Below are 576,716 nucleotides of genomic sequence, written 5' to 3' on the forward strand. Positions count from 1 at the left end.
CAATAATACAATACTGTACTAGTTCCTGTAGAGATTTGGGAATTACGTTACGAATTATGAATTTGATACAAATATAAATACCTAGGTTTAGGGTAGCCTTTCCCCCTAGGTCTTACCTGAAGCTTTATTATTTCTTATTCCCAGAGGCAAAATAACATAGCTGTGAGGCTTGGCATGTTTCTGAAAAAGCCACCATCAAACCACCTAAAGAAGTTGTTTACTTACATCCTGAGTTTCTGCACTGAAAGAATTGTCAAGCTTGTGATTGTTTATTCTGTTTTAGGAAGAGAAGATTGAGTGGAAATGCACACCAGCCTTAATGAATAACTCAAATAAAACTTCTGTCATAATCATCATGGGAGTTTTTACCCTTTCCATGCATAAAAGGAAAAAAAATTTTTTTCATTTCAGATTAGAAAGAAAATAGAGAGGAGTAAACACATTTCTATGAAAGGAAGCCATGCAGTAGTCTCTACTACAACCATCAGAAATAGACCCTTGACCCTTATTTCTAGAGAAATTAGGAAAAAAAAAGAAAGAAAAAAAGGCAAAAAAAATTACTTTATATTTCCCTGTATTTATATAGATAGATATGTCACCAATGAAGATTTTTAAGTTCACAGTAGGCAACTGGCTAGAAAACAATGATCACTGGAATATCAACCATTCACTTGGATTGTGCAGATCCTAATATTCCAAACCAGTTGAGCAATTTCGCGCATGCACTCATACTTGTTTACATTTGAGCAAATATGTAAGACAGTTACTCCCAAGTCATGTACTAAATGCGAGCCAGTGACAGAATGATGGAGTGTTTTAAGGAAGAACCTGACTTCTCAGTAAGTTGTGCGACTACATTATTGCTCTCAAGAGATATAAATAAATATGACAAAAGAAGTTCTGCAATCAGTTCTCTCCAGCAGTATTTACGTAATTTTAAGGCTCAGTTTTCTTAAACATTTGGCTGAGCAACTTTTATGGAACAGTCACACACTTGGAAATGACTGCATTACCATGGCTTCACAAGTCATTGCCTATCAAACTGCATTAATAAAGTATATAGATACTGAATAACAATTTCAAATCAAAATCAATTGATTTGAACCATCTTCATGGTGACTTAAACTAAGCATTTTACTTTGCAACCATAGGCAGTGTGGTCTATTACAGTTATTATGGATGATCATTCATTAAAGTACAGGAATATGGTAGCTTTACATTGCATGCTGATATGCCTGCTAGAATGAAATCATGTTGGAATATTAACATTGGGAGGTTTATATAAAAGCTGCAGGTATTGCACAAGATACAGCTAGAGAAATCATATAAAAAGGAATGAAGAGAAATCATATGAAAAGGAATGACTGGGCCCTGTGTCTGATAGACTCTTTTTTCACCCTGTATACTGATTGATATAATTGCTAAATAAAGTATTCAGCTGGCACCTGAGAACCTCTGCCCCATCAAAAAGCGCTAAGAAGCTTTTGTGCATTCGGTTAATGTACCTTTCTGATCAGGAGGGAGGTGGGGAGATAAATCAGACCGTTACAACTAAAACTCCTTAAGCCAAATCTATACTATGGGGCAAAGCTGCTCCACTGCGCACTGCAGAGCCTTAGTCCCCCAGGGCTCCCTGTGGGAATGAAAGCTCTAGGTCAGGAAAAGACACACGTCCACCCTTCTGGCACACAAGCAGGAGGGAGCAGGGAAGTGCTCCAGCAGGTCCTCTGATGGGAATGACCAAAGGGCTGGGCATGTTCGCTGCCAGTGGGCACTGGTGGAATAAAGACCCTGGAACCAGAACAGAGTGGCAATGCAGGCTGCCATAGTGACAGCTGAGAATTTTGAAAATAATAATAATTGTTCATAAAACTCCAGAAAAGTAATTGATACAGTAAAAAATTATATTTTGAACATTTTTGTCAGCTCTGCTTAACATTTGTATTGGTTTCAACGCTGATTTGCAGAGCTGACGGGTTTTTGTCCGTGCGCAGAGGCACAGCACTACAGATTCCCCTCTGTTCCGAAGACAATCTGATTATTTTACAGAACCACTTTTAGCCCAACCCCCAAATCAATTATTATGATCTATAAAAGAAAGAATACCTCCTTATCTTTGGGAGAGTTTAATTAGCAGGAAATGTTACATTTTAAAAAGATAATATATAATTAATAACGCCAGCAAAGGTGGACAAAGAAGAAACAGTAGTCTTTGTACATCCTTAAAAGCATTTAACACGCTATTTATCTAAAATTAACGATCAAATTGTGTAGTAATAAGTGGGAGAAAAGCTCAAATGATATCGCTGACTGTATTTTTATTCTCTCATTGTCTTGATGAAAGATTTTTTCACTGACTGTCTATGGCTTCTTGCTGTGTCTGAATTATTATTTTTTTTTAATTACGAACTACACTGTCATGCCTAAGAAACACGTTTGTCAAGGATTCTTTTCTTGCCATTCCTAAGTATGTTGACAAAGAACAAATTATTAATTTATAAAAGATTTATACATTTGAGATATCTTGTCCAGGTAAAGTATTTTAGAGGTAAAAAGCATGGAAGATGGATTGTTTTCCTTTTAATGAACATTCCAAAAGTCTGGAGATTCCAGATTTAGAAAAGATTCTGTAGAACTACAAGATGTCTTTTGGGCTACCAAAAAATGACAGAGACATATTTACAGTGAGGACAAAACTCCAAACATTATGTTGACTTCTCAGCCTTACTGTGTCACATCCCTTGTATATAATTGTGAGAATACTTCAGCAACAATTCTCTAATTTTTGAAGCAATTTGCTACTGGAATAAATACGCAAGCAGAATTTCTTCAGACCGTTTTGAACAAAGACCTTCAAGGTGTTTGTTCTTGGTATGGATTGACAAAACATAACCCAGAAAAGAAACCAAACAGAAAAATCAGGGTTAAGTGGCATTTAAAGTGGCGTATTGGTTGTGCAGGCTTGAAAAGAGCAGGTCTTCTTATCTCACTTGTGATCTAAGGGTGATATAATTTATGGCTAGATATAAGATACATATAATCTGGAAAAGAAGACAAGTTGTATCTATACTTATTGCTTACAACTGAGTAAGGAATTTATGGAATTCCCCAAGCGGCCTGTGGTTTTGGGTTTTTTTTCATTGTAAGACACCTGTGGACAGTTCTGTATTGGGTATAGTGAAGATGTCAGCTTAGGAGTAGTATTCTGACTCTTAAAGACTGTCAATAGATAGTAGCTGATGACTTTATTCCAAAGACATTATTTGCTGGCAAGAGGCAAATGGGACATTTTGATACAGATTTCAGTGATAGGTTGAAAAACTGTAGCAATTTTATTTGTATTTTTGTTTCCTTGTTTTAAATAGAAGGTTTCCTTGCCTCAGCCTGTCAACAAGGCAAGAAAAGTAATTTTAAAAAACCTAGGGGGAATGTTTAGAAAATTTTCACCACAGCCAGTCTGAAATCGTGCAATTAATTTGCTTCTGGCTCTTTATGCATGCAAAGTTGAAGGAAAACTTTTCAAAAATTTGCAATTTGATGAGTTAAAAAAAAGTTATTTGGATAATTTATTGCCAACTCTGAGTAAGTCTGACTATTGAACTTTCAGGATGAAGACTAAAGATTTAAGAGAGGCATAAACAAAGAACTCTCACAACTCCATTACAAACAAACAAACAAAGAAAAACCATCAAAAACAAAGAAAACAAAAAATTCCAACCACTATCTTTCACTCCACTCATGAAATTAACTATTATTGATAATGTGAGCCTTTACACTCCATTAGTATACTGCTTAGACAGTTTTATTTATTGTATGTAATGTTTAATATTTTGATCTTGACTTAGCAATTCAAGTTTCTCTCTAGTTCTTACAGACCATGTCATAGCAAACGGACACGTATGAAGACCCTGGCACTCTCTCCAAGGACCTCTCTGCAATGATGAGGATGAAATCAGTGCCAAAGACTGGGATCAAATAAAGCAGTAGTTTCTTGGTTAAGACTTTGTCTCTGCTCCTCTCAGCACAAGGATGGTGACGCTGGCTGCAGTTCCCTGTCATATAACTAGAAGGAGGTAGTGACAATTTACTTTAGGCATCACAATATTTTCCCACACCTTTTACAGACATTTGGGTCACTTGAAATCGTGTTCTTGGAAAATTCTGATTTTCTACTTTGGGAAACAAATAAAGCCACCACTTGAATTTAAATCACAAATAATATGAATTCAACATTGTACCCTGAATTTTTTACTGATATGGCATTTTCAGATGTGGAAGTTGTTCATGTTCTATTTAAATACTGTGTTAATGGAGAGTTTGCTTTACATACAGTGAATTTCACATGTTTTAAGATAGAAGAATATTAACTCCCGGATTTTATTACTGAGAAAAGTTTAAAGTAAAATCTACTTTGAAATAATTAATGTAATAATTTAATGGCTAAATCCTACTGGTTTAGCCAGAATAATTATTAGTCCTTTAGTTTCTGTACATTTCTATGAAGGCACTTCATAATAAGAGAATTATAGAGAGAGAAGCTAGAGGAGCTGGAGAGAGTTCATTCTCTTTATGAAATGTAACTTTGTGCACATCTGGTTTTGTTTTGCTGTCTCCACTTTTCCATTTCTTTCTTTTTATTTGCACCCTACCTTTCACATTCCTTTTTTTCTTAAGTTTCCTGGGGTTTGCCCCAGCCCTTCCTTCACTGGTATCGTAAGAGTTCAACTGCACAGCATAGTGATACCATTCCTTAGTGCCCCCATTAGCAGCAACATGCCAGAGAGAAAAGAAGAGAGCAAAAAGTAGTTTCTTCAGGCTAAGCCAATCATTGTCAGAAACATTTTGGCCTAAAGATCTATCATAATTTATCCACATTCTAATTCTAAGCTATTATTAATAAATTATATTAATTTTTACAGCACCATTGTTTTCACAGAATTATTTCTCAAGTCACATGAAACATGGCACTATGATTCTTAGTCCATCCACTATCTCTACACATATGAATTGTAGAATAAATCTCTTGGATTTTGGAAAGCTGCTTCGTCCCCTCAAGCACAAACAAAGAAAATACTTTCAATACAGACAAAACAAGACAATGTAATAAAAAACCCAAACCACCACCCTCCAAGGATCTGATCAAGAACACAGTGAAGCTAAGAGGATTTAAACTATTACCATTTTCTTTCTGAAAGATTAATTTTAGAACTTGTTTTCTGAAAAGAGCCAGAATCACTGGTATTCCAGAGGCCTCAAATACAAGTATTTGGTGAGGCAAAGTGTAAATACCATGATATATGTAAAAAAAAATTTTTTAAAAGGTTTTCTGTGTTGTTTTTTGTTTTGTTAAATATATATGTATATAAATCTAATTGGGGGTGAAAGCAGGGAACTTAAGGGGAAAAAGCGGGGGTGGGGGAGAGAGAGAGAGAGAGAAAGCACAAGCATGTGCGCAGGTAAAGTAATGGATTGTCTAAAATCAGGTTAAGCAAACAACGTTATTTTCCTTTTTCCCCCCATCTTCATAATTTTATTTAGGCCTTTATTTTAGTTTCATTTGTTAGTCTACAACTTCAGCAACACACCTCTGCATATAAGACAGACGTCTGCTGCTTTGGCCAATACTGGATACCGCAAGGACATTTAAACTGCCAGTTCCAAAACCACATAAGCTTCATTCGAGCCATGATTGACTCTACCTGGCATTCTTATATCAATAAACTGTTGATGCAACCCACAAAGCAATCCTAAATTTCAGGGGTTTGGGTCTGTCTGTTCTGGTCAGTCCATGAACAACTTATTGTATTCATGTAAGATTTAGGGGCAGAGTGGGGAGACACTTTCATTTTTCAGGAAATAATATCAAAGTTTGCTGTGCTATGAATAAAAGATGGAAGAAGAGAACATTAACTAGAGTTGCAAATTTCTTCTCAATACATCCCTCAAGACAGTTTATTTTACTTTTTCATCAAGTTAAATGAGTCTGAAACCTTAATCTAATAGTTTAAAAAGCAGAATTCTAAAAACGGATTTAGAATTCCAATTCAGGAACAAGATGTACACAGACCCAAACAAAAAGTTCAGCTAAAAGTCTTCTTTTTGTCTTCTTAGTCTTCTTTTCCTAGTTTTTCTTATTTGTAACCTTACTCGAGCATCAGTATCTATTAAGCAGTTAATATCGATTTGAAAATTTCCTCAAAGTTGCAACAAACTTTGATTATTTAAAAGCAGATTCAGGTACTTGGAAGAAAGGTGTCATAGAAGACAATAGCACCCGAGAAATCCAACTTCTTTATGGTTTCATCAAACCAGTCAGGAAATGCACAAGTCTGATACTTTCTTTAATTTAATTCAGTGAATTCAGTGGAGGTAAAGAAGTGGAGATTTTCATCCGTCTTTACTTATTTTATACTACTGGATTGCACTCATTTTTTAAACCTGTAACCTAAGTAAAATCCTTCACCAAAACTAAAAATTCCTAAAAAATGAAAATAAGTTCCTGTTGTTAGTGGGACCTGCACTTTTTCCCTTCATGTATGTCCTCTGAACTGAAACCTTTAATAGAAACACACATTAGTTAAGTGAAACAGCCTTAGAATATAATTTTATAGATTTTATCTTTCCCATTACCACCCTTCTCCTTATAAGACTATCTGCAAATTCCATCAGTAGGTTTTTTCTCCTCAAATATTCGATCCCCTTTTGAATGGCAACTGGGCCAAAAGCAGATCAGTTCAAGGTCTCAGTTGAACCTCTCCTCCCAGACTTAATGTGAACCATAACATGCATATGATGTAAGTCAGAGGAATGTTACAGAACGCTTCTATACACACACAAAAGTATTTATGAGATCAGAACATTTACTGCTCTTCTTTTTGATGGATTTATGAGAACTGCGTTCAGCAGGAATCCTATTGTTAAGGGCACGGTTGTACAAAAACACCTTGACAGTTCTCTTATTGCAAAACAACTTTCAAAATACATTGCTAAAAATAGCCCTGTTGGGAACACTCTGATGGAGTGTTGGCCAAACATCTGTTCTGATGGAGGATTGGCCAAACAATATAACACTACCTTTCCCTTCCCCTCCCTCCACAATCTTCCTCAACATGACTATGGGAATCTGCCTGATACACACTACAGGAATAGACATTAAAGCTTGCCTATATTGCCCAGCATTCCTCATTATAAGATCTTTTGCATTAGTTTATTTTTTTTTACCCGCTTAAACGGAAATATTCTGTGTCAGTTTTCCACTTTGAGTTTCTAGACGAAGCAGTTAATCTATTAGACAATGAGTCTATTACAAGATTCTTCCTGAATTAAAACAACAACAAAAAAACAACAAAAAAAACCCCCAACAACCAACCCCCCCCCAAAACAAACAAACAAACAAACAAACAAAAGACAAAAATACCCTAAAAACCCCCAACTTCCTGCAGGCCTCTTTTTAAGAATCTGTGGTTTGCTCATGCTTTGACAAGAGATTTGGCTGGTACTGTCACATCAATCCTGTCCTTTACATCATGTAGTGGAAATAATGGAAATCAACCAAAAAAGGGACCAAGTTATAAATCTTGTGAAAATGATTGGTTGTATTCATTCAGAAGAGTTTTGACAGACTTTGCAATTAACAAGGATTTCAGACCATACATGTAATTTCATTGAAGATGCTATTTTTGCCAAGCATAGTAGAGCCCAGAACTGCACGGTAACCTCCCCTGTATGCTAAAGGCTTGTCCAGCTTGATGGTGCAATTCATGACAGTAAACTTTCTCACCTATGTTCTCAACATTGCCCCACTGTTTGTTAGGGGTCATAAATGAGGAAGCTGCCAAAATTGAATGCTAAGTGAATGGAAAACGGACTAAGCAGAAAGGAACAAGGTTCCTGGGGAGCTGGTAGGGTCTCCAAGATGAAAAGAACACTTGGAAGAAAGAAGCTAGGAGATGCAAGTTCAGAGAACATATTATTTCTCAACTGCAATATTAGTCCATTCTCAGAAATGTATGCTATTCTCCATTAAAAAAAATATTCTTTTAGGATTGATATAAATTGGGAATCACCACCTGCTATTGTTGATGACTTGCTCTAAGTGACTGATGTGGTTTATCCATTTTCATACTTGCTCATAGCTTACATAATGCCAATATGACCCCCCTCCACACACACACACACATAGGTGGTATTAAAAACATTAAGTTTGCAAAACACATCTTTGGAACTGGAAAGTATAATATTACACCACCACATGCCTTCCCCCCTCCCTCTCCATGCGAGTACTGTTCCCTTCGGTCATTTATTGCATAAGGGAGATCTGCTCTGGGCTTGAATTACTTGTTCATTTTGTCTCTAAGATTTCCCTTTCATTTACAGAGCAAGTTGGAGGACATGCAGTAAATTATGTAGGGTATTGGGGGTGAAAAAACAGTCCCATGGTTATAGCACTTGAGAATGGCTCTGGGAAACTGGATTCTGTAAGGCTTTAAGTAAACTTCTTCATTGGAAATCACTAGCTCTGGAGTGATGGTTTTTTCCCCCCAGGCTCTTGAGTTCGTATTTTCGGTTTCTGTAAAAACTCAGAGTGTTGATTTAAATATATAAAATCCAAGTTTTCCGAAATAAGCAAAAGCTTTTGACGTCAATGTCTTTGTTCTTTACTTTCCTACCCGTGAAATGGAAACAGTACCCTCCCATCTCACAGGAGCATCATGAAAGCCCATAAATCAAATTAGTGTTTGAAAAACATTGTATTGATGAGAACTACGTAACAGACAGTGAAGTGATTAACAGTTCCTTCCTCAGATCAAAGCCCTAGTGGTATCCAGTAAGCCAGTCAGGCGAACAACAATTAACGATAAGGATTAAATGAAATATTGAACCTCTGCTCATTGGGTGAATTAAATTATCTTGGTGTACAAGACAAAGCATGGAATTTATGTTAAAAATAGCATATGTTTGTGTAATTGCACTGTATCAGGGTCCACTCGCACAAGGAAGCCCAAACAAGGTTGTACTGGCAACATTAATTTTGCTAAGTATTAACTTTTACGTCCTTGCCTTTGCCACTTTCAATTATATATTGCAATTTTTTTCTGGGCATATTTAATCCAAAATTACAATTACCTTTAGTAATCATGCACCGTTTTTTCTGGAATTTAGGCAGTACCCAGTTGCTATTCAACAGCTGTGATCATCTCAAATTTGTTTCATTTGTATTCCCTCTCAGAACAAAACCAGCAGTATACAATCCTAGCTTAATTACCTAAAAGGTGTTTGCACTGCCAATAGTTTCCTCTCTCCTCACATTTTTCTTCTGGTGGCACTGGACATGTGCACAGAGCGGTAGAAACAATTGATTAACGTGGTGATAGTTTCTAACAAGATGTAATCAGGAAGAGATACTGTAAGAATGAGATACTGCCTTCCACCCAACAAGTGCAATTTCATGCTGCCCAGGAACAGGCAGCGTGAAATAAAGCTGGGAATTTCTTTGGAAAATATGTAGTCCAGTATATTGCTGATAGAACAAGAGCGCTCTGTATCTGAACAGTAACGTTCTCATGAGCATGCACATAACATTCTCACACAAAAGAACAGCACATGTTTCTAAATAGGCAAATCAAGTTCATGATGCATAACACCACTTAAATACTCACTATGCCCTAGTTGTCCAGAATTTATTTGGGAAACTCAGATCATCTGTCACCTCACACTTACAGACTGCAATTTATTTTCCACAAAATTAAAGAAGCAAGGGAAAGAAAATGCGTCATTATGTTTCCAGTCCTTTAGTACCAGAACTACCTCAGTCTACTTCAGTTGTTCTGAACTATTGAATAGCTTTTAGCAGCAGTACATGATGATGGCTTCCTATAGATCCAGTTTTCTATACACTGCTCTGTAAAAATGCAGTATACATCAATCATATTGCCTTTAACCCTCAGCCGGCCTGCATCCTGTGCTAAGAAAGGGCAGATTTATAGGAATAATGTAGAAGAGACACTGAGCCAGCTGAGCATTTGGGGATTTTGCAGTGTTGGAGAGATTGAGGTAGGTTTGCGTGCCTATTTATTTTCTTCAACATTTCAGTTAATATGTTTATTCTTAGATAAAATAAAATACAGATATAATTTTATTTTCTCTGAAAAGCATAAAGATTTTAATCATAACATTATATAACTTTATGAAAGCATAGGAGTTATCTTTTTTAATTCATGCCCTAAAGTGCAGTTCATTCTTTTTTAGCACATCACGGGGAAAGCTTGCCGCCTACATAGTATGTAAATTGTTAATGAATAAAACCTTCCTTGGTGTTACCACACCTATTCCATGCAGTGTTCCGAAAACATCTTTCCTCTAGTCCATACAAATTAAACCATCCACATTAAGTGAAACCGTATTTCACAATAACCAGAAAGAGTGGTGGATGGCTTGATTAAGAAGCATTCAAATAGCTGTAGCTGTGATAGCCAAGAAGGTGGTTAGATGCACAGATGATGGGTACCAACATCAAATGTAGTAGGAGTTATGCTCTAGAGGCAAAACTTAAGCTGTTAGGTAGGAGACATTTCTGTTACCATTAGCATGTCCAATCAGGGATGCAGAGGCGTAGATTCTATGTGACCAAAAAGAATAGGGCACCACTGTGGAAACTTGGAATATAAGGGATCTGTATAGGAGAAAGTGGCTTCATACAAACCCAATTAGAGCAAAGCTTCTGGCACTTTAAACTGCAGACCAGGATGGAGGTAGTAATTGCATAAAGACCAGAAGATGCATGAAAATGGGCTGTTGCATGGACCAGGCCCCTAGAAAATTTTCATCTAAGAGTTCATGAGGAACTTCTGGTGTAAATATGGAACAATTCCAGTATAGCAGCAAAGTTGGATTTTGATCCTGCTTAGTAAAGCAATTTAAATATCCACCAATAAAGCAACAGGAGTATAAATAAAATAGGTTATAAAGCTAGAAAGAAATTTCACATTAAATTAAAATCCAAATAGTATCCTTGGGAGGGGTGCTATTTAAATTACACGGAACAGATGCATCCATAAAGGGGCTTTGTTTTGGTTTTGTTTTTTAATTATAAAGCATATAATGGCATGTTTCAGAAACTCCAAGAATAATTACTGCCATTTCACATCTTTGATACTTGCTGGTTTTTCAGTAGCTGAAATTTACTTATGTACAAATTTTGATTCACAGTAATCCTTATATCAACTCACCAATTTACTAATCTACTGTTGACCAAGAACCAGATGTTCCCAATTATTCTGGACCCAACTCTCTCTGCTCCACCAAAGAATGTAGTGGTTTATGCTCTGATGTATTTTGTTCTTCAGTTAACATTAGGGCTTGGGGTATAGCTATAGCCAAAGAGTATAACTGAGAAAGATCAGAGCTTAGCTGCAAAACCGAGAAATGCTAAAGACAGTTCTATAATCTCACAGAAAGATTTATAAAAGTTTACTTTCCTCATATGCTATGACAAGAGACACTGAGTCAACAGATATTGGCCCCTCCCTCTGGAACAGCAACAATTTACCGTGAATAAGCCGGGTGTAAAAGTCTCTTCTCACCAGCAATTACATGCCATGCTTTTATTGGTGCCTCCTCCCCATCCTGGAATTGGGGTGGAGTGAGTCAGTCTTCTTACAGCTTTTGAATAGATAACAGGGGCCAAATTAGATGTACACAGTACTATAGGTTATGGTTTAATCCATCCATGGATAATTTTTGGACTTTCTATGAAAGGGAAGAGCCAGGGCTTGACAGCAGAAGGTGAGCTCTCATACAGACATGAAAGAGACTAAATAAAGGTGGAGCTAACAGCAAACACAATAGTGTTTCATAGTCATAATATGGATGAAGAAAAGGAGATTAAGTTTTGCAGAACAAAATTGATGGATCTTAGATCTACAAAATGAAGAAATCCATATATAAAATTTGAAGATGGTTTGCTGTCACATATTTTAAGTAGTGTGGCTTGATGGTGTAAATTAGTTAAGTTAAAATCCGTGTCCTGAAAATGTCAGATTATATACACTATATACTCAGCAAATCTTGTCACTGTCTACTTTTCCTCCATCTGATGCAAAGCCTTAAAAATATGTATATGCTGAAACGCACAGACATTTTTTAAAACCTACACAGAATTTGCTACCAAACAAGGGTCACAGAGTCTGGAAGGAAAACCTTGGCAGCTTTTCTTAATCTGTTTTGATGTTTCTGTATCTACCAAATTCATTCACAAAGGAAGGACTAACATAGTATGTCTGAGTAACCCTTACTCTAAACATCTCCCCCAGAAAGAGATGCCTTAGAATTCCTTTTGAAGTAGCGGTTTTAAGACACTGCATTTGGTTCTTTCTACAAATGATATAAGAACACAAGACAATAAAGAATATCTAGTAAATATTATTCTGAAGAGATACATTAAATATACTGAGCTCCTTACGAATTATTTTTTTATCTCCCATCTGAGTTGAAATGTAGCAATTCTTTTTTACTTCTACTTTCTTATGAAGAGCAGCAAAGGAAAGAAAAGACCTGCAACTAATACTCTGAGCAGGAAAACTAACAAAACTCGGCCTTTTGTGAGCTTATGTATCACACTTGATTTATTCAGCTCCCTCACATCTCTACAACCCATCCCTTTGCGATTCCTCAATCTCCAGCTGCCTCATTTTCTCTGTCTTCTTTTTCCTAAACTCTCATCCCATTCCATCTATACTAACAATTTCTTTTTAGCCCGCTAAGTGGCATATGCTTTGTTTTACTTTGCAGCTTGACTTACACTGACTGGTTGGCTGGCTGCTGCTTCTTGATTCCTGCAGAAGCATTACCTCCAAATTAACGGCAAGCAAAACAAATAGCTTTGGAGTCCAAACAGATCTGAACCAACATCATGCAGACTTTCACAGGACCTCGTGCCTCAGATCTATGCCTTCTTGTCAAACATGGCTGAAATCGGCCAACACACGTAAAAGTTAATGGTGGGGGAGAGGATAGAAAGGGATGAGGAACAAATAAGAGTGATTAGGAAGCTAAGGAAAAGATTGCATAAGATATAGAAAATCAAGCCAAAAAATAACAGTTCTTTTTCAGAAAACACACATACAGTATCTTTCTGATTCCCCAGTAATGTAAATCTACTCAGGAGCATATTAAAATAGAATTAAAAGGAAAGCAATTCTTGGTATTTTTTTTTCCTGTATTCACTTTTTTTCATGATTCTCCACACTTCAAAATTGCTAAATGGAAAGTAACATTCCCCCCTCCTCCTCCAACTTCCATCTAAAGACTTCTTTCAGGCAAGTATTTGAATTTAACCTTAAATCCTTTCCACTCTGATACTCACTTGAGTCATACAAATAGGACTCAAGTATGTGCTGAAAGCTATGTTTCCAAGTAAAATGTGCCATTCTCTAAGTTAGGATAACATTGTCAGTGCTTCCCTGAGTTGATACTTTGTTCAGATAGTAGAAATCATTCTAGTAAAAGAAAAAATTAGTCCAGAAATAAAAATAGCAAGAGGTATTTGAAGTCCACTGAAAATTTGCCATTGACTTCTATGTAGTTCAATGTTTACAAATTCACATTGAGATGTTTTTTCAGAGAGAATTACAGAGATAGTACATTTTTTCTTCATGCTTGTATTCTGGATAAGGGTTTTCAATTGAAGGTACAATCAAATCCAATAGACTAGCTAGTTTATAAAAGGCACTTATTTTATACATTTTAAGAACCATAAATTCTGACCAAATACAGATGCTAAATCAGTAAAAATGCCACTTTAATGATTGCCAGTTGAACAAGAGATCTGTTCAAAATGGTTTGAATCTCTCATCTGCAGACTGGCTGCTCATTCTATTTGATGCTAGCACTGTATTACTAAAACCTACAGCAGTTTTCTATTTACTAAAATTCTAGCAGCATTATATTGCTAGCTCCTGAACTCTATCAGAATTAACACCCACTTGTGCTATTAAACTTTAAGGATAGAAATATTATCTTGCCTTAAAGTCAGTGCAAATTAAATAATACGCAAACATTGTCATTTGAATACTGAGATAACATTTTAATATTTTCTTTCCAATGTGCAGAGCTAGAAGGACCGTGTTTTGGTTAAAAGCATTTTGGTATATTCAGGGAGCACTGAAGATGACAAGAATTAATCATCTTACTAGTGCTGTGGCATTGACTGACGGCAACTGAAAAGTCTGGCAGGACAGAGAGGTGGAAATTTAATTTTTTCCCAAATCTGAGATACACAAACTTTCCCATTCTACACAAGGGTGGTAAGCAGCCCAACAATCAGATGCAAGGCAGTCCCACCAGATTTGTGAGGTAAATCCACTACTTAGTCTTACCACCGGATTCCTGCCATATGACCATTAGTGCCTAACCTGAACTAAGAAGCCAGCAACAGGCACGAAATCTCACAGGCAGTCAGTATCGGAAGACGTCTCTTTCTTCCTTTTTTGTTTCCCATGCCTACCTCATCTGCCCAGAGATATTACGGCAGAAGTAATTGCACATGTGTACTTCAAAACTAATTTTTGAAAGAGGCTTACTGCAGATAAACCAAATAAGTAACAAGGCCTCCTGTGCATTACTTCTATTATCTGTAATTGTGAGAAAGATTCATCTAAAGATTAATAAATGCTTTAAAAACAATAATGTTCCAAAATACTTATATGAAGACAGTTTAATCACACATTTTATAAATGGGAAAACTGTAAGACATCATCTAAAACCAGACTGTATAAAATATATGCAATCATTGTTGAACATTTACCCTAACGTGACTTCTTTAAGGCCGTACAGCAAGTGAGAACTAAGAATAAAAAGAAGAAGGAAACCATCAGTCCAGAATAACCACATCAAAGAAAAAATTTAGTATTACCACCCAAAAATTGTAAGTTCTGGCAAAAATGCTTGGGAATCATCAAATGAAAATAATATAATTTTGGTTCAAAAAAAGAAGTTTACTGGAAGGAAAAGAGAAAAAAAATGGTTTAGAAATGCTCAAGCATCCAAATTATCTTCTTTTTTTTTTTTTTTTTTTTCCTATTAGAAATTCTAAGAAGTACTCTTCATTTCCTCTAATTGGTAGTGTCCACCAAAATAGCTAGTAACTGATATTCTAAACTTGTATAAACTAAATCCCAAAATTTGTGTTAGGAAGGCATATAGAGCATATTACTGTGGAATTTAACTGAGAACTCATGCTCTGTGAACAAACATTCAGCAAGTAATTTTAAATTAGTTCCATCTACACTGGAAGACTATTTCATAATCTATCATTACCCATTTTACTACACTTAAGTGATAATGCCACAGTTCTCCATTTCCGAAACTCAGTTTCAAACTACTCGCTTCAAAGCAACAGAAGAGGGGAAAAAGCACGGTATTTTCTTTACTTGAGCTGCCCAGCAGCACAATGGGAAGTAGGCTTCATTCCCTCACAAGAGTAGGTGCAGCTTTTTCAATGTGTCTTACACAAAGAACTCTGATATTCTGAGACAGCAAGCATGTGAAGTTTTTTGTCCATGTACTACAAAACATTACCTGTGTATCAATAGTTCAACATTAGCAATGGGAAAAATTGCTTAATCTTACCTTGAAAACAGTCCGTTTCTTCAAAGTTAATAATGAGAAAATGAGGATATTTGCTTTTGGAGTTTCTGTAACTTGTTAAAGTCTTTATACTCAGCATTTTAAGTAAAAATTTAGAAAATAAAGATACAGTAACAGAACCCCGCCCGAAAATATATTTCAGTGCTTTAGTAATAGCTGGTCTACAGTGAATTAACTGAATTTCTTCTATGTATTCAACAGCTTCTAATTCAATCTTTTTCAGTTTTCTCTGTTCTCTAAATGCAGATTGCTGGGTAAAAGGGAGTTAATAAGCTATAAATAGCAAACAGCACCCAAATAAAAAGGATCATTATTAACATACAGTGAACAGCAGTGCCATTTGATAAATTGTTTTTGTTTCTAATGGCGCTTTTATCCAAACATTTTCTAGGCTGGAGAAGACTTTTCTTTTTACATGACTGTCTTCCATGAAAACCAAATCTGTCCTATGCATGAAGGGCCACGAAAGGCCAAAGAGGAAATTAGCTATGTTTTTCTAAGGCAAAAATAAAGTTTGTATTAGATTGCATTAATAATTATTTATTCACTAACAACAACGGAAGTAGTACTATAATTGAGAGAATTAGTGTAAGAAGTGATCATTAGATTGTGAAAGGGACTAAAAATGTTGTTGGATGACTTTTTACTCATTATTATCACAATTTTAAAAATATGAGCTTATTTACTCACTCACTAAACTTAGAGCTGTTGAAAAATATTAGACGGATGACTGCAGAGTGTAAGACTGTCATACTTCCTCTGGTGAAACGTTGTAATCTTGAATTAGAAGAGACTGTACGAAAAAGCAAATCTTGAGAATTAAATTTTTCAGGCATATCACATCATACCAGTTTATCTTCTATTTTCAGAAGTGATTGATCATGTAGAAATCTGATGCTAACCTGAAATTAATAAAATACCAACTGTCCCAATAATAGAAAGTGGAAGCTTAAATCGACATAAAAGAAGCTATCAGAGCTTTAATTTCCTATGCTCACTGATATCCTTCACTCCTAAAAGTTTCCTCATGGATGTCTTACTAATGAGATCTAGCTTACACTACTGAAATTGCACCTTAAATCCAGACATTATATAAGAAATCACATAAACAGATTTCAAAATACACTGGAGTCATAGATCCAATTAACTGCCAGATGTTCTGAGTCATAATCACTCTGCCCATTTCAAATCCACCGCCAATATCAAAACTTACCGAAGATTAGTTTCAATCCCATTTGATAAACTGATTGAAAACTGGCTTTTTGTGGTTTAGGCATAAAACTATCTGGAATTGAATGGAACATTGCAGATTGTGTCACCAAATAGGGACCAGACTTTCAAGTCTTCCAGCTACAGCTACTGGCCTGAACTATGAAACTGAGATGTAGAAACCTCCTGTTGTATAGCCAAATTTCTATGACATCCAGTCATAATATTTTCTTTCTTGGTGCCAAATTGACTTTGTGCATCAGCAGAGTGAATTCTTGAATAAAGGGGTGTTAACTTAATTTAAAGCTACAATGTCAGCACAGTGATTTACCTGTATTATTCTGTTAATATGAGCAATTTGTTCATATTCACAGTGCAATCGACACATACCCATAATCATTGATATGCTAGGCAATGCTTATCTAATTTACAGAAAAAAAAGATCCTGCAAGACTGTGATAGAAAATTAAAACAAAACAAAAAGCCATCATATTCACTTGGACTTCAGCTGTCATAACAGATCCTAAATTTGGGACTTATTCATATGGAAGTTTTCTGTTTCTTTTGTACCAGACTGAGCATTTTCAAGTTATGGGAATTATTTTCAGACAAGGAAAGCTCTTGTTGCTGGATTTTTCTTAGCAAAATTTGGTATCTGACTTTTTAAAGTATCCTTAAGTTATATAATTACAAATATACAAAATAGAACCTCTTATACATTATCTCCCTCTGGTATTTGTAGTAAGCATATATGTGAATATAAGGACAGGATTTCAATGTAACAGAGATCGCACTTATTAGTAAAAAGCGTAAAATATAAAGGAATTGTCGTATGCCTGTTTTAATGGACATTTTTGACAATTTCTTCATTGACAGAGAAAAGATTTCATCATTCCATTAGTATTCACGGGATTTACTCACACAGCTCTCCCAGGTGACACTGAAGGAATTTACCCTTGAGAAAAGATGTGGTAAAGGCTAATATCATCCATATGTGGGATTTTACTGTAATGCCCTTACAAAAACAAACTGTGGAGGTCAAACCAACCAACCAGGAACTGCAAAAACAATACTTCGATTTTCTCTTCTAGCTATTTTCTTCCCAGCAAAAAATTGCCATTCAGGTACTGGGGGGGGGGGGGGGGGAACGACACACCCCCTCCGTTTTAAGGAAGCATATTAAACTTCAAAACCCCTAAACTATAATACTGTAAAGGAAGACAAACGCAGTACAGCAATCCAGAGGATACAATATTTTTAAGATGCTCTTTTGTCAACGGTACCCTCAAGAGTCTCAAAATGAAGATGCATTTTTTTTCATTTTTTTTGTCCCATATTTCTTCAGTTGTTACATTGTATCTGTATGAAATATTACAATTTTAAGACTGGTTCATGGCATTAATTTGCCTTCATTGACATTAATACTTTTCTAGAGGCCCCAACATGTACCAAATGCCTATGGAACTGAATAAGCTGCGATCACACTTATTACTGAAATAATTTCAGATACAACTGAAAATGTTAGTTATGGTTTTAGAAGTGCGCTATGAAGTTATCCCTTTCTGAGGTTGGTATTTGATTTTTGAAACCTATCAGAGGAAAAAAGAGATGTCTAGTAAATGACCTTTCTCTTTCAAATGATCTACAAAGCTTGAACCTGAAAATATTCAGGACACAGTATGGGTTCACCTTTTAATTCAGATGTTTAATTACTCATTATATTATTACTTTACTTGCAGAATTGTAGACTTGAAACAGAATCCTAAAGATTTTTAATCAAGCTGTAGCTTTTGGACTGATTTATGTATTATTATTATTATTATTATTATTATGGGAATGAGAATAGAATTTCAGCCCTTTAACCAAGCTGCATTGTATGTGCAGTGTTGACAGAGAAACATATGTAGATAGGACGTAAGGAGTCACAAGGAACAACTGCCAAGCATGTGGATATGTTTTGCTTCCTTGACCCCCAACTGCACTTTTTTCATTGGTATTTTCATCGCACAGTAGGTTATGCAGAAACTAAGCAGGAGAAAGTTTTGCCCAGGGCAAAACCAATTCGAAAGCTCAGAATACAAAAAGAAAACCAAAATTTTTCTACCTTCCTAATTGTAATTATTACAGGACAGAGATGGACAACAAAGGGAAAGATAAAATGTGTCTGCTGATGAGGCACAGCAAAAAAAAGCATAAAGTTTTCTACGTGACACTGATAGCTTCAGAATTTACAACAAGTTTTCAGTCCAACCCATGCTCCTGCAAATAGTATTATATCAAATGTAATCCTTCATCTACTGGCATTTCAGTAGAAATATAAACCTATATATTTTTAAGTGTAAAACTTTACTACTACCAGCCATTTAGAATGGTTATATTTAGTTAATTCCGAAAGAAAAATAGCACACCCCCCTGGTACCTTACAGATCTATCCCCTTTTTAAAATAGGACTAAGACTTTGTTGCTCAAAACAGTGGCTGGTTCGGGGATGAAGTCAGCTTCTAAATGTCGTGACGACATGGCTTCATGGGAAAATGAGCTTGCAAATTAGTCTTAGCTTTAGAAGTTAATTCCTCTTTCTTCATCTTCTAGATCCAAGACTATTAAACCACAACATGCTACATTTGCTACTTGTTATTTCAGTTACTTGAGCATGACATGAAATAAAAAGTTGTAAACGAGCAGCATTACTACCTCACAGAGTATTTTTTATTGAAATATGTACTTCTCAAGGCACTGTATTTCAGAATGTATTTTGAAATTAAATTAAGATATTCAGTGCCTGGGAAAATGCTGGGGTTTGTAATTACAAATAAAAACACAGTAAAACTAATAAAGTGTGTGTTTGAAATCATGACAAAAAAATTACTGTTATGCTATGTGAAACATCTTAACTCTGAACAGACAGGGAAACCAGTGAAAAACTTATGCAGAAAGAACAAAGTCCTCAAAGAGAAGCATAAAGAATATCAACATCTGAAAGTTCACACTCATTCTTCCACAGCCTTTTCAGCACAAAAAGTAAGACAGTTTTATGACATTGCTTACTACCCTTTCTTCTTCCTGGTCTCTTTGCCTTTTTTTTTTTTTCTGGCTAGTTCCATGATTAATTTGAATCCATTAGCTCTTTATACATTTTATGTTGCACCAACCACTTGCAAACTCCGCACAGTCGAGTTATGTTCTGTATCGTTATAAAAATGTCTATACAATTATCAGTAAATTAACAGCAAATTATGGATAAAGTATATAATAGATAAAGATGCATTTAGAAGATATAGCAAGTGCAAAAAGTAGATTAAATTTATTTGCTTGCAGATTCCACCCTGAAGAAGCAGCTCCATCTTACCTGAAAATGTGTGAATGTTCAGACATTACAGTAGTAAATGCATCAAGAAAAAAATAAGGAAAATACATCTGGTGTTGCCGCTATTTGCTCTCCACTTTGTACAGTGGGAGAATTTGGAGAATAATTTTTAAAAGTCTACTCCATTTCCATTATTGTTCATTATTCACAACTAAGAATGTTACATACAGTCTTTTAATTGACACAGATTAATGTTTTATTTAGTATTTCCTTGTCATAATCATGTACTACTTGCCTCATTTTCCAACCCTAAATTTAGTAATATGTCTAAATTTATTTCAACTAATAACTATTTTCAAGTCTCCAGGCAGCATTGCAATTACGAAATTAATGCAATCAAATTAAATTTCACTATTATTAAAATAATCATTTCCACGAGAAACAAAAGATCTTGTCATTTGTCTTCATGGACTCTGCAGTACATGCTTAGGATATACTGGTTCCAAATATATTAAACTCATGCAGCTTCTTTCGAAGTGACTGGACCACTGTACAGGCCAGGTACACAGATTCCATTCCTGGGCTGGGACTGTGCCAAATATGCGTATATCGGGCAAAATGCAAACGGATAGCTATTTTCAACAAGATATCTGCAAAGTCACAGCCAACGGGTTGTTGCCACTTGCAGAGTACGCGCTGTTATCGAGCTCTGAAGCAGTGAAACAAGAGTGTTCCTGCCTCGACTGAAGGAAAAACTGTTTGAGCATGAGGACAGCGGAGCGCTGGACGGGGTTGCAGCGCGGTCGCCTTCCTGGCAGGTTTTTTCAGTATGTGGCTCGGTAAAGCCCTAAGCGACCTCGTCTGATCTCATAGCTGATGCTGCTTGGAGCAGGAGGCGGGTCGCTTTGACTAGACACCTCCTGAGATTTCTTCCTACCCAAATGATTCTATGATTTTATGGCAAATGTGATAAAGATAGGTATCGTGGAAAATTATGCATATATTAAATTCTTGCATTCGGCAAATAAAATTGATGTCTAAAGATGAAAGGAGAAATGGGAAAAACCAGCAGGATGGAAATGTAGACCATTTTTAAGTAGGAAAAACCCAAGACTGAAGTATGTAAGAATTATTAGATATAACAAACTTAAATCTTTCACATCTCTGTATAAAACTCTGTATACATTTTATAAATCTGACATTTACAAAGTGATAAAAACTGGAAGCAGTCTAAGCTAAATTTATTCCTGGTTGGGGATTACATAAAGAAATGACAGATATTTAAAAAAAAAATACCAAAACCACAACTTGGATCTACCGTACATGTATTTTTTTCTACAGAAGAACTGAGGAAAGGTTACATTGGCAATACAGGATTAAGCTGCAAAAATGAATGAATGAGTAAGTTCCTTTCTGTTACTGGATGGATATAAAATTTACAACATGATAGAAATTTCCCTATTCATGGCAACTTGTGTTCCTTTCTTTGGGGACTGTAACAAAAACGAGAGAATTCAGATGCATTTCAAAAGCCACTTAAGAGAAAATTTTCAAGTCCAAATGCAATGTAATCTATCAGAAATACACCTCATGATAAAACAAATAAGTGGAAAACACAGGTTATCACATGAAGAGATGCTTTTATAGCCCTCTGAGCATATGAGTTTTTCTACTGCAAATAGTTCCATTACCTTAATACATATGGATTACTAACAAATGAATAGCGCTGTGCAAAATTAGATCTTATGTAGCTTAAGAGCTGCGTTTGGATAATGATATATCAAGTGGGATGAACTGATGCCGTTATAAAATAGCTGCCTATTTAATTAGCTGTGTTCTGAACATTTGGTGTACTTGTATTTTAGTTAAGATAATATACTCTGTAGAATCAAAATCACCTTTGTTTTAAATAGCGCACATGGACTAGAACATTCCTGTGAAGTAAATCTGAGGATTGGTATTATTTCTTTCTTCCTTACCAACCTAATGCAAGAAAATACCCAAAATAATTCAGCACGTTGGGAAGAATCAGTGCAAATGTTAAAGGATTCAGCACAAATAAGGTTGTCTACATAAAACTGACATCCTTCTAGTCCTCTAGGATTATTGTTTAAAGCAAGGCTGTTGTCCGGTATCTCTGTGAAATATAATTTTCCTCCACTGCTAACACCATTTCTAAAATATTTCCAATTCAATTTATACCGTACAAACTCCATGCACAATGTGTGACAATTATATGTCTACCTAACTTTTAAAGAACCAAAATTTCTTGTTGGGAATTACAAGACGTTCAAACTTCTATTATTTCAAGGGTTTCCTTCTGGATTTTTTTTTTTTTTTTCAATATTAGTGTTAATTTTACTAAAATAATTCTTCTTTGACATTTTAATAAAAACCTTAAAGCTGGTGCTTGAGCAGTTTTGTGTTCCATGCAGAATATTCTACAGTTCTTTAAGAGACTTTTACAGTTTAAGAGTGATGGTATATATGTCAATGGTTCATAAAATCATGTTGTTAAGAAAAACTGGAAACCCACAGAACAAAAAGATCATCCTCAAATGAAATGAAAAAGCAATAAATTAAAACCTTTTTACAAGGCATTCTTTTCATATTTTATTTCTTATTCAGTAAATCAGCAATCCATGGATTTTCACCTGTAAAATACTGCTGCAGGAAATTGCTCAATATGAATTATAAAGAGAACAGTTTAGTTAATTAAAAGTTTGACTAAGTAACAAGTTACTTAGACAACTAAATCCCAAATGCACAATAATTTATCCACTTAGGCTGACTCATGAAAAATTAATGGGAAAAGACTCATGTATACTTTAAATCACTCTTGCAGATAAGGTATGGTTGGTTTTAAATGTGTTTTACCAAAACTCATTTGATTTTTTAAACTAAATAATACTGTATCCAAAGGCTTTTTAAGATTATGCCACCATATTCTGAACTGTTCCATGGCTATCGTCAAAGACAAAATGTGGAAAGAGACAGCCTAATGACAGCCTCTAATTAATATTGCTGTATCCAGAATCTTGTTAAACAACAACAGTACAGTCCTCCAGTTCTTGAATTATCTATATCATATAAAGCCTGAAAAACAGTTTCTCTCCACTACGAAAAGTCAATTTTATTAATGCAATGGTTATATAAAGCCTACTTATCAGAAAAATGGAAAAGTGTAACGACTCCTTGCATTCAGATTTAAATGTACACTATGATGAAAAATAAATATTTTATTCCACCTCTTGCCCTCTGGCAGAAATTTTATATTGTGTATAGTAAACTTTTGTATAGATTTTATGCTTATTAGTTTTGTAATATATGGACAGTCAACTTTTAGAAGAAAAAAGTGTTGGGAAATCAAAACTTTTTATAATTATAGACAGCAACTTAAACTGTCCAGTAAACCAGAAAAGCAGTGAACAACAATGGTCAAAGTTCACCTCAGAACCAAACTGTTTGTCTGAAAAATTGTAATGCTGGGGGTTTGATCAGTCCATGAATCTGCATCTGCTCTACCGTTCCACTGTAAGAAAGGCATTCTAAAAGTAGCCTAGAAATACAGATAATTCTTTGCATTTAAGCAAAAAATTATCTAAAAAATTGATAACCAAACTTTGGTAAATAGAAAAGTAACTAGCTTTGCAATTTTTAAGGAAAGTGAAATGTAACTTCTCGTAGAAATGTCTATCTAATCTATAATTAATATCTTAGTTATAAATATCTAGCCTATGAAATAGAAAAGTGACCCACAAAAAAAGACATCTCCTCCCAAAAGCTTGTCTTTTTTTTATCTCTATCAGATGATCAAATAAGACATATTACCTCTCCTTACAAATCTTGCCTCATTTATTTTTTGAAGCTCTAGCCTGCCTTCCATTTAGAGCTTCCATATGCTTCAGGAGATGTCATCAAATACTCATTTTAGTTCTCTACCATATCGGTCAATTTACTGTTTTGGTTAAAGCAACATTTGATGCATTTATGCTAACGACAAACTCTTTTTTCCCCAGACACTACTTACTGCTGCCAGCAGAGGAGAGGGGAAGGAGGATCATAGTTGGTAGCTCTGGGGAAGAGCTTGGGAAGGGAGAGGTCTAGTGAAGCTGGCTACCTGGCAGAGCAGGTGCAAGCCAGGATGGCTGGGGCGGCTCAGAGCATGACACAAATCCATTACAATGCCACAAGAAGGTAAGCATGTCCATATCTAGTGAGTTTGCTATCGCATGTGTTTAGATACATGATGCTACTGTGGAATTAAAATAGTGCCAGCCTTTCTTTAAGTGGACTTTTTGTTACTATTGTTACTGTCTACATTAGCTTCAGACTGGACAGATTTTTTTTTTTTGCTTGGTAAATTCTGTTAACTCTAGGACTTCCACTTGCATCTTGTAAGGAGTCAGTCCCGGTGTGACAGAAATGTCACAGAATTCTCTGAGCCCTCCATCAGCCCTCTCCCCTCTAGCTGTTTCAGTCTTAGGCTCATCAGCTTTTAATAAGGTTTCTCTGGTCTCCCTATCTGTTTGCATGCTAAGGGAGAATATGTATCTTCCAGTTCATTTTTATGCAGTATAGAACCCTCTCAATTTTTTGTAAAAGAAACATAATTGGCTTACTTCCCTTGATTTAACTGAAAACTGCAAAACAGTGCTCAGAGACAGCATTTTACTTCTGGAAGACATCCACTACTTAGAATGAAATGCCGTGCAAGCCTTCTCCAGTTGTTCTTCACACTTCCTGAAGGCTTCACTGTTCTATTTCTCACTCAAAGTGGTTCTTAGTTTGTTATTCTTCTGGCAATGTGTGAAGTTTCAGCTGGGTTGCAGAATTACCTCAAATAAAAAAGGTCCCAAACAGAAAGGATCACTATTTCAGACTTACTATGTAGCAGGAACTGGGGCAAAGAGAGTAAATATTATTTGAAAACTCTAAGTGCTTATATTTGTATATGTATATTTGTAAAATAAATATGAAGCCAAGCAAATTGTCATCTATACAGAACTGATTGAAACAAACTGGTTTTCTAAAATTAACTTTTAAAGACTTTTCATTATGACCTTACTGAGTTAGTGTAGGGATTTTCTGAAACGTTAATAGGAAGGGTACTTGAAATTTTAATTAAAGTATTACAAAGACACAAGGCAAAAACAGAAGCCAGAAAAATTGGAAAGAAAGATGAAAAAGACATAAAGTTAAGTCAGAGGAAATAGCAAAACACTGCACAATCTATAGAAATATGCAATATAAGTGTTTAATTCCTCCAGTCAGAAAAAGATTGATTTTTTTTTTTTTTTTTGTGACATTCAGTGAAATCTAGCATTTTGTTATGCAAAAAAAAAAAAGCTTAAACTGTAAACTGTTGAGTCATTCATATCTGGGCAATGGTCCCATAAAATAGAAATTATGATGTCTCTGTTTAACTCATTTGTACCAACCTGGGTTCTTCTAGGATTCATAAGGAAGAGATGTCAAATGAGGAAAAATGCAGAACAAATTACAACACAAAACCAGAATTAACAGTAGTATGCATGACCTAGGGGTTGTGGTGCTAACGTGAATGTATGGCTTACAGAACAGAGCCAACCTCAGAGAGATTTACATGCACCCAAAATTGAAATACAAAGGAGCAAATATCCATAAAATTTCCATGGAAATTTTAGGGTTTGTTTCTTTCTTTTTCTTCTTAAAAATGTAAACAAAGTATAAAGAAAACACTTCGGCATAGGAAATCTTTCAAAGCAGGAAACACATCTCATTTTGCAACCTTAAAAACAAGACGACTTCAATCATACTCAAACAGAACAGGAAAAACAATCACAGTAGATCCGCATTAACATCAAACAATACAAGATAAAATTAAAAAAAACTCATATTCTCTCTCAAAACAGTAACTTGCTCCACCCTTTATGGTGTTCTCTATGCCATGGCCACAATAAGACTCACATTCCATCCTTTGATTGTCTTCTGATCATTTAAAAGCTTGTTAATCTCATTGTCTGTGAGAAAACAAACATCTACAGTAGGTGGGTCTTTGCTTAAAACCCCTTTGATTTTCTTTGACCTGAGCTTAAGTTAATGAAGGCCTGCAAGGAATCATCAAAACAAATTTCTGTGAATACTGGCATAAATTGAAATGAACTCTCTTTGTTTCAGGAATGTCCTAGATATAATAAAAGCATTTGTGCTACAATTACATTGCACAAGAACATACATAATATCTCAGCCATATCTAACCAGTTAATCTTTAACAGATGAAAGGCATTGGCATAAAAGCAGAATTTCTGCCATATTTTTGTCTTTTAAAACATTCTGAAACTAGAGGAAAGAAAAGCTGAAAGTCCCTATCATCTCTCAGAGCCTACAGGTTACCATTGAGAAGAACAGCATTCTACACTCTACGTTAGTCTTTCACTGTATTCATTGATACTACTAGAACTAAAACATGCTGATCAAAATAGATGATTACAAACAAGGCATATTCTTTGCCAAATTAGGCTCCAAACATAAAAGTTAAAAAATATAGAGTCAGAAATAACTGAATATCCATTTGTACTACTGAAGTGATATGATTAATTAATATTACTTGTACAAAGTTATTTATTTAAATGTATTTATTTAAAATATTTAACCAGGAAATTACCATCAAGATTAAAAGAATTACACTTAGCCTACAGCAACAACATGCTAACATTTCCAGTATCTAAAGGCTAATAATTTACATTAGGGATAAAACTAAGCACGGTGGATATTAGTGAGCAAGGAGCGGCACGGATGTCACTGAAAAGGAAGTGTTTATTATGGATGTTAGGAGCAGAACTTCCTCACATGTGAAGAAAATAAGGCAAAGAGTATAATTCATAAGAGAGAGCAAAGGCACTAGCAGGAAATGTCTCCAAAGCAATAGTTAAATACATGAAGATACAATGCAAAGCCTTCTGGCCGGTGCCAAATGGCACGGATGAGGAAGATGACACAGAATGTAGTATTTTAACTAGGCATCTTGAACGTAATTAAAACTGCTATCTTGAAAGAAAGATAATTTCATCAATGAAGCCTTTTTTCCTCATGGCATGTTTGTGCCCCCCCTGTGACACCCTACTGGTTAATCTCAGCATGCAAAGAAGCACAGCAAGTCATCGGAAAGGCAATAGAGAGGTTGGCAAGAGCTAGCAAGCCCTCCTAAAAGGTAAGTAATGTTCAGCCTGGTGTTTGCCTCAGTGCTCGAAGATTAAAAGCATGAGTTTCTGGCTTTTTTTCTGCAGTCTGGAGAAAGGCTTCATATTCACCCTGGTTAAAATATAAGTACATCACGATTGTTATGTTCCTGAATAACATAGCTTTTTGTTGTAATGCCTTGCTTACTTACCAGTTTTGAGGAGACGAGAAAAAATTTAACATTGGTATTCTTATATTAAGAGAAAAAACCAAAATCAATATCCTTTTGCTAAGGTCCCAAATTTTTTCCTTTCAGACAAATCTTGTTTTCTGTTTTCTGCACCTGGCCTTACAGACACGTCCTGTATTACCTGGGAATTCCCTTCTAAGCTTTTTCATATATTGTTCAAGAACACTCTCAGTGCTTACTCTGTAAATGACATTCTTCCCTTTCAAGTCACTATTAGGCCATTAAGAGTAGGTATATAGAGTACATACTGTGCTATTAGACAAAACGTATTTTAAGTGAAAACATAGATAGGTTCTTATCAATATCTAAATGTTGACCTAGTGGTTTTCAGCTGATACCCTGTTGAAAAATAACATTCTGCGATTTCAGCTGTGTAGAATAGACTATGGCCTCTGGAAGTATAAATGAGTGTACTGTCATTCAATGCTGTTTTACGTCATCTGGAATATCATCCAGTGACAATTCCGTCATATTAATATGAAAACAGTTTTCATGGGCCAGCCATGCCAGGAAATAAATATATAAATGTAGACATAAGTTTTTTTCAGGAATTTATGAAATATCAGCTTTGGCTGAGGAAATGCCTGAATAACGGATCACTGGATGCTTGGAGAGTACTTACAGGGACCCCCACTGGCTGTGGTCTTGCCCGGTGTCCCCCACGTGTCCACCACTGTCCGCTGCAGCCTGCGGTCAGAGGGGGAGTCCTTGGGTAGCTGGTGTGACACAGGACGGCTACTCTTCTGTTCAAAGGTTAACTAACAAACCCACTAATGAGCAGCGGGATGAAAGTGGCAAGGACAGTGAAGTGATGCTGAAACGCCGTTTGAAAGTGATGATAACTGGAATTGCTATGCAGGAACTCAGACGATTATGCTTTATGCAATAGTATAACTGTAAAACCGTAACACATTTTTAAGTCTTTGATGAGAAGTAGCTCAGATTCAATTGTATCTTCATACAATTCATATTTTGAAATGTTTTTTCAGACCGGAAGTTTTAGACAATGAGGAGAGGGCGAAAGTCGTACACAGTGGAAGAGAGAAAGGAATACGCGTAATATGTGTTACCAAATGCAAGAACGTGATTTGTAGATAACTGGTAACGAAGGACTCTGGAGTCCTGTGAACAAGATATTACTGTAAAAGGTCCATCAATAAATCTGGACACATATAAATAAAGCTTGAAACTGTTTCTGTTCATTTGGCTACAGTTTCTTAGAACTGCAAGTATATTGAAAATATGGCAAATTCAGAGCTCTCGCTGCACTCAGTAGTTTTACAGCAGCTTAGAAACAAAGGATCAGCCTCCCTCTTCTCCAAATGGTTTTGCAAAACATACAAAATACAATTTCATTAGAATATTCACTATAAATACTTTTATTTTCATACAAGCCAACAAATGTTTCTGATCCAAGTATGCTATGATGCCAGTCTCTAAGGTTCGCACTTTTCAGCTAGCATCCAAGTTTACAGTTTTCTGAATACAGTTTACAATCGCAGTTTATGAAAGAGTTCACCTCTTGAGGTTAATTCAATTGCAAATTCAAGTACACTGTGTTCAGTAACTTTTCAACTGCATGTCACGTACTTCGTGTATAGTAGTAGTAAGATTCACAATGTACTTTTCTACTTCTTTCATTGTTGCCATATATAAAATAATATACTTTCTCACAGATTGCTCATGTAGAATTCACAGAATAACAAGGATAGAAACCTGGACTCTATTGCTTTTCTTTAACAAGTCATTTCAAAATAAGATAATAAGTTTTACTTCTCTCTCTGTTGAGAAGATATCTTCTTCATTAAAGTTAAACTATGTAACTGCTCTTTGGCACAGTTTTTCATAACCTAAATAATGACCCAACTCATTTCACCACTGCCACCCTAGGGGATGATGAACACACAACACTGCTTTTTTAAACACAGCAGAAAAATCCCAATTTAAACATAGATATAAATTATTAAGTAGCACTTGTATAGGATATAATTTTGTGAGAGTGGTCCCGAATAATATAAATCACTTATTTTAAGAGTTGGGGGGGGGGGGGGGTGGGGTGTCTGCCAATTCTGTTTCCCCTGCCTGTGTTCATATAATCATAACACAATATTGTATTCAGATAGCATAAAAATTCCATATTTAAGCTCCTACAACAGGTAACACTAATTATGAAAAGAATAGCTTTGGCATCTGTATTTAACACATCCCTAAGCATAAAACTTAATTATCCTATATGGGGATACTTGGCATTTATTAATAAAAGCAATACAATTTATAGACATCATTCTGGACATGTTTCAGTCTAGCTTTCAGAAAATTTTACCTATTTCAATCCTGTAAATTCTGCTTTATCTCACAATGTCACCCAGAAGAATTGAGAGAGTAGTAAGAAACGGAGTAAGGAGCTCATAAGAACAAATTGGATTTCTAATTTAAAACTGGAATCAAAACCGTTATTCAGTGCTATATTATTTTATTCTTTTGGAGAAGGGCAAAACCTTTCAGCTTCTAAGTTATATGTAGTTTTCTACTTCCCCTCCCTACTGACAAATAGATTAGTTGAGGCAATTTCTCTCCATTAAAGGTTTTGCACTTGACACTGTAATGTAGCCACTGTTCAAATTACCCTTTAGGGGAGCACTTTTTAATTCAAGGTAACAGAAGGATTTGCATTTGTCACTTTGGTTGAACATAGTTCTTCTTCCTCCCTTCCTATGTCCCACATAACTCTCCCTATCTGATTCCACCTCACGTTGTGCATATTTTTCTGTTAGCAAACTAAACTACAAATTTGGGCAAAATTTTTACAAGAGCTTTGTAGGTAGAAATAAAAACTAAACGCTATTTTTTTTTTTTTTCTTCTTTTTTTGAGGTCTGATTAAGGAAGCATCAAATTATATCAGCTGTAATGACAGACTAGGGGGCATGAAACATGTACGGAGCATGAAACGGACATGGACAGGAGACTAACCAATAAAGTGATAAGAAAGTTGTTTTTTCTTAAGAGCTGCCCAACTGCAGATTGGCATCTGTAAAAGCTAGACCCAAAATATATTATATAATACACAGTGAGGTTGTAAACAATTACCCTTAGAATATTTTTTTTTAAAATGGGTTTAAAAGAAAAACAGAAAGAAGACAGAATTAATGTCATTAATATAGAAAGATACGCTAAAAATACATATATTCTTCATCTAACTATTAACACCAGAACTGATATTTTCCCTCCTGGCATATTGGATGACCTAACCATGCCAACCTCAGGCAACTGACCCAGTTGTTTGCCTCTAAAAAAAGGTTCTTATTAAGACCTGACTACGAAGGCATGACTTAGCCTCTAGAGATTAGCTGCCAAGACCTTATTTCTCTGAACTTGTTTTCTCTCAGTTCTGACTCAGAGTAGTCATTTCCTTTCTGTTTGCTAACAGCCACAGAAAGTCAAATTTTAGCTATTAGCAGCTGGAGAGAGGTGGTTAGTACTTCCTGCTGGGAGCAAATAGTGGATTGACCATGCTGAAAAATGTTGTGGTTTTTCTTTAAGGTACACTTTTCAAAGTTTCTTTAAAAACAAACAAACAGAAATAAAACATATGATACTCTCGCTAAAACTACATGCCACAAAGTAGAAACTAAGTAATGATTTTATCGGTAATTCATTCCATTATTAGTTGTTAGGTACATGGAAATGATCATTTTCCTACAGAAAACTTGTGTTAGAAGAGACTTCAAAAAGAAGTATCATCCTAGGCCAATGAAATTAAATACACATAATGATTCTACATTATATGTGAATCTACATATAGAAAAATGCACCTGCTATATGATAGCTAGTTTAGCAATCAGGCTGCTAATCTAGAATTTGAGATACTTTGGATGCTCCATAGATTTCCTTCCCTTGCTCAGCAACTAACTTAGGTTCAGATGCTGAACATACATGGATAATTAATTCTCAATGATTTCAATATATATTTGGCATTAACAATCTAGATCTTCATCTTTTTATGACTCACATTCTCTGTGAAGTAGGGATAACATCTTTTTCTTGCTTCCTATGTATGACATAATTATACATAATAATATGTATGAATTAATGCAGTTATGACTATAAATAACGCCATCCTTGGAAACAGAGGTCACAGAAGTACCTAGGATCAGCAGTTTTTCACTATAGACCACAGTACAGCTATGTGGATATGATTTCTTGATTGCAATTCAGAAGAGATACCTCAGCCCAAAAGAACTGAATAAATATTTTCCAGTTTCTCCATAAAACGAGATATCCAAAGATGAGATCAGAGATGCTCTCCAGTTTCTTTCAAAAGGCAGTCCAAGTAAGAAAATGAATAATGCTTTTGTGTATCAACCTGAAATACTAACCTCAAATACACATTCTCCACAAAGCTGGTTCCTATTTCCTTCTCTGCCAGAAGAATCTTATTCTACTTGACTTAGGGGTATATATTCAATAACAACGTCAAGGTCGAATTCTACCTTTGCATTGAATTAGGTGTTTGAGATTTTTGTTAAAATAAATCACTGGATAAATTCACCGCATAGTACAATCAGCAGGATTATGTCTTTTGTCTCTCATACAAAATTGATTACAGTGTTGATTTGTAAGAAATAATAAAGAAAACAAGTTTTGCACACCCTAAAATTACTTGTGTGGGAGTGCAATTATTATATGAGATATCACACATATCCCACACCACTCTGGTGTTTACCAGTGCTATTTTGAGACTAGTAAGAACAGGTATAAAGGGAACTGTAGAATTCAAAAAAATGCAAATAACATTACTGTGATTTCATCTATATTCCAGAAAGAAAACACAATGTTTAAAACACTTGACGTTTTTCTGGTATGTACAAGAAACTGCCATGTGAACAAGAAAATATCTCAGAAAAAAAGTTGCATACTCAATTATTACAGGTACTTTTTGTAATTTCATTTAAAGGTCAAATGTAAGGTATGAAATGTACACCAACTTATTGGGTAAGTGCTTTCTATACCATATCTCTTTTTTCCCTTTCCTAGCCCTCTTACTTATTTCATAACTATATCAACAGTTGGGAAAATACATTTCCGCCAAAAAAAAACCACCAAACCTGATATCAGATTTTAAAGCAAAATTAATTTTTCTTTTATAAAATGTCAAGAGAGAAAATTAAATTCTGGTATCATAGCTGAAAGAGTAGCACTCATTTCTCATAAAACATAGCAATCAGCATCTACAGTGAGCATTTAACTACTAATTATTAAAATCAGAAACCAACGGCAAATTGTTGAATCTTAAGCGCAATTAGATTCCTAACTTTCAATTAATTTTAAAATTATACAAAACATTATTATGTGAGAAAAGCATAGGCAGCTTGTGAGGAAGGTTCTGGAACAAACACATTGTAGTATCCCTTTGCAAAATAATGTAAATTAAACTTGGCCTAGAAGCAAGAATAATGAAAATTTCAGCTGAAAAATATTAGATAATTTAATTATTTACTTGCTATTTAGTTAGATTTTGGAACAAACAAGTTCATTACACTATTAACTCTCATGGATTTTGATGATACAGAAGTTCAAAGAATGTTAGCAACCAAGAGACATTAGAGAAGAGATATTAGAAATTCATAGGATATCAGAATGGAATTGGGGTTTACTCTATGCTAGTCAACTGCTTAAGATAAAATTCCGTAATGTTCTATCTCAAAAGTCATGTTAGGTGCTTGCCTTCATTTTAAAACTGTTTTGGAACCTCTGCTTTTGGTAACTATACACCTTCATAATTATCTCAGCCTTCATTTTACTAGAGCTGGTAAATCAAGTTTTTCTAAATGTTTGTCATGTATTACATCCCATCTTCTAATCTTATTGCTAGCTCTTCTTTGCACCTACTCTAGCTTGAAGTAATTTCTTCTAAAAGCTCATGATCAGAATGGTGAATAGAAGTTCAGTTGAGTTCATCCCAATGTATATATAAATAAAAAATTTGTAGTGTCAGTATTATCCTAATACCCAGACACATCATAATATTTAATGCTGAGTTGGAAAATATTAAGCCTATTTTACAACAAAGGCACAGCAAGGTCAAAAGGCAGATCACATAAAGGGCACGAGCACTGAAATTATTCAGTACAGTACATCACAAATGTCAGGTGCAATGCCTACTCTTTGGAGTGGCGTTGAACCCTGGCTGAAATATGTACGTTCCCTTTACAGGGCACAAACAACACCTCAGAGGAGGATTAAAAAAATCCCACAATATGGTACTGTCTAGACCTACCCGTTGGGTCAGCCCTGAGGACAGGATAAGTCTCAGATCCTGCCCTGGGCATCTGTTATAACTGCAGAATTCTACTCAGAAGCCTCTTTAAAGACAGAGTATAGCTTTGGAGAAATGAGCTAGCAGGACACAGATTCAAGAAAAGACAAGGGAAAATGGTGGTACTACCAGGGTAGTTATGGGGGTTAGAGACAGTTTTAAAGACTCAAAGGCCTAATTTTGAGCTCTGCCTTACTGAAAAAGGTCCAAACCTTTACTTCCCACCTCCCAAGAGAGGCCACCCTCTTCCTCTCACTGATGTAGGGCAAATGTAAGATACGTTTAGACAAAAAATAACAGCGGAGGAATTTAAAGTCTGTCCCCTATGAACCCTATATTTAATTCTTTGCTACGAAAACCCAGATCTCTGAAATCCCTAAGTACAGTCTAAACACTGTATTCTCATTCTCTTCTGTTGGGAATTTCAACCACAAACTGTGTAGAACTTGGTTGGAGTCTTGAGCCAGGAAGGTTGGGTTGGATTCTTACCTGTAACAAATTGGACAGCATCAGAAATAAGAACTTTAGGGGATTTTCAACTGCTTTGAGCCAATGTAGTTCACTATAGTCAATGAAACTCTAAATGTTTAACACCAATAGAGGAAGTAGCCTTTTTTTCCTTAATAATTTAAATGTAAAGTGTAAAGTTACAGGTGCCTTGGTCTTCGTAAATAAGACTTTCATCTTCAAGAAGGGCAAGAGAGGAGAGTTCCAGTAAGCTATTAGTGATTACATCTTTCATAAAAAGGCACTTCTAGCAAGAAACAATTCATTGTCCTTTTCACAAAAATAGTGGCATGTGTAGCCACTGAAAATAGTCCAGTCAAAGGTCAGCTAGATCCTCAACTTCAAGAGACACCCATGCTTTTATGGGATAACTGTGATATTTCAGTATGGAACATTCATTCAGCTTTGGTCCTGAATCTTTTTCAGTTTAATTTATTCCATTGTGAAAATCAAATTGTTATATCAATAGCAATAAGCCACAAGTCTTGTTAATGATGACAGCCAAAAAGACATCAAGCCATAAATACACAAAACAGTAAAACATTTTAAGACCAATAGAGAAAACAAAAAAAAATCCCAGAAGCCCAGGTTTTTCCCAGAATTGACTGAGAATCTCAAGGCAATAGACAGTAATGCAATGCACTAGGTGGTATTGCTTTTGAGCTGATAGTTTTAAGATAACATTTTATTTTTTCCCAACACGCTGCAGTGGCTATTTTTCCCCAATTTGTCTCATTAACTTTTCAGGGTCATCTTTGATTTTTATGCAGGTAGAATGAAGTCCTTGCATGGAGTTCAGGTAGGAGCTGATAGAGCAGTATCATTGAAAAAAAAAAAAAAGTGTCCTTTAAAGGTACTGTCCCTCATACAACTGTATGCATAGAGAATTGCAGAAGGTATGAAAGCTGTTTTCAGCAAGCTGTCCATTGCTTGCAGCTTTCACAGACTGTATTTGCAATATGTGGATCTGACCACACAACACAAAAGGCTAAAATCTGTGCTACCTTATTTTAAGCAAATTCAATAAAGTGGAATATTACCATTAAACACTAACAGATAACTCTATAAGTCAATTACAAGAGAAACACCTCCAATGAAATTTAATTTATAAAGATGTCTGGGAAACAAATAAGATCATTTCCAAATGGTAAACTTCACTATTGTTATATTCTTTTGCTAATTGCTTTTGCTTTATTTTAAATTGTTTTGTGTTTTCAATTTCAATTAGTATCCTCAGCAAGGTGTGAACTCAGACAGCCTTGTTATTCTGTTTCTCTGCTCCAACAAGAACATTTCTACATTTGTATTTTGAGAATGCTATTCGAATAAATTACTGGATTATTTAACTGAAAGGCTGCTGACGAGAGTGATATTCTTTCCTCCAAGCAGCAACACATTGACACTATGAGGTGGTGTAAATCCATTGAAATTGAAGGAGTTAGGCTTAGTTATACCAACTGAGAATCTCTATTCCTGTAAAGCAAAGCAAAATTTTCCCTCTGGGCTCTGTCTTTATCAATAACTCAAAGTTATATGTAAAATCTATAATATAAGAGAAACATTTCCTAGGACTTTTTCCTTGAAAAGACCTCTGTGTTCCAAATAGTCATTCCTTCTAGTCAAAGAGTCTTCACCGTAGGCACATTCAGGTTAAAGCCAACAAACCACACTTAGCACTATCAATCTCAGAAAATAAATTTAGCTTATCTGTGCATTAATGGTATGGATCAATAGAAGCAGCATATTATAAATCCAAGAAGAAATAGAAATAAAGCTTAAATACCATTAAAATCCATAATGTCTTTGATTTACGAGCCATTTATCAGAAACAGTGAATGTTATAACCCACGTGTGAAATTCTATATGGGAAATTTTACAACACTGCGTACACAGCTTTAGGAAAGTAAAGAAAAAAATAATAAATTAAATTTAAGCTTCAACTACATTTTAAACAGGCTTCATAATGATTTCCTAAATTATTTTCCAGCACTGGCAGTAATATCCCTCCCTTTAACAAAAGAAAAACAGAGGTTTTAGAATGGTCTGGAAACAGCAGCTAAAGAAAATAACACTGTCAACATCATTCTTACTCACAGTTTGGAATCAGACCATGGCAAAAGAAGCCCATTTCTGCAATGACTAACACCTATTTGCCTCTTCTCCAAATATAGATGCAGCTCTGTCTTTCCTGAGGTGAGAACTGAAAGGGCTGCAGCACTAGAAGGTACAGCCAACAGCCAACATAAAGAAGTAGGTCATAAGCTGTAGCGGAATCCTCTTCCAATAGATATTCCTCATAGCACCCCTTAGAAGTCAAATAATCAGCGTATGTCTTATGGCATAGAGATGCCCATGCAGTAGATGATCTTTGTTTTAAAGTCTGTATTTGTTAGCTAGGCATGTAAATTATTTTAGGTGTCAAGAAAGAGAGGAGAAATACCAATAAATACTTTGGTTTATAGTCATTCTTTAGGGTCTTAGTTATGAAATTCATTATCACTGTTTAATCTGAGAAGCTTTACTGCTCCATATCTGTAAGCAAGTTAAATGACTTTGGAGATACAGAAAGATTATTAGCAACGACTGAATTCTCCTATTTAAAAGCATAGCATCTATAAGAGAAAAATTTCAACCTTTATATGCAATAAACAGTCTTTAGTGGTAACAGGTAATTCTGACTTTGATCAAAAAACTCAAAACCCTGTGCTGACAAGAACCATTTTTAGTAATAGTGATGATGGGAAACCACAGCTCATGGTTTTAAGATGTGTTAAACCGCAATCTAACACAAGCCTTGCAGCAAGACAGCAGCAACCGTGTTCTACTAGCCTTCCAGTTTTACCACATCAAATCCATTCAGCCTCCAAATGAACAAGTATTCCTTCAACCTTACTTTGTAAAGACAGTATAGTACACTGTACTTCAATGATCTCTCAAAAAAACCCCATTGTTCGATGATACATTAATTTGTATTCTAATACCTACTGTCAGATGGTGCTGATCTTAGATATTGAGTAGTGACTTCTGAAACATGCATTCAGGAGTAATACCTCAAAGAACTAAACAATCCATTCTTTCATATCCAGACATTTTATCATGTAAACAAGAGATACGTTCACCAAAATAATCTGCAGTTCACATTCAGAACACATGACAACAAACGTGTATTGATACGATATTTTGCTGAGGCCAAGGCAAGAGAGAATGAGTTCCTCCAGTCACACTACACTTCTTGATTTATCTAGAAACCTTTGGCCTAAAAGTTGAGAAGAAGATGGAGCAATTTTGCTTCTGATAACATTCTTCCTGTAACCTATGTTTTCTGCTAAGTAATTACAACAGCCTTGACAAATGAGAGTTAAGCAGTGTTGCCATGCCAACATATGTCCTTCTCTTTTCAAATATGCTACTGATACCAGAGACATCGAGCTTGGAATATAGTTCCCACCAGTCAAACTACTGTAGGGTTTCTTTTGACCTCAAAATTATGTTAAATGCTATGGATTTCACTTCATATGACCAAGTATAAATATTAATAATAAATGTATTTCCACTTCTCATACAATTTTTTCTGAGGCAGAATAGCATGAAGTAGCAAATTATGTGACTAACGTGGCTGATACTCAGTAATAAAACAACCATTCATGTTTACTGATATTCCCACGGGAAAAAAGGTCATTCATTTTTCTGGTCAAAACATATCAATACTAAATAAGTGGTATACTAGGAGTTTGTATTCAGATGATCTTTATCCAGATGAAAAATGAGCAAAAAATGAAAAACGCATGTGAAGCTTAGAATAGTTGCTTTAAATTTCTGGATTAAATCTTGCCGGTATAGCCTTGTAGCCCAGTGAATAGGGTATTGCCATTCCTTGTGACATGCCACTAGCTCTGTATTAAGCTAACAACTCAGGCCTTTGGACTTGTCAGACTTTTTCTGGACTTGTCTGGACCTGCATGGAGCCTTGTTTTAGCATGTTTATGTGTGGAAAAGCAACTATGAAAAAAGTCTTTTTTACATACTGTGTTTTAGCTTTAATTTAGCTATATATTATTGCAAGGTTTAATGCTTATTGTCACGTGTATATATATTTCTGAAAGAAATATCTAGTAATAAGTCTGTGCGGACTAAACTATTTACAACTCTAGAACAATCTGCCACAAACAGGAGAACAGGCATGGGATGACAGCCGTAGCCTTGAAAGTACAATCACAGAATGGTTCTAGAGACTTCAGAGTACAAGCAACTCAATTCACTCAATGGTCAATTAATGATCATCAAAAATGCAACTCAACAAAACCAGTTTTAGGAATAAGAAAGAGGAAAAAAGCAAGTGTGCAATATATGCAAAACAAACCATATGTGGTAAATTTGGATGTGGTGAGGAATTCCCTCCCAATGCAGAAATAACAAGACATAGAGCTTATTAGTAACTTGTCGCGGTTGAACCGCAGCCAGCAGCTAAGTACCACGCAGCCGCTCACTCACTTCCCCCTGCACTCAGTGGGATGGGGGAGAAAATCGGGAAAAGAAGTAAATCTCATTGGTTGAGATAAGAACGGTTTAATAGAACAGAAAAGAAGAAACTGATAATGATAATGATAACACTAATAAAATGACAACAGTAATAATAAAAGGACTGGAATGTACAAATGACGCGCAGGGCCGACCGACACACAGTTAGTCCCCGAGCGGCGATTCCCCACCCCAACTCCCCCCAGTTTATATACTGGACATGATGTCACATGGTCTGGAATACCCCTTTGGCCAGTTTGGGTCAGCTGCCCTGGCTGTGACCCCTCCCAACTTCTTGTGCCCCTCCAGCCTTCTTGCTGGTCGGGCATGAGAAGCTGAAAAATCCTGGACTTCAGACTAAACACTACTCAGCAACAACTGAAACCATCAGTGTGTTATCAACATTCTTCTCATACCTAACTCAAAAACATAGCACTACATCAGCTACTAGGAAGACACTTAACTCTATCCCAGCTGAAACCAGGACATAAGTTTAGTAAAATGACCCTGTGCAGAACCTACAGTAACAAGGAAGAAAGCATCAACATCACAGTTCTCCCAGCAAAGGTCACAGGATGCCAATGATTTTCTCTACCCTGTGCCCGTAAGTGAAGCGGTTGACCTTAGGACCTAGAGGTAAAGTGGTAGGTACTGGAATGTCTGTGTGTATTGATTTTAACTGTATATAATTTGAACAATTAGTATCATCATAACTCAATTAATGATATTTTTAGAGTGTTAAGACTTCAATTAGGCTAATAATAAAATTTTGGCTTTGCACATAAAGTGTGTTTCCTTTTTCCCATTACAAGATTCTGCATGTGAAATTGATGGAGACATCATGCAACATATTCCATAAGCTGGATCCAATAAACAGATAACACTAGCAAAGGCTATTGATTCTTTAGAAAACCTCTTAGATAGGCAGAATCTTCAAACACATGTTTTATACAGTATGTGGTATAATGCAGGCCTAATCCTCATTTCTAGTTCTTTCCTCTTTTTAAAAAAATATTAACACCATAAAATTAATTACTGTGGAATTACAGTAGGATAACCTGCATGAGCTGTTGTTTTGGGAAAACATCACTTCCTGCAGGTGCATTAGCAGTGCTCTAACCAGCATTACCAATAATAAAAAGATACAGGGGAAATTTGAAAAGAGTGTTTCTACAGTCTAAAAATAGATCATTCTCGATTAGGTATTCACCTCCACATGTAAATAAATCAGTCTGAATTTCAGCAGGCTTTAAAAGAAATTAGATTAAACCATTGCAAAAATAATTCATTTATTCACAAGGAGACACAATTATCATACAATCAGCATTCAAGAATCCAAATAAATCAGCATCTTCATATTTTTATTTAAACAAATAAATCCATTTGCCAATGATAGAAGATTCAAATACAATTAATTTATTATAGAAAAAAGATATCATTCTGATGATTTGAAAATCAGGCACAAGGAAAGCAACAGAACTAATAATAACTCCAGTGTATGCTTTGATTGCTTTAGATAGAAACTGCATTACATAAACCAAACAAAATTAAATGACAGGTCATTCTACACACTGCGGACCCAAAGGAAGCCTGCTTTCATATAGATTCGTGTCTCATGACAAAGACTTTTTGATCTCTAATAAGTTCTAAATAAAGCTTTTCTACATTGTTGTAGCATAGCAGTGCAGGAGTTGGAGCACTTTTGGTCCATAACAGCCCTCTGCCATGTAGATTCTCTGGTGCTGTACAAAACCTAGCTGATACTACAGACTTCCTGTAACCTACACGACTAATAGGATCTCTCATCTCTGGTACCTAATTGCCGATTTTCACTAAAGCTGTAGCAATCTAATGTATTTAAGAATGTAGACACTCTTGTGATATTCATCTGTGGACTAAAATGTGAGGGGTGGTTGCAGAAACACACACTTGTACAAATAAAATGATCAATCAAACCTAATTTCCTTAGAATAACAAGGCTAAAATATATGTAAAATATATATATATAACTATATATAAAACAGTTACAGGTTTTGGCTGCTTTGGTTGCATTTGGTAGAAGTGGGTATGAATGAAAAATATTTGGTAAAATTTTCATTCGTTTCAGAGAAGAACAACTGGACAAAGACTACAGAGACTCTAATGAAATCTCTGTGAATGAGAATAGACAAATGAGCTAGAAAATAACCAAGGCAATCTGCAAACAGAACTCAGCGCTGTGTTCAGGGAAGAAACCTGTTTGGTTCCTATAGAACTTTGACATGGATGGAGCTGGATCACATGCATCCTCTAACTTGGGGAAAAAAATGTGATTTTCATAAAGGCAAATAATTGTATGAATCACATTACTTAGCCGCTGGGAAATTTAAGTGTGTACTTAGTTGAAATTGAGTCAATTTACAACCGACAGGCTGAGTACAGCCCATTAAAGCAATTTACATGGGTCACCACCTTTTTTCGCTGACAGTCCTTCAGACAAGGCCACGTACGTGCTCTCATGTGATTGTGCCACACCGAGGTTGTTCACGTTTAGGCGCTGTCCTAGAAGATGATGGAGGAACCATTCCCCCTGCTCTGCCCATAAGGCTTCAGGTGACTCTATAGTAGGTAATGCCTTGCTGTGACCAGAAGCTTTGGGATTTTTATCACAGGTAGCATTTTGTGTTCAGAGCAAACTGACAACTTATGTACACACAAAACCCCTCTACCGTTTTTAATTGCTTTTCAAGAAAGTACAAATCTACCTCTCCCCAACAGCAGGGATGCAGTTGCACTGGTGTTTTATACTGAAATAACTGTAGGATGTACTCACATAAACATCTACAACAAAGCAATTAACTTCAGCATAAGAAAGCCCTGAGAAGCATTGGCTTTGTTATTGTTCTGTAGCAATATTACAAAAAATAATATTTGAAAGGGAAGGAACTGGGGAGGAAGAGGGAGTCTGAAGATTTAATACAACAGTTTCATCGTGAAATAAAATGGCATATAAACTGATACAGTAATACTGAAACCAGTCTGAAGAAGTAATCACAGCTGAATCTCCAATGGTCTGTTTTAAAGTGGGAATAATATTCTCTGGGAATGAATACACTAGACAAATATTTCCAGACCGAATGTCAGAATGTTTAACCATATATTCCCACCAATAAGCTTGTGTTTGTTAATGTAGAAAACATTCAAATATATTCCCATATATCATAGCAGATATGACTGCAGTAAGACGTATATATTCCTAGGTATCTCCCAGTATTACTCCATTTCAATAAAAGGCTACATCCTGATATGTTCCATAAAACTGGAGTTCTCAGAGGAACAAGCACATTAAACTAAGAAAGTTCAGTTTAGGACATAGATATTTTACATATTTTCTTTAAGGCCCCGGGAGGGTTTGAAAAGCCTAGTTCATGCCTGGTGTATTTTCATGATGAGTTTGATTCAAAGTGTTCATGTTTCCATAATGTAGAATACCTCCGGTTTCCATAATGTAAAATACCAGCTAAACTCAATGAGAGAGTCTATTATAATTTCTGCTTTGCTAGATAATACCAAAGACGTGGTCTACAGGATAAAATCCTTTGCAACTTCATCATATGATGGGTAAGTAAAAGAAAAGGTAAGCTTCAGGCTTCAATAAAAAATTGAATGGCTTTTCTGAGGGGAAAAAAAAAAAAAAAAGAAAGATGAAAAATTATTAATATAGTTTCTAAAAAAACCCCAAAGCCTGCTTTTTGTGGAGATAACAAAAAATGTCAATAGAAGGCAAAAACACAAAACAAAGCAGTTACTTCAGTATCACCATGCACTGTCCTGAGAAGTACCTAACAACTGAAACCAATCACTGCCTTAGGAAATAATGTATCTAAATATTGTCCATAGCCAACAGTCAAAAAAGGCATTTTTGCACATATTTTCTTACTCAGTAGTTGGTAAGTTTTATGTATAACACATAAATGACCAATAGATACCTATGGTTACCATTGCATATTTCCTGACAGTTCTGAAAATGTTTGATTTTAGGTTAATATCAAGTAACATAAAATGAATAGTTTTATAAATCTGGAAACTCTACAAATACAATTTCGCATAACTGAATTCTTCAGAACACTTAGAGTGTTTTGGAATAAGATGTAAGGGAAGAATCCAGCCAGACTATTAGTTCCTTTCCTCTGTGAAGCCTGGAAACTGATAGCTTCCTCAACTTCCACACTGCTGTTGGAGTTACCCATGAGAGAAAGCTCTCCTCTTGAGTATATGAGTGCTAAAGCTTCCCAGTCAAAATCAAAGCCTGGAGTTCATACAGAAAACTATTTGGCAGAAAATATTCATTACAATATTACAATCCAAGGGGATGATAATTATCATCACACAAAAGCTATTGCTTACAAAGGTAGTTGCTGCCTTTACTCCTTTCCATCTCTGATTCTTATAGTTTATTTTGAGTTATACAACCACGTTTGAGACCTATTCAATACAACATGATATAAGGAAGCATGGGTGAGGATTTAAGATTTTTAAATGAATCTGTGTACATTTAATATGCGGAATTAATACATTATTGTGTACAGTATCCTACTTTCCTCATCTACCATCGTCTCCCGATGTAACTCAAGTGCTCTTGCCCTTACAAAAGCAACCAGTTACATTGCACAGTGTGCTGATAGATAGTGGCTACCCTTTTGTAACGTAACACAATTTTTGAAAGAATTCTGGAGCCTGAGGTCAGCCTCATTGCAGTTTCCATTTTTTTCTGCCTTTGTTTTTTCCTAATGCTGAAATTTAGTAGAGAACATGAGCTCTGAGCACAGAAATTTCAGAAGAATCTGCAATGCAGAAATCTGCATGGATTTCCCCCATATATTTCCTAAACACATACTAGATTTCAGTGCATATTTGAATTTGCAGAGCTTTATGAAATAAGAAGTTGACACTATTGATTTCGATCTGCCATTTCAAACAATAGTTAGATTTCAACATTAAGCAAGTAAAATTTTCCCCCAAAGTATATTTAGGAAGTATTGAAGTTGTTGATATCCTCATAGGCTCTGCCGTTTTCAGTGAACTAGACCCTGAGAAAAAAACAAACTCATTTGGAAAAGTGTAGCCAGTTTCAGTAATACACTATGAATACAGGAAGAGATGCAGAGTTGCACACCGGCACCTGCATGGAAGACTCATTCTAAAAAATAAGCTCTCTAGACACTTCCCAACTGACCACACCGCAGAGCACTGAGGAGATGGAAGAAGATGACAGTGAATATCTATCTTTCCCCCACATAGTTTCACCTAATCCTGATATAAGGCTTTGGAGTTAATACTTCCAATTTCAAAATTGAAAATTCAGTTTAAAAAAAAAATAATCAATTTGTTCTACAAGCCTATCTGTGTTTCTCAGTAACACCAGGTTCAACCAATGAGAAGAGTTAGGTAGATGTATCTACGCCACGGCTGACGTATTAATGGCCTGCTCTGACAACAGAGAAGTGGAAACTGTCATGACGCTGCTACTCCACATATAAGTTTCAACTTGCTCTTTCTGAATTAACTGAATTTACCCAGTATGCAAATACAGTCTCAAGTCTTGAGTATGTCTTTATGATCCAAAGTGCAAAATTCTGCCATTGTCTCACAACAACATCCAGCTTAATGATTATCAATATCTTTCAGCTGATCTGGAAGTCCACAGGACCATACAGAGAGATTCAGGTCATTTTGGTTCTAACAAATAACTTAAAAACACATAGACACTGGATATTTATGATTAATTGAAATCCAGATAAAGACATTGGAAGAGTGACAGTTTGGGGCCTTGAGGTTTTACAGCCATCTAAGTATGTATTTTTGCCTATATTAAGTTGTTTGTCAAAGAAACTGCTCTTTAGTAAGTGTAAGTAGTGATTTCCTCTTTATGTTTCTAAGATAGGTATTAGCCTACCTTACTCTACATGGCTAACTTTCTTCACCGTTTTCATCCTTAATGATGTCTTCACCAAATAGCAAGAAATATCTCTTTATTCTTCTCCCATTTGTGAGTATTTTAAAAAATATATAGCTATTTTAATTTTTTTGTATTATTTTTTCCCAGCTGGTATACTCCCCATTTCATGCATGTAGACTTTTCACCACTCTACGAATAAAGAGTTTACAGTACAGTTGTATGAATTACATGATCATATATATATGCAATGTACATTATTACATTATGAAGTATGGCCAGTACAATCTCTACATCATTGAACTAATTGGATTAACACCCCCAACAATTACAGACCATATTTGTTAGATGCACTTCTCACTACCTATGAAAATTGCGTGTCTACCAGTCAAAACAATTACGAAGTGAAACAAAGTGTTGTACTATCACAAAACTACCAGGGTGTTTTAGAAGAACAGAAGATCAACTTAGTCCAATTTAAAAAGGGGGGAGGGAGTGAATTAAATGAGGTGGGTCCTCCATGGGCTTTCCTCTGACTTTTTGAGCTAGACTTTTTCTTAGCTTTCAGTAGTACCAATCACCAGCATGAAGAAAAAAACTTGTGCATGTATTTGCAAGACAGGGGCCTAAGGAAGCACATTTAGTAGTCAAACAGGACAAGTTATTCCCTTTTTATTTTTTAAATTGAAATGTTTATTTTTAGTAACATTTTAATTTCTGTATCACTGCATAGCAATGGGAGCTTAAAATAGTTGTAGTTACACTAAAATAGAAATTATGATATTTACTGTAGTTTGTCATAGTGTTCTCTATAAAATAATTAGCATTTTTTGTCTTTAAGAGTCTGATATTTCCGATAGTAGCTTTCACGACATCCATGTATTTCTTTGGGACTGGCGTGTGTTTTGAATATTATTAAAATACTTATTAATCAATCGGAAATGCTGAACTAATTCCAGTTAGTGCAAGACAGATTAAAAAAGCATTTTGCAGGCAACTGGGAGACAACTCTGGGCATGTGGTTTTTTTCAGCCAGCTGAGTCTGACACCAGGGTATTTCATCTGAGTCTCCTGAGAGTAAAGGACCCAGCTGTGCTTCTCATAGAGCTCTTTCTGCCAGATGATCCTAAAGAGTGGCAATTCCAGAGAGACTGAATGCTTGCCTTTTCCTTGACTATGAAGTGTTAAAGTTATACCATGCCTATTCCAGCACAAGGTGTATCTTGTTATGCCACTTATTCATGATTTATTATTAAGAAACAATCGTACTATATAGTTTGAAAGGCTGTTACTAGAGAATCAGAAAATTCCCATAATTTTATTTGGTTTTCGCTCCTTTTCTCTGGTCTAAATGGTAATTAGAAATGTGCGTGAGAAAGAGGCAGATAGTTCAAACGGCTTCACCATCACACTATTGCTGAACAAAAGAAATAGACTCCATTCTTTCTCCATCTCCCTATTAATTTTTTTTTTTTCAAACCACCAGACACAAAGAACATAGGTTCCTCATTGATCATGACAATACCCATCTGAATTTGCAGTCTTCATTTGGTGTCCTAAAAATTGGTGATCTTCAGATGATTCTTTTCAAAATTTGAACCTATATGAAACTAATATTGCACAGCTAAACCAGAGAGGCAAAAAATGTTTGGGTAAAACGAAATAAGGAAAAAATCCTCATCAAATGAGGATTTTAAATGAAAAGAAATTAAGTCAATTCAAACTTTCCATCTGAACCTAAATGAAAAAATGCCTTTTGAGCACCTGTTAGAAGAGAAAACAAGGGACTAGATTCATAAAACTGGTATTGATGGCATGTCTTTTCTATCAGCTCACCCCGCAGAGTTATTTCCAAGGCAGTAAGAGACTCAGCCTCAGTGCAGACCTCTGCCTGCACAGAGCTGAGCTCACATTTACTATTTCTGGAGAAAGTGCCCTAGATGGACTATTGTGGCATGCTTTCCTTATTATCTTATACAGAGTTATTCCACCCTGCATAAATCTTTAAGACTTGGAGAAGAGACTGGTAGCTATGTGCCCCATTTTCCCAGGTGAGTTACCAAGTTAGTGACTTACTCCCTCTCTGGCTTGGAGATTATATAAATATTTTATACAAATATACTTGCTGGCTCCAGCTATAAAAATTCAGAAAAATCCATTTGAAATTACTTACAACTTCTTTAACTGGGAAGTGGAATATACACATAAAAATCCACTCTCCATCTGGTTCAGATAGGGGATTTTCACAAGGATTTTGATTGATAGACAATGAATCTCTAGCCTCCTGAGAACTGAACTTGGGTCTCTCACATCCTGGGTGAGAGCTATTACTGATGATCTTCCAGGGAAAGAGAAAGGATACCTCTTTTTCTAATAACGCTGTGTCTCTAAACCAAAAAGTAGCTTTCAGAAAGCTAGTTTTCTGAACAATTTCAGAAATTGTTCAGTGATTTTGGCCTATATAGTTTTGAGGCAATGGGAAGATATACTTGAAATTTGTAAGGTTTCTCTTCAGTTCTAGGAAAAAAAATGATCTTTGAGTTAGTCACTCTAAAGCATCACAGTTTATCATAAGATACAGTACTGGGCAACTTCTACTGGCTTCCCTGTATTCTATTTGTTTCTGACTCTTCCTTTTCTTGGTTTTGATCTGCCTAGAATTTCTTCAATTAGAAGAGGGCCAAAATGAGAAGCTCAGATGTGTGCATTCAGGGGTAAGAGGAACAACAACTGCAGCGCTCTAAATTAACTAGAAGCGACAGGAATTAGTAAGTCAAACAATCTGCTGCTTTATAGGCATTATCGGCCCATAAATATAGGCATCCAGTGTCATATTAGATACTCTGTGGTACCTCAGTCACAGGAACATGTCTGGAAGATATGAAATAGGACATATAAGAAAGCCGTGCCTTTTGGGGGCAGGAGGTGGAGGGCACTAGACAGCTGTATTCAGGCACCTGATTTGTTCCCTTTCTATCCTTATACCTCAGCCTTCACACCAAAGAATGTGTGTCAGAAAATAACCACTGGAAAAAATAACCCACCAATATCTGTTAAAAAGCAATACAATTAAAACCAGATAGTTAAGCACCAAATTTGCATCAGAGTCCAAATTTCTAAGCCAAGTTCCAGAGGAATAAGAAAAATTAATGTCTGTGTGTAGAACTTGGAAACACGTGTTCACGTTAATGTTGAAGTAGCACAGTCGGTGTGCGTACATGTATTTATATAAATATATGATAGTGGGTGTATTTCTCATATCCTAGGTTTATATGTTGGTTATATGAATGGACTTGCATGCTATTTTGACATTATGAAGTAAAACATTCTCTTACCTGCACTGGCTTTAGGAACCATATGTTTTCATTTACAGTCCAATGCAAATCTGCAAGTTCCATATGCACTACATGGACTATGAAATATGAATTTATGTTTGGAGAGCAAGTACACATTGCAAGGTTTGAAGCAACATATCAGAAGCCTAGAATTTCATTATTTAGAACAGAACTGTAGTAATTAGAATCGCAAAGAAAGGTCCTGCTCTTAGTATTGACTATTATCACAGGTAGTTGTGTGAAAGCTATGGAAACCTGTGCCATGTATGCGGCTAGCAGTATGGTGTGTGTCACATAAAATAGAGATCTGAATAGCTGCATCTCTAGGCCATCCTACTGGAATTGAGAAAGAGTTTTGATTGTACCCAAAAGATCTTTTGTTAAAAGAGCATTATTTTTTTTCTATCAATTCCCTTCAGCTCAATATGAAGCTAAGGTATAACATATGCTGTATGCATCATATGTTTGCCTGCATACCCGTGCATATTGTCACGTTGTGTTATTCCAGGAGTCTCTTGAGCACATGGGAAGCAGAGTTTCAGTGGGTTGGAAATTTATGCTTCAGTAAATGCATTGTCAATTTGGTGACCATCTGTAAGTTACAGTATTTTGTTTTATGCTGTGGCAATGAATAAAGTAGATTTTAGATTTCAGAACAGACCCAGTAATGTTCTGGAAGCCCTATATTTCATGGGTTTTATAAAACCCAAGCATTAAGCCTTCCATGAGTTCCCTTACTTTAGGTGAGGGCATCCCAACACAGTTCCTGCATCAGAAATATTAACATTTGCAGACCAATATTGCAGGGCAACGCAAACAGTAAGAGAAAGCAAACCGTTTAGAAGCACCAGGATGAAGCAGTTAACTGTCTTCATATTACACTCTGGAGAAAATCAAATTTTCATTGGTGGTCAGTTAGTAGACAGAGACACATTCTATTCGAATTCTTTCCTCTGAATGCAGATAAAATGTGTGTATATACATGAACAATATATATGACACAGGGAATTCCAGTTTTAAAAGTAAAACTTTCAAAGAGCAATTAGGTATGAGTAAAACCAGTATTTTTTAGTTGAAAAAGCATTTCCAGCATTTTTTATAGATTTTCTATCCAGCATTCAGGACATAGGTATCCCTGAGTAGCCACCATTCTTGATGGTTTACTGAAAACACTGAAATCTTAGGCATGCATTACCACCTTACTCAGCGACAATTTCAGATCTGAATTGTTTGCCGTTGTTTTCTTTATTAACAACAACAGCCATCCTCATTGTCTTACCAAAATAGGATTTACAAGTAAACAAAAAGATGCAGTTCACCTAACCCAGTCCTAAAACGCCACCACAACAGTCTTCCTCCTTCCTGTTCACTATGATCTGTGTTGAGGAGATTGTACGATAATAGTGAATTGCATTCTTTATTCACCTGTCAAGAAGATACATTCATCCTCCTAAGAAATGGTTTTTCAAGAGGGAAACCCATACTATTTTCTGTATCTTACCTCTAATACAACAAAACACGGGAAACCCAGAACACAGTATTTCCTTAGCTGCGTTTGCATAATCAGGGAAAATGTCTTCTATTAAATCATTCCTATTATCTTTCTTATTTGTTCTCTTACAGGCAGGATTTGAACACTAGCATTTGAGAGGGATGCTAATGAATTCCCACAGGATTAAAATAAAACTACAGTAAATAGAGTTACATTTCCGTCACCTAGCTCTTATGCTTACATCTGTATGTAGAAATATGACCTGCATTAATATAATTTCCCTCCTACTCCATGGGTTACTATGTTGATTTTAGTGGGTTTGTACTGTTTTCGCTATAATGGCATTGTTAAAACAACACAATACAAAGCTGAAGAGATACCGGAAGCCCTAAGGAAAGAGCTCGCGTTGGAGTTTCACAACAGTTTGGCTTTCAGCATTTACACTGAGCAGCAACATTTTAGATTGTTTAATTTCTCACTTCATCAGCTTGCAGGTCATATACATATATTTATCTATGTTTATCTGTATTTATATACAAAAAATATATATACTATGACTGCTTATTTGTGCATCAACGCGATTCAGAGAAGTGCAACTAGCAAGGGTTGAAATACGAGTTAAACAATAATAATCAAAACAGCGCGGGGTTAGGGGAGGGAGGGGAGTCCTTTTCGTAAGGCTTCTTCACTATTGGGATACTTTAGCTGTTGAAGTTCTATGCTTCTATTTGTTGATCTGGAAAAAAAGGATATGGCTTACCTCATGTGGGTATTCTGACAGCTAAATATGTTTTGAACAAACCATTCTAAACTGTGGAAAATTATTTAATAGAATAAAACATTCTATTGTAAAAATTAAACTTTTAAAGTATACATTACACTTCAAAATCTGTTTCTATTCCTTGAGAGGATTTTTGGGGGTTTAGATTTCATAACATTGCTTATGTTAGAAAAAGACACTATTGTTGTAGTCAGAGTGCTTCTATTAATCTTCACGTCATAACCATAGGCACAGAAAATAAACCATTTAAAGAGTTGAATGGAGATGGCACTTATGCTGTAACCTGTTTAGCTAAGATTGAAATAGAACACTGTATCTGAATTGGTGGCATGTTCCTTCAACTTTATAACATTTTTATATTTCTAAGTGATATGACTGCTTTTCACTCTTTTGAAGAATACTACTTAGAAATGTGGAAATTTTAATTGTTATTTGCTGCATCAGGACAACCTTATAAACCTTATCGCTCTACAGATAGGATCTTGTGAAAATTTGCCATATATTCTGCTAGATGTATGACATATAAAACCTTTTTATTCAAACAGACGCTTTAATGAAGCAGTCTTAAGACTTCCCTAATTAGGTAGTGCTGATTAGGTTTTTTCAAACTTTAAAGTGTTTAGGCTCAGTACCATCTACTTCAGTCAGGAAGTTGGGCTGCCTAATCATCATTACCAGAAAATACTTTCTCCACAAATAAGTCTTTTGCAAGCTCCTGAACTGGACATACATAGTTTCCTTTTATATCCTGAAGAACTGTACGGTAATATTGAGTACTGCATGAAAGATCTGGAAATTAAAAACTTCAACATTACTCAACTTACTCACTCAGACTGACATTAGTCTCAAGTATAGCTAAATAGCCCAGTAAATATGATTTTTTTGCTGATATTAGTAGATGGCAGAAGGCTTTGCAATGACCTGGAAGTGCAGGACCTCAAAACTTAACTCAGCTCTCCTTGGCCTGAGCTGTTTTTAGCTTGTTTGAAAAACTGTCAGTCTAGTGGTCAAGTGGCTATTGCGTAACCTGCTCTAGCTTAAGCACTGTAATGTCACATAAGATAAAGGCCTGACAAATATTGAATGCCATGCATTCAAAGTGTAAAATTTTTATTTTGATGTACACTTAAGTTATGTAAATGTTCACCTTTCCCACAGAACTCTTTTATTCACTTATATGACAATTATTCACTGTTTCTGCTAGGTATCAGAACCAATGTGTGGCCTTGACACACTTTAATTCACACTGTGTAGAATCTGTATGCTCTATACCAGATCTAAAATGATTAACATTTTCTCATGGTCATGCTTTATAAGCACCTATACATTTTTAAATACTTTTTTTTTTAATAGAATATTGGTATGGAAAAAAAGGGTTGTTAGCCACATTTTCTATCAGGGTGTAGTAACCAGATCATACAAAGTCCAATTCTCTTTACTCAAGTGAAACCCTCCATTGAAACAAAAAGGCTGCCACATGTAGAAGGTATGGATATGCCTCAGCAGTTGTTGAAATTAAGCAAACACTTGACTTTAAAGCTATCCTCGTTTTTGTCAGTGTAATTACACATCACATAACTAAGCCAGGTGTGCAATATTAACAAGTATGTGAACATTTGCCTAAGAAAATTTGACTGTGGCATAAAATCTAGACGGATTTTTAAGTGCTAATGAGAAGTCTGTATTCCCTGGATTTTATTGCAAAGCTATCTTAGTATTATTGAACTCCATTTCTGAATGGAAAATTTCATAAGCAGTGGGAAATGGTGTTTTCTCTAGTTTATACCTTACAGTTGCTGCTAACATCAGTACAGTGTTCCATTTCTGAATGACTTTCAAATTTGTCTCACAAGAAATTACCACAGGTATGTCAAAAGAAAGACAAAACTGATCACCAGGTTAATAGAACCAACCTTCTTGTAATATATCAGTTTGTGCACATTCCAGAAAAACTGGTGGCCTATTATAAGTAACAGGAGAAATCTTAATTGAGTACTATGCTACTAATGGCCATTAAGGTTGCTACTCAACTATTCAAATAATTAACAGTGGCATGTAAACTACATCTGTATAAAATTTATATTGTTGAACACACATTACAGCTGTTGTAAACTGCTGAGAAAAATGTAAGGATGTTGAGAAAAGGGAAGCGGCCCAATTTTAGTGTGCACTATCTGCAAGATCACAGTCCACAATAATTAACAGAAAAATTAATGTATAGCACTATTTTTAATAGCTAATGTCAATGCAGTTAATTGCATTAACAATTAAAGTGAGAAATCCCCATGCAACTCAAAAAATTATTATCAAATTAAACAATTTCTCCTTTCCAACTATGTTTACATAATGCAAGAGAAACCACTGAAAGGGAAGAAGATAAAGTGTACGCACCCTTCTACATTTACAATACATTTTAGAGTTAAACTTATAGTATTGTATAACACAAAGAACTGCCAACAGTGCATTTTAAATATGATATATGCTGCCATTCTATCACATACAGTTTTGACACTCAGAAGAATATGTTCTGAGTTTCATTCCCTGAAAAGTTAAGATTGTTGTAAGAGAAGAGAGTAAAATCAAAGATACTGAATGGCACATTCTTATATTAGGAATTAGCATATCTTACTAGCATTGGCAGCACTGCTGAGACTTCTAAATTATTCAACATCTACAATCAACATGCCAAGTTTCAGTGGAAATTTCTATGCTTTAGTAAGTAAATTCCTATCTTGCCCAATCCTGTTTGTTAAGTTCGATGTGCAATTGATTAAGATTTTTCAGAAAGGTATCTCTTCAGCTTGCTTGGTAATGTTGTCCCTGTGTTTTCTTAAGAAAAAAATTAGCAATTTGCATTTGAAATTCATGTCAAATTCTCCAGTCTTCAGATTTACCATCTGTCTTATAACCATATTCTATCTTTAGAGTCTGGCTTTGATGAAACTAGGAGAAACTACAAGCAACTACAAGCAGATCTGTAAGGACAATTTATTAATTTTAATAAAAGTTATCCTGATCCACAAGGCTCAGACTTCTAATTAAAGTCAATGGAAAAAAATGCAGCAAGAAAGCATAGTAAAATTTAATATTATATCAGCCTAAAGAAATTCAAGAGAAACCAGAGGGGACTTTTAAAATACCTGATTGATGGTGAAGGATATGATATTTCAAGGAGACAGGATGTCATACAATATTGTCCAAGCTCAAATGAAGGCAGAGTACACAGGTGCTAGATAACTCATTTACATGCAGAAGTGCTGACAGTATAACTGGAATGGCCAAAATACTTGAGAATACAAATCCTGGCATAAATGATTTAAGGTCTAGAGATGCAGCCCACACCGTTCCCTGCTCTGATTCTCGTTTTTGCATGCATACCCACACTAGCGTTAAACTCTGTCAAGTACCTAACTCCGGAATGAAGGCCAGTTAGGCGTAGTAACATGAAGTTATTACAGACTCCAATACTCACCCAGGAGTTTGAATAGACAGCTGGGTGACCAAGTTGCGCTGAAGTTTTTATCCTTTCACAATAACATTGACAACAGTGGCTAAGTAACTAGCCCATGCAGTCTCATTCTTCATCCTCCAAGCTTTTCTGTCTATGTTTTTCATTGAGCACTTACAAAAGCCATTCTCATGATCTTGATTGGCTTGTCAAGTCTTCAAGTTCCTATTTCTCCATTTGATGACTAGATCTTGGCTATCATATTAAGAACAGTGCAGGAAGTGACTGAAGGACTGACAATCTTTCATTTTTTGAGGCACTCAAAAAATAAGTTTTTCCTGTCTACACGTTAATCCTGTTTTAGCCTTAGCCACTCTCTATAGCATAGTTTCCCAGATGAGAATTAAACCCTTATCAAAGACATAAATACTCTAGCAACTTTTCTAGCAACATTGTTCAAACTCCTTTCTTCTTGGGTTGAACTAGCAGATTGTAATTTATCTGACAGCATTAAAATTCTAAAAGCTTTTGTTAAAAAAGTTGCCATTGAGTAAATAAATAAATAAATAAATAAATAAAAAATCTGCCATTTAAGTTACATAGAATGCCTGACTTTTTCCTGAGGCAATCTATAATCTAAATAAAAACCAGTAGCTGGTATGTAAAATTATTCAGTCAACTTCAGGTGTGATTAAGAAGATATTTCTTAAAACAGTGAAATAGAAAATTACAATCTACACTGGAGTTTGATTGACGATAAAGAAGAAATATTTTACATTCCTTGAAAAAAAACAGCTGAAACACAAATATTAATACTATCTAAGACTTCAGTGTGGCTAAATAATTCATAAAAGTTAATTGAATTTTGTTGGTTGGAAAAGGGATAAGATTGATTCAGCAGTGAGACAGATGAGTTAATCCCCTACAGACTCTGATATGAGGATTGCCCTTTTTGTACAACCTCCTCCAATTTGTTCCCTAATAACATATAGATCAGTCAGCAAACAGTTTCTAGGGACTCCCTAAGAGCTGCTGACCCCAGAATCTCCTTGTGTATATCACAGGGAGAGAGTACAAGTCACTACAAATTGAAATGGCTAATTTAGTACATATTTAGTCCGTATGTACTTACTCAGAGGTAAATATTTTCCTAACCTCTCCAACCACCAAGAGTTATTTAAATGTTTCCCTTATACTTTTGTATATTAAAGTTCCTTTGCATTGTCCACTTGCGTATTAATCTATAATGCAATTTACCCTACAATACAGCGGTTTTGGCCCCAAACATTCCAGAAAATACAAAGTCAAATGCATATAAATTTAAGGAAATCTGAAGAATGACCAAATCAAACAAAGCTAAGTAAACTGAGGGAAATCAAAACTCTCCCCCATCTACAAATCTAAGTAAAAAGATATAATGTTTGTTTCATTAATGTGAAGAATTTACCCCAATGTCAATAACAGCCTACTGATTTTTGATATACAAGACTGGTGGGAAGAGGAAGACCGAGGCACAGGATACATACACATATGCCCTAAATAAGTCTGAACTGTGTATGTTTAGATTTATTCATGTTTATGTGCAATTTGCCAGCTATACCTATGAATTGTTCTGTTAAGTCATCTATACCTACACATTTTAGGAAGATAAACAGCTGACAGCTTCCAAAACCTAATGGGAGTATCAAAAGCAGATCTGGAAGCACTGAAAAAAGTACCTCCCACTACTTAGACTATGACATACACACAGGTATATCAGTAGCACAACAAAATTTTCATATACAGTCTTAATACCCGTAATTAAATTAAAACTCTGATTTCCAGGAAGAAACTATAGAAGCAAGAGTTGTTGAGGGAAAACAGAAAATTACAGTTTGGAAACCATGATTATTTAAACTATCTCATCTACAGATTAAGGAATTTATTCTGGTCCCTTCTACTTAAATCCCCAATTCAAATCCTAAAATTGTAGTCACTCATTCACTTTGTGAAATACTGTAGCATAGCGAACACTCTGAACCCAGAATATTAAAAAGGTCAAAATAATATTAAATTCAGGGCTTTGCAAAATTAAAGAACAGTCTTTCAAAGCACTGACTGGCCTCAGCTCACAGAGAAAACCAGAGGAATTAAAGATACGTGGTACTTTGCACTTGGAAGGATTGCGCTCAAGGGGAATTCTGATGCTACATGCTTGTAACAAAATTTAGTAAAAAGAGAAGTGGCTAAATATTAATTCATATCAGTTAAGATTACAAAAGCAACACGAAAGAGAGACTACTGTGAGAAACATCAATACTCCTTCTGTGGAAATTATTGGAAGGAAAAATAGAACAGCATTAAATTGGGTGTGCTGCAATTCCTGCAATTCATTCAGAATCATTTAGTCTGTTTAATAGGATTCCTATACGATTCACTTGGAGAAAATACTAAGTACATCTATCTACATGGAAGTATGTTATTTCAATTTATTTAATAAACACTTCTCCAACACACACAGACACACAAGCGCAAGCATGCATGCATCCCTTAGCTTGGCACAAGGTACTTAAGCAGTTTTCGAGACTTAACTTCTTGCAGTTCTTTGAGCCAACAGCACCATAACAGGTTATCTTTATGCATTCTAGTTAAACCTTTTTTTTTTTTTTTTTTTTTTTTCAGAAAAACAACATAAGCTTCTTTATCCAAAATCTCTGAAAAATGAAAACATTGAACCTAACACATTTATTTTATTATCAAGTATTTATTATTGATAGGCTCTGCTCCAATGATGATAGGTTCCCACAACTTTTTAGCTATTCAAGTTTTTTTCTGGTTCACACACACACACACTTTTTTGGGGCTATTTTCTGGTTGTCAGTCATACAAGAAAAGGCAGAAAAATATAAGAATTAAAGAGAGGCCATTAACTTGAGTTAAAATGAAGACTTAGCAAAAAGCCATAAGTGAAAGCTGTTGGTTAATATCATTTAGCATATACCAGTTAATCGTTAATGTTTTGGTGGAATATGATGTTGATTTGTGAATGACTCACAAGTGGAAACAAAATAATCTAACACCATCCAATAATTAGGTTGCATAAATCAAGTAATTCTCTAAGACATCTGCTTTATTCTCATTATACTACTAGACAAAATGCTCAGACTTGGTGCTATGTCTTAACATTCAAACTTCCATAAGCTTCTTCAATCGAAGATGCCATTTGCAGGATAGTAACCAAGGCAGAAACCTTTGAATCCTTTAAAAGAGTTTGATTTTCAGAGAATGGACTCTAAGGAATTTCTGAAAATCTCTCCATGTTCCTTTCAAAGAACCTAGACTAGAGCCCAGAATTAAGCCATTTTTAATAACTCCGTTCCTGTTTTGGACTTGTCAATGTTAAGTTCACTTAAAGACAAGGAAAACAACAGGAAGAAACAAAACTCAGAATATTTATCGATTGAGCATTTCTTTCAAGTACTCAGTTCTACAAAATATTGGAGGTAGACAAAGACCATTATTCTGCAGAAAGAAATGATACAATATGAACTGAACTAATCTGCAGGATTTTGTATGAAATACGTGATCAATTCACTGACAAAATCATAACGGCTACATGGGACTAATTCTTGGAACTATTAAGCATCCACAATTGTAACTGATAGCAGTACCAAGTTCCTCACTAAACCAAGGTTCATCAGTGTCCTGGCTGGCTTTAAAGTTGTGCTATATTGTTATATTCCATTATTTTTCCTCACAAAGCCCAAAATCCACATTTGCTTTGTTTTAGTTTCTGCTGTGACTAGAAAAACGTTTTTTGGTTTTTGCATTTCTTTCTGAGGAAAAGTATCAAGCTATCATCGTTAATGTGGAGCATTCACAGCTTACTTCAAAGGCTTCAGTATTTTCCTCTCCCTCTCTCATATTGCTACATGCTCTAAATGACAATTTATTTAGAGCTGCACATCCACATCTGGAGATCTTGACGTCTGATAACAACCCCAAACTTTTACCAAGCACATCATGTAAAGTTTCTTTTCCTTGACTGTCATGGTAAGCACACATACAGTAAACACACCTTTTTCAGATGGGTTCTTAAATACAAAATCTAAATACAGCCAAAAGTATCAGATAATTTTTCTAAGGCAGCAAGTGGTTTTATCACTCCATCGTGGTCTTGTAATGCCCTGTTAGTTCCTCAGATTTTTTTGCCCAAGTCTCTGTCTTCCGCCACAAAATCACTTTTACAATTGAGACAACAGATCAATTTCTTATGAAATGTTCAGCAAACAAAGGCCCAACATGAATGCGTGAGGCTTGTTCCATGAAAGAACTAGAAAACAAAAAAATACCATAATCTTGTAGAACCAGTTGTTCATAATTTCTCATTTCATTCATTACTTTAGAACAGTTTAGGTACCTGTTTTTCTCTTACCCTTTCTGCAAGTTACAATCCTTTTTTAATTAAAATCCTACAATTTTAGAAGACCTTTAATGAATTCTTTACACATGCATAAATACATAATAGTCTTATTTCCAAGTATTTCTTCTTCCAATGGCTATCTGGATATTTTTTTCCCTACTTCCTCTGTCTTGCATATGAATTTTCACTGTCCAACATGTAGACAATCAGCTAAAGCAAGTTTGCTATCTTTGAAAAGATACGCCTGATATTTTCTTACCAATTTATATTTAGCATTCTATTACATAGAATTTAATTGCAAGAGATTCAAAGCTATTCATTTTTTAAATATCTAGCATTCTTTTATTTAAAGGGGAATATGATATAGGAAAGGATGAGCAATACAGTATGTTCTATAACACTAAAAATACAGTGATATTTGGAAACAATTTACTTTCAGAACATGGAACAATGGTATTTTGTAGGTTCTAAATTTATTACTCAATTTTCCTTATCAGAGATGTTTGTGAATCACAATATAATTTAACCACCATTCTAAAAATTAAAAAAAAAAAAAAAAAAAAAAAAAAAAAAGGAAAGAAATTTAAGATTTATTTTTTCCATATGCCAGTTGTCACCAGCAGTAAAATACAACATGGGCTGAAACCCTTGTGTAATGCCACTGCATACCTTTGACTTGTACAATTAAAAGCAAGAGAAAGTTGGGGCAGAGTTTTTTAGATGAATAAATAGAAGCACTTTTATTTCATCTCTGTTGATTCTCCAGGACTAAGAAGGTGAAAAAAAACCCAAGCAGAAATGTAATGGGAAAGCAAGAAATAATCCAGTGAAAGCCTTCTTAGTGGCCATTCCACAGTTCCTATAAAGTCTGAAGACCCTATTAATTATGGAATATTAGCAACAACATGTGTAGAGTCTTGAAATCCATGCTGTTTATATACTCTTAGCTACTGCAACCACCCATCTGTATCAAGATCTTTGAAGTAGATGAAAAGTACCTAAACATTGCTCTAGAAATATGTGTTAGCATATTAGGAGGAAGGATCTGGATGGCTTTTTCTCCCAAGGGAACAGACATTCTATAGTTAGGAGCTGCCATTACTTCTTATGCTAGATAAAAAAAAGATACCAGCTGGGGAAAAAAAAATAAAAAAAAGGAAATTAAAAAAAAGGTTTCACTGTTTCTATCAAATAGCTGTAACAGAATTTGGTAGGTCAGTAAAAACCTCTGTTCAGAAGGCTCTTGAAAGGGCAGAAGAACAAATTTACAGATATGAAGATGGAACTCCATGTAGTGTGTTCATTCACATGGAAGGCTTTTCTATTTCAAAAATTATGGCCAGAATCAAGTCATTAATATGTCCGATTACATGTTCTTACCATGGAAGAGTTAATCTTATTAGACATATGTTTCACTCATCTACTGCTTTTAAATAACAGTAGAGCTAGTACACAAAACAAAGACTTCAGGCTGTTTCCAAGGTGATAACTCAAGAAGTAGTATAACATGTGGCAATAAGTTCACATTGCGGATATTTAAGCCTTAAAATCTTCTTTGCTAGAGGATCTGCAAACCCCTTCCCCCTCATCCCTTCCCCCTTCCGCCTTTTTTTAAAAAAAAAAAAAAATGGAGGATTATCCAGGATAAGGAAATGCAGGTAGATGTTTGTACTGGCAAGACACCTAAATGTGAAGAAAAACTTTCAGGAAAAACTACCCTCTGTCACGCAATGCTAAAACCTTCCGAAATTACAGCAGGCTCCTGCCTTGGGGCGCAAAATGGGTGCTTTTGCAGTCTTCCCATCAGGCAGAGTCTCAGAAGGTTATATCAAATTTCAGCGCTAATATTCCTCAAAAGACTGCACCTAGCACTTTCAGACCATTTTTATTGACATCTTGCGAAGGTTATTAGAATAACCAACAAATGTGCCAAATTTTTTATTGTTAGATACACATTTCTATATCGTCAGATACAATATGTATGAATAGATCAGAGACCCTAACACAAATTATGTCTGTACTCTAGCTGTCATTTGAAGTTATGTGTAGCTCACACCTGTAGTATTTGAATGTTGCATTCTTTTGGAATACAGAGGTACCATTCCTAATATATTTTATCAGGAGCATTTAGCTGAGGACACAACAACACATCAGGCCTTAAAACCACAGACGACAGAGTTTTCTATGATGATTCATATACCTCGTAGAGACCCTGTGGCTGTTATGCCCTATACAAAAAAAGGCTCAGGTGCCCAGAAATCAGACTTCAGCCTGTACTGTCGGAAGGGGTTCTTGCTTTGCAAGTACACCCGTCCTCTCTGAACCTCCTCAGGTTCCCGTGACCCATTCCTCCACCTTGCCTCCGTCCCTTGGAGTGGCAGCCCTGCTGTCAAGCAGGCAGAAGGTGGTAGACCCCCGACAAGAAGGAGTAGACCCCCAGACACCGGTACGATGCCAGCATGCTCAACATTGTCCACCAGCCAGCGAAACCTGCTCTCCCTTCCGCAATTTGTGCGCGCTTTAAGGAACTTACCTGTTGGCAAGAAACACGGCTTGATAGGGCCTTGGGGCATCGCACTGCTATGGGCAGCAGCTGGCCTGAATCCAAGGACAGAAAAAAAAAGTCTAGGATCCTGAATCCTGAAATAGTTGCTCTCTTCCCTGAGTTACCAGACGTGGTAAGGATTGTTGTCACTACTATGTGCAAGGTGTGACCTCAAGGCGCACTACCTCAAGGCTGCACCCATTTATCTATTGTCAGCAATCTCTGTAGCTCTTTCCACAACAGATTGCTCCTCTGCTATCAGTTGATCCAGTTTCAAAATCAGAAATGTTCTCCCATTGTACAGGAAAAAAAGAGTCTATAGTTTTTCTCATTATATTCCTCACAGCTTAATAATATGAAGCTTTTATATTTCATAAAATAATGCCATCGTCATCTAATGTATGCAAAAGAAAGAGACCAGTATCTGAAAAATCAAGGTGTCCTTGATTCTCTTCTCAGGATAATAAATTGTGTTTTTAAAAGACAGTCTTCAACCTTAAGCTTAGGTTTTTTCCATGTTTTTACTTCCTAAACCAATAAATGACTAATTTAGGAAGCTTGATCATGACAGACCAACACAGTAAGCAGATAGAATGAAAAGCTGATACTATAAACCACTTTTTTCTTTTTTTCTTTTTTTTTTTTTTAACTCAAAAACCTCAAATACTTTTTAGACTGCTTTATTTTTTCTTTTCTAGTTGCTTATGTCCTGAACAAATGTTTTTACGAGCACAAAGTGCTGTTTTTAGTGGAAGTCTAGAGGGGTCTGCACAAGAACATTAAGCAGGGTTGTGACCCAGGAGACTAAGGCTTTGATCCAGTAATGAGATCATCAGATATACTCCCAGCAGTGTTGCAGATGCACTGTACAATAAAACAGAACTAACTACAGCATCAAGAAATGCAGATCTAGAACAACCATATACAAAAAAATGATTAGGGAACATCAGGCTAAAGAAACATAGGCTGAAAAATTACTTTCACTCAATCACTGAATGATTATTACATTTTCAACTTCAAAAATACAAACTTCATTAGTAATTTGCATTACAAATATAATCTTAATATCTATGCATTACAAATTACAGATTAAAGGCAAAAACATAGCTTTCAAAATCCTAGAAGATTAGATTGGATCGAATCACCTATGAAATACCTTATTGAACTATATCATGAAGGAAATATATGTATAGTTTTTAACAGAAAACACATAGTATTTTCAGTCTTAATTAAGAAAGTTAGCAGGCAGGAGGTGAATGCTGCTACACTTAATATTTCCACAGCAGGGAGATTTTCAGGGCTATAAATTGTCTTAAGGATAGAGAAAGGGCTATCATTACAGTGAATTTTTACACTGTGAAAATAAGAATCGTATTTATATATAGAATAATATATTAGTGACAGCTCTTTTACACAGTAATCAGCTGGTGATCAGTTATTGGAACTGTGATTATCCCAGGCTGCATCCTGTTTAAGCAAGACACCTTACCTGTGTCAACTCATCAATTATCACTTAATAAGAAGAGTTACTCCTGTTTAAATGTTCAACATGGACAAAGATAAATTCAGACATTAGCATAGTGAAGTCTAATATCCCAATAAAGGGCCCAAGTCAATAATTTCTATGAGCCACATCCTGTATTTAGCCAGTCCCTTAAAGTTTTTAAGGGAGACATAGTCAAAATATTCAAAGGTAAGGAGGGAAGGTGTTTAAAAGACATTTGATTTAGAACATGCAAGTGAAACAGAATCATTTATGCTGCTTTAGATTTCAAAGCTGGGATCTGAATAGTGCTATTTGCCATTTATTAGCCAGCGATTCTGCTTTTGATTTTATCTGAAAACTATAAAGAAGGAAGATTTCAATGCTCAATTACTCAAACCTGTTTCCACTGCGCTGTATGCTTTACTGTGCAACAGACAACCCTTGTCAGTTAGTCTTGCATTTCATTTGCGTACATTTCTATCATCTGTTTTATCTTCAGCCCAGATTTTTAAGGCTACTTTAATTAGTGTAGTTTAAGGAAGATTTATCTGTTCTTAAATTTATACCTGAACTGCCCGCATCACTGGTCTTCAAATACCAGTTATTTGGGCTTTTTTAAAGAGCTGTAATTTATGTTCTGTATTGTTTGAACTCAAAAGACTAGATGTGTAATGGTTATGTTAGAAACACTAACATTTATTCACACAAGTAAGCAGTTACTAGTTTGATGCAAAGTACCACCGCATGAAATACAAGGAGTTAATGAAGATTGCTTCTTTTTATGAATGAAAAACAATAAGAAAGTCACATACAGCCATCCATTTAGTAACACTCCAGAAAAGTTAAAGTTGGCATGTCTATGTTGCTCTGCAGAGTAAGAGATTACTCACCAAGCATAGGGAAAATTGAAAGAACGCAAAATCTAGCCTAACCCCAAACCCAGCCATAACACTAACTTGAACATAGTCAAGTGCCCAGTACCTAGACTGAAACTAAACATCACTCAATAATCCCAGCTGACACTATCACCAGCCCTTGAAATCCAAGCCACTTAACATATAGAAATATATTCAATTAGCAAATGCTGCTTCTCCTAATATTTCACACATGCTACAACTGTAGTCCTGAGCATACAGACATGAGCTATTGCAACAAAAATTATGAAGGGGCCAATAGCTTATGCTCATGCCAGTCATCAGCTCTCCGGGGTTTGGAATGTCCAGCAGTGAACCAGCTACTGGTTGGTTAATTCAGCAATAAACAAAGCTTTTCAATTCATCTTTTCCCAAAACCTAACATCAGTAACACCCAGGTGACCACTTTTTAAACCAAAATTAAACAGCTCATAATTTTGCTAGCACTGGCATTCATTTGAGATGTCTGAATACAGCAATAAATTAAAATGAAAACCTCTATTACAAATAACTATAGCCAACATTTCAAGGGAAGACAATCAGAAAATAATAGTGTATGATCATAATTTCTTTTTTACTCAGTAGCTATGTGATCAGACCACTTTTGCCTGGCATATGTGGCACCTAGATTCAATGCTTCTAAAATGATTTGAAAGTGGACCTTCTGCCTCCCAGGAAAACTCTCAAATCACCACCTTTTAGTCTATTCTCTGCTGAATGCTCCCAGTCTATCGAGTGGATGCTTTATACAAAATGCTTTCACTAGAGCAGGAGCTAGAAGATCCTGGAAATCTTTTCTCCACCGTGATTCTCTCAGCTATCAGGCCATCACATCATCTCTTCATTTTGTCTTTTTAAGCATTTTGTACCAAAACTGAACAGCTCAGCTGAAGGCACTGAGACATATGGTTCATTATACATATGTACAGGAAACATCCTTTTCCAGAATTTACTCCTAATTCAGCAGAATTAGCTGAAAACTATGAACACAAATACAGATGTAAATTCCCACAAAAGTGCTCAAGTTTTCCAGCACCTATAACTGCAATTTGATTTCAGCTTTGATGTTCAAAACATATATGTGTTTAGCCTTCAGCAGTCAAAGTCTAAAGCTTGTATCAAGATATCCAATTTGTGAGTTTTGCACTATGACATTTGAGAAAAATACTATTGTGGTGGGTTGACCCTGGCTGGATGCAAGGTGCCCACCAAAGCCACTCTGTCACTCCCTTCCTCAGCTGGACAGGGGACAGAAAATAGAACAAGAGGCTCGTGGGTTGAGATAAGGACAGGGAGAGATCACTCACCAATTACCATCACAGGCAAACCAGATTTGACTTGGGGAAATTAGCTTAATTTATTACCAATCACATCAGAGTAGGATAATAAGAAATAAAACCTAAATCTTAAAACACCTTCCCCCCACCCCTTCCTCTTTCCCAGACTCAACTCCACTCCCGATTTCCTTTCCCTTCTCCCCACAGCGGTGCAGGGGGATGGGCAATGGGGGTTGGGGTCAGTTCGTCACACGTTGTCTCTGCTGCTCCTTCCTTTTCAGGAGGAGGACTCCTCACTCTTCCCCTGCTCCAGCATGGTGGCCCTCCCACGGGAGACAGTCCTTCACAAATTTCTGCAGCGTGGGTCCCTTCTGCAGGCCGCACTCCTTCACGAATTGCTCCAGCGTGGGTCCCTTCCACAGGCTGCAGTCCTTCAGGCACAGCCTGCTCCAGCGTGGGTCCCCCCGCGGGGTCACAAGTCCTGCCAGAAAGCCTGCTCCGTGGGCTCCCCTCTCCACAGATCCGCAGGTCCTGCCAGGAGCCTGCTCCAGCGCGGGCTTCCCACGGGGTCACAGCTTCCTTCGGGAACCCACCTGCTCCGGCGTGGGGTCCTCCCCGGGCTGGAGGTGGAGATCTGCTCCACCATGGACCTCCCTGGGCTGCAGGGGGACAGCCTGCCTCACCAGGGGCTTCCCCACGGGCTGCAGGGGAATCTCTGCTCCGGCGCCTGGAGCATCTCCTCCCCCTCCTTCTGCACTGACCTGGGGGGCTGCAGGGTTGTTGCTCTCACATGTTCTCACTGCTCTCTCCAGCTGCAATTGCTGTTGCACAGTAACTTTTCCCCTTCTTAAATCTTTTATCCCAGAGGCACTACCACCATCGCGGATGGGCTCGGGCTCAGCCTTGGCCAGCGGCGGGTCCGTCTCGGACATGGGGGAAGCTTCTAGCAGCTTCTCTCAGAAGCTTCCTCTGTAGCCCCCCCCCGCTACCAAAACCTTGCCACAGAAATCCAATACATATTATATCCTGTACTTCTTCGAAAGTAAGTGATTTACATTAACTCAGGTGTACAATAGTTACAAAAGCACAGTGTAATATTGTTAAAGAAATACTTTGACTTCCTTGCTGATAAGATCATTCTACCCTTGCAGAATGTCAACAGCTAATCATATTCTTTCTCTGCACTGATATTATACTGAGAAATTGACTTTGCCATCTGGCTTTCTAGAATTTTTATCAGGTCTTTTTAATTAGGTTCAAATCATTGATTTCCATTGTTCCCCAGCTTCTATCTTTTTCAGTACCGTTAAGACTGAATCCATTTCCAGTGCACTGCAGTGTTCTCAAGTGGAACCTAAAATGAATAGGATTTTCCCACAGGTTTTCACACCTTACATCTGCTAGCAAAAGTCCTGTCATGCTTGCCTAGTAGTGCATATAATTCAATTTTTGTTTTATTAAGATATGAGGATGACCATTTTATTAAAAAAAAATAAAATCAAACAACCTTAAAAACTCCAAATGAAAAATGGGCCCAAGGCTTAAAAATTAGAGACATCTGCAAGAAGGCTGGAAGGTTAGGTTGCTATAATTAAGTTGAACATATTTCAGTCAAAGTGGTTTTAAAGACTTTCCTAGGCCAAGCCATATTTCTATGTTAGTTTGCTTTTTCTAGTCTGTTGCAATGCTAAAGGTATTCATGTAGCTTTTCAAGTTTAGAAAATATTTAATATCCAAATATTGCTGTATACTTCAGATACAGATACTGTAAATTTCAGCTCTCAGACCAGAAGCCCCTTCAAGACTATTTCTTTCAGACCTTGCACAAAACAGTAATTAAACTATACAGTAATTTTGGTAATGTTAATCTATAATGAAGGCATTGTCCTTTGTAAGAAAAGTCTTTAGGAATTTGCTTTCATAAGAAAAATTGAAGACACGTCCCTAAATAAATGAAGGCTACTTTTAATTTGATTTCCAATGTATGCAAAATCCAGATCTGAATTTTCCCCAGAATATAATAGGGGGGCTCATATAGGGGCCATAACCTTAATTTTGGTTTAAAAATACAACGAACAAGAAAACACACACTCACAACAACTTGATTTTACAATTTAGATGCTGAACACCCAGGTTTACATTTTCTGGTCATTTAAATCATTAGTTATATACAAATCTCTATGCATTTTGAAAGTAAAATACAGTAAATCCTTTGGAAAGGAGACTAAAACCACCAGTTTGGGGTCTACACAACAAGGTTGTCAAAGATTTCACGTGGGAAGAGAAGGTACACTAGCACTACTCCAAATGCCACTGACAAGGCACTGCACTCACATTTAAGGTCCAAATATATCCAGACTTCCTAGGCTTTGTCACTGGTGACCAAATAAACTTTTGGTATGAGAGCTGACAAGCTATTTTTTGCTAGGTACTAAAGCAATATCTTTCCTGCAGGGCAGTGTTTTAGTTTCTAGTTGAGAGATGAAGTACCTCTCACTGGAACAATATTCCTTCCCTTTCCCCCTGCCCGCTACAAGGAAGGGCAAAATATAATAGTGTTATATGTGCAATGATTTACTAGTATATGTCTTTCTCTTGATGCAGTAGATGCAAACAGAACTTTCAGGATGGTCACATATGTTAGTTCAGGTACTGGAGAGTACTTGGAAATTCAGCTAGCAAAATATTAATCTACAGTACTTCTAGAATCAAACAGAAGCTACCTCTGACTGAAGAAATTACAGCCCTTTTAAAAATTCTACTGTACGTATGTATTAACCGCATATCCACTTAATACTGTATCAGTAGCAGAGCTTACTTCAAAACAAAACAGAGGACCCACAGTGCAGTAAACTTAAGGCATAAGGATCCAAATATGGTGATACTTTGCAACTAAACCAGTCAACCAGCACACACATCTGTCCATTAGTATGAAAGGGGAAGGAGAAGGTGCAGGGCAACTTTCATAAGTGTTAATTGAAAGAAGCCCTTTCACCTACTCGAGTTGTACACTCTGGACACTTTGATTGGGAGATATTTCCTTAAAGATTAGAGCAAGCAAACTGTAAAGAAAAACCAGCAAATCATATGAGATTACACGAGGTATGGCGTGTCTCTGAAGTATGCCTGTTGGTACAGTGCCAGGTCTGCTTGATAATCCCAATACTTCCATGAAATAGCACAAAATCACTGACTCATATTCAATTTGTGATCCAAAATATTCCCCAAATCATTTCCGGAACAACTCCAGCTGGACAACTCTTCTTAATTTTGTATTCATGCAGTTTGTCATTACTGTCTATGCATAGGGCCTTTCTATGCTTTTTATTCTTTCAGACATTTACCTCTAGTTCATCAAGAATTAAATATTGCCTTCTATCCTGATTGCAACCCTTCTCAGATTACTGTTGTCTGAAATCTGACAAGCTTATTATGTTTTCCATCGTCTTGATCATTAATGGAACAAATTCAGTAGAAACAGATCACAGGTCAGATTCCTAAGGAAACTTGCTTGATACAACCTACCAAACAGAAGTAAAACACGAATAAGTGCTTTCTGAGTGCTCTTTTCTAACCATTTACACATTAATCTTGGGTTAATTTCCCTAGCCTACTCAAGAGAATGCTAAAGAAGTCTCAAAGTGTTTTTTTTTAAATCAAGATATGCATCTACTGCTTGACTTCTAGCCAAAGGCTTGTTACGCTGCCATAGAAGAAAATTAGATTGGCTTTATAAGATTTGTTCTGGACAAACCCATGTTGACAGTTTCTTGTTATCTTATAGGCGCTCACAAGTAGTATGATTGGTTTACTGTTTTTCCTGAAATTGAAATTAAGCTGCCTCACCTGTAATTCTCCTGCTGTTATGTTTTCAAAAAATCATGGATGCCAGTTTCAGTCTTCCATAGCCTCACCTATCCTCCAACACCGCTAAGATGATTATTAATGGCTCTGAGATTGATTCAGCCTGTTGGATCAATATAATGTGGACCAACTAACTTGAAAACATATAACACAACTATTTTATGTTCTTCTCCTATTATCACAGAATCGTAGAATGGTTTGGGTTGGAAGCGACCTTGAAGATCATCTAGTTCCAACCCCCCTGCCATGGGCAGGGACACCTTCCACCAGACCAGGTTGCTCCAAGCCCCATCCAACCTGGCCTTGAACACTGCCAGGGATGGGACAGCCACAACTTCCCTGGGCAGCCTGTTCCAGTGCCTCACCACCCCCATAGTGAAGAACTTCTTCCTTACATCTAATCTAAATCTACCCTCTTTCCATTTAAAGCCATCACCCTTTGTCCTATCACTACAGACCCTTGTCAAAAGTCCCTTTCCAGCTTTCTTGTAGGCACTTTTTAGGTACTGGAAGGCTGCTGTAAGGTCTCCCCAGGGCCTTTTCTTCTCCAGGCTGAATAACACCAACTCTCTCAGCCTTTCCTCATACAGGAGGTTCTCCAGCCCTCTGATCATCTTCGTGGCCCTCCTCTGGGCTCACTCCAACAGGTCCACGTCCTTCTTATGTTGGGGGCGCCAGAGCTGGACTCAGTACTGCACGTGGGGTCTCCTGAGAGCGGAGCAGATGGGGAGAATCCCCTCCCTCGGCCTGCTGGTCACGCTGCTTTTGATGCAGCTCAGGATACGGTTGGCTTTCTGGGCTGCAAGCGCACATTGCTGGGCCATGTTGAGCTCCTCATCAACAAACACTCTAAGTCCTTCTCCTCAGGGCTGCTCTCAATCCATTCTTAGCCCAGCTTGTCTTTGCATTAGGATTGCCCCAACCCATGTGCAGGAGCTCAGACTCAGCCTTCTTGAAATTCATGATGTTCACATGGGCCCACATCTCAAGCCTGTTGAGGTCCCTCTTGATGGCATTATAGCCTATTCTACTTTTTTGGCGTTAAAATTAATTGCCTCATTCAAGTAAACACAGCTGGCCTTTTTGGTGAAGGAAAAACATATCAAACACTTGGACTGTCTTAGACTTCTCACTCAGTAACTTTTCATTTTCACTGAGTAGAGATGAAAAAAAAAGTTTTTTCCTTAGTGGTAGCAGACAGAAATAATGTCTGAATATTTTACTTCACTGCATCTCATTTTGTACATTCACCTTTCTATTTCTGTACCTATGTATTCACCCTCAGTAACCTTAGTTCTTGTGTACTTCATTTTTAAGACAATTTAACAAGTCATGATTTATCCAAATTGTACTCCTGCTACACTTTCTGCCTCTCTCTCTTCCCCTCCTCCCATTTAAAGAATTAAAAATAGTGAAAACTGTTGGGTTTTTTGCAGTCTCTTTAACCTTATTTCATCTAATCTAGGTTCATATGAAGCACAACCCGTCACTTACTAAGCTTATTGAAATCTATTGTTTTATTTAATTATCTTCCCTTCTTTCCTTAAGATCATGAACTCTATTATTTCATGATCTGTCTTCCAAAGTTGCATTCCACCAGCATATTCTCAACAAATTCCTCCCTGCTAATTTCTCTCTTGCCTTGACTAGTCTTCCTTTTCTTTACTTCTACAATTTCAGTATCTAATTTTAATTATGCTTTTACCTAGTGTGTTTGGTTGTTTTTTTTTTTAAAAACAGTGAAAACCAATGTAGTCTGTATTCTAACTATGTATGTTGTGGTAATTAAACTAAACCTGCAGTTTAACGAATGTTCACAAAAAGTCTCCAAAACCTGGTCTTCCCTATTTGGGGGCCTGTATTATATGTGCACCATCAGAGTGATTTTACTCTTTTTACCATACATTTACAGACACTTAAACTCTGCCTGTGTTCTGGACATAAAAGGAAGTTATTGTAAGGGAATATCACCTTACTTGTTTTCTTTGGTAAGCTATACTCCTGTCAAATTCAAATAATATTTAAGATTTATATCCTGTGAATTATTCCTTCAAGTCTCCATATGCCAATTACATCATAAGCTTGACGCTGTGCTAAGACCTTCAGTTCCTCTTCCTTATTCTATGTATCTCACATTTCTTTCTTATGTCTTCCACAGGAATGCAGATACACAAGATGTTTGATAGAGTAATATTATTCTTCTGCTTGTTCCTCTTATGACACTATTATGAATAAACTTCTCTAATTTATAATCCCTGTTCACCTAGTTCTTTTTACAGATACAAGTGTTATTTCTTGCTCTAGAGGTTGCTCAACCACTCAGAAATACCTCAGTGATTTTTTTTTTTTACATTGATCAGAGACATTTTTGATGATTCATTGTTAAATGACTTTTACTCTACTTCATTCTGTGATAATACATTTGAAACATATGCCATTTTCTGTCCTGTGAGAAGTTACCTTGCTCTTTTTTTGTCCTAAGAGACAGCTATACTGAGAATATAACAGTAGTGCAGCCAGAAGCCAGTTGCTTACATAACTAAAATGCAGGCTAAGTCCACATGTCAGATTTTGTAAGTTATCTAGATTCATTAACTCGGGTATACAAGTACCGTGACGGGTTCATGCTTTTACCGCAAAGGATGAAGAGTTCTACAGGAGGACTGCAGAATATTCTTGACATATTTTAGCTAGCTTTTATACACTGTTAAAAGCATAGCCGCTGCAACACAGTTCGTCTCTTCAGCTTCTTAAGCATGTTTTCCACCTTCCAGTGAATTTGCCTATATTAAAGTCAAATAGGTAATCTCAGCCAAACAAAAGCCCTCAAGTATTTTATCCAGTTGAGAGCAATAACCCAAAGCACTCCTACAACCACTTTTCTTCAAGATGGGAGAATGAAGAATCAGGCTCTTACCTGCTAAGAAGCTTTCTTTGCTGTGCGGAAGTCAATAACATGTAGAGATGGCTTCTCAATTGTCCCTTTTAATCAATTTTAAGTTTCCCTGCATTTACCATAATTCACCTTTTTCCCAATTCAGTTTCCTTCACGGCTATGCTACCACCCAGATACTCACAAGAAAGAGAAATCTTTCACCATGATATTTTAACTAAACCAAACAATTTCCTTTTACCCTTCAGATTCACAACACCATTAAAGAACTGTATTTTTTATATATATATATATATAAAGACAAAACCACTATTACCTCTCCCATGTCTCCATGGCAATGAAAGTCAGAGAATCATTGTCTCCCTACCGTGAATCCAGTTTTCTGGAATTAGATAAGTATACTTTCACTTCCTCTCCCCTGTGATGAAAACTAATGATAAAAAGGGAAAGAAACAAACCAAGAAGATAAACTTGCACAGTCATTTCTTCTTGCACCATCCGTAGTGAGGAGGCATGTTCAAGGTCAAGTTGTCCACTGGTCCAATCCCAGATCATCAGGGTCCACAGCTGGGCACGGATGTAGCTGTAGCCCTGACATTAACACCTCACAGAAACAGCTAATCGTGGGCTGATTTGGATCTGCGATCCCCTGTGCCAGGCTCCATACGAATACAACAGCTCTGTTCCAGAGACTAAACCATTCATTTTATGACAATGTATTGAAAATTGGTTATACACAGTAGAATTAAAAATAAAAAAATATCCTTTTTATGTAGAAGATAAATAATACATTGTTCATCAATCAACTTCAGAGTTTTTCTGAAGATACTGTGTCTTTTGGTAATTTGTTAAAACCTTTCCCTTTTTTTTTTTTTTTTTAATGCACAGTTTTCACCAAAATAAAGCTTACGACCTCAATAACACCTATTACCTTTCTCTTAGGTTGACATATACCCACTTGCTGATTAAGTGTGCTTAAGCCACGTTGTCAAAAAAAAAAAAAAAAATAAATAAATTACACTAGTTAATGATGCTCCTGCCTGGAAAAACTGTGTCCTGTGTGGCCACTTTTCTGGCACCATGAATTGAACTTCAGCACAATGTGTTTTGCCAGAAGTCCTGCCCTATAGCACCATTCCTTCATCCTGGCAAGCTTATGTTATAGTATGTAGCAAGTAGAGTCATCCACATGCTGTTAACCTTTTCAGACCACTAAAGAGCAGATGGTCTCAGATTAGCTGTTGACGAGCTGTTAATGTAACTATCCATCAATGCCTTTAATTACAGTTTTCTTGTTTTCAAAACAGCCTATATTGGATTATTTTTTTTAAGCAGAATATAAAATAAAGTGCTCTGTAAACACAGAATAGACCTATAAACACAAATGGACCTAGACAGTGTTCTTCTTTCCCCCGCTGTGAAAACTCCATGTGAACAAGAATCTGTATAAAATTGTCAAAAAGATATTGTAAATGTAGAAGATCTTAATGCATGTCAAAGGCTTCTTTGGACCACCCCTACTGAGGACATAATTTTAATCACCTTTTCCCAGAAACCATAAATTATGCACTATGTAAAAATTTCTGTTACAAAAAAACTTCCTTCTTAGAAAATGTAATTAAAAAAATACATCATTTTCTGCTTTGGGAAAGAATAGACATATTTCCATAAATACCTTATGGATAAAAAATTACCTCTGCCTTCACGTAGTTAGGGTATTGCTTTGGTAAACTCTCTTAGGATACTACAGTGAAAGCTATTTCATTTTTATTTTAATTACAGTGAATTACTTGTTAAATGAAAAAAAGTCTTGCACAGATAACAGTTTCACATACCAAACATTCTTCCTTCAGGAACCAGTTGATAGCTAATCCAATTTAATATAGCCCAAACCATTTTATTAGCATGTTATCTGCACAGGTAATTCCGTCAGTCAGATGTGCACTTCCCAGAGATGAAATGACATTGTTTCTCCTGTGTTGGATGCTACATTGCTCCCAATTTTTATGCAGGGAAAAGCAGGTGGAAAGACTAATCATGAAGCTCTGTTTTAATTTTTTACTATATTAATGCCACAAATCCAGATTTTTAAAATCTTACGTGGGATTTTCTAACAAAGGCAGTCTGGAATAAGCTATACATTAAAGCATAAAACAGAGTTACTGAAAATGCACACATCTTTGGAAAGATTTAGATACATGAATAAACTAACTGAACCCGTAACTGTGAAGCATTATATTACTATCTATAAGGAAAAGTGATGTTTACTGTAATAACTTTCTTTAATGTGTGATGGTTGAATTCTCATGAATAAGAGTTTCCATTTTTAGAGAAGAAAAGTGTAAAAAAACCTCTTTGCCACAAATTTACCTATTAAACTCTTGAAACATATCTGTATTATAGGAGAAAGACTTACCCTTGCAAGGTGAATAACAACAAAAAGAAGTCATTTTGGGATCCCTACCATTTTCTTCCACTGTATTACCTGGAATGACGGCAATTTACAGCAGACATTAGGGTTTTACTTCCATGAAGGTAAATACTGGTATATGAAATGATGAAAAGTCTGCCATTTTGCACCAAGCCCATGGTCAAACTCAGAGACAATTCTGCTATGCATCAGCTACATTTATCTGCTTAATATCATGTGACACTAACCTCAATCTCCAAAAGGTAAAAATAAAAGTGAATTAAAAACTACTTTTCATGTCTGTCTTTCCACCACGATCTTCCCTCAAAGTCTTCATTCCAAAAAGGCACTAAAAATGTATTATATGTGAAGAATTCAAATAAGATCTTACTTTAGCAAGAAGGAATGCTTGGAAGAAGGAATACAAATCTCAGAAGACTTTGGAAGTTTCAGTACAGTATTATAGATATCTTTCTTACACTTAGATAATTAGAGATATTTAATATTGGATACCTGCAAACTCCCATCCATCACTACTGGAAAAGTGACTCCTAACTAGATGTGAACAAACATGTTTCTTCCTTCACACTTCTCTATTTAATTCTAGTAGTGGTGCAATGAATATATGGATTTGACACATGTCCCTCACCACTTGAGAACTAATTAAGCTTTTCCCAACTCCTTTCTGGCAGAAATTCTTTTGCTACCAATTTAAAACATTTTTTAAATTGAATAAAAATTTGAAACTCTGATTCACTCACAGAACACCATCAGTGTTTTACCTTCTTGCAAATAGCAGCCATTTTCAGATAGGCTAGAATTATTAATACTTAGGCTGTCATAAACAGCTATGACTGTTTTGAATAACATTGATTTGGCCGTCAAAACAGGTAAAAGGGTCAGCATCTCAAACTATTCAGTTGTATTCTAGAAAACATTCTACTTCTTACAGGAAAAAATTAATGTCTGTCTCTTAACCTATCCAGCATAACTCACCTGTTGTGTGCTGATGTAGGGACACAACAAGAGACGTGCTGTTTAATCCAATGTAACATGATTCAGACATATAATAGCACCTGCGGAAAGACAACAGCAATACCATTAACACACTGAATCAGTCTCTACAGTATCTTGAAATGTAAGGACGCATTGTAACACATTGCTGTGACACAGTCCTGTAGGGGACCGGTGTTACAGCGAGGTTTAGTGTGCCGTAGTAACTAAGGGCAGCTTGGAGTCTGGAATACAAGGTGAATTCTGAGCATGCAGCAACAGGATTGTAAGCAACCTGTGACTTAAGGCTGTTTTGCATTGATCTAATTGACTATTCCCTCAACAGACGAAGGGACAGTAGGATTAGAGTCAAAAGGGTAAAAAATTTCTTTATCGTTAATCAAGGCAACGAAACTGCAAGGAAGGAGGAAGGGAAGCAAGGAAACAGAATGGGGGAAACTACTCTGTGGTATTCCTCCTGAATTATTTGGAATGTCAAAATGGCAGGCAAACCTGTAGATACTTTGCCTCGGGGTCTACTCTTAGCAGGGCTCAGTGGGAGTAGGAGGGGAAAAAAGTCATGCAAACAACAGTATAACAGTAGAAAAGACAAAACCAGATTCTCTCTCTTTATATATATACATATGTATGTTTGTATACATATATATATATGCATATGTGTATTCACACACATACTACTCATGTGCCAAAAAAATACTGATCAAAACATACAACTTTCTTAAAATATGCCAATCGGTGCTAAGTGTGGCATAGAACTATAAAAATAGTGAATGTTTAATAAGTATTTTGAACCCATTGCAAATACATACTGCCAAGACATGACCTAACAGACTGTATTAATAATGTACCAACCCATCCCAAGGTCTCTTTGTCATGGCCCTGAACTTTTTCTTCAATGACTGCTCAGAATCAGTTGTAATTTATTCTGATCACTGCAACTTGCTCCACATTTTTGAGGCGCTAAAGCTATTCTTGGATTCGTGACTATGGTGTATCTTCATCAGTTTTAAAATAGTATTTTAAATGAGTGTTTACTATGATGGCTCTGACAGGCAATAGCGCCTTTCATGTAAAGGTCATTGGTTCACTGCTCGCCCTGGATAGTAAAGGCTGAAAGTCATTGCTGCCCAATGGCTGTTTTGTACCCTGTGTGAAGCGAATTGATGGGTTTGGTTCAAAGCTTTAGTGGATAAATATCCACAACACAAACTGTCACCAGAATTGGTGTTACTAGTGTCATTCTCAGCAGAAGGTCAAGGAGTAAGTTGGCATAGAGACTAAATTGCGTTCACAAGCCTAGAAGGCAAGATAAAAACAGACTAACTAGGTGGTCTAGAAAAAGAACCACCCCTTTCCTATAGCTGTTTCAGGGCTGTCGCTCCAGGATTCTTAACACACTAAATTCACTTTCAAAAAGAATATACCACTGGAAGGATTTCTAAGACAACTAACTGTGAGATTTATTGGCAGCTATGAAATTTAAAGATCCAAGAAGCACATAATACTTAGGCTGTTGCAATCTCTTCAGTCAGACTGTACTTTATAAAATCAAATTAATGTAAATTAGTGAAGGAAACAGCTGATCTGATCTTTCCATTATCCAACCTTCTGCCAGCACAAGTTTATCCTTTGCTATATAATGTCCAAATACTTGTATGTGTTCCAGTGACACCATTTCCACCAAACTTTTTTTAGGGATTTTTCTTTAGACTTTGTTGAGATGTTTTTGTTTAGAATTAGCAAAATTTGAGCTTACAAGATTTGTTGGGAACCATATGTAGCCACTTTCTGAACAGCTGAGACTTTTCTTCTGCTCCACTTTCTGCCTTTTGAATGTCATGGGGAAAAGTTTGTCTATCTCAGACCCTTTCAAAACTTTTGTTGGTTGCCAAAGGAGATTTGTAGTGTTTGCACCATATCCTTTCAGGAAAGGTTGCCCTTCTTCCGTACTCACAGTAGCATCTGTGTAAAATAAACACTGCAGGTTTAAGAAAACATTTTATTCCAGTGTTTACTCATTGTGCATAGCTCATCCACAAGGTATGCAATTTCTTCCAATGTACGTGATTTTGCATGCATTTTTTCTGGATAAAGGTTCAAAGAATTACAATTATATATAGTGTTCCTATCCATTTATACAATAATAAATGAATGTGTTTCTTGGTTTTTTTAGAACCAAACACTAGTACTATTTAAGTCAGTGGATAATTGATGGTAGTGAGACTGCATGCCCCTGAGAATGACACTCTGCTGATTTTTTATTCTGCCAACACAGTTCCCTTCTTTTAGATGTTAATTCTGGACAAATGAGAGCTCCACAATGAAAAGCCTGTTTGACGTAAGTGGAAACAAAAGACCCAGAAAGTTTAACAATGAATGAATACAGTTTAATACAAACTCTGCCTCTGGTGATATTTCTGCTTATGGGACAACGAGTTATGCCTTCTGCACACCAGTCTGGGTTGGAGTCGGTGCTTCAGAAAGTTATGGTTTTCCCTATTTCCTCTGGAACTGGGATAATCTCAAAGTGTCCACACTAGGAAACGTCTCTGCCCGTTGTGGTAGTGTGCTTGCTCTTCTGAATACAGGCACGGATTTAATAAAAGATCCACATAAAACACCTACTCCAAACCTGTTTACAGACATCTGTTTTAAAAAGCAGGTGGGCAGGCACATGGCTAAAGTGAACTAAACCACAAACGTCTTCTTTTTCAGAAGGCGGCACTCTTCTCAAGGAGAGGAGTGAATTCCAATGCAAGAGTGACTGAGATCCAAAAGAGAAGGGAATCTACCAGCACGACCTGGGCTCCGTGACTGTCCTCCCCTGCCAAGGTGATGGCCTCCCCTCTGCCGTGGGGCCCCGGAGCCTCCCAGCTGCCACGGAATCTTCCCTGGATCCAAAATTTCCAAGCGCAACGGGTGCCCCTGACTGAGCATTTCTGCCGCAGTGCTGACTCCAGCCCCGGTGTCGAGCCACAGGTCGCCCTCGGGTTGGTTTCTTTCATAAACTAAAAGATACCCCAGCCCTAAAACTGCATAATTACCTACTCGTTTAGGGCAACAAATCGACTCCAGGGTTGTTTCCGGTGATCGTAAATCTCTTGCCAAGCATATGCACTAATACTTAATAGAATTAATTAAAAAATTGCCAAGCTTTTCCACTCAAGTCATTACAGTCTATAAAAGGGAGCTATTCAGGTTGTTTACGGACTCTGACAGAAATACAAAGATAAATAGACGTGTTAAAATGTATAAACAAGCTCTCTTTTGCAGGCACTAAGTTTGTTTTAACAGTGTCAATAAATGTCTGCTTATATGGGTTCAGCAGTAACTAATGTTCACCAGGAGGTACATTTTAGAAACAAGAACCAGGAAAAACCTCTATAAACACAAATGTGGAGTGAAAATTAAATCTGTCAGGAATTTCCCTTGAATTTCTGTAATTGAGTAATTTGGGAAAAGCACTAGTTTCAGTTTTGTCATAGGAAGAGATCCAGTTTTAAAAAGAATAGACAGGTAACCAATTTACTTATGAAAAATATAGGAAACATGGATGACAGCATTACTGCGTCATTAAAATTTAATTTTAAAATACAGTTTATAGGATGAAAACTGGTCTTTCTTAATCACGCTTTCTGCCATGGAACAGCTTTAGTAAAGTATATTATTATATCATTTTACTTTTCTGCTAAGAAATTAATTCTGAGTATTACAAATTTCTTGAGATATCACACATATATCTCATTTTTAATATGCATATTTATATGTTTTTAAAAATAGTATTTTTATAATATTTTTTTCCCCTTTCAGAGACTGGCCAGAGACTTTATATGGGGGGACAATAGAAAAGAGCAATTTTCACAGCCTATTTATTTGCATTTCCATTTCACAAACTCTCATGTCTGTATTATTCTAGTGGCTGCCTTTGACACTATCTTTCTGCTGGAAGATAACTGCCAAAAAAAGAAAAGAGTTGGAATTGAAAGTTTTCCAGGCTGCTCCCTATCTAATGTCTCCTCAGTTGTCAGAGAGCATCCAGTGTGCCTCCGTTTTCCACAAAGCCAGTTCCCTTCTCATCACCCGGGAGGACTTAGGGCACCATGGGTAAGCCATGTCAACTTAGTGGTAGGCAAAAGAAAAAATGAAGAAGGAAATACGCAATTTAAGCCTCTTTTCATAGGTATCCTAAAATCACACCATTTGTTGATGCTGATCTTTGACAGGAAGCGACTGGGTTCAATCTAAATCCATAGTCATAAAGCTCAATTAAGGTGAAGATGAATGAACCAGACCTCTTCATTGCAATCATTTCTTCTTAACAGGGATATCATTCCTTCAGTCTCAATCAAAATCTAGTTTTAACACCGGTGCTTAATTTATTGTCAAATTAAGCAGGCAGGATTTGCACATAAGAAAAGGACAAAAGGCATATAATTTAAATCCAACCGGTCTGTTCTCTTATTAACATTGGTCTCTCTGTGCTTTAAAATAAAAGTCAGGGCATAGTCAGACCTGACAACTAACATTATCTGACCTCTATATTCCTTTATGAATATATGACAGATTTATTTTAAAGAGATAGTCCAAGATAATTCAGATAAGTCACCCCGAATCAACTCAACACCATCATTAAATATTACTGATAAGTGTCAACTATGAGAGTAACTCCACTAAGAAAAGGCAAAAATAAATTTCTCCCTCTGAAGTGCAATAGTTTGGGTTCTTTTTAAAGGTCTCGTGCACAAGTACAGAGGACAAATATTTGAGAAATATGGATGTCGCAGGACTCTTACAATATAATTCTACTATCTGCTTAATTGTCATGGAAAATGCAGTGAGATTAACATTGATATAAGCATTACTAAAATTCTGATCGCTAATATTCTCAGGAACGGTGTTAATTTTACATGCTAATGAGTAGATAAAGAGAATTAAGATCCCTGAGGGAAGAAAAGAGGTTGACTGAGGTATGAAAAGCCCCTAAGACTGCAGTGAAATACGGTTGTGGATGTGCTCTGTTTCTGTAAGCTGCCAGACACACTAACTTGCTTTCTGCTTGGGTAGAGCTATTTTGTTGTTGTTGTTGTTAATGTTAGGGGGGTTATATGTAAAATGAAGACCAGTGAAGACCAGTCTCATGAATGTAATGCTTTATTAATATAAACAGTGCTTTCATTAGGGTATTATGGTGGGGTGGTATACTCATAGGTGGGATAATTAACATGGAAGATGCAAATCTTTACTTTCTGGGAATGCTTGATATAGGACACCAAGGAATATTGCCTGGGTATAGTAATACCTTGGTGCACTCTTTTAATTCTCATCACTGCAAAAGGAATTTATTCCTTCAGATATTTCAAATCAGACTACAAATACTGCAGTGCAAAAATCCCAACAAACAAATAAGGAAAAAACCACCACAACAACAAAAAGCCAACGGGCAATCTCTCTTGTTCCTTAAGCAGAAAAGAAAAACAAAGACCGCTACTACTTTTCTCTTTAATAAATGAAGTCTACTGTTAAACTTATTGATAGACAGATATTCTGGCAACAGATTGTCAAAATGTGTGACCAGACCACAAAAGTAACCCACACTCACTTACAAGCTGTCTGCAAAGTTAATCTAAGAACCTGTAAAATATCCCAGGTTTGGAGTATAAATATCAGCGATGAAGTAAATTCAGAATGGTTTAGAAGTTATTATTTGCATTTTTAAACACAGAGGACTGTTAAATATGCAAGGACCTAAATTAAACTTCAATATTAAGACCTATCTCTAATACAAGAAAATACGTATTCACAGTTTCCCAACCAGAAAATAGAGTTACATTTATAATAGCAAGTGCAACTTTGTGTGTTGCTTTTGTAGCAGTTACGGACATTGCCGTCACCCCCCCCCCGCCTCCCCCAGCCAAGTGTTGCAGTGCTTGGTGTTAGTCTCATGGTTGAACTCCAGCTGGGATTTTTCAGGGGAAGATTTTGCACTGGTTACTTATTGCCAGACTAAAGATTTACCTACACCTTTTCTGAGAGCTTGTTCCATGACCAGGTTTTACATTCCAAAGCCACTACATGAGAAAAAGTGAAAAGCCTGTAACCATTTAAGAGTCCAGTTCTGTTCCTCCTAAATCCTTCCTCTGTTCCAGCAGTCATTAGGAAAAAAGGGAAAGGCCCTTGTTAAGCAAACCGCGTACTGCTACACCGGTAACTGCTTTTTGGTTATAGAAGCTGTTCAGTCGCGTCACAGCAGCAAGAAGAGCCATCTTCTTCTTGATTCTGTGGAGATATTCAAAACTTGACTGGACACAGTCATGGGCAACCTGTTCTGTCTAACCCTGCTTGAGCAGGGGTTTGGACTAGGTGATCTCAAGAGGTCCCAACCTCAGTTACCTTCTGTAACTCTGTCATTCTCACACTTGAGAGTGTTGTTTGTTTTGCAGGCGTTTTACTTCCATTTAGGTTTATTACTGGGAAGCCTGAGATGTCAAATGAAAGTTGCATATAAGTCAAAACGTCTCTTTCTCCACTTTCTTGTTTCCAGATGGCTGAGCACTAGAGCAAGTGGAAAAGAGAGTACGCAGGCAATGTACAAATGAACCAGCTAGACTCTTCCCTGTATGTTTAGACGGTATTTCTCTAGTTGGCTAGATATTCTTGATCCCTGTTGGTATTCCCTGTATGATGTTGCTGCTTTATATAAAAGGATACTGTTGCTTCAAAACTAGTACAAAGGCTCCATTTGAAAACCAGCTGCATTAAAAAAGACTACCTGGCAGATAAAGCAGGAAGAAGATATTTCGCTTAGAGGAATTTGGCCTCAAAAGAGACACTGCGAAATATTTGCAAGAGAGGTACTGGTAGGAGATGGGTATGAGATACAAGGAGGGCAGTTGATAGGACAGAGATAAAAAAAGTGATGTATACATATCCACTGCAGGATCCACACAGTACATCAAGAAATACAGAGGACAATCTCCCATTCCTGAAATTACAAGAGTTAATATAAATGGACAAATATGAAATAGAATAGGACATAAAATGTCCTAAGCAATGCATCTGCTCTATATTGAATTGAAATATGTCGATGTACAGGCTTATGTATCCCTTAGGCCAAAAGACTCTTTCAAACAGAATTTTTGGTAGCTAAAGCAACATTTGCCTAAAGCACCTGTCAAGCATCCATTGAGAACTGAATCATGTGATTTCTAAGTATATATCATCTTGGGCTACTGTCAAGATCTGGTGGTGACCTGATGTTGAACACTGCAGCAAAAAGTATATTCTAATTTTGTTCAGGAAAAGCAGGGAAAAGATACTTTGTTCAGAAGACCTTGGCCATGAAGAAAGAAAAAGCAAAGCCAAACCCTAACTCAGAAGGAGCAGACAGACCTTCCACATAGCATCTATGGCCCAGGAATTCTAACTTTTCATGACATCACCTAGACTGAACAATGTTGTTCCTCCTCCCCTTTTTGTCTTCTTATCAGTATCAGCCAATTTCTCAGAGTAAGGCCACAATCTCCGTCTCAGGTGGTTTCATTTTTCCTCTCTAGCCATTATCAGGCAGTGTTTTCCTGTTAGATATACTATAAAGTGGTCCAAGCTGCCAGCTGCAGTACAGCTAACCTCTTTTGGCAACAAAAAATTGTCTTGCTTTCCATGCTTTTTTTCCTCCACCATTCAGCAGCATATTTGGCACAGAAAAGCCAACAGGTGTACTTCATTGTTAAAAAGACATGAGGCATCAGTGCTTTGAAGACGTTAGTGTGACAGGTCTCCCAGCTGCAAATGATGCCACTCACCTTATTATGCAAAATGCCTATATAAAGCTATTATTGCTTGGCATCTATGTCCCAGTGAGGTGGTCCAACCAATTAACAAGCACAATATCAGATGAAAATGGACATGACTGCAGGCAGCCAAGACTCCCTGCATTCTCATAAAGCTTTTTTTTTTTTTTTTTTTTAAATCAAAGTCGGATTTCCAAGTCAAAAGCGTGAGGCTGCCTATGTATGTCTTAAGTTTACGCATCTAGTGGTAAGGCACAATAACAATCTCTTATCTATTTTCATTATTTTCTGTGATATAGAAAATATAGACATTTAAGAGATTTATAATGTCAGAAAAGAGGTATCATAAACACATATCTGTCTACAGAATTGAACGATAAAACCAGTTAAAAGAATGTAGCTCTGTTTCGGATTAACAGACTAATAAGAAGAACTAAAAATGTTGTGAGGACTCACATATGAGATATGCCTGCAGTGCTACCATGTATTTTACTTTTGCATATGTAAAAAGGACATCCTTGCTAACTGTGATTATGAAAGGCAAGAATTTCAGTGATCTTGTCCAACACCACAGTTGTGCATATCCCAAAAGTACTTCTTTCCAGTCCAATGGAGTTCCAGAATTAAAGTCAAGTACTGAGGAACATGCCCACAAGGATTAGTTAAGCTGAAAAAGGAATCCTTTCTGCATTTTGCCTGATACTACTTCTGTTTAGTTTTCAGATTCCAAATCAAAAAATTATTTTTAAAACATGCAAATGGAACATCCATTAGAATGGAATCTACACAAAGACACCTTCTAGGATAATTTGAAAAAATCAAGAAAAAATTTAAATAAGAGACACTGCACAGAAGTGAAACAATTAAATTAACAAGACTGACGCAAAGTGCAGTTTTATATCCCAGTCTAAGCAAGACATGCAGTATTCTATTTGTGCTCTGATACATCAATGTAAGCATAGTTTGACTGAAGTCAGTTTAAAAGCTTGGATTTCCACAGAAAATGCTTATGCATTTTCAGAAATGTTTGCTTTGCTCAGGAAGACTTCTTATTATAAACAAACAAAAAAATAATAGATAGTAGAAACTACTTTGAGTAAAATTAGCTTTAAGAATGAAGACTGGGCTTAACAGAAATCAATTTTTTCATTTTAGGATACTTTTATTCCTTCTGGTACAAAAAAAAGAGCAACTAGAAAGGTGGCTATTACAACAGAATCTAAAAATAGCTAATAATTGTTTGAAAAAATGCTCTCTTTTCATTTGCCAGAACTAGTTTTTGAAAAGCAATTCTAAAGTATTTCCTCTTAACTGTGCTTGCTTCAGTGATGTTATATGGAAAATGAAAAAATTTAAGACAAACTTGACACTTCTGTCAAAATGAACACATTCTATGTTCCTCTGTTATATCTTTTGTGTTTTGCACAGGTGGGAGTTGGGGTCTACTGTATGAAGAGGAGAAATGTTCAGCTGTAGATTTATAAAATGTATTTCAAAAAATCTCCAGTGAATCCAACATTTCCAACAAAACTTAGTTCTTCACTCTACAGCAAAGTGGTTTTATTTCTGAATGTCAAGGCCAAACTCACCAGGCCTTTTAAAATAACCTGGAATATATACAAAATGTCATCTACATACATATATATATGGCAGTTACACAATACAGACTGTTCTTTAAAAATTCCTTTTGAGGTGTTTTCTCCCCAAATATTGAACTTTCTGGGTTTTTTTTTTCCTGACAAATGTACAGATGTTATTTCAGTGAAGAAGCAGATAACAAAAAGCCAACTAAGGAATACTGATTTAAGTTTATATAAAGATTAGGGCTGAGGTCTCTTTTTATCCTAGAAGAAAGGAAGAGTTTTCATATAGATAATTCTTATTTTGCGAATGGCTCTTTGAGACAAGCTATGTGGGATACTGATTACAAACAACACAAAACAGCTAGAAAAAGGAAGTAATTTTATCCTACTCTGAATATTCTGGTACTTATAAAGTCTTATCAAATATAACAAGATGAAAAAAACCCTGTACTTCCATTAATTGGTTGACCATTGCATCCAAGAAGTCAGACGTAGAATCTGAACTATACCCTCCCAATTAATGACGGTTGCTCTAGGGCCAGGCTGGGTACTTAGTGCACAAATTATTGTCAGAACACAGTTCTGCTGCATTTGTGTTTAGAAGATATTTGTATTCTAACAGCAACTTGGGATCACAGGAACAGGACCTCGGTCATCCTAAATGCTTAAAGACATGTTAAAGAAAAAGCCCCACACTTAAACTTAGGACAGTATTCATCTTAGAGAGAGAGATAAAGAAGACAGTAAAACAACAAGCATCTATATGCTGACCTGTGTTGATGCGGAGATACCCTGCTTCCCTTTCAGCTGTTGGTTGAGTTAGAATGCTATGTCAAAGATTTTTCCTTTCCAGGGCAAGATGACACAAACAGAAATTTGTGCTCAGTCCTCCAGCCTCGCTAAAAACCTCTGTAAGGCCATAGTGCTTGAGGAGGGGGGAACGGAAGGTTATTGTGCCAAATTGCTGCTAGTAAATATACACTGATTGAAAGCCAAACCTGAACACTTTGTCTAAGTAAAATGAACAGGAAGTAACTAAAGTCTGAACAAAATGGTATAAGCTAGTAAAATCATATAATCTCCCACACCAAAATACAACGGTTTTGGTTCTTAGGGCTTGGGTATCTTATAGTTAAGGATTTAAATATCAACCCACAGGCTATGAAGGATCTCAGTTCAGGGTCTGGACATGGACATCGGCAAAAGGCAGTCATGCTTTTCCCTATATTGTTGTGGTGGGTTGAGCCTAGCTGGCAGGTAAGCCCCCACCCAGACATCCTCACTTACCCGGTTGTGATGGGGGAAAGGATCAGAAGGGCACAAGTGAGAAAAACTTTTTTAAAAGTCTTTGTGTTTTATATCATCACTCGTTTAGTCTCAGTGTAATTTAGTATTTTACTCAATGAAATTCAGGAGATGCCTAAGTTTGCAGAAAAACAGTGCAGACATGATACGGTGTATTTTGGTAACATTGAGAATAAATCTTGTGGTTAAATTAAGTTGACTATCATGTGGATTAATTCTGCTGTGTGATTTATATGAGTATTAAATAAATTGTCAGCCCTCTAAAACAGGTTCAGTTAGGCGTATTTGTTTTCCCTTTCTTCCTTGCCTTGTTTGTCCCCAGGCAATGAGGAGATTATGGGCATCATTAGGAGTGCAGAAGATGTCAACAGTGAAATTGTATTCCACTGTTACTTCTACCACTGATCTACTATAGTATATTGAAGATGTTTTATCTCTCTGGACTGTTGGTTTCTTCTCTCATTATTTATCTGTGCTGAGTGTCAGGGAGGCCAAATATCCCATTGTTCCATTGCTTTCTGAATGCAATACAAATTCTAACAGGAAGGCACAGATGTATCTAAGAACAGCATGGGCTGTTTTACCATCCTTTATTGACAAAAATTAAAGCGCTGCTTACCTTGGTCTTGTGACCAGGCCATTTGTAGTTGAAGGATGAGGCATTCAGCTCTTGTCCAACGGGTCCCCATTTTCTCCAAAGAAACTGCAACTGGCCACTTGGATTTCCTTGTGCAGTTTCAGCAGGTTCACACTGTGGTATAGAATTTAAGGTGAGATCACTGCTGAACAGTGGGTTTCAATCTAACCCTAGCAACCCATTAACCATAGTATGAATTCTATCTATTTATCACTTCCTGACACAAAAATGAATTCTAAGTCTCTGAATCTCTCTCTGTTGTTGTACGTGTGCTTTTGCAAAACTAACATTATTTCTATGCCATTGAACTCACTACATGAGTCACATGGGCTCTCAGAAAAAGAAAGTGGTAGAGAGAGACTGACAGAAAAATCTGCATGATCCATCAACTATAATGGATCCAGCCCACAGAAGGAGTTCAAAAAAGCTAGTGGGTCCCAAATAAAGGGAAATTTTTAGGTACATCAACTATAGTAGAATAAATCTGCAGCTGTGCTGGCTGTTGGAAGCCAATGGAAGATGTAATGGAAGAACTGTGCTGGCCAATGGAAGAAGCAAATTCAATAAAACCAATGAGAAAGTGCAGAACTGCATCTTCCAAACACTATTCTATTTCACAGGAGTTACGTATTCTCTTCCTAATGGAAATACATACATGTCAGTCGTACACTGAAAATATTTTTTCCACTAATATTAAGGTGAATATTCTCACCAGCTGGAACTTATTTTACTATTAAAATTAATTATTTTACTATACCAAACTCCAAATTAATTTTATGATATGAACATATGATTTGTGCTTTACAGACGTTAGTAAGTGTGAATTTCTCTTTTTGGACCAACTCTCTCAGTTTTGTGCCTACTTGTTGAATCTGTGGGCACGCCCGTAACAAAATGTTACTAGAAATACAATACCAGCAAGCACTTCCCCCATAACATGCCTTTAAATATTCGCAACGCTTGATTGGCAGAAGAAGTAGCAACGAAATTCTCTGGTTGTGTAGACATTCATGAATGAGCATGCAGAAGATGTTCTATGATGAGGCTGTGTCTGTAAGTAAGGATAAGCATCCAGTGGCAGCAGACAGCACGTCTTCTACTGGCTGTGCATAATGAAAAGGTTTCACTACGCACATAGGGCAGACAAAATCCTAAAGCCAGCTGTTGGTGGAAGATGTACTACTCCATGCAGAAAAACCTTACCAACCTCATGCAAATGAGGAGGTCAAAACATTCATCCAATATTTCTAGTATGGTGTGAAAGGACATTGCTTGCTATTCATCATTGCCAGTGCCTCACTTTTCACTCCCCAGCTCCAAAGACCTGACAGAAGCATTGCCACTTCAGATCCTCCCTATCTGTTCAGCTGGACGGCTTTTCTCTAACATTGAACTAGAGTGTTCTACGCCCTCTTCTGCCGTTGACAGGAACACATGAAACTTTTGCCAAAAAAATCTCCTCTGATCTGTATTTTTTCTATCTTTCTTTCTTTACCAAGACTGCTTAAGATAACTTACTTCCATCTTGACACACAGCTCCCTTTAGGCACCAACTTCTTCTCTGTGATAGATACTTCCCTCGTACCTGCTTCTCTCATTTACTCTAATCACTCTTCTCTGAATCTCCCTTCCCTCTCATAATAGACCTGGTCATGATGCCTTCGCTGCTGTGCTTTGAAACGGAACATTGGATGCCCACTGACCATAGGCAATATACAGGTGCTGCTGCCTATTCTCAGGCAGCCTTCAGAGTCTATAATCAAGAACTCTAAGGCTAGTTCTAACCTCTCCGTGGCATAAAGCTTCCCCTCCTGACTACTGCAGTTTATAGTTTCACCTTCTGAGACTGTACAGTACTTAGAAAGTAAGTGGAGACTATAAATTCATATTATTATACATGTCATGTTAATGGAGAAAGCACCTAGACTTACAACTCCCCACATAAAAAGCAATTAAGCAAACAAAAATCCTGGAAATAGAAACCTTCTCTCTGGGACCACTGATGCCCTGTGAGATGTTGAAGTTTTGGGACAATTCTTCCATGGCATTAAAGCCTCGCTGTCCTCCTGATGAGCCTGCAAGCTCTCTCAGCAAGCTTTCTCTCATTTGTTCAAGACCAGCTTTCTCACACTTGTTCAGATAGCTCCCCACCTCAGAGAACACGCATTCTTTTCTCATCTGTTTTCTCACCAGGCAATTTCCATTGTTCTAATTTAGAAGCAGACAACCTGAGACGATCCATTTCCTTTAGTTTAACCACTCTATTTAGCATATTCAATGCTTTACTGAGAAAAAATCGTATCATGTTACCGCTTCTTAGATTACTCTTGTATCTGTTCTTGCATAGAGTGTGTGATCTGTGATATAGACCCAGCCAGCAACTGGCAAATTAAATACAGACCAAGGAATAGAGTGGTACATGAAATTCATAAAATAAGTCTGGATTCATAAATTATACATACATTCCCCAAATTGTCATATCTCCCAATCTTCTCTCTGCTGTTTGCCAGATTTTCTTCCACCAGTCACTGTCACATCATAGCTTCTCCTTTCTTTTTTATGTCCTGATTAAGAGGACATCTATATTCTCCCTTGAGCTCTCTTCCTCCCAGCAAGATTGTTTTCCGTATCCCTACAGGGAGGGGCCAAAAAAGCATTCCTGAGCCTGAGATGCTTCTTTTCCAAGATATATTATGTGATCTAATAAAAGATAATACTTTTTCTTATAAACTTACCTCCATAAGCACAATTCAAATGCTTCAATAGAGGTTCAGAAAAAAAAATCTATATAGAAAGAATTTATTCTTAGATTACTTTGAAAAATTATAATTTAGACCTGTTTTCTATAGGTAAGATTCTATTAATCTTTTGGGGGGAATGGTTTGACTCTCTGAATATTGATAAAGACCACAGATTTTGCAATTAGAAAAAGCAACCAAATATCAAGTAGGCAGATTCTCCTGGTAGTACTGATTCTTTAGGGATATCCAGGACACTTCTGAAAACTACTGTGGCCATATATGCCATTTTCACCCCATGCTCCAACCCAAAACTTAGCTAGTAGAGTAATTAATTTGGAATAAAGAGATACAGAACTAAACAGTAGTTCAGAGGGGTTTTTAGGTTTGGGGGTTTTGTTTGGTTTTGTTTGTTTTCAAAAAATTTACCAAGCTTTATGTCTCTGGCTTCATTACTTAGCTCTCAATACTCAAAATTGCTTAGAAGATGCAATAGGTTTTGCAGCATGGCTCAGTAAAGAGTACGCAGCTGTACAGCACTGGCATGCGGATGTTTTATATGCCGAAAAAAAGCACCAAAGCACCGTCAAATTTTTGCCAAGAAATAAGAACAAAAGAAGTATCAAATATTGGTAAGAGAACAACATATGATACTAGAAAATGGTTCATTAACATTGCATTTCATTCAACGCTTGAGCAGAACCAATGCTCTTACTTCTATCCCACAGTCAAGTCTGTCATCTGATTTTTCTATCACTCTTTGCAACAATTTTCCTGGAATTAAAGGAGTGCGTATGGAATCATAATACTCAGTGCATACGTGTACCTGTTGCAAGCTTTCTTCTTACCCTGTTCCTGGTTTCACAATTTTATTCAACATCAAGGAAAGGTGCACACAGGCCCTTTGTGTTTTTTTCTCTCCAGTGACTTCTACACATCTGCATCTTGAATAAGTGCCACTTTGTCTTCCAAAATGTGTATTTTTATGATGTTTATATTACATACACCAGAGACTTGCAGCAGCTACACAAGCATCACTTTATACAATGTGTTGATAGAGTAAGCAACCTCTTGAAAACAGAACCATCTTGCCATTTCACACTCTTTAATTGCACAGTGTGTTGCTTTTGATTTTTCTTTTATAACGAGCCTTTGTTACACAAGTGACACTTTTAGCTTTAAACTGATGAGAAGTATCCAAATACACAATACATAAAACAAATATAAATTCCAGAAAATAAAAAAATAATGTGATTTGGTTATGAATGTCTCACTGACATAGTTTGGAGAGTTTAGTGGTTCAAGGAAAGTTGTTTATTCTGCCTGTCTTACAGTAAAATGAAATTTGCAGGTAAGAGGGAGCATCTGTGCATGGATTACACAAGTACACACTCAGCCTTACCCTGGATTTCAACTTATTTTTTCTAGCACAAAACTAAAAAACAACATTAAAAGAAAGCAAAGTCCTTGACTATTACAAGGTACAGTTCTCAGATGTCTTCCCTCTTACTGCTTCCTAGTTACCAGAAGAATGTTTCTTATTCTTAAATACCGAATTTGTGTGACAGATACATTTAGTTCATTCCTATCTTTTCCTTGTCACGGGGGCAGTAAATGTGTTAAATCCTCTGCTTAGAGTGCAGCTGTAATGCTTCCATTGTATAACTAATTGTGCATAAGATATACAAGAATCTAAATTCTGAATGTCACATTTTGTTCAGAAATGTCACTTTCTACTAAATGGTCTAAAAGCATAGTAGTTCTGCAGCTGGGACTGGTGAAAGTTCGTAATTACAGAAGGATATAAAAAAATGTTTTTCCATGTTTCACTTGTAATAGGAACATTTTTTTAAAGTTAGTAATAGCTATGTGTTGATTACAATTTCAAGTGCCCAAGTTGAAACTAAATCCGTATTTCATGGTTTGACCTTAAAAAACATTTGGGTTTAGTACCTAGAAGACAAAAGTGCTCAGTGCCAAACAAACCATAATTTTTAAAAAAAGGAAAACGATGACAATAGCAAGAGTAGCTATAGCCTAAGATATGCTATGCTGTTGTAAGAAAAGGCATGGAAAACACAACAAAAAAATGTTGAAGAGCAAAGGAAATCACAAAGGTAATGACTGACAGAGTAATTACTTTTACTTTGTTCTACAGTTTATCACTTAGCTAACTAACTGCTGTTAGATAAAGGACACAAAACGCCCTCTGTGGGGCTCATATTCACCTCCACTTCAATCACCGCTGCACTCAGTGGACAGGAGGGTCAGAACGCTGGGGTTACTATCATCTTAAACTGTTGCAGCGAGTTTTGCTAGACAACATCTGTCTAGGACAAATATTGAAGTGCCATAGGAACGTAACTGAAATGTAGGTGGATGCAGCACAGATAATATCTCTTTATTGATAAGATCAGCAAAGAACCCGTAAGTATCATAAGCTTTCCTTGTGGGGATTTATTAAATAATACAGAGTAAAATTTAATTAATGTGAACATTGAATTTAAGAGTAGAAAATTGCTTACAATGAACAACTTAGCTCTTGAAAACCACTTACTTTATACTGGCTAAAGTGTATACAATGAAAGATTAAAATAAAATCCATTCTGAGAGAAACTTACTGGGGAAGTTGCAGTACTGGCACCTTCTGGATGCATATAGCATGGATGAACTGTAGATCAAGAGCAGTATAAGTGTGCACAGTTTTCCTTAAGATAACCTACAAAATTCTATCAGGCTAACCAAACGTGTATACATTTTAGTAATTCCAAAAGGATCAACTTATACTTCAAACTGCTTTGTAATCTAGACATGAATATATAGAGGGAAAAAAATTTGCCATTTAGGTTAATGAAAGCTTGAGTACATACAGAAGAATAGCTGTTACACATATGAAAGAAAGATATGAGGGTATATAGTATATAACACTGACAACTGGCAAATGAGAACACAGATAAATTTTTAGTTTGCAGAAGTTTGTGAAATACTGGTGTCACAGCTTCTGAGGGATGTGATACACATATGTGATGTTAGTAAATAATATATTTATCACCTAAGACTACCTAAGAAAACCAGTGCTACTTGAAACCTTCAGACTTTATACGTTTTAAAGAGAAGGGATGTAATTCTGTAAGAGTTTGGAGAATGTATTTAACCATTAAAGATAATCTTCAGTACCTGTGAAATTTAAGTTTCGAACTTGTTTTGGACTTTGGACATTTAATGATTTTCAGTCATTAGGTGTTGCTCTTCTAAAAGCTGTTCACCTCAGAATGGCTGTTAGATTTATGAATCTGAGGAAAGTAGACCTTAGCATTTCCATGGTTCATCTGTTTCCCTGCATTACTCTCAAGCTAAATCAATCTTCAGATTCATAAAACAAGTTTGTAAATATTAATGCCTACCAGAAGCAGTCTCACCTCAGATAACTACCATAGCAGAAGAATACTGGGGAAGCAACATCCTTTTGAAAGTTCTTTCCAGCAAAATTAAGGTTTCCACTCCAGAGCAAGAAAAGAGAAGAAAACACTTTTGAGAAAATATGTAAAATGGTATGGAAGAAGAATGGAGGCTGTAAGCTGACTGGAGAAAAACAAGAAAGGAGGATGGTCAAAAGGAAGGAAAAAGTGCAATGTACCAAAAAGATATGAAAGGAAAGAACACAATCAAGGAAGGGAGAAAAGGGAAGAAAGTGTACACCAGTTACAGGAGAGAGAATGAATAACAGAAGGCTGGAGGAAAAGAGAATGAATACAAATGAGATTATATTTCCCTTTTTACAGTTTCTGGAAAAGCATCAATGACAAAGTACGTAGTTAAATGAATGAACAAGAATATAACACGGATAAGGTGTTTCAGGAAAGGTCAGGGGCACATATAATCAGATTCACTAAGAGCAACAGAACGCCTAGGGCTGGTTCTTAATACCATCACACTGAGACAGCATATATTGCCTTGGATTCCTCCTTGGGGATAAAAAAAAAAAAAAAAAAAAAAAAAAGTCTGACTCGTATTTACTGCCAATCCCTTAATTTTAATCCTTGTCATGTACCATCGCATGAAATGATGATGACTGGCATCAAGTTTCTCTGGTTTCTTACGCACTGGTTTATTTTGATTCCTTGGTTTTTTCATTTTAAGGTTTCCATTTACTTTAATTAATCTCTCCTCTGGTGTTCATGTCTCATGAGTGGTTTTTGTGTTTGGCTTTTTTTTTCCTTTCCATTTTTTTTTTTTTTTTCTTAACTAAATTTACTCACCTGGTAGATTTTCTGTTGCTTTCATGGCTTTCTTGCTTTTTCTCGAAGAAGAGAAGGAAAGATTAGAGGGGCATTGAGTACAGGCAGGAGAATTGGGCACTTGTCTTCACAGTGATATATTTTTTAAAAAATTGGCAATCCAGGGGAATTAAAACAAGAGTGGAAAACAACAACTTCTGCCAAGACAGAGAGAGCAAGAGCGTCTATTCTTTCTTCCAGTTTCTGACATGATATGTTCAAATACCTTTCGGATACAGTATGTCAGCTTGTGTTTCACCGTCTGATATGACATAATGCAACATGACACACCAATTGTTTTGTGACAGAAATGTAAAGAAAAAGAGCGTCTCCGCTCTGCTGGTAAAGAAATCATTTTAAGTAAAGAAATAGCCAGATTTCTCCTAAACGTTAATGCATCAAAGTGTAATGGCCTTGAGAACTTCCCCCTTCCTGGAGCTCCTGCTGCCAGAGCTGAGGGACAACTCAGCCATCATGCAGCTCTGTGCCATCCCCTTCCCAAGCCACGGTTGACCCCCGCTCCCTGTGGGAACTGCTTTTACATCGAAACTCTCACGCTTGGCTCCAGCCTGAACTCCAGCACCAGCTCTGTCGCAGCCGGGGCCGTGCCTGGCCACCGGTCCAACTCATCCAGACATGGACCAAGACACGGGTTGACTTCCCATCCTCGCCTCGGACCTGTCTCATCACTACGGACCTGGTTGGTGGTCACTGAGCTATATCTGACCGTGGCCGACATCACCCGACCTGATCCTCCGACTCGTGTGCCCAGCTTGACGCCATGGGCTGTTGGTCAGAACTGACCCCAGACATGCTTGTTCACCTTGTTTGGGGATAGCAGGATGGGGCCCTCGCTGTGTCACCGCATTCGGCTCCTTTCCCTTAGGGAGCAGCCAGCTGTGCCGTGCCCCAACACAAAAAGAAAAGTATTCATTCAACCAGAAACAGTACTGCTCCGTTTAACCCTATGGGCCCTGCTGGTACTTTCCAATCCTGGTATATTTTAATTGTAAACCTTTTAGTGTCAAAGCACGTTTGTAGGGCCCTGGGTGAGCGGATGACCTTTAATTTTAGACATGTATTATGTGTTCAGAGTGATTAAAGGAGGAATCAAGTTCAGCTTTTAACAGCTGGAAATTTCATGCAATCAGTTTGAGTATTGTAATTTTGACGGTTTTCAGCAACAACGTTTCCAGAGATCTGGAGGTTTTTGTTTTGTTTTGATTTTCACTTTTATCAACTATTCTCTTTTTACCAGGTTTACCTGATCCCAGAAGGCTGCATCTGCCTTCTCAGAGGCACAAGCTCTGGCTGAAGAAATCAGCACTTTAGTAATGCAATAACTGGAAGATGTCATCACCTTCAATTGAATCTACGGCTAATATCCAGATGAAAGAGATACCACCAACAGAAGGGAGGAGTACACCAAAGCAGCATTACTTCAGTGTACTGAACTGGCAGGCCAGGAATATTTGCATGTATGAACCTAGAACAGACAAAGTCTCCCACAGTACACAGCAAAACAATTCATGTGGCATATCACAACTTAGTGTACTAATTCGAACTAAGACACGTGCTCTAGAAACCCCAGCAGTTAACTCCAGGCTATGGCAGTGCAGGTATTTACAGAAGTATGAGTCCATTGGAACTTTCAGGGGAGGAAGAAAGAAGAAGAAAAACAAACAAACAAAAAGACTGGGTTTTACTAACTTAAGTTGCTTTGTCTAGATTTTTCAAGTTTCGTTCAGTAAACCTCCCTTCTAAGTAAAGCCCATGATACCCTAATGCATATCTTCAGGGTAGATTTCCCAAAGAAAAAGAATTAAAATTAAAAAGTGTTGAGGGGGTTCAATAAAGGAACCCAGAGCCTCCTACTGTTGAGGAGGCAAAGGAAACAAAAACCTTTTTGAATATTTCAATTAATATTTTGGGGAATATGACTCCTGAATTCTGATAGCTTGAAGTCAGTGATATTTCCAGCCCCTTTTTTGCAACAGAGTTTAGTTTGGCTAGTGAACTTGTGGGACATATAGGAAAGGATCTCCAAGCAGCATTTTATTTGTACTGCCTCTTCCCTGAGGAGGAGTGAGGCAATGGGAGCAGAGTGGTAATAATCCTACGTGTAGTTACTGAGCTCATTCTGTCCCCTGTGCTCGGGTACAGAACTGCTAAGGAATTTCTATAATGAAAAACGGGGTTTGTCTTAACTGACTCTTGAAATTCTTTCAACTGGGGAATTGCAACAGTGCTATTAAAAAAAAGTTTTATTGACATGACACATTTCCTAGGATTCCCCATTAATCATTTCATGTTATTGTATCAATAGTATATTTAACATTCGAAATTCAAACAAAATCCTAATGATACAACTATCAGAAGGAAAAATGTAATGCTGAATCTACCTAAGTGGTGCTTCTCCTGTGACTGAGTAGCATATTCAGACTAATACCGATCGGCTGGATTTCTGCTGGATTCCTGTAACCTACCAGCCCACTCGGAAGAACTGCCCGCATGTACAATCTTGCTGTGTCCTGTTCTCTGGAGTTTTCTTTCAAAATATGTGCATAAACATAGCCTTAATCATAATACTGGGCTTCTGTTTCAGCCCCAAGCAACGCTGATTACTATGGTTCTATACCAAAAAAACTTAATGAGACAGAGGCTACAGGCTTTGCTACTGTTTTCTGAATAATAACCTCTCCTCATTTACATGTCGCTGGGAAGAAGATTCATTTTAACTTTAAAATTTACGGAGATTTTAAACCTCTAGAAAAGCAATTTATTAATGTGTGATTAGCCTAATTAGTATCTATTACTTTTGTGGGGCCTGGCTGTTACCTCAGAAGCCTTTTTTGGCAAAATAAACAAATAAATATCATTAGCATCTTAATGAGCAGAATGGGAGGAAAGCAATACTATACATATAAAATGGAGGTTCAGAGATGAGGAAGTTGTCACTGATAGGGAATAGAGATTAGCACAGCTGCATACCCCAACCAGTTGTCAGCAGAGTGAAGCCTGAAGAAAATGAAGAAATGCCTGATAAACACAGTTCCCCCCCTGCCAAAATCTGACCCAGCTGAGGTACTGTCACTCTTGTGATATCCCAGGTAATTGTGTTAAGGCTTGACATAGGCACAAAGAAGCTGTGGTTCTGTCCTGCTTATTATGTTCTTCCAGATCCATATTGTCTATATGAGCTTGCGCTTCACTTAATGCACTGAATTTAAAAAAGCTCTGCAGAGTTTCGGTCCACTCGTGTCCCTTGTTTCAGGGTAAATCCCGTATCTGCTCAGTTCTGCCTCTGTCAGACACGAGATCCCTGGTCATGCACACTAGACTTTCCCTCCAGCTTTCAAAGATTTTGCCATGAAAACAATTTTGTGGCAAGTGTAATATTAGGGGGTGTATAGAGAGCAGCTGGCCAACACGGGCACCTAAGCCAATTGTGAATCCCCTACCACTACCACCATTGCTTTTACACTACCTTAATTCAATCTAGAATTGAACAAAGAATATAACATACACTATAAAGGAGCAATAGAAACCAGAAAGTGACAAAAGAAAGGTGACAGGAATGAGAACTGAGATACGTTAGAAAAAAAAAAAAGATCAGAAAACACAAACTGCACTGAAGCTCTTTTTCCTACCAAATTAAGCATGACTATCAATCTGCTGTGGTTTTGCAGGCTTAGTTTACAAATGCATTAGTTCACCATACTTCTTTCAGGTTTAATAATAAAAAAAACCAACTCAAATGAGTAATAGTCAGTTTTGTTGTCTGATAATAGACTGATGGCCTTAAGCTTTCTCAAAGGAAATTCAGTTTGAATAAGGATGAAACTCGAATTGTCAGTGAAGTATCCATCCCCAAGTAATTATTTCTCACATTCATTCTAAATTCTGGTTGTACTTTGTCTTCCAAAACATCATGTTTTGAAGCTAAATCACAGAATATCCATATTAATAAAGATGTTTAATGTAAGAGCATTGTTTTTCTCACAATATTTCATGTCCCAAAAAGGTCTTTTGTAGTACCACAGGAAAAGAAGATCTATGTGTGAGAAGTGTCAGAAGTATTGAAGCAAAAATAAACACTATTTTTTTTTCTTCTGATATTTCGACTGAGGTTTCTAAGTTCAAGTAATTAACTTATGGTTTTCTTGTATCCTTCTGCTGCTTCTTATGTCTATGTGTCAAAATAATTTCATTAAAACACTCAGAGATGATCATTTAATGAACTTCTGACAAGTTAATACACTCCTTGTAAAGGTGTAACTACAGGTTAGGTTTGGTTTTGATTCAGTGCCCAACACATTTACTGTTTACAGAATAGGAAAAAAATCAGGTGTAACGAATGGTGCTAAGCTGGAATGAAATAAATTGAACTCACATTTTTGGACTTCTAAGTTTTCATGATATACTGCCTTTTCAGTCAATATTTAAAATAAATACCTATCATTCAAATGAGCATAAATACCTTTACCCAAGATTTAACAAGAGAAATGGCAATCATTAAAACTATGGATTGCACAGTTGGTCTTTAACAGCAAAAGTTATAGATTCTTCTGAATAGCCACTACAAGTCAAAACAAGCTGATGAGATTTAAAAAAAAAGAGCACTACTGAAATCACAGTAGAACATCACTGGAGCAAGCCGAGTCAAGGAAGCAGATTATCTAATTAATTTATGAGTTCTCAGTTCCTTATACTTGTTAGCTGCCTGAAGTAGCTTCTTCAAAGATGTCCTAAAATGAAGTAATACAGGGGATAATCAGAGGAGAAAAAAAATCTGCTTTTCATGTAAGGCAGTAAGAATAGGAAGTCAGAAAAAAAAATATTTCGTTTTCCTATGTATGGAAGAGAATGGGGGTGGGGTTGCTTTAGAGATATTCATTTGAGAATGTTTTCCATAAATTAACTAATTCTGAAATCACCTATAATTGAAAGCACAGATATTTTTAGCTTTGCATAGTAAGTATAACATTGTAGAAACAGCAAAAAAGAAAATGGTATGTGATGCATCTGTTGAGTTTAGAAACAGCAAACCAAGAGGGAAAGGGTATTTTTCTCCAAAAAAAGATTCTGCCAGTTAGTGGAAATAGTTAAGTCCTAAGCAAGGTAATGAGCAGCAATGAACCTCTAAGCAACACTCTCAACATATGAAATAAATAGAAAGCAATGAAAAATAGACTACGGGTGAAGCATTCTTCCTCCAGCCCACTCCATTCGAGGTGATGGCTAATCAGGAAAATCTCCAAAATTAATACTGAGTTTTGCTTTCTTACAGTGTAATGGTGGAGTAATATGAACATAACTCCTTCTTATCAATTGACTCAGCTCCCGAAAATGAACTTTTAAGCATATGGTCATACAGTCAGAAAAGCCCATATACATGACGAACAATTCTTGAACACCATGATAACAGTCTGCAATTGCATGCTAGGGCTCACACAAGTGGGTTTCCACAGCCATAATTTCAACAAATAAATTTTATCATTTGACAGTTAGTCACACAGAAACACAATGAGGATTTCCAGGAAATGTTTAAATTCTTCCACTCAGTTTTTGAACAGTGTGAATCATTTCTAATGGAGGAGGTAGGAATTTTTAAATACAGCTGATTTCTTCGTTAAGAAAAATAAAATAGAAACAAAAGAGCTCAAATTCTAACAGGAAAACACAGCATAAAAATGGTCCACTGATTCTGGCCTATAACACGTGAAGAATATTAACAAAGCTTTAACCCATCATTCTTGCAGTGTTTTTTTGAAAACGTATTCCATCTATCCACCTCACGACAGTGATTTCCATGACTGGATTTGGTCTTACATTGCACTAAATCCCTTTTATTTTTCTGGTGTTCTAATCTATCAACCAGGCTCCTGACATACCTCTTTTTAATAAAAATGGAACAACAGCACCCCCCTCCAAGATAAAGTGGTTCTTTTTTCAGAGTCCTTCACTGTGAAAAGAAATACATCGAGTATATGCTGCCTACAGAAGCCTAGCCCCCAGTAAAAGCTACTTTGAACCAAGACTGGATATCCTGACGATATTTTTGAACCCTGAAATCAATATGAAGCTGCTAAGTGCAGAGGAAGGAAATGAAGCACGGCGGTCTCTGGCTCGCTTACCGGTTTGCATGTAACACCGCACGTGTAACTCACGCACTAGGCTAAGGTGTCTACTAGGTGGGTGACCTCCCTAGGCCTCCTATAAGACATCTGCAGAAGAGTAGTTATAGTTTTGGCAGGCTGAATCACATTCTGGAGCTGTCTACCTTTCTTCGTCGCCTACAGAGGGAACACGGTGCAATCGGGATCCCAACTTCGGCGCTGGAATGAAGTGTTCGTCTTGATGTTTACTGGTTGTGGGTTAGTGCTGCGTCCATGCAGGCTTCTACCAAGTTCAACGAGACTTGGTGCAAACACAGGAATCTGCCACCACGAATAAGACCAGATGAGGATGAAGGACTATAATAACAGGCCGAAAGTATAATTAGATGGTTCCTGATGCACTGCAAATACAATAAATTGTGATACAAATTATCGGTAACTGGAGTATCACAGCGTTAGGAATATAACAAAACCCAATAATTTGTGCTCGGAGGTGCTCTCCAAAAAGAAAAGGAGGATAAAGTGAAGGTGTTGTCACTGAGAAATTTTCCCTGTGGGAACAAAAGAAAACGTAATCTAAAATGTGCCACAGAAATCCTAAAATACAAAAGGATAACATTATTGTTTAGAAAATCTTTGCCAGCATTACAGAAATTATATAAAAGTTTAAACACTAGTAGGCTTTTTTAGTCATAAATCATTACAATAAATTAGAAATGTCCAGCAGCATTAAGTAAAATATGTAAATGTCAAAATCATTTGTCACAAAATCATCGTCACCATCACCAGCTGTGGTTTTTAAAGCAAACAACAAGAAAAAATCTGACTTTTCTTAAGGAAGCACTTCAAACCTTCTTGTTTGTTTTTCATATTTCAGTGAAGATCAGGTATATGATCAACCTGAGTTACTTAAATACTTGGAATTTCTTAAATCAACCTTGTTTTATAACTGCTCTACCCAGCTAGTTCTACAAAATTGATATTTGGAAGTGAATTCTCACCTGCCTTTTTCTTTCAAAATAGAGCACATATAAAGCTGGTATGACTAGGCAAGTTTTGACTATCTCTGCACAAATCTATATTTGTTATAGGAAGAGTGCAGAGCACATTTCAAAATCATTCGTTCATGTTCAACAGCATTTCCTGGAAGACTGCACTGTAAAAAAAAAAAAAAAAAAAAAAAAAGATTAAGACGTTGGATAAGTCTCGTTACACAATCTCCCTTTTTGTTCTTCTTTTGGTTTTGCTCTCAAGCCTGCAGTTGGCTGCGTATTTCATGCTTCCACTGGGAAACGGAGCGAGTGCTCCAATCTGTATTTATATAGGATCCATACCCTTTTTATAATTTAAGCTGTTTTCATACATCTTTCTCCAGCTAGAGCAACACTGGCGAAATAATTACCACCTTCAGTCTGTTGCGGTAGTTAGAGGTTACTGCCTCCTCTAATCTCGCAGCAGAGCTGCTTGTATAAGCAACTCCTAACCTGTTTCAGTTCCAATCAGTTTGATTAGCAAAATTCCACTATGTATGCTCTATTTGTTAACTTGGATCATTTGGTTAAGAAGCATACAGACAAGAAAATCCATCAGGTTAGAAGAAGGACTACCTTCTACAGGGACTATTGACATGAAGAGGAAGAAGGGCTGGAGGGGCAGCAACTGCTTCAAGCTGGTTTGTCTCCAGACAGAAGAATATATCTGCATCAAGTTAGCCTGAATGCACAACACAACACGTACACTGGTTTATACTTTATACCAGAACAAACCTGACTTACATCAGCTGCAGGAGAGTAGACAACACCTGACCTAGCATTAAGTTAGATTTTCACAAACAGATGATACCTGATCTAGCATAACCTCTTCTGAGACAAAGGTACTCTTTCAAAAATGTTTATAAATATGATCTGGCAGAAAACATTTATATGAGTTCAGCAGAATGTCTTATCTGGACTCAGCATTTCTGGTCTGTGCTCACTGAAAGCACAGTTAATATCCCACGGAAGTGCAATCTGAGTCCTTCAAAACAGGAAAGAGTACACTTATTTCTAGATTACAAAAAGAAAATTTAAAAATGAATTTTTCTATCTGAGTAGAAATATAGTGGGGAAAAGAAAGTAAATGATCCATTTCTCAAGCTTTGTAGATGTATACAAATGGTCCTTATCTCGACCCACAAGCCTCCTGCTATATTTTCTCTCCCCTGTCCAGCTGAGGAGGGGAGTGACAGAGTGGGTTTGGTGGGCACCTCACGTCCAGCCAGGGTCAACCCACCACAAACATAAATGAAGAAAAAGGCAGGGAGTAGCACTACTGTTGTGACATTATCTCCAAGTTAGGTGACAATCAAGCTCTAATTGGACAGAAGTATTTTAAATACTTCTACTCATTATTATGCACAAACTCTTTCTTTCCTAGACATCAGGCATATGCTAGTTTTAATCTCCATAGTAATTATTCGATTTTTCTATTGTACCTACAACATTTATTGGCATACAGTAACATAATAACATAAATTATGTTTTTGATGCTAAGATTGTGAATAATGTAGAAGTGTTAACTGTAGCTAGTGTGACTTTCTTTTCTTCACAGTATTCTGGTTTACTCTGTAATTTTTTTCAGAAGATCTCTTAGCATAAGAGTAAGCAATTTTGCACCATACCTATGTCATGTTTTTTTGAATCCCCATCAAGATGCTAGTGCCCTGCAGCACCTGGAAATGTGCACTGATCTTCTGCAACACTAGTTTCATCTCTTCAAGACTAAAATTGATTTTTCTCAAACTGGCATGTAAAGGTACAAAGTGTACCCAGTGATCCATAGCTCAAGTGAGTGTAACAATACCAGCCTCAGTGGTTGAAGAAGCAGTAACTTTTTAAGTCTTTGCAAGCAACAGTGCAAGAAAAAACAGACAGTAGTGAAGAATTTATCTTGTAAAATGCCAGGCAGTCAAGTTGTTTTACTGCTGCTGGAGGCTATTGTCAAAGTTGCTAAGTAAATGGTAGAAATAGTTTTCTTTAATTGGAAAGAGCTGGGATGCCATGGTGATATGCTTTTTATAGCATCTCTAACATAAACAGATAAAAAAGGATTTCTAAACTCAGATTTTATCACTGCATCATTTGCCCAATTCTGTAGTTCACGTGAAAGGCTCAAATCCTTCCTTTTGAACACTGAAGTAGGAGGGAAGGCATTGGAGTCCCTCCTGGCTCTCCCCCATGACATAACACTGTCTGCAAGGCCTAAGTTTATTGAAGGGAAAGCAAGTAGAAGCTAGAATACGCCTTTAAACACAAAGACCAATCAAGTCTTGCACTTGCTCAACGCTCATCAGCAACTCCCTGGCAACTCAGGCACTCCCCTAATGTAGCAGAGCAATACATACGTCTTGGAAGGGACATGCACAAGAAGCAGCATCACCAGCGCCCACAGACTCCTTGCTACTCTGTTATGCCATGACGCTTCCTTAATACGTGATCCAATAGAGAATGTGTGGCCTCAGATGTGATTTCACCCGTAGAGTACCTGACCTGTCAGTTAAAAAAGAAGTTAAGCAGCCTAAAGATAAGACATCACTTAACGCATCTGTGACTTGTTCTGGCCTTTCACAGTTTCTCTGAAGTGTGTATGAACAACAGAATTTCTACTACTACAGAGTCCTGAAATAAAAACCTGAATATTACAAACAGTTCACATTTCTACCTGTACTGGTTCCTGCAGAGTCCAGGGCTTCAAAAAGCCTCCTTATTTAATTCTCATTGCATGTGCATAAATGAAGGAGAATTTTCACATGCCCAAGGAGAGGTGGCATATAGGTGAATAAGAGACTTTAGACATTGTAACAGCTGAAAGTAGAGATCTTTGCAGTTACAAGGGAAAAGTGACCTTTGTGATTTTAGCTCCTATCTTTTCTCATTGAATGTGATCTTTCTGTCTTTTTTCTCCTACTGGCAAATAAGGATTGTAAAAATTTAGGGCCTGACTTTCTAAAATACCTTTTAGGAGGCCATTCGAAGTGAACAGGTGTTGTGGATGCTTGGCATTTTAAAAATTCAAATGCAAACACATAAGCATATCTGAGATGTATCAGGTCCTGAACACATTTCAAACATGCAGGAAAGGACTTGGGTAGTGGTCAAGGAGCTGAACATAAGTCAGTAATGTGCTCTTGAACCAAAGAAGGCCAAATGCATCCTGGGCTGTATTAACAAAAGCATAGCCAAAAACTTAAGAGAAATTATTTTTTCCCTCTATTAGGCTCTTGCAAGATTGCACCAGGAGTACCGTGTCCAGTTTGGGGCTTCCCAGTACAAGAAAGACATGGATAAACTAGAGATAATCCAGCAGAAGGCCATCACTAGGAAGGATCACTAGGAAGCAGGAGAACAATGTACACAGAAAGAACGGACCTGTTCAGCCTTAAGAACAGAAGCACAAGGGGAGGATCTTAATATTATCTTCAACTACCTAACAGGAGGGTATAGAGAAGATGGCGTCAGATTCTTTTTGGAGATACGTAGTGGTTGGGCGAGAGGCAACAGACACCAGCTGTAACAATGGAAACCCCATTCGGACACTGGGAAAAATAAATTTCACAAAGACAGTGGCCAAATATTGGAACAGGGGCCCAGGGAGTCTGTGAAATCTCTGTTCTTGGAGATACTAAAAATTTGACAAGTCAAGGCCCTGCTCTAAGTGTACGCTGCTTTGGGCAGGGCTGGGACCAGATGACTTTCAGTGGTGCCTTCAAATCTATATTAGTCTATGATCCTATGATAAAATCTTGACCTGGTATCTCTGAACCTGCTAAATGTAGGAGAAATTCAGTGGAGTGCTAGAGCATCTGGGAGCAGCCAGAAATTCCACTGTGGTCATGGAATATCCTGATGCTAGCAGGTTAGCTTGATATCATTAAAATGAGGTAGGTAAAATTGAAATTAATAAAAGTATTTAATTACTAAATCAGAAGTTAGAGAAATTACCATTTCTTCCCCTTTTACTACACTACACAGACTAATACCAAAATGCGTCTTCTTCCTTTCACATTTGATTAAGTTGCAGATGCTAACCTATGTTCTGTGTTCAGTAACACAGAGAATTGTGTCTCATCAGTCTTGTGTGCTCAAACCTGTAGTTATAAAATTCTGAGAATGCAAATGGAAAATTTGTATGAAATCTGAGGAAATCAATGTCATTCTTACAGTCATACAAAAACTATATAAACTGAACACAACTTTGAAGGCTTGGGCTATTCTGAGACACAAAATTTGTGCTGTTCTGTCAAAATGGTATGCAAAAGAAATGAGCTTTAGTAAAACACAAAGATTATTTCAGTTAAGATTTAGTTTCTTTAAAACTTTAATGGCATATGTACCTGCTAAAGAACAGATTATGCTAATTATATCTCTTGCTTGCAGTAACTTACCTTTTTAAATAACGCAGCTTCTGATAATCACAATTTCAATGTAACTGTTGAAGGAAATAGCTCCAGTTATGGATATCATTCCCAGAGTGCTTCAGGCTATAATGCCTAACAATTTTCTAATTCTATTCACAGAAAGTATAAATCAGGATTAGATTTCAGTAATTTGCCCATACTCTGACAGTGATTAGCACAGTGTGCAATACGGACCACAATCTTCAGAGAAAGTTCATACAAGTAACTGCCCCGACACAGGGATGAATTCTGTCCCTGCACCCTGGTGCAGAGCAAAGACTGAATTGTCGCTGTTGCTTTGAAAGAGGCCCTATCATGGCAATAGCATATCCAGATGTGCCTTTATCTCAAAAGCAGAGATATTAATAGACTATTTAATTTTTACTAAAAACAGAGCTAGTAACACCATCTTACTTTTAATTTATGGTTTGTTAGGTCTATTTCTTAATGTGATTAATGACATATCACTACTTAAAACATGGGGCATTCATCAGCAGAACTGCATGTCCTTAAAACAGGTGTTGAGGGAATTTGAGAACGTTACAATGCAAAGTTTTACTATTTCTATAGTAGTCTAAAATGACAAATTGCCAAAGAACAAAAAATGTTATAATCTTGAAACAGGAATTAATTTTTGTTAATTTATTTTGACATATTTTTCCCTAAAGTTGTGAGGCTTTCATAAATCTGTATGTGGAGGGTATGAGACTACAGATGTAAATACGAACATAGGAAAGCTAGAAAACAAGAAAGAACTCAAATTTCAAAATTTTCCAGTGCAGAATGTGAGACAACAGGAAAATGAAACCTTTCTTAAAGCTAGAAACCAGCTTTGGTCAAGATTTGTCCTTCTTAATGGAGGAAACATGTTTTGAACCTTGATTATTGAGAGAACAAAATAAAAGATACCAGAAAAAGAAAGAAAACCTAGAATATAACCATATAGAATTAACAATTATGTAGAATACTGATCGAGAGCTCATTCTACGTACAATAAAAAAATAATGCAACTGACTTCTAAGCATCTCTGTAATTAGAGCATGAAAGATAAGTTCTCAAAATCAGTTAGTTATTGCAGAAAATAACTAATGAAATAACTAACCACAGAGGGCACTACTGATAAAACTGAGTAGACCAGATAAGCCAAAGACCCTGAGGACACAGGCCCTCAAAATTCTCAAAGAAATAGAAAACAGCCTAAAAAGTAGATAGAAGCAATGAGTCTCATTGCCTAAAATGTTAAGAAAGCTATGAAATTAATTAATTATTTAGAAATAATTGAAGTACATATTATTAATTATGACTTTTTTCTAACATCTGTGCACCTAAAAACATTCTTTATCAGATACCTTATTTTAATATTTTTCTTGCTTTACAGAAGACATCAGTCACTTTTGCTTTTCTGCTCAGTTCTGTTCATTTTTTATCTTCCTTCTCTTCCCCAACCCTGATTGTCTGTCTTGCCCTGTTATTTCATCTTCTCATTTATGTACATTGTAAATTCTTTGGAGTAAAAACTTCTTTCTTTGTTATAGGTCTGCAGAGAGCCCTGCATAACCCAGCCATTATCTACAAATGGGGGGTTTAAGTGATAGTATAGAAATAAATGAATAAAAGTATGTTTATTGCATGTATATCCTAACAGAAATAGATGATCAATGTATATTAAACACTGATTTTATTAATTTAGAAAAACAACAAAGGAAAAACATCTTGGTAAACAAATCTTAAAAAAAAATATTTCAACACAATCTGTTGAACTTCTCACCAGAAAAACCTCCCAGTTCTCCTTCAAAGGCAGACTATATTCTGAAAGACCAAAAAAGAAAAAAAAAAAAAAGTACTAAGCAGTACTGTCTGTCAAAAGGAAGCCTGTGAATTACACAGTGCCTTAGTGTCCTGACCGCTATGGAAGACTGAGGACTGACTCTTTGGAATTGAAATTAAAGAGACATTGCAAAGTTTGACCCCAAATAAACATTTTTCATGGGTCCAATTTATTCAGAACTGGCCATTATAAAAATGTACATTCATACCAGAATGCAACTGGGTTTTTAATCATTGAGGGGCTGGTGAAGAAGTGCTGTCAAATATTAATAATTCAAGTCTGAAAATTCTCACCTGACTGATGACTTCCAGCCCTTGCTTCAATTCAGCTTGTTCCAGGGACCAGAGCCTGTCTGGACACTGGGCAGGTCCAGGACTAGGAAAACAGGAGTATCTCAGATTTGCCTTTCTCTCAGATTCATTAGACTGGACTCTTGATCAGCTAAGGGTCTTGATCTCCAGACATAGTCGTTCTTACTTGTAAAACAAAGAACATTATTTTTCATACATCTGCAACTGCATTCAATATATCACGAACTGCTTTCAGAACGTTGGTGAAAAACAAAACTTTAGCCAACATAACCCAGCTGTCCATGTGTTTTTGTCTGCCATTTAAGAACACTTTGTCTTCCTGGATTCCTAACACAGTTAGGAAAAAAATCCCGGGGGAAAAAATCCCAGGAAAAAAAAAATCTGGAACTTGTAAATGGTGAAATAACAATAATAATAAGGGACATTAAAAGGAAGACTTTGAAGTGCAAGTGTAGCTACATCACTATTGCCTTTGTGGACCACGTCCACAGAGATCCTTGATCTCTGAGCCACTTGGTATGGTGAAAATCAGACTAGGGCTAGCTTCTTCCGAATCACAGTAGTGTCACAAACCAACACAGTGGGTGGTTTTCTTTGTAGCATGATGTATGCTGGATGACCTTGATTGCTGTGCAGAAATGTTTGAGAATGACTGATACTATGCCAAGAGAGTACTGGAAAAGCTCTCAAATAGGACATTTGACTTTTCATATCCATGTTCTTACTTCTGTTTGTTTCTAAACCTGACTTCTAATTTCATTCTCTCAAGTATTTCTAAAATAATGGTATTCCAAAATAATAATCACTAAAACTTTTCATGGTTCGTTTTACCTCCTTAACAACTGTACTTACAAAAATGAAATTTCATCCTTATTCTCACCTCTACCTTCGAGTATTCTTCTCCTCTTTAAAAATCAACCATCTGCTAATAATATATACTTCACACAAGATGTGTTAAGTGGTCTTTTACAAATTATGTTTTATAGCAATGGATTACTGATAACAAGCCAGTCCTCTAAATCAGCATATGCTTTAACAGAGAAGTGAAAGACTACCTTTTTGGAGTAACTAGAAATATAAACTTTGTATTTATCTTTATATTTCCAGTTTCAGTTATTACAATCCTGCAGTATCTGTAAAACTGGAATAAATCTGTACCTGTTTTAGACTGAAACAAAATAAAATTTAATCAGCCAGGAGAAGTAGCATAAGACACTGTCTTTCACTGGTTGACTATACCTCTTAATGCACACTTCTAGCCAGAGCTGAAGTTACATCTGTCTCTCGGGGAGGTTGTCCTATTTGCCCAGTTTTCCAGTTTTGACTGGCTGGAACACAAAATCTGTTGCTTTTCCAAGCCATACAACTGGAGGTTGGACATCACTGTGAGCTTTTCAAAAAGATAAGCCCTGAAGTTTGTCCATTTGTATTTGAAAAAACCCACAACTTAACAGACTAATGCTTCTTCACTATTGCTCACTATCAGCATGTCTTTCTGGACAATGTCAATCACAGTACAGCACTGTGTCATTTTGCTTGGAAAAACAGAATTGAAAGCAGACTAGCAAAGAGGAAGTGATCATTTTTGTTACTTTAAGTCTGTTGCCCAGCTTTCATCTATTCAGGCATAGTCATGAACAGAAAAGTAAAAGAATAATTAGCACAATTTATTTAGGTTTTTGCATACGACAAAAGTCATTTCTATTCATCATTGGGAAAAAACTTCTAGAAACAGAATTTGGGTTTATTTTTTTTCCTCTCCTAGTTAACTGTCTTTAAGTGTTTTAGCAGTCCTCACATTATTTGTCTTGGTCAACCTCTGACCAACATACTACTTCAGAAGTATTCAGGGACCTTGTTTTTAATTTTTGTTTCCAAGCAATCAAATGTATTTGTCCTCTTTATGCCATTGCTCCTTTGATTACAGACTGTCTGGTCAAGTTTTTCTCTAGTGCTACATAAGAAGTACTGTAGAGACAGCATTGTTTCTGCTTGCTAAAACATCTATGCCATGAAAAGATATTGCCTGAGAAATGAATTAGGCATGAGTCAGTTTTTATATCCCCCTATAAAACAAATATAAAATAAATCAAATTATTGTTTAATATACTTAATTATCTTTTAATGTGTCTGAAGTCACATAGCATATGTACTGTAAAAAAGCACTTGGTTTGGTCCTCTGAACATGTCATGTATATGCTAACGATGAGAGATGGCACAACAAGTTCTTGCCAGAGTCAGAATACACTGGAAAAAAATGAGTTCCAAAATAGAGTCCTACTCTAAAAACTGTGTTAGTACAGGCATATTTCATTTTGAAAAGGGTGCATTAATTAGAAATTCCTTTCTCTGAATAGAGTGAATAATCCATTTTACTGATTAATATTTATCGTAGAATCCTTGAGGTTGGAGAGGACCTTCTGAGCTCAGCAACTGCAACCCCCCCCCCGCCCAAAGCAGGGTCAACTAGAGCAGATTGCCAAGGGCCTTGGTCCAGTCTCGTTTTGATCATCTACAAGAATGCATATTTCACAGCCCATCTGGGCAAACCTACTTGACGACCTTAACTGCAAAAAAGGGTTTTTTCTTATGTTTAACTTGGATTTCCTGTATCACGACTTGTGCCCATTACCACTCATCCTGTCACTGGGCACCATGACATCTGATTGTAGTTTTCAAAGGGACTTAATTCTAATTATAGCTTATACAGGAAAATAACTGTAAATAAACTAAACCGTAAATAAATTAAAAAAAAAAGAAAAAAGTATTTGCAGTTCTGGAAAAAAACAAAAGGTACTAATTAATCCAAAGTGCGTCTTCCCCACAACTGAATTCCTGGTTTTGGTGAACACTGGACTCTCAGAACATGATAAAGCATCTTTCAGTAATAAATCTCTCAGCAAAAAGGACTTTGAAAACTAAAAGAAATAGCAGGTTATTTGTAAATAATCTACTAGTATTTGCTTGGCTCTAAACAAAAACGTGGTGTAATCCAAATTATTTTGTGGCCTAATAACACTGAGATCAGCAAATTTCTGTTACAGGAGTACACAGTCATTAAAATCTAGATTACGGGTATCACTAACTATATACTTTGCCTATATATACTTACACTCCGAAGTTTCTATATCTACACATGTAACGTCATGTATTCAGTTGGGCAACACTTGCATTTACTAAGCTCTCCATTTTTAACAATCCTGATATAAGGAACCTGTTAAATGCCTACAATATGTTCACCTTTCACAGTGCATAATAAAGTCAAACACACTCTTACAGCTACTTCATTGCAAACATACTGGCAAAGAAATGAAATCTTTAAAGGAGTGAACTCATCTGAAGGTGATGATTGAAAGCATTTTCACATCTCAGGAAAGGAACATTTTAACACCGCTTGTCAGAGATATCCTGTCAAGCCTTCATGTGTTCCAGATAACACCTTCAGTATAGTGTCTTCAAGCATCAGAGTGAACTTTTGCCATTGATTCTACTGTAAAATTAGATTAATGAAACGTACTCATGGGTTGTTGTATTCAAATGATAATTTTTTGCTTGCTTCTTGCTATTCACTGGGAAAAAAACAGCTCCATATGACTCATCATGTTGTGGGAGTTCAATGCCAAGCCTGCTTGCACACAAAAGAAAATTACATAATTATACTAAATTTTGCAAATCAAAAACTTCTTTGTAATTGCCTTAAGGTTATTTTATATTCCATTTTCAGAAGATGCTTCCCTGTGTAGCTATTTGCAAGAACATTTCTTATAAAAGTTAATTATAGTTTCTTAAAGAATTAAGCAGGGGGTTTTGGTTCTTTTGGGTTTTTTTAACGAAAGAATCACTCTGTTATACACATTTCTGAATTTTGGGGTTATCTTTTGGTTTTGCCCACATTCTTGACAATCTGATTGAGAAAACGTCATTTATTTTCACTGTACATGTATCTGAGCTGTACTTCATTTTTTATTTAAAAGATATACTATCGGGCAAAAAAAAACCAGCAAATGAGCACTGCTGTTCTTAACAGTCTCTGAACTAATTTTAACTTAATGAAAATATTTTAAAATTAATAAGGAATGGAAAAATTACTGAAACATTTTAAATAACATGTGACTTCAACATAAAGATGAAAACAGACCAGACTTTCAAAACACCACTTCATTGGAGGAAAGACAGGCCAGGGAGAAAATTGATTAAAAAATAAAGTTTTTCCACTTTCTGACATTTATTTTTGTGGGTCTTCTTGGAGTCCAACACTGCCAATCTAGCAATCAGCAGCTATTTTTGACGTGTTGCTTCCTAACTTAACTACAGACTGTCACTTTAATCTCTAGAGAATGTTATTGCCTAGGAAGACTGAACTGGTAAGGGGGAGAAAGAAATGAAGAAAATCACTTCTAATTACTGTTATGTCAATTTGGAGACTGACTGGAAGCACCAAAATTCTATCCTTATTTCTTACAATAGAGTAGAACCAAAAAAGTATCAAGTTCTTGAACCACAGCTCTGTCTGGTTCCTGAAAATGCCAGTTTCACTAAACAGGATTTCTAGACTGCAGGCAAGTAGGGAGAGGTAATAAAGGACTTCTCATAATTTAATGATAACCGGTCACAGAGTTCTGTTTAGCCAATTGTGATGCTTCAGAAAATTGGATTTTGATGAGGTTTCTGCACCTTAATTTCCTCTCCCTATGCATTGCCTACAAAGGGCTATTGCATAAAATACTGACTTAAAGCTAGTCCACGCTCTGCATACTCCAAGATGTTTTATTGCCTTTGTGGACATTAGACAGACACCCTGCTTATATTTACCACCTCCTAACCGAATGGGACAGAAAATAAAACACATGCTGTGAAACTCACTGATATTTTCTCCCATCTTTGGCACTTTCCTCTGCCTTTCTTTGAATGTTCTGCAAAGCAGCCCTCTTTATTTCTCACTTTTCCCCTTTACCTCCATACATTGAAAGCAGAGAAAGGGAAGAGAATTCTTAACCTAATACCGTGTAGGTGACAAAACGTTTCTTTTCCCTCTACTTTGGGGACGACTTTGAGACACGTTTCATAGCTGCTTGACAGATCCACAACTCCTCCTGCCCAAATTCTGGCTGGATTCCAGTCTCATAATGACATTCCACCTGCCTAAAATTCTCCCTTTAGTTCAAGTGGGATAGTGTGCCATTTTCTGAGCTCTGTTACTTTGCTTATAAACTCCCACTGAAACTAAAGAGAAAGGCAGGCGGGATTTGGTTCACTGGTCTAAAAACATTATATACAATGAATCAATTGTTCAGTAAAGCTAGTGAAACTATTTCCATAGACCTAGGCTGGAATACTGAATCAAAAGCTGTTGCTGCCCAATTACCATACTGGTCTGTGACAGCATTTAAGCTCCTGTGGTGCTTGACTCAAAGTGGCGTGGAATGAAAATCTTTTGAATGGAATCTGGAACTCATAAGCCAATGCCCAGTATAAACGTTGTAATAGCGTTCCTCTTCTCTGAAAACAATTAAGTGGCTCCACTTTTATCTCAGTGGGAAATTAAAAGTTTCCAAATCTTTGTTTTCCAGGAAAGAGAAATGTCAGTCACTAGGGGAATTTGCTTTTCAGGTCTTAATGTAAATCTCACTCCTGGATTAGAGGAGTGACTTAAATCTTCTAGAAGTTCTAGGACCTCCTTTCTTTACTATCACCTTCCTCTCATCTTAATTTTCATTTGTACTTGAAAAATATTACTAAACATTTGCAATGCTTTAACTCCTGATTACTAAATACTCATGAAACCTAGAGGAAGACCAACCAGTTTAGACAGTAGGACTGACATTTGCAAGATAAAAGCAGTTTAACATGAGTTAAATATGAACTATTAAGTAGAATGATTTTCTAAACCTCCAAGATCTTTTGGTGTTTAAAAATTAAAGCCAGAAGAGAGAAGAATAATTCGCAAGAGGAATAAAAGTGGCAACTTGATGCATATGAGAAGAGTGGCTATACCTATGGGTACAAGAAACTGATCTTGGAGAAAGAAAAATCATCAGAACATTAATAAAATAAGAAAAATTGTGTGAGGTAGAGTTAAGATAGACAAAAGAAAGATAAAAATGAGGACAGTAGAAGAGAAGGTAAATCGTCATCTTCTCTTGCTTAGGGTTTCAATTAATTCTTTTCCTTTAGCTAATGGCAGAAACGTGTATTCAGCATTTTCTTTTCTCTATTATATTCATCTTAGTAAAATTTGTGGTGTTTAGATTTGCTACTAAGTTGGTAGGGGGATTTTGTCAGTAATTTGCTTTGGTTGCTCAGTGATTGCCAGTCTGTTGTGATATATATTCACACAGAACATATTTATTTGCCTACTGAGTCGGAGGAATGGCAAGAGGAGAAAATTCAGTGTGGACATGATGCCCTTCACTGTGAATTTTACTAAGTGACTTAATGGCCTCTGTGAATTTGCGTGACTCATGCTCTTTTAGAAACAGTGTGATAGACCTGATGGCTATACACAGCACGCACCCAAGCGACACATTTTCCCTTTTGTATCAGTGGTATCCTCCCAAGGAAGCACTTTGAAACGTGCTGAGTATGGAGCTGGCTTGATCTGATGGCTAATAACATGAAACTGGGAGCCAGAAAAGCCTGTCTTAATTCTTTTTTTCCTCCACCAACTCTTATGCCTTAGGGAAAGTCACTGAACTTCACTAAGAACCTCCTGTACCTCCAAGGAAAAAAAAAGAAAAAAAGAGGCTTTCCAAAACAGATTCAAAGTCTCAGCAGCTTTACAAGATGAAGACAAGATTTTGTCTACTACTTTGAAAATGCAAAAGCTAACAAAAGCTGGATATCTGGGGTTTTATGTACTTTAACAAATGAACAAAATGCGTATTACAGTCCTTTGTGTGTATGTGGAAATAGTTATCTTTCTACTGCAAAAGCATAGAGTGCCAAATGCTGATCTTAGGGACATGTTATCAGTATGAGGCCAACGACACAAGGACAATTACAATATTTATCAATGTTCACTAAGCATATACCGTACAAAATTGCATCTACACTCAGTAGTTAGTAAATATATTATATGAGCAGTTAGAGAAACGAAACATTTTCTGTCAAGCTGGAACTGAGAATTGTCACTAGACTTTCTCCTGTAGACTTTTTTTGCAGTTCCTCTAGTAGTTGTTCTGTGTGGCAGGACAGGTGACAACTCCTACTTTTCCTGACACTACTGAACCTCCCAAAGCAGTCTAGCTCACTTGTTTTTCAGTATTAGTAACATTTGCATCTGCTGTACCTGATCTTCCCTGATAGTTATGTCTAGTGCTAATGATTTAACTTTTCCTTTTGAATTATTGCATATGTTTGCTGATTGTATGCAAACTGCAGCTGCCTTTTAAACAAGCTACAAATTTATCAGAAAATGCACTGGACATCAGAAGAAAATTTCACTAGCAGCAGGTTTTCCAGATGATGAAGAGACAGAATGCTAAGAAAACCTAATTTACTTTTTGTGTGAGGTAGAAGGGTTATATTCCTCTGGGCCTTTATTCCTGTGCATGCCACTTTGCAAATGAAACACACCATGAGTACTGTATGAAGAAAAGCATCATGAATACTAAGTCAGTCTTGAGTTGCACAGGAATATAAAATGCATTGGTTCTAGTTAAAATTGATTTCGCCTTGGAAATAAGTATTGGATTCACTTTCTCTCTTTCCTCAAAACAAATAGACAGATGGAAAATACCACTGTAGCTGCTGTATATTAAAGTGGTAAATATACAACTAAGCAATCCAGAAATCTTGTTGGTAGTTTCAGTAAAAACTCATTTTTATTGTTTCATTGCAAATGAGTACAGCCTCTAGAATGAATTCACAGAGTTAATATGTGTTGATTCAAAAAATGAGCAATTCCTTTTTTTCCTCCCAAGTACTAACAAGATATAATTGGAGCAGAGTAGTTTCCAGAAGTTAGGAGTCACTAGTTACTATGGTTATCAAAAGAAAGGACAAGAAGGAATGGAACAGGAGCCACTCATGGAATCTATCCCGTCTATGTTCTGAGCAGAAATTTTTTTAAAGTTTTTCATTTTTCATTTTCAAAAAAAGTTCAGGAAGGAAAGGGGCTATATAAAACTATAGAAATGAAATTTTGTATACTGCTGTAATAAATGTAGCAGCTGCTGGATTTTTCATTCTTCCCTTTATACTAAGTTAAAATAAATTTCTGATTGAAATTTTTTTAGTAATTACTGACTTTAAGTAAAGATACTGATGAGTATTGGTGAGATAAGGTACACTAATAGAACCCAACTTTCACAAACTTTTGAAGGCCCAAATGACTTTGAATATCTTAACCCTGTAAAATTAATTCAAATATTTTTCACATGTGAAAGTCAAGAAACTATAGTACTTGACAAAGATTTTCAAGCTTTCCATATGGAAAAGCTTCACAGTCTGTATGTAACTGAAATGTACAACCAATTTCTGCTATACTGTAAAATATTCAATAGTACTTAAAGAAGGGTTATGGATGGTACTGATTCTTGTCACCTAAAAAGGGCAGAATTGGTCAATCTGGGGCTGTAAAACTGACTTTTATATGCATTTCCTCAGTATTTCTTAGGCAGCATCAATTGTACCCGTTATCAACTTATTTTCACAAATAGAAGTACAAGACATATCATTAGATTGATTAAGATCTACATTATTGATCTATTATGATTTGATCAGTTGAGAAGGATAAGTAAATCATAACTTCCTTTGCTCCACTTTCATTGTATTCTAATGATATACACGTTCTTAAGCGATAGGCTGAACATATTGACTAGGTATTTTGCTTCAACATCGAGTAACTTTCCATCTGGCTTGACAATAAAGTTAATCTGGCTTTGCAGTGCCAGGTTACAGTGGTAGATTGATACTCTCACACTCAGCTGATTCAAAATTACTCTAAACATTTGACTAATTGCTTTGCACTGGTGTCCTTGTTTTGGCTGGGATAGAGTTAATTTTCTTCCTTGTAGCTGCTATAGCGTTATGTTTTGGGTTCAGTATGAGAAGAATGTTGATAACGCACGGATGTTTTCAGTTGTTGCTACGTAGTGTTTAGACCAAGTCAAGGACTTTTCAGCTTCTCATGCCCAGCCAGCAAGAAGGCTGGAGGGGCACAAGGAGCTGGGAGGGGACACAGCCAGGGCAGCTGACCCAAACTGAGCAAAGGGGTATTCCAGACCATGTGACATCATGCCCAGTATATAAACTGGGGGGAGTTGGCTGGCGGGAGCGGATCACTGCTCGGGAACTAACTGGGCATCGGTTGGCAAGTGGTGAGCAACTGCATTGCGCATCACTTGTTTTGTATATTCCAATCCTTTTATTATTATTGTAATTCTATTATTTTATTATTAGTTTCTTCTTTCCTGTTCTATTAAACTGTTCTTATCTCAACCCACGAGTTCTACCTTTTTACTTCCGATTCTGTCCCCCATCCCAATGTGGGGGGAGGAGTGAGTGAGCGGCTGCGTGGTGCTCTAGTTGCTGGCTGGGGTTAAACCACGACAACTGGCCTTTTTTTGTTTGTTTGCTTGCTTGTGCCTGTAGAAGTTAGTCTGATAGATATACGAGCATGTAAACTTGTACTGCTGAATATTCCAATAATTAATAGGTCTGGTATCATTACTGTGGAAGCAGAGCCTGAATCAGAGGGAAAAAAAAAAGTGCTTCTGCTAGGCACAACTTTCTAATATTTTAATTTCTTTAACTTTCAGGCTCTCGGGCAGGCAAAATGGCCTTGAAATCTAACACAAATAAAAACCAATAAAAATGAATTACCTCATTCAGTTAATGAACAAGGGAGAATAAAGGTCATATACAAACCAATATGAACTGAAAGACCTTATTTGCACCAGTCTTTGAGCAGCCACAGGGTGACTCACTAGATATTCAGAGATGGGAGAACCTACAGAGGTAGCCCCTGAACTGAGAAGACTTGTTGGCTACACTAATTTAGGTGGATAAATAGCCACCAGAGTTCATCAATAGAGTTCATCAGAGGTCTAAGATATATCAGTGAGATGACAGAGAGCTTGGACAGGCGTAAAGGAGAAGAGGTCTGCTCTAGTATTTCAGGCTTGGACTATATACTGTTAACAAAAACATTTGGTGAAAATTTTCTGCCACTTAGGTGTGAGTTGTGAGACACGAATAAAGAACTAAAGGAAACCTGTAAGGCATTGGAAGTGAGGAAAAAATGAACTTACAAGATGCAAACTGAAACAGAGTTGTCTATGAAAATAGGACACAAAGCTTGGAAAGAACATTCTCCAGCTCCCAAAACCTCCTGCCTACTGCCAAATACTGCAGATAGGAAACACCCACTGTGTTGGTGAACAGTGTACTACAGCACTAGTACATTGATGACATTGGTGTGCATTAACACAGCAGGTGCTGTGCAGTGAAGGAATTAAATATTTTAAGAGTCTTCGCTCGGTAGAATCTGTTGCTTCTCCACCTCCCAGCTGTTTTTCTCTTTCACTGTGGATGTTGGAGGACTGCACAATCTGGTTTAAAGTATGGAAAAAGTCATTATCTTTCTATTGTAATTCCTATTTTCTTTTGTATTCTCTGTGAGGCTTCTGCAAATCCATCCACTATTTCTCTGCTGCATTGTATAAATGGCAGATATTTGCCTTTAAAGATTAACTAATGTTTTCTTGAATTTGCATGCAAGCTGTTATGAATTGAGAATATTCTTCTGTTCAATTTTATACTTCTGCACTAGTACAGGCATTTTTTTATTATGTCACACCACACTTTTACTATAATCCCCATTTACCTCATTACCTAATCAAACTGCAGCTAATAACTATAACAAAACACTTATTCATTTCTCTATCCTTTTGGTGTACTTTTGATTCTTTATGTGAAATGCCACATTTTGCATATCTGTACCGAACTCTCCCATAGTTGAATTCTGAGCTTCAGAGCTTTATGCTCTATAAAAAGTTATTCTTCAGGGTTCAATACCTTCTGATAAAATACAGCGATTTCTTCTCCCAATTCCCCCAAATACATCCTTTTCCCTGAAAAATCTCCAAAGCTTTCTGTAAATTATTCACTTTGTGATTATACATACTCTTTCAACATACAGAAAAGCACTTGTTCAAACTAAGAATTAGCTGTCTGTTATCATTCTCTTCTCTCCCTGGATCTCAGACATAAGCACACAGACCCACACAGTCCTCTACACTTTCTAAAATGAAACCAATTTGTCTGTTATTCTGATGCAAGATATATCAGGAGACTAATGCTTCCAAGAAATCTGGGTGAAACTGATTGAGAGATGTACAAAATTTGCTTGTTCAAGATTGGATTTTTTTGTTTGGTAGATTTATATTTTTCCAAAATGACCTGGCACAGAAATTATCACTTTGCTTTGCCTAGTTGAGCATGGTGAATAGTGTCTCTTGAATAATTCTCCTGGGGAAAGATACCGAGATAATGAGACATATTCATGTACATACAGTATATGCAGTTAATACGGATTCACCATCACAAGAAATTAAATTCTAAATGCTCCTGTATTAAAAACACATCTATGAAAGCCTCACAAAGGGCAGAGATAGACCTTATAAAGGATAAGACAGTCATCTAATAATGGGAAGAAAGAAGACATACTGGGGGGTGGGGGGGGGGGTCGGGATGATCATAAACTAATAGTTGCAAGTTCTGCCTTAGTCCTTACATGCACCTAGCTTATTGTGTCTATCATTACATCACCTGAGTACCTTTAAACATCCTCTGGGACATTTTTAGAGCCTACCAAATTCCCATGTAAAATAAATTATTGAACTACAGTTAAGTTGAAAGGTTAAAGTATAGTCTTTAAAGCAACTGAAAATTTATAAAAATCATTGCTGTTCAGTGCTCTCTCAGCCTATGAATTTACTTAGTTACCAGTTTTTCATTTATTTCTTATATACAGTTGCAAATACTTTAAAAATAGTCTTCCTTTGCAGAATAAAATCTAAAATCTGCACTCAATAGTTCACTTTTGAGTTTAAGAATTCCTAAGCGCAGGACAACAGATGTCTTACTTTTGGGAAGGCATTAACATGCTTGTCCCACTTGCATTTAGAATGTCATAACTCTAAACCGAGAACACCGATTTTAATCCTTTGTATTTTTCTGATGCAAAGTCTAATCATCACTTATTACACTAACTTTTGTTTTTATTCTGCAAGTTGAAAAATTTAAGGATATTGGACCTGGAGGTTTGGGTCTACACATGCACTAACTTCATGAATAATGGCACGTATGTAACTGATGATGTGTACTGTACCTTTGGGGAAGTGTGTAGAATCTCTTTTCTTAGCATCCTTATTTTATGCTGGAGAAGGCAGAGTATGTCTTCTTCCATGGATTTTGCCTGCCCAAAACGTATCAGGCAGAACTCATAATAGCTTCTGTTTGTTGAAAATATGAGTGTACTTTGGCTCAGTAATACTATTGTATAGAAATAATGTAAGATAGAGATTATAACATAAGATGTTCATTTTAAACCTCACTGACTATATGAAGAGAACATATTATCAGGCAGAAGTAGCGTTGCATTTTGTGCATTGAGTTGCAATCTGGACATAATGAACCTTTACCTGTTTAATTAGTAACAGTCTTACACCGTAATGATATCAGGAACAGCCTATATGTAGGGAGCCCAAATATATTATCCTCCTTTCAGTTATTAAACAAACTTGGATTTGAATCCATTTTGTAAGAGTTTCACTCTAGGAACATGATTCAGAGCTAGCTAATTGCAGGAGCTTAAGTTGCACCAATAAGTACATAATTTATGAGAAGGCAGAGTTAATTGTTACACCTTCTTGGCATCAACTGTTTGAAGAGCTGTGGAACATAGGAAGAGACAGAAATATGTCTTAAAAATGTTACACTTGAAAGAACAGCACATGGGATTAAATATCAGATTGACCATTGTGCTTTAGGAAACAGCGCAGAGAAGCCAGATAACTGAAAAGCTTTATTTTTCACTACTCTTCTCCCAACCTGTTTTTACTCTTTGTCACTTGTTAATGTTTCTTGCAGGTATGGAAAGTCTGAGCCGGTTGTACCATTTTCATAACATAAAAGGAAAACACTAAAATGAATGTTTCTCCTTGAAAGTTCATTGTGTTACCACTGGGTCTTCTGCTTAACTACTAAAGGATGTACTTTAAGATATTTTTTCAGATAAGTTTTAATAAAAGCCAAACAATACAAATGTTCACTTAATCTAGAACATTTGAAAAAAAAAAAAATTAGAGAACTTTTAAACTGAGGTGTCCAGTACTACCTTCTCCTGGCTGAACTAAAAACCTAAAAGTGATTATCATAATGTGAAACGTTTACCCTTTATTAATTATCAAAGAATAAAGGTGGAGAAAAAAAGCCCACACCTTTTTCATGTGTCCATGTGTGTTTATTTCTTAATATGTAATAACTAACTTCCTCACAAGATTGTGTATTGAGTACATCTGTTTGAACTTGACTTCAATCAAGCTATAATTGGGGCAAAACATCCTTTTCAAAGTCACTTACTTTGTCCTAAAAGTGATAAATTATAGAAAGATAGAAAAGCAGAACAAAGACAGGAAGTCTTCAGAAGAAATTGCCAGACACCAGTTCCTATACATTTACATCAGAGCAGCTCATGTAGTACTAATATGGAATTCATAGCTAAATCTCATATTTAAAAGAGGTCACATACCACATGACAGATTTCTTGTAGAACAATCTTGATAATTTATTCATCAAGATGGTATCAACTAGGATATGACAGTGGGGAAGGGAAGTAGAAACAGAAAGAGCAGGATGGGGAAAGATATGGTAGAACTGTAACATACTGTACGGTTTTTAGAACAGGAGGAGAACATTATTAGTAGGAGCCAAAATTAAAAAATGAGAACTAAAAACAGGTCAAATGATATAATAAAGGAAACTAATAAGATAGCGTCATGTCTATATATTAATAATAGTGACAAAAACCAGGAGGGGAAGCAAAAAGCTCTACAGTTGGAAATTACAATACAAAAGATGAAGTGAACTATAAAACTGTGATTGAAGGGCACACACCAATAAGCACAAAAATGTGGCAAGAGCATAACATACATTTAGGACAAAACATCAGCACAGAAGCAGGTGAGGAAATCTGCAGTAGTTCAGATGCAGGAAGAGGAAAGATGTTAGGTCACTGACATAATATTGTTGAAAGAAATATAAAAGGAGAGGAATATGCAGTAAAAAAAATTAGATATTTGCAGGAGCTAAACAAAGATGAGGAATAAAAATAAACAATGTACTCTGTATAAACAAGTGATGAATTAACAGAGAGTTATATTACAAAACAGGAAACTGAACAATTAAACAGAAATAAACTACAGTATATTGATAGCATGGACAGAAATTCTTAGGGTCACAAGCAATTAAAGAGTTACCAAAAATTAAATGTGGTAACATCATCTGTGGAAACAACAAATTAATTATTGACTGAGGAAATCTATGACATTGCAGTTCTGTTGTACATCGCACCAATTAATAAAATTATTATTCGTAATAGAAATTCTTAGGAGTTCTAGTTTTGGAAAAGGCAACACAGAAGCATACAGAATTTGCTACTTATGTTGCATAGAGGATTTCTCTAAAAGCCTTTAAAAATATCGGGAAAATATGCATTGAAAATCTTACTTTAGTTCACTGAAGCTTACAGGAATATCTTCTGACTTCAGCAGAAACCAGGTTAGATGATCAGTAGAGACTCATTGTTCCCTGTGGGAGTACTGACGGAGAGATGGAACGCGGCCGTATTTTTCCCTCCCCAATAACCGAAGTCCAAGTCTAGTGGCTCTCAAGAAACAACGCACTTGCTTATCCTTCAGTTATTCACGACAATAACTTCAGCTAGCAGTTAGCTTGCAAGATGAGTATGGGGAGCCAGAATTACACAGCTTACTTCCTAGAGAAATTGCAACAAATCTGTTGTTAAGCGTGACTGTTGCATGCTCAAGTTCTGAATAAGATTTTTAAATATCAATTGAAAACGCCCGAACGGTGTTTGCTTTTCTGATGAAATAACAAAAACAAAAAAACAACAACAACAAAAAAGAGCTACATTTGAGAAAAATCTTACAGGTTTTTCTCTTTTTTTCAGGAATGGGCCACTTTCAACAAAGACCCAATCATTTCTAAGTCCCAGAACAGAAATTGATTCTGTTTCTGTCAAGGTAGATTTCAACAGCCATTGAGAGAAGACAGAAACCAATTCAGTGCTAGTTCTTCATGCCCCTGATACAGGTCTGTTCTCTTTGTGCTATGTGTTTGAGCACATAACACAACTCGACTGGATGGTCTGGAAAGCAACAAATGAGGAACTTAAGTTCTGGCATAAACATGCTCGAAGCTGTTGTTGTTATATACCCACATCAAGCAATGCCAATCAATCATAATTCAGACACTGCATGAAAGATACACTTTGGCACCAAAGGATTCTTGAAAACAGAAATATATTAACAGTTATCATCTCAGAACCAATCCTTTTTTTTCCCTCTCCATAACATAAATTTTTCAGGTTTTTCTATCGCAGCCCAGAAAGCCAACCATATCCTGGGCTGCATCAAAAGAAGCGTGGCCAGGAGGTCGAGGGAGGGGATTCTGCCCCTCAGCTCCACTCTGCTCTGGTGAGAGCCCACCTGCAGTATTTCATCCAGCTCTGGACTCCTCGGTACGAGAAAGACATGGACTTCTTGGAGCGGATCCAGAGGAGGGCCACAAAAATGATCAGAGGGCTGGAACTCCCTCTGCTTTGAGGAAAGGCTGAGATTGTTGGGGTTCTTCAGCCTGGAACAGAGAAGGCTTTATAAGGGAGACCATATCGCAGCCTTTCAACGCTCAAAGGAGGCTTATAAGAAAGATGGGGACAGACTTTTTAATAAGGCCTGTAGTGATAGGATAAGGCGTAATGGTTTTAAGCTAAAAGAGGGTAGATTCCAACCAGATATAAGGAAGAAATATTTTACGATGGGGGGTGGTAAACCACTGGACCAGGTTGCCCAGAGAGGTGGTAGATGCCCCATCCCTGGAAATATTCCAGGTCAGGTTGGATGGGGCTTTGAGCAACCTGATCTAGTTGAAGATGTCCCTGCTCATTGCAAGGCGGTTGGACTAGGTGACCTGTAATTGTCCCTTCCAACTTTAACCATTCTATTATTCTACCAGTTAGCAGCAGCAACAGCCTAGAGAAGCACAGGTCAATTTAACATAAATAACAAAGGGGAAAAAATGCTGATTGCTCATAAAACATCAAGGCTTCAGTCAGCCTTCAAATATTGCCTGGTGTAGAGCACAGACAGAGAAGTATCACAGCAGGAAACCAAAATCTGCAAAGCTATGACATTAGTTTGTCAGACAAACAACTGCGATAGCTCACCAGCACAGAGTTTATCTCCCGTGAGAAGAGAAACAAGATGAAGAACCTGGTCTCAGTCATGACCCTTATGCATTCCAGGAAGTTTGTGTCCACCACCACGTAGAAAAGGTCAGAGGAAAAAAAAAATAATAACTACACTGGCATCACAGAAATCCTGAATTCTTCAAACTGTATTTTTTATGTGCTGCTGCAAAAGACCTTTTTTAGTAAACATTACAAAAAAAGTAGTCAGAGAAGACTGCCAGCTAAACACACTTTTAGATCCATGTAGAATTTAGCATATGGAGAGACATCCACACAGACCCTTAGCTGCATGGGACATCACAGATGAAAAACTGATAGGTGCTAAACTATTAGGGTGAGTTTCCAACTTCTTGCCTTTTCCCATGGGAGACTAATGCAGGAAATTAAACGCCCTTCATACAGAGTCTTTAGTTAATCCGAGCAGAAACCGTAAGCAAAACATGACAACAAAGTCTGCCTAATTCCAAACAGAAGTATTGGCCTGGGCAGAAAGCTATTGTAACAGCCAAACTGGTATTTTCACAATTTAAAATCCAGCTTTGGTTAAAAAAAAGGTAAGTTAAAACATTTTAAAAGCCCACATGGAAGACAAATATTTTCAGACCAGACTGTAAGAACTCTCTCTCTTCCACTGTGGGCACTCTAATTAGACAGGTACTTTGTTGAGTTAGCAGACAAAAAGAAAGGCTAAGGGAAGGAGGAAAGGTCAGCAGTTTCTGTCAGTCTCAGTAGTGTCCCACGTTGCCAGCTGAAGTGGCAGCATATACCTTTCCCACTGTAAGCAAAGATAAAATCCTTCAGTTCTACTTACAAAAACTGTTGGTGTTAAAATTGCATAAAAAGTAAATAAAGGATAGCAAGATACTGAACTAATTTACAATTATCTCAGAAAAAAAACAGATTCAAATGAAAATTTTTTGAGAAGGAACTAGTTAGCAAATCTTTTCTTAGTACATACAAGTAAACTATTAGTAAAAATGTGGCATCATGTAGTTCTTTTTTTCCTAAAAATAGCATGCTCCTTAACACCACGTCAAAAGGTAAAGCTTTGTGATGTATCTTCAGAGATGTAAAACAAAGAATTCTGCACAGAAAGGAAACAAGACCATGACTCCAAATCTGGAAAACATGTCTGCATCAGCAGAGTATACCTGCACGGAAATGCCTTTTTAGACAGAAGTGTAATAAATATTAAGCAGGATTTTAAGAACCTCTGTAGGAAGGAATTCCTTCCTATATTTGTCCTTCCATTGTTGTCCATGCCTGCCAACATGCCAACTCCTTTCCAGAATCCCAAATGCCCTAGGTAAGGAGTACTATATTGCAAGTCATGAAGGGTAAAGGTAGAGCATGAGGTAGCACGATTATCAGAACTTCTCATTTGATCAGCTTGTAGAGGATAAATTACCTTCAGCAGAAAGTATAATCTAAAGCAGTATGTCTTCATATTGCTTGCTTGTATTTTGCCTTAGTATTAGAAAACACGGAAGAAACAAAGAAACTTATTACTTGGCTGCAGGGATTAGGTCAGCGTAATTGCTCAGTATACGTTCCTCTGAGGCTGGTGGTATCAGTGATACAAATGGTGCGTTCATCAACTCCTATCTAAACTACTCTTAGCACATTTGATGTTCCTGGGGAATTTCAGTCCAGGTGCTTTTTATTATTTGAAGTTTTGTACTGATAGTAGGAAGACACTGTAAAGTTGGAGATGAGTGATCAAATCAAAACTTCTATGTTTAAGCTCTGTTCTTCTAAAAAACATAGCTGAGTATTCTCAAATACAATTAAACACATAACAAGACACAATCAAATCCTTTGGACAATAATGTTAGGGACAAGATGGGCAGTTCTTTTGAGATAACAGAGTTTGAAATACAGGAATTCGATTAATAGTGAACAAATTGTCAATACGTATTTTGTGATCGTGACAGCCACGGCCAGTTCATTCTGTTGTCTGCTACCGTGCAAACTGTTCCTACGTTGCCAAGGAATGGGGATCAGGAACAAACTTTAGGCGGCTGGTTCTGAGGACTGTGTGGGTAGGCAAAATGAGTCCTCCCCAGGACGAATGTACGAGCTTGGACTACTGTTTTTGGAAACACTACTGTGTTTCCAACACAGTTTGTACTTCTCATACTGAATTGAGTGATGGCTGATGCAAAAGTGCTGGCCAAGCAGATACTACGAATAAAAACAAGGTGCGGAAGAGGGCTGCTGGATGGCTATGTTTCCATTCAATTAAAATTTCTGGATTGTTGTATTGGAATTTCCAGCGAAGCGGAATAACATATTTGAATTTGGTTGGTCAACTGACTGGACAATCCTCTAGTCCACCCGGCAGCTGACAAATAGCAAGCCAGCCAGCATCCTGCCTTCCCAAGCCCCCTGAGTTTTCTATCTTCCTGGGAAAAAAAATGAAAGCATATCAGGGCAACCAGCTATTTGATTTCTACTGAAAATATCAACAATCATGCATTCTCAAAAAACAAACCAACTCACTGATTCTGTGAAATCTGCATTTTCAGTTAGGAAATTCCTTCCCTGGAAACAACTCCAGAAACCCAAAACTGATTCTGTGAAATCTGCATTTTCTGTTAGAAAATCTCTTCCCTAGAAACAACTTCAGTATAAGTGTCTCTCCCTGTTCCTGTCCATTTCACGTGTTCCAGCACAGTAGGAAGTTATGACTGAAGACCATTGCACACATGTATTGACCTAAATATTTTGTTCCCATAAAGGAACTAAAATATATCTGGATTGATTTTTTTCTGAAATTGGAAAAGATTTCGTTTGCCCTGAAGCCAACCATCCTAAATAGCAGTGCAAAATGAGCTTATTTACTAATATAGTAAGCAACAGTTTTGCACCTTGTTGGGTAGGACTCCAGTTTTATTTTCTCTGCTGACGGATTGAAATTATTTTCTTGGTTGACAGACAAGAACTCATAAAAAGCCTTGTAATTTAATTAATGTTTTTGCTTCTCCATTAAATATCCAAAAATATGTGTTTTGGTATAACCTTGCGATAACTCATAGCAACTCCAGCTGTAACAGGTCTCCTATATTCTCCAAAAATAATAATAAAGTCAAAGCCCATGATCAGTAGGAAGGAAATAAGCTCACACCTTGGCTTCAAAATCCAAAAGGCTTTAAGGTAATTCAAAAGAATCCAAGATTCTCCAGACTTCTCAGCACAAAACCCACCTGAAACCTCTTCCTAGGTTTTCAAAATAATCAAACCATGCAAATAAAGGTAGTGACTTTCCCTGTACCTTTTACCCATTTTCATTTATAGTTTTATAACAACTTTTCTGTTTCTTTAGCGTAACTATTAATAGATCTGTACAAAAGATCACTTGTAGTTTGCTCATACAGAAAGACATTTTATTGAATTAATGAGATTATGGTTCTTTGGTTTGGAGTACTTGTAGTAATTAGACTTAATATAAGAAATCTCACAGCTGATCAGAGGTGTGAAAGGCACCTTATAATTAAGACCTATATAATACCATATTGTCTGTAGTTTTCAGCTGTTCAGTCATACGTCAACAGATTACACAGGCAACTTAACAGTTTGTGTTGTGAATACCTTACTGCAAGAAAAAAAGACAGAAATACCTTGCATTCCTTATCAAGAAAATTATATTTCCAAGCATTTTTTTCTTATGATGCTCTAACATCACATTTAGCAAACAAGGAAAATTGATCCAGAGATAATACCTTTGCTACTACCACCAAACAGAATCTTTATCAGTAAATCTAAAAGACAGCTGACATTTAATTGCTGACAATTTTTTGCTGTTTTTTAAATGTAATCTGTATGAAGCTTTTAAAATTATACATATTGATAGGCTGATCTTTGACTTAGCAAAATGTCCAGCAGCTTTGTATTCTGAAGGATTCAAAATGCAGCGCACCATGAAATGTGCAGCAATAAGTTGTCATTTTGTAGTGATACCAATTGTCTAAAAGGCAGTTATTTAGTGTAGCCATTTAATGTTTAGTCACTGTAGGAACTGCAGGACTAGCATCCCTCCCTTTATAGATTAATGTTTTAGCTTTGGGAAGAAACCTGGGGTACATTCCATTGACGTCCAATTACGTGAAAAGAGGTAGATATGATTAGGGATGGCTAAAATGCACTGATTAATTTACGTGCCATCAGTCACTTCTACACTAATTTCTGATACTGCACGGACTAGCTTGTGCAGTGTGAAACCAAATATTTAAACTCTTCCACTAATATTTATAGACGAAATGTCATTTCTCATAAATATTGATTCAGTTTCACCTATTTTTATATGTAGCATAAGTACCCCAAATGCACAAAATTCCTAAAGCTATGTTCTACTGTGTCGGTATCAAAATAAAAATGCTTTTCTTAGATCTTCAGTTGCTACTGACTGTGAATACTTTAAACTACAGGGAAGGATAGAGATATAAGTTCCAAAATAAGCTTTGAGTTTCTTCCTTCCAAAAACCTGTGACTTTTAAAACACAGGTGAGAGTTCTACTCCTCGGTAGATAGTAATTCTGGCTTGTGATACACAAAGACACAAGCTGCATTATGAAGCATCTAGTTCACAACAAACACGTCTCTAGATACTGCCAATTTCATAAAAGGTCACTCAGAAATGGTAAATCACGCTGACTTATACTAGAATGGATAGATAAAAATCCCCCAAATTTTCTTTTTTTTTTTAAATAAACAAATATTTTGGAACAACAACCAAAAAAAACCCCAAACTGCTGTGTCTTTGGTTTTCTTTAGAATGTAATAATAGCTATTTCTTCACAAAGGTATAATGTTTACTAAGAAATCTGCTCCTAGGGTAAGCTATTATTACTTCAGCAGTCTCCAGGCTCCAAAGGGAACGAAAATAGTTTCAAAAATGCAGGATGTTCATGAAATAGAGAAATGGATGATGAATTCGTGCTACTTACTGTACCTTGTCAACTGTTTGCTTTTCATCATAAACTGAAAAGACCGCACAGACCAGCCACTTGGAAGCAGGGCCAGTCTGAGGACTAGGAAAAAGAGGAGCCTGCCTAACCTAGCAGGAAATAAATAACAGCAAAAGCAGCAAATCCGGTAGCAAGGAACATCTATTATTCATCCGCAGTAATCTGTTGCCTGGCAAGAGCTGATGAATCCAATTTGGGAGTATTTTACAGTGAGTTAAGAAGTTTACAAAGGAAAATCAGTAAAAATATTCTTTCTTGTTCTAGAAATAAGCTAAAGTCATCACTGGAAATCTGTCGTCTTTGATAACCTGAACAGATTAAACAAATCAATGGTCAGCATCACCCTACCAGCTGGAGATGGGAATGTTGACATTTCTTATGGCAGAGGTCTGCTTCACTCTCAGATTTACAGGAGGAGCAGCAGCAGAAATGAGAGGGGGAAGCTCTTGTTCACTGCCGGTGACCTGGAGTATGGTGAAAGGTCTCCCTCGCTCACAAAAAAGGGTGGGCAACAGCACAGCTAAGGTCTGAAACTATTACCAGAGAATCCCTCCAGCATACCAAAATCACATTTCTTATGGCAGTGACTGAGAAGAGTAACACACAAGCTGGTTTTATCATCAGCATTTTGCAATGGCCTAAATTTGTTTCAACTGAAATCAATCTCGCGGGATCATGGGTAGGACAGTTACAGGTGGGTCGTCTTTTTTTTTAGCTGATCGGCATATATAGCTTAGAGACGTGGAACTTGTTTCATTAAAAATACAAATATAGTAAAAATGCCCATACATTCACTGGATCTCTACCTGGTTTTGTGCCAGCTTTTTAAAAATTTGGCTACAACAGGAAGATTTTCCTAACAAATGGAATTCATGTGCTGGTTAATACGCTGGGGAACAGACAGAATTTCTGCTTCACCCATTGAAGCAGAAAGAAGCAAACCAATCTCAATTTTCTTTTTCTTTTTTTTTGTTTTGTTCTTTTCTGTGCCATAGGACTAAAATTAGCACAAATGTTTTTCATAATAAAAACCTAAGTTTATTGATTTTGAGAGTGACATGATGGTAACTAAATTGAAAAGTTTTGTTCGTAAACGCTGACTTGTCAGGTAAAGAAACAAATCTTTTTAAATAAGAAATTAATCACTCTTAGAATTGTAATGTCTAATAAAACAAAAACTCATTTCACTATTACTCTGACTTCTTATTATGAGCTACAATTTATACTACATTACAAATCCTCCTAAAGGTAATAAATTTGACACAGAAAAAAATTAATACAAAATCTAATTACTGTTAATTTAATTAAATTAGAAAGGACTTTTTCTGTAATCTCATTTAATTCAAGGCATTTGTAGAACAGCAAAATTACTAACAATGCCTAAAAGAAACCCCACATATAAAGTTACAGACTTTATCAACTGTCTACCTTCCTCTCCACTACAGAAGACATGAGAATGGAAATCTCATGTTCTGGGCCAAATTCTGCCATAGGCAGCCACTTTCTACACTCCGCTGACCTGAATTTGTGTTACTTAGATCTATAATTTTAAAGGCAGAGAAGAAATAGGGCACAGGGAGGGCAGAGTATTTCTATGACTCGCTATTTCTCTGAAAATGTACGGGAATCTCACTGTTATTTCTCTGAAAATGAAAAAAGAATCTCACTGCTTGTCTCATCACATTTACCCTAAAAGAATTCCCAGTTCACACTAGTAAAACCTTTTCCTTTTCTGGAAAGGAGCTTTGTTCTGGCATAAGCCTGGGTCAGATGTTCTCTTATTGCTGATATTGCTGTTCTTTATATACGTGGGATGGGACGGTCATGCTCTATATTGCCCGACTAAAGAGTTAAGTCTTCAATCCGATGGAGGACCACAGAAGAAAATCTACTGAATTCCTCTTGTGTGGTTTTCATAAGGCACAATTTAACCTAGCTGAAAACCCCTGGTACTCAAACTCAATGCTTTCAACAGGAAGAACTTTTTAGAATGCTGTTTTTCTCTTTTTGCCAACAAAGCTGACTTTGTAAGTTCTCTGATGATTATTCTCAAAACAGATTGCTCTGAAGAGATTCGATACTTCCTTCTTGAAGTGTTTTACTAATCATGCCTTTTAACTTTGCCCACTGAAGACACTTAGCCAGTCCAAGAATCTTACCTTGCCTCAAAAACGTTTTCCATGGGTACCATTAGTAGGATGAAACGGTAATTAGTTTTTCTTGTTGACCACCAAGCAGTCTTTTCAACTACCAATTCCTCATCCATCTGGAGGCCTGGAGTTTTTTGTTTGTTTTGCATGAGAAGCTAAGTTAGACATCTTAGTTACCTACAGAACAGTCTGAGCAAAGCTCTCCTCCCTTCACTTGCCTTTCTTCCCATCTCTGTGTGCTGCAGAACCGGCTTTTACAATACCATCACAAACCGGCCATGAAAAGAAAACCAAATCTAGTTTTGAGAAAGAACAGCCACCATTTTTACACAGTACATATAAAAATGTGTTCAACACAGAAAAGGTTTAGGCAGATTTTTTAAATTAACAGCAGTGCTAAGGCTTACTTAAAGATTTATTCACTTCAATGACTCAGTATCTCATGGTTTTTTCTCATTTTTTTTCCTGCGCCACAATAAATCAGGCTGTGAAATAAGCTTGGTTTAAGTAGCAAAAACATTATGATTTCACATTTAGCAGCATAAAAATTGCCGTATGTTCAAATCCATGCTTCTCAGTAAGGTTCCCAGATACCTTCCACAGAGTGACAGTTTATTATCAGAACAGAATAATGCTTCCTATGGGCAAACTAAGGCTTGCTGTCACAAGCTGCGATGAGTTTGTATTGAGAAGACATCACAACCTGAGGAGACTTGGGGGTTGTATTTGGTATTTACTAAATTAAGGTTGTGCCAGTCAGCTGAGACTATATATAAATTAACTTACACAGTTTTGTTTGGTGATTATGAGACCTTTCCAGCTTGAATTTATATGTAAGCAACCTCCAGCAAACCAAAGACCTAATGTACTTGCACACAAAAAAAGTCAATACCATTGCTCAAGACGGCAAGTTTATTGTGTACACAAAATTAAATTCTGAATGTGCTAATGAGGTTGTATCAGATGTTAGTCAAGTTCAATGGCAAAATGGAAAAATTCCAGTTAATATTTATTTTGTGTTAGAATGGAATTCAATTTCAGGTTTGTATTTTTAAAAAATGCATGGAAATCAGAGAAAAATGTGAAAATCTTAATGATGTTGAGCTATTAAAAGGTTCCCATATTAATATTCATATACAAATAGAGAACAGAACAGAAAAAAAAAAACCAAGATCAAAAGACTGAAGCAAACAGAAAGCTAGATGAACCAAGAAACACTTTCTGAAAATTAAATATTTCAACATTATAACAGCCTTCCAGTACTTAACGGGGGCCTACAGGAAAGATGGGGAGGGACTCTCTAACCGGGACTGTAGTGATAGGATGAGGGGTAATGGTTTGAAATGGAAAGAGGGTAGATTTAGATTAGATGTAAGGAAGAAGTTCTTCATTGTGAGGGTGGTGAGGCACTGGAGCAGGTTGCCCAGAGAAGTTGTGGATGCCCCAAGCCCGGCAGTGTTCAAGGCCAGGTTGGATGGTTCTTTGAAAAATCTGGTCTGGTGGAAGGTGTCCCTGCCCATGGCAGGGGGGTTGGAACTGGATGATCTTTAAGGTCCCTTCCAACCCAAACCATTCTATGATTCTATGCTTATCGACATGAAATCTGTCAATAATTTCAAATAAAAATATATAATCTACAACATTTAATGTAGCTTGCTTTAGTTATCAAAATGAACCTTCCTATTTTCAAGGAAATCCTTTTTTGTAAATGACTTTTCTTTTTTTTAAAGGATTTTAACAGATCTATGCATAAGATTTATAGTTGGTCTATATATTTTTGATTACAACTGTGATATTTGGACATAAAATTGTGAAATCTATCATATTTGAGTCAATGAGTGAATTTTATTTAATTAACTGAAGTAATTAAAAATCTAATTCCATCTCAAGGTGCCCTGCTTTGGATAGCTTTCCTATAGTTACTATTTAATATGATTTCAGTCTTGATATGTCATAACTGGTTTATAAGAATGGCCTCAAAACATTCTGCTTCACTGTTATAGCTTCATAAATGAAAAGAAACCTAAAACACATCAAATAATGAACGCTGAAAAGAAAGCTTGTTCTTTGTAATCTTTAAGACAAAAGGAAAAACTGAAATGTCATATTCCAGCAACACATACCCATTCCAGACTTAGGAAATCTTACCAGAAAACATGGGTCATATCTTTATGCCCATTAAAAATAACATTGTATTTCCACAGGTTTCAGAAGCAGCAGAATAATTTATTCATAAAGGAAGCTAAATATAAAGCTTGTGTTAAAATATATTAATTAAAATTGCATTCTGGAAGTAAAGCCTTCAAAACCTGCAACAGTGCTTGGGAAACATAGCAATGAATGAGGAATAAAAATCTTTTAGAAATGTCACTGGTCTGGACGTCTGAAGATATCAGAGTGAGCATTCATAAGACATTTGTTCCTTTACTTCAAGACACGATGATGAGCACTTCTTTTAACACCTTCCTACATGGATATTTGAGCATCCAGGCATTTAAAAACAGATGGGAAGGGGGAGAGGCAAAAGTCTTAATGTGACCAAAATAGTAATTTTTCTTAAGAGTTTTGAGAGTTCTGAACACTCTTCAGGTCTGACCTAATGGGCTTGAAATGATACCCAGCACTTAAAAGGTTTCTTTTACTTGAAGAAAAAATTGTTAAACTACATATCACTGAAATAAATTCTTTGATTTATTGGTAATAATGTTCTAGCAGTAAAGAATGGGTGTGAAGAATGCACCACTTTTCATATCTCATAATCTTTCGCAATACTTAAATATTGTTTAAACACAAGCAAATAAAAGGAACATTTAATATGAAAACAACTACTCAACTGATGAACATGATTCAGTAACTGAAGAATATTTTATCTGTTCTTTTTATTTGTCCTTTATACCCACTACATCAAGATGGCATATGATCATCTTCAGTAGGGTGGAAGTGGGAAAATGCAGCATAAGTACACAGGAGTGAAAATAATTAGCATGCACGTGCTATCTCTGCCTCTTGTGCTGCAATTACTGTATATACTATATGCCTTTAAGCTGCATGTTTATGTTTATTTAGTCCTGTATATGCAAATGCAAAAGTGACCATTGCTAAAGTTCATCATCTGGAACATCCAAGCTCACTGATGTTGACTACAGAAGAAAGGCATCAAACAGAATTAGGCAAGGACTGTATCCAGCTCAAGGACAGTATTCAGCTTTATATCACAGTTCTATCAGAGACAGAGATTAGGATAAAATCAGAAAGCTGTTTCTTAGATTATAGCCACGGTGTACCAGGCATTCTCTTCTGTGTACAAAAACTGGTATTAACCTACTTGGTTGACCATACGGTCAATGTACGACCAACAACGTAACTGTCCACTATTCTCAAATATAGCCAGAAGCAGAAGCTGCAACAGGCTCACTGTTGCCAAGCCTTATTATAGCGAAGGCAAGTTTTCACAAGTCGGGAAGATACAGCCGCTATCTGATGGCTTTGCAAATTTTCATCTAAATTTTATGGAACCGCACGCATCTGAACTGTCTCTCTCGAGCTCTTCCGAAAACTATGCCATAGAGTGATACCATTCTTCACTGATCATTACAAGGAGGGAGAAATGAGCATGGGCTGTACAATAAGACCATCAGAAGGATTCAGCCCACCAAACTATACACTCTTACGGGCACTTTTTTTTCGCTTGGAATATGACAGAAGCATTATACTAACCAGATCTTTTTATTTAGCTCGGACTTTACTGATTGCCAAAGCGGCAAGCGCAATAGGTTGACATATCCCCCCAAACTGCTTAAGCAGTCTATTTGGCAATGTCTGAACAGTTTCAATGTCGCTTACACAAAAAGAGAAAAGAACCATGACAACAGAGTGTGTCTCACTGGTTCCTCTCCACTGTAATGACATTCTATTAAAAAAATATCATCAGTGTCCATCTTTAAAGTGTCAGTCCCTGGCTTGATCTTTAATTTGATTAGTTTTAAATCCCAACGCTTTAAACTGAATCCTGTAGTTTTGCAATACCAAAGTGATGCTAGATTGCTGTATTTAACAGAGATGTTGCTGATCTGCACAGAGATCCTGAAATCATGTTTTTCATTTCTTGTTCAAAAACTAGCGTGATCTTTAAACAGCTGCTTTGTTGAGTCCCACAGGTAGCTGCACTTTATTTTGAGAGGAATAATTCCTATATATATCATCCATATGTTCCTTTTCTTTCAAAGGCTTAGTGGAAATCAGGTAAACAAACAAAAATCCCACTTCAAACTGCAATGTATAGGCTATCCTCTGCTTCTATACAGATGCTGGAAAGCCTTCTGTGAAGACCATGAAGTAGAGTCCCATAGCAGTATAAAGGTGGTAACTGGGGTCAAAAATCTCCTGAGTTATCGCTGACCTTTAGTGTTAAAGCCAATAGTGCTGAGCTATGTTTAAAGCCCAGCACATGAGTAAGTACCCTGCAATATGTGGGAGTTCACATTTTCAATGTGTTTTCAGATGAGCAGTGAAAAAGTAGTAATGGACTGAAATAAGATTCTTACCTTATTCACATCTGCATTAAAAGAAATAACAATAGCACCAAGACTGTGAACAACAAGCATTTGAAGAAATGGGGTCAGCAATCTTATCATTCCAAGTTAAAGATTACTTTCTCTATTTTTCTCCAGTACATCGCCACACAAATTGCAAGACAGTATTTATTTCATTCTTAGACAAGTACAAAAGAGGCTCCTATCAATTCCCCCCAGTTCAAGTTTCAGCTCCTATAGTATTTGATTTCATTTCTTGTATTACTTTTTTACAATTTTTGCTTGATTTGATTCTTGTATTTGTGCTTTGTCAGAATACCATAAAAAATCTGTTCAATTTATGATGTGGGCAAAAAAACTTCGATGCATCTGACGTTCAATCCTAGCTTAATTTGTAAGTGATAAGTTAGAAGGTTTAATCTCAGTGCCCATATGTCACATCTCAAAACCAGATCACACTTTGGCATGAATGGCAGGCTCCGCTTAGCAAAGCCCTAGATTGACATATTGGAATGGGTTTGGGAGATGCTCCTGGGAAAGCTTATTCATCTCTTATCACGGGTGGAAATATTCATACTTCAGATATCTCATATGGAAAAACAGCATTTTCAAATCAAAAGATTCTTATGGACATCTATGAAATCGGCTTTTTCTTAGAGTCAGTGATCTATGTGTAAGGATTGTTTTTACCTGAGCCAGTGTTCTAAATAATAGGGACAGCTTCCATCTAGCAGTTTCTGGTCCCATAAGTATAAAAACAGAATACAGACAGGAAAGAACAGTGCAGGGTGCAGACTTCCATGTAATTATTAGTTTAATAAAATCTTTTTTTCTATTAAATATGTTCCTGTCTATACTTCAGACTTTTGTAACGCAGTAAAACACTACGTACAGCACACAGCTGCCCAAATGCCACGTTTGAGCATGTTTATTCACTGTTCCAAAACTGATTGTAAAAGTTATCTCAAAAACTTCGGGGAAGAGAAAACTAACCCCTAAGCCACATAATCCAGTTCCTAACAACGTAAGAGTAATAGGAAGACTGGTGGTTTTAATTTAGGGGATGAGTATTACTATTGAATAAAATTAACCTCTGCCTATATAGTTTATTTTAATTTTTGTGTATCATGGTGTTTGCTTTTAATAGTACCAATTGCAGAGAATAGGCTTCAAGAGGTACAGGTCCTTCCATTCAGTGCTGTTTACTTGTTTAACCACGCTGAAACCTCCCGATGGGACTCAATGCTATTCTGTTTCCTCATCACATACAGTTTTAGACCAAATCCCATGTTTTCCTTTCACAAACAAATGGAATGTATTGCAGTGCATCCTAAATCCCAAGGTTTCCACCACAATCTTCTGCAACTTCAAAAGCTAAGTACGGCCAGCTAGCTATCCCATCTTCAACTCATCCGCAGACAAGTTTTACTAAAAGAGCCATTTGCTAAAACTGGGGTCACAACAGGCGGTTTGTCAGCCGTTCTCTAAACACCACTTATGCCAGAATGGAAACATTTTGTGCCCAGAAATGCCATCTTAAATAAAGTTTTGTGAGGACTCTATAATGAGATTGCAAGTAGTGAGTTCAAAGAAATTCATTCCAATTGCCAGAAATGGATACAGAGAACGTTTCTTCAGGGTTGTTTCCCCCACCCAAGTGTGTCTTAACAACTTTACAAGAAATGGAAAAGCCATTATGAGTAAAATACTATGAAATATTATGGCCACAGCATTAGTGATGTGACACATAACTGTCTGATTAGGAAGGCTATATCATTAGCTCATTTCACTGCAGAAGAACTTGCCAGTGGTCTTTGTTTCCTTCATTATGTGCTTAAAAGAACAGAAGTTCTTTAATTCTAGCTTTTCTGACAGGAGGGTTTAAAGGCAGGATAGCTGCAAAGGGACACATTACAAGATCTGATATGATGGATAAAGTAGAATGTGACAACGTGAAATACCTTTAAAGTTTAAGGGAAATTTGTTTTAACAGAAACTTTTTCTCGGTCTTTTCTACAGATAATGAAGCAATGCGGTAGAAAAGTTAAAATTAAAAAAAGAACCGGCATGTCGTGGCTCGTATGATTACTGGGTCAGAGTCTGTACGCTGTTGCCTGATGGTTAGGTGGTTTCCCGAGTCATGCAGCACTCCTGTAAGCTGTGTAACCCTGCTAGGCAGAACGAATCACAAAGAAGAGGTCTTCATACTCTATCGCGTATGACTGCCACCATTTAAGTCACAGCAGCTTTGATTTGCTCTGATACGCACTGGGATTGAAATTGGGGCTAAGATTTGTACAATATTGTAGATTCCAATTTTAACTTTTGCTCTAGTCCTGTGACACAGTTCAGTATTTCATACTGCTCTGCGGAGACTGAATTTTATTCTTTTGTTTTTATTTTACCCTTTTCTTCTACAAACTTCCTGTTGAATGAAATCTGATGTTGCCTTCTTGTTTCCTTAAACCTCATAAGAAACTGTGTCCAACCAATGCAGTGCTTTTAGGAATTCTGTTTTGCCAGCTGCTCAGCTCCATTACAAAAGCACTTACAGATGTGATTTTTCACTGCTTCTCACATCAGCTCTGCTCCAGGGAAGGAGATGGGTAAGAGTTATTCCCATGGAACAAGAAGCAGTGACTGGCTGGAAGAAGCTGACTATGTGGATAATGATCATCTCGGATATTTCTTCATCATTCCTGGAGAGCACAGCTATCAATCCATGCCTAATCTAGACAATATATTTCTAACATAAAGTCCCCAAATAGCAGGAAATGACAACTGTGAAAGCTGATTTATCCAAGCTTCTCTGCTAGTTCCTATTCCATGACAGAACAGCTAATATGCTGACAGACAGACAGCTTAAGGCTGAGCAGTTACTTGATTTCATTATGTGCCAAATGATGTGAGTTAGCAACCAAAGTAGTAAATTGTCATGTAGACAAACAAAACTTTTGGCACAGCTAGTAGAAAGAGTTTCAAGCTAAAGCAAATAATATTTCATTCTTGTGTATTCTTGAAAAGCAGCTTAGAAGTTGCCTGGTGACACTATAGCTTCTCTTGGAATAATTTAAATCAAAGCTGCTGTATCAGAGAAATATTTTGAAGAACAGCACTTTACTCATTTTCATGTATGTTTAAATCCAAAATTATTACTGATTGATTAGACCCAGTTATATCTAGGTCAAAATGTTAAATATAGATGGAGCCATTTGCCTGAGAAGTGCTTGGAGTACATTTATTCCTGATTCTTGTGCAAAAAAAAGAACATGGTCTGATTCCATTCCCTTCTAGACAAAGCAAAGCAGAACTACATTTTTGTGGTGAAGTGTCAGCAGTAACACTATAGACTGTCGAAGTCTGTGGGATGATTTCACAGAAGCAGTGCCGTCTTACTTCATCCATAAGATAGCCAGCTCTATCTGAAACGTGTAATCTCACAGAAACAGGAAAAGTAGAGGAGCTCTCTATTTGAATAATATGGGAGTTTGCCTGTATTTTTAAACCTTCTCAACATGATACAATTTTCAACAAAAATGTTTTGTTTTCGATAGATCGTATTCTGCAGTACTGAATTGATAACAGCAAGTAAAAAATAAGAAACCAAATTAGTGTTAATCCTGGAAAACAAAAAAATATTTACTATTTTATTTTTGCTTGTACATTTCATTGACTTTGAAAGTCGATTCTTTTTCCTGGCTTCATTTTGACACTTCATTAGCCAGTGGGTCACCACCTTTCGCTTCACTGAGTAGTGGTTATTTTTCATGCCAACACAGCCAGAGGATTCAGACCTGATTTGTATTGCAGGTAATAAATGGTAATTATCTGCACCTTTTTTCTGATGTGAATCACTGTCTCTGAATTGGAGGAACTAAATCTTTGTAACTTTGATGACAGCGGATTAGAGTATAACCAGTCTTTCCCTGGTATACTTGCTGGGGCAAAGACTTAGAGGTCATGCGTTCAATTTTGTGTAATTACTGTCAGTTTAATGATGAAGATGAAAGAAGATAGTGTATACCTAATCAAGCAGATAAGCATATGAAGCTTTTGCATTAAAGATTTAATGCAACAATAGACACAGAACTCGAAAATGGACAGTGGGCAAAACTGTGACTGCTCACGCTTTACTCAGAATGGTCAGGACAAACAGTAAATGCTTTCTTCTTTTTCCTCCATCCTTCTTCTAAAGATGCTATAATGAAAATCAGGGAAATAGGAGGCCGAGAGCAACTTCAGGAAATGTAGTTGAATTTCACATTTTTTCCTATAGAAGACAATTGTGAGAGGTGCCAGAGTAGATGCACTAGAGTCTGAAATTGTCTACAGAAGAGAGAAAACATTGACACAATGGCATAAGCTTTGTTTTCCCCCGAGTGTAACGGCATCACAAGTAGAAATGAAATTTGCCATAGTTCATACACTTAAAATTCCCAACTTCTATTCTATTAGCTTCGTAACCCTGGTGATCACTGTGGTGTGTGTAAAATTCGACATTTCCTCATACCTGAAAGGACCACACGAGTAGGACAGCCTCTTACTAGACTGAGAGGCTCAGCCCAGGTGTCACATCTAAACCCATCCAGGCTGTCTGTCCCTTCTAGGTAATGCATCCCAGTGGGCTTTTCCTGGCCATGCTTTACATGCATTATCATGCTCTGCAGGAAATACAGCAAGCGTAGCAGCTTGCCAGAGTAAAAGCAGTTGGTTAGGGATTCTTGTAGTACAGCAGTTCAACAGTTGAAAGGATTGTCTGTATGTTTTAGAGAGAGGGGGGGGGAAAAAGTGTTGAATAAACATATTCCATGGAGTAGGAAACATGAGCGTGAACTTAGAGTACTACAGAGGAATGCTAACGCAGAGCTAATGTAATGCTACCACCTGCTTCTGGGAAGATTATTTCCACCACCCAAGAAAATGGAAGTTATTATATGAAAGGAGATAGCAGGAAGCAGAAACACATCTTTCTTTAGAAGTGTATTAAGAGAAAATAGCGATGATTATTGAGACGGATGACACAGTTATTCAACTCCAGCTAAGATATACAACTTCAAACCAGAATTAGACTCCTAAACTGACAAGGAATTTAAGTTTTAATATACCTCCTCCTCTTCATCATTTCCTGTTGATTAGTGCGGATGATGTCCCTTCTTTGTGCTGACTGTTGTAAATGCCACTTCTTAATTCCCTTCACCGCACAGGAGCACAGGTACTTACCTCAGAGCTGTTGATCTTGCACCATCAGGTTACGACAGACCAAGACAGCCCGTGTATCCGGCTCTAAGGTCACAAGCAAGGTTACAGCACAGCAGCAAACTGAGTCCAGGTCTCTTGAATCTCGGGCTGTGTCCAATTTGCTGGCCTGTTTATCCATCAGAAAGCAGCACTGGTAAAGAGCAATGAGTCCGAATCTAACTGGATCCTGAAGATGATCATATTTTCTAGTTTGTACAGATTAGTCCACTGAAACGGTGATGGCAATTCTCAACTATATCTGAATATACGAAGTGGAAGCGTGAAGTTCTGTCACTCATTTTACAAGCTCATGAAATTTCAAGGGGATACAGTTCTAATTACCTCTCATATCCAATTTGCCACGATAAGTAATAACTTCTACTCTTCTATTAAATGCAGATGTAAGGAGCATGTCAAATAGCTCAAGACTACAGTGCTCCCCAGATGCTACACCTGTTTCTCATATATCATTTTCCTCTGTTTCATCATTTGTGTTTACCAGAAGGTTATGAATAGCTAAGCTCTGCCACCAGGGAAGGTCATCTCCAAATGATCCTTATTACTTATTACTACTATTTACTTACATTTTATTAATGGTCCACAGGCTCCACTCAGGATCTAGCTTGGCTAAATGTTAGAGAAACATATGGTGAACATCCCCTGCTGAACTTTCTAAGCAAAGAAACAGATAACTGGCTGGAAAATGCTATACTGGATTGATTATAAAAACAGGTTGACATATGAGTTCCATTCTCTCTACCTATCCTTACTTCTAAATATTTGTCCACAACCCCAAATTTTAGGTTTTACTTCTGTTGGCATTTAAGCTGTTAAAAAAAAAAAAAAAAAAAAAAAAAAAGAAAGAAAAAAAAGAAGAAAAAAAAAGACAAATATAGGGACTAAGATGATAAAAGAGAAGTTTGGTACAAAAGTGACAATGTCAAGTGGAGATGAATTGCTTTGGACTTCTTGCATCCCTTGGGAAGGAGCTCCTACCACTGTTTTTGATGAAGTTACACAAAAGTGTGTTGATACATTTATTTATACCGAAACAATGGGTCTCTTGTCCTATTATTAGAAACCGTTTCAGCCATAAATTCTCCGTGGATTTTAGACTCATCCCCACAGATTTAGTGGGCTTCAGGTCTGATGTCAAGATTCAGAGTCATCTTCTACAAAAGAGACTTAGTTGGATAAAGTCTGTATTAAACCAAAAGTCCAGGGGCTTTGTAGTCACCATCATTTTGTTCAGACTGACAAACAGACCTGATACACAATTCTGTGAAAGAAGAGTGCTACCACAGAATACAGTATTTAGAGCAATACTAGTTATTTCCTGCATCTGGTTAGATCCTCTAAAAGCAGTGGGACTGAAATCCCCGAGATAACTGAAGGCAAACAATGGAGAGGTACACTGCAGTTTTTCTAAACATCAAATAATTGCAAGATAAGCCTTAGTAAAATATCTTACTGTGTCATTTCTATTTCTGAATGCAATTCTTCACCTTCTGCCACGATGGCTCTGTTTACCAGTGCAGCACTAGTGGTTAAATATCTCTTGTCTGCAACATCTGTTAAGAACTGGAGGGGTTTCAGACTGTGAACTGTAAAACTCTGATAACAAGACAGTAAGCCTGGCCCAGTGACCCAAAACAAAGGAAGCAATGGATGTAAAAGGGTAATGCTGGGAGAAAGAAGCAAAGTTTTGAATTAACCTGGGATGATTATCTGTTCTGACAGAATGAAGTAACTCCTACTCCCTATACTAAAGCTACATGGCAGCAGAATGGAACAAAAACAGATGTAGACTTTGCATGCAGTAGATAATAGAGTATCTTCTCTCATACATGAGTAAGTAGAGCTGCTGGAATAAATTCTGTCAACAGCCACTAAAAATACAAGTAATTAGACATATATTTAATATACTTGATTTAATACATATCCTTATGGAAAAGTCCATAAAGGCATAGCATAAAATCACAAAGGAGCATGCATACTTTCGTAAGATGTTTTGTTATGTTTATCTACAGAATATATTAATATTATTATTATTATCATCATCCCTATTACAGCAGCTCCTGGTGCAGCTTGGCACGATCCACATATCATTTCTATTAAAACCTATAGAATAGCTATATAAAGAAGGGGTTGGTTTGTTTTAATCTCCCAGTGTCCCTGCTGGCTCTTCCAATTCGTACTCCTTGTACTTAGAGGGAGTGGCAGAAGCTGTAACCCACATATTACTGGGTTCCACTGGACAAGGATCTCTTCCTTCTCCCACAAGGATCATTACTTGTCCATCTTAGATCTCTCACTTTCACTGGAGTCTCCTGGCACTGTTGAACAAATTTATGTTACCTACGTAGCAGTAACAGTAATACTATGCTGTGCAAATAGCACTCTGCTGTGCTCCCCAGCTCATGTACTTCCCTGGCCCTTGACCAACTTCTCCACGGTGAAATGGAGTGCAAACAAAAAATTACACAAGCAACATAAACGCATCTCTAGCAATTGACCATAGAACCCTTACTGCTCTTAGAGCGCGCATTCACGTTGCCGCTGCTCTGCAGATAACAGCCTTGCCTGAAAGCAAGACTTAGACATGCCGTGGTTTAATACCTGCACGTTGATAGCCTTCTCTATACAATTAAAAGCGTATTACAGTCATCTTAGAGGGCCTGCGTATTGCTCGGCCAAACACTCTCAGCAAAGAAAAGGTCAGTAGGATCCAAAGAAACAGGTATTGTTTTCACTGGTCACTTAGGGAGTTCAAGAGTTTTGAGGCAGATCTGGTCAACACATATTGGCAACAGTTTTCAATGCAGCTAAGCGCTATAAACACAGTACAGTCAATAATGCTGTGTCCTCAGGCAAACTTTGACTATTCACACCATTTTCCTGATGACACCCAGTAAGGCTGATAGTACGCTGTGCTTAATGATATCTGCCACCCGGAGGAATTCTAAGGTCCGGACACTACCGACCATTTTTCAGCCTCAGAGTTAGCAACAAAGTACTAATAGGCATTAAGGTAGGTAAGGGTCACGCAAGCAAGCACAAAAGGCATGGAAGTGAAATCCCAGACTTCTACGTATATGTCTCTCTCTTTGCAAAGCCAAATACAGCCACTATGTTTGTACACAACCTATGTGAATAGACACCTCTTCATACTCTTGGACTTCGCTTCCAGGCTAATGGCTCCCTCCTGGCTTTGAGGATTAAACTTCACTGAAAGGCCTCGCAAACCCAAGCACTTATAGTTTTGCTGTTACCCAGTGTTTGAGGACAGACAAAAAGAGCAGCAGTACATTTCAAAGGTAATCTTCATATGGGGAAGAATGAAAGCCCGATGCAGTTACTGTTTTTAAACAAAAGCGTGGGATCCTGTGGAAAAGAACATGAACAGCCAAAGGAAACTAATCTAATTTTGAACTAGGAGAACCTTTTCTGGGTTCTAATTTGAGCTGAGTCTCTTAAAGGACCAGTCTGTTGCATTTATTAGAGCTCCACAATTTGGTTTGCACATTTGAGAAAAGGGAAGTGATGCTTGACTTGATATAAGTGAAGTTTGTCGATATTTCAAGATGGTGATGGTTGAAATTCTGGTCATCACTGGATCTCAGAGAAATGATGCCTGAGAACGTCATGTTATCAGTTGAAAATGTGGGTAGTAGGATCAAGTTCTTAAAGATGGACAAAGTGAAAACAAAAATAATAATTGCCCAAATGCCAGTGTAATAAATAATATTACAGGAAACATTTGAAGAGATTTGAATCTATCCTCTGAAAATTTCCTTTTGTGACATTCACTTCAAAACATAGGAAGGGGCTTTTTCTGCAATTACTTTTACAACTACTTCTAAATAAATATTCGCAATATATAATACCTTTCTTTTCTCACATCCCTTGGAATCAAACCATTTGTTATCATTCTGCTCCAGAACATTTTCTGTTACCAAGGAATTCCTGAAGCTTGCTGGCTCCCTATGATGGAAATGATACCCAGGTTTGTGCCTGAAAGGGATCCCAAGAAAGCTGTCAAGCAGATGAAAATTTGACAGTTGTCCCATTATCAATGTAATTTCACTGATGTGTCAATGTGGAAAGGAAAACTGTTTATTTGTTTGAGGAGTTTCTTTGGTTCAGCAGTTGTCCTCTCCTGACACTAGTGTATACCACTAATATCAAATGGAACATCTGCGCCTCATTTTTCAATAGGAGCACACTGTAGCAAGGTAAAATGTTAACTTAGGTATGCATAAACATTTCTTATGTGAATCTAGTGGAGGATGTCTGACTGACAGGCAGAGGGAGAAAAGTCTACTCATATAAAACCAGGCAGTGTTGATGGAGGCTTCCTCCTCTTCTGCCACTTCTTCCCCAGTGCCTTGCCAACATACCTTAATTTGCATGGCCTTCAATGGCAGGCAAAAGAGCAGTTCAGTCTCAAGTCCATCCAGTCTTTAACCTCTCTTCCGAACCCGCAAATAAGCTTGCGGATGTCTCTGCAAACCACTGGGATGCTCAAATTCTTCACTGAATGTTTTCCCGTAGGGCAACAAAGATGTATTTGACTGCTGGTGATTTGACCCACTATCAGATGGTCAGATAAAGATGCTGCATGCCATTTAGGAGAAGGTGAAGATCAAGTCGAACAGCATCTGTCCAGCATTCAGGATCCTCTTCCTGCACCTTTATCCCTGAACAAAGTCGCTTGCAAATGCCTCTCAGCCTAAGGATTGAGACTACTGTACAAACGTTTCACTCCCAGAGACCGATACAGAGTCAATATGATGAATTCACCATGTAAGCTAATGAATCCATACAGTGAAGAAGACTTACTTCACTGTGGTGACAGATCTTGGGATGCCAAAGCCTTACGAGACCAATTCAGAAGCCATTTAAGAGCAGGGGAACGTTAAGAATCTTACTTTAAATTTTGTCTTCCCAATTTTCTGGGCAAAGGTACAATGACAAATGAGTTATGGGTTAAAAATGGATGTCCTTACGTGGAAACGTTGTAAGAATAATATTACTGTCCAGTAAACCAGGAAAATATGGATGTAGATGGCATGGTTTAAATCTCTGTATTGTCCTAAAATACCTTTTAATAATGTTACAACAAATAGAGCTGAAACACTACAAAAATTAGAAAGCCGGTGCCTTCCATTTTACACATTCTTATAGGTCCTTTCTGCCATTAGCCTTAATGTCTGTTGTGATTATGCGGTGTTTCTGTATCTTGTTCAAAATGTCTGGCTTGAAGCAAAAATATTGTAGTATGTCAAATAAAACAAATTTAATACCAATCAGCTGCACTAATTGGAATGACAGTGACATTCTGCACTACACTTGAAAGTGGAAATACCTTACAGACAAGAAGCCTGACATTTGACTGAGATTCCCTATTTAGACTTGCATTGTTTAGAAACGCAACCCCTAAAATCACAAGCATAGGATTCAAAATGTATTAGCACATCTACAGTATTTGTAAAATGTCTTAAACCTTTAACACAAGAAATTTTGCTTACAGAAGGACCTTGACAAAGTAGTTCTCCCCTTACCCTGAGAAAGAAGGCTACCCTTTTATTTTAACAATGTTAATGCAAAAAAGAAAAAAACTCTACTGACTTAAAAATAAACATTTCCTTTGATTTGACCTTGAAATTCAGTTTTTGTTATAATCTCAGTTTAAAAAACAGATTTTTTTTTTTCTTTTTTCTTTTTTCTTTCTCTTTCTTTTTTTGGAGACCAAGCAAGAAATTCCTTCTGTCAGCCGGTAGAGAAAAATGATAGTCATCTGCCTGCAGGAGGAGTCCTTGCCAGTTTACACACATATCTAACCTTCTCGTCTTAGGGAGATGAGACTGAGACTAGGTATAAAACCGTTGTTTAGTTTGCATGGAGTAGTCAGTCTTCCAGTAAGACTAAATGTCAGGTCTGGTGGAATTTTTGTAGTGTAGACACTTGTTCACTAAATATCAATCAACACTAGCAAGGAGAATTATGTAAGAAAGAAAATACGTATCCAAAAGAAATAACAGTTGATAATAACTATTAACTGGATTAAAAGCTGCTTTGGGATGGAGGTCACTCCCTTTTCCAGGTAGTATCGAACTCAGAAGACCAATTTATGGTGACTCCAAATGCTAGAAAACAGAACATATTCTGGATAAAGGAATATCTTCAAAAGTCAGAATTCTGGGAATATATCCCTGGAATTCTTAGTCAACTCTGGACAGCAATCCTAGACCAAATTTCTGAAGAAATCTCTAGAACAGATACCTCAGTTGTGACACAAGCAACTCGTAGTTGATATAGCTGCAACACCTTTGGCTTTCAACAGAAATCTTGTGTGCTGAATTTCCCCCAACATAATTCCCTAAGCATCTAAAACTGAGAACAAAAATCAACATGCCCAAAATGATGATGTTTAAAATTCAGATCTCAATCTTTCTGCGCTTTTTCTAGCAATTAAATAGGATAAATGTTTAATTAAGAAATGTTAAAAAAAAAGCATAGTCCACAGAGCTAACGACATTAAAAACTTACAATGATAAAGAAGTTCAGAGTATTTCTGCCACGTTAGTTCACCAGTGATTAAATTGGTTTAAATATTAGCTATAGTTAGAGCTGTGCAAAATAGACTTTGTTTTTCAGAAATTACACAGAACTTTTCAATTTCATAGAATTCTGCACTGTCTCAGTTACGGGCTTCATTTGCAGTGCTGATTAAGTAGGTTTTTGCATCAAAAATGCAAATGTGTATACATATTTTTGATGCAAAACACTCTTTGCTTGAATGTTGTTACGTCTGCTGTGATACCGGCCTGTTTGTGCTCAACAAATTTTTCTGTGTTACTGAAACTTCACAGTACATTATGGGCTCAAAACAGACCCACTTGGGGATAAAGAAAACATCCTTAAAGTTATGCAAAATATTCATAACAAAATGCAAATACTGTTTACAGTTTTCGGCATCTCAGTATAGCAACTCATATTCTAAATTGCAACCAGCTAGAAGCGATATGGAAAACTTTTTAATCAGTCTCTGTGCTGGATACTTATATCGTTGTCTTGTACAACCAATGTTGCAAAAAGGCTGGGCCCAGCATTAAGTATAAAAATATTAGTTTTAGAGGAAAATAGTGGGTTTAGATGCATTTAACACAGACACATTCAGAATGAGATTCATTTTTTACCACGAAGATTTTCTGAGAAGGGCATTCAGCCAGACAGCGGACTGTTTCCTCTGGGGGAGAGGATAGGTTAGCCTATAGTTAAAGGATTGGATTTTAATTCCACCAATGTTAAATTGCACCAAAAATGAATTGGGGCCAAAATAATTATTCACATCACACACTGCTGGGCAGTTATAGATTGATGTATTTACAGTTTGCCAGAGTAAGCAATGCCTTCTGAGAAATACAAACCTCCGCTTCTTTTACCTTGCATCACTGATGAATACAATTCTTGTCATTGCTCACTGACATAGCGAACATGCATCCTCTCATCCCTCCATGCATATTTACCTTGCTGTCTTCCCTTGCACTAAGTAAAAAGTCCTCCACACTCAGGACACGATGTTCTGTTTTCTAGCATGCTGCATCAATATACTAATGACATTTCTGTCAGTCTCTCCTGGGGTCAATTCTGCCTCCTCAAGAGATGTCCGTAAAACCGACTATTTCTCTCCACCGTACCTAACTCAAACTCACTGGTTCTCAAAATGAGTCTGGAAAGTGAGAAGGAGAAGGTCATATTGCAAAAGACTTGCACCTTGTAGAAAAAGAAGAAACACAGGAAGCTCTATGGATGAGAACTCACCATACTAAGATCCTTGTTCAGTCCTGCACCACAGGTAATAGCCATTTTTCAAAGAGTAGAGATAAGTGAAGTATGTTTTGAAAGTAAGTACTAACATGTAGGCCTTCACAGGGGTGAAGTCTGTATGAGTGAAGACGGCGGCTTCCACGCAAATTATGAGAACGTAGTGTCACTGTTTCAGTTTGCTGAATTTTGTTTCTTTGGAAAATTCTCCAACACATTCGGTTGGATATTCCTTGCTTTTCCAGGCTGAAAGTGTGTAGTGCAGATGTTCACTGATAACTTCAATTTTCTGCTCTGCAAAGGGCAGCCACCACAGTGGCAACTGAAATTATGTGGAGAGAGACAAACTAACTGAAAGAATACTGGATGAAACACGTGGTGAGAGCAAAAGATTTCAGAATTTCCCCCACAGGTGAAAAAACCTGAAGTTCAACAGAAACCTTTTGGTTTACCTTAGGCATCAGATCCTACCTGATCTTTCACATGTGCTCCTTTTTAGACTCTGGCACCTGCAACTGATCCTCCATGAAAGAAATCCGATTAAAATCAAAATGAACGAAAATTATGACTGTGTTGGTACTGGATTGTACCAAAACTGCAGGCTGTCTTAATTAGGAGCAAATGCTTTATTAATGAAGAAAACAAATAACTTCAAATGAAACTTCAAATAACTTCATGATGACAGATCTGTGTTTCATATAATTTGGTTCCTTGATTATACAATGTACTACAGTAAAAAATATAGTTGTGCTGACACAGCCGAATTTACATTAAAGGCTTCCCCTCTTTAACTACATCAGTAGGACTGATGTCTCTTACCTACCTTGATCAACGACATACATTGGCTGAAATTGGCAGGGCACACCTCTCCCCAAATGTAATGTTCATCAATCTGACTCAAACTGAAAACCAATAATGGTGAAATTAGTGAGCAACAACAAAAACCCGATTAGGTGAATAATCCTAGTAGTAAGCAATATCTAAGACTACTCCTGGCATAACTCTTCTACCAGGTATTTTAATAATATGCATAAATAGATTTTACTCAAAGGCCAAAATTTTCTAACAGTCCAACCAAACCAAATGCATCAGAAAGAGCGTTCAACAGATGCATTTTTATTATATTCCAAGTTCCGTTTACTTTACATTTAGTGTTTTAAATTTTGCTTCACAAGAAGTTGTGCTTGACCCTCAGATTTGAGTCTGTGTGGCTCATGGATAAGCAGGTGCAAGTCTGAATCGCTTGTTGGACAACACAAGGGAACAAATGGATCAAGAGACCTTTTATCTACTATGTCAGTTCTTTGCCAAATGCAGGAATCAAGAACACTCAAGATTTTACAGGGCAAAACACAGTGTGAGCTCAAGGCAAGCACAGTAACTAAATGAATGGGAAAAGACAACACTTCCCTGATACAGTTCACTGAAACCCATAAAAATGAAGTTTATCCTTTTTCAATTGTTCCTTTGTGTAAAAGGGATTATACCGCCTATGATTTAGTGGTTCTTTAAATGGTTGCTGCTGTAAAAGTAAGATTACAGAAATGAAATGATTTAGGAAGAAAATACAAGGACAGATGCAAAAAAGCCCCCAAAAGCACCTGAAATAGTTTTTGCTGAATTATTTAGCATAGCTATGTTCTTGTCCCCTTTTGTAACTCGTGTCTACTCCAGTTTATGATTGTCATATTCCAGAAAAACTCCAGTTTAAAAAAAGCGCTAAGTCATCTCACTTCAGCATGTACATAAGCCTTACAATACAGAAGTATTTCAGTGGTAAAGCAGTTTCTGCTGGTGCCACATTTTAAAAAGTTAGATAACTAATTCCACCTTATATTTTAAAAGCACCCTTTGAATTAACTTCAGCTTTACATATTGTAAAGTGGCATTAGAGAAACCTGTTTTCTAAGCTATGTCTGCTTGTTTTTGGCAGTTCTTAAGTGATTTCTTAAGAGACTACTCAGAGCTGGTATATAGTCTGCTTTATAGAGATGTGGGCTGAATTTTGTTAGTGAAGTGCTGTGGCAGTAATGCCTAGAGGTGACCACCAAATCTCAGCAGGCAAAAAAATAATGGTTATTATTTTGAAAACGCAATTTAGACCGTTGCAACCCAGTTCTGGCTGACTGAGCGAATTAACCCCTACCCTTTGCCCTTGCCCCACATTGGCACCTTTCACAGGCTGTGCAACAGCGTTAACCTTATGGACAAACATGCTGGCGCTTTATACTGCAAACTGAAGGATGAGAGCTGAGCAACACCTTGTGTTAGATGATAAAACTAACCATATGCTGTGAGTTTGCTCCTTTTCTTCCTTAATATACCAGATTTTTTTCTCTCTGTGCTACCAATTGCCATGTTTTCTCTTTGAGGCATTTACGTATTTTCACTACTTTCTGAAACACTAGTTTTCATAAATCACTTTATAACACTATTTTATATGTATTTTGTTCTTCCTCATTATTTCTTTCCTATCCTTTCTGGCATTATTCGTTATACCCAACGTTGCTTTCCAGTGTAAATCACGAAGTTCCTTGAGATATTTTTACCAGTATGATTGATTGAAAGCTGAGACTGACAGCTGATTATCACCGTTCCACTTCCTCTTTTTGTTGAACCTTCGCTATTGAAAAGTTAGATGCTTGTCTCCCACTCACTTCAACTGGAGATAGCTCCTTTCTACCAATGTATACGTTGAATATCCAGTTGGGTAGGAATGCTATAATAAAGTAATTATTAAGTTATGTTGTTGTAAATGACTGCAAATTGTTCATTTCTGTTAAGTGACTGTACTGTGCAAACATAATGGAGATGATTCAAAAGGCATTTCCATCATGTTTAGTTAAATTCACAGTAACTAGATGCTTGGAACTATTTTCTCCCAAGCAGATCCTGTGTCTAGTTTTGTGATAAGGAATTTATAAAATAATTTTTAAACAGCTGATACCACAAACAAGCTTACCTTTAAGCTTCAGAATATGAGTATTTAAATGCGGGGAACCAGCTACTTTTAGAAGCTAATGAGATGAAAAAATTTGTCATAAACCAACACACATTCTATCAGCATATGAAGGGTATTAAAGAAAGCAACAAATTTCAATAAGCTCATACAATTGCTATTATCCATTTTGTTTAACAATTTAATCATGCTTCAAGAATCAAAATTTATATAAAGTTAAATATGTGGGCACTTGCAGATGGTTTGGGGAAATTTTTTATATGAAGCAGCTTTGCTTTTGATGGAGAACTTATCTTGCATTAAAAGTATAGATATGGATACCTATAATTTGACATATCGGTGGGGAATGATTCTGAAGTCTACAGAAAAGCTGCCATTTATTTCCTTCCACTTCAGAGTATCGGCCTGAAATCAGCAGAGCCAAGCTTAATATGCATAACCTACACAGCGGCATCCAGATGATTGACTACAGTACACATAAACATTACAATAATACGTTAGGTAACTGCTCTAATAATACTAAACTGAAGAGCATTTTGGATGTCTGGCTTGGCATACTAACCAGACCTAAAGATCCAAATATGAACTAATTAAGGCTCTCTATAAATTATACAAGTTACATTTTGTATCTCGTCACTACCTAACAAAAATTGATGTGCTTTTGCGTCTACGAGCTGTTGAAGTAGGGTTTGTTTCTCCCAACACCTGCATTTTAGCTTCTGGTACCAGTAGGTCAGAAGAGGCTATAAATTACCCTTATTACCTTAATAATCACAGGATTGCTGAATAAGCTCCATTCCATCATAACATAATCACATTCCAGCATCTACATCAGCCTTTAAGACTTCCTACTGCTTATGAGGAATAGTGGTCTGAGTCAATCAATACAGAAAGCATTAACGTTGTGCAACATATTGTATATGCAAGAGACACTTGAATATCATTACAGTGGCAATACCTCAATGATAAACTTATATATCTAAAGTGAATCAGTACAAATTTTTGCTTCAAATAACACAGGCAGGTTGTAACGAGAAAATGTGTTTGTTGTATTTAATCCGAGTAATTACTATTTTCAGTATTTTTTTTCTTTCCACTGCAATTCACTGTTTGGAATTCTACAGGTGTTAGTGCTGAGGGAACGCAAATCAGTTTGCAGACTAACTACAGAAATCTGCTAATGTCTTACCTAGGAGAGGGAAGACAAAGTGAATTTGGACCAATTTACCTAGTCAATTCAAGGAACAATTTATTTGCTAACCTTTCAAAAATCAAGCGATAAGAGCATAACCTTGTGCAAATTTTGCTACTCTTGTCTTTACTTTAAAGGTGACGAAATTAAACTGGGAGTCTCAGTTACTTGCTCTTAGCAGTTGGGCTAAGAACAGAATCAAAGGACCACCACCACCAGCTTTATGCTGCAGCTGTACACGGGGCTCTCGTATTGCACAGAATTCCTCCACATGGTTCAAACGTAACTAAAAGTCACCTCTCTAATTTCTTTTCAGTTCTTAGCCTTCAGAGCGCAGAGAAGGCTGAAATACGTGAACAAACTGCTGCAATAACGCCTGCCTGAGTCTGCAGCATAAAACTGTGACTCCGAGGAAGCACCAGCTTCTTGCTTCTCCGGCAGCATCCAAGATACCAGAGAGCATTCCCTTCCCCCTGCTTCGCCCTCCTGCCCTGCTGGGAACTGGCCCACAGCAGCACCTTGCCTTCTAAAATTCCTTTCCGAGAGCTGCCACTCAAAATGCAACGCATGCCGCCCGCACTGCTCCCGCGGCAGAGGACAGGACTTGCCCGCAGATCCGTCTGCTCAAACCGCTCCCGCGAAGGTCCGGGGGTCCAGCCAACCTGCTACACGTCAGGGTCTGCGGTTCGGGTCTTCGCTTGGGTTAAAGAGTGGGTTAAAAAGCGAAAACTACAACAGAAGAATGGAAGAGTCACTATTGTACTGATGTGGATCTTCTTTCTACATCCTTCTCATTCACTAGTTGTGTATTTTTTCCCTGAGCGTTTCACGTCTATAATAATTCAATGCCAGCTTTTCTGCTTTTCACTTGATGGTGAGATGTTTTACATCAACAGTTTTTCTCAAAAAAAGGAAAACTAAAAGGACATAGCTAAAAGCATTTCAAATCCTCTCTGACTACTTTCTGGGGTAACATCAACAACAACAACAAAAAAGAAGTGACAGTATTATCACCACTGTAGAAACTATCTAACCCCACCAGTTTACCCTTTTCAATTTTACATTTTTCATAAACAGGGAGAAAAATATGTATTTAGACTTAATGATGCCATGACTACTGACTTACATTGCAACACTACTACTATCAAGCTTTATTCCTAACTGGCAACAGTACCCTGTGATGAGCTAAATTTCTCTAAGTAAAAAAAAAAAAAAAAAAAATAAAATTATAAAAAAATCACAATCTCAATTATTATCAGTTTATTCTCATGCTTCAAAAATTTTCACAAAAAAGGTTGTTCCTTGGGCAGAGTGCTTGGAACGGTGTAAGTACCCCTCTTACCTCCTAAATAACATACTGGAAGACTTCTGGAGATAGGCAGCCTGCAGGCCTGATTTTAATTTCTTAGCACTCAAGAATTTAAGCACAACTCTGGACAGTGAAATGCAATGGAGAACGAACTACTCACACAGAAATATATTCAGCTGAAATGTAAGAACCCTCTTAGTTTTAACTTGTTTATGCTATCTGAAATAAAATTGATTTTATTAATGCTTGCAAGTGCCTCTCTTCATAAGAAAAAGATGCTATGGGTCTTTCACAAGACCCATCACCTAGACACAAAATAAGCTATATAAAATATTGTGTTGCTCTATTTTAGGTACTGTTTGAAACTCATTAAATCTTACTCAAATTATTGTTCGTTGGAATTAAAACTATAGTTTATTGGAAGAGATTTCAATTAGTTTCAGGTAAATACATATTACATTTACACATACATTGCCTATGATTAAATTAGATCTTTCTTGGCTTAACAGAATTTTGAAATATTTCTGGAAGCACAATTTCCATTTGGCCATTTTACGTTACCACAGCTTTCAAAATCCCACAATCCTCGTTAAACTATAACAGATCAATTTCAAAATCTATTACGCACAGTGCCAGATGTATGTAGGCAAACTTGCCTCTCTTGTTTTTCTGTTTGGTTTTAGTACTACTGATTACATGTACTGCAAAGGCCTTTTTATAGGTTTGTCATTACTCTTTGCCTTTATATTCTCATTTCTCTTCATGGCAGCAAATTCAGTCATTGAATTCTCTCTCTTTTTTTTTTTAATTTAGTGCGGTGGGTTTTTTTTAATCTGAGAATACGACAGTTCTTTAAGCTGACCGATCCCGTACCACTTAAGTAAAAGAACCTCACTTGAATAGGTGTGGAATCAAGCCATGGTGCATTTAAAATGTTATTTCTTTAAATTTACAACTTCATTAATAGTTTATAATATAAATACCTTTGTTTAGCATTTGTTTTTATCTCTTCAAAGTAATCCTTTCCTGTTTTTACTACTCCAGCAGACAAAGAATGTTTGAGAAAGCGTAATCATTAACAATTTCTTCCACAAATGGAATAGTGTTCTGAGCGACTTCAGGGTATCTGCATCACCAAAGTGCTAAAACAGTAACAGCCTGACATGGATCTCGAACGCCACTGAATTGCCAGTCTGATAATTATTCATGAAGTCATCCTTGTACTCTCACAGACTGTTTAAAAACGTACATTTCTGAATGCTGCAGGAGTAACTTCTACAGGTCAGAGGCCTGGGTATGTGGGGTTGGTGTAATGTCAGCGGAGGATTTAGAATTAGTTTACGCCAAATCTGACCAATGCCTTTTTGGGACCAGGTCGTATTCTTTTTTTCCTTAAGGACTCGGGCACTTTAAAAGCAGCTAAGCACTCGCAGGGCTTTTCAGTCATCTGTGCCACACAGATAATTTTCCCCTTAAGACTCAGAGATCAATTATTTCAATGGAAGAAAGTCGGGCACGTCGCCCTCATAAAAACCTGGCCCGAAGACCTGGCTCTCCCGCCGCCTCGCTGTAAGTCCGTCCACAGCAGTGTGCTGCAGGCTGACGCAAGCCTGCTCTGCGTGTGCCCTGAGCAGGCAGGGCGAGAGCCAGTCGAAATCAAAAAGCTGTGTGATTTGGTTAGCATGGCGCCGGAGATAATACCCTTTGCCTCTCAGATGGCTTGCTTAGGTTTGGCCTTGTTGCTACGCTGACACAAATAAGGAGCATTCAGTACCTTGTGAATTTAAGTGGACTAAATTAGCGTTTGCTCAGCCTACAGGAAAAGAAAAAAAAATAAAATCCCTTATTTAGATTTTTCTTCTTAATCTTAGTTTCACATCTATTGAAAGGGATTACTTAGAGCTATTAAGCACTCATCAAATAATTCTGAGCAAATCAATGGAATGTTTTTATAATTTTACTACAGCCCAGTACTACTGGCTTCCTGGAAAAAAACGTAGAAAAGCTAATTTTGAGATGATGACTGGAAGAAATAATAGAGGGGTGGAGTGTAGCTCAAATTTACAGAAAGTATCCAAATGTAAGAAAGAAGTCTACCTATGTGGCAGAGCACCATAACTTGCTATCAATCTGAAGTTCACATACAGCATTTCTTAAGCATGTGAGGAAGCGACAGAAATAATTACCCCTGGAAAGGTATTAAGGTACCTGCTACTTGTTGCAGGATTCTGAATTCTGATTCTGAAATCCCAAATTCTGCCTGCCAATCTCCCAAAGGCAAAATTATCTGAGAGGATGACGGGAATCCCAGACTCCCACACCAGAAAGTCAAGAATATTTACCTAAAAATAAGCGACAAGAATACAGTATATGTAGGACACCATTACTATATTTTTCTTAATCATGACAATCAACATTTATAGTTATAGCTGGCACATAGAAGTTTTGCATTTTTTTTCATGTTAATCCCTTAAGAAAATAATCCTCTAATGCTCCACCATATATCAAATAGTGCATTCTAACTATAGTTCAGTTCATTAAAGAGAAAATGGTGCCTTCAACCGTCCCTTGGCATATCTTTTCCACATATAAAAAGTTGCTTAAGGAGTGTTGACTCAACATGGCTGATCATATTTATTAGAACTCCATTCTTTTAGAATCTTAAGTACTTACTGCAGAAATTCAGTGCTATCTCTCTATACTGTTGTGCATTTCAATCTGTTATGGTGGCATGATTAAGTAGTTTAAGGTGCAATATACAGTTTTGAAGGTAAAAGTCTGTCAAATTTCTATTCTGTTAAGACCATTTTGTGCCCAGGTGAAGTAAATAATTTGGAAAACACCAACATTGCTGTCTGACTGACTATGTGTCTGTCTTAAAAAGACTATAGCGGAATACAGCCACTTAAAATAAATAGGGACCCATGTAATTTGTTTAGTGATTCCCTTTTATTGTTATTCTTGTAAAAATAAAATGGTATCACCATGATTTATTGTAGGGTTTTTTAATTATATACTTTTTTGGATTATTTTGTTTTTAAAGTCCTCGTCCATTGGAAAAGGCATCTTTTTTCCCCAAATTCTAGTCAAATATACTTGACACCTCAGAGAAAAAAAAAAAAAAAAAAGAGATCCATAAAAAAAAATCAGTGAACTAAAATGGAAAGTAATTTCAGCGTGATAATTTTATATAACAGAAACAAATTTTGAGGTGATGGTACTCAATAGGTAATAATCATTATAAACAAGTAAAACATCGGCGCACCTAGCAAAATCATGTTATGTATATCTTTATTACAGTTTTCAGAATACATGGATTAACAATGGCCAGGCTGTGATTTCATCAAATTCCTATTTTAAACATTACATACAAACACAGAGCTGTTTAAAAAATAGAAATGCATGAGTTCTGTCACCTTTTTTTTTTTTTTTTTATAATTTTTTTTTTGGCATCAGGAGTCATATGACTTCCAAAAGGGAAACCAAATGGTGCATGATAGCAGACTGACTAAACCGTAACGGATTATTGTTCACATTCTGTGGCATATGTATCACCTCAAACAGTGCTAAAAGAAGCACTACAAGAACAAATCTTTCTCCTTTAACATTCTTCTAATGACATCAGTGGGTGCTGAGTGACAGCTTGCAGGACTGCAGAATTCACAGGCTTACACAACTCCCTTTCTTGTGCACAAAAGCAATATGCGATCTGAAATAGAGACACCTGAAGCTGAGGGATTTGGCTTTATCTGCTTTGACTTTTTAAATTTATTTACATTTTGTGTGCATGCGTGGGCATGTGTGTAGATACTGCAGAAGAGATGTAGAGGTTTTCTTACAATACTTATTTTAAAATGAATAACTTGCAAATACAGTATGGCACATAAGAGGTGGGCTTTACATTGCTTTATCGCTTAGCATTTGTTATGCCTGACCTCTCAGCAATTTGAAGGCAAACATTAAAGTATAATTCAGCCAAGCCTTTGTTTAATGGATAAGAAGCAATTTACATATATAGGTAAGTTTGTTCCCACATAACTATTACCAGCTTTAAATACTTACCAGCTATATCGTTCTCAGTATAGGAAGTGCTAAATTCACCCATCAAAGCAAGATTTGCCTGAGGGATGCAAAAGCCGAACATTGCAAAGTTTTCTTAATGAAAGCTATAGGAGGATTTCCAGAGCCAAACCTAAAACTCAGCCAGATTCTCAGAGTTTCGCAAACCATTTGTATATCGTGGGATGAATTTAAAGTAGGTCACTCATGAATTGTGGTTTGGACAGAAACCATGAAAACATTATGGTTTTTACATCATTTGTCTGAGGTAGTACATATACCACACACAAAAATGCAAAAATATACAGATATTCATAACTATTTGCATATTACAGAAGGGAACTATGGGAATGGTTGTATTTTAATCTGAATTTTCAAGAAAGAACAGATAATTTTAGATAACATTTTTCATATTGACCATGGTTTTCTAAAACCAGAACAAATTATGTAATAGTATTTCTGGGAATACTTCCTGAAACTGTTTGTCAATGCCCTCTGAGGCACTAATTTTGTTTTGGCTTTAGCATCAGTTCATAATATGATTAACACTTAAACCAAACATCACTTATGTGCTGGGAAAGGATATTTGTTGAATCACAAACAAACATACATGACAAGTTGTGTTGCGCTTTTTTCTCAGTAAACTGAGCAAAAAATGTCTAGTGTCTTTACATTTCTGATCTGTACAGCCAGTAGTTAAGCAACAAATATGTATATTTGTATATGATTTAAACAGTTCATTCCCATGTCAACTGCAAAAGTTCAATTCATTGCAAAGGTAAGATTATCTTCCTCTTAAATAAACTAAGAAATGTAAACAGTGTAACATCATAAAAAAAAATTCTCTTCAGTACTCGTAACTGGTAAAATGTGAATGCAAACAGATGTGCTGGTATATTGTTAATGTAATGTCTCAGAGGACATATAGTGAAACATAATTAGCAAGAAATTTATGTATGAACCCTCCAGCGATTTTCTTTCTGGGATTACTTTGAATACAAATATAATTTAACTGATATATTTCATTTTTTAAAATTAGAAAATAAGGCAAGTGCATTTCTGAAAAAGGTGCTACTCTTCTACACTTCTAGATAAACATGTGACACCTCTGAAAATTAGATCAATAATAAAAACATTAAAAATATCTGCAATTTAATATAGACTGAAAAACTATCAAAAGACAAAGTGACCAGCATCAATTTCAGAAAATATTTTAGACTTCATAAATATGAGCACCCTATATTTACATAAATTATCTTCTAAACTAGTTTTCCTTTAAAAGACACTTTTGTTCTAACAGATATGTCCATTAAATTATATAAATGTTCCAAATACGAAAAAAATAGTAGTAAAATAGAAGCATTGGATGGTATTGTTATTTTGGATTTGCCTTTTTTTTTTTTCCTAAGATTTGGTTCTTGAAAATCTGTAGTCAGCTTTCACAGAGCTTTAAAAAAAAATATAACCCATGGAAATGAAAAACTTGTGCACTAATAAAGATTCTGTTGTGAGCTTTTGAGTTTTCACATATAAAGATTATACCAATACTTGCAAATTCCAACAAAATGCTCATTTTAAAATTTGAATTCTAATACGTTGTTGATTGTAGTACAAATTTATATAGACATTATGAACCTAATCCTTTTAAACTTGCTTCGTACATTAAGCACATTTTTAGAACTGTATATTGAATGGTTCCACTTTAAAAAGTTAGGCTTCGATACAAGGTTGATGTTGACCTTACAGGAAAACAGGATATAATTCTTTGTATCTCTTACTGATAAACAGGGAGATAGGATCCTGTTGCATGCATATTTTTTTTTCCTGAAGTACCATACAACTCTTCAGTTTGTTACTAAAACCACAAAACCGCCCAAACAGTTTAGGAAGAGTATTAGTTGACAGCACACATTTCACTAGGCTTCAGTCATATTCCTATGTTTAGAGATATAGCAATGGGCAAAGCCCCCATTTCCTTTGAAGACGATTTTTTTAAAAAATTATTTCAATACTAGATTGAAAAGGAGCTGTATCTTTTCTTACAATAATTGGATATTGATCGCTGTAGTTTGAAATTGTGAGAATTTATCCCAAACTAGTCAGATAGTATCTTACCAGAGAAGCAAAAAGAATCTGCCGTACAAAGATGCTTGGCTCAAGCAGTAGTGCAAAGTTACACTGCCCCAGTATCAAGCGCTCCTCTAGAGCTAGCAGTTTGTGCACAGAAAACAACGTCACACCTTACCTTCCAAATATTCTTTACATAACATTAAGAAAAAAGTTCCCCGTAACACCAGGCATTAAAAGCATTCGTAATAATTCATCAATCAGTGAAAAAGCAATAATAATTTGAGAACAAGTGCCATCTGCTCTATGGTATCCTGTTTTTTTTAAATATCATAGTTGAGCGTCGTATGAGTAGTTCCACTGGAACTCCCACTTAAAATCCTCCATCCCATCCAGAGAAGCAATGAACCTTTAGTAAAAAGGATGGCGAAGACTGACCTGAACACCAGACAGACTGTACGTTCAACTAGAGTCTGGGAGAAAAGGGAACGATAGTTTCCCCTGGAGTGGCAGAACATACAGAGTGTCAGCTACTACACTGACTGCTCACCTGAGGTACTGCAGTGCAAGGGGCCTGTATGCAAAGTAGAACGGGAGGAGCTTCCCGAAAAATCAGACTGCTGCAATCATTGATCACTGCTATATAGTGCTCCAGGTAGAAAATTTGTTCTGAGCTGCTAAACCCTCAGCACTAAAATCCACCGGTAGAGATCCCGCTACATATTTTACCTGAGAACAGAGGAAAAACTCAGAGGCAGTTCTGCATAACTTCATAATGTAGCTTGTCTCTAAAAACCTACACAAAGGTATTTTTAGCGTAATTAAAATAGGACAATCGTATTTTCCCCCCAATATCTTTATAAAGAATATATAAGTGCATAATTAGAAAAATCCCTCCTTAGATACAGTTAAAAACATATCCTGCCCTTGATATCATTTAATTGTGGTAAAATCCTATGCTCTGTTATATTGAATTTTTTTTTAGCAGTGATAAGTAACTATACATCATCATATCACCAAAAGTGTAGATATGTGGTATGTCCTACTTGCAGCCAGAATAGCGAATCCACCAGGCTTTACGTTGAGATAAGACTTTCAGCAACCTGACTGGGGCTATGCGTTGCTTTTTTATGGTTACAAAAAGATTCTGATAATGTAGACCAGCTCATCTTTGAATTTATTAACATACAATTTTATTATTTTTTCCTTTCATGTCCAAATCAGAACTGCAAATGGAATCCACAGCTGTATTCTTTCAACAAATTTGTATTTTCTTACCCATATAAAACATAACCTAGAAATCCCCAACTCCTTTCATGTAAGTTGCCAGCTTTAAAAAAGAAAAAAAAAAAAAGAAAAAGGGTGGGGTGGGGTGTAGGGAATAAAAGAAAGAACGTAAGAAAATAAGATATATATCCTACTGTTTAACACTGTTTACAGATCTTGGTAGTTGGGGTAATAAGATACAGTATGTGGATTATTTAGCAATAGCTTTTAAAATACATAACATTTATACACCTTCTCATTTAATCAATACCAGTATTCCTTTATGATCATTGCCAATTTGTATGATAAACTCTTTTCAAAGTAGATCCATTTAACTGTAAATAAAACAATTCACTAATTCTTTGGCATCAGAAGAATCATACAGCTGCTATTGTTCCATTGTGGCGAGAACGAGACCTTTCCAAAGTTACTCGTTTGTTATCTGTAATACAAAGAGAGGAAAAAACAAATCACCATAAGATTTGAAACATGGATAATGCAATGTCAAGAGGTTTTCAAACAGCCCTGAAAATCATTTCAAATGATATGTAAATAAGTAACTAGGAGACTGGATCAGAGAAGTTTCACACTGCAGCTGCCAGACTGAGTTCAAGAGTTCTGCAATCAGCAATAAATTACTTTCTTGATCAGAGAAGCTGGGTGATAGAAGCATTAGGAGAATCCTGAAACACAGTCCCCTTGGAAACAGCACACAATAACTAAAATTCTGGGTAAAAATCTTATTTTAGAAACAATTTATGCACAGAAGCTCTGGAAGAATACATTTCAAGTTTAATGAGAACATACTGACCGGTGTGGCGGTGAAAAGCCTACTAGATGCTACGAGTATAAAAGCGCTAACACTGTTCACTATAATTTGGTATAGAGTTAAAAATAGAACAGTTAAATCAGCCACTTCCTAAGCATTTCCTGATTGTGCAATGTGAACAACTTTTAGTATAAATATTACACAGTAATTATTGTAATGAATAATAAATATGTCTCTATAACAGGAAAACAATTGTGAAGTACCAGCCACATTCCTAAATGCCTTTAAAATAAAATTTTAAAGCCATGAACAGACATATGCACAAACACAAAAAGGGACAAAAAATTAACCCTCACTTAGTTTTCTGGAGGTTTTGCTCTTTCTTTTTCTAAAATGTGGCCCTTCCATGCAGTTGTTGTTTTTTTGGTGGGTTTTTTGTTTTGTTTTGTGTTTGGGGTTTTTTTGGTGACCGCTTATTTTTGACCTAGCCTTTTCTGTTCTCTCGTATCATATTCAAGTTGCTGCTCTTTGTCTGTATCAGTATAGTATCTACATTGCTACAGATTCAAGGTGTCCCAATATATGGCTGGAACTCCTACGCAATATATGGCTGGAACTCCTACATAGTACTGGAGTATTATAAATCAACAGTCGCTTCAGAAGGAAAAAGTCTGACAGACAAACTGCAGGCAAGCAGGTTTTCTCAGCTTGTTTTCCAAATGAGTCCATTTTGCTCTGTTTCCACAGCGCAGCATATAAAAAGGCTACGAAAGCACGTCTTACTGGTACTGCTGTGGGAGAGTGCTAAACTGGGGCCAAGGCAGAAGGTTCAAGCACAAAGCACGAGACCCCGACCTGTCCGATGGGTAGAAATACATACTTTGAAAAAGCTGTTGACTGAATTCTTACGTTCCAGAGACCGGGGGAAAGGTTGGAGCAAAGACCAATCTGGGATCTCACCAATGTATATAAATACCTGAAGGGAGGGTGCAAAGAGGCCGTGGCCAGGCTCTTCTCAGCGGTGCCCAGTTAGAGGACCGGAGACAATGGGCACAGACTGAAACACGGGAGGTTACTTCTGAGCATCAGGAAACCCTTTTTTCTTGTGAGGGTGACCGAGCACTGGAATAGGTTGCCCAGGGAGGTTGTGGAGTCTCCATCCTTAGAGAGATTCAAAAACTGTCTAGGCATGGTCCTGGATAACTGGCTCTAGGTGACCTTGCTTGAGCTGGAGGGGTGGACAAGATGACCTCCAGAGGCCCCTTCCAACCTCAACCATTTTGTGACTCTGTTCTAAGCTAACAAAGCCCAAAATGGTCCAAGAAGATTAAATAAGGTTCTGGAGAAGACAAAGAAAGTCATCTCTGTGATCTGTTTCTGGACAAGGAACAGAGGATGCCTGTGGCGACTGCATGGGCTCTGCAAAATCAACCTTCCTTTTCCCTGTTCAATGAAAGTGTCTCCAACGCTATAGGGAATTAACGGCTCCTTTAGCAAGATTATTAGTTCTTTTTATAGTTCTGCCTTGCCTCCTTTTCCTAATGAATCTATCCATGCATAAAGTATTCAAATTACCCTAAGTCAATCTGTTTTGCATGGGAATAAATCTCTACACTGGTTGCAATGTCACTAGGCACTGGAAATTAAAGAACAAAAACGCTGTCTAAAACCCAAGAAGGAAAGCTGTCAGCTCAAATGGGCTGCTGCTCCTCTATAACAGCGGCTAGTAAAGAATCTAGGGATACTTGCTCTCAGTGGGGAGAACCGCCTTCACCAGTAGACTATTTCTTGATATAATTTCCCAATTGTCAACTGTACAGGTTAAAAACAGATTAAGAGAGTCTAAGAACTGTTGATTTCTTCATACATGTTTTTTTTCAGATTTTTCTCTTTTCTGGTTTTTTTTCAACATGGTATATGATGAAATCAACATTTTCTGCAAATGACACTTCATATTCTCCTGTAATTGCACAACTGAGCTGGGACTTAAAGAAAACACAAAACTAAAAGCATTATTATTTCTTTCTTCAGCTAATGACAAACAAATTAAATTCCCAATTATTAGAAGTAATGTACTCCTTTAAATTATTTCCAGTTTTTAAATGGAAATAATTCTATTTTCTAGAGATAGGAATAAAAAATCTGGAAGATTCAAGAGAGACTGGAAAGAACCACAAGGTTCTTCTAATCAAGGAAACTGGGGTACAAAGATTCAGGTATTACCGGTGAGAAATGATGTCAGCATTTGCAAGAGATTTTTCTCTGAGCTTAGAGTGCTTTATAGCGAGTCTTACTAAAACAAAGGCAAGAAGGATGTAAATTACACTTTAATAACATTTTCAGCTCATTATAAAAAGGGACGGGAGGATTCGATTTAGTTACTATCAACGTGAAAGCTTGAATGTATCTGAAAATTTTGGAGGTTGATATTTGGAGGTTGAACAAGTATTTCTTGTTCTTCACAGAGAGACCTATTTTATTTAACAGTGAATCTGCAAGCAACCTTGCGCGTGTGTGCGCACATATTTACGTCTGGTTAAAAAAAAGAAGCATTAGTATGTGTACATATGTATGTACATACACATAAAGAAATGACTCGTTTCTTCCCTAGATGTAAAATGTGCTTGTATATGTATAAACATATTTGTTAGGTTAAAACAAAGGGTTTCATATTAGGATCTGAAACTGGATTGGGCTGGTATTTCCGTGACTCAAGCAAAAATTTTTAAAAAATCATGCGTTTGTAACACTTTCAACATACACATTGAGTTAACTCCAACAGCTGTATTTACTTTTTTTTTACATTACAGATCATATTGAATATAACACAAAGCAAGACTGGCTTATAAACATGACTATGACTATTCTAGCATAAAACTACATATAACATCAATAAATGGTAAAACTATTTACTTGTATTGAGGAGCGGTTGGGGAGGGAAAATAAAAGGCAGTAGCAGTAACCTAAGAGTACTTAAAATTAAGCCAAAAATCATTGCCAAAAGGCTCAGGTGTATACTTCAGAAGCATGTAAAAATGACTAGAAAACATGATAATAGTTTCTGTGTGTATCAGTCATGCCTTCTGGCTAAACCATCTACCTATGTAGATGAAGACTTTGTTTCTCACTTAATGTCAGAAGTCCATCTCTTTAAAAAAAGTAGGATATTAAGAAACATCCACAATGCTCATATTACAGACATTATAATCTGTCTCAGAAATGAACACATGAACTTAAAAGTGGTCTCTCAATCAGCTGAGTGGACCTTTTCTTGTAGCAGTAAAAGGTAGAGCAATGAAGGATTAAAACAGAAAACAAAGCATATTTTTATATCATAAAATAGTCTTCATCTTTTAGCTTACTGGATCAAATTCAAATGAAGGAAATATACAATTAAATGCTGAGATATCAAATCAGCGGTTCCATTTTAGTATATATAATACTGGAACTGTAATCTTGACCATGCAAACTTTACGCCTCCACTGGAAGAAATATATGGACTTTGTTATAATAATAATTACTTGCTCAAGGTCTTCTTGCACTTAGTATAGTACCAAGATGGGAATAAATCTACAACATGCAAGATATTTGTAGACATGCTTTTGATACACAGACATCATTCACCACGTAATATAAATCTACTGATGAAAAAAAAAAGGCAAAACCACAATAAGCTTAGTATATAAGCACAATAAATATATGCCATGAAGTAAACAAAAAAAAATCTAAACAGTTATTTTTAGACAATTTATTTTAATTTTATGGAATTTAACAACTTCACCCTTAAGACGATCTCCCTTATACTCTGTATGTATAAAGCATTAGAAATCACAATCAATTAAAACCACAGTGGTAGGGGAGAGAAAAATATTTTTGCAAAAACTACATACTGCAAAATGTATTTTCATTTTCCTTAAAGCTCCTTCATTAGTCCTGTTATTAAAAGAGAAGTCTCAACAGCTGCAACAGATTTATTAACTCAGTAGCTTGCTATCAACGTAAAACCCAGTTATATTAGGAGAAAAATAAATGGTATTTTGCAGAACTGCAATACTAAGATTGACTTTTCCATTTTGCTTTCTTCTTATCCACTCTTCCAGGTAGTAACTTTGTGCTCTCCTAATTATAAACCTTACTTTTCATGAGCAATCAATGCTAGTAATAATATAGGTGTTGTGCAATCGAACAGACTAGTCATGACACTGGGATATCTCATAATAGAAAAAGACAGGGTCTACAAAACCATACCTCAAAGGTACTCGACTGGAATTTGTATTACCCTGTAACAACCACAAAAAAAAGTTCTCTCTTTGATATGCCTTATATTAAAATTATAAATATATTATAAACTGCTACTTTGGGCTTGGTTCCTTAGTCGACTAACTCTCCAGGACTAATTTTTTTTTTTTTTTTCCAGTCAGTTAAAGCATTAAAAGTGTTTCTTTGTGCCTTAATTGCAGCAGTCAATTCAAACACTAGACTGATTTTGAAATCGTATTTCCCTGCAGACTTTCCTAGAGTGTTCATCAGAGGGTATCTAAGTTCCTCCCAAGCGTAAATAACTGCAGTACCCCTTGATTAGCATTAAAAAAACAGCAAGAACAAACCCCCCAAATCACACAAAACCCCCACAAAACCAACAACCAACCATAACTGGCACAGATGACTACTTTTTGCCCTTTTTTAAAAACAAAAGGTTGAAACATTAACCTACACTCCGAAGGTGAAGCACCTAAACTTATGTTGTAGGAAAATGGGCTAAAAAGAACACTGGGGTTTTCAGGAATAAATACTACCAGAACTGTTTTGCCTTCTTCAGAGACAGTGGTCACAGGACCCTCATACCTGAACAACACGTATTTTAAAGAATGTCTTAGTTAATAAATGCTATGTCAATCAGATTAATAGCAGCTTTAAATAGTGCCAAAATTTTGAATCCGGAGAAGGGGTAGCGTACAATATTGGGTGCTCAGCTAGCAACTGTTGTGCTGGAGCACATGCTGGAGGGCATGAGCCCCAGTAAGGAGAACTCTGAAATGCTAATTTATTTAAAAAAGCTCACACCATTAACTTGCACAGTCACTACATCTTTTTTTTTTTTTTTCTCCCTGCTGACTAACCACCCCAAGGTGAAAGAATTAACCTTCCCATAGCTGACAATAATAAAAGGCGTTTAATTCTCAGAGAAAGAAGGTACCAGCTTGAGTTGACATGAGAATGACCATATGAAGAAGGTAGAACACTCAGCAATGAATAAAATATTTAAAATTTCATCTTTTTGAAATAATTTTGACTATGCAAAAGATGCAGAAATGCATGCTGTAAGGAATTTGTATGGCCTATGCCTTCGGGAATCAATGAAAGCATTTACATCAAAAATTTATTTATTCATTCATGTAAAATTATGTTCACTAAGAAATCCTACTGAAACACATCTTGTTTTCATGAGCAACCCAAGGAAAAATGCTCATACAGTCCCAGGTACTTCAGCAAGCACCACAAACATATATAACATGGAAAACAATCAGAAGAACAAGATAATTTCCTTTAAGTACGGAATGATTACACAAAATAATGAGTAAACTGGTCATCTAAGAATGTTTTAAATTGATAAACTGTCACAACAGATGATAATTCCAAGGAGCAAACACTGCATCTGTGATATTGATGACATCGGCATTTCTTCTTTAGAAAAAGGTGGAAATCTGAATTGCACTTTACAAGTGTCACTTTTTTTCTGACAGAGATAACTAAATATTTTCTATATAGTGTCATTGATTAAAATTGGGACAAGTTAGAATAAATTTAAATCCCTTTAGCCTGGGTAGCCTCTACTTTTCTCCTTGAGCCATTCACGCATACAGAAAACTGAAGCCAAGTTACGTCATTTGATGTAACAGCATATCAGCAATCGCTTTAAAGAGCAACCCACGACAAGAATTAACTTTATTATTTTTCTTTTTTGACTGCATGCACCTTCATCACCCTAGCTTACCAACAAAGAAAGATAAATCTTTTTGGAAATTGGAATTGATAGAACGTAAGACAGAAGGAGAACTGATATGGGGTAAAACAGCAGGGAAGCCCATCAATCTCCAGCACCTCTTTAACAGCTACAGCTGAACATTGTTCTCTATACTGCCTGGCCTGTACCTATGACATTATTAGAGAATACCAATTGAGAAATAAACTAGTCAAGGAAATTAAGAGCTTCAAATCTGTTCTCGGTGTCTAGAACAAAATCCTTTTGAGAGACAGCACCTTGAGAGAAAATGGCTCTCCTAACCTCAATTCTGTTAAGATTCAGTCCATCCCTGTGAGATTTGATTTCAAATTGATCTTTCAAAATGTGTGGCCTATATAAAAAAAAAAACAGCAATGAGGAAAAAAGCAGTTATGGGAGAAATGCAGCCAAAATAACACCCCAGTAAGAACTCTCTGAAATAGACAGCACTTTTCAAAAGATCTTTATGGCAAATAGATGAAACAAGCAAATAAAACAGTTTTCTAACTGGGTTAAGGGAAACTGTAGAGTTAATATGTTTTCTTTTAATCTTTTAAACACTCTTATTTCAACCTCAGCAGGCACCCTACACATGCCTGGCAAAATCTGAACTAGACCCTTTATAACCATCACACTGGGTCATATTACATTCATTCAGATTTGATATTTTTGTAACCAAAGATGAGAAAAGACCAAATGACATGAAATCCCTGTTCTCAGCTTTTTTTTTTTTCCTAAACAGAATCTCAAAACCTTGACAATCAAACTTAAATGACAGCTAAAATGGTTCTTTTAGCAACAATTTCAAAGAAAACATTGAGATTTCAAGCAAACCCTGTAGCTGTGAGGTCAAATTCTATGAAGCCTGTTTTATTTTGGTTTAAGTCCAATCCCAGACATTTCATGGGAAAGCTGAGTGATAACCTGAGCATATATACAGTATATGTTGTTATGATGGAGAAGAAGAAACTTACCCTTAGGCCAAAGAAATAGCAGTGTTTTTTGTTGTGGGTTTTTTTGGTTTTGGGTTTGTTTTTTTTAAGCCCTCAAAACCAGATAGCACATATAAACAGCTGAAACAAGTTGATTATAAAAGCATCATCTGTTGATCTTATAATAATTTAAAAATGATGTTCTTGACTGGGTTAGTGGGATGTTTACCAATATATTGATACATAAGAAAAGCTGTTGAAGAGTAAAAAAAAAAAAGTTTTAGAAGAAATAAGGAGGAAGAAAAAGAATGGGTCTGGGTAGCTATTAAGAAGATTTCTAAGATAGGAGGAAAAAGCATTAAGGAGAACTGTAACAGATTTAAAAGGAGGTCTTTCAAGACTGAATGGTTCCTCCTCAAAAGAAAGCAGACACACACATCTCCTGAGTTATCTGCAGAAGTCAGGAGTGCCAAAATTATCATCATAACATAGTAAGCCTTAAGGTAAGATAGATTTGTATGTAGATATGTATTCTGTTTGAAAATATTTGCTTCAAAAGTGTTAGTCATTCAGATAACACACAGCTCCTTCATTTTAAGAAGGTTTGCAGACCAGCCTAGATGCACAATTTCTCATTTAGAACATAGGTGGATGTTTGGATTCTTTTGGATTTTTTTAACTTGCTAAATAAAAGTTGTTAATATCCAGAAGCACTGTAGTACAGAGCCAGGTCTGAATTACAGAGAGCTAAAGGATTTAAGTGCTGACACAAAGAGGTTTCACTCAGATTAAAAGGGAACAAAGACACGTTTAATCTTACTGCTGCCACTCAGACCTAGCTTGCTGGGCACTGTTAATTGTAGCCTTTGAGTTGTATGAAAATGCAGAACATCAGTAGAAAAACCATTTATTTATATTCTATGTGTTATACATAAAAATGCTTTAAAAATGAATAACGTGAGAATTTTTAATGTTAAATGGCATGTGTGATGACATTTACCAGCTCAGTGCCATCCAGCTGTGACCACAGTCAATACAGTATGGGAACACAATAAAAGTAATACTTTTGCAGCCAGAATCGAGGATGTTGACCATCTGTATCACAATTCCATTAACCAAATAAATACTTATCCTATTTAGAGCTGAAGAGAATCTAACAGAGTTAAGTATTTATAGAATAAAAATGGATTTGTAAACCTTATTTTCAAGTAATCTGTTTAAAGTAAATTTTACTATTGCTTACTCCAGGCCTTAAAGATTAAAACAAAACAAACCACCCCACCCACCACCACCTCCCCCGGCCCAATAAGCTAAGATACCTTAAGCCTTTAAATGATTTATTTAATATTTTAATTCAACTTTGCTTTCTTTGTTAATAGTACCACTTGGGATATGCATTGAAAGCTCTTCCACCAGAGTTGCAATGGAAAAGCCTTCGTTTGAGACAACACATGCCTGCCTCAGGGGTTACAAGATAAATCAATCTATTTTTCTCCTTTCCTCCAAAGGTAATTGGCCTTTAAAATTACAGAGGAAAATAGGCCTTCATGTCAGTACAATGCAGGCACATATACAGCCATTTTCCATTTCTTTTTCAGTTTGAATTCTCAGCTGAGAACTAAACTTATAAGGATGGGAAAATAAAAAGATGATGAAGAGGAACGATTGCATCAGGACAAATCCTCTCCAATAACAAGCAGCACTGTGACCAGCATTCGACTCTGGAATTTACTGAAACCTGCTATGAATAGCTGTCGTTTTCCTAGTCAGTATTTTTTTATTCTTATGATAAAATTTACTTTCATTTTTGTGACAGCCTCTACCACCAGCATTCATGGAGATCTGTCACAGAATTTAGTTAAACTGAGAAGTTATAATTATTGCTTCATTTCTCATACAACCTCACAAAGTAATACTGATTTTTACCTCATCCTTATGAAATTGCCTTTTTCAAGCAGCAATCATGCTATGAGTACAATAGCCTACAATCCTTATGCTGTGCTACACACACAACCATTTATAAACTCAAGAGTTTCAGACTTTGAATACTGTTAAATTGTATACAGTAAATTTTAACATGGCTAATAAATTGTTTCAAAGCAGTGAAACTCAGACGATAGCCTTCATATTTTTCTGATCATTATTGAATGTGATTTGTAATACCTTACTCATATCATACCTCCAGTAAGAAATTCTCATGCAAAAATATTTGCCAGTGCATAAGGATGAGTAATCAGGTAAACTACAACTGATACACAAAAACAACAACAAGAAAGTTGAAAAAAGTCAAAACAACTTAGTCTTTTAAAAACAGCACTAAAAATTCCCTTGAAACAGAGTATTGAAAGTGTACCACTAAACCTTTAATGTGAACTTGCTCATTGGGAGTGTGTATACAGGTGTAAAGCAATTATTAGATTTGATATCTGAATGAACTCAGGTTCCCATTAGAGCCTGAATGCTTCAGTGACCCTATTATTTTCCTTCCAATGCTCCCAGACCTGATCAACTTAATTATTCTGACTAGTGAAACATTTAGGACGCGAACGTATGAATTGTTTTAAACCAAATGAGACAACTGAAAGTACTTCATAAAATAACACGGAAAAAGAACAAGATATGTGACGTGATGTGTCAAATCCTGGAAGAAGGTCAGGTCTAAGTAACAGTAACAAAGAAACAGAAAAAGAGATTCTCTGCAATAAAATTACATTTATGCAGATATTTTCCCTTGAACTTCTAATCTGTAACCTTTATTGCATCTCATCTACAGTGAAAAAGGTCTATCTTATGACTAAGAAGGGTGAAACAAATCTCAGAGAGTAAATAAACTACGTCTGCTTCAGTAAGGAAAAAACCCCAAACCTCAAAACACAGAGAATGTGTCTCTCCTTTCATGACTACACACACACTTCTAGCAGTTGTCCAAAAGTAAAATTAGATCCTCTAATAAAAACCATTTCATGTCACAGAGGACAGATTTGCTGATGTAAAAGATGCATTTCCCTGCTTTAATTGTACCTACTGTGTTACTGTTAAGGAAAAGTATGCGACATTGCAAAAATACGTATTCACATTTTGAACAGATTTGGCCTGATGCCAACAAACCATATTCTTCATAAACGACGTAATTTAAAATGGCTTCCAAAACGTCCTATTCCCAGCTCCCCTATTAACACTACTGCTCTTATAATTTGTATTTGCTTTGAAAGTAAGTTGACTGTAAGGTTACGAAGAGGACAAAGCCATAGAGTAATAGGTTCTGAACTTCAAGTACACAAGCAGCCATAAAGTTAGCATCTTCTCATCCGAATGCATTTGTCCTTAAAAAGAATCAAACTGACATCAAAGTGGTCCCCTTGCCCCTTGCCTCCTTTCACTAATGATATGTAATGGCTGCTGAGCCTGCAATAAACCTGTTTATGTCCAGCTAGATTGCCATCATTTTACAATCTAATCTGATACTTTTAAGAAAGAAGAAAGTCGCGAGAGACCGGCACCAGCTTGTGCTGAAGGCATTTCTTGACATCAGCCTTCACTTCGCACTTCAAATGGAAGTATTCGATTTGACAAAACATACAGAAAGTCAAGAGAGAAGGCTCTTCACCTCTTCTCCGAAACTGCCTGATAGAAGTCAATACCAATTCCTTTACAAAGTTACAATCAAAACCTGACAGATGAAAGTCAAAGGGGAAGCTTTCTAGCTATTCCTTACAATATTTTATTAAAGAGCGGCGTAAGAACGCGTTTGCCTCAGTCGGATCACCCCCACCTCCGCTTCTCATTTTTATCCGTTAGCAGTTTAAATACTGGAAGTTACATCTCCCATGCACAGATATAGAACGTGAAAGTAATGACCTCCAAGACAGAGAATAAAGAGAAAGCTCTCTTTTCCGTAAAGGAATTTCTTTCAGAACAGGAGTTGGATAACACTCCTGAAAAGCAAGTACTTCCTGCTCTTTCATGTAAACCGGCTACCATAGTTTTCTTCCACACCCAGACAATGACAGCCCTAGTCAAAAGCAAACTGTTTTCCTTGTAGCCCACAAAAATCTGTCTCCTGGGTTTTTTTATGTGGCAGAAACAAATTCTCTTTATATATATATTAAAAAAAATAACTCTGCAATAACTTGTAGTCTACATGTAAAATGAAATATTTTAAATAATACAATAAAGGCAGGCTATGCATAATTATTTTTTATTAAATAAAATATCAGCATTTTTTATTCATGGCTAGGTTAACATTTACAATTCAGCATTTTGCAATATTTAAACGGAATTGAATATGCTATGAGAAAACTTAAAACTACATCACTCCTGTATGACCAGCTGGCAGAGGCTGTAGTCTTCTGTGCCCATCTGCACCTTCATGTTATAACATTAAATAAAAGCTCCTGTCTGAGCCTGGCAAGATGATCTCATCACTACCTGCTACTTCTCTACACACCCCAACTGAGACTAGCTAGATACCGCACGTGACTTTTACTATAAATTATTAGCAACAAAGGCCTACGCAGGTTATGTGAATGTGAAACTGTTGCTTATTAAAAGAATTCATACAAGAAAGTAATTTAGACTATACGTGGCAGACTCAGGTAAAATATAACAATTTTTAGGAACTTAGGAGTCTAATTTCTTTCTTGGCTGAGCACAGACAACTCCATTATGATTCAACGTGAGACCTCAGTGCTCATAGAAGGCAGAATTTGACCCTTTACGTTCATATAAAGCATAAAAGTACAGAAGCAGTTAAGGCTGTGAAAGGGCAATGAATTTTCATTAAAGAGCTCAAAATAGTTCCTATTTATTATTACTTGTATCTGAGGAGTGTCACTTTCTAAGGCTTCCCGTGCTACTTTGGTAACAACTCTCCCAGTATTAGTGGAACCCCCAAATTAGCACCTGATCACTCCATAATCCTGATCTATTTTGCTTGCAAAATCTGCAAATGTATCCCTTCCCCATCATACAGCTCCTTCTGACACAACAGCAAGGACCAGAAAGGCAGAAGGGCTGGGGTAGCACGGGATTACAGCATGTGCATCTGGTGTTCAGATGGTTCCTAAGAACCCGTGAGTCTTTTAGGACTGCCCTAACGGCCCTTTTGCAAAGACTAAGGGGACAATGATGTTTGGGTGTACTATTATTGTATGCTTTTTAGAAACAGGTTTAAAAACTCAGCCTTTTTAAGACCATACACCAAAGTAGTACTTCCAAAAGAGGCTGACCACCTAAATTTATCCCTATTTAGGAAAAAAATGCAATTGTATAAATATGGGCGCAACTGTTCCAGAAGCAAGATACCTATATAGACAATAACTTCTTTCTTATGTCAAGCTTTTCTAACTTTCCCAGATGCAAAACTACAAACCCTTCCTTTACTAAACAATGAGCTGTGACAGTGCTGATAGCCTGTATTGCGCATTATGAAGAGGGCCCTAAAAAAATGGTATAATCTGTATTAAAAGCAAGACCAGATCTGGCTTGATAGACACCAAAGAACACATCCTATTAGTAACAAGAATATGTAGCAAGCTGTCAATGCAAGTTCCAGAAGTTTTAAATAACGATTTCACTACATTTTGAAAGAAAAATAAATGATACAGAGCGAAAAAGAAGTTAAGCTCTTCCAACTGACTGAGATTTCTTCATCCCACTATTTCTACCAAAAATGCTTTTGAGGTCACCAATTAACAGATGATACCTTATTACAACCCACAAGTGTTGCACTCTTTGGACAAAGGTCAAAAATGGAAAACTAACTGCCATCTTTCAACCTCTCAACACCAGAGCTATAAACTTTTATGAAATTACTCACTGCTTACGAAAGGAGCTCCAGAGCAAGCAATGCCAAGGGTAACAATGATTGTCACTGGTTTTGTCAGGTAGCGATACAATCTTAATATTGCTTAGACATTTTTAAAAATACTTTGTTAAATGTTTACATGTTGTCTTTTAAGCACTTTTAGTTGAAATTAACTTCCGCTACAATTCAAAACTAGGTAACAGATGAACAAGTTGAACGAGAAGTATTTTTCCATGAGTTTTTAATTATTATTTTGATTCAAGAATAACTATATCCAAATGCTAATGCCAACATTCATAATATGAATGAACACATTTTTGCATACATGAATGCTAAGAAAGCAAAATGATAGTAATGCGCTGACTACACTAGAAAATTAGTCCTCCCTTCATAACTTCAGGCATGACCATGTTCTTTTAAGTAACATACTCATCCAAAAGGTTTCTGGCAATTGTATAAAGTCTTTTCTCCTGCAGATCTTATATAAATGTAAACAAGTTCCTCTCTGCCCCTTTTGGTGTTTAACAAATTTACCTAGTTACCTAATGTTAATTAAGATAATATAAGACTGCTGTTTATGATCACCTACCTGCCTGCTGACTTCTGCCCTGAAGTCTGGCCTCTCTGCAGCTTCACTGCCCTCCTCCTTGTTCAGTGAAGAACTCTAGCTATACTGTGTTGGAAAAATACACTTCTCCAGCTCCACTGAGCAGCGAGAACTGCTGCTCTGTGCTTTTAAGTCTCACTTGGTAAGTGCATTGTTTCTGAAGGTTAAACTACTTCATATCAATTGCGCGCAATCCTCCTGTGTTCTCTGACCTCTTTGTGAGCTATTAATTTCCTTAATACTTTACCTATCAGTTGTTCTTCCCTGACATACTAAACTTACACTGCGTTAAAATTCTCTTTTTAAGATAACACCGATACCATACTCCAACTTCTGCAACGATAACCGAAAATTAGCTGCATATAGAACGATGAACAGGGAACTACTGAGAAGATCTATTTGGAGCAGGAATAGCAAATCTTCTGTACTTTCTCGACTCTTGCACAAACCAGGTACCACAAATTCTAGGTAACAAAGACAACCATAAGGAATCCTATATTTCACTTTTTTATTTCGCTCAGGAACAGTCACTAGATACTTTTGTCATTTATTTATGGTTCTATCAGCGAGAATCTGAAGCACAACATAAAACAAGGGACAGGTTAAGCATGTTCCCCCACTTGATTACATTACAGGAAAACATCATTTCCCATGACTGTATTTTCTTGGTTCCAGCAGTGATGAAGACAGGAAGGGGAAAAAGAAAAAAAAAGTATCCCAAATACTTTCTCTTACTTCATTAGTAGGAATGACAAGGTAAGCCTCACTTCTCTTAGTGTTTGCTTCAACCTCCTCTCCCATTCTCAGCCTTTTTCATCACAGAAGGTGAAACAGCTACTACCCAGACTCTTCAAAACTTTTCGGAGTCCGTCATCAACTTCCTTTCCACACTGAACCCACTCTACTCATACATCTGGTTTTGCTTTAATTTGTAGGTGAATCAGCTTCATTTTTACCTGCTTTTCCCTCTCAGCATTTTCAGAACATGGCTATATAGCCTTTCTTCCAAAAATTTTGATTGGTATCCACAATGTTAGGCAAGCATCCCACCATTCCCCATGCTGCTCAGTATCTTGAAAAAAAAAGGAGACAGTCACTTACTCTTTTTATCTATCCTGATGCAGTGGGACTAAAACAGCTCACTTATTCAGCTCATGCAATGCGTGTGAATGTAAAGCTTGAAGAAATATATTCATACTCACTTGGGCTGGATGGGAAGCAGTAATGACACCTTATACAAAGATGTTCAGAAAGATTTTGGAATTTAAATTCTGCTCTTCACCCTTCTCCAGACTGAAGCGACAGAAGAGGAGGATAGGGCAAGGGTACCTTGGCTGTGTATAAGGTAGTAGAAGAGGCTCAGAACAGGTCACTGCTGAGAGTGCAGAAAAATGAGCAAGTCATTCGGGGACAAATCTTGGCCTTAAGCATCTTCTGACCACAGAGGACTTGATTTGCTAATAAGGATGAGGGTTGTCGGGTAATCTTTTTCACTGTCACATGGAAAAGACTTCAGAATCCCACGTCTCCTCTTAGATGCCTTCTAGCCTTGAAAATAATGTTTTGTGCCACAAAATAAACATGAATTTTCTTTCCAGCTTTTTTTCCCCTTTTAGAAATCTCATTTACAGTCAGTACCACTGCAAAACTAGTTTTACCACACAAACAAGGAAATTATGAATTTACATGGGAGGAAAGAAAGTCTGGAGCCTCTGTCTGGGGTGAGAGAGAGTCGGAACTTACACAGATTTCGCTGCCAGATGAAATAATTAGGAAAATACATCCTTAATGCCACTAAAATAACACTAATCCATCAGATATTTTTTGCCCAAAGCTGGCAATGTCCTTTAGAATTATGTTTTGCTGTATCTAAACAGTTCTAACTACAAGCTCCTTCAATTTCATCTAAGGGAATATTTTTTCATGCTTGAACTAGTTTCATCTTTACAAATAACAAAGGCAGTGTGTTAACGGTTTACACCTATTGGTGATTCTCTAGTCACTGTGGCCTTTTAACTATCACCCACCTCTTCCTTTCATTTTCTTATAACTCCTAAAGCCAAGGAATTCTGCTTGCTTTTAAGGCCAAAGCAATGAAAATAATGACCAGCTTGTCCACTGTCCACCAGGAGCAGAGTGAAGATTCCCGAGCACACAATACAAAGCCTGTTTTGTTTTGTTGAGTTAAAGTTTTGATCAAAGGACATGCTACTTTTCTTTTGTTTGTATTCTCTTTAACTAGCTGTTCTAGACAGCGTTTTCTACAAAACAGGACTGAGACTGCTAAACACTAATGATAATTCTTGTTGATGTCCAAGTACTTTCCTTGCACTAGATACTTAAGGAAACCATGATGTAAACTTAAAGAACAAATGACATTTTTGAGGCTCTTAAACTACCTCATCAGCTGGTTATGATGAATGAAGAACTCAATTAGCAAACTTCTCCAATTTTCTGACCTAATATTTAAATGAAAAATAGCAAAAAACCCCAATAGTAAATAAAAGAGAGTCTTCATTTCAGCTTAACAACTTGACCTGGAAGTTAGCTAGGCTTTGGATAAAGAAAGCCACCTATAGACTTTTTTTTGTGAGGATGGGAACTTCTTTAAATTTATTTTTTTTTAATTCTATGAAATTTATATCTGTGATTTTGGAATATCCTACTCAGCAGCAACAGAAAAACAAACTCTAAATGTTCAAAAGCTTTAGTACAGGATTTGTTACGGAGATTTTTTTTCATAAAGTATACAAATCTTGCCACTTATATTCCAAGTGTTCTACCGACTGCAGTTTAAGGCAAATAATTATTTCATGAAACAGCATGCTTGCAATGGGCTGAAAATGATATCTATAATACAGAAGGGGAAAAAACAAGGAAGAGAAATACTCTGAAGTATGCAAAGTATTTTCATATCCGTTTTTAAAATTTTTGACAAGAATGCATTTAAATACTCTTTGAATGACACAGATGCATGAACAGTAAAAAAAGTTAGAGAGCTACCTGCAATTTAATTTACTGTGTTTATTTTGAGCCATAGTTCAAAAACAAGCCTTATGTACTTCAAGTCCAGCACAGCACGAAACAGCCATAAAGTCTGGAAAGTCCAGTGGGAAGGATTAATAAATGTCACAATACCTTCAGGGCACAGTAGATTCTTAAAATAGGTAACGATTCAAGAGTTTAAACAGGAAAAGTACAGCAGGGTGCCTTGAAAAAAAAATCTGCATCAAGCTGAAAGGTCTACTAACTTAAGCTTAATGATGAGCAAACTAAAAGGTCACTCTGCATTGAGATCAGTGTAAGTTCAGTTACAGCTGTTTGATGTGACTGATGCAATCATTTAGCAGTCCAGCAAAAGAACTATTAAAACAGTTCAAGTCACACAGTGCCTCTTAAAAAAAGATCACCCCTTTTTCTTTTATGTTACGACACACATATGATGGCAAGACTGTTCACAAAAGGGACCATCTGAACGTTAAATAAAAAAGTCTTATATGCTTTAAAATAAGTTTAGATGTTTATGTATGTGTACATAAACACTTTTTATCACTTAGAGAAACAATAGATTATGTCTTTCAATATGCAAAGTCTCACTGGAAAAAACGATACAGTAGTTAATCTATATAGCTGATATCCAAAACTTCTGGTTTTATCTACAACACAGGTAATGACTACCTGTACAATGTCAGGAAATTGTACAGACAATTTCAGTCTAATATAATAATAATATTTATAATAATTTATAATAATCCAGTAAAAAAGGTTATCATCTATATTACTGTTCATGTGTGGTCCTTCAAACATTGATTAGCATATGGAAACAATCATGATTTTGCAGTTTAAAGACACTTATGAGCAAAACACTTACAAAGTAGTTGTAAATTTTAATCCTTCTTTTAAAATGCTGTCATAGTAGGGCATTTCAAAACTCTCTGCCATCTGAAATCTGAATTAAAAAAATAGAGGTCGAAAAACGTTCTCAAAAAATCCTAAAAATAATACTAAAAAGAAATTCTGATAAACTGACTAAATGAAGAACCAAAACTTTTTCCTTAAAAAAACCCACTGAAATGGAATATTGAACAATTCTCAACACTTTTCCCAAAACGTTTTTGAAACAGGGAAGTCAACTTTAGGTTTAGGGCAACTATAGATTTCTGTAAACAATATGGTTCCAGCAAATTATAAGTTTCCTGAAAATACTTTATTACATAAAACATTAATTCTTCTTCCTCAGGAAGATCTTTAAGCACTGATATAATTTTCATATTTTTCTTGGATACTCCCCATCCAGGGTCATCCCTGTCAGCTTTGCAGACAAGACAGCTGATATAATGGAAATATTTTGTACAACAGCTGCTGAGAATATGAGTTTCATTCTTTAATGAAGGGGTTAACAGCATAGTGCAATGTTTTATTATGAAATATATATGCACATTTACAGATTATTTTAACCTTGTACACTTCTGAGCTTCTCAGTTTCTTCTGAGTTTGTTTGTAATCAAGTTATTTCTTTCAAATTCTTTCATTTCTTATTTTATTTCTGCTTCATAAGATGAAGTACAAAGGTTAAATCTGCTGCTAAATATCCATCTCTTTAGATAATAATAAGGAGATGTGATAGAAAGTTTCAGAATCTTCGCAAAAACCAAAACAAAGCAACAGTAACCATGAGGGATTCATATTTTTGTGTGTGTAAATGAGGATACTTAACAGGATTTTAGCCTGCAGTTTGCCAAGGGCTATCTGATAAGATTCATGATAGAGACAAGCCTCAGAAAGACTGTTTTGCATATTCAATTGTGTCACCAAAAATCCCTCAGGTTTCTAAAAAAAACCAAAACCCCAAACAATAAGAAAGGGTAGCATCTTCATACCAATTTATCACTGAGAAAAATAATTTACATCCCACCAAGCCCATTTCCTCACAATATTACATTTTGAGGTCTCTAACAAACGCCTAGCACTCGTACTTTAGTACACAGAACATTAGTGAACTTAGTAGTTAACTTGTAGAACAGTAAAATCTACATCTACAGTCTAATTTCACCTAAGCTGTTTAACACCACCATCTAGCCACCCCAGAAAAGAAAGGTGAATATATGGAGGAGAAATGAATGGGAGAAACGAAATTGAATTCTGTACTATATTGAAGGCTGTTAAGAGTATGAAATAACAACCATGGGAAAATATTTGGGTCTGTACTGCTAAGAGCCTGAGCAAATAAAGATGCTGGCTGCAACATGAGGAGAGGAGAGAACGGGCGCAGAACACAGCAGCAATAGAGCGACCTTCCCCTACGCCGTACAGATTGGGTCAACGTCACATTGGACTGTTACGTTGAGATCAATCTTTTCAACACTCTCAGTGACCATCCCATAGAGCAGCCCAAAAGAGAAAAGGCAACCTTTAGGTTGGGGCACAATAGCTTTTAGAAGGTCTAGTTTAAGGTCCATGCTGTAACAGTAACCATGTCGTACTGCGACTTAACACCCTTGCATGAGCAAAACCACACCAAAAATTGAGCAGTTCTGTTCAACTTGAAAAAGGAGGCCTATATAAAAACAAACAAAACCCCCAAACAAACAAAAGTTGAGGGACACATTATTCACCTCTTACAGGCAGAACGAGGAATGCTTAAACATACCCTATCCAGAAGTACACAGCAAAGACATACCAAGTAACAGCGATAGGTTTAAGACGCAGGGAAAAAAGCCCAGGTGTGATTATGCAGTGGGATATAGGAAGTTGTTATAAACAAGCAGGCATCCTTCTAAACACTCAAATCCTGTCCGAAGTAATGAAACAAAGCAGCATGATCTTTGCATCGTGACTCCAGTACTAGGTATTACACATGCACGCAGGACGATACCAAAAAATTTACAAAGACAAAGCCAAACCCGATAAGAAATAGTAATATTATTTCTATTACTCTTTCCACTCTACCATATGATTAAGGGCAAGAGCATAAAGGTTTTTCAACCCCCGCCCCCAAGCAATAGATGGCTAGTGGAATTATTTCCTGTACATCCAAGAGGTGTTGAAAATCTCACTAAGTATCTCTAAATTATCCAAGGTCAAAGACAGAGTCAGTATTTAAGCAAACCACTTAGCCCTGGATATTCTGGGTCTAATCCTAGTAGTTTAGCCAGCAGTTAAGCTGTCTTTCCTTCACTCTGAAAATGGCTTACTTATCCAGTGTGGCTTTATACAATTAAAAATCTCCCCGCCTGTAACTGGCAACTGATGTAACTAAACGTTAATTCTTATCCTACAGAATTTATATTTAATCTATAATACTAATATTGACCATATTCAGATAATGGACTAAAATCATCAATTCTTACATCTCCAATCCCCTGCCTTTGCAAAATATACTTTTTTACAAAACCCCAAATTATTTCATATCATATAGCCTCGATATTTCTTCCTTATGAAAAGAAGAAAATTCAGTTTCTTAATATGTTTTGTCTTGCTTTTTCTTTCAGATGACCTATGAGATGACTGACCGTTCACATGAACTACAAAGAGGTTGAAGGAATTGAGCTTGTTGGCTCTTGTGAAGAGCTAAGGAGGGATCTAACAGCAACCTTCAGCTGCCTGAAGGTGAATCACAAAACCTGACTCAAATGCTTCTTGGTCATGCCAGAAGGTAAAACAACCAAGAGCGGTCCAAACCTGCAGCTTAAATGTCGGGGGTGGGGGGGTGGGGGGAAATATAAAATCTACACTAGGAATGCAGGGCAGCACTAGAATGGGTTACCCAGGAGGTCGTGCAGGTTTTCAGGACTTGGTTTGACAAGTCACAGCTGACTCCATCCAGTGTGGTGATAATCCTGCTTCAAGCAGGAGGCTGTACTAGATGATTTCCAGAAGCTCTTCCAAACATTTCTTACACCCTATCAACTCCCTGATTCCTGGCAAGCTCATATCAGGGATTCAGAAATAATATGTATCAACACTAGCTATTTTTGGCTTGTCATTAGTGTTTACATCCATACTCTTAGCAGTTCTAAATACCAAGGCTTTGGTTTCAGTGATATTTTTCAAATAGGCAAGGGTTTTTTTTGCCAATTTATAATTTATAATCTGTTCCCAGCTTAAGCCAGAAGTCTTCAGTGAGACTGCTTCATAAGTAACTGTACATAATGAAAATAAATTAACATCTATTATTTAGCTTTGTTCTTAAAATAGTTAACATGTGCCCACAGGCTAAAGCATATATTGACAAACAAAAGTTATAGACAGGGAATCCTCACCACTCTCCGAGGTCTCAGTGATAATACATGGTCGAACCAGGACTCAGGCTAGCTGCCTGATAAATTTCCGATTGCACAAAACTACCAGTAATGGTTTGGAATTTGATAGATCTAAAGTATTATTACTAATATATTCATAACTACAACAACCATAGTCAAAGTACGATTGAACCCATAACACAGGCATTTAGAAAGTGCTGCTATGGACACGGTGCCGGAGTTCTGTGTCTTTTAGCTATGTTTATTCCACAGTATTTTATAATCCCCCACCCATGGTATATGTGCTGGCCACATCCTAGTTGCAGAGCAGATGCATTCCTCAGCGAGGTAACCTCCTCATTTTGAGGTACCCAGGAGAGAATAAGCCAGGTCACTTCTGGCTTGTGTGTCTGGGTTTCTGTCCAAATTGCCCGGAGGAACACTATGCGTCAGGATGCAGATGCAGTGACCATGTGGACCAAGACTCTCGAATATGCCATCAAACATCTGTCCATGCCACAGACACAGCCAAAGAGACTTCAGTCAGCACTGCGACAGGGAGAACAGCCTCCCTGGATTATGCAAAAGTAAATAAATAAAAAGCTCTTGAGATCGTCTCCCATCATCTTCAGCTAAAAGTCCAAAGAGGAAGTTGTGCAAGGATAATGAAGGAGACAGGGAGAGAAGTGGAAGACTGAAAAAACTCAGATATCCTTTCTTAATTTGATAGTGCCTAGATTTCTGATGGATTTCACTAAAGGAACACGATACTGAGAATCTGCTCTGTAACAGCAAAGAATAAGAAAATACCAAGAAGAGAAGCAAGCTTTGACAAATTCTTGAAATGCCACTGAGACTTCTGAATGTTGTGACCACAAGAAAAAAGACATGTAACTGAGAAAAGAGTCAGCATAGAAAACAGAAGGAAATTAAGAAGTTAAAACAAACCAAAGGGAAATAAAAATTAAAAAAAAACCAACAAAACAAAACAAAAACGAAAACCAGCACTGATTACTTTGTAAAATACCAAAAGAAAAGAGATTTCTGACATCTGCATGGGGTTTTGGTGTGGTGAGATGTTTTGGTGGCTATTTTTGGTTGTTTTGTTACTTCTTTTGTGGCCTTATTACAGCAAAGACTGTATCTGTAAGGACAGGAGTGATTGACAGATGTCTCTCCAGTGTGCATGGTCTGAAAACATGAAGCACAATCAATTCCAGCTTCACTTTATCTAAATATATAACATATGCTAAATTTATTTAAAAAAAATTATAGGGCAACTTCAAGGAAATAGTAAATTATTTGGTCTAAAACTGTCGTGATAATCTTCTCGATTCTGCTTTGACCTGTGATATAACTTTCAGTCAGCAGTGAAAACTACCTCTGTCAAGAAAGCCCTTGTTCAGGATAGAGTTACGGTCCAAACAGGACTGAAGAGAAAAATTACCAAAAGGTACTAAAGACTAATATGCTGTCATCTTATATGCCCACAAAGTTTGAATATACATGGGTGCTCTAGTCAAAACCCTAATGAGTCCTGTCTGGAATGCAAACAAACCCATTTCAGCTGAAAGTGCATCAAATTCCCCTGCTCCCACATAAACAATATCCATCTAGTGAGATTTTTGTGCTCTTTGAAAGACATAATGGGAAAAAAAGTCTCCAAATCAACAAAAGATTATTAAAAATAGCTTTTATTCTAGAAAGCATAAATATTATTTTGTATGGAAAGACTATGCATTATCAACAAGAAAACAAAATATGAAACATAAACTAACTTTTATGACCATAAACCAGAGCGGGTTTGACCTTCTAAATATTTTTCTGTAGCTTCTAGTAAACCTGCTTGTTATCCCAAAAAGGATTAATTTCCATTGTCATTAGATCTAGAATTTAAAATAATTATTCAGATTTAATTGCAAACATGCCTTTGCTTGTAGTTCATGGCTTTTTGAAGCTGGACTTCAGAAACTAAAATATGATTTAATCTGCAAAACTGGGGATGGCTGAGGGCTGAACTTTGTACCCCCAAGCTCAGCCTAAACACAGAAGGAACAGCAAGTAATTTTATTTATTTTAAAAGGACAGACGGGATGACATATGGGTTCAAAATACTTTAGAGACTGCAAGCCTAAAGCTATAAACGCATACATAATACGTACTAGACACGTACGTTTACGATGTATGCACTCTATGTACGTTATGTATATATGTATACAAATATATATGGGATAAATATATAAGATTTGGGAAAGCTGATCAGAAATCTGTCACGCTAGGAAAAACAAGGAAGAGAAGTTAATTAAGGGGAAATAATACAGCTCAGGAGAACATTTTCATGCAGCTTCAGATAAGACATTAAATGGTGTGCAGCAGCACATACAAGTTAAATAAGAAACAGAATAAAGAAAGCAGAGAATAAAGCTACCTCCCATAGCTTGTAAAGATAAAGCCATGCTACGTGGTGGATGAACATACTGTGTCAACAAGAGCAGTCTGGCATGTCACTACAAGAGAATATAAAGTGCGGGGACAATATAGCTCTATATTCGCTGATACCTCAGACGTAAAAATACATAAAACATGAAACGGACTGCAAAAATCTCTTAAATGTTTGCAGCTTAATTGATTTTTCTCTCAGAGTTCCTTGTGATTGTGATTGAGGAGTGAAAATACATCTAATTAATAAAACCACAGCCATTTAAAGTAAATACAATAATAGATAATAACCAGAAACACGGGCTCTAAAGTTAAGTGGCAGTTTGTTGTAAGGTAGTATTAGAATATGAAAGTCTTTCCTTTAAAACTTTAGCTTTACTTTAAAATAAAGTTGACCAATGCACCCAGAAACCTTTCTTATTTTATTCTACTGAATTTATTTTTAACTTTTAAGATAGCATTATATGTGATCTATGCATATGGCTCCATAAGTTCTTTATTAGAACTTGTATAAAAAGATGTTCTAAGCACAGGACAACTAAACAGCAATCCCCACCTGAAATCATGTACGTTTTTAACCCAGCTGAGGGGTAAAACAAATATTTAAAATGCAAAGAAGGATTTATGAATTGAATTTATTTTTTATCTACCAGTCAGCCTAAGTTGAAACATGAATAACTGATTTAACACTGAAATGGTATTCAAATATTTGACTCCAATCCCCTATTGCTTCTAAATTCACTCAGAAGTCAAGATTATTAATTCTTCCTGACAGAAAATCAAGATTTAATGATCATCTGATAACCCTTAGGAATTACAAAGTAAACTTAGATGATAATTCAGACAAAATAAAATGATTTTACATACATAAGAAATACAGCATGCAGAATGTCCGTTTAGGCATTTCCTTTGGGGCAGTAACTGATTTTTAAGAAGATAGAGAGCAAAAAATTGTTTCAATATGTATAGTAAAAAAGTTTACAAGCAAAAAGGGGACCTTTATTAATATCTGCAGACCTTTTTCCCTTGCTAACCTCTACTTAGACAAAATAGACAAACAGAACCCCTCAAGCACACCTTCAAAAGAACCTGTAACAGCAAAATGTATGAAAAAAATTTAACCCAATGACCTTGTTGCAATAATAATGCTTACTTTGAGACAACATTGCTTTCAAGATCAAGCTGTCTATTCACCAAAGCACATCAGGCCCAAACTGTTAAAATAATGTGCTTTCTCTATAAGAGAAACTGATTTCAACTTAGTAAAACTGATATGCTGTAAATGATCTTTAGGTAAATTTTTAGCTTTCAGGTCATGTCTGCTGGGAAGTAACATTAGAACTAACAGTGGTGTGAAAAATAAAGATGCAGAAACTGTACAGCCCGTGCATTGATTTTTTTTTTTTTTTTTTTTTTGCCCCAGAGTTTTTTGCCAGCAGAAACATTTTAAAACAAAGTACAAGCCAATGACAATCTATTTATATATGACTCTGTTCATTTTTTTTTATTTTGTATATTGTTTAATGATATTTATACTTCAAAGCAATTAAAATCCTATCTCTCCAATGTATGTACATTGCCTTTTCTTGATGCAAAGCTCCTATAAACAAAAAATTCAGCCAGGGCAGCATTCTGTCTAGCACCGAGTAAAAGATTACAAGAGAAAAATTAAGAGCCAAAGTAAGCTCTAAAGGCAGTTCCACTACATTCTGACTGTAATAAAAAATCCTGACAGATGCTGCTCCGAAATCCTTTACTTGTATAAACTTGAAACAGGATTTAGAGGTTTCCACTAATCTGACCTGTAAAAAAAAATTCTTGCTGATGCCAAATCTATTTGTTTTACCCTGACCATTTCAGCAATACATATCAAATGGAAGAAAGAGGGGTGGGAGCATGCCCTGCTGTGCAACACCAAGTTACATTTCAGGGAAGGAGACCAAAACAGCTGAGAAGCCTTCCCTGATCTCAGGTACTAATACATAAGTAAAGAAATGTTAATTCCTTGAATGAAAGCTACAGCAAAATCTCAAATTATTGCCTTCCATAAGATCTGAAGACCTATCAATGTGAGACACAAACTTTTATAAAGCACGGTTTGATTCTTTTTCTTAACATTTCTGTACAGCAATTGACGAGATTTTGGAGACCTTCTTCACAGCTGCAGAAATGATGGGTGAAGATGAAAGACAAGAACAGCATTTTCTTTTCCTCCCTTCTTGCAATTCTAACTCCTTGAGCAATTTTGGCCAGTCATCATGTATTTCACCTAAATGTAGTTTTATTTTTAACAGCATGTGTCTGACATTAGCAAAGGGCTTCCATATATTTCTATGACATTCTCCAGACATTTAAATCGTGCATTTAATCCATTTAAGTTTTTGATCTGTATACAGTTCTTGGGTTGTATACATCACTAGTATTAAGTGGATTGCAGAATACAGACTGAGTTAAAGGTGAAAGCTTCTTCGACTTGTCCTTCATTCTAACTTTAGATGACTTCTGGGTTCCCTAATGATGCCATTCTTACCTATAAAATCTATTTTTTTGCCATTTTAAACATAAAAATTAAAAGGCACACAGAAAAGTGCTGAATACCTGAAGTAGTATATGAGGAACTTGGGACCTGCAGGAAGTAATTAACTCTCTTTTGCCTTTAAACCCCTCCCTTACTCCATCTTCCCATTTTGCTTTGTCAATTTGAAAAACTATTTTGACATATCATCTGGTTATTAAAGAGCATTGAGGAAGGAAGCTTTAAAAGCAGTCATACTAGTGATAGAAAACAGAGTCACCCAGTACCTGCACCAAAAAAGAATAGCCCAACTAATTTATTGTTCAACGTGTCAATGCCTTTTTTCTTCACTTAGGGCTTAAAATAAAAGCAAGAGCAGCAAAATGAAAGCAGTTTTAAAAATTCACTTTTTTTTTTATTTATTTCTGTTTTAGGTAGTTTTTCAGTAAGTATGAATTTTCAGAATTACATGCACTTGATCTAATCCTAAAAGTTTCCCCTGAAACATCCTCCTCCTGCCCCCGTCCCCAAACATTCTGAACTGAATGTATGTCATTTCAATGGGCACCGAGCACTGGATTGAAACACAAACAGAATTTGGGGAAGAAATTCCTACGAAAGCTCATATAACAAACTGTCAATCAACAAACTCCCAACAGAAAATGTTTTAGACTGATCATTTACATACTAATCAAGCACCCCATTAAGAATTACTACAAAAAACATAGATATGCATACAATCTTTATAATAAAGATCAGTATTACTGTATCTCCTATGTTAGTTATGATCAAGGAGACAAATCCTGTTAGATATGTATTAGAGAGAAAGGGCTGATGGAGGTGAATTTTTGAAAGGAACACAATTTTATTCCCAAATCATACAAAAGTAAGTTTCAATGTCTGTGTCGTATGACAGATTTCAGCAAAAATAACCACTTTCCATATTTGTATTTAGCCATGAAATGGCTTGGTCATTTTGGCAGTGAAGTTCTTGCTACTTTTCCCTATGAATTCCCCTACCTCCAAAGCATTTCATTTGTTCATAAAGCTACAAAATGTAAGGTAATTATTTTATCTGAAGAGCTTTCCTCTAGGATACCTGAACGACTGGAATGCATATTCTATTAACAGCTGTCTAGTACAGGTCGGTTTGACATAGTGTTGATATAAGGTATATTCATCTCCCTAAAGTTTCTATACAGGGAGACTCAGCATTACATATAGAAATGTAAGTAAATGTTGGCTTAAGTTAATCTTTCTCCTTCCAAGTATATGTAGGGGTAATGGCAGGGGTGAGACATTAAAAGTGAATGATATGAGGACACAATTGAGATGCAGGTTACATTGAATATATAAAAGAGAAGTAACAAGGAAGTACCTGGGAAGTTTAGTGAGGAATATAAAAATACATGGAAGCTCAAACATGCAGTGAACTTAGCCTATAAATGCAACCAAATTTATGACCCTCTACAGTCATAGAACCTGATTTCAGTAATGCTACTGGATGGTAACCTGAGTTCCTAGGAAAACAACATGAGTGGTAAGATTTAAGATCATTTTGACATTTTTAATACAGCTTCTTATACCATCAGTGTGAGTGAGGAAACACAGGCAAAAATATAAAGATGGGAAGTGGCAATGCAGGCAAAAAAACCCCTGAAAATATACAGGTCAGAGTGAACATGGAGGAAAAAAATGAAATAAATGCAGTATTTCTTTAAGAGAATGTAGTAATCTTTGCTACTCAACAGCAATAGACAGGCATCATCAAGGAATAACTTGCTTGGGTAGTATTTTCCCTTCATAAAGGGTAAATATCGAACATTAAAGTTATAGAAGGAAAAGCATAAACTTAAACAACCAAACATAGGAACTTTAAACCAACTTAATATTTACTGAAAAGGAAAAGCAAACATTTTCTTGCAGTATTTCCAAAAAAATGCTATTTTCCCCCTAAACTCTTTCTATATACAAACATTAATCTATACCAATTATGAAAAATATTTGTGGCTGGCAACATATGTCCACCTTCTGTATCTTAAATTTGAACTTTGAATAAGGCTCAAGTTTATACCACCCTTAAGTATTGGTTGATGATGTTTTGCCTGTAAGCTGCTTCCAAGTACATAATGTTACAGTTTTTTAAAACGTAAAAATATACAGAGTTCCTATGCTAAAAACTTCATGCAGTAAATCTAAGCTTTTACTCAGAAGGTGTTCTGCATAGATTCATGAACCCTGGTAAGAGTTTGGACAAGAAACTTGATATGAAAGATGCTTTAAAACTCTTTGATACCACCTTTCCTGTTTCAGCATATAAATCTTCACGTGCTTTAACTTAAAATTGCTAGCAGTTCATGTCAAGACTATTAGAAAATGAGCAGGAAATAAGTTCTGATATTTATTGTACATTTTGGCAGCTGCTCAGGAGAGCAGTGCTTAATCCACTCCTGTTCATCTCATGGGGATATAGGCAGGAGAAGAACCCTTTTTTCTGCAGAAAGCGTTAAGAGGATCTGTACTGCCGTCTTTGTTGGGAAACAGCTTGCCTTATAGCTCTCAGACCATGAGAGCCACAGTCGTGCTCCTGAAGAGCTTTAAACTTTGCAGGCCAAGCCCTTACTCTCCTCCCAGCTTCCCTCCTTCCCCCCCCAAGACTTGCTGTCTGCAATTTTAAATGCCAAAGTTGTAACATAAAAAATTACAGATGCTGGCATTTGCGGAACTGATGTAATTGCTGTCTTCCATGAAGCAAATACAAGTGATAATGATAAATGATGCTAACAATTATGCTGTTATGGTTTTAAGTTAACTACACACACAAAATTTTCCCTAACGTTAGGGATTAACATTCCCTAAAACCTTTATATTAGACTGGTCCAAAAAATCCTAACATCTTGAATACTTTAATTAAAATGCTTACCTCTCACTACTTTCCTATTTTAACCTCCTAGGAAAAAAACCCCTACTTCAAGGGCAAAGGCTGAGATCCATGTTTACAAAACATATCTCTGTACATGATGAGAAAAAAAACCCACCTCCTTTTTCACTAGAAGCTTCTTTTCAACCTCAATATAGAAGATAAAATTCATTTTGAAGACTGTCAATGAAAACTTTGAACAACTGTAACTCACACTATTACCTACCATATAGTCCCCAAACACATCCCCTACAATTTCTTAATTAAATTTAAATTTCTATCCCCATCTGCTCCTGTGTTGCTGTTTATTATCCTCTCCGTTGTGCTGAGCTAGCTGTTTTGTACTGTCACGATTTATACACAACCACATGTGACTGTTTACTAAACACGGCCAATCACATCCCCTCACACATATAACATCATCCTGAGATGTCAACGACCAACAGAGCAGGAACTTCGCATTTCAACCATCATGCATATTTTATGAAAAGTATTAAATTCTGGAATCCATTATTTCTAGAGGATCTGTGACTAAACTGCAGATTCCTGTATTTACAGCACTTTATGTGTATGTATGTAGATACACACATACGAAAGTAGGGTTGCGCGCACACATAAACACACATACACGCCTAACACACACTTTTTTTGTTCTGCCAGACATTATCTAATCGGTAAAAAAGCTGTTTTTACATCTATATCACTATTAAATGATGCTGAAGTGGCTTTTTTTCTCCTTCAGACTATAGGCATACACTTTATGTTTCTAATAGCAAATTATATTTGACATTTAATTTAAAAACCAAGTTACCCTAATCTAGAGTTCTACTACAACAACACTGATAAAGCAATGAAGCTTTCCATCAGACGAACCCAATTTTTTTTAATTTAAGATAATTTTAGTCACAAGTCATTGAAAAAGTAATTTAGAATTCATTACTTTGCGTGGTTAATTACAGCAGAACAGTTCCAAACGATGATGATCCAATGAAGTAATAATTTTTTCTCTGAAACATGGTATCAGAGTAAATAAAATAATAAAATGCAAATTAATGAGTATTTGAATTATATTGAAAACATTAAATATATACCAATGTGTAATCCAGTCCTGACGCTTAAGCATTACACCTACAAGCATGTTCTAGCAATTTATAAAACTGAACATTCTAGACAAATCTACAAAACTTAGAGGCAGCTCTTATATCCTCAATTCATCATAAGCACAAAATGGTTTTATTCAATTATGACCACGCAATTAGTCCACAACTCTTATTAAGCTGACAAGAATGTACTTCCTAACCTCATCAGCTGTAGAACACAACTAAGCCAAGGCTTTATCTCCATTCTATATGAATTTTGCACCTCTTTTTCAAAAGGGAAATAGAGGGCATGTGTTTAACCAAAGTATCTGATTTAGAAAGGTAATGAAAAGTCTTTTTCAGCCATTGTGTCCAATCCACCTGCAGCTATTTAGCAGCAGAGGAATCTATGACCTTATTCCTCCTTCATAAAGGGCACAGAAGCTAAATGAAATCCCGGCCCATGTTCCTGAAAAACAAAAGTCTGAATTAACCTAAAAATTTTTGCATCAGTCCCCAAAGTCTGTATCTTTTCTCTATCTAGCTTCAGCAGACTAGAAGGTTATCAGTAGGTACACAGCTGATGCAATTAAAGCCTTCGGAACATTTTTGTCTCAAGATCTTTAGAACAATTTAAGTGGTTTTGCTAGAGCAGAGTAGAAAAGAACTGTCACGCATGGGCCACATAAGAAATCTGCTGTGATGAGCTACCTGGCTGATTTTAAATCGCTAGCATTGCACCTGAAGTTAAATATTCTATTTTGGTAATGCAAGATGTCTTACTCTGGCCTAAAATATGATTTTCCTAATATTTTTAATTCTCCAGGGCACAGATGATTTTAAACTGAGAATATCTTCCCAAGGATGTGTGTCCCTGCAGAACGACTGTAGTCTCTGTGTATACTCTAAAGGATTGTTTTATGATCGATTCTACCTGACAGTACTTAGCAAGAATGTCACGTATTACAAATATTGGCCAATAATGCGCAGCGCAAAGGCTGCAAATGTCAGTATAATATTAGAGGTATCACAACACTAAGCCACAGTATCAGAAACATTTGCAGAGACACTGTCATGATACCACGCCTAGTGCACAGCAGCGCTTTCAAGATAAGTTTATTAGGATGTCTTTAAATACTTAGTTTTATAGAACATAAATACCATGTTCCTGTCTATTTTCATTTGTACATAATCTAGCGAGGGGATGTGAAAGTCAAGATGCCCGTGGGTTTTGCTATGGTAAGTCACCTTGTCTATACCACCACATTTCTGCCCAAAGCAGGGAGCAGGCACCGTACAACGTAACAGCCAAACCACCAGGGTTGTCTCTCATCACATTCATATTGCTCTTTTTCACCTCTCTCCCCCAAAAGCCTTAAATACTTTCTATCAGAACTGTAATATGCACTTCATTGTGGCCAGAATCGTATTTTACTTTAAAACAATTCTTTAAAGAATCAGACTATATTTGAAGTTGCATGAAAAGAAGTCATGTCTTTCAATTTACTAATTTTGAGGTTATACTTTTAAAATCAACACTGCCTTAAAGACAACTTGTTTCCCTTTACATAATATGAACTCTGTTAGAATAAAATGGCACATATCAGAAGACCACTATAGCTTTATCTGTATGGAAATCACTTCCAAACTGAACTTCCTCAGAGTGTCTAAAATCTTCACAAATTTGCTCTTAATTTGGATTACGAATTATGCAGCCAGATATGAAACTGGACACCACTTAACCAACATACTCTGCAGACCCCCAAAAAAGGTAGTTTCAGATACTTTTCTTTGAAAACAACAGAAACTCTAAGATGCAAGTATTTTTCTTTTTCTTTGGTTGCTGTAATAAACTGTAGTTTACTATTGAAACGTATTTTAAAATTATCCTTTCTTATTTATCCAATCACTGTCTTAGTCACGTTTGTGAGAGATAACGATAATTTAAGATCAGAGATATGAGCAACTATTATTAATTACTCTCAACAAAGCAGCTTCAGACTTATATGGATAAAAACATGTTTTTCAGATACAAATACTTGAAAGTAAACACCAGATAATTAACAGTAAATAGAAGTATCCGTGAAGACTAACAACTCAAAATGGCTAACAGTCCACTCCTGCCAAGCTTGATATACTAGTTCTACAGGAATTCAAGTAGCAGAATTTAAGGTAGCAGAGCTGTACTTGGTGGACATGAAAAGAAAATATTTCTGGGATGGCAAAAATGCGAGGTTGCATGGTTTATTTGCAACTGAGAAATATTTACTCAAATACATTTATGCTTTTCTTGGAATAATCTGGGTTATGACATGAAAAGTTTCTTTGAGCTATATTAGCACTGGAAACAAACATACAATACAAAAGTAATTTTCTAATCATCTGTACTAAAAATTATCATTAGCTTCGAGTTGTCTAATTTGAGTCATTATTTTACTGTTTATTAGTATTTAATATGCATATTATTCAGCAAAAATCTGACAACAAAATAGTGGAGGATATCAAACAAAAAGGTAAAAACATTTTAGGCTGCATCTTCTGACCACGAAAATATTTAGGGAAAAGGAGGGCTTACTGCTGTCGAAACTCCATTCCACAGACAAATACTGGCTGCATTTTCTGAACTCTTATATCCCTTACCCTATCAATATAAGAACGGAAGATAAATTGAAATTTAGAATGCTCTGCCATCCTTAAAAAATACAAATACCAACTTATTCAAGAAAGGTCACTAATTAAATGAAAGCTGTGTGAAATAGAACAAAACATTTTGCATGATGATAAAAGCATTTTCTTACATTGTATGTGTTTTTCCCCCTGCTGTAAAAATAAATACCTCATTACTCTTATATTCACCTTCTGAGGGGTTTAGCTGTATGACAGTGATGATTCTTACTGCTTTTAAAGGCAGAAAAAGGTGAAGAAAAACAACTTGTATTAACTCTAAACAAAAAACTGTTTCCCTCATAGCACTCCTCTCAGCACAACTGCACACGTTTTAAAGCAACTTGTGTGATCCTCATTTGTCACCTGGAAGCCCAGCATAGGAAAAATAAACCTAATCGATGAACGGGTTGCTATCATCTGCCAAAACCCCTTTAAAAACTGGCTTTAGAGCTTGGAGCATGAGGTTTATTCAGTTGGCCCAATAAAGGTCTGACTGGTTATCTAGACCAAGTCCATTTGGAAATAAAATATATTTATTTCAAAGATCAAGAAACGAAAAGCACATATTTCAAATTAACACTTAGTCACAACTATAAGACCAAACAATCATCTTTCCATTGCTGATAAATGCTCCCTCTTAATGAGCATGATTATTTAAGAGTGACATGCCTGACACAAAAAGATGATTGCCGTCTTTCCACTATAAATAAGACTTGCAAGCTCAGCACACATAATTAATACACCTAATAGTACTTTATGTTGTATTTGTGTATTTGTCCCAGGATATAAAAGCCTGCTTTCATAAAATAAATTAAAACATGGTTAAAAGAAGGTAAATACTACAACTAGAAAATACTACTACAACTATCTTGCCTACTCTGTAGCAAATTAAAAATAAATTCAACAAAATAAAGAAATTTGCAAAGACATTTTCTTGGGGTTGGTTTTGGTTTTTCTTTTTTAGAACATAGCCAGTGACACTTCTGTACTCACCTAACTCTGGCTGAAAACTACAAATAACCTGGAGACCAAGATGGAATTGCATTACTAAGTATGAGAAATCGCTTGAGTTGAAAATGTCAATGGATCATTTGGTCTTTCACTAATAGCTGAGAAAAAGCTCAATTAAGAACACCTAAAATCAGAAATAAAGCAACATAAAGTATACTGAACTAGCTACTGCTTTGTGAAGGAGTACGGAGGACTGATTACAGAGAGCTGATATAATTTGCATACTTTTTCCTTGACCAGTAACTGAAAGTATTGCAAATATCCTTATGCCTGCCTAAGTGAACAAACTTGTAGAATGTGGAGAGCTTTCCTTTTCTCTTCCAGGTCTTATTCCAAAGACAAAGTTCGAGATCAGGTATAATGCTGAACTGACTGTCACTTCAGTCTGAAAGCACTTAGGGATACTTATACCCACTATTCTGTGAAATAATATACATATTTTTACCTTCATTTGCCACACTTACATCTCCTACCCTTAGCTGAAATAATTTGATCTAAGTAACGTAACTAGTTTGCCAAAAAAACTTTTGGAAGGCAAGCTGGCAAATGTAGTCACCTTATGTTTAAAAACTCCTTCCCAAAAAAATAAAATAAAATAAAAATTCCTACATCCCTGTGAGAAGACAGCTTGCTAGTAATCACAGACTGCTGTGGCAATAGGTTCCATAGATTATATAGAAACAAGTTATATTTTATTTCAGTATATGCTACTGTTTGGAAATGCATTGATATCATAAGGAATGAAAATGGTACAGTTAATGTATATAACCGTAACAAGGAAAAGGTATACATATTGCAGATTTCTGCTCAATAAATTTTACAGCAAAAAAGGGAAGTAGCAGCAAGATGTTTTTTGTATAGAAAATGAAGAATAAATACAAATTGAACTAACATTTACAAAAATAACTACAATTAGTTTGTAATTAAACATTTTCTTCAAAGCATGACAATTGGACATAAATGCAGAAGTGACACTAAAACTAACAGGCAGCATGGATTATCATAAAAGGAAAATTTACAAGTCAGAAACTCAAAGTTTATAAACTAATAAACTGAAAGTACATATTAGCTTTCTCACACAAATTATTTGACATTTTGGTTTGTTTCTGCAGGCAGAGTCAGTTTTGAACTAATACCTGCTATGGGTCAATATAAAATAGATACAAACATACATTTACATATGTATAATACATATACAGACACATATTTTTCAGTCTCATTTTCTGCACAGCAAAAATTACTTTTAAGACCTGCATATTCCCATTATACAGCATCACGACAAAGTGAATGATAAAAAGACATGGTATTTTTTGAATGATAAAATGTTTTGACATTTACTTTAGAAGTGTTTTACCTCTCACATCTGTAATTTGTACCACAGACAAGTTGTCTAAAATATGTTCTTAAATATATCAGTCTTGCTCACGGAGCATTTCACTCAGAGGTTTGCCTGCTACATTCAAATATTGTCTGAGGAACTCCTATGTATAACATGACATGAAGGATTTCTTCATAATTCCTTCTGAAAATTGCTAGAATCAGGGCAAGGGCACACTGACAAACATGACAAGGATCATCGTCACCCTCTATGATTTTAAGGTAGATGTGACAAAAGAAAAGGCATCCAAAAATCCTATATAATGGAACTAAAGTATAATAGAGAAGAGACATGACATTTGCTCTACTGCTATGTTTTTTTCTTTTGGCTTACCATAAAATTCACAACACTCTGAATGAACAAGTAAATTATTTATTTTATGTTTGCCACTATTTCTTTACTCTAATATACTTCAATTACAAACCATGAAGGCCTTCATTACATGCCGAACACAATTTTAACTGATAAATATATCTGCGCAGCTATAGAGTCAAACTGGCTGGAACTGCAGCTCTCATGGTTAACAAATTCTCATCCTTGGACCATGATGCTTGAGCGCAGCTGAGATCACAATTGTAATGTGCCTTTTCAACAGCAACATTTCATACTTATCTGTGAAGATTAGTCCAGTATAAGGCAAATGTTTAATACTACCATTAAAATAGAGTTTTATAATGAACTGCAGAGTGGGGTTTTCTTGTTACTTGTTTCTGTCCTCTAACCAGGAACCCTAATAGGCTCATATTCTTAAAAGCAGAGCATTTTACTTTTGGACAGTTCTGTTTAAAAATGTCTACAGTTTCTAGAACAATGTATTTTTAAAGAGTAAGACGATAAGTACTGATTTATGAAGGAATCAGTGCTATACTTCTAAATAATTCACCAATGATCATAGGTAAAACTTGATATCCTAACTTAGACCTTCATCCTCCTTTGCACTGCTGCCACGTGTGCTGGATTTTCTGACTCTTCATCAAGGGGTTTAGAAGCCTGTTGACTTTTGCTGAAACTTTATGTTTGGGAAGCTAAATGCTTAATTGCCAAATATGTTCTATTAAAATTTACTTGAATTGTGACTTGTAAAGAAAGCCTTGAGAATGACTGAATCCTACAAAACGTTAACAACTTTCAAACATCTTCAATACTTATACCCAAAGTGAAATCCTCAATATTCATTTGTGGCATTTAGGCAATGTCTAAATCTGTATTAAACAACCACTCTCCAGCTGAACCCAGAACAATCAGGGATTCCCAATCACTGAGTTTGTACAAAGAATCTCATAACGCTTTCTCACTCACATACCTACAACTAATAAAAAGTCCAGTTTTTGAGAGTACAGTGGGAACACCAGATCCTCAGAATGATTTCAAACTATGGGTGATCTGTCATCGGACTATGGGTAATCTGTTTGGGGGGTTGGTTTTTGTTTTGTTGTTTTGGTTTCTTGTTTGTTCATTTGTTTTAAATAAAGAGTCTGTAACATTTTAGATGCAGCATGCATAGCTATATACATGCATACATACATGCATAGTTCACTACTTGGAAAACTCTTTCACTACTACTTCATATCTCCACTTTGATTACTCTTCTCAAATACTAATTGTAGAGAACATTTGTAGAAAGAGTAATCAAATGATATACTTGTTCAATGCAATGATGCAGTTCCTCTGTAGTTCACAATACTCTATTCTTTAAACAAAACGTCTAGAGATCCCAGAAGAACTTTACTACCGTTCAAGTCTTATTTTGAGTATGTCTTGCTTTGATATATTTATTGTTGAAAGGTTATTATTAGGTTGATTTGCTTTGCAAATTCACTGGTAATATACTATATGAATTATGAATTTAGTTTTTTATCAAGATGCACTCTGCTGTTACAATAGCTGTGTAAAACAGCTCACAAGTGAGAAATTCTGTAAGCACTAAGTACGTCAAAAACTAATAAAAAGAGTACACCTTCTAAATTTTGTCCATATATGTACGAACAAAACCACAGACCTCTTATTTCTGTGAAAGTGAGAGCATTCACAAAACAAAGCATAAACGTACATAAAATATGGAGAGAACAAGCCATCTATATGTTTTAATAGATTTGGCCAAACTTTCAGTGTAGTTAAGTCTTATTTCTTGGCAAACGCTTACAAAATGCGTGTGAAAGCAAGCGAGGCCATATTTTCAGTCACATTCCCTTGTAAAAATGCAACTTTCAGAAGAAAACATGGAAGACATCAAGATTGTATTATTGTTACTGCATTTTTTATAACTTAAGTGACCACCTTGTACCTTGAAATATACAGGTTGCTGTTCTCAATATTGGTAATATATTACAGTATCCAGCCTGCAAAGAAACTCAGTTTATGACTTAAGAGCTATGACTTCAATATTTGCAATTTTGAATGTGTAAAAAAACCCTGCAAAATATTATTTCCAGTTAAATTACCATGGCACTGTTAGTAAGTTAATAAATCCCTATGAAGATCACACATAGAGGAGGATATATGATTATATTTCTGATGGAAGGAAATGGCACGGTTAGGGAGGATGATTCTGCCTGCATCTTGAGAACGTGTAAAAAAAAAGTTTCTGCCTTAATTTATGCTGTTTGAAAGCCCTGAACTAGTTTTCAAAACTTTATCCTTCAAAGGCATTCTTAATATTCAAAAAGACCTTGCTAATTAACTCCTAAAACTACCTCAAGTCCAACCTGCTTTTCCTGCTCCTTAGAAAAGTTTTAATTACACAGATTAAGCACTGGAATTCCAGCTGTCACCTTCCAATAGCTTTCTTCCTTTTTAAATAAGGTGCTTTTGTGCTGATCTCTCCTTTGCTTTGAGAAGAGCTTTGGACAGGTTGTTTTTATGATTTAGCAATTCCATATGACTATTAAAAATGATGTGACAGTATGGAAAGCACACTTAACCAGTTACAGAACACACAGCTCTTTTCTGGAATGTTATGACATCTGGCGATCAGATTAAGTTTTACCTAACACAGTTAAAGAATTATCTGAATACCTAAATGGTAGTTACAGAGAAGATCACGGCACTATCATCACAAGGGAGCATGGTGACAGGACAAGGGGCAAAAGGCAAGAATTCCTTCAAGGTGAATTCCTTCCTTATGTAAGGAAAAACAATCCAACTCCAGCGTGACAGCAATTAAACATAACAGGCTTCCCAGACAACTGTTGGAAAGTTTTTTGCTAGAATTACTCAAGACAGCTTGACGGGGAAGCAGACCCTAATCTACGGCCCTTCTTTCAGCAGAAGGTTGGATCAGACGACCTCCAGAGGTCCCGTCCAGACTAGCCTTTTCTATGATCCTGTGAACACATGCATCAGGCTACAGAAACTACCACCACGGCAGTTCTCTTCCCTTTCCGTAAGAGCATTTGGAGGAAGATGGCCAGAAGAAGAATATTTCAAAGGATGAAGGGGATTTTATCTGTGCAATTCCAGCTGCCCTTACTGTATGAATAAAGTAGGTAATACAGTGGGAGCAGCTCCGTGGAAACGTGCTTAGTTGTGAAAAGGTCTCTTGATTACTTTTGCCAGCGTGCAGTGCTCCTGATGTCAGGCTACACGACAGGACTTGCATAAACATATATGTGCATATAAGCTAAGTAATGCAGCAGTTGCTACAATCTTCTTCCATATACACACAGCGTTCTTCATCTAGGATGCTGAGCACGGGCCATTTCCTGGATTTTCTCTGGTCTTAAGCCTTGTGCAGGTCATGGGCTGACTAGCTATGCCTGAGAGGTAGGCACGTACCATTAGTGAAAGATGGTGATGCTGATGCTGACCAGTTTAAAAGTAGAATAAAAATAATTAGAAATGCCTACAAACCTCTGGCCCAGAAATCATTATTAATACAATAGCTCACACAGAATTTGCAGTAAAAAAAATCTAAATTACTCGAATTATATTTCAATCGAGGTCTGCTAATATTTACTACAGTGTGCTCAGCGGGAAGCACTTTCCTAGTTCCAGCTCCAATAAACTGGCCAAGTTCTGTATGCTTAGGAAATACAGTAATTTGTCACAAATGTCTCCAAAACCATTGAAAGTAAGTACACGCTTTCCCACAAATACAAAGGAGAATTCACACACTTTGGAGTAACGTCAAATTTATGTGGGGTTCGGATCCGGATTAAGTCAGCACTGACGTACAAATGATCCTGAGCTAGGTTAATCCAGGCAACCCTCTTCATCAGCTGAGCGTTTTCCCTGCCATCACCTTCTAGCTGTCTGTACGAATTTGTCGTAACTAAAACAGAACTCTTCAGTTCCCACTAGTCCCACCTTCCTTCCTACATCATTTCCAGCTCACTGTGAACAATACAACCATCCCACCTGCCACTGAATTTCAGCATTACGTTCAAAACGAGACTTCTAAGAGAAGTTTTCTTCTGAGAAGATATACAAACAGCATTTCCTTCAAACATAAGTAGGCAAATATAATATTCAGTTACTGTCTATTCTCGTATTTAATTAAACTGGGTGTTTACCTTCATGAGAACAACACAGAAATTAGAAGTAGTTATATGCTACAGTTCAATTATCTACAGCCCTTAAAAGTGAAACTGAATACAGTAAAAAAAGATTTACTATATACAGCATTTTTTTCTATGTAGAATATTCTCTTGCTCACTGTTAACAAACAGTGCAAGAAATACTCTAAAATAGCCTCATATAATGAAGATACATTTTTCTGTACTTCTTGTAAAGCTTGAAAACGGGATGTAACTTGTGGTATTACATTTTTTTAAATCATAAAATCGACTGAAATGCAACAACACTCACTTAAGCAAATAGTTTCATAAAACCTTTTGAAATCATGGAAACAACATTTTCAGTATAGAGCAAGAGACTCTCAGATTTTAAGAAAAAGACACAATCTACATGTATTAAAGATACACTTATGCGAAGAGAGTATCAACACGTTAAATTCCATGGACACGTAACAACAAACTAAATTTTATCCCTAGGTAATCAGACAGTTATGGATGCAGTAACTAGCCATCTCTATACTAAGAATTTATTTCAACATTAAGGCTCAAATGAATTTCTAACAGACCTCCTGTGAAAAATACCTTTTTCCTTCCCCAGAATGATGAGAAATATTCTCTCCAAATATCTTCAACACGAAAGCAAAAAAAATGAATATTTGGGCAAATACCACAATTTTAAAGTATTTTACAAGTCTTCAGAGAGGACAGTTGTATCTTTTGGGGAAAAATGCTATAATGTTTTAGTCACTAACTAGTTGACAGCATATCCTGCTTCCCTAGAGTTCTTGAAACAGCAGATTGCAATGGTTTTATTGCTGAAATGTGAGTATACTTTAGGCCAATAGTTTCTGTCTAGGCTTTCTGTGGAAAATGTGATCATCTTCAAACCATGATAACAACTCTATTCTACAACATATTGCAGAATTTGTTTGCTTATATAGGTAGAAATACATTTGCACAAAAGCGCTTTAATGCACGTTTATACCTTGTGCTAAGTGTTTCTGCTAATTATTTGTCAAAAGATAAAATTCTGGGAAGTACGTATGCTCCACTCATAGCAGCTCATACTTAAGAATGGCCATATGATTGCTAGCAATGTAATACAAATGATGACACTATATACTTATCATAAAAATTCAAGCATATATGTAATTATTTCTTGTAACTTGCATCAACTCCAGAGAAATCAGAGTAAAACGGCTGAGTTCAATGGCAGCAGACACTAAGAGTGCTTTAATGCAAAGATACCACTGCCACTGGACTCCTCCTGTCATTTCGTTTTGAAACTTCCTGAAAATTTTGAGAGACAGAATAGATACCGTGCTTGAAATCCTACAGCTTTCTACAGAGCAGTGAAAGCCTTGGCCAGCCATCAGCTGGATAACACAGCAAGGAAAAAAAAATCCCAGTGATAAGTAGAGGAGTAGACCAACTCTTAAAGATGGACACGCTACAGAAACATACAACCTTTAAACTGAGATGGTATTATTATAAAAGAAAAAAAAAACCTTACTCAATATGCACGCTGGGCTTCTACCAAAATGAGGTTCCTTTGCAGGTAAAAATACACGTTTATTAAAATATTTCATATAAAAATGACATAGCCAGGTATCCTGGTTTCAGCTGGAATAGAGTTAATTTTCTTCCTACTAGCTGGTATAGTGTTATGTTTTGGGTTCAGTATGAGAGGAATGCTGATAACACACTGATGGTTTCAGTTGTTGCTCAGTAGTGTTTAGGCTAAGTCCAGGATTTTTCAGCTTCTCATGCCCAGTCAGCGAGAAGGCTGGAGGGGCACAAGGAGTTGGGAGGGGACACAGCCAGGACAGCTGACCCAAACTGGCCAAAGGGGTATTCCAGACCATGTGACGTCATGTCCAGTATATAAACTGGGGGAGTTGGCCAGGAGCGGTGGATTGCTGCTCGGGGACTGGCTGGGCATCAGCCAGCGGGTGGTGAGCAACTGCATTGTGCATCACTTGTCTGTCTTGGGTTATATTTCACTCTTAATCTATTTTTATTTATTTATTTATTTTATTAAACTGTTCTTAACTCAACCCACCAGTTTTACTTGTTTTTGATTCTCTTCCCACCCCGTGGCGGGCAGGGAAGAAAAGTGAGCGGCTGCGCGGTACTTCGTTGCCAGCTGGGGTTAAACCACACCCCCAGGATTTCAGACTGATCACAGGTTATTTGCACAGTGATACCAGCATGACTGGATCCTGCTCAGATACACTGCCTCGCAAAAAACTTAATTCTTTCACCATCATCCCTCTTCAATCACGCAAAACCAACTACAGATGCTCACAAGAGAGGAATGAGAGATAAAGGAATCAAAGCTGATAAAGCTCAGCTTTCCCGAGCTAGACCCTATTTTCTTTTCTTCTCATCCAGAAAACACACAACAACCGGGAAAGAAAAGGGAAAAACATATAAAGGGTAGTGCAAGTCCAGGAAAAATAGAAGTGACTGGGAATAACTCAAATATTGACAAGAGATAATGAATTTGGCAGTGAATTAGGTATTGCAAGCTGATACTCCACTACAGCCAGAAAGGATCAGGGGTCCTGGACATAAATTTTTACGTTTGTGCAGCGGTGACTTCTTGTAAGGGTCAGATACCATCTTCATTTCCTTGCACCAGGGGAGGGAGGTGGAAATCAAATACATATTAAGGGGATGAATTTTGAAATCTCTTTATTTGAGATGTAGGCCATTTAATACTGCACTAAACTCTGTTTCTGCATGTGCATAGGAAGAATTTCACACAGAGACTAAGACCAGTCAATTCATTATTAAATCTTCATAATGGGTCAGGTTGTTGATGCATCTGTGTTTCATTTTCCTACGTCTCCTCAAACAGCAAGAAAGGATCTAAAAGCAGCAGTGTAGATCATTCAACATGTTTCATGCCACATGCGATGTCTTAGTTTCCTATCCATAAATTTAATGGAGTGTTTTGACACTTAAAGAGCAATTTTATAGATAAGTAGATAGAAAGCCTGAAAGAATTCAAAGCGATACTGCCATACGGGTTATCCCACTTTTGGATGCTTAATGGATTATCAAACTCTGAGCTTCTGCTTCCAATATATAAAAAAGGAATTTAAAAAGTCACAATAGATAAACAAGAAAATTTGAAATATTCTCCTAATAATTTAGCATGTCTTTCACAGACTTTCTTTTATAAGTCTAGAATATTTTGGATGCTTACACCAACTGTTATCTCATTAAGGCAGGCAAGGTACTACCAAAACCTGATAACTAGAGATAGTAATATTCATATATGACCTGGAACAGCATCCTTACAATCTTCTGCTACTTCATCAAGCTCCTCTTTTTTAATCTTTATTGGTAAATTCCAGCTACTTCTGCTTCACTGTGTAGAAAAGATTTAAGACTATGAATACAAAGAGTTCAGCAAAGTTGAAGGACCATACTGGTTTTGCAAGTAAATATGCACCACTCAAAAGACAAACCAGTTCTGATGACAGTTTTGTGTTTCCATAGCTGACGTCTTTCATCTGGTTTTGTCTGGTTCTTTAAATTGATGACAGGGTGCACAGTTGAGCCGGCAGTCATGATTAAGAGGTCAAACACTGAATTCAAAAGTTTTTTAATCTACTTTTTTCCCTCAACTAGCACTTTAGTGTCCTAAGTTATTCATTATCAGCAGGATGCTACGGGTGAACACTATCCCCTAGTCAAAAATACAGAGACAAGCTTCATTATCACCTATTGCTTGAAGTAAATAAACTCAATAGGAGTTCAGATAATCCAAGCACATATTGCCTTTCGAATTCAATAATTGCTTTCTTTTCCTTCTTCTGAACTATCAATTCCTCTTTGAAAAGGTTAAAAAAATTAAGTGATGTTTTTCAGTTTCTTTTTTTTTTTTTTTTTCTTTTTTAGGAAAGGGAACCTCTTTTGTCATTACACAAAAAAAAAGCAGCAAAAAAGGTACTCCGTTGGACAGAGTCCGTTAAAAATCAGATTATTTCCACAGCATTCTCCTATTATTCACCTGCCAGTAAAATATGTACACTCATTGTCTCTGTTTGAATGCCTATTTTTATCTGACTGAGGCTATATGGTCATTTTTGTATTTATTACTGAGTTACTAAGTTTTTTTTCTTCCTTCTTCTAAAGCATGTTTTTCTGTTCTCAAAAACTGGGCCACATGCCTCTGAGGAGAAAGTAGTGCATTATTTCATTCCCACCTTTTCTTCTTTTTTGGCATCTCTGAGGCCTGCTATGCCCAGAAGTGCTTCCACTCAAGCTGGACCATCAAATCAATTATCACAGCAGTCTGCTTTCTAAATATGAATGGCAATGAATGACAACAGGCAAGGCGAACTTTCAGCTTTGATTTGTCATTGGTAATGTAAATTTTTTTGTTTTGTTTTATAGATGTTTGTTATAGTGGCAATTTGACCAAACTCTTCCCCCTGCTGTCAGCAGCTGCACTGTATAGATCCTGAGATGAAAAGCTTTACCTTTGCTAAGTGAAAAACACAAGAGAAAATGAGAGATAGGGAACCATTATCAATATAAAAGTTCTCTTTTCTACTAATCTTTTACTACAGTCATTACCCACCAATGAAAAAAAAAAAAAAAGCACAATAACAAACTTCACCTGTTTCCATTACTAGGTGTTCTGCAATTTCAAGGTGCAATTGTTTTTTACTGCTGTTGCATCATTTCACAACAGATCTCCATTTACAGTAATGTTTCAGATTTTTGCAGTTAGAATTAGCATGGCCTTGTGACAGTACTAAAAGATTAATTATTGTATAAAAGCATCCACGTGTAAGAGCTAAAATATAAGACAATGCAATTAAATTAGAAATTAGAAAAAAGAAGTAAATTAGAAAAAAGAAGTCTTAACCCTTACAGTCATAGTTTCAAATCGATCGTTTCTCCAATGGAGAATCATTTATTATTTTGTTAAAAAGAGATTTAAGCTATATAAATATAAAAAGTGTTTTTGAAAAATGTATTTCTAGTGCTTTCCTTCATTGACACTACTGGTTCAAAAACGTACAAAACCTGCAGCTTATATTAAAAGCCTGAACTATTTTTCTGAGAACTGATTACATACTAAGAAAGTGGATTTTAGACAGCAACAGGAACACATACTCAAAACACTCCAGACTGAGTACACCTAAAAGGTTGCAGTATGTATCATCCTGGTGGTGGTATGAGAAAGACTGTTTTGTCTATTTAGTGAAATTAATTTCAATCAAGCAGGTAGTAGTTTATTTCTGCAGTCACAGACACACACACACACAAATAAATCTTTACTTAGATACTTTACAAACACTCTTTGATTGAGAGTCAGTTTTAATATTCTCAAAAAGGGAGGTTTAATGGTACCACCTAGTGGTACCCATGGACATATGGACCAAGCGGGCATCATATGGACAAGCACTACCTATGAAAGCTTCCTAGACCCTTTCGCCAAAGCCCAGAACTGTTAATGACATGACTTGAAACCTGACTTCAGATGCCTTTGCTATCTTAGCACTTCGAAAGATTCTACTCGAGGAAGGCAATCATGGGGTTTTGTCTGCATATTATTAAAAACTTATTATGTAAACCAGACTGTAACTGATTTCCAAACAGGCAATTCTATTTAAAATGATTTTCCCATACATGCTATTACCTTGACATTTAAAAGGCTATGCTTTTAAAAGGCATGAGGCTACAGAAAAATGAAATCTTACGGTATTTCATTCATCTGGAAATAAGACTTCATGAAAGACCAAGATTCTTCTAGTAGGACAAACAGACTCCCAGCAGGTGAAGAAAAAGCAGTATCAAGTGATTGCCATTTCAAAAAAACCCTTTTTTTCCTCCACAGACATACTATTACCAAGTAATTTGAACTTTTCTGCATATAAAGACTGCATATCTGCATGCAAATGTAGAACTGTACAATGCCCCATCATATTCAAAGTAAACTGATCCAGAAGATTAGTTCTGAAAATGGGATTAGACCTTACATCCATTATTCTTACATCAAAACACAGCACTTAAAAAAGAACACTTCATACTGTAATTAATGTAACAGATAACTAAGTTCATCTGTACATGAATACCTGCAGTACCAGTCTCTCAGATTCAACAAAAGTACAAATATACATGGTAGTTTAAAATATAGTTTAACATTTTCATGACAAAAAATGGGGTTATACAAGAATGATGTGGTCCACACTACCACTTATTTGTACTGTCTACAATTGTAAGAAAACTACTAGTTTGGAAAGTTTTCAAAAGTGTGGTTAGGTAATTTTTTTCTTAAAAAATACTTTTCCTTTTATGTTTCTGGTATAAAACAGTGTTTTATTGTGACTGAGGTTTTCATAAAGGCTTCCATTGCTTCTGCTTAGCCCATAAAAACGTAAAACCATGGAGAATGCAATTGCAAGCTTTTCTGTATGGGGTAAAGAGATTGGCCTTGACTGGAACAGATGACAGGCAAATTAACGGCACATGCACTGGGAAAAGACAGACTTCTCCAAGTGCATAGTAAACACAAATATGGATTAAAACTTTTGTAGACAACAAAGAGGTATGTTCAATTTTGAAGCTCTGTTATAGTGTTCATGTGCCTATAGATCCATCAAATATTTAAAGGATAAGCTTTGAATTTGTACAAGTTATTCAGATCGGTTATTCACTTGCTTAAAATTTATTTTTTTTTTTAAACCAGAATTCAGACAAGGTCATTTTCTCCTTAAACCATAATGGTTCTCCCCTTATGTCCTTTCCAATTTATTTCTTTGCTAAAATGTTAAAACTTCTACAATGAATTGTTAGAAAATTCTGTGTAGTTTAAGACAACGTTTGTGGATCCTTTTGGTTTTTTTTAAAAACACCTAGTTCTCTTCTATGGCCAAGGAGTAAGTTCTTTCTGGATCACGCTACTTCAGCGGCTTGGTGAAAAAAGGGTTTGCTGCTGGGAACTTTAATGCTCTCTCGAGAAAGCTGCTTTCACCAAGTGAGCATATTGCATCCATCAGCACATGAATTTGAAGATCATGTACCCTGGTTTCAATGACTTACATCTACCAACTGACAGAGACACAGACTTTGGTAAAAAACTGATTTAAACTCATTCTTCTGTATGCCTACAGCAACAACAGATATTTAGAAACAACCTATCATATTCCTTTCAAATACAAATTTACAAATGCCTTAGATTACCACTTGTAACAAAGGTTTCTTGCAGAATATTATTTATAACAAAGCATGGTTAAATATACATATTTCAGAACATACAGTTCACAGTAACCAAACGATGTTATGGTTGGGTGTGTTTTGCCACGCAAACAAAATCCTGCAACACAGGAATGTGAGTTGCAGCCACATCTACAAACCATTTCATACTGCATGAAAGAGGGAAAGGAAAGCTTGGAACATTTCCTTTGGTCCTCCCCACTTTCCATATGCCAGGTGTGAATTATGCTTCATAAGATAAATAACTAGTCAAGAGTGAAGAGATGAGCTGCTTCGGAGCACATCCTCAGGCCTGATGGGCTGACTACCTGTCAGATAACGTTGAAAGTAGGATTATGTCTGAAAAGGTTGACAGAGCACAGATTTATCTCTCGAAATCAAAGACTGTATGTTTAGCTAAATTCGGTGAACTTTAACTAATTAGCCCATCATTACAATAAATTCTTATTGAGTCATTTTCAAAAGGCTAAATCCAGAGCCTACACTACTTATACTTAACCTGAAATACTGACAGTAAAAGCAAGCTATTGTGTGAGAGATTTCTGCTTAAAAAATTCAACTGAAAAAACAGCAAATGCAACCTTTTAATCCTAACTGTTAAAATAAGGTCCCTTCTAAAAAAGGCAACGTTAAAAAAAACAACCCCTAAATACATATATATACACACACAAAGAAAGCTTACTCACTAGAGTTGAAAGTGGAAATCATAAGTCCTATACACATCTTATTCTCCAGCACTTTTCGTATTTTATATCAAGTTCTCAATTCATAAAAAAAATTTTGGGGAACAGGAATTTCACTTGAAGAAACGTGCATTACGAAGCTATTCAAATCTAAGAAAAATCTGGTGAAAAAATTCATCTAAAATCAGAATCGCAGAAACACTTTCGGAAAAAAAAAATCATTTTGAAGAAACAAAACCATGTTTATCTTTCAGTTTACAGTAGCATCGAAGTGTTCTTGTTGGAATAGGGTATACAAAACAAATGTAAGAAATGTTAAAGAATAAACAGGAATCTGTGCTTGGTAACCATAGGAGAGTTGTTATAACTCTGCCTTGGACTTCTCTGAATGTCCTTTCTTTGTTAGGAACTTGTGAAACAGGCACTTGGAAAAAGAACAGGAAATACAATACAGTAGAGGTGGAGCTGCTTTCTGGCTAAGCAGAGAAAGCTTCAAGATTGCACTTGAAACAAAAAATGTGATGGGAGAATGCTCACCCAATTTAAGAGTTTTATATCTGCTCCTTATAGATTAATATTTGTTTCTTTTGAAAAAGTACAGATAGGAGAAGGAAGAATATGCAGCCTTCAGTTCTCCCTGCATTTCAGAGAAAAAAAAAAAAATCCTTTCAAGCAAAGGAAAGGATTTCTCCTACTACCCATAACAATTCTAGAAGTCAGTCATGGTAAGGAGGGTAAGAGTCACTCCAGTACAAAGTACCATAATTTGCATGCACGTACTTATCTTCAACAGATAATGATGCAATTGCTTGACAACACTTATTTGTCTTTCAAGCACCTAGTTTTACAGTTTCTGTTTACTATCACTCAAGATCACATCACTTCACCACCTACATCAATACAACCACCAAATTTCTGAGCTCATTTTTAGCAAGATAAACCAGAGCACTCTTGTATTTCAATTTCTGATACAACCTTTACAGAACACCAGCTGTTAATTTGATTCGTAGATAAAAGATTAGGTTTTTGGTTTTTTGTTTGTTTCTTTTAAAACAGAACTTCTGTTCAGATTCAGTAACTAGTTGTCACTGTTTTTGTAATCAAATAATTGCGTTCAGGATTTCAACTACTTCTAAACGTTCCTACAAAATTAAAACAATTATATATGTGATGCACAGTGGTACTTCATTAAATGCATTAAAGGCAACCTGTTAATAGCTAGAGTTTCTTTCTGGTTTTCAGAATGCTCGTATTTAGATTAAACTATTTTTTTCACTTACAAGGAAAAAAGATGCTTTAGAAAGGAATACATCTCCATATTTTATAAATAGAATAATGGAATATAAAATACAGCACTGAAGCAAAAGAAGCGCTTTTACCCAACATGCATCTGGCTTCATGAAACTCCTTATAAGACCGATAAAGTTATATACAAGAACCTGGTAACGTACTGGGGCCTAAATTTAAAAGACCTGTCTAAAAATGTTGTATAGTTGTAGTCTGAGGAAGTCTGAGCATTGGTTCTAATTCTGTGTTTCTGTCATTTATTCTACTATATTCCTCCTTAACCCTTGGGAGAAAAAAATAATCCCATTTTAAGGAAAGCTCCTACTTTCAGTTAAAATAAGCTGTGTTATACTCAAACTCTGGTAGTCCAAAGCCCTACAAAAATATTTTATGCTAGAAAACACAAACTGTTCCAACAATATTTTCCAAATGTACTCTACCTCTACCTATCCTTAATAAATCCATTTATAAGTAATTTTTTAAAGAGTCCTTAGCAGTATAAAATTATGGCCATCCTATTTAAAGATGACAATGTGCAATTAAAAACCACGGATAGTTTTGCAGGTTTATATGCTTCTATATATGTAATTCTCAAAGTAACATTGCCTTATTATCAATATTTTAGATTAACTTTTCTCTCAGATTGACATTTTAGTGATACTTTAAGAATCCTCTTGCATCATTTCATTTCCGAAATGTTTTGATCTTTTGGCAGCACTAGGATAATTTCTCCAGTGCACATCACTACAAGAGGACACAACTGAAAGATAGCTAGTGGGTAAAGAACTTAGAGTAAAATCCAATGGTTTACTCTAAGACATTGTAAAGTTTTTTTCACACTACGTGAGCATCTTTGAAACAGAAGACACGAATATCCAAGCTTACATTGGTCTTTCTGTTCTTCAATACAAATGAACTGTAAAGAAACTGCAGGGCATGGGAGAAGTGTTTTGGGAACATGGAAAATTCCAAGACACATCAAGCTTTTAACAGAATCTGGACTATTTTTGTCATGTTGGAACTATCTTCTTGGGTTTGCTAACGACTATCTTCGGTACTCCGTGGGCCAGATGACACCTTCAGGAGCTGAAGGCACTAAACAAAGATTTTGGGGGGTTTTGTTGGGGTTTTTGTTTGTTTTCTTTTGGTTTTATTTTCAGTAAAAAATATCCAATTTTATCTCTATTACAGAGACTTTTGACAATTTAAAGCTTTGCTTTTCTGAAAATGTCAACAGATTTTTTTCCAAGTCAGGAATTCTAGCCACACAAGAGCATTGAAAATTGTGTTTGAAGATGTTACTGCTGACATCTGGAGGGCAGAACGCTCTCCAAAATCAGGCACTGGACTGCAAGTAAGAGAAGAATTGCCTGTAACTCATGATAATAAATGTGGTGCTTTAATAGGTTTAAAACAGAACAAGAGCAATTGCTTGGTAAGAAATGCAAGGTGCTTTATGTTTTGTCACTCATCTCCCCTGCCCTATAATAATTTGTTTAACATTAAGTTTTACTTTTATTTATGAGAGCCCTTTGTATTCATCCTGAAAGAAAATAATACTGCAGGTATGTAGACAAAGCGAGTATGAAACAATCACAGGAAATTACAGAGCATTATTTGCCAAAGTTCTGCAGGAGAACAAAACCTACAAATGATGGCATCTAATGACCTGTATCTAGAAAACTATCAGTGATAATTCAAAAACAATCTTGATATTATGTGAAGCTTCAGTGCAAAAAAGAGTTATACAGACAATTTCAGAGAGCTCTCTGAACATTAAATGTTCCTGTGATATGCCAGCAAAGCAAAAACCCACATCATTTATGCTGTTCTGGAAGACAAACAAAAAACCAACAGACCAGAGCATATTGAAGCTGTTCAGGGTATTTCTACCAGCAAATCTGTACCTCTGTGCATGTGCAGTCCCTCTCACGCACACCATCTTACCCCCATATGGGAAGAGATAAATGTTTCAGTGGATATTTAAATACACAGGTGCCATATGCAAATGCCTGGCCTTAATATCAAATGATAAGGTCAGCTATGCATTCACATCAGTCCCTATCTACAGGCTCACCCTTACGTGCACTTGTATGGGGCATCACGTCTTCCTAGTGTGTCTTCAACAGCTGACAACTGATACTCAGGCACAACACGTTTTTATATTTTTCTCTCTCGTGATGTAATTTTTATCCTCCATTATACTTTAAGTGGCCAGAATTACAGAAATATTCGCAGAACTTGGACTGTATCTCCATTCAATGAAGAACAATTTCTCTACAGGTTTTATGTTCCATTGGATTGCTTTGTCTTTGAATGTTTCATCATTTCAACTACTTTTCTAACAATAAGAGCTCTAACAGAAATGCAATTCCAGCAAACCGCTAAAACAGCTTTTTAAAAGCTTATACGTACCTCTAAATTCTGTCCCCTCACTGTTACAAAACTTTCCAATTCTTTAACAATACATTTTAAAAGATTTTCCTAAGAAGTTTAAGCACAACACAGAAATAGATTTAAACTCTGTTCACTTAGATGATATGTTGCTAGTGCTTTAAAGGAAAATCATGATTGCCTTCAGTGAAGAGATATCATCTTTTTCTGAAATGTATATTCCGTAGTAATAGACTCTATATTATTTCAACAGAAAATAAATATTCAAAAGACTCCATAAACATAATTCTAGCTTCCTTCAAAGTGGTTATCCATTCAGAGAAGAAACGAAGCTCTTAGTAAATCTCCCTTTATGGTTTTCACTCTAGTAAAGAAGATTTAAAAATAAAACATGCTTTTGTCAAAACCATCTTGTAATGAGCAGTGTTTACACTTAAAGAAATTATGAAGCATTTTTGGAATGTCTGACAAAAGTGATGAAATATTTTTTCAGGATTGAATCATCAGATAAAACTTTTATTTTTGTAAGGAAATCATTAATTAATTTCCAAACAGTTGATTCAACATCTTGCTAGATTTTAGTCAGTCTCCAGTAATGGTGAAATTTGGGTTTATTCTCAAATCAACTTAATTCAAACTCAAACTATGCTCTACGAAGTCATAAGGACCTTTTGTGTCCTCCCTCCAGTTCTATTTGATCCATAACTCTTGCAGAGCATCAAGCTACATAATTTGACAACGTAACTCGATTACAGAAGGAAAATGCTGTACCTCCTTGAAGTTCGAATATTTCTCCCTCTGTCTTTTACTGAGCAAAAAACCCAAATACATTCTCATCTGCTTAGTCTGACTGACAGCTTCTACAGACTGACCTAATGAACCTTTCAGCCCAAGAGCCTTCACACATCCCCTGATAAGTGGTGAACTGAAGTTTTACCTTGGGCATTGTCTCGTAAACCACCAATGATATCACTGTAGTTCCAAGGTCTCCAAAAAACCTCATTGTAAACACTTGAGGAAGATAAGCTCCTGCGGGAATGCTGTCAATAAGATATTTTTTTTTTTCTATTCTGTTATTTTAGAAATCTGTTCACATAAAAATAAAAAAAAATATACTCACAATAACTGAACGTTTTCCCTATTTCAGTGTGATATGTCTATTTTTCTTTGTAACTTAAATTTGTAGGAAAAAATGCAGAGAGGCTGACGTTTCACTCCAGTAATATATTTACGGGGTTACAGGCACATAGACACTGTTGCACAATTTTATATACCTGACTTAATAATTATTTAAATAGAATCCTCTTCAACAACAGAAGAAATACCTAACGCATTAACAGAAAACGGAAGAAAAACCCACAGAAATCACAAAGAAAATGAGAAGTAAATATAATATAGATCTAACAAAGAACTCCAGTATCTAGTTTATTTTTAGACATCCCTCTGGCAGAGACTGTGCAGTATGTATATGGTTTTCAAATAACAATATTATGATGTTATATACTTCCATGAGAGGGTAAAAGAGGATGCACACACTGATAGATATAATAGTTACAACGTTCTCACAAATGTATCACTTATTCCTCAAAAAAACCAGGAATATAATATGCAGATATCTTCTACTGAGACAAACACAAACAAATAATCTCAAAGGTTATCTTCTGCAGTACGTTTTAGAGAGGACGAAACAAAACTAACTCTGTCAAGGTTGGTGTCTTGGTTTTACAGAATATAAATTGTTCTAGGATTTGGAATTATCGTTACTCAAAATATATCACTGCTAGATTTATTATTAACCTACATCATCAATATCTCACATCTTTTTTTATTAATAATTAAAAATAACTTCACCCTAATTGTAGCACCCTTTAAAATTTAACAGTATTCAAACTGAAACAATCTAACAATACAAATGTATTAAAATTAATAAGCACTGATAGTTTTTAGGATGTGAGAGCATTTTCGGAACTACATATATTACAAAGGTAACAGCTCAGCTACATTATGTTGAGGCAATAATGCACAATAATTAGAGGAACCACCTGTGCTAGTTTCGGAAACGTAATGGAGGTACTGACATGAAGGTGTGTTAAAAATGTTGATTGACCAGGTCTCAATATGCTCCCTGATATTTAAACTTGCCTGCAGCACAACAGTAGGAAATGTAATCCGACAAAGCGCATTGCCATGCAAAGTCAGACCTGTAGTCTTTTAAGCCCAATATATTATTAATGAATGGGCAAAGATGCTTTGTAGAAAGATGAAAAAAAAATCAGAGTATAAAACTAGCCAACAACTTGCCAATGCACAAAATATCTTTCTAAAATTATCTTCTCCAAAATTCCTAGAAGCATAAAAGTAATCAAATTCAGGCTGAGCTGATATTACAAAATCTGTACCCCGAAATTGGTAAAATTTTCCACTTGTAATAAGCTACAAAGATCAAAGTATGGGTTTTTTAGTAGCATGCCTCTAATTAACATCATAATAATAGCAAAAATTTAAGCATAGAAAAAAATAACACAGATCATATAAAGTCTTATCTATAACTCTAATTAAGACCAGTTTGCTTCCTCAGCTAAACTATTCTACTTTTTCACAGGCAAATTCTTCTGTTTCATGGTATTTTCTGTTGTCTATCATTGACTTCCATTCTTTGATCTTGTATTTGCAATGGTACTCTCCAGTTCAGTAGCTTAATCATTCATTACAGTATGCTAAAAATAAATTAAAATTGCTCTTTTGCATGAAAATCTTAATAGGAACATTGAAACTTGACCAGTATCATGTAACTTACTGTCTTTCCATCAGAAATTATTGTTTGTCTAGAAACAGTCTTCTGTAAAAATTAAGCTAAATGAGAATTACGCAAGTCAGTGAACAGAATAAAATATTGACAGACAAGTGGCTATAAGGAATTGATTAATACACCTGAACTGCTCAGCTCTCCCAAATACTACCTTACTGAATGCTATGTAGAACAAAAAACTGGAGGGGAGGGGGGGTGGGAGGGTGGGGGGAAGTGAGTTTCCTCCCTGTTGGTGAAACTTTTGAAAAGAAAAATAGTAATACCCTCAAATTATTCTCAGCTGACTTATCTAAAAAAAGGCATCCAGCCAACTGCTGAAGGTGGCCATTACAAAGACATCACCAAACCCACCACACAATAAATCTCAACAAGGCATACAGGGAACAAGCTGAAAATAAATAAAACAAGATTTCTCTTTCTCTGCAAGAAATAAGCAAGGTACTTAAGCTGTAAAGAGACAGAAACACGGTCTGCTCCAGAGAGGAAAACGATGTAATATGCAGCAATTGCCCCAGGTCTGTAACAAGCACAGCATCCAGCAAGTCTCATAATTGCTGCAGTTACACACAACGGTGCCCTTTCTAGGCATTTCTGTCACTTGCCCTGACATTTGCACCTCAGTAAGGACTTTTGCTCTGTTGAGATTAAACAAACTCATTACCTATAATAATTCCATCCACTGAACAGTAACTCCACCTGACTTTATAAATACAAAGTACCATTTTAGATTTCCTACAAGCTTCTTTTATCCCTTTAAACACTGGACTGACAAAATTTGATGCCATGCTTGAGAAACTTATATGCTGCATACAACCCTTTCCTAAATTGAAAGTGATGCTGTATTTTCATAGAATAGTTCGGGTTGGAAGGCACCTTTAAAGGCCATCTAGTCCAACCCCCCCTGCAATTAGCAGGGACATCTTCAACTAAAGCAGGTTGCTTAGAGCCCCATCCAACCTGACCTGGAATGTTCCCAGGGATGGGGCATCTACCATCTCTCTGGGCAACCTGGTCCAGCGGTTCACCACCCTCACTGTAAAATATTTCTTCCTTATATCTACTCCGAGTCTACCCTCTTTCAGTTTAAAACCATTTCCCCTTGTCCTATTGCAACAGGCCCTACTAAAAAGTCTTTCTCCAACTAAAAGTCTGTCCCCCAATGCATGTCAGTAGTTTGAATCTTTCCCTAGACAGCTGAGAACTACACAGTTCTACCTGGTTTGAATATTTCAACTACTTTTTTCCCCAGGTATTTCTGTATACAAAAATGCATTAAGCTAGGAATACTCAGGGATGTTTTTTATAGCTCCTTTGTAATTATAATGCATCGCTCCATGCTAAACCCCGAGAAAACTTACATGCAAATATAACTTCAGGATTCCTAAAAGATGAATAAAAAAGGACACTACTTAATGCCAGACTGCCTGGCTGCACAGCCTTCTTCTGCCTACAATAGACCCTGGACTAACGTACAGCTTGTTGCATGAAGAACAGACACTCTAGAGAGTCAAAAAAAAGGTTTGGGCTAGCCACAAAGTGAAACTGAATCATTAAATTTATTACCAGCTTAAAAAAAAAAAAAAAAAAAAAAAAAAGCAGCTGCCAGAGCTAGACTGTTCTTTCAGCACCAATGCTGAGATATGCCAGCTTTGAAAGACCGCAGAACTATAGCATTTATTTACTCACCTGTTCAATGATGGAAGGGGGAGTACTGCCCACTTCTGTAAAGAGCTTTCAGATTTTCAGATAAAAACAACACAATGAATACAGAGTAATAGCACCAATACACTCTTATAAACCCACCGCTTGTTTGACTTCAGAATAAAACACAGGGGTGGGGCAGGAATCCATTAGACTGCTATTAACAAACCTTCCCCCAGATAACAATTTTAAAACATTGAGAACCTATTGTAATTGAAAAATAAAAGACTATGGTTTCAGGGCAAAAGTACTTCAGATAAAGTACTGTAAAAATGTATAAACAATTTGCTAGAGAATGTTGTTAAGACAAAGATGGTAGAGAATGTTCAAGTCACCTTGACTTTTTTTTTTTTTTTTCCTGGAGGATCAGGGACTTAAAATGTAAAAGTAAATAGAGAAGAAAGTATTAAAAAAAAAGAAAAGTTGATGGGTTGCACTGTCAAGTCCATATGTAGTGCCCTCCTACCCCTTTCTCCTGGCAGAGCTTTTCTATCATTTTTAGAAATCTTTTTAGCCTCTTTCTCCAACAGGGACTGCTTGCCTCTACCTGTCCCTCTGTCACTGGACACCCTGGCTTAGATCCATAATTTAACCTGTCATAGATCATTAAACTAAAAACTTTAGTAAAGTAAAAAGAGTTATGGCAATATACAGCAACTGAGATTCTGGCTTCTCACACAATGACGTAATTGCCTAACTACTAATACATGTCTACTGCTAAGATGGCATCAGTACTTTGTAACTAAACACTATTATTTTGGGTATGCTGAGCAGAGAATCTCATTTTCTCTTGATAATGCAAAAAGAAAATCAGAATTTGCATTATTTGTTCTGTTACATCATAACCCATAGGGTGAATATTGTTTTTGCAGAAAGTAAACTAATTAAGTTGTTACAGTCAAGATGACAACCACTAATAAAAAAAACTGGGACAGTCTCTCCCTGCTGAGGTTAGAGGACTGTCAATTCTAAACTATGTGCCTAAACCAGGATGGAACAGAATGCATCCCTATCTGCAAAATAACCATTTTGACCTAATGCGAGTTAAATTAATCCGCTACCGAGTCATACACTGCAACAGTGATTTTCACCTCTTTCCTTTCCTTTGCATTCATTATGTATATATATTAAAATATTAAAGCCAAAGTGCATTACCTCAGTAAACAGTACTGCGGTAGAAAATTTTTCAGAGAGAAGTGTTTCACAATAATTGCATGATAACAGTGTCAGTGCTGACAAAGAAAATTCAAATGTCCAAATGTAAATTAGGTTAGCCTTGCATATCATTCATTACTACTCATGTAGTTGGTAAACGAATGCATGAATATCACTTCTCTGTGTGTAAAACTAGTTTCTCTAACTTCAGCTACTGCATACAGATGTAGCCAAAACTCAGTTATCCATCTCTAGAAATGTAGGACTTCACATCTAGTAAGACATACCTCATTAATATAGAACAGTTTTCAGATTCAGTGTGAATTAAAAAATAAATAAATGCAGAACTGTGGGTTACTTCCAACTCATACAAAATTCTACCACATGAACTTGGCAGCCTCCTTCTGGATTACTCTTTTGGAGAGGCTGGTTACTATGAACAAATCTCTGGTTCTCAGAAAAGCTTTGTTTTAGTTCTAAAAATCTATTTCACAACATAGGACATTCAAAAAGGCTTTTGGAATTCTAAAGGCTTTTAAGAGCTTCAGAACCAACTGTGTCAAGGCAACTCTTAGAAAAAGAAACTCTATAATATACACTTTCTATGAACTCTATAGCTGTTCTGGGTACCTGCAGAGCCCTATGATGAAACGGACAAAAACAACTTTAAAGAAATAAATACAGCAGTCAGTTTCAATGCCTGCAGCAACTGCCACAGTCCTGCCATTGGCTGGCAGAAGCTCAGATGTTGCATGATGCAACTTACAAATGTCAAGAGGCTGTAGAATAATCCTCAGTACTTCTATGTAATTCTCATAATCATTAACGGGCAACGTGGTTTTACTTCAAAAGGAAACAGGCACTCTGCTATGTCTTAATTTACAAAAATTAGAACTTTATACTTTGGGATCTTAGGATTTGATGAGTGAAGCAATACCAGTGTTGGGTTTTTTAAAATGCTAAAACTTGAAAAATGTTCTGATACTTTCAGTATAAAATCTTATGTAATGCTTTTCCAGAAGAACTTACAGGGCATACTTTTCATACTACACTGAAACACATTTTGAAGCACTTACACTAATAAAAGCAAGGGGCACATAATTCTCCTTAGCCTATGGAAGTTATTAAATGCTTTAGATAAATGACAAACTCAGATGTAATTAGTAACAATTACATAGCACCATCTTTTTGAAGGACATTTTTCAGAATGTGTATATGCCATTGCCTTTTCATGGCATATTTTCATTTATTCACGTAAAATTCTTGTCTCAAAAAAAAAAAAAAAAAAAAGGCAAGTAACAACTTTGAATTAGACAAAGCAGCAGCAATACATACAAGGTCTAGAGCTCACAATACCACTTTTCTATGCCTGTCCAGTTTACCAAACATTCATAAGTACTTTACACACCCTATGTCAATATGTGAACAATCCTGTGTATACCAAGATCAAAGAATCAGTTTGAAAGACAACTCATCAATCTTCAATACTTGCACCAGGGAAGGGTGATTAACACAATAACACAGGTGAAAACAATTATTCAAATGTATACAGTTTTTGCATTTTTGTCTTTATGTCCATACACTTATAGGGCATGAGGTGTTTTCAGAGCCGCTTCGTTCCCTGCATGCTGAAGGGTGTTGTCCGTCTAAAAACCTGGAGAATCCAGTCCAAGCAGGCCGGAGGTTAAAGTCTGCTTTAGTTCCTTTTTCCCTCCCTTTTTCACTTCTCCTTCTCCCTGCTTCTAAGTGGAATTCCTCTGAAATGCCAAGTAAAACCTCTGCATACTACAGCTGTTGCTTTCATGCAAAGATACCAGAATAATATATTATCTAATATTACTCCTTTAATTACAAGACCCATAAGCTAAAGTGCATACACAGTAAAAACAGATTACACCACAAATACCTATTTTTAAATAGCTTTGAGACTGTTTACAGAGCTCTCTGGACTAAGGTAATTTGCTAAGACTCAATTTGAATGGTGCTATAAATACATTTTCCTTACACAACCCACATTTATATTTAGAAATAAAAGCAAACTTAAATCTCACAATAATGCCTTGATGGCAAACCCAGTAAATTTATTATTGGTAATCCCTGTTTAGCTCTTGCTATTATAGTTGTGATAATTCTGAAGCACTTAGATCATACGTGTAAGTCTCATTAGTCCCCGATTCCTGACTGTAAGCAAAAATACCTCCATTATATAACTGAGGTAACACACATGCTTTTAAATACTCAGCTTCTCAAAGTAAAATAACAATAAATTAAGAGATACTAGTTGAACAGAACAATAGGAATATTAGTTCTTTATCACGGGATGTTTAAAAACATGACAAAATACATTTAAAATACATACTTTTTTTTTTAACTTGAGATGGGCTTTTTAATAGTCATTATGGGTATTTCTAACCTCAGAACAGATACTTAATGATAAAGACGATGACACACTGTTCAACTGAAAAACAGCTAACAAGGCTACTCAAACACCGTTTTCATTGAGCACAAATCGTGATCTGTTAAAAGTGCACCTACCACATTATTGGATTTTAACACTGATCAATCTTCTCATCAATTCACAGACAGATGTAAGCATGTCAAAAATCAGTTTATTTACAAAACTGCCACATACAAAATGACTCACAATGTTTTCAGGAAGGCAGACATGCTTTGACTGAAGATTTTTATTTGAATGTTTTAGATGAATAAGGATTGCGCACCCAGAAACCTAACTAACTCTCAAGAAATTATTTAATATAATCAATGCCAAGGTAAACAAAGAAGTCAGCCTTTAATTTCAAGCATAGCTATGTCTTCAAGCAGAAGACACAAAATTCTTACAACTATAACATTTTTATCAGAATTCTGATGAACTTTGATGTAAACTATGCACCTACTTTTTCTTTGTTTTTTTTTAAAAAAGCACATATTAAATTAAAGGAAGTGTCTGAATGCCATCTGAAAATTACCAGAAGTCATTAAAAAGCAGTAATATTCCATTGCCTCAACTCCTTTTTATCTTACAGAAGTTAAACAAGCGGTGGCAGCACTTCAGATGGCTTGCATAAAAGATTCAAATTAGATGTTGAAACTGAAAAAGGGAGGTGCGTATTTTCTCCTTCACTCTCAAGCTGTACTGCAAGTATGGAAATAGTAATGACAGTGTAGCAACTCTCAATAACATCAGATTCAGAAGTTCCTAAATTGTGCCTATTATGCATCTCACTATTGATGTGCTTTTGATGCATGGATTAAAAAATAAGCCAAAATATGTGTACTAACAGAGCACATTAAATACTTCATAAATATACTTTACACTGAAATCTAAAGCAGAAAGAACCTGCATGTATGTTCCTTATAGCTATGCTTTCCCTGTAGTGAAAGACTACAGAAGTAATGCCACGTATTATCACTGCAGTTGCAATAGTTTGGATATATAGGGCAGGGCACTAGTTATTAACACTTCTAAAAAAATCAAACCAATTCTGCAAAAAATTTAGCAGCTTAACAGAAAGAACCCTAACAGAATAGTTAGCTCCATGCAGAAATTTGCTTAAACTAATATTAGAGAGAAAATATTCCTGAATCAGTCGTCCTTAATAACATCATAGCCCAAGGCCAGGAAAAAAGGTCAGGGGTAATTGGTGCAACAGTAGCGCTGGACACACATTTTAAACTGGTACCCTGTCATGAATGCCACCTAATACTGTTCTTTATTATACTCTCATTCCAGTATTAGCAAACTTGCAAAAGACAAGTATATTTTTGGAAGAGGAAGCAAAATTTCGAGGAACGGATTTCTCATTATTATTTTATACCCTCTATAAGCAAAGCAATCTACTGAAAGCACAATCTCCATACTTAGAATCCAGTATAGAAACAGTATAAAATCCAGCTAGAAACAGTAAAGATACAGTAAATAAGCTTAGGAGAGAGAAACCACACAAACTTTTTTTTCACATTGAAAAGTCTACATAACAAAGAATATATAAGAGTACAATGAAATGAAAAACTAGGGGAGGAGGACAGGAATTTTTTATTTTTACTTCCATGACCTGATAACAAAAAGATTTTCACTGAAAAAGTCTATAGTTTTAAAGCAACCCATTTTAAGTGTAGCTTTTCATTTACAGGCTTAGCAAACAAACAAAAACAATGCAGTTCAACATATTTTAAATGCTTTACTTTTCCAAACCTGTCTGTACACTTCATGAAAATTTTTTTGCCCAGTAGGAAAACCGCAACATTTAATAGTCCCCCACTGCGCAGAGCTGCCATTCTAGACGAACAGAGCACCATTCCCTTCCTATCTCCACCTCTTGCCCAGCCAGTCTGTCTCTTACTCTTTAAATATTTTAAAGACACCACCGTGTTAAGTACAAACATATGCTACAAGGTACACCAGTGACCTCTGCAAAAAAAAGTCTAATTGAACAATCTTTGGTAGAATGACACTCTTCTGGGGTAGTTGTAGGCCCGTAGTATTTGGAGCTCTGTTATCCAAATGAAATGATCCCTCCTAGGTCCAACCTACTCACCTCACCTAAACCTAGCAGTGAATACATGCCATTGCAGCGGTTTTTCTTTTGGAAAGTTGTGCGTTTTTTCCTTTGAGCCAAACTGATCAAGAACGCCACTAGTAGTGATGCTACAGTTTGCTCCTTTAGTTATGTTTACTCTGTGAAACCACTGGAAGAAAATTTTCATGGTCTACTGGTTGTAACCACTGAGAGGGTTGTAACCTTCCATAGTTTTCATTTTCACCCTGAGCAGATGAAACAGAATAAGCAAGTTTGCAACAAGACAGATCTAGAGCACATACATGAAAATGTACACCAAGTGAACTTACTGTATTGCTGAGCGGTTTTTTTGGTGCATTATTTTGTTTGTGTTTTTTTTTAGTTTGTTTTTAGGCTTTCTGTAGGGACTACCTGTTACCAAGTAATTAATAAAACTGCCAAAAGCAAGCAAACAAAAGTCATTGTTTGTCCTCACAAGATTTAAACCACCAGCCGCAACTGATGGACAAAAATGAAATCTGTGCCCAAACAAGCAGAAAACAATTTTTTTTTTCTTAGACTGTGTCGGACACCAACACAAGTTTAAGCTCAAAACTTTGTTGTGCAAGTCAGACTTACAAAAGAGCAGCATCTAATTTTTTTTTTCCCCTGTGTGTTAAGAATACACACTGATTACAGAGACTGTGCAGCAAGTTCTCAGTGATGTATGGGAAACTCCTACATTGTGCACCATGTATAGACAGTACTATATCATTTGTTATATGCTTACCAGTCACAACCACGAGACCCAGCAAGCCCGGAAATACCACAACCTCTTCTTTCCATATCTTTCATTTATTTACTCTTCCTTCCTTCTGCTGAACCATGGGAAGCATGGAGAACTGTTTACCAAAATCTCACTGGATGAAACTCTCCAGAATACTGAGAGTCTATTGATAGTACCAATGAGAAAACTGTCATTGTCCCTTCCACTTTTTAAGGAGAGAGAGGAAAGTTTGTAAACTTGGTCCCTGCTTTTTTAATGCTGTAAATCACTGCTTTGAGATGCCATAGCCATATTTTTAAGTGTCTTCTGGGTTGTAGACAAGTTACTGACTACCTGTCATGTATGTTCCTAAATCACATGAGAAAATTTCCATAACAGTTGAAATCAGTTAGTTGACTGGGACCAACATTTATTGCTTCTTGTCTAAATCTTTAGTTACACCCTAAAAACTTAACGGTCTTACCCACTTATGAGAAGACTTACAGTTGACCAGAGCTTGGAAACAGATTACCTAGACCTTTACTCGCAATAAGTTCCCCAAAGTCAATCAACTGCTTATTAACAGCCAGATCCCACTAGAATATCAACTGATACAATGAAATTTCAAACGCACAGAAGTCAAAGTGACTATATGAAACAGAAAAGAAATAAAAGGGATTTTTTAATTAGCTCTGCCCCTTATTGTTGCAGAGGAGTCACTGGTTTTGGACCTGGCTTCAGGCATCTCCTTGGCTTTCTCAGCTGCAGCAGATTTTCGCCATCAACTCTGGTCCCTGGGAAACTTTTCTTTGTCACCACTGGGTGACAAATCTCTCCTCAAGCCAGAACACAGACAGACCATCTCTCACATTGATATTTCTCAAGATATGGAAAAAACCACATTTTGATCGAGGAGTTCTTTCAGTTCTGATCTGAGAGCAGAAACAAGCTCTGAATTAAGAACAATACTGAAACTGTAGCAGAATTCATTTCTTAGTATGAACAAATTATATAACTTATTTTCATCTTTTCCAGAAGATCAGGCATACGGCAAATTAAAAATAATTCTATTGGTAAATGGTCTTTGCCAGCTAGGTGAAAGAGCATAGTAGAATTTGCCTTTACTCTTCTGTTCCTCTAAAAACCAAAATAATCAGCCAACATGGATCTAACCCTAGCTCACTGAGGATTAGGTAGATAAACATGACTTATTTATAAAATAAGATGGCTCCACTTTGCCAAACCTTTAGCAGCGCATATCCAACATAAGCTTTTGATTTAATGCCAAATAACTATAATCTTTCAACTGTAAATTTAAGACTGTATTTTTTACTGTAAGATGTGTTTTAAAAGAGAAATTGCAAAATACACTATACTACCATGATCTTTGATGAAAAATAAATGCAGAGTAAATATAGTTCACAACCTGTATGCAACTGGCGTATCATAAGCAAAGGAGAATTGAATAGAGAAAACCCTGCAGTTGCTTAGCCCTCTCTCAAATTTTCTCAAAACCAACATTGCAGGAAGCAATAATTGCTCAGACTAAACCAGTACACCAGACTAAATTCAGTACAATATTATTGTCTCCCTGAAGAAAGTGAAGCTACTATATTGTAAATTGACTTATACAACTACACACACTATGACTTCCAACCAAACCAGAACATATCTAAGACCAGTGCTTGAAAAAGACTATCAGCTATATGACCAAACTCTTACTGATGTAAGAAGCTAATACTTTTCACAGCACCATCTACTGTAAATTAATTATACTTACGGTTTTAAAGATTAAGACAAACATACTTTGTGCAGCAATGTTTTAAATGCCATTTCAAATACAACAGGAACCATTGTCATATCTTAGAGCACACAGCTATCTGAAGATAGAACTATCAAGTTAAAAATATGTGATCACAAAGAGCATGCTGAGTTTTCACAGTAGCTCAATGACCAACAGTAGCTCAATGCTTTTCAGGGAAAACTGTTGGTAAATCTCTGCAAAACAACTTTTGCCCACTCAGTTTATAACTACTGGTTTTTAGAAAGCATCTTACCTTGTCCTCTTGGTGTTCGTTTCCTGCGATCTCTGAATGCTGCTCCTGACTGCAAGGCTTCAAGCAGACTATCCATCACTCCTGTCTCATCACCCTCTAGAATAGGAGAAAAATAACATTAATCTCAGTGCAATAGAAATCAGACTTTAGCAAGACAAAAAGTAAAAGTGTTGTCAAGTTTACATAACACTTCCAAATGGGAGGCATATACATTTTAATGTAATGGATGTTGTCAGTGCTTCAGGTATCACTGCCTAGTTTGCATATGATGCTCTATTAAGAAAAATTGATGCCAATCTTACTGTTCTTTCAACTTGGAGATGTTATCTTGTGCATTATTGATAACATCTTCAGCGTGCAGACAGACAGCTGCTGGTGAGCATCTGCTGTTTCACTGTTAAATTCTTTTAAGAGTTTCCTGAAGTAGAAACAGGTCATCTCGTTTTGATTTAAGCATTGCACGTGGAAAATATGATGAAACTGAATGGCAAAAAGTTAAATATTGTAGTACTGCAAACATTTCATATGTTGCCTCCCATCTTCATGATGCATTAAATCCTTGGGGAAAAATAAAAATTATCTATACGACATGAGAGGATACATATGCCATATGCTACACATGTAACAGTATACCATGGATGAACTTAAGGTTTAAGAGAAGGAAAGAACAAAGCGGGTAGAATCATGCAGTGAAAGCAGGAAGCATAATATTTCTTAAAAGCTGAACTCTACTTCTGCTAAATCTTTCTCTTGCTTTTTTCATATCCAAGCTAACCTGTAGCCTTTAAATTGCTGGACTTTATGGTGCATTATGGAGATCTGGGTAGAAAGATTACTTCCTTTTTATGTATTTAAGTCTTTAACTTCCTTTGCATTTCAGTCTGTTAATAACAGTTGATAGCAGCATTCAACAGCGCGAGAAATAGAGGTCAAAGAACTGCAATGTTACAGAACTATTGATGAATGCCTCTTTTTCTGTTCACGTCTGCGTTATAACCCAAAACTAAACTATAGACTAGACTCAGCAGGTAGGTGGACATTTTATTCACATCTCTCAGGCTTCAAGTTAATATAAATTTCCCCATCACAGAGTGGGAAGATAATTACTTTATGCAAAAGATTTACATTACAGTAAAACACTTATGACTCACACAAAGTGTAGGAGGTTAAATGCACATTCAAGCTCTCAACTGTTCAAGTTTAAAAGGAACTTATTAATGCAAAAGGTATTCTGCCCTGGTTCTCTATTACATTTAGATTTATTAGACTAAATCCAGACCTGATATAAGAGCACACCAATCCTAGAGCAGTACCTGGTACAGATTTCTACATGATGATCATCAGTGTAACTACTTGATAAATTTAAATTATACATCAACGTCATTTAAACCATTACGTATAACATACAACACATACATAGAGTTCTCTCCAGTGCAAGATGAAAGGGAGCAGAGCAAGAGTAGCAACCAGCAGAAGACTCTGAAATACCAGTTTTAATTACATTCCATCTAAAGCCCTTAAAAAACTAAGCTCCTGCAAAACAAGTGAATTAGCTTCTCTCGATTCACACTCAAATATATAAAGCCAGAATCTTGTCTAAAGCATACAACATAATTATTTTTCTTTGTGCTCCTTATCCTACACATGCTTATTCATTGATTTATTGTTGGCTCTGTATGAAATTTATTTCCTAAATCAAAGGTCTGTGAATACACTTTGTCCAAACTAATACACATCAAATTGGTCTGAAACGTTTAATCAATGTGACTGCAATAAATAGAATTAGTTAATATGTTAGAATATTTTATGAACAGAAAAATTACAATATCATTCAATCTTCATTAAAAATAAAGAGTTGGCAGAGTTTATTCAAAGACAAAAATCCTTCAATACTTCATAAATGTTTATGCAGCCTTGAACTTCTTTTTTGCTGAGTGTGCTACTCTACCTGCTAATTACTGCAACTGCTAAAAACCACCCTAGATTTGGAATATCAAGATATACAATATAACGACACATGAATTAAAGAAGCTCTAGAGCACAGTGATGAGATTTTTTAACTCCTCAAAGAAATTTATGCTAGGTCTGAACTCAGCACTGCATCTTAATCAAAGTCATCAGGTGATTAAGTGGGAACTGGACATAGAACTGCATTTTCAGTTACCCTTCATTAAAATTCATAAATAAAATTCAACAGAAATTTCAGCCTTTCCCCAGAGTTCTTGCTGAGATAGTTCACTCATGAGCTATGTCCTTGACTTGCCTTTTGTTTTTTTATGTTACCTACAGCAACTTGTAGACACAAATTGGAAACAAAGACAAAAACCACCAGAAGTTTCTAAATTGAGAAAATTCCAACAGAAATTGTCAGTGGAAATAAAATACATAATCCTTACTTCACTTTTAGATATCTTCTATTGTACACAAGGATAGGGTTTTCACCCGCAACAAGTAATTTTCTTCCTCGTTCTTTCTTTTCCAAGTTGGTCCCAAGCATTAAACAGACAGCAAATGTATGCATGCATGCAAAAAAAAATAAATTTGCAAGCTGTTTGGTCTTATGACTGGCTTTATAAGGCTTGGATTAGCCTTAGCAAAGAGCCAGATTCACTATAGGTATTAAACAGAACTGAAAAGGCAAAATAATTCTTAATCATTAATTGATGTGTTAACAACAGGCCCGATTTGTTTTAATTTGGATTTCACACTAATATTCTACTGCAGAATTGGTTTAGTACAGTCTGCTTTGAAAATGAGTGCGTTTTTAGGAGGTTACAGTAAGGCTTACCCTGTTGCAAGTGCCACAATTTAGACCAGTGTTAGTCAACAGATTTTGGCCACTTTCAAAGATAATAATGAAGACAAAAATAACTTTCTTCTTCCATAGGACAATATTATTGATTCTTACACTGCTGACGAGCCCCAAGCAAGCTGAGAGGCACAGAGAAATGAATACGATGCAATGAACAAATAAAGTCACATTAGGGATGAGCAGGCAAACTTAATACAAAGATACCTAAACTTTTCATAATTTTTGACCAGTTACAAGAAACAGAACAGATGAAGGGAAAAAGGAATTAGAGTAAGCCACAACATGATAACTATATACGAAAGACACTGGCATAAGGTCCATCCAGTCATGAATGCTGAAGAATAGTCATATCATGCATCTGTAAACAAATTTCCTGTGTATAAAGGCAATACTCTGGATTTTAAACTTCGCTTTTATAAATAACAGGAGACTTTAGATGAACTGGTATTAATAAGCATTTAGTATTTGCGGTCAGATTTTTATGTTAAATGGCATTCTAAACATCGGTACTCTCAACCAGACTGCCAATTTCAAAAAAGGAAACTTCTGATAAACGGTAAAAAATGAAATCAGAAACTGAAAATCTGGATGTACAAAAGGGTGGGGGACGAGGAATGAAAGACAGTATTACGAACAGAACAGTGACTTCTGCTAGACATGTATCGTGATCTCAACGCAGTCAAACTAAGTGAACTTTTAACTTCTGTGTTAATGCACATAAATAGTACTACCCCTTGAAACAAAGACAAGATAGATAAATGATCAGGGATGAGTAATGCCAAATCAACTAACATGAAGTTCTCTCAGCTGATGTGGAAGCAAATTGCAAATCTCTATGATATTAATGTGCCATTTGAAGTGACGAAATACCTACTATTATTATTTGAGAACAGCAAATGTAGAATTTGTTTGTAAGAAAAAACAAAACATTAGCTGCAGGAAAAAAAAGCGTGATAGTCTTCACCTGGTAGTACGAAAGGCCTTTCAAACAAGTTTTGAAGACGGCAGAACGCAAGATTATGAGACTATAGTTCTGCCAAAGATATTAGACTAAATTCATGTTTTCTGGTTTCTGTTAATGCAATATACTGCACTTCATTTGGCTAGAAAAGTTCTCTCATTTATCTGGTCTTCAACACTTGATATAATGGCTGTTTAATTCATTAGTGGAAGGCGCAAAAGATGTTCAATAGTAAACTATCTGGCTAAATAACAACAAAAGGTTGTTTATAGATAGGAAGCTTTAACATTTGAGAGCTTATCAGCTGAATTTTTCTGAAAACCTAATTAGCAGATTTGCCATAACAACAGATGACATACAAATAGGAAACACTAACATTTTTGGAAGGTAAGATCAGAATATGCATGAGATTTGGAATAACAAAATAAATGAAAATAACAGAAAGAGAATGAGCATGTATAACATCAGTTGCAAGCCAGGAGCTCTTCATTAGGGAACGACCAAGAGCCCCAATATAAAGAGGCAATGAAAGAAACAAATGCTGAATTACCAATCTGATCAGTGTGTTAAAAAGTCAGCTTATTCTATTTCCAGCAGTAGTGGTATACAAGCTTGATTACAGCATTCACAGAAGACAAATCACAACCTGAAAAGCCTCTACAATAAGCAGGGGAGTGGATTCTAACAAGAAATGCCTAAGGCAGCATGATTTCTTTAGACTACATAAAACAGCCACTGAAAAGAGGTGTGACAACCTTCTCCTGTGCTTAGAATCTCTAAAGTCCCAAGAGAGAAAACTCATCCCAACAGAGAACCTCCCCAAGAGAGGGCTGTTTTGGTACAGCAGCAAACAGGAAAACATTTAGGCTGAGTTAGTGAAAGTATCTTTGCAATCAAATATGATGTTCTAGAACGCATTTCCAAACAAGACTGTGGGAATAACAAATTAAAGATTTTAAGAATGAAGCAAAAAATTCTGAAAAGGATAATATGATCTAGCACAGGCAATAGCAGGAGTGTAAGTCACATGATCTTTTCAATCCGCTCTAGCTAAAGCATCAACCTGCAGCTCCTTATTGATGGCATATATTTTAAAAGGGTACGTGATAAAATGGGGAATGAGAGTGCAAGAAACCAATTTCTGGCACTTAGGCTGCTGCCTAAGTTACAGCATGAGGAACACAATTCCTGGGTATCTGCAGTCATGAACTAAGCCTTTACTTTTGAGCAAGCATTTTTATTTTCAAGTGTCTTCTACTGGAGATATGACCTTTATATTTATGAATAACACTGTCCTTCCAAATACTAATTGTTTGTTTGGAATATTTATCAAGACAAAAATATATGAGAAAGTGCACGATCAGGTATGACTAGTCTGTCTTGATTTTTCTTCATATAACATGCTGAATTCAAAACTTTATAATCAATTAGCAGTTTAATTCTAAAGTACAGTACTTCCCAAAGAAGCAAGTATCAGATAGAAACAAAGCATATAATCTATTTCCAGAACATTATTTTTAAATTTCAGCTTTCCAAAGATACATAAGCTGCCCCAAACTCAAGCCATTCTTTACATTTCCTCCATCAGCAAATGGCACATGGAGATGGATTGACAATATTAACTTCACAATTTTGGATACTGAGAAACAAGGCATGAAAAGTAACTTTTTCTAAAAAGATAAAATTAATGTAATTGTGCCTTTCCATGTACAATACTATTGCAGGAAAGACTGCAATAGTATTAAGCCTCCCTCTGTAAAACACAAAATCAAGATTTAAAATAATAATAATCAATATGTGAAGGACGAAGTTTCAAGCATGCTTTTAGACAAGTTCTGTTATCTCAGTCTCCTTTCTGCTTTGTATGTACATTTAAGTTTTTTGTCACCCTCCTTCCATGGAAATCTCTCTTCAACAAGAATTTAAGATAGGAAATGTTAAAAACAAACAAACAAAAAAATCAAGATGCTTTGCTGTTCCATATGCCTTGTGTTGCCTGTACCCGCTGTTTGAGAATTGGTGCAAAACCAGTTCAGGCAGTTAACACTGTCCAGAGATAAAGCTCATCAAGCACATCAGGTCTTCTACCGAACACAAATAAGTATACGGAGCTGACATTTAACCCACCTGTGCAACACAGCAGAGAGATTAAAGTATCTTCATTTTTTAAAATAATTACTTGAAACAGCCTGCCCTTGCACTGCATTATGACTGTATCTGACATAGATGTAGAACTAAGATTCCTCAGTACAGCTAGGTAATTTGTTTTAGCATAATCTGTGCACGGCTAAATTAACCATGAGGACTGTGTTATAAAGGTAGAAAACAAACACTTGAGAATGATGAAGAATGTTTATCTTATTTTTCACAGCGCAAATGCAATCCTTCACCTGCTTCTGTAGCCATTTTCTCTGTTTCAACAGAGCAACCATTTCAACATGGAGATGAAGATAAAATATCTCCCTTTTCTATCCCTGCTAGCACCTTATGAAATATGACCCTTAAGTTAGATTTAGAATCCTTTTTGTCAATATTGCATTCCTTTATCACTTCTTGGCAAATCTTATCTAAACCTCAAAAAGAGACCCCAACATCCATACCTCCTGATATTAAATGCAAAATAATATTCTTTTCTATGTATTACTCATAAGATCAAAATGAGAATTGAAGTTGACAAAAAAATATATAGGTAAACTATCATTCTTCTGCTAACCTGAGGAGCAATAAAAGCTACAGCTGAGCCAGGACAACAGGTTTTACTCTCTTATTTTTTATTTTTTTTAATAACTGCTGCTAAAATTTCATATTGGAAACTGAAGTGTGTTTATTCTGTTGTAGCCTATGAGGCTTTTAAGGTCATTCTTGCAGTTCGAAGAGCACTGCTGAAAGGTCACACCAGAAAACATGTGGTAGTGCTCTGTTTAGGGACTAACCTGAACCCTCAATGAAAAATGTGCATAAAATTAGAGCTCTTTCATAGACTTTCCATAAAGATGGGAGTATTTAACTTCTTGGCTTGCCTCTGTTTCAGCAGGCGTTTTTTGAACTCGTTTCTGTGGTAGCGGACAGCTCTGATGATTTAAACTTCATGGGAGTTTTTAGTTTCTCTCCTCTAAACAATTGTACCAAATTGTCCTAAAAATAGGTCCTTAACTTCTTCAAGACAAGTAACAATTTCCCTGAAGCCAAGCTCACTTCTTATGAGCTATTTTTAAAGAAATTTCTAAAATATTTAACTTCTCTCCCCCCCCCCCCCTTTTTTTTTTTTGAATAAAAGTATTGGAATATTTTAACTTCCTTTCACCTCCCCTCATTACAGAGCACAAAGAAAGAGCAGATTTAAGTGGGGTCTTAAAGTAAATTTGGAAGAGGTTTAATCTAAACATTACCTCCAAATGTCACCTATATTTCCACGCACTAAACAAGCAGTCACGTTTTTCCCAGCTCAAAGCGTTCAAGCACATACCAGAGAAGCGATTCAGAAACGTAACTTTCTGATTTAGATGGGAAGAACTAGAAACTTGGAGAGACCAATTTCAGTTTCTTTTTGTGGCCTCTATGGCACAAAGTTTTACCTCGGCATTCAGCATATTATCATCTATGAAAAAGGTAGGAATAAACATCTAGCAGATTTTTTCAGGACCTTCATGATGACTGCTTTTTCAGTCTGCCCTAGCAAGGAAGCTATTTTGGTTAGAACATTAAAAATCCCAATAACTACTACTTTTCTTAAATGAAATATAAGAATTGCGGTAGCACTATTGATGGTAAAGTGAAACAACAAAATAGCTTAGGCTTTTTAAGTTACTTGAATAATTTAGGACTACAGAAACTACACTTAAAGAGCTCAGCCCACGCACCCAAAACACAATCCACCTCCTATGTATTTGCTTTCTTCAGATCAGATTCACAGCTAAGGGTCTGAGAGGCCCTGGGAACACATGCTCTTGTTTCTGGAGTGTTTTGCTGCCTTCCTTTTTACTTACTGTTTACTACAGGACTACCATATATTTTACTGGTGCACTTTCATTTTCCAGTAGAGGTAATACCCACATGTACCCTGCAAAACATCTTGTACTCATTATTACAAATAAACTAATTGTAAACTAATCTAAGTTAATAAAAAGTCGAAGTATTGCACAGTCATTTGGGCAAAGGTTTACAGGAACTTCCCAGGAAATTTTTCATAAATTTGGGTCCTTACTGAAAGAGTCCAGTCAAATACCAAAGTAGGTAACACATGCTGTCTACCTGTCTGCTTCTCCAAATGGTTTCAAAATTATATTTCTATTCATAACTTGCACTACCCTGTTTTGCTTTGAACTCTCAAGTACTTTTCTTAAGTCTAATATGTTTCCTGTATAAACTTCTAAACAGACTTTTATTCATAATCAGTACCAAAATTTTTAATTGCAATATATTCACTTAAAAAGGTCGATTTTCAGTGTCTTATAGAAAGTGTGTTTTTGTGTTCTCCTCATATATTTGCATTTTATTCATTTGTCAGATTCATTTTGCATGCATAATAAATATCTTCAGGAAGCAGTCTGCCCCAGCATTTTGCACTAAAATACAGTCTCATGACTGTTATTTACTTTTTAATTAAAGGAGAACAAGATAGGACAATATGACTGATAAGTGAACCTATACCTCACGTCAGTCTATAGAACAAGGCAAATCCTTGCTTACATACCAGTTAAGCTCATTGTTTATGATAACATGATCTCAGGCTTACATAAAGTTAACAGAATGAGAAAAAGTGAGCTTTGTTGTACTGGCAGGTTATTGAAAACAATTTTTGAAATGCATACACTTTACCATTTTCAGAAAATGTCGCAATGGTCAAGGTCTACTTCAGCAGGAATGTGTTTAATTGAAATGCATCAACATTACCCCTGGGGCCCAATTCTGAATGGACTTATGCCCCTTACAAGGATGACTAAACATAAAAATTTACAAGGATTCACTAAACATAAAAAAAAAAAAGCCTTTACCATGGATTACTTGGTAACAAATGGGAAGACATTGCCTCTATGTGGGAAGGAAAAGATTGTGCAGCTCAAAAAAATGAAAGAAAAATGACCATGTGATACCTGAACAACTAAATGCATCTGTAATCAAGTTCTAACACTGTTTGAAGGCTATGTTTCAGTTACAGTACTAAGCAACTTTGAATTTATGTGACCAGCAGATGCATAAGGCAGAACAAAATCATCCATGCTTTTACCAGTAGAAAAAAAATTTCTTTTAAAAATTGCTTATAGTTGAACAACTGCTCCAATATTTTAGGGAAGAAAGCAGTCTTAGGAATTCATTTTGAGGAAGGGGGATTGCTCAAATACTCTTGCTGACTATTTTATTTATTTATTTATTTATTTTTACTGTTTGTGCTGGTTTTTCCATAGCAGCTAGCATGCAGCTATGTTTTGGATTTGTGCTGAAAACAGTGTTGATAATTCAGGGATGTTTTCATTGTTGCTGAGCAGTGCTTACACAGAGCCAAGGCTTTTTCTGCTCCTCACACCCCCCACCAGCGAGGACCCTGGGGGGGCACAAGAAGTTGGGAAGGGACACAGGCGGGACAGCTGACTCCAACTGACCAAAGGGATATTCCATACCCTACGATGTCATGTTCACCATATAAAGCTGGGGGGAGAAGAAAGAGGTGGGGGGGGGGACATTTGGAGTTACGACGTTTTGTCTTCCCAAGTCACTGTTAGGCGTGACGGAGCCCTGCTTTCCTGGGGATGGCTGAACACCCGCCTGCCCATGGCAAGTGGGGAAAGAATTCCCTGTTTTGCTCTGCTTGCGTGCATGGCTTCTGCTTTCCCTGTTAAACTGTCTTTATCTCAGCCCATGAGTTTTTTCCCTTTTACCCTTCTGATTCTCTCCCCCATCCCACTGCGGGGGGGAGCGGTTGTGTGGGGTTTTGTTGCTAGCTGTGGGTTAAACCACAATACTATTATTCTTCAATCTTGTAGTGACCTCATTCAATGTATATTTAAATTATTCCAGGTCCTAAACCAATTTTAGCTAATTGTACTAATCAATGTCACAAAAAATATCAGATTGCAGTGCCAGAACTGGAAGCAACCAATGTTGATCTTAAATTCATTTTGAGATTACAATGACAAAGTCAAATAGGTAACAAAGAAATCTCTCTGTGACAAAAAGATAATATTCATTAGACGGTAATCGCTTTATAAGAGGCATTCTACCTTTTAGAATAAAACTTCTGTAGCTGACCTTTTCTTATCGCAGACTTTGTAAAACAGAAAACTTTTTAAAAATACATTTTATTTTAGAGGAAAAACAACTGCATGCCCATATGATAGAGAATCAATTATCTTTCATCAAATGGCTTAAAGAATTCTTGGCCAGCTCCTGACAGCCCTATCGGTATACGTTCACTTTTATCACACATTTAATCCCCAAAAAAGGGAAGCAATTAGTTCAGACTTAACTGCCAAACTTCATTTCTCAGCATGATACCTCACAATACATCCAGTTTGGGGGGGGGGGGGGGGGTGGGTGCAGAATCCTTCAAAGGATCTTTATTAAGCTTCATTTTTGTGAATCAGCTTTTTTCAAGAGGGGTTGGAAAGTCAAGCATGCTATTTCAGGACTTTTACTAAGAAAGTGTACATAGAAAAACGTCATGGCAAATGTCAAGCTATAACTTGTCCATGTTTTTTAATCTTTTCTACACAGATTCCAAAGTGGCCCTGAAACCTACATTGTTTTCCATGATGATTAACTAATTTCAGGTGGACTGGACAAATATGTAATCTGAATACAGCGCAGACATCAAAGCTTACCAGAATTTAGAATGTGTAGCCCAAGATGTTTCCAACAAGAAATTTGGTTTTGACTCTGATATGTCACAGGAATTACTTGGAATCTACTGACTAGCTCTACTGCAACCACAGAAAATTTCACTCAAAACAATAATTATTACAGAGTGTATCGTTACAAAAATATGGAGGATGGCAGAAACTACACAGTTTCAGAACTCAATCTAGAGCCCAACCTTGAATATAAAATTCCTCATTAATATAGTTACCTGTTTTGTATACTGGTACAGACCAACTATTGGTTCTTGAACTTTTCTGCAAAGTTTCTAGTTGGTTGTTTTCTCGTTACTACGATATTTCATTGTCTAAAGAGATATTTTGGTTTTAGTTTTTGATGGCGCCCTGAAAATCATCTTTTATGTGGTAAAGTTGAACATTCTGTACTCTCATGACAAATGCTACTATATTACTGCTCTCACCTTATGGAATATGACACAGAATGATGTCTCTCTAGGTTTAAAATCTAAGTTTCCAGTCCTGCAAAGTCACGCTTTTACCTTTATTACTCATCTGACAATGTCTAAAAAAACCCAGCCATACTTCTACTTCCTGCTTTCAACAAAAATGTATATTCTGGTTACAAATCCAGACTCTTTGTTTCCGCTGCACATTTAAAAGATGAAATGCAATATGCTTAGGATTATTTAAATCTTCCACCAATAGATTGCACAACTCACCAATGACCAGCAATTTCAAGTTGGAAGTCTGAGTATGCAACTAACAAAGAACCACTGAAATCAACACCATAACGTTCGAGTTAATTTAATTAGATCTCTACATTTGACAGGAAATAAGCTTTTATCATTAAGATAAGTGTCCTTTGATGCCTTACAGAACTTTTAAATACACATTGCCTTATCATCAGCCTTTTAAATTACCTTTAAGTACAATGATTGCATTGGGGTACAAAACTGTGCTAACATTTGTAGAAGTGTTTAAACTTTTCATTATTCAATACTTCATATGGAAAATTATTAGTTAAGATCTATTATGATATATATTGGGAAATGATCATATTTAATTTATGAATTTAGTTCTACATAGAGTACTGTTAAGCAATTGGGAGGGTGTTAATAGTATATAGTAAAAAAAAAAAAAAAAAGGCTCATCAGCATGATAGTCTTTCCTACATAATTTTGGAAACTGCTCTTGTGAAGGCAGCATCTTAACGGTTCTATAAGAAATGAGATACTACAACCACAGAAAAATATAATCATTCCACTAAGACAGATTTAGTCACCAAAGTTGTCCCACCATAACAGTCGAATAAACTTCCATTTCACTATAGTTCTACATGCAATTTTCCTCCTTGCTATCTGAATCCTGAACAAACCTTACACTAAAGAAGTTAGCTGATCAACTAATTTAATTCTGTCAGAAATGCTTTTTAACACTGGAGTTTCTACAAAATATATGAGCATAATGTTACATAGCAATTACATTGAGAGAAACAATATTACAGGTATTTTCAAAATTAACAGTACCTGCTTTTTGTAGTAAGAATACTTTCTCCAAGGAAAAGGAAAGTTGAATTTACATAGACAACTATCCAAAGTTACCACTTGTTACTATTCAGTAAACAGTCCCCAAGAAACCTACTTTTAAGAGAAAAGAATCCAATTGTTCTGCCTTACTTCACCTGTAATTATCCCAATCTCGGATTTCAGAGAGTCTAATAATTTTTTTCCCCTGACAAATTACCTCATTAAATCAGTTTACTTGGAAGGTACCATATGCCATATTCATAAACAAACAAATTTTTCCATTGCACAATTTTTAAAGGTGAGATTAAGCTTTAAGTTGTTTCTTTCTAACTTCTTGTCCATGCTGACATCTCTTTGCATTTCTCTTGAGCTGCTTTTGACCCATATTAATAGCATTTACAGTAATTTTGATATTCCCCATTCTCAAGATGGCTTCAAACTTCTGGATAAACAGATCTTAAAACATTTTGAGCAACTCATGCATAATTGCCTTGAAGAAGAAAAATCAAACCTCATCCTGGTTGTATAGATACTCATGTTTAAGCATAATGTAAATCTCTATCTAATTTTTTTTCTGTGAATACTGCATTTCAGGAAGAGTGCAGCACATTCAAACAGACCATTGACATCAGTATGAAAGATAATGACTTCCCAAAGGAATTTGTAACACTTGCCTCATTGGCATCCAGCACCATAAACTAATAATCTGTAGAATATAAATAAGCCCCAAGTTTTATCACTCCAGGTACCCCATGCAATCACTAGCCAATCTATAATTTCAAAGGATTAAGGCTAAGACATTTACAAAATAATAGGTATTTCGTAAAAAACTTAGAATGGAGTTCTGTTTATGCTAAAGGACATAGAAGGGAGACATAACAATCAGCAAAGCACAAAATCATTAGAACACTGTAGCAAAAGTACCTTCTTGAATTGTATCCTGCCACAGTCAATATGAGCATAACAACAATTCAAGGAAACACAACAGAATTATTGCTGATACTAGTACATACCAGCTTGAATAAATTGCATATGAATTCTTATGTAAGTGTACTTGAAAAGGGAAAGTAGGCATATCCATCAACCACTAGCACACAACTTCATTTCCATTATCTTCCTCTGCATTAGGGGAGAATGTTAATATGTCTTCAAAACAATTAATTCAATACTAATTGGGACTGAGGAAGCTCATTCTATCTTTTATCCTAATACTGGTAGTTAAAAGGTGATTTTAATTGCCATAGTAATCAGATATAATGAAGAGCAAAACTGTTTCTGATTAAATAACATTTGCATCAGAATTGCTGTTATATGCTTTTCAGCTCCTAGAAAGCTGTCTTGAGTTCTTTTTTTCTCTCTTTTGTTCAGATATGCACATGGAAGCAATGCTGCAAGAATTTTGCAGATGTTAAGTCAGATGGAAGTCATGAAAGACTACGTATAAATGCATCATAACCTGGTCTGCTACAGCTCTCAAAAAATAGGAAACTGCTGAAAAACAGCTATAAAGAATGTTCTCTTTCCACCGAGCTAGTGAATGCTAAAGAATAGAAGGGACTTTTAAGCCCTTTTCCTACAGAATTCCTCTCCCATCATGAGAAAGAATGGTTCATAATTTAGACTGTGAAATTTAAGACCTCTAGGTGTGTGGGTACATCACTTAAGTCTTTCTATTTCTCTAGACTTCACTATGGAAACAGGCATACAGAAGTGCCTTACTAGTCCAGGAAATATAATGAACATTTGCATAAGTCTTACCAGAGTGAAAAGAACACCAGGAAGGACCAAATATTCCCAAGCCCTACAGCTCCAACGGAGAAGGTAGAGCTGACCATCCACAGTAGTAGTGTTTGGAAGTAACAGAGTACAACAGTTGCTAGAATGTCTTGGCATGGTTTTGACCACACCACAGACCACAGTGAGAGATGTTTAGGCACCACATAATGGGAAATACGTATTAATAATAAGGTTTTTATAAATGGAGTTTTTAATATTAAATAGATCTCCCTATGAACTGTTTTAAGGTGTACTTTTAAATCAACGACATAGGAAATAGTTTTTCACTAAGAACAGTTTAAACTTTATTCTGAAAAACATTAATGCAAATAAGAGTAGATATCCTGACAATATAAAAATTAACTTCCCTCAGCCAAATTCAACTAACTGTAGCAACTTCAATAAATTTTTTTATTTTTAATTTTTAATCAGTCTTTAAACAACCACTTTTATATGGAAATTAGTACCTTACACAAAACTGCTTGAGCATGTCACAGATAGCGAAAAATAGTGTTAAATGCTGAAAAGATTTCTCAGAAACTTTGAGGTGCTCCGTAAGCGGAGCACTACCTAATGCCTTATCCATTACACTGCTTTTATACAAAGTCACAAAAGTTGCCTTTAACGCAAGCCATTACACAGCCTTTTCTGTCCAAAACATCTCATTTGTATCAACAATTTTATCCCAAATAATGCCAAATTCATTGACTACAACTGAAGAAACAACTTCCAGCAGAACTGACTTCAAGATAAACCACAGGCTCAAAAGATCTTAGTCTCATTTAATATTTATTTTTGTTTAACTGAGAACCACTTAACCTTTCTGTAAGTATTACTGTGCTTATTTACAAAAAATAATATACACTGATATAATAAAGTTTTCCTGAGGCAAAGAAGTGTACATGTTGGATAAGTTTCTACCGTAATTTTTTCTTTGAGAAGGTGTATGTTGATTTTGTCAGCTATCAGCCTGCTTCCAGTTTTCCACAAAAAAACTTGTATTTTGAAATGTGGACATGTTTTTAGATTTAGAATTACTTAAGTTTGTATGATGCTGTCCAGTGTAAATGACTTCAAAGTTTATGGAGTTGAGAGCTTTTCTTTATTTTTACATTCATCTTTACACATTTTGGAACATTTAGCAGGATTTATATCAGTTTACACATAGTATTTCTGTGGCATCTCAGTTACACAAAGCACCAGAACACCAAACTGAGTAACCTGGTCTTCAAAATATTGGCAACTCTGAGGTTACTTCATAACTAGGTATTATACAGGACAGTTATTAATTCTGGCCACACCGCAGTTTCCTGCTCTCTCAGTTACACTAAGAAACAGATATTAATTGTAATATTTAATTAATTCTAATTAATTCTAATCTGGATTCTCCAGTGGCTACAAAAAAAAGCTGTAGCTGCGTAACCAGGTAACAGCAAAAAATACTTATTACAGAACTACACAGTAAAAGGCTGGAAAATGCAGGAACCCTATTGCTCTGACCTGAAAGGCTGTAGCAATGCATGAAAATTTTACTCTTGAAGATATAGCTAGAGAAATAACTGAAAGAAAGTTAGGTTAAAACACCCTTTGGGTGAAAATCACCTTGACAAAATGACAGCTTGAGAGGACATCTGCCTCCTTCCTCTAAGTCTTCTGTGTCACATTCACTTAGACAAATTTACAAACCATTCATATAAGCAGCAATGAGCATAAAGAAGTAGATGTATCAAGAAAAAAATAGTTAGTTGGCAAAACCAGTTAATTGAGTATCAATGTCGTGGAATCCAGCAGGGATGGAGCTATCCCCCTTACCTCCTGCCACGGCAATAGATTTGTAATAAGTGAAATGCATATTTCAATATATTTAAAAACTGGAAAAACTATTTTAGAAGTGTTAAACTGACTTTGTGTCACTGGTTTAGAAACATTAGTTATTTAAATGGCAGTTTCGGTGCATCTGGCCACGTACAGTTACTCACATATTTGCAGTTTCAGTAAAAAAGAAATAGAATGCAAAATTAAACTTCAGTTGTATCTGTTGATAGGAAAAGTCTTTCATGACGAAAAGCAAATGCTGTCAGTATACTGACGCATCTCTGTGACTGCTAAGCATGGTCTACCCCTCATCTGCTTAAAAAAATTAACAGATGTAGACAGGTATGCTCTCACTGATTGAGCTGAAGCAATTTAAGAAGGTGTAACTTCAAACTGTTAGCCCTTAAGCGGAGACTAACTCACTGACAATAGTATCTAAGTGGGCTTCTCATACATTGTCTTAAGTGGTAGTTTAAATAACCTCTCTCAGTATGTCCTCCAGCACACTGGTAGAAGAGAGGGTGATGATGGGATACTTAGGTCGTTCTTACCCCACTCACTGAAAAGTGCCTGTCCATATTACAAAGGACTTCCTTTTGTCTTCGGCTTAGAAAAGTCTCATTAGACATATCCATGAGCTTAACTTCACAAAATATAGGAAATTTATTTATGCATCACCTGTATTTAAATCTTATATTTTGTTCATAGTTAAACTGAAATTATTAGAAAAATCTTTACATGGTATGAAATTTAAGTTTGTCATCTATGCAAAGCAACAGTGTTGTTTACTAAAACTTATGCTACAGTATGTTCCATGCAGTTTCACTGCCACTTCAAGCAAGGCAAAGAGATGCACACAAACACACAAGAATTTTTAAGAGATTCTCACATAAAGAATTTGTTTTCCATCATGGTATTCAAATTACAGTACATTTATATAAATTAATTTTTAAAACTATGAATGCAAAGAATGAAGTATTTGGAACACTGATTTATCACAATCAGCAAATACAATAGCAAGTCTAATATATGAATTCTTAAAATATAATTAATAGTACATATAAAGTGATAACAGAAAAAAGATTTTTCACTTGTAAATAAAACTTATTCTCACTATGCCCACGTCTTTCTTTGTGCAGATTGATATACGGGTTGCCCATTTTTACCAAATTTAAACTGTGAAATTACTGAGCAGAAAAAACCCCACAAAGTTGTGACATTTGCATATACATATCTATAAAGATAAAACACCACTACCTGCAGAAATCATTGTAAATATGATTCAGTCTGACAAAGTAATGCTTAAATAGATGATATATTTCTAAGATACATTGACACAAGTGTAACTGCAGGTTCTAGAGAAAGGTGGTTGCCAAAGGAAGGGGAGGTTGGCTGGCTAACATTCCTTGAGGGCTGGCTGTACATGCACAAGTCACAGATTTTCACTAGTGATGGGAAATTTACTGATATGCCAGAAATACTGGCATTCTTAATATACGTGACACGAAACGGTATTGTGAGTATTACAAGACAGTATTTCTGTACTACTGCATTATCAGTGATGGAAAGTCTGACCAGTACCTTGTCTTTTCATTGTTCTGTGTTCACCTCCACAATCATCCTCCTACATGTTGGAGTGGGTTTGTTTGCCTGGTCTAGTATTTTTCCAGTATTTTTCATCCTTGTAGAAATTGACTTTACAGATGCTGTATATATGCCCTTGAAAGGCAGTGTTATTTCTAAATTTACCCTCCATTTGATCAATCTCCAGCATAGAACTATCTTAGTTTGTCATAATTATATGGTTTACTGCAACATCATCCTTACACAAAGTTATACATCATCACATCTCCATGAAGTTCATCATAACCAAAAAACAAACAGCATTTTTCCTTGAGTATGTAGCTGTTAAGACTGTTCAGTGGATCAAAAGGCCAAGTGTTTTACAGCTGGGTCAGATTAGCAGATTAACACAAACTCATGGAAACTGAACAAAAAATAGCAGGCTCAAGGAATCTCTTGCACAATCCAATGTACAATTTTACCACCTTTACGTGCCTTCTGGAGTCAAAGAGGTAAGGAATGAAGCCTGTATTTTACATCCTTCTGAACATCTGCACAACATCAATATGAGGACCACCCGACTCCTCCTGCTTTCTTACCTTCCTCTCTCCTAGGGTAGCCTCATGCAAAATACAATATTCTCACAGCTGACAAGCTCAATACATTGCCTTTTCTCATGCTGAAATGTCACTCTGTACTTGGGCATCAAGCTCAACCAGATTTTCCAGCTCCTAACAGGACTGTTGGAAAACATCCATTATAACATGGCGCCTCCAAGCCCAAAAAGAAAGGCGTTAATTGCCATACTACCTTGATTATAGAGATGTTCACAGAATGAAATTAACAACAAAGAAAGTAAGATACTACTTCTTGGAAGTAAATCCATATGAAAAAGATCAATTGACTCCTACGAATGAAAATAAGCCAATAGTTCATAATAAAGCTCCTTGAAAGTAACATTACACATGTTAGGTGGCAGATACGGAATTACATGATCAGGTAGGCTAAAACAAAACAGAATTTTCACAGAAAAAAGTTAAGCTTTTTTTTTTTTTTCAGCTTTCAAAACAGACAGCAAGTATTCTTCATATTGATCAGGAATAGCCTTCAGTTTGTTACTCCTTACCTTCTTTTTCTTTTAACAAATCCCTCTACTAAAAATGATGCCTTACCTTTGTTCATATCAATCAACTGCTGCTTCTTCTTCTGTCGCTCCAGTTTCTCTCGTTCAGCCTTCTCTTTTGCCAGTTTGGCTCTCTTCGTTTTCTCCTCCATTTCTCTTCTTTTGTTGTTTTCTTTTAACGCCTCCTGCATTAGATAAAATGAACATGGGTGTCCATATACTGAGAAAAACTAGAAAGAATAACAAAAACAACCTTGTTTGCACACATACTGTATTTATGTCCAATGACAGGGAAAAAAACCAGGGACTGGCACTCAATACTTCAAGCATCTTCAGAAATCTTAAGAGGCAACGTAACTTACCATACTATTTGTACACATTAGCATTATTAAATAATCAGAAGAGTGAAAATTGAAATAGCTTTGCATTTATGGCAAATGATAAAGTTCAAAATTTTTCAGCAGCAACACTTTTTTGTTTTGTCTGTTAAGACTCTTAAGTCTTACTCGAACCTGCATCTTGCTGTTAGGAGGGATTAGTGGGGATGAAGCAAAACTATAATGGACTTCAATTAGAAGTAATTGAAACTCAGTTACTAACATTTAAGCTACAACTTGTCAAATAGTTTTGTTGAAATAGCCAAAGCAGCCTGGATCATTTAAATACACAAAACACATCAAAAGTAATGGAAAACAGTTGAATTTATAGACTAAAACTCTAAAACTAAAGTCTCTGAGTCCACAGGTTATACAAACTACCAAACTAAAAACTACAAAAGTAAGAGAACATCCCTGGACTAAAAACAAACAAACAAACAAAAAAAAACCCAAACCAAAAACAGCTAAAAAACCAAACCAAACCAAACAACTACTTCCCACAACCTTGCCTCCATCAGGTCTAGAAGATATCCTCCTTTTCCAAAGGAGGTTAATCTCAATTTCTTGCTGTGGTGGGTTGACCTTGGCTGGCTGCCAGACACCCACCGAGCCATTCTCTTGCTCACCCTCCTCAACAGGATGGGGAAAAAATAAGATGACAAGGTCATGGGTTGAGATGAAAACACGGAGACTGCTCATCAATTACTGTCATGGGCAAAACACTCGGGAAATATTAATTTAATTTATTGCCAGTTAACATAGAGTTGGATGGTGAGAAACAAAGGCAAAAAAGAAAACACCTCTCCCCCCTTCCTTCTCAGGATGAACTTCATTCCTTCATTCCCATCTCCTCTATACCCCAATCCCTCCACCTCGAGCAATGCAGCAGGGACAGAGGGGAATGGGGGGGTTGCGGTCAGTCCATAACAGTTCCTCTCTGCCACTCCTTCCTCCTCACACTTTTCACCCGCTCCACCGTGGGTCCTTCCTGCAGGCTACAGTCCTTCAGGATAAACCTGCTCCAGTGTGGATCTTCTCCACGGGCTGCAGGGGAATCCCTGCTCCGGCACCTGAAGCACCTCCTCCCACTCCTTCCTCACAGGCCCTGGTGCTCCCAGAGCTGTTTCTCATACATTTTCCCCCTCACTCCTCACTGCCACAGAACCTATTGCCCTTTCTTAAATACATTTTTGCAGAGCCATCCAGAATCGGTTCCGGCACAGGGCAGCCCCGGCCTCTCCTCACAGACGAAGCCCCTGTGGTCCCCCTCTGCCAGCACCCGGACACGTAAATCCATTGCGCTTACTCATCACTTCTTTTCCCAAATACCTTCCTAACTCCTTTTACCTTGCCTGCTCTCTCAAAGAAGAGAAGCATTTGAATTCCCTTAAGTTGTTCCCCAAGATCCTAAATTTCTCCTTAGTTTTGCCTTCCCTAAGATTCATTTATTATGAAGAAATTCACTGAAATCCATCACGATGGGATTTCACCAAATGTCACAGACAGACATGATAAATGCTAGGGACAATTTTCTTATTTACATTCACAACAACTACAAATTTATTGCTCCCTTTCCTCTCCAACTCACAGTATACTAACAATCTCTACCTAAAAGTACTGTTAGGTCTGGGCTTCAGGTGATTTGGGGAGTCGCAACACATTATGTCCAACATGTAGTAACAGCAGTAAAGAAGATACTGGATCAAAAAATGTCCAGAATTAACAAGGCACGTGCTCATTAATGATGTTTCAGCTTAAAGAGCTGAACAGTCAATACTTACTAAGCACAGGGCATAAGATAAATGGTTTCCATGTCAAAGTTTACTTCATTTCCTACGCAATTTAATCGTGCCTTAAAAACTAAGAAAGTCACATATGTTCAAAAATACAAACAAGGAAGATTTCTTTGTGGATGTCTTTGTAAATATCCAAGACAATGTATCAGTTAATATTCCACAAGTAAAATTTCCTTAAGAAATTTGGGGCAGACTTGTATTACATAGTTCTATGTATTCCTCAGAAATGACATTTCAAATGTTTATAAATGAAGATGACTATTCACCTTACTATGTACATGCTAAGAAGAAACTACGGACAACGACTACCACTTCCAAAAGAAAATCCTATCTAAAGCACCTTTAAGCGTTAAGATTTATATAAATTATATCAGTATTTGGTAATCCAAGACTCCCAAATGCCTCCAAATACAGAATATTCACTCAAGCAAAGGTCAGCATATTTCAGTCTGCCTATGCCATTTCAAGTATTTACTGAGGTGAAATACTACATATAGTCCCTTCCTTAATAGCTGATACTGTTTTGCAGCAATGCTGGATACCACAGTTACCCGTGATGTTACTTGTGAACGCACTTGAAAATTGGACCAAGAACTGCATTTGCTGTACCATCACACAACCGATTACACTGAGAAACACCTTTTCTTTCAGAAAAGAGAAAAGAGAATTAAAGGAGAGAAATCAATGTTTTATCCTTTTTGATTTTGGACAGTTCTGTCTCTGCACATTCAATCACACTTGACAGAGATTTCATTTTAGCACAACTTCACAGGCTGTAATAAAAGTAAATGCCCACAATCTTATGAGAGAAAGCAAATAAGAGGTGTCATGGCTGAACTAGTAGCCCACTAGCCATTGACATACTATGATTAGATCATAGATTGTCACATTTTCTAACAGGAAGACTACAGTAGACTGAACTAAAGTTCTAAAGTAACTGTATCTGGAAATTCACTTTGAGACAGACTCTGCAAGTCCCAGCTGAAGGAAGACCGTATGAAAATACAGACTGCGGTTCATAAAATACGCTACCAATGATGATTCAAACAAGAGCCAATCAAAATGAAGCTTTAATCTTCCTGATGAACAGTAAGATAACAAAATAAGGATAACTGTGTGTGAGAGACTGTCTGTCTTCATCCACCTACACCCATCCCTTCGTATCTGTGTGTATCTACATACAAAACCAACTCCCCCCATTCCAAGCCATGCAGCACAGGAAGCACAAAGAGGTCAGATGGGCCTGTCCATTATTTCTTCAAAAGGCACATTTCCAAGTATTTTATTTTTTTCCAGTATGTAAATGCTTTAGAGTATCTTCCCATATAGTCTCTTTGCAGACACTATAAAGGAAGAGTCGTAGACAGCGAGTAAAAATCCACTAAGCGCTAACCTGAAATACCAGACCTTTTTCCAAACAACCTGTTGCTACAAGAGGTAGAGGTTGCAGCAAAGGGGCACTAACACCCAGCGCCTTCTGCAGTGGTCACACTGGGCACTCTGCAAGGCAGGAGAGAGAAAACCCTGCAAGGCATCACACCAATACACCTCTGGGGCTTTGGGTCCCTAGATTGGCCATTTCAAAATGAAGCGCAGTAGAGCGCTGCAAACATACAGCTTCAGAAGCATTTTTCTAACAACATAAAAGGGTTACTCCAGAGAAAATCAAGTATCTTATCCGCTCTTAGCTTTGCTCTAGTAACTGCTTGGTAACACCTCTGGTATTTCTGATTGTTATTTAGTGGATTCTTTCATGCCATCCCCAATGCTCTTGAACCTCCTTACCCACCCAAATAGTTTTATGTCACATTCCTTGAAATTTAATATATCTTCTTTTCATCTACATAACAATTCAAAATGAATATTAGGAAAAAAAGAACAAGGATGATCTATTTGAATCATCGCCATTGTTTAGTGCATGCAATCCCTTTCCTTCATAAAGTATCTCGGAACCAAACCACCTGGAATGTACTTGTTTATTATTACTCTCTATCAGGCAGTCTGACTCTTAACCATTTCATATTTGTTATGTCATTTACTACTGCACATTTAGTCAGAGTTGGATGGAAGCCTGCAATAAATCATTTGCAAGAGCATAGTCCCAAGTTGTTTTCAAGTCATGTGCTGAAAGCAAAATAAATATATATTCCCCTGTATTTATAAACATACTTTGTATTTGAATTAATATTGCTAACAAATTTGATCATAGTTTTTCAAAGCTGATTGAAGATGACTGTAAATAAAGATAAAAACAATTTTGACTCAGATGTATAGCGTTTTCTACAGCATTTGCTCTGCCTGAATTATACCACCAAACCTTGCTGCAAAAGGTTATTTTTCTCTCTCGTGTGCCTTCAATTACTTCATTATTTACTATTTCCTTGCTTGCTAGACCTCCAGACTGTAGATGAGCCTAACAATTTCTAATACAACGGTGACATGATTCTGCACCTGCCTTACCACAATGTTAGTTGGGCCCCACCAATCTAAAGTTAAGCCTAAAGTTAAAAGAAATCTAGACATCATCTCCCGGTTTCACATCTCTTCTCTTTGGCATACTTTTATACTCTCTATACATATTCTCTTCCAAACTCCTGAGTTTTAACGGACTTCTTTTAATACAGAACAGTGTTATTTCAGGTTACCAGGTTATTTTTGAGTATCGAATGCCACTGGTATCCTTTCTGTGTAGGTTTGCAGGCTAAATTGCCTAAAAAGATAGAGATCAGTTTGGATATTGAAAAAAATAGCTCTGTAATTGGCATTGCTTTTAAAAGAGGAGGAAAAAAATAATCAGCAGTTTCGTTACTGCAGTGTAGCTCAAGAGTGACAAGAGTATATACCAGTGTCCATAAGTATACACTACACAACTATACTTATTCCCTAATTAAGGGATAAAACCAAACTAATATAACAGTTACAAATCAGACAAATGTCACAAAGCAAGAAGCAATCCACAGTTAAGAAAAAAAGCCTTCCCAACAGCTTTGGAAAACATTTTGAAAAGCATTCATCTAGATACTGTCTTTTCAAAACACGTAAGTGCATGCAAAAACGGAAATAATTTTCAAGTGAATCTCGACAGACAGAAATATTTTAATGCATACAACCTCTTTTTTTGATGTGCTATTCATGATCCTCTGTATTTTTGGTTGGTGCATAAAAATATGCAGTTTTTCTAATTCAAATGCAAATCAAAAGTTCGAGAAAGTTTGAGTGTGATTTTTTGTGGGTTTTGTTTAAATAAAAACAAAACCAAATTATTGTCTCTCGTAGCAGAGAAACAGATTCAACAAGCAATAGCATCTCTTGTTAAGGGAGCTAGTTGAAGGGGCACGTAACTTGATGTTCCCCCTTGTGTTTGTTAGGATTCACTGAAGTAAGGCTCTTTTACTCAGGACTGCCAGTTTATAGCTTGGCTTCCTTAAGAAGCAAATAAAAAATTAATGTTTCTCTTGCATTCTGTATATATCTTAAGTTTTGACAGACAAACAGATATTCACACACCAACATGGTTGTAAATAGCCTCTCAAAGGTAAATTATTAAAAACAAGAAGAAAGAAAACAAACTGTAACACACAAATCTCCTTGGATATTAGAGATGCAGTTGGCTACAAAGCAGTCATGCACCAATAATGAAGGCTGCCTGTGATCCCTCAGGCCTTCCCTAAATTTGCCTTGCAACTGCAAAATATGTGAACTGAAGTTCCGATGGGGGTGGGGGTGGGGGGGAATCTTTTTCAGTCATAACTCATTAGGAACAACAAACTCAGATTAACTGGAAGTTAATCTACAGAAATAGAGAGAGTTAAAATACAGCAGATTGAGCAATCAGTTTACATGTAAAAGAAAGATCTTTCATGAGTATTCCTTGGAGGATAACATATTCAAATACATTGTTATCCTTATGAAAATAATAGAAAAGAGATGCAATGAGCTGGTATTAAACAAGGGCAGACAAATTTAATTTCCTGATGGGTGGTCATGAAACACTAAGTAGAAAAGATTACGTTTGGGATACTGCCCCATGGTTCATGCATCAGGGCCGTCACATCTGACATGAAATGTCTTTGGCATGCCATTACAGATTAAGATTTTTGGCAAGTATAGCTGCTGTTGTATATTCAGGTAGGGAGAAGGCTTTTGCTGTCGGCTTATCAGCTGTGTTGCAAAAACACTTAAAACTGTCTAGCAGTGTAAGGTGGAAGAGGTTTTCAAGTGTTTACTGAACCAAGTTTAAGGCTACCAGTGAAAAACTATATTGTATGTCTTAATTACTTAACAGTATGTTTGAATAATTACTAAGTAGCTCTCAAGTGGACAGATTTGGGACTGGTTTTAATATCACCTTTAAATCAATATTTGGATACCAGAATAAACACGCATGCCTAATTCAGATTATTCCTGAAAGAGAAAGAGCACTGAAATACACACACACTAACAAAACTGCATTATTGTCATTACAAAAAAAAAAATTAAAAACCCAGCAAAACAAATGTTAGCTGTTTGGGGTACGATCTGAGAAGAGAAACCAAGGCCCACAGCAGATGAATTATTGCTTTATTCAAAAAGTGATCCTTCTGAATCAAGGAAGAGACAAATCAATAGGTTGGCACGTGAAGCCTTGCATCATCATGCAAGCACAACCCTTTAGATGCTTTAACAATAATTTACTCTTTAGAAGGTAAATCTGTAAAAACTGTTCCTACAAAAGCCTAAATCCTGAAGAAAAAGTGATTTTTTTTATTATTATTTTTTAACAGCAGGACCTTGAATATGATGTGTTGAAAGGTTTCAAAGTTTCTGGCTAGAAATTCTTAATAAAATTTAATAGAGGTGGTGAGAATTATACACAATAAAAGTGTTAATTGATATAAATTGTTTAAATAACAAAATAAAACTGTTTGAGTTTGAAAGATTTTGCATGCTTCCTTCAAGACAGGGCTGACGGACTATCAGAAGAAAGCATTCTAGAGGTTGTGTGGCACTACACTCCAAAGAAATGATAAATGTGAAAAAACCCTACACTGAAAGGGTATGCTTATTCCTCTGCATTTTTTCCTTGATGTCTCTTACACCTTCCACTTCATGCTTTGTATTATATTTTGACATGACAATCCAATTCTATTAGCTTGCTTTGGATTTTCCTAAACGTGATAAGCAAGCAAATATGAACTTAAGGAAGTGAATGAGCTATAATTTACTACAACATCAGCAAACTAATTGAAGATGCAATAATGCAGTGATCAATCTGAAATCACAATTAAGACAAACATGAATTCAAATTATCAAATTATCTTCATATGATATATGAACAAACAGAATGATGAGGCTAAGACTATATGAAACACCCTTGTGGAGATTTTAGAGATAAGTCAGATTCCTTCAAAATCATGACAGCTTTTTAGAAATATGTTAGGTGCAGAGGTAAGCAACTGTAGTCTGTAAGCATTTTCTATGGAAGGGTCTCTTTTAGACTTAGAATCTCGCCAAAAGGAGTCACTTAGAGCAGGTAATGAAGTCTACTGGTTTACAAGAGTTTTTCAACATCTGGGTTAGATTCACAGCTTAAGTATTGCAATAGTCAAAATCCCAAACTATGTCTGGTTGCCAGAGCGGAATGAGGATTTTGAATCCTCATTTAAATAGTATAAACTTCCAAGATAATGCCTAGGAATAATGACATCCCTCAGTCGGAGTCGCCGACATCAACACTGAATGAAGAGTCTGTTTATCAAATGGAAAATTCTAAAGAAAAGTTTTTAATCCTGTTCCTTTTCATAGAATCATAGAACCATTTAGGTTGGAAAAGACCTTTAAGATCATCGAGTCCAACCATCAACCTTGCCCACTAAACCATGTCCTGAAGTGCCTCGTCTATGCGCTTTTTTTAATACCTCCAGGGATGGTGACTCAACCACTTCCCTGGGCAGCCTGTTCCAATGTGTGACAACCCTTTCAGTAAAGAAATTTTTCCTAATATCCAATCTAAACCTTCCGTGGTGCGACTTCAGGCCATTTCCTCTCATCCTATCACCAGGCACAGAGGTTAGGTTAGGAAACTTAACTTCATAGTTTCCTCTAGGCCATGTTTTCCCATATTACTTCTGAAAATATTACTTAATCAAAGGCATCACTACCATGAAATACGACATATGACATCTGTTGTTTTTAACCCCATCCACAAGGGCAACCATGTCATCACAGAAACAAGTTAACTTGTCGGAAACAAATCCTAAGCCCATCTATGCTGCCTGTTGTTTCTACACTTGCCTACCTTTAAAAATGCAGTATACTGTAATTCAGTTTAATTTCTTTTATTATTATTTATTTTCACATCTTTTTGATATCTTCCAAGAGAAATGTCATCCTTATGTTTTATATCATGAATAGAGTAGCTACTTATCTAGCAGTACTAACAGCTTGTTAGTAAAGTTGATGAGTTACCACTCTTACGTGAATTCTTTGCTTCTGATTCTATGTCGCGGAAACCAGGACATTCCATTACATATAAACTCACACCTAATTCCTGATTTATTCAATATCATGACTAAAAAAAATGATAATTGTTCTCAGCACTAGCTGGATGTATACACTCAGATGAGAATTTAGAGAGTTTACAAAAGGGTCTTTGTGTGGGTTATTGAGGCGGGGGGAAGAAGGGCTTTGCTATACACTGCCTGTTAATAAGAACAATGTTTCACTTTTGATACTACCTCTTGGGAAATTTCGCTAGAGAAAATACTTCTTGCTCATTATTCTTTATTTTTTCATAGCTTCCTGCTACCTAGAAACTGTTATCTTTCAGACTACATTAAAGAACTGTTACTTTTTAGGCAGAAGGGAGAAACTGTATTCCCAGACAAATAACCAGGGAGAACAATGAATAAATACAGCCTTTCTTTTAATCCACTCCTGAATTACAAACTCAATTTATGAGTTTGAAAGGTGGGAATTTAGCTTGACTATGTATTGCATTTCATAGTAAATCATATATTTATTATGTATTAATTTACATATTGTATATTCATGGATTTATATTACTGTAGCCAATGACCTGCTGCATTCAAGCGACATATCAAAAAAGCCACAGAAAAAAACATTCCTGAGTCATGGAGCTTGAAATGTACTTTGAAGCAAGTTATAAGCAAACAAATATTAGAAAGAAGAAAAGGTCTTACAGGTACATTTATACTCAAGATGCTGAATCCACTGTGATGAAAGTTTTTTCGTTTGAAAGCAACATATCAAATGTTTTGTTTCCTGTCTGGTTACAGGGCATCAATCTTATAAAATCTTGAAAGGCCAGGGTAGTCATCACCCAATAAAAGTGGTTAGTTTACTGAACATCTAATATGTCTTATAATATTGGGGAACTTTTCACTTTCTGGATCTTGTATGACAGAGATACTGTAAAAGATCCCAGCCACAGAGTAATCATCAATCAATCGCCTGTGTCGATACAAAAGGGCAGGTTATTTCACAGGTCTTTTACAAGAAACCATCTCTCATACTGCCAGTTGATGAGTTACATCTGCCTAAATATTTTCTTACACTAGAACACAACCCTTTTTCCCTCAGTACATTTATAATGTAATTTAAAGATTTAATTCCTTATTCAAAGAGCTGCATTTACACAAATGCAAGGGAAGCAGTCACCACTGATAAAACTGTCTACCAGATATAAAAAAAAATATCACTCCACTGAAGGAAAAAACTTGTCTGCATTTCATAACAACTATGCCTATAAATGCCTGTTACTGCTTCAAATTTTACCCAGCTATTCTTATAGGCATTATTACAACGTTGTTTTTTTAGACTCAAAATTCACCTTTAAGACTATCTGCATTAAAGGGGGAGCCCACAGAGCAAACAAAATCCAAAATATTTAAGAACTGCATAAGAAAAGAGAAGATTTCCTATCTAATGCTAAAAGTATGTATTTCATACAACTTCCACAAACGACACAATCTTATTAAAAGGAAGTTTATGTCCATTTGCAAATGTAGGCATGACAGATTTGGTGCTACAGTATTCGAAAATGCCCACCAACAGAAATAAACGTTCAGAAAGTGACAGATTAAAAATATTTCAGATCATTTGATATAAACTCTGTGAGACAGCAGGTTTAAGTGAAGAACCAAAGCAGAAAAGAACAAACTGGCATCTTGCTTCAGGCAAATGATTAATCATTATTTGATAAGCACCTGAAACTATATCAAACCAAAAATGTATCAGGTTGCAATTGTCCTCAAGGACAATAGAAATTTGTGTTTACTTTCAGCAGAAGAAAGGACAAAATCAATAAAGTCTAAAAAACATTTCTTCTTCAAAATAGTCCCAAATATAAAAGGCACACTGTTATTCAGTGGATCTACTATTTTAACTGCAAAGAGAAAAAAAAAATACAAAAGAGGGAGAAAAACCCCAACAACAAAAAAAATCTTATTGATACTTTTGATTTAATTTCTCTGTAATCATCAGCTCCAAAAGAATAAATACACCTTTTTCTTTTTTTTCCCCCTCCATGCTCAATTTTGAATCATGTTCCATTTGCAAAGCAAAGTCATGCTGAAGTGCTTTACTTATTTCTTGTGATATGCCTTGAATACGATGAGGTTATCAAGACATACTTAAGCACAAAAAGTAAACATAGACATAGGTGACACAAGTACCAGGAAAAATCTCGTTAAAACCTCACTTCAAAGGTTTAAATATTCTACCTAATCTTAGGGGGGAAAAAAAAAGACAAAAAAAGACTGAGCCTGAACAAGAAGCAGTACAGCCATGAGGGGACCATGAGGGACAAGAGTTCTAACTGCAAGAGGCAGAGGGGTAAAGTGATGCAAACTTTATTTTATTGTCTCACTACAATGAAATTGGCTCCAATTATGTTTCCTGAAAAAAAGGTTAGAGAAGCCTGGGGATGGTTTCAGGACATGGTTTAGTGGGCATGGTGGTGTTGGGTTATGGCTGGACTTGATGATCTTAAAAGTCTTTTCCAACCTAAACCATTCTATGATTCTATGATAAAATGGAGGCAAATAGAATAATAAATAAACAAACTCTGTTTCTTCAGTCTTCACCTCTAGGTTGATTCGCTATACTGCAGGCTCAATGAACTTAAATGGCTCACAAGGAATATTTCGTTACATGATAGGTCAGAGATGCTGTAAATTTATTTGGCTATTTGGAATCATCTGATGGGCAGTTTCAATGGTGTCACTTATACCGAATTCCCAACTACGCAGTGCTTTTTTCTCCTCCTAACCTCATAGAAAAGCCCCCCCAAAATACTTATTCTCTCTCACACGCAGGTAGACAGATGTTGATAAAAACTAAGTACAAAAGATTAATTTGGTACTTGACTGGAAACTTTGCCTCTGGACACTTTTAAAGACATAAAACAACAAACAACAAAACATCCACAAATAAATCAGTTTCTAGGATATTTGTCTATTGCTGGGAAAAGTATAGAAAGTGTTCCAAAAGCAATCAGTATGTCTCACAAAGACACTGAGAAAGGTCAGTTACTGTACCAGCCCACACTACCTACTTATAATTTCCTTTCTTTCTGTTGTTTAGGGATAACAGAATAACAACTTACTTACATGGAAAATTTTGCTGGAAAATAACTTGAAGAGAAACTATTGGACCCAAAGGAATATCACTGTATTGCTGATAAATTTTGATTAGAAGAATGATGAAAAAACCAACATTGACTGTTCCAGAAAATGTTTTTCTCATATACTCTACATCTTGTCATTCAGCCTAACAAATTGTAACTGTTTAAACCACGTGGAAGTGCATTTATTAAATACTGTTTCTGTCCAACTTGCAGAAGGCAAACAATTAGAAAAGAGAATGCATGCATATATTTTTTTTTATTTCAAGTCATAAAACAGGCGTTATTTTCCATTCGATATATGGAACTTGCTTTAATGATCGCCAAAAGTCTTTAACATGAGCTTTCAAAAGACCAGCTGTTTTCTTAACATTAAAATAGCTTGATATGAGCATTATAAGACAAACATACATCAAGCTCCAAGCGTACTTATATATATGTATACATACAAGCACACGCAGAGAATTTTCTCTGTGACCTGGGGATGTGCCATTCAGAATATATTTCTGATATAATTCTTTTAGACTTATCTTCAGAAACATTCATATATATTTCATCTTTTTCAAGTACACTAGCTGAGTTGCATGATTCTATAACGTAAGATATTTTTATCTTTTGTTGCAAATGAAAGAAAGACTGTCACTACAGTCAACCTATTAAGTCAGTATTCGCACTTTTACATAGGGGAATCATTTGCAGAATCAGAGGTTAAGCAAAGAGAAATACAAGTAATAGCTGTTGTACAAAAGTAATAGAAGACAAGCCAAGATTTTCTGAAGGGCTATATTGAACTCTAAGCACTCACAAAGGCCAATTATCTCGACCTGTATACACTGTAGTATCAATTAAAACACGCTGTGTACGTAAAGCGTTCATCGTTGGTAACTGACCTTCAAGGCGAACCTTCTCAAAGCACAAGAATCGCCCATCTTGCCACGCAGGAGGCCGAACAAGGAACTGACAGAGCTCTGACACAAACCAGAAATGTGGGCAAGTGGAAGGACAGCCATACTATCCAGAAGGAACACTGCCCAGGGAGGGAAGTAGTTAAGAAAGTCAAAGCTCAGATGGAGATAAAACTGGCCAGGGGTGTGAAAAGCAATGAGAAGGGCTTTTATAGCTACAAGGACTAAGGGAGATAAAGGAAAATGTATGTCTGCTGATGAATGGAGCATGGAACCTAACATCAAAGTAGAGGCTGAGGTACTCTGTACTGCCTTCATCTCAACCTTCGCCATCACTGTCTCACAGGCAGTTTGGGCAACTGACTGATGTCATTGCAAGGCTTCTATTTCATCAAAAAGTTGTGGGACTCAAGGGACATCTCCAATGCCTGGAAAAGGCAAATATTATGCTTGTCTTCAAAAGACTGAGGAAACCTTGGTGAACTACACACCAGCCAGCCATCGCTTCTGTTTTTAGGAAGACCACAGTGCAATTTCTTCTAGAAACCATTTCCAGGTACAGAAAAGACAAGAAGGTGACTGGGAACAGCCACATTGGACTTATCAAGTATAAATTGTGCCTGACCAACCTGCCTGCCTTCTTTAATGAGATGACTGGCTCTGTGGATGTGGGGAAGGCAATGGATGCTACTTACTCTGACTTTAGCAAAGCCTTCAACTCAGTCTCCCAGAGCTGCGGTATCTTCATTCATGGAGATACTCAAAACTTCGTTGGACAAGGTCCCACGCAGCTTGAACTAACTTCTACACTGGCCCTGCTTTGAGCAGGATGACAAACCCAGTGACCCTCTTAGCACCTGCCTCCAACCTAAATTACCTTATGACTCTGTAGTTTGTCCTGTCACCATCAATGTTCACACCACAAATGTTAGCAAGAAAACCAGAAGAAGCAATCTGAAGAACTTCTAAGTGAAAACTGCTAGTAGCAGAAGAGACAAGCTTTATCAATAGACAGGCATTAGTCATAACATAGGAGAACAACAAACAGGAAGAAACAAGACATCAATATTTTAAAAAAATCTGGAATAATACTTCAGTCATTTACCAAAATACTAAAAAAAGTTAATGGGACCACTTAGAGAAAGCATGCAGGCATTACAATAGTCTGAACTGGACAAATTTAATAAATATGCATGCTCTAGGGAATATTTAGACATGCTGTATATCCTCAGTCTTTTCTGATTGCTCCTGAATTCTTATCAGTAGTTATGACTTTTTTTACAGTAAATTCCACAGATTAAATGAGTTTCTGTGTCTTTTTTCATTTGGGAAACTTCTTACAGGTATCAAAATGTTGCAGAAAATCTTAATTCTTTTTAGTAATTTTTTCCTTGTAGAAAACAAACAAACAAAAAAATCACTGTACTGTGAACTTTTAATGCTTGCCCTAGGCCTTCCTCAAGTGTCTGGAAAAAATTAAATCCCTAAACAAGAATCTTTATGCCACTAAAGTCTACATGGTTCTGCTCTAGTGGATAAAATAAGTCAAGAAATTCTCAAAAGACCTAATTACAATTATTACTACTACTGTATATATCTGAACAAGTGAATTGACTGAAGCACAAATGATGCTAAGGAAAAGGAAGTGTCTCCTTAAGCTGCATAAGCCTCAGATTTCACTTTTTTATATTGAAGCATTACTATTTAAATTAGTATGCATCATACATACGGTACAAGTTAATTTCCTTATTTAGTAACTTGTTTTAAAAAGAGGCTTAGAAGATAAAAGGACAGATAAAAATTTTCAAGACCATAGCATTAGATGGATATAATTAACTATTTAGATCAACACATAGCATTAGAACAGTATCTTGGCAAATTATTTTTTCTACTTTCTAAAATTATAAAGCAATGCAAGAAATTAGCCCTACTTTTCTGGAAACTCAGAAAGACTATTTGTGGTATGTCTTTTCTATTTTGAATGCAAGTTTAATATTCCAGACCAGAACACAGAACTTGACAGTTCGGTCTTGATAAACAAGACTAATTTACAAAGACTTAGTCTTTGGGATAATTTTCCACCATGGAAAAGCATTTTATTGCAGTTTGTTATCATTAGGTAAAATGTAAATATAATGTGAATATCCTAAGAAGAACTGACCACACACAGGTTTGTAGAAACTCCAAAACCAGAAAGGCCCCCAGTCCCTGAAACACCTGGTGGATTGTGACTTTGGCTAGAAGAAGTAGCAGAAGTTAGTTTTAATAATGATTTCCCCTTGACACAGAATGCACTTTGTGTCAATTAGGTAGTGAGAAGTTAATGTCTTGCAATGCATTAATTTTTTGAGTGTATTTACACCACAAGACGAAGGGTTCTGATGAGCTGTTACCAGAACACGACGATCTCATACCAAGGATTATAAGTATTTTGAGTACTGCCTAGTACTCAGAAGAAAGCAAGTATCTCTGCACTGACATATAAAGAGCAAAGTAAAAGAGATTCTGGCAAATAAAACCCAGATAATATTTCTCAGTATAAATGATTAGGATAGTTTATACAATTTATACCACTGTTTCATATCCATAGAGAAGTATTTGCAGAAGTAAGATGCATACACGTGTTTACAGCGTTAAGCAGAGGATTATGTATAAATAATAATTAACAGTAGTTTGCACAAGTAGTCTCAATACCTTCATTACTGTGATTGGTATAGCTATTTCAGTGCTTAAAAATAAAGTTATAACTGTCCTAACCTTTGACAGCTTTTAAACCAGTGAGAATTAGGTATCTGGAGCTTTCTTCTATGTACAAATGAAGTGATTTCATACTGAAGAAAAAATTAATCTCAATTAAAATTAAAATCCTTCTGTGACTAAATACACCACCTGAACAATCTAGGTTGGAAAGCATGTGAACAAAGTATTTCACTAAATGTTCCTAAAACAGGACCTCACTTAAATGAGGTAAATTAGCAGATATTTGGGGGCTGGGTGGGGCTGGTGGGGGAAGAAAATTCAGGCCAAATAAGAGTCATCCCTTAAGCACAGGCATCAGAGATGCACTGAAGCCTAAAACTAGACAGGCTATTATTACAAATACTTTTTATGAAATTCAGCCAAGACAAAAAAAACCAAACCAAACCAAACCAAACAAAAAAGCAACCCTCCCCGGGTCAACCTCTAAGGTTTTTGGATTCTATAGGCTTGCATTGCAAGGCATGTACTTAGCCCTAAATGCCACTAACAAAATCCTAGAAAGCTGTTTTGCAGAAAAATGAAGGTCCTCGTAGGAACTGGCTGAATTGGAGGCAGCATCGTGGCCTTGCAGCAGAGAAGGTTGAGTGCACACTGGGCTATGTAAAACTGTAATAAGGAGGTTAAAGGAAATATTTCTTCTACTCTACTGGTACTTCCAAAACCACACCTGGAGTTTTGTGTCCAGGCTGGGCTCTCCAGTATAAGACAGATACAGATACACTGGAGTGAGTCCAGCAGATGATACCAAGAGGAAGAGGAGGCTGGAGCATATGACAGAAGTAGAAGATGAGAGAAATCGTTTTGTTCATCTGTAAGAAGAGAAGGCTCTGCAAAGACCTAATTGCTGTCTCTGACGTAACATGAGGGTGTAGAGAAGACAGAACTAATTTTTCTCAGAGGTGAACGGTGACAGAACACAGGGTGATGGACAAAAGTTGAAACATGGGAAATTTCATTCACTTATTTATTTTCCCACCACAAGTGTGAGCAAACATTGGAAAATGGACCCAGAGAGGTTGAAAAAGGCCCTGTGCAACCTGCTCTAACTTGATGTTGCTTTGAGCAAAAAGTTAAACTATGCAATCTCTGGAACTCCAACAAACATAATTCCATGAATTGACATGGACAGGCAGCAACCTAGTGTTGATATTGTACAGAAAGTATAAAAATAAAAAGTTCATCAATTAACCCAGATTCTGTCTTTGCAGGTAGTGGAACTTAAATCATCAGAAGATGTATTGCATGTCCATAACGTTTGAAATTTTGGCACCATAAGTCTTGTAGTGATTTCTTCATAACTGGTGCTTTTAATCCAAAATTTTTCTTCAGTTGCCCCTTTGTTCTTTAAGTTATCAGAATAATGGACATAGGGGTTAAGCATTAACTGTTATAATCATACATCATATAGCTGTTATATTACAGGCCAAAGGATGGAATAACTATTTATTTCTATAGAATAAAATGTTAATGTAGATAATATAAATTACTATACCTTGAAACTCAAGAGATTTGCCCTCTGTACAAAAATATACAGATAAATCTCACAGAATTCCTCTATCCTTAACTAGCAATCAATAAATATAGATAAAATGTAGTCATCTAGATTGTATTTCCTCTCCTTATCAAAATAATTAGCAACACCCAGTTATACCCACACAAAAACATTGAAAAGAACAAGTGTTACTGCAAGCATAATATGAAAACATGTATCATTAATACTACATCAAATAGTCCAAAGTTCATGACACTGAGAAAAGTCAATAGTCCAATTATTATCACTATCATTTCTTAAAGTCTTAAGTAGAGCTTTTTGCTGTGAAATGAAGATCTTATACATATAGATTTAGTAACACCCTCACCCCTGAATTCAACACTTCAGTCTTACAGAATTACTTACAGAAATTCATTCTAAACTTAAAACGATGACAATTTCATCTATTCCTGGAACTGTGATGTACACATAGGGATTTCTTTTCTGCTTTTGGTTCATTTGGAAAGGCCACAAAAACATTCCAGCTTTGTTATTAGAAGAGTTATTGCACTTCCTATTTAATTTCTCACATTTACCCACTGAAGTCCTGAAATCCCAATTCACCACTACCACCTTACCTCCACCCACTCCTACACCCACACATCCCCCCCCCCGTATACTCAGTCACTCCAAAGTAATACATGATTCTCTTACACATATTCTCCCTAGAAATTCAATTAAAACCATTGAAGAGCAACAGGCCAAGAGCCAGGTCTTTAGGAAATCAAAGGGAAGGAAAACAAAAGGAAGCAATTGGAAATATTTCCATTCTAATATACCTTCCAGAAAACATTTGCCCTCTAGTTCCTACCACCTTCACAGAAGTTTAAATACATACTTGAGGACAGATTTTCATCAGAATATTTCGACGTTGCTAGTCTGAAGTCTGATTCAAGTAGTTACAATAGAGTAGGCTTCGAAATGAAGATATCCGCATTTGAAAATGTAAGTCTTGGATTTATGAAAAAGCAAATATACTGAAATATCTCATGACAACTATTCCTGTTCTTAACAAGTCTTCACACAGATGTGTTGGCATACTTACTAATTATAAAAGAACTGGTGATTTGCTTATGGAAAATAATGAATAATTTCAGCTATTTTAAAATAAATAGTTAAATATATTGTAGTAAAAGTTTTCTAATCAAGTACACTTTGGTATGACAATTATGTTTTAAGGTAGTTATTCCTCCAGCACATAGAAACTGGAAGTCCTTATGATTACATGTTAAATTAAGCCAGCTACTGGTAATAGACAGATCAGTGAGCCACAGCTGTATGGTAAACAGTGGTATTTCCAAGCGATGTTAATATTCTCTAGAGACACAGTGTGACATTCTAGGCATCTGTTTTCCCTGTACACTTCCTATGGTGCAGCTAATTATGGCTCCCACACAGCCACTAGGAAAGATAACATTAAACCCATTAAAAAACTTGGCTGCTTAAAATGAAATTCTTAAATTCCTTCATAAGAAGCCATACCCTGACATCAACCACACTGGATAACTGGAAATAGTAATATAAGCATCTAAGTGAACTTCATGAGTTTTGCCAGCAATACAGAGCTCATCTTGAAAGTCTCAGCCTTAGCATCACAGCATCATTAAGGCATCAGTCAGATACTAACACAACATGAATACAGACATGTCCATTCAGGTCTTGATTTTAACATTTTTTCAATGTCATGCCTGTTTGTTGTGCATCAACCAACAGGCAAGTTTTTTAAAAGCAGAAAAATATCTTCTCATTATCCGTATGTCTCATCGACATTGACAGTTGAGTTGGCAAGATACAAACTGGAGGATTATAGTTATCAGTGACCAAAATCTAAATAATTCTGGAAACATTCATCCAATTTCCTGCCCCAGAACAAAACATAAAGTTAACTATAACACAAGAAGTAGAGAGAAGAGGAAAAAATTAAAATAGGGAGAAAGAAGAAATAAGAACATGTATAATGTTTTGCAGACATTACTCACCAAAAACAGAGTTCTGAAGTTGCTCAGATCACCAAAGAATTCTTCTATGCTTATTACTTTGGGATCAAAGGTAAAGTATTCTCCCAAGTTTTCATACAATTTATTCATGTTGTTGTGCATGTTGGACAATTTTTCATATATTTCTCGGGCACTCTCAGCAAAGCTGTAAGGTTTTGTTAAGGAAAACGATTCAAATATAATCCAATGTAACAGTAAAAAACAAACAGGTAAAGGAAACTCAGTGCAAATGTTAGAACTGGAAAATTTGCTAGTGCTGTCCTGCTTTCAAACAAGACATTTTTATATATTTATGCTACACATCTGCAAGGTCATACCAACATAAGACGGTGGCACACTTTTCCATTAAATGATCTCTTTCCCATGCTGACAATTTCCCATTAACAGACTATACAACTGACTTTATAAAATTTCCAAATATCTTGGCCATTTTTCTTCTAATAAATTAATTGTGTAAAATACATTCTATGAAAAGACACACAAAAAATTAGTTTGCTGTGAGAATCTGACTATCATGCCCCACTCTGTTCAAGTGATGTCACGTCCTCCAGACTGTGTAGATATTTTATATGTCAAATTTGCATTATGCATAACTACCAATGACAAAATTATATAGTATGACATCTAATTTTCTTTGCCTTTTATTATACATGAGTCTTCTCTGGGGATTCTTTAATGCCTAGCCACATAGCTCAGCTCACACCTCAGGCTTCCCGTATTAGGTACAATCATTTGGGGTGCTCTCTCCTCTTAACTATGTAATTTCATAGAACTCAAAGATGGAATATCCACCCACTTGGCCCAGTTAACTGACAAACAGCTTTGAAAAATTATTATTAAAAAAGATGCCACAGAACAACAGAATTCTTTTTTTTCCATTAAGAATTATGGAAGTCTAGAAATGAAATTGAGATTGACTTCCATCCCAGCAGTCATCATTAAAAATTTGACTTAATCCTTCTAAGTAGAAAAATGTGGCATTTTTTCCCCCATATGAAAAAAATTTTTTTACATCAATTCATTTGCAAATACTGGAAGGGTGCAAGCTACTAAGAGAAATATTAGTTTGCCTCAAAGCAAGCAAGTTTCAGTCCGCTGTTTTCTTCTGCTGGGGTTGTTTATATCCAAAAAGATACAAAGTCCCAAATCACTGTAAAAAAACAGCCAGTACAGAACTAAACTAGTTCTGCTGATACTGAATGGTAGCTGATGAAAGTGTCATGCTGTACATCTCAAAACCCAATAACAAAAGACACAAGTCATTCCCTGAACTACAAAAATTATGCAGCCTGGCTCCCTGTGGCTTTTACTTAGACTGACTCTCTTCCATGCGGATTCCGATCCTTAATACAGCAGAGCTCATGCTTCAACCTTTCCCCATACTTGAGACGCTAATTTGAGACTCTGCCTAGTATCACATTTCTAATTACTCAATATTTTTGAGATCCCTATCTCTCTGCAAAACAACAACCAACCTGGAAACTAGTAAGGGGAAAGAGACATCATATAAACCATTTGTTTTTGAGATTACACTAAACCCCAAAAAGATTCTTCAGAAAATAGTCAACAAATTGCAGGATAAAGGAAGGAAATTCTGGTGGATACTCTATTCAGAACACTTCCCTAGTGTTTGGATACTGTCAAGTACTTAAAAGGCTGTCATTTCACAGGCTACATGGAAGTGGATCAAAGCTGAAGATATCTTACATTGGAATGAGGCCTAATATTTCACCTGGATTCTCCTGCTCCAACTAATAGGAAGGTATAGGAATTTAAATAGTAATTTTAATACTATATATATAGTATATATAATGCTATGCAATTACATGCATAGGGATAGTAATTTAATACTGAGGGAATAGTCATTTAAAAGCTGGTTCTTAATAGTATGATCAAAAACTTTATATCATATAAATTTTCCTCCTAAGAATCCTCTCTTCTTCATTAAAGCCTCAGTAGTAGCATAAAAAGAAAGCTGCATTCGTTAGCTTACAATGTTCATTTAGAATGGCAAAAAGTAGAAACCAACAGTGTGATGGATCTTAATATATAAATATCAAGATTTTGAAACAGTAATATCTACCTATATAGTTTCATACCAATGTAAACCCAGTAGTAATACGTATATTTTCAGTTTATTGAAATGAAGTTGAACCTGCTTGGTTAGAATTTCAAGCTTGGACTGTTAAATCAGTCGTCTTAATACAACACAAACTTGGTATAGTTCAGTCTTCAATGACATTTAACTGTACAAAAGGAAATTAAAGTTTAATGGCAAGAATACATTAAATAGGTAATAATGGCACATTACTGAATTATTGAGCACAGTCTAAAAATTGTAGAAAAACATGAATTGCCTTACAGTCAGCAGACTACTGTCTTGAACAACCCACCAAAAATACTAGGAAAAAGAAATACGAAGGTATATAGTTATACAAATTCTATCTGTGGTTCCCTTCAAAACAACCTCGTATAAAATAATATAAAACTAAATTATTATACTAAAAATGACTGAAAGTTCTGAAAGAAAATTAAAAAAAAACTTCAAATGTTCTAGTTCTGAAACTAATTCTTTGAGACAAAGCTCCCAGAGTCAAATTCTCCATTCAGGTTGCACACTCAACATGAGAAATAACAACAGTAAGCACTAAAAAAACCAAACCAATACTGCTACTGAAACTAGAAGATACTTTAAAGTAACACTGTAGAAACATATACTGTAATTTTAACATTTTTTTTTTATCTAATAATTACCAAACTCCAAATAAGAAATACCATTAACAGACAGATTGTAAGACAAAAGAATGTCGGTAAGATGGATGAATACGATGAGCAAAGAGGGAATAGAGTATTTTCTCTATACTTAATTTTGAAGAAAACAAGTCAGTACTGCAGAGACAATAGTTTCCAGTCATATACCATGTCATATTAACAAAGTTACTTTGTCACACTCTATATGCTTCATACAATCTTCATACTTATAAAATATTATTAACTTGAAACATCACCTTGAAATGTACTACTTCAAGTCATTGCAGACTTAGTCAATACAATAATTCTAGAGAAGCAAAGGCATACTTGCCTACACTGTTTCATGAAAAAACATTATTGAAAAAAATAAGCTATCAAAACTTTACATAAGAGAAATATTTAATTGCAACAGCTTTCATTAATACAGATTGAAGCTTTAATGAGTGCTCATTTGAAAACTGTAAACAAGGTTTCAATCTTACTATTCTGAACCAAAAGAAAAATCACAGAAATATTAAGTGTAAAGATGCTTGTTCAACTAAGAGAAATTATTTTATTCACAAGGTTGTTTTTCCATGGTTGTTTTTAGTTTCTTTTAGAACCATAAGAAAAGTCTAAGCCAAGACTGTACTGTAAATACTATTATTTGAAAAATTAAAAAAGAAAAAAAAACTCTAACAGAACAAACTCACTTGGAAACAATTTTCCATCCTCAGTACCATACCTGTCTCCCCAAGTTCCACATAAACCAATAAAAATGGGTTTGTAAATCTGAATATACAGAGATTTATTGCTTAACTAAGATTAGGAAATACACCACTGCAATAACAACAGAACCATATCTAATCACCATCTAGGCAACTTTGTACATAGAATCCTTACTGAAGTTTTTAAATACTTATTTTAGAGGTTACTAGGTAAAGGAATGTTTATGCCCTTTAATCCATTTCCTTTTTTGATTTCACTACTGCAGAAGGCAACTACACCAAACTCCTCTGAGATTTTTCAGGTTTGAATTTTTGAAGAAGTGCTATTTCAGTTTAAAATTTACAGGTATCTTCTGAAAGTGCTATCCTATTTCATTGGTTTTAACACATCACCCTGAGATTAATAAATAAATAAATCACTGTTCAGTAGCTGGTACCACAAAGTTAGTAATATATGCTTTACCATGCAATCCAGTAAAATCCTCTACTCACCAAGTCTGTAAAGAACTCTAATGAAAATTAAAATGCAAACAAATAACAAGAGAGAACTTTGTGTCTTTTAAATTAAAGAGATACAGGTAAATGCAGACCATTAAATTCCATTATTCTTATTGCTTTATTAACTTCTATTGCCAAATTTCAGGTATCTATTAATTCTCGTTTTTCCTGTCTCTTCTTACTTTTAAAAGAGAGGCTGGGAAACCTCCACACCTTTTTTCGCCTTCTTTTTTTAAAAGGATTTTGTTTATGTATTTGCACTGCAGTTGCCAACTTAAGCTTCCGACCAGTTCTGTGGTTTCCTTGACAAGGACCACTACCAGGAAGGAAAAAAAAAGTTTAGATACCCAGAAAGATAAGGATTTCTGCAGTGAGAATACTAAGTGTAGTGTCAGTATCAGAATACAGGTAAATATCAGTACGGCTGTATAAAGCCAGCTGTAACGACTGAATATATCTTTTCTGCAAATCAATTATTTTTTACACTTTGTAATATGACCAGGTGACTACAGTTTGCTGGCATTTCAGTGCAATGCCTAAATTAATTCACTTAATTAAGCAAGCAATGGATACAAAGGTTACCATGACACTATGCTACCACATTATGTCAGAGATAAAGAATCACTAATTACCATCAACAGTAGAATTAAATTCTTTATGTCTATATTAGGACCACTACCACAGTACTTCCATGCTTTCTACGAGTTTCTTCCATGTAAACAGATGAGAAAAAACATCAGAGAAATCAAGGTTAAATACCTCACATCAGCTGGAAGGAAAGTCATCACCTCTACCATAACATCTGCTATGAATTTCACATCAATATATCAATAACTTGAGTAATAGTTACTGAAGTACCTGAACACACAAAAAACCTCACCCAAAGGCAACACCTATTACTGTCAGCATTTACAAAGAAAATGAAAGCCAACACTGACAGCTTGGCATTCATCAACAATAAATATGCCACAGTAGAAAGAACGTTGGTAATTTAACTATAATTATAAAAAACGCACTGGTGTTCCAGCAATTAAGAAGGCGTCTCTCCAGGGCATATAGTCACTATAAAAATGGAATTTAAGGGATGTTCACCACAGGACTGAAACACTGAAATTAAAGAGGCCAAAGAGTTTATGTCTTTGATACCTCCAGAAAAAGGAAGAATGCACTGCAAACAAAAAGAAGATACCTGCCAGAAACTTCTTAACACTTTCCAGAAGCATTTCACAGACTGAATAGAAGGGTTTTTTTGACACGTCCTTCCAGCTACTGGTTACAGGAAGCTGAAAACAGGTGAAAGCAGCATTCCATTGGGAGACTTTTTCATGTAATGCTTGATTCTCAAAAGTGTGCTGACACAAACCAATTCATTTAAGAAAAGGAGGCAGCTGGCATTATGCTACAGATGGATTAAGTCCTACTAGAGAGCAAAAACACAAGGACAAAAGAAAATAAAGGCCCACTGGGACTAGAGACGTAAGATGTTCTCATTTGTAAGAATATTCAACCTAAAGGGAAAGAATCAATGTATTTAGCATATTATATAAATGAGCACTATAATGAGAAGGTAAAAAAAAAAAATAAAAAACATCAGCCTGGGATTTTCCAGGAGTCTGGAAAGCAAAGCTACCTGAACTTTATTTAATTAAACATCCGATCTACTTATTTTTCAGTTAGCTTTGGTTTCACCTAATGTATCAAGGTTTCTTATTCTACTATACACACTGATCCTAATAGCCATTACAGGCAGAAACTGTTCTCAAAAGACAGCACAGCATCATTCAAAAGACAGAAACATGGCTTCATCATAAATGTCCATATGATTTTTTTTAAATTTGTCCAGTCTTTCTAGGTGGATTTCTGTTTGATTCTACAGTTAGATTTTATGACACACTGGTTTTAGATAACAGTTATAGTAAATTATAAGTTATACTTTACAATAGGAAAACTGGTATTCCATTGACTATCTCCAATGTAAATAACATTTTTTCTTAAAACAATGCATTTTTAGAAAACATGCAGTGTTTTGTTTGTTAGCTTTGAGTTGCGGATTGATAAATCTGCGTTGGAAAGTGCAAAACTTCCACGAATTATATACCATTACGCAATGATAAAGCTCTGAGCCTTCATAATCCTACATACTGCAAGACTGAAAATATATATGTCAATGTGTATTCTTTCATGCTTTCCTAAGTTATAATTTGAAATAATTTATTATTCTGTTAGCTATTCCAAACTCTTGAGTGCTCATTTACTGTTCTGAAAATTGACAATTTCCATCAGAATGTTCTGTGTCTCAGATAATACAGTTTAATTAAAACTGGCTTATTAAAATTTCCATGACAAATTATATGTTTGAATGTTTCTCTCCTGTCCTAGGCAGAAATATGGAATTAATGTCAGCAGTACTTGAAGCAGGAGGGAATGCAGCCACATATCATAATGCCACTTTATTATTCTGGAGATACACATACACACTACAACTCTTTAAAGGGACAGACATGCCTGGAATATCTGAAACAAATAGCGTAATTGTTGATGTTTTGATAAAATTAAAACTTTGTTATTAATCCAACGCAGACTATGTACATTTTAACAGTATAAAACCATTCTGTTATCTTTCCTGCGTATTCTTCTATTTTAAAGAAATAAAAGTCAGTTTTACTTCCGTTAACTAATTGTCAGTGAGCTCAATCCATAGCATGTTATTGCAGACACTGAGGGAAAAATTAATAAATGGGCTGAAAACTCCTGTTCAAAAAGCTTGGAGCCTGAAATGACATAGTTGGGGGAGAATTAATTAGGCAGAAAGAATTATGTAAATAATCACATAACAGCTGATTTTTGTTTGTATGCCTTTATGATGTATTAGATAAAGCATACAAGAGTGGGATTAAAAAACATTTGTGACACCACTCATCATAAATGTTACATTTTACTAATATCAATGTGTGTACCAGCAGATATGCTTGCAAATTAACCTTATTCATAGGTGGCACTTGACATCCTCAGCAGTAAGAAGTTAGGAATAGAAGGAAATTAAGTGTACAGTAGAGCAGGCAAGAAATCACAAAAACAATTAGAAGACTCTGCTTCTACAGAAGGGTCTGTCTGCATTTATACCTAAGGGTACTTTGATGGAAATTCACAACCTAATGCATATTTGGCCTTCTGTTTTTCTGAGTCTGAATCAAGTGTTGAGTAACAGCCAAGCTGAGCCTAAATGGGTGACTGAGCACTGGAACAGGTTGTCCAGAGGGGTTATGGAATTTTGGAGTACTCAAAAGCCATCTGGACACGGTTCTGTGAGCCTGCTCTAGATGGCCCTACTTGAGCAAGGGGGTTGGACTAGTTGAGCTCCAGAGGTCCCTTCCAACCTCAACCATTCTGTGATTCTGGGAAATCCAACTAAACAAGACTTCGGTTACTCCATTTGTAAGTAATTTCAACTCCAGAATACAACATTTCAAATAATTTCTTTCCCTCTAAGCTAGATATATAATTCAACTTCATTCCATTAAAAAACCTCCCAAATTTACAAATAAGTTTTACACACTGTACTTGACCCAAATATAGCTTTTCCCACTCCAAGCATGCCAAAATTAAATCAGATTATGAGAACTGCTAAAGACAAACATGAAACACTAAGAACGACCCAGTTGTCAGGATCCTCACTATGAACTATAAACGTCCAGTTTTAAAACCACCTTGCTGAATAGGTCTTGTTTTCAGCAAATCAAATGGTGTTTACTATTTAAACTTGGTTTCCAATAAAATGGATTCTTCTCATCATCATCATTTCAGAAGACATTAACAATTCTGCTAAAGCAAGTATAAGGACCAAATAATTGAGTTTATTTATCTGCACTTGGTTTGATTGACCTTCCTATCCGTACTCAAGCCAACCCATTTTCCGACTTTACAAAAAAGAACCAAACCCATGCTTCAAACTCATTCGAGAAAATAACACAATCACTTGGCACCATCACCTGAAATTAAAAACATAAGTAGACTGCTTGCTAATCTGTTGTTATACACTGTTCATAGAGCAAAACACTTCGCCCCTGCCACAGGTACACTTTACTGCTATTCGTACTATAGAAACACACTTCAACATGAACACAAATATTTTTGTAATGATTTTCAAACAACTACCACAAAGTATGAAAATTTACTAAAAATATTTCAACCCCATAAACTGCATTCTGTCATTTCAAAACTCAGATACCATTTCAGAGCAGGACTGCGGATCAAGGAACTTCCGTACTAGGCTAAAAATATGTTTTATATAGCTAGAAGAGAAAGTTTGATTCAATAGTGTCATCATCTTTAATGAAGTATGTACCAGTGCTCGTAGTTTCTAATCTCCAAGCTCATTCATAATAGAGCATTCTTTGAATTGAACTGGAAAAACACAAACAGAACTTATTAGCTGAAGACAGAAATTCAGCTTTAATAACAGTAAGTCATTTACACTGATAGCTTTATTTTCACCTGCTATCAGTATGTAAACAGATGCTAACAATTTTATCATTCACACTACATACATAATGTATCTCTGTGACTACACAGAAGACAAGACTTCTGGAGCATACACAGATCATTATGAATCACAATTATATACCTAATCTCTTCTTCCTGTTGAAAGCCTTTGCAAAAAACAAAAACAAACAAACAAAAAAACCACACAACCAAACCCACAAAACCAAACAAAAGAACAGAAAAAAAAATATTGCAGAAATCTTTATTACAATACACTTCATTTCTATCCAAATTAGAACCCAGAGAAACCAAGACCCATAGAAGGAGCCCCATTTTATATGTTTACACAAAATCATGTACTTCTAAAGGGCTTAACGATTCACTAAGAAAACACCCGTAAAAAGCTCAGTGTGAAAATTTCTTCTTGTTACAAAGCAAATTACCTCATCATTCAGCATTTGACAGAATAGCCCAGAAAAAAAAAAAACCCAACACAAAAGAACAGTTGCTTCTCAGTTATCACGCAGCAAATACGTCTATTCCTCTCCCTGGCCTTCATTACAGTAGTACTTGAAGAAGTCATTAACTATCAGAATTATTTAATATAACTGTATTCACTGCGTACAAACACTATTTCAGTGTTTGTGTTCATGAAAATGAAGCACAGAAAGATCATAACCATCTGATAACAACACCAGCTGTGACCTGCTCCTTCTCCCTAAATTGCAGCATCATGCTTAAGTTCACGTTAATTAAGATGAGGCTTTCTGACTGTTACGGAGGCAGGCACAATCAAAAGCAACAGGCGTTAAAGCTCAGATTTATTCTTCAGTAAAAAGTTAGCTGGAACTCTGGTAATGTTTGTAAACCACAGGCTCAATGATTCAAAGGGAATTAATACTAGACAGCAGAGTGGAGAATTCTTAAGACTTAAAATGATGACTCAAAACACGCGTATCGCTCACCTAAAAGACGAGAGCTCTCTCCCTCGAGGAGTTACCTCGGGCAGCATCCCGACCCGACCCGACCCAAGGGAGAGTCCCCAGCTGCAGCCCCGCTGCTCCGAGGAGGACCAATTCCCAAAATGTCCTCCGGCAGGATCCCCTTTGTACCCTTTCTCGATTCTGACCTGTGGTCATTTAACCTCTATTGCCCAAAAGGTCGCTCGAGTGTACCTGGCGCATCTCCATTGGTCAGTTCAATTTTTAACCTGCGGCCTCTTGGGTTTCGGGTTTTTTTCCTCTTCTCCCTGCCTGGAGAAGCTTCGTTTTGTTTCCTGTTGGGGAGGGGGGGGGGGGGCATATTGCCACAGTGACTCGTCCCTAAATGGCCATAAAAGTTTCATCTTCATAAACACTAGAAGAAGCTGTCAATGTTTACTTACTCCTAGCTCTAAGCAATCATATCAATTCCTAATTTTCATGCATTCATACTTCTCAATAATGAAAAGATTATTTCCATTGATTCTACACACACCACTTCGCTATGCAGAAGAGAAAGCTTATGTCAACATAATTTCAATACTGCCTTTTTTATTTATACTTCTGTTAATCAGGATGCAAAGATCAGTGCTCATTTCTCTAAAGTCCCATAGGAACTCTCTAGACAAAACCTGATAAACAAGGGCCTATTTTATAAAATATTCAGTCCAAGAAACAAAGCTCCACAGGCTGTTTCTTAAATTGGTTTATATTGGAAAAGTCTGCTCAAAGACTTATGATGCTGATTTAGGAGTTTCCTGTGGTAGCATGAAGAAGAAAACTTTAAAGGTAAATAAGAGCACTTGGCTCCTCAGACAGAACACATAAAAGGCAGCATTTATAAAGCCACAGGCTAGAGAGGAAGGAAGATCTTGTCTATCTTAAATAAAAATACTTTTTGAAAAAAATTAAGAACTCCAAAATTAGAGCTAGGTATTAACCTAAATTAACTTAAAAACACTTCCCCCCCTCCCCGCCCCCGCCCAGGAAAAAGACAGTTGATGACCTCAGAATTTAAGGGCTTTTTTCCACGACTGTAACAGGAAAATAATTCCCAAAGCCCATACTCCCATTTCTAACAGAAGACAGAAAGATCAAAACAGTTTCTAAAAGCTCTAGAACTCCTGAAAGCAAAACAAACCTTTCATCCTGACAAAAACAAAGCTTTATTTCCACTGATGAAGTCACCAGAATTTTGAAACTGCTTTTGCAAAAACATGCTGAGAGGAATTGAATTTACTGACACTGCCTGACAGGTGAAAAACATCCTTTTAAGAGAATGGCAAAATGCCATTCGTGAATGAAAGAGGTGGACTATTTAGCTTCATTTGCTCTGAAATAGAAGTTGTGAGAGCTGTTAAAACTAAGGAAAAAGAAGATTATACCAGATGAAGAATGAAATAGATAGATACAGGTATAGATATAACTTCGCACCCAGCGTAGAGTGGTTACATATTTTATGACCTTCCCTCGCAGTTGTTAAGCCTTTTTAGACCTACAGCACGTACTTCAACGTGACGATGGCATGAAGACGGGGTAACTGATGGGACTGCAAGAACAATGGATACTAGATGACAGTACAGAAGAAAGGCAAAAAGAGTCTTCTAAAATTACAGAAGAATGTAAAGAATTCTCCGGTTTATTATTCCAGCTTGGTAATGTTTTACAAGTTCTTCTCATACTTGTACAAAATTCATAGATCTTTACATAGATCCTTCAAAGTCATGGATCACATTTTTTTCCTGGAAACTCATACTAAGAAGTCTGAAAAGTAGTCACTTCCTATATACTTTATGCGGGTGCTTTTCCAGCACCTTTCACGACAGAAATAAACTAGTTCTTAACTCAATTCTGATTTGTGATATTTTGGTTTAAAAATAATTTGAATCAATATTAAGAGTGGTATTTGTAGCTTTTTCAAACTCAAATCTCTCTCATTTTTTGTTGTGGCAAACAGTTATAATCGCTACTCATGCATTAATTAGAAAGCAACACAGAAGACATGATAGTCAAGAATATATCAAACAGAAAACATTGCAAGAGTAATGGATTTCTAGCATACCTTCCCTGGAGAACAATTAGATAAAAATCTGTTTAGATGAATAAAAACAAGAAAGAAAACAACTAAAATGCAGCTAGTACAAACAAAATTATTCTGCAAAATTTGTTTTGCATATTATATTAAAATTAATTAAATGTGATTGTTTCAAATAAAGCATTGACAAACCATGTTCTAACAACAATAAAAAAAAAAATCAGTTGTTCATACCTATTCTAGCAAAGCCATAGTAAGGTAGCCACTCCTAGATATATTATATTAGCTTTGGAACACACAATGAGATACCTTAAACAATAATTACAGCTTTGTGTGCCCTAAATCTTTCAGAGAAACTGCAACCACATTCACTTTCTCTTTGATCATGCAGTTCTTCCTCACTTCATCTGGATTTAATTAAGAGAGGCATGTTTGCCTCTCAGTTGCTTGTCAGTTGTACCCTATTTTAACAAGCTTCAATCAGTAGATCTGATGGTTACCTCATCTAGATACGAGTTTTTTTGTAAAGTGTGGGAAAGGAAGAGAGAAGTCAGTCCGTATATTTCTAGGTTTCCTTTAATGCAACAATGTCAAAACTCCTCATTTTCTTGTTTTTAGAAATCTGAAGAAGTTCAGATCATATGTTTCAAGAGCCTAGATGTTCAAAATCAAGGAGGAAAAGGAATGATTTTACATCATCTGAAAAAAAAAAACCCAGAATAAATTTATTCAAACTGAGATTCGTTTAGTGCAAACAACTGTTGTAATGAAGTGTTCACAAATTAAAGTACAGAACATGAGTGAAAGACTACACTCTAAAAATGAGTCTATTTTGCACCTAAATAGTATTTTGAATACCAGTTACATACTTAAAACCACACCTCATGTATTATTTGAGTAAAATGGTGCATGTCTTTTCCCTCCTCTTTTCTCTCCAGATATTAATGCCAAAAAAATGTAACCTAACTTCTTGGGCTAGGAACTCACCACCGTATGCACGCGAATAGCCTTGCCCCAAATGACTGGGATTAAACCAAGGAAAAGTCAGGAAAGTGAAGTAATCCCTCAAATTTCTATCTCAGACAACAAACACTTAAGGATATTTCTTAAACAAACGTTGTGGTCAGACAGAAAAGCAAAAGGCATAGTCACAGGGTAATCAGGATCTGAAATGAAAGTTTTCTATACTCAGACACACCGCTTAAAAAAAAAGTACACTTTCTTGATGACATCCTTCCCCTGCAAAAAGGTTTGGATTTTTTTTTATTATTATTATTATTTATTTTTCTTTTCAGGGAGTGGAGAAGGATAGAGGGCAAAAGCAGTTCCATCAACACGAAAATTTTTGATAAAGCAATGTCTCATGACAGTTTGATTTTGATATCTAATGCTGCAGCTCCAGGGATTTATAGAGTCCATACCCCCTTTAATTCCAGATTTTAAAATAAGCATACAGCAATTAGAAAATGGTTCTCTAATGAGTTCTCATACTAGCAGTGCACAATTCCTTACAAAAATATATTTCAGTGATCTAGACAACCTGGTTTAATATAAATTTAAGGATGAAAGCACAATTTCCCTCAGGCAATTATTCACAATCAAGAAGCCTTTAGATTTCCATGTATTTAAGTAGATTTTTGTTGACAGAATTTTATTCTTTAGAATCTCCTAAACAAGCAGGTTTTTCTTCCCAAGTAATTTTTCATGTGTCTGTGTAGATTACTGTCAAAAAAGTCTTCTCTCACTAGTTAGCCAACATATACTCTAAAAATGCATTTCAGCAACCTTTTTATACTTTTCTCCTTTCTTGTATAAAACCCTCTCTTAATCTTACACAGTAGTAGCTTTGAAGCACAATTTTAGACGCAGTCTTCAAGGTGCAGAATAGCATGGAGCTCCCTCATGTGGTAAATCCACATAATCTCAGGGATTAAACAAACAAAAAATCCAACACAAATCTATAGTCAAATGTCTGGGCGTAGACAACCTACAAAAGTTTGCACTATACACTTTACAGAATGTATGTTTTTCAGTAAATACAAACTAGAAAAATAAGGTATTTGAAGTTCTTAATTGCCCCACAGCTACCTGTGGCATATCATTACACTTCCACATTTGTAACATTCGTCCAATTTCTTCCTTTATTCATACTGTAATGGAACGTACAGATTGTTTGTACACTCCTGTTCACAGGATTTATAGTATATCCCAATATGAAAGAAATCAATATAATCTTATGTCCCGCCACATCAGGGCTTTCCTTCTTAAGAAGAAATTAAGATCTGAAGGTAGAAATATACTGTCAGAAATAAAATTGATAATCTGCTTTGTATAACACCATTTTCATTTACAATATTCCACAGTTCTTGGATTTTTAAATATTAACTTTATGAAAACGGTACCTCAATCCAGACCAGTTAAAATTCAAAGGATCATTTTCCAAAGGGATTTATCATTTCTTGTACTGATACCAAACAGTTGTAAGAGAAATGGATATTATGCATTAAAACATGACACATTATTAGACGATTTTCAAGTTCAATTTAAGTAATGATTATACCTATATAATCCTATAGTTATCACCTTGAACACCATGGGCATTTTCAGGTCTTTTTTAAGAAAGATGAATCAAATAGGAAAAAAAAATAAAAAAGGAAAGAATGTTTTGTAATAAAAAAAGTGGAAAGCCCTTAAAAAAAGTGTTGTGTGTTGTATCTGGCAGAAAGACATTTTGCAGATGATTCGATTCTTTCTGCATGCATCTGAATGAAGGGGAAAACAAGAAGGAAGAGAAGAACGCTTTAAAGAGCAACACTAAGGTAACAAAAAAATAAGTGTCAACTGACTGAAAATCCAGATGAACTAGGTAAATTCACCATCTGGGAAGAAAAGTCCTTCCAAAATTCTTCTAATGGACTCAACTGAAGGCAAATAAGCACAAAGTGTTAGTTTAATTCACAGGTTGAATAGTTTTATGAAAACTCATATGATTTTTCATGAAGAAAGATGAGTTACTAACACTTTTCTCTCATATTTTTGGCTCTATCTGCTTCTCCTTCCGCTCTCCTCCCCTCCAGGTCCAGTCACGTATATTTGCGTGATACCCCCCTCCAAACTAACAGCCTACTTTCAACTTGGTTTAAAAATTTGCAAACTTTCCTAATTTCTTTCGTATGTACTATCTACACACACATAACAAAAACCCCCAAGTCCACACACTTAAAACGCTATCTCTAGACAACAAAAGAAAGAACATACCCCTAGCAAAATTGAAATTAATTAATTTTCCACTGTGAGGTACTGTGAACATATGATCTGTACTGCATTTCCAACTGTGTTTGGTTCTCGGGCTTTCACCTTATAAAAAAGAAAAGTTATTATATAATTTCTGTTACCAACAGACTATATCCTCATGAATGTACGTGTCCACTACTGTTTTTCTCAAATACAGTATCACACACTTTTCCAGAGTTATTCTCATGCTATTAGGTCCTGATTCCTGATTATTCTCCCAGGGCCCTTCGTTATTTCTCTCCCTTGTGTTTGCATTATTTACTGATTCATTTTCTGAGAAGTTCACTGATATGCTGTTTGCCTTTTGTTACAGACTCTTCCTGAAGCTATTACATAAAAGTGGACGTCACACCAGTCTCTGAAGAACCCCACTGATACCTTACTCTATGTTGCTACTTACCGTCATCCTTTGTTTATGCCCTTAAGGCAGTCTGTAGTCTGTGAGGGTGATCTTGCCTCAAACCAACAATTTTCACATAACTGGTCAAGCGCTGAAACTATGATTTACTAATCTCTCTCTGCTGCCTTATACTGTATTTTGTTCATAAAAGAATGGAATCTCTCATGATCAATTATGCAGGCCTGTGTAGAATTCCTTTTTCAACAAGGAACATAAAGATATTAAAATACAGGAATATAAAAAAGGGAATAAAGCCAGGTACCAAGCAAAAGCACAGTGAACTATCCTAACTCATACTAGGACAAAAATAAATATCTGGGATATTGCCAGATTAAACTTGACCAAAATTCTCCAAATTCTGTTTCACTGAGTAACACACAGATTGTATCAAATTAAACAATTAACATGAAATATCTGAACAGTATCTCTGTTATTTGATGGTATGTAATAAAAACAGACTAACAATTCTTTTGATGCATTGTGCAATCACAGAGGAAAATAGAGAATTTCAGCATAACTTAAGGAAAATTTCATACTTGTGTGATAAAAAAAAAACACACCCAAAACCACAAAACCACCCACATGTATTCCAGAAAGCTTCATTATGCCTCATAAAGCTGAGAAAGAGAGGAAGTAAACCAAAGATGGCTTTAGAGTTGCAACTGACAGTGTGTTTGCTCTGGTTCAGGATGAACCTGCTACTCAACATACCCCACAAGAATCACTTGTAATTCCACACTGACAGATTTAACGTAGAAGACAGACCGGCAGTTTTTTCCACCACTATTTCTCACCTCTGTGATACCTCTTAGTATCGCATTTACTCAGAAGAAATTAAGCAAAGGGCATAAAAAATAAGCCTAAAACTATGCTCAAACCTCCTTCATTCCTCAACCCTCTTCTGTCAAAGAAACACTTTAAGGAAAATACACTTAATGTTATACTGTCTCTCGAGTAGGAAAACTGGACTTGACCAACCAGGAAGATACCAAAGGGTTTTTTCTACAAGGTTAAACTCATCTTTAATTGGAAAGTGTCTCTAATTCTACAAGGGTTGCAGCTTAGTAACCGTAGATGCTCAAAGCACATTAGTACATGAATGAAAACAAAGTTTGATTTTAAATGGCTAGTATTAAAAGCTGTTTACAATTTTGTAATTGTAAAATATAATACTTCGTAGAACTCCCACAAGGATTCTAACATTATCATGACAAATTGATTCATTTTTCGACTGAAAAAAAAAAATTTATTTGGGAAAACAACTAGCAACACCACCATTTACTGAATTAAATAACAGACCATACCCAACCGGTTTTCAGTCAGGACCAGAAAAGGAGACTCATTCTATTAGGATAGTAAAATAACTTGCCTTGTTTCAGCAATACGTCTTTATAAGTTAACTTTGTAAAAAGATTCACAGCTTTCATTTGCTTCATATTACAGCAAACACAATGGGAAAATGTGTTGCAGGTCTAGAATATTTACACGCAGCAAAAGCAGTATATTTAGCCTTGTCTTAATTCAATGATGTCTACTGACCTTCATGACAAGTATCTAGTCATACAAAATGTGACACCAGTCATACAAACATTTCAAAGCAATTTTAGTGGGGGATTATTTTTTTTTCAGGGTGAAGAATTAGGTAAGTGAAAGGATTAGTAAATGCCACAAGGCCATACTGACATTTCTCAGTGGAAATGAAATTGAATAGCAACAGTTATATCATGACCATCGCTGAATAAAATGATCTCCTAAAAAAACCAAACAACCTAACAACCAAACCCAACCCAAAAACTACAGCTTCTGGGACTGTTTCTGCGAGTGCTGCTGTGCTGCTCAGGACTGTGATTTTCAGAACCTGTTTCTGTTATTGTGCCTTCCAACTCCAGTAAGTCCTGGCCGTATTTCTGACCTGCTGATTATCTAATTTTTAAACTGGCACCTATAAAAAGGCTCGTCTGCTCAGATCATTTTATATGCTGGGAGACATACTCTCTAAAGACTAAGTAAACTACTTAAGTAAATTTCAGCTCAACATCAAATCGCAGTCTTTTTTTTTCCCCCAGCTTAATACTGTCAGTTGAATATACATAACTAAAAGTAACACAAATTGCCTGTGATCTGATTTAGAACTTAGCGGGGTCAGTTCTTCAACAGGATTCAAACTGCTGAGATGCTATGAGCTTGAACAACTAGCAATGCAAAAATGGAAAGAGAAAACACTATTTATTCATTGATGCCCTGAATTTTGTAAAAAAAGCTGCTAGCTTGGAAGAGAAAAGCAGATTATACATATGTACTAATTCTTCCTATCTTCTATCACAGTGCTTTCAGAAGTGGGATTTTCTGCCTATGCTGATGAAATACGTCAGACCTTCAGATATGCTTCTAAGAACTACAAGCATGATCAGTTTAATCAAGTGTGTCTTGGTTGCTTTAGCATACCCATCTAAATACGATGCGAGTGTTCAGAGATAAAAGATTTTTAAGTGTAACCTCTCATAAAATGATAGACTGTTGATTTCCTTTTCAAAAGTGCGTTTTAGTGATTCTTTTCTTACATTTGGGGCAACACGAAATAATGCAACTTTGGGGCATACCCATTTGGTGGCTGTCAGTCAAGCAACTCGCTGAAATCTCAAATCTGATACTCCAGTCATAAATTTAGCTTTCTTAGAGGTACATGAACTTAGAACAGAGCATCCTGGATGCAAAATCTAACATACACCAACCACATGTTTTGGGTGGGTTTTTTTTCTCTTCTTTGCTTATCATGTCAATCAACTATGCAAATTTGGGTAAAAACCCTACAGAATATGTAGCAGAAGGTGGAAGTTCTCAAGAGCACTTTAGTATCTCATTAACAACGAATTCAAATTGGCCCAAGTCTGTAGTAGGGGGAAAAATGGTATTCCTAGTACTTAAATATAAATTCTACCGCAAAAAGTTCCTTGCAACATGAACAATTTATATACCTGGAAATGCACTAAGGAAACAGAAATCCAGAGAACTTGAAGATAAAACAGGAGGAAAAGTTGCTTACAATCAAAAGCAGGCCTACACATTAATCGGTACAACTGAAATTCTAAAGAGACACAAGCAAAAAAAAAATCCCACCTTAGGTATAAAATGAATTGTAAAGCAATACATGTACAGCATAATAGGACTTATATTTACTGCTTAAAGCATTTTCCATTTAAAAAGTAGTGAGCATATACTAAAAATGGCTTACAAAGATGCAGAACACATTTGTAACTTTCAGGGTGTAGACAGAAAGAAACAGTTTGCATCTTTTTGTCATGTTGAGCTTTTCCTGCCACTAATAAAAGTATTTCTAAACCTTGTCATTCTGGCACTGTGCCTCTTACCTCAAAAATCTGGATTCTCAGTCTTTATTCTTCCAGCCACTGGCCACTTTCCATTCTCCTCTTACTATATTGTCTTCCAATCTGTCTCTAGCTGATTGCATTCTAACTTCCCTTTCTGTTATTTTACACATCTGACTAGAACAGAACAATGAAATGAAAGTGATTAGACAGGAAGCCCAACAGAATCATAGCTTTAAAATTAATTCCATTCACAGTCCTACTTCAGCAGTTGTCCTCAGCTCATATGGGCTGGTAAGAATCAGAAGTCAAATAGGAAATCAGCATAGAAAGAGCCAACATACAGGATGATTTTACATTTCATCTAACACAGTAATTTTGGCTGTACTCTTCTCAGACAGAAAGTAAAAGGGAACCAGAGAACCTTCAACTGCAAAAAATTATTTCTTGATAATTTTATTTCTAATATACTGCACATACTTGCATATTGAGAAGGCAACTGTAACATCTCTCTTTCCCAGGAAGGTAAGACCTTAGAAGGTCTTTTCTGCTCTCTTTTCTTGGGCTTGAAACTTGTAAACCACCAATAATTAAAAAGATATTGAAACAACATAAGATACAGTTTAAACAGAAAACTCCATAAACCAAAGATTCAACAGCAAATAAATGGTTCCTTCTCTGTGCTGCACCTTCAGTAGGCAGTGCAAAGTCTTTTTTTCTTCTTCTTCTTCTTCTACTTACTATTTTACTTTTGAAAAAAAATAGGATTTTTCTCGTATATTACTAATTGAAAGTTAAATTAATGACAAGTTTATTCTTGAGGAAATAATTTAGCATATACTAAAATGCAGACAACTACAAAAATCATATATTTTTAAATAGTAATCAATACCAGATAGAGGAAGTCACATTAAATGCTGTAGCACCAGCACCACTACTAGATGCTCATTATAACTTGTTGACATGAAACAGGATCCTAAAATTTCAGCAAGTTCATAATTGTTTCAGAGGTGGTAACAAAATAGACTATATGATGGCCTCAGCTGATCCTCTTAAGAATCAAGCAAACCAAAGTTCAAAAGAGTTGAGTGAAGCTTAAAGTAGCCCATTTATTTCCCCACTGGAAAAAAAATATTGCTTTTAAAGTTCCATTGTTTCTAGCCTTTACTCATTTACAAACAATATCAATAACATGAATTTAGTGTTATTTGTTCTTTGTTCTCTATAATAGCAAGAAAGGCTAACAATTGATGGTTGAAAATATTAAAAAGTTGTTTGACTTTAATTGACATTTAATCAAGTAGCAAATTTTTTTCTGAGGTAAAAAAGACGTGGAGACAGCAGCTGACATTTTGATCTCTTAAACTAGAATAAATCACTCTTCTTTCATTTTCTCTCACTGTACACACTCATAAGTCTTCTTAAACAAGACTTTATTCCCTGGCGCTTTCTACTGACTGTTCCTTGGAGTTTGTTTTTAACTGTAAGCAGAAGACTTAACTTTAAGCAAATGTTCAGCACTACAAGTAATGAAACACCCTGATTACATTCGTATAATGTAACCATAACTGGGGGAAAAAAAAAAATAAAATAAAAAAAAAGGCATCATGCTACATCTAGAAGCCAGGCCTTTCTGTTCCTTTGTTCTTTGTTATTCATCACATAACTTAATACTTCATAACTTTCAAACTACAGTAAGTGTTTTTTCACTGCCTTTTTTGGATGACATAATTTTTTCTCACTTGGGTGGGGCGGCAGGGGGGAGAAGAGAAAGAGAGGGAAGTAGGGAGGGGTTAAGAACCAGGTTCTTGGAGAAGTCTGAAAAAAAAAAATCTTATTGGTGCACAAACTTCAGTAACATAGACCTTCTTTCCCTAGACACTATTTAGGAAAAGTATTTTATCTGGATAAATAACAATTATTTTCCTCAAATACCTCTTTTAGTTAAGAACTGCACTTTCCAGTTAAAGTGTTCTCAAATGTCATTTTTGTAGACATGAAGAACAAAAGCTTTATTTAACTATTGCAAGAAAAGGCTCATGAATAACACTGTCTTAAGGATTATACACGACCTAGAATTTGAAAAATCATTGAATGGTTCTCTTTTCCAGTTCCCAAAGTCCTTAAAAATGCCCCTACTTTCAAATACATTCAGGTGAAAGATAGTTACTTCAAATGTAGGAGCATATACAAAAGTTCCTAGAAATCTTCCCCCTTTGGCTTTGTATTTGAGAAGCCCCTAGTTATGAGCAAATTCAGATATTAATGTGCATTCTTATGCAGAAATGAAGGCACCAGTGCATTTCAAATTGTCTGAAAAACAAAAACAGGCTCTCCTAAAAATGACATCTCAAAATACTTTAAGTGAATTATTTTTCCATAACAAGCTAGGAGGAAATCCCAAGTGTTAACAGATGACAAGAGTGTTAATGCCATTAACATTCTTTCAGCACTCCATGTCAGTGTGTAAATGACGTCCTGCTGCTCAGTCCCTCTCAGAGAGGAAGAAAGGTTTACAGCCATTTCCAGATGCTGAGATTCTGTTTCAGAGTATATTAGTTTCTTCCCTAGTGGCCTGCTCTAAGGGACTCTGCAGTACAGTGGTCCGTTCAAGAGAGTTACCAGCTGATGTTTAGTGCACATTAAATATCTAACAGTCTCAGTGCATAGAAGTCCCACACACACTTAAAGCAGACTTCTCCCCAGATCATTTCATTACAACTGAAGTACATCAAGTAAGGAACTAATAAAACGCATATTTAGTTGTGAAACAATAGGCATAATTAGACAGAACTATGAGCATAAATACATATCAAGTAAGAATATATGCCTTTCAGGAAGGCAGCTTTTTTATTACGTAAAAAGGATTCTGTTTTAATGAATGGTGTTCCTTCCTGAAAAACTAGTTCAAAGTTCGCAGTTGTTCTATTTAATGATGAGACAAATGCACACTGCTTTGAAAATTTTTTATCTGCAGTAATTTTTGTTCTTTCATTCACAGTTCCCTTAATTTTGCAATTCTTAAAAATAAGTTTTTAATTCTTCCCATGTATGCTATCAGTTAGAAAAACCTAGTGGCACCATTTATCGCTCTGGTAGGCAAAAGATTTGAAAAAGATCAGGCATGTTAGTATCACTTACTAGGGTAAACGATACAGCTGAACAGCAGAAAAGCTACACAAAATCTTCATTTATGGATATACTAGTACACCTAGGATATATCACGTAAATAAATTAATGTACGATTGCTTACAAACTATATCACGGTCCAAAAGCAACACAGCAAAAAGTCATTTTCTCTAACCGGCAGGATAACAAAAAGAATGAACCTTACTAAGGGCCAGTGACCAAACCGCATGCCCTCCTGCCACCCTCGCTCTACCACTTCTCCCTTCTCCTCAGAACAAAGCTCAAAGCTCCTGCCTATTTTCTAGACAAACAAACCTTTGTCACTGTGGGGGGTGTGCACAGGTTGGGAGGGGAGAAGTGGCATTTATTATTTATGTATCCATAGTTCTCAGACAAGATTAATAAATTCACTCTCTAAAACTTTCCATTTATTCCCTCTGAAATAACTTTTCATTCTCTTGTCTTTAATCTTTCTTAATAACATTTAAAGTTAAACCCCATTAATCTGAGTATCTTTCTCAATCCCCAACTAGACACTCGTGTTTTAACATCATTAAAAAGAAACCAGCGTGTATACACCTACAGCAAAAGTAAGTATAAAATTCAGAGTTTTCCACTTTAAAAAAATCTTCAGTTGGAGGCACAAACACTGAAATAAAACAAGGAGTGAAAGCCAGATTTGTCATAGTCTGTAATTACTTTTCTAAACTGTTCAATCAGACTCCCCAGTGTTGCATGAAGCTGGGCTAATTATAAAACAACCCTCTCACATTTAAAGTTAAATTATTTACAATTTGATCTTCAAGTAAAGTACAATTCTAGCCATGGATCACATCATGAAAAAGTTGTCTTAAGAATCACACATAAATTATTTAATATAGCATGAAATTCACAGAAAGAATACTTTAATATCTTTTTTTTTTTTTTTCCATACTATATTCTACTTTGTTACAATATAGCTGTAATCCTCATTTTGAAATCAACTGTTTCTGGTGGCCAACCATACAGGTCAGCTTCATGATCCCAATGACTTCAGAGTGCTGTGAGCATTCCTTAAAACTTAGGCAATTAAATACTCACAAAAAATCCCAATAAAAGGCAGACAAACTAAAATCCAAGCAAGATAGCAACTATAAAAATCACTTCAGAATCTTACAGAAGTATTTTCATACAGCTATCTCAAAAAGTCCACAGTGTTCACTCATTACAAAAAAACATAAACACACTTACAAGGTCCACTACAAAGATGGTGGTAACAGAGCCAGTTTTTTCATGTAGAAAAAGAGATAAATACTATTACGCTTTTTATTCTTCATGCCTATGAAGCTACAAAATTATTCAAATACTGGTTTTAGTTGAAATCAGTATTTCAAATGCATATTAAAAAAATACCAGTAAAGGCTGGGGGAAAACGTCCTAAATTACATTACTGCAGGTAGATTTAAGTAACCTGATCACAGCATAAAAATTCTCACATGGAGGAAAAGATATCTAGTAACAAACAGGTCCCCAAAAACTTCAGTGGTTTTTAAAGCGTCACGATGGCTAGAAACCGATACCACAAGGAGTCAAACCAGCATCATTATGTATATTTGAGAAAAAAAATAATTGGCACAGTATATTACAGATGTAGCAGAACTTATACTAGTCGAATTTTTAAAGTCAAGACTGTATGCTGTCATAAAATATATGCTTTTAGTTAAAAAAAGGTATGAAGGTGAGTAGCATTATTTGCTGAGACCGTTCTATTATGCTTGAAATCAAATCAGATGATCATACTATATCCTAGTTATTAACTGCTTATGAAAGATGGCAATCAACCTATAGCTACATCATCTGCAATTCTTGTATTATACTCATTGAACCTTATGATCATAAATGGATAAAATAAAGACACCCTTAAGGAGGAACTCACACTGACACAATTACAGAACCAATGCACGTGAATATCTGCACAGCTCTAAAGAAAGTAATGTAAAACTGAACGTGCTTCTGTTATCAAATTATTTCATTCAGTTGCCTATAGTCTTACTTTAAATATAAACTATTCAGAAAACATTAACCCATTTTCCTCAGTTTGTAACTAATAAAAATGTATTAAAACAACCTTTTGATATACATCAAGTTAGCAGCCTGCAGTCAAAACTACACTAATTTATTTCTAACAGCTTTAAGTAAAAGGTTTTTAATCAATAGGGTATATTTACCTGAACATATTACGTCTGCTATTTATTGCAATTCTTTAAACAGTTTGTGGAATAGTAACATAGTACTTTTCATGTCTTTGTATTTAATTCCTAAAGTAGATTTAGGTTATTTTTAGGCTTTCAAGAGCTACATCAAATAGTATGCACAGAGATGAACAGTTATATGTGCTAAATAAACAAACTGATAAGTGAAATCACAATTATCCTGCTTAGAAATAAGTAAAGAAAAAAATCCTAGATGAAAAAGTAGAACTTCTATTCATCTTTTTGTAATTCACACTACCAAAAACTTAAAAAAACCCTAGAATTAAGTAATTTCTTTTATAGCATTTGCTTCTATATTATGAAAATTAATTCATTTTATTATTATGAATTAATATTATGAATGGTATTTTTATTGTGACTGATCTCCTACCTTTAGTATGATACCAAGCAATATTCCTTTCATAGTCTCTGAAGAAAGTCTCATCCACAATTACCAGTAAACAGCTTGCTTTATTAGCAGGAATGGGAAAGAGAAACTATGCCTTTAATTATGGTATAATTCCTGCATCCTAAAACTCTCTACTGAGAGACGATTTATGTTCAGACACGTCTCATTTTCTGAAACACTCAAGCAGTTAAAGAGATGTTCAGCCTGGAATCCTTTAAATTTCTAATCTCAGTATATGCTATCAAAAACAATTCTTCAACAAGCTGACAGAAACAAAAGAAACACATACTGAAGACTAGGATGTCATCTCCTTCCTCTCCCACACACTCCCCCCCTCCCGCCCCCCACACCCCTTAACATTTATTCTTCAGTTTAAAAAAAATCCAGGAATGTAGAAAACTTAAAAATATTCAATGGTAAGCAGAAACAAATTTGATCACTTGATATAAATGGAGATGACTTTCTAAAAAAGAAAACCACAATTTATCAGGTCATCTATTAATTATAAAAACATAAATCCTTAGGCAGAATCAGTTAATTTCTTACAGTCTTATCTATTTTGCCAAGCCACCAAATTCACTAGTATGATAAAAGCTGTCAGAAATCTACAGTTCAGGGTGCCTATTTTAATTACCAGGAATTGGTAATCTAGCTGTGACATCAATGTACGTGCACTGAAGCAAGGCTGCCCAGGAGACTTTCAACAATTAATGTTCAAAAATTTCATAGGATCCTTGTAAAAAGCATTAGTACTTTTTTTTTTTTTTTTTTTTAAACTCTTTTGCATTGTCGGACAATCTTTCTTTAAGAAATTCAGGTGATAAACCGCAGAGCAGAGAAAGGTAAACATTACCTGCTTGGCTCTTTTTTCTCACCAAATCACTGGAGTGATGCCAATCATTTTTGTAAGTACAGTAAATACATAGGTAGCAACACAACAAATGGCAAAGCATTTACTCAACACAACTGAAAAATAATGTATATAACCTGTAAAACAGAGCTGTCAAGCTTAACAAGAACACACGGTTGCAAAAAGTGCATTTCAATATGTTGGTTTTGTTTACGAACAAAAGTGGGGCTGACTTGACAGTATTCAGCCTACGCACATGATGACATGACAAAGCAGTATTATAAGATTCTTCTGATGTGAATGTATCTCTGGGAAATAATAAGCGCTTTCTTTTTTAATAGAACAACTGATAAATGTGATTAGTAGCAAGACTCTTAACCTTGCAAATAAGACAAGGTGGAACAGAATGTGTAAGTAACAAGAAACAATTTTCCACTTGGTCATGAATTGTCTCCCTTAAGCTACTTCTCTGCAGTCTTGTGAGAAACTTAAAATAAATCCATATGGAGAAGACAGTAAATATCTTCTTGTGAACTTCTGTCACTGAATCCATTCAGATGGGTAATCCTGATAAAACTTCCTTTCTAAACACACAGTAGTTAGGAGAACCTCTTCATTACATCCACCTACTACATGTGATGAGCAGCTACGAATGACTCTAGACATAGAATCATAGAATCGTTTCGGTTGGAAAAGACCGTCAAGACCATCCAGTCCAACCATCAACCATGCCCACTAAACCATGTCCTGAAGTGCCTCATCTACACGTTTTTTGAATACCTCCAGGGATAGTGACTCAACCACTTCCCTGGGCAGCCTGTTCCAATACCTGAAACACTTTCAGTAAAGAAATTTTTCCTAATAACCAATCTAAACCTCTCCTGCCATGACTTGAGGCCTTTTCCTCTCGTCCTATCTCCAGCCACCTGACAGAAGAGACCAGCACCCACCTCGCTACAACCTCCTTACAGGTAGTTGTAGAGAGCGATAAGGTCTCCCCTCAGCCTCTTTTTCTCCACACTAAACTACTACAGCTCCCTCAGCCACTAATTCAGAAGACATGTACTCTAGACCCTGCACCAGCTTCATTGCCCTTCTCTGGACACGCTCCAGCACCTCAATCTCTTTCCTGTAGTGAGGGGCCCAAAACTGAACACAGGACTCGAGGTGCAGCCTCACCAGTGCCCAGTACAGGGACACTGCGGAACAATCACTTCCCTGCTCCTGCTGGCCACGCTATTTCTGATACAGGCCAGGATGCTGTCATCAGTGTCTCCCCCCACTCCCCCCCCCCCTTTTTTTTTTTTTTTTTTCTTTGAGAAACCCACAAAACCATGACTTCTGTCTCATTGCAGTAAGAAAAAAAGAGATGTCACATGAACTATCTGAGCTTCTATAAATGCACAAAATGCCTTGGACTTGGCCGCTTGCCATACTTCAAACACTTCCACATATACAGACACGTGCTTTGTGCAAAATAAAAACATGCAGATTTCTTTTAAGAAAAAAAGGTCTTCTACTTAGTCTTTCACAGTTTTGTGAGCTTCTTGCATCTACAGCATACTTGTTACTTTGTTCTTTTGAGCAAAAGTAAAGCTGGATATATGAAAGTTTTGGAGGGAGAACAGGCTAGACAGATTTCAAATCTGTGGTATTCTCCCACAAATTTAACTTACTAATGCTTAAAGAACCTAGTCTCTATTCGCAACAGAAATAAAAGGGCTAATCATTCTTGAGTACAAAAAAATGTAAATATTTTTTCTCTAAAATGATGTTAAAAAATTTAAAGAAAAACCATTAACAAAAAGAATACTCTCTCCCTTCAAAAAACCCAATACATCTGAAGGTAAAATAATAAATACTGTCCACAGTACTGCTGATAGTTTTCTAGATTGAAATGATTCAACAATTATCATTAAATACCATTCTTAAAGGCAAAAAGCCCATACTACTATCTTTATGACTGGTCACTATAACCAGTTCCCTCAAGATAGCTATCTGGTTTACCCTTGGAAGTCTGATTTTAAATGCGTAACCTAGTCGGTTATATGGTTGTCTACATTCAGCGTGTTCTGTTATGCTTTTCTCTGTGCTATAATAAAAGCATGGAAGAAGAGACTTAAAACTTATTCTCAAGTGCTGTAAATACTTAACCAGACGATCAGGATGTTCCGATCACCAATGAAGACATGCAAAAAGGATATGCTCATCTTTTCTACAAACTTATCATGTTCATCTTGTGTTTTAGGGAAATTCTTAATGTCAAGTTCTAGGCGCTGGATCTGCTGGTCCATTAAAGCAAGGTTGCTCTTCAGAGTCTGGGCTGAAACTAAGAAAAAAATGACAATGAGTAAAAAGCTTCCAGATTCCGGAAAGGGAAAAAACAATATCAGTATAAATAGTCTTAAGAGGAATTATTCCATTAAGTAGACTAACATTTTTCGGAATTACTGCTCATAAAAATCCTACTCTTCATAAAAATTAAGTGAAAATATCTAATGTAATATACCAAATCATCACATTTAATGTTGAAATGTCACCACTTAATTCTACCATTAGTTCAAATTATTCAATTTCTATTTAAATTTATTGGTAAAAATTCTAATATTTCATTCTCTTAAATCTAATTCAAAGATTAAAAAGTAACTAAGGTTCAAAGAGATTTTACCTTATTAATGCATGTACTTGGTTAAATGAATGATCTTTACTAACACATGTACTCTGTTACAGAAATGATTTAAGGAATAGACAGGAAGAAAAGATCAAATACTTGTCTTTTATTGAAATGAAACTGATTTCTAGAAACCAACATCTATGAAACCGTCTGTTAGCATCAAAAGTAGGTCTACTGATAATTAAAAAGTAGTAAAGGACTCACAATACAGCACAAAAAAAAAAAAAAAAAAAAGAGAGGCTACTCTAAAGAATCATTGCTTATTCTGTCATACACTATTCTAAAATAAACCACTATTCCTGTAATTTGTATTAAACAACCACTAATTGATACATCTTGAGAAAAATCTCCACTGGAAATCGTGACATCACAATTTTGAAGATGAAACAATACCATACCATGAAGAAATTCCAGAACTAGATGAAAAGTGACAGAGTCTCTGCAGAGAAGCTCCTGGTCAAATTGTAATATTAAAACAAACTGAATCCATAGCAGAGTTTAATGACATAATCCATAAAGACCACTCATCATTCTCAATTTAATCATAAAAAGCGGTGACAAGCACTTCCTCTCAATTCAAAGATGCACTTTAGAACAAAATTCTGTCTTCTGTTCTTTGTCCCCTCTTGCATAGTTTACAAGTATGTGCTTTCAAGAAGAAGCAAACAATTGCAACACCACCTTTTCTCAAAGAAAACCATTTCACATCCTTCCTTTAAATTGAGTACAGAACATTTCAAATACACTTTGTTTCGGAGCCAATTTACACTCTACAAACTACATAATCTTTAGTGAAAGTGCATATAAACTTGGTCAAGTCTTAAAAAAGATAGTGCCGCAAACAACTTTTGATATGTGGAACCAGAGGTGAGAACATCCAGCACGTTATCTCCCCTTCACTAATTGGCCAAATCAATGCTCTTTATTGACTGCAGGCAGCTGCTCTACAAAGCTAACACTGTCTATTTGAATCCCAGCTAACCCAAGGATTCTTTGTGTAGTCGAGATAAATACATAACTTTTTTGTTTGTTTGTTTTAAGGGTTTTCTGCTTTTTATTATTTTTTGATGGGAAGCCATTTGTCCAAAAGTTGCATAGAGTATTTTCAAAAGATTGGTTTATTTTCCTATTTCCTTGTAATTGTGCTGCGACTATGTGAGATTCAAGATTTGATTCAAGATGGCTTGAAAAACAGTATATAGGAAATGAAAATCCTGTAAATAAGGAAGCTGTTCCCAGTACAAAATCAATTCTATATTCTTTATAAGTAACAATTTGTATCAGCCTTAACACCACTGATTTAACTTTTCACAAGCCCATTCAAATACATAAGGCACCAATACAGCTGTCTATCACAGACATAATCTTGATTTAATTTTCAATTTTATATTCGGTACCAAAGGAACTAATTGTGTAATCTTGAAATTATAGTGAAACAGCTTTTTAAGCTTAACTCAACTGGGGAAAAAAAAATAAATCTATACTGACCACAGCACCCTGGTAGCTATTAACTTAACATTCAAAAGCTAACCTTGAAATCAACCACTAAAGCAGTTTGAATAATAAACATTGTCGAAGCTTTTAGGTTATGGCTGCATTAGTTTAATAATTTGGTATTATTGTCAGAAAAGAAGCAGACTTTTTTGCTTGAACTGAAGAACCTGAATTACTGTAATATTTCTATAGGTTGTTATGTAGTTGGATAGGGAGACAAACAGCACTGAAGTAAAATGCTAGAACTGAAAAATAAATTAGAAGGATGCAAATGGTAATTTTGTTGGGTAAAAAGAATAGCAGCTGTTAAGGAAATAGGCAATGTAACAGTTAAAGTTTAACTGTTTTCACCAATTGGAAAATCTTTAAATGCATGACTGCTTAGCAAGAGTAGTAGTTTATTTTTGTCTGAAATATAGAAGTGCAAAGAAATTCAGCAAGCAATGACAAATTAGAAGTCTTTGCCTCTGTGGTTAAAATGGGGGGAAAAAAGTGTTTTCAGTAACTGTTTTATAAAACTAAGTTCAGAAAACAATTCAGATTAGGTGCATACTGACTTCGAAAGTATGAAGGAACTCTATCCAAGAAGGCTTCATTCAAAAGCTGTGCTTCCCATAACTAATGTCTATATTCACACTGAATTATCAAAAAACATTGTAGAATATACATTTTGGTCCCCCCCCCCCCCCCCCTTTTTTTCTTGCTAGCCCAGACAAATATATAAGCTTGTGTTCAAATAATTTATGAGACTGTTGTTCTGCAAGACAAGCTTAAAAAGACTATGTAACAGGAAACATATATATAGACTATAATAAAATACCTGCACTTCCTTCCATAAACCATTTTACTAGAGATTTACTACTTCAGTAATGTGAAGAGGAAGCAACATGAATACCCTTTACTCTTTCAGGGGAAATCATGTAAGTTTCTTAAAAATCTTGCAAGGTTTTAATTTATGGAAGCATAAACTCTACTTGCAGCAAAATGCCATTTCTTTGAAACCATTCCATAAATGCACAAGTTAAAATGACTGCCTCTATCACTATGCTCCTCAAAGCTGGTGATCACAAGACAAAGGCTTGCTGACCTTCAATTTGCCCATCATTCCACACAAAAATTAGGCATCCTATTAGAACTAGTCTAAAAATCTACATGAACGGTAGCATTTGGTCTTCAGTGGCACGCAAGCCCTGTTCAAGAATTATTACTGGGAAAGCCTCTCTGTAGGAGCAATTACAATACTATTCCATTTAATGTTGCAGCAGGAGAGAGCAACCAACTAAATCTGCTACACAAACATCCGATTTCAAGATAGTAACAGAGAGGCAAATATTAAAAATGAGGAAAAAGAAAAAAAACCCAAACATCACCACCAACAACAACCAGAAACAGATGGCGGGAGAAACAGACTGGAGGAACTGCAGTGTTCTCTGTAAATAGTATATCTTGTTGCCAGCACCGGAGAGAGCATCAGGTTGTGTGGACCACTGGGCACTTAGTACCTTATTATGCCTTAAGTCAAAAACCACATAAAACCCAAAACCTATATTCGGACTCATCTTCAAGGCTAAAGAGAGTAAAAAGGCAGCAAGATTTCTCAGTCTGTACCAAACTGTATCAGACTGGCCCCTTATTTAGCAATACGAAAAGGCTGACTTGCGGAGAGCTGCTGCAACTTTAAGATGGAAAGAAATACAGCATCTTTAACACATGTACCTCAAACCACTATCATAATAGGATTTATGAGACAGAAGAAAAATCCAATACCAGAAATTAAACATATATGTTTCACCTAACTAAAGCATTATCACACAGAATCACTATTAACATATAGGACTGATATAAACAAGGTGAATATGAAGTTATGCGTATTAATATATTGTCAGATTATTTTTCATGTCAGTGGAAGACTAATATAAGCACCTAGATTTATCAATATTCACTCTGCACAAATACTGAATGAAGCTCAGTTAGTCACGCATCATTAAATCTACGACTGGTTAAAAGATTACTTTGAATATTATTATTTATTTGCAATAGAAATCCACAGTCATTGAAGAGAAGGGACAATATCATTTTGACGTGAAAGCTGATAATTTTTTTCTTCGCTTAACTGTTTCCCCTATATTAATTTTTCCTCTGAAAAAAAATAATCCCATCCACTCATTTTGGAGAAAGCAGTTGCACAGACCGCACGCTAAGGAAGGCTTAGTGAATGTCTGGTAGTCCACTTTAGTCCTAGAAAAATGCTACAAAGCAGTTAATCTCATGTTAATGTCAAACACTAGCTAGTCCCCACCGTCAAGCTAAGCATTTTATATTTACAGTAATACAGTAATAGTACCAAAGGACAGACTAATCCTTTCTAAAATAAGATTGCACCAGACCAAGAGTCCTCCCCTATAACAAGAGATGAAATGATACATTTTGATTAGGTGCAATCTCTCTTGCATAATAAATTCAAAATGATCAAAATCATTTGAATGGATCAGGATGCAAAACAGGAATGGCTATGTTCATGTTTAATAAAAACTCCACAGTGAGAGCTAATGATATAAATTACTTCAGTAAGCAAAGGCAAGTCTATACGAAGCAAATGAACTAGTGGATTACTAAGTCTAGGCAGTATTTGTACCATAACTACATTCTGAGCATACTAATGATTATTTATTTCTTATTGCCTGAGGGCAGATAGAAGTAGTCTTTCACAAATGTCTGAAAAACAGTTTGAGGGGAAATGGGTGAGCAAGTACATAATCTGCAGGAATTACAATCATTGATTACTCAATTCATACCACTAAGTAAATTTATATTTATTGAGAGAATAAATGTTCTGTTGGGGTTAGGTGAACAGTGCTGCTGCTGCAGTCTACTTGAGGATTCTGAGTAGCACGGTGTTCACATGTGTCTATCTCAGAGTATGCCTGTATATTATATGTGTGTTTATATACATGTACCTATACCGTGATAAATCTCTCACAGGTATACATACATACAAATACGTTTATATATGTATTTTTGTGATACAGGTATACCATGATATGTCTAACTCAGACATGTATGTAAATGTACATACATTTATATGTGTGTGTACAAACACACACACACATATATATATATATCTGTGATATATACCATGGTATGCCTGTATCGAACAAAACAACTCATGCTTGAAGCTTCCTGGTTGAACAGCTTCCAGCAGTACAGCTCCCTTAGCATGTCATTTCTCAAGTAGTTAACACGTCACTCTTCATGCTAGAAATCTTTCCTAACACACCTATACGGTCTGCAGGACATGATCAATCATGTTATCACAATTTGATATACAGATAGACCATTGTGCTAAAAGAGTAAATCCAGCATTAGAAGAAAGATTCTGAAGAGCATGGTACAGATAAGGCTTTGGTCATAATTCCTACTGAATACCAGATTTAAAAAAAAAAAAAAAATATTAGAGATACCACATGCATTATTTCCTTTATCAGAAACTAGGTTTTCACTAAATGCTAGTGTGATAGACCTAGAACAAACTACAACAGCAAAAAGAACTCTGTATTGAAATACTTTTTCCAGGAACTTAATCATTAGAAGTTCTGAAGAAGAAACTAGATGAACAGTCAAGACAGGTGGGATCAGACAAACTCTTAAGATTAGATGCAGCCAAGGCTACTACTGATAACAAGGAAACTCCTCTTCCCAGATGAACATCATCAACAGAACCTCGGCAGAAGTAAAGTAGTATTGAAAAGTACATTCTTAGGCCAACAATGTCTAAATTTCAAAGCAGAATCCCAACTATGGTACAAGAAATTATTATTAAATTCATAGGCTCAAAAGAAATGTTAAAAATGCTTATGGGTGGAGGTTTAAACACCTTGGGAGCAAAGGGAAAAAACTAGAGAGCATCTTAACTAGCTAGGGCACATCACCACCCTCTTCTTCCAAAAAATGGGTAAGCCTTCCGACACAGACTGCTTATGCGTAACAATCAATATATCATGCATAATACATGGTTTTTTTCCTGTACATCTTCCACGGGTTTTTCCCTGCAACTTTAAAAGTTTAGGAAAAACAGCAAATCTGTCCAAATGATAATGTTTTGTTTATACATTATGACCATGTACCGTAAATAGAAACGTGTAATTTGAAAAAGCTTTAAAATAGAATTTTTAACAGATATGTTTCACACATAGATGTCCATTTGTACTTCCAACTTGCATGCTAAGATTTCATTCACCAGCAGAGTCTCTGCATTTTAGTTGATTTATCACAACATTGATATAGAATGGTGAAGAAAGGCAATGACACAGCTATGCTTTATCATTTTAGACTTCTAGGGTAACATCGCTATCTTAGTTAACCAAAGATAAAACAATTGTGCGTTGATTCCATTGTCCTGTCTATTTGCAAGCAGGGGTGAAACACAATTTTAAGATAAGAGCACCCTGTAACAAGTCCAGCCCCAAGTAGCTCTTGGCTTTAGAGTTTAATGAGCGAGTCAGTCTAAGACACTAATTATCTTTCAGTCCAAAATGATGTTTAATGAGGCATGTAAGTGGAAAAGCTCTAGATTGCAATATTGTTCTCTATAGAGAGAAAAGAAGGAGACTTACCAATTCTTACCCCAAAAAAATCTCAACTGGGATCAAGACCTAAAATCATCACAATACAAATGTTTACAAATATATGTTTTCATAAGTCTTATCACAGAAAGAAAACACATATATCTGATACAATTTAAGAAAAGGGTGACACAGAGATTTTAAACACAGAACTGGAACATAACTATACCACACAAGCTAAAGTGATAAAAAACAAATTTTGCGTACAAACTACGAACAGATTTTCAGCTTCTCAAATAACAATAACAACCATCTAAAGTGAGGAAATTTAATTTAAATATTACACACACTGAAGTGCAAATGCCATTAACAAGCTTGCCTTGACAAGTGAGATAGCGGCGAAAAAAACAAAAAAAACATTGCCTGTTAGGCCTAAAATCAGAAACGTCATAAGCAGCACGTTGTCTTCTCTCCTCTGGAGCTGAGGAAATTACAAACAGCGCTCTTAATCCTGAAACACTCAATATGTCCACAGAACAAAAAGAGACATTTCTGTGGGTAGCTTATGTTTAATATCAATGTATGTATGAAACTGTACTCTGGTTTAGGGAATGAATCTGCTTGTCTCAGTTCCAGCAATTACGTGCCTATGAACATGTTTTAAGAACGAAAGCGTAATTCTGATGCACATAAAAACTTATTAAGACATTAAGAATCAATTATACACAACAAACAGTGCATTAGGAGTCCAAAATGCATTACCATTATCACTATCAACATGAGCCAGTTGTTAAAACTCCTTTCCAAAGCACAGCACAGTACAAAGTCCTTGATCTGCAAAGTGATATATCAGAAAGTGAAATCCCTTCCTTGCTTTGGACAGGTCATATTATCCAAGTCATTATTGATTCAAAATTGTTTACTACTTAAGGTCAAATTAATTAGCAGCAAAAGACCAGGATCTGGAAAAAGAAAAAACTCCCTGAGCCCATAAGATTCCTTTTGGTTGAATCCTGACAAGTTTTATGCTTGTTATTGTGACCTGCATAAATTCTGTGTGTGCCAGCCTCCTACTTCCAATTGAATTCTTGCCAATACCAGCCTTTTCACCTAACTTCTCATGTTTACCTCACTGAAAGAACTGTAAACAATAGTACCTTGTAGAATATAAGTTTCATTAGTTGAATGTGAACTGACTTCGTCTTACAAATAGAAATCCTTTAGAAAACAGATGTCCCCATTTCAGAAAGTTAACCGTAGTATTAGAGCTCATCAGCGAGAAGGCCATTGTGTTCAGTAGGCATTCTCCTGGCAATACAGGTATCTCCTCCAGAGCATGCCAGAAACTCACCTTACTTTGAAGTTTAATTACAAATGTCTTTCAAGATGTCAGAAATTGAGTTAGTTTTGAAAACAGCTTATAATTACAAAATCAGTATCTATTAAATGAGCACACTGAAGCAAAACTTCCTGGCAAAGGTATAACGCGAATTGCAAATGAGGCAAAGGAAAGAAGGGACTGGACTTTTAAGTCTTATTAATTGCATCCACATTTGGAAGCGCTAACTGAACATGCTAAATTCTGCTGTGTTTATTTCAAAAGCCCATATTTTGCACTGTCACTATTTCTCTGTAGTGCAACTTTGCTTTCTATACCAAACTGATAGACGCATGCTGTAATTCACTGTGAAGCAGCTATGGCACACTACATTCAGTGGCATATACGTGCAAAAATCACAGAAAGTAAGGAATACAAAGAGGAGCAGCAAAGCTTTTGTAACACAACCTATCTGTCATTACTAAAAACTCACTAGAGAAGGTGTTGAGCAACTTGATCCAATGGACCTCCCTTCAGGCTCTCAACTTGTAACAGGAGTCTGGTCTTTCCAATTAACTGAAGTGCAAGCCAGGCTTCCAGAAGTGTAACAACCTTTCTTACATCAATGAAAGTGCAAATTCAAAACCTCAAGATAAGGAGGAAAAGAAAGAAGTGCTGTTTTGTAGCTTTCTCCTCTCTCTAGCAGCCTGTATTAAGGAATTCTAAATGGATTACTCAATTTGAGAAGTCATTTAAAGCAGTCCTCAAATCTGAATTGGCTTAACTACAGCCAGAAATTCTTAAATGCCTTAATTTCTTTAATAAGCAACAGCCCATGAGAGTCATTTGGACTATTCTTTAATTTTGCCCTTGATATTTACATTTGAGGGAGACAAGTGGATCCTTAAAATGCATGCCATACATAATAACTTTGTTCTATGTAGAACCCAAATTGTACCTTTAAAAAGTAGCTTCAGAATTCAGAACCACCATGATTTTGCATACCATTTATTACATATTAGAAGATAGCAACTAAATAAATCCTCAAAATCCTCACAGACAGGGAAAGTTTTGTAAGCAATTTTGCAGAGTGTAAGCCAACCCAGAATCCTACTGAGTCTCAACATGATCTCTTTCAGATATTGCACCTTGGAACTACAACACAAAAACTATCTCTGAAGTTTTTGCTTCCCTGTCTTCCTCACTGACACTTGTCAATGAAGGAGAACATGTCTGTCGAAAAACATTTAATGAGATGATGCATAAGCTACCATTAATATGGCAATGTTATATGCAAATAAAGGAGTGTTACTAGAGAAAAAACTCTTCTAGTATTTGATGTACCTGTGTATTTACTACATTCAGAAAAACACATTGAGAGAGTTTCTGGCATTTCAATATTGCAGTTTATGTGAATGAAAACAATGATAGAAGTCACCATACAGTGCAAGAATGACTTTTGATTATGATGCAAAATGGCAACTTTGGATTCTATTACGGGGAAAAAAAAAAAGTCACAGATGCAGGCATTAAATTTCTCATGCCAGAAGGCATTGTCTATTTTATATCCACCAACATGCCAGATTGGGTAAAATCTGTTTCAACAATTTAAACTGCGCAAGGTGGAAAATACTGCAGATCTCTTTGTAAAAACAGTTTCTTCTACTGCAACAAACTATAAAACTTTTGTTTGACAGAAAAATGACTAGTACTTATAACTAGGTTTTAAACTGCTATGCTTTAAAGCAACAGTGGCACAGAATGTTTTAAAAAACTGTCCCCACTCTAACATTATGGCATTAAATCACAGTGAAGTACTTGTACAGAATTTAAAAATTAATATTTTCTTACGGTATTTGTAATAATACATTAAGTATTACATATTTGCATTCCTCAGTGCTTCTGATTGCTAATGTCCTTTCTAGAGAGATGCCTCAACCATCAGAACCATATGCTTGCAAATTAAAGAAATAAATTTTTTGTATCAACATCAGTGAGAAATCTATGTTCCTGTTATTAGTACTTTCTAGTCTACTACACAGGCATAATTCACCTCCCCCAAGGCATATTTCACTTGATTTTACTCAGAATGCTCTGTGTTTCTTTTAACAATACTTTAAAAGAATTAAGTACTATACCTTTGTATCAGGCACATAATTCTGTATGTTAAGCACTGGAAAAAACCCTCATTATTTCCGAAAGAGACTTTCTTATCTAAACTGCATTCACGGTTAAGCTCAGCCCTTCGCTTGGAGTTTAGTTGTTCTTGGGAGCTCTACATACCTGCTCAGCTAACCCCAAAATCCATACTCCATCTATACATATAAGGTATCACTTTAACTTGTCCAACATGTCAGGAGAACACAGAGAATGGCCAATGGCCAACTACAGATAACAACATTCTATATCCAATCGTTTCTGAAGTAAACACCAGTGGGACAACACAAGCTCACAAAACTTCATATGACTTCACACAGCCTAGCAATTCCCACTGTTGGCAGACAAAGCAAGTAGGTAATGTAAGTATGTCAAGAACTGTTAAGCTTAGGAGGAGCTGGACACAATGTTCAACTGACAAAGATAAGGTTGTTTTATTTTAAATACAGGCACAACGTTTAAACCATGAACTGTGATTTATAACTTTTGCTCGTTTAAAATCTGAAATTAAGTTGTTATAAAATACATGGATGATGTTCTTCCCTCTTAATTTTGCATACTACATATTTCTTTTTTATGATTTCTGGGAGGCTTGACACTCAGAGGAGGTTCAAGTTAAAAAAAGTATCTTTTCTAAGGAATTCCAAATTACACTTTTTACAACATGACTTCATTTAGAAATCCCAAACTGGTTATCTGACTTTAGTAAGGTACCTCTTGTATTTGTTTTGAGGTTATGTTTGACTGAACCTACAGAAAGGGATAGGAATTTGTCAGGTATTTAATAAAATCACAGATTATAGGATGGTAAGAGCAAATACCATGAAAAGCAGCAATTGGAATAACAAGTAAAGTGAACAAAGCAGAAATATGAAAAACGGCTTTGCATAGTTTCAAGTCGGGGAACAAGAGGAAAACACTGCAGATTGGGGGAAGGTTAGTGGATATCACTTCCATCGAAGAATCCAGTTTGTCACAATCTTGTGATTTTATTATTGGTTTCCCTTTCATACAGTCTGCTTCAAGTAAGAAGAAATTCTTTTCCAATAATCTCTTGATAGTTAATCAGTTTGACCTTTGCTTATACTTTCCAGAATAAAACTGTTTCCTAATTTATTTTTACTTTTCATAAACCTCTAGGTTGATCTTCCATCTTTAAAAAGATCAAATATTTTATTATATCTAATATCAGATTATCAAAGATTTTAGTACATGCAGGGGCAGTTCATCTAATCCCATTGACCTTTTCATATTAAAATCCAGTTTTATGCTTTATCTGTTATTTGTTAAAAATCATCCATTGTTCAGATGCTGGTTCTTTATTCTTACGTGAAAATGAAAGCAAAACAAGAGTTTCTTCTTATTTATGTGGAACTGGGAAAATATATCCAAACTTCAAAAGAAGCTGATTGTGATAGTCTTGTATTTGGAATTTTATGTACAGTTCAAACTACGAGGCTGCCTTCTGCCTAAAAAGTAAGAAGTATACATCTCAAGTAATCAGACTGTCACTTCTTTAGCTCATATTTCCTTATTTTAAATTCATACAGAGATAATATTTGCTGGTAGATTTCCTTCTATTTTATGTATAACTAGCTGATGCCAACATCCTCATATCTGTAGCCAATTTATTCCAAAAGAAGCCTCCTACAGGAAAAATAAACCCAACTGTCCATCCCTGAAACCACTGGTTTATAAAACACCAAACAATAAATAGGAAGCGAAAATCTTCTCTTACACACTAAGCATGTTAACTTCCTACACAGAAAAAATGACCACACAGGACAGAGCAGATGAACATTACAATTAAACAAAACCCAAAAAGTACCACGGGGAACAGTTGAAGCAAATTGCACAAATCACATTTATTCTGCCAAAAATCTGCTTTGTTACAGAAAGCAGAGAAGGGCTGAAAAGGAAGTTTTGGTCATTAAAAATGAACAGTAGTTTATGCTTCTGATTAGAAGTCAGTGCTGTTTATAGGAAACATAATGAGCTTTTCTCTTACAGAATGAAACAAATTTAACTGCAATAAAACCTTTTTTCACATGTATTCTAAGCATCAGGATTATAAGCGACTTTGCTCCATTAATATGCTTTCTCTCTTTTGGATGCTGTAGTTTAACTAAACTTTACTAACTCTTCTGGTTTAATTCCTCAAGTCAAGTTACAGAACATCAGAGGCTTTGAATCAAACTATAAAAACCTCAAAGCTGCAAGGTAATGTTAGCCACAAGAAAAAATTAATAAAAGATCATCAAATGTGCCTGGTAAACCATAAGGCTTTGTAAAGAATTTAAGATATGCAGGAAGTAAAAGATTGAACTTAAAAAAAAAAAAATCACCTCCAGAAAAGAATTATCAAGTGGTAGAAAACATTTCTGCAATTTAGATAAGATGACAAACTGCTATTTGCAAAAATAAAATTACTCACTATGATACTCTATTGTAAGTCCTTGAGAACACACTGGCTGGACCAGTGACACTTACTGGGTAAGGTTGGGCGAGAAAAAAAGGAAAAAAAAAAGTCAGTTTGAGGAAAGTATCTGCCTCCATATCAGAGACTAGGAACAAACAACACTGACAGCAAACAGCAAAATTAAAAGCAACTGTATAAATTCTCTGTGTAATATCCACAGTAGTGCTCAGATGTAAGCAGCCAGCTGTACACTGTTTAAGCGTGCACCTTTATTTTTTTTTTTTATATATATATATATATATATATATCTGTCTGTATGTATATATATGTGGTACTATGGTACTGTCATGGTTTAACCCCAGCCAGTAACTAAGCACCACACAGCCACGCACTCACCCTCCTCAGCCCCCCAACCCCACCCAGTGGGATGGGGGAGAGAATCAGGAAAAAACAAGTAAAACTCGTGGGTTGAGATAAGAACAATTTAATAGAAAAGAAAGTAAGAAACTAAAAATTATAATAATAACAATAATAAAATGACAATAACAATAAAAAGAATTGGAACATACAAAACAAGTGATGCACAATGCAATTGCTCACCACTCGCCGACTGACGCCCACTTAGTTCCCGAGCAGCGATTCCCCCAGGCCAGCTCCCCCCCAGTTTATCTACTGGGCATGACATCACACGGTCTGGAATACCCCTTTAGCCAGTTTGGGTCAGCTGCCCTGGCTGTGTCCCCTCCCAACTTTTTGTGCCCCTCCAGCCTTCTTGCTGGCTGGGCATGAGAAGCTGAAAAGTCCTTGACTTCAGACTAAACACTCCTTAGCAACAACTGAAAACATCAGTGTGTTATCAACCTTATTTTCATACTGAACACAAAACATAGCACTATACCAGCTTCTAGAAAGAAAATGAACTCTATCCCAGCCGAAACCAGGACAGGTACATTCACGATGGTAATGCACACGTTATGTCTTCAGTCTCTATACTGCCTTAAAACACAATACCATCCTCAAACCTACATAGACAGACCAGTTCCATTTTGGCAGTAGGCATTCTGGAGTACTGTGTTCAGCTCTGGGGCCGCCAACATAAGACAGACATGGACCTGCTCGAGCGGGTCCAGACAAGGGCCACAAAGACGGTCAGGGGGCTGGAGCACCTTCCCTAGGAGGACAGGCTGAGACGGTTGAGGTTTTTCAGCTTGGAGAAGAGAAGGCTCCGAGAAGACCTTATAGTGGCCTTCCAGTACTTAAAGGGGGCCTACAGGAAAGATGTGTACTGATAGGACAAGGGGTAATGGCTTTAAACTGAAAGAGGGTAGACTTAGATTAGATATTAGGAAAGAATTCTTTACTGGGAAGGTGGAGAGATACTGGAACAGGTTGCCCAGAGAAGCTGTGGATGCGCCATCCCTGGCAGCGTTCAAGGCCAGGTTGGATGGGGCTTGGAGCAACCTGGTCTAGTGAAAGGTGTCCCTGCCCATGGCACGGGGGTTGGGACTAGATGAGCTTTAAAGTCTCCTCCAACCCAAACCGTTCTATGATTCGTGCCACTGAAGTATTCAGCAGCAAAGAGGAAAGTGAAGCATGAAGACATTTAATCAATACAAATAAAATCTAGTTTATATGCAGAAAAAAACCCATGGAAAGGTACTTGGCAAAGTTTGAGAAACAGCACAAAAATGGTATGACAACCACATAAATCTGTGAATAAGCTGGAGATGAAACAATTGCAAAGTTAGGTTGATTGATGAACTACTCCCCAAGTCCTTGGGGAAACAAGAGTTCTGCTCTCGCTAGACCAAAGTTTAATATAGAAGACAAACTGAAAGGAAATTATGGCCTAATTAAAAAAAAGTATCTATCTAACAGCTAACCACTGCACTGAAAAGAAACACTGACTGATAACACTGAAGAACAGGAGACAATTTTCAAGAGAAAACCTCGATAGAGCTAGCAGAAAAGTGTATCCAACTCCTTTTCCCCTCTCTTTCCCTTCATACTCTTGTGCTACCCCAAGTATTTATCTTCAGATGAATCAGTAATGACCAGTCAAAATAAAACAGGTTGCTTTATCTTCATCAAGCGCTATAACATAGCCTTCACTTTCAATAGTTAAGCAACAAGTGCACCAAGCAGCACAGCATATTTCACACAAAAAGACATCAAACAAATGAATTATTTTCTACCACATTCACCAAGCTATACTGCTGACTGTCCAAGAATAAAATCAGTATTAACCATTGACTGTACAGTTTAATTAAACTATATTTTTCATATACAATCTGAGATCTTTAGAAAGCATATTTGTTATTCTCTATTCAGGTGTTAAATCAAGTGTTAAGATGAGACACATACTGTGTGCATACACATATGCACACATGCACACACAGGTGTTCAGTCTCAAGACTTCAAAGGCTTTATGGTAAAAAAACATCATCATTACACTGCTTACACGGCTTCGGATATGTGATTTTTTAAGTACTTCACTGGAATATGGTGTATTATTTCCACAGCCTACTTCACAAAAAAAGCTACTTTATTACTGTTTTTCCCTTCCTCGCTTTTTCTCAGGTCAATAAATACCAGAAAAGCAAAATCCACGTGGATTATCAATGCTTACAGGTTACATAATCCTACAATCTAAAATGAAACGTTGTAAGTATTTAATGTCAAAGCAAACAGCTATTACCTTTAGGTGCTTTATCTTTTTGCTTACCTTTACTTGCACTCTCAACATGTTGCAATTCTTCTGGAAATTTTAAGATGTCCCGGTAATTCTCCTCACAGATTTCTGCCAGAAAATGCAATAGGGTTGTTTTCTGATCTGATGATTTAGTATCTCGAATCTAGAAAGTGAACACAAGAGAAAACAAAAAGGGGGAAAAAAATTACTTTTTTTTTTTTTTTAGTAAAATGTTTAAATAAAGTGAATATTGCAGATGTAAACTCATTAACAAAAAGTTACCTACACTGGTTGCCTGCAAATGAAATAAATTTTTGAAAAAATGAAATTTTTCCAATTCTTTATAATTTAAGACTACAAAGGGAATCTATCCCCATGCTATATTTTTTAAAGAATAATTAATTATGCTGAGAACAAAACCCGAAGACAGACCCTTAAAGTTCTGAATTTTAGCAATGCCAGTTCAGAATGCTCACTGTGATTAAAAAAAGTAGCTGTGAACAGAGATTAAACAGAACAGAATGTAGTTCATTCCTTCAATGCTCCCCAATGCCAGATTTCTAAAGGAATCCCTCTGAAATGCTGCATAGCTGGACAGCATGCTAAAAGTCAGATTTTGCTCTTTTACCGGTCAAGTTAAAGAAACTCCTTGTCATAAATCCACAGTTTTTTATTCCAGCAAAATCTAAAGCATACTTCTCTATCCTAAAGACTTTCACACAAATTCTATACAGGCACACGAAATAAATGCAGTCCACCTTACTGGAATACACATTGACAACAGAAAAGCAAAGGTAATCCTAACTGCTGGTAAAGGAAATATAGTACATCCAGTCTTATTTATGAAAAGCTGCATGAAAATTGTGCACAGTGTGAAGAAATAGGTAGTCGCGTATTTTCACTATCCTCTCAATGACAGAGGCGATTTTCAGTGGTCTGAAATAAACTAGTCTTCTTGAAGGTTATAAGACCCTCTGTTCTCCATTAATCTAAGTACATTAACTGCTAGAATCAGTTTATAATTTTTAAAAAATAATTCTGAAACAACTGTTAAAATACAGGGCTAGTGGCATATTTCCAAGTAAACATAGATACACGTGGCTAAATCCCATGGCAGAGCACACATGCATATGCAAAGGACCATCATGAACTTAAAGAGAATGAGAAAATGAATTTAAGTCCAAATTTAGTTTCTCCATTTTTATGCAAACATAAAGAATGAATGCCCGAGTTGACTGAAGATTTAGTGGAAGTAGAAATTATCCCTTATTTACAAAGGCAACAGAGAAAGTACGTGTATGCAAGCATTTGAGATGAGTGCACTTCACTTCTTATAGAGAATTAGTATTACAAGTATATCTGTAAAGATTTTTTTAAACCACATTTTACTAACTCATCTAGTACAGTTCTTATACAGAAGCTACAACGTACACAACAAATGAAATCAAGGATTTATTTAAGAAGAATACATAAATGTGTGTGTAAAATCTCCTATTTGTTTTCTCATTCTCTAAATCACTAGAAGTTCTAATTCTATAATCCTCATGACAGGCTTGCCATCGATGTTCAATTTAATACAGGCCTTTCAGCTTTAAGGATTACCCTGTTAAGAATAAATGAGTGCAGACGAAAAACAGGCTTTTAAAAATATAAGGTATTTAGGCAATTAAGAAAGCAATTTAATTCATATCGATTCGGTGATTAAAGACTAAACAATGCTCAGTAATGGTATGCAGTTAAAAGGTTTTAACGTGTTACATATATAGAAGTTTTTCCAACTTGAAAAAATTGTAGATTTAGTGGCTAAACATCTGCACAGTAAAAAGAAATTGCATTCCAATTTGTCTGTGAACAAGAACTTAGAGATTTAGAGTCTTTGATCTCTCTTACATCATCAAGTGGCTAAAGCATTTTTTTTTCTAAATGAACAAAATTATTTGCTTTCAGATTACAACAGAAACATGTTTTGTCACCAAAAGTAACATCATATTAACATGAGTTAATATTAGCACCTGCTGAGTTGTTTAAAACCTGTAGTAAACAGTCATTCAGATCATAAACAACTGCATCAAATTCACTTCTTGGGCCCAGTTGAAAAACACATCTCAGCTACATTCATCCGTGATTTCAAAAGCTGAGAGACACAATGGGTAACACGTAGCTCTGATCCTTAGAATCAATATATACTTTAAAAATCAAGTTCTAAGCCTACTAATATAATGAGACGATAGGGAAACTAGGTGGGGTTTGAGTGTAGTTTAGAAGATATTATTTAAATACAAAAATAGAAATGAAAGATAGGAACTGGAATGCCAACAACAGCATGGCTGTGTCTTTACATACTCTGTATTCACAGACTACACTTGTATTTTTGTCTCCTATCCCTTTTTACTCTTGGGTAGAATTTAACATTTTTTACTCTATGAAAAAGACAATTCTGGGTATTTTGAATTTAAAAGTCATCTTTTACGAAAGTGAAATTTATTTTTCTCATATCCAGTTAAATTGTCCCTAGTTTCAATTTATGACCCCTCTCTCTCATTCTTTTGCTCTACCCTTTGCTAAAAAGCTTGTTTCCACCTTCACAGTAACTTACCTGGTATTATTGGAAGGTTGCTACAGGTCCCCCCCCCTACAAAACCTCTGTTTCTCTGGGCTGGACAAGCACAGTTCCATCAGCCTTTCCTCAGTGCTCCAGCCCCTGACCAGCTTGGTGGTCTTTCACTCAAGTCTATCAACAAAAAAAGATTTTTTTTCTACAGAATATTGAACACCGTGTTCCAGATGCAACCCAGCAAGTTTTGAGTTAAGGGCAAAAAAATTCACTACCTCTAATCTCTTGACTATGCCCCTATCAACAAAGCCAAGGGTGCTGTTAGCCTTCATTATCGCCAGGGCACACTACTGACTCGTGGTTTTGCACTAGGACAGACTCCAGGTTTTCTGCAGAGTTGCTTCCTGCTCTCAAGACAACACCTTTGCAGCAGTTTAAGCCTGTCCCAAGTGCAGGACTTTGCATGCAGCACATCACAATGTCACCGCGTTGAATACAAAATCAACTTTACAACACCATTATTTTCCTTCAGCATAAAGCTAAACTGGCCTTTTATAAGCAAGAGCTCTGGGAAAGGTCAAGTTTAAAATGCTAGATTTACAAACAAAAGCACTTATGGCCTCTGCTACATTAAAAGGTTAATAAACAGAAAATCAAGACTAAATATCTAGTTTCTCATCAAAAGACTGCTATTTAAAAAAACAACTCAGGCAGCTGACATTTAGTCAATGTCTTTTCAACTAAAGAAATGTCTTATTTGGATTAGCAGACTAAGAGCAAAACATGCAAAAAAAAATCCATATTTTTTCCCCCTTCGTTTTATTACTTGTACTTTTACTCATTACTTTCACAGATTATAATTGAAGCTAACATTTACAGTAAAGAATGATTACAACTTTTTTGTTTTTCAAGTATGGTGGCTTTTAAATACATCTTAACAGACAACTCAAAAGCACATACTTCAATGAAATATTCTATGGGTTGTAAATTCCAAGTGATATTATGGGTTAGTATGGGAGCAAAAAAGGAAAAATGACACCCATTTCACAGTCCTAAGTGTTCCAGCCTCACGAATCCAGTTACATATGGACTTAAATCAGTGCAAAAGGAAAAGGTAGACTGTACAAAGGGTCACGTTTAAAAGTAGCCAGAATTTCCTTGTTAGTGACCTAGGTATGTCAAAAACAAAACCAAATACAATGGGTTTAAAAAAAAAAAAAAGGGGGGGATTTTACTTCCCACCTAATACATACACGTATTGGAACACAAGTTTGTGAATCCAAAAAAATCCCTGCCTTTCAAATGGTTTTCCATTATGCCCTCTCTATTTCATCCTTTTAATTCTCAAAGCAATACCATATTAGAGAAGTCATGATAGTTCCCTGAGACTCAGTAAAGCAACAAAACTCACCAACAGTAATGAAATTCACCATTTGGAAAACAAGTAATTGCTTTAACTCCTACACCTTTAGTAGTGTTAACACACTGGAACATAAAAGCTTTTACAGAGCAGTGTCTGTATATACAGCATTTGCAAAACATTAACAATGCATGTCACTGACTTAAGGTTTTCCAATATATTTATTTTTAAAGATGACACACTAGTGTGAAAAATTTCAAATACAGGTTTTGATTCTATGGCCAGTTTTTATCTGAGACAGAATTTGGGAATAACACATTTAGTAAAAAAAAAAAAAAAAAAATATTAAAAATATCACTAGATAAGTGTAGCCAACACAAAGCAGCTTCCAGCTGAATGTTGAAGCATCAATTCGAGTGGTCAATACTATCAGATTCATTGGGAAAGGATTAAAGACTAATATGTGCAGAACATAGACTCACAGAAACCCATTCAAATCAAGTAACATACAGAATACAATGTTTAGGTCTATAGCTCAGAAATAACATCAATATAACAAAAATCTCCCTTTACAGGTAGTATCTTGGTAAAGCATTCAAAACATGCAAATCACCATAACCCACTTTCAGAATTTGCCTTTTTTTTTAAACAGGAACTTTTGTATTAAGTTTTCAGGTGTGAAGGTTAAAAGTGACAACCAACGTAAGGAAAAATTTATGTATGTTTTAACTACCAGTAGAGTGATATTTGATTGTTACAGCTATTAAAAAACACAACAACTTTCTGTTGCTTTTTATGAGATGTTATATAACTTTTCATATCGTAGAAATCTTTCATACCTTAACAGAAAAGGGGCTGGTAGACAATTAATAAATATATACTAGTTGGTAATATTCAAACTAGATAAACAGCTTGTCCTGTACTATTTGCAGTACGGACAAGAAGTAACATAATATTGCTTGTTATATAAAACACACATCGATCCAGCTAAAATAGTGCAAAAGCTTTATTAAAACAGAGGCATGCTTGCTGCTAGTCTTTACATTAATTCACCATAGAAAGAACAGACATTGTACCCTACATATGCTTAAAGCAAATCTCTTTTCTTTCATTTAAATTTGTCTAGCATAACTTTATAGAACTACGAGGGTTCTCCTGTCCTTGATAAGAGACAGTAACTGCTGCAGCAGGGGTTCAGAATAGCAGTTGGATCATTCATACACAGTAATCAAATGCAGCAACAGGTACAAAGATTTACCTTCAGTGAATTACTACAGCAGCCCCCCTGAAGTTTACCACTTTTTCTGCCATATTCATATTTTCACAGAGCACTTAACACTTAAGCAATCATGAATGCGCGAGTGCATACATCAGAATAGCTGTCACTGCTTGCCAGTCTTGAGACAACGCAGGAATTCTAATGCTGATCTCTCTTATTTGAACAAAATTAAGTTCTCTGCCTTCTGCCAAAGGTTGTTTATAAATCATTTCTTTCTTCAATAACATCATACACTGCAATATAACATCCAGAAAGATAATCTGTTTTTAAGGATTTGCAATTACTCTACAGGCATTAGCTTTTTAGCTATGACCAGACAGGTTTGAATTCATGCTTTCTTTTCTTTAATTTCTTTATCATGCTTCAATAATGGTTGTTACACAATAACAGACTTCTGTGTACGAAATGACAAGCTCTGTTTTAAGAACATTTATTTTATAAAACCAAACATTTATCCCAGATCAATACCTGCCTTTTTTCTTTTTTTTTTTCAGATCATAGAATGTAAGTACTACATCCACTAAACAGACAATTAATTTTAAGATTGTTCAAGGATGACCAAAACCAAATCGATACGAAAATCAGGTTTTATTGAAAAGTAAATTCATCAACTTAGGATACCTCATCAGTAAAACAACTCTATGTGTATTCTGCATATAGAAATGTGCACACATAGACATGTGTACTACCTTGCTGACAGCTGGCTAAAAAATAAAAATAAAAAATTAAAAGCTCTCTTATGATGGGCAGAAAGTCCATTGACATTAAAGATAGTATAAATTACTGGTCTAAAAAAGAAAAAAACACAAAAAACTAACCAAAAAAACCAAACCACACACTAAAAACTTACAAACATCAAGCCTTTAAAAAACATTGACTGAATTATCCACTGGTTTGATTCCCCTTATCCTAATATGTTTTCTGGTTATTTTTTCTGAGACTTAAGTCCTTGTCTTTGGGCAAAACATCAACCTGCAGTAAAGAACTGCTATAAACTAACATATGAGTCACAGTTAGCTAGATTTATTATAAATTCTCTTCACATAACAGGTGAAGTCCTTCCAGAATACTAATATTCAGAGGATAATACTGTTGTTTAACTTATATCTTACTTTATCCCATCAAGTATCTTACAGGGAGAGTCACCAAAAAAAAAAAAAAATTAGACAAAGAAATGACCAGCATTTAAAAACATAAAACCAGATGGGCTTGTTTGATTGTAAAACTCCTATTGAAGCAGTTCTTACTTTAGGCAAGTAATGTTTAAAACTGGTAAGAAATTCTTCTCCTCATTCTAAAGTTGTTAAGAAAAATTAAAATAAGTAGGCAGAATTTGAAAGCTATTAAACAAAGAAACCAAATGCAATTATCAGTTGAAAATAATCAATGCATGAAAAAAAGAGTCATTACCCAAATATAAAATTAAAAGAAAAAAATCCGTTGCGAATACTGTGTAAACACCTCTTATTTATAAAGTTAAACATGAATGGAGTAGAAGGTTACTTCTCTAAATATGATACTAAACATAAGTAGAGGTACAAAACCACTTAAGAAAAAATAACTCTTGCAAAAGCACATTATTATACTAATCTAATTCAAATTAGAATGGCAAATACATAAAAAAATGAAAAATGGAGGTTTACATAGCAGAAGATCTCTTTTAACTCAAGTAATAACCAACAAATTTAAATTGCAGACAATGCACATGTTACTCTGACTAGAGAAACTTATCTACATTTCCATTAACTTAAGTGACTTGTTCCGAGTTGGAACTTATGAATGATAATTCACAACGTTTAATCAATATATAGAGCTATTAATGATAAAACTTCATATCTAGATTTTGGTAACACCTTCTTTTTTGCTCCAACAACCATCACTGTCTTCGAGATTATTTTAATTTTAGACGTCACCTTATAACAAAATACACCTAGCACAGTCCACATTTCATTACAGAGAACGTTTAAGTATTTTCTCTAAATTTCACGGGGAGGAGGGGAGAACACTTCCCTCAATTATCTATCTTGAAAACAAAAAGAAGTTCACAAATGATTTTGTTTGAGGGCAAGGTTGAATTAAATAGTTATAGATTTTTGTCTCAGTTATTTTAAATGGAATTTAACCGTAAGCACAGATAGCTGTGCTTCAGCAATTACTCAGTTCAGTAGAGAACAATTTGCAGGATTACTCAATCTACATTAGCTCTGTCAACATCTGGGGGATTTGCATTGACAGCAATTCATAAATCTATCACCTGGAATGCAAGAATACCTTCTCAAACCTATGCTATGCTAGAGTACCATTCATGCACAGTCATCATTTCCCCTCCCCCTCATTAACAAGTAGTTTTCTACTGAAAACATTAATTTCCCTTCAGATTCCACTACTACCAGAAAAGAAAATGCAGCACTAGATCTATGAAAAAAATCCTTCAACCTGGCCTCTCTTTTAAAAAAGCTACTAAAGAATGAAAGTTTTTCTCAGGTGATGGTTTTTATTTTACCAGAAGTTAGCAACATCTTTGCATTAAACTACAGCAAAGAGTCTTTCTCTAGTGAAATATGTCAGATCAAACTTGCTGTGTATTTGAAGTATTATTTTCCCCTCAAGGTTAAATCTCCTTGAGGTACACATCAGATTTTCTCACGGTGGCCCAAAAAGGGACTTGAAACCTGGATCCTCTGGTTAGAGCAAACAAAAAAATAACTGAAAAATTCCTCTGCAAGACTTATGCTAGCTTTCTTTTTTTTTTTTTTCACCTGTTTACAAATGTTGCATCTCTTGATTTTAAAGATACTTTCAGAGGTACTTTACAAACTGAAATGGTCAAGTCCAGATCAATGTCTTACACACATTTTACCATATAAATAAACAAGCACCGCATATTAAATTCTAACTGCTACAGGTTCTGAAGTTCTTGTTGCATCCCATATTTTGCCACCACAACTGAAGTTAAACTTAGGTTAACAATGTTCATCTTTAATGCCAAATACCTATTTCTGTAACTCTGCTTGAGGAATAGCTGGGTAGAAGATGGGAAGACAGACAAGTAGCTAGAGCTATTTAACGTATTCTGAATTCTACATATACTCTATTGACAAGATGATAGCTGAACAAATTCAGATCAAAAAAGCTGTTCTACTTGTGTACTCCAGAAAGAGTACACTTGTATACTCCAGAAAGTATTTGTCTATCCATTATTAAAAACGGAGGTGCAGTCAGTAAACTACATTGATTGAATGTTTTTCCCTGTGTAGGGTACTTTCTCATGTGTCATGAGTTTCATGAATCTGCACTTAAGAGTTTTATAGCTTCATCTTACCTTGCAAAGAAAACTGATGTTAAAACCAAGAGACTGTGCATTTCTGGAGCCAGAGTTCATGTAGTTTCCAAGGAACAGCACTAACTCTAATAGTTTACTAAAGCTTTCACTCTTCTTCAGCTCTTCACAAGCCAGTGTAACAGCCATAATATCAGGTTTGATATTGTTTACGTGCTCATCAAACATAAGCCTGAAAAGGATCCCATTGAGACGTGACCGCAACATTTTCACTGAACTCATCTACAAAATAAGAAACATTAAATCAGAACAGAAAAAAACCAAAAGATCTTATTTATGCAAAACAGCTTACATTAAAAAACAACATTGTGCAGCCAGCAAGACTACAGTTTCTGTGTGTTTTCATTGCCTACCTTGTATTTCCAGGAATCCATACCTACCCACTGGTATTTTTCCCCAAATTATACACTTTGCCTGAAAAAATTCAGTGAAGCAACATATTGAAAATAAGAGTGTGCTCTGTGTTACCAAACCACTCGTCAATTCTAAACTCACTGGCAATAAATGCACACTGCCAAAAACCCCTTCCTCCCAGCAAAGGAAATGTAAAGCCAATTCTGCCAGTTAAGAAGAACCAAACATCAGCCTGAAGGTACAAATGGCAAACACTTCATCACATCTCCCGTGAAGTTACCCTTGAACTCTGGTATTTACCAATTTCCTAAAACTAAGCTTCTCCGTTTTTCTTCCCTCAGAAATGGTACAATAACAATCTCTCAAGCGTGTGTGCTGATACCAGCACAAACCCACTCACACCTCATTCTGCTCAAGCTAAAGAATTATACTTTCCATTTTTAGACTCTCTTACTGAGCTGACACATAGCTCTCAACTTGCTCTTGGTCACTGGGAGAGCAACAGGGGAGAGACAAATGAATTCTTAGGGACCCTCGTGGAAGGACATGGGAATATCTAATTGAGTTTCAGACACAGAAGGTCAAGCTTCGCTAGTCAGATATTTGTATAAAGCCAGGTCACATTAGTACTATTGTTCATGAAATATTTTCTGCCATTGTACTGACGGGACCTGTTAATTGTGATATTTACAGATGACATCAGTGGTACGTCTAACAAGGTGTTTATTTTTGCAGGTTTTAATTAAAAAGAAACCCAAACTGGGTTTTGTTCAGTTATTATCTGCACTTACAGCAAGTTATAAAATAAATAATATGAATTCTACCAGTATTGATAGTTACCAAATAAGGTCAAAGGTACTTTAAAGATACGCTTCCGTATGTATTTGATCCTAAGGCTTTTCAAGTCCACACTATTAACAAGCCCCAATCTGTGTATCCCAAAGCATAATCAGATTCAGAAGGTGGAGAAAGAGGTTTTGGCTGAAATTCATAACAGTAAGTTCTATATAAAAAGCAATGTACCTAGATACTATAGTAAGGATATCCTTCTGGTATACCGTTTCAGTTCTGATCCCATGACATCATACTGCATAGGCAACGTACTGCCTGCTTTTCAAGCCCTTGTCTTCTTGTCCTTTTAAACAAATTTTGTAACACTATTGCCCAAGACGCTATCACCTTTATAATTCAGACATAGTATAGGACTAATTCCTTCCTGATCTGACAAAAAGATTGGAGGTTATAAATCACAATGTTCTAACATAGTAAACAACAGAGATACTGAAAAGTATCTAAAACAGTGAATCATTAGTTTAAATCCCCAAGGCCAATTTCATTAGACTAGCTACCAAAATATGTCCATGTCTTTCATATTTTGCACAAGTGATCACTAATATTTCCTCCTCCTTAGCAGCAGACTATAACTCACAAGAGATATTTCAATTCAAAAGAAAAATACATACTGAGAATTTTTAAACCACTTGAAAATTTTCATTTAAAAGTAAGAATGATTACCTTCCAAATCTAACTCCTAATTTTAATTAGCAGAATTATTTCACCCCCCAATGTACTCATTATCAGTGGTGTTCCTGAAGCATTTTGTGCCCCCTGAAAGAAAAGCTTTGTTATGTGACAAATCACAGATCTTGACTAGCAAAACAAAGATTTTTATGTGGTCATGTCTCTGTTGCCCAAAGGTTTACCATGGTTCTTTGAGGAACCACAATTTTTCTACTGGTATTATCTACCAGACCCCACTACCAAAAGTGGCAGCAACAACTTTCACAGTAAAGACTTGGTCCTGAATAATGATGAAATCATACCAAAATGAATATAAATACGAAGGCACTCCAGATGGTCTCAAACAATTCATATGATCAGACAGGAACAAGGAAAAGGAAAGGATCAGAAAAGCAGCATTTCAGCATAACTTGTGATTATTTTTTTTTTAATACTTCTCCATTGTCACAAATTTCTCTGAGAGTCTTTATAAGCCAACATCATGCAAAGTCTTGAAACATTATTCTTCTAATCATTCTGTATTTCCAAAATATAATACTGAAAACATCTGCCTTGAAAGGATTTGCCTTCACTGAGCTGCAGTAGATGGAAATTAAAATTAATCACATAATTTGCTTTAACTTTTGTAGAACAATCTCCAATTACTGTTTTTACTGAAAATGGCACAGAAAAAAGTTGTCAAAAGCTTTAGATCCTGAAAAGAGTCCAACAAAACACCTATAAGCCAACAGAACAGTGTGACTTACACATTTGTGAAGAATAATCCTTTATAACACTTCAGTCAATTTGTACTTACTTTCTTTTTGTAATGCTGTGAAGTGTCATGGAACACTGATTATTATTTTTTTTTGCTTTGCAAGGTAGTTTGACTACCAAACTGGCAGTAAGTTTTAATTTCATTTGCTGATCTGCGTAATATTTTAAAAGTATCTTAATTCCATAACAGCTGTTTCAAGTAGGTTGTTTCCTTAGAATTCAAAACATTTTTATATTCATTATGCTCTTATCAAATCAATAGAAGATGACCACAAATGCTATTTTATTTCCTCCTTCCCCAGCCTGCCCTACTTTCTTTCACATGCATGTTTCTAAATAAACATGTTCAATGGCTGATAAACGTATTGAACTTAGAGGAATCTTCCAAAAACAGGTAATGGGCAAAGATTATATTCACTTAGAAAAAGGTCAAATTGCTTATAGTTCTACAAAATTAGTGTCACAGGCATATAAGAAATAACACATTCAAATAGGTGCACTTAACAGCAAGCATTAGCTTCCACCACGAATAGTTAAAGCAGCAAGAAAATGGATATTTCTTTTCTAGCCAACTGTAAGCACCAGACTGCATGTCATTATTTGCCCTTCTGGGCTTTCATAAAGGTCCTTGTCTGAATTCTCCACCTAATCAAGTTCTTGATTCAGTTCTTCATTCTTCATTATCATCATTTAATTCTCAAGCCCTGTATTAAAACTAGGACCAAAGGTTATTGGAGAAAGGCAAAAAGCACAATTAAATTTGCCTGACTTCCTAAGTAAAAAAGCTGACATTCTTATAATACGAATTTGTCAACTTACTAAGACAACTTACTCAGCCTCTTACCTACAATAAAGCTGCCTCCTTTTTTTTCCCAGCAATGTTCTAGAAAGATTAATTCTTCAGCAGCTCTAGAAATTACAATGAGGCAAAACAAATGGCAAATAAAATCAATTAAGGTGACTGAATGACTCTAAAGCAATGCAGGTGCAGTAAGCTTATACAAGTCTTCCCACTTAATCTACCTCCCAGGAAGGATAGCTAATCCTGGTTATAGAGCAAAAAAAGGGTCAGAGAATCTGCAAGTCTCTACAACTACTCAGGAAAACCCATCCTCTTGCATTAAGAATGAAATTACTGATAACCCAGTTCTTAACAGCTGAAGGAAGTTTTGCATTCACTAAAAGCCAGCAAAAAAACCCTCCCACTTTTTCAGGATACACGCCAGAAAGGGAATTCTCTGGTTAGTTCCAGTCCCTTGTTTTGTTGGTTCACTGAAGAGGTAGTTATTAACTAAAATTTGCACCATGTAACTGTGGGGTAATCTTTTTAAAAGTGGTAATACTCAACTTGAATTCAGAACTCACAATTGGTGGTAAAGTGGGTAAAAAGTTCTAAACTTCTTGAAGTTAAAAAAAAACAACCACAAGATTTAAACAAACAAACAAACAATTTTTACCCACTTTTTAAAAAGTGGGTAAAAAGGGGGAAAAGTTTTCTGAGTTTAAATACCACTAACACTGCAAAAGATTTTATTTTTCTTTTCAGCCTGTCCTCTGAGTTGACATGAAATGGTTGGTACTCACACTTTATAGCACAGATGAGACTTATGCTTTTATAATATTTAAAATGTTCAACTGGCACTGAAACCAAAAGCCAGTATCCCTGCTGAAGTTGCAGCTGTTCCCATGTCATAAAAGAATTAACTCTTAAACACAAGTTTTATGTTTAAATAACAGAGAACATTCTGCCGAGCTTATTTAATATTATACAATGGATTCAGTTAATCTATTTTTCTTGCTCTACTTATACATCAATACGAGCTTTTCTTTATATGAAGTTGTGTCGCCTTTTTTGATCCCAGGATATAACTCCAAAACCAGTTCCAATAACTAATTTAAATATATATGAATATATAATGGTTTTCAACATTTCATCTAAATGAAAATGCAATTCTAATTTTCATTTACATATCATCCAAATATTAAGTTAATCGGTCTCTTCTAACAACTTAATCATTTACTAAGTATAGTTTTTCTACATAAATTTTAAACAACTTATTCCAGCCTTTATTAAATTTGATGGGCAGTGATTATCCCATTAACATCTCTTAATAATTAACATACCTAAATCTACATACAAATAAAGGGTACACATTTTAAATATTACTTAAGATAGCCTTTCTGTCTTCTATTCCTAAACGTATTCTTCTTAACATCAAGGTTAAGATTATTATTAATGCAAAACACTGAAATTAATTCAACAAATAGCAAAAAAGGACTTCAGTCAAGTAAAGCGCTTAAAAGTTTAGCTGCATTTCTTCCACATTGTTCAATTAAATCAAAATCAGAAAAAAAACACCATTTTAGTAATATTAATGTAGTTAGAGGCCTCTAAAAAGAACACAGAATCACTACCCATAAAGAAATGTAGTATTTTTAATTAAACCAGATGGTAATGTTCAATAAGCAAACAACCTTCAGGAAACTTAGTCCCTTCATAAGGCAAACATCACCATTTGGAGATGTTTGATTAAGCAATTTTTTCTAACTAATGGTCTATTAAATACTTTTTACATTCTTTCTCATCTTTTTGTAGTTGGTCATTCCTCAAAAGAACGGTGTATTGGGTCTGCATGGCAAGGTTTTGGTAGCAGGGGGGCTTCTGTGAGAAGCTGCTAGAAGCTTCCCCCATGTCCGACAGAGCCAATGTCAGCCGGCTCCGAGACGGACCTGCTGCTGGCCAAGGCCGAGCCCGTCAGCGACGGTGGTGATGCCTCTGGGAGAGCAGATTTCAGAAGGGGAAAAAAACCTGCAGCCAAAGAGAGCAGTGAGAACATGCGAGAGCAACAACCCTGCAGCCCCCCAGGTCAGTGCAGGAGGGGAGGAGATGCTCCAGGCGCCGGAGCAGAGATTCCCCTGCAGCCCGTGGGGAAGACCACGGTGAGGCAGGCTGTCCCCCTGCAGCCCAGGGAGCTCCACGGGGGAGCAGATCTCCACCTCCAGCCCGGGGAGCTCCACGGGGGAGCAGATCTCCACCTGCAGCCCGGGGAGGACCCCACGCCAGAGCAGGGGGATGCCCGAAGGAGGCTGTGACCCGTGGGAAGCCCACGCTGGAGCACTCTATCTACGCACACTTAAAACACACTACTTATATTTTGGCAACCTCATTAAATACTTCCGGTTTACCACTACATCAAGACAAAGCAAAAGAACTATTCCTTCTAACCTGTAGTCATCTGGAAATAAATAATCTTCTGAATATGAGAACAAAAACATTCTCCAGGTGTTCTCATAACCTTAAGGTTTTTTTACTATCTCAATACTTCACATTTGATGACAGAAAACTTAGGTTTTACACTGACATTTACACTCATTGTGCAGACAATTCATACACAAACAGTTAAACTAGAGTATCAGCTACACCCTTCCGCTTATCAAATTCACACTTATCCAATGAAGATGAAGCTAAATATGTGGCAAAGAATGAAATAAACTTTTTTTTTGGGCACGTTTTCTTTACTTTACAAAAAACATTTCCACTGCCTTGGATGAGCCTTTTGGTATCTATAATAATTACACCTTAAATTTATTTTCAGTCTTTCATTCCAGCAGCATAACAGCATATACCCAAAATAAAAAAGCCATTAGTCAACTACGACCAAATTTGTGCAAAATTCAAAACCAGATCCTGCCTGTCCTATGACCTGCCAAGATTTCCGACTAGGTGATTAATGAAGTTGCAGACATTAATGAATCTCTCTCATAATACCTTCTGCACAGAGGTGAAACTGGGGAAATAATTTTATCTACAAAAAAACCAGCCAGCACATCATCTCTGCGTAAGTGGTCAGATACAGTTATCCCAGTTCTTAAAAACCATATGCTTCTATGCAAGCCTAGGCAAAGCACACAAACCTTGGCAGTAACAGAATAAACTTTGCCTAATCCTGTTTTACTGGGTCTGGCTGGAATGGAGTGAATTATTCTTCACAGCAGCCTGTAGAGTGCTGTGTTTCAGAGTTGTGCCCAAGACAATGCCGTTAACACCTTACTGCTTTACAGCATTTGAACAGCGTCAAGGCCTTCTCCGCTTCTCACTCTGCGCAACCCAGTGAATAGACTGGGGGCGTGCAAGAAGCTGGGATGGGACACAGCCAGCCAAATGACCCAAACTAACAAAAGGAGATACCCCATGCCATATAACGTCATGCTCAGTAATAAACCATGGAGGAGGGGGGTTTAGGTAGGTTAGCCATCTTTTGCTCAGGAACTGACTCTACATCAGTCTACACATGGGAGGTGGTGAGTGATTCCCTTTATTTCTTTGCCTTTGTTGTTTTTTCCTCTTTCTTCTTCTACTTCTTCACTTCTTGAACTATTTTTATTTCAACCCATCAGTTTTCTCTCTTCCACTCTTCCTTTCTTCTCCCCCCACCCCAGAGGGGATGGGAGGGGGAAGTGAGTAAGCATCTGCGCAGTGCTTAGCTGCCTACCAGGGTTAATCCACAAGACCTGTTCTTTTCTGAATTGCTGCTCTCGACTCTGTTATCTGCTGCTACCTAAAGGGAAGGTAAGAGAAGATGGAACTGTAGGATTCTTGAAGGTGCATGCTGATAGGACAAGAAGCAAAATACAAGACGGCACTCAGGAAATTCTGGCTGTATATGAGGAAAACATTGTTGACCACAAAGGTTGCTGAATATTGAATGCAATGCCACGGTTACAGCTTTCTTCAGCAGAAGGGTAATTTACTACTACCCACCATAGAGCAGCATGATGGGAGGATGCAGATAAACAGTGTACTAACCCAGAAATATCTTTATATAAAAGCTATAGAGAGGAATGCAGTAAAACTGAATAGGGGAGAAACGCTGAAGCAGATGAGACAAGGTACGTATGTTTATGAAAGGGCAATGAAAGGGCAGGAGAAGGGATCGACCTGGGAAAGGATCCAAGTTCTAAAGATCAGGGGTGAAACATAAAGGAACTTACAGCAGTAAAGCAGAGAAATATCTGTAAAGTCTTTTAAATCAAGGCCATTATGCACAATTTCCTGAATGTCTTCGCTTATTTTAGTTACCTGAATAGCATTCATAGACACCAGAGTCTTCACTTGTCCTAATGACTCCACCTTGTTTGCTTCCATTCTGTGTTTTCCTTAGTCACATTTCAGATATTCTCCTTGCACAAAATCTAAGTAATTTCCCACCTGTTTGGCATTATTTATGTGGGAGGGAAATTAGGAAATATTCATTTGTTAAATCAGCCACTCCCTGGCATCCCTTGCTCATTGCCATTTCAAAAACAAGCAGAAAGCAGAAAGTAGAAAGTAGAAAGGGCAATTGTTCCATCCGTCCTTCCTTCCTAGGGATCACAAGCCCATCTTGATGTAGGGCTGGAGGTACTACTGTCGTTTCATCACATTGTTTTAGTCACTCTGCAAGTGTGCGTTAAATGAGAAAGACGGAACCAAGTATTCATCCAGTGCTTTCAAACAGATTTTTTTTATATACATACACATACATGTATATAAAACATGATATAGAATAGATCCATATATGGTTTAATCTCTATCTAAAAGGTATTATATGAATATATTATACTGTATTTTTTATATATATATTGCATGCCATAATTCCTTCAAGAAAAGTACCAAACATGTATAGAGATTTTTAGATTGTTACTGATCAATGAATAGATGGTAATGTTTTACTACCGCAGACCTTGCAATAAGACTAACCAATGTATCACACTTCCACCAAAATTCCTCATCTTTGTTTTGAAATAAAACATTTTCACAACTTTATGCCTTTTATTAAAAAATAAAATCAATAGCCTAAAGTTTTTCATAAGAAGTCATTAATATCTTTCATTTTCTAAATCCTCTACAAGAATCTCACATTGGAATTATGTTCCAGTGTGTTCCCATACCCCAAAAAACACTCAAAAGACACTTCTGAAGCCAAATAATGCTTAAATCACAGCTTTTTAGTAAAAAGCTGTTCCACTCTTTCCTCTTAATAGACCTCTATTTCTGTTTTAATATATTTTAATGTACGTAACACCATAAAAATCCAGCAAGAACAAACCTAGCTACTGTGGAATTAGAGAGAAATTCTAAACACATTACAGAAGCCATCATCTTCATTATAATCTTTTAGACTGACAAAGTGAAGTGAAAACAGGAACTACTTTGCCTAAGGACCTGTCAGGTCTTTGGAAGACCAGAAACGGAAAAAGAGTCTTCCAATTCCTAGCTTGGTACTCAGTATCATACAATTAACTACCAGCATATATTAGGGTAACTTATGCAAACTTTATAATTTCTTTTGGAGACAGGTTCTAGCCATCGTAATACTTGATAACCCTACTTCCGGAATAGATATATTGTATTGAACACTAGCAAAAGCAACAGAATACGATCTACAATTACAGTTCTAACATGAAACTACACCTCTTTTTTTTTTTTTTTTTTTTTAATATGTCATGAGATATTATGGGCATATTAACTCTTTCAGGTATTTACAGTTTTTGATACAGCAGAATAAATTTATCAAAGTTGTCGATGCTATTCAGTTATGGGGGTTTTTTAAGAACTCTTGGAAATTTAACTACTTGAACCTAGAGTGTTCTCTGTAACTGTTTAATAAACATACAAGACAAGACAGTCAGACAAAAGATTGGTCTGGCACAGGAGTGCCTGTTGCTCTTAATTGCATACCCTAATTCCTTCAAAAAAACACCTAATATCTAAATAGGTGGTAACTTTCTCCTACTGTAGGACTTGCAAAAACACCAACCAAAATAATTCAAATCTAAAAGTTTTCTTTTTAATCTATTTGACAAAATAGAACTCTCCAGTTAATTATTGCATTAATACATACCACAACTCCAAATTGTTCTGGCTCAGCAAGATCGTTATATTCATTCTTTAATTCAGCTAAGGCATTGAGTTCTGTCTGCTCAGGAAGATTCTTCACTAGGTTCTAAAACAAACAAGGCATTATATTAAATTTGTTGTATTAAACTAGCTGAGATCTTAAAATAACACACTTAAAATACCACAACATGGAAATGCATGAGGAAATTATGGGAAGCTTATTTTATTTACGCAGCTTTAACACTATATAAACATCAAATCAAATCAGTAATTATTTAATACAGACATCAGCACCTCTGTTACAGTCTCTAATTTGAAGAATGTCTTCTCAGTATTAAAAAGTTAGACAAAACTCCTTGTTGCTGTCAGACCCTGAAGAATTACACCCATCTACAATCTTATTTTGCCCTTATGATTATGTCTTGCTCATTAAATATTAATCAAGAAATAACTGGTCTGTGTAAAACAAGACATAACTACCTAAAAAAAAATAAAAATCTTTAGACATTCAAAATAGTTGTGCACAAACTTCACTTAAAAACACCTTACACAAAAAAAAGCAACATCTCAAAGTTGTACAGATGGCAAATATAATGAAACCCATGTCCCCAAAGAAAATTGTATGATTTATTATATGACCTTAAAATCTCTAAATACAGATATGCTAAATGTATAAAATATTTATATTAAGGCTAAAGAATACTTTAAGAGATACTCCGTAAATGTTTAGATTGTATTTAAATTTTGATATATATGTTAGTTGAAAACAAAACAATAATGTAACTCTTCAAGGAAAAAAAGTACACATTTACATTCAAGCAAGCACGAGTCAATAGGCCTTTTTTGTTCAAAAATATTCATAAACCTTACAATCAAAAAACCAAAGTGTATTAAAATATTATTAGCTGATATGTTTACACTACAGCTGTCCACACACAGAGGGTGCCCTTTACTTCATTTCCAGTCTCCGCTAACCACCTTTGTTCACATTAAAGACTTACGACAAGAAAAATTAAGAAACAAAAATAATGTAATATTTTGGATACTGGATACGGAATCCAAAACAGTGTAGTAGCTTGGAAGCAAGTGTAATCCGTGGTCTTTCAAAGGGCACTGAGTTATGGGCAAGCACTAGCCACTGAAGAAATCAAAGGGAGTGAGTTGGAGACATTTACTTACAGAAGAGAAGCAGAGCTACCTCCAGATCTAGGTGAACACAGCATCCCTCCCACTTTCCCACTGTGGCCCTTAGGAGGATTTGGGGGGGGGGGGGGGGGGGGGGGGGGCAACTTCCTGACCACATAACAAAAGGAGGCAACCTGTTCCTGTATGCTGAATAATCTATAGACACTTAAAATGCATACAGAGGCCAAAATAGTAGTGCACTTCTGTTATTAATAACTTCTGAAAAATCAACATGAGATTCACCCAACTCCACAGTGCAACGATTCCTGTACCAAATAACTAAGAAAAAACAAAAATGTGTTCACACAGAAATAATTTTTTCTTCTACAAAAACACAGATGGTCCCTAGGTATTCGAGTGAAAAGGGGTAAGTCCATGTTCTTCAACAAGAAGCTCCTACATTATAAAGCTGCCCTTTGAAACTTGCATAAGTAAACGGTAGAACCACGAGCTTTAGAGGTTTACTTCCAATAAAGCATCTATGGAGTTGCAATTCTATAGGATTTTAATGACAACACAGATTTTAGTGAAGATAAAGTAATGCGTTACAGCTAAAAAAATTAAAACTTTTGATACTTTCTGCAACACGAGTCATAGGAGTAAAACATTTCAGAACACGTGACTTTAACTTGGTTAGGTTACGAGCACAGAAGTTCTCCTCCCCTCCTGTCAGAAAAAGGGCACCGCCATGTGTTTCCACAAGATGTGGTTAAAATAGAAAGGACATGCACACTGACACTATCAGAGAACAGATAATGACTGTTTAGGTTTATGTCACAAAAAGACTCTGATACGACAAAAAGTTATGTGCCTTTTAAACTCAGAAAAGCAACCAGCACTACAGAAGAGTATTTTTTCCAGATACGAAAAACTTAATCACAGAAACCCTGTTCTATTAGAGGTACAGATGTCTTATTTTTAGAACATGCCAATCCTGCCCTCACTCTTGCAATATACTTATTCATTAGGAGCATTTGATTACTGATCACTCTGCCAGGCTTGATGAAGTAGGCATTAAAGAAGTAGAAATCTAAGGCTGACATTAAGAGGCTGAAACTATCACTCACTACTCACTGTCACAACGACCTGAATTCTACTGAACATGGTGTTTGACAACTGCATGTTTACAAGAACTTACTCTCTCAAAGACACACTGGGAATTGAGAATATTTTTTCCTAGACTGTCTTCCTCAAGGAAGAGTTACAACAGTAGATAGCCTACCATGTACTCCCAACTGATTAATCCTGTTAATTTTAGCAAGTATTACAACGTAACTTTGAAAACTAGCAAGAAATGAGCACTTGGGAAGCATAGCTGAAAAAGCACTTTTCTATATGCTCAATTATGCTATACCTGTTTAGCTTTCACCACTTGGATACTTACAACAAAGCAGTTTCTGCATGTACATTTTTATAAAGTACAAGTTTGCTAAGCATTTAAGAAAGCAAGGTTTGCTTTGTAAATTTTTTCCAATCAGTAGTATTGAAAACTGTTAAACTAGTAAATTAGTTAGTAACTCAGTCAGAAGATTAGAATAAAAATAAACCATAATAGACTGAACATGAAGTAGATGATACAGTCCATTTACCCCAGTACATTTGTAAGAGTATCTTTAGAAACACAGGAGGAATCTCTTCTGGGTTATCAGCTGAATGTCCCTGCTATTAGAAGCAACTCTGCCACACTGTTCCCTTCAGAAGCGGACCTATCTCCAAAGCCTCAGGTTTTTGAAGATTATAAGCAGCTGAGTTTCTAGATAGTTGCATTCATGATGAATTCATGTACATTTATTCTGGCGTTAACATTGCCTTTTACTTATGCAACTTCATTTTTCTCCCGAACGCTTATGCACATTACTCTTCTCCCCGTATGGTTATAATGTACTCATATCCCCTCTCAGCTATTTATATTGCTAATCTAATCAAGCCAATGCTTTCCAGCTTCCTTCTGTAGACTGTTTCTCCATCCCTCAATCATCTTAAGTAGTTTTTAAGTTCAGCTTCTCCATTCTAAATCCATTTTTGAGAAACGTACCGAGTATTTTAGATAAGGTCTTTGAAGTGCATTATTCAAAAGCATAATAATTATCCTCTCTACTGGAAATACTTGACCCGATACACCTTGTGATCACATTTGCCTTTTTTATGGTGTACTGGGTCTGGCTGGGATGAAGTTAATTTTCTTCACTACAGCCCATATGGTGCTGTTTTGACTTATGACCAAAACAGTGTTGATAACACACCTATGTTTTTGCTACTATTGAACAGGGCTTGTGCAGCTTCGAGGCCTTCCCCATTTCTCATTCTGCAAATAAGCCGGGGTGGTCTCGCCACCCCTGATGAGTAGGCCAGGGCAAGTGGTTGGGACTGCGTGAGGGCTTAGCTACTCCACACACAGCTATACCAAAGTGGTGGCTATACATGTTCTGTTGAGCACAGACTTACGATTAGTTTTCCTCAATCATTTCCAACTGATAAGCCACCATTACAATACTAGCTTCCAGCATTTTACAATTAACATGTAAGATCATGACCTTACACTTCCGCATAACATATTACATCCTATTTCTATTAACTTAGGTCTCAAGATATCTCTACATTTGTTGTAGACATAACTATACCAATATGAAACTATTCTGCACTTAAGGTATTCAAGGTGAGGTTTTTTTCCTATCTATTGATTTTTGATTTTACTAATCCTGCAGGCTTCTCAATCAAATGATCCAATATCCATGATCAATAAACATAAACTTAGAACTTCTGACTTATTTCCAAATAACTACGTATCACATGCATAAGCTTTCTGTGAGAAAACATACTTGTGGTCAAAGACAGTATTTTTAGCAATGTAAACATATATTAGAAATGCTTATCAATTTCATGCTGACATGGCCTGAGGCAGGACACATAGTCAAACACATCACTGAAGTCAGACTGGAAATAGTTTCCAATCAAATGGGAACTTCCAAAAACATTATGCCATATCAATCCACCCCACCCCCTTCAAAAGAAAACCCACAAAAACCCCACAACCCAAAAATTTCCGAAATAAAATATGAATGAGAATTTTGGATACCAAATATATAGTTCCAAACACATTAGGTAGTGTAAGTCTCAGAATATGACACTATGAGAAAATTTAACAGTATGTTGAGTTCAAGAGTTTGAGGTCTATGAGAAAACAGCAGCCCTTCCTTTAGAGCCTCAAGAAAACGAAACTCCAGAAATGTAGGAGAGCCTTGGTGACACAAGAAAAATTGTAGATGAAGGACAAGCAAATTTAAATTGATAAATTTCTTTTATACCGTATGTTTTGCAACATAGTAATTTTATTAAAAAGCATTCATTTTAAAATTTGAAGAAGTTATGAATCGTATAACTATGTGAAAAGACTAGGCAACTCATTTCAGCCCAGTGTCCCTGGAATAACCATTTTCCAGGTCCAAGAAAGGAAGAAGAAATTAATTTAGAAAGCCTTAGGTGGGAATGGGACAAGGGTGCAAGCAGGAGATGGGGAAAGACGAAAGAACAAACTGAGGCCCAGTATGTCAGCTAGAATCTGAATCTGTGTATGATATTAAAATAAACCAACTCAACACCAGTATCATTGGTGTGCTACATATCTGTATACCATTCCAGGTTTACATGTTTCTCTGTTACACTGTCACTCCCAGGAGATCAGGAGGGGCAGTGTACACACTTGCTCTCCTCCTGCTGTGAGGAAATCAGAGGGGTGTAAAGAAGCTGTATTCCATACCTCCTCCTCTCCAGCTGAGAGGTTTGGGGCTCAAAATAAGACCAAACCAGCCTGAGAGCAGGTTTGATTTACAGATGGGTTTTGGGTTGTAGCAGTATCCTGAAACATTCAGGTAGTTTCATCTATCACTAGTGACAAGCTGAGTTGTTTCCACAAGAGGCCTGATGAAACTTCATTATTCACCAGCCTGAATCTAGTAAATGCTTGTCTTGGAAACTGAAAAACTAGAATTATCAGAGCTTTCCTTTTGAAAGGGAAACTTTATAAAGCGAGAGATTCAAAAGTACTTTTGTTAACAGTGTCTTTTAAAGACAGTTTTACAGCTACATGTGAGCATATTCAAAAGCAGAAGTGAAATAAACAAAACAGTAAACACAACTGATACACCTATAGCTGACATCCAGGAAACTCTACACTATTCTTACTGTTGAATTGTTACACCTTTACAGCATTTTTACACAGACAACAAGCTATCAACAAAACCAGAGATATTTTCACATACCTGAATCAAGGATTCACTCAGCTTCTCTTCATCAACCTCTAAAATTATATTTTTTATTTCTTCATAAGGCAAACGGAAAGAACCCAAAAATATTGCTGAAATTCAGTAATACATAATTAGTATCAAAAAGGTCAACGAGATTGATATAAGAAGGCAAACTTAATTTCTAGTAACTGAAAAATCATATCTTGATCCAAAATAAGATGGTTCACAATTAAGAAGTTTTCTACATAAAACAAACACTAGATGAGCCACACTATTGCAGTTTGACTTATAATGAATTTAATTTCTAAGAAATTTAACTACGACAACACTTTCAACTGTTTAATCAGCCTCAGTTGCTCCCTAGCAGTGTTACTTATCTCTAGCAATAGTCCTACTTTTATGAATGGCAACATCTACATTACTACTTAAAGAGACTTATTCAGCCACTAGAAGACTTTACCTATTATTTTTTTTTCTTTCATAACCATGTATGAATAGTTGTACTGCATTTACAATTGGGTGAATGATATTTACATGACATTCTAGAAAAAAATTCCATGTCAAAAGGATAATTAAGAGCTCGGCAAAGACAAAAAAACAAACAAAAAAAACCCCCGAATTCTACCACCTTTTAGGGTAACAAAACTTATACAAGAGAAAATGTATATTGTAAAACCTTCAAAGATGGAGTTCTCCAAGCAATTTGATCTCAGGATGTTATGACATCTCAACAGAGTCCTATGCAATAAACTACAAAGTATTCCTAACACATATCGATTAGTATACCATTTTAATATAGTGCTGTATATTCAAACTACTATGGCTGATTTTCCCGCATCCATATTTTCAAAACTTGAAGTTTTATATCACTTGTGTCATAGTTCATTTTCTACTTAAGAAAAAGTGCTCATGGATGTGGTAATAAACAATGCACAGATTTGGATTTATATACTTCATTTGCCACAGGCATAGTTGGACTAGTAGCATTTTATGGTATTTCTAATTCAAATACAAGAATCTACTACTCTTAATGATTGATTTCCCCCATAATTAAAGAGAGAAGCAGCAAGTTTAAAAAAAAAAAAAAAAAAGAGATAGGGCTGTTTTCCTTATAATTTATAGTAGTAGTATTTGCACCTAACTTACCCTATTTCATAATATTTTTCTCTCTAAAAGTCTAACCCCCATCAAGGTCTACTTCTCCATTGCTCTAACCAGGAAGAACCATTTGGAATGGCCTCTCAACCCCAACCCACAAAACATACCAACACCGTGCCTTCCCTGAACCAATGATTGTCATTTAATTATACTTCCAGTCTAAAGCAATTAACAAAAGAATCAATATTTCGTTACAAAAAAAAAATTACAGTTCATAAACATTGAAATCTACACCATCTTTCCATGTTACTTTAAGTTTTCCCAAGTTACATATGATCTGAATTCACTATAAATGTAAAAAACTTCCGAACTTAAGACTCATGTTCACATTAGCCAGTTTTTAGATAAAGAATATTGCACATATGAACAAAAAACATTTAAGAACAGTCGTGTGTGTACATGCTAATTAAATATTCACCTAATGCATTTCACATCACTTACATAGATTTTGTGCAGTTTTTCCATCCAAAACTCTTAACTCTTTAACTCTTTTCTTTGACTGAACTACTTTCTTTTCTTCGGATTCTTCTACTGTCTTTTTAGCTGGAAAGAACATATTTATTAAATTCTTGATTAATTATTACAACTCTTCAATCTTAACACACTAATGCATCTATTAGAATCAATCCAAGGCAAAATGAATGCACTGCCCCAACATACTGTAAAATATCCAAAGAAACAAAGCAAATTTACAAAATTAGGAGGAACATGAAATGAAAATGTTAATATGACAACGACCAATTTTCCAAAGCACTATAAAATTATATTTATACATTTTAACACAGGAAATTTGTTATCTTCAGCTCCAGTTTATTCCAAGCTCTTTTAAAAATACAGTGATTTGGTGTTACCTCAAAGCACGTGAGTGCCCCCTGTTGAAATACTAGTAACTCAATGCCATTTGAAGTTCTGCATCCAAAACCAGTAAGATAAATAATTTGAGGTTTTTCACACTACACAAAGGTAGGTTTTTACTAATTATTTATGTTGTCACTGGTAAAGAACAAAACCAAATAAGAAAATACCATGTATTTTCAATTGATTTATTTTTAATTAGCAAGGATCATTAGCATTATATTCAGTACTTAAAATTATATAAAGTAACGTGGTATTGAAATATTTAAAATATATGCTGATTTTTTGCATAATTTAAGATACTTAATTCTCACAGAATTTTCTTAAATATTAATTAAGTAAACCCATTAACAAGGATTAATTTCCTTTTAAATATCACATAACATACCTGGAACTGAAGGAATAGAAATTTAACGTGCTCAACATTAATTAAACTTAATGAACATTTTAAGTCATTCGAAAGTAACCGAAAAACTTTGAAGTCAAATTAAGAGGAAGTTTTAAGCAGACTAAGTATGCCTTTCTTCTCTGAATATTGTTTTTTGCTGGACTAATTTCATCAGCATGGGTTTCATTACAGGTAACTCCTAATAAAAAACGTTAGTTTTTAGTGTGAAGAATAACCCCAAAACCTCAGTTTCAACTACTTAAAAAAAATAGAACAAAAGAAAAAAAATTTTTCTCCTTATACATATTACCACTAGGAAAACATGTGGCACCAAATAATTCTACTGGGTTTATACCGCTTGAATAATTAGTTTACCTTGGGCATTTTCATACCAGTGTTAACTAAGCTAGTACAAGATAGTTCCCTCATGCCCTGCTACCTCTAAAAAGCCTAAAGCAAAAAAAGCCAAATGGAGAAGACAATTCAACAATGCAATACTTGCTCTCCCCTTGTCCTGCCATTATTCTGCAAGCCTAACTACATAATATGTCCAGCTTGCTTTATATTTGTAAGAGGACAGAGCTACACATCAACTTGATAATACACAGATAATACTCAAAATTCCCACCAGCACTGACCCTTTAACCATAATGAAGTACCGTTTAAAATCCTGAAGTGACACTCCATGAACTAATCACACTCTTATCACTAATTGTTCTCAATTAAACAAGGAAATAAAATCAGGTGCTCAACAAAAACAAACAAAACCCACCCAAGAGTTAAAAATTAGTTGTCCCATGAGAAAGCAATAAAAATTAGAGGTCTGTTATATGAACAGAAGCTATTGAAAAACCTAGATTTATGTCTGTTGAGACAGGTGTGAGAAATTATTCAAGAAGATGAGCGACCTATTCCAAACTTCATCTGTTTAAGAATTAAACCCTCCAGTTTTCCATATAGGATTGAGTCTTTAAAACGTTGAACACCACACACCCTCACAATCCACTCACAGAGTACTATACTTGTCACAGTAGTTGCAAACACTGAAAACAAACCTGTTCTGTAACAAGCTGAGATAATACACCCACATTTCAGTGTGTAATCATTTCAGTCCTGTGGCTTGCAAAACTGCAGAGGTAACACAAATATTAAGTAGTAAAAGAAAACAAGAGAAACATAAGTGTTTTTGTTACCAAACCTCACCCCACACAAAGGTAACTTTTTTCTACAGTGGCAATTCACATGCACCTGATCAGACACAACAAGCCAGAGAAACACCTTTGCGAGCAAGAGTTCAAGGGCAAAGGTGTTATATGAGCCCAACTCAAAACACGGATCAAGTTACTCGGCTACTACAGTATCAAAAAAAAAAAAATAAAGATAGTTTTGGGAGTTCAGCTTTTAAGCATACAATATTTTATAGAAACAGACACACACAGGATGGGGCGAGTCAGAATTCACAATGGTAATTCTGCCCGTACAGGGCAAATATCCGATTTTCATTATTATCCCTCCTGACTTGTTTCCAGATTGCACTCCTCTAATGGCCGTGAAACTAGTGACCACATTTAGAACACAAAAGACCAAACGTTCCGAAGTTTTATAACAAACCGTGGCTACTCTTACCTGCTTAAGCCTGAAGGGCTGTAACGCCACCACCTATTAATCATCCATTTTATAAATATATAACGTCTGGGTTAGATTAAAACTTTTCCACTTGGAAAAGACCAGACAAGATGTTCTTTCCAAAGGTTCTTATCTTTTCAAGTGTGAGACTCCAAAGACTTTAAGTTAGTTTTATGCCAATTCACAAAAAAAGTGAGAAATACTAGAACCAGATGCTTATGTGACTGCACTAAAGTCACAATATAGGCTAACATCAACACCAATCTTACCAACCTAAGACTAATAGGCAGAGAGAGACATTAAATTACTAAAATTCTCCAACACAGTTTGACCCATGCTTGTGATTACATTAAGCATCAGACAGCTATCAAAAGCCATGCTCTTCCCTCTTCTGTTAGTGGCTCTCTCCCTCTGATCACGTAGTCCATTGTAGCAGTGACTCAACTGTAACAGGACTACGGATTACAGAATTTTAAAAAATAATTAAATAAATAAAAAGCTACTTGAGACATTTCAGAATGCAGAATATGCTATTGCTGACCAACCTCCCAACCCTTTTCAGGTACTCCTTTCACAAGTGCCTGTTTAAAGATGAGACATGCTTTTTGGTTTGATGCCACAGAAACAGAGGGAGAGACAAAAAAGGATTTTATAGCAGTCAACATAGGGTAGCTCAAAAAAGCAAGATGAAAAATCAATCTGGAAGCTAAAGCACCTGTATTACTTCATACAGACCTTGGAGTTTAGTGCTGTGATTATTCATTACAGCACTTTGGTAACAGCACTGGCTTATATCTTCATTCAAAATCAGCTTTTTTTCAAACTGACAAGTCTCGCAGTCAGTACCCAGAGCTATGGACAGTCACAGCCAGGTTTCCATAACAGAGATGGTCATATTTGAGGAAAAAAGGTATAGCAGAGAGAAGATTTACTTACATTCTGACCACAATAACTGGTTAAGCAATAGGACCCTAGAAGAAACAGGTCAGCTCTCCAAGTCTGAAGCTTTATTCCATAGGGTCCATCTCCCACCCAACTCCCTGCTGAGCTAGCCCTCCACCTCTGAGTACCCTGCCCAAGTTTGCCTCTCTGGTTTCAGAACAAATAATAAGCTTTTTCCCACCTTAAATAAGGCTTGATCCAAATTCAGCCTTCCAAATTCTTGGCTCACCTGCCTCGCTTCCCAGAACTTACTCACTAATCAAGTTTATGTCAGTCCTCCACTGCATTAACAGCCCCAGAATGATGGCAGAATCCTACAATAAGTGGTTAAGCCTGTCCAGGTACTCTAGCAAGTCACTCTCTGCAAAAGTGACAAATATCTCCTTCACAAGTTGTCAGTAAGAGAGTCCAGAAGCCCAAGTGTTTTGTCACCACATGAAAGAAGCATGCATACCAGCACAGTAGAATTCAGACTCAAAAGGACCTTTGAGGTTGTCCTCTTGTATTTCAGATCACCAGGTCTGTGTTAACACCTCTGTTGTGTTGATGCAAAGCATTTTTAAGTCCCCCATCCGACATCTCCTTTTTCTTCTTGAAAGTTAATCCCTTTCCACACAAATTTATGCAATTAATATTTGAATTTATCTGGAATACTTACACACACACACAAACAGGCACACATACATGTGTGGATTTTTTGTTTTGAAGAACTGGAGAAAATTATACTTTTGGTTATTTAAAACAATTTCCCCATTCACTTGGGAAGAAGTAAGAAAGAAGCAAGCATTTAAAACAAACAATTAACAGTCATTGAAATGACAAAATACTCCCCAAATGCGTAATTCTCAGACCAGTTACACCTATAGAATGTTTCAGCTCCATTTACTTTTCTTTACCATTTACCTCAAGCAGACAGGAGAGGCAAAGAGAGCCAATATGATAAAGCAAAAGGGGAAAAGGTAGTTCTAGCACACACAGATATCTTTTCAAAGACCAGAAACTAAACACCAACTTTACATAACCTACTTTTTTGTTGTTGGGGTTTTTTTTTAATTTAGATTAGAGTTCTACTTCGTTAATAACAACATATTTGTTTATCAGTGTTGGAGGAAAAAAGCTGATGCAACACACTGCAAGGGATTGTTTTCTCTTCATCTTACGTTATGCAACGCATGTGCAGCTCAAGTGTGTACCTTTAGTGATACCTTCAGCTGGGAACTAATTTAATCCCACAGAAAGTGCACTGCTCGAAACCCATTTAGGGTCTAAAGAAAAAAATGACAACAGTAAACAAAATGTTATATAAGTTTAAAATACATTAAACAAGACTAATGATAATCATGGCAAAGAACATACACAAACATGTTGAAATACATCAGAGACGTAATTAAGAAAAAAATTCTACCATCAGTACTTTTGCACTTCTGTAGCAAAAAAAGTAAGCACACACAGCTCTTGAAAATTACCATTCTACACCTGTTCATTAATTTAGCTACTGAATGGCATTAAAAGTCATCATTACAAATTTTCAGAAATACATACAATTTTATTTAATGTTCTTGGAGCTGTTAAAGCTTAAGTTGAAATGTCCAGTTCATATTAAACTCGTCCTTTCTTTTTTTTAAATAACCAGTATTTTTAATAAAGAATTAGCAGTAAAAACTGTCAGTCATGAATATGATGAGGATGAAAATTAAAGTGAGATAAAAATGAGTACATTGAATCACAGTGTGGAGAAAGCAGATATTTAGGTGAACTTTAGCCTACCTGAACCTGAGCCTTAATCTCCAATTTCTCCTGAGTCTGTACCCTCAGTGAACAAACGCCCTTATATTGTCATAGGAGATGAATGAGCAATTTCATCTTATCTGGCAAGTGGCTTACTATTTGCATTTACTAGTATTTGGCAGCAAAAGTAAATATACAAAAGAAATTGCTTTATTATTCCCTTTACCTGAAAAAAAAGATCTATGGCTAGTATAAGAAAATAGAAGGGAAAAAATTAAGTGTACATACAGTTGCAAGGGATGTAAACTATGCATATAAGAGTATGCTTGAATAGCTGAAACTATTAATTACACTGAGAATTTCACTCAAAAATCCCCCTATGTGATACAACTTCATAGAAAAATGAAATAAGGAGCTAGAAATGCCGTTGAAAGATTAGAAGATATTTTGTAGCACAAAAATTCAGTAAATTCTATAGCAACATAATAAAACTTCTTGAAGCCTGGCTAAATTGATGATATCGGGGAAGGTACTGATAGTTTTCTATTTCTGTATTACTTCTAGAGGCACCCAAGAATGGAAATAAAAGTCAAAGAAAGGGGGAGAAGGAATAAAGTCAAACATAATGTACTCTCAAATTTGCACTTGTTCTCTTCCCTCCCCAATACAGTCTTTCCATTTGTCTAACCACATAATTTCCACACTCGAATGAAACGGTGCAGCAGTTCACACAAGTTAGGCCTAGTTAGCATAAGTCTATGAAATTCCACCAACCACTTGTTTCAGTAACGTAGGTGAAATATGACCAACCTCTTGCTCCAGACAGCCGAATGAATTCTGGCAAGTTTTGCGCGCTCAAGGAAATAGCAAAACTATACAAATAACCTATTGATCACCTAGAAGTGCAAACGTGTCCAGAAGCAGAGCCCTAACAATGGCACCAAGTCAGAAAACAAGACTCCAAGCTAAATGGACCAGTGACCAAGGAGGTATTTATTCTCTATGCAACCGTATAACCAGTGAAACTAGAGAATATTCAATGGATCCCGGAGGAGAGACTCTGGGAGATGCCACAGTTTGCACAGCTGAATCCACAACTTCTCTCCCAGACCACAGCCCCTCTCCTGCAGAACGTGCATGTCACACAATATGTGAACTGCATAAACTGAGATTCAAGTTGTTTGGTACCCAAATATATTGATAGTCTCCACGCTGTCATTTGGTCTTCAACTTTGACAAACAGCAAACCATTTCCCCAAATATCTAGAGATAAATGCAAGAGCATTAACAGATGCTAGCCACGCCCTCTTGTCAATTAAGTCAGCAGCTGTGTGATCTCATGTTTATTCCCAATGCCACCTGGCATTTTTCAGTTCACCTAAAATCACTCAGTTATCAGCTCCTGAAGTAACATTAATTAAGCACTCCTGCTGTCACTCTGTCCTTCCTGCAATCAGAAGAGCTAAATACCTGGTACAGCATTAAAAAAAATTACAAAGAAAGCAAGCAACTGATCTGAAAGTCGATCATAGTTTAAGCTTTCAAGATAAAAAAACTGACAAGGGGAAAAAAACATGGAACCTCTTGCAATCTCATATGGTTTTTGCCTAATTAATGTAATCAAGCTGAAGGAAGTGACATCAACCCAACAGATTATGCTCTGTGGAAGAAAAAAAACTCATCATAACTTAGTTTTACAAATGAGTTTTAACAAAAAAATATGAGGGTATCTATATTCCTATTATTTGTTCTTATAATACAATTGATTGTATTTGACCACCACCACATTTAACGACTATAGGAAACATTTCTTATTCTATTAAAATTGCCCTAAACCAGCTGTAAGTAGCCTAATATTCAAGTGCAATTTGAAAATCTGCATCACAATTTCTAATTTAAAGAGTTACATGTCCCACTCTATTTTTTCCTCTCATATCAGGCCATCATTACCATGGAACTGCAAGATAGGACAGCTATAATTACTTTCCACATTCTAACTGATTTGCCTGTTATCCATACAACGGTCAAAAGTAAAAGTACCAAGACTCAGACCAAAAAAATAGTAAAACAAAATATCAAAAACCTGCTATCATATTTTATCAAGATTTTAATAAACTTATTTTCTGTTATTACTGTAACAAGTCTAGTAAACAAAAAATCTTTTAAATGAATAGTTCCTCTATTGTTCCTTTTGATTAGGCTTGTAAAAGTCACATCTTTCCCAATGAAGACACTTACAGGAATCACATTTTCCAAAGGAATTTTAGAAATAATGAAGCAAAAAAAAAAAAAAAAAAATCACAAGATCAAAAAAACCCCTTTATATAGTCAAGGTAAATAGATATTGGTGTTTAATGAAAAAGACTAAAATTTTAGTCAAAATTAAGTGCTAAATTGATTTCTTTTCCTCATTCACTATGATATTTGACATATAAAGCTCCTGACTAAGTATTTAAACACCAAGTAAAATACACATTTCCAAACGCACATTCCAGTAACCTCTCCCTTTTTGAAGCATTGCTCTACCGCCAAGGTTTTAAACAAACGTGCATGAAAAATTGTTTCGCTTGTACATATCTAAATCCCAAAACCCTCAATTTGTTTACCATCTTCAAGATCTACTGTAGTTTTTCCATCACAGAGTCATTTAGATGGGAAAAGACCTTTAAGATCATCAAGTTCAACCATTAACCTAGGACTGCCAAGTCCACCATTAAACTATGACCCAAAGCACCACACACATCTTTTAAATCCCTCCAGGGATGGTGACTCAACCACTTCCCCGGCAGCCTGTTCCAGTGCTTGACAACCCTTTCAATGAAGAAAAATGAAGAATCTAAACCTCCCCTAAATGGCACAACATGAGGCCATTTCCTCTTCTCCCATCACTTGTTAGCTGGTAGAAGAGACCAACCCCCCACCTCGCTACAACCCCCTTTCTGGTAGTTGTAGAGAGCGATCAGGTCTCCCCTCAGCCTCTTCTTCTCCAGCCTAAACAACCCCAGTTCCCTCAGCCGTTCCTCATCAGACTTGCTCTCTAGACCCTTCACCAGCTTTGTTGCTTTTCTTTGGACACGCTCCAGCACCTCAATGTCTTTCCTGTAGTGAGGGGCCCAAAACGGAACACAGGACTTGAGGTGCGGCCTCACCAGTGCCAAGTACAGGGAGACATTCACTTCCTTAGTCCTGCTGGCCACACTATTTCTGATATTAGCCGGGATGCTATTGGCCTTCTTGGGTAGCTGGGCACACTGCCGGCTCACATTCAGCCAGCTGTCGACCAGCACCCCCAGGTCCTTTTCTGCCAGGCAGCTTACCAGCCACTCTTCTCCAAGCCTGTAGCGCTGCATGGGGTTGTTGTGACCAAAGTTCACGACCCAGCTCTTGGCCTTGTTGAACCTCATACAGGTGGCCTCAGCCCACGGATCCAGCCCGTCCAGATCCCTCTGTAGAACCTTCCTACCTTCAAGCAGATCAACCCTCCCATCCATCTTGGTGTCATCTGCAAACTTACTGAGAGTGAACTCGGTCCCCTCGTCCACACCATTGATAAAGATTTTAAACAGAACTGGCCCCAATGCTGAGCCCTGAGGAACACCACTTGTGACCGGCCGCCAACTGGATTTAACACCATTGACCACCACTCTTTGGGCCCAACCATCCAGTCAGTTTTTTCATCCAATGAAGAGTATGCCCGTCCAAGCCACAAGCAGCCAGTTTGACTGTGGGAAACAGTATCAAAGGCTTTACTAAAGTCCAGGTAGACAACATCCACAGCCTCTCCCTCATCCACTAAGTGGGTCACCTTGTCATAGAATGAGATCAGGTTAGTAAAGCAGGACCTGCCTTTAATGAAGCCATGCTGACTGGGCCTGATCACCTGGTTGTCCTGTACATGCCACATGATGACACTCAAGATGAAGGCTCAAGGCTCCATAGCCCTCCCTGGTACAAAGGTCAGGCTGACAGACTTGTAGGTTCCCTGATTCTCCTTCTGGCCCTTCTTGTAGATGGGCGTCACATTTGCCGACTTCCAGTCAACTGGGACCTCCCTGGTTAGCCAGGACTGCTCATAAATGACTGAAAGTGGCTTAAGTGTAATCTGGTACATCTTGGTTATACACTCTGACCTACACAGTGAAATACACAACATTACATTTCCATTGACTAAGTACTTAAGAAATTTTATTTACTGCTTAGTAAAAAGAATACTATTCTCCTACTACTTTTAAGTTAAAAAAAATATTGATAATTAACTGTTATTTATTGTTTTATAAAGCCAGCAGAACACGAAGGGAAGTCTTCATAGGCATCAGATCCAAAGCATAACTTCACAGGGGAAAAGGATCATATTAAAAGTAATTGGGAAATTATCTGCCTTAATAGATCCCATTAATTTCTTCAATGAGTAAGCAGCACCCTGTGAAGGTGACTGGTAATCACAGCTTTGATAGTTGATAAATACAAATAGGAACTTTTATTTATAAAATGTTAAGAAATTAGTATTCCATAAATAAATGTTTGAAATTGCGGCCTTGTGGTGGATGGTATCAAATAAGTCTAGTTAGTTGCATGTAATCTATAACAAGCATACCTTTCAACCTAATGATATGTGGGCACAAATATTTTTGCTATGTCAGTGACAAGGACACAGGCCTTTGTGCCATTGCAACCTTTACGTTAGAATTAGTCCCAGTTTTAACCAGACACATTAAAGGGCAGTGACCTGTTTGAACAGGAACTGCCACACCACACATCACCACAGGAAGGACATACTGCATCTTTCCACATTACAATCATTCTGACTAATGATCATTCTACCTAAGGTCATCCCAATAGACTTTCAATATACTGTGGCAGTGAAACGTTTCTGGCATACTAATGTAACTCTCTCAAGAACAAACAGTAATTGAGACATTTGATGATTCCATACTAAGAAAAGCAAAAATGTGAGGTCAGTCCCCCCCAATAACTGGGGTAGATCAACTGATACTTATTAGATAACAGCCATCATTCATTGATGTATTACTGTTTGGTTTTTGTATATCATGTACAATTTCGGTCTTCCCCTCTGTGGTCTTTGAAAACACAGAGAAAGTAAATATAAATTAGTTATTAATGAGACTTGTAATGACAGAAAAAGTAGGCAACAAACCTAGCAAGCAGCGGGATTGCTAGAATACTAGCAAGCAGCAAGACTGAAACACTGGAAAAAATACACACTTGTTTGAATTACAGAGAAGATCAATACCACAGGTTAGGAATGCTAAAAGATCATGAGTTCGCTGAAGACAATGCACAATGAAGACTTCACTATGTATAAAAAAGTGACCTCTGGCTTAAAAAAAGTCAACTGTTGAAAGCTGGGAAGCATAACTATTTAGTTTATGCTGTCTATATACATAAAGAGACAGACATTTAATAAATATTAATTAACATATATTTACTCTTCCTAAGCATCAGATCTCGGTCACCTGCTGAAGACAGAATACCGGGCTAAACTGGCCTGAAGACAGCCCTATGTGTCTGTATATGTTACTACTACCTTCTAACAGATTTACCTTGGAAAAAATCTTTCTTGGGGTCCAAGTATCTCAAAGTGTGTTGAAACCAACCAGGTGCTCACTGAATACATGCGCAATGATTATCTGCCTTCAAGAGGCAAAAGATAAATTACTTGTACATTACAGGATTAGTCTCAGGGGACCTACCACAGTACTAAATTAAGCCACTAGCATTGTGGCAGACTAAAAATAGTCTGGAAACACACAGCTACCAGTCTCACCTTTACCAAAATAGTCGTATTTCACTATTCACCTCAGCACATTTTAAGCATATACACATGCAAAATCCACAGTATATTCTAAATTTAGCACATTTAACCTATGCTCTGCTTACCTTTATATTACCAACATAAGCAAAATTTGGCTAAAATCATTCATTAAGTAGGCAGCGTTCTCAGTGCTAATGAAACAAATGTCTTAAATGCAAGAACAAATGTCAAAAGCAAAACCTCAAAACTTATTCCACGTGTACTACCATTAAGAATACACAACTTACAGACAATGCCATATTGACTTATAAAAATCAGACAGTTTAACAGACTTTTTACTTTTAGAAAGCTTTTAAGCCATAAATTTCTTATTCGCCTGTCTCCTCACATTGGGAGATTATTCTATAATAGTATTCTAAAATAATTACAGAACAGAAAAAGTATCCGAAAGAATGAAGTTTCAGTTTCTAACAACTGCACAAGACACACACTTACAGAATATACAAAACTGTAATTTCAACTTCACATTCTTTAGAGATCATTAGCAAGTAATTCAATAACTCCACAAAATTATCAGCTTTTTAGCTGTGTTAATGCCTACGTACCTAGTATTTTCAATTTCTCAATGAATTCAGAAACTTAATAGCGTGATTGCTAACTTTTAATCCTTTAGATAGCTGTTTAATATATCTTTCTCCAAAGAACCTTTATTCATTTAGATAACAGATCTATCCTTACTCTGCATATATATGGCAGAAATTCTTGCAATGGCAGATATTCTGTTCAAAGCATCTCCTAATAGCATTACAGTTGAAACAACTATCCATCAGATAAAAGTTGCAATCTCAAAAGCAGATGAGGAATATCTCTTTTTTTTTTTTTTTTTTTTTTGGACAGCAATAAAGGAAGAAAAATCAGTTTTGCACATCAAACCAACAGGCTTGGAGAAGGGAGCATTTTTTTTGGTAAATACAACATCATTGCAGGTTAGCACAACATGTAACTGGAACTAGTCCATGAATCGGAACACATTTTGTCAATTTACACTTTTACACAAAAAACCCACATTGTATTTCATATAAGAGAAATTTGAGAGAAAGTACATTTAGGAAGTAATGTAGTATGTACTATGGTTCTGCTGAAAGTTGGAAAGAACACCTCTTTAATACAGACTTAATTATTTTAAAAGTAAGGCCATAAATTTTGCTTAGAACTACATCTTTGTTTACAGTGGGGTTTTATTTATTTAAACAAATACACTGTTATTCCTGGAACTCTGCTGGAAGCTCTCAGGATATTAAAGTATACTTGCATAGCCTATTTAACAGTCAGCACAAACCTTCCTGTTGGGTACCTGATGTGTTCTCCATCCTTTCCTCCAGCCTTTTTTTTCCCCTCCCACCTTCACTTGGGTCACAAATTCACAGCCAACTGTGTGACTTTACTGCACCTAAAGAACCTGCATTACAACACATAGCTTTCTAGTAGTAACTAGATATGGAGCTTCCTTTACTAATATTGAGAAAGTTTCCAGAAAACATACCTACAGCTACAAATAACACATCAGAAGGCAAAATACATCGTTTTAAAACCATCCTGGATAGAATTATAGAACACAGACCTAGAAGTGACAACTGATTGACCTCCAACTCATTATCAGTGTATTTTATGTACATACATAAGTTCTTACGCATGAAAGATAAGCCACACTTTAGGAAAATTCCCATGACAGATAATCTTAACAGTTCATTTACAAAAAATTACTGTAAAATCCATGGAACGGGCTATTTAATCATGTTCTGAGTAACTAGCTTCAAATTAAATAGATTTTTCTAGTATCAACTTCAACTCCCTTGCAAAAAAAAAAAAAAAAGAAGTTGTAAAAAAAATGCTTGGAGTATCTTTTGAGGATTATTTTTTCTGTTTTGACATTAAAGAAAGCATTCTTTTCAGTCTAATATTTTTACCTATTCATACAGAACGTGTTTTATTCTAGGAATACAGATTTTTATTTCTTTAAAAACAAACAAAACCCACTTCTTCTATCAGTTCAACTTTGAATTTCTTTTTTGTCAAATTCATAGAAAAAATACTCTCTGCAAGAGCATTATAGATCAAGACTACTTCCTGAATGTATTCATATTTCATGCTAATTAGTCTTTGTACACAATCCCTGGTGTGCCTAGTACACGTGTCTGTCCTCAACTGCTCATTAAATGTGCTATAGCTTGTATGAGCACTGCATCACTGAGACTGAAATAGACATTTCAGAATATAAAACTGCCTTACTTCCTCTGCTGTATTTTATAAAGCTGCTACAAACAAAAGCTCTATTTCCCTTAGAAAAACAAGGCATATAGTAGGTACAGAATGTACTAACTACTAACAGAGTTATCATGCAGTAGGCTGGAATTCCAAACTTGTTGAATATAGGTATATGTGTGTCCTGGTTTTGGCTGGGATAAAGGTAATTTTCTTCTTAGTAGCTGCTACAGTGCATTTTGGATTTAGTGTGACAATAAAGTTAATATCACACTGATGTTTTAGTTGTTTCTAAGTAGTGCTTATCCTAAGTCAAGGATTTTTTACTTTCCCATGCTTTGCCAGCAAGCAGGTGTATAAGAAGCCAGGAGGGAGCATGGCCAGGACAGCTGACCTGAACCAGCCAAAGGGATATTCCATACCATAGCACGGCATGCTCAGTACATCAGCTGGGGGGAGTTGGCCAGGAGGTGCAGATCACTGCTTGGGCACTGGTCAGCAGGTGGCGAGCAGCTGCATTGTGCATCACTTGCCTTTTCTCAGTTTTTATTTAATCCTTACATTCCTTTTCATTACTAATATTATTGTTAGATTTTATTATTTTTATTATTGTTAGTATTATATTTTATTTTACTTTAGTTACTAAATTGTTCTTATCTCAACCCACAAGTTTTACTTTTTTTCTGATTCTCCTCCCCATCCCACTGCAGGGGGGCGGGGGGAAGTGAGCAAGTGGCTGAGTGGCACCTACTTGCTGGCTGGGCTTAAACCACGACAGTAGGTAACATAACATTTGTCTGCATATGACAAGAGTGATCCTTACTCTTTTCTAATGGGGATCTCTGAGACAGCAAATGTAGGAAAAAACCAATTTTTGCCTTTGAGAATTTGCCTCCCCTTAACTTTTCTTTATAGTCAGAACCAACTATTCCACCTTTCCTCATGATTTTCATTTTTAAATTCTGAACAACTCAGGTCTAACAAATACATTAAATTTTTAAGTTACCACCTAAAATTTCAGACATTAAGACAGCTCTGTCACAATATTGTTAAAAACACACACGAGAGACCTTTTAAGACAACATATGGCTGTTCTCACTCCAGTATTTTTCCTTCCAAGCCTTAAACACAAAACGCTGCTCTACAAGTTCACCTCAACCCCAACACCAACAATACTTTCTGAAAATCAGTTCTTAGCATTTCCAATGTCAGCTTTTTATGAATGAAATAATACAAAAGAGGTTCATTAATTTATTACATATTTAGAATTACCAAGCAGTTCCCAAATTTACTGAAGGAATACCAACAAATACCTACAATTACTCAAGCAGCAAAACTATCATGCTTAACTTAAAGCAGAAAAACCGTGATAGTAAAACTGTCATACTTCAGAAAAAAGAAAAGAGGCTTCCTTAAATTCTACTGCTGAAGCTTTTTGATAAAATTACTAATTTAAACTTGCAGTAAAGCTGAGCATCAGGGGTTTCTTTATTAATAATCTTCAGAAACACCTTCAGTTCTACAGATTTCTTAACCAAATGATGGTCTTACAGCAAGTAGATACACAGGTGACATCCCCTACAATATCAATTTCATGCTTAGCACCAAAAAAGGCAGATAATCACATTGTGTCTGTAGAAGTAATACAGTCAGGAGGTAACTAGCAGGGTTTCTTACTCTGCCACTTCATCCTCTTCAGGGGCAGGACTCATCACACTCTTCCCCTGCTTCAGCGTGGGATCCCTCCCACGGGAGACAGTCCTCCACGAACTGCTCCAGCGTGGGTCCCTTCCCCGGGCTGCAGTCCTTCAGGCACAGCCTGCTCCAGCGTGGGTCCCCCGCGGGGTCACAAGTCCTGCCAGCAAACCTGCTCCAGTGTGGGCTCCTCTCTCCACGGGGCCACAGGTCCTACCAGGAACCTGCTCCAGCACGGGCTTCCCATGGGATCACAGCCTCCTTCGGGCATCACCCTGCTCTGGCGTGGGGTCCTCCCCGGGCTGCAGGTGGAGATCTGCTCCCCCGTGGAGCTCCCTGGGCTGCAGGGGGACAGCCTGCCTCACCATGGTCTTCCCCACAGGCTGCAGGGGAATCTCTGCTCCGGCGCCTGGAGCATCTCCTCCCCTCCTTCTGCACTGACCTGGGGGGCTGCAGGGTTGTTGCTCTCGCATGTTCTCACTGCTCTCTTTGGCTACAGGTTTTTTTCCCCTTCTTAAATCTGTTCTCCCAGAAGCACCACCACCATCGCTGACGGGCTCAGCCTTGGCCAGCAGCAGGTCTGTCTCGGAGCCGGCTGGCATTGGCTCTGTCGGACATGGGGGAAGCTTCTAGCAGCTTCTCACAGAAGCCACCCCTGCAGCCCCCCCACTACCAAAACCTTGCCACACAAATCCAATACAGTATCCTTGCTCCTCGAGTCTCCAGTCAGGTGGAGTAACTTGTCCTAGTGACATTTCAAAAGGGTTAAGCAGTGCTGATTAAACTATAACTGAAGGAATCACCTCCACATTAGAGATTTGAACTGGGTTCAGAATAGATATAATGCTGGTTTTGAAAATGAACTTGATTTCTATAGAAATTGTGTGGAATACATTATGATATAACTCAAAGCAATTAATGTATAAAGCTAGCAACTTCCAAATATCCCAGACCTCAAACTATTTCCCATCTGCCTCTTAATCTGAATATAATTTAATTCACATACAGACTACTTGCATTTGCTTTTCTGAAGCTGAAATTCTTACAGCTCTTTATGTAATGCTAACCAAGATAATATCCAAACTACTCAGTCCGAAGCCTTCTGATAAAACAACAATGCTTTGAAAAAATACTAACTTTAATTATTGCACATGTAAACAAAGGAAGCCCCAGGAATAACAAATAAGAGATCTAGGAAAACTGCATCTATCTGACCTGTCCCTCATCAATTTGTTCCCTTCTAAATATACCACAAAGCTTTTAAAAGCAGACCCATAAAAAAAGACATAATTAGAAGTGTACTACAGCCTGAGACCCAGTAAAACTCCTACATCTGTTCAATCCTATGACATGATAATTCTGAAAGCATTATTTATAAAAGATTTTACAGGCAAACAAGACAATATACAAAACAAAAATAACACAACTGAGACTGATCCTAACTTCTGAGAAAGTCTAAATAGTTTTTTTTTATTTTATCTATTATAGCCTTCATTCACTGTCACATGACGAAAAGAACTCTACAGTCCCAAACGGGGGGGGGGGGTGGGGGGGGGGGGGTGGGGTGTTAAAATAAAATTTCAAACTTCCTGTATGTCTCCAAAGAAAGTCTTGACAAAATATCAGTGTTCCCTTACAGCCCGTCCCCTCAGTATTTCCAACCACAGTCAAAACTTGTGGTCAAAATATTAGCAAAGTGATTTATGAGAAGAAAACCTTCATTTGTTCTCAGTAATATATACAACAATGCCTATCTGTACATTTCATATACAACACTGTTTTATCATATAGAATTCATGTTATATATCATCAACACAGAAATGTCAGGCACTTCCAAGTAAAGCAAGTAAGAGGCAGGTTACAGTGGGTTTTAAATACAAATTTGAGGGTGACTATTCAGCTTCTGAGCTACTTCTAGCAAATTAGTATAACTGCTAGTAGGTCATACTAACAGTACATGTATTTTACATAGTACGGTTTTTCAAAATAAAATATGTACTTTGTGACTCAATGTTACAAATTACCTTCCACACAGATAATGAATCATTTAACTTATTGAAAGGTAAGTGTGCTAAAATGCTATTTGAAATAAAACATGAACAACCTAAATTTACAAACATTGCCTCCTAATTGGAAGGTTTTGTTTTGGCCCCTTCAGAATGCTATTCTCATTTTAGTCCTTTTGTACTATGATGAATGAAATGGGTACCGATGCTCTTGAAATAAAAGACACACACACCCTTCAATAGGAGCAGGTGCTATCAAACAGCTACCATTGGCACAGGGGCTTCCTCATATGAAAAAAATGTACATAGGAACATACACACAAGTAATTCTTAGGAGGCCTCATTTGTGATTCTCCTGAATAATAGCCCAGCTGCGGTGAAGCTACATGCATCATTCTAAGGTCAGTTTGGAAACTGTGCTTCTCTGCGTAACTACTCAAAGTTTGTTGATTAAGTATAACTATTAAGGAGTCAACTTCTGCAGTTAAGCCTCAGTACCTGATGCAAAACTGAATACAAAGAACACATGTGCCTTTTTCCTCCGCGCCTGTTTTCTCTTGATACTTTGAGCACAGCAGGACTGTGTATTCTTACCTGGCACAAATTGCCCCGACACTTCTGGGCAGAAAAGCTTTTATTTCATTGGTAATTATAAACAAATATTTTTTTCCTTAATCAAGAAATATATTCTTACGCATTTATCACAGATCATCATTTAAATAATTCTAAGATCATTTAGAAATAAAAAAAATGTACATAAAAATACAGTATAGACACACACATATATATAAATCTATGCTAAGTGGCAATCATTTCAGGCATCAGTTTATTTAAAAAAGGGAAAGCTTTTTCCATCCCTGAGTTTGACAATTTACCTATTGGATAAATCCAGTTGAAAAGGAAAGGAAAACATGAAAAATGGCAAACTAATAACTCTTCTTTATGGTACTTGAATTTATTCTGTTGTTGAAAAAGATCAACAATTTCAAATACATTGAAAGATTAAAACAAACTAGCCTGCTTCACTTCTGTGTGAAACTGAGCTACAAAGACCGATTACCTAAGCACGCGATCTAACTAAATGAAATTCCTGTAACACAAAAACATTTGGTGACCCTACACTGCGAAGCAGTATCTTCCTTTGGTTTGGATTCATACGCTTCTGAAAAGGAGAGGGCAAGGAAGAAAAGGAAACAAACATACACATCCAGAATTAATCAGAAGACCAAGAGAGCCACCTGCAGTTTGTAATCCAGAAACAAACACATTGAGTTTGCAGTTTTTTCTTTCTGTTTTGACAAAGCAATGCATATAGTTGAGCTAGTACAACATATCTCTACTTAATATTAGAGATTCCTCTATTAAACTGAAGCTTGCTGTCTCACACCTACAAATACAGCTGTGTTACAAGAACTTTGGCCAAAACTGAGTCCATTTAAAGCTTGTAAAAGTTTAAGTTCTCTATTGAATTTGATCTGGCCTTCTTAACATATCAAATTCAGATCCATTTTTTAAAAGTACTAATCCCTTTTCCTTTTCTCTATAAGTACCAAACGTGAATTAATTCAAACAGCTTTCCTTCAAGTTTAATGGTGCACTGACCTCATTCTTTGGCTGCTACTTCTCTCTGCACTAAAAAACAGCTGAAAATTAAGATAAACAAAACTTTTTTCTCCCCTCTAAAAATATTTCATTACATCAAGCAAAAAGGAAGGGCTGATGAATAATGATGCATATTTCATATTGTCATTTGTCAGTCAAGAATAACAGTGAATATAAGCTTTGTAATATTCACAGAGGAACACTGCACAGAGATAGAATCAATCTTGAAATATTACATCACTTTGATAACAGAATAAAAACTTTAAAAATGCATTTCATGCATACAAACTTAATTATTTCAATGAGAATGTTTGAGGCTAAAACATTCATTCTGATTAAAGAAAGAACACCATCTACTTCAGAAGACTAACTGGTCACAGAAGGGGTTAAAAATAATAGAATTCATGTCAGAAAAACATACCTGTTAACTAGGCGGACAAGGGGAAGTAACAAAAATCAACTGAATCAACAGTATCTACTGACTTTACACTGGAACTAGCCAATCATTCTTTCTTTCTTTCTCCCTCTCCTCAGTATCTGGCAGAGATGTAAATAGAACGAGTGTAAGTTACTGCAGAAATTTTAAAAAGCCCTGCAAAATAACACACCAGCCTTGAAGAATGGTTGCTTTCAGAGGAAAAAAATTACACACCATTTTCTTCAAGAGATCAAAAATCAGCCTTTCTTCTATCATATGTAGAACACAAAAGACATAGGTTTAAAATGCCCTTCCTGACTAGGTGATTTGGTAGTCAGTTCTACATTCCCGTCCTGCATGAAGGTACCTTGCACAATGGAAATTCGAAGGTACAATAAGGTTCAAAGACAGAAATTATTGTAAACATTCAATGGCTCAACAAGTAGCAGCAAAAGGGCCTCAAGGAAAACTCACTGAAGACTGCACATGGGTTTTCCACATGTGAACATAATGTGAACATCCTATGCCTGATGCTAACGAGTAAGACTACACTATTTATTTGCACATGGGTTTTATAGAATTAGCATGTTAATAGTATCAACAAAATGTGTTCAAACCAGAAGGGTTGTTTTAATTAAAGCCCGATTAAAATATGCTAAGGACATTGCCTCTTCCTCGTTTATATGATCTAATTTGTTCAACAACCATGAAGAAATTAAATACAGACAGTTACATCTTTCATATTGCTGTACTACAAAACTTTGGGGAGAAAAAGAATAATTTCAAATACTTAAGTAGGTAAGTTGTTCAAACTTTCTGGCATTTTTTCTTGACAATGGAAAAAATAAATTTAGGGTATAATAAGGTGTTCTTGTGGATGCTGAGCAAGGGGGAAAAAAACCAGTTAAAGTGGGAGGGAATAGCAGCCCACCTACATTCTCTCCTTTAAGTCACTACTCTAAGCAAGCTGACATTTAGACCTCAAATGCTATGTATCCACAGAAAATAGGTGGCAATCAAAAGACCACCACAGCTCAAGTTTTAATATGAGCATCCAAGCATCATCCAAGCATCATCCAAGCACTTCAAGGCAGAGAAGAATAAAGTACAGAAGTTTTACCAGACCTGAAGGAAGTCTTGATAAGCTACCCCAATCAACAAATGCAAACAGAAGATGCTAGTCAACAATCTGCTAGTAAAAAAACCAAAAACAACAGTCAATATCTTTTGAATACTATTTTACCAGCAAACTAGAACAACCCCAAGCAGACTTAAAAGGAGGAAAATCTCCACTGTAAGATCATAAAACTTGTGGTGAAGAACTCGAGACGTTAATGACTTGTTGCAACACCATTTTATCTCCACAGGTGGACAGAAGATGGGTGAGCATAACATCAGAAAAAAGAAGGGGTGGATGATAAGTTTATGTTTGCTAGTATCAGCATAAACTGGAATAATGGTGTTTGTTGTATTTTGATTAGACTTAACACTTCAATAAAGTATAAGTAAGTGTTGAAGTCTCCATATAAGGTTTGCATACTTTTCATGAAAGCATTGAGTGCAACACCTGCATACATCTATCATACCACCTATGTACAGTAACAACCAGTATTCCACCTTCATCTACTTTTAGAGCCCGTCCCCTCACTATTTCCAACAAGTTTAAAAAGAACATTTACCTTATGTTTACAATACACTTATTTGGATAAGTATCATTATCTGCTTACAATTCTGTACAAGTACAGTTTCCTCAACTGTTTACAGTCTAACTTCTATAGCCTAAAAAGAAAATATTTATCACCTTCAAATACACATTATTACCAATGTTGACAAAAGATGATGTTGCTACCATCACTGTAGTTAGTGTTATTTAAACATCACCTTTGTCTTAACCTCATCATGTCATATGTTGTGTCTTCCTCAGAAGTAATGTGGTCTCCCCAGATTGTTCTTCAGCTGTTTTGGTATGCATGTTATGCTCTTCATTAAATTTTCCAACATCCTTTTCATACTTTCAGTTGCGCATTTCAACCCTCTTCCTCCTCAACCAACAAAACAAGTTTAGATACTAAAACCTGGCACTGACCCAAAACATGAACAAATTTAAACTAACTTTTAGTTAATCCTATCAAAGTTGTACTAATTTTTCATGAATTACTAATATTTTAAAACTGAGCTACAGATAAGTCCTAGAAGTTGTTCACAGAGGAAGATATCAAAGGTAGGACTGGACAGCCACCTAAGTTTTCATATTGTAATTACTAAAACAAGACCTTATTTTAATAAGCTGTTTAATATGTTTTATATTATGCATATTATTACATTATACATATAAAAATAAAAAGCTGAATATTTTGTTCGCATTTTGTTCAATTATGGTTTACATACAAGTTTGTATTTCTCTCATTCTTTCTCACTCAAACTCCCATAATGTGAAAAATACAACTTGGCCGTTAAAACCTTATTTCAATTTTGAAACCAAATCAAAATGATTGTTGAATTGTATTTTAAAAGTCTAACCATAAAGAAGCAACAGAACCCTGATCGAGAAGTTTTCCCTTGAGGTAAGGTGGATGCATAATGTATTCGGTACTGGAACAATCCCAGTAGTTACAGACTATTATGTACTAATTACTACCTTTACAGATCTACTGTACACATAATTAATTTCTTCAGAGCACCACTATCATTCTTGACTGGCAAAATACACAACCTAAATTACAAGAGCCAGAAATTAACATGATCCTTAAGGGAGAAAGCATTAACTTGCTTTGTAGTGTTTTGCAATTAGACTATCAATCAAACAGTGAAAAGTGATTTTGATTGCAGCAGGCCTGATACATAGAGTATTGTCACATTATTACAAAGTTATCTGAGGCCCCAAGCATATGATGTATCACGACTTATCTACAGAGCCATAACATTTTAATCCTTTACTTTTACCTGCTAGAAAACACTTCATCATACAATTATGTATGTATTTAATATTAAACAAAATAAACACCAACATAGGGAGGTTTTGAGATCATATTCCACAAAGCACTGCAGAAATCACACTGCTGCTGATGGTGCTCTTTTCCCTTATACTGGTAGCTGAAGATAAAGTTTTACGTCAGTTAAGTGACAAAAGCAAAATTTAGAAAAAGACTGTTGTAGCTGCACAACATAAAATGAGCTGCTTAAATGATTTCAAAGATTTGCTATTAGACTAGTGTTCTTGGCAAGAACCTATATTTTAAACACTCCATTTTAGTTGTTGGGTTTTTTTTAATGACATTCTACAGAAATACAAACATACACAACCCAACCCCACCAAAAAGCAGTAGTCCAAGCTTCTGGAGACATAGAACAAGACTGGATTAATATACTAAGCATAAATTCTTGACAACTTCATTACAACATTTCCCTCATTAGAAAATTACTATTATGCATTTAATTCAAAATTATTCTAGTTCTAGAATTTGGATAGTGGGACCATCTAAAGACATCAACAAGAAGGCACTCTTCGTTGACAACACACCTCATTATTTCACTGTGTATTAACAGAAATGAATGACTTAACATCACATAATAGACTCACAAGGATAAGATGCAATCCAGCTAAGGAGGGTTGTTCATTGAGTTTATTTCACATTTTCTTTGTACTCCATAAACTGGAAACGATTTTTTTTTCCATTAAGAAAATACTTGTGTGATCACACAAAGCTTAAAATTGATCACACAAGTTTTAAAAAGGGAAAAACCTCACTCTGTAAAGGTTATCCTACTTATGAAAAAAAAACTTATCTGAAGAGACTGTTGCTTGCAGGTAAGATTTAATTGTTCTAAGAAAAGGTTGAGCTAACAATACCTCAATAGAATTCCTTCCTCTTGTTATTTAAATATCAAAACATAAATCAATGCATGATAAGATTATTTTGCAAACCAAATACTACTGAGCCTCAAATTTTCAAGTCATGACTCAAAAACTGTGAAAGGATGATGCATGTTTTCACCAGCAAAATCACTGCTTTCACTTTAAAGCAACACATGATTCACAAAATAATATTCTGCATGATATCAGATTCTCTCTTCGAATCAACTAGGCCAAAAAAAGTAACCGACTGGAAACTAATACCATTTTTACTCTTATCCTCTGTGCCACTACACAAGGATAATGCATCTATGTGTTTCATTGCCACCGCAATGCAGTAACTGTCCCAACTCTTAATACCACCCAACTCATTAACAACCACCACAGTTGTCCATTCAGTTTCAAGTATGCCTAATCTGGAATATCATTTACTTGTCAAAATAGTCTGCTGGACTACAATCATTGTTTCCATCTCTGCATCTAGAAGCCCAGTTCCAAGCTGAAAACACTCATCTAAGATCTCTAATGAAAATCTGAAGCCCTGGAGTCCATTTGTCAGAGGCCCTTATAAGTTATTTGAATCACTTGTGTTTCTCAAAGAAAAGTGGAGAAAATCCTTCCAGACTGCACTGAGACAGTGATAATTAAATCTCCGTTAACTTAGTTTAAACCCCAAGACTTCAAAATCCTGTGAAGTCTGAAAGGGAATACTTTTTTAATGTTTCCATTGCTCCCTGTACAACAGATGTTTTCATAATTGTGCTCAGTAACTGATTCACAGACCAAATACCGCAGTTTTGACTGTTAGTACCGATTTGAACCTACCTAAAAACATTCCACATCTTCTCGAGGCATCACTATTAAATATCCAGTTCTACAGTAGCAAGTAAAGATGTAACCTTATGCATAATACTTTAAAAAATTTCCATCTATTATTTTACCAGTCAGGGTTCATTCCTTTTTATTCCTGGTGCTCTGGGATTAAACATTCTTATGTTTTATAAGCAGCTAACTGATGAGTGCAATAATTCATTAACTAATGAAAACTGTGCTTCAGAAGTGTCTTCTTATGACTTCTCCCCACCTCCCTCTACTTTTGGTCTACAAAAGTACCACTTCCCTGCAGCTTTGGCTGCCTGCCTTGAACACAGGTGGTACTCAGCAAGGCAGCCCATAGATTAGTGACAACCAACATTAAGTTATTCTCGGAGTACCTTAAAACAAAACTATGTTAAATGAGGAAAAACCCCAAAGTTACATTCTCATTGTGCTAGAGAATCATCAATAGAATTCAGAGGTTTAAACCAATTTAATTGCTACAACCTATATGGAATTGAAAATTTTTAATAGGTGTGTACACTATCATTTGTTTTACTTCAGTTACTATTCCCACTGGCATTCCAAAATGCCATGAAGTACAAGACAGTAAACACTAAGTCATCCCAATTGCTTTTGGCGATTGTCAGTTTTCTTCCACTTATCCATTTATTTATTTTACATGCTGGCTGTGCTCTTGAGAGAATGTAAAATGCATTCCTATTTGTCTTCTATCATTCTCCTGTAATATATTGGGAGACCACACCAAGAAATGGGACTAAAGCAGAAGAGAAATTTGATCCTGAATTACACTTGAAATAAGTATTTTGGGGATTAATGAGCTGCTTGTGGCTGTTAAGGCAAAAGGTGAGGAAGAATGGTGAATATCATTTAACATTTCACTTTGCAAATAGCAGTTGCAGAAAAAAAGTTGTTTGTGGAATGCAATTATTTGAGCCTGTGCTGCAACTAAAGACTCTTGACTTCTAGTAGGTTTTCAAGTTTTAAGAAAAACTTGAACACAAAGAAAGGCAACCCTGACTTTCTCTACAAGCCAGCCAAGTAATATTTTAATATCGTGGGTAATATGTAATAGCATTTTTAATAGTCTTCTCATCCTTTGTTATGGCACGTTATTTTCTGCAACCACTAACTGAGAACAACATAAGGAAGAACAGGAAAAATACCTGCAAGGCTACCACCACAGTAAGCTATTTGGAGAAATTCTGTTGTTTGTAGTTTTGGAACTGTGCAACTATGTCAACAAGAATTTCCTCTCATATCAAACAGAGAGCTAAGTCAAAATTTCGAGAATATTTTTTTTTTCAGCATTTTTAATGAAGAAGATTTTCAGGAATTCAGAAACATTTCCTCAGATTTCTAATGAAATAATTCACTTCAAGGCAGAAGCTTGCCATATTCAATAAGAAGGGTCTCATTCCATTGTAAGCATTATCTGCTGCTGGGGCTTCCTCCCATTAAAGGTCTTCCTGTCTTGCTGTCACTCTAAAAGCAGTGACGAACTCCACGTCATTTTAATCTCACTGCAATGCTACGAACCAAGAATCTATCAAACTTTGGTATGGAAAAAAAGTGTTAAATTACTGCAGATGATGCTTTTGTATTACTGCGTATAATACCTCTACATTTGGAGCAGAAAGTGGGAAGCACTGTAAAAGCAGAATACTAATGGCTCAAATTCAGTGACTACTGAAAAGAGCATGAGCTCTCAGTGAAAGAACTGTGTATCTTATGAAAAACACAACTATGACTAACTCTTTGAAGGGGTTTCAAAAGAGCACAGAAAAAGACATTCAGAAATAACTCAAGGAATCTACTCAAGACATGGTTCAGGGAAGTTATGGTCCTCTGAAAGACTTTCCTTAACCCAAGTTAACATTTCAAACATTGTATTAGTATAAACTGCAGTTCTTACTCCTAGAATTCAGACAACAGCCAGAACACCACAAACCTCTGTGCAATACAACTTAATTTTGAAGTAATAAAATCAATCCTCAACTGATAGAAGTGAGACCATCCTAGTGGTTCAAATTAAAACAGAACACTCCCTATGGTTACAATACAAAGCATCACATGAATTGTTAATTCTCAAAGCCAAAAAGTTACAGTAAAAAAACAAACAAACAAAAAAAAAAAACCAGCAGCACAAAAATGCTTACAGTCAGTACATACATTCACTTCAAAATCCTAAGTGTGTGTTTCCTTACTCAAATTTGGCCTATCAACACTTGACACATCTCACTCCATCTACCTCCAAGAACTGCACATCCCTAAAGTATATCATATTCTAACTGGTTGATAAATGGGCATAAGATCTGTAGCTAGATCAGGAATTCATTCTTTCAGTATCTAACACTGCTTTGACTCTTAATTTGTTAGGCTTCCTCATTAGCTCCTAAGTTGTTATTGAACCGTTCTTCAGCAATACTTGCTTCTCTTCAGGCCTGAAACAAATTACTGGTAAATGGTCACATTTGAAATACTGATCAATTTACCATTAACTCTGGCTAATAATGAAAAGACTTGAAGAAGCTGTGTGCAGCTTCAGAATTACTCAAAAGACTATTTGAAAGCCATGAAGAGCTGAAGATGGTATTAAAGTATCAAAATCATAACCAATATTCAGTTGTTGGTAACTGCATTCCCAACTCCAGATATAAATATTATCATCGTATCTCCCATTGAATGAATTGTTTGAGAAATTAATTATTTTCTTCATCTAAAATCAATAGCAGAAGAGTTATTTACATGACATACTGTGCAACCTCAGTTACACGTGACAGACCTGCATGGTTTTTATTCTCACTGTATTGTTATATCTAGTAGTCAAACAGGCCTATTTCACACTGTGTTCCAACAAAAATCAGTAGACTATCTGACACTTCCCTATAGTATTATGCAAACAGTTTAAAGAGTGTGCCCTCACATGTTCAAACCTTTGAAAACTAACTTATATCATTCACTAATAACAGTAACAGTGCAGTTTAACTGTATATAACTCGGGAAGGGTGTGCCTCAGATTATACAACACAAATTTAAATACTAATTAGAAAAGTATATGTAAAGACTTCTCTTTTTTCTTAAAAAGAGAGCTGCATATAGTATTTAAAAAAAAAGTGAAAGCAAAGACTAAGGACACTAACACAAGAACTTTGAAAAGAACAATGGTTTCATCTCACATATTCCAGAATCATGACAGTAAGCATATTATAGAGTTGTGACTTTGTGATTCAACTGCATGAGGACTTTGATTTAGCAGTGTGATACAAGCAAGTAAATTTTTGTTACACAACAAACCCTCCACAGGTGGAATATCTAAAAGAACCTGACAACTTACAGTTCCTGCAGCTAGGAATATTAATGCAGATGAGCATAATTTTAGGATTAGAATTTAAATGTAATTATAATTTAATTTGAAGAAAATTCACATCAGCCTGCAACACATCCTGCACTTGAGAGGTATTATTAGAAAAGGTTCCTCCCCTTATGCTGTGAGGGAGGAGCAATTCCTGTAATAAACAGCTATGCTTAATAAAAACATACATTTTAAATCATCTTCCTGCTATAAACCATTACATGAATTCCATAGCATTGCACAAAGCATAAAAGAGACTGTCATTGCACAGTTTTGAACTCAATAAAAGCATAATACAAAGTAAAAGAAGAACGTACCTTTCATTTGGGTTCCAAAGGTAAGCGCCAATTTTGCAAACAGTTCTGGGTTTTCAAATCTATCTTCTTCAGCTTTTACCCAAAAGCTGTTTTCTGCTATCTCTTGAGGCTCAATCTGAAACAAAAATGGCATCTCCAGAGTTAATAACTAGTATTTTCAATAGCCAAGTTAAAGCCAATGCTACTAGACTTTTGGGATAATTGCAATGAATTAAACTTAGTTATGTTCCAGCTCTTATGTTCTCTTAAAGATGCTTCTGGAACAAAACATAATCAGATGAACTGCCTTCTAGCTACGCAATGATTTTTATTATATTTCTCCCGTTCAAAAAGTTTTCCAAACAGGCTTGATAACATATTAGCATCTGGGTTTTAAAGTGTTCTAGCCTTCTCTTGATTATGTTCTAGACAGTTCCCAAATTCTTCACCACTGATATGCAGCCCTGCTGCTTGAGGACTGTAAAAGGAATAGTCTTTGTTACACTGCCAGAATATGGAATACCTTATTTGCAAATGATATGTCAATGCAGACATTTCAGTGACTCAATATTAAGTCTATAGGAAGAATTATCTTTTTAAACATCAGAAATAATTTTATACTTAATATCACTTTTTTTAAACATTTGAAAAATGGAAACACAGATTTCATTACAGTACCTTATTTGATACTGTATTAAAAGAAGAAAGTACTCTGCAACATAGAAGCTGAAAGGCAATTTTACTCTTCATGTATGGTTCAAAACAGCTATTTTGTTTTCAAAATATGTTCCTCTTCCTGTTTTTAAAGTCTTATCAATTCTTGTTTACAAGTTTATTTAAATGCCTATTAATTTTCAAGGGCTATTTAGCCTCAGGATGATACACAGGATACACAGGCTGAGGGGAGACCTTATGACTCTCTACAACTGCCTGAAGAGGGGTTGTAGCGAGGTGGGTGCTGGTCTCTTCTATCGCGTAACTAATGATAGGACGAGAGTAAATGGCCTCAAGTTGCGGCAAGGAAGATTTAGGTTGGATATTAGGAAAAATTTCTTTACTGAGAGGGTTGTCAGACATTGGAAGAGGCTGCCCAGGGAAGTGGTTGAGTCACCATCCCTGGAGGTATTCAAGAAGTGCATAGACAAGGTACTCCAGAACATAGTTTAGTGGGAAGGGATGATGGTTGGACTCGATGATCTTGAAGGTCTTTTCCAACCTAAATGATTCTATGATTCTATTCTAAATTTATAAATATTATATTTGTAAGCCTCACTAGGATTTCACTGCAACACATCGGTCCTCCACCTTTCACAGTATGATCAATCTGTTAATGTGTAGCCGCTTTATCACCAGCTGCAGGTAAGACATTTTTAAAAACTATCTTAATCCAACACTAATGGTAAAGACAGTTACATCAAAAGGCACTAAATTAAACAGAAAGAATTTTGTTCTCAAAATGATAGCTCCTTAAAAGCTGTGTTCAGAGAGACTTTCCTCTTCTCCAGTATGCAGGAGATCTTTGGCACTGTTCCCAGAGCACTTAAGCAAAGTGTCCATCTGCAGTTACTTTCCATTGTCATACACAGTGTTCAGATGTGCACTTTATAAATTATTTCTATCAACACATGAACATCATTGATTACAATGAAATTGGCTGCAATGACAAATATGTATTATAAACTAAAAAGCTTATTTTTCTATATGTTTACAGGATGGTAGTCTGAGTATGTTTCACAGTTACAAAACTAGTGCAACTGACTCTAGAATCGGATATTACTTAACAAGGACAATTGAGTGTAGAAAGCGCAAGTTACACGTATGGCAGAAATCTTTCCCTGCTTAACTGAGATGCCTAAATAAATGAAGAAGATAAAATGAATTGCAGGAGAGAAACTATCCTTACCAGACAAAGAAATACCCAAACAGATAGAAGGGGTTAATATAAAAATCTGGAAGTCAAAGATAATAAGAGAAGCTAACTGAAATAATAGCCACAAAACATTTTCTTAAAAGCCCAGGTGGAAATGCATTTCTAAAACATTAGAGCTCCATTTCAAAAGGAGGAAAAACAGTTTTAAAAAAAACCAGAAAACTACAATGGAAGCTTTGAAGAGAGTAATCTTCTAAACAGAAAGACAACAAGGACACTCAAAGGTAAAAAATGTTCAACAGACAAACATTTCATAGGAGGGGAAGTGGCTTTTTTTTTTTTTAATAAGGGTTTTAAAGGTTACAAAATCGTATAATCCAAATGATTCATATGAGTACATCAACTAAAAGGACTTTTATATGGCTAGGTGAATTTCAAAGTAAAAAAAACTACCCCAAAACTCTGGATTCAAACATTGGGTAATACCATATTCCTGAAAATAATACATGAGCATCTTTTCAGCATGACAACTCGTACATTCTTGTTTCTTTTTAATAATACAACTAGGCTACTTAAAACAGTCCATTTTTTCTTCTTAAAAATATAATATATTGGTGTGGTTTCCTGGAGGTTAAAGATATATTGTACAGATGTTTTAAAAGAAACAGCAGGACCATATGATTCCTTTTAAATTCAGAAGCATTAAAGTTAATATTCAAAAAAACCTGTTCAGTTTTCTGGAAATGCACGGAGAACTACACATTAAAAAAATAAAGAAAATCCCTCACCAATTTCATTTTGCTGCACTCTCTACAATTACTTGTAATGTCACCCTCATCTACAATTGTCTGTAATGGGCGTGAAGTTTCCAGCACTGTCATACCATACTGTAGCTCTAAGAATGCACACTGATGCGCATTAACTGAAACCAGAGATTTACAGTCTTCCCCCCTTCTTGATACTTTTAATTCCTCCTCCCACAATAAAGAAGTTATAATTTATCCTTATATGCAGATTATTTTATAAGAGTTACAGACAGAAAAAGTAGAGAGTTTCAAATGTATTTTAACATTTATTGAAATCAATACCTTAAAACCATAGTTGACTATTTTAAATATCCTTCTGCTTAAATATTTAATGAAACCCTGTTTTTAAACTACTACTGTTAGATACACTTTCAGATTATTTTGGCACATCTCCAAATACTTCGAAATCCAGTGACAGAGTTCTAAAGATAAGGTATAAACATTAATTCCTATGGTAAAAGAAACTATAAATTGACACGACATGCATTTCTACACAGGTTTTATTTCAACCTTCTAGATTCCTCCTTCCAAAGTCAGTGGAATTAATCATTAATGATACTGCTCTTACATGTTACTCCAAGGAGCAAGCCATTTCACTATTCAACACTTCAGAATTTACAGGAACACAAAACCTAAGCTTACTTTTTATTTAGAAAGACAATTAAGATCACTTATTCAAAACTATCAGAGGACAACCTACTTGTTCTTCCAACAGTAAGCTTCTGTCATTACTAGTTCTTGGAAGGTTTTGCTTGAAGTGGTGATAGTATACATTCAGAAATGATACAAAACAACTTACCTTGAACCATCTGAAAAACCCTTGGGAAAAAATAGAATGATTCCCAAACACAGTCCAGTGCTGTTGCCCTAAGACTATCCATCTTTACATATACTCTTAAAAGTGAAATTCCGTTGTGTCTGGCAGGGTAGAGATCAGCTATGCAAGAGCTCGATGGACATGATCCTGTGTCCTAGCAACATAGTGACAACAGTCTACAAAGGACTGTTATTGCTATGCAATGATGTGATGCATTTCAGAGGCTTCATATTGAAAAGATGGAGCATCTTCAGCCAGGAGCAGTATCTGGCATCACATGTCATCCAGCTCCATCCAGGACAATGTGGTACCACCCAACTTTGTAGAAAGATGCATATCTACATCCATATGAATTTCCCAACAGTTTCACCAGCTGTAAAGCATCCCGAAAAAAACCTGCACTATCTTAGCATGCAATTTAAATTACACATTCAACAGTTGTTCAATACTAAATTGCAACTTGTGGTCAGCAATGACAATCTGTAGCCACTTAACAGCTCACTTTCATTAACAATTTGATTTTACTAAGTTCTTGGTACCAACACACTATTGAAATAGAATATGGTTTTCAAGGTAAGTGTCAGACACTAGCTAGTAGTACAAAGATTTAGTACCTTGACAAGTAGCAGATATCCAGTCAAACTACACTGAAGTCAAAGCTAGTGCTCAAACCAGATGACATGCAATATATGAAGGTCCTCCTTTAAATTGCCTTGATGATTTGGTGACCTATTTGTTTTTTCCTACAGCAAACCTCAATATGTCTATCACATTTTATACCACTAAAAAACTGCCAACCACAAACTGCCTTTAAGATGTGATGGGTTTAGTCTTGAAAATAGATGCAATTATCTAGTACCCCAAATTTATTTCCTTTATATGGAAGAAACAGTGGCTATACTGATCAAAAAGGGATTTTAAAGTAACATATGCAAACACACACCTGGATACTTGCGTAACTTCTCTTGTCACAAAGTGACCAATTCTACTGGGAGACAAGTAATAACTAGTAACTGCTCTTACAGGTTAGTTTTGCAAATAAGACATTGTGCTTGCAGTTTACTGCTCAAGTAAGTGTTTATATTTTAAGTTGTTTTGAAAAATGAAATTTGATTAAATATAACCATGTACAGACTGTGCAGAAGCTCGCATTCACTGGAAGTTAATGGTGCCCAACCATGTCACTTGAGCAGTCCCATAGCTCCTCCCAGTGGCCAAAACCCTGCTCTAACATATTACTAATCTGAAACAAGCAATAAACATCCCAGATTAATACCTGCAAGTACAATTGTAAACACAGACACAGGCATTCTCTGAACTTACAACTACATTAGACATCATGAACCAAGAAGGTTTCCACATGAAGTAGCATGCTGTTATCTATGTTTGAAAACTGCTTTAAAACTATTCCTAACGGTTTAGATATATGTACGCAACTTCATACAAAGCCACAATTCACATTCACCGCACCTAACAGAATGGTGCCCTGTCTTTTCATTTGGGTCATCACAGTTTCTCACTCTGCTTTGATACTGACCAGCAATACAAGCAACTCTCTGCAGAACTATACATTTCATACCGATCATACTCCACATACCTCAGAGGAGTCACAGTTGTCCTCTCAGACCTGCCCTCACGACAGGGCCAAAAGAGAAATAACACACAGCAGTTACCTACTGCCATCTCCTGCTGTCACTACATAAATCCACTGAGCTTAGCACACATTCTCTGAAAGCTCTCATGGGAAGAAATCTCTTGCTCAGCAATGTACAACCCACAGCTTTTTTTAGAAGAATTTTGTATTGGAACTAAGGTAGCTTCCTCTGATACTCATCCGTCAAACATCAAATGCAATGTTTTGTCTACAAGAATCTAATTTAAAAATTCATTACAGTATACAGTATCAACTATATTTCTAAAGGAGAGGGAAGGAACATCGGCACAATGCTAATAGAGCCATGACTAACTGAAGTTTAATATCAAACCACATACTGCTAAATCAAATGCAGTAATAATTTAACACATAACTAAATAGGTAAAAATTCACTCTAGTAAAAATTTCGTCAATGCTTACAATAAAAACTGATGTTTAACAACACCATTGTCTTTAGAACCTTCTGATAAGTTTGCAACTGTCTTAACAGGGTAAACACCTGCCTTTCTTGGAGAAAGAAAAATGCTGTTAAAGTGCGTTTTGTAGTACAACTATCATTGACAGGCAGGTAAGGCAATGAAAGTCAAATTTCCTCTCAAACTTCCAGAACATATCACAAGAACAAAAGAAATGTGAACACAAAATAATCAGCTTCATTTCTTAATTAGATGCTCTAATTTATAGTAAATTACTGTATTTGTTCAGAGGACTGATCTTAAAATAAGTCTTAACCTCATGTCAAGACATCTGCCCTTAAACAGAAGATTTTAGTACTTTAAGTCTGTATACTTATTATCATGGTAAGTATAGAATTATTTATTTTAATTAGGAAAAATACTTTTGCAAATGCCTTCCCACCGTTGTCTTTTTAAGCTAGTCAAGTCTTTGAGTTTCATGCAAGGTTTTTAAAACTAAACTAGAAAACCCAATGAATTGCCACCATAGTGGTTTCACTCATACTTCATTTTTAAAATAAATTCACAGAAGGCACAACCAAAGCAATCATGCACTGTTTTATTGAGAAGATACCAAAGGTAAAATTAGTGCCTGACAGCCTGATCCACTTTCAACCTGCCCTCAAAAAGCATGGAAAAAAAAAAAAAAAATCATAAACCACATAGTTTACGTCTCCCACAGCTTTACCCAGAGAAGGCAAAACTAAAGTCAGAGTTCCGCTTTGCGTTGCCTTCCAAAATTCCACGTACCCATTCATACCAAGTGTTACTGCATTTTATACCTAGAGACTCAACTAAAACCTCTTAATATATCTCCTTTCTCAACATCCTCTCTCATTTCTCAGACACAGCTGCTTCAATTAAGCAAACAGCTGTAGTTATGCCTTGACTCAAGATCCTTCTTTCTGTCAACTACCAGATTGTCTAAGTACCTAAATGGAAGTCTTCCCAACAGTCTTCCACCCAGTTGCCTACTTCAAGATTCATTCCCCCTGTCCTAAACCCCAGTAATACTTTAACTAACTCAACTTTTCTCTGAAAAACTAGTAACATGATTTATAAAGTAAACATTTTAATTGTTTGATAAGTTAAACCTGCTTTAAACAAGACATTTTACTTTTGAAGTGCCCACTTGGCAAGTCAAATATCTATTACAGCTGAAAACATGTAGAACTTAACTCTATACAAAATCAGCCAAAATTTTGAGAGCTCTTAGCTACAGATATCCCCGGAATATGGGGTGTTATGGGCTATTGGCAGCATTAAACACTTAGAGCTTACCCCATAGAATACGGTGTCTTTGAAAACCAATACCAATTGAATCACAATCACTGCATCAAAAATGTTCTGGATAAAGAACAGAATTAATTCCCCAAACATGAGTACTATTAACAATATAAGGTAAACCCTAGCACATTACCTCCTTCTTCCTCAAAAGCCAATTTTTATGAATGGGAATAAAAACAAACATTGTAATACCTTTGACCAGTTGATTCTCTTCATTGCGACTTCCAGCTTATACTTTTTCTTCTCCTTCATCCCATGTGGTAATGCTGGTATCACCGGAAAGGGAGCAAAAGGAACACCTCCAAGAGCTGGTGGCATTGGAGGCCCACCAAAAGGCAGTGGTGGAGGAGGTGGTGCTCCACCAGGTAGCGGAGGTGGTGGAGGTGGTGCTGCTCCACCAGGTAGCGGAGGTGGTGGAGGTGGTGCTGCTCCACCGGGCAGCGGAGGCGGCGGCGGAGGCATTGCTCCACCAGGTAGCGGAGGCGGTGGAGGAGGAGGAGGAGGTGGTGCTGCTCCACCAGGCAGCGGAGGCGGTGGCGGAGGTATTGCTCCACCGGGTAGTGGAGGCGGTGGCGGAGGAGGAGGAGGTATTGCTCCACCAGGCAGTGGAGGTGGTGGTGGAGGAGGAGGAGGTGCTGCTCCACCAGGTAGTGGAGGTGGTGGTGGAGGAGGTATTGCTCCACCAGGTAGTGGAGGCGCTGGAGGAGGTATTGCTCCACCAGGTAACGGAGGCGCTGGAGGAGGTGGCGCATTCTCACTTGGTAGGGTTGGAGGTAATGATGCTACTTCTGTCAGTTGACCTGTCAGGGCTGGACCCTGAAATATAAAAAAGAGGAACTCTTCATCAGGGTGGGGAGAAGGTTTAACATGAAGTTGAACCAACTAGGATGCCTTGTAGTCAACTATACTTCAAGAAAGTGAGAAATTCCACCATTCTCCTACTTAAATGAGAAGCAATAACAATAGATTATACCATGTACCATAAAACTGCCAAGTAAACTGAATAACCTCGCATTTTTATAAAAACAAATTGTTTCCATTTTAAAGAAAATTTAATAGTAGCAGTAACATTTAAGTGAACAGAACAGCATTTTATTTCTTACCAATACACAAAACATTTATCCCATTTAGGATATCCTGGCAAGCTGGGGCATCAGGGACGGCAATAACCACGCTGAATTTTAACAACACTAATCTGCTAGTGGAAAACTTTCCACAGAAATCACTGAAGCAGCTATTGCAGTGCAAGAGGTTATGGGACCACAGTTGTTCATAACTATCCTGACGTCTTGTTTGGATGGAAAAGTAACCCAAAACAATCATGCTTTCTCTTAATTCTGTCTGCAGTTGTTTCTGCAATTATAGGAAGAAAGAGCAATTGCAGTATCCACTCTAATAAGCTGCAGGAGGAACAACTAAGAGACACAGCAGTATGTTCAATCAGACGGGTTTCTGTAGTGATAACATGATCCCAGCCTAGTACAAATTCCTCACAGATTTTTGTCCTTCAAGACTATCTGTTAAAAAGCAGCATCAGGATCTATGCACAAACTGCCATACTACCTCATATTCTATTTCCTCTAACTGATTTTTTTATTACAAAATTATTATGTAATACAGGCTGTCCATTTCATCCGAATTGCATACTATTTCCCCATGCAATTATTTACTGTTTCTAGTTTAAATGAAGCAAGATGGGGGGGGGGGGGGGGGGGGGGGGGGGTATCAATCTGAGAAAAATCTGAGTGCATCTAAAAAATAAGTGCCACAATATATTGTATGGGGACCATAACACTAGATTAAAGAAGGCATAAATACTAGAAAGTTAATGTGTATCACTTTCAATTGGACCATTATTGTGAATGAACCACGATGCCTGGGTCATCTGAACTATCTTAGAATCAATGTAACAGGACTAATAATTAATCAGACTGAAAATAAGTTTTTGGCTTTGCACAAGGCATGTGTTTCCCATGAACTACTACATGCACTGTAATGCAACAATTTGTGAACTCATTAAAACAGATTGTCAAATTTCAGTGTAACACTGTCTTGTAGATATTTGTAACAAACAAATTGGTAAGAATGAAGTATGAACAGAAGTGTCTGTGTATGAAAACAGATTAAGAAACCATAAGACACCACAAGCTACAAGATCAACTGTAAAGATAGCAGAGGACACAATGAATAGCAATCCCACTGTGAAATGCAGTGTAATGTGCCTACATTAAGACACGAAGGCCAGTGCTCTGATAAGGCTATAGCACAGACAACTCGCCAGCAGAAGACCAGCATCCTGAAAGCATGATAATGGCAACCAGGTTACGGCACACCATATGCTACTTTTCCTCTTATTATCCAAGCAGGAAGTGAGACCATAGGCATTAAAACAGTCACGATGAGGAAAAAAGGCAACAGGCAGACCTTGCCTAATATTGAAGGAGTAGGAAATAAGCCAAGCTGAGGCAAAAAGAGGAACCAACAGTTACTATGGTTTGATAAGGGGTATAAAAGGCCTGTCAGAAATGCAATTCATTGTCATTAAACAAAAGAAACCCAAGAGATGTTGTGAGGGCTCAAGAGGCAGCATTTCTTCTCTTCTCTGCTTCACTAGTGATCCCAGACAGATCACTTGGCAATACAGTTTTGGTGCTTGTGAGGAAAATTTATGAGGAAATCAATGCAAGTACAGTCAGCTTTGCTGAAATTAAGTATGACCTTCGACTTCCATAAGGTCTTGCGTTTTTTGTTATATTTACCTATGAGACTGTATAAAGCTAGCGTAATATTCATTTTAGAAATGGCTACAGTCTGATATCCAGAGTTTAAAAAAAAAATAATTGTCATTATCAGTTGCATGCACATGCTGAAAGGTATGCATATTGTGCACACACAGCTATTGTGATTTCCACCTTTGCAATTCAAGTATGAAGCCTTCTAAAACAAACACTTTCTGCACAACATACAGAAGTAGTACTTGGAGAAAAAACAACTCAGGCTAGATTCAAACTTTTCATAGCTTAAGGAATTTTTTCCTCAATAAAGCAAGTATCTGTAACAAATGATGAATACACTACTATTTGAAAAAATGCTACCTCCATTAACTATCCATAGTACTTTATGCTACCTTAAAAAGAAATCAATACAACTATAACATACATTTCAAACTTCCATAGAGGCAACACACTCCTGGGTAATTTCTTTTTAATTCATAAAAAATAAAATAAAATAATTCAACTGTGGAACTTACTGTGATTATTACCTGGGTTCGTAGCTGTTTGATTTCTGTTTCAAGTTCTTTGATTTTCTCTTCTCGTTTCTGAAGCTCTGCTTGTGCCTCCTGTCGAGCTGTGAACTCTTCATCAAACTGTAATGATTAACCAACACAAAAGTGTTTGTCCATTTATGTCCACAGTAGATATTATACATTCAGGAATTATTTGAACAATTTCAAACTAGAGCAATAGATGCACTTTTAATTAAACAAAAAAAAAAAAAAAAAAAAGAGTATTTTTCCAGTATGTGTTCTTCTAGTAGCACATAATTTCTTCCATCAATAAGTCATGACACAGAACCACTCAGATCCAGCTACTGCGTAGAGCTGTACAAGTTCAACAGGTTTGTTCTGCCCCAACAGAATATTGTAGACTTCTCAAACTAAACTCAAGTATACACATCATGCAGTGAGCTTAAATATGAAGAGATGTGCGCTGCTTCAGCAGTATCATGCATAAAGTAACATAAGAAAGGAGTTATCCAAATAAGTCAGTGATCCCTTTCAGTCTTGATGTCCCCGTATAAAATGGAAGTCCAGTTTACAGCATGGTTTTCAGAAATTTGCTGTATATTTTCATCCTGCTACTGTTTGCTAGGCTTAAGAGATTATTAGCATCTTTGAAAGCTTCTGTAATTCATTCTTCCACAGGACAAAGCAACTTATCACCAGTAAGAACCTGTTGACTGCCACTAAGAAAGTACATTATGATAAATAACTCTGCCAGAAAAGCCACACAATAATTTTCTTTCTATAAAGCTCAGACACCATAGCTCCTATTAAAAATGCATCCACATTTAACACTGATGAGAGAAAAGCTAATTACTTCATTCAACTCTTAATCTGAAATTTTTAATTATTGTGTTCAAGAACATGTACTGCCTTTTGGTCCGCAAAAGCCTTCTTAGACCAGACCAAACATCAGAATTTTGAATGCTTTTAATACACAACAACATGGTATATGAACTTTAGTACTACTGCAGCTAATATAGTACATTCAGCATTTCATATCCTTAGGCAGCATGTGATGAGCTGAGATTAACAAGTTAGCCATTAACATAATCTAGGAAACAGAAATTAAAATAACTTGAGAAAACATATGGTAGCAAGATACTTTCAGCACAAACACCAATAGTGATAAAGTAGAAGGATAAGTATCAATTTCTCCAGAAACACACACTCCCCCTCCTCCCCCCAAAAATTTTATTACAAGAAATATACTGAGCTGGAATTCTTCCTACAGAAATAATTTTAAAAGTCTAACCTGTCCTGTATCTAGTAATAAATGAAAACTGCCCATCACCGAAAAAGGACTTAGTTATCAACTTCCTATTAAATTGGACTTGATGAACTTAAGAGGTCTTTTCCAAATTTTATGATTCTATTTCTAGATCTAAGTGATAGGACAAGAGGAAAAGGCCTCGGGTTGCGCCAGGGGAGGTTTAGATTGGATTTTAGGAAGAATTTCTTCACCAAAAGGGTTGTCATGCATTGGAACAGGCTGCCCAGGGAAGTAGTTGAGTCACCATCCCTGGAGGTATTTAAAAGACATGTAGATGTGGCACTCAGGGACATGGTTTAGTGGTGGACTTGGCAGCGTTAGGTTTATGGTTGGACTTTAAGATCATCAAGTTCTTTTCCAACCTAAATGATTCTATGATTCTAAAAAAGAACTGGACCAGAACAGTAAATTTGTTAGCAAAACAGGTTCCAAAATTCACTGCAAGATTCCTAAATGTGAATAATAAGGGAATAACTTACTTTCCCTCATAATGTAATAATATATCATGGGTGTTATTAGGAAATAAAGCACTATTTCAACGTTAGCATCTCTGTGCCTAAGGAGTTGATGCTTTTTCAAACATTGAATTACACTGCTTCTCAATATGTTTCTTCAGGTTCTAAACCAAAACTAGATGGAGAGTTATGAATATTCCCCCCCCCCCCCAGTTGTTATTCTTCTTTAAGCATATAGCTGCACTTCGTTAAATACCTAAGTATTTCAGGACAGAATAGTGACAAGTGGAATTTTTCCATCTTGTCTTCCCATGTTGTCTACAGCAGAGGAATACAACTGAAGGATATGTACAGCCAATACTACTTATCTGCTTCTAAATTCAAAGCAAGCTGGAATCTGAGCCTTGCACACACACAGAAAAACCCAAAACCCGCAGAGCTATTAAATGTAAAAGAACATCCTGCCTGTGAGATACACTATTTCCCAGTTTCCACCAAATGCCTACTGTGAAACAAGCCTACTATGTTCCTGTCAGGCTTCTGTTCCATACCTCAAAACCAGTGATGATTAGGACTTACCTTTCTGGAAAATTCTGCTGCTTTCTTTTCACTCTCTTCTACTTTTGCTTTGTCTACACATGCATCTAGAATTTAAATAAAATACCACACAGAAGTCAGGTAAAAAGTATAACAGCTCTGAGGTGCCTTCCTACCATAATTACTCTATGACCCCATGAAACAAAAGCAACAGACAAAAAATACAATTAGTTAGTAGGTTGCTCTGACCAAACATTTGGTGAGTTATTTTGAAGAGCAAAATCTGTAAATATAAGGAAAGTGGTGAGGACACATGACCAAGGAATATAGAATCAGAGAATGGTTTGGGTTGGAAGAGACCTTAAAGATCATCTTCATAGTTGTTCTCTGACAGGTCTAAGTTTGCACGCCCTTCTCTTTTACATTAATCTACAACTAAAAAAAGGATTTTTACAGTAGTATGAAGTAATAGTTACTTCTGAGGTTTCAAATCAGAAAGCCTCCTTTCCAGATTAGGAATCCAAAATCAAGCAGTACCTTATTTCAATAAAATTATTTCTTAGGCAAGGAGAATTTGGACAGACTGTGAAGCACAGGTTTCTTTACTCAAAGGTACAAAGCACTTCTATTGGCTTTTCACGCAGAGTAAAACTCTTAAGCATTTTATAAGTGAGGTAAACACAAGTAACTATATATTATAGGTAGGAACTGGCATGGAGAGACAAACCAGTTATCCCTAAAACTAGCAGGTCAATGGAAACAGGAGGCAAGGTGATATAAGATCAAGTGATCACACATCTAGAGTCATAAGTGAATAGAAAAATGCAGAAATACTTCTTAGATATGGAGGATATCTTTTAGAAAGCAATTTCCTTCCCCCCACCACCCTCAAAGTCAACCTGTACAACATCCTTTCTTTGCTCCTTTTGTCACATCACCAAAAAACCATCTTCCCAAATGATTATGTTCTCCAAGAGCAATTACTTCCCCCTATGAAATATTTAGACTAGAGATGTCCCTGTATATCAAGAATAAAGTCTACCCCACCAATCTTAAGAAAAGCATAAAATGACACCTCTAAATGCTGGTAACTGCCATTTAAAATTATATAGTATTTATGCAGCTGCTTCTTTCCCACATGACATAAACATCCACAGTCCCTCAATGCTTTAACTGATTATTTTACCTTACAATAACCTCAAATACTTGTAAAAAATTACAGAAAGTATTCTTAGAATGAACCATATAACTATTATATATTGACTAACAATTAATGCTAATGTAAATTTTGATATTTATAACAGACCTGAAATTCACAGAAATTATGGACAAGCAATTTTTGGTTATTAAGACTATATAAGTCAAGACAGAATTTGGAGAGGCAAACTTCATCAGTGTAATTTTATTAAAGGCTATAGAGTTTGTTCTGGCCTTCTCCACAAGTACACCTATTTCCATAAAACTGAGAAAGTTCACTCAGTCAACTTAAGCCTAGAGAGAGGAATACAAAGAAAAACACGCACTTCAGTAAAACAAGGTAAAATTGCTTATAGTATACAAACCAATAAGATGAGTAAAATCCACATCCATTCTTCCTCTACATTTAAAATCTGGGTCCATGCCGCTGCAGTGCAATACTATCTGTGATACACATTCTTCTATTATCTTGTAATACTGAGGTCTAACAAAGAACATATTTTACAAGACAATAAGAACACGATCAATCATTTAAGCAACATGGAGGCCGGGGGGGGGGGGGGGGGGGGGGGGGTGGAGAAGGAGGCAACCTTAACTCCTAATATATGAATTATACAGTTGCCAGTAAAAGGATCAAGTTAAAGGACTTAATTGTACTCTGGCTAATAAAGCACTGTTGTCAGTTTCTCACAAGGATATCTGAAGAAGTGCAAGACTCCACAAAATACTGTGCACTATTCATTTATCCTTTGCCAAACAATAATCCATTAAACAAACAACACATTTATTATTTGCAATATATGCTGCAAGAATTACTTAGTACATTTGTAACAGTGACTTCCATCGTTTGCAACAGTATCAGTATTCAATTACTTAGAAAATGAGTTAATTATTAACTTAATTGCTTGATATACATCTCTACACAACAACATCAGGAACCTCCAAGATTAGAGAATTCTGTGCTCAAAATTATTAGTTTTTACCAGTGCAAGGTATTACATTTCAATTTCACATACCATTGAGCTCTCAGTAGGAAACCCTCAAACCTAAAGTGATGATATCCCAAACTTTCCAATTAAAATAAAAATATATATATGTGTGTATATATATATATAAAAATTGGAAGATTTCTCATGTTATATTTTACTACTTAATTTTATCATCTTGCATATAAATTGTTTTTGTCATCCCTTTACAACAAAAAAATTACTTCTTAAAACAAGATTTTTTATGTGGTACTTTGACACTGCTAAGACACTATGAGGTGCACGTAAAAGAAGTTTACATCGAAAAGACAAGATACAAGGCACTGTGTAAGTACTTTCAATTATTAGTTATACAACTAACTTTCAAGTTCTTTGAAGACATGAAGCTATCAAATTTGAATAAAGGAAAAAGTGCAAAACGAGTTAGATTTTGGGATAAGGGTGTTAGAATAAGGTTCAAGTCTTTGGAATAAGCATTATTATATTTAACAAGATCTTTTCAATATTAACATTGAGCAGAAAAAACAAGTAACACATCAGTTACTGTCCTGGTTTGAGCTGGGATAGAGTTAATTGTCTTCCTAGTAGCTGGTATAGCGTTATGTCTTGGGTTCAGTATGAGAAGAATGTTGATAAACACACTGCTGTTTTCAGTTGTTGCTAAGTAGTGTTTAGTCTAAAGTCCAGGATTTTTCAGCTTCTCATGCCCAGCCAGTGAGAAGGCTGGAGGGGCACAAGGAGTTGGGAGTGGACACAGCCAGGACACCTGGCCCAAACTGGCCAAAGGGGTATTCCAGACCATGGGATGTCATGCCCAGTATATATATTGGGGGGAGTTGGCCAGGGCAGGATCACTGCTCAGGAAACTAAAAGGGCATTGGTTGGCAGGTGATGAGCAATGGCATTGTGCCTCACTTGTATATTCCAATACTACTACTACTATTATTATTATTGTCATATTATCATCTTCATCATCATTTTATTATTATCATTAATAGAACAGGAAAGAAGAAACTAATAAACTGTTTTTATCTCAACCCACGAGTTTTACTTTTTTCCTTCTGATTCTCTCCCGCATCCCACTGGGTGGGGGGGAGTGAGTGAGCGGCTGTGCAGTGCTTAGCTGCTGGCTGAGGTTAAACCATAACAGTTACAGAGCAACTATTCCTGAACAATTATGAGCTACTCGGTTTACCAGGGTCTTGATTTCTATTCTTCTCCCTAGCGCCTCCAAAAAAATCAAACATGACACCTGACACTTACCGGACATAGTAATCACTCCTGATGAGAAGGAAATGTTGGAGAATTGACAAGAAGTAATTTTCCGAAGAAGTATCTTTCAACATATTGTACAACAGATGAAATACTTCATTCACATCAGTGCAAACATTGTTAAGGAAATACAAGGACTTAAAAAAAAAAACCCAAACCAAAAAAACCAAACCCCAAACCAAAAAAACCCACATCCCACACCCAAACAAACAAAAGAAAACAAAAAAAACAACCAAACAAAAAAACCAAAAACCACCACAACACCCACCCCACACCCAGTTCCCTAGATGTTGTTCATATTGTTCAAGTAAAACCTTTTAACACACTGAACTACTATCCTTATTAGTAAATATCCTTTTTCCACTAATATTATCCACAGAAACCACCTCCTGCTTAACAATTAAGACGTTTCATTACTACTCAGAAAAATTATACTACATACTTATTATCATAGAATCCTGTAAAAATATTTCACATAAAGCTTGCATTTTCATTCTGAAGCAAGCAAGGCTATTGGCAAAAAACACACTAGTCAATCATTTTAATTTCCTAAATAAGAATATTACCTGTCATTACCTGTTCTGTAATGCAACGTTATTCTTAGTGATTTTATATTCTTCTCGTTGGTTGCATCCACCTTCCTCTGCTTCTTAAGTACCAGCTACTATTCATTTAAAAACTTCAAGCAATCATTCTGAAGTTAGGTAACTTTAAATTTACTGCTTTTTCATAAATAGAAAAGGCATGAATCTTAAGTGCCTCAGAATTTACTAGAAATGTTGTTCCAACTTAGTTATCAAAAATCCTTTTTCTTCAAACTTATAAGCTTCTATCGGCGTTATGTTGTAACTTCATGTATTACAAGCCACAGTTTAGCTTAGTAAATGTGATTTATGAAAAATTAATTCAGCTCCAAATGACTTATATTTTACATGCAATTTAAGTACTAATTTTCTAAATAATTTTTTAACAAAGATATCTGCTTGAGAAAGTCCCTGACAAGATATGCAACTGTGACAAATAAACTGCACATAGAGCATTCTAACTTATGTTTAATAAAGTTATTAAATGATGCAACAAGATATAACACCATTTCTGTAAAGGATATTCCATTTCAGCTCTGATATCATTGAGACGATGTGACAGTTCAATTAAGTCATCTTCTTTGTTCTCGTCAAACACTTTCAGCTGAATATCAAGCTCTTCATTATCCTTATCTTTCAAGCCCTATTTTTCAAGGCATAGCATATCTTAATTTTCCTTTTTTTAAAGCAAGAATCCCCCCCCCCCCCCCCCTCAAAGATTACATAATGACAAAATATGAGACATTAACCTTTGGAAGAGGTCTAAGCTGTAACTCAGTGCCTGGGGTTTTTTTAATTATAATTGCACAGCCATGAAAAATTAAGGCAAAATATCAGCAAACATAGCAGGTACAGGCTACAGAACAAATATGAAGCCTTATAATTGAGTTGAGTTCTCTTAATGGGAGAGACTAAGCAGTTTATGCTTGTTAATGTCAGTTTCTTTAAAAAAAATAGCCTAAGGATATTTCAAAACATTAATGAAAGTGAACTTAAGAAGCCTAAAGAAGCGTAAAGAAGATATGCTTACAACTTCTGTTATTAAGTTAATCTAGAACTTAGCATAAAAACAACCATAGTACATTAAGAAAAACTTACAAGAGAAGTAAAAAAAAAAAAATTAATATTTGGAACAGGGAAAATTTTGTTGTTCTTTTAAGAAATACTAGCAATTTCACTCATACACTTAAAAACCAAGTTTAGCTTCCTACTAGGCAAAGCACAAAAAAAGGAAACTAGCTCAAAAGCTATTAGTGTTAATGCACTCCGTGCTTTAAATGAAAATTGGCCTAAAATTGTCATAACTGGACATGCACAAGCTGAATGGCAACTGTGTATGTTCCCCAAAAAAGTAGAAACTCATTCTAATGTTTGAAAAACAGAGAAGGCTACTGTGAACCTGGACAGATTAAGAGAAAGTAATATGGATACTCCTCCTGATTGTTTTTTGTTCAAGAAACCCTCGTTTATGAATTCCTTGAAAATTTACCCCTAAGCACAGATATGAGCATGAAGTCTTCTTAAGATGCTCTATCATTAAGAAAGTTGCTTTCTAATGCAAAAAAGCCTCCTGTACCTTGGACATTCACTGCAGAATTAATGATCTGAGCTCAATGTATATCTTCTAATACGTTACAAATAAACAACCACAAGATAGCATTGACTTTTTTAGTTAATATTACAGCTTACATGAAATATTAATTAAACTTACTAGAGACAGAATTTCAACACCATAGCTTTTTTGGAAAGATTATCATCACTGAATATTAATTGCTTTTGAACTCATATATCTTTATGTCAGTACACTCTATGAAGTTTTCTATCTTGATTTATTACAATTCAGTTTATTTGCCACCTAACCCACCCCCAATTGTTAAGGTTTTTAAGCATTATTGATTGTGTAAACTAACTTTCAGTAGATTAAAAAAACCCTAAAAGCTCTTCAGGGCTTCAGATCTAAAAACCTAAATACCTACCCTAAGAAAAATTAACATACATACATCAGTAAGTTTCAAATCTCAATGTGCTGTAAGCTGAAGGTTTTTATTCCTGACAAATGTTGATGATTCAAAACTTCATATCTTAAAAGTTATAACAGTATAAATTCTGTTTCAGACAAATATAAGCAGGAACTCTTTCAGCTTTTGTGAGAAACTGCTGAGTAGCTCATACATATTCTTGATCATCGGAACCATCAGAATGGTTTTTTGGTTAAGAGCTATAAATCTATCCCTAAGTCACAAATATTTATACACAACTACCCATAAAGGCATACTTCCGTGTAGCTGCATGAAGACATGCAGTCTCAAAGAGAATGAAAGAGTCGATTTGATTTTTCCTTAAAAACTCCAAATGCATTTTCAGAATGTAGATTAAAGAAAAAAAGATTTCACAGAAAACTACAGGAACAGCATATATAAAGAAAGTCAATTCGAAATTGGTTCCACAGCCAGACTCCCATTCACCGCATGTGCTTTGAGCTCATTACACTAAATTTGACTACCCTAATTTAATTCCTAATATATTGACTTTTTTCAACTACCATTCTGGTTTACATAGCTAATGAAAACCTAAATTTGCTGCTATGCAGAACAAAAGCAGATTTGAATTGCTAGTCCTTTCCAGGTCTGACCTTCCACACCCCCAATCTTTCACATCAGCTAGTCTCAGTAAAACAATTTGGTTGTCTTCAACAATCACAAACAGTTGACTGTGATCAATTCCTACATACAAATGACTTACAGGCAATATTTTCTTCAGGCCACAACGTAAAAACTCATTTCTCAAGTGTATCCTGAAATCAAGATCTTCTGGAGATGTAACAAGGGCATTGATGAGCTGCATACATGCCACCTATTATTGGAAATACAGGCAAAAACTTTTAGCATGTGAAAATAAATACTGTCTTTGAATATTTCAGTTCAGTTATAAAACCTAATGTCAAGACATGGATATTATTTATTATGCAGCAGACATGCAACACCTGACCTTGCTTAATTTAAGCAATGTCAAATACTCTTCTCTTTTCATATTGCGAGTCCTTCTATGTGAAAATTGTATCACATAAAGGATCATACATTATTTCAGAAAGTAATTCCCACACTACAGTTCCACACTGCAACTCCTTCTCTTTCTCCTAAGATTTTGCCAATTTGAAAACAACCTGTTTTTATAGTAATCAGATTTAAAAACAAACAAACAAAAAAACAAACACAAAAATACCCCAAAAATAACAACAAAAAAAACCTACAAAGACACCCATACACAAAATAATTCACCTCACCAGGTGTCTTTTCTACTCCTGCACAGCACTTTTGCAAAATGTCTGAAGTCTCAGGATACTGACTAATGCTTTAATTGAACAGCTGTGCACTTTAATTGATTTACTTTAAAACAGGTAGACAATAGCATAATGCCAAAGGTGCTCATACACGTTAAAAGACTAAAATGGGACTCCAGGGAAATACCAAGTTTGGTAAAAGATGTTTACTGCAAATAGAAGTAGTATTAGAGTAGAAAAATTACATAAATAAAAACCAATAGCTGCAGAGAAAAAAGTCAGATAAAAGCACCCTTCCTGTTTTAATTACATTCATTATTTAGTTTGAATGGAACACCTTATGTAGTCTTAAATTTCTATTAAAACACTCTTCCAAAGGCACTCCCTTTATATAGCTGCATCTTCCAATAATGTAGTATCATCATGCTCGCTTGAACGATTCTTGTTATTTTACTACTATGACATGACTTAACAAGCCAAAGTACATGTCCAATCTGAAATTAATAGAGAGAAGAGGTGCCATCTGCTATGATTGCTTTTGCCAGAAGAGACTCTGGCTTAATGGCTTGTACTAATACATTACAAGTAAAGAATGGTTTTGTCAGAAACAAGTTAATGAGTCTTGCAATTGTACCTTTACTGACATAAGTGAGGTTTCGGGGAGCGGGGGACAGGAATGTTGTGTGGTTGTTTTTGTTTGTTTTAAATCAACAAGGTCATAAAGTAGGAAACAACTTCAAAATTAATTCTTCTGTGATAGCATTATTAAGATTAGAATGTAATTTATAGAAAGTTATTGAACATCAGTAACTTATCAGCTCTGAAACAAGAACTACTGATGGTAAACATAGCATTAAGACAACTATAGCTGACATATATATGATCTGATAATGGAGAAGGTATGCCTTCCATATAGGTATACCTGCCCTGCTTGCATTCTACTTTTCCTTATCTTTCAGCCGTAGTACCTTAGCAATACAAAATTTGACAATAAATACTGTATTATAAGAAGGAAATAAGTCAAAGTCATCCTCTAGTAGGATATTCAGCCCCTTGGTCCCTATGCAAACACTTGCAGTTACTAAAAAAAGCAATTTTAAAAAGTTTGCATTCTAATAGCAACCAAAACTCTTGGGCTATTCAGGTGTACACAGAGATTAATAAATTCTATCCACCGACACATAAGCAGCAATGAACATGTGACATGGGACATGACTCAGTAAAGATCACTGGCACAGAAGACTGGTTTTTATTATTATTTTATAAAAATAATGTTTTAAAGTCACTAGATTATCCCTAGAGATGCACCAGCAGCTGATGAAGGGCAAATGTCAAAAACACACCAAGGAATGGACAGTTCTTGTTGACAAAAGTAGCAACGATATCCTGCTGCACACAACTAATCTCCAAAGGTACCCTGCCAAAAATGGACACACCCAATCAACATCTGTCATAGTTACTACATATCTGAATACTTAAAAGGCTGCATATACTGCTGCCAAAGTCCCAGCAGTAATAAGACAGCTGCATGTATATCTTACAGATTTCTTAGCATCAGAAGAAATCATAGCAATGGGAGAAATTATTTCTGTTTAATATAAGAGGATGGCTGTGTTTACAGGACAGCTATGTTCAACAACATTGAGCTTTAAATATCTAAAACTAGCAGTTTTACTCCCACTCAATTTACTTCTCATATTACTAAAGTATTAATGAATTATCACTGTCCTTGTGCCATGAATTTTTCAAAACCAGGTCAACCATTCAATTTACCAGAGATAGGCTAGAATTTAACTTAAGTTGTTATTACCCAGGAGAATGATGACATTACCAAAATCCTTCATAGCCAAATAAAACTTTTGACTGCAGTTCCCAGAAAATTTCATTACAAAAACACCCTTCAAAATACATAACTATATTAAGACAACCTATGCTTATCTATTTCTTCATTCAGTAATATTACAAAAAAGCAAATAATGCTGTATGTATGCTCCTGCCGCAGGTACTTCAAACAGTAAGATACTTGAAAGTGTGTGCTCAGTTAAGACATTCCAGTTGTGGTTCTAAATTCGACTCAAATATTCACTTCAAGAGCACAACACAAACTTGTTCTTTTACGAATATATCACTTCAATGGAATCATTTCAAAGCCACAAGTACAGGAGTTTTTGTTTACTTTGGGTGCAGCAAGACTGGGGGGAAAAGGGGTGTTTAAAAAAGCAGTGCAACTTAGGAGTACTTTTTCATGCTTCTTCCCTAAATGCAAAAGATATACAGGAAGCACTGCCTCCAGCTCCTTCAACTCCAACTTCCTCAGGGCTCCAGTAACAATAACTAAACGCTTCACAGAGGACAGAATGAGAGTTGGATTTTTGTTGGTCCATTAAACCACACAGAATTCCCAGTCAAGAAGATTAAGCAGTGACAAAGATAATACACAGACTTGTTACCTAAGCATTATATCTGGTATCCAAGAACAGGAATATCCCTAATTACTCTCTTTTTATTAAGGTCAAGACTTTTTAATCCTATTTTTGGGACAAGGAAGTCAGTTTCTTGGTTTCACACCATTAATCAGAAAATCTAGTATCAGCAGGCCATTTCTATTTATTTTTCCTCTTTTACTGAACACTGGAGTAATAGCACTAAGAGATTTCACTGGTAAATAATTTAAATATCATGAAATAATACACAGTCTTCTAGTATTTTAGATTATTTCAGAAGTATTAATAAGCTTATAAAAAAGTAAACCCACCTGCAGTTGTAAGAATTCATGGTTTTCCAGTCCTTCAACAATCTGAGAAAAGCGTTCCCTATTGTGCCTTTCAGCAGCAGTTGTTATAGCACCTAAAAGCTTGTCCAGACTAAGAAAGAGGTAAATTGTCAAAAAGCATACCACAATCAACTTTCTCATTTTAAAGATACTTAGCCCACTATTGACACAGCTCAAGACTTCAGTGCACCAACAGAGAATCTAAATGTATTTGTCTACACTTATCTATATAAAGTTGAAAATAAACCAAGAACCACATGTTAAAATATCTACAAGATTAATGTTGAATTAAAAAAAAAGTGAAAAAATCTCTAAATTATTGTGACATTCAGCTAAGAAACAACCAATGAGGGGAAAAAGAAAAAAAAACCACAACCTTTGCAAGACTGTGCACTAGGTACTAGCTGACGTGTTTGACATCTGGGAATTCTAATATATTGTCTTTTCAGAAATCAGATTGGTTTTATGTATTTATTGCATACAAGACATGAAGTTTGCCATTTTTAACCTTCAGTAAACTAAGACACTCAATAATTCAAAGCAAACATCTGCCAACTGATTCTCTTCGTTTTAAAAAGTCCATGGACATGTGCTACATAACTCCATAACTTAAACTATTCAAAACTTCAGCTATAAATGTAAACTTTTTGCCCCTGTCAAATTCGTTATGCTTAGGTAGAGGTGATATTTTAATAAAATCCATAAATATATTTATATCTATATTATTAATATTATCATCTAAACTAATGAAAAACCTTCACATGTGGTGTCAAATCAGTAATTTCCATATATACATTCATCTCCCATCCTCAGGGGAGACATCCCAATCTCAATCCTCCCCACAATAATAGGCTCAGTAGTACCCCATGCTAACACACATTTTTCTAAATTGTCATTAAAACTGACAGCTTTCCTTGTGGCAAATAACATTTTGCAATTCCTGATCATACATAACTTAAATATTCTTTTTTCAGCAGCCATTTATGAACAGTTATGGTTCATGAAGTCTTCTCTTCTCTACAGTAAGCAATCATAGTCCTTTCAGACCTTCCATTTAAGCCACAGTTGATAGATCTCTGCTCACTGACTTTTGTCTTGATTTAGTATTGGATTAATGCATCAGAACAGGTGAAAGTCTCTTTTCATTTAAACTACATTAAGAAAGTAAAGACTTAACAGGTTACATTTGTTTAACTGACAACTTTTCTCACCTGTACCCAAACTGACAACTTACAAGCATTCAAAAAAACCTTTTTATTTCCATATTTTACTTACATATTATCCTCTCCAACAATGCAGAGAGCAGAAAGTATTTTCACTGTTTCGGTCATCATGTGTGGCTGCTTTGGATCAATTGCTCTTGATAACAGCAAGAGACTTCTTTCATCTCCTAGAATCCTGTGCAATCCATACTTAAAGAAACAAAAAGCTTACTGTGAAACGATTGTAATTGCCTCAAATAGTCATCATCATCTTTGGGCTTCAGATCCTTAGGAATCCTCACACCCCCTCTCCCCCATATGAAGTTTCGCAACACTCAACTAAAACCTTCTGGCTATTATCAGGTGGGGACACAAGTCAGTCTTCCAAGTCTTACATTTGAGGCTTTCTCCTATGGAAGTGAGTGAGCTCATAAGGAAGATAACTTATTTTGCAAAATCAGGTATCCCCCCAAAATCAAACCAGTTTTTATTTTCTATCTATATCTGAAACACCTTAACAGTATGAAAAATTAATTCCTTTTTTTCCCTGTAATTGTAACAGCTCCTGGCAAGTCAAAATAATATTTTCCACACAAATGACCAATAGACATTGAAATTCTTTTTTTAAACAACTATCTTTTATTTATCATATATTCTATTTCACTTTCTGTACAGATAAATCAAAAAACTTACACACTGGCATTTATTTAAAAGTAGCATTATTTTTCTTTTTCATTTTCATTAACTACAGGATAGTTGGTAAATCCGATATCTAATTGTCTGAAGTTACAATCAAGTGTAGGAATAGCAGTGGGGAAGCATGTGACCATTTAAGTTTACTTTTCCCACTTCTTCAGACAGGCTGTTCTGTAAGTAAGATTTTACTAAACTGAGTAATAGGAGTTAAAATTAATGTTAATGCACAGTTATATTTATTGGGGGTGGAGGGGGGGGGGTGGAATCACTCATTATAACAACACTTTAGATTTTGCTATGAATAAAGCAAAATTACAAGTTTAACACATCAGCTTCTAGAAGCAGTACACACTTCGTGAACATGAGTAACACATGTTAGAAACCAGTTAGATACGACTTAAAAGAGACCAAAGCTTTACCCTTTACCCACTACCTACCAACTTAAAAACTGTAGCTGAAAGGATATTAAATCATACTCAATTTAAAATCAGGTGAAAAGTACATTACATTAACAAAACCAAGCATGCATTCAAATCAGAATTTAGAAAGAAATATTTTCCTTTCAACTTCACAAGCAATTAATTTCCTAATCCACTTACTTTAAATCCATACTATCGTCCTGTTTGCCAAATACTTTACTTCCAAAAATCAGTTATATTTAACAAAACTAAGACAAAATGCATATTCAGAAGGTTAGCAAACAAGACTCAATGAAAACTTACACAAAGTTTACGACCTACATTTCCAAAGTCAGCTGACACTCTATACAAGCTTTCCTTCCTTTTCTGAGATTCAACATGCTACATAGATCTTCAAGTCAACAAAAACCAAATCATGCTAGAAGTAGCTGAAATTAAAATATTTCTTACTTTATTGTTCATAAATGCTTTGAGGCACTGGATAAGTTTATGTTGATTCTTCTTATCAATACTTTCTTGCCTTGAAAGGGAGGAGGAAAATAACATAAGCACAAACAATCTTCACAAGCTCCCTTACCCCTCCCTTCAAAAGATCCAAGTCCTTACTGTTTCTTGTCCAGAAGCTTTTCCAATACATCCAAGAGAAGTCCAAGACCTTCATGTCCAAAATTGTTAACCCAGCTAGAAAAAGGAAGAAAAATGCTTTTAATTATTTCTTAATCAAATGTAAAAATTGCAAAGCTTTGTCTCCAATATTGCTTGTACATCTCTTCATAAATGCTGCTTTAAATCTGACTTCCCAGGTAGACCTGATCAACCGTTAAGACAAATGCTTAGTACCAACAACTAGAAGCTGTTGAGAACCACTGAAAGGTGACAAGATATTGCAGACAGTTGCCAACACTTCACTTATCCTTTTCCAGTGTGCTGAGAAATACTTCCTCGTGCCAACAAGTGTTAGCATAATTACTCTGGTTTCAAAAAAACAACCCCACAATTTTTTATTGCTAAGCAAACCCAGCATGATGAAAACTACAGCAGAAATTATTACTCACCTGACTGGATTGCTAGTTAGAGACACTCTCAAAGACTCTAGACAATTAAGAAGCTTTTCCTCTGAAATTCCAGATCGCAATTCATGAATATATTCTTGCGAGGACAGTGTGCATTCATGCTTGCTGTTTTTCAGTCCACCCTATCACAGAAGACAGAATGCTGCTTAACATGACACTGGTCATAATAGCATTTAGATGATAACATGCAAGACCAACAGTTCCGCGTGAATTTTAAAATCACCGTTTTCCCTGTAAAACTCTTAAAGACACCTGACTTGACTTTGATTTGTCATAAATGTTTAATAGTTTAGGTTTTGCATCACAAGGGTAAATATTTTTCTGGAATCTTCTTCACTTCTTTGAGTAAAGTGCATGTAGTACATCTTGGATATAAAAATTTAATTCCATCATCCAGTTCTATTAACATATTTAACTGCTACACAGTCTCATTTAACATCTACTTCATAACACTGTAGTAGAAACAACCATAAACAGAGACATAAAAACCCCCACAATTGTTACTAATCTTGTCTGATCATTCCCACTATACCTGTCTTCTGTTTTAAAGAATCTGTGCATTATCACTATAGACATATCCTGACTCTCAAATTAATTCTTCTACAAAAGACAGGAAGAAGATAAGCCACTGAAAATGAAAAGGAACTGGTATCCACCAACTGTTACATCAATGTTTTTAAAATCATGCAACTGCATGACTCAATGATTTCTTGCTGCACGATAATTCCATGTTTTGCCACTAATAGCAATCTCTAGAGGATCTTGTTTGCTACAAAAGAGTCACATGGAAGATTTGACAAAGAGCTCATCTCCCTATGGAAGCAGCATTACAGAAGAATAGCTACCTACAAGGTATTTCAGTATTAAAAATACCTGATAATCAGTTTTTAGAACTGTAGTATTCAAAATCATGAACAATATACAAAACATTTTACCAAGCAGTGCAACTAATCTTTTATACAGCTCTGACATGTTGCAGAAAAGTAGGCTTATCTCAGAATAGTGGTTATGATTACTATGCAGTTCCTAAAGCTCCTTAGCTCTAAATGGTCTATTGAAGAGAACCTGATAAAGATGTGTCATGGTTGTAAAGGCAATATGAAAAGTCCCTGACCTAGAATAGGATTTATGTATTTGGTTTTAATTGTATCAGGAACTTCTGCAACTACTGTAATCTTCTAATTGTCTCTCTTTCAAAAAGCTACACTTTTTATGAAGTTTCTGCTCTATTCAAATTCCTACGATTCATTTTCCAAAAGTGACATTAAGTATGGCTGATGACAAAATGACTTGTCTACATTTAAGTTAACGATTTTGACCTACATACATTCCAGTATTAATACATATAACAGAACTGTGGAAATGTTCACAATATACTTTCTGATTGTTTGTCCTCACCTCAACAAAACAAAAATGTGACACAGATTGTGAATGCATTAAGACAACAGTGTTCTCTGGACTATGACAACTTTGAAGATGTTTCTTGCTGACATGCATAGCACCTTTAGCTGGACAACGCGTTATACATCAAAGGACCAAGACAGACAAAGATGAGTAAATAGGATATAAAGGATCTACAATCTGTCACTATCAACCTTCTAAACAAAGAGATGCTCTTCCACCAAAACGAAAATAAATAAATGGGTGGAGGTTATCTTTATAAGAGTAGGAACTGACTTTAAATCAGACAAGTATATTAGCCCTACATATGAAAAATCATCATGGTCTAGAAAAGTCATCACTCTGAAAGACCCTAAGGCAAAGAACTAGAAAACAGGAACAGCTTTATGCCATTCATTCCATTGGATGGAAACAAAAAAATTTTTTTATATATATATACACACACACATACATACAGTTTTTGTCATTTCAGGCAACAGCCATTCCCCAAACCCTCAGAGTAAAAGAAGAGAACAGAAGCACTATTTTAAGCCACAAAATATATAAAGAGATGAGGTAACTCCAACTTCAAAAGCCATTACATGTTAAGCCAGCCCCTGAAAACCACTCTAGAATGCAAGATGTTTTTGGGGTTTTTTTTCCAAAAAGACTATTTCCTGTGGTTAGCCCTTCCCCTGTAGTCTGCTGCAAGCTCCAAAGGAGATTGCTGTTCAGATGAGGCCTTTAAGGTCTTTGCTACATTTTCTTTCATATTCAAAGGTGTGCTCTTGCTGCCTAGTTGAGGACTTCGTGAGGCCCTCTGTCTAGCCCCTTGTTTTCAGAAGACCTGTGACTCCCTCAAAAACACTTAAAATACGTTAAAAGTCAGAGGAATGGGCAGCATGATCTAAGCCTCCTCACCATGCCTTACGTGACACACTTCTTCATTGTTTCTATGTATAAGCACCTTTAACTACATAGCAATATGTAGTTATGTAGCATCTCCTCTTCCTTTTTTCCCCCTCTTAAAAAACAGATGATCACTGAAGATGGCTCATGAAAATCCATTCCCAAAACCTTTCACCCAAATACTCCAGTTCATGCTAGAGAATTCTCAGCTTAGAAGGATTACTTTCTGTTATTTTCTACAATCAACTTTTCAGTCTCAATCCACTCTTACCGTCTACCCATGCTAATTGGAGTGCTACAACCAGGTGCTATTTCTTTTATTTCCCTATTCAAAGAGAGTTTAACTGGAATACTACTTTTAAGTAATGCTATGCCTTTACATGGATCCGTTTTTAATGTATACATTTTTCCTTTACTTTGAAGCACAAAGTCTCTGTGAAAGATATGCTTTATGTGAGAACATCTAATAAAGACGAAAGGCAAAAGCGAAGTACAAAAACTCAGAGGGTTAGGTCCCACACCAGAACTTTCAGACATTAAATCAATGCATAAACTCAAAAATCTTAGAAATTACTTCATGACCAGTCACCTTCACAGTGTTACAGTTAAGGCACAGAATTACTCATTCATGACAACTGAAATGAAAGCCTGGACCACACATTTAAAAATCCTTCTCTAAGGAAGTTAGAAGCAAAGAAGTTTAGGGAAAAACTAAGCTTAAGGGAACTCCTGGAAAAAAAGAGTTTATATACTCACAAAAAGCATATAAAATAAAACCTAGTTTGCTTTCCCACGAAGGGGGTAGATCTAATTATCAATTCAAATTTGCGTGTAGGACACATTTCAGGGTTTAAGGAACAATAATGACCAAGACAGGACAAACACTTTACAGTGCAGGATATAGTGAAAAATAAACTTAAGCACAGTTTTCTTTCTATGCAAGCTTTTTTTTATTTTATTTTAAGTATTTAGAAAACCAAGCAACAATTAAATATTTTAGAGATGTCTATTTCAGTTTCTCTGACTCCAGGGGATTTCAAAGTTGTTAGCTAGACAGAGAAATTCCTCACCCAGGACTTAGCAAACGTCCAGCTTTATACACTACTCACATGTGCCACCAGAAGCCTGTAAACAAGCTTGAGAACCATTATCTAACAAAATGGGAAAGCAAAAGCATTTTGCCCTCCATGGGGAAATAGGAAGATATTCTATCTACTTGGTGATAAAGAACTGTGGAACACACCGGAACCAAATGGATGGGCTATAACAGTTAAAATACAAGATCAGAAGAACCTGCACAAACTACTCCTCTCTGAGGCACAATTCAGACCTCATCAGGACTCAAGCTAAAGCTGGGTTCAGCTGAAAAAGTTATAAGTATATTGCTTCCATGAGACAGTGTTTATTTCAGTGAGGATGTTGGCAGCCAGTACATTGAATAGTACAGTATCATTGGTGGTTGCTTCTATGCAATTCACTACACCTATTCCATAACTTAGTAAATAAATCACTCTTTAGACAGAAACAAGTTATTGGTACCAGCATAATTACTAACAAATTGGAAGTAATAACTTACACTTTCCCCCTCGCCAATGACTAACTGCAGAGTTTTTTCATACTCTCTATTAATTCAATTCTGTTTCTATCTCAAGCAAAGAAACCACTATATTTTAATTAGAGTATAAAACCAAAGTCAGATAAGATAAGTTATTTGGGGAGGTGGGTGTGGTTTGTTTACTTGTTTTTATGAAAGCAATAAAAGTGTTTTCAATTATATTTTTAAACCACATACTTTAGTTGTCACACATTTGACTTGGAAAAGCAGTATCCTTGTTCAAGCTATGAGGAAACACTATCAGCTCCTGACCTAGAAATTGGAAGTTTACACAGTTCATATCCACTTCACCCTGTGGGTATTTGCCAAACACATTAATTCAACCCATTAAAAACAGAACTAATAAGCTAATCCTACTTCAGCCATCTACATTAACGACTTACAGATACAACAGAAGATGCACAGCTGCCATTTCAATGCAATTATCACTGTCTATAAAAGCAAGGAAAGGTTACTTAACAGGTAGCTAAAATGACAAGTGGGCACCATTGCTTGAGATCTCAAGTAAAACTAAAGTTAAAGCTCTAAACTCCTCATTAACAGGCAAACCTCTTCTCTGCAATTGTCACTACGACCCAACAGTAGTAGCATCAACAGCCCAAAATTCTTCTCCTCTCTAACCACAGTAAACCTGTAACTCTTCAGGAAAATAGCTAGATACACCAGCAGATGCAAACAACTCCCAAAGGATGAATCCTATGACAACATATACTGAGAAGCAGCACACCTTGATGCATGCATTCTTTAAGCAATAATATACAGAAGCCATACTCTAAGAGAGTATTTCTTATTTTACTATTTTGCAAGTTACTTGTGCAAAAACATGCTTGTCATGCATAACTATTCTTGCTTTCCATCAGACTCTGAATTAAAAGGCATGAGGAAAAAAAACAGGTATAGAGTTTCTCCACTACCCATTCTGCATATACCAGTTTCCTTTATAAAATCATCTCTTCACAAAGCAGCTGTTCAGATTACTTTGTATAAGGAAATTACATAGCAGCAGGAATTATTCAAAACTGGTTTTAACGCACTAAACTGAAGAATTAATAATTTGTCCCGTCAGAAATCAAATACCTTTAAACACCATCATTGTGCTTATGTATTTCCTCAATCAGCATAAGAACCAGTACTGTGTACAAAACTAAGAAGTACTGGTGAATACAGACAGAAAAGTCTGTTTAAAAATCACTCTGAATAAAACAAAGCCAACAGCAATTTCTTTATTCCTATGCATCCTTAGATATTTAAGTACATTTGAGGTAACGATTAGACAGTTTTAAGTCACAGGTTGTTCTTTATTATTCTTACTACAAAATACAAGTACTGAATATGATCCAAGTAGAAAACCTTTCAGTACCTGAAAAGCCTGTTTTGGCTGTAATCAAAAATAAAGTCCATCCATAATTAAAAAGAACATCTTTGCTTTCAGCCATCATTTAAAATGTATATGTAATTATTCCCCCCAAAATCCTTTTTTCAAGAAAACAAAAATTTGCTGAATTTTAATTTGTCGATTTGCTCAACTTGTTTAAAAAGAAAAAAAAACAAACACTAAATTCAACCACGACAATGTAAAATGTAGCTGAGCACTTAAGAGGAAATTTATGCTGTGAGCAATCTCATCTTATGCCTATTAGTTGACCTTCTGAATCCTCTCTATTAATCTTATTCTCACACTGATATCTAGCAGCTGACATTTCCATGACAAACTATGAATACTAACAATTAGGACTTGAAAAAAATCCATGTCTAAATAGAATGAAGCCAAATACTCTAAGTTTTGAGTGTTTGCCTTCAATAAAAAGTGAGACAAGCCTAAATTATATTTGTTGCTCACAATGAACAGATGAGTTCTCTGTGAGTGTGAAGTACTTGGAAATAGACTCTTGAAAACTTAAAAACAGATCCCTCAAAAGTGTAATCAATGATCATATACTGGTAAGATAAACACGACTGATATAGTTGATAATTACTTTGATAAAACAAGGTTTCAGTTATGCCCACTGAACTTTTACCTTGGATTTAAAACTCCAAAATATTCCAGCCTAATCTCTAAAAATGGACGTGTACTCATAAGAAAAAACAAAACTATCATGTTCATACTCACCGGAACTTTACTTCCGACTATCTGCATGCAGTGGTCAGCCAAGAGAGGTTATTGTGTAAAAAAGATAATAATAACACATAAATAAACACAACAAAGTACTTAGTAGGATGTAGCATCACACAAATTTTTCAGTGTTTAATCATTAGCTGTAGTTACAGTCTTTTATTACTTTATCAAACCATTTAAGAGTTACAGCTTCTCAACAGGAAAACACTAGTTCTACTGTAACAGAAACAATTTTAAATTCTCATGTTCCACTGCTGAATCTTTAGTATTTTACACATTTATAAACAAATAACTAAATACGTAAATACCTAGACTTCTATATCTTGAAAGACTAAGAGACCTGCCATTTTGTTAAAATTATCAGGTCAGATATTTTATATATGACACTGAGAAAACTACAGAAAAAACTAATGGCATACTGACTTCCTTGTACATGTAACAATTTCATTTATTATGGAGCTTTTGATCTATTTAGATGATGTCATCACTTAATTTAATTAAGTTTTCATAATCAAAAACATAGCCTACAGTTATAAATCTAACTTGCATTTCAGAAAAATCTCATGTGGCATTTTTCTTCAAGTGCTCAGTATGGATGCTTTTAATTACATGGATAATTAAACAGTGGTTTTCAGAATGACATCTTCTCTTTTTTTTACCATGGAACAGCATCTCTGCATATTCAGGAACAAGAAGTTGACTTTAAACAGAAGAAACTGCAGAAAGGCAGCACATCTCTGCCCTGTTCCATCACTTTGTACAAATGACCATGTTCCTGTGCACACCAGGATTATGGAGCTCTTAAATACTGTAGGCCTTCCCTTGTCAGCTATTTGCTGCAATCTGATAGCAGCCAGTTTATTGAATAACCACTTCTATCTGATTAAGAGCCTGAGACAGTATGATTTTGTTCTGAGATCTGAATTTGACTGTATCTCTTCAGCTTCTACTTGCTTCATTTTCTACTCTTATCTCTTCCATTATTCTTTTAGGCAGTCTTTCAGAGACAGAAGTCCCTGCAAGTCTTTCACAATCACTTCTTCTCTTCCTGATGAAGCTTCCTCTAGAAGCACAAGGTAGACTGTCATCACCAGACAATCTCTTTTCCTAATTTATTGCCGCCTTCTGTCACCAATGTTCAACTCATTCAATATGGTATGAGATGTCACCAAGTTCAGTTCTGAAACAGAATTCTGAGTCTTCACCATTTCCCAAGTACAATTTTGATGGTCAACATTCTTTCTCTTCAAGCGAGAGAAGGAATCAGAAGCACAGATAATAACTTCACATTAAAGCATCCAGCTTATTAGCTTCTATACTTCATCTCCCAAGGAAAAGGAAAGCTTTTTTTCATCTATTGAAAATCAAGGTTTCTTTCTCACTCCGAACTTTGAAGACAGTACAGTGTTTCAGAAAAGCATGGTCAACATGCTGCAGATGGCACACAAGCCAGAGAAAATGAAGCACCAAATTTAAAAATAATTTGGTTAAGACAACATAAGCAAATGAGAGTGGTATTTTCATGTGAGTGGAGAGAGCTCAAAAGCCTAACTAAAATAAACATGAAATGAACTCAGAGAAAAGTCACATCAACTGTTAAGTGTGCTTCATGAGCTCTAAGCAGAAGAAAAGGCCCAACTATTTGCAGTATAAAAAAGGAAGACAGATGAACAATTATCTGTGGCCAAAGAAAAAGATAGAGAATTTTAAGAAAGATCATTTTGAATGCGATCAGCATTTTCATGGAAGACACGCCTCAAAGATGGCCTCAAGAATAGAAAGTTTGACAATTCATGATGCAGTAAGAATTGGTTAGGGCTTGAATTCAACTAGGCAGAGTAGTAGTTTAACTAAACAGAAGACAAAATTAACAGTGAAAATGAGCTTTTGCTTTATTGTAAGATCCCAATCAACATTTTACAACTGAGCTCTATTTTTTATAATTTTTAAAACAGTTAAGATACTAGCTATTTAAAAGCTAAATTAGGGTAACACACTACAGAAAGGTCATTTATATTTCTGAAAAAACTTAAATTATTCCATTCAAATGCTGTGATTCAATTGCAAGAAGGACATACTGAAGCACACAAACTTTGATATGAGCTCTTTTTCCATTAGGAAAAACATTTTGCATATGTATATGCATACCGGTGCTGACTTAAGTTCAAAGTGCACATTCATGTATGAGGACGTTTTGGAATTTTTTAGCTTATATTTTTAAAAATGTTAGTACATTTTGGGAAACGTATCCCCAGTTCTGTTAAGTTTCCCATGCTGCAGTGCATACGGTGGCAGTAAAGCAATCTGTTAACATTTTTAGCAGTTAGACATGCAATGGTAATAGCCATGCTTTCCTTACTCATCTACAAAATTATGGTACTTGAGGCAGCCACATTTTAGTATCAGTATATATAAGAGAGGTCACCACCATCCAACTACTTTTTGGGAAGGAACTGCAAGTACTTCCATTGTGAAAGCTTCTACTGCTTCAGTAAAATATTTTTGCTTACTAAGAAAAATTTAAGATTTAACGTTGATCGTCAAGTGAAGACAAAAACCTTGCAACATGTAGTCAATAGTTCCCAAAGATAGTCTACAAAGTATATTAACAGGAAATTTCATAATATTCACTGCATAAGCTTGAATAATTCTCCAGTAACTTGTATGTTTAGCTAGACCATACTTTAAGCACTAAGATTCCTTCAAGGAGAGACTAAAGGACTGTGGATTTTGTTTAAGATGAACTCATGCAGGAACATCACTACTCTCAGAAACATAAATCATCATTTTCACATTATAATGTAAGTTTTCCCTCACTTAAGTTTATGTTTAATGCAAAGGATTTGCATTTAATAATTGCATGTCATTGTAGTTCTAATTTTTTAACTCTGCAGAGCTGATTTTAAAGGTTAAAAGAACTCTACTGCTTGCAGTCCATCCTTATAGATTCATTAGGCAGACAGCAACATCATCTTATTTGCCAGTTTATTTCACTAAGAAACAGATTATTATTTAATGTTATCTTATTTAGCCCTCAGACTCAGCTCTGTAGAACTGCTAGCAGTGCTGCCATTATTTGAACAATTATTCCACACACAGTCTTATTTTCCAGTAACCCTTTATTGCATACAAGAACTTACGCGTGAAAAAAAAGATGATATTCATCCTAATTTCCAAGTAAAATCATAAGCATTACCTAATTTTATTGAAAGACTATGCTGATAGCAAATTTTATCACTTGAGGCATACTACGGACCCTTGGATACACAAAGCTACCCCCCACCATCACTTCTCCCCAATGCTGCAATACATTCAGTTCCTCAGAATTCACCACTGGCTTCTTCAAAATTCTTTATACAGCAAATAGTGGCACAAATCAGGACAAAACCTGTTTTTAGGGAAATCACAACATATATCTGTCTGTTTCATCCAAGATTCATGAATTTTTGTGGCATATTCTCCTTTTACATGATAAGAACTATATTTGCCATAGTCAATTTTTAACACACAAAAAGCTTTACTGTTGTGTTTTATAACTAATTAGTACTAATAGTCCCACTGCAGAAAATAAATCACAGCTCTTCACTATTTGAAACTGTATTTCTTGACCCCAAATGTTGGGGCATCCAGTCATTCTCTCACACTTCTAGCATCCCAGAACAGATAGACTGCAAAAATTCTGCAGGAAGGATCCATCAACTAAGGAGTAATCAATCAATTAAAGTACAGAGAACGATCAACACGAATGAAAGGTCTGAATATATTTTTTTCTACTCAAAATAAATTTGAAACTCATTTTAAGACCATCTTTTCATTTTCACTAAAGGAATCATTTTATTTACCTTCAGAATATTCCTTAGCAGAATATTTAATGCAGTCTGTCTTCAACCCAGCTACAGTACTCAACATACTCGAATTAACTTCAAATCCCGACTTTACTTCAATTTTAAATACTTTCAATATTTTGACTCTCTGTTTCTAACACTACAAATTGTATATCTAGTATGTATGTCATTACTGAAACCATAAAGTCATGGTAACCCTTGCAAAAACTTTTGGTACCAAAAATTCATAAGATTAATTCCACAGAAATATGTTCAGTTTCCATCCATGACTGTACATCACTGGATTTGCAATTTCTTATGATTTTCAAGAAAGCGTCAAGTTTTTACATTGCCCAACAACTGAAATACAAACTAACCCTTCAGACACAGCTGCAAGCATTTAAAAGTATATTAGTAAGTATAGATATTTCTTTTTCTACCACTCTTAGAAAATAAATCAAGACAAAAACATTGAAAGTTTCAAGCTTGAAAAGCGTAACACTCATGAAGCTAAGCTTCTTACTTTCATCTGTCTTGGAGAAGGGACTACTTACGGATTTGGCAGTTGCAGAAATGTATTGGACAACCATCTCGCGTTTTGTGGTCAAGTCTTTATCTCTCAAAGGAGCTTTACGTTCTTCATTTAGATTCATGTCTTCCTGTAAAGAAACAGACCACATAAAATCAAGATTCTATTTCATGCTTTTTATTAATCTTTGTTATTTTTACACTCCTTTTCTTAAACAAATGGCTCACATTTAAACAAACAGAAGTGACTTTTTCCAGCTTATCTGCATTTCAGTTTGCTTAATTCTGAGCTACCCGATCTTCTCATTTAATTGTTACTTCAAGTATTTGCTGTTTTCAAGACTTAGCCAAAATTATAATTGCATAAAGGGTAGTTACTGTTAGTGAAATTTGGCTCAAGAAATAAAACTAGAGAACAAACCTCAAAATTATACACCTCAAGTTGATCATGTAAGTGTTAACTCTTTTGAAGTTACTGTGGGTTTTTTAAAATTTTATCACAAAGGACACTATTATTGCACTATCTAATCAGAAGGCTGTTATTACACAGATTATTTCAGGGGTAGTTGCGAGTGTGTTCCAACTGATGTATTTAGCAAACCTAAAAATCCAAATATTCTGCTAGTTTAAATCTAAAGATGCCTGTTTCAATATAACTGAAGAAATACAACATATAGCCATTACTAGTCACAACTAGTCCTGTCACTAAAAGTCAAAGTAACTTCAGATTAGCAACTAAGACCAGTAAATGTTCCTGTAATAACTTAACTAGCTAACGGCTTTTTCAAAGAATTACTAGTCTCTGGAACACAGACCTATTGTCTCCTTCAATTAACATTACTTGGAAAAGTTAAAAATTTATCCCTTAATCTAACAAGCAAATCAAGCAAGTAGTAATTAACACTTATCCATTCTTTCAAGAAGAGATTCACAACTTCATTGAACAGAGTAGAACTACCCAATGGAACGCAACACTTCTTAAACCATACTGACTGTATGGAAGTTCAAAAACATTTTAAAGAATGACGCAGAAAACAGTATTTCTGACAATACTCAAAAGACTGCATTACCTGATACCTCACATATCAGGACCAACATGTGTGGCAGAATTAATACACACCTACTTCAAAAGTTTATTTCCGTATTACTAATAGAAAAGCTTGCTTGTGAGCAGAAGCACAAACGTTAACAAGTGATCCTAAGACAGAAAACATTATAGACCATACAAAAATTCAGCTTCCTATGAATTTTTTTAATGGAAATTACTATTTTCCAAAGGTATTTACTTAAGTTTATTAAAAACTATCCTTCAGCAGCAGTATCTAACTACTGCAACTAAGGTCCATAGAGGTTATCTTAATGAAGCAATCAGCCGCCTAAGGTTATGGCGTTTTTTTGCTTTTATTTTCTCTGTAGAAGTAGACTGAGTAATTTAAACATATATAATACTAGCATTCTATGAGTTACTCAATTGTTTATGTGCCAATTTAGACAGGTCTATCAGGCCTACGCTACGCCCTCTCAATCAGTTAATACTTCCAAAATGACATTTGAAAAATCACTACAAAGTAATAAATGCCAACATGAAAACAAATTAAAATCTCATAAAACTGATGTAGCACATCATCTTACCATCATTTTTTCAAAGAGATCCATAACTTCTTTTTCTGATAAGTTCATGCAACGGTCATCAACAAGTGCCTGGGAAAGCGGGACTTCACTTATAGAAGGTTGAGAGTCAATAGGATGCTGAATGAGAGGTTTCTCTTTTTTCACTCCTGATTTTCTGAAGCTTGTTATTCTGTCACGCTGCAAAGACATCCATTTAAAAATAAGCAGAAATAGAAATATAGGAAAGCAGCCAATTACATGGAAGTAATACACACAGTTTTAGTTAATCCAAGCAGCAGAGTTAAAACTCAAACTGAACTGTAAGTAAAAATACTCTTAACATTCAGAGATTACTTTTCATAGAAAGACAACAACATTTAAGGTAAATTCATGACAGGTCACATGCAAAAGGGATATAACTATTTCTGACAGTTTCAAAAGCATACCATCTATGTTAAACTCTTAGCATTTCAAAATCTTGAGTTCATCTTCTCACATTACTCCCTAATTATCCTGATAGTGAATAAATATGGTACCACAAAGGTAATGTCCAAGCGTTCCTTCACCTGAAGAGCTATAAGTCTTTGGAGGACAACTGAAAAAGCCACCGTTGGGAAGGAGGTACTCACAAGTTCATCAGGCTTATAAAAAAATCCTGCTAAAGTAAAATAAAGTTTGTAGAGGAATTAATGCTCCAAGTATAGTTCACAATTCCTTGAAGTGTTTTTGAGTACGGACTCCTGAAATTAGTGCATAATTTTAAAAAGCCAGGTAACGGATTACTCACATAGAAGCAGCCATCCATAGTTAAATACACGTAACACATTAGTGAAAGCATATCATACAGTCTGCAATGACATTTCACTGGTTAAGGCTGACTTGTTTTATGCCTTACACCAAACCCCCCACCTTTTATATTTTTTTATTTTTAAAGCATGCTTACTCAGTTAATTTGTTAATATCGGAAACAACCAACAAGAGCACCTTCCTTATAAGGCCATTTATTACCGTAATATTAATATGTAACTTGGAATTTTTTAGATTTAATAATACCGTCTTTAACTATATGTTAATTTTGAGAACATTATGTCTATAGCGATTTTTTAAATTAACTGTTTGCATCAACAAATACCAGTGTATTTGTTTCAGGTATTTAACAGCCTTATGAAGATGTGCTTTCATGTAACAGCAGCTTATGTAGGGTTACCAGTATCATTCATAGCAGTTATCACAATCTCTATGAAGACATGTAAACCAAAGTTTATATTTTCTATAATTAAACAACCTCTGTGATGTGTGAAAAGTTTAATGGAGTATTTAATCTGTAGGAAATTTGGGTTCCTTTTAGATTAGTTCAGTCAGGAACGGAGAAGTTTGACCAAGTGCTGTGGAATAGGGGGAAAGAAAGGTTCCTCCTTTTTTTTTTGCTGTTGGTTTGGGTTTTTTTTCCCTTGGTTTGTTTTGTTGTTGGGTTTGTTTTGTTGTTGTTGTTCGAGATCCTACAAGACTACCTTACATTTTTGAAAGAGAAAGTATCCCTAGATAAGCTGCATGCCATTTGAATTTCTTTGGAAGTTTTTTTGGTATGCTTGTGTTTTTGAGGGGAGGGGGGGGTTGAGTTTGTATTTTCTTCTTCCTTAGAAGTCTTACATTTGTGGACACAAACACATTACCTACAAGGATACTCTTGACATCTTTAACAAGGCAAGAATGTTACTTTAATCCCATTTTTTTCCCCATATTAGAATAGTTTACATTACATTTTTTTTAAACTAAAATTAGGGCATAACCTATTGGAAAGGCTAAAGATATGACATAATGCCTGAAAGGCTGTATCCAAAATTATTCAATATACATCAAATGCAGTTTTACTGTTCACTTACATTAAAATGCCCATTCAGCAGTCACCAAAAAAAAAAAAGCCAAGATCAATTTCACCATACTGTGATTTGTTTCAAGTATACCTCATTAACAACAAATTTGTTTAATCAGATTGCAATGGTGAGATCACTTCAAAGCCATAAATGAATCTTCTACACGATTACTAGGTACAATTTCTTCACTTCAGACATGTAAGTGATGATTAACTAAGTGGCCAGCATGGCTTAACTATTATATATAGAAAGTAAAAGGTTATAATTTTACTGAAATGAATTTTTATATAAGTTTCTGTAAAAATACTTTGCAACAGGTTTCAAAGTATTCAGAATTATAAAGTTAGTGCTACTGAATACAAACTTGTTGTTTGACATACAATATATACTTATTACCCAAAAGGGTTCCACTTGAATCACATGGCAACTAACTTTGAAGAACCACTGCAGATCCTTTAGTGTTAAAAAGGTCAAGAGAAATAACACTGGAAGCGTTGAATAACAGTTTCAACATATCCACAGTACTACTGAAGTATTTAGAATGTGGTTAAAGAAGCTTCTCCAAATAGGTATCATTAACTACTCTTCTTCAACTTAAAGTGACAAATTAAGATCTTTAGAAATAGTAACTCAGTTTCTGAAATCTAATGCTTAATATCCTTATAAGAACATGTTATATTGTCCACAACATTTGAAGTAGAATAGCATGCAGCGTGGAGTTACCATTGCAAATTAAGATGTTACAAAGACCTTACCACATCATCTGCCAAAGTTTTTATTTGAATATTCTATTAAAAAAAAAAACACACACACAAATCAAAGAAAAAAAAAAGACAGTTACCTACTGTTTCAGAATAAAGAAGTCTATAATTCATGTATTGTAACATTAAAAAGCACTTGAAATTTCAGTAAGTGTTCTAACAAAACTGCAGCTAAATGAGCATGGAATCTATTGCATTTTATGTGAAAAAGCCAGCTTGCACCCCATTTCACCTTGTCTTTATACTATTTAATTCATGAACCTGAAACTTCTAGCACCCCCACTATTTCACAAAAATGCAGTAAGATCTCTTGGAAAGCTTTCCAAAACAAACATGGACTACCAAACTTCATACTGAGTCAGCAGAGAGCTATATGACATTCTCAGTTCTGACAGTTTTTGAGACGCAGAGTTGAGGAGAATTTCCTGTACCCTAGCTTCTCGAGCCTTCTGCCAATTTCTCTTTAACACAGGGTAATATAAATTGGTAGATGAATTGGTTAAAGCCAGCATACTGATGATGCACAAACCAGTCACTACTATCTCTCCCTCCCTACTACCCTCTCACTTTTTCCTTAGCAGTAAAATCCTGCTGACAAAGATCACCAACGTCACATTTTTATTCATGGCAAAAAAAGCAATCTATATTGCATACCAATATCAATAATCAAATAATTATAACAAGAAAGCATTTGGTTAATAAACATTGCTCAATTTACACCAAGCAGTCATGAACAGGTAATTAAGGTCTAGAACTTTGGGGGGGGGAGGGGGGGGTGGGGGTGGCCACACACAGATCCAAGTCAAAAAGAACTGCTGTCTATGAAAAAGTGTGCTAGTTGATCCATGATGACACAGCCCTGCAAGTCACTGGTTAGGAAACAGCAAGCCTATTTTCTTGGACAGCAAAGTTTCCAATTCCTTTGTTATACTCTTATCAGCCAAAATGATCGATATGCTTCCAGTCAACATCCCATACCACTGTGTATTGTTAACACAGTGGATGAGTTCAATGTTACTAGAAATGAACTTATAACTGTACACCATGCAATGTTTTACTTCCCCTTGGTGGAAGATATTAATACACCATGCTCCTTCTAATTCTACTTTCTGTCTCTTAGCTACAGTTGTCAATATTGTATTTCCGAAACAAATAAATCTGCAAGACTACACAAATAGTGGAGGAGGCAACAAGGTGGGAAGTAGGGACAATGTGTTCATACTTTAAAAGTATAATGAAGATAAGCATTCAGAGGTATCCAGAACAACGTGGCAGATTGATCCTGGCTGGCAGGTCAGTCGCCACCCAGCCACTTGCTCACTCCCTCACAGCAGAATCAGGACGGAACCAAAAGTGCAAAAGCAGGATAAAATCATGGGTTGAGATACAGAGTTTAACAAGCGAAGAAAAAAAAAAAAAAGATAAACAAATCATGCAAAAGCCATCACTCACCATCAACAGACCAATACCTACCTAGGCTCTGAGCAACTGCTACTTTGGAAAAAAACTTCTCCTCCCCACCTCGCCACCCCTGGTTTTATTGCTGAACATGACATTACATGGTATGGAATATCTCTTTGGTCAGTCTGGATCAGCCGTCCTGGCTGTGTCCCATCCCAACCTCTGGCCAACCCCATCCTACTCCTGGGGCAGGGCAGGGGGGGCACACTAAGAAACAGTAGGCCTTGACACTGGGTAAGCACTGTTCAGCAAAAGCTGTAACACAGGTGTTTTATCAACACTGTTTTGGTCACAAATCTAGACCACAGCACCATATGGGCTGCTATGAAGAAAATTAACTCCATCCCAGCCTGACCCAGTACAGACAGCTAGGATAAAATCCTTTTCTCTTACTACTCCAGATGTTGACACCTTCCTAACTGCCATATCTCAAACCTCTTCCTTACAGCTACACCTCTCTTGTATTTTCCTTACCCTGACTCAGAATGGAGTTAAAAGGGGAAGTGATAATCTAAACCTGAAATCAAAACTAAGATGTCCTTACCCTGAGGTAAACAGACCTTTTCCTTTTCATAAAGATTACTGAGCAAGTCCAAATGAAGTAAAGCCTAACCATGACTTCAACCCAGAAACAGTTATGTACGCAATAAGTTCTAAAACTCCGATTCTGTTTTAGCAGTTATTTGTACTAGAAATATATTTTTTTCCCCTTCTCATTGAAGTACTGTCAATCTCTCCCAAAACCTGGAACAGGATAATCTACTCCATCTCTACATTTTTATTGCATGTCACTCAAACTCCTCTGGGCAAAATACAGAATACTAAAGCAAGATACCACACAGCATTTTTTCCACACATATCAAGCACACTTCCCAGATCTCCGTATGGTGCATAAGCTACACTATTGCCAGTAGCTACTCAAGATAAGCAACACATTTCACAGGTAGAAGAGAAACTGCAAGCAGCTGGAGGCAGAGGCAAGGCAGTTACACGTTCTCATTGACACACAATTCTAACAGTCTCGTATACTAACAAAGAAATCATGCTTCCAGTCTGATTTAAGAACATAAACCAAAAGTAGTTTACCTCCCCAAGAGGAAGTTTAAGTTATCACAGTTTTTGTAGTCATTCCTCTAGCATTATTCTTTCAGCCATCTATAAGGCAACCAGAACACCACAAGATGAAAAGAAATCAACTCTTTCCTAGCTAGTTAAAGACACTAACTCCCTGATTTTAGAAGCAGCTCGAAGGCAAAGGTTTTGCAAAAATCTCTTATGATTACACATTTGTAGATGATACAACATGATAAAACATCTGCACAGGTCAAAGGCACTCATCCTATCTGACCCTCAAGGCAGAATGGTGGGCATTTGCCCAAGAGCAAAGGCTGCAGTTCTGGCTGAGGGGTCTGCACCATCTAACCCAATAGTGGCCAATGCTTCCACCCAGACAGAGCTGCAAAGGCAGAGGCTTCAGTGCAGACCCCTGACTGCAGGAAGCGCCTAAACCTTTCTCCTGGAGCAGGGACAGGCAGCAGACCTGCTGGCAAAAAGGTGTGCCCAGGTGGAGAACCTTCTGCAGCTGGTGGCTGAGCTGCAGCAGGCAGTGAGAAAGCTGTGTGACATCAGGGAGGCTGAGGAGTCAGACAGCTGGTTCCAAGCTCAGTGTGCAGTGGACTCACAGCACACGGCCAAACAGCCAAAAACCTTCCCACCAGCACACACAGAAGGGAGGGGACCAACAATGGAGAAGAATGGAAGCTTCCAACAGCAAGGAGCAGCAGGAGGAAGAGACTCCCTCCAAAGCCTGAGGTGCCCTTTCAGAAGCGCTTCGCTGCTCTGCAGGCTGAAGGGGAAAGGCCCATCACATCAGGAGAGATGCTGGAGCTGAAGCAGCTCAATCTGCTCCCTGCATAATAACCAGCATAACTAAGAAAAGGCGAGGGGTGACAGATAGTAGTAGGTAACTCTGACAGGGACAGAGGTACCCATCTGCTGATCCGACGCACTCTCTGGAGGCGTGTGCTGCTTACCGTGGGCTCATATCAGGGATGTCACCAAGAGACTACTAAGCCTCATACAGTGCCCTAACTATTATCTACTGCTGTTGTTTCACATGGGCACCAGTGATACAGCTGGGAGCAGTCTAAGGAGTATCAAGAAGGAATACAGAGGCCTAGGAGCAGCAGTGAGGGACTCAGGAGCTCAGGTAGTTTTTTCATCAATCCTCCCAGTCAAAGGGCAGGGGTTTGAAAGGGCAGTCAAATCTGGTGAATCAGTAAATGGTTATGGGACTAGTGCCACAGCCAAGGGTTCGGCTACTTAGACCACGGGACTTCCTTTGAGAAACCTGGCGTACTGGGGGCTGACGGGGTCCACCTGTCAGAGCAGAAGAGAATCTTCTGTCATAGGCTTGCCAAGCTGGTGAAGAGAGCTTAATGTAAACTTGCCAGGGGAGGGAACCTCAATCCATCCCACTCCTACCAGTTTGATGCCAGTGCCAGGAGTAGATGCCCAGAGCATGGAGGGGGATCACAGTTCAGCAGGAAAGCACCCAAAGAGCAGCAGAAGGGAATTCCAGCCAGTAAGTCAGCTTCATTGGGGACCAAACTGAAATGCCTCTATGCAAACGCATGTAACATAGGGGATAAACATGTGAAGTTAAAGACATGTACATGTTTGCAGGGCTATGATCTTATTTACTGGCATCACAGAGATGTGGTGGGATGGCTCCTATGACAGGAGTATTGGATACAGGCTCTTTAGGAAGGACAGGCAGGGGACATGAGGAGGGAATGTCACCCTCTACGTCAATGACCAGCTGGAGTGCATGGAGCTCTGCCTGGGGATGGATGAGAGACCGACTGAGCCTATGGGTCAGGATTAAAGGGCGGGTGACACTATAGCCGAGGTCTGCTACAGGCCACCCGACCAGGAAGACCAAGCAGATGAGGCCCTTCATAGACAGATAGGAGCAGCCTCACATTCACAAGCCCTGGTCCTCATGGGGAACTTCAGCCACCCCGACATCTGTTGGAGGGACAACGCAGCAGGGCAGAAGCAATCCAGGACGTGCCTGGAATGTGTTGATGACAACTTCCTTCTCCAAGTGATAGAGGAGCCAACGAGGAGAGGTGCTATGCTGGACCTTGTTCTCACCAACAAGCAGGGGCTGGTGCGGAATGTGAAGCTCAAGGGCATCCTTGGCTGCAGTGAGCATGAAATGGTGGAATTCAAGATCCTTAGGGCAGCGACGAGGGCACACAGCAAGCTCGCTACCCTGGACTTCAGGAGAGCAGACTTTGGCCTCTTCAGGGATCTGCTTGGTAGAGTGCCATGGGCTACAGCCCTGGAGGGAAGAGAGGCCCAAGAAAGCTGGTTAATATTCAAGGGTCATCTCCTCCAAACTCAGGAGCGATGCATCCCAACAAAGAGGAAGTCGGGCAAAAATGCCAGGAGGCCTTTCTGGATGAACAAGGAGCTCCTGGACTAACTCAAACACAAAAAGAAAGCCTACAGAGGGTGGAAGCAAGGACAGGTAGCCTGGGAGGAACACACAGAAATTGTCCAGGCAGCCAGGGAGGAGGTTGGGAAAGCTAAAGCCCTGATAGAATCTCATCTGGCCAGTGACGTCAAGGGCAACAAGAAAAGCTTCTATAGGTATGTCAGTGATAAAAGGACGATTAGGGAAAATGTGGGTCCTCTCCAGAAGGAAACAGGAGACTTGGTTACCCAGGATATGGAGAAGGCTGAGATACTGAATGACTTTTTTTGCCTCGGTCTTCACCAGCAAGTCCTCCAGCCACACCACCCAAGTCACAGAAGGCAAAGGCAGGGACTCTGAGAATGAAGAGCTGTCCACCATAGGGGAAGATCAGGTTTGAGAACATCTAAGGAACCTGAAGGTACACAAGTCCATGGACCTGATGAGATACATCCGTGGGTCTTGAGGAAACTGGCTAAGCTGTGATGAAGTGGCTAAGATACCATCCATCATATCTGAGAAGTCATGGCAGTCCTGGGAAATTCCCAATGACTGGAAAAGAGGAAACACATCCCCCATTGTTAAAAAGGGAAAAAAGGAAGACGTGGGGAACTAGAGGCCACTCAGTCTCACCTCTGTGCCCAGCAAGATCACGGAGTGGATCCTCCTGGAAACTGTGCTAGGGCGCATGGAAAATAAGGAGGTGAATGGCGACAGCCAACATGGCTTCACTAAGGGCAAATCATGCCTGACAAGTTTGGTGGCCTTCTATGATGGGGTTACAGCGTTGATGGATAAGGGAAGAGCAATGGACATCATCTACTTGGACTTGGGCAAAGCATTTGACGCTGTACCACATGACATCTTTGTCTCTGAATTGGAGAAACATAGATTTGATGGATGGACCACTCGGTGGATAAGGAATTGGCTGGATAGTCACACTCAAAGACTTGTGGTCAACAGCTCGATGTCCAAGTGGAGACCAGAAACAAGTGGCATTCCTCAGGGGTCGGTATTGGGACTGGTGCTGTTTAACATCTTCATTGGTGACACAGACAGTGGGATTGAGTGCACCCTCAGCAAGTTTGCCCATGACACCAAGCTGTGTGGTGCTGTCAACACGCTGGAAGAAAGGAATGCCATCCAGAGGGACTTTGACAGGCAGGCCCATGCAAATAAGGCACACAAAAATCATAGCATATACTAATGCAACTGCATTACACTACTCATCTTAAAAGGTTAGTCTCAGCCATGTTAATATTCAGAATAATTGAAATCTTGCACATAAAACCAGCAGATTTTCACCATAGTTCACTACATTTATTTGTACAAAAATTACTATTTCTTCACCCAAGCTCAGTTCAGGTTACTGCAGTAACAATGTCAACATTCCAAGAATGAAACAACTTGGGATGATTGCATTAACTTTTAATGCAAAACTCACAGAAAGTCTAGTGTGGGGTTTTTTTTTAATCCTCTTCTAACTTATGCATTAATAAAACCTTCCATATCACTTGAGCTGGCCATGAGTTGTAAATTAAGGTGCATTTACAAGGGTTGATTGATCTTTCCATTATATTTAAGTATTACTCCGCCACTTTCTTAATTCTTAAACTCAAGACTCTCACTTTCACCCCAAAAATAAAAACAAAAGCAACTCACAGTTTACCACATATATAATGAAACTGATCAGCTGGGTAATTTCTAAATTTAACAGCAATTTTCACTCCACTGCACACTGCTCAGGCAAATCATGGTGTACTGCAACACCCACTTCGGCACAGGCTATAACTTCAGGTAACAGCTGCAACAGCTACTAGCAATCCTAATTTTCTAAGGGTAACAAACAAACTTGACCTTTTCAACTTTCTTGTTTTTAAACTAAGACGATATCACCATTTTCTAAAATTTACCTGGAATTCAACACCTGCAAAAGACACTGTAAAACTTTGCTCAAGGGTAAGTGTTTTTTAACTGGCTGAAAATAAATTTGCATACAACCAGGAAGTGAATAACTTCCCATATGAGTACCTGAACTGAGAGAGTTTAAAGGGACAAAACCCAAAACTGGTTAATATCTGAAGTGCAAGAAGTTGTGTGCAACTCGAGTCTAGGTCTTACAGCCACAAAACTGAATTCACTCCTACAACCTCTGTTCTTCAGTACAGAGACTGAGTAACAGTCGCATTAGACAATTTAGCCATCTGTTAACATATGCAGTTTTGCAATTAAAAGGTAAAAAGCTACCTAGGAAATTGTGAAAAGATTACCCAAGTCACATTAGCTGATGTGCAGAAACTAGAACTACACAATCCTTAGGACTTTTTGCTTTACAGTAATTTTTTTGGCACTTCAAGGAGCATTCACCATGCTTTCAAAAAGAACTTGAAATTATTGCTGTAATTCACCAAAGATACTTGAAGTTAGCAACACTAATAGTTTTGTTACTATTGTCGCACATTTGCATTTGGTCTATATGACACTACATGGAAAATTCTTGTTTGCTTTGCAGCTGTTCACATCACAAATTCCTCAAATATGCATTATTTAAATTATTAAACTAAGGCTTAATCTATAACCTGAACATAAAGGTAAACATTCCCTGGGGCACTACAAAGTGAGATCAAGGAGCATGTGAACACCTTACACAAGGCTACCAAAATGAAGCTGAAAAGTTATTCATGTTGACAGCACAGAGTCAGTGCTGTTAGACTGGAGGATGTCGGCCACCTTCCCAACCAGGAGGCTGCCTGGTTTTCTCCAACTACTCTATTACTTTCCCAGGAAATTGACCATCCAGAAATGAGCAATACTAGGAAAAGAAGTTGGGCAACTCCTCATGCTAAATAAAGCCAAAGGGTCACCCAACTTGGTAATTATTATCAGCAGAGGGCACCAATTCTTTAATCATAGTGCTTGAAGATTGAGTGCCTTAGCACTGCTCCCAAACAGGAGGGAGAGGAAAACAGGCCAGAGGCACATTAATCGTATTGTACACTCATTCTCACAAACGCTATTGACTGATCCTCAAGGAATGAGGAAAAGGGGCACCTCCACATCATGTCTCTGTGCAAGGGTAATAGAGACACCCTAAGGAACAGTCTGGCCTGACTAAAAACAGAGGTTGAGAGAAACAGAAATGGCTTCCTCACTTTTGTCTGATTGACAGAACACTATCATACTCCAAAAGTAAATGGACTGTTCAAAAACCTCCATTTTTTCCAGATTACTTCAAAGAAGCCTTTACCAAAAAGCAAATTGATTCAAAACTTGAAAACAAACAAACAAAAACTGTAAACAAGCTTAGATAGCCTTACTTTCAACAGTTTTGTAACTGAAGATACAAAGGAGTTGAGGAAGACAATTCAACTAATATTGGGTTTTTTATTTGTAGCTCAAACTGACATTACTGTTTTGCAAAGTTTGTTTCAGACATGAATTAATTGGTGTTCATTGGCAAATAAGCTTTAAAAATCAGTGCAAAATTAAAAGTTTTTTCCAAAAGCTGCAGTTACATGTCAGTCTAAGCCAACAAAATTGCTGGTCGTGAGACAAAAGGGCAAGGGTGGCATCAGAAGAGACAGATCAGTTTACTGTAGAAACAATTTCAGAAAGCCTATTAGCAGAGGTAGTTTTCACATTAGCCAGTACAGAGGCAAATAAAGTAAGTTTTGGCATTTTCCAGAGCTACTGCTAGAGTCCAAGTATTTTCCATCAAGTCTCTGCACCAAACATATCAGGTAAGTTATCATCACTAAAGCAGCACAGGATCAGCAGAATATAACAGTTATGCTATGTAACTGGTGAGTTTTTTATATAGCACTTCGTACAGCCTGAATCTGTTTCTTATTTTGACATCTAGTGATCATGCAAGACAGGTTTTCCTTTGAGCATCTTGGAAAAATGTCTTATGACAGTATAGCATGCTTTTCAGTATAGATGAACAAACCGTCTCTCTTCAGGATGCTCTACAGCTTTTAAATTCCTCACTTAAAACTCTCAAGCAACAGTTTGCTACTTAAAACTTTTACAAACAAGGCTTTTGAAAGAAGTCATAATTCCCTTCATATTTTACATCAAACAAGCATTGCAATACTGCTTTTATGAAGTGCACACTAGTTTACTAGCCTCAATATGCAGGTTTAATGTTCTAAGAGATATTTTACTAATCCAGATCTTTACTAAGGTTGAGACATGGCAAACCCTGCCCTTACAAGAAATACTTAAAGCCTTTGATTTTATTTGAAGCTTCCTTTTTTGTTCAGAACTTCTACCCACTGGTTTTAGCACTTAATTTAGAAATGCGTGTGGCATTGCGTAATCATTAACCAACAGTTGTATAAGACACATCTTAAAAAAAACAAACAAACAAAAAAAAAACACCAAGGGGGGGGAACAAACCAAACAAACAAGAACAACAAGCAACAACCAAAAAACACCAACCACAACTCGCACAAATAAGTAAGTACAAAACTCCATGGCTACATGTCCTTAAGGCCCAAAAAGGTGTAATTAAGAATCTTCCACTTCAAAGATTCTGGGCAGTCTCACAAATCTCTATGGACTAAGTGTAGCAACAGAAATTGATACTAAGTTTCTGCATAGGCACTACGGGTAGCTCCAGGAAGACCTCACATGTTACATGCAGTGTCTCAGTTGCACTAGAACAGGTGAGTGTTTGCATAAAGAAAAGGGAGTCATATTTGACAATATGAAGACGGCATATGGGTCTGCACCAATTGTCAGCAGTGTAAACAGGGAAAATAAGTACAGGAATTCTACTCTATGTACCTGAATTGTCAAGCTAAGCATATACACTGTTGCTATCTACATTTTATTTTTGGGGGTCATCTGCAGACTAGCATTGCCTTTTATTTTAGGCTTAAATAGTTTTACTTTCAAATCTAATAATGTTGATAATGGATACTTTAATGGTCTTTCTTGAAGAACAATGTATTAAAAAAAAAAACCACAGGATTCAGATAGTTGAGTGCCAACTATGTTTCATGCTTTGCTTGATAAGAAAGCTTATTTCAAAAGCTGTACCTTTAGTAAAATGCTAATAGATTAGAAGTGCATTGGAATAATTTCAAAAATCCTTTGATACACCCATGTAGCTTTCTGTACATATATTTGGTGCCTGTAAACGTGCCAGATATACTTTATTAGACAAGAAGCCATCTGTCCAAGTAGTTGCTATTGTACTGGTATTGGGCAGGATTGCTTGTCAGTGTCAGCATATTCTGTTTACTGCACCTATGGCAAGCAAATCAGTTGGTCTGGAAGAAAATTAGACAGTGTTTTTTTTCCTAGGAAAACAGACTGAGATCACTTGCTAAACTTCAATAGACATTAGATCAGCTTCCGGGACTTAATTAAAAATGAACACAGAACAGCTCCTAGTGCAGTAAATGGATGGTTTAGATGCTTACTGTACTGGCTGCACGACTGTTGGTTTTCTACCAAGTGTGCTCCTCGGTACCATATTCAGCCCTGTATCTCTGCTGCTTGTTTTTCAAAAATGCAATTGTTTTACTTCTGAGCTTGGAGTTTTTAGGGAACTTGGTTTTTGCTTTTTGGTATAATATTATTGTGAAGTGCTTTTGAAACATTCTGGAACAGTTAAACTGGAAAAAAACTATGTCAAAACAATTCTTGACATAGCAAGTACAGACTTTATCTCAATTTTATGCTTAGATACAAGCAGTGGATTTGAGCTCTTTGCTTTCAGTGTAGCAGCAGAACAAAGCCAGTTTTGCTAGATAGCAATACTTCATGTGCATCAAATTGCTGTTCATCTTCCTTCCTTGTTCTGGGCTCTCCTGACTGCAAGTGGCTGATCTTTTCATTCAGACACATTGTGGAGCTACTCAGACTGAATGAAAGCTATTATAAAGCTACTGAGTTCGGTCAATTAAGAGTAGTGAGAATAGGCCTCCTCCTTTTACCCCTCACCTCCTAAAGAGAGGCACCTTTTTTATTGTGACAAGGTTCATCTTCACTCTTACTGAAGAGTGGTCTTAGTTTGTTTTTACCCTTTTGTAGACATGCAGCCCTTTTAACTACAATTACATGCTTTGAACCTGGGATTAATCTGTTGTTGAAACCTAGGTTTTCCTTTCAAGATAAGCAATAACCAGTTAACTTGAGAGCGAGAGAGTTCTTTTGAAATCACTCTGAAAAATGAAGCAGAAACTGCTTGAGAAAATTTTTCAGTACTTGTGCACAATGTTGGTTTTTTTTTTTTTTTCATTCCTGCTTACTTGCTTCTTATTTCACAGTGCATGCAAGTATAGCCTAATACCCCTGTACAAGTGACAGGCTCAATTTATATATACTTTTCTTTCTGTTATATGCAGAAGTAGTTTTGGGAAGATTCTTAACTGAGCATGCTGTTGGTTTTGTAAAACACCTCTTGCTCTTGTGGGTACACTAAACACTGCAGTAAGCATCACAGTGCATTTGACTTTCCCTCTGTTACCACTTGAGAAGATAAAACTGGTAGAATGTATCTGTTTGCAGCACATTGATACACTTAAACATAAAGCAGAAGGCCACAGCAAGTTGCAAAAGTTCACATGAAGTCTATACTGTGAAAAGCTTCATTGGATAGGGGGCAGCTCCTTGAAAACGGAGTATTTTTCTTCAGATAAACTTTGAGGAAGTAAGGATATACATTTGCTTTGTTTGGGTTGTTTTTCAAATAGTAAGAAAACCCCCAGAAAATACAACCAACCAAAACACAGCCCACAAAGGAACTGGCAGTGGAAGGGATGCAGTGAGCCAAAGAAGCAGCAATTACTTGTGAACATTATTCATTTTGTCTGTACCCAGCAGTCTTGGAACATATGGTCAACAGGGATCATGTTAACAACTTCTTAGAATAATGTTGTCTGGCTTCCGAGACACAGAATTCCTAGCAAAGAGCAAGTTACTTGATCAGAATAGTATGTGATCCCTACATAAAAAAAAGTTGAGAATAAAGTTACTTTCTCCACCCCCATCCCAATAATAAACGATGCAATATTAAAACTTGGAAAAATAAGCAATGTTGCTGCCATAGCAAGGAACTTAGGCTTTTCCTTAAAGAACAGAAATTCCAGATCAAGTAATTTCTGCAGGCATGGGCCATAATGTAACTCAACAGTCAAAGCATATCAAGTTAAACTGAATTTATAGCTGCTGTGATACACACAAGGGCTTTCTGTTCCTTTTCCTCTTCTTTCCCGTTTATAATAGCTTCCTGAGAAGGTTATCTGTCCTTCAGGGAAGTAGGAAATGAAGCAGCATGTAAATAGAGGGGAATTATATTGTACATAATAACGAGGAAGCCAATAATATCATTTGACATCAGTACAGGTGAGATTTTCTGTTAAAAAGTAACAGGAATTCAGGAGGATTACAGATGCTTTTTACAGAGAATCTGTTATCTTCTGCTAAAGGAGAAAGTAAGCAAAAAAACATGGTTTATCATAATATTGAAGTGTGGCACATGCTTAGGTTATCCATGAACACCCACATGAATTTCATAAACGTTTTCCCATAAATTCACAAAACAACTGTTTTTAAATGTAAAATGTTAACTGATGGAATTACTGGTTATCTTATAAGCTATGCAGGAATTAGTTTGAATCACAGAATACTGTAAACTAACCTTAATGAGTTTAGGAAACCTGTCTTACCCACTCAAGCTCTGTCAGAAGTTCATGAATGCATTTTTTGTAAAATATGAGAATTAAAGTTGTATATCTAGTTTACAGACGGAAATTTTACAAAAGCCTACCACTGTACTCTTTACCTTTCTAGTTTTGGAATGCCTTCATCAAGCTGTAAATAAATTGGAGAATGAAAATGAAACTGCACTGCTGGAAGACAGTGGAATAGTAAGAGAATGGAGAATTGAAAAGGTTAGACAGACTGCACCAGACATTGCCTGGTGTATTTCTAGCTTCGCCAAGAAATTACATGCTGAATCAAAAGGAGATTCCTCAGCTCACTTTCTTCTGTTGATGAGAATAAAGCAGTGTGAGATCCACTTGCCATGAAGGAGTGGAAAGGAAGAACTGAGGCAGTTCTAGTAAAGTGGATTGCCTGGGACCAAGAGCTCTTGCTGCCCCATTATATAATAAGACAAAAAAAAAAAAAAAAAAAAACCACACAAAGAAGAATCTGGTTTTATGGGAATTAAGACTGGCAGCAGTACCAGAAATAAAGCACTGTACTAACACCAAAGTTAGGATAAAATCAGTTACTAGGTGCTTCAGTGTTGAAGCTTTGGTTGCAACTTCCATCTCAAGCCTGTTTATAAAATACCTTCTACTAATCCATCATATTCATTAGTTCACTCAATCTGTGAGTGGCTAACACTTTTATAAGCAAAGACTTGCAATAATTATAAAAACACTTCTTATTGTATGAAAATTTTACTTCAGTGTATACAAAAATCAGATAGACATGCTACCATATGGCTTACAAAGAGGGATGGACACAGACTAAAGGATCTCAGTTAATTTGAGTTCATGTGTTAACTTTTCAACCTGGCCAGCTGACATAGGTTTACCCTTTGAGTTTCAGATTTTGTATTTAAACCTTTTGTTTTTAACATACCCCCTAAATGTGGCTGGCATAAAAACTAAAAAGTATATGGCATCAGTGTATATGCTTAGCCTGATATGTTGTTGTCTCTTTTCTGCTTTATGCAAATACTTACCTGCTCTAATGCAACTGGAACACTACATGTAACTGCCTCAACTATTAATAACTGTCAAGTCCTCATCTACTCATGCACTCACACAATTACAAATGCAAACATCCAGCACACTTCCATTACGAAGCCACAGTATTTTAGAATTTACTTCAATTTTATAGGCATAAAAATAATTCATAGCAGAAGAATATGAAGAACCAAAACGTAGACAGGAAAGCAGGAAACTATGCCGTATACTGTACAAGAACTAACTACTTTTATCTGCTGTTAGGCATCTAGAATCTAATGAATCTCATGTTGGCTTAGTATTGGTTCCTCACAAAGCTACACTCATTAGAAAAAAAGAAAAAATACAAAACAGGCATCTTTAAAGGTCATACTCTAACAAGCATCATTAGTTCTTACTATATTAAGAAAGAATAATAGACTGCAAACTAACATTTTTCCTGACCAAAGTACTTATTTTGTCTTGTTCAACCATCCCTGAGAGACCAACATGAATTTACACAGAGCCACTTGTAAACACATAACTAGTTGTGACAAAAAGGTATCCTCAAGAACATTTAGGGTCTGTGGTTATTTACTCTCATCTTCATGCCTAAATATGCATTATGATGTGTTTTTGTTTATGTGATTATATTGTTATATATTGTTTATATGTCCATACAGGACAAAGTTATTAACATTTGACTAGCTAATCCCTGAACAAAGAAATGGGAGAGAATGGGCCTATGTACTTCCAAACCAACCTGCATTCACCAGTACCTTTACTGCAATTCCCTTGGCCTACATAACCTAAAGTTACAGTTGCTGCTTTACTGGCTGTACAGCTACAGTACCATAGCTCCAAGGGTTGGGATTCTACAGTACTATTCCCCAACTGTCTCAAACTTAACATTTTACTTAGAAATTTGTTCTAAACTACAAGGTAGCGCTGCCCTGAAAGTTTCACATTCCTCAAGCAAGTTCTCCTGTATTTATTCTCACATAAAAGGGTAAACTAAATATGTTAATTTGTTTTTGTTATAAAGAGATAACTTTATATTTTCACTACAATTAGGAAAGCAGTAAGACTTAAATGTGTTAAAAAAAATATACACACACAAAAATCACTGAGGAATAGAAGGCAGGATTCTTTCCAATTACTTCTTTTTTAATCAGCTAGTAACTTTTACACTTACATTCTACACTTTCAAAACAAGTTTGAACACAAAATATAAATTGAAGATATTTTCAGTAATAAAAACATGTTTCCATCTTTGATGTCCTCCATATCTGATAACACTATGCAAAGAACACTTACAAGCAGCAAACATGCATCACACATTCAGCATACCTAATACTTTCTCCAGTACCATCTTGCCTCCAATGATTTACTCTGAGGATCACTACAAGGTCCAAGAAGGGAACATTACAAGAAAGCCACCTGTCACATGCATCACCTTGAACTTCCTCTTCTCCCATTCTCCCCCCCAAACAGTCTGAAGTTAATACAAAAATATAGTTTCCTGTTTATACAGGAAGAGCCCATATCTATTAGAAACTCTTAAGAACATTTTTGTTTTATATAACAGAGAAGGTGTGGTGATGTTGCAGTATGCACTACACCTTAAGACCAAATATTACCACACCCAGGTGGACTGAAGACCTTCAGTAGCTGTATCAAACCATACAACATTTCCTATGTGTGCGCTTGTTCAGGAATTGAACTTGCAAGGTATTTCTCTATTTCTATAAATGAGATGATTTCATGGTTTATATCACGATGTAGGTTACAATATCATTTAATTGCCCTAGTAAATCCTTTTCAGATCTGTCCATCTACATAAAATGTGTTGCTTTTACACCATGTCAAACTAAACAGCTGTCACAAGATGGCTGAAAAGCAGACACAATCATAATTTAATAGTACTAGTGGATGAATTTTAGACAAACCAATAGAAAAAGGAGGAACACTAGTGCGCCATAACACTAGTCTTAGTAGTTCTAGCAAATAGTAAAGGAGGGGTTTTGACTGGTTCAGTTCATGATCTTGTTTGTCCCGCTGCCACACAAACACTTACGGAGACTGCTTAAACCCACACTGCTGCCTCAAAAAAAGCTGATACTTTAACTGTCACCCATTTGTCCCATACAATTAATTAATAGTTAACAAGTAGAATGTATTTGCCTTGCAGACTGTGTTAGTACTACTTTTGTCAAACAAGATTCTGCTTATCTACCTATTAGGAAGTTGTGCTTGAAAGTGGGAAACCTAGAGGTGCTCACTCCACCAATACTGTAGGAAAAAGCTACTTGATTCACAAGATCCTAAGTAAAAGATCAGTTTGATAAAAAAATAACATGCAAGTTTAACACAAGTTAGCTTTGCCTACCTGCAACTTTATAAATTGCTACACAAGTACTAAAGAAAGTCTTTCAACTGTTAATCTTCTCTCAAAATTATCTGTTCTATCACCATAATCCTCTATAATGATAAACTTATTTCTGCCAAAATAGTTACTAAGTGTTAAAAAAAAAAAACAAAACCCTGAACGTAAAGAATGACCATGATACATAAGTTGTAAGGAACTGCATAAAAACATTCATTCTAGTAATTTCCTAACTTCTTGTGGTTTTAGGGCTGAACAAGTAAACTGATGAATAACCAACTGAAATTGTCAGTTGCTTCAGCAGCAACCACCATCTCTTATTCTACTTTACCTCTATATTTGAACAGGGATTAACAGAATTAGATGAAAGTTATTAGCCATTATCGCTTACCTCTAAAGAACTGCAACTGATGCAGAAAAGATGAAGTCATCTTGTAACCCACCCAACGTTTTTAAGCCTATCTTTTCCTTCTACGGGGTCATCAGCAATCACAGTATCATTAGCATACTTTACAGGCTATTTGTAATAAAAACCCCAAAAGTTCATCCTCAATAACTTGGACATTCAGCACCACAGTGCTGAAGAAAACATCGCTTCTGTTTGATATGCATACTGTCAATTCTCACTGTAATTGTCTTTCCAATTGCCTAGGTGGAATCTGCTTTGTTTGCAAAACTTCCTGTATTGTACAGAGTTAGCTCTACAGTTTTGTCTTACAAGTAGTAGTTCAGGAAGTTTAAATACCACAAGCAGATAGGCTTATCACTGTATCTATCAGCTCGTTTAAACAGTGTCAGTATCAATTCACATTAAAAGCTAAAGCATTTAGCTCAACACCAGCACCAAGCATGCCCTACTCTACCATCATCAGTATATATATAATCAAAAGTAGAATCAGTATACTTTTCAGCAACAGAACCAAATTTTCCCAAGACATCAATTTTACTCTTCAATAATGGTTGCACCCTAACTTACTTCCCTTGCTGGAATATCTTGACTTTGAACTAATAAGAGCAAGAGTCTTCTAAAACACAAGCATTATGGTTCTCTTTCCTCAAGCATACACTTGAAGCAAGAAACCTCTGCAGGCATCCACTGATTTTACTCAGACACTGTGATCTCAAATGTAATATATTTTATTCATTTGCCAAAATTCTCTGCTCAACCTGACTCATAGTTCACATATGCAGTATATAGACATCTAAGCAAGTCATGTGTAAAAGCACATTAACTCTCTACAGGAGAATGACATCAAACAGCCTTAGGAGTCAAAGTTGATGGTGCGAGGTAGGTCCTGGAGCACATAGCCTGTCTGATGGTGACCAATACACATAATTTAAAGCACTCATTAAGTCCTGCATTGATATGGGCGGAGCAAGGTAGCTGGGAAACATATCCTCCCAAACATACTCTGTTTACTTCTGTTTTAAAGCTAATTGATAAAAGCTTTTATTCCACTGTTTGACGCTAGTTTATGGCACATTAGTCAGAATGTTGAGTTCACAGCTTTTGATTCATCTCAAAGCTCACAGGGTTTAACAGACTTCAGTACTAAGCATAAACAATTTTCCTTCTTAAAACAAAGTATGAGTTGCTCCTTGTTTGATGAATCACCAAACCCACTTGCTCTCCTTTATCCCTAACAATATGTTTTTCATGTTATACAAGATCTTTCTGCTAATCCACTTTTTAAGACAGCATCACACTCAGATGACAATCCCTTTCAGAAATTTAGTTTGTACGTAAGTGGAGTATCTATTACTGAACAACTACCACACAAACCTGAAGTGAACTTGGGGGGTAATGCACAATGCTTTTAGCAAGGCACTAGTCAACATATGCACAGAAATATTTCTATTTATGCTAATACTGCACTAACATGATATATTATTAACTGTAATTAAAAAACACCCAAAAAGCATTGGCCATATTAACTTCTAGTTAGCCAGTGTTTTAATAGTCAGGAAGCACCACAAATCCTGTTATAACACCTCTTTTCAAGTACTGATTCGTAGAATCACAGATGTTCGAAAGGATGTCATTCCTTTCTCAGTTTTGTCCAAACTCCTGTCCAAAAAGGAGGGTCAACACTGAATTCGAACTAGCCTGCTGAAGGCTTTGTCCAGGTTTCCAGGTCTTGAAAACCTCCAAGGACAGGGATTCCAGTGTCTCTGGTCAGTCAAAGCTTAATCATCCTTCAAATTATTTTCTTCCCTTTATACTCAGTCTCCCCTCCAAAAACCTCTCCTGCTGCTTTTTATGACCTCTGTCTCCTGTGAACTTCTGTAAAAAGCCTGGCTTCAACTTCTCAGCTAAACAGATGAACAACTTGATAAGAGTTTGGGTTCAGCTAAGCTACAATAGCTATTTCAAATCAGATCTGACACTTTCAAGCACTTTGATTTCCTAGGTACCCAACAGAATTATATACTTCACATGTGATACTGAAGTGTTAAGGAGACCAAACAACATCTAAGTTACGGATTAACAAGCATTGCAAACCCAGCAATCTCCCTGACAACCTTAATTTAGTCTGTTTCCCCTAGTATAACAAGCATACTTTTAAACAAGCAAAACAAGCACATTGCCAAACCCAGTTAAGAATGTAACTGCTCATTGCCATCTCATGCCAGCCTATTCTCAGGGCTGGCATGAGATCAGATGATTGTTTGCCAAAACAATTAAATTTTTTTCTGCCCATTTCATTGTAAACAAAAATAATGACAAAAACACCAGGCCCTCATTCCCACCTCCAGCCCTTGTGCCAGCAAAAAAAGGGGGTGGGGGGGAGGGGGGCAGAAATCAGAGCTCTTTCACAGCTGTGATGTGTCAAGGTGCTCACAAGACATTAAATTAAAAAAATACTCCCATTTACACACTACTAGTACGAAAACTCCAACTAAAGTCTCAATGTACAGTTCTGTCACATTCAACAAATTATATGAAACTTGAATGACTCTCAAACTGACCTAAAGCAGAAAAGAATTTAATTCGTTGTTCTAATAGAGCTTCAATTATTTGTGTGCTTACATATGCATCAATTATCTCACAGAAAAATACTTTAAACCATCGTTTTCTTTTCTAGCATAGATCCTCTCTTGATAGCCTAGTCTTATTCCTGTCAATCAAGAATAAATGTCATTGATCAGGTTTCAGTCCTTACCAAAAAAAAAAAAAAAAAAAGAAAAAACCCACCAAACCACTATGCTTCTGCAGGCCAAGCACCATTGCCCACCTTTTACTTTCAGACGGAAAGCATGGGGAAACAAAAAACTTCTACCTTTTTCTTGTAGAGCCTCCCTTCCCCCAAAATAGTGACTTCAGCTTTCCCAGCTCCCTGTCATCTAGAGCCATTTTTAGTCTATCATATAAAAATCATTCCCCTAGACTTCTTCCCAATGACTTGCCTAATTTCAGCTGCTATGCCAGAGGCTAAAAATAAATCCTCTGTTATATGTAGTTGCATACCCTCGCCCACTAAGCCCTTGTTCAGCACTCCACTTGACGTGTGAAATAAGTTCTGGAAAAGACACACTCGCTCCTCTCAGCACACTGTAAAGTTCCTTGAATTATACACAACAAACTGACAGAGTGCAGGTTGATTCATCTGTATAACTCTACTGAAACTTGATGAATTGTAAGTTATGAAGCTGAACCAAGAAAATCTCCAAACCAAACTCTGAGAGACTTTGTATACAGACTCTGTGACAACTTAACACTGGCACAAATAGTGTGGCTTCTCTTACAGAAGTCCCAAACATACCTTCATCTTATTTGCACAGTGAAGAGAACAGGGATGAGGTACAAGTAAAGTTGCTCTCTGAGTCCCTAAAGGTACTGCTAGCCTCAGTAGAACCAATTCCTCATTCAAAATTGAAGCCAGCAAAATTTAGTAAGACCATTCTCCTATATAATGAATGAAGCCTTTCACTGTTTACAGCCTTGTTCTTCCCTCACAAACCCATGGCAGTAATTGACAAATCTGGATGCCCACTCATACCACCTCAACTTAAAACACACCTGAACACCATCCCTTTTCTTCCTTAGAGGTAAATTCCTCTTGATGTCAGTTTTATACACCGCTTGTGTACATCACGTCCAGAATGCCTACTTTCCCATTCAACCCATTCACTCAGTTATACCATCAGAGGCTAGTTACTTTATCTCAGAGTAAAACTATCTTTCAGAAGGTAACTGATTCAAGCAACGTACCACTACTGTGATTACTGTTGCTGCTGGACTGTAATCATCCCCTCAAGAAACAAAAGCATATAACTGCATATGAAGTCAAATATTAACATAATGTACTTTTTTCCATTAAATGTAACAATAAAAGTCTACTCTAGTGATTCTAGAATAACTGAAAAGAACATGCAATGGAAATAGTTGTCCTGTTCAATCCAATTTTGAGCTCATTTCACTATGATTTTTTAAATTATCTATTTCTTTCAGAACAAAGTCTTCTCCTCTGCTAGAGCAAAATTCAAATTTGTACCCACAGCTTCCAATAGAAGCACTGTCCTGTGTGATTTTTAAATCACTTCCCTGCAGGCATCTTCAAGCAGCCTTCCTAGCTACTTCAGCCAGGAAATAGTAAAGATAGTATAAACATAAACAAACATCTTGTTTACATGAAGAAGTTTATTTATATTTATCCCGAGCAAGGAAGTACGAGTTTGTTTCCAATAACACCATAAAACAAAATAAGACATCATATTTGGTTACCTTTTGCTAAGATATACATGGTCACTTAATACAAGCACACTTCAAGTTACTCAGTATTCTGGTTTTCTGTTATCCTTCTAAATAATTGTAACTTTCAGTAACTTTTCAATGCCTCATATGTTATAAATTTAACATCTTCCCCAGACGTATTCTAACTTAGTTTTCAGTGACCAAAAAAAACCCCACAGTTCCCAGGTTGATCAGCCAAAGGCTCTACTGCACTCTAACTGATGAAAGGAACACAAGGTGGGAGCGCTTATGTACTGCCTTAGTTTTACTACTACCTGTGAAAATCCTTGCACAGATTAAATAAAGTTTATAACTAGCACTCTATCCAATAAGAAGAGTCAGGTAAGTTTTAAGTGTTGGCTACACTGCTGCTCTTGAAAAATCTATCAGACAACAGAGCTAAAAAGAGCTGATTCAAAGTTAAAACAAGTGTAACAGATGTAAACAATTAAAAGTAAACACTGTCATATTAACTGGTTTTGCTGGTACTGCATTTATAAAGGGAGATGCAATCCAGTGCTGTTGGCTTTGAAATGTACCTATGTTGCAAGTTATCAGGTCTTCTGTAAACAGAAATATCTTCTTTTAAATCAAAAGGCATAGGCATAGCGAACAAAGTCCACAGTCCTAAAGAGGATTTGTGTGCTCAAAAGCTTGCCCGATCTTTCCAAAAAGACTGGACAACATCCAAACTTTAAAGTTATTTCCACATTAAGTCAGAAGTTCACTCGGGAAGCACATCGTTTGCATCGTAATCACCCATGTTCTGGATGCTTCAACACAGACAGAAGAAAAAAAAAAAAAAAAAAACCACAAACAAATAACCCTGTGATCTTTCACTCCAAAGGTGAGCTAAACAGAGGTTGCAGCAACAGGCCCTGCTTAAAGAACAGCGCTGGAACGCCACCCCTGCCCAGGGGGCCGGCCCGGGCAGCCCCCCGCCTCACACCCCTCACGGAGAGGACGGGAACTCCCGGCTCCTGTCAGCCGCCACCCCCGGCGCGTTACCACAGCGAGGCCCTCAGCGCGCCGCACGCCCCCCTCCAGCTGTCACCTCCCTCACCCAAAAACCGTCACGGAAGCTCACAAGATTTATTTCTTTTTTTAAAAGAGACTTTAATTCCCCAAAGCCCAGCGCCCCTCAGGCCCGGCCGCACGCCCCTCCGCCCCAGATCCTCTCCTGGGGGAGCAACAGGGCGGCATCCGAGCCGCCTCCTCCTCCTCCTCCCCCGCCTTCCTCCCCGTCCCCAGGCCGTCCCCTGCCCCCCCTCCCAGCCCCACAGCTCGCTCACCAGCTTGGGCTTGTTCCGGCTCTCCTCTTCCGCGACGCGCCCACTCCGCTTCGGGTTCATCCTGCCAGAGCTCAGGGGCTCCTCACCGCCGCCGGCGCCCGGAGCTGCCTGACCCTCCATCCTTCCCCCCCCCCCCCCCCAGGCTCGTGCGCCCCAGCAAAGAAACGCGCTCTTTCACCGGGAGCTGTACGCTCAGGGCCCCATAGGACCGACGCGCACCACCGGGCGTCTCCCCGTCCCCTCCCCGCCGGAGCCGGAGCAGCTCTCGGTCCTGCCGCCCCGCCGCCTCCTCCCAATCCACCGCCTCAGAGACGCCGAACTGCCTCCACGCATGCGCGCCGACCGGCCGGCCTCACCGCGCGTGTGCCGAGGCGCTGCGCGTGCGCCGCTGAGGAAAACGGGGGCGCCGCCCCGAGTGGTGGGAGACTGAGGGAGCTTGGCGGTGGCCGTGGGGGGAAATGGCGGAGCTCGGGGGTTTTGAGCAGAAACGCCCGCTAGAAAAGCGCACCGCGAAACGGAACTGAGCGGTCTTGCTCTTGGCAGCACGGGAGCCGGCGTGTAAGTGGATTTGTCGCCAGGGCTCCCGGCTGAGTCGTTCCTCAGGTGGCTGGGAGGAGGGAAGGCCGAGACTGGTACTGCCTGGTCGTCTCCTTTCAGAGGGAGTTCACCGGTCCGTGGGCCGGCAGGGAGCTGAGGCGGCCGGAGCCGGCTGTGGTAGTACGGGCTTTCGAGAAAAGCCTTGTCTCCTTCTCCTCTTCTTCACGCAGAGCTGCTGGGCCCCTGTGAGGCGTGCCTGGGCACTTCACACATGGAGGGTTTCCTAATCAAGTGGCTCTGCCTTAAGTGTGTTTCCCTGTATCTTATTTTGGAAACACACGACAGGCAAGGGATAACTGTTGTGTTTTTACTAAAATTGAACTATTGTTACCCCAAACAAAAGACTTAATTTTTTCTCTCTCGGATTCGAGAACTCCAGTCCCCCATATCCGACTCGTCTACACGTGCTCATGGTTGACGAAAAACTGCTTAAACCGTTTCTGTGGATTAGAGTATCCCTTTGGCTGAGCCTCACTGCAAACTGAAGGTCTGTCAGCGTGGATGTATTGGTGTGGATAGTGGAAACAAGGATCACATGTCTGATTACTAGAGGGCTCATGTTGACAGATGTCTTTGTATTAATATAATCGTTATTTTAAAAAGAAAAATACACATTTTGTGTTCGTATAGGTGAATCTATGCTTGTTAAGTTATACCGAGAAAACGGTCATGAAAACAATCATGATCTGTTGTTTTGGTGGGACAAGGGCAATCCACAATCTTTGGAGTCCAAATTTAGATGCAAATGTAATTACTTGATTGCCCTCTAGAAAAGGGTCCCACAGTGGGCTTGTTCTTTCAAAAAGGCAAGTGAGATCAGTACAGTGAATTTTCCCCATCTTTGTCTAATACACACATAGTTAAAGCATGCCTGAGATTCTTGTAGCTGTCTGCATTTCTTGTGACTCCCTGAGGCTTTCCAGACTACTGGATGAAATAATATTTTTTTAAAAAAAATCCCAGCAGTGAAAACTTGTTGATAAAATATGGCAATACCAGCTTTCAAATAAAATGACAGCTCTAAAACTTGCAGGAGTCTTAAAATCAGAGTAGAATCTTTGCAGCAGAAGTTAGTAGGTTATAAAAAAGTCCAGCTCTGTCAAGCTGTTCAGTTCTAAACTTTCCTTTGGCTTGCACCTCTTCTTTTTAGTACAAGTATTCCTTTTAATTAATCTTGCTGATTTTAACAGTGAGTATTTGGGCACAGTTTTTATGCTATCTTAACCACACATAACTTCGGAATTATGAAGTTAACAAAGTAAGCATTAATTTAATCACTTGTTCGCAATGACAAGCAATGTAACATTATTTCCAACTACATCAGTTTATAATTTACAGTGCGTCATTCTACAGCAACAGTTTAACAACAATTTGCCAGTTTCAGTTAAAAAGAAATGCTCAGATCTCTTTTTTTCTTCTCTTCAGTTAGCCCTAATGGCCTTTTTGTTCTTCTGTGCTGTCTTAATTTGTCTGTATTAAGCAGCACCCATAACTGGAACAGAAAGGTCAGTCATTCCAGAGTCAGAGAAAATAATTTCCAACCACCTGACATCTCTGTGCACAAGTTTAAGGGGTTTTAATCCAAACTCTGTAGCACTGTTTGTTCAGCATAACTCTTAAGTGCTCAAGAGCTTTTTTTACCCAAATTTTCTGAATTTGCCACAGTACTGCTTATACTGCTTTAGCCAAGTCTTCTTCAGTAAAACTTTTACATTGGACTGACCTGTAAGCTTCAAGAGCAGCAGGCAGAACATTACAAAAATACTTTACAGTGTGAGCGAAAACAACCGCACATGGTAGAACTCAAGAAAATTGAGGAAATGTACATTCAGGCATTGAGTTAATTTAGTTTTTGGTGGAATAAAACTCAAATCATGTTCACGATCTTAGGCAAAACAGGAAAAAAAGTACTAAAGTCAGGTTAGGGAATATGCACCTTACATTGAAAAGAAAACACAAAACATTTACTATTTTTAGTACCGGTATGCAATAATAACTGTAGCCTTGTCTAAGGGATGGAGAAAAGATATGCAACCATCAGGCTATAGCTACATCATATGATGAAAGAGCTACCCCACAAGTATTCTTAGTTCCTCTTTTCCTCCTGCCGTTTGCCTGCTCTCCTGGGACAAATGGCTGGTTGGTTAGCACACTTATTGTCACTTTTTTTTAACTCCAACTTACAAAAACTTTGCAAGTCTTCACACAGAGTGCTCAGCTGTGACATAAAATAGTTGAGTTGTACAAAACATTGCTACGGGATTTTCTGGAGACCTGCTTTTGAATGTATTACTATAAATTAAGCATCATTAGATCTACTTCACAGCCTCCTTAGCAGAAGTTAAAGCCTACCATGGGTTTTTTGAAAATTTTTTAGTCATACTCCAGTATTTTAGTATTCTTTTTTTTTTTTCCCCTCCAGTTTCCAGGACTGAGAAAAAAATATTCCATGTATGAACCAAGGACCTATGTTCATATAAACTCTGCAGGCAATTCTAAGCAAAAGGAGTGAGGTGAAATAATGCAACTATCCCAATTAGGAAAATTTAAATGGAAAAGCCCCTCCACACCAAAACAAAAAAGAAAACAGAAAACCACAACTCTGCTTAAGGCAACCAGACAAACCTCAGATCACTTTGGCAGTCAGTTTGCAATGCAGTATTTTGGCCCATCTCCGAGAGCAACATAGTATGGCCTGAGGGTGGAAACTAGTAGTTGTACAAACTGTTCTTAACTTGGCTTCATCTTTGAAGAAAATGTATTTTTAAAACTATGCATTTTACAAAAATCACTTCACAACATGAAAAACGTAACTACGAAAGGCCACTTCTATGTAGATGCTAACATTTCGCCTTGTGGTTTCATGGGTAATCAGAGTCGCATTCAGTCACATAACTGCAACAGCTAACAGTGGCAGAAAACTGCAGATGTGCATCTGTAAAAAAAATCTTACAGCAAAGTGATCACAGACTGATAGGCATGCAATATTTTGAGCTTCCCTAAAACATGTACTATTTTATATCTGAATTTGAATGAAATAATAGGCTTTTGAAGAAGACTGGCTGACCCAGCAATATAAGAATTTACTGCTCTAGCACCCTCCCTCTAAATATGTAAAAAATACAATCATGAAAGGTTCCAGAAGACACACACTCCAAGTATATCTGAAAAAGAAAAGGGTTCTGGGTTTATGAGATTTTATAAATTCAGTGATAGAATTTCCATTTAGCTGAGAAGGCATAGGCTTCTGCTTAATAGCAGCTGTTCTCAAACAGCAGTAGTCAGCTGGTCACCAAACCAACTATTCAGATTTCAGTCCTTGAGAAATGTTCTATTCTCCAGGTTTCTAGTATTGAGGAAAAAAGTTAATAACGTTGAAGTCTTTGTTCTAACTGTACTGGGGGAAAGAAAAAAAAAAAAAAAAAAAGGAATTGTTCTGTATACTACCATGAGAGAAAACACAGTATTTAACTTAACCACAAACAGGAAGCATGCTGCTAAGTCACCCAGTAGTACATTCCCCAGCTGTTCATCCAAAAATTCTGTATCATTAGCACAACCGCTCTACCACAGAAAACATACCACAATCCTTCCATTACTCCTGTTGAGCTGTAAACTTCCTTCAAATTGTTTTGTCTCTCTTCCCAATCAGAATCATCACCTCAGTCAGTTTTTACTTTCCTGCCCCTCTTCCCTTTTTGCAGTTTTAGTTGGAATCTATTTACATTTAGGAATTTAAAAAATCCCAAAATTGTCTTCAGAAGGAAGTAAGAGATTTTTTGCAGTGTATGAGAATGTGGTAAATAATAAGAAGAAAATCACAGGGTATATAGTTTATCCTAACAGGTAGGAAAATAGGATTAGAAGTATTAACTACGAAGCAATGAAAAATCAATGAAGAGCATTGTTTGCATGTGAATAGATACTCCTCATTGACAAAATAACCTCACTTTCTAAAAAATACTCCCTTTGACTACTTAATAAATATGATCTATTTGCAAACCTAAATCCAGAGAAAATCCACTCACTGATAAGATAATGCCAAGAAATACTTGTTTGCTAAAGCTTTGTTTAATCCAAAGCAGTAATTTCCTGGTCTGTTAGAGGCAAAAATTGTACATTCTGTAGTGTTTCAGTAAATTAAGTCACAAGAAGTTACTATCATATTTATACAAAATTTGTTAGTGATTTGAAGGTACATTAAAACATTCTATATTAACCATTAAAACAAAGTGACATTTCACGTTACAATCATGAACAGCATCACAAATGGTAATTAAAAGCACAGCTAATTCTGAACATTTCTATAGATAGATAAGGGTTACAGCTTCAGCAAGGTTAATTTTCTATGGCTACAGCTACATTTTGTTTTTAACCAGTAATGAGATGGCTGCACAATATTTCACTTATTAGGCTATAAACTTTTCAATTTTAAGTCAGCTTACGCATTGTTGTACTTATTTATAGGAAGAGGAAGCTGACAGCTTACCACCTATTGTTTAAAATAAGTGTTCATGTTGCACATGATAGTGAGGTAATTATCTCTGTGGCCACAGCAGACCTATAGTTCAACTTTACTTACTATGTCTAGCTCTAATTTAAAACCTAAAGCACTGGTGCTAGATGAGGTATATAATTATTAAATGATACATTAAAATACGGGGGTCTACTTGTGTCAAGGCACTTTCTTCATTAAAGTGACTTATATAAATCCATAAATAAACTGAATAATGGTTTTAATCTGAACAAATCTTTAGTGATTTTAATTTACTCCAGGCCAGTCTCCTCTAGGAATCAAAACATCAATATGCTTTTTAGGTTTATATTTTCCAATGTGTTACTTTTTTGTTACAAGCATTTTCCATCTTTGAAGCAGTTAACTAATTTAGGTGAATTCTGTTTTCACCATTTTCTGTGTTTTGACCACATAGTCTAAAATGCTAGATCAGAACTAGGTTTATCTTCTCCAAATTATTTTTTACTTTCAGGTTTTAACAGAACAGTAAGAAAACAGCATTCATGACCCATTCATGTTTTCTAGAAACAACACATGTATGAAAAAAATTGCACAGGATTACATCAGGGGATGATGTTAAAAGGTAAGTAGGAAGAAATCCCTTTACTTGATTTTGGGCTTTTCCCACAGGAAAAACAAAACAAAACAAACAGCTAATACATGAAGCAGCTAATATACATGGTAATTAGTTAATAATTGATTTTCTTTCCCCCCCCTTTGCTTTTAAAATGCCAATCTGTAGTCTTACCTGGTACAAGATGTGGTTATTAGTGCAACTGTTATCTAAACTTTGCACCTAGTGGTAACTTCTCAATATTGCTGGCAAGCAAAATGCCTACTGCCTTTTTTTTTTTTTCTTTCTTTCTTTTTTTTCCCCATAGAATGATCCTAATAGTAGAATACAGAACTTCTTGGGTTAGTACTTCCATTTTTTCACATTTTATGTTCCAGGACACAACTACTCTATGTGAATAAAAGACAGTTATGTTGTTATACTGAGTTTTCTTCCCAGCCTGGAAGAACTGGAGACGATCTATACAGAGAGAGAAAATATGTAGTATTGCCACTAAATACTATGTCTCAGTTTTCAAACATACATTTAATATTACTTATATGTGCTACCTTACCATTTTTAACAATATAGTACATCTTTTTGATTTAGAGCCAAATCCCAATAGTTATTGTTGATTTAAATAGAGTATTCAAAGTCTTAGTAAAAGCTACTAAATTTTTACACTTTTTCTATCATCTGTAGTATTTTATACACCAAGCACCTATGTACTCTCTGTATCTGACAGTGTAATTCAGAGAGCATGTTCTATCATTACCTGTAGCTCAGCAGAAGGCCACAGAAAATATGTTTCTGCAGAATGTGGCATTTTTTTCCCCACGTACTGTGGGATTCTGTTGTCCCAGGTACAGGGGCACAGGGAGATTCTGTTGTCTCTTCTGCATATCTCCCTACAGACCGATGGCCGAGTTACACAGCTTATAATGCTGTGGCATGTTCCCCAAAATGTTTAGAAAATGCTTTTTGATGTTCCTATCTCACAGCACAATTTACTTCTCAAACATAACAGAACAGTTCAATATAAACTCCTTTAATTTACTACTCCTTTTATTTACTGCGTGGGTTCCTGTGACCATATTTTCCACTAGAGACCTTTCTATTTGTCTTGCTTTTCTACATCTTCACAGCTTTTCACAGAAACTAAATACTCTACTGCAGCCATTCTCTAGCAAACCCCTCGCACATGGCTTGTAATTAATCCAGGGCTGGTCAGAACAGGACAGAACTGAACTGGTTATTTAATTAATCTGCTGGGCTACATGGTAACTTTCCTACTTTGTTTATTTTGTCTACAAAGAAAGCTGTATCATAGGCAAAGTGTTTATAATTTCTCTAAGTGATATGAAAGCTTAGTAAATAGGAATTCTACAGTACGGGGAATTAATCAGTGGAATAGTTTTAAATGTATCTTGCCATAGCCCATACTCCAACGAGTAGGTTTCTGGGTTGAATTAAGAAGTTCATTTTGATGGAAATATACACATTTAAGGCATTAGTAGATGTTAATGAAGAGCTTCCAGGTAGATGAACAAAAATTGGCCTGTTTAAAGCTAAAGATCAGGTTAAGAAATACTTGTTCAAGTTGCGCAGTAGAAGAATTAGGTAAAAATCATGGAATTTTCACCCATAGTAATTGCCTGTCCAGCATATTAATAATACTTTCCCTTGCTAGAAAGAGCTGCTTCTTTTTTTTTTTTTTTAAACTGTTCTTGTCCTTCGGTGTAGCACATATTGTTTATTGGTGGTATATACACTGTATGAAGGGATTACTGTCACCACGTCTGCATCAAGGCTTTTTTCATAGCTATGCTAACTCCACTAAAGACCATTTTGGGGGAGAATGGTGGGACCCATTTTAAAGGTGTGTCCTTTTACATGAGCTAGCAGTGGGATTATTTAAACAGCTTCTTTAAAGGGAGGTAAGCTAGTTATATGATGCAATTATTTAGTAGGTAAATAATATTGGTTTATTATATAATTTCTTCATGGTATTTAAAGGATTTACTTAGTTAAATATCTTGAAAAGCAGGTTTTGCAACTTCGAGGAATGAGAAAAATTACCATGAGCAGGAAGGTATTTGGTGTACTCCCTGTATTGGTTTTGGTTCACTTAGTGTTTATGTTTCACTTGTAAGAATCTTTAATAACTACCACTGAAATAAACTGTATGTTTAGCTTTTCTGATGGAAAAACCTAGCTCTGAAGTCTAATGTGCTTCCTTGTCATCTTGCACAGTTCTAGCAAGATGGTTTTGCGTGAGACTTACAGAAAAAAAAGTATGTTCTCTTGTTCTACATTTTTGGTTTGTTCTGAATTATTCTTTCTTTTGTGTCTGTTAATTCCTTAAATATTACTTACAATGAACTTACTTGTGAAAAGCAAATTTCTGGAACACGTAATCTAAATTCTTTGCTTGTCCACTTAGTCCTCTTTATAAATGAATGAAGATGGAGTGTGGTAAAATAATAACACCAGTGAGAAGCAAGGTTAACTCTGATCTTATCCTGCACATGCACAATTGTATGTTTTTAGTCAGACAACTATCTGAAGATGAGTTTGAGGCTTAGCCCAAGAGAATGTGATTTTTCACATGATGAGAACACACATTAGACTTCATTTAGTTTAAGAGGAAGTGACTCTTAGGTCGGTGAATGGTATTTATTTCCCTTTCTTTATCCACATGCAAAATATTTGTTCAGCAACCTTATGTGATACAAAATTAATACATTAAAAAATATATAGTTTTCTGCCAGATTAGTCTACCGAGCTAATTCATTTGTCTGTAGTATCCCTAGCTCTGACATAAGGAAAAGGGGACAAATAGGGCCATGAGAGTTTACCAGACTAACAGTAATATAATACCAAATCCTCATTACTCTCACCTTTAACTCTCCACTGAAAGTGCTCTGATTCATGAGATGTGACAGTTTATACTGTGACAGTTGGCAAGATTTTTATCCTTTCCTGTCTACCACATTGGCTTAGGGAAGAATACTGTCTGCTTTCAGGCTGCAACAATTCACAGCTATGTGTTTTAAGATCAATTGAAATTGTGCAAAAAGAGGAAGGTCTATAGGCTGGGGGCAAGTTAAGCTTGTCAGCCAGATCAGTGTATATTATTGCCCATTTCTGGGTCAGAACCATTTGGCATTGTGTTCTCTGGTGAATCCTCAGTGATGGGAATATGAATAGAAAGCTACCAAAACTAATACTCTCCGACATATACCTCTCTAGAAGAACATCAGCACAAGCATATAACGGATGCTTGTTCCGTTGCTTAATGCATTATAGGAAGGTGACACAATGCTACAGTGGTAAGGATAGTGCAAGAACTGCAGCTTTCTTGTGTAGAAGAATATAGGTTCAGTTTACAGGAATAATTACTATCCAGTTTTATTAAAAATTATTTTTCTGACAATCTTACAATTTCAGAATAGAAATGGTACAGAAATCTGTGGATGAAATTGGCCAGGGAGAAGACAGCAGGAGGAAAGAGTTAAAGTCCAGAGACTGCGTAGACAGCTGGAGAGAGGTGAGACTATCCAACAGAGTGTTTGAAAGAGAATCGGGAGCAGTAACAGGAAGCTAAGAGAGGGCAGTGAGGTAGCTATGTAGTCAGCTGCTAAAGGTGTCTAATGGTGCAAGAAAGGTCAGAGTTTCCCAATTTGGCTAGAAGGTCATTCCAGACTTTATGGAGGATAGTTTCACTGCAGCCTAAGGAAGGAGTGGAACTGGCATGGAACTCCATGGCCACTGTCTCTGCTGGAATTTGGGGTTCTGTGGTCTAAATCATGCTTATGTCTTGGGGAAATTTGTCTCTTTAAATCCTCCAAGGACTTTTGAGCCTCCCATCCCCTTATTAAGGAAATAGTTTTAGCAACCTGAGGGCATTAGAAGTATATATGGGTAGGTGACTGCTTATGCATAGGTAATAGCTCAGTTAGTTCTGAAGTCTTTGCTGTGAAGTGCTTGCTTACTTTGCCTTTTCTATGTATAGTTCTTATAGTTATACTAATGGAAAGTTATTAGTTGGAAGTTGCTTCAAATTTTATTTGAACTTTGGTTTCACTTCAAAAAGTCAGCACTGCCATAAAAAGAATTTTTTTTCAGTTCCTGCCTGTTACCCTTTCCCATCTCCTGGTGCTCCCTTTGTGTGCGCCAAACATTCACATGACTTCAGTGGATTGCAAAAGTGATCTGGGTTAAAATTTACCTTATTTAAGAACAGTTGGTTTTAACTTAGCTCAGTTCATTGATCCTGCCTACCATGCAGTCTCAGAAATACCTACATTGGTACAAGATGGAAGATAGGTAAGAGGGCAATGTAAAACCCCTTCACCCTTCAGCTGTTGCTTTCAGGAATCCAACTCCCTGCCCTGATCTGTTCCAGCTGTGTCATCTTGGCTCTGGCTGCTGAGGAAATTACTAAATTTTGAGAAGGCCTGTAAAACAGAGCCATGTGAGGTGAAGAAGCAAAATTATAGGCTGAGGTAGGCCTTTTGGTGGTTTAAGGATTGAAAAGGGAAAACACTGACATCAAAACATATGAAATTCTAACTGAAAACATTTAGGGACTTAATGAAAGATAGCCCTGTAACAATAGTAAGGCTGTATTGCTCCAGCCAGTGAAAGCTAATTTTTATCTCCCAGGCTTTTGCTTGTTTGGCTAGAAAGGATTCTTTGGGTGTTTTCTTAGCCCGGTGAGTGTACTGTTCTTAATGAAATGACTTGTTCAATCCAAGCTATGTTTTATGTGTGTTAACTTCTAAATTACTGCTTTTTATTTTTAAGCTGCATACATGTCTTGTTTGTGCAGTCTCTGTTCATGGCTGAAGGTGCCTAAAAAAGTGACCCAGGAAGTGATGAGGGGTATATTTTTGTAGTAGTATTGGCTTGTACTATGTAATTATAGAAGGGGATGTGCTTTGACTCACTTATATGGGAAGTATCAAGATACAGTACTTCTAGTTTCATGACAACAGAAGAGCTTTTCTGGATTTAATTCTTTTTAGACAAATCAGTTTATACAGTGATAAATGGTTTTGTTTATTTCTGGTTCTTTTTGCACAGAGTTTTAAATAAACTGATGTCTGTAGGTCATCCTGTGAGTTCTAAATGGCATTTGTGGCTTTGTTAGTTATTTTCTTTATCCCTATTTAATGAACCTAATGTAGCTGTAAACCACTTAATTTTCTTAAAAGCTTTTAATAACTCATAAAGCACTAGAGTCTTAATATGACTCAAATTTCTCTTTTTATACTTTGTGCTCTACTGATTTAATTTTAGTATAATTTTACCAGTCCTGGTTAGCCAGTTAAATTGACTTTTGAAATGACTTCTCTGAAGTAAATCTGCACTTTAACAAAGCTCTTTCTTTTCCTCTTTCTCTAATAAACAAAAGCCTGTCCAAAGACGGTATCTATGGTTAGGAATCTATTTAAAGCTTATTGAGAGACGGGTAATAGTACGCTGAGCCAAAACCCTGAGTTAATTTATAAGTGTAGGAAAAATAATAAGAGTTAACTTAGTAAGTTCAGATTCTGTCCTTAAACAGTCTGACTCTAACATCATTGCAATCAAGGGAAGGTGTGGTTGTCTGAAAGTACTATGAAAGTCTTTTTTTCAGAAGAAAAAGGAAACACTTGCTCATTCTCTAATCTCTCTTAAGGGTATAATTTAATGGCGATGTTTTCTTGTTAGGTCTTGAATGACATCGAGGTAGACATGAGTAGGTCTGACAGTGCATATATTTAAAGTCTGCTGAAGTTGTTTGTTCTTTAGCAATAGTTTTCTTGATATTCTGCATTAGTGGATATTAGAACATCATGGCTTCTCTGGATTGGATAAAGCACAATGTTTCTTGGATTTTTTTTTTTCTTTTTTTTTTTTTCTAAAATTACAAAACTGTACTTATTTCTGTTTGGAAGCTGGTTCAACAAGCACTGGCTGTGAACATGCTCAAACAGGCTAAGGCAGAATAACATTGATGCACCGCAGTATCCAATGTTACCTTTGTCTTACTGAAAAAAACAGTAGTCAGCATATTATCAATAGCAATGACATCATGTTGCTTAGACTCTGAACTGATTAGTCTGAGTTCTCATGGCTCTCCTTAGTATTGAGGCACACCTAAACAAGCAAACATTGTATCAGAGTATGCTGTAGGAGCTTTTACAATGTTTCCTTTGAGTATCTCTTCTAGTGCTTTTTTTTTTTTTTTTTGAAGTCTTGTTACACAGATTTGCTTTATGACAGAAAAACAATTCAGTAAAACTAGGGTTCAGAGCACAGTACCCCAGTTCTGTGTAGTTTTTGTGAGACCAGTCATTTGAGATGAGTCACTGAATCACTTAATATAATTATGTAGTCACTTGTTTGTGGTTGTATAGGCTAAAGTTAAAAATATTTTAACCATATGAATGTTTAGATAAGGGAGATGACGTAATTGTGAACAACTCCTAGTTTTTAACAACTGGCATGCTATTTTAAGTTTCCTAATAGGCCCTTTGGTTAATTGGGAGTCTCAGGCTTTACATCGATTATATCACACTCCCTGAAATCCTCAACAGTACTTTCCACAGGCTTAAAAAATATCTTATTTATTGTTACAGGAGAGCTAATCAACTAAACATTCCTCTGCTGCTAAATACAGCCAGCAAGCTGCTTATGAGTCAGGACTGTGGCAGATAATTCTGCTGCATATCAGTGAAAACTTCACTGGCTAGCTGTCATGTTCCTTATGTGAACAAATACCAACTTACTGGATCTTATTTTTCACATTCTATGTTCACATTCTAGTAAGTAATGTTTTCAGTGTTCACTGTAGTAAGCTTAAGCTTATAAAGGAGTAGAAGAAACCCACAGCTTCATAATGCAGTCATTCTGAAGTGTAGTATGCAGTAAGCCCGGAAATTTACAATGTTGTATCATTGGTTGATTAGTAATTAAGCTTTCAAATGTTCATTAATTTAATTTCCATACAGCACAGCAGTTAAGGGCAAGTTACTGGATAAACACTGTGATATCCCAAACTAGAACTACATAATTTTTATAGCATTTTTGAAAGTCTTTGGAAGTTTTTGCATTTTTTTTTAGGTGGGAAAAGTACACGGTAAACTCACATTTGTAAGTAAAGGGATATATTGTATGAATATTAATTAACTACTTTATAGACACTGTGAAATTAATTTCACCCTATAACAGTAGTTTGGGAAAAACTTTCCTGTCAGTTATTTGTATATGTCCTGCCTAGTATGTTTTCATCTTTCAGTATAATGTATAAAATAGAGGAGATGCTTGTCAGCAGCTTGTTAGAATTCCTTAAATTTAATACCAGCTTTGAAAGGCAAGTGATCGCTCAAGTATGTCCAACACTTATTTCTGTATAAATGTTTTTATATTTAAAATAAGCTAGCATAATAAATTTGTTATCATCTCAGATTAGCAGATCAAGACTACTCAGTGACTAAGCAGCTGTACACTTGACTGAGATAGATGAAACAATCTTTGCTTGTTCCTGACCAATTACCTGAACCTTGGGCTTTTACAATGTGGCTGCCCTGGCAGATGGGTTATATGAAGCTAATAATCTTTTCACGGAAACAACAAGAAAACCAGAAGTGATTGGCATGTCTAAAATAAAATTAAAAAAAAAAAAAAATTCTAGTCCAGAGCACTATCTGGGAGATGAAAATGCCAAGTTCAGTTCAGTTGAGCAGAATGCTGGAACTGGCCTTCCAGTGCCAAGATGAATGCTCTTACTGCAGGGATGGCAGGTACCAGATGCTCCATTCTTAAGATGGGAAAGCTTTTTTGGAAACTGATGCCATCTTCTCCAAAGCATGTCATTGCTAGTTCACATGTCCCCTGCTATTCTAGATACTGTTTGTAGTGCTGTGCTTTGACTGCTGCTTTTCCCAGTTCAGACTTCTGTTGACAATCTGTCAGCACGACTGATTAAACACTGGCACCAAGAGGGTTAGTACTTAGCAGAGCACTTCCCGAGCTTTGACCTTCTGCAGTCTACAAATAGTTTGGTATCTCCACACTTATTTTCCCCTCTAATGCAATAAAGCAGATTGTATATAATCTGGTTCATTGATAATTCACAATTTTCTCTGTTTAGCTTCACATCTGTAGTTCAAATGCAGAATTCAATGCCTTTTTGCTGTCAGTTTCTGCATATTGTATTTACTAATTAACTGTGGGAAACATAATGGAATAACTATTGGAACTAGTAGAATAGTAACTTAACATTAGTTCCTGGGCTTATATATTCTTATTTAGAACTGAAGCTAATGAGGTGTTAAAGTGATGCACAGCAGCCAAGATTATGCTAATCTGGTTTTAATGACATGAAGAGGAGAATTTTAGAGCTGCTTTTTTTAAAATCAAGTATCCTGTTCAGACAGCTGAACAAAGGAGTAGAGAAGTTTGATTCTCTAAAATTAAATATATTAAGAGCATTAACGGTTGCCTAAAATATGTTCCTATGTTGGCAGGTTTTTTTTGTCTATTTTGCATAAAAAGATGGTTTAAAAAGATATGCAAAATTATCTTGAAATGAAACGTCTGGTTCTAAAACATGTACATTAATTATTAAAACCGTAAACCCTATTTGATTGTAGAACCATTTTGAAGAAAAGAAGTGGTCCAGGCAGCTAGCATACATTGCATCTTCAGATTTAATTTTTTTTTCCCTGTAGAAATGTCTACATAAACACTATATTGTGCTTGTATGTCATCCTTTTTGGAAGTTAAGGTATGATTTCTATGTAACGGCAGTTGTTGGGAAGTAACTATCATGTTACAGATGTCAGCTGTTCTGAATCTGCTTCATTATATTGTACACCTTTTGGCAAAATAAGTCATAACCTCAGGAATGTTACTTCTATGACAGTAACTGTTCATAGATTGCAGAAAGAAAATTAGTGGGTGTGCTGAGTTCATTACGTCTTGTGCGTAGTATAGCTAGTGCTTTTATCCATGTTAGATGAATCCAAATTACATACTGCAATATACTGTCTAATGTACCTCTTAATCAGATGCCCAATCTGTATTAGAATTAATTTTTATATTTAATATTAATAAGTAATTGCATTTTAAATAAAATATTTATAAATGTCAATATTTATATATTGAATTTGCAGTACTTTGTCTATGTGTCAACTTACTTTTGTAGCTCTGTAGATTTTGTTAATGAATTTGAGAGTTCTAAAGAATGATGGCCTTTAGTTTAAAAGTGCAAATTAAGATCTCACAAGTATTCGTTCCACCTCCTTGATGCTTTCTACCAATATGCAGTGACTTCCAGATCTCCAGAAAAAAGAAAAAAAAAAAAAAAAGTTAATGGGTCATTATTTTCTTAAAGAATCCCTGCCAGAACATTTGCTTTGTAGCAGGAACTATACATTCTATGCAGTAGAGCACATAATCACATTACCTCATGTTTTTTACAATCTTGACTTTATTTTTGGCACTTTTTTCTATCAGTGAAATAATTTATACCTAGACATATATTGTGCTATTCACATTGTGGAGGGATTAAAACTAGCAGTCCAAAGGGACAGAAGTTAAAATTACAGATGTACTTTCAGAATGCACAGTCAGTTCAAAGGAAAAATTTCTAATGTACTTCTGAAGCAGGAAGGAAAAGAGTTTCATAAATGTAAGGTCACAGAGCAGTCCTCCTTTACTGGCAGAGCTTATGTTCCAAAAACCCTCAAGTTTCCTCAGCTGCTGGCTGAAGGCAAAATAGAATACATACAAAAAGCCTTAGACAGGGGTGGTGTTTTAAAAAAAAAAAAAATGGGGAAAAAAGAGAGTCCATTTCAAAAAGTGTATTGCCTTTTGATCTGGTATCTGTTAATCTCACAAGTTTGAAATCGCTGCAATTTTAACATAATATACAGTAGGAAATTAGAAAAGTGGTAAAAACTTGGGATTTTTGGAGTTGAAAGGACGTGTGGTTTACTTAACAAAGAGAATTGGTTGAAATTAATTAAAATGAATAATTCCGTTCCCTCCCCCTCTCCCTCCAACCTAAATTTTGAAGTCCAGTGGATTGGAAGGGGGAACACCTGGATTGATGTTTGCACTTCTGCATTTTAAATTAACTTAAAATGTGTCAAAACTCTTGGTTGCCATGATTGCTGTCATTTATGCAGAAATCTGTTAACTAGTGACTTTTTTATTGCACATGAAGGTACTGGGAACAATAAAATTATGGTTTTCATTAATTCTTTTATTAATTAATCTTTTACTGATGACAATGGTATTCGGATGCATAGGGTATTATTTCTGCTTGTCTATACCTAAAACTTGACTAAACTTCCCATTCAGCGACTCATAGTACTAAAATACTTGCTTTGTACAAATTAGAGCAACCTGAAACACTAACAGAAGGTTAGAATTATTAATTATATTGATAAATGGCTGGTTCATTTAGGAGTCTCTTAATTAACTAGTGAATGGACCATTGTTGCTATATCCTCAGGTTATCTTGGAATTATAAGCTGTTTATTAGGGCAGACACTTTTCAGAAAAAAATTTTGTGCTTCTTGATCTTAACATACTACTGCAACATTGACTGTTCTAGTAAATGTTCTAGTGCTTATTTTTTCTGTGTAGTACATGGCCAAAAGCCATGAATAAGCTAACTTGGCCTGAGTCATAAGAGATAATAAGAAATATTTTACCATCGTATTGGTATGTTGTTTCAGAGGTGGTTTTATATCAGAATTTATACTTGTCTAAGATGTACTGACTTGTTTCTTTGAAGGGCTATTTAAATTTCTCCAGTGTGAAGTAAAAGCTTATTTCACTTCAGAAATAGCTGCGTGCTGACTCACCATGGGGCAGCACTGCTCCACCCTTTTGATCTGTTTGTTCTACCATGTGCCTAGTTCACAGCAGCTGTATAGCTTTCTGAACAGTGAGGAAAGATGAGGGAAGGAGTAACAGGAGAATGGGAAAATGTAATCTTTAAAGACTTAGGAATGCGAGGAATATGTGTGCTTCCCACCCACCCCTTTGCTTTGAAAAAGGTTATATACCTAGCTAACGCCTGGCAGCAGTTCAGTTTTATTAGCTTAGAGCCTCTACAGTTTTTGGCTGCTCCTAGCATTCCCCAATTACAATTAATCCAGAAATTCACTGTATTCTGTCTTTAATGACACCAGTTCTTTCATGAAATGGCAACAGCAATGTGTAGACTTCATATAACTGGCACACCAAATGCATTCAACTAGTGTCATACTAGTAAGAACATCACTGTAAGGTGAGACAAATGAGGTCTTGGAAAAAAAACCAACAACAAACCCTGAATTACAAGTGTCATAAGCACAGGATAGACCTATGTGAACAATAAAGAACAATTATTTCTAGAAAATGAAAGCATATGGATTTTATGTAACAGTTTTCCTGAGGTTTTTGCTAGGGTTTTTGTATTTTCACTTCTGATTGAGTATATCAGTATGTGAAAACAAGTGCTTTCTCAGTAGACAAACTTAAGCTGTTGTTAGTTACTTTATGAATAATGTGACCACACAGTTTGCAGAAAACAGGAAACAGCTTTTTGTCATACTTCCTTTTTGGGGGAATGCTTCATCATGACACTACTCAAAATAAAATGTTAATTTGTCAGCTGTGGGAGACGCCCAAAGTTGCACACTTAAGAAAGCAGATACAAGCAAATCTCTTTCACTTGCTAGAATGACAAATTTTTTTTCCCCATCAGAATAATTGACCAATTATTTAGTCTCTCCTTGTGCAAGTACAGGAATTAAAATGAAGATTTCAGTAGTGCCAGTAATCTTTCTACAAATGTAACAATTGCTATATACTAGATCTTTGGGTAATGACATCTGATGAGAAACAGTTAAGTGCTCTGTTTGCTGCAGGATCAGTGAAGATGGGTCTTTTGTGTTGTTTGGGTTTTTTTAAATTAAAAAAATGGAAATCTAAATAAAATATAGATTAAGTCAAGATGTAGGTTTTAAGCAGCAAAATAAGCATGTCATTAGGCATAAATTTAAAGTATTGAAATTACTTTTATAAAAATATTCTACTTAAAACAGTGTTTTGCAGTTGACAGACAAGTATAAGTTCATGGAATGGTTCTTAAAAAAAAACCTGTGTTTCTGCACTCAACACTTTTTTTTTTTTTTTCCATGTAGAGTCTACGCTTCAATTTGAAATGTTTTAGATAGCAGATACTTGTGGCTGAGGGCCTCTTGCTCATAGACATAAGTGTTTGCTGCAGATACGTGATAAGAAACAGTCTGTATGATCTCAATGGCAATTTCAGATTTCTATCTGATCCAATTTGTGCATCTATAAAGTGAAGGATATTGTTTTAACTTGCATTGCCAGCAGTGGTATAGCAATGATTAACAATAACAGGTTTGCTTTGCGAGTCTTGCATTTAGGTACAAATGAGTAGTGAGTGTAAGTTAGGTAGCAGCCAGCATTTACTGACAGTATCCTTTAAACACTTAGTGTTGACTAGTATGTCAATTAAAACCTGAGTGAATGCAGCTAATGATGTCCCACTCTATTTCTGGAGCTGAAACGCAGACCGGTCTGACTCATTATAAACACTCCAAAAAAGCTCTTAAGAGGAGCTGCACTAGACCTGTTGCTGCATGGAATTCCTAAAGAACTCATTTGGTGGGGGTGAGGGAGAATGCATAGCTTCTAGGAGAAATTTTGAAAGCTTGATGGTATTTATAAAAACAAAATTTTAACAATACAATATTCAACAAATGGAAAAGAGCATTGCTTTCATTATTAGAAAATACTATATATATGTATTTAATCTCTTATTTATTTTCTGTTTTTCTGAATGTTCTCCTTAATCTAATTCCTTTTCACGTTAAGACTGAACAAATACTTTGCTTTGGAAAAAAAAGAGTGTATGCATGCTTCTTTCTACATTGGCTTTTTGCAGATAAGACTTTTACTTTCCAGACCTCATTAAGCAGTCAGTTGAGCAGGCTAAATGAGTGTTCCAAGCAATAATGGATACTTACTCCATGTAAGTACAACAAGATTATGAGATACTCGAATGCCGAGTACTTAACAGGCACAGTATCATTTATATTACAAATAAATGCATCAAGTAAATAATTCGGGCATTTATGGTAGCAACGTGATTTCCTACCTGTTAATAGGGTAGCCCTGGATCACTAGATGAGGGGTTTTGTTTTCTACTTTGAGCCTTGTATCTTCCATTCCCCGTATCTGAGAGGATCTTAGCCTTTTCCAAAAAGAAGTGCCTTCTTTTAAGGTATTTAAGTCTGAATGGAATATGAGTGGGCAGAAAGCTTCCAACAAAACATGTTTGTGAAAATCAAGCTGCATTATGTAAACACAATTTACACACATGCGAAGTTCTTGTTTTGTTTTGTAGAGTTCTAAGTTGTTGGTATGATGCTTAGATAATATTGCAAAACTTGCCTTGATTTCTCCAAGCTTGGATTACAGTTATTCAAATATAAGTAAGTTCCAATTCAAATAATTCATGCTTTGGGAGTTATGAAAGATCATAAAAATAAAAACAAACTGCAGCCGTAAAAGGATAATTAATCTTATGAGCAGCAGAGTTCATGAAGCCTGACTTCCTTAACTGTCTTGCTCAGGTTCTCATATGTAAGGTATAAATTCTGAAAATATTGCAGCAGATGAGGCACTTACAGCTGTCCCACAGAGGTTCTTTGGTGTATAAGGGATACGTTTATGCTGTTGCTTTTTCCTTTCAATAGAGAATTTACCATGGATCTCTTCTCTGTCTTGCTGATTGTCTTCAAAGATGTTGTAAAAGCTGTCTTCTGAGATGTCTTTGTGAAATTTGGTTAAAAAGGGAATTTAAAAAAGATAGTATGAGTCTTCTCGATTACTGCCTTTAGCAACTGTTGATTAGATTGCTTATTTTGAAATATCAGATATTTGAACCTTTCCACCAGTCATGACTTCCACATTCAGAAATACGTATTTTGAGTTTAGTGACTTGGGGAACGTTTAATTCCAAGTAAGTTGTTCTACTGTTTCCCAGTGTTGCAGCCAAAAATCAGTGGTGTGGCTGCTGGCTTCCATAACAGACTCACTTTCTGGCTATACAGTATGTAGTTTGTTTGCCAAATTGCAGTTGGCACACATAGGAAAAAAATCACTTTGTACTGGTTGGTGTCTCAAAAAATGATGAGGTCATAGAAAGAAAGAATTGCTGGGAGACTAGTTCTGTATGTTTGGCCAGGGTGGTTGCTTTAACTAGTCAGCCATACGTGACAAAAAATATCCTGAAATACAAAGGCATAATGGCACATATCAAGTGGATAAACTCATCTGTGTTACGTAATGCATTGAGCAGTGAGGGGATTTCATATTACATGAAGAGAAATGGTATCAATTCTGTGTTTACCCTCAAGTACATTAGTGTTGCCATCAGGTACTGTTCCACTTGGTGCTGTGCACTGATTTTTAAAAAGGGAGAAAGAGAGAACTGCATGTGTCTAATACATGAAAATGAGAATTGCTACACTAGGTGAATCCCTAAACCATATTGACCAGATGTTTTTTCTTTACAATATTAATTTGCATAGCAATAAAAATATTGGCAATTATGTCTGAAAATAATAAAGGTATTTCTTATCTGCTCAGGATCTGAATATAAACCACCTCTGGACTATATCTAGTTCTTTGGAACTGTTATGTAGTCCCATGATGAAAAATAAAATCTACTTTCTTACTGAAACCAAGTTTTACAGATAAGAATGTAACTATGTGTTCTGAAGAGTAACGTTGGTTTGTGATGTCTGTTCTACTGCACCCCAAATTAAGGTTGCTTATCCATTGCCTGTTTGAATAAGATCAAAAGAAACGAGGATGGATTTTGCTACTGAAAAATAGCGTATATCTTGACAGTTAATTCTGTGGAAAAAAAGTATGTTGTAGAACAGATGCTGGGTATAGATGCTTGATTTACGGTTTTAAGCAGTGAATAACCAAACTCATGAAGTTATTGCAGGGTCCTCCAAGTGATTTCTGGAGTAGTGATTAATATCTGTTTTGTAGGCAGTAGTTTCAGAGATGTTTAAAGCCACACTGAATAAGATTGCCTTCTCAATTGGCTACTCTAAATATGAGCCATTACCGTTGACAGAAACTGGATAACATAGGATGTCTGCTTAAATGATTTGTTGCACTTTTGGGCTAGCTCATTTTTTTTGAAATAATTTCTTTTCCTCCTCTGCTGATTAAATAATTTCTAATGCTACCTTGTATTTGCATGTATGTCTGTAGGATAAAATTATTTTAATGACATGGAAAAAGGGGAAAGTTGGAAAAAAAAAAAAACCAACATTGATGACTGTAGTCACTCATTAGATCACTAACTTGAATTAGGTATAGCAGATGACTTATACTTATGTATCGCGCACTTATAATTTGCACTGGAAAAAAAATTCTCAGGTGCTGTAATTTTCCAAAACAGATCTCTCAGCTACATGGAAATGTAAATTGCAAATTCAGTGCACAACAGAGTAATCCCTTGGTATGGAGCAACTGATTACATTAAGCAACCACAATTAAATATGCTGAAATCTCCTACAAAGCAGCTTTTATATCTAACTTCAAGTATTAAGTAAAAATAATTCTGCCATTATGAACTGTGGATTACATACCAGCATGTTAATATATACAGGTTTTTCTTAAGTTTACCTAGGACAATGATGATGTAAGGTAACAGCTGTGGCTGAAGTTACCAGGACTCAGAAACAGTGTTAGACATCTTAACTGTTATCTTACATATGAAACCGCTCAGCTTCTGAAATTTAAGTATTGCCTGATACTGGGAAAGGCACAATTGCCCCCACCCCTGCCCCAGGCTGAAACAAGCCCTGCAGTTGTGACAGCTAGGTACAAGGTAATTCTTCAGAAATGGGAGAAGCTAAGGGTGCAAAAGGCTGATTTTAGCACAGAACAAGGCTGACTGTTCAGAAGCCACTTTAGTAGCCTTTTTAAAAGCAAACCAAAACAACTTATAAGCTTTCTAATACCTCAGCTTGCTCTGCTGTCTAGGAAGTTAGCTGATGGTTCCTTGACCATAATTGATTTGTGGAGATTTGACAAGAGTTAGGGGCTACAGCCCTATCATTTTAATTTTCTCCAGATCTAAACCAATTCACAGTTGAGTGTTTGCTAATTATTTCCACTTAGCTTTGTTGAATGCCAGATTTTCAGTTGTATTTAATGTTCTTACTTGTTGCTCTGGAAATAAACATTAAATGTAAATGGGGCATCATCACTGTACACTAGTAATTCTGTGAAATACAGTTTTAAATGAACCTGCCTCTTCATGAACATGCTGAAAAGCACCAAATGCTTCCAGGCTCTTACAGTATTTTGAACTAGAATGCAAAACAGAGTGAAACAAATATACTTGAAATAAGAAAATTCTGAGAAAAGTTCAGATGGTTGCTAACAAGAGGCAATAATATTGTAGCAAATTTTAGTGAAGTAAATAATTTCAGAAAGAGATGCTTTCTATGAAATAATAAAATTACCTAAACATGATTAAATGTGCTAAATGTGATTTCGTCATCAGTTTAAGTGGTCTGTTACTTAGTCATGTCAAAGTCTTGCTAGTGACAGAAGATCATTTTGGTCTTCAGTTTTTTACGCTGAAGCTCCAAAATCTGTGATCTAGACTTAAATGTAGACTTCAATGGCTAATGTTTTATGAATTTACCCTTATAGTCTAATGCCTTTATACTAATTGTGTTTTCAGGTTTATTTTGTGCTGTGAAACTTTACTTTGAAGCCCTACTAGAAACTGCTGTATTTAAGAAATGCTGTTTTCTAGCATGTAATAGGAGCATAATGTAATTAGATGAAGAAACATTTGGGGTTTTTTTGTTGTTGTTGGTTGGTTGGTTTGTTTGTTTTCCCCCTGAAAGCCAGAGTAGAAATGATTAATTAATTAATGGTATGGGACAGTATTGCCTCTTTAGGTATTTCAAAAGTCAACAAGATAATCGAAGATGAAGCTGAGACTGCAATGAAAACTTTCTAGAAATGGTCTCTGACACTTGGAGACCGCTAAGTCATTACAGTTAAAATATATGTCACTTACCTGCAGTAGTATACAGAACATACGGTTTTGGAGAGGTGGTGTATCTCTGAAGGGAGGAGGTACATGTGGATAACAAAAACATCTTTGTATTGAAGAGGCAGGAGTGTGTTCATGTCTTATCCATGTACATTTATCCTCTACACAGAGAACATTGATTTGTGTTGAAGAAATTCTGGATTTGACCTTTATCAGCACAAAATGGAAGTCCAGTTCTACACGTTTCTAAGAAGTAAGTTTTGGAAATAGGCACATGAGTAAGAAGAATGTGTCTGCATTGTTGAAATCAGCTGGCAGTACAAGCTGTGTGGAGACAGTACTATACTCTCTGCTAGCTTTTGTAAGTGACAGAGGTAGACAGTTTCATAGTTGTCAGCTGAATCTCCTTTATACAGTTCCTTTTTCTTTCTATTTTAAGTCCTTTACAAATTCTGCCACTACATAGTGCTGTTGATCTGTTTGAATATATAATTTAGGCAGGGAGTAGAAGCAAGACTGTTGAGGCCTAACTTGAAAACGGAAGTAGATCTCTTGAGACTTGCTTACCTTTAGTCTGTCCCAGTTGCACGATTCCGTAATTCCTCTTAATGATGGATGCTTGCTTTATGTTATGTAGTACCTAGGGGTGAAATGAAGGTCTTGGTGTGTGCTTAGATAGTCGCTTCTCAAAAGGTCTCAAATTTGAGGCATGAAGGAAAGTTAGTCTTAAAAAGCAGAGGTGACTTAGAGTCTAAAATTATACCAATGCTGGTTATTAGGGTGACAGTGAATCCTAGATATGGAAATACGATGGTCATGATGCTAGGTAGTTCTCCTCAATAAACTTTAACTTAGATCCAGACTCACTTGTATAGGTGAAATCAGTGTTCCTACAAAGCAGCTAAGCCCTTTGTATCACAGAACAGCATAAATAAATAGAGAACAGTATGAATTAGGACGTTTGTGTAAAATATGATATTTTATTGTAATTTTCACGCCTGATCATCAAGTTTTCCACAGTTTTTAAATTCCAGACCATGGAACTTTCCAAACTTTCCAGGAATATAAATTTACATAAAAAATAGGGTGGTTGGCTGTGTGCGTGTGTGTTTACTTCTACATGTATAAAACCAGCATATATTTTTTTGCATGTCTTGGTAGGCTATTATGGATATGAGTAGCATCAAACCACCCCACTGTTTCCTGAGTCTACAGAGAGGACATTAGGCTTAACACTATGTCACGGATAACATTATGATTTATGTCCTCTGGAGCTTTGTTAGATAGGAAGTGGTGGTGAAACAGGAAACCAGGCATTGTATAAAAACATCCATAAGTATGTAACTAGAGGAAAAAGCTGCAAAAATAATTTATGAAAGATATTGCTGTATACTTCTGAATGAAAAGATATTTATTATTGTGCACAGCTGGACACTATAATTGTTGATAATAATGCAAGTGACTAACTTGCTCTAAACCTGACTAAAGACTCGGGAGAAAAAAAATGAACTTGCAGATACTGACTAAAGTAGCAATATTTTGGTGTAATCAGGGGCAAAGAAAGAAAGATACTGAATGTGAACAAATGAAAAGTTGTTCCAACTTGTTTAAGCATATTGTTTTCTCTGGTATTCACAAACTCATATATGCTTAGCACTAAAGCATGATGATGTTTTGCCCTGTGGTGAACTCTATTAAAAGGAAATGTGCCAAAGCAGTTGCATAGTTGTATTTTGTCTCAAAGAACTAACTGAACTTGACCTAATCAAAATGGAAAGATGAAGTTGGTGTGTGTATCTTTTTTTTCATTTCTTTTTTTAATGGCTACTGAAGGACACGTGAATATATCTGAACAGTGGAAAACACTTCATAAGATGCTTAACCTTTATCACCTTTTTGACTTGTTTCACTAAACAGCAGTAGTACTGTATTATGAAGCTACTGTTTAGTATGACGGAGTTGCTGATAGCTCTTAAGAAGTCAAGGTTAATTCTTACTTTGCCTGGTATGATAGACTTTGAAGGCTACATTTACATTGTACTAACCTGAGGTGGTGTGTGTGTGAAATTAAATTCTGTCTTCAGCCAGAAAGTTTATCCTCCTTACTGTTTGTTTATATAAAATATAATAGAACAGTTTGGGGCTGGTTTAGCATAAAATTCTGTAAGATACAGGTCCCTCTGAAGTACATGAGCAGTCCAGAAGGTGATCGTTATTTCTTTTGCTGTCCAGTCTGGGACTAGTATTTGCAGTATTCAACACATCCATAGAGCATAAATACTCTTCTGTTCCACTCTTTCTTCCATGTTTCCACACCCTTCCAGGTGTTTACAGTAAAGCATGTGCTTAAAACATGTTCTAAGACTTAAGTGAAAATTATGTGCTTTGCAATAGGTCCAGAGGTGTCAGCATGTTGCTTGTAATCACAAGCCACCTTTAAAGAAAAGTGTTCATAGTACTGTTATGTAGGCATTTAAAAAATATGTTAAGTTGTGGTGAATTTAAGGACAGTAGATCTCCCTTTTATTTTGAGGGGGGAGGAAACCCAACTAGGAATAAAGATACTTGGTGCATTAATTCCTTTCTCCACTGTGTTTTTCAGTAAAGCTACCCATTTGGTTGTGAGCTGTTTTCTAATTTGATGTTAATCTAGCCACGTATTCCCCCTTCCCCCCAGCTTTGTGGCAATTTGATTTAAGTTTTGCATAGACGTGAGTTTACAGGATGATTGTGGCATATAAATCAGCAGCAGAGATTTGGCTAGCTGTTTCCCCTGATTTACTAATCTGTATAACTTTGTCATAACAAGATTTGTCCTGCAATTCTAGGAGCTGAGATACTGAAAACAGCTATCTGTCATTACTAGAACTAGACTGCAGTTGCATTTGAAATTATTTCTGGTTTTGTGCTTCAGCTGAATTTTTCAAGTTTTTCAGAACTTCAGAAAGCATGTATCTGTGCTACCCAGGATTTCTGATTTTTTTAAATTATTATTTTATTGTCTTTTTTCTTCACTGTGACTCACTTAGACATACATGATAACTGAAATCATCTGTAATTGCAATACCTCAACTAAATTCAATCACAGATAAGTGGCCCTGTTGGGCTACAAGCAATCCGTGGCTAGATGTTGAGAATGCTTATTCTGCTTGGACTTCTTTTTCCAAACTTTAGAACAGTATTAAGAACCAGCAAAAATGCACAGAAATATCCACCTACTGATATCTCTTAGTGTAACAGTTGTTTTGTTCAATACAAGTTTTACTAAGTAGTCTTAAGTAATAGGATGATTACCTTAATGCTCAAGTTTTGCATGTGATAAGGAAAAAATATTTTTTGAAGCTTTTCCACTCAAGCTTTCTGATGTAATTAATCAGACTTAAGAAATACAGAATGCATTTTGTCCAGACAAGAGGAATTAACTTTTTTGTTTCCCGTTCAGAAAGGGTGGCATATTGAAGGCTTATGCTTTCAATTATTGAACTTGGGTATCTAGGATTTGTGTTTCCATTATTCTTCTAAGGTATGACTCGTCCATCACTGGAAAGCAATACTTCAACATAAAAGAAAACCATCTACAGAAATACTGCTGACTTTAACTTACTGTTTTCATCGCACTGTACTTGAATACACTCATATTAACAGAGTTAATATATAAAAAATTTTTCCCATGACTTCCAGAGACTTGTAGATTGTAAGGTGGTAGGGTGGAGAGCAAGATGTACTTGTGCTGCATAATTTCTTCATCTAATTACTAAAGAATAAACCAAGAAATTAGCTGAAGCCAAGTAATTTAAACTTCTCATGCGACAAATACTGGTTTCTGTGTGGAGTGTGATGAGATAGGTACATGTGGATTTGTTCTTACCCTAGATATCAGCAAAAATACCTGTTTGCTATTGTCCAAACTCTCATAACTCTTCATATTCTTCCTAATGACATAGGAGCTGAGTGGAATTCTTAAAGAAGTAGTTTCAAGGATGTCAGTCATAGCAATGCCTGAGAAGAGATTGCAGACTCTTCAGCTTACAATGTTGAAGTTTGGGGTGGGGGTAGTGTTGATATCTTTGTAAGTAAACTGGTGAATAGATTAAATGTGATCACTGGGGAATAGAACGTCCTCAGCTACGTATATCCACTTTGATATTTGAAATACAGCTTTTTCTTCCTTGGGCAATTAGACAGAACGAATAGCCCATTAAAACTCTGGGGAAAACTGCTGTTAAAAAACAACAAGCAGTTTACATGGGATGCTAGCCTTATTTAAAATCCAAGTAGTGACAACAAAATGAATGAAAATTGAGGCAAAGCTGGTCTCGTACACTCAACTAAAGTCAGCAAATTTGTTGGTAAATAGTTGAGAACAGGTGCATTTGCTTTTTCATACAAATGTTAGTTGGGTGTTCCTAGTCAATGGCAGGCTAAAAATTGCTAGTCAAATTCCATGTTAGAAGGAATGAATCTCAGGAAAACTTTTTTTTTTTTTAATTATTTCTTTTCTTTTCTTCTCCTCCTTAGAGAACTTGCCCTTCTATTCTGAATTTAAAAAAAACAAATTCATAGAAAGTTACCAAGGCAATATTATAATGAGAAATAGTGTTTAACACTTACCTAAAATTAAGCCAATCTGAAAATAAATGTGCTTGCTTTACAGACTGAGAAGGTTAAGGCATGGCTACACTGAACTAAATGTTGTCTGCAAGTGAACACTACAGCAATCCTTATTTAATAAATATACTGATAGAATGGAGGAAAGAGTCCAGTAACTTGCTTGAGTAGCTTCAGAGAAAGAACTAGAAGAACTAAATCATCCCTTAATCAGTGCTTTCTCTGACTTCCTGCCATTTGTAAGTTCTGTTAATGAAAGTTTTCCGAAGAATACTTATGAAATGGACTCAGATGTACAATTTTATGAACTAGTAATAAATGCTCCATATTGAAGGCTAGGGTTTTATTAATTTAAGCCTAGTTTTAGTTCCTGTCTCATGTAAGCTAACAAATGACTGTGGATTGTCAGCGATAAATATTGGAGAACAAATCACTGGGACAAAGCATTTCTAGATCTCAAAAAAAAAAAAAAAAAAGAAAAAAGAGAGAGAACAATTAATGACCATTTAAGTTTCCATGTATACCAGAAACAGTTCTAGCGTGAGTGGTCATGCTCAGCAGAGAATGCCTGTCATCACAGTCCAAGAGAGAATTACATTTGGACTAGTAATGTCACTGAAATGTGATTCCCTTATCCAGGTCTCGTCTGTTATTGAAGGTTTGCAGCAAGTTGTTGGCAGTATGACCCTAAAAATAGTGTTTGTAGACTGTCTATTAGCACAGTAATAAAGAAAGACTCACCTACCTGATATGTGAAGTTGGTTAGAAATAAGGTTAGAGAAAACTGGAGATTAACTTTGTCTCCCCTTGCTGCTTTCGAGCCATGAAAAAGGAGGGTAGTCAGTGTTTATTCTGTTATGAGTGGTAGATTGTGTAGGCACTGTTTTATTTGAAGGAAAAAGCAAATGAAACTAGTAGGGGAGTAGGTTGAAGAGTAGAAAGGTTATTGTTAAAGTTGGTACAGCTTTTTCCAGTGTTCCCAAACAAGACACTGCAGAGAGTACTGACATTAATTAGATGAATGAATACAAAAGAAAAAATTGAAGTTGCAATGGATTAAAAGAGGGGGTTTAATGCTGAAATCTGTTTTGGTTGTTCTTTTTTCCCCTCATAGTGCTACATAACTAGACATCAAGTGTTAGTCTTTCTGTGATTTCTGGAAAAATTAAAACTTTGGAAAAAGAAAAATCAGTTTTGTTTTTTAAAAATATGGCATTAGTCTCAATGTGACTTCTGCTCTTGAATTGCTTTGCTTTTTAAAATTATGATAGTTTTATGGCACGGTAATGTTCAATATGGGAATGATTTTAGGTCAAGCCAAGTCACTAATTTGCTGCAAAATGCAGTGCTTCTCTGACTATGATAGTAGCCTTGAAGCACCAACACTTGTTCAGCTGCTAATCTGCTTTTTTCACATCTAATTCTGTTGCTTTGCAAAGAATCTCATTGTTTTCCTATTGTTGAGTGAATGGATCTTCTTAAAGCTGCTGAAACGAGTCATGTTTGCTTTTATATCAACCTGCAACAAGAGCTTTGCAACATGTGAAATAGTACTGCACATCCATTCTGCAGCTTTTCCATACCTAGCTAAGCTTAATAGTTTTCCTCTACCTAAAGACAAAATTTGTTGATGACCTTTTAAATTTTGTTTGAAGAAAAGCAAAAAAAAAAAAAAAAAAAAAAAGTCTTTTCAAGGTAGTCAGCTTGGTTTAACTCTAAGCTAAAGCACTGGAAGGCAAATATCCCAAACTACTGTGTTAAGTACAGAAGACAGAAGGACTTTACCTTCAAATTACTTAGCAGGTTCTGGTAGTAAATTAAAGCGGACAATAACAAGCTGAAATGAGTATTCCTGGTCACATATACTTCTCACCTAGTTCAGCTTATATTAAGATTTTAGTTGCTATTGACAGTTGATTGGCTGTTCGGGCATTGCTATGAAAATACAGTAGTAATTTTTTTTTTTTAATTTTTTTGGTGATGGAAACAAGACTTAAGCATGAAAGTAACACAGTGTGTGTGCAAATATGCTACTGATGTGTTAAGTGAACTTCAGTGAGTTGAGACCTGAAATGTGGTAATCTTTGCTAGAAGTATTTTTCTATTATGTGTGTTGATCACCTATTAAAAGTTAATGTTAATGTTCTTATCATGTATGAAATTGTAAATGGGTTGGAATCTTCTTTAACAATAATCATTTGTCATGTTATAATTTGCAGTTGAGGTACAGAGGTGCATTAGATTTCTTGGCTTTACTGATAGTAAATATGTGGAGACCTCCCTTAAAGATTTGGCCTCGTGAAGGAGGCAATAACAAACCAAAATCAATATGCTAGGAACAGAAAGGATTTTCACAAATCTGAGAAAAGCACTATTATAATAGTCAATTCAGTGTTAAATGTCAGGTATTGCTTTAGAAAACATGTATTGGTGCGACACATTGTACTAATTCTTACCTTCATGTGACTTCTGAGCAGAATTTACTGCTTCAACTTATTTTAAAGGAATTTGTATCCCTTCAACTTGGAATTGGAAACATAATTAAGATGAAAATAGGAAAGCATGGAATAGTTATGGATTTGTTTCACCCATGTTTCTGCCTGCCACTGTGATCAGGGAAGAACTGAGTTTTACAATATCTTAAAACAAACAAACAAACCAAAACCCCCAAAACAACCACAAACCAAACTCCCAGTCCAAATAAAATATTTGTGCCAAAATTAAACTCCTCCTCATAGAATGCTGCCTCGTGTATCCTTCCTCATGCGGCAGTACTTCAGTGGGCTCCAACAACAGACATCATCTGATGAGAGAACTGCAGCTTTCTTTGGTAGTTTCAGCATTTATCCTGTCCAGTACAAGTAAGTCATAACTTTAAAAAGCATAATTGGGAAAGTATTTTTTTGAGCTGAATCATAAAACGTTCAAACTTGTGGTGGTGCATTACTGTAACATTGTACTATGTTAGATAAAGGAATGTGATGCTTCCCTCTACTGGCCGACGCACAGAGAGTAGATTTTATTATCTGGTGAACAAGCAACAAAAATGTTTTAAAAACAGCAGCCTATGCTTAGGACTGAGGTAAGAGGATTGTCATTGCAGTCTTTTACACATGAAGAATGAAATCCCTTACCTGCATCACAAAACAGCTTTATATTGTAAAGTGAATAAAATCACATCAGTCAGTTTTGTGAAAGAGTAAATACACTAATATTTTAAGCCACTTTATGTCTACTAGTAACACTAATGCTAAGTATTTGCAGTACCTTACAAAGAGCATGCAATGAAGTATTTGAATTTTGCAAGGAAGGCTTTTATCCAGTATGGAAACCATGAACCATATAGCCTCTGACTTATATTTAAAATGGACCTGTCTTTCAGCTTAACTTCAAGAGTTTAAATGCTCCTTTACTTTGAGATGAGAATTTGTGCATAAATCTCATTCTGTTGAAGCAAAAACCACACAGATTTTGTGGTCATTCACAGTATCTAAGATAACAAGAAAAAACGCTTAGGGTTTGATTGTAGTATGTTCTCCATGATGCGTGTTACCAGTGATGGTAACATTCTAATTAACATGACCATTCAAAGACACTCAGTACAGCTGAAGACTGCATTGTGTATGAGCCCCACACTGTCAAGGCAATTGCATATTACAGGGTGTTCTTTCAAGTGATTAAGAGACTTCTATGTTTGTACCACAATTTCTTCCTTCCTTAAATGATGCCATTTTGCCTCTTTAACGTGTAATGTTGCAGATTCTTCACCTTTGTAGCTAGAGCTGAACAGTTTGCTGAGAGACCTTTTCTTCCCTTTAAAATGTAAGTTCTTGTGTTAAACTTGTAGCTACTGAGAGGCTGCTCAGTTTGGCTCCCCTGAGATCCACAGAGAGTGAAGATCTTCACTCAGGACTGTAAGTTTGTTCGGCTGGATTCGCTTCACTTTCATTGTGCAGCTGTTATCCTGTAGTAACAGGCAGAAGGTTGATTGCTGCTGGTGTTGTGAGTGCACATTTGAAAACAAAACAAAAAAAACAAAACAACTTTGCCAGAAATTGCCAAGGAGATTCATATCTCTTGCAATGGGTTTCCACTTATTTGTTAAGTGCGCAGAATTGCACTCTCTCAATCCTGCGCACCATATCCAGCAGGTGCAGGATATGGACAAAAATAGAAATTGTCTTCTGAAAACTTTTCTTGCCTCTCCCTAACAGCAAGCAAACTGGCAAATCATGTGTCTGAGTTCAAATTCTTCAAATGTTTGATTTTGCATGGGAGATCTGAATGATATTTCCTGCTGAAATCAGATTTTTTAATAATTGATAATTAAACCAGCTTCTGCTTTGATTCTCTGCTGAATGTTCTGCAGTAGCAGGCACCTATATGGCCAATATATATATATATATGTTTCCCTTATGTGTCATTTTTGTACTGGACACTAGTCATAGCTCCACTTACCATGAAACTACTCTTCTTGAAATCAAGACCCTAAGACTCCATTTGGGTAACAGCTAAGAAACAAATACTTTATATAAAAAGTGTGATCCAACTGTCTGTCTTCTATTTAAACACCTTCCCTTACGAACTTGTATATATAAAAAGGGGCAAGTGACATTACAACTAAAAAAGTATATTCGCAGCAAGAGGCTGGTAATACCTAATTTGAAGCCCCTCTGTTCTAGGGTTTTATAGCTGAAAAATGCTAATATTTCTTTAAAACACTTTTCAACTTTGAGTCTCTGTAAGATATGCAGTGGAATCCTATGGTTCCTGCAGCTTAAAGTCTTTTAGAATTTCATTTACTTTTCAAAAAAACAAAAGCTAGTGTTAGCATGCATTTATGGTAGAGTTCGAACACTTCAGAATTTCTAGATTTGGCTTATTAGGTTTCTTGAATAGAATTACCGTAGTCTGAAGTTAGGAAAAAGAACCTCGTCAGGAGAAATAAATCCTGAACAGCCCATCCTCATGTGTCTCAGAAATTCTAGTTGTTCCCCAGATGGCAGGCAGAATTGTGTAATAAGACGAGTTAAACTTAATAGAAAGGAGAAGCTTGAACACTAGTGAAATTTGTACCAAGCCTTAAAACACAGACGGTTTTTGTCATCTCAAAGCAGGTGTCTAAAGTGACAAATGAATGGCATCGGACAAACGACAGGAGACTTGAGTATACTCTGTTTGCCAAGGAAGTGTAACCTAATCACTCTAAGTGGATGATGCAAAATAATTTTCCATGGAATATTTCAACACTTCAAAAGGTGATTGGGTTCCAATTTTGAGCAAAGAACAGTAGAGTTTGTAAAAAAAAAAAAAAAAAAGAATAAGGCTTCATTCAACAATTGGATGGACTCATCAGAGGCACTTGACTTTGGGGCAGCCTAGCAGGTGTGCTGCAAAAGAGCCAAGTGAATAAGCTGGTAAGGAAGTGTATCTGGTATGGTTGTGGATTACAAACAATTCAGAAACAATCCTCACAAAACGCCCTTCGAAAAGATTATTAGCTTGGCCACAGATTTCATCTGAACTACTTTAGCCAGGTATTATGATGATGCAAGCACTTTGAACTCAAATGATACTTGAAGGAATTTTTGAATATTGCATTTTTATAACCATAACAGGACCAAACCAGTAATCGAAATGATAGTGCATTGAGGGGTTCTTGTTGTCCAAAATAAGTAGGCTAGTTTGAGATGGTCTAGTAAATAAGAGAGAAGTTTCTGCAAAGACTTTTTATTTTGACAGCTGAAAATGAGCTACAAAGCTAATAGCTATAAAAGAGGCACACAATTTCTTTCATTTATATGGGTCACACCTTGGTAAATGCTTTGACGTATTCATGGCTCCTCTTACCCACTGAGACTGATTACCAGTCAAATATTCCCTGGTGGCAATATCTTAATAAATACTTGCTGATCTCAGTCTATTGATTAATGTAGGTATTTCTTTTACATAACTAGTGTAGATTTCTGTACAGGATAACAACTGATAAGTACTGAAACTGCAACAACACTTACCTTCCTCTTCGAAATGGGGAAAAAATGCTTTTCAGAGAACTAAATCCTTACTCCCTTAGGATACTTGTAATTCCTATTTTTGCCAAAGAGAAAGAGAAGAATTTTTTGAGTGTTGCATTCTTTGTTTTGTCTTTTTTTTTTCCTCCAGGTGATCTTATGATACTCCTGAAGAAAGCTTATATCCCATGCCTTTTATGCATGTGTGCTACTATGAGATAAAATTACCATTGAGACTTTCCCACCAAAAGCATTCTTCTATAGTTCCACAAAGTTGCAATTTAGATAATCTGCTAGATAATATTTTGTAATCCCTGAAATCTTGCAGGTTATTTTGGCTTTCCCCAGAATGTTTGCTTAAGTCCAAATCTTTTTTTTTTTTTTTTTTTTTTTTTTTTTTTTTTGTCTCCTAAGGATGAGAGTGGTAACTTAAATACTAAAAGTGGAGAGCAGTGGGTTAAAAAAAAAAAGTCACAAAAAATAAAAGCCATTATAGAGACAGAAAGTTGAAACAAGCCCATATGACTCTCAGGGCATTGTTCATCCTATAGAAGAGTAAAGGAGCAAAGTGGATGCTTATCTGATAGAAGAAAAAAGATAAAAGTACGCAGTAACTGTTTTGTTGTCCCACATTTGACAGTTTCTCCTGGCCACGTCAGCAGAGCATCACTCAGAATTGCAGAAGAGTCCACAAGATCTCATGTATATCATCTGTGGGTTTTGTGTCAAATGCTGCTCGAGAGAAAGGCAAAATGTTCTTAATAAAAGCACAAGATTGTAAAGGAGTGTCCTGTGTGCACAAAGAGCTACAAGGTAAATGTCCATACTGGAGGAGGCTGTATCCTTCTCTCTTTTCTTTAAACTACTTGCTGAGAAGGAATAAGCTTAAAATAATGATTGCCATGAAAATGAATATTTGATGCCCCACTTTGGATGACAAATAAGAAGCTAATTTGAATTCTACTGTCTTCAGTTAGGGTGCTGGAGTCCACTAATGACAGCAATTAGTAGACTCATCTGAGAAAAGTACCTTGCAACACCCATTTGGAAGACCAATCCAGAGTGGAGTATCTTTGGCCTGGAATTTAATTCCTTGTGTAATAGATGTATTAAACTGGATGGATAAGAGCAAAAAAGAAAACAAAAATACCCCGAAGGCATAAAATTAAAGTGGGAATTGAATTTTGTGGCTTCTTCAGAGTTGATTTCCAAAACTCCAGCGCTAATAGCACAAAGATGGGGGGTGCTTTTTGTTTTTGGTTTGGTGGTGGTGGTGGTTGTTTGGAGGAGGGGGTGGGTTGTGGGGGGTTTGACTTTTGGCTTTTTTTTGTTTGTTTTTAAATCAAACTAGCTATGAGACGGGAAATTGACTTAAACTCTCAAAATTAAACATGTGGTGGCATGTTTCAATAACTTAACTACAATGATTGCAGTAGCCCAAATATTGAATTTTAGCTGAGTGATATTATCAGCTGAAAGGTGATTTATTTTTATGTGTTTATGGGACTTTTCCCAGAATGGTACTGAACAAGTTCTGATAAATAGTAGGATTACTTTTTTTTTTCCAGACTTGTTCGTATTTTTTATTCTTATGTGAGAGTACTACATTGATGACTCCTCAAACTTTTCAAGGCATGAAAAAGAAAATGGCAAAGTTTCAGCAGTAAAATGGTGTTTAAAAAACAAACAAAACAAAAAAAAAGCAAGCATACATTTGTGAAGGCTTGGTTGATGATATGTCTGGAAGTTATCCAAAAATACTGATTTTTCCAAGTCTCAGATTACTCTTGCTCGACATGGAAAACATGAGGTTAGTTGACTATGGGTTTTTTTTGGAGGCAGTTTGTAAAAGGTTAAAGCTATTTCATAATACATGTTATAGTGCTGCTTGATACAAGTCAATCTTGGGGTACCAAGACGTGTCAAACTATGTAGAACAGGGTGCATATAGATTGAAATATGGGACAGAAACCGTCCCAGTTCCAATGAACTGCTGAAACTCTGGGAACCAGAACTGCATGCAAGGCCGGTTACAGAAGGTATGCTCTTGAACTGTGACAAAATTCCTGCAGCAGTAAATCTAAATTCTGAATTCCAAATACTTGCCTAATATTCTTAAAGCTGTTTTAACTCTTCAGGATTTTCTTTCTTTCCTTTATAACATGATAGTTTGAATCTTTCCTAATATTTGATGGATGCATTTGAGTTGAATTCCACCTTTGGTAAATGTATGCTTTTTGTTCTTTTGCTGAAGATAAAGTAAAAAAAAAACAAACAAACCAACCCGCCCATCCGCCCCCCCCCCCCCCCCCCGCGTTCCCATTGTCCTTCTTTTCTTTTAAAGATAGGAGGGGCAAAAAGACTGAGTCCACAGGACTGCTACCAAGCTTCAGAGCTTTTCCTGTAAGAAGGGGAATATTCTATTATTCCATGAAAATATTGTGAAACCCATTCTTACCAAAAAAAAAAAAAAAAAAAAAAAAGATTACACCCCACCCCGTCCTGAGTGTCCCTAGCATTTTTTTATCACTATAATTGCAACAATTTAATTCTTGATACATTGGCTTAGTTTTCTTTCAAGTTCTGTGCTTTTTGGAGTGTAACCTAAGCTATTTAAATGATGTTTCCTCCTGAGGGGTGCCAGTTTTGGCAAACAAGGTAACAGCAGCAGCTGCACCATGCTGATGAAGAATGACAAAACTTGTATTAGAGTGGTATTTCTGCCTGGTCAGATACAAAAGTTAAGTTGATAGCATTGAGGAATACAGTAAGCTTTCACAACTGGATAGCTCAACTCACACAAAATAAGAAATTATAGCGGAAGGCTGTCTTTGGCCAGGCAAATACACACATTACTGCCTCTTTGAAAGAGAGTTAGCAGCCAGAAGTGGGATGACACTTGAATTTCATTTCCAGTTCAAGTTTTGACCTTCAGCAAGTCATTCAGAGCTTTTCTGCTGTAGTCTCCCTGCCCGTATAATAGAAACAGGATTTGAATCACAGGAGTGTTGGTATATAATTTTCATAGTACTCCATAATATCTTGATGAAAGGAGGTGTGTAGGTGCAATTAACACTAGTTGAGTCTGAATTGCACTCTTAACAAAGAGAAGTCTTTCAGTTAGTCTACAATAATCATATCCCTAGTATCCTTGGCAACAGATTGTGGTCCCAAAAGGTGATATTACAGTTCAGTATTAATCACTGATACAGAGATCAAAAAGAAGGAACAACAGAATCATTTAAACAGTTTCCAGGGTGTCAATAAGCACTATGTAAGAAACATTAAATGCATCATACTGAATATGTAGAGGTATGCTCTCTAAAGAAACAAATAATTTGCATAGTTAGGACAAGAATTTTGAAAAATTTTATGCTTCATGATTTAAATTCATACAAAGAGATGGTATTTATTGTATATGGATTAGTTTCTCAACAGGGAAGTGTATCAATTTTTCTTTTCCAGAAAGCCAGCCTGTGAGACACAAGGATTATCAGTTGATGAACTGAGGATAACTGTTTTATCATAACTGTTTTTACAGAGGAATTGCCTGATTATAAATCCTTGTGTTGTGGATATATTTTAAACTTTCTGCAGTGTTTCACAATAAAGATTTCTTATCCTTTTGAGCTTGAGCTTTAAGGCCATGTATAGGAATACAGGAAACATTCCCTTCCCTTGTCCACCCCCTCAAAAAAGGTTAATATTGTATCTGTACAAGAAGTATTTCTTACATATTTTTAAATATCCCTGTCTCCATTTACTTTCTGCTCCATACTTTTGAATGCTACAGTTCACACCAGCGCATAGTGAGTTTCCTTTGCCTTCCCCTTTTCTCCCTACTCTTTTTGAAATAAGAACCAATGAAAGTAAAAACCTTAGAAGGCAGAGTTCCTTTGTTTATTTTTTAAGAGATGATTCTGTCATCATCTGGATGACAAACTCAATGCATTAATTCCTAGCTGTACCATCAGTAAGGAAGATGGAAATGAGAAAGTTATCAAGGTATGTGAAGCATATTTGTGGAAATAAGATCTGGGAAATAGGACAATAATGAATAGAAGGAAAGGGTAATGTAGGCATGTGATTTCTAAAGACTTTCCAACTTGAAAAAACATTGGCTGCTGGGAATATATTTTTAACTGATTTTTGTGTTACTACAGAGGCAAAGAAGAATAAGGCATAATATAATGTTATTGGTGGTATGACATCATTTGAGTTTGAAAATGATGATGGTGACTGCTTTGAAGTGACTTGCTTAATGGAAATCCCCCCCCAAATTTTGAGTCTCAAATTGGGTGAGAAGAGCTTTGTAATTTAGTACATAATGATACCTCTTACCTCTGACAGATTTGGTTACTGAAGTTTGTTGAAGTGAACTTGGTACTAAATATCAAGACCTGGTTTTGCTTTCAGTTTACACAAAGATCTTTATAGGAGAGGGAAGGTGTCAGAATACAAAATAATTTTGTGATTATTTATTTACTTGTAATCAAATGGCTTGGAGACAGGCTTTGTTTTCTCTATTTATATGGCTGCTTGATACAGTAGCAGCCTTATGTTATGACTTTTTTTACTGGAAGACAGGGTGATTTAGAATGAACAGTATGAGGATATACTGCTAGTGTGCGCATGTACATGCACACGTGCATGTCTTACTGGATTTCAAAGTTGTCCTTTTTAATTGTCTGGAACTTCTGAGGTAAACAATTTTTTTTGTTCGCAGATGGGGTGGTGATGGTCTTCAAATACTTGCGCTCTGATGTTCAGCTATCATAAATCTGCAAAATAATTAGGCTTCAAACTGTGTATTTGAAATAACTAGCTGAAGGTTTAGGACAACAAATGTTAGCAAAAACTATTCTGTGAATAAATGTTAAAAGTAATTTAGATGATCTAATTACATTATATTTTATATTTTTAATCCACAAGAGAACATCCTATCTTGAATTTGCTAGATTTTCTGTCAAATTTTATAGATTAGATTTAGTTCCTTATTGCAAAACATTTATAATCCCTCTGTTTTCTCTCAGTTCCTGGAGGTGTAGCTCTGCATTGCATATACTCATCCTGCTCAGTGTAATGAGGAATTGCTAAAATACTTGTCATAAGGGTAGGCATAGCTTTTCTTGTCCAAAATTTAATAGTTAAATTTAGGATAAATCATCAGGAAAGCTTGCATCTAAAATAACTCTTACACTTTTAGAAGGAAGCTGGAATTGTTACTTCCACTTTACTCTCTATCCATACAGGGACACTCCTTGGACTCTGATCAAGTGCCTGTTTAACCATTCTTGAGAATTCCCCTTTGGTTGAGATTAAAAGTGGATGAATGCTACGTTTTTCTGTTGCCGTACTAGATGGTATGACTGTCTGTAAGGCCTGATTATACATAGTCCCTGTACTTTCTAAAATAATGCTTAACTTCTCTCTATAAATTTCTAGTAAAACAGTGAAATTACCCTGTCCAAAAGGAAGTTTGGCCTGTGTTTAGAAATTAGCAATAGTCAAAATAAGAACAAATGACTTCCAGTTGCAAAAATGCTGATCATGAATAGTTCTCCTTATTGGTGGAGGAATTTATTTATTTTTTTAACTAAACATCTTGTCGGATTAGCATAGCTACAAATAGGCATTAGATGTACCTATAAGGAAGATGTCAGTGAGAATGCCAAAACTGAGCTTGAAATGTGTAAGGGAAGTTGTATACTTTGTTTGCATGAAAACTAAATGGCCTTGTAAAATTTTGCTAGTTACACTTGAGCTGCTCTGTGGCTTAACTCTGGAAACTGTAATTGTTAAAGGTGCTTCTGAAGTATATATAAAATTTTGGAGGCCTTCTTAAAATACTCATGAACTTGTTATATAGTGGATTATATCCTGGAAAGATACAAGTTCATTTAACTTTTTAATTTGTATTAATAATGGAGTTCTAATGTCCACTGGAATATTACAACTTAAAGTGTCAAGACTGTAAGTTCAGCTTTAGAGTCTGTAAATCTTCTGCTTGGTACTGACAAACCCATCTTCAGTGTGAATATAGTCTAATGAAGTTCTGCAGGATTGGGGGTCTCATGTGTTTTCACCAAAATGTTCAGAATTTAATACCAAAGAATAGTGAAACAATATATAGGAGCTAAAGACTACGTGGACTTGAGCTGGAATTTTGTTCACATTCTGTTCACAGGGTAGGGTCCGAAAGTGGGAATTGTATTTGCCACTTCAGTTCTAGTAAGTGAATGAGTTGCTGCACAAGGCTATTTGGTAGTATGAGGTAATTTAACAACTTTTCTTCTACTTGGGCAAATTATTAGTACAGTAACTGTTTTTCACTGTGAATATACCGATTTTTTTCCAGTTTACTGTAACTTGTCCTCAGTTACCTGCATTAAATAGCACTTAATGCATAATGTGGCTAATGAGCGAATACATCCATATCAATAACATACTGTATTTTTTAATATAATTTTTGTTGAGGCTAGGAAAGCATCTGTTCAGACACAAAACATTGGCTGCAGTTAGCATGTGTGAAGATACAACTGCAGTAATCATTATGCTTTCATCTCATCTTTGGAGGACTATAGGGGTAGGAGGCAGGTGCAAAAAGTGTTTGACCCTTCACTGACAAGCCTTATTGAAATTCTTGGAAAGCGTAAGCACTGGAATAAGAATAACTGGAAAATTTGATTTTTGCTGAGAGTCTATTACTCAGTTTACACATTAGCATTAGATAGCACAGGAAGAACAGTGAAAGGAAAATAAAAAATAACTTAGCTCTGTAGAACTGCAGAATGTTACTATAGATAGGCTGCAAGATTAAAGAGCTGTCTTGGCATGTTACGATTCAAAGACCAGCAGCCTCATCTGCTGTTCTATCCTATGGAGTTTTTCTTAGGAATTTCATACTTCAGATATCACACTATAATGTGGGTTAAATCACTGTATTTTGTCTCAATTTTCCTCAACATTTTCCTTTTTATCCTTCTGTCATTATCCCTTTTCTCTCTCTTGGCTTGGCTCTAATTTCTGATGTATGTGGTTATTGGAGTAATTTGAGAAACATATACCAATATTGGTTGGGTGGGTGCTTTTGTATAAATTAGCACAGCAAATGAGCATGCACACCAGTGGATCCCAAAACTCAAATTCTAAAGTCTGTGGTAGATGGTATCTAACACTGGGCTGACCAGTGTTGCATTAAAAGTCTCTAAGCTAATTGTATAACATCTGCAAGTCGTGTTTGCATTCATGGAGCTTTGTGAGGCTTCAGCAAAGAAGGACACGTAATGTTTAGTGTGATGATAAGACAGTGGGCTGTAATATTTTGCATTTGGAAAAAAAATAGCAAGACAAATTCATCAGTTTATTGCTTAGATGTATTAGGTAAAGTAAAACCAAAACAAACAAAACCTCCTAACTCGACTCTATCTAGTAGCACTGTAATACTTAAGACCACCTTTTTTCATAAAGAGAAGAAGAGGAAAACAGTTTGTCCTATTTCTTCTACCCTAGTAGAAGGGTACGCAGTGGCTGGTGGTGAATCAGCAATTCCATTGTGGAGAGGGAAACTTTTATTTTCTAGTACGGTTAGAAAATTTCTTTGTTCAGAGTCTCATTTTATTGGGTGATGAGAGATCAGCACAGGTTCTTCAGTTAGCTTAACTTCTCAGTTGTGCTTGAGAAGTCTCTATTAAGGTCTGTTTTCAAAATGTTGCATTCTCTTTTAGTCAGGGAGATTTTGGTGTTTGCTGTGCTGAATCTTGTTAGGAAGTGAGAGCATTACAGAATACTTTGACTTCCCCCTGTCTAATATTTAGCAATCCACCAACACTGACTTTATTTAAGGGTCATCTAATCTTCTGTGCTGTGGAGCTATTAAATTTGAGGGATTATTTGGTGTACAATTGGTAATTCCTGCTAAAAACTTCAGTTCCTTCACTACTCTTTTTAAGATTAAATCATTGTTTAGTGTCCCTTCTCCATCCAAACTAAAAAGATGTAACAACGGATGATGTTTTATTGGAGAGTTAATTATTCTGTTTGGACACCTTTGGTGCAGGCCATCCAGTTCTGATGTTTTTCTGTAGCTTTGTTTTTTATCCCATCCCAATACATCAAAGGTGGAATCTTAACTTTGCTATTTTTAGCAATAAACCACAAAATAGTTACTCCCTTTTTCCTACACAGTGGGAAAACTAGATGTGTATTTCCCTAAGCCCCGTTGGTTCTTCTGGGCTTTTTATGGCCTGGGCAGTGGAAGTGTCAATGAGACTGCTCGCTGCATACAATTTTTGAACTAACCATTAAGAGTTTTGGGGTACCCTGCAGTCATAAACACATTCGCCAATTTAACTTTTGGTCAATTAAACATACCCTTAGCTTTTGAGAGTGTTAAATTAATTCCTCTTCTCTTTTCTTACATAGCTTAATCTCTCTCCTGTACCATCAAATGACAACCTCATACATATTAATCCCATTTAACATTAAACTGTGTACAAAGTTCTGCTGGCTGTCAAAGTGCAAAATTATCAGAGCATTGTGTGTGGCTTGTGCTGTGATGCTTGACACTCTCTAAGGAAAGCAGAGAAACTGTGGAAAGGTAACATTGATTTTAATTTAGTAGTTGATCTCTGCTAGTGTTTAGAGGGCAGGAAATTCTTCAGGAAGAAGTAAGGGTCACCTCAAAGTAACAGAGGAAATTAGCTGTTGAACTGTTACGAGAGGACTTGCTGTGTGTAGTTCAGCACAGTGCTTATCCTTTGAGAGTAGGTTTTTTTGCCTTGAGAGTAGCTAGAAGAGATTATCAATATTGCAACTTCTGTGGTAAAACTGCTGAACTTGTTAGTGATTACCTGTTGTCTTTCAAAGAACTGTCATATTTTAACAAAGATGAAAGCTTCTAGTTTATGTTGTGTTGTGTGCACTCTAAGTCATGACTGAGCTTGCTGAGTAGGAGAGGGAGATTGCACTGTCTTTAAGATTAACTGAACAAAATTTGCATGTCCTTCTGGTAAGAAGACTAGGAGAAGCTGGTAAGTAAGGAGTTCAGATGTGTAGAGAGCACAGTGGGACACAGCTCTAACAGGAGAGAGGGATTAAGAAGCACTGCGTAAGTCTTTTTTTTTTTTTTTAAGCTATTGAGGTTTTCTTGTTATTTTCTAGTTATTTTTTTATTTTATTTTTTATTTCTGATAAAATAACTGGTCGTCTTATTCTGTGGTGTGCTGAAGCAAAGGGGAAAGTAGTTGTTCTTCAGGCACTGGTTGGCTGCGAGTCCTACTGCAATAGCTATATGAGCACTAGGGTCTGGCTCATGCAAAACAAACTTGTCATTTAAGATAGCTGCCACACCATACTTGCATCAAAATTCTTTTATGACCAGTGAAAGATACTCATCTGTCAGCACTAAAATGTTTGTTTATGGAATAAGTTTGGAATTTTTTTTGTTGTTGTGCTTCATGATAAGGAGAGCATCCTAGTGTTACAAACCTGGATTATGTTAAAGAAGTAGAAAAAGCTCCCTGGAAAAAAGAAAAAAAAATGTTACGTGCTTAAACATGTAAGTGAGAATAGTGTATTGGAGTCATTATATATAATAGTGAGAAAGCGGGATAGTCTGTATGAGGAACACAAATAGTATAACTGTCAAACAGCTTCTATTTTTGAAGCTATTAATAACATTCCAATTCCTGTTTACTGTGTATTTTAAGCCAAGCAGCTTTTAAATGTATAAAATTTTAGTTTTCTCTCTGGATTTTGACAGGGAGCTTGCAAGTATTGGATAAAATGTGTCTGCCTAGTGCCTTTTCTCAGGAATCTCTCAAGTCTGGCCTCTGCTCAGTGGGGAGTTAAGCAGATTGCAGAAGAAAAGTATGTGATATAAATGAGTGCCTGAACATCTTTTGACCTTCTAGGTCAATACTCTTGCACATCTCTTTAGATAGAATGTTCAATGTGGCCAACACACCTATGCCTTTCAACTGTTCTTGTGTGTCCACAAGTGAAAACTTAAACCAACTTAATTGACACAGTGGTGGAGGTCTTTTTCTCTAGTGCTACTCTTCAATTTCTATCTAGAACAAAGAGGATTACTATATAAATGGAAAGATCTAGCTATTCTAGATTTCTTTATTTTAGACAATCTGAGTGGGATTTAATAGACTTACTTTCTCAAAGGATTTCCAGTTAATTGTAGATTTTTCTTATTTATTTCTGTTATGCTTACTTGCATCTATTCTGGAAGCTGTATGGATTTTTACTGTACATATTTTTACTAGGCTGTTGTTTGTACATGTCTGCTACTTTATTTAGTCTTTTTTCATTTTATCTACTACAATGAATTTATTATTCTGTTATCAGAATATAGTATAGTCTCTTTCCTGTTTTTTTGAAATCTAAAAGCATATAGAAAAGAAAACTCTAAAATCTTTTTCAAAATATAAGTAACTGAACTTCTCTGGTTTATGAATCCGATAATTACAGGCATGACTTTCATCAGACCTTACTGCTTGTTTTTATTTCTGTAACCTTAAAAGCTTCAGTTAATCATTCTCAATAGACTGAAAAATAGTTTCCATGTAAGCTAATAAATTTGGAAGTGCAGTTTCTAAATCCTTTAACTGATCCTGCAAACAGATGTTGAGGATAAATATTGCTTATCTAAAAGCAGATATTGCTAATGTGTAATAAGAACTGCATAAAATTGCTGGAAACTCTTGTTTTCATCTAGAGAGAATCAGTGTTAATAAGTCAGATCAGTCATTTTTATTTAGGCAATACAAAAAAGCATATGTCTTCTTGCTTTACCAGCTGTCATAAAATTTTGGAGAAAAAGCTTGTTTCCAAGCTTCCGAAGGGAATATTTCAAAAAAGTATTTTGACCTTTATAGCTTACAAAACCAATTGACTTCCTTTTCCCATAAACTATTTTTTGGCTGAGATTCTTCTACAACAAAGCTTTAGTTGTGAGGAAAAATACCAGCTCTGAAGAAAATAACTGGACTGCCTTCTAGTGGTTTTAGTTTTCATAGATTACTCCTATAAAAAATACAACTCATCTCTTCAAGTGAATTGTATCATTCCAAATTTAAATGTCCCTCCCCAAATATTTCTTAATATTCAACAATTACAAGTGCACTTCAATGATACTTGCATTTTAAGAAGCACAAGGCAGATAGTACTAGTCACATACGGGTTTTTGGTTGGTTTGCTTGCTTGCTTGTTTTTAGTCTTAAGACCTTTTGCCTGTTTTGTTATTTTGAATAGTGTATAGGCATTTACTGCTAGATCAGGGGATATTAATTTTAAAATGAAGGGCTCATTTTTTTTTTTTTTTTCCTTGTGGATAGTGTTTAGAAAGAAGAAGGAAAAAAAAAAAGGGGAGAAAACAAACCAAAAAAACCCACCAATTGCCCCCCCCCCCTCCCCCCTCGACCGAAGTGCTACCACTAGGGAACAGAAGACATGTGACAACAGAACCATTGAATTGAATATTAGGATAGTTTAAAAAATTTCAGGTGACAAAGTCCTGAGGAAAGTAATATATTAATAATGTTAAATATGATTTGTCTCATAAGACACCAGCAAAAGAGCAACTTACATAAATCTAGTGAAGACCTTCATGTTGTAAGGTGTAGGGGGTTTGGCTCTTTTGCATTAATTAAACAAACAGACCTAATTTTTGGAACTCCTTAGTAAATTTTCTTGTTGTCATAGCACGTATTTAAAATATTATTGTATACTGCTCTTCTGCTGTATCTGCCACTTGTCAGTAGAAAATATTAAGATCTCTGTAAATAGATGTATCTTCTACAAGATACTGACTTTAACCTACAAACAAGGATGTATATTCTCAGTATATTCTCCTGATGACTCTCTTGTAGTTCATGTTCATGTTGAGTTAATAAAAATAAAAATCTGTCATTGTTATCATCGTTATTATTACTTCCCAACTTTGTGTAATCTTCTGTCAGGTATTTTGTTTCTCATCGGGCATGAAGAATTTTTTTCCTGTTAGCATGATATAACAGAAATGACATCATAAATTATATTCTGAATACAGAACATAATAGAAATGTTCTTATCTTCAGGAAGAGTCCTAGAATTGACACTTTTCTTGAAAGTTCTTATTGTGAAGAAAAAAAATTACTTTTCTCTCAGATTCAAATTATCTTCTAGAAATAACATAATTACATATGTGAAGAATTGTTTGCTGTGCACTGATATTAACAAAGATGAAATGACAGCAGGGCAGTGTCAACTGTAGTCTGCAAACTTCTCTGGAGGTTATATTAAAGGCAGTTTTCTGTGATTATGTTGTGGAGGTACAGTTGAAATGCTGTGGAGGCTGCTAGAGTTGTAGCAAGGTAGGTTAAGGTGCGCTTCACAAGAAGGTGAATACTTGCAAACTTAACCCTTAACTAAGCAGAAAAGTTAAGTAATAAGATCTTACTTTTATCTGGATAACAGCCTTGCAAAGATGCTGAAGAAAGGAAACTGGTAACTGATGAGGTGTGACACAAATTGAGGTATAGTAGTCTTAACTGAAGGGATAAGCATATACAGAGATAGCAGCAGTGCTCAAGGCCACTGCAATATAGATGGTGGCAGGAGAATCTTGAATCAGCAAATTATGATCAAGTTTCTGAAGATGCTGACCACTGGGGAAGATTTATAATGCTCACTCTGAAGTACTAGTGTACATGGGCCCTTTAATCCCTGTCATTAAACTTAAAGGAAACAAGGCAGTCACTATTTATGCTGTCCAAGGTAAGTAGCACGTTGAGGCAAAAATCATGAGGGGTATTAAAAATGGTCCAGTTATTTACTAATACTGTAAGAATAACATTTAGAACTGGAGGAGGAAAAGCAACCCCCAGTGGTGTCAGAAGTTTTGTGGTAAAGCATGGATGCTGGCTGTTACTAATAGGTTCAAAATGTGAAGCTATTGGATTTTGAAGTGATGGCACTGGTTGATGCTTAATTCAAGCTATTCAGTATTATCTGTAATGTCTTCCTTTCGCTCTTTCCTGCTGCAGTGTGTGTTTTTATTCTTTTTCCTTTTCTGTGCTGCTACTTACCCTACCTTTATTGCAGTCATTGTTGTGAGGTATTTGTAAAATAGAATGTTTCACATGAAAGAAGGTTCTGGTCTCACTTCTTCTCTGTACTACCTCTCTTTGATTTGACTTGATGCAATTATAGCAGTAATTTCTCAGTAACTTTTTACAACGCATACATAATCTAATTTGGTTTAATTTCAAATTTTGCTTAGCTGTTTAAATCCTCAAACATACAAGCTCAGATGCTTCAACGGACTGACTTGAAATCACTGTGGTAGTGCTGTAGCACAGAAAGCTGCAGCAGTGCTTTCCTTTAAGTGTCCAGAAGGCTACCAACACTTAGTAGGGAACTTTTTACAGCACACAAAAATTAATAAATGTGGTCTACTTTGCAAGATTTTTTTATTATTATTTTATTTTGCCGAAGTATTATAATATTCCAAGAGTTCTTCTGCATAATTCTTTACATTTATAGGTGCTTTTTGTTTGATGGTAACATAATAGATGGAGAACTCTGAAATAAACACGTAAACTAACACATTGGCCAGTAGCCCATACCACTAGTTGCCCAATTGTTTAGGGACCATTTATAGTTTTTACATATCTTTGGAAATACTTAATGAAAATGGGAGATGAAAAAAAACATCAATTCTGCTCTAGATGAAATTTGATTGTGGTTTTCTGAAACAATGGAAGACATCACTAATCTATATTACTACCATCAATGTCTTATTTAATACAGTTTACAGACTCCTGACTTGGAGTATATATTTTTTTTTTTCAACCGCCTTTCAAATGATGCTTGTGACATCATCAATAAAATAAAGAAAACAAGTGTTTTGCATTCATGTGTGCTTACGGCTGTTGATATCAAGCTGATTTCCCCTGTTTCCCTAGGCAGTGTTGGTGACTAGTACAGCTAAATGCTTTGCAGATTTGAATTGGGAAACAATGTTGTCATCTCTCATCAGGAATGATTCTGTATCTATAAACTTACTAACTGTAGAGCTGATATACAGTAAGTTAGAGGATAAAATGCCCTTTTGTAGAGTTGTGTTGAGGGGTTTATTTTGTTTGGTTTGTGTGTTGGGTTTTTTTTTTTTCTTTCCCCGCAATAGTAAAAGCCCATGTTGACAAAAAGCAGCCACTTCAAAGGCTCAGAAGAATCATAATATGCTCAGTTTCTCCTTTCTGGTATTTTTGTTTCCTATGCTGAACACTATACAGATATTAGAGGTAGGTTTACTTTTGATGTGCCAAATTAATTTCTTAAAATGAAGAAAAAACCCAAACAAATCCTGTTTTGCACAGTTAAGGCGTAGAATCTTGCTCAGGTATGGTGAGAAATGAAAGCAAATTTCAGCTTGGGTACCTTTTGAAGCAGGATCCACAGGAAGTTCAACAACTGGATATGGCCACATCCACAGATCCTTGCTTTACTATTATCAGTGGTCATAGAGAAGTTACTCCTTAATTTGCAGCCTTTTTGGAGATTTTTGAGCTAGGATTCTCTTCCTTGCCTTTGGAAGAAATAAAAATGAGAAATAACTGAAAACCCCACACTCTTTTAATCAACTACATAAACAAGGTCAGATGTCTTTCAACTTGGCATGGAGAGAAGTTCTTTTTTTGGCATGTTTTTTAAAGTTCATATTGTTTAATTAATTGTAATGTTATTTTTTGAAGGACACTATTTGAATTAGTTGGCAACATAATTCTAAGAACTTGAATTTTATTGCTGTATATGACTTTGATGGGGAATATATAACAAGGGATAAGGAGAAGAGGTCATTCCTCCATTACTGCTTGTGAGTCTGACGTAACTACTTTCAAACAGCGGCTTTGAGAAGACAAAGAAATATCATGGTGCTAGAGAACAAGGGGACCTGATAAAACTGGTTTTATTTATCCTTCAAGTCTTTTTTCCTTCGCAGGAATATATATTTTCTTTTTCCAATGTATGATTGAGGTTTTCATGCTTGAGATGCTTCTTAAATTAGTAGGACCCTAGCCATGTCATAGTTTACATACCTGTTCTTATTGTGCTAAGTTAAACATGGACTTTGGAATTCTTAATTATGAATGAAATCTTGATTTTTCAGTAGGATGTAGTCTACAGTAGCTTTATGGGTGTTCAAAACTTCTTGGGGGCCAGCTGAATTTAAAGCTGTTTTTTATCATTCTACTTTAGTATTTGCAATCATTGTCCTTATTTCTGTAACAAAACAGCATATGCTTTTCATGTTCTCAATGTAGCAGTTATCTGAGAAACACATAAATTGGAATTAGTGTTTGTCATGTAATTTCAGTGTTCACCTTAATTCAGTTTGATTCTAGAGTTCTATTGTGAAAGACAGGCTAGGTTCCTTGCAAGTTTTTATTTCTCACTGACATCTCCGATCTCTTCAGATGTGCTGCTCTAAATCTCTGAAGAGAACTAAGACATAGGTTAAAACCTTTCCTTCATAAAAATGTTCAGCTACCTGAAAATAATCAAATACACAAAATGGAGGTAGGATTAAACTAACCAAAAAGTTAGTTTAAAAAATAAGCTTTAAAGGACTGAAATCATTATTGACTAGAAATTCTTCAGGGACATTAACAATGTATTTGATAGTTGCCAAGGAAACATAACCTTTCCAGTATGCATTGCACATAATAAGTAACTGCACTAATTCTGACAATGACCGATCCACTTCAGCACACCTATTCTTCCTTCAGCTCTGCAAAAATTGCAAATGTGTTTACATCCAGCTAGATTAGTATCTACTATATATGCTAAACTGTTAGTACTTCATATTTGATGTTGCAAATAGATTCAAAACAAAAGCAGGGTATCAGTTTTTCCTGATTGAAAAATTGTCATTTTGCAATGAAATGGGCAGTGAGTGTGTGCCTGGCTGGCTGTTCTTGAATAACCATCGGGCATCTTGGACAATGTAGAGGCTAATACAGACTCAAAAATTGGATTATGGTTATGCTACATATTGACATGGTACAGAAACAGTGAATTCAACCTAGACAGTCTAGAATAGCAGCAGAAAGTTTTTTGCAGTGCTTAGTGTTATAGAATCATAGAATGGTTTGGGTTGGAAGGAACCTTGAAGATCATCTAGTTCCAACCCCCCTGCCACGGGCAGGGACACCTTCCACTAGATTAAGTGTCCTTTAGCTTGGGTATGTAGAACTCTCTGTACTACTGTAGCCAATGCAGCATGAACTTTGTTTATTTTTCTTGCCTTAATGTGAAATGCAAGTGTTGAGTGGAAGAAATTCCCTGTTCTGATGTGGTGCAAGGGTAGTGATCAACTTGGGGAGTAACCACAATCCGTTTGAAATATAAAGAATTAATATGTTATAAACATTAGTACAAGGCATCAAATAATCACAACTTTTTAACATAAGATTTAAGAGTTGCCAAAACACAGTTGCCAAATGGATCCTTTACCAAAATAAGTGACCTTGGTCCTTGAAATGGTTAAGTAAGGTCTAAAGAAGAAAAAACGCCTGTAACAGTGGCAACATCAAAAAGGGATTTCCAACTTTACATGTTCCTTAGTGCTGTAAATGATTCAAGGTGACCTAAGCTGCACAGAACTTTGTTAGGCAAAATGAGTGGTTTAGACCCAAATTGGTATTGGAAGCCATTACATATACTCACAACATACTTTAATACTCTTTGAAGAGGCTAATGTTGGGACTGTGAACAACTTGGAGCACAGGTTATAGCTGGGGAAAAATTGGTTTTGACAACCTGGATTCACAGTGGAGCTGCTGTAATTGTGACTGTAAAAGCAGTGAAAGATAGAAATGCTCGCAACGCTCCTGTGTGTAATGCAATGTTTGGTAAAGTGCTTGAGTGAATCATCTGCGCAGGATCTTGGGAACTATGAGGGTGAGCCCTCGCTGCTACTTCCCAGGGAGGAAATACAGTCTTAATACTGAGCAAGTACCGTCAACCTATGTATAGTACAGTGCTATAGAGGTCATTTGTCTGCAGTTTTAATTACATGAATCCAAGTAAATAGATGATATATAAATTTAAGTTATCTGGAGAAATATTAAAAAGACTGAATAATGATTTTTTCTTGCCAAATAGGCATTTGCACAAATTTCACCTTGCCTGCAGAATTGATTTTTCTACATTAAGGAGATTGTTTTATAATTTAGCAGTACATAATTCTTATTTCATTTTGATGTTGGCATTTGGATGATTTTTAAATGGGTCTTACTAAGAAATGAAAGCTAATGTCTTAATTGAACAGTGGCTGAAATAATCCCAAAAGATGTCTTTTTATGTTGTAAATTAATACATGTTGTTGTCATTATCTTATATAAATGATTGGGGTTTTGTGCCCTGCTTTCTAAGCTCATCTCTGTTTTATAAAATATATCATAGTGAAAATTCAGTGAAGACCTCCCCGTTTTGTAATCTGCATGAAATATGCCTGTATCCATTATCCAAGTACAATTTGAAAATTGATCACAGCTCTTGCTCGCTGCCATGTTACTGTGATATTTGGCAGCCAGAATGTCATTTCTAAGGCGGAGAAGGAAGTGACTGAGTGGCTTGAATTAAATATGAACCTCATCTTTATGGAGGAGGAGTCAGGAAGAGATTGAAATCATATAAAACATTTCCTGAGGCACACAATCTAGCTAGAACTAAATTATTTGGGAAACTGTAACTTTGTCTGAAGTTAGGAAATGCAAGCGGTATAACTTTAGTCAAGCATCTTTGTGGGTTTTGATGTTGCTTTTATACTGGCATATAAGATAGAATATACCCTAATTTGGGACTTCTAACTGGGGATTTTATGAAGATGTTGCATCCTAACTGTTCACTTTTATCCAGTGCTTATGGCCTGGGTATTGATATCCTGGTGATGTAAATGTTTAAAAAACATGATAGCTATGCAGTTAAAGGATTACATATCAATCCTTGAACTATTGTCATAACTTCTCTCACGCAAGCATCTTAATTTATCTTTATGTGGAGTAAACAGAGAGTTCAGACTTTTTGTTTTGTTTTCCATTGATCGTACTTAAAGAAATCTTCACTACATGCAGTTGGATGCGCAGGAAAAAGACAAGCACATCATTGTATGTGGAATTGAAGCCTGTCCTCTCTTTTGGCTTTTTTTTATTAAAGAGCTAATTAATAAGGAAAGTAATATAAAGAGTCAAAGTGAAACATAGAATAGTATTATTTGTCATGTATTACTGTAATGAAAAGCATTTTTATACAACTCAAAAAAAAAAAAAATACAGACCTTGTTTTCATCATAAGCTTGTAATGAAGCTTGAGACTAAACTCAAGAGGTTCACTTTAAAAACAAACAAACAACAACCCAAGTAAAAGTAAAGTTTAGTTTAAAGTAAATTTTAAATTTGGATGCTAGCTTTTGCAAAAAGACAAACCTGGTTGTATTTGATGTCATTGGTGTAGAAGTATTTGCTCATCTTAAACTTTGGAACTCTGGGGAAAATGAGCTGTAGGCCATCTCTGACTTTTGATGGAGAGATTTGTCTTCTGACTTAATTCCATCTCTGTTCCTCTCTCAGCAGCCCAGGCATCCCCTCCTCTTTCAATGAGATGATGCTAACATGGAAAAGTAATAATGGGGATTCATCTTCTCCTATGGCCATATGATTTGCTGTTAAGGGAGTTAATAAGTACATATATAGCAGAAAAGAAGAAAAAAACCCAACAGTATGTAGTGGCCTAGCTCTCTGAAATGCTAAGTAGTTTACTTAGTATCTGTAGAAAATTTTAGTCTGTGAGGTCATTAATGAAATACTTTTTTGATAAGATTTGTATCTTATCTGGAGTAAAAACAACAAAAAACACCCGTGTTGTGAATAAACAACAAACTCAACTTCAAATAGTTTGGCAGTTTGAGAGAAGCTTTTAATGGGTAATGTGATATTGGCATTCCTGATAATTAGCCTTTTTCCTTTTTTTTTTTTTTTTTTTTTTTTTTCTTCCATTTCTTTTATAATAGAGCTGGTTTAACATCCTTTTTCATGTTCACTCAATATTATATATAGTTACAGTTTCTGGATGTCTGCATAGGCATTTTTAGGAGTACATTAGATACCAGAATCCAATTCAATTGTGTTATGCCAGACAGGATTTTTTGTTTGGTTGGTTTTTTTTTTGGTCCCCTTTGATTCCTTAGAATTTCCTGTTCATGTTGCACCATCTAAGTGTAGTGCGTGACATGCAATGCTGTATTTCCTACCATCGGGAAGAAATTTTAAAACTAAATTCTTGTTGTTATTACATATGAATCCTTTTCCAGGTTTATTATACATCCTTCAGGCCACTGTCTCAGTCCTCCCTTATATCACATGTTGATATTACCGTATTTTGTATTTTAAATGAGTATTGATGTAAGTTCCTAACAGCGTATGTGGTGCCAGTCCTTTTAAAGTCTTATTCTACCTCTGGTATAACGTAAATAAGACTACTGGTTTGTACAGTGGAAGTGAAGTGTTACGGATAAACAGTTTTGATAGCCAACGCGTTTAGTGACTTAGTGATAAATATGCAGTCATTTCTCTTGGGTGGGGACAGGGGTTATTGTGTGACTATACTGAATTAGTTCCTCACTTCTGTGTGGAACACAGGTGAGGGAGTTCAAGATTTTTTGGTCTGTTTTTTTTGTTTGTTTGTTCGTTTGGTTGGTGTTTTTATTGATTCCCAAGGAATAGAGATTTTCTGTGAAAGAAATGCTAAAATTGTGTGTGTCTTTTTTGTTTGTTTGTTTTGATGTGGGGTGAGGGGTTTTTTGTTTGGTTGGGGGGTGGGGTTTTTGTTTGGTTTGGTTTGGTTTTCCTCCCATTTACTGACAAGCTTGTGGAACTGAGGTGAACATTCACAATCATGACCTACCAAACACAGAGCTCAGAACCCAAGTGTTTTACAAGGCAATCTCAGGTAGTGGTAGTTCAGTCAGACACACATACAGACACATAATAGAGAAGTGTAGTAAAATTAACACTTCTGTCAAATAACGTTAAAATTCCATAGTTTAAATGTGTGTGGATGACATGTTTCAAAAAACATGTATAACAAACAACTGGATTTTTTTTATTTTTAAACTATGTTATTAAAAAATGTGAACCGAACTTTTGATATGATTTAAAAATAGTTACATGTATCCTTGGCAATGGAGTGAAGAGGAATGGCAGGAAAAGGTCACTGAAGCCTACTATATACACACTTTTGTACATGTAGTTTTCTCTGGGGGAACAAAAGCTGTGCAAAAATTCTTCAAGCAGACATTTATTTATTTCATCCTTCTCACTTCTGCAGCTTGGTTTTGGGTCTGCTCCTGCTGTAAACAAGTCCCTGGCTCCTCTCTGGAGTCTCCTTTTTCTTCCCAGGCAGCAGTGAGTGAGTCTATTCAGCTAAGAGAAGCTGCTGCAATGTGGAGGAGTGGGAAGGAGGAAAAACAGCAATCTGAAAGCCTGCAGCATATGAGCAATCTCCTCCTTCAGCAGTCTTCTCCTTGAGCTTTAAGATAGCAAGCTGCAAGGAAAGGACAACAGGAATGGGCAGCTGTCATTTTCACTGTTTAGCCACAGTCATTTCAACAGAAGACAGAAAACAGTACATCAGGAGTAAACTGAAAACAAATAGCTACGCCATCTGTTATGGTGGGAGTAGCCATATGGAATGAAGTTCAAAGGGTGTTGTGTATGGTTGTTAACTCTTTGACTGCATTCATGTTGCACTCAAGTAACTGAAATGAGGTAGCTACTGATTATCAATGACTGTCTCATTGGAGTAGGATGGAGCTTATTCTCCCATCTCATCAATAGTGTCAGAAAAAAAATTTATGTAGTACGTGATATCTAAGGGTCCAGATTTGCTCAGACCAATGGTAATAAGGAGTGGCAAGGGGAAAAAAAAAGTGTTTTCTAAGGATAGATGGCAGGTGTTGCAGCAATGCTCCATTTCGAGCACCAGCTATGGCTTCAGAATACTGTATATTCGCTAATCTGAACTAGGAGGAGAGGAAGTAAAGAAGTGACTTTCTAAAGCAGTAGCTCTGGACATATGGAATGCACAAAAGGAAAGATGGTATTATAGAGGTGGATGTTATACTACTTAATTCTTTATTGTATTCTTTGCTCACTTTTCCAATGTAGCTGCATTTTCTCTAACTGAAGGGAATATACTTTCAATTTTAATTTTAAGATAACTTGCTAGTTTGGCTGTTACTACACTGGAGATTCTTGAAATTTCTCACTTCCTTTTGATAAGGATTAGGGTACACTATAAAGGACAAATGTGCTGTACGGTGCTGCCGTTCCTTACTTCCATGCAGTCGTTGTGGAGGAACTTAAACGGTTTTGAAAGAGGTAAAAATAAAGCATCTTGTAAATTTATCAAGATTTCACTGAAGCATCATGTGCTTTTCCATCTATTCTCAAATGTGAATAGGAAAAAGATTTATTAGTCTTATTAAGTCTCTGAATTGCTAATAAATAGGAAAATTTGTATTATTACATGTTGATAGTCTCTGCAATGAAAATTGTAATATCTCCATATTTCACGTGGCGGTAAGCCTCAGACATTAAAAATTCTTTCAGTAAGAAAATGCTGTGTCCTTTTTTTTTTTTTTTTTTTAAATACCTGGGAGCAGTCGTACCTGTCAGATTTCTAGTGTGTAAATGCTGTGGAAAATGACCTTGTTATGGATATAGTGCTTAGTGTTAATCTGGAGATACACTGATAAGAATCTAAAGCATAGTCAGATGGCCTTGTAGCTCAGGTTTTAATCATATTAGCAACTGTTGTAGTTACTCATCCAGAGATCCCAAGGCACTCAGGCAATTTATACATAATTGGTTACTTTGGTCGCCATTGTTTGATGAGTCTGTTCAATGCCATTTTCTGCTAGATGGAACTGAAGCGCTTCTGTGCTAATGGCAGTGCTACTTTGAACACCAGTATAATAAGAATGGAAAGCCACTGATTGTAGAAAAATGAAAATGAGTACGTGGTGTGTCCTAGAATTTCCAACCAATATAGTCAATCGGGTTTCACAGCTGTCAAGACTGATCTTTCCTTAATAGTAACAATTAATAAAGGATAATGAAGACTGGGCCAGTGGGAGTGTGCGTGGCTCTTTATGGAGCATCAGAAATAATTCTAAATATTTTATATATTGTGGCCAAGAGAATCTTTGTTTGCAATAAGGACCTAAAAGAAACCCCAAAAGCATTCTCATTGGAGTTTAAAGTGTTACACAATTATCTGTCAGAAAAGTTCCCCCATAAGGAAAGGGATAGGACTAAATGATCCCCTTAAGGTGCCTTCCAAATCTGTGGTCTCTAAAAACCAAACTGATCTCTGTTGGGTAGCAGTTACCAGTGTAGCTGCTTAACTTTTCCAGAACTCCAGGACAAAAGATAATCTACAATATCAAAACAAGGTGGCAAAGACTTTAAGAAATATGAAATAACTATGTTTTATGCTCTTAAACACAGTTTCCAAATTGCAGTGGAGGAAATTTATTTGCAATCGGAAGCTGTTAACTTTTATGGTGTAATGATGCAGTTATTAGTTAGCCAAGTAAACCTCATCTGAGCATTATTCCTTATTGAACTCCAATAACTCGAACTTAAAGTTTCATCCTTAAAGGTTAATCTACCTTAGTTTTATAAATTAATTTGGGCAGGGACTTAGCTTCTCTTGATTGACCCAAATTAGAAAGAAGATGGAATGAGATTAAGGCCATCAGCGTAGGGATGTGAGAAATCTGATGGCTTTAGCCGAGGAAAAACTGATTTGCAACACCAAAGAAGTGACAGCCATGTTCCAAGGTCTTCCCCCTGTCCCCAAACAACGACCTTTCAGTGGGGACGTAACAAAGCTGGTGTGCAGCTAGCGGTTAGGGAACCCCATGGTGAGAAGTCCTCATATACGTAGTTGTTACTCAAAGCTGTCACCAGGTCGTGACAAAGAATGGTATTCCAGTTTCCATTATTACCGTTTTTTTCCATCCGTAATTGTAATACTTTGAAATATCAGGTATATAAGCTGCAAAATTTCATGGTGTTTTTTCTTCTGTTTTTTATTTTTATTTTTCTGTTACTGTCAGTCAGGTGACTCCTAAGGTCTAACTGGGTTGTTTCTAATACACTGGCTGTTGACTTGTGCTTTTTAAAATTCTTGGTTCGCTTTGTTAAATATATTTACATCTAACATTTGGTATCAGAAAAACTTAAAAGAGAAAGTTTAAGGAATTAATCCCTTTAGTGTGTTGGGGTTTTGTTTACTTTCTTAAACTGGAATGGGTTTGTCTTCAAACTAGACGTGCAATCAGAAATTAGGATAAATTCCGATAAAAATTTATCTGCCAGCACAAACCTTGCTCATAAGAGGCCAAGGCATAAGTTTTCTTATTAGACATTTTGGGGTTGTTTGGACCAAGCTAATGGAGATAAAATGCATAAATCCAAAAGATTTTGAGGCAGTAGTAAATCCAGTAAGTGACATCATGAGCATGCCAACGACTAGGTCTGGTGTGTAATGAAGAGAACATCCTTATGCTTATGGGTTTCTTTTTTCTCCTGGATTGCAAATTTGTCACTAGATAGAAGTTGAACTATTCATACTTGTATGTCAAACAGTGCATTTAACTGCAGAATATGATGTACTTAACTCACTTTCAGCAACCACGTTGTCATGGTAGCATTTTGTATACGTAGGAGTTAGACGAATGCTGCAAAATATATGTTTTGAATATGTGGTATGGAATTTCTTTTCGATCAGAAAGGTAGTTTGTGAGCAGGAGAATAACAATGCTGAGGACAGCTCTTGGGCTGTGAGAAACCCAATTTTAATTCACCTGAATGCTTCAGCCATTGGACTTTTAGATGGCTTTGAATTTTAGCATTTTTAGGACTTCTGTTGGGTTCTGGGTTTTGGGGGGATTTGTTTGTTTGTTTTAAACGCTACTGAACAACAAGAATTTTCTTTATTCTGTTTGATATAGAAGAGAACTGATTTGTTGAAATCTCTTTTGTTTCAGGATTATAGTTTTCCTGGCAGCTGTAAGCCAACTGGTTTGTTTATGAAATACAGACTTATTAACTTTAAGTTTTTAATTTGAAAATGTCAGGTTTTTGCATCTAATGGTTAGAGAACAGATGCCTGCCTGTCTGCCTCTCTGCCTATCTTTCTCATGGAAAAAACGACAGAAGTAGTTTTAAAGGCTTGTTAACTCAGTGCCATTTTGGAATAGTTAACTTACACAGGATATGCAATATCAATATGCTGAACAACTTCAATACATATATCTTTGCAATGAACCTGAAATATCAAGGCAGTGTTATGCAAAAGGTAATCAAATTGTGCATCAAGACTGTTTTTCTAACTAATGGTAATTAAAACTTTCCCCTTTGCCTGCTTCCCTATGTTCAAAACATGATTGATTGTGTCAAAGTTTCTCTGAACTAAATACTTCAGCCCTGGGGTTAACAATATTTCTGGATACTTAATCTTATCCAAAGCAATGAGGGAAGCAAAACAAGGAATGCCTGTCACATTGTGAAATGGAAAATAATATTGTCCTGGAACAATTAATTTTCCCTCTAGGGATGCTTCCAAAATGATCAGTTAAAGATTGCAGATAAATAGAACCAAATTATTTTATATAGTGAACAAAAAGTTATCCAGGTACATAATTAATTTAGGTTTTTTAACTGCAAATTTATTTCTCAACTTTTCACAGGCTAATATGTAGTAAATGCTATTAGAGCTAATATGGCAACCAGAGGTTATATTATGGAGCTTCTAAGCTGAGGCAAGCAAGAAACCCTTGGATTTACAAGTGTTGAAGAACTGCATTTCTTTGTAATGATGTAGGAAGTTCTGCCGTAATAGGAAGAGATAAAACTTCAAATTATAAGTTATTCTTCCTTCCTTTCACCAGCTTTGCTTAATGAGGTTGATGCATGTAATGTAAAAAACATTTGTTGTTTCTAAATCCAGAGTTATTATCTAGCAATCCAGTTCCCATACTCATGACTATCTAGCTGGTTTGTTTTGATATTTATCAACCCGGATTGAATTTTAATTCTGTATTCCTGGCTAATGATGCTGGACCTCAATTTATGCATTTCCAGTAAGTTTCTTGAAATTTTGGTCTTCCTCTTCATAAAAATAATAAAAATTACAGTTATAAGCTGTGTAACAACAGTCCATATTGAATCAATGTGTGTAATTATACATATACACCTATACTATTCCTTGCTCAGAACAGTTCTCTGTTGATAATTGCCTTTGGTAAGCTTTTGTTTGTATACTTGAATATATCTGATGGTTTTGGCAGCCTGTTGTTCTTCTGTACAAATTAGGAGTTCCCAGCAATAAGCTACTTTCCTTATTACAGTTACTAGAGCATCAGACAAACTGGCTGCAAAAAATCGTAATAATTAAGCATTTTTATATGTGTTTCAATATGATGATCATCTCAGGCTAGAAACAATATCCTCTGAACTGTATGGTGGAATGAGTTTGCTATTGGGATTCTAATAGGCATTGAGCTAACATGAACAAATTCTTTGATTTGACTTAATATAATGACACCTTTCACCATTAATTTATTCTTTTTGTTTGCAGTCTTTTTACATTCTTCTAATGTGAGAAGGTATTCTGTACATTATTAACATGTTATGTTGATCAATAGTGCTAAAAGTCGTATTTGGAAAATTGAGTTTGTATTTACAAATTTGGAGTTGCAGTGGTTCTACTTGTAGTCTTGTTACTTCCCAGTACAAGAATTTTGTGATGCACCTTCAGTTATTCCAGTTATAGATGTATTTAGATACACCCCTTCTCATAAAAAGTCATCTTAAATAAATATAACTCCTGTTATCTTTGAATTCCTGAGAACATCAGAAGCATTAAACAAGCAAGTGTTTAAATACGAGGTAAATCTGAAACACTGATTACTGAAAATCAGAGAACTGTGAAATTCTACTGAATCCTTACTTTCTGTGTTTATCTATGATTGTGTTTTTTCCAAGGTACTTAGTGGAATTAAGCCCCTGTGTTGCAGAGGGTGGAGTTTTTTAGGGAGCAACGGAATGGCACAAATTACAAGGTGAAGAAAGGTACATTTTCAAGGCGAGTACTATGCTGAAATTTCCTATTACCTAGCTGTGCTGGGGGCTGTGGTGTAGCTAAAAATTTTCCTTAAATAGTATGTTTTGTGGCTATAATTGGAAACAATAAATGTTGATTCATCAACAGTGATACTTATCTGAGTTCGGACAGCTGATGTTACAAGGCCCATAATTCAAACAATGCAATGACTCATTTTGTTAATCACTCTGTGACAAAATATGTTGGAATCAGTTTCTTGTTAAATAGTGTATGTTCCCTTGAGCAGTGAAAGCATGAGGCGCTGAACATGACTTTACCACTTGAATGGTAAGATTCCTTGAATGAAAACCCAAATCTAATTTCTGCCCTATTGAGAACTAAAAGTTGTCCTAAATTATATAGCAGTTATTTGTGGGATGTAAATGAAGGACTGAGATTAAATGAGAAAGAGACTGTAACTCTGGTCACAGTGAATGCCATCAGTATGTAACTTCACTGTTTTGATAGAATTTTGAATAATTGTTTCAGCATCTAGCATGCATGAACAGTCAGGGTTGTTTGGGATGCATGTGTTAAGATGCAAAAATGATCCTGGGTAAATAACAAAAGCACAGGCTGCAGTTAGGCAGTCTGTAGTTGATGCTAACCAGCAAGAAAAATAAATCTGTTCATCTACTTGATTTTAAGTCCAAAACCAAATACAGCTGCCAATATTTAAGTTGATGTACATGAGGGATGATGAACGCAAGTTGCATCAAGGAAAATTCCAGTAGGGTGCTCAGAAAAGAAATTTTGTGGTGAGGGTCACCAATACTGGAACAGGTGCCTAGGATGTGAAATCTGCATCTTTGTGGATAGTCAGAACTTGGCTGACATGTTCCTGAGAAACCTGCTTCAAAACTGAAGTTAGCCAAGTTTTGAGCCATGGTGTAGGAGGGGGCTGGAAATCAACCAGGTGACCTTCGGAGGTCATCTTCCCAAATGAAACGATTCTGTGATTTTTGTAAGGAGGTGCGAAAAATACCTTAATGGTATCTGAATCACCTTTTTTCAAGCTGCTGCCTTTTCTGCATTAGAGGCATAATTCAATTTATATCTTTAAAACCTTAAAAGGCTAACAGTTTTTAAAGATAGCATCCAACTACATAGAATAGTAGCTATTTTTTAATACAGATCTGCTAAAATCATTATTTGAATCAGATGAGATAAAAGGTGGAGATGACTAGGTATTTTCTTTCATCTCTAAAGCAACTTTGATTCATATTTAATGGTAGACTTCTCTACAATGCTGATTTTCTTTCATGTTGATTCCTTACTCAATTATATAGTTAAATGGAGGAATTCATTTTTTTCTCTTAGAAAATAACTTTGAAAGCAGAAGCAGCATTGATTACTGTGGTCATTATCTGTAACTCTGATTAACATGCAGTATTAGACATTTCCTATTTAATACAATCATATTGTAAGACCTGAAGACAAGTGCACAAGCAAATGTGAGGCCCCAAAAGGGGGATCACTGGTATAGTGAAACTACTGAGCTAGAATGCAAAATTACAGTTTATGTATAAATAAAGTGATTAATCTGGTCTTCGAAACTCTGAACAACTGATAAAGCTAACAGACGATCTATGCTGATTTTCTAGTTCTGCAAATAGTTAATGAGCTCCCTGCAGGAAATACTCTAAGCTGGAATTAAAAAGAAAATGTTGACGCAATTTTATCACAGTAGGGTTTTTTAATAGAGACACGTTTATTCCTAGTGCAACCACTAAATGCATGCTTGCATGCAGTTTGGAGTGATTTTGTATGAATTTCTTTGTTGTCAAAATCTGAGTGAGCAGCAGTCTGTAACTGCTACTCAGAAGCCTCTAAAGTGGAATAAAAGGGAGAACTGCAGAAAGATGCATAGTATATGGGGTAAAACCTGAGGATGACCCAAAATAAGATTACCTTTAGTCCTTTACATAGGTTGCAAAATTGGTCCTTTAGTATTTGTATCTTGTGACTATCTCAGTCTGCAATTAATAAAATATTTTAGTTCTTTTCTGTGGATCTTGTCGTAGAGCAAGTAGGGTATTGATTCAGAATGGAATACAAGCAAAGGGGATGCAAAACTTGCCTTCCTGCACTTTCAGCATGACACACCACGACACGCAGTTTTTAGTACCCTGGCTATACGTCCCTATTTTTTTCTTATTTTTTGTGGGACTGAACCTTGAAAGTTTGTTTGAACTGAGCTGTCCATCCAAACACTTCTGACTACAGTCAGTATTTATAGTGCCTATTGCTAGTAATTTTGCTGTGTAGCAAAACTGAAAGGTTTAGTAGCATTTTCAATAGCTCAGACAGTAACCAAAATAGCAATGTTGGAGTGAATGGGAATTTTTTTAGAAAATTACAAGCTTGGTGAGATAATTAGGATATTTCTAGATTATGCAGACACAAACTATAGTATTTACTACTAAAATAATACGTATATAAGGAATCCTTTTGTGTTTCAGTCTAGTTATGTAAGAGAATTTCTTCTAAGTTGTCATTTTATAAAATGACATTGTTATTTCAACTTTTAAAGAACTACTGGCAATTTAAAGGAATTTCATAGTTATCTGGCTGCTGGTCATTCAGGGAAAATTGCGGAACGGAAGGAGGAAATTACAGAATGGAATGGAAAGAAATATCAGTTGCTAAGAACTCACAAAATAGAGCATGAAGAGTTTTAGCCATCCAGTTTCTGATGGAATTTTTACATACACTGTTGAAAAATAACAAACCAGAAAGCATCTGCAATGTTATTGTAAAATCCTTGTTAAGTGCCTTTGTCTTGAATTATCTTAATTTCAAGATGGATATAGAAGAACAAGAAAGTGTTTCAGGAAGACCAACAAGAATGATAATATACAGAACGCTTCCCATAATCAGAACATGTAGGTAGCATAGCATTTTCTACTTACACAAGACACAACTAATAATATAATGTTATAGAAATTGTAGATCAAGAATGGCATGGATGAGTTTTTCATTGTCTCTTGGTGAGGAAGAATTGTAGCACTATGTAAAGGAGAGTGTATAGGTGAAGGACTTTAAACAAGCAGAAGATTGTTCTTGATGCAATAGGTTGTCAATGTGTGGGACTTCTTGCTGCAAGAAATGATGGCTGTTAAAGTTTACATTGTTTCAAAAAAAGAAGTAGGAATAATTAATTATTGGGATGAAAAGCCCCAGTGAGAAGCATTAAAGAGAAATAATAAAAGCATGTCTGGCTCAGGAAGCTTGAGGGAGGCAATTGAGGCTCCTGGGTTGTGACATTGGTAAGCACTTGATGTTTAACTTCTGCAAACAGTGGATTATACTGTTCCACCAAACTCATATGCCTTATTTAACAGAATATTATAATTATTCTTCTGGAAGACTTCTGGGGGAAAATAAAAAGTGCTATAAATTAATTAAAATACTGAAGTAAAGATTTTGCAGTGCTGCTTCCTTTGCGGTTCTGGTGGAGTTAAGGTCTTCAATTTCAAAACAGCTCTGGTAGGAAGTGTCTCCTCAGCCTTGAGTCAGATAACAGTGAGAAAAGTGTAGAGGAGAAATAGGTTATGCATTCTGTGATGTCTGGGGTGTTACAGAGAGAGTTGGGCAGTAAGTACCTGACGGCTAACTTGTTTTGTCCTATGCCATCATCACTTCTCAAGGCTTTTCATTTAAGAAAGGAATATTGTTAAATATTCTTTCTTTTTACCCAAAGAAGCATGAAAAGATTTGCACTCAGCTTCTTTTGTACTGTTTTTCTCTCATGTTCTGCAGTGTTTCTTTTATTCTTACTTTAGGTGCCTTGGAGAAAAGGTTGGTGTGCAGATCTTCCTTCCAAACTACCAAATACTCAAAATATGAAGGCTTCTAAATGATTTAAGAATTTCTATTTACTATTACTATTCAGTAAAACTACTTTTAAATTAAAAAGAAAGCGTATTATAATTATAGACACACAAAACATATTAATGTATTGACCTCAGTTAAGGAATCTCAAAAATTTATCTGCATTAAATAAAGCTGAAGATACTTGGTCTCTCACTTTGAGAATGAGAACGGTGTTTTAAATGATTTGCACAGCTTCTATCCTTACCAAGTTCAACATAATGTGGAAACAAAGGTTTGGACTTGCAAAAAGATCCTCATGTTTTCAGTCTCCCCTAGAGAGACTATCTGAATATGATGTTATTTGGCATGAATTTTTATTATAATAATATAAAGTTACTCCTTTAGGATAGATCATAAAGTAACTTGCTTCTTTACAGTAGGTAAATGCACAGTATGATTCATCAAAATTGCAAGTTCTTAAAAATTCCTCTCTTTCAGTTTCAACTTTAGTGGGTGTTAGAGAAGGTGGGAGCTGTTATTCTGCACAGTATGAACCTCTTGGAAATGCAGACAAAGTGGAACAATTTAGGGCTGGCTAGGTTAGCTGCAAACCCCTATGTAGGTGGTAATGTAATCTTGCTTCTTGTACCTCCTGCTGATTTTTTTTCTTCTTCCTTTCTGTTTTTCCTCCCTCTGCTTCCAACATACATACCAACTAAGGTGAAACAAATACCTCCTCACCGTTGACCTGAATGGAGGGCCACATCATTTTTTGGATTCAGTCTCTGAGTGTGACTTCTGTTAAATGAAAATACTCTGTAATGCTGTCACAGATAATGTTCTATAGCTAAATGGCAAGGTATTAATAAGGAAAAGTAATTTAAATTAAGGAAGAATGGTGCTTATTCTGTAAAATGTACAAGTGTTTAATCAGTGAGAAGTTGATCATTTTGAAGGGAACAGCTGAGGAAATTCAGAGCAAGTATGCAGAGAATGAGGTGAATGCCTTGTGGAAAGATGCAGAACACGATAAATTCTGTCAAAACTTTCAGTGAAACTGTTTAAAGTTATGCTTAGTGAGAAGCGTGGTTAATAAACATCAGCTGCTGATATAGTGCTGTTACCTTATGTCTTCTAAAATGTGTGTTTGATTGTCATAAAATTAAGGAAATTCCAGAGGTAGTAATTCTGTTTAATTGTTTGTTTTGAAGTTTTTATGGTGGTGTCCTGGGTTTGGCTGGCGTAGAGTTAATTTTCACAGGAATCTGGGAGGGGACACAGCCAGGACAGCTGACTGGAGCTAGCCAAGGGGATATTCAATACCATGTGATGGTCATGCCCAGTATACAACTGGGGGAGCTGGCTGGGTGGAGGAGGGATCGCAGCTCAGGAACAGGCTGGGCATCGGGTTCTGGGTGGTGAGCAATTGCATTGTGCATCACTTGCTTTTTCCATTCTTTTATTAGTATTATAGTTATTACTACTTCTTCTCTCCTTGTGTTGTCCTATTAGACTGTACTTATCCCAACCCGTGAGGTTTTTACCTTTTTCTTCCAATTCTCCTCCCCTGTCCCACCGGGGCGGGAGGAGCGAGCGAGCTGCCACGTGGTGCTTGTTGCTGGCTGAGCCTAAACCACAACAGGTGGTTCAGGTGAATGTTAGATATGTTGTAATAGAGTCTCAATTACTTTCAAGCCTCCTTCACGAGGGACAAATTTGATTAAATACTTAGTCTTTTTTGATTTGATATTGTTTTGATTTTTTTTTTTTCTCATGTGAAAACTGGAATTTTATCACAAGTGAAATTTTCCGTATTCCTATATGGCAAAAGAGAAGAGCAGGGAACGTCAAGTTTTCTTCTTTGCATCAGTTGTTAGAATGTAGCAGCTTACATTTGTCAACTTGGGCATATTGTAAATCTTAGTCATGTGCATTCTGATGATCCAAAGGTATTTACTGTGTTCTCTTGAAATGACCACACAAAGGGCTTCCAGTAAGGGCATTGTTTAATTTTATTTTGCATTACATTTGCTTTTGAAAATAGAGTGTCCTAACATATTTATTGTCTTAGTGCTGTTACATATGGTAGAAGTGTAGGTCTCTTAAGCTGAGTGTTATGCAAAAACTAAATTAAAAGCAGGTGTGGAATTTTTTATTTTTTTGTATTGGTACATATTATCGCTGCCACAGTTGTCCTCCTAAAGCTGTTGAAGTTAAAACTAACATATATTACTCAGATTGCTTATCAAAGCACCTTGCAAGGCTATGTGCAATGGCTTGATCTTAAACTTTGGGCAAAACTGCTGTCGCTCTCATTGTTTGTGATAGAATGACACAATCATGATGCCGAACTGACTTGAATGCCTTCTCTGATGGAGCTTTTTCTGCAATAAAGGAAAAGCGGAAAAAACCAAAACCATGAAGTACAACTTGTTCTCTGTGAATATCAGTTTAGGCAAGAGCTAATAAAATGAATTTGTACCAGTGTTAGGTTTTTCAGATTTGTTCTTTAAATTGGAGGCTGTAAAAGAAATTTCAGGGCTGGTTATAAAGGCTTAAATATTCTACCGCTGAAATGAATGAAATGCAATTCAGTCTCCATTACTTCTATTCATTTGAATCTGCCAAGACAGGAACCAATTAGTGTTAGAGAGATGCAAGCATCTCGACGGAGACCACCAAAGGGCTCCACTTAGATCAGTGAAACATCCTGACTTCATTATGACCTTCTGTCACTTCTGGTGGTGGTGTGACTGTGCAGCTAGTTTTATAGAAGTGAGAAGCTCTGTGATTCTGTTATCTTCCTGAAATTTCCAGCTTTCAGGTTCCTTGGAGTTAATAGGCTCATAAGTATGTCTACAAAAGGAAAAGTTTCAGAAAGTTTGCAGATGGCTCATTATAACATTATTATAATGACCCCTGACAGAGTATGAATAAAAGCGCTCTACTGTCTTAAGATCAGTAGTAATTGGTCACTTAAAACAGTGTTTACTGTTAAGCCACTTGCCACTAAATATGTACAACTCTAATTTTCCACTTAGTTTTTTTACAAAGTCTTCAAATGATTACACATTTTCCTCAACCTTTACTGCAAAGATTTAAAATGAACCTTTTTTTTCCTTACTGAATGAATATTCTTAACTTTTCCTCCCTTTTAATAATTTTAAGGAGAGACCATCCCTGATAGCTGCCATTGTTCCTTATATCTCTGTTTGGACGGACAGCTAGGCTACCTTTCCAGACTTTGAAACTTAGTGAGAAGCCTGTTTTTCACTTAGCCAATTTACCCTTCATGACTGTGAGTGATCTTATAATTCTGTACTTCCATTGATGTTATATTGTGATGTTGGCACTGTCACAGCTTGCTTGTAGTGATGTAGAAGCAGCACAGTTTTGTGTTTTGGGAGTGAGCAGCTGCTCAAAACCCTGTCGAAGACCAACCTTTTATCAGCTGTTGTAAGGTGACTTACATTTCGCTAATGCACACAAGTTAGATGGAGTTGTTATTTTGGTGTTTTTGAAGAGCCTCATAACATCATGTAGAAAACCTGTCACCCAGAAAACCTGTAGAAAAACTGTCAGCCAGTACATCTACACTCAGGATTATGTTTTAGTATCCCTGAAGCACTTACCATGGTGTACCTTTTTTGTTAAGGTGGAGTCACTATAATCTTATGTTTCCTGTTGTTTAATTATCACTATTCCTGTTTGGTGTGAGCCCTGAAGTGCATTTGTGTTTCAGTGGTAGAACAAGGGCAGCAGTGGAAAACGGCACCGACTTGCTTTTTCTCTATGGACTTATAATAAATGATCACATGCTTGATATGGAAGCTGGTTCTGTCTAGAATTTAAAATCATCTGACAAGAACCTGTAGAGCTTAATTTTCCTTAAACTGCTAAATGGAAATCTGAACATGGGGAGTGTCTGTGGAAGGGGCAGTAAATGAAGCACTTAGCAGCAGAGTACCTACAGATTCAGCAGCTAATAGATTGTTATCTGCCACAATTTAAAATCCTGAGACCAAATAAAATTCTAAATGTGGATTCTTATTCCTGTGTGCTGCTTGAGCAGTCTTTGCTAAATTGCTCTGCGCATAATTTAATGTTCATCCTTTTAACTTTGAAGGCATATTGCCAAAGAATTACTCATACAGTTAAAGAAAAAAAAAAATCAGTGAGTGTAGCCCATAAATAAGCTACATAATCTTATTTCCCTTTCCAGATTTTAAACAAATGATAAAGGGTATACTCTTCAAAAATGCATTTACCAAAAAGAATCCTTTCAAATCATTTCTCGTACATACAACTATGGCTTTTAATGACCCTTGCGGTAAGCTTGGTAAATCGCTTTCACTCTCTTTTAAGTGCATTTGTACTTAAGTGTTCTTACTGTAAATTCCATTGGTGTCTTTGGTCCTGGTTGGTGGTGCTTAGCATTTTAGGGGGGAAATAATGCATCAGAGTTGGAAAGCAATTTTATTAAAGTGAGAACCATCACAAGTGGTGTTTATTATAATTCATGTGATTTGAGAGTATACACAACAAGCAAGATATCATAATTAAACGATTTGTTGCAAATTGTGGAAGACGTTTATTTCAGGACAGAGTGCTTTTCCTAATGATGAAGGACTTGTCGCTGGACAGCCATTTGTGCTTGGACTGAAAGTTAATTGATCTTGTTCACATTATTATACTGGGATGAGGTATTCACAGCATTATACATTTCTTTTATTGTGTCTTACATTTTACTATTCCTCTAAAAAGACACAATTACTGATTATGTTTTTGGGGCTAAATTTCAGGCTACTATTCCTAGAGCCATGCAAGATACACCCAAAAGTGAATTTCAACGAACAATCCCTAAAATATCAGCCTTTCCTTTTAGGGGCTAAGTAGACATCCGATAAAAGTTTTCAGCACTTCTAGGTTCTGTAGGACTGGATTATCCTTTGCATTGGAAGGTGTTTCCTAATGTCTCAACAGAAAATCCCCTGCTGCAGTTTAACCTATTGCTATCTATAATGCACAAAAATAATATATACTTCTTTTTGCAGCACCTTATTATGTATATAGGCAGTTAACATATACATCCTTTTATTGACTTCTCTTTCTTGGAAAACAATCCAAATTACAAACTCATAATTAGATGTGTCTCCTCAGCATTTTTGCAGGAGAAATGCTCCAAAGTAGTTCGCTGTGCTTCCATGTTGCTTGATGCTTGTCTGACTGCAGCGGTTGTTGGGAAACTTGAGACTTGTTCTGCCATGTACTGAAAGACTAAATACATTTGAAGTCCTTACAGCCTCCTTGAGGTACCTTTTGTGTGATTATGAAAACAGGATAAGGAGATTTTCAGTGATTACTTGCATAAGGATTTTGAATGTCAAAAAGGAAAAAAAAATTGCTAGGTATGTGGGGTGCATTAGGATACAGAGGCAGCCCCTGCAGGTTGAGGGGTAATTGAATAAAAAGGAGAGAAGGCAACATCAGTGGGAGACTGCTGAGGATGTTTTGAAGAGGGGAAAGTGGAAGAGGCCAATATATTTGGGTAGGTTTGTTTAATGATTTTATGCATTTTATATATATATATGAGATTGAACTACAAAGTTCTGTAGTCTTGGTGGTTTTGGGGGGATACAAACCTGCATAAATGGAAGAACAGGCAACATGCTTGGAATCAGTTTGATATCTCAAAAAACTTGAAAAAACAGATGCTTGACAACTGATGCTAGAAATATTATGAAAATAATGTGTGATTAATAAATATTATTGGCTTCATTGACTTTAATTTATGTGTAGGGGAGTTCTGCAGCACACTAATAAAAATACTTATTTTATGGAGAGAGGAGTAGCAAAATAAAGGAAATGGTTTCCCTCCATTAAGTACATTGCAAGAATTTAAATATTCAAAATGGTTTTGAAGCATTAAGTAACACAGAAACAAAACATATGCTTTAATGAAAGTACTTATCTCACCTCTCTTGTGGAACACGTTTCTGTTTAAAAAAGATTAGTGCAAAAAGACAGTCATTTAGAAAGATGAGGCTTAAAACATTCCTAAAGCCTGCACATTTCTTGAGTGTTGTTGTAATTACTCCAAAACCACAAAAATGCTGCATATAGAGGAAGATGAAATAAAACTGCAATACAGAAATTCTATACTGGCTGAGATTAGGTGTTGCTTTCCAAAAGCTGCATAAAATTGAAGCCATTAGCTTATATTTGCATTTAAGCAGTGGAGTTGTAAAGCTAGACAGTTATAAAATTGTAAATTACAATCAGACAGGTAACATTACACATTATAGGAAGATGGCTCAGATTGAATACAACGTTTGAGGAAACATTTTAAAAAAATATGAAGAGGTAGACTAATAAAGCATTGGACTGTTGAGATATGTAGGCATTTGTGTCAGCGTACAGAAATTATGTTTGCAACTGGAAGCAGCCTTTTTTTTTTTCTTGCAGAAATTTACCGTTAGAAGCTCCAAAACATGTTGATTCTAGTAACATATTGCCACTTCTTCCCTCTTCATAGAAATTCACAGTTTCTGTCATTTGTTTGTAGGTATTTTTCAGTGCTTGCTATTGTTTACTGAGAAATCAAGAGGAATCAAAATTATACAAAAACGGTTATTAATACATGCTCAGGTGACAAGTCTGGTTTTGGTTTTGGTGTTTTTTGTTTTTTTTTTTCCTTATGCTGTAGAAGTTTTTTTTTTCTGAGAACATGGAATAAATGAGAACTTCAAGCATTTGCTTCTTCTAACATAATGGGGCTTTTAAGTTATCATCTAAATGACATGAACTGCTCTCAGGGAATCTAAGAGCATCACTCCCAGTGACAACAGTGCTTCCAGCAGTCTGAAGGAGTGAGGCAGGATAGGTGGGTGTCAACTGTAGGATGAAATGTTTTTGAAGTAGGGTATGCTCTTTTTTAATTCCGTCTAATGATGTCCAGTGGGGTTTGAGGTGGGGGCAGTTGGTATTTATGTAAGTACTGTCGAAGAATGCCATAGGTGTAGACCTTTCTCACGATCAAGTCAAAAATGAATAAATACATATATATTATGTGAGAGGTTGGTTTTTTTTTACAATGTATATAATCATGTGCACAGTACTTCAGATTTATCAAGAAAATGTTGTTCATCTTCAGACCTGCAAATAGAGTGATACTTTGCAATTGTCTTTTCCTTCCTATAGGCAGGTCAGCAAGGAGAACAGGCTGAGAGGACAAGAGCCAATGACAAGGAGAAAGAAAATAATTTTGTCAGGTAGGAGTAGTGGGGAAACGGGGACACAAGAGTTCAAGCTGTACATGAAAATGAATGATAATCATGTTTGTAGATTACTGCACTCACAATTCCAGTTACAATCTAGTTTCCCACAAAGTTCTGATGCCAAAAAAAACCTGATAAAAGCATTCTCTAAAACTGTCTTCACCACGGCTGATGGTTCATGTGTGACTAGAGTCAACTGGAACATCTTTCTGCCAATGATAACAGTAATATCACCCAAGATAATTAATGAGGTTAGGGTAAAACAGGTATCTTGTTCCTACTGAAAAAACAGTGTTATAGTCCTATTTATTGTATTTTATTTTCACATTTTACAAGTGCATACTGAATACACAATCCCTGATTCAACAACCACACTTCTTTTTCAAGCTGTAAAATCTGAAGCAAAGCCAATAAGTACAAAAATATGAATCTTAAAATTGTATTCTGATATTTGTGTTACAAACTTTAGAACTGATAGACCCGTTAAACTGAAATATCAGCCTTTCAACAGCAAGCACTAGCTATAAGCTGAACTATTTTACTAACTGTAAACATAATAAAAATCCTTATGATGAATCTCTGAAAAGTTCATTTGATGAAACTCATAAGAAATACACTGAATTCAAAGGAATGAATAATCCTGCATTACTGATAAGAGCTAACTAAATTTTTTTCAAGTGACAAGAAGAAGCCATGTTTTGTTATGGAAGTAACAATACAAAATAAAAGCCCAGAAAAATATCAAGATCTCTGGAACTGAAGTTCATTCTTCTGAACGGATAAAAATGCTTCCAAATTGAAAGTATATTGAAGACCCTTTTCAAGACTGTACATTTGTTCTTGTGGCAATATAGGAGTTGCTTAATTACTGACATATTTTAGTGAAAGGGTGTCCTGGTTTCAGCTGGGATAGAGTTAATTGTCCTCCTAGTAGCTGGTGTCATGCTATGTTTTGAGTTCAGTATGAGAAGAATGTTGATAACACACTGATGGTTTCAGTTGTTGCTAAGTAGTGTTTAGTTTAAAGTCCAGGATTTTTTAGCTTCTCATGCCCAGCCAGCAAAAAGGCTGGAGGGGCACAAGGAGTTGGGAGGGGACACGGCCAGGGCAGCTGACCCAAAGTGACCAAAGGGGTATTCCATACCATGTGATGTCACATCTAGTATAGAAACTGGGGGTACTGGGGGCGGGGGATTGCCGCTTGGGGACTGAGTGTTGATCAGTGGGTGGTGAGCAATTGCACTGTGCAGTTTGTACATTCCAATCCTTTTATTATTACTGTTGTCATTTTATTAGTATTATCATTATCAGTTTCTTCTTTTCTGTTCTATTAAACCGTTCTTATCTCAACCCACAAGTTTTCCTTTTTTTTTTCCTGATTCTCTCCCCCATCCCACTGGGTTGTGGGACCATGAGTGAGCGGCTGAGTGGTGCTTAGTTGCTGGCTGGGGTTAAACCATGACAAAGGGTCAGTTTATAACTGTGAATTATCAGGATTTATACTTCAGTCTGATAAGTAAGATACTTGGGGCTTGGTTAGCTGCTCGGTCTCAGATGAGGAAAAGGATTAGCTTTAATTTGGGTCAAAATTTCAACTTTGAATCTTTTGGGCCACAATAAAGAAGAAACATATTCTGCTTATTTGACCTAATTAAAGTGAAGAAAAGTATGTAATAATTTCCTGAAAGCGCTGGCAATAGGAGGTGGCTACTTATTTCAGCAATGCTGAAAGTGTGTTTGTAATTCAGAGAACCAAGTTTTCATGATAGTGTGAGACAGTTAAATGTGAAAAGGTGCAGTTGTAGAGGAAGTGTATATTAGCAAAGAGGTGCAAAACAGTTCCTCTTCTTTGGATGACCTTTCATGCAAATGCCATTTTTATTGAGTAAGCGTGGAACAATACAATAATAACTTTTCTTAGCAACACAAGATTAGTGAATGAAGCAGATTAATCACAAGCATTTTAGTTACTTTTAACTATATTAGCATCAATTGTCAATATGCTGCTGCAGTTCATGCAGATGGCTGAATCCTGTGCTTAGTGTTCTGCTGAAGCAGGCTTGCTTTTTGCAGAAATCATGCCAAGATTCTCAACAAATAAATTCAATTCTGGAGATGTTCCAGAAGACAATCAAACTTTGACTATGTGACCATTAGCAACTATTGTGGTGAAGTAGGCATAGCTCTGTGCAGTAAGACAGTGCAGATGATATCCCTGCATTTGGGGTAGGAAGGGAATGCTTACTTGAAACTAGTTTTAGTTTGGTCCTGTAGGTTCAAAAACTTTATAGTGATTAGGATACATCAGGTTTGTTACTTGAGCACACCTTCTGGTTTAATTTAATCCAAAAAGACTCCAGTTTAGCGTGCTTAAATAATGTCAAGATGTGAACCAATGTGTGTCCACTAGCGGGAACGATCAGGAGGTACACTTCTCACTCCTGTGAGCTAAATGGGAATGTGAATGCACCAATCTAGTAAACACACTGATATCTCTGGTGTGTTAGACGCCATTTTCCGTGGTTAAAGGCATGAATGGTAAATGCAGTTGTTCAAGTTATACTAGTCTGAATCTGTGACAATAGCATGGATAACTTAAGCTCTGGATGTCAGCCGTTTGCTTTTTTTAAAAGGTGCACCTGCTTTTATAATAATAGTTCAAGTAAAACCTTCACTTGTTCTAGGTATATTTGTTTTGATAAAAAAAGTTATGGGCATTATGTCTTCCTGAAGTGATCTTGCTTAACCAAGCACTATTTAATCTAGCTGTGCAGTGTAATCATGTACACATGATCACATTTCAGAAATCATCTTAGTGAATCAAGTCAGTGTGCTTACTAGCTATTTTTGAGTGTGTTCAGCTTGGTATGTGGTTACTTGCTTTTTCTGTTGGAAGAATGTTTCCTAATGGATCATGTGGAGCTCTGTGAAAGTGAGTTGGCTATAGATGCAGCTTAATGCTATTTTAATAGCAGAGATTTTAACCTTCTGTTTAGGTTATGTTCTCCTTTGGTTTATGTCCTTATTACATATCTAGATAATTCTCTTGGATTTAAAGGAACAAAACATATGAATAAACCCGTTCCTGTTTTATGCTTTTCTTTACTAGTTATGATCAGTGTGGCTAGTCTCAGGTCTTTGCTCTTAACCTGCCTTGGAAACTGAGAGCTAAGATGCCACTCTATTCTCTAATAAAGTAACATCTGTCCACCGATGACAGCTCCGTCAACCTTTTCTGTACCTGTTTTCTTCAGTTAGGCAAGTTAAGAATTATCAGCAATGGAATGTTCTTGTTTGTATTCTTTTTACTTCTCTGTAGCAAATGCTAAATGTGCCTGCCTCTCCCTGGGAAGTATGTAGGTCTTCCCTGCTAATGAGATTTCACACGTTAAAGCATACTGATAAGAGCACAGTAGAGCTAAGATTATACATCTCAAGTTGTTCCTGTTGCTAGGAAGTGATGAACCTGCTATCTAATGTGCAGATTTTTCTTCTGGAACTATCCAATGTATCCTGTTAAAGTTTTCCTAAATTTGAGCCATTAAATTAATTTCTCACTCGTTAGGTCTAAAATCTAGAGCACATTAATACTTTGAGTGAGCTTAAAAAAATACTTTCATAGTTGAATTAACATAAAGTGGTAAATATACTCATTTTTCTGTAGTACACAAGGTATTTTCCCTCTGCTGTAGTACTTGTCTGCAACATAATTTAGAAGATAGTTCTGATTGCTTTGTTAATTTTCCTTAAATATCAGATTATTCTGGGCAAGCTCTCAATTTTTCTTCCCTATTCCCTAATTTGAGGATTGTCATCCCAAGTCTTATTGCCTTTGCAATGAAATTTTTCCTTGCGATGTACTATTTTGAGCACAGATTTTTGTAACAGTGGGAATTATTATCTGTGACTAATAACAATCTCTATGGGGCTTGTTATACAATGAAGACTGATCATGTGCTTGAATATATTCCTGATTGCTCGCAGCTATGAGTAGCTTAACTTTCTGAAAGTTCTGCCTTATCAAAAGAGGTGCAAAACTGATCTTTTTTTTCCCTACTGAAATAAGGTAAATGATTTAAACTACTTCTATCTTAACTCACGTTCGATAACACTTAGATGAACTTCCACACAACAGTCTACAAAAATGTACGAATTAACAGAGGTTAAGCTGGTCCTTGAACTGTTTTAACAGAATTTTAATTGTCATTTGAATGGACCTTTATATAGCTAAACGGTGTTTCTAAAGGAACATTTCTTGGTGAGTGCCCCATTGGTGTGCAAATAATAAGATACCAGTAGTGAAAGTCTTACTTGGAACCCCTTTTATTTATTTATTTATTTTTTAACAACTGTTATTTGTTTGGTACAAATGTTTTGAGAATTAGATACCTTTCTTGGCACAGTGTGGAGGTTTCTAAAATAGTTGGGGCTTTGCAGGAAGGTCAGAGTCAGGATGTTCTCTCTGGTGATATGGCTGCATTTCATATTCTAATACCCACTCAAGAATTTGTATTGGAGAAAACTAGAAGGCAAGGTAATCTTGGGTAAGGGTATAGGACTGGTTGTTGTATAAGCATGAATTTTATTGCTCATCTTGTTTTCTGTTGATTTATGTAGGTAACAGTATTTACTCCTTAGCTAGCCATACTATATATAAAATAAAAACCAACAATCAAAAAACCAAACCAATCAAGCAAACAATACTCACAAAAACCAACCAGTGGATGGCATAGTCCATTCTGTCTGTTACGTAAACAATCCTGTATTAGTTGTATTGAAAACAGAGCTTGAAATGGTAATGTCTTGAAAACAGAAAGCTTTCCTTTCATGTACTTATGCTAACTGGTTTATTAACAACTGCAAAATATAGCCATAGCTTGTTCAAACTTTACTAGCATTGCTTATTACTCAAGGAATGCTATATAATTGAATAGAGAGTTGTATTTTATAATAGCGTGACTAAATTATAATTGCCAGGTTGTCGTTTTCCCCCTACCCTGCTTATGGTCAGATTGCTCATGACATGCATTGTTTTGGTGGTATTTCAAATAGTAAAACTGGATTTCATTGCAAAACCATGAAGAAGTATTTACTACAGTTATGTACCATGAAATGGTACATAGTCTGCAGAATGGTACGTGTTCTTCAGAATAATTCTAAACTTCGGCTACTTTTGAAAGAGATATTGATTACTGTTGTGATTGGCCACCAATATGAGGTAAGAGAACATACACAGTTTCTACAGTCTGAGTTCCACTGAGATATTTCCCTGACCTTTAATTCTAATTGTTAGTTTGTCTGCATAAAGGTTCTTGCAGTAGATACTCTGGTTTCCCTGTTCAGAAGTGGGAAGTATCAGTCTTGCAGATATGTTACTGTAGTAGAGAAATTACAGCATGATACCTGAAAATAAGATGCTGCTTTTCCAGTATAAAAATGCAGCATTTTTCAATACCTCTAGTACATTATGCCATGCAAATTTGTACAGAAGGCAGAAACTGCTACTTTTGATTTGCTTCTATTAAGTCAATACTGAGGATATAAAATAAAAGTGTAAGTAAACAAGAGATTGTTTCTCAAGAGCCACAGCTGAGATTGCAAACAAGCTGTCAGTAGTGATAGCCATAAGGAACTTCTATACTAGGTAAGCCCAAGTGAAAAGGAGGAAGCAGTGGGCTGTAACTGGGGTCATGTGGGTTTTCTGTAGAAATTGCACATGTGATGGATTAAATTTATTTTTGAGGGCCTGGAATAATGAAAAAATGCTTGCTTACTTGTTCAGTAATGCTTACTTATGATCTTGTTGACAACATACTGGGGGAGGAAAATTGGATGAGCACTGATGCTGCCACCTCATTAGGTACCTAATACTGTACTGGGAAATAAGGTCATAGGAATACGCGTGCTGCTGAGGGGGTGGTGAAGGATGGGGAGTGCAAGCAAAGAAAGGAAAGTAATTGGGGCATTGAGAAGTAGTTTCAAAAACTCTGGAAGTAAGGATTTGATTGCCTTTTATGTATGTTTGAGTTCTGTCACTTCACAATATAAACACAGCATGATTATTGAGAATTAGAGTGTGTTCCTACCATGGAGCAAGGTCAAAAAGCAGAGTGACTTGAATTGTGCAAATTAGACAATGATTTTGAGATATATATTATGACATTGTGTCACAGTTTAACCCCAGCCGGCAACTAAGCACCATGCAGCAGCTTGTTCACTTTCGCCCCCCAGGTGGTGGGATGGGGAGGAGAATCAGAAAAAGCCACCAACAAAAAAAAGCCAACCTCGTGTGTTAAGATAAGAAGAGTTTAATAATTAAAATAGTAATGATAATAATAGTAATGAAAAGGGAGATTAAAAAAAAAGAGAGAGAAATAAACCCCAAGACAGACAAGTGATGCACAGTGCAATTGCTCACCACCCGCTGACCGATGCCCAGCCAGTCCCCAAGCAGAGATTGCCCCCCCCCCCCGGCCAGCTCCCCCAGTTTATATACTGAGCATGAGCTCCGTGGTGTGGAATAGCCCTTTGGCTAGTTGAGGTCAGCTGTCCTGGCCATGCTCCCTCCCAGCTTCTTGTGCACCTCCTCACTGGCAGAGCATGGGAAACTGAGAAATCCTTGACTCAGGATAAGCACTACTTAGCAACAACTAAAACATCAGTGTGTTATCAACATTATTCTCACACTAAAATCAAAACACGCTGTACCAGCTACTAGGAAGAAAATTAACTCTATCCCAGCTGAAACCAGGACAGTATCCACCCTTTATTCTGTACCATTCATCCCCAGATCCCACACTTTCCAATACATCCCAATTAATCACCACCACCTTTCCTGTGCCTTCGTATACACACACAGATATCATTCCCTTAGTCTATGGGCCATCCCTATAAAATGTCTGTTGAGTTCATTTAGTCCATGATTTTGGGCTCCATCCATCACAGCAGTCTTTCAGGGCAGGAAAGATGGTGTGTGTTGTTGGATTGTTGCATGCTGAAGACAGTTCTGGTTCCATCATTGCTGTGATTCTCTGGTTCTATCATTGCTGCACTTTGCTCGGTTTCACCAAGGTTCATTCATTAATCTGGGTGGTTTTTACTGTAATATCCTTGATATGGCATATAGCCACCATAGAAGTGATGATATACAGTGTTATATAGCAATTAACATCATATAATTTAATTCATTGATTATCAAAAAATGGTAATTGAGGAAAAGAGACCAGGGAAAAGGTTATAACTGTATATTCTTAACTGTATGAAATTGTCAAACTGTAGAACAACTTAATTTTAATGAAGCAATAAGACTCCACAGAGGGTGATGAACAGTCAAGTAAATTCTGTCAGTTTAATAAAGGTTCTAAAGGTTGCAGGCCTTGTTGTAAAGCTAGATTTTTCTCATCTCTGTATAACATGTGACGGTATGTTAGTAGCAATACCACTATGTCCTGGAGTATACTAATGGTGCAGTGAAATTATAGAATAGGAATGCAGTGTTACACAAAAGTAACTACTAAATTTTGTAGTTCTCGTCTACAATGTGGTCCAAAAAAACCCCCAAAAGGCAAAATCATGATACAGGGGCACTAAACTGTAGGGCGAATAAGCAGTACATAGCTGGTTGCTACTCAGAGGTGGGAAGGTCCTGCATTCCCTGTACTGTGGTTCTGTCAGACTGCTCTGTTGTCTAAGGTGAAGAAAGTTCATCAAGCCTTGAAATTTTATTCCAAAGTAGGATAATGATGTTAAAGAAAAATTGCTTGAGACACTAGAAAACAGTTACATTCATTAAGACAGTGAAAATCCATGGTGCTAATTGAAGTACCTGCTAAAGTGTGTGCTAGTCGTGTAAGACTCTTTTGACATGAAATTGATCTGAGCAGAAATTCAGGTTTATGTGACCTGTGTGTCTTGTTGAGACCCCAAGCAAAAGAGCAGGAGAAGAAGTCAAGTGAATTATATCCAATAACCCTTTGGCCACATATACTAATATACTGAATTACAGAATTTGAAGAAAAGAGTAGGGGGCGTTACTTTCAGCAAAATCAGTTTTGAGTACTTTTTAAGTATATATGCTGCTATGATGCAACTATGAAGAAGGAATTATGCTCTGTAATTCACTGGTGTATCAAAACTGATGTCTTAAAACGTTTGTTAAGTTACTGCCATATGAAGTGAACTCTTCATACTGGATGTAATACTTAACTGAGGTGGCATTTATTTACTACTATGTCAAGGAATGCTTTAATTAGAGTGTTTCTCTAGCAATAAAAAGGAAAATAGAAATGTCAATAGTTTTGCCATTTATATTGATTCATAACTAAGATTGTGATTTCTGACTGAAAGACATAGTTATGTCCCATGTTACTACTGAATCTCTACCTTTTTGTCTCGTAACCACAACCAAATAATTCAGTCAACTTCAAAAAGTGCTTGAAATTGACTTCCTCTTTTTGTGTTAGGGTTTTTTCTTTTGTTTCATCAACTCCAGGTTTTGTTTCAGATTTTTTTTTTTCTTCAGAATAGCCTGTTTGCAAGGGGTATTCTGAAATATTCATGATCATATAGCAAAAGACTGCTGAAGTCCATTTGTGAAAACAAGCAAATATAAACTTCTAAGAAATAAAGATAGGGAACAAGTGTGTGTATTTGCTTAATATTTTGAAAAAATACATCTCTTTCAAGTGTTGTTCTTCAACATTTCCTTTAAAAGAACTCACATTTTTAATAGTTTCTAATAAATGATGAAATATTTCACATCATGGTGCATTATATTAAGACAGTCATCATTCTAAATCAGTGTTTTAATATCTGTAGATATTTGCTCAAAGGAATTGAGTAGCATGTGTATATTGTTTCATATAGGGTTCAAAACAACTGAAATCAATTACTTATAGCTGAAAAAAGTAGCTCAACAGTGATGCCTATGAATAAATGCTGTGTCTTCTGCAGACATACATTCTCTTATATCTTAGCTTTTACATTATGGTAGTATAAGCATGTGCTTGGGTGGCTCTGAGAGTTTGGTGTTTGGTTTGTTTTTTGTTTTTTGGGGTTTTTTTCCCCCAAATCCAGTGATATTGAGGGTCAGTCTTTGGCTGCAATGCATTTAATCAGATGTTCTTTTGCAGAATAAACAGTGTACAGAAACACACTTAACATGCAAAGAAATCTGTTGTGCACGTTGAAGTCAGTAGTTATAACTGAGATAATAAAGGGAGTACATGTCATAACAGTATTGATCATACGCTGCCAACCTGCATAATTCTGCCTTGTGGTTATTTCATGCTTTAAAACCTTTAAAACACTAATTGGACTCATACGGATCCAGCAGTGTTTTGCCAAGACTCTGTTATGAGGCATCTGCTGTGAATCACCCTTGCTCTAGTAAAGATGACCATCAGCTTGTGCTCTTCAAAGTGACTTTAAAAATGTTATTATAGGTTTCCATGTATGTGGTGCAGTGACTAAAAAAACCCCTATATCTAGTGTGCTGAGTTGATTTTTTTTTTTTTTTTTTTTTTTTTTTTATAAATACTCCTTCAATTGCCTTCCCTGAAAAGTCACTCAGGGATGACTGGTACACAATCTTGTCAGGCTCTGAAAGATAAGTTGTAATTGCATTAATGCAAAACTGATGCCTTTGTTATGTTTGTCCTGGCCTAACTGGTTGAAATTTAGGAAATCAGTCTACTTTCACAAGAAAAGAGAGTCTCTGTTGATTTGCAGTGCTAACAGGAGATCAAGGCAGCAAAAATTATTTTGGCTTTGCAAGAGAGCAGATGAGGTGGAAAACCCAGGGGAATATCTCTCCTTATTCCAAAGACCTTTTTTGCATAGATGCCTTGCAGAACAGTACTCTATGAATTTAGAGGAGGACTGCTCTGACACTCTTATGGCCTGAGTTTCTTTTATTATGTGCCTATTTTGATAAATTACTCATTGATGCCCTAAGAGTAGTTTCTCTGGTATGTCTGCTCTTTTGTATTGTTCTAATTATGTATTTTAACTTCCTTTTGTCCTTAAATCCTCAAAATGATTACACTTACATCATCTGTATGTCTTTTTAATTCTTTATTACACTGGCTGATAAATAATCATATTGTCAAATCCTGCTTGTCTTAGTGTTTTTCAGCTGGTAGGAACACTCTGGATAGCTAATTAAACTATATTATATAAGGAAATTTATTATAGATAAGGAGAACAGTTGCCAGAAACTATATTACAAAATGTCTGTCTGTTAAAGTTGACTAGCTTAAATACTGATCAAGTCAAACAGAAGAATCAATGTCAGATACTGAGATGGATTTTAAGCAGCAGAATACAACTTCATTTAGCGTAATAGTTTCTCTGCCATCTCTTACATAAATCATTTAACTCATTCTAATATATTGGGCTCCAAACGTATGTCTAGTAAACTTCACAAAATTCACAGAAACCTGGTGACAAATTTCAGCTTATGAAGTCAATACTTTTCTGAGAGGCCAAACATCTATCACAGCATTCCTGATTTGTTCCACACTTCTGAGATCAACTCTTCCAACCCTTCTGGTCTTTATCTGAAGTGTTAGCAAACAACAATTGCATTGCCACTCAGGTTTCTTGTGGTTTTGTGTGGTTTTGTTTTGGTTTTTTCCTTCCTAATTTGGCATTAAACCAGAAGTCAACTTTTGAATTTGATAAATGAGTCCTATTGCTCTGAAACACATGGCTCCAATGACCGTCCTTGTGTTTGATTCTCTCCAAAATAGCATTTTGCAATTTTTTTTCCTTGAATGTTTTGCAGAGGTAAATTGCAATTCAGAAATGGAGAAATTACCCACCCGCACCCCACACACACACCAAGTGTCCAGCTGGAGCTTCTCAGCTCATCTGCTACCTACCACTTTTGGATTATTTTTTTTTTTTTTTTTTTAACTCAATAATACCAGATATAAAAATCTTGATTTGAAATAAAGCATGAATTCGCTATTGCAGGTATTCCAATGTGTTCATGGGCTATAGTTTTAAGACTATAGGCACCAAACAGCTGGGTGGTTCTGCAGTTTTCTTTAACTCTGTTTTTCAAACAGGATCAGAGTGACCTGGTAAACCCTCAGTGCCTGCTGGAGTAAGAACAACAAGTGAAGCATCCTGTACTAGATCTCAGGCTGCTGAGGCCGGTGGCACTGCCATAGGGCAACTGTCAATCTGAGATGCAAGTGTAGTCTAAGCCTGGCACTCATCTAGCACTAGCCATCTCTAAGAAAGCCAGTTTTTTTCAGCTGATGTTCGTTCCTTTCTTATATTTTCGGCCAGAACTTGAATGTATAAAATTATGCATACACTATGCTGTATTTCTGTACTAATCCATGTACTAAGCTGGTTTTGGTATTTTGTATACAGTACAAAGAATGTAACACTTTGTTTGAAATGAAGTCTATTTGACCATATAATTAGGTGTCCACAGTTTTTACTTGGCCAGCTTTCTAGCCTAGCACTAAATTAGCCCTTAAGTAATTTACGGCAAGTTTTTGTTTGTTTGTTTTTCTCAAGTAAATACTGCTGTAACCTACATGCGGTACCATCTTCAGGATGTTATCATGTATCTGAAAGGGGAATATATTTGCTTGGTTTCCTTTCAGAGATTCTAGGTAAAAAGCTACAGTAAACTCTCCAGTGTCCTCTTCAAATTTAAGATATAATGACATCCTTTGGAGTTTCTTTATGTTCGCGTGCGTGAGAATGAAAAAGACAAAAGATAGTTTTATACAAATATACATTAAAAAAAGTTTCATAGTATGCAATTCTGGAGTCTAGTCTAATACCCTTTTGTCAGTGTGTGGAAGGAAGAGAATTGGAAAAGCAGAGAACACTGGAAATGCATTTCATCATCCTGTTCCCACCACACCTCCCCCGGCCCAACCCTCCCAAGGAAAACAATACAACCCCGTTACCATGGAAAAGTCAACATGATAGAGGACTGTTGGATCTCCCATACCATTTTTTTAAATCCAATTGGTTGCAGCTGTACTGAGAGGGAACAAATGTTTTGCTGCTTTTGCTGCCAAATAATAGACTATATTTGGAAGCATAAGACTAATGAAAAAAATACACTTCAGAAACTTAGTGATTGCAAAGCTTCAGGCAGAAGAAAGGAAACTGTTAGCTTTCTTTGTAAGGCATACTAGGCTCTAAAAATTTAGGTTTTATTTTTTTAGATGCGGTGTTAAGTTATATATAATATTGTTTCCTGAGGATTCATTTTTTCACCATGGCAGGGATCCCAAGCTTTATGCTTTCCGCTGGCTATAATTTATCTCTTTACCAGCAGCAGCCATCTGCTTGGAAAATCATGAACTCCAACTTGGGCAGAGGGGGGCAGCAAGGTGGGAGCAGTGACTAGAAGACAGACTTGTCCTGTGGAGGGATAGCAGGCGGGGTGTTCCTGGTTCTCTTTGTACGTTCAGTACTGGTAGACAGCTGCCGCCTTTGTAGACATAAAAAAGTGACGTTTTATGGAGGTACTACCATACAACAAACCCTGCTGAGGCATGAGAGTCTGAATCGCATTAGGATTTTGGTGTCTCAAAGAGCGTGCTGTTCAGTAAGGGCCTCTCTCCCTGCCACAGCTTGCAGGATTTTTAGCTGACTTATTTGGTTGAACTTGCAGGTTTTGGCAAATTCAAAGAGTGAACTTGCTCAAGTTTGCTGTTACTGGGTAGAGTTATCAGTATTTGGTTTTCGTGGAAGTGGAAAAGAGTTTGACATCAGTCAGAAGTGACGTGATCTGTAAGTGGACAAGTTGCTGCTCACCAGCTGAGGTTACCTGCTTTCCACTGCAGGGTGATTTCAGCCAGCACTCTCCAGTTTGCATGTAGAACACACCTGGAACTGGTATAAGACTTAGCTGAGGACCAGCAACTCTTTTAACTGTGGCGACTTCACCATAGGTTACCCAATCATTAGGTCACCTTAATGGTTTTATTCAGATCTGTAGTATCTGTAGTTTTATTATTTGAAATTATTAGTTATAAGAATGAAAAAAAAGAAAAAGAGTTATTCTACTACGCTCCTTATAAGCAGACGTAGAAGTTAAGTGTGTACCATTAAATCTTGTTAAAGCAAACAAACAAGTTATCCATTTTTCAGTCATCTGTTCATTGTCATGGTAGAAACATTGATTTGTATCTTAGAGATCTATAATCGCAGACCTGTAGCTTAATCTGCCATAGGTGAATGGAAGCACTTTTTCAGTGCTTCTGTAAGAAACCAGTGAGCTAAATCAATAATGCCATATGACATAAAGGAGAAAAGAAATATCTTTACAACATCAAGCAAGGGTTTAGCAATCTGATCCACATTTGTGGTATTGAGCGACTCATCAAATATCTGGGCAACAAGCAGTAATTGATTTTACAGTATCTGACCACCTGACATGAATGTATATGTGTAATACAGTTGAGTTGCATTCATGCAAACTTTTTTGTATTGAGTTGCTGGTAGCTGGTAAGATTTTACTAAAACAGTCTGCGGTTTATGATTTTTTTTTTTTTTTTTTTTTTTTTTTTTTACAGTTTGTTGGTGATGAATGATGTAGGAATTTAAACCCTCACCTTTAGAAATAACCCTCTGTTACAAAATGGATTGCTGATGTCTCCTTTAGCAGTCTAATGCAGTATGACAGAAATTACTGTTACCTATGACAGAGCGAGCTAACCAATGGACTCTGTGTTACTTCATACACCCATAGTATCCTTAAAAAGCTGTATGTTTTATTTTCTGTTGGGAGTACATGGATCAGGCATTCTTAGAGTGATGTGTACAGCAGTGAAAAACAATGAGAAATTGGCTTCAGAGATCTGGAGTGCCTGGTAGTTGAAGGTCAAAGTTGCAGCTTTCTGTTGGTTATAAACAAAGATGCAATTAGCACCTTGCCAGTTCAGCATATGTGGTCAAGTTGAAGCCTCTTTGGCAGCATGAATTCAGGTGTGTTAATAAAGAAAATAGACCCTTTCTTCCTAGTATATTACTGTTTTATAGCATAAACATATACATAAACATAGCATGTTTTATACTGGATGTTGTTGGGTATCACAAAACATTTGTTTATATCATTTTTTAAAAATTACTTTCCTGGAAAAATGTACTTCTTTCACTCTTTTAAAAGCTAATGTATACCTGGATTTTTAAGCTTATATTACTGCTAATATGTATAGAATTATTGTACAATTGTATAAAATGGGACTGTTAAAAAAGCAGAATGATAAATAGAATTCAAAGACTTTTTTTTTTTTTTTTACTTGGATGCCTATCTTGAGTATGGACATTATACTAGATTTTTGACTTTGGACAGAGAATTTCCTAAAAGGAAATTCAGATGCTGAAAGCTTGCAAGTTGCAAATACTTGATTTGTTTCAACTATAAAATAGTATATTTTGAAATGAATCAAAATCTAATTAGCGATCTATTGATTTTTCACACGAATTTAAATTTGTTTAATGATATTCTAATTTTGCAATATATCCTTGGCCCTGCTACTCCAGGGCCTTCAGGCAAACACAGTCATAAAAATGCAGGTGTGTTTAGCAGCTATAATAAAACTACGATAAAAGTGCAGGTGTGCGTGGCAGGTTTATCAAGTGATGCTTCTATAGGCTAAAACAAACTCCGTCTTTATACGAGTTAAGAGGTAATCAGTAGTGCTGTGGCTTTCTGATTGCCCTTCCTCCATCATTTTCTCTCCAGCTCCAGAGTGGCTGTGCCATTTTATCAGAGTATGCTATGACTCACTTCCCCGTTTTATTTTCTCTCGCAGATGGCATCATTTCATCTCATGCTCTGAAAGTGACAAGTGACACTGTGGCACTGACTTTGTTGTATTCAGCTGTACGAGCTGTGATGAATATATAATCTGTGTTGCAACTTCCTTTGTCTCTGCCTTACACAGCAGTGGGTGAAGTAAGAAAACACAGGGAAGCTAATATAAGGCTTCAGATGCTACTGCTGTGACTTTGAGCATGAAGGCAGTATCACTAATATCATTATTGGTCCCCGTGTAGTAGCACTGATAATGTGGTTTTTTTTCTAGTGTGCCAGGGAACATAGAGGCGTACAGCTGACTCACTGGCTGACGTTGTCATTTTGGCACACAGTTTGTGAAATGCTGCCAGTTCTGTCTTGCTGTGTTGGATCTATTTGCCCAGAGCTTTTAAATTCCTTTCCAGAGCTGGCAGTTTTTGTGGAACTGTAACCTATGCATCCCACAACACTTGACTTTTTAAAACCGTGAGACGTGAAAGTATTTGGTGTGTTGCCAAAGAGAAAAATATTCCAAAAGCTAGTGTGAAAGGTTTATTCTTTTTATTTTTATGCTGTCTTATGATAGGCAGGCTCTGAATTTTGTTGCAGGGGGAAAAATGTGTTGTGAAAGACCTTCCCACCACCACGCATGCTATATTTTATCTTTCATCAAGATTTGCTGTAGCTAGCTGATTTAGAAATGGTTTGATGAGTGGTGAAATAGATCTACAGCTGTGCTTGGTAACTAGGGAAATCCATTACAATGTCTCCACGTGACTGGAGCTGATCTTGACTGGGGACTACCTGTACTGCGTGGTAGAAGGGATGATAGATGGAATTGGACCTCAAAATAAAACACACACAGAGGTATCACTTGGATTAATATCTGGCCACCATTTTTTGATAATGTACATACAGGCTTTATTGGCCAGTAGCCTGGTCTTTAGCTCCTTAGCAGTTCTGCTGTATTGTGCTGCTCTTTCTACACCATCACTGGCATGCAAGTCCTGAGAGCAACATACCTTGAAGTCAGTGAGAGAAATGTTGAAAATATTCACAGACAAAACAGTATTGGCATTACAAATATTTTTTTTTAATACTTCCCTTTCCGTAAAGACCTTTAAAAAGTCAATTTTCCATCCCAGAGTTATTTTTCTGAGCTTGCTTTCAGTTGAAAGGGACATTCTGTAGGAGTTCCACTTCCATTTGTGTGTTTGTTCTCTGCAGTGACTTTATTGAGCACATAAAGAATGATGGGTTTTTTTCAGCAATCTTTCAAGACAATCTTCTGAAGCTTGGGTTGATTTGGAGAGGGAAAAGGGGTCAATATAACAGCAAAACCTCTTTCAAGTAAATAAGCATATGTTCTTGCCTGCAGTAACATTTCTTTAGCAATTTCCCCTACGTAAGGAACTAATAAAGACCTGGAGTATGTTTTTTGTACCTAATGATTTTAATAGGTATTTTTCAAACTTGTAATGCTCTATAGTGGTGATTAATGTATTAAGCAGGTCTCATAGCTCAAGTTGAGAAATTATTCCTCCAGTAGAAGATAGGGAAATGAGGCACCCTTAATGTTTTGGGTAAGTGGAAATTCACCTTAAAGGTCAAGGTCATGCATTCCATATGCCAGACATAACATAACAAATTACTTTTTTTAATTATTATTACATTCCTTTCCAAAAATATAGTTAAAATCCCAACTTCTCTGTCATGCAGGACTTCACTGTTTGTTCCGACCAGTCCTGTCTCAGGATGCAGTTCTTCATGCTGCTTCACGTAGCAGTGACCAAAGCAGTCAAGTCAAGACCCAGCCATCGTTAACTCACTGCTGTTGGAATAGCTTTCTCTCTAGCATTGTTTTCTTTGAGGAATTATAATTGGAGACCTGGACCAATTGTAGGAGACTGGTGAAGATGAGAAGGGGGAAAAGTAGCACACATGTTTATCTCCAGGAAAGATTTATCATGCTTTATTTACTACATAGCTTGGAAATACTTACATGTAAACAGGAAAAACTCTTTTGTTCCAATTGCAATGTCTTCTCTGGCAACAGAACTTCCCTGTGGCTGAATTCCAGGGCCCAAAATCAGTAGAGATCTGCTGATTTCATTTTCTCTGTCACACCAGAATGAATATGACTGTGTCTTGATGTACTGATCAAACTTCTCTCCAAATACATGTTTATTGTGAATGGAACAAAGTTTCAAGTGCAGCAAATTCAATTTACTCTGCTTCCACTCTATCTTGAAAAAAATAGCCTCTGCCTCCAGGTGAAATTTGAATGCAAACAGGGGAATGTTGGTTTGTGGGGTTTTTTTTGTTCTTTTTGTTTTGGTTTGTGGTTTTGGGGTTTTTGTGTTGGGTTTTTTTTTAAGCAACAAAACAAAGCAAAAAATCCCCACCAAAACAAAACCAGAAAACACCCAAACATCCATAAAGTAGAAATTATGCTTGAATACATATATGATTTTATCAGTTCTGTACATAAGAAGGTCCACAGATGCAAAAAGATCATTTTGTCTGAAGTGTCGTTTTAGGAAAGTTTAGTTGTCTTTTTTAGCACTTATCTGTCTTTACTTTCCAGGTTGTAGGAGGTCTCTTTACACTATCAATATTTTAATGCGTCCTGTTGCAGGGTACATGTTGACATCAGAATGGAAGTCTCAACTGATAAATCTGGAATAACTAGTTAATATTCTATATACCAGATGTAACATAATAAATGATTTTGTTTAATGTATCGCATTCCTTTCAAAAAATACAGAGTTAAAATTCCAACTGCTGTACTAAATTCTGCTAAATAATTTTGTAAAATAAACCATGTATATCCATGTGGATATACTACTCAAATGTCAAAGATGTGTAGACAAAAGTTTACCATACCAGAGAAACACATTTTATAACAGCTAGGGAACTAGAGCAGGAGTGAATCTCTGAGTCCCTGATGAGCTTTTATGTAATGTTTTCTGACTTTGTAAATCATCTTGAACTGTGTGCGTACAGCAGTATTATTCATCTGTCATTTTGGGGCATAATGTAAACAGTTCAGCAAGAGTGTTGTATTTTCAATAGTTTCAGAATATTGACATGCACTTCAGGGGAAAAACCTATTTTGTTAGTACAGGGAGTACAGCATATAAAGTGTACAAGGATTTTAAAAACTTATAGTTAAAATAGTATTACTATATACTAATATTATGTTAGTTTTAAATATATAAGAGAAGTTATGTGTTAATTCATTTTCATACAAGACTTACAGTTCAGAGTGAGCAAGAAGTGTATTATGTATATCACAATCATATTTAAGATAGGTTATAAGAATCTGAAATGATCTTGTTCATAGGAATATACCAATTCCTGGACAATGACAGAAAGAGAGACAACACAGACTGGTTTGGTTTTTTATTTTAAATCATAAATGGAGAATTCACAGTTAATATTTTTGAGGAGTCTGTGTAAACTGTTGCAAGCAAATGAATTAAGCTTAAATAAGTTTAACCGATTGAAAGATGACTTGCCTAATGTACTCCATTATCATGAATAATTCTGCCCTTTCACCTGTATAGTAGTAAATAATGAAAGAATTCAGTTCATGGAAATTAGGCAGTCTTTCTCTTTGTTTTAATAACTGTGCCTTTGAATCTCACTCTGGTCTTTAACAAAGACTCCATATCAAGACAGCACAAAGCCATTGAGGGAAGAAGGGGGTGGTGTTAACACCAAGAGGAAAAACAGGATAATGAGGTAATGTAGTGGCAAACTTGAACATTTTATTACCTCGTTATTGAGCCCTCCCTGGAGCTTTTAAATTATTTTAATAAATGCAAACAAAATAAAATTGTAGGAAAAATTTTTGTATGAGGAGCTGCTTTTAGGTAACTGAAGAATGAAATGGGATGGTTAGTGAACGCTTTCGTAGCCGGTTTGATGAGGTCAAGTCATTACATAAAGAATTACAACATTATTTTTTTTTATTATTTTTTAATTTTTTTAATTGACAGCCTTGCACTCTTCCAAAGATGCTTTTGGTTGCATGGTGGAAGAGACCGATTCCATGTAAGCAAATGCTTGATACTCATCTGGAATGTGAGGATCGTAATGTTTGATAGTTTTGGTGATGTAGACATTTGAGCTCAAGACTTGAACCCACAGATGAGATGTGGGTGTTTTTTTCCACCATTAGTTCAGCTCCTCCTTTCTCTCAAGCTCTCCAATTATGCCAGCACAAAAAATATTTACTGGAATGGACAAAAACTACCTAGATGTTTGAAATGGTTGTGGCAACTGGAAATGCTACCTTTTTTTTTTTTTTTTTTTTTAGCAATATTTTTTCTACTCTAACCAGCCCTGATACTGCTGCTGAAAGATCTTTGTCCAAACATATAATGGAAACAAATTGCCAAACTGTGGAACACACAATAAAATAGTTTTCTTTTCCAGGGTGCTCTACCAGCAATGAGTGTTCAGCCTCCTGAGAACAAATGACTGTCTCGATTAGCAAGCAGGATGAGTAAATATGTAGACTAGAACATGATGCTGAGGACAGTGTGTTGCCAACGAGCTCTAGTCTAATCAGGAGATTTGCTCCAGAAGTGTGCTCCTCATACAAATGAAAATGGTAGTGTGAATGCACCATTAATATGAAGAATGTGTATTTTAAGTAACTGTTTTAAGATTTTTTTTTTTTTTTTTTTTTTTTTTTTTTTTTTGTCTTGCAAGTCTGTTACCAATAGTTTCTGGAGATGATTGCAGATACTAAACAGAAGATAAATCTGGTCTCCTGCATTTTTCAGGCAGATAGGAATGTCTGCCAGGCCAGCACTGAGCCAGCCAGAAGCTGTGGCAATATGAAACAGAATTTGAGTTAATGTTAGCATGCCTTTCAGTAGATTTAGTGACTTGATTTCTATATTGTGCTAACTTAATCCATGCAGCTTCCAGTTGATTTGGAGCAATGACTACTTTTGTGTGCAAAATGCTTTTCAGACATATTCTTAAAACTGCCAATAAACAGAGCTATGGGTGAAAAGTGTGACTGCTGAATGAAAACAGTGGATGAAAAGGCCATTGCTAGAGATTTGGAACCCTAGAGAAAAGAAGAAAACCAAACAGATTATAAGCATAATTAGACCAACACTGTGAGAAGGTAACCAATTCCAGTTTCTGAAAGGATGCCATTAGTTGCACAGTGAGATGACTTGGCCCATGAAAGTTCTAGGAGCAGAACGTTCTGGGAGCAGAACAGTCCAGTGTTTCTGAGATTAATTTGTTATTCAAGTTAGCGTATGTAAAGCATTCCTGATCTTATATGGGGCTGAAAACTTTCTTCATGCCTTAATTATGAAATAAATCTTAATTCAGTGTTATAAACAGTAGGTCAGTACTATCACCATCTCTAGGCAAAGACCCCAGCAATAGTCTTATGTGTGCCTCGATTGACCATGACAATGGAATCAAAATTTACTGTACCCAAAGCAAGGCCATACATAAACCTTTTTGGAACAGGGTTCTGTGGTGTTTATGTAGGTGATGCCTCCTATGTAACATTTTACTGGTTCCACCATTTAAGAGATACAATAATGTAATAAATAAGAACTTCCCCCAGCAGTTATTAGTGAACTGGACAGAGATGCTTTCAAGTATGAGATTACTAGAAAATATGAACTACTTCTGACCCACAGATTCATACTAATATTTCAGAAAACACCCAGAATTAACAGCATCATTCATATAAATATCTGGCAGGAAAAAGGTTGTTTATTATTATTATTGTATAGAAAACGTACAAGTAGAAAATATGTTTTTTGTGGCTTTGTTTCTTAATATACATATAAAAACTTTCTATTTTATTGTTTAATTGCTTTGAGCAACATGAGAAAACTTGTATTTTGCATAGCTTAGTCAATTGAATTATGCTTAAGCATTATCACAACTCTAGTTGCTACAAAAATTTAGAGGGAAGGGGAAAAAATGTGCAAGTCAAACCCTTCTGCCTCTGAGGGCAGGGACCAAATGGATATAACAGAAGTCATTGATAAAATGTTCTGTTTGACTAGACTAGTGACAAATGACAGCGGAGTAGGAGTCATTGTAAGAAATCTAGTGGGAGAGTATTCAAAGTACGGTCCTTTTATTAATTTCTCCATGGTTAAATGTAATGCTGAAATAAAACCAATCTATATTCATAACCTTGGATTAGAGGCATAAAAATACTGTCGTTGTTACCATTTAGTCTTGGTAATGCCCACATAGCCATAATCTGATGTGACCAGAACTTTGAGATGAGTCTGTTCAGGTCTTTCCTTATAGGAAGCTCTTCAAAGATCAAAATGTTTTTAAAATTAAAAAGCTAGCTTTATTAGAGTAAATGTTGAATTACATCACTCTTTAAATACATTAGATAGGTGAGATAGAGCACAACTGAAAAAGATTTCTAAATCTCTCCCTCTGTCTCCTCCTGCTTCCTCTCCTGCATCCTTTCAGGACTGGCCCTTGCTCCAGCCCTGATTTCAGTCAACCTGTTGATTTCGGGAATAGTGGCAAACTCCACACAGCCTGGTCTAGTCCTGCGGAAGTTTTTCCTTGTCCCTGCTGAGAAGTGTGTGCTTTCCCCCACCCTTCCCAGGAAGGGGAAGGCATGACCCCTTCTCGAGCCGCAGGTTCTCAGCACTGCACTGTGACTTTCTTCCCCAGTACAGCACATAGTTTCTGGTATCTTATTTTTCGGTTGTTCCCCAGGAACAGCTGTAACGCTAGAGGCCTGCCCTTATATCCTCCTTCTTTCCTTGGAACGTAACACAGACACTCAGGACAAAGAGAACTGGTTTAGTACATTTTAACATTAACATCTATCTGCTGTTCAAAAATAAGCAGTAGAGAAATCAATATGTAATGGATGACAGTGTTCAGGTATTGGAGATGCATTTTAAATTTAAAAAAACAAAAGGATTTGAAACTAACTAGGCGTATTAGACAAACAGCAAAGTAAGATGAATCATTTTCTCTTCTAAGAGGAAAGATGCTCTCTACGGGGAGAGCCTGGCCTTACTGCATAGTAGGTTTGAACCAGAACGGAGAGACAAGACAAATTCCCCAGGGTGTGCTTTGGCAGAATTACAAAAGAAATAAAAAAAATGTACTGGGTGGGAATATTTTTTTCTGTTACAAATGGTTTGAAACACTCTTAGGTTTTTTTGGCCAACTTAATACATAATCCTGAAACTAAGATGTTCTTGGCAAAGTACGTGCTTCAGCTTCTGTCTTGTTAGAAGATGCTACTCTTCAAAGTTGATTTGTTTTAGTGTAGTGTGACATTAGCTGCAGGGCTTTTCAGCAGTACAGGCAGAATTTGGTTGTGCTGGGAGGAGAGGGTCAGGTGCATAAAACCTCTGCTGTGAAAGTGAAAAGGGTGAGAGATGGCAAAGCAGGGTAGAGAACTGCAAGGGAAAAAGAAAAAGCTGCCGAAGAGTGAAATTTCCGTTTTGCTGCTACGCACAGAATGAGTGCTGGTTGCCGCTTCTAGAAGGCAGTCCTCTTTTTCCAGCAGCAGTGGTTACCCTTACAGCACTCTGAGCCTTCCCTGTTAGCAGCAGCCGCCAGCCTGACACGCCAATGCTCCGATCTGGAAAAGGAGCCCTTTGCTCTTTTGCTACACATCAGCAAGTCTGTGCCTTAAGGCATTTAATATCGTAGCTGTCACCAGAGGTTTAGTGTAGAGAGGCTTAATCTTGGCCTATGGAAGGACGGAGTCTTGGCCTGAGTTTCAAGTTTCTTAAGCAACTAAACCAGATATTTTCTTCTGGTTTCCTGTTTCGTCACCAACACTTCTCAGTTCTCTATTACAAAGACTCAGTGGGAACATGCTCAAGTATTCACAGCTGTGAACAGAGCCGAAGGAGTGATAGGATTTAATTCCATAGTAGTTGTGCATGATTTTTAACATTTAAGAGTGATACATAATGACTTTATAATTTTGTGTAATAGTGCACAAAATGACAGAATTCTACATTAATAATAGCTATGTGTTTATTAGCTAGCTGCTTATTTAATTGATATACCATTTTTTTAAGTGATGTGTTGCTTAATAAATATTGTGGTTTCTTAAATTAGTTACCTCTTGGGCCTGCAATTAAAGAGGGAGAGTCAAACCCATAAGTAGGGCTGTATGTTGCTTGGGCTTAAGCTAGGTCTCAGAAGGGATGAATCCATGTGGATCACTCAAGAGCAGCCTAGGTCTCTGAAAACAAATGGACGCGTTGGTAAATAAGCAAGATTAAAGCCAGTCTATTTGTTTAACTCTCCAAGAATTATGAAGAATTATGATTTTATAGTGGCAAGTGGGAACTTGCTTGGGAAACTAGATGTTCCGGTTTTAGAGAATACAATTTTTGTATACTGATGTTAACATAGCAAACATTCTTAAGTCACAACAATGAAAAATTGCATTTGCACTGTTGTCTCAATTTTGCGTCAGTATCTTGGCACATCATGCAGATACTTTGAGCAGAGAGTAATGGTTTTCTACTTCTATAGTCCAAGTCAAGGTTAAAGAGCAAATTCTTAACACAAATGTTTCATATAAAACTGGCTTGCTTCATTCTGGTAAATCTGAGAATAAACAAATTCTAGCACTAGCAATGCCTGTGAATATTTTGTTTGAAAGCATTCAGGTAATCAGAAAAAACAGGGCTGAAGGAAACTTGAGAAGTCATCTAATTAATTGAACTGTCTCATAAATCTTTATCTTTGCCTAAAAATCTCTAGTGAAATAGTTTCCAAAATTGCATTAAGTGGCATGATCCAGTTCTTCACCAACTTACAGTGAAAAAGAATTGCCTACTACTTCTGATTCATTTCCCTGGCAGCAGTGAAAAGTCACCACTCCTGTCCTATTCAGTGGATATGGAAGTTATATTCTTCTTTTTTGCCCTTTCCAGTAGCTTTTCTTAAAGTTTGAAGTTTATTATTTTCAATGTAAAGACTTATTTGTCTGTCCCCCCTCCTCCCCCAGCCTCCCCCCTCCCCCACCCGAACTTGTTTTCTAAAGTTCTTAATTTTGTTGCTGTGCTTGTGAGGATCTTATGTAGATGCAGCTACTGACACTACTGGGGAAGGTGGAAGGATTGCCTCATGTTTTGCATATGACATTCCTCTTTGTATTTGCTGGTATTCGAACATTTTTAGTGATTTGTGTTGGTGATTTTGTGGATTTATTTCTGCTCAACAAAAGCTAGTTTATTTTGAATTAGTTCTTATTCTTATTGAAGTGTACTACTCTATCCAGTTTTTGAAGTACAGTCTACTCCTTCTGCAGCACTTCACCCATCTGTGCAGTCCAGTGCCAAGCCCCCTTTTTGTGAAATGATGCAACTTGAGTGCTTACCTGTAAGTTGTAACCACTTCTCTGGAAGTTTGAAGAGTAAAGATCGTATGTATTGAATCTGAACAAAGGGAAGATGAAAAAGACTACGAAAGGTACAAGTTATTTTCAGTGTATTTTCTATGAGAGAAGAAGACATTGTAAATAGACTAATGTATTGTACAACTATGATATCGTCCAAGAAAGGTAGGGGGAATTACAGTAGAAAGCTGATCAATATGTATAAAGCTCCCATAAATGTTCTTTGTCTTTATGATTGGTGCAAGTTGAAAACTTGCTGAGCAAAAATATTTAGAAATAAGGGCAAAAGAACTGGCAGGAGTGTAGCTATTCTAATCAATAATAAAAGGATAATCTGTCTCTTTTTTGTGGTACACAAAGCAATAACCTGTTGTTCAGATTGATTGAATGCCTCAGCTCTGCTTTGATTATTAATCAGTCTCTAAAATGGCTATTGTGAGTATAATACAAAGTGTTATAGGGATTAGGGATAGTAGTGACAGTGCTATTAACAGAAAGGCAGGGGGAGTCCTTTTTTCATGAGGTGAAAGAAACTGAACTGAGGTGGGGTGTTTTTTTTCTGGACAGGCTTTCTGTTGATATACGTATGAGTGGCTTGACTGGTGTGTCAAGTTGCAGAGCTCTAAAATGGGGTCTAAAGGCTTAGTTTATACAAATCACAGTGATTTTGATCTCTGATACACAAATATAAGAAGTGCCATTGACTTGATGGAGAAACAATGTGAAATATGGGGACTAAGAGATTTGGAAGCTTTTGTCTAGAAAAAACCTTTCTGAGTAGTTACCTTTTGGAAACGTGCATTTGTCTGATTTATTCTTTGTAGGGATTACTTGTTTCATTGCTTACTTACAACCAAGATTATTTGAACTGTGCGCTAGCCTAGGCTTTCAATTTTTGTGCTTTTTGAGAAAGAAAAAAAAAATCACCCCCGCTATGTATTTTGCACCCTATGTTTGGGGTTATGTAATTGCCTAAGTGGATTTTCTCAGTAAGTTGGATAGGTGGTGTTTTCACTTCAAAAGGCAGGGCAAAAAGCCAAAGTTTCAGTTGTCTAAATGGCTCATTACTGTCTGAAAGGGCGAATTTGGGTTTTGCTTTTTTTTTTTCCTTTTTTTTTTTTACTTCTATTAGGAGGTTCAAATATACCTGTTTTACCGAAATTTATGAATCAAACTTTATAAAATGCAGAATCACTTAAGACCCTGAGCAGTAGCCTTTAAGTTATCCCTCCTTTGAGTCCTGTTGGACCAAATGACTTCCAGAGGTCCCTTTCTACTTATCTTATTCTGGGACTCAATGATTCAGTGATATCGTGTGGGATAAAAAATATTTAGGATGTTAACCTTTAAATAGACTTGGTGCAACTGATGAGAGTAGTCGAGTTGATATTTATTTATCTTTTTCATTTGGAGGGCTTCCTTTCACTGACACTTAGGAGTCCTTGTAACATGAGCTCCTCTATCACGCTGTCTTCTCATGACTGCCAGTTATTCATCCTGGTTATCCGAGTCCTGCAGTACTTGGAGGAAATAAAGGGGTCTCCATGATGGGAATGACTTTAGTTTCAGCACCGCCTCTCTGAGAATTTACACATATGCAATGGATGGATATTTGTTTGGTTCCAAACTTTTAGGGTTACACTGAATACCTGCGAGTGTTTAACAGAGAAGCAAAGGCTACCATTATGAAAACCGATGTTAGATCTTCAGAAGAATTTTCGTCTTTTGAACAGTACTGACCTGCATGACTAATGATGCATTATGCTGAGAGTATAAATTTCATAGCATTCTCAATCTTGATTTCTTTCCAGCTGTGTTGTGTTTTAGGGTTGGTTTTGGGTTTGTAGTGTTTTGTTTTGTTTTGTTTTTTTAATAGTGGAATGAAATAATGAAGCTGGTGATAAAAGTTGCCTATAAAAATGCTGGCAAATGTATTACTAAACAATATGGGTTGATTTTTTTTTTTTCTCCCCATCCAGCTGGTCATTAGGCCTTTCCAACTGTCAGTGTCTCATGTAGTCTCCCTTAATAGCAGCACATAATTAGCTTTATGTTGATCAGAGGCATTGGGGATAGTGGTGGTATACTCAAATCCAAATATCAAAATCCCAAGGAAGATCACTTGAAGAGACATATGTCTAAGCCAGCATTTGTGACTTTTAGTCCTAAAGTCTGTAACTGTTGATTTAGGCACATGAGCTTTGAACTATGGTATGGAAACTTATCAATTAAGAATCCACAGGAGTTCTGGAAGAAAAGTACACGTCTCTCCAAATGGTAATATGTCACTTTTTTTTTTTTTTTTCCTCCTATGCAGGCCTGTTCTCACTTCAGATATTGAATTTCTTCTTACTTATCTAGTTTCTTATTTAAAAAAAGGTAATGAAAATTATAGTCTTGACATTGCTCTATTAGGAACAAATTGTCTCCATTTTTAATCTTAATCCAGAGCCCTATATATACAATCTATTTTACTGTACTTCACAGAAGTGTTTCCTTAATGGTTGTTACGGGATCGCAGTTTTCTAGTGTTTTTGGGGGGCAATTTGAGGTGGTTTTTTTCACTGCACATATCTGATAAATGACTTGCATTTAAAATTACCCAAGTCAAATTGGTCCCAAACTCCAAAACTTTCATGTAATTCTGGAGTGTCAGGTTTCCAAGTGTATTTCACACTTCTACTTTGTACAGGACTGAAAACTGAAGCTTTGCCTCTGCAAATATAACATGGTAGCCATTGTTAGGAAGGCCACTGGAGGGTGTTGATGTTACTGCAACTAGGACTTAATCATAAAAGTAGGAATTTCTCTCAATTCTTTTAACGAACACTTTATTTGAACAGCTGTCTTCCAGAGGTGTTCTGGCTTGCATATTGGGGTTGGACAAATCAGCTATTTGATTATGAAAGAGGTACCCAGCTAAGTAAGGGGCAGGATTTCAAACACTTTGGACATATATTTATTGAGTAGGTCTAGCAAATTATTTGGTTCACGTGCTGCCTGGATCCCAGACACCAGTTCATGATGCATCAATTAGGGAGTCCGCGTGCTGAACATGAACCTCTGCATTCTGCTCTACAGTCAGCCAGAATAAACTGAACAGGACTTCAGAAAAGGAAATACACCTTGACAAGTGAAAATTGCGTCTCCTGCATTAAAGTTCTTTTAAAGCTGGAAGTGTCTTTGAATTTAGGCTTTCAGTTCTTCAATAAAAGATCACAGTTCCCTTTTTGTTCTCTGGCATTGTAATCCATTTGAGGATTCTGTCAACACCCCTTTCAAAAACTGCATAAACCTGTTAAGATTTGTAGGAGAAAAATCAATACCAGTTACCTTTTACTCCTAACTTGAAGTTCACAGCCAGAGCTTCCTCCAAGAAATGTTTCAGTACTAGAAAAGGAAGAGCAGACATCTGTTTCTTAATGGTTCCCTATTGAAAGCAATTAGTGGTACCACTAGAGGGATTATTTTTGGCCTAGACATTTGCTCGAGGATTATTTTGGTTGTCCACTACTTGTTCTAACTGACCATAATGTAAGGACACGTCTTAACTCTAACAGGACAGTGGAATAGATACCAAGAAAGTAAGTACAGTACTTGAAATGTCGACTGGATGGGAAGCGTGTTGACTTCTCCCAAAAGAGATCTGTCAAGATTCATTGCAGGATCTATTCCTTACCTTCCTCCTTTAATTTCCTGCATCATTTAACCAGTGTTTTCTGTGGCAGAACTGCTCTGCACATCACTGCTTCCCTTTATGTTTATTAATAAATAGTGGTTTCTGCTATACAAGATTTTTTTGGCATGTAGTGGTGAATATAATCTCTCTGGGTTGCAGATACAAACTAAATACAACTCCCAGACCTTTTAATAAGAAACCAAAACCTGTTAATGATTCATGGGAAACAGCCTGTAGTTCAAATGACAGCTTCCCCCTCCCCCCAGATAAATTTAGTTTAATATTAAACTCTTTCCCTAATCTTTATGTTTATGTTTTCAGGCTTCTCTCTGGAACTTACTTCCTCCAACCAAACTTCCTCGTACCTCAAACCACCTTTGGTCAAAGGGTAGTTTCAGGGTGTAGGGTGGGGGAAAGGCAATGCTACATTCTAAAGTCAGTTGAAAAATAATACACTAATGTACAAGAATAGGTAAGAATGTTTTATATAGAGCTGCACGCTTAAAAAAGAGTCCTAAATATTTTGAGCCATTTAAATATGTGTACCAAGCTCTATATGCAAAGTTATTAAAATATCGAGGCCCTACAAAGACCCTAAAAGGACTTGTTTTCAAGTTAGATTTAACAGTTAACTCTTAATTCAACTCTTTTTTTCTTTTTTAATGCTGAACTGTAAAATGAAAATGAAAAGCTATGCTCAATGCTGTATCTTGAGAGCCTTGAAAGTATCCCCCAAACTCAGCACAGATTGTCACCTTTAACATAGTTATTAATAATTTGAGGTATATGCACTACAACACCTGAACGGGAAGCAGTAAATTGGATAACTTTTATCAAAACAACTGATAACTTCAAAAAGTATATTTTTTGTCACCCCGCCCCCACCCCCCACTGATGTGCTAAGCCTTGCCGGTTTTTTTTGTTGTTGTTTTTTGTTTGGTTGGTTGGTTTTTTAGTTACATATCTGAAACTGTTACTCTAGTCATGTATGGTCACAGAATAGATTAATACAATACTTTGCTTTCTTTGTAAACGCACTTGTTGAAGAGAGGTATGGAAGACTCAGAATGTGAATTATTTACAGTCTTCTTTCAGACAAGGAATTGGTTTTGCAGAAAAATGGGGAATTGGAGAGCTGAAGATGGACTGCCAATAGTTTTGCTGATATTTGATACTGTGCTTTGTTTGGGGGTCATATTTACTGCCTGTAACTGCTGTCTGTTCTTCCATTTTTATTCAGCAGAAAAGAAGCCTTTCAGTAGGGGAGAGGTAGTACAAAAAATTGTTACAATACAATCGTCTTCAGCGCTAGTTTGTAATGTGATGTTTTTCAGGCTTGTTCCATTAACAGTTCCTTAAGAAACAAAGGAAACTGAATAATGTTTCAAAACTGCATTCTAGTCTCTTTACCAATGTTCTTGATGTTATCTCTTATACATGCAAAGTAGTTCTACACAACCATTAACTGGATCTTTTGGGGAAGATCAGCAGAATTTCCACTTTTCAGCAAAACCAAAAGGCTATAACTTACGGCTATCCTAGATCACTGTAAGAATATCAGCCATGGGAATTTCACCCCGAATAATAAGACCTGTAAGAACCTTTACCTTGTGGCTATCCCGTGTTCATACGTTTTGCCATTGAAAGGAATGTATGCCCAAGTGTTACGTGGTGCCAAAAAGCGGCCTGAAAGAAATTAACATTTATATCGGTGAAAGTGAAAGGAAGTCTGTGTTTTGTGAAATGGACATGTTCTGAGAGAATATTGTTTTATGAATTCCTTTTGCCAACGTTGCCTTAATCTAGCAGAGCTGATTTGTATTACTTGTAATATTGAGATTGGTTTGTTACTAGTGGCTGCTTCTGTATTTTTAAGACATTGGTTGGATTAGCCTTGTTAGTGTCTCTCCACTAACCTGTTACGAGACTGCAGGCTGTTCTTGCCGCCTCCTTGCAGAGAAGGTTATTTCCCAGCCACGCTGCTTAAAGTTCCTTTCCAGAGTTTACTTCAGGCACAGTCTAGAGGACAGAGTGTCAACCCACTGAAGAAACAAACAAACAAACAAAAATCTGCTGCCCTGCAATCTTGGTAGCAATGCTTTTCTTTCAGGTAAGGTGAAAGACCTTCTTCTTTTAGGTAAATTATTTATCAGTCAGCTCTTTGAGCCACCTGGGAAAGGACCCCGTTCAAGTTTGTCAGTTAAGAAATAAGGTCCTAGAGTGATTCTGAGAATCTTTGCGTTTTTCATCATAGAGTGGAGTTAGTTTTTCTGCTGGTACTTATTGCCTTCTCTGATATAGCCAGTAAGTGGATGTTTAAAACTTCAAGTGGAGTAACTAGCCAATACACTCCCTTTTGATAAGTAGTTTAGCAAATACCAAAATTGGAGAGAGAGAATATAACTCTTGTGCCAAAGAAAGTAAAGGCAGAAAGAGAGGTCCTCGAGGAACAAGCAAAGTATGGGAAGGTTATGCAGGTGGGTTAGAATGAAGAGATAGCATTTTTTTATGTGCTTTTTGGAAGCTTGTATCTCTGCTGATACATTAGAACTATTTTCAAACGCTTTCACCACTTCCATCCCACCCCCAGGAAGAGGGAGCCAATTCATAAAATAGAGAGTATTGGTTATACAAAAAATATATTACACGTGAAAATTCAGGAGTTTTGTGTATTAGGCCCAAGCGCAGAACATCAAATTTTGATTGGAAAGCTATGAAATACAACTAGTTTACAGGTTAAATCACTAGTATGACTTTTTTGGGACATACATCAAAATTTACTTAGACATATTAAGACAAAGAAACACATTTGTTGAATGATTGAATTTCTTGCTTCCTCAGAAGTCCTTTTTATGCCTCTTTGAAACGTAATTACTTAATTTTTCTTGTTCAGTCAGGTAGATATCATAATTGATAATGTAAGATAATGATTTTACGTTCTGTTGATGCATCACTTAGAGAATGTAGCTGTTGAAAATCATTGTAAATAATCACTGCTGATAAAAGTAGAAGAAAATAAAGACAAGGAAGAAAAGATGTAAACATTAGTGGACTCCAGTAAGATTACTGATTTCTTTTGAGTTGCTTGACAGATAAAATGGTGAAGCAAAATGTCTAACTTCAAAAACATCACATGAAGAAAATACGGGAACTTAGCAGGGGAGGAAGAAAATGATGAATGCTACTTTGTTAGACAGGAGAAAATTCAATCCTTCTGCATGAAGTATTCATCATTTTCATTTCTGTTCTACAGCCATTTAGTACGCATTTGATAAACGTCCATTTAGCTGTAGTAGGCAGAAATGTTTAAAGTCTTGGTTCATGGGTCATCTTTCAAAGCATTACATCTTAACAGTTAAAAACTTTATCAGCTTCTGTACAACTGTTTAATGTCTGAGGCTTCAAGCAATTCTCAGAAGAAAGCAGTGAGGAATTTCATTCTGAACAGTAGTGCGTGTTGCAAGGAGGGTATAATGCATATGCATTCATATTAGTGCTGAACAGATTTTATAAAAATGCCACTGGAGATATTGGTCTCAGAGGGGAAACACATTACTCCAAATACATATATTCAGAATAGCAATGAAACTACCCTCTGGGGGTTTCTGTGATGTTACATGTGAACTGCGAATGTTATTAAAAGGTAGGAAGGGAGAAGAGAACACATGCTTTATAGAGTTAAGTCGTGTGCAGGCTGTAACTCATATACATAAAGATGTTTCAGACAGAAAAAGAATGTAAGCAAAATGCTACATGTAAATTTTTGGACTTTTAAAAATGCAATCTTGTTTATTTACAAAGAATTCACAGGTTCTGTTTCTTTAAAAATTTGGTGAAAAATGAGGTGTAAATGGGAGATGGAAAGAGACCCTGGTGGGTGCCAACCTCTTTAACACCACCTTCAGCCGCCCCTACAAAATGCTCAGCTAGTCTGAATCTCTTTTGTAGTCTCGCTTCGTTCTCATATACCATTTGTATGCAAAGCACTATCCAGTAAAGTTTCTACTTGTTTCCAAGTTAAATTACCATAGCAGATTTCCACGTGCTTTTGGAAGGTGACAGAGACAGCAGTTCTGTTCTCGAGGCAGGTACCGTTTCGTGAAAGATCTTTACTATTTATTACATCTATCCCTGGTGGAAGATTGCAATTACTATCCTACTTCCAGCAACTCTTTACCTGAATCATGACAGCTCTTAATTATGTGTGAAAGTAGAAGTTATATACAGAGAAATTTCTTAGAGCAAATTACCTAGGAGATATATTCAGGCTTAGAATGGTCTTCAGCAGGGCTATTCTTCTTGTGGTTCTCATTCTGTTGTTTTTGCTTCAGGAGCTGTGAAACTTTGCCTGACTTATGATACCAGAATTTGCATTGGGAAGGAATTTCTGCTCCTTCCTTCCCAAAGTTTCCCTCTGTCCTCCACCCCCCTGCCCCCCCCTTTTTTTTTGTAGTCAGATTTGGCCCTGTCTGTGTTTCTTCCTTTTAATAACATCTTGCAGTTTACTGCTGATCATACTGCTCAAGGAAACACAAAGAAATAAGTAACAAGCTTTCCGATTTCTGATCAAGCTTAATATGTTTAATCTTATTATTCAGCTACATAAGCTTTATTACCCTTCAGTTATAAATGTTGCATTTTCAGTTTAAGTGTTTATTGCCAAAAATTTATTAATGCCTGTACTTAGAGAAATGTATCACAATGATAGTCATGTTGGAGTTGACTTTCAAAATAATTTCAAGCCTGCAGAAGTTGACATATCAAAAATGTCCTATTCCAAGTGATACTAAATCCAAGGTTTTAAAGGATGTTCAGCTTTGAGACCTTCTTAATGAATAAAGATAACTGAGCTAGGACAGACGTACAGCTTCCTGCTCCAGAGTAGGTAGGGTGTTAGGAACTCTGCCACTTAATATAGGAGAATAAATTTCAAGTCAGTTGCTGCAGAAAGACAAGAAAGGAAGTTGAAGCCTGGTCTCTTTTATCCCACAGAAACACCCTGTTGGGCTGCTGTGAATAGATTTTAGTGCACAGTCCATCTTAAGAGATTTCTGTTTCTGTGGGAAGTTTGGGCTTTATTGTATCGACATTTCCAGGGAAACTGTTTTCCCTGAAAACTTCTAGGAAGCTCTCAATGCTGTACAACAATTAAATTGTATTTATTATAGGTTGTTATTTCCTGCCCAGTCTCTTCACTCAGGATTATTCAATTATGGATGGTCACTCTGATTTTTAGTAAGTCTTTCTTAATTTCTATTTCAGCATGAGACTTATGATGGCTTGAAATAAGCCTCATTTATTAAAGGTAACCCTGACAGCACATGGTAGGTTAAATTATAAAATGTGAAGAATTTCAGGAAAGAGATGATCATTGGGGATTGTAGTAGTAACTTCATTTTGCAGATTGACTGTCACTGATGACCGTTCTCTAATCGATGTGCTATGGAAACAGCTACATGTGCAACACTAGTTCATCTTTGTTTTCTGTTTCTGCTATTAAGCCATCAATATAATTGTCAATAAAGGAGCTGGCCACTTGTTGGAAAGCTTATGTCCATAGATAGTAGAGAATGTTCCCGTGAAAAGACATTGGTCTCCCAGCATCATTAGAAGTTGAGTTTCAGAAAGCTGTGTAAGCATTTGTGCATTGCAGTTTTTCTGCAGTAGGGCTAAGCGTTACAGGGACAAGGTCATCCTGATGCCCTCAGTGGAAGGGAACAACCCAGCTGCTTGGGGGACTAGAATTACAGGGCTTTTTTTCTGCCTAATTAGCAATATTACTTTATATTTTGCACATCCTTTTGCACGCGTTAGGAAGAAGTCTGCAGGGAGCTCATTATGTTACCAGCCTTGTAGTTATAGGCTTGCAAAGCTGTAGCTTCAGGGACGTGGGAGGTGCGTTCACTTGAAGGAATTCCATATCCAGACTGAAACATTGCTGAAAACTTGGAGGAACTCTGCAGGATGTTTCCTGTGGGGCATGCTTTATCCTGTCCTGCGTGTTCCTGCAGAGAAGCTGTCCAGATGAATCTTCCTTGACGTATTTTCACTTTGAGATAAAGGCTGAGGGCAGAATTTTTGCTCGTATGTCTTCTGTTAATGAGCCCCTAACCAATGAATGGGTCTGTGAAGAAAAAAGAGCCAATGAAACCTTGCTTATCACTGTCTTGGCATGATTTTTCAGAGCCCAGTGTAGTGCCTGTGACTGGCATATTCTAGAAGTACAATTTAGTGTGAGGGCCTTTTATTTTTCTTCCCCTCTTTGGTGGAGAGAGGGTGAAACGTGACAGCACCATATTCCCAGCACATTGCTAGGCTAACACACTCAAAACTGCGTTGCTGAAAGCAAAACAAGAATCTCTAAAGAAAGGATATAGGGCAAGAGCTTATGACAACACTTTGAGGACAATAGCATGAACATTTGTTGCAAGAATGTCTGTCTGAATCCAAACTCATTCACTTCTCTTTGAGCTTTCCTCTTCTGAAGACTGGATCCTTAAATCAGAAAAGATGGCACAACATACCTTACGGAATTATTTTGTACAACCGAGTTAAACAGTTAAAACTGAAGAAAGTATTGTGTCATTATTTTCTGGCCATCACGGAACTATGTTAGCAGCTGCTCCTCAAAAAGCGTGTATATCTTTACCCAGTGAGGCTCATAGAGGATGTTGCTATGTCAAGTCCCAAATGCTAGAGTTGATCAGCACTTTAAGGAGAAATATCAATCAGAGGTTTATAAAAAGATGCAATCAGAATGTCATGTACTTTCTCCAGTTGATGAACTGCACCTTTTTTCCTCTAGCTACCACCAGATAAATGATTTTGGATATGTATAGTCATTTGGGGGCACTACACACCTGGCATCACCACACTATCCTGTGGAAAAAGTCACCTTCTAATTTAAGTGATCTCAGACATAAAACGGCGTTATCAGTTTACCTTTCACTGAAATACAAACGCACAGACCCAAGAATAACCCAGAATAAAAAGGACAGTTTCATTTTAATGGAACATAGTTTGAAAAATAAGCATTTTTAACAGTTGTAGTTTTGATTATAACTGCATTATGATAGGGCGATACATTTTTAAACATATGGTATGTAAACATACTTTATGTAATGTGTAGAATTAACAATGCACGTAAATATAAATAGTAATTTTAACTATAGATAATTTTATCATGAGTTTTTCTTCAGTTATGTAGAAAGATTGTGCTAATGAGAACAGAAGACTTAGTGGAGTTGTAGAAGTGTATGTCAGCATAGGATTTGTCTTCATCAGTGTGAGCTGCCCATTTTTGCAGCTTTCTATTGCTTGTATCACTTCAGCTTCTAGCAAACCGAAGAGTGCTCATGTTGTTCCAGTCTTTGAGTTGCAACTGACTTAATTGCTTAGAAAAATATCTTTGCAGGGCAAAGCAAAAGCAGACAAAATGCTCCAAGAGTGCAGAAGAGTAGACTTCTGACAAAAAGAGAAATGGCACAGAAGGTAAGCCATTTCAACATACTATTCTTGCATTATTTAATGCATATTTAGTGTAAATAAAAGAAAATATACCAATACTAACAGTGTAATCTGCAGTGATGCAAAATGTCTTGTTCTTGGAGGTTCAGGGAAGACTGTGTTGTAAGATTTGATTATAAAACTTCTGAACACAAAAATGTATTAATTTCTGCAATGTACTAGGCATGTCATTCTAATGTGTTCCAACAAAAGACCTTTGGGGCTTTTTTTAAATGTTACTTGAATATTTCTTTCAGGGTGGGTATTCCTTCTTCACTTCTGCTCTGTGGTTTATAGGACAATGCAATCTTTTATAATTCGCATGTCAAAGATAGAGGATAGCTGCCAAAATATAGGGTACAGTGTGTCCAAAACTATTTATCAATCTTTATCATAATAGCAAAGTAAGTGTTCCTTGACTACATGTATGACTGTCTGGGCATCCAATTAGGCTTACTTACTGGCTTTTAGATTGCAAAACTGGCTCATCTGTAAGTGCTTTGTCTGGAAAGAAATATTACTCGTACACTCGTAATTACATCTCTAAAGCTCTTAATTTATATGTTTATATGTAGTTCATCTCGAGCTGGGTGGATGCTTTTTTTTATTTTCTAGCTGCATTGCTACTGACCTGGAAGATAACAAAGGCAAAAGACCCTTTAATTGGTATTATTAGCACAACTCTTGCACTGCTCAGACAGAATAACGTGCTGTGTGTGCTTCTGAAAGTATTTTCTGAATAACCTGCCTCAGATTTCAAGCCAAGAGTTTAGACTGGAACAGATGAATAAATACAAGTTCTGCTGAAGTGGTGGAACTGTTTTAGGGTGTGAGTGGCCTGTCAAACTTTACAGCAAGCATTGCTGATTCCAGCCTTCTGTCTCTGTCTTTCATGTCAATATTTTACCTGTGTGGAAAGTCCCCTGCTCCGTGCAAAATGCATACTCTTAAGTTCTAGAGCTGTTTGGTGACATTCAGTAAGCTAGGATGCCCAGGTTCAGTTAGACATGCCAAAGAAATGATAGTTTTCATTTTTACAGCTATTACGAATTTTACTACTTTTAAAATCCTTTTTTAAATGGATTTAGCATGCCTGTTACTAATCCTTTCTGTCCATGTATGTGTCTTCCTCAGAATATGTGGTTATGTCCTCAGTCATCCTCAAGAGCATTTAAATGTCTAGCGGATTTTGGAAAAGTCAGAGGTGGATTATTTTTCCCTATTCCATATGAGATCTCATCCCAATTCTTCAGAACAATCCCCTTGTCACTTCTCAATAACACAGGAAATCATGGGATAGTCTTTGAGTCACAGAAAAAATACCAGCTTCTGATTAACGTTAATAATTTAAAAATCATTACAAAACCACATTATTTTTAATGTCTTACTATGCTACCAACTTTTTTTAAAGTAATTGCATAATAAAAAAATTAATATTTGAAGGAGCAGAACATAGATAGTTTCAGGATAATCTAGATTTCTGAGTTCAGACCTGGAAGTAGAATTCAACTGCCAAGCCTGAAAAATGATACACAGACATGAATAACATAAATAGGATCCACAAGTGCTGTCTGAGACAGGCTGAGCCAGATCTTTAGCTGTCCGAGACTACTGATTTTCTGTGATAAGCTGTTACAGCTGTGATAAGCTGCTATCAGAAAAGAGTTTGGACAAGGAAAAATTAGTTTTACTGTCTGACTCTTTGAGAAAGATATAACTAGGCAAACTCCCATCTTCTTTCCACAACATATTTGTTTTCTCCAGCTTAGCCTTGATTGAATTTGATTTTTTTGTCTTGAGATTTTGATTTGACTCCAGAGAAAAAAGTGCACTTAGAAGTAAGAGGATGGAATTAAGCTGGAATGAGGGCTTAAATAAATATATTGCTGTAGATGCTTGGGAATCCTGGCAATAAAAATCCTGTGGTTTTCTACAATCCAGGGCTAATTAATGCATTCAAAAATGCTGACCGAAATACATGTCACATTCTGCAAGACACTGACACACTTCTGAAGCTGTGACACTACCTGGTTCCTCTTCTGATTACTGCTAACAGTTCCAAATTAGGTAATCCTTTAACAGAGAGGTCATCCCACCTGTACCTAAACAGCTATTCAAATAGGAGTACCTAACTCACTAGGCATCAAGCAATGGTAATACCTAGCATAAGCATATGGTATAGGACAATTTAACTCTTAAGTATCTCCATTAAGGCATATGGTTTTTAGATGCTTTTTAAAAACGTTTTGCGCAAATCTAGTATTAATATTTATTTACTATACCAACATTAATAATTCTGTGTTGATATCTGATAAAAGGAAGCAAGTATATTCTTAATGTTTAGGAAAATTAGTTGAAGTTCCCAGAAGTCAGTGGGTTATCTATCTAGGAAGCGTAGAGCAAAGGCCTAAATTTCTGAAAGAAAGCCTGGATAGTAGGATTTGCCACAAAACTAGCCTGCAAAAGATTCTGAAAAGACTAATGTGCTTATGAGGCAGAAGAGGGGAAGTGCAACAAGAGTAATATAAATTAATAATGGGAGTTATGACCGGTTGTGCTATCAGCATTTATTTTGATATAAACCACAGAATTTCTGAGTCTAGGCACTGTCTGAGCTATTGAGAATTGACATGCCAAGAGTTGTCAGCTCTCTTTTTGTATTTCCAAAGCAACTTGTCCCAAATCTGTACTGATGTCAGCAGCACAAATGTGTGCATAGTCAATTAAAATGCTTTGCAATTTTTTTTTTAAATACTGTAAATTCTGCAGTGTTGTTCTTCAGCTCTCACCTTCTGAAGATGAAAAAGCTACTGAAAGCGCCCCTGTGTAAGACAGAATACAAAATGTCTTCTCATCCCAGGGATGCTTTGTGGTGACAGTTCCAGTGGCAGCAAAAACTAGAGCAGCTTTAGTACCAGCATTCACTGCCTGCGGTGCTGAACCGTTGGGGCCCAAGTTACAGATACGGGGTGGGTAATGGGTCAGCGAAACTTTTGAACCTACGTGTATTCCTTGGTACAGTAATTTCCTAAAGTGAAGAAGACATCAGACTTGAACTCGGTGGTGGCTATTCTGAAATATCTTGGTCAGCTAATGGCAGCAGAAGGTTGAATTGCAATCTTGATATTCAACAGATAAATAGTTTGGTTTTCTTATTTTGCTTTTAGCTGATTGCAAAAGAACAATCTGTTTCCAGGAAAGACTGTCGGAGGACTTGGCAAATATTTGTTGGGGAGCAAGTCTCATTTCTCATCACAACCTCTTCATGTTTTCTCTTTAGAAAACAGTATCGTGCAGTTCTGCAAATCTTGCCCCAGTACTGGAGAAGGATGTATTGGGAGACAGTGGAAGAGGAGTCTCAGTGTCTACAACTATTTCACTTACTACCACAGAAGAACTGAAATGCTGACATAAATCTTTTTTTCTTTTAGGAGCGTAACTGACATCAGGAGCCCTGCTAGCTATGGAGTCGGGAGCCAGATGGTTGATAAGGAAAATGCAAGTAGCAGGTGACTATTAGCACACACCCTGCCTTAGACTACCTGCATACCCCAGGACTGAAAGATTCACCAATCAGGTAACACACAGTATTGCTCCTGGAAGCTAATTATTGTGGTTTAGGAGTAAAAAATGAAAATTTGGTCACATAGGGAAAAATAATTGCTACAGCTCTGTTTCGCTTGGTCACAAATCATTTGATTTAGGGATGATCAACCTTAGTGTTTCTGGTTTTATTAATATGACAGACTTCTAACTGCTTAGTTTGTGGGATGTAGAATAGGTTGGGAAGCTGGTGAGAAATATGCTGTCACACGATGCCTGAATTATAATGGAGATAAAATGTACCAACTTTCCTCCTCCAGTTTATCCTCCTTGGAAAGATGCATGAAAAATAAATGGCTGTTTCTAGTAAAAGCAAGTGCTACTTCATCTAGAATAAGCATTCTGTTGTTAAAAGTTTTACAATATTAAACATTCTCCACTACCGTCTGCAATCACTGCTTCTTCTCTGCTCTATTTTCATTTTTTGAACCTTCCTCATTTGCCTACTAGGTTTTTTTTGCAGATAATCTGGAAGGTGAAGAATGACCAGACAGAACTCAAATGCCATTTTGTTATGCTTAATAGCTGATTAAAAAAGAGCTGGCCCATCTCTAGTGTTCACGCGCAAATGCTCTCTCTCGGGTTTTTTAAATTGAGTCATAATTGCCTATGCCAAAAGCTGTCAGTACAACAGGATAGAAAGCAGTCAGCTCTTCTTAGTGTTATATAAAGTTGTCATTTTGGAAGAATGAGCAATGATAAATAACTGTTGCAGTGCTTTTGCCCATTTTCACAGTAAACCATGGTGTTTGTGTTGCTTCTAGTGTGATCTCCTTTCTAATAAATTAAGTTTCTCTTGTAAGCAACGAGTTCAAAACAAAGCAGTAGGAATTTAAGTACAATATATATAAGGAAAATGGGGCTGGATTTCTAGAAACATTTCTATCCAACATGGACGTTCCTGCATGTGGTATGATAATATATGAAAAGATTTAGGACTTTCATGTAATACATGAAATTGAGTGTATTGTTTCTACTGTGGCAAGCACATTAGGAGATGCTAACATCTAGCTGTACATTAAAAGAAATATTTAATATAAACATTCTTAACTCTCTATATAATCTATACATAGTATGCTGACTTCCCTAATCACGTGTGATTTCACAGGTAATATAAGGCATAATTAGTATTTATAGTGTTTGAAATCTTAGCAGACAATGCTATCGCTGACTTCTGTAGTATCTACTTTTTGGACAACAGAATTCCTACCTATTTTGACAACTTACTTTGCTTTCTCATTAACATTCAAATTACTTTTAGGATGATTATTAATGAAAATCAATATTATATAAGCTAGCTCTGGAGCCACTGTTGCTTTTTAGTAAGCAATAATTTACTTTTAGCTCTCTGTAACCTACAAGGCAATGCTCCTGAAATTCTGTATTTCATAACCGTAGCTGAAAACCAGTCTTCAGAGTACCAGCATCTGTGGCCAACATGTGCTCATGCATTAATTTGCTGAGTCAATGTTCCAGCTTTCTGGTTCACCTCTTTTACTGAGGTGGTAACAGCTTTTTTGAAGCTGTTCTACAACAGAACGGGCTGCTTTCTCAACCAATGACTCATTGTTTTGTGTGATACGCTTTAACAATTTCACAGGGGACAATCCGTCCCCATTAAATAGACATAACTTCCCTAGGTTGCTCATATGCCTCCTAGTGCTATTACTCTTCTGTTGTTATCTGACTGCAGCTATCAACTACATAGACATTATAGTAAGAAAATACAATTGTCTGACAAACAAGCAGAAATCCACCTGACTGCAAGCTCTGTAAATCTGCCTTATAAATGACGCTTGCTGTTATAAAATATTAAGCAAAACTAGAAATGGTGAAGTTCTTCTGGAAAGCAAAAAATTCTAGAGCACAGAGGAGGAAGGTTTAGAGAGAAAATGTTAGATGCATGTGTTTACATAAACTGAGGTAGCGCTCAGTAACTTAAATAGGAACACGAAAACAAGCGTGTTCTTATAGATGATAAACTCTCAACATGGAAATTATTCATTATATGCATGTAATAGTAAACTAGCTTTATGAAGCAAACTGCATCCAAAGAGACTGATTTGCTTGCAGCTGTAAGCTCTCTGTACTTCCTGTGTGTGTCAAGTAGCATAAATATTATTTAAGTGGTGGGATTTTTTTTTCCCCCCCCCCCCGACAAGCAAAAGGATGAAGACTGACAACTACAAATTGGCTATTTCTTTCAACTTTGTATGTATCCAGGTTATGTTAGATCGTTTGAAATTTAGATTCGGTGTCTGGGCAAGTCACAAAGTTGGAAGCATAAGAGAATGGCTTCTGTGTATAATTAACCCCATTCCAAAAATCCCTAGTTACAGTTAGGTCAGACATACGTAACTGATTATCCTTGGCATAAAAGCTTTGACTTGCACAGTAGTTTTGAAGGTAAAGTAATGAAAGTCTGGAAAATTTAGTAGCCTTGCTGCATAGTATCAGAGGAGATGGATATTGGGATCGCATTAATACGTTCATCTAGCTGTTACTTCTAAATATAGTCTCCCTTAATGCTGTGCGATTTCCTAATGACATTGAGACATTGCTGTAACTCAGTACTTTGAATTCCTTAGCACCATTTCTCAAGATCTGTTCTACGGCAAAGGTATTCCTTTGTTTGCCCTGGACTTCTGCTGTTCCCATTAGCAGTCTGTAACCCGTTTCGTCCAAGACAACGTGTTACAGCCCCACACCTGCCGCTGTGAACTTCTGTTCCCTTGCCGGCTCCTTTGCTGGTGCCACAGTCACCTCACAGCAGACTAAGGGAGCAATATCGGAAGATGAACAGGTGAATGAACGGCGTGCTAAGGGAGCAATATCGGAAGATGAACAGGTGAATGAACGGCGTGCTAAGGGAGCAATATCGGAAGATGAACAGGTGAATGAACGGCGTGCTCCAACCTTGGCGTTTTCCAGCTTCAGCCATCAGCTTTCTATTTCACACAGCACTGTGCTAAGTTGTCTGCCTTTGTCATGGAAATCTTCCTATTTGGGGAAATTGCATAATACTCTGATTCCCAGGATGCCCTTGAGCTTAAAAAAGAAAAAGAAGAAAAAAGTTAGCCTGCTATTCAAATCAGAATAGGGTAAAGATCTCATGAGCAAAGGCTTGCAAGTGCTGTAGTCTGTTGTATCAGTAGCAATACAAGAAATACTACATTCTGGGTATTTTGGGGTTGTTTCATCTGTCACATTTCCAATTTAACTTGATTCAAAGATTTTGGAGGAAAAAATATCTTTTAAGGCGTATCTGGCTTTTTGTTTGGTTGATTTTCTGTTTTCAAGTTGGCTTCTATTTTTGATTAATCTTCTGAGCAACTGTATTCTATTTTTCACTATACACATTTTATTAAAAATACTGAAACCGAGGTGTTAAAATTCAAAGCCGAATTGTATTAGTGTGTTTATAATATAATTACATGATCAGTATGTTTCCACCAGTATCTGATTTTAAAATTACCCCTATTTTTGCAGGGGTAATAAATATAAAATAAAGAATTTATTGCTGAGTTCTGTATTTAGCAATAATGATTATGTGCTTCTTTATATCAATAGATACTACATAAAGTTATGATGTTTAATGCTTTATGAAAAAGTAAGCATGCTCTTTATTTTGTAAGAGTATATAGAGTTAACTTTATTGAACACCAGCCCAGTCACCACCACCACCACCGCCGCCCTTTTCTTTTAAGTGTAAGCATAGCTAAGACAGGAGGAGGTTTTCAAAACAGGGACTCTGGTGAAGTGACTTATGCGGTATCAACTCTAAAGGTCAAATAATGTTGTTGGTTGCATATTAGAGACAATTTTCTAAGCTTTGGAGGGGAAGAATGTTTGCATTCATGATTCATGTCCAGGCTAATGCTTTTATTTCCTACAATAATTATACAGTATCAGCATGTTACACACAGGCTTTAAGTGGTTTTGAAACCAGCGGTGATTGAATAATGCGGTATCTGACTCCCTCTGTTATAGGAATTACCAGGAACTTTAAGTCCTTTTTATTCCGTGTCTGGTTCCTAGCTCTGTCTGAGTAGTAGTTTCCTGCATTTGAAGATAAACCAAACCTTGTACCACTGGGCCCTTGGCCATCTTCTTCACTAGCTTTTGCATTCAGCAGTCGAAGTACAGCTGTGTGGATGGTTTCCATCTCACCCATGAACATCCTAGGGCTGAAATGTTGAGTTTTGGGGAAAAAGTGAGCGAACTTTTTGCCCTTTGTCCTGTGAGAATATTTGCGTTTCCTAAAATAGCAGACACGCTTGAGAGTAAACTGAAGTCACCCATCTGCCTTGTTGCTCTGATTTGAATGAAATGTTTGTCAGCAGCTTATTTATCTACAAATAAATATTTGGTAGTGCTGTGCTTTGGTAGTGCTCTTATGTATTCAAATGAAAACAGCAAGAGAGACACAAAAAGCAGGGGAAACTATTTGTCTTTCCATTTAGAAAACAATCTCTAAAGCTGCATGTCATTTGTGGGGAGGGCTGGGAGGCAGACCTCTGGAAATGAAGGTGTGATTTGAATTCCACAGTACGAAAATATTTCATAAAGAGAATTACATATGTAACAAGGAAAGACATTAGGTCAGTTGATGCCATAGACAATTCTTTCTTTAAAATGAAGTATTTTTGCCTTTCAGTTTGAGGGCACTTCACAGTTTCTATGTAGCTTACATAACAGAAGAGATAATAAAATAACTGAAGCTTACTTGAACTTGTGCCATAACAACTATAACTTAAAATCACTACAAAAAGACTGTTTTCAGTCTTTGTGAAAGTCTAATACTCTGTGCAGCACAGCTGATGGTAATAAGGGCTGAGAAGTTGTGAAAAATTCCTTTTAATGTTTGGTATGTCCTTCTCTATTGAAAGAAGTACATGGTAATTGTGTAAAACTCTATGAAGTTCAAAGAAAATATTAGATGGATGCAAGTAGTGTACACTCAACTCTTCAAAATGTCGTGACTCAACGGAATTTCTTGTGGTTAGGCTGTTATGCCCTCAAGAGGCGTCTCTGCAAATCTGGCAGCAGCACAGCAGTATTCTCAAGGCAATGGAAATTTTAAATATTTTTCTTTAAATTTCTCGCTTGACTTTTAATATGTTTCCCCCTCACCCATTTAATTCTCTTCTCTGTAATAAGTTGGACAAAGTTATAAGTTAACATGTTTTTACTTGTAACTCTGTCTCTTTTTGGCTTGCATCAAAATAATTTTCTTAATAATGCCACAACATAGAGCACTTGCTCAAATTACCCTGAGAGATATGTGTTGAAATTGTTATGAGACACTTTTGCATTATTTACATCATGACGTTCTGTCAGTATAGTAATACTCAAGACTGTTTATACTTCTGGATTTAACAAATATGTAAATCAGGTGCACATTTCCCTAGGAATGCAAATGTCTCTAATGAGGAAAGACAACAAACTTCAAACCAAACAAACAAAAGAACAGAATATGGTAAATAGCTTGTGCGAAAGTGGGGAAAGAAATGTTGCTCAAGGAAGTGGACTAGAGATACCGGGCTGTAATCCTTGCCCTGGGATTGTTTAATCAGCTCATCTTGAAGCTCTGACAGATCAATTGTTTCTTAGCAGGGAGAGAGCTGAGGAAGAATGGCAGCCAGACAGAGTTTTCCCATAAGAGGGCATGAAAACTTTTGTTTTTCCTCCATGTGGCAATCTAGAGAGCTGAGAGGATTGAGTTCCTCTGGCTGAAATTGTTAACTCTGATAGAATACCACTCCAAAGGGCCCCAGCTCTCTGAAATACTTTTTTATATTGTAATAATTAAAATAGCTGTTTGATTTCAGTGTATAAGCACAGAACGGGAATAGCATCATGGTGAATTGAGTTTTAGTATTATAGAAGGATTTGAATGTCCTTCAGAGAAGCATTCAGCTTGGATTTCATGTCAAAACATTTCCCTGATTTAGTAAGGATAAGTGATATCTTTGAATCATAATGTCTAGATTGAGTATATCTAGAGTGGAAATGTTCTTTATTGTGCTGTGTTTGTGCTGTGCTTTTTATTATGCATTGCTCACGGAAAACTTTATCTTCCATTAAAAGCTGAATTCTATTCAGAAGTGCAATTAAACAAAATTTGCTCACTAAAATAAGACATCGTTTATTTCAAGCTGGCTTCTATTTTGAATTTTGATGGCTTCCTGCTAAATATGCAAGCTTTCTTTTCTGTGAAATTAGTTCAGTATCTAAAAATCTGAATTACTTGGTATTTCGTTTTTCATCATGTAACTTCAGCCCTCAAAGTACTGGTAAGCATTATATTTCTCAATTAACCACCATCTTTAAGATGATCATTATGGTAAAATTAGCCTGAGTTCTCAAAAATCTATGAATTCTGAATAGTGTATGTGTAATAAGTGGGGTAAAATGTTTTAATTAACATTCCTCAGTAATCCTTTAACTGCATATCTTATGTAACTATTGCCTTTTCTGCCTATTTTCAGTCTTTTAACTAAGAAATGTGCTTTGTGTCTGTCACAGTAAGAATGTCAGTTCGGTTCTGTACTGTGGCAGCACCACATTCATGAAGCCTCTGTCTCATTTGTCTCTGTCATTATATACCTGGTCTTGCTTTAACACATTCTCACTTGTTTCTGCTGGCAAAGTGGATGGGGGAAGGATCATTAGCAGGATAGCAAAACCACCTTGAAAAAAGCTATCTTGATTTTCCCATGTGCTGCTTAATCTGTCATGCAGGTACAGGTATTAGAGTGCTGGAGAACAAGTTCACTAAGCCAAATTATTTCCCGATAAAATCTGTCCCGAAGTTATGCCAAATCTCCACATCTGAATGTCTACAAAAAGTCTAAAAATGACTTATTGGTAGTATGTGCATGCGGTAATTCTTTGAAGATTAGAACATGTGGAGGGCTACTTTGGTAACTCTGACTTCTGTTATCCTAATTTCCATCAGAAAGCAGAAAGGGTTTGCCACAAAATCAGCTGACACAAAATTTATTTGTCATTTCTTTCCCACTATTACACTTCAAAAAACTTTCTACTTTCCCTTTCCTACAAGTTAACACCATGTAGGAGGTGTTAGCTCTGTACTGTTTGAACTCTGAAACCTTGTCTCTGGGGGAGTGAGGAGGCCAGAATCACTGTGAACTGCTGGTGCTGATGGTGAAAGAAAACTTGATATTCACAAAACTCTCAGTAGAGGCTGGACACGGACTTTATTAAACTGATACCTCTAATATCTCTAATTGATACCTTGGCTAGGTCTCCAATGGAGCGTGAGTTCAGTGACTTCCTTAAAAAATATCATTCACTAGATACACATTAAATTGACTTTTAAGTAGCACGCAACTGCTGTCAGTTACAATGCTACCCAGAAATCTGAACTGTCAGGTGCCCTTAAGTCTGACTGATTTGGATGAATGTTTTAAGAACTACCAGAAATTACATGTATAGTGTATAAAAGCAATCTTCAAGTGTAGTCGTAACACAGAGTATTATTTAAAAGACTCAGACCATCAATATGAGTATGTATGCTTTAATCTGATTTTGAATGAAAAGGTAAGAAAAAAGAATGCAAAGGTAAGAAAAAAGAATGCATAACAAAATAGCAGATAAATGCATTAATAGTTTATGGTAGTAAACTTGTCTAGGTAGGAGAGAGCTTATTACTAGCTTTCCTTAGGATTTGCAACTTTTTAAAAGAGAAATTTCTTGTAGGAATTTTTTAGTTGTTATATTAAAAACATCCTCCACCTTTCACGTTCTCTTCTTGTGTTCAAACTGCTCATTGTGAATATAAAATAAATCAAAGATAATCAAAATGGAAAATGGGGAATTAAGCATTCAGTAAAGAAAAAAATGAAAACTTTAGTAAACAGCCTGCATTTTCATACTGTTTGAAAAGTTCTTCTTGACACTCTATTTTTGTTAATTGTAATTTGAATTTCTTTTAACTGCGGCTTTTTTACCAGACAGCTGGTGTCCTTTATGTCAGAAGTCAAATATGAAGACACACTGTGATGTACTATATTGTAAAGTTGTAAGAATAGGACATGGATTTTAAAACTACAGGAGTGAACAGAAGGGATGACCATCTTCTTTGTTCCTGTTTGTGATTATTTTGATGTATTTTTTCTATATAGTATCATCTATTTGCTTTTATTTTAAAATAATTTTGTCTTACTGACAACTTAATGATTTTTGGTGGTGGTTTTTTTTTTGTTTTTTTTTTTGTTTGTTTTTTGGGGTTTTTTTTTGAGGCTTCATAGGCAAGTATAATTCCTAGTTGTTTGCTCTGTCCTCCTTCTCAAGGACAGTGGGAATGAGGGTTTTTTCCTTCCTGAGTTTATGTTGCTCTCTTTTTAAAACTAATTCTTACCACATTGATTTTACTGGCTTTTCAGATCTTGAAAGTTTTCTGATAGAGTGGTGAGAAGAACAGCTATATGAGAACAAGGAGCGCATGCTATTTTGATTTCCTTATGAAATAATTATGATTTCTTTTTGAACAGGTATTTAGCAGCAGTAAATGTAAACTCTTTGTGGATTTAATTTATGCAGGTTTAAAAAAAAAAAAAAAAAGACAGTACAGTATGAAATTACTGAATAAAAACATGCACATGAAGTTGCAGCATGACGGTTACCTGGAAAGTTAACGCACAATAATGAGTATTGGAGAGCTGAGAGACTGAACTAAAATAATCTATTTTTAATTTGGTGGTTATTAGCTTGCTTTTGCAGTTGTTTGGATTTTTGTAATGTTCTGTTGGTTTGTGTTTATCTTTCTCCCTTTACTGAGAATGGATTCTGTTCCATCTCAGTGTTGCCTGTCATCGTGAACTATAAATATATCTTTCCTCACAGTTTTGAAACTTAAAGGAATTCTGAAAATCCTTCATTCTTGGAGATCAAAAGCTACTGTAAACCTGGGTAAGTCAGCTTCGCTAGAGCTATTTGAAGTAATATCGGTTGACAATCTACCTACCAAATCTCTTGCTTGCCTAAAGTGTCTGTGAGCCAGTGAGTTAAGTAATGCTACAAATTTGATCAGTATTCTTATTTTTCACCTAGGTATTACCTCTGCTTTTTTACCCTTGATTTGGTTCTCCTCTGACCAGTTCTGCTTAAGAAGTAGTGTGTGTTTTCTGATCCCACTTGATCCCAGGCAGTTTCAAAGTCACTTTTTTTAAAAGGCATCATTCCTCCATGTTTAAATAGAACCAAGCAGGAAGAAGACAGTAATGCTTAAGCAGGGCTATCGCTGAATATGTTTCCTTCTGACATCTGTTAACTTGTGATCTTTAATTTCAGCTGAGCTTCGACTACGATAATTCTAAAAAACAAACACATACCTCCCCCCCTATAGAAGAGAGAGACGCAGTTACAGAAAGTTACAGAAAAAAAGGCGAAGTAACGCTGTTTTGCATTAAGCAAATGGACGAGGAGGAGAAGCCATGCATAGAACTTTTTCCTTTGTGCCTTGTCTTGTTTGCTCTTAGTCTTACCTCTGAAGAGCATGGATTGTTTAAAAATATTTTGAAGCTCCTCCTATTTTAATCACTGCATTCCACTGCATTCACATTGCCCCAGTTTGTCTCAGGCTTCACCTAAGTCCATCTTTGTTTCTACATGTTAGAGGCTCTGCACGTAAGTCACATGTTAGTTGTTTGTAATTTGTATTAAAACCAGCAGGACAGATAAAATAAAGAAAACGCAGAAGGAATTAAGGGGAAGCTCACATGAAATGGACTTTCTACACAATAAAGCATTTCCCCTGTCCCCGGTGAATGCAAAACTTTGTATAATTAAAGTTTTCTTTTTATTTTTATATTATGTAGCAGTTTTCAGCAGTATGTACCAAAATTATACAGAACCACAGTTGACAGAATGATGGTTTTCCAAGCAATGTACAAAAAGCCTAACTCATTTTTGAGTGCAGTCTGCATAAAATGTGAGATGTATGATAGTTCTCTATTCATTACGCTGCATTTCAGAAGTTTTATGTGACCCTGAAATGTAGTTCTTTTTCAAAAAATGCAACTTCAGGTTGGTATCTTTGTTAAGTTTGAAAACGGAATTGTAAATCTTCCCAATGTTCAGATGTTCCCAGTGTGAATGCCCCTTGTTTATTTTAAATGGCCTCTTGGGTTCCTTTCTGCTGTTTTAAATGTAGATGAGGAACTTATCCAAATGGTCTTTTTTCAAATATGGCCTTTTATCACTGGATTATATCTAATACAAATTCATATGTGGATTTAGCCAGGAGATACAGTACTGGATTGTATTGCTGTATCTGACTGCCAGTATTGTTCTGGTAATGATTGCAGTACAGACAAAAAGTGCTGTCCGCAGCTTGAGCTTGATTGTACACTCGGTCATAGAGAAAGTCAAGGGAAATACAAGCTTTCATTTGTGAAGCAAACAAAACAACGTGTATGTTCATTTCAGCTCCAGTTCATTTCCAGTAAGAGCAAAATAATCTCAGAAAGTCAAAGAGGAATCAGACCAGGCTTCCTACTGCTCACCCACTTTATGCCTATCAGTCAATTTTTGTGAGCAACAAAAATACTGTATAAAAGTGTGTCCTCTGAAAAATACTTATGACATGCTTATTCCATCTTATTTCCTTTCTTTATTTTATTTCATTTTGTTATTGAAAGAAAAGACTGACATATTCCTCTGTGGCTTATGTCTTTAGGAATATTTAGGGTAGTCCCGCTGATCAAGATTTTCATTTTCATACAGAATGTAATCAGCATGAAATTGCAAAAAGCAAGCCATCCTTCTATTTTGGCAATGAAAATGCAGAATAAACAACTCAAAGTTTATGTCTTCTATTTATCTCAAGTACATGATGGGTTAATCGTTCATGAAGTAATCATTCTCTTACAAGTACGGCTAACAGCTCAAGAGAAATGAAAAATAAAATAAATACCATGCTGTTATTTTTCTTTATTATTGTAAGATGTTCCATGGTGTCAGTGCATGCAGGGAATGTTGGACAAGTGTTTAAAGAGATTAAGCTACTGTTTGGGAAGGATTTTAAGAGAATACTGGAAAAGCTATTATACAGTGTGCTACTTTATATTTTACAAGGTTATAAAAAGTTGCAGAATAGGTAACAAGATAGAGTAAACAAATACTTTAATGCCTTCTGAACTCCTAGGGTGTTTGCTGAAGTAAGAGAGACATAAGCTTTTAATTTTTAATACAAGTAAAGTTTCTTTCAGGTGCCACATTTTGTGGTATAGCAACTGCAGATCATAGAAAAATATGGCTGAAGTAAGCTTTTCAGATGTCATTGACTTTATTCCCCACCCATACGAAAGGATCAATGAAGGCATTTATGATAAGTATTTGCTCTGTCTTCTAAGTATCTTTGTGTAGTACTTCAGTAGTTTTAATACTTTTTATGGTTAGGTTTTCCTAAGACATTACATACATAGGCTCTTGGTTTGGTGTCATTAGTACCTGTTTTTCCTCTCCATTTTCTAATGGGCTGATGTCGTTGTCCCCACCTTTCCCCTGTCCAACTTTTCTGCTTCCAATAAGGTTTTGATACTTTAGATTCCTTTCGAGTTTCCCCTGCAGATTCCTTTCTAGTTTCCTCTGTTTTTCTCTCTTGCGTTTTCTAGCTTGTGTTATTCATTCATATTAAGCTTGATTGAATCACTACAAGTTTTTGGTTGGGTTTGGTGTTTTGTTATTTTTTTAATTTCAGATAAATGAAAAACCCGTTAACTTTATCCAAATTGGGTTTTTCTCCTGTGTTTACATTCATCTGCTTCTAAGAGGAAGTGCCTCCTGAATCTTGGACAACTTCCCTGATGATACAGGAGGTGACATGGTAGTGATGGGTGTGGGTGGGGTGTCTTCTCCCTAAGCCTGAGTTCTGCTTTCAGTTGCAACATTATGAACTCTGTCTAAATGAGTTTCTTTCAATGTAATAGTCTTTTTTTCCTTTGGTGTCATGTCCTGTCCCCCCCACTTTTTTTTTTTTTTTTTTTTTTTTTTTTTAACTATAAACCAGTTCACCAGGTTCACTGCACTGACCTGCACACACATGATGGTTTGGCCATAAAAAGGGAAATTCATGAGAACCTCAGGGAACTTTACATAGGAAGTCATGTATTGAGTGAGTCTGACTTTTTAGACTCTAAAGGGTACTTAGGGAGAAGAAGAAATGATGGGTAGAAATGTCTAAGTTTTTTATGCTTAAAAGTCTTCTGCAACAAACAAATGAACATTTCTAGCTACACAGAGCATCCATTTTTGAAAAGAACCAGTCACTAAAAAAGAAGTTTGTTTAAAATGAGTCGTCTTTGATCTTAGAAAGCAATAGGAATTATGGACAAGGCCGTTATTCTTTTAGTGTCTCCCCTCCTTTACCCTCCAGTTAAATCTATTTAGAAATAAATGTACTTTGTGGAGGTTAATAATGACTGAGAAGTTCTCTTAAGAAAATCCTGTCTCTCTACCCATCATTTGAGATTTGTATGAGGAAGTATGTGATGGGCAAAACACCAAGTCTAACAAAGTAACATAAGCATAGTGGAAAAACGAGCAGAAGGCAAGGCTAGTGCTGTGGGAATGAGACTTATTACTGTTGAGTCTCAAAGCCAGTGTAATGTTGCACTGAAATGGAGCTATGAAAGTGTCTGAAAAATATCAGTATGCTAATGTGGAAAAAAAAAAAAGAAAAAAACAGAACAATTCTTCTACTTAAAGGCTACTTTAAATATTTGTTTCTAAAAGTAATGTGTCTGCCAATCTTGGCATTAAAATTGGGTGTTTTCTGTTTTATAGGTTTTATATTATTAGTAGCAATTATATTGTAATGACTTCTATCCATTAGTACTATGGGGGAGTTAAATCAACTGGAGTGTGCACTGGTAACAGCCATGAAGTCCTAGGTCACTGCCAGTTTGTTACGGTATTAAAGAATGTCATGGTGGGTGCAGTTTTATGTCAGAACGAGTTGCAGAGTTAAGTAGGATAACATTACTGTGTCAGGATAGTGGGAAAATAAATGCATAACAGCTGTTATTAGGCACCGTAAGTACAAAATAAATCTGTGCCCAAGAACACCATTGTGAATGAAAAAGGAGAGAGAGAATAATCCCTTGCTAGTAGCTTTTAGCATAGCGGGATAAGCTACTTTCTGCCTTCTTTCTGATGTTTTTCAGGATTTCTCCAGGTAGACCAGGGACTTTTATACAGACATTGTTACCTTGGGAGAAATTTCAGGTCTCCAATCTTTATTTTTACTCAAGATTCAGTAAACTGCAGGAAAATCCATACTTATGGATGCAGATTTGCATATTATTTGGTTTCGATAAAAATGTTCGTTTTGCCAAATCTTCTGGAACCTTCAGGAAACTGGATGGGAAAAAAAAAAAAAAAAAAGTTATTTATACACTTCTGTTCTTCTATTTGTAATTTCCACTACTTTTTAGTTGATGTCTGTATATTCCAATTTTTAGGTATTGCACTGTTGTGCCTGATCCATTCCCTTCTCTGGTTTCCAGAAACTGGTACGTATGAACTTGCATTAAACGTTTTAAGTGATTAAAGGCCTGTAAAGGACAGTGAGTTACATGTGAAAATCTCTCTTCTAAATTAGTGATAACATGGGAAGTATCCAAAACAAGTCAGTTCATGTAATGCATACGTCTGGTTTACCAGTCCCCATGGGAATATGTCAGAAGACAAGCTACATTACTAAGTTAACCAAACACAAATTTGTCTTACAATTTTTCCATTCATTCAAATGGGACATGAATATTTTGTTTCCTAATCTGCACAATTACCCTGGAGCTCATGTTGTAATGTGTCAGTACAATGACAGCTTCCCCTGAATGACAACTCACAGCTATAGTGAAAAATGACAGGATTTGTAAACTAAGGTTGTTTAAAGAAAAGGCTTAGTTCTTGAGTGACTATTTCCCAGTTAATCGTAACTGCATTTTACAATACACCTTAAAAATACTTATTTTAAAATGGGTCTAACTGGCATGCTTAAAGGGACTTGTAGTGGTGCATAACACAGAATATGCTGTACTACCACCTACTAACGCAATATTGTTGATGGCAATTAGAAGATGCTCAAGAGAGATTCTACACATTCTACAATGCAATCCAGTAAAAACAAGCCAGTAGTAATGGGTCTCAGAGTTTGCAAATATTCACCTTAGTGGCAGGCTTTTTCATCATTCCTTTTGTTGTTACTTGGGTAGTTACTGTCGCTAGCTTTTTTTCTAACGGAGGCCTTATTTTTCATGTAGCATAAGACACTACTTGTCTCCCTGAATGTACATTTGTGTGGAACTCTTTTATATATGATATTTCATTCTATTTATCCTGAAGTTTCCTGAATGGCATCTTGCTTAACAAAAAAGGTGAAGTGAGTATTTTACACTCATAAGCATAGGAAAGGAGTCTTGGACTGAAAGCTGACTGGGAAGCTCTCACCTGATTTTCATCCTCGTGAATAGAGCTAGAACTCTGAATATAAATCACTATAAGGTTTGCTATGTTTTTTAAATATGAGTTTTGGAACTTGAACTTGTATCTGTGCCATACATTGACTGTATTTAGTTTCAGCTCTTGGGACAAGGGATTGACTATGTAACATTTGTACGGCAGCTAGCATAAGCCTTTATTTGTACCTGCAGAGTAGGGGAATTGCTGCAAAATAAGTACCTAATTCTAATAATAATGTGATCCCTCCAAAATAAGGAGAATAAATCCCAACATTCTAAGTGCTTTTGAACACTTTCAAAATGTTCAGAAAGTTTTAAGGTGTAGCAAGACAGAAGTCTTAAGATAAGTATGCTGCAGACATTAAAAAGACTAATGCTGTTGTCATGCTGATTTCATTTTTCTTTTGTTGTATAAATATATATATAGTACATAAAAAAATATTGGAGATGATCTGAATTGGTTCATAAAACCTTGCTGGTTTGCAAATCATTACGATATTTTAACTGCACTGCCTGGTTCTGAGTTAGTGTCTGTAGGCATCTTGCATTATATTATACCTGGGAATTGCAGCTGAAACTTGTGGCTGCACAATACTGTTCTGGAAACTTGGTATTTAAGGTTAAAGGAACAGAGCAACTTCTATGCAAGATCTCTGATGTGAAATTCTGGTCATGGTAACTTCTTTAGCTTCTCCTTTGTTTAAATAATGCTCATGGTTTTGTCTTTCCACTGCACTTCAGTGGAAGCACCTTTTTTTTTTTTTTTTTGACTTTTTACTTTCAGCTTAGCTTCTTAGATTCTTCATGTTTATAGCCATTGATTTTCTTGAGATGTTCCTACAATGCTTAAGAAATTCTTCTCTAATTTATCATGCCATATGGACTTGATACCAAAACCCAGAGACTTTGAAAGGTGCATTGCTTTCTAGAAAGTGTATACTTCTATACATTTTATTCAGTATATGTAGATATGCATGGTTGGTAAATATTTGGTATATTGGTAGTTGAAGAAGGTCTGTATTGGGTTTGTGTGGCAAGGTTTTGGTAGTGGGATGGGGCGGTATAGGGGTGGCTTCTGTGAGAAGCTGCTAGAAGCTTCCCCCATGTCCAACAGAGCCAATGCCAGCCGGCTCCGAGACGGACCTGCTGCTGGCCAAGACCGAGCCCGTCAGCGATGGTGGTGATGCCTCTGGGAGAACAGATTTCAGAAGGGGAAAAAAACCTGCAGCCAAAGAGAGCAGTGAGAACATGCGAGAGCAACAACCCTGCAGCCCCCCAGGTCAGTGAGGAAGGAGGGGGAGGAGATGCTCCAGGCGCCGGAGCAGAGATTCCCCTGCAGCCCGTGGGGAAGAGCACGGTGAGGCAGGCTGTCCACCTGCAGCCCAGGGAGCTCCACGGGGGAGCAGATCTCCACCTCCAGCCTGGGGAGGACCCCACGCCGGAGCAGGTGGATCCTTGAGGGAGGCTGTGACCCCGTGGGAAGCCTGTGCTGGAGCAGGCTCCTGGCAGGACCTGTGGCCCCATGCAGAGAGGAGCCCACGCTGGGGCAGGTTTTCTGGCAGGACTTGTGACCCCGTGGGGGACCCACGCTGGAGCAGGCTGTGCCTGAAGGACTGCAGCCCGGGGAAGGGACCCACGCTGGAGCAGTTCGTGGAGGACTGTCTCCCATGGGAGGGACCCCACGCCGGAGCAGGGGATGAGTGATGAGTCCTCCCCCTGAGGACGAAGGAGCAGCAGAGACAACATGTGACAAAGTGACCCCAACCCCTATTCCCTGTCCCCCTGCACTGCTGGAGGGGAGGAGGGAGAGAATTTGAGAGTGGAGTTGAGCCGGGAAGGAAGGAGAGGTGCGGGGAAGGTTTTTTGAGGTTTGGTTTTATTTCTTGTTATCCTACTCTAGTTGATTGGCAATAAATTCGTTTTCCCCAAGCTGAGTCTGTTTTAGCTGTGACAGTAACTGGTGAGTGATCTCTCCTGTCCTTATCTTGACCCACGAGCCCTTTGTTATATTTTCTGTCCCCTGTCCAGCTGAGCGGAGGAGGGGGGAGGGCGAAATAGAGTGGCTTTGGTGAGTACCAGGCCTCCGGCCAGGGTCAACCCACCACAAGGTCTCTCTGAAAAGGATGACTCTGGAAAGGGTGATGAGTTTGAATTTCCAGTAATTAAATGATAGTAAAATAATTTCACAAACGTTAAATAACCTTAATGAACAAATAGGATTTCTAATATTCAACAGTTAATGACTACAACAATTTGTTTTCAGCAGTTGAAAGGCATTTAAAATACTTCAATACTTTACTGTGTTAATACTTAAATTATATTACTTAGGATAATAATAGGATTTTAAACTTGTATTTGTATTACTTATATGCACGTAAGATTTCCCACAGACATTTAGTACTACCCACTTGGACAGCTGACTTTAACTAATTACCATTCTCAAGATGCAGTAACTCATTTTCCCCCACACCCATGCTATATATACTTCTCATGTGATGGGTTATAAAAACTCTTACTCTGAGGACTCAGTAATCTGTTTTTTTAGTAGAGGCAGTTCAAAATGTTCTGCAGTCACAGATAGTATTGCCTGGGCGTTTTACATAAAGTAAGCCGAGTTTATATAATAGAAACAGAATATAGAACATAGGGCAAATAGTATTTGTGATCTTTCTGCTCCCACATTCTAATAGAAATTGAACGTTTGTTTTTTTTCTTTTCTTTCTGTTTGTGATCACTAATTCATGTTTTTCCTGCGTCCCAGGATAGCTGGTCATAAATGAATGGATCTATGTCTAGTGAGCCCAGCAATTATTAGAACTACTTTAAAAAGTTTTTTTAGAATTGATTACATGACTGAGACTAGATGACAAAAAAATCTAATAAAATAGTGTATCTTAAGAAAAATGTAACATTAGTGTCATATAACATTATTTGATAATAGATAACCTAATGTAAATGCATGAAATAATTGTCATCGCCTACCTGAAGACAAATAGCTTCTCCTGAACTAGCAGGCTTTTCCATATAAAATGCTACTGTTTTACCAGTTTTCCCCATTTTTTTGCCAAATAAATTTTATAATGGCCATAAATGGAAAGTGTTATATGTCAACTTAAGCATTACAGTATTAACAGAGGGCATTTTACTTGTGATTCTATATAATTGCAATCAATTACATTGTTACCTGAAAAATTGTTCTGTAACACTGTCACTTGAAAGAAATGCTGTTTATTTCCATTTCCCCATGTATCTAAACGTCAAAATGTGTGGAATCAGATGCACATGGATTGTCAGCGTGTGTGTGGCTGGAATTTTATGATCATAATGCTACCTTTTGCCATAAATATCTGAAATGGAGATCTGCACCTGTTATCCTAGCAGACTGGGACAAGAGGCTGTCACCTGGTATGGTGATGTTTGAGTGGAAACGTCAGTGAGTTCATTCTGTTCTGATAACCGCACTACCACATTGCAAGGATTTGTCAGGAGAAAAGTGTCCATGGTATAAAAGAAAGGTCAAATAGTATTATCAAAAACACTTAAAAATTAATTATAACAGTTTCAAAGGTTTTTTTGTTATGAGTTGGAAAGAACTTCCCCTCATGCATATGTAGAGGGAATAAAATGAAGGTAAATTTTGTAAACATGAAAATTACTAAGGATTCTGGGCTAAGATGAATTAACTGCCAGGCAACTACTTCATATCATATTTGCTAAGTTGATCTGGGGTCCAAAACAAGTTGTCTGAAATTTTTACCAGAGGTGTAGTGGATGCTCGCATTTCATCTGACGCACTGATATCCCACACTTAATGAACGTAACATTTCTAATATATCAGTAAACTAAACCAATATGTATTCACATGAAGAATTAAATGACTTTCACGGCTGCTAAGTACTGACTATCTTGTACATGTCTGGACATCTCCTTATTCTTGTTACTCCTGTTTTGTGGAGAAGCAGTTCTCTTTGCTTTTTGTAGCTAATAGTAATTTAACAGATATTAGCTGGCAGTATTTGAAAATGAGTTTTTTTCTCTAGCTCTCTTACTGTAACTTTTTCTCCTCAGCCTCATCGAATGATCATGATGCCAAATTTGGCCTCAGAGAGTGCTATCTTTTTTGTTAGAAACCCGACAATTACTTCAGTGTATTTGTAAGGCTGCTCCTTATATAGACTATCTTCCTCTCTTTCCTGGCTTTTCTTCTTTAGCCTTTGCTTTAACTTCATAGCAAGCAGTCAGTCATCCTAAATACCACAAATAGTTATACAAAATAATGTTAGAGTTCCCATTTTACTGCCGATACTGAAAAACATCTCCCTGTGAAACACCAGGAAAAACATACTTTCTTTTGTCACAGCTTTCTCATTCAGTGTCTTATGGAAATAGCATCTGAATGTTTGGGTGTGGGCCACCCCTATGTTTGATAACCATAGGAGTGAGCCCAGCACCAGTGTAGCAGTTCATTCCTACATATGATTATTCCTAACTCATTCCATTAAAATAAGAAATGCAATTGTTGTTGATACACTGACTAGAAAAATAACAGCTGCACACTGCTTCTTCCATGCTGTTATGGTACTGACAGCCCATGGGTGTGGTATTAAGGCCTCGTTGGCAGATGTTTCAGATGACTTCAATGTTCACAACTCGCAAATCCCCAAAAGAGTTATGAAGATCACCTCAAATGAGTTACATTTCTCGAAATAAGCTTCTGTAAAAATCTGAAGTGGCTAGGTGGCATCCTTTGAACAGCCAGGCTAGTGAAAATTTTCACTCACTGCATAGCAGTAATTATCTTATATAAACACATTGGGAGTATCCAGAACAAGGCCTGATTATAAGTGATGAGTAACAGAGAACACACCTTGTTTTTAAGCTGCATATGCCTTTTAATTTTCCTCACAAGAAGATATACGTGAATGTACTTTCACACAGCTCATTGGATTATGATTTGAACGGTATTTTAATATTTGTGTCACTTCAACTGAAAGTGTCATCACCGAAGTATGGGGGCCTAGTAAGCACACTAGTTAATGATGCATAGCTTTCTGGCTTGGCTGGAAAGAGATTTCACTACTCCTGCCTCAGTACAGTTCTAGTGACTTTTTAAGGCCAGCTGATTCTAAGTAGAACATTGCCACCTTTTGGTCATAAAGAATAGACATGCAGTTAAAGAAACGTTATGCAAGTTGGGGATGCTGCAGTGAAACTACTTAATAATATATTCATTTGTAATGCAACTGCTCAGTAATGGCAGCCCAGTTCAGTGGAGGTTGTAGGCATCATTTGCTTTGATAGTGTGTATTTCATACCATGGTGATGTGTTTAGAGAGAATATATTATGCTACATACTAATTATGTTTTCTTGAGGACCGAATTACATATGCCTTGTGAAGATAGTATGAAGGCTACCATGGTTACCATTGTGCACCCAGCAACTTATTTTATACAGTGCCAATTAATCTGAGGTAATGCTTGAGAGAAAAGAACATTGAATAAGGAATGCTAATGTCTCAGCTGAAAGATGGAAATTAGATAGAAAAGCATAGCTTTTATTGAAGATTATATGTCAGGGTCAGCATTTATAAATGAATCCACCTGTAAGAGTAAAACTAACAGTTCTGTCTTACATTAAAAAAAGGGTATCTTTCTAGTCCTAATCGACAGGACACACTGCTGCTTTATCAAGGATATTCTCTGAATAGGAGGTTTTTCCCTTCTCATGATTCTAACGCCGTATTCCTGAAGTTCAGACTGTATTTGGGGATTATTATGTGAGAAAGAGGGTGCAGCTTCATGATGCAAAGACATCTAAACTCTATGCAGGTTACAATTGCTTGGGACAAATCTTATGCCTCTGGCCGAAAACTTCCAGAGGGCAAGGACTGAGCATAGTACAGCTCTAACTCTTTCCTGTTCCTGACAGCTCAGTTTTGCTCATGTTATGTTGCTGACATGGCTTCTTAGTTAACTTGTCCCGTCAGTGTGAGCTGTATGGCAAAATTAATGTGTCAGCCATACATAATGTATGGTTATATTTCTTACATCTCCTTCTTTACATGTCCCTTTTGTACTGGGACAAATTGTTTTAGTAGACCAAGAGAATCCAGTCTAGAGCGTTCAGATCCAGATTCCTCCCCAATTCTGAATACAAAACATCGCTGTAATTTCTAGGTGAGAAATTTGAGGAAGGGTCAAGTGAAGACATTGGATAAGCTCCTGACAGGATTGCAAATTTCCTGCTTGAATGTTTTCACTAGAATTCCTGTACCTCGTTACATCAACGCAGCATAAAAGCATGACGAATGTCTGCAGAACAGTGCTGTATAGTGTCATGGCCATGCCTTTTTTTGCTGCCATAGCAGTCTTGTAGAGTTTTGCTGTTTATTCTCACTGCAGCAGCTGTAAATACCTAGCAACAAAGATCTAACCTAGCCCTAATGAAGCAAATCGCTTAAAGATTGACAGTATCAACATTTTAAAGCTGTTTTTCAGAACAGGAAGGTGCAGACAAACTTTGAGATGAGTTTAAAGATCCTTTTAATCCTTAAATTTGCTTCTTACCATGTAACATTGAACACCGAACATTTGATCTTTAGAAGAAATTCTGCCTGCCATTTCTTTTGATTCACCAAAATGCATGAGCAGTTGGATTTAACTTAGCTAACTTTATACTGAAACAGATGAGGGAATCCTTGTATCATCCGTGCTGCTCACTGAGCAACATCATGTTCTATGGGGCTGGCAATTTTTGGCAAAAGAGTAATGGTAACAAACAGCTGGAAGGCAGTAACATTGGCTTCCGCAGATGTTCCAGTAGTGAATAGTTGCCCAAGGCAGAAGCTTTGATGCTTCAGTGATGGAATGTTTATCTTAAAACCTAGAAATTAAGCTACTAAAATGCGTAGGCACCTTTTCCAAGTGTTATTCGTTAGCACAGTTCATTGGCTTATGTGACTTGTAACTATTTTATTACTATTTTTCATTAAAAACTGATTTGCTGTGCATAGTAAAGCACTTCAATGAAAGTAAAAGTAAAGCATTTTCAACAGAATTCCTCGATAAAAGAAAAATACCAAGTTTCAGTAACTTCTCACTCTTTACTGATAGTCCCTTTTAAACTGATTCTACAGCTTTAATACTCTGGTATAAAATATGATTGAAGATGCTTAACTCTGCAGGATTAATCACTGGACTCCTTTTACCGTATTATATAATGAACATCTCTCTTGCAATGCTCTGAAATGTATTATGGTTGGGAGTATCTGTCTGCTAGATGTAAATTAGAAATATTTTTTGCCTGCCTACTCTGTAGTTCAAGAGAGCCTTGAGATTCATATACATCTTTCTTTTGTTTCTAAGAGCATAGCTTAATCAATATTTTTGCTGAAGCTTCTAATCAGAAGTAATTGGTTACTCAAAGGGGTGTAACAGAGAAAAATTGCAATTATTTATGATAATCAAACATAATTTTCTTACAAAAATTGTTATCTATCATGCACACATTTTCTTTTTTACATAAGGAAACTTTCTTCTACGGTACTTTCAACAGAAATTTCGGGTTACTAGCCAAATATTTTGGAAAGTGTTTAGCTGCTGATTCAGATCCTATGTATTAATCTATGTGTTGAACTAAAAAAAGAGCTGCATGGATGTGTAACAAAGAATCAAGGACGTTTCTTCGTATCTGTTGAAGCAAGTTCACATTGAATCATCAAGTTCTTGGCAAAAACGTTTCCGCAACATGTGTCAGTGGACTATATACAAGTTTAGAAAGAAAATTTGTGTAATTATCTCATTACCTAATTTAAATAATAAAATAATTGAGTTGTCTAAATGCCTATCAGTGGAAAACCAATGGAAATAGTAGATCTGCAATTATGCATAGAAACCTTAGCTTTTTCATTCTGATGAAATCTGTGTATTCTCTGAACTTCTCTTCTTCCTTGGTGCAATGGTTGCTTTCTACTAGTTCTTGTTATAATGCTTCCCGTTACTGATTTTTTTGAGAGGGGGGTGGTGGGCAGTGAATCATGTAAAAATCTTTGGCAGGTTTCCCTTTAGCTCTAGCAACAGAAACAGTTGACTTGTAAAGAAAACACTGTACCTGACCAATTAAACAACTGAGGGCTCCAGGTAGGTCAGTTGTTGCCTTTGCTTGTAGGGCTGGAAACAGCAGTTACGGTAGCAACATATTTCAGGTATTGATACATCAGGCAAGGTGGATAAGGCGTCTTTCAGAGCATCTGGTTCTTTGGATGGATGGACACACAGATGGAGAAGTTCTGAGTGACTGAACATTACTGAGGGTATTCAGCAAGCTGGCACAAATTTGTTTCTCCGCTAGGAAGCCTGCAGTAGAGCTGCAGGCCATTACAACTGAAAACCTGGAACTAAAAGGACAGAAGGTAATAGGGGAATACAAGGAAAACTCTATTAATTAATATTATTTTTAGAACATTAACTTCTAAATTAAAATCTTAAGATAACTAGTTATATAGGAAGTTTACACATTAAGAAAAAGTAGGAAATGGGATGAAAGCAACTCACTCCATTTTAGAATCCAAATGAAAGTATGTAATTTTTTTTTTCAATTTATGATACTTTTAGAGATTAGGACTCATCATACAAACTCAAATCATTATGATGAGACTATCATTATGATGTTTCCTTGACAGTAGCCGTTACAGGATAGTGTCTGCTAAATTACATTCAAATTAACGAAATGTTGAATTACTTACCCGTTGGCTAATACACTGAATTACCCTTTTGAAGAAGGGTATCCATTTCTTCTAATGGTGTTAGTTTATCCCTCCTACCACTGCGTTATCAATTTATAAATTCCCCAATTTCTGGCAACTTTTGGTTTTGTACTTAAGCTGTATAATTTAGCATAGTAAATAGCCGAGACTGGCAAGCAGTGTGTAACTGATAATATATCCAGCAATTTCTTTTATGTTTTGGGGTAATTGTAAGCACAGAATAAAACTGATTATTTCAGCATATGTAGCAATAGTCACAAAAGTTGGTTTTAATTTTAGATTTTGTCTATAGTCAATAGAAAGGGGATGGTACTCTCTACTGGTTAACCTCTACTGAGGATGGAAGGAGCCAAGAACTACCATAACTTACAAAACAATCCCATGAATCTCTTTGTTTTGTAGCACATTGTGTGACTGTGGAAAAAAAGTTGGATTTGTATATTGCCTGCAAGCTCATCGCTTCACCGTTGAGTATTTTATTTATCCATTCTACATGAATGATGCTGTTTGTTGTCATTTTTGATGGTTAAGACTTTTTACAAGGTCTTTTAAGGTATAACTCCATTTGGAATAACTTTAAGGTTATTTTGTCCTTAAGGCGGAAGTCGTAAGACTCTCTCCTATTTTCACTGAAGTGTATGTAATGTAGAGGAAGACAGTGTTTCCAGTGAACTAAATTCTTCAGTGTGGAAGAAAAAGAGAGTCCCAGTGAGCAGACTTTTGCTCATTTACTCCCTGCAGAGAAATGACATTTGTTCTCTACAGCATTTTCTCTTGAGAGGACCAGTTATTGGCTTATGTCACAAGCAGTCTACTGTTCCTCAGTGATATATTCCTTAAGGCATACATGGATCACTTTCAATACTCAGTGATCCAAATTCAACTCTTATTGATTGTATGAATATGCTGTGGCTGTAAGAACAGAAATTGTTCTTGTGTATATGTTAAAGTTCATCTGGTTTTCTTTCTAATACAGTGCTGCTAGGTGTTTCTTCCACTGTATGGGGGGGGTGTGTGTATGTACGTATATACATATGTATGCTTATATGAATAAAAGGCTTCAGTGGCCTTTTCCTATTAATTAGCTGGCCCTAATTCTACTCAGCCCCCTGCCACTAATACAGACTTGCAGAGTCTGTCTAGACAATCAGACTAGCAGAGACCCCTTATCTTCCTTTACCTGCTACAGCTGGTTTGAGGGTAAGTAGCAGACAATACATATAAATAGTAGACATTGTTGCTAACTTTTTTATTGGTCTGAGGATAATTAAAGCAAACAAATTCAAGACATGTTGAGGGGAAAAAAATTACAATGAGAAAGTAGTGTAAAATTTGATGGAAAGCATATGGTATCTCCCCACATCCCTTATATCTCTATTATTGGAGTTCAGTGGTGACATTAATTCCTTAATTTTTTTCATTCCTTGAATAAAACCTATATTTTCTTTACTATGTAAAATTTCAGCATCTTCTGCTCTGTTTTGCTTTTTGAAGGAGCCTTTGCTGAGATTAACTGTATAAGAATACAGTAAAATAATTAAATGCTCTGGTACCTGTTGGGGTGAGCAAACCTCCTTAACTTGGTTTGGGCTGTGCAGCTGAATGTCAAGAATACCTACAGTATGACACAGTCAGCTACAACTCAACATTGATTGGAAGTAGCATTTTTATTATTGAGGTACTTCTGTATGGCAATACAGTTTTGCCAGGATTGAGTATGAGGGGGGGGGGGGGGGGAAAAATGGAGACAATCTCAGCCAAAGAATGGGGAGATAACCCACTTAGGAACTTACTCCAGCCTGGACTCAGGGCTTTTTTAGCCTTCCTGGTTAAATATATTAAGCCAACTGTTCTGGTGTTTTACACAGTACATTAAACAACTTAATCATACTGTCCTCTCTTGCATTAATAAATTTAGCATTTGTATTCCTGAAGCAGCTGTTTTATTCTCTTGCTCTATTTTAGTTCTTCTTCAGAATACAAATTCCATCTCATTTCCATTTTTTCCAGACCTAATACTTCACAAGTTTTGTTTTCCTGTTTGTTTTTTTAACCCTCTGGACTAAAAATTGAGTGCTTCAAGGACGGCTGCTATATTTTTTCAATAAATATTCGCTTTGTTATTAAATATTTCCCAGTATTCTTGAACATCCTTCTGGAAGGAGGGTGATCTGGGACAATATATTTGAGACAGAAGAGCTTGTTCCTCTTCTTGAATTTTACTCAGAAATTATTACTTTCACTCAGAACTAATTGCTATGTTTTCACAGGTAAGTGCTCATTCTGGATGCGCTTCAGTATTTACACATCAAAGAATAAGATAGACCACAGAGATCGAACTTTTAAGATGGAAATTAATAAGGTCTATGCTTTGTCCTTCTGAAAACATCAGATCCAAAATAACATGAATTTAACAGTTTCAGGTTTTGGTCATAGTTGCAGATACTGATCAATCCCAGTCATAGCTGCAGAGCTAACTACTGTGCAGTGAGGTCTGCTTCTCTTTAAATTCTCAAAAAGATTGCTTAAAGGAGATAAATTTAAATCGCAGGCTTAGATCAAATGATTTGAAATGAATATTGTTTATCAAGTTTTTGGTTTTGTTTTTAAACTTTGGACTTGTAAAGGCTGTCAAAAATGTGAAGTTCATAAATTTCCAATGACTAGGAACAATATTCAGTTAAGATGACATTTCTCTTTTCTTCTGGAAGAAATACTTCTATGAATAAGCAGTAGTTAAGGTCCTGTTCCTGTTTCTACCTTGTTTTTATAGACTTTCATGGCAGTGCTTAATGGCAGCCACCTTTACCATGAAGTATTTGGCTAACTCATGCAGGAGGTCTCCAGGTAGGAGTTTTGTATAGTTCCTGAAGATTTCCCCCCAGGCAGCTTCTGTTGTTCCTGCACCAATTTGTATACCTAAATGTGTTGATTAACATCTTCATTAGATAGTCTGGCCCTTGCAGAGACTCTTTCAAGTGGTTCCTGCTGCAGAACTGACCAAGTTGTACATAGATAAACTACACGTAAATAGAAGAAAATCTTGTAGATACAGAAATGGCATCAATAGTTACATGGTTTCAACAGTTACGTGTTTTGAATGGATGTACTGGGTCTGGCTGGGATGGAGTTAGTTTTCTTCATAGCAGCCCATACAGTGCTATGTTTTGAATTTGTGACCAGAACAGTGTTGATAACCCACTAATGTTTTAGCTACTGCCAAAAGCTGCTTACACAGCTTCAAGGCCTTCTCTGTTTCTCACACTGCCCCACCAATGAGTAGCCTGAGGGGTGCACATGAAGATGGGAGGTGACAGAGCCCAGAGAGCTGACCCCAACTGACCAAAGGGATAGTCCACACCATATGATGTCATGCCTAGCAATACAAGCTCGGAGTAAGGAGGAGGAAGGGGGGGACATTCAGAGTTATGGCATTTGTCTTCCCAAGTAACTGTTATATGTGATGAAGCCCTGCTTTGCAGAACAGTGGTTTGAGAAGTCTCACCTGATCCATCTGGAAGAGCCGTTGCAAGGATCCTTGTGACAAACTCCTGTTGCCACCCAGATAGTGACCAACCACCCTGCTGAAAAGATTTGATACCATCATGTAAGTGTTACCATATGCCAAGAGGATGATTAGTTTTATTATTATTTATTTAAACATACCCCTGTGTAGCAAGGGGGAAACATAGGATGAAGCTGGGGAACCATGTAACAGGTTAGAGATTAATTTTGCAGTACTCATTTGCTTTAACCTACTATAGATGTAGACTGCTGACTAGAATTTAAGATTTTGCATTTCTTATGTGCATACTACAGTCAATGTTATGTGGCAATGTCTGAAAGTGCAGTATATCTTAAAACAGGAGGGAGCAATTTAAAAAGAATTGCTTGTAGCTTTTTATGTTTTAAACACAGCCTTCCTGGGAGTTTTGCATATTATTGTCAGGCCAAACCATCATTTTAACACTGTAGGAATTAACACAACATGTTCCGCAAAGACTCAAGGAAGCTGTCTAAAGTTCTAACATTAGTAATGCTTGAGGAAAAACTTCTGCAAACACTGCAGGATACTGCAAATTGCAGCACTGGAATCTATTTTATTTTAGCTGACTACCATCACTAGATGGTTAGTTATTTTTCTTCAGATCCTGCCTTTGTGTACTACACAAAGGAAAGCATATGTTTTGTTTTATTGCCTTTACTGTGCCAGCAAACATGCAGAACAAGAATGACTGATGTTCTGTGAGATTTCTTATCTTTCATGATATGATTTCTTTAACAGCCATTCTTACTCTTCTCCCTACATATTTTTGGTGCTGAATGCAATTCATCACTTCACATCTTTTTTCTTACTGCCATTCTCTGTGTTTTCCACTTTTTCTGGCTTAGAGGATAGCAAAGTTGTTGTAACCATCATTGTTAAAAAAGGAAAGGGAAAATGAGAGCTCTAATTATTCTTGTTACAGAGCTATTTTATCACAGCAGATAGTAACAAACCTTTAATAGAAACCTACATTTTCTTTTATCATGTCGTTATTAAGGAAAGCCTTGAGTCTGAGGGTCTTTCTGCCCTTCTCTTCCTCCCCACACCCCAAAAAATAAGGCGGGGGGGGGGAGGCACATGCATGAATAAGACACAGTGAAGACTGCAGTCTTATCGAAGAAGGACCATATTTGGAAATGAAGGACTGGTTTGTTATTTCATTCTGTTTCCTGCGCTGAGAATTCCCATAAGAATGCCAGTTACAGTGGTAAGGTTTTGATGCTAGCTGTTGAGTGGACAACTGGAACACCTCCATCAAACTTACTTAACAATAAGCCGCTTCATAACTGTAATTTCACAGTGTCAGTTTGTTGCACTGAATTTTGCTATTGATAAAAAGGTAAGGGCATTTTATTATACTACTTATGGATCATACTTTTAATGGGACTGAATTGATGTAGAGATTGTTATAGAGGGAGACTGACAGTGTTTACACTGAGAAGGTTAAAAAGCCCAACTTCCAATTATAAAGTTGCCTTACTGCCTTAGGAGGTCACTACCTATATAAAGAAGTTACAGCAAAGGTTGGCAATGAAAAGGAATGAGTTGAAGTGATTTTTATAGAAGTCACACAGCAGGTCAGCAGTAGAGCGAGGAATAAATTTCAAGTCTCGTGAGTCCCAGCCCAGTGTCTTTGCAGCAAATTCTGCTGTTCTAGAAATCTCATTACTTACTGAACAGACCAGAAGTATGTACAAGTTGGGTTCTGCACACTGTGCCAGTTGGCAATCACTGTGCTCTATTTAAAAAAAAACAACAACCCACACTGTATTAAATCTAATTAACCTTCACCTATCTCTGATTACAAAAAAATCCACAAAGATGAAAAGTCATCTATACTAGCATTTTATGACCTCTTCTGAAATAAACACATCTGGAATCTAGAGTCATCGGAAAGCAGTAAGCACTCACTGGCAGAGACAGCAATAGAAACATATCAGATACGCCAAAGGACTGGGTTAGCAGGGATGATTCTGCATGCTTCTCGCAGGTTTCCTAGTTCTCAAGATTTGGGGAGTGTTGGTCTTTTTTTAATTGGGTAATATTACCTATTATAGGTTTTGTTTAAACTGGTTCTATTCTTTGTTTCAAAAACATCCTGTTATCTTTTCAAACAATTTTTTTGTCTTTTCCCTATTTTTTTTTTTTTTCCTTCACCACCTGTAAATCACTAGGTATGTGGTGTTTTGGTTTGGTTTTTTAACCAATGCTTAGAAAATAAAAAAGTAACTTGCAATTATAGTCTTCAATTCTGCAAAGAACACTTCAAAGTTATAGAAGGTGTTGCAAATATCTCACTCTTTATTTATATAAAAATTGTACACAGGCTCACTAAAATAACATTAAAAAATGAGCTAAAATTATTGTTCCTTTTTACAGACTTATAGCACCTAGTCTAAAGCACAGTGGATAGAAAAGCTTTCATCATAAGCACTTACTTGGGAAAAAGATCTGGCAGAGACTGGGTAGATTAAGAGTCTAATACGAAAATGTGGAAAAGCTTGTCTAGGTTTCATTAATGCTATCTTCTCACTTTGTCGCTATTCCCTCCCTGAAGGCCAATCTGTAAGTGTAGATAGACAAGTGCAAAGTAATTTGCAGCTGGCTGACACTCTGTAGAAAAACATCCTGAATATCTAAAGTTTATATGGAAAAAATAATTTTAAAATAACTTCTACTACACCACCAAGATCATAGGACACTTCACAAACAGACTAGAATAAAAATACTCGATCGTAGCTTAGACTACTCAAAAAATGATGACTTTCTTAATTGGAATTGAGATATATAATTTTGTATCATATGACCTATATCAGGCTCTTTTTTTAAGGAAGAGCTTTCCCATGTACTAGTATATCTGAAGATCCTTATGGCATAGATATTTTGATGGATACATTAAACAGCTGGGATAGAAGAACATGGAGAATATTCATTCTAGTGCAGTTGGAGATCACCCACAAAGCATGGATAAAAAGAAACAGTTTTAATAGTTAAAGCACAGTTTAATGGACAAAGAGGTCTCTAACTAACATTTCCTCTGTGCTTCTCATCTGAGTGTCAAAATGAACTATGTTGACAGGTAGGGATGAAAACTGGGTTGCTGTTTTGATAACCATAATTACTGGTGGTAACAGACATGACCGGTCTATCACTGTGTTATTTTGTAATGCTGTCACATATCTGAAGTGCAGCAATACTAAGAAGTTTCCAGAGGAAGATGGCCCACATAGATTTGAGGTGCTAGTTTAAATTCAGATACTTCCTACATAATAAAACTACACACAAATGTACGGACATGAAAACTGTTAAAATTTATTGCCAGTAATACCATAGATGATTGTATTTGGCACCTAGTAGAGAACATACCTGTGAAACAGGAATTACCATCTAAATGACTAAAACTCCCACAGAGATGATGGAACGTATTTATTAAGTAACTGACAAGCTGATAACAAAGACTGATATACCTGTAACTCTAGTTTTGTCAATTTAAAATAACAATACTAAATAAAGAGCACACATGAACATAAGCATTAGCTCTGTGTGGCAGGTTTTGGTAGCTGGGGGGAGTGGTGCTGCAGGAGGGGTCTCTGTGGGAGGAGGTCAGGGTTGCCCTGTGCCAGGGACAGCTGATTCTGCAATGGACCCAACACAGGACACAGCTGAGCCCATCAGAAAAGCTGGTGGTGCTCTTGGAAGTGTATTTGCAGAAGGGCAGAAAATGCCAGCAAGCAAGAGAGAAAGGAGGGAACAAAAAGAGTGAGAAGCAACAGAGGGAACCCCAAGGTCAGGGAAGGGAGGAGGAGGTGCTCCATGGTGCCAGAGCAGAAACCCCTGCTGCAGCCTATGGAGGACCCTTTGTTGGAGTAGACTGATATTGCCTGAAAGAACAATGGTCTGTGGAGAATCCATGCTGGAGCCAAGGAAAAGGGTGAGAAGGAAGAAGCAGCTGAAATACCCGTGTATACTGACTATAAGCTCCCACCCCACAAGCGCTGCTTTGGGAGGTGGTGGTGGTGGTGGTAGAGTTGGGGGTGAAGGAGTGAAGTTGAGCCTGAGGAAGGGGTGGGGTGAGCAGGAGGAAAGGTGTTTCAATGTTTGTCTTTGTGTTTCCTACTACCTGAATGTATTTTAATTTGCAATAGATTAACTTAATTTTCCCCAAGTCAAGTCTCTTTTGGCTGCAACAGTAACTGGTATGCAATCTCCTTGTCTTTATCTTGACCCATGAGCTTTCTTGTCTATGTTCTTCCTATTTCCACCCCTGGCCCTGCTGAGGGGGAGTGAGCAAGCAGCTGGGTGGGAGCTTGGCTGTTAGCCAAGGCTAACCCACCACAGCTATAGACAATTAATGCATCAAAACTGCATTTCAAATTAGACCATGAAGGGAATGAAGTCATAAATACCTGCAAATGAGATCTTCTCAGCAAATAATCACATGGCTATAGCAATCACAGAAGTTGTTCTACATTACTGTAAAAGGAGTTGAAATATTGATTCGGTGGGCCATTACTACGTTAATTTACTCTGTGTCTGCATTCTAAGAACTCAAATGCTCATCAAAAGAAAGGCATTAAAAATATAATACAGGTCATCTCCAAAGAAATGGTGCAACAACAGACACCTCTTCAGGATCATATCCACAAGGACAACCACAGCCCTTTCCACGTGATGCTCCTCCGATTCCAGAGACTTTCCCAATTTGGTACTGCTGAGTCAAGCGCTCTGTATGTGGTGAATTACTGATTTCACTCCCTTTTTACAGTGCACAAATAGCACTACAAAATATAATAAGCAATGTAATTTTTATGTTTCAAACCTCTGCATTTGTTTAACTCATTGCAATCGTAAATTGCTACTCTTGAGGAATACATTCTGAGGGGGCCTAACTATGCACTTTTGAAAAGAAAATGAATTAATAAAGTATTCATAGCTTTTTCCTTTATAATCCCAATGCAGTGAAACATAATTCTCCATGGTGTGACACAGCTGTGTACTTTTCACAGTGATAATAGTGAATGGTAAAAGGTGATGTTTGAAATACCTACTAACTTGCCTGAAGAGTGTTCTGGGTATTTTCTGAATCACCTAAAAACATTGTTTGAAGAAGCAGGACACTGAAGCAAGAGTTACAAAATAATACAGCATATTGGTATTTTTTTGTGAGGGAGTGCAGAGAAAGATGTGTTTAATTAAGTTAAAATAAACCATCTAGATGCTGCCAGTATTAGTAGTAGCTTCTGATGGAAGAATTATGTGCTATTCTGAATCAAGGAAATTAATGTTGAAAGGAAGTGATCTTGACTTGTGTTGGATTAGGCAGTTTCAAGATCCAGAAAAATAAATTTCAGATACTCCTAAATTATGAATTGTATGGACAGTTAGAGTCTGTAAATTGTTCACTGGTCCAAGAACAACCAACTCAGCCTTATAATAATCAAAATAAAAAACTCTCAAAATATTGTCTCATTCTATTTTAGTATCTTTAGTCATCCACAGTCATTTATGTCCTACTGTAAAGCTACTCGTAAAATAAGTAATCTAAGGAGTATTCATGAATCAACATATCTAGTAAGGTATAATTCATATCCAGGCCTGCTATGTCCAGGAGGAGATGTTGTCATTATGTTTAATTTCCTGTTTGGAAAAATTAGATCAGACTGGAATATAATGAAATTAGAATTGAAAACTCACAATGAGTCAGTCTACTATTATGTCAGACATTATACAAATGTCCTGAGGAAACATGAAAAGAAAAGGTGGTTTGTTGTTGTTGTTCTTTGATTGCTGTTTTTATGGTCTTAGCAAAGAACACGTATGAATGTCCTGGAATAAGTTTACACTGGAAACTGCTGCTTAACTATTAGACAAGTGAGGAAGTAGAATTGCCTCTGAGGAGGATAGGTAAGAGCAAAAGTCATTAATTTAAAATGAAGCTTATCACTTCATGGAGGGTTTATATGATACAGTTGCCTACAGCAATGAAGCACTGTATTTGGTGATCCAGGAAACCCTTTCAGTTCCCATGTTTGTAATGATTATGCAGAAATTCTTCCTCAACTGTGAGTTAACAAATACAATGTATTGCCAGGCTCCTGAGGGAGGATTTTATATTTATTTTAGTGATGTTTATAGGTATATGCATGCCATCTATCCTGAGATTATACTTTTACAAATGTTAAATCTTTCAGGTGTTTATATGTATTTTCTTGGTACATTTCACTTTCCTTGGTGAATCGCAAGCTATGTAACATGGAGCTTAAAACTGAGAGGAGGTTACTGCTATGAGCTGGTGGTACAGATTCCACTTTTCCCCTCCTCTCAAGGAACTTTAGTGTAGTAGCTAAGGCTGAAGTCACTGCTGTCACCAAAAGATGTGGATGTCAGATTACAGTGGAAAAAGATGGGATTCAAAGACAGGGAAAATGTCTGGAGCATGTTCTTTTGCTCACTCAATCAGGAAGAAACTCCTTAACTTTAAAGAAACAGGAAATCAGAAAGTGCTCAGTTGTACCAGTTTTTACAGACAGGGCTTCAACCATACAAGGCTTGGTGTAAGTTCGAAACTAAAAATAGAGTCGGACTGCAGCTGCTGTTTATTTTTCAGTATTTTGTTCCAACTGCTAGTAAAGAAGGGGTCCAGATATAATTTACTATTTTCTTTCTTCTGTTGTGCTAGGGATTACTCACCCAAATGTTATATATATATATATATATATATATACGCACACACACCTGGCATATGAAAAAGACTAGTTCTCTTTCTGACACAGGACTTCTATTAAGCCTTTTGTCACAACTTCTGGAACTAATCAGATGGAAACATTTCTTAAGACACCTAATTTGAATATTTTTCAAAATAAAATAAGAAAACGCCATTTTCCTAACATTGTGCGTGAGCTACAGAGTTAAGGCAAATTTAGTGTTTTTCCTAGGTATCAAACAGTTCAACAGACTGACCAAATATGTCTGAATAATGGAAGTATAGCACAGCTTTATGTGCCTGTAGCTCCTAGATATATAACTAAGGAGGCTTTACAGGCACTCCTTAGCCAGCAGGCTAAGAAAGATAATTTCAGAACATATCTTGATTCGGTATGAACTTGAGGAAGGGATGGCATATCAGAATCACATCTCTAGTGTAGTCCCTGAAAGGACCATTTTAGACATTATTGCCAAGTTACTGTTCAAGTGAGAATAAAGCAAGAAAGGCTAGGGGCAACTATTGTGAACAGAAGGTGAAAGAAGAGATACAGCCATGAAACTGCTCCTCTGTTAGCCTGGCATGAAAAGAGATAGAGTTTTTTGCACATTTGCTCCCAAAATCCAGGTGGCCCACTGAGAAGTTTAAAATACTAGCATAAATGCACTAAGCTTTAATTAATTATGCCTGCATCTATCTATAGCTCCCAAAGCATTTCAGTTAAACAAGAAGATCAGAAAGAAAGCCTATTGCTGAAAATAAAACTAAGATTCCAGAAAAATAATGGCTGATCAGTAGTGCTGTAAGAGTTGTGAGTTTGCAGGTGCGTAATCATATATATACACACATACTCACGTCTGAAAGAAAAGTTGAAGGCAAACTGTTGCAATTGTAGTTGGCCAGGATTTTTTTCCAAGATTAGTTTCATGAGAAAGTGACAGTTTGTTAAGAGGTTTTAAGAAAAGGTCAGTTTCTGATAAAGCTTCAGAAGGAAAGTTATTTCAAGTCCATCATGAATACGTGATAATGAGAGACCTAGCAGGCCTATTCTTATGGCATTCATTAAGGGGTGAGAGAAGCCAGGTCTTAGGTCTGATTTAGTGGCTATTCCTGTCTTCTCCATCAGAAAACCTCAGGTTAGCAGAAATATGGAAAGTGATTAAGGGGGGAGGGGAAAAAAAAAAAAAAGTTCTGCATAGATGTCTCACAGCAACCCATCTAGCTCCAGTCATAGTTTCCCATAAGCATAACCCCTCCAAACAGCATCTCCCTCACTTTTTATCACTACCTCAGTTACTTGCTTTACAGCCATTTTATTTTCAATATTGCATCTTTACCAGTGAAAGTGATCATTTTAAGAATGAACAGGGAGGTACCCAGTGAAGACAAAGATCACTGAACCCTGAAATAGCCATACACATAAGTCTTAGGTGGTAGTCTGCTTTTACGTGAGCTGTAAAATGCCTTCCCCTTCCCTTCCTTGGTTCATGCTGTCCAAGCAGACTTGCTCTGTATCTGCTGAAGTTTTGAGTTCCGAGTGCTCTGAAGTTTTTCTTGCAAAATCAAAAGTAAAATCCATTGCCTTTGTGTCTTACTATAAAAATCCTATTTGTGACCAGAGAGAGCACAACAATTTCATTAAGAATGCAGTCAAATTCGAGTGCCAGCACTGAGTTGCTCATTAGACTACTGCAGCAATGAACTATTCTCTTAGATGAGAGGCAAATAATAGATTCAGTTATAGATTTTTCTCTTATGTCATCTTTCTTAGATACCTTTATTTTCACAAGTAATCATGTAATGCCTTTACACTGATAAAAGTCAAAGCAAAAATACTGGTAAAAGAACTTGGTGGTGTTTGAAAGCACCTACTACAGTTTGCCAGCATCTGAATTTTTGTCAGGTGTCTCCATAGATTTGATTTCTGCCTTTAGCAGATGTTTCACGTCAAAGAGACAGGCCTTGACTTGTATAAATTAGTACTGATTTGTAACTCAGTAGTTGGGATACATATGTGTTCAAGTAAACGTAGCATCCAATTCAGAGGTCATAATTACACTGTGCTTAGCTTTCCAATTACAGAACTGCAGTCTCATTTATACACAGCACAGTTAACAGTACTACATCTTTTGCTTATTTAAAAAATTCAGAAAGTTATCTTGCTGAAGAAGCAACAAATTAAACCAACTTTACAGTATAAATGCCATATCGTCTTTGCATCAGAAGGACAAAATGTTGATGTGGAATACTTTGGGAGGCGTCTTAGTTAACAATAACAATAGTTTAACAATAACAAAAAAGTTCACTAGCAGATGCCGAAAAATATCCAAGATACCCTGTATTTAGAAGACAGAGTGATAATAGCATGCTTCCAACAAAGACGTCAGGAAGTCAACAACAATATGTATTTCTTCTTAAGTGAAGAGAGAAATAAATGCCATGATAAAAGCAGACTCAGCAGCATACATTATTTCTTTGTTGCTATTTCCATACTTAATTAGAATACTAAGCAAGACAAATAAGTAAAAGCTATGCTGACAGAGTTATAGAAGTTTGTGAAAATGTCAGTATCAAAACTCACATAGGTCTTTGCCATGGTATGAACAAGCATGAATTCATAACATTTTGTATCAGTGCAAAAACTTACGTAGCACGGCAATACACATTTACAGGCAAACGCTATCAAAAAGGTGTTAGATACCTACTTTCAAGATTTTAAAATTGCCCATAGGCAATGTAACTGGTGGATGGATGCAATTTAATTTTTTTAAGATGAGCTTATAAGCTTTTTTACTCCTTCACTGTTGCTGCTTCATTCTTTCTCTCCACCTCTCCCGTATGTCATGGAACTCCCAAACTCCAATATAACATGAAAGAAATGTAAGTGTATGCTTCGTATCTATGTAACTGAATAGCTGTAAAGGATTTTAAAGGCCTCAACTCATATGTTTTTGAATACCCAGATGATGGAGACATGAAATGCATGAAGTTGGACTTTATAATCGTTGTCCCACTCAAAAAACTCAAAAAAGCCTTTTAGAGTAAAGTGGACTTCAGTTGCAGTGAGGTTGGCAAGTGTTCCTGACTGCCACAGCACAATTTTAGCTAAACTGAGAGTGCAGATTCTCTAAACATCCAAGCATAGCCAGGTTTATCACATCCTGGTTCTTGATGTTTGTAAATTAGTCTTGGTCCTCTCATAAAAATCCTTGTAGCAGAACCAAGTATTCAGCAGTTCTATGACAGGAGACACTATTATTTTGGAAGCATAACTATTTTTCTTCAAATGATCTTGTTGACAAGAGGAAAACCATGCTGGAGTCACTCGGAACGTTTCCTGCTACATGACACCCCCCCCCCCCCCTCCCCCGTCCATCACTTGCAATTTTAATGTGCTGTGCTTTTGTGAAAGAAAGGGTTTTATAAACTGACTTTTCTCTGCCACCTCATATCTTTATATCTCAAAAATATTAAACTACAGGTCAGTTCTTGAAAGCAATTCCAGATGTGTTGAAAGGCTCAAAAATTAGCTTTTGTCCTGATTTTGACCAATCTTTGGACTGACATCCTTCTCTGTTTAAAGGTTTAAAATGCCTCAAACTGTTGACGTAAGTTTTCCATTACAACAGAAGATAAAAATAAAGATCAACATATGTGTTGTATAAGATTTAAGCTCTATGCCTCCAAATTAGATTAAACTAAAATCAAATTGACATTGTTGCTTTAGTTTTAAGTACTCTCCTAGTGGAGTTATGTTAGGAAGCATTACAATTTAAGACCAGAAAAGAATTCAAATAATACTCAATTCTATCTGCTTTCACAAAGAGAAACAGATAGAGAGCAGCAGAATTGTTATCTTTTAAATAAAAAAAAAAACAACCCAAACTATTTTAGAATGCTTTGAAGCTTTCTGCAAGTAAGTGTATGTCCAGCACCAATGACTGAAAAACAACTGAAATGCAGATGGTGGTCTTGCCCTCCCCATTCCAGCAGCCTTCTCAAAACCTCCAGTCCTTCCCCAAATGTGTAGTTGGCAGTCCTACTACCATGCAGCAAAAGTAATGCCTACGGTTCCATAAATGGCACACCCCCTCCAAAACCCACACATTTCTGCAGTGCAGCTAAAACCCCACATCCCAGCTGCAACAACCAGAATTCTTACAATGCTGTACAGAGAGAAGAAGGGGGATGGAGTGATATTTTTTTCTTTTAAGTACAGGACTTCAAATAAAAAAGTTAGACATTCTACAGTTTTGTCCCTTTTACATTAAGTGTACTGTTGTTTTCCAATATTCAAAAGAAAAGCTATTGTAAGCAATACACTTTCCATAGAAAGTACAGCACTAATGCTCTTGAGTATAGATTCTGATTAAACAGTGGTGAGTCTTTCTGTCAGTAGCCTATTTGCTAGCCACTCTTCAGAGACAAACAGGGATTTTACATCTGTGCTTTTCTCTAAAAGCAGTTAGTGACATATGAAAAGATTTGATTTGTAAATGTCTAAGGCAATAGACTTCATCTTTATAGCATACAGAGAAAGGAAGCATGAAGCAGTGAATTGCACAGCTGCCTAGAGAAGAACCACATTCTTTTCCAAGATCACCATTTATCAGACAGATGAAACAGGAATATTTCTGTGAGAATTGTCTCAATAGCAGTACAGAATATATATACTACCTCCTCAAGCATGTGCAGTTTTAATGAGTTTCCAGCTGCCAACAAAATTTGAAGTTCTGCAGACTCTCCCTTGCCCCCCACTACAGCTTTATTTCCACTTGTTAAAAACTTATCAAACAGTAGGCTCTAACTTTATATAGTGGGCTGAATCCACTATGTAAAGAATCAATCAATAATCACCTTTATTTTTTATTTTTTTTTTAGTAAGAATCAATAATCACACTTTGTTCTTAGTAAGAATTAATAATCGTCAGTAATCACCCTTTGGTTTTAGGGTGTGGACGTCTAAAAATTCATATACATAAAGCTTTCAATGTCAGGGAATATGCTCTAACTCATTACAATTTTTAGATATCTGCAGATACAAACAACAAAACCTGAGATAAAGAATCACTGGAAAATTATTTATACTTAATAATCTTGCTTATTTGGACAGTGCTAGTATGTTCTTTGTAGGACACATCTATCATCAGCTGTGAAGTCTTAAATGGAAGACATTTTAAGGCATTAAGATCTTCTTTAACTCTCTGCAGATGTGTCCTGTGCAGAGTAATAATGGCACAGGTACTACTCTTAAAATTCTGAGAAATTCAGGCTTTGGGGTAGGTGGGAACTCTATATTTAGAAATGGCAAAGGATTTCAATCTAAATTTCAGTCACTCGGTTACTTTTATCCTATATTGAAGTCAGTTATAGAAAACAGCAAAGGAAATAAAACTATAGACAGAGCAGTGTTAATAATTTAAAAAATTATTTCAGTGACTAACATTGAAAAATGTATGAAACTTCAAACTGAGCTAGACGAAGATAACATTTTCCTTTAATAAACCCCTCTTAGATATTGATTGCTATGCTATTTCTCTTAGAAGAGTTTTGCTAGCTATCTTAAAGAAACTGTCCTTTGAGCATGAAACCAGTAGAGACCAATTAAAACACAGAACATTCTCTAGTAACTTACATTGGACAGGCAGAACTAAAATATTTTCAGTGCAGCTTAGAAAGAGCATTCTGGACATTGCATACGCTGATCTCTTTACAGATTAATGGGCAGAAGACTCAGAAGAACTAGCATTTATTTGAAAAATTGCTTTTTATATCCAATAATAAAATATGCAAATATATAAATTTTTTCCCTATTCCATGTTTAAGTTATCTGAAACAACTCTCCATGTATTTCTTTAGATTTTAAGTCAATTTTAATTAAATGTTTCGCTTCTCATGAAATCAAGAGAGACCTCTCAAAACTTCAATCAAATATTTGAAGATAAATTTCACAGAAATACAAAAATTAAACTTGCATAATTTACTGTTTCTTTAAAAGAAGATTTAAGCACCTGAGTTACTTAGAATCTTTAAAATATGAATCTTAGTTTATGATATTGCTCAGAGTCCAAATTCTTTGGCAGAGAATCACCTGGTACGGTGGTAAGAATCAGAAACATTTATTGCTTAAAGCATCCTCCATAATATGTTTGGACAAAAGTGGAAAACTGGGTTTTCTTGAAAAGCATATCATAAGGGTTTTTCAATAAAGTATTTTGGTCTGCAGTTGTTTAATCAAGGCTGCAATGTCCATTCCTGTGCTTTTGAGGGTTCAGTCAGTGTAAACCCTAGGCAGTGAATATCATCTGTACTCTACTGTACATTAACCCATATCTGGTTACTTTATAAAATTTGAACAGGTTTAAGGAACTTATAGTTTGACTCTCACTGAAGAAATACAGCTAGACATTGGATGATAATAATCCAACTCCTTCTGTAGCAGCAGCAGCAAAATAGTAAAGCAGGTTACCATCTCTCTGGCATGGGCAACGTTGGCAATCTGATGCTTTTAGCAGCTAATTTGTCTACTATTGTCCAGCTCTAAATCCAGGCTCCAGAAGATAATGTGGATAAATTATTTTTCCTATTTCCAAAACTTGACTCTTTTTACTGTGTTCTTTCCTGATCTTTGTTCTGGCCTTCCTAATCTTTATTCTGTCAACTGCAGTCTGAAAGTCTCCTGGGTCCCCCACTTCCCCCTCCTGAAACTTCAGACTCCTCTCAGCCCTTTTTACTCACCTTCATATCTGCAGTTCTCTCTTGAATTCTCAACCTTTAACTTCCATTTCTAAAATTTCTGCAGTTACTCTGCTGCATTCCACCCCATTTCTCAAGAGCCCAGTGAACTGCCAGTGCAAAAAAAAAAAGTGTTTTTTTTTTTTCCTATGGTGAAAAGTCTCAAGCTATGTCTACGCATCACAAAAGGTCGCCTTATCTCACCACTTCCGTTGTGTCAGCAAATGCCATGAAATCTAAGCAATCTAAGAAAGCTTTATATCTCCATCAGGCACTGCTTCATGTCCTTTTCTGCTGTTCAGCTCTAAAACTAATGTTCCCAGACCAAGGTCACACTAGCTGTTGCTTTTTTAGGCTTATGTCCCTTACACACAGATCCTGCCCTATTACCATGTTCATTTCAATCCATTATTTTTTTCCACCATGTCAGCAGGGGATTACCAAGAACACAAGCTCCCAGTTCTAACCAAGAGCCCTTTCTCTGCACCCCTCCTTCGAGCTCTAAGCATCACGGAGCAGCTGTTGCACTCCAGGATGGCCTATTTCCAGCCCTTTCACTTTCCAAAGCTGTGGCAGTTGGTGCATGCTCAGTTAGCCTGAAGAGATAGTTCATTAAGAGTCTGGACATGTAGATGCTGTGTGAGAACAGACAATATCCAGTCTGCTCGGGCAAAAAAAAAGTTGTGAAGGGCTTGTCTAAAATAACAATGTACCTTCCAAGAATTAACTGAAGTTCTTAGTCTTGTGATTTGGAAAACGTGGATAGGTTTTCATAGGGTCACCAAAGGCATAGGAGTGCTAAAGGCCATCAAATTAAGTTTCTGCACCAAAGTTTTCCAAAAAGAAAAGGCTTAAGAGAATGAAGGGAAAATAAAATCCAAACTAAAAAAGCCCAGCAAAACAGCACTCTGCTACTTCCTTAGGTTAACTCTCAGAGACATCTGCAACTACTTTTGCTGAAATAATAAAATAAAACATTAAAGGGAATATATATCTGTGTGTGTGTATAAAAACCTAGAAAAGCCATTCAGAATGGAAAAATTCACCTAGCTGCTTGGCAAAGTTATGAGCTAGTGAGAACTACATGTTACTAAAAAAAGGATCAGAAAACCTTAATGATAGCCATGCTGACATCCCCACCTAAAATGTATATACTATCAAGACAGCCAGCAAAAAATCTCTTCCTAATGGGGCTGCGTAAAGTTGTCTAGGTCTTCAGCTTTTGTAAAACGGAAGCCTATTCTCATTCCCAAATGAGTTTTTTTGGGAAAAAAAGAAAAACAAGAACCCAACACCCTACACAATCTCTTGCATGTTTCCATGACAAGCAGCCTTTATTTGCATTATCTTTTCACAGTAAGCTTTCTGCAGCAGAATCATAATGACCCCCAGGGAAATGCATCAGTTACTCTGTCCTTAGAGAGTACATTTATGCCATATCATTGCTACCTTAAAAGGGGTTGTTTATAGTCCTCAGGAGAACGTTGCAGTTGCACTACTCTGGCAGTGGCTGCTTCGAAGTGTATTTTCATCCTCAGAAAGAGCTGACGATAATGCTTTGTTGATAAGAAAATCGGAAGAGTTTTCACAAACATTTAAATTCAGCCATACTAGAAATTACTTGTTAACCTATGAAAGTATCATTGAGAAGCAAAGCATCACAGGCCTTTTTCTGGGTTCACAGAGGTTTGTGTTAGTAGAAAGAGAAGAAACTGGAAGTTGCTCACAAACTACAAAGAAAAAACCAGCAATGTAACAGGGTAAGTCTGGGCATCCTAGAGCACTACTTTATCTGTTCCACATGCACTTAAGAATATCCTGTGCTTTAATCTTAAAAAAAAAGAAATTAAAAAAAATAAAAATAAAATCGGTGCCACTCACTCCTGAGACTAAGATAACTCAATAAACTAAGGTAACTCAGGGCAACCTGAGTATTTTATACCTGAGGGGTATTAGACTGAGGAAGGATGGAAATTGAATCTATGATTCATCCAAGTTGAATTGTGAGTGAAACTCACAATTTCACTACAGCCTTTTAACATTTCATTTGTTTTTAATCAACTTTATTAAGAAAACAGGAATAAACAACTTCAGAAAAGACCAAAACCTCAAATATTCTAGTTTAAAAAACTGTTTGAGAAGTATTTAGGGGGAGATGAATCTCACCTGCAAAGCATGATACAATTCGTTGGAATAAAAATCCCTCTTTCCACTTTAATAACTAAGGCAGAAAAGAAGAGCAAATGGGAATGGCTCTGTAACCATAGCAACATTTGCCATTATTTTTTTCCCAAAGAATTTCTGAGGCACTACAGTTTGGATTCTGCATTCTGAGGATAAAGTTTGTATCAAGGAAAAAAATAGAATAACTCTATTTTTTTGCAGATCCTTATGACAACTTTTTAAAAGATTTTTTTTCTGAACAGAAGTAGCTTAAAAAAAGAGGTCGCATGCAAACAATAAGAAATGTAATTGCTTATACTTTTTTTTTTTCCTTAAATAAGGTGCAAGACATTGTACATAACTCTCAGGAAATAGTATTTGGAAATTATTACTATGCATGACAACATAGTAATTTAGAATGGTCAATTATAAGAAATGTGCAATAATGACAGGAAGTGTGGAAAAATAATTATAGTTTCCATAGAGTATCAGCTTAATAAGAAAATGTTATTTTTCATAATCACGAATACAAATTTCCTAGATATTGTTGCTTGGGTCAAATACAAAAAGCTTTATTTCTGCTTCCCTTCCTGTTCCTGGGCATGTATAATCTCACCTTATGTTTATTATGAAAAAGTGTATTCACAGTAGCTTACAAGCACAGCCCGTTCATTTACCAGAACCCCCCCCCATCCTTCCAGCTTACAATTAATACTCATTGTTTATGAAAAGCCATACTCAGAAATAAAGATACAGTCATAAAATAACACATGAAGTACTTAAAAATATTGAATGTTAATTACACTCAAATTCTAAATATTTTAATCTGTGAGGCAATCTGAACTTAGTCTTCCAATATTCCAATATAACCAAATAGCTCAGGTAAGCCAAGGTTCAAGGGTTCTAGAAGATGCATTGGATCTCTCTACAATATCCTGACAGGTAGGGGCAGAGAGAGAAGGGGACAGAAAGAGCCTTACTCATTAAAATAGGTTCTAGTTATCAGTAGAAAGCATAGTGGAAGGAAAGGGACAGTAGCCAGCAATTGGAAGACAGGTTCAACAGCTTACACAACTGCAACTACAGAAGTCCTTGCTCAAGTTACTTTATCTACATATTTCACTTCTATTTGCAAAGTGAAATAATGACACCTACATTACAGTCACTAAGGCACTCAAGTATCAACAAAATGGCAATCATAAAGCCACAACAAATACTCTCTAGAGATCCTTACATCCTGGAGCAGCATCTTGATAAAACCTTGCACCCCCTTTGCTTTTTCTTTATTTTCTTTCTTTAACATTTCTTGTTAGAGCACTCAATTGGGAATGTTCTTCCAGGCTTAAGGTGGTCAACTTTATGTGATTTATTACCTAATAAAGGTAAAGCATTAGGATTTTATGTAAATGGTATGTAGCTCCCATGAGGTAGCTATTCTTCAGGCAAAACTGAGCTACCAGTTTTTTCTTTTGGATACATGAGAAGTTATATATCCTTTAAGGACTAATCTATGCTATACGTAGCAAGATTTATTTGAATTTACATGAAGGTCATATTGGCAACAAGAGAACTAGAATTCCCGAGATGTAAAATATTTTAATGCATCACACCAAATGAGGAAAGTATCCTTTCAAATTGTTATGAGAATATATCAGAAAAGAATGCACAATCAAACTCTGCATGTGGCTGATATAATTCATTTATCCTGGCAATTTCAAGTGAACTGAATATTTGATTTCAAATGAGCACAATCATATACGCTGCAGCCACTCACAGAAGCAAGGAGAGTATATTTCACTTTGGGATCCTGAGCTGGGCAAAGTGGATGTTGTAAGGATTGGCCATTGACTACATGAAGGCTTCAACTACATTAGTAAAAAAAGGTTACTATCCCTTTTGATCTACGTTAGTGTGTTTCAATTCAAAGCTCACTAATTTACTTCAGGCAAAAAGTGACTATTTAAACCGTTCTGTCTGATTCTGTCCAAGATACATGAAAGAGTATTTGCATGAACTGCTTAATCAGCATATTGCTGGTGCATGACAGTGTAATCTCCAAAAAGAGGGCAGTGAAAAGCAGCTGCAGCTGATAACCTTTTTTACTTGCACAATTACCTCTGGAAGATATTCATCCACTGCTTTGCTCCCTGTGAGCAACCACTGGAAACAGAACAAAGACAAAATGAAGTTTTTGAGGAACCTCTACAGAAGATCAATCTATCTGGCCTTCTGGCAAATCATCTGCCATGTCATCATATGTAAACCCTACTTCACATTGCAATCTCATCCTCATGATAAGTAACAGCAAGGTTACAGCAACTACTTGAACTAGAAAATGACAGATGTACTAACTGAAATCACTGTCCATGTTCATTTGTCTGTGTGTTAACAACAGGATTTGGTTTCAGAAGGGAGGCAACAGCTTGAGAAACACTGCTGATGGCAAAAGCAAATGGTCCTCCCTTGCATGCCAGTGATTTACTGTGATTTTGCCATCACAGTTTTCCCCAAACCCCCACCTCTTTCAGTACTTTTCCCAATAGCATCATCTCTGCACTGCTCTGACAGAATGGACAAAGAATACTTTGATACTACAACAGAGTGGACTGTGCATAGAATTTTTTTCAATACAGAATGCTGATGGCCACTGACTCAGCTCTGCTCACTTGCTGGTAACCAAAAAGTCTGTGCAGTCTCTTTTGCAACTGCTGGCTGTTACATCTGCTCTCAGCCAACAAATTCTGTTTGCATAACGTCCTTGAGGTGATAAGCAATCCCTCTTTCAATTATGCAACAATGGCAACTTCCATCATATACTCCTCACATATCAGCACATTGGTATCAGATCTTCCTTTTCTAAGGTTTATGATTCTTAACCCATTCCTGTAGTTAGTTTCTGGTAATAATTTTCTCCGTTTTCCTACTCCATTGGTTTTCCATAACAGCAAGCTCTCTTTTTCAAGCTCATTAGACAGCTTCCTGTGAGGAATGTTAGGAAAGGGAATTCCAAGGTTTTAATCAAGAAGAGATAAATTCACAATATCATTATCACTGAACACTTTCAATTTATGAATATATTGCAGCTTTATGCAGTGTATATAAGTTATATTTTATTTACATTACAGATGTAAGCAAATAATAACATGCACACAACTCATTACAATAACTTATTTTCTTGCTCTTCTAACATTTAAAACCATTTTAACTTTATGCTATGTGGGAGGGCAGGTATATGTATCTGACTTTTTTTTAAATAAATCAAGGCTAAATATAAAGGGAGTTGTTTTGCTATGATGCCAAATTTCAGTAACATCTGAATAACTCAGGGATTTCTCAAACTTCAAAATCTTAATATGGCTGAAAACAAAACTTAGTCCAAGCCTACTTACAAGCTTCTGGAAGTAATTTTTTTACACTCATAAGACATTTTAAAATTATAAACTGTCAGGTTACGTAAGAAATCCAAAGCACCCAACACTCAGGTAAGACTTCAGCAAAAAGTTATCTTTCAAATACAATTTATAGGAATATTATATAAATACACTTATCTGAACCAAGTGATGTATGTTTACAACGGAGAACTGAATAATCTAAGTGCCAAAATCTGCCAAGATATCAGTTCCACAGCACATGACAGATTTTCAGAATCATCCTCTCACTTTTTTTCAATAGGAACAATTTTATTGAAATCACCCACGTAAATCTTCTTAAGTGATGTCTATATAGCCTGTATGTTGTAATATCTAGAACACTGACTGCATTCAAAAAGGCAATCATCTTTTGTTGTGGTTTTTTTTTTTTTTTTAGCTTTATCCCTCTCCTTAATTTAAAATAAGAGACACTAGATAAGGAAAAATATCACCGTTATTTGTGAAGGAGCTTGCATGAGTGTAAAACTAATAATTCTCAAAATAGTATAGAGGGACACCAAAGGCAAAAAAATACCCTAACCCCCCCTCCCCAAACCCACCATGAATAACACTCAGGATATGAATTTGGCAGAATCAGGAAAAAAAAAAAACCCAAACCCCACAATTGGATTATGACTTATTTGCTATATTTTATTATATGAAAGATGTCAGCTAGCAGGAAAGTAACAAAAAAAGCACAGAGGACAAGATAAGAGTGCCTTCTTTCCCTGCAACAGCTCCTTGACTTGTAACAGTGGTTATTATGCTCAATTTTAGATGTGAAAGTTGACACTTGAAAATCTATTTCTATCAAATCACAAATGATTCAATAAACATTAATCAGAAACTGAAGACTATGCCAAAATATTAAATTGTTAATTGAAATAATTCACTGCATGTAGAAAAGCCACCTACTGTCTTCAAACAACCTGTTATAAAAGTACTGCTGACCAGGGAATTAAGTCTGCACACAAGACACAATGCACTGACACAACAGAACCTAATGGACTATAAGGGGAACAATGCACCAGGTAATAATGCTTCTATCTTTAATCTCTTTCTTTTTTGTCTTTCTTTTTTGTGCATGATCCAAACATAAATGACTCTATGACACGTAGACACAACAAGCTATTAGGTCTATTGTGCTAATCATTAGCAAATTAAACTGTAGTAAACCCAAAGTAAGTCTCCATGCTATAGTTGTTAAGACCTTCTCTGTCAATAACCTGCATAAAATGAATTATACAATTACACCTCAGCACAAACTGTAATGACTACAAATTACA

General features: G+C 36.3%; 1 protein-coding gene across 1 annotated transcript; it reads right to left on the reverse strand.

The window, feature by feature from the left end:
- Positions 1-158,108: 158,108 nt before the first annotated feature.
- Positions 158,109-420,044, reverse strand: DIAPH2 (diaphanous related formin 2). The gene is made up of 28 exons (XM_049828136.1): positions 419,914-420,044; positions 397,857-397,889; positions 395,249-395,425; positions 393,643-393,747; positions 389,259-389,279; positions 383,227-383,366; positions 382,778-382,852; positions 382,622-382,691; positions 381,130-381,266; positions 379,837-379,945; positions 376,544-376,654; positions 374,326-374,444; positions 373,209-373,325; positions 371,325-371,443; positions 369,805-369,869; positions 367,477-367,581; positions 364,407-365,030; positions 357,347-357,461; positions 330,131-330,232; positions 328,547-328,641; positions 323,107-323,208; positions 313,574-313,813; positions 305,092-305,221; positions 289,946-290,071; positions 262,633-262,796; positions 243,709-243,844; positions 225,272-225,367; positions 158,109-161,238 (listed from the first exon to the last, which is right to left on the reverse strand). Exons 1-28 carry the CDS (start codon positions 420,031-420,033, stop codon positions 161,174-161,176), a joined length of 3,618 nt encoding a protein of 1,205 aa, XP_049684093.1. The 5' UTR covers positions 420,034-420,044; the 3' UTR covers positions 158,109-161,173.
- Between the last annotated feature and the right edge of the window lie 156,672 nt (positions 420,045-576,716).

This window comes from Accipiter gentilis, chromosome 24 (assembly GCF_929443795.1).
Source record: "Accipiter gentilis chromosome 24, bAccGen1.1, whole genome shotgun sequence".
NCBI classification, from domain to species: Eukaryota; Metazoa; Chordata; class Aves; order Accipitriformes; family Accipitridae; genus Astur; species Astur gentilis.

Coding starts and splice junctions, on each gene's coding strand:
- DIAPH2 (XM_049828136.1), bottom strand. CDS start 420,033: ATGGAGGGTCAGGCAGCTCCGGGCGCCGGCGGCGGTGAGGAGCCCCTG. Junction 397,890..419,913: donor GCCGGAACAAGCCCAAGCTG/GTGAGCGAGCTG, acceptor TTTTTTTAATAG/AATATTCAAATAAAAACTTT. Junction 161,239..225,271: donor ACGAACACCAAGAGGACAAG/GTAAGATGCTTT, acceptor TTTGTATTACAG/ATAACAAACGAGTAACTTTG.